Raw genomic sequence first — 464231 nt, 5'->3', positions numbered from 1 at the left:
CTTCAATAAAAACATTTTACATAAGGTTCAGTCACATGACCTGTTTCATTCAAAAGTACACCCCTAAAAACAGGTCTGAAGAGAAGTTTATGCTGCGAACTTCAAAATAAATATGTTGCAGGACATACCATCTTCCTTGCTCCCTTTCTTTAATAAACACATGTAAAGTACATTTTCCTGAGTCTGGTATAATTTTAATGCAATTAAACACACCAACTGAAAACTCAGGTAACATACTGCTGCTCCTCTTACTTTGACTGGACTTGCACGATGCTCGTTGTACTCTACACGTCATTTAGGATCGACTACTTGTAGCGTGCATGTAAACAGCAGAGTGTACATATAAATACCTCAGTTAACCTCTAATTGCAATAAACTTAATTGGATTGAAAAAAATCTTTGCCTGTAAACATAACCATTGGGAGTTTATGGTCTATAAACGTTTAAAAGTTTAAACGATTCAATTACCACTCTTTATCCACTTAGAAAAAGGAGAACACTTGAAGAGGGAAATGAAGATATTGCTGTTTAAAAAGAGAAGAGGAAAATGGTTAATATAGACAAGTACAATACAAGACAACAAACGTTGACAAAAATAAGATTTATTTGCACTCACAATCCTAAACAGTGTTTGTTGTTCAAATACATTTCCTCACATACAATGAAATAATTAACAAAATACAATGATTGTGCCAAAAATCATTTTTGTTCCACTCACAAAGACGAAGCACTTCTTTACATATGATCAGTTTGCTACAATGTGATAGCAGGCAGGAAAAACGACCAGGAGTTTAAACAATCAGCAATGTACTAGAATAGTGTAGGTATAAATGCAGTGTGATGGAGTACCAGTAAAAGCTTTAACTTACACTGTTCTTTGTACTACCTTTTAAAATTTACCAGGCAATGTTGCAAGCTGCTGGTCCCGTTTCTTCAGATTCCCCCACAGCAAATCCACTTTAGCATAAAGGAAAAATAAATGGCTCCATGAAAAATGTTCTCCAGAAAATTAGTGACATTTCACAAAGGACTTGAACTGAATCAAAACAGTCGATTTTAATCTGTTTTTAATTTGTGCTGACTGACCAGGTCAGATTTCTGGAAATGGATCACACCCAGTCTTTGATGCATCAATGGTTAATCACCACCAAAAGCAGTTTGCCTTGGATTAGGACTAATCTTCGTTTTGATAACCAGGTCTTACAGTTTTGTCCTTTGTAAAACATCAGCTATTTACATCATTTTAAATTAATTACATCATGCACTTATTAGCCCTCTATTACTGCTATTAAAAAAAGATCTACGAGAATTAGCAGACGCTTTTATCCAAAGCGACTTACATTTGAGACAGTATACAATCCAAGCCATTGATAGTTAAGGGCCTTGCTCAAGGGCCCCACAGTGGCAACCTGAAAGATGTGGGGCTAGAACTAGTAACCTTCAGATCACTAGTCCAGCATCTTAACCACTGAGGCTACCACTGCCCACTCAAACAGCAAAAATGTGTTCTAATTTAATCTTTCCTCAGTTCTCTCATACAGAACAGATTATTTACAAGTTCACATTGTGCCTTGAACTGGCAGAGGGCACTGCAGAACAACTCAGGTGAGACTGATGTCTGTGCAGTCATCTACAGCTTGATCCTTACCATGGATTCAGGTAGTCTGGATGTGCCGAGACCCGGTCATCAAGCATGGCGGACCAAGCACCTAGAAAAAACTGTCAACAAGTTTAGCAGTAACTTGTATTGAAAGCAGATTTATATAAACATGCCATTTATGTCCACAGTTAATTTGTGTCATTTGACAACTACTGGATGTGTCCACGTCATGTTTATAACATGTACTTAGTTCAGTCTCAGGAAAACTCTGAAAAGGCAAAATACTTGACCCTACATTTTAATCGATGCGCTTGCACTCTCTGCACATCTAGTGCAGAACTCCACTGAGACGTGGCCTGTATCGACATGCAGACAGACTCCCCCTGCTGCAGCCTTGTCCTCCACCTTCACTTTCTTCCTCGGCATGGCGTAATCGTGGTCGTTCTCGTTGGATTTCTGGAAAAGCGAGGTAGACAATTTCATGCCGTTCACACCGCTTAATCTAGACAACAGCTGTGCCAACGTGCTCTCGTTGGCCAACACAGCTCTCAAGTACCTAGTCTCATTCTCTAGTTCCTCCACTCTTTTGGTCAGGCTGATGTTTTCCTGCTTGAGAAGTTGGTTTTCAGACGTCAGAGATCCCACACTCTGCTCTAAGCCAGTCAGATACTCTTTCTTCTTCAGCCGGTTAAGTCTTGCAGCAAGAGCGTTCTTATTGATGTTCCCAGAAAGGTCTTGCAGTTTCTGCCTGCGTGTTGAAGCTCTGCTGTTGGAAAGAGTCACAGCAGACACGTCAGTTTTCTCTGCGCTCAGACCTAAATCTTGCAATCCGGCGTCTGGGAAAGTGGCCAGTGCGTCGTCATCCATCGCCCAGTTGAAATCGGAGCTTAGCAGGTCATCTAGGCCCCAGTCGTTTGAATCACTTTCCGGTGATGAGAGTTGACTGACTGCACCTTCGCATTCGTAAGAGGGTGAGGACATGGCGTCACTCTGAATCTTTCCTCTCTTTCTGGTGATCATTAGGGATTCCTGTTTATCCAGTTAGCTCCGCCGTCAGCTTTAGAATTAATGCAACAACCTAACAAAGGAAACAAGAAATGTGATTAGAAACTATAATATAACAATGCAAAATAGCACAAGCATGATCAATGACATGACCTTACAAGTAGACCTGCAGTTATTTGTCCTATTTACTAAATTGTTTTGGTTTATAAAACGTAAGAGAATAGATTTAAATTAATCACAGACAGACCATTTCTCGCTTAGAACAAAGTAACTTTAAATATGGCTGCAAGAAATGTAGCTTAAGGAGCTGAGCTAAATATACAGTAATTTAATGCAAACGCTGAAAACTGTAGCAGACTCTTTTAGAAAAGAAATCCATCCATTCCTTAACCTATTTTATCAACAAGATAGGTAAAATGACACTTTTTCTATGCATCATTCTGTGCAAACTACACTGTAACCAAAGGTAGTATATATCTAGAGGATAATGATCTTATGTGCAAACACTATAATGTCAAGACACAGTATGTCGATACATTTTCTCTAATGTAACAACTAATTGCAGTTACACGTAATTAAATATTGTTTCACTAAGCATTAATATGAAGCCCCACTTGTAGGCCTGTCTTTTACTTTTGATACCTCGTGGTTTCAATACTGCATTAACAATAGCTAACAAATATTAAAACCAAAGAAACATAAATAAAATACACACTGAAGTGCCAAAGCTTGTAGTTTAGTATAGCATTATAATTGTTTCCACCAAAAAGACACACAAGTGCCGCTTCACTTATTATTAAACAGTTACGTAACCAGTCAACATAGTTCTTACGTTCCCGACAGCTAGCATAGTTAGCAAAATGAGCTTTTAGCTTCCACCCGACGCCAAATATTTTACGTCTTAGGAATCATAACTTTATTTATATTTAACAATGAGGTCTATTAGACTTTAATTCTACAGAAATAAATTAAACAGCTACTGCGCTAGTTGTGCTAACTATGCTAACGCTAGCTCCTGTGTAAGCCCCGCACTGAACGCCATTATAGCAATGATACAGCGCATTTATAAAACCAGTAATAACTATAATTACACTTTAAGCTGTTCTTCGTTCTTCAGTATTAACTCACCATAAACTTTATAGAATTCTTTTTGTACAGTTATTGTTCCAATACTTTAAGTTAAAACGCTTAATAAAGATAAAAACATTAATCTCCACAAACGCCGAGGCTGCAGCTCCAGCGCCGCGAGGTCAAACCCAAGATGGCGCGAGAGTTGCAGCTATCGCGAGATTTGAGTTCCACAAGACTCCGCCCATACAAACCTACTGAGAGGGGGCGGGGCTAATCTGGAAAGTGAAGTTGAACATCTCCCATGGCCTGCACAGTCACCAGATCTAAATATTATTGAGCCACTTTGGGGTGTTTTGGAGAAGCGAGTCAGGAAACGTTTTCCTCCACCAGCATCACGTAGTGACCTGGCCACTATCCTGCACGAAGAATGGCTTAAAATCCCTCTGACCACTGTGCAGGACTTGTATATGTCATTTCCAAGACGAACTGACGCTGTATTGGCCGCAAAAGGAGGCCCTACACCATACTAATAAATTATTGTGGTCTAAAACCAGGTGTTTCAGTTATTTTGTCCAGCCCCTGTAAGTCTGGACACATAGAAAATATCACTAACTATAGCTAGCTACATGTTTACTAAAACACACACACATACAAATTGCATCACAAACAGTGGAAAACATTAAAGATGTTATTGATTAATATTCTAATAAAATAAAATTTATTGAAATTCATTGAAAATATGCATTTTGCCAATGTGTTCAGACTTTAGGGACACCCTGTATTTATTTAGAACCCATTAATTTTAACACATTAATGAAATTTAATTGGGGGGTGTCACGGTCGCTTTACAGGGTTCGTTCCCAAGGTGGGGCGGTCCGGGTCCTTTCGGTTTTTGAGTTTGCATGTACAAATAAATGGTGAGTCTTTTAATTGTTTTTCTTGTGAGTGTGACTAAAATGTGTCACCCAGCTGGTAGAGTTCATGCTGTAAACATGTTGGTGTTTCTTGAATGCAAAAAAAAACCCTTTCATTACTTGATTAGGTAAAAGTTTTTACTAGAAAAGTGCATGCCAATCAGGCAGAAATCACACCTGCATTCACAGCTATTTGAGCTGGGATATAATCCTATAAATACATACAATATGTAGGTCTCATTATCGCCAGAAAAAGAAATGATAAAAAACATAAATCTTTAAATCCATGTATTGTTATTTAGTGGTTTTATTTTGTGTATATTTATCTGTCTGATTAGACTGTCTCTTTAATCTAATGTTAATATTTGTTCGTTCTTCTTTAATTAGAGTGTAAACTGCTGAATAATTTGCTTTGCATGCAAAAACAGAGAAAACTTTTATGTAAATAAGGTACATAAAGGACAAACACACCTTACGCACTTTGCGCACTTTACGCACATTCACAAAGACCGCTTATAACGTAGGTCGGTTTCGTGAATCGGAGCATGCGTAGTGAGGCTCTCATTCGGTGCGGTTGTGTTTTTATGAATTAGTGCTCCTTTCTTATGACTTTTTGCTGTGAATTTTTTTTTTAAATGAACAAGGACACATATATTCGGTCATTATTTAAAATGTACACATTCACAAATGCGTGGTATAGTGTTAACAGTTCACCTTCAAAGTGACTAGCAAGAGGAACTAAAGCGAAATCTAACAACTTTAAACAACTGTATCAAACATGCTGAACTTATCTACAATCCTACTGAGTGTTATGAATACAGAGTGCTTATAGAAACAGAAATCACTACCATTAGCTTTGCAGCTAACACTAGCGACTAAGCTAACAACTACAGGCGTTATTAATCTTGGATATATACTCACAGCTGTAATGTCTTTTGTATCGGTAGAATTCTGCACACGGTGCACAAGTCTTTATTGTATATATTTCATGATGATAATAATATTGTGTACGAGTTATTTGGGTTTTAATCAGTATCTCAATTGCGAGCTTGACGCCCTCACGCGGCTATTCTAACCTCATTACTGGTTGCTTATCTGTGTCAGTCACGTGTGTTTAGTGCCTTGAGGTCACCGATGCACCGGACAGTGTTGCCAGATTGGGCGAATTTCCGTCAAATTGGGCGGCTTAAAATATAAATAAAAACTGGCAATCTGGCAACCCTGGCACATTGCTAAGCTAAGTTGATTGCGTTTGTATTGTTGATGCTGCTTTATTTTGCACAAAGAACATCTATTTTTGTCTGTCTGCAAATAAAGTACAAATAAAGTATAGATATTGAAATTTTACATAACTGTTCTCCGTTATTGTCCTGATTTGCACACACTTAGTCGAGACGATGGTTTATTTACACGCTTAAAGGCTTCTCTGCATCATGAAATGGTTCTTCAGATTGATGGCCAGTGTGTTGTAAATGAAAACAGTTCTTTTTAGCAGGGTTTTTTAAACTTTCAAGCGATTTCAAGCGACCCACAAACAATGCATATTGCTCTGCATGTGCAATATGTAACACAAAGCCTCCACCAGGGGGCGTTCGCGTATAATCAGAATCAGAATATCTTTATTGTCATTATCCCAGGTACAACGAAATTAAGGTGCCATACTCAAGTGCTATAAACAATATTTAAAGAAGAAAAATATCAAAATTTACAGAATTCACAATGACAATAACACACAAAAAATAGACTTTCTGTTCAGTAGCAAGCTGGTGGAAATTTGCACATAACCCTTTGTAAATATTCTAAAATTGCCTGAAAAATTGCACATTGCCCTTGTAAACATTGTCTGAAAAGATAAGTTTATAAGTTTAAGTTTTAAACTTAAGTATAAAGTTTAAGTATAAGTTTAAGTATAAGTTTACGTGTTTTTTAAAATTCGTTTATTTAATTATTATTATTTTTCTCTTGTCACCCTTTTGAAAAAAAACAACAAAAAAAAACCTTGCTTTATAGCACCAGTGTAAAAAATGATTTCAATACTTCATCTGACAGTGAAAATGTTGATAACAAGGTAATAGTCAAAAACATGCATGAAATATGTGATTATACGTACTTTATTGTTCATGCATGATTGGGTCAAAAGCAGCTTGATTCGTAACACAAGGCAAACATTGTGAACATGTGAAATGTTGGTGTTTTTAAATGCGGTAAAAAGGCCCGATCTGTGCATGCAATTAGACTTAGAAATAAAAAAAAACGTGGGCTGTTTTGCATGGAAAGTGTTGCCACGAAGTGTATTAATCCATTTCATTATATGATTGACTGTCTGTGTCTGCTTACAAGTAGAAATAAAGTACAGATATTGAATTTTTACATAACTGTACTTGATTATTGTCCTGATTTGCACACACTTAGTTGAGGCGATGGTTTATTTGCATGTTTAAAGGCTTCTTTGCATCGTGAAATGGTTCTTCAGATTGATCGTTTGTTTAATTATTATTATTTTCTCTGTCACCCTTTTTTTGAAAAACCTTGCTTTATAGCACCAGAAAAAGTCCTATTATTGCTAGTGTAACAACAGATTTCAGTACTTCATCTGACAGTCAAAATGTTGATAACATATATGAAAAAACGTGATTATACATACTTTATTAGTTATGCATGATTGGGTGAAAAGCAGCTTGATTCATAACACAAGGCAAACAATGAAGCATCAGCACACAGTGCAACTCTTAAACTGTAGGTAGACACAATAGTATAAGAGCTATACATACCCTTTACTTTACTTAAGTAATTACATTTTTGGGTTAACGTTACAGCTGTGTTAATATGAATGTTGAATTTACAACAAAGCAGACTCGACGGAATAAATACCTCCAAAATGGCGGTTAACCCACAATCCACTTCGGTTATAAGTCACCTGTCAGACCTTTAAGCCCTGGCATATAAGCCTATAAATACATACAATGTAGGTCTAATTGTCGAAGGCAAACCACAGTAGCTCACATCACTAGTAGAGGTCAGAAGACATTTATAAGTAACAACGTAACCTTACAGAGCTTTTTCTATAATTACATTTTAACAAACATCCCACATTTAGAAATAGATTTGCACACACTTAGTCGAGATTATGGTTTATTTGCATGCTTAAAGGCTTCATTGCATCGTGAAATGGTTCTTCAGATTGATGCCAATGTGGTGTAAATGAAAACAGTTCTTTATAGCATTTTTTTTTTTTATTTCTCCAATTGAAACTCTTGCAACTCTTAAACTGTATGTGGGCAATCATTTACTTAAGTAATTACATGTTTTGATTAATATTACAGCTGAATTTATATAAATGTTGCATTTTAATGCACTTATTTGCGCTGACATATAAGCCTATAAATACATACAATATGTAGGTCTAACTGTCTTCAGAAAGAACACAAATAATAGTAGCTCACATCACTAGTAGAGGTCAGAAGACATTTAGAAGTATTAAAAACAAACTTAACCTTACAAAACTTATTCTATAATTACAATTTAACAGACGCCCCACATTTATAAATAATTTCAACTATTTATTTGCTCCACAATGGTAAAGTCCTGATTTGCACACCCTTAGTCGAGATGATGGTTTGTTTGTATGCTTAAAGGCTTCTTTGCATCATGAAATGGTTCTTCAGATTGATGGCCAATGTGCTGTAAATAAAAATAGTTCTTTATAGCAGGGGTTTCAAACTTTTTTCCAATTGAAACTTAGTGCAACTCTTAAACTGTAGGTGGACATAATAGTGTAGGAGCTTTACATATCATTTAATTACATGTTTGGATTAATATTACAGCTCAATTCATATGAATGTTGCATATGAATTTTAATGCACTCATTTGCGCCGGCATATATAAGCCTAAATACATACAATATAGGCCTAATTGTCAGGGGGGAAAAAATAACGCAAATCATAGTAGCTCACATCACTAGTAGAGATCAGAAAACAACAACGTAACCTTACAAAACTTTTTCTATAATTACATTTTAATATACGTCCCACATTTATAAATAATTCCAACTATTTATTTGCTCAACAATGGTAAAGTCCCTTACCTGAGCTCTCGAAATGACCCGGATGTTAATAAAGAAGCACGTGACATGGCGTGCACCGTACACAGCAAGTCCATCACTCCTGCAACAGTGCGGAATGTTGCTCAAAATAAACATGGCAAGACGTGATAGCAAAACAGTAACAGATATAATATATAACAGCACAAAATGGTGAGTCTTCAAAATGTGTCACCCAGCTGGTAGAGTTCGTGCTGTAAACATGTTGGTGTGTATGCTGATGTGTGCATGCAATCAGACTGAGAAATGAAAATCGTGGACTGTTGCATGGAAAGTGTGTCCATAAAGTGTATTAATCCCTTTCATTACTTGATTAGGTAAAAGTTATTACTAGAAAAGTGCATGCCAATCAGGCAGAAATCACACCTGCATTCACAGCTATTTGCGCTGGGATATAAGCCTATAAATAAATACAATATGTAGGTCTAATTATTGTCAGAAAAAGAAATGATGCAAACCACAAATCTTTAACTCCATGTTGGCGTTTATTGTTTTTTCGCTGGTTTTATTTTGTATCCTTGATGCTACTTTTAAAGCTGCCAGAGTGGATATTTACCTCCCTGATTAGACTTTCTCTTGAATCTAATCTAATATTTTTTTCGTTCTTCTTTAATGTTTGACATTAGAGTGTAAATTGCTAAATGTTTTGCATACAAAAACAGAGAAAACCTTTGTGTAAATGGTAATAAATTGGGGCGCATTAGGTGTAACGTATGTTACGTAAACCCACCTTACGCACTTTGGGCACCTTACGCAAATTCAAATTACGCCAAAAGCGTAGGTCAGTTTTGTGACTTGGACCGTGTATAGCGAGGTTTTTATTTCTTTTAATCCTTGTGTTGATGATTTAGTGCACCTTTTCTGACTTTGTGCTGATAAATGGAAACAGAATAGCATCTATTTTTCAACTTTAAGTTAACAAGGACACATATATTCAGTCACTATTTAAAATGTACATATTTATTCTCCCGTAAGCACAACTATGTGGTGTGGTGTTAACATTACTCTTTTGTAGCAGTGAAAGCTGAAGAAGCAGAAGCGAAATGAAAGGATACCTTACCGAGATGAATTCAAGGATGTCACGATCGTAATTTGGATAAATTATCTTCTGTTGACAGCATTGCTAAGCTAAGTTGGTTGCGTTTGTAGTGGTAAATGTTTGTATTGTTGATGCTGCTTATTTTGCACAAAAACTATTTAGTTGTTTTGTCTGTGTCTGCTTACAAGTACAAATAAAGTACAGATATTGAAAATTTACATAACTGTCCTCCATTATTGTCCTGATTTGCACACTCTTAAAACATAATGAAACATTATGAAGCATCAGCACACAGTGCAACTCAAACTGTAGGTGGACACAATAGTATAAGAGCTATACCTACCCTTTACTCAAGTAATTATATTTATGGATTAATATTACAGCTGTATTAATATGAATGTTGCATTGTTGTGTGTTTCTATAATCTATCACTGAACATGTATTACAGGTACAACTGCATTAATACCAAACTGTGATAATAACAGAGTCACATCATAACATTCACATTACAGTGAACACTCCCAGTTTCAAGGCCCACCAAGAGTTTGCTTCAGAATGTAATGTTTATTAGAATTGTAAAATATTACTCTGCTCAACCTGTAGAGTTGTTTAAATCCCAGTCATGAAAAGCAGAAGCTACAATTCAGCCATATCGAGATCCTTTCCAATTCACACTATGGCACTGTTGCACAGTTAGAATGACTGGGAAACACAATTCTAATTAAAGCATTTCACTAAAAACTGTCCTATTGCAGCTTTTCTTGACTGGGGTTTTAATCTACTACATCATGTGCACAAAGTATAATTCTCAAATAATCATAATTATATAATCTGCAATTTATAGAAAAAAAATATGTTTTAAATATTTTACAAAAAAGCTAACATGTGCTTAGTACTTATTTTATATCTACTGTCCAGTGGTAGTATTTGACAGCTTATTTTATATAAAGAAGTTTTTATTAGCCTAATACACACCATACAACTTGGTATTTTATTTTTTATGCTTCTTTAATTATATGCCAAAAACAAACATATAGGCTGCAACTATCTGGACACAGTTTTTGCCATGATTAACATTCTCAAAGGTACTGTGTCTTCCACCCATTCATTCTTTGATTCAATCATTCTTTTCCACAGTTCAGCTTCACTAGAGTTAGAATCCATCCAGTTCACCTTAGTGCCACGACTCTTACCTGAATAAAGAGAACAAAATCAGTAAATTGCAGTTATAGAATCTGAATTGTGTGAATATAGATTTTCTCACATAATCAGATGAGAGTGTATTCCTGGTTTGTGACCAGGGTTTTTATGTGACGCAATACCCACAGTAACCATGACCAGTATAAAACTGTAAGTAAAAATGAACAACATCATGACGGACATGCTAGAGCACTGGAATTGCAAGACCTACAGAGGGTCTATTTCAGTGGAATGGCAGAGTGGTTAGCTGAGAAGAGTTTCAGTTTATGCAAATAAGGAGCAAAAAGGTGTAACTATAACCACTTAAATGTTCAGCATAGCTGTACATGGTTTATTATTTCCAGCGTGAAACACAGTGCCCCTGTGGTTCCAATTATTTGTTTATATGTGGGTATAATGAACTACTGTTGTTACTATATCAAGACAAAATAAAAAACTGTTTACAATCGTATAAATCTAGTGTACTTTGGCTAACACTTAAGTCTAATTTACATTTTTATTTAAAGGTGTGACAAAAAAAGAAAATAAAACACAAAAGGGTAAAAATATGACACTGTATCTGTAAATAATTATTGATAAGTTTAGATAGAAATGTCTCAAACCTGTTCCCAAGCTAAGCCTCGTCCCTCCTATAAAGTGATTACTGAGTCGATCGTGGTCCCACACGGTAAGCTCAACACTGGTCTCACTCAGGTCCTCTGGTCTGATACCATCAAACACCATGGTGTGATTAAACTCTGGATTTGTCGTCTTCTTCACAACCCGTGTTTTCTGCCGGCTTTTCTGGTTGGTGTCCGGGAGAAGCGAGCTAAAAGCCATAACACAATGTACATAAAAGACTATTGCTAGAGACATACAGTATAAACATCTGACATATGGGCTATAGAAGGATAAGACAGCACATGTTTAACACCAACACAGGAGTATCAGACCCAGAATTGTGGGTATGTAGAAATATGGGGAGGTGGGTTACCCTAAATTCCGAAGGTGTAAATCCTTCTCACTATCTGACATTTTGATTTACATACCATTTGACAAATGGGTCTATAGTTCCTCCACTGGATGGCAGGTTCTTGCATTTTTTTACCCAGATTTGAACCTTGCCAGTCTGGACTGTCTTGTCACCTATGCACAGCATAATAACACAAACTTGTTTTGGCAAATGTATTCCTACAGGTACATTATTTGTTTGGGAAAAACAAGATGAAGTTGCAATAAGTTTAAAGATGTACACTATTTTGATTGGATTGCCATTGCGGGTTACTTACTTTGAGACGTCTGCAGAAAAAAACGTAACGCCACATTCATCTCTCCACTCACTTCCATGTTGTGATTACCACGGGTTGGACTGGAAGGTGTTGAAAACTGAAATGTTGAAACAAGATGTTGTAGAACAAGATGGGCATAAACACCAGATCAGAACAAAATAGGTATTCAGGGCTTTATTATTCTTCATGGCTTAAATATTTAGGAAATTCTTACCCTTTCTTTAAGTTCACAGTCCATCATGTGTGTATTATTGAAGTCCCAGTCAGATAAATCCATATCAACCTCACCAAGAAAACTGTTCCGTCCAAACGTGTCATTATGCCAAACAGACACGTTTAATGTGTTGACTTTCAGGCTCTCCATAGGTATCTTATACTGTTCCAAAAACAAAAAAAGCAAAAGTCATTTTGCTTTAAGTTTTAAACACCATACAAAATGATCTACTACAGTTAGTTATTTCAGTTAGTCATTCATACCCTTAGGATCTCATTGTATATAGGATTCAGAGTCTTCTTCTTCACAGATGTTTTTCTCTTACTCAGCTTTGTTTTGTCAGGTAAAAGGTAACATTTTACATACCTAAACCGTAGGAATACAGACATGATACTATATTAGTGCAACTGGACCAAAGCAACAAATCATCTGAACAATACAGCCATTCTTTATTTCAATGTTTCCAAAGCTACTGTTACATTTACTAACTGCCTTATTTTGGACCCAGCACCACACAGAAACACTGGGTACAAGGCCAAAAAATTGGTTGTAAAATTATGAAAATTATTATTTGTGATTCATTTATATCCCAAAAACAAAGTTCATGTTTAAACACTACTGAAATATTAGCTTCCAAAAGGAATAAACCCATTAAGTATTTTGTCACTGAACTACGATTCAAGCATTGCATCCATGCTGTCCCCCCTGGATTTGTATCACCAGACAAGGGCAGATTTGTACATAGAGCTGTAACATGTATGAAGGAACACGCTATACTCCAAGTACTCCTCCACCACTCATTGACTGAACATTATGAGTCACTGTGGCAGCAGCAAAAAGATGATACAACACCATTCAGCCATCCCTTCCACAGACACAGTCCGACAAGGGACTTAAACAAGAGTTTTTATGTTGGTGGGCATTAAAGACACCCACTTCACCCACACAAGTTGAGAAAGTTTCCCTAAGGGTAATACAGATTTATAAAAGCTAGATTTCACTTTAAATGTAATCAATCAGCTAATCTGTTAACACTATTTGTTGTATAAAATACTAAAGGCCAGTGATAGCTCAGTGGTTAAGGTACTGGACTAGTAAACAGAAGGTTGCCGGTTCAAGCCCCGCCACCACCAAGTTGCCACTGTTGGGTCCCTGAGCAAGGCCCTTAACCCTCAATTGCTCATCGTGTTCTGCTCATTGTGTAAGTCGCTTTGGATAAAAGCGTATGGTAAAAATGTAAAATTTATATTTTATTTATTTCTTTACACATCATCATAATACCTTTTAAGGTAATGGAGGTTTGAAAATTTCCAACTGCAGCTGTAATTGCAACAATTACATCTCTGTGTCAGGATTATTTTAGTTAAAGAAAACACTCACGGATCAGAACGGTTCCTCTTAGGCTCTACAGCTGCCAAGTCTCTGCACTGGACAACAAAGATTTGCAACTCTCCCAGCTTGGGCACGTAGTTAATGGCAAACTGAATGGTTCCCCTGACTCCTACGTGGCCAAACTCTGCACCGTAAATGTTCATCACACTTCCCTTTCATTCCAAAGAAAAGCAACTTACAATCATTATTAGGTAAAACACTAATTAGCACAAATCAAGAAGTAATTTAACATGCATGTGAACATGTTAATTCAAGTCTGTTTCAAATGGATTAGAAATGCTTCAGACATACAGAAGACATGGAGGCAAGTCCAGATGAGGCACTGATGTTCGTCTTGGTGCTGCTTTTTCTCCGTCTATCCGAGTGAAAAATGTTTACTGAGAGACCGTCACTTTCTTCATCATTGTCCTGAGAAAGATAAAAGAATGAAAGTCAATCAGGCTAAGCAGTAATGTGGAAATACCATATATGGGCATTGGACATACCAGTGGCAAAGTTGTGTTCATTTATTCAATGAAGTTATTATGTTTTGGCTGCTCTCATATTTAGGAGTCACCACAGCGGATAAATTTGGTCTGCAGACCCGACTGGGCACAGTTTTTCCTCCTTCGTTATTTTATCCGACATGGAACCAAGCCAATCATGTCTGTGTAGACACCCGAAAAGATGATAGCATCACCCAGCAGTAGTGAGCTAGCATGAATATACTGCTGGGCCACCAGAGTGCCTCCAATAAGTTATTATAAATTAAAATGGCTATTTATATAAATATTTATAATGTGTCATGGTTTGGCGTAATGTACTATTTATATAAATATTTATAATGTGTCATGGTTTGGCGTAATGTACTGGTAAAGTCACCCCAAAAAGATTAAAAAAAAAGTTACTTAAAAGTAAGATAGAAAGGCAATGGTAAGTCCAAAAACCACAGTTACCTGCTGTGGTAGGAAATCAGGAACTGAGCAACTTAGTCTCTTTGTCCGCTCTGGGTCCAAGACTGGCATGAGGGTATTAGGTGCTGCAGACACCCACCCAGCAACAGCAGTGATGGTACAACAACAACAAAAAATTTTTTAATTAAAAAAGGGACACTAATTTCAAGATGAAAATCTACTTCAGATAATCATGATACGTGCAAAAAATAAGATGGACAACAAATCAACATCCTTACATGATTTGGACTTGACATTTTTGGTTTGAAGTTGGTATTTGTTGTTTGTATGTGTTATTTAAAATACTATACAGTATAAATATATGCTTACCATCCTCCGCACTCAGTGTTATTTCAATTCCTGGATCATTATTGCACCTTTCATCTCCTTGGTGTTAAATGGCAAAATCATAAGAGAGAAAAACATGCAATACAGTTAATAATAAAATGCAGTGGATGCTGTTTCAAAGCACATGTACAGTTCTGTCTATTTTTTGTTATTCATTGTTGTCAATCATTACATACAATCTCCAGTTTATGTTTGACTGACAAACCTATTGTATTGTATAGGTAAATATAAAATACAATAGAACAGGACACCTGCAAAGACTAAATAAGACTAAGGTTACGCTAAGGAACACTGTTCTGGAAGGTTCCACAAAACTGGTAGCAGACAAGGTCATCAAGAATTAGTATAAAAAGGGCATCCACCCATGGATTAGTCTTAGCAAGCAAGAATGAGCCGTGGTTCACCACTTTGTGCCAAACTGTGGTTTCATTATTAAACTACATTGTTTTGATTGTTTTATTGTGATTTTCAAAGTTTTGTTCTTTGAAGTGTATTCTTCTAAAGAACACAATGTATAAATGTTTCTTGGATGACATACAACACTTTTTGAATTTCTAATCCATATTCTAGTAATCTATTACTGTTCAACCCTATTAGGGCATAAAACAACATATTTCACACTTTTGAATCTCAGACCTAGCATTGAAGACCTATATTTAACAAAATCAGGTCAGGTTTCAGGAGACCTTTGTACTCACTTGAGGGCAGAGTTGAAATGTCTGATTTTGTAAATATAATTTAGAAGTTTACTGGCATGTACGCTCACTGAATGCCTAGAAGTTAAATAATCATTGGGGGTTTTTCTTCCACTGTATATTCAGGAAAAAAGAATGGACCCAAAGGGAATCACAGAACCTGGTGTTCCAGAACCATTATTAAGTGCCCAAAAACAGAATTGTTAGAGTTAATTAAAACCATGTCTGCTTGGGTTTTCTCTGGCTAAATCTTTTTTACCCACATGCCAATAACAGGTAAGTAAGTGAGGCAAAACAAAAATAATAAATAATTTTTTTTTTTTAAACTGCCAGATCTTAATAAATACCCAGCTAGTACCAATATTCAGTGGAAAAGGCCCTTATTAGTTTCAGCTCTTAACTAGTTTAAATGAGTGAGCTAATGATTGAAGTGAAATTAGTTTCATTAGGATAATTTTGTGAAACGCGCATTTCTATTTATTGTAAAAACAGAGTACATACAGAGTAGATTTAAAAGACACTGCCAGTGTAGAAACAAGGTTTTGAAAATGAAATGCAATATTTGAAATTATATTGAGAAGAAATTCAGAAATAAGGCCAGATTTCCATGGAAACAACTAAAAAGCCCTTTTAAGTCTGAAAAGAACTCCAAAATTTTGGTTGTAATTGTAATTTAGGTTTGACAAATGTCTCATGAAAAATGAATATTTCCATTGCTTTCATTGAAACCCTGCTTCTACAAATACTAAAATGTAAAAATTAAATCCGATTGGTACTACAGAACCCTGACCGGGCCAGGTAAAGAAGCTCACGGGCTGAACCTGTCCGAGACAGGGATGAGGCTTCAGGTGAGGTGCTGCTCCAGGACTCGTAGGTGATCATTTCCGATTCTGGGTGGGACTGTCCAGAGGGAGAGTCATAATTGCTTATTCCAGGCTGTGATCCATTATCAGAACTCTTGATAACCTGTACACTGGCCCCCTTCTGCCCTGCTGATTGGTCTAAACCCCTGAATATGCTTGTAAACTCTGGAGAACTTGAGTTATGCTGAGAACTACTTGAAATATAAGACTTGACTAGACAGATGTTGGGCTGTGTGCTGTCCTGCTGTTTTCGTTCTTTGTTACCTTCTAATAATGTCTTTCTGTGGTGCTCAGATGATGATAATAGCTGTACTGATGTCTGATTCTGAGATTCACATGAGCCGCGGGCAAGAATTTGTTCTTTCCTAATAATATCACCTATGCTGATTTTTCCTGGGGACTGGGATCTTCCAAGGCTTAAAGAAGACTGTCGAGATGTGACCTGATAGTCTGGATTCTGCTCAAATGTACATGTCAAAATAGACATGTGCTGTTCAGGTCTCTCAGCCAGGTCATTGCAATCACACAACTCTTCAACACATGACGGTCCAAGTGGATAGCTTGATAGATCTTTGCAAGTGGTCAAACGTACAAGCCGATCCACTTGGATATTTTGAGTTGGACTAATATCTATAGGAAATGCTCTTAGTGATAAGACCTTTCTAGGCTCTTTAACCGGAAACAACTCTCTAGGTGGTACCTTGGGGATGTGTCTTGGGGTGGGAGCTCTGACAAGCTCAGTGACTTTTAGTTTGTCATCCGTTATACCTAAGACTGCGTTTTGAAAAGGCGGCGATCTTGGAATGAGCTTTTTGCTCTCGTTTGAATCTGACTTGAAGGTGCTGCATGCTGAGGGAACTTTGGTGGGACTTTTCTCACCCTTTTCCTTTAATGAAGTTGCCATCATGCCAACCTCTTTGTTTAAAGAGAAGATTTTTGCCTTAAAGAATCTTCCTGGATCAATGCTGGTAGGGCTCGTATCCAGTGGTGGGTTGTTGAGAATGATGCCTTGTTGAGAATTATGCCTTGGAGATGCTATAACATTGACATCTGGTATGCAATCGTGACTGCTGATCATTATTTTAGGGCCACTTCTTTCACAGTGAGTAGCAGGCTCAGTATTCTTCTGAATCAGGGCTTTTCTGATTGATGGAATGGGGGTAGGAATTTCATTATTAAGTGTAGCTGGAGACTCCTTACGCTCTTGTAGTTTTTGATTAATAGTAAAAGACGACATTTTTTCACCATGAGATGGTAAAACAGTAACATCGTGTTCATTTTTGTTTTCATTGTGTGGTTTACAAAAATCCTCAAAAGAACTATGTTCATCCTCGGTGCTGTCTATTGTTTTGGCTTCTAAGGTGCTGATGTTAATCTGTTCATGGTCCTCTGACATCTTTTGATCCAGAGTCTTGTTTTCATTTTTAAAAGCTTCAAGCTGCTCACTGCGATTTCCATCTAGACCTTTTTTAATTTTTAAAATTGTTGTCTCTTTGGTTCGCTTCTCCCCAAAAGACTTCAAACTCGCAAGTCTATTTAGTGATTTGTCACTGCTGTCAAGACTCTCTTCACCAGCTATGTCATCTGGTGTGTCATCATCCTCTGTGATAAAAAGTTCTGGCAACTGCTCATGCTCCTCGGTTGCCATGTTTGGTTCAGAAGAAGAATCCTGCACATCATCATGGTCATCCAGCTCTTGATTTAGAGGTGTGTCAGGGACTTGGTGTTCAGGAATTACATGTTCTTGTACATCATCAGGTGGACACACTAGGTTTTCTTTGGTAAGCTTGTTTTCAGGACTTTCAGATGTTGTCTTCTGTCTTGAAAGCAATGTAAGCAATCCTCTTCTAGGTTTTGGAGATGGCTTCTCTTTTATCTCCTCGGCTTCAGGTGTATTTTCCACATCTGGAGATTCATGACTCTCCAAGTCTTCTTTGTTCTGCTCTTTTAAAACATCAGGTCTCTCTTTTGCTTTAGATCGGTCTCTCTTCCCAAACCACCCAAGTACCTTATTGACGGGGCTTTCCTCTCCCTGTGTTGTCACTTGGGACTGACCCTCTACCTTACCTTGTACTAGAGGAATGTCATGATGCTCAGAAACCTGCGAGGTACAAGGCTCAGGATAATCCTCATGATGATCTGCAGAAAAGATACTTACACAGATCAGGACTTGAACTGTAAATATTTAACATGAAATACTGATACAGGATCTTAGTCATAGTGTGTCATAAAAGCAAAACTAAACCAGAGTGCTTACATGCCATAGCAGGCAGGAACAATGGTGTGTCCCAATAAAAATACAAATCATTACCCCAATTCATGCAAAATAACCCAACACTGAATTCAGTTGCACGGACGGTGGTAGATTCACATTCCTTGCAGAACCAATTTACCGATCACCATTTGTAACTATTGCATCATACATGCACAGGCAGTGATACGCAGCAATACAGTACATGTTGCATGTGCAGGTAAGCATTAAGCATTAGCGATGATAACTGGGACTGAAGAGCAGTGAATCAATACCTACCCCATATGTAGCATACAGCTGAAGTCAAAAGTTCACAAACATTTATTAAACAACATACATGTAATGGCAGTCTTGGGATTTTAATACTTTTTTGTGCATGGGTAAAAAATATGGACAGATTAGATAGAAATCAGGTCAAACAAAAAAGCTTAATTAGTTGTTTAGTCACTGTTAAGACTCCATCAGTGTAAAGGAAAAGAAAATAACTGTAAATTATGGCCTTCAATCACAAATCTGCTTGGTTACAAGGGTTTACCGTGTGTTGTATTTGCAATATGATGATAGTATGATGTTAGGTAAACACATTTACTGCTAAAAATTAAGATCCATCCAAGTCAAAAAAATATGAAAATATGAAAATTCTAGTGATTTCATGATGATACAAACTGGTTTGCGAGTTGCGCAGTGGTCTGTTAGGCTAGATCCAGTTTTGAATCTCAGTGGTGCTATCAACCAGCGGGTGTCTACACAGACATGACAGTTTATGTCTGGAGAAGGCCTAAAGCCCTGCCATGGATTGGCACCCTGGTCCAGGTCTAAGTTATTCCTACTTTGAGCCCAGTGTTTCCCAGTTAAACCGAGCCTGCCAGGCTCATAAAAATGAAATGAAAAAAAAAAAAAAGGTTCAAAGGGACAAAAAAAAAAAAAAAACAGTTTTTGATCTTAGCAGAAAAACATTCCAGCAGTCTATGTACTCTATAGTCTGGTCATGTGTAGAAGCTTAAAGCTTTAGTGTAGGTCTACATTCTTTTATACAATCCCTTCTACACGTACGGCTCTCACTTTCCCATGTGCGTGGGTTTTACTTTACTATTTTTTTTTACTTGAGTTTTAAGATCATAGCATTGGCAACATGGATTATTATTGGTCCGGTCCGGTCCTAATTAGTGATATCTGCATTAAAGACGCAGACAGTCTACATTGACGGTTCTGGAGCCGTTGAGGTGCTGCGAACACTGATATACATCAATAGATTTGTGTGTCCTGTGACACCCTAGCCAGCTAAAAAATATAGAAAAAAAGAGAATTACTCCTCTAAAGTGATATATTGTGTTGGTGTTTTTCAGTGCTGTGTAAAGCTAAAACTTTGGTTTAGGTTTCCACTAAGACAGCACAAGACAGAGCAATCATGCAAAGCATTAGAAGCATGCTTGAGTTCAACGGCTATTGTAAAAAAGCCCAGATGCGTCCACGTGCAGCCCCGAATGGAGATCAGTCAATCAGACTTACTGTTTATGCAAGGAAAATGCTCTGACTCGAATTCATCTTCGCATTGCAACTCCAGCAAAAAACAACATATTAATTATAAATTCATAATACATCCTAATAAAAGAGTACATACATAAACGTTCACATTGATTTGGTTTAATGACTAGCCAACAATAATGCAGCTGCAAAAAGAAAAACTACAGAATAAACACTGGATTCATTTAAATGTATGACTTAAAGTTAAGGGCCTTGCTCTTGGGACTCATGGTGGCAACTTGGTGGGAGTGGGGCTTAAACCAGCGACCTTCTGATCACTAGTCCAGTATCTTATCTACTGAGCTATTACTGCCCTAACTTAACAACCCAAAGATTCAACAGCCCCCAAATCATATCTTGAGTGTAATTAGTGAGGCTCTCACCCTCAGCAGGTATCTGTGGTGTCCGGCCTGCTTTCACAGGGGCCAGTGGTGATTCTTTAGGAACCCGATTCGAGTCCCCAGTTAGCTGCTGCTCCGTTGAAGGTACTCCATTTGTTCGCATATGTTCATCCGTCTTCTCAGTGGACTCTGATTTTAAAGGTTTGCTGTTGAAAGGATTCTTTCTAGGCTGCAAAACCAGTATCGTTTGTAAGTGCAGATTTGGATAAGGAATTCTACAGTTAATAGATTGAATAAAAACTGGAACACGTGTACCTTGATTTGAGGGTATGAGACTTTATTATCTACCACTTGGCAATGATCCGCCCTGTTAAAAGAAACAATGATTAATGTGAAACCCTGATTGCATGAGGAAAAATTACACCACACTATTATGCGTTTAATATCTATAACCTTGAACATCAGAAAAAAACTCTAATGAATACTATCATTAATAATTTATTTTACTAGGAAAAGCTTTTCCCTGACACTGACAAAACAGCAAGATTTTGTGAGGCACAGTGTTTAAAGACCACATTAAGGGTTTAAGTGTTCTGAAGCCCAAATTATGTTTACCTGTTATCTCCTGAAGTGGATGACAAGTCTGGTATTAGTCCAGATAGTTCTGGTGGAACAAAGACGTCCTTTGTCTCGTTTTTCGAAATGCTAGGCTTCTCTGGCCAGATCTGGGTAAGCTCCACTAAAATATACACAAAACAAAAATATGAAGAGCTATTCACATTGGTGTGTTTTAAAACAGAGCAGGAAAGGCCTAGTCCTTGATAAGGAATAACGGCTCGAGGCTTGCCACTTTGCCAAAAATGCATCATTGAAAGCAAATGACTAAGCACAGTGGAAGCAAAATGTTAACAATGTCCAGCAATGGTGCCAACTATTCTGGGCTCAAGCATACTCAAAAAGCCAAGACTTTTAACATTGATTGAGACTTTCCTAAACAACATCAGTGCCCAGCCAAACAAATGCTCCAAATTCCTATAGACATACTTCAAAGTCTTGAGTGAAGCCTACTCCGAAGAGTGGATTCACTTTATTTGAAAAAGAAGCAGTTTTAATGTGCATTGTTTTGAAATGGAATGTCAAACGAGCTCATGATCAGGTGTCCACATACTTTTGGTCAAATACTTTACACCTACACATGTGAAAACGTTTGACTACAGCTGTAAATTCTGATTATACACTGCGCCGATACTGTGGTGAATAGTTGCCTAAAGCAATACTTTTGTGAGTGTTGTTTAAAAGGTGGTGGCTGTGATCATCTGATGCTGATTTTCCCAGCACTAATGACCTTACATTAGAAGGCTGGACCGTCTTTCTGGTTTCCAATAATCACTTACATATAGTCACAGGTTTCCTCTGTGTTATGGATGATCTAATTATGTCGGTTCCATGAATCTTGTCTCTGTGTCTGGATGACTTTGTCTCATAAAACCACTCTCCGGTCAGGTACTTCAGCTTGCGTTTGTCTCTCTCGGTCTTCTTTAACTTCCTGGAGGAGAAAGGCGAGAGACATGTTGTAACTGAGAGGGGCATGTTTCAACTGAGACACTTACACTTTACTATGGTGTTTGGCATTTTTCTAAAGGAACAGCAGCACTTAGTCAGAGGTAAACAGCTGTGTAATCTGATCGTCTGTTTTTGGTTGTTTTCACTCTCCCAAGTGCTAGCACGAACACAAGTGCGAGCGCTAGACTTAAATATGCATCGCTACAGATCACAAGACCTGACTTTGTTCACAGTTTGCGCTGTTTATCGGTGCAGCTAATCAAAATCCCAGAATGTTTAGGGAAACTTATATTTAGTACATTGAATTAAGCCAATATCACGCTTCAAAATGTTGTGGCTTGATTTTCAGCCAAGACCAACTGCGAAATCTGTAGCACCTCCAAGCCAGGCCAATGGTATCTTTAAGACTCCAACTCTGACTCTGAAGCTCTCAGGGGTGTAATTAGACTATGGCATCACTTAAAGGAGTAATTCGATGAAATTAAACTTCATTTTTTATCTTTGTTCAACACTAAATCTAGTAACACACATACTTAACTACTCAGAATGTGAAGTGTAGTGTTAGAGAGTGGGAACATTAAAAAAATATTATTTTTTCAGTTAACATTAATATTTATTAATGTTTTAAATAATAAATCCTAGATTTGAAATTAGATCAATGTTCAGGACACTTTGCTTAATTAAAAATGCATTTTAAAGTTAATTTTCATATCCATTTACACATATAATGTCATGGGGATTGAAATGTCGCAGATTTAGCAGATGGCCCTTAAACACCCTTAACTGTTATCACTTTAGATAAATGCTTAAAAAGCAAACATTGGTCTTGAATCATTAGTTTAAACAGACTGTGTCTATTTTTGTGACATGGTTTATGAATTTTTTTTTCTAATATTTGACATAATATGCATTTTCTGCTACAATACATAATCAAGCAATCTTTTACTGTCACTACTTACAACAATGCTAGCATTTTCTGATATCCGACGTCTAGAAAAAGGGCTACAAAATAAACAAAATGTAACCTAGTGGTCTTACTTAATTCGCTGTTCTTCAATTTCGTTTAGCTTAGCATCTCTCCTCAAAACTGCCAGGATCGTCTCCTGCTCCTCTTCAGTCAGGCAGCTCACGTCGATCATGCTGATGACCGGAACAGACTTCGAATCAGACGGACAGTTACTGGTCTGTGTGCAGGTTGACACTAATGTTGGATCAGCCTTTAGATGCTCTTAGTCATTAGAATTTCTCAGTTTGAGGCAGCCTCAGCAAGCAGCATCACTAACTTTTGGCCATCCATATGTACGTGTTAAGGTGCTAAGCAGGATGGTCATTCAACAGCTACAAAACAAAACAGAACAAGGGCCGGGATCAATACAACATCCATGATTAAAGAGATATAACAGCTAGACACATTTATCTCTACTGGAACATGACTGTAATTGGAAGTCATTGTTTTTTAATATGGCTCACATGCAATAATTCAGAATTCTTGTCCTGACACAGCACCACACAAACAGTCTAAAACAACATAAAACATGACATGTGATGTGGCATTACCAGCCCAAGATTCAGGGTTCAAATGTCAGCAATTCTATCAGTCAGGCAGGCTTGATTGGGTATGTCTAAATGGGATGGTGGCAAAATAGCCTAGCCACTGGAAAGTGCACTTGTCAGTGCCGGCCCCAAGCCCAGAATGCCAAATATGTGTTAAACCTTAAAGGCAACATGGTGGACATGGCAATGGTATAACCTCTTTTCTACTGCAGTAGTAACCCAGCAGACATACAATATTTTTTAGTTGTTCTATTAAGGTTGCAACATTAAATGATCTAAACACAACCATTAGTATTTGCTGTGTTGGGTATTTGAGGCTAACAGTTTTTAAAAATGTTTGTTGGTTAAACCAAACAGCATTTTGATTCAGGTCCCATTCAGCTACACGTTGGGCATGACCAATACATTTTAATAAAAGTACTAGAAACTGTTTTGCGTGTTCTCGTTGTCACATTTTTTATGGTGATCTTAAACCATGTGACAAACACTCATATGAAAGAGCAAATACTTTTTTCACAACACAGTACTTGATTAAATAAAACATAATTGCTAATTCAAAACAGCACAGCGGTGCAGATAATAGAGTAAGTGCCACACAGCAAAATAATTCCTGAGGGCATTTACTCACTCCTGGCACTCCTGGTTACTGTCTGTGAGAGGTTCTGCATGTCTGCATTGGATTTGTTTCCAATACAATCAGATTTACTCTTCTTTAAAAGACAAATTAGACAAGACAATGAGCACAACCAGTCGAACAAATTTTACCCTGTGTGTGTGTGTGTGTGTGTGTGTGTGTGTGTGTGTTTTTTCTTTTTTTTCTAATTTACAGACATTCTGCTTGGAAGGAAAAGCGTACATAATCACCTCCCAGAGCTAACGACCTCTTCCTGTGATAAACCCCCTGATTCATATCCAGGAACCTTAACAGACTTGAGATGACAGATCTGGCAGCAGAACTTACGTAATGAGAACATTAGAAAATCGTCGCATTTTACCAAAACAGTGGAGAGAAATCAGCAGCCTGTAAACAATCTGCAGATCACTCAGCAGCTTTAATCAGATTTGTGTATGTAAGATTGATTGGTTTTCTTAGGTAAAGAAGGCTTGTTAGCATTGGTTTAAAAAGCATATTACAATACAAGTTTTGTTCTAAAAGAAAATAGAAAAATATGTTGGCTTGAAGTGATGTAATGACTTATATAAAACACATAATGCACCCACGTTGTTAAATAAAATTTCTATGTTCTTATTGAGAGAACTGATTTTCTTTTTAATAAACCATTTAGACAGTTTATAATGTCCAAAATTAATCTGAATTCCCAATGTTCTGTCACTCCATCTCACAATCTATGAAAAGTATGACATGTTCTCCAAATAAAGTGGGTTTTCTCTGGGTACTTTCGTTTCCCACTTTCCAAAAACATTCCCTCTAAAATGTTTAAGTGAATAATGTGTGTGTTGCCCTGCAACCTGACCAGGATTGAGTAGTCAAATAAAAAATAAAGTCAAAATAATAAATAAACAAATATTTTTAATGAGGTGTCTTGTGCAGCATTATGCCACAGCTATAGTGGGTGCCACATAACAACATGGGTACTGGGGACCTGGGTTTGAGCCTTGCCTCAGGTCACTGTCTGTGAGAAGTTCTTCACATGCCAGTGCAAGTTTGCTCCAGGTACTTGAATTTCCTTCCACCTCCCAAAAACATGCAGAAGCCAGGTCGACTGCTCTTAATATTTGTGCTTTTGGATCAATTTAAACCTGATTTGAAGTTGTTTATAAAAATGATTGGTATCATGTTGGAAATTGACAAAGAGAGTTAAATGTATATAAAGAGAACAGAGTGCACATATATTTTACACCAGTCTGTGCTAATAAAATCAGCTGACCAAAACTCAGACCATAATTAAAATGACTTTTTTTATCTTCAATTTAGCCATACATGTTGGAACATGAACACTGGTCACTTGTTACAGCATGCTGCATATTTTACATAGAAAATCAGCAGAATCCTGAAGCAATCTAAACAACTGTTAGTTTTTATCTTCTGGTTTGTTATTCTTGTAAATGTGTAGTAAATAAAGAATTAATGAAAAATTAACAAATACCTCAGACTCAAACTTCCTCCAAATCTCGCCAACTCCAAAGGGGGGAAAATGGAAAAAGAGAAAAAATTAAATTTGTGTCAAAATAGTCATTAAGTTGCCCTGTAGCATCTGGAAGACTAAAAATAGTATTCCGTATTTAATGAGCATGCTATTAAAGTATTTTAAATCCCGTTTTTTGGTGATGAACTTGCCCTGACGCAAAGCAAGCAAGCGCACAAAGTCGAGGCGCTCACTCACTCAGAACTCAGAACTGATCTCAGATCAGAGCAACCCTGCACCGAATCAAAACTCAGACACGGATCCTCTGAAGCCAACAACACCAACACCACAGGGCTTTAACTCAGGAACTGTGGACCTCCAAAATAAAAGTGATAAACTAACGTTCTCTTATTATTTTCATTTAGAGTCACAGTGGAGCTTGTACCTAAAAGGCTAAAGGCAAGAGTTTACCCTAGACAGTGCATAACTCACTCATAGCTATTCAGTAAAGCCAGTTCACCTTACTTGTGTTTTCAAATGAGTAAAGACACTAATGTTCCCAAAGAAAACCCATTAGGACACAGAACGAACATGGAAAACTTCCGTGGCACCCACTCTTCCACTCCGTCATACCACTGATTTATTCAATTCAAAACCACTTTTTATCATAGTTGCTTAAAATATAAAATTTTATGCTGCCAAATGTATGTATACACTTGTATGTATTATTTTAACTATTTGAGCTTCACATTGTTAATATGTACAGTACATAAAGTCATTCTTCATAGATAAACACATGCAAAAGAATGGATAATACTAAGGTGGCACTATCATAGGATGGCCCATCAGTATGGACTTTCTGCCTTGCCTTGCTAGTGCTTTGCCAAACAAATGTAAATGTTGTTATTGTGATGTGTTGTATTGAAGTCCAAGAGCAACAACAGGCCCCTTACAGCAACACATTACAAAGTTTTAGACTGTCTCTGGAAGAAACTAACGCATTTACATTAATCACCAGGAGCTTCATGGATTGAGCTGTTGTGGCTGAGGAGGCACAGTCTAGCCTAAAATTATCATGCACAAAGTAATGTAAAGCACAACAACACTGGACTCTATAATGTAATACATCGTGATGCAGCATCTGGCAGTCTGATGGATCAACCTGGGTTTGGCAGAGATTGTTGTGGGGTACCAAAAACCTTGAGCCTTTCTGGAATGGAATGGAATGGAATAGAATAGAATAGAATCTTTATTGTCACTTTACACAGGTACAATGAAATTTTGTATGGCAGCAGTAGAGAAAATTTGTAGCATTAAACACAAACATTATTTACACTCTGATTTTAACGTGTGGTGTTTGGGTCTCGTTTGGACATATAATGTAAACAAAATGTATGGAATTTAAATCCAGTGGCTCAGTGGGTATCACTCTCGCCTCACAGCAAGAAGGTCCTGGGTTCGATCCCCAGGTGGGCCGGTCTGGGTCCTTTCTGTGTGGAGTTTGCATGTTCTCCCCGTGTCTGTGTGGGTTTCCTCCGGGAGCTCCGGTTTCCAAAGACGTTCAAGTGAGGTAATTTCGAGATACAAAATTGTGTTCGACATTAAACTTGAACTAATGAATCTTGTGTAACAAGCAACTACCTAACCTATCATGAATGTAACCAAGTGTGTAAAACATTACGTTATAATACTAATAAATAAATAAATAAAATAAAAAAATAAATACACAGGTACAATGAAATTTTGTATGCCATCTCTTCAATAGAGGTAGCAGCGGCAGTAGAGAAAAATAGTAGCAGTAAACACCAAAACAATTATTTACACTCTGAAAACCCCTGATTTTAACGTGTGGTGTTCGGGTCTCGTTTGGACATATAATGCAGACAAAATGTTTACAATATAAATCCTAAAGGTTGTATGGAGTGGCACGGTGGCTCGGCAGGTAGCACTGTCGCCTCACAGCAAGAGGGTCCTGGGTTCGATTCCCAGGTGGGGCGGTCCGGGTCCTTTCTGTGTGGAGTTTCCATGTTCTCCCTGTGTCTGCGTGGGTTTCCTCAAGGTGCTCCGGTTTCCTCCAACAGTCCAAACACGTGCAAGTACAAAATTGACCATGACTGTGTTTGACATTAAGGACTTGAACTGATGAATCTAGTGTAATGAGTAACTAACTAGCTGTTCTGTCATGAATGTAACCAAATGTGTAAAACATGACGTTAAAATCCTAATAAAGAAAATAAAGTTTGTAAAGGATTTAAATGTTGAACATTGTATTTTGAAAAGTGTTTCTGCGCCTCTTCCGGTCTGTGCGGTTGCTTAGCGTAGCTGTTGTTAGCGCTGCAGCTAAAATAGCCTTAGATGTGTTTTACCTTTAAAAACAATCCCATTTAACCTCTATTAACTTGCCAAACTGTAAAATTCACATTCTCCCTGGATATGGGGGACAAGGCAGGAACACGGTGAGATTTTTATAAACATAACTTGAATTATAATCTCCAAAATATAGCTTATAGCTTTTTTGCCCTTATTACAGTACCCTCAGTAATATGTTAGCCATGTAGCTAATTTAGCTTGATAGACGTTCATGCACTGCTGTCTATCTACATACTCACGAGTGATGATCTGTAATGTTTAATAAAATGCTATAATACTAAACGTATGCACGGTAATGTTTGTAGTTAAACATTAACACACAATCTCTGATTTAGCGATTAAAATGTGTCAGCGTTGTTAGTATTCAGGGAGGATAGTAAACAGTGCCAAATGGTGTTATTGCTAGCGTGCTACCATGTTCATTTGCTTGATTCACTGTAGTGAATTAATCATTCTGTTTCTCTACGTGGTTTGTGGTTAAAATGACAAACTTGTATTATATACTACACACACTTAATACCAGTATTTACGAGGCAGCTGTAGCCCAGCGGTTAAGCCCAGGTTGCTGCCCTTGGGCCCTTGAGCAAGGCCCTTAAACCTCAATTGCTCAGACTGTATACTGTCCCAGTACTGTAAGTCGCTTTGGATAACGGCGTCTGCTAAATGCCAAAAATGTAAATATAAATGTGCAATGTACAACACAATACTGTACACTGTATACGTATTCTAAATACTATGGAAAAACAAGTCATTTAGCACCATCACCAAGCTACAACTCATCATGGCCTAGCCTAGTGGGTAGAGCTTTGGGTTATTAACTGAAGAGTTAAGAGTCTGAATACCAGCTCTGCCATGCAGCCACTGTTGGGCCCTTGAGCAAGGCCCTTAACCCTGTCTGCTCCAGGGGCACCATATGATGGCTGACCCTGCACTCTGACCCCAGCTTCCAAACAAGCTGAAGAAAGACTTTCGTTGTACTGTACGTCTGTATATGTATATATGACAAATAAAGGCATTCATCAAAGCCTTGGTCTGGCCAGTATCCACATATGGATATGAAGCCTGGAGCCCTGGACACTATAAAAAAGAGGAAGATAGACACATTCAGGCTTTTGAGAATAAGCGCATCAGTCAACTGCTGAAAATCTCATAGAGGAAGATGATGACCACTGAGCAGGTTTACAAGATGGCCAGAACAGAACTACAAAAATACACCATCTCTTACTCAGATCACACTACAAACTGTGGCACTGTCAATTTGCTGGTGTTTAGTAATCAAATGTATTCAACGTTGTAATAAAAATCATCGATTGCTTGTTTTGTTTTTGTAGGGTTTTCAAGAAGTCCAGTCCAAATTGTAAGGTAAATGGCATGTCATCGGTATTTCATTAAAAAAAATTTTTTAGAGTCTTTATTCCTGATGTATAACCTATATATTTTTATCCTTATGAATTCAGATTACAGTATATCTGGGAAAAAGGGATTTTGTGGATCATCTAGATCATGTGGACCCAGTGGGTACGTCAAAGTAAAACTATATCAGTATTAATATTCATTTTTAATAATCACAGTTCCAGTGGGATTCATATATTTTTATTTCCTTTACAGATGGAGTCATCCTTGTAGACCCTGAATATCTCAAAGACAGAAAAGGTAAATTTCCTAGCTACTGATTAGGATATTGAAACACGTGCTATTTTTCTATTAGTTGTCTATTCTGTTTTGCATTGGTGACAATTTGCATGTACATTATACTGTATGTAGCCATATATTATATATATATTATAACTTTTAATTTGTAATACAGACTATGAGCAAAATCTGGCCCTACGCATCTTTAAATGCTCAAATTCTTTGCTTCCTTGCTTTAGTCAAGTCAAATCTATTCTGTCCTAGTGTTCGTGACGCTAACCTGTGCCTTCCGCTACGGACGTGAGGACCTGGATGTTCTTGGTCTTTCCTTCCGGAAAGATCTTTATGTATCCACATTTCAAGCTTTCCCACCCATCAAAGAGGAGCGCAAGCATAACAGTCGTCTTCAGGAAAGGCTTTTGAAGAAACTGGGACAGCATGCTCATCCTTTTTACTTTACTGTAAGTAGCTAGCATTGCATATTAGGCTGTGTTTAAAAAAGCCTTAAGAACACTTGGGTCTTGTTTACTGGCAATATTTTTTTGTTATTTCGATCATGCTGCAATCACAAGCAAAGCTTTGATACTCGTTTGTAGAATTTATCGTCCATGTTGATTATTGTTCTATTTCAGATTCCTCAAAACTTGCCATGTTCAGTTACTCTGCAGCCTGGTCCTGAAGACACTGGAAAGGTAATTTCATCTTTAAAGCTGATTTTTATAGTAGGGCAGTGTTATAATGTACAGCGTGTACAAAAACAACAACAACAACAAATGTCTGTATACTAAGTAAAACACTTACTAAACATTAGTTTATTTAAAGATTAAAGTCATTCAGCAATGCAAATAAACCTATAACCAAGTAAACGTGTCCTTGGTTACTAAATCAGCCAGTTTTCCAAATGTGAATTAAACACATGCCAAGCTTGCTTTAAGTGTTCTATGAAAACACTGTGCCATCTAAAATAAATTCAGAAGAGCAATACATTATCATACCAGTCTAAAAGGGATTCGAATTTGGAATAACAAAGGCGATCAGAATGCAGAGTTATTTTTTCACAGCATTGTGCTGCATGCACCAACATTACTATTGGTTTGATACTTGATATTTCACCTCACCAACTCCAGTCTTTGTTCTGCACAGGCATGTGGGGTAGATTATGAGATTAGAGCTTTCTGTGCCAGGTCTGTGGAGGAGAAAATTCATAAAAGGTAAGCAGGCTTGATTTATCCTTCATGACTTTAAACATATTGTCATAAAAATATTTATTAAATGGCTGCTATCTCAGCAAAATAGTCAGATTCCATTAAGCCTGTTTATCAATGTACGTTTGGTCTAGAAATTCTGTCCGATTAGTCATTCGTAAAGTGCAGTACGCTTCAGAGAAGCCTGGTCCGCAGCCGATGGTGGAGACGACACGGAGCTTTCTGATGTCTGACCGCTCTCTGCATCTTGAGGCCTCTTTAGATAAAGAGGTAAAAACTCTTCTGTAAATGTAATCAATAGAAATACTAAAAACATTAATGTTCTGTTTTGAATAAATGATTGTGCCGGTCTCTGGTGTCTGTACTCTGTTATTACAGCTTTATTACCACGGGGAGCCCATCAGTGTGAACGTTCATGTCACCAACAACTCAACCAAGACGGTCAAAAAAGTCAAAATATCCGGCAAGTTTTCTTTCTATAGCCCTTAATTTATGAGTTTGGTTATTATAAATTATGCCACCTAGCCAAGTCTGTTTATTATTCTGCTCTGTTAGAACTGCTTTGATTAATTGTATATGCTGTGCATGATGTTGCTCCAGCAGTGGAAAGTAAATCCCCATAGTTTTCAGTGAAATGCCTATGGTTTTTGGAAGAGATGTTTAACATCTTGAATAGATGTGATAGTCAGGTGTCTACATATTTTTTAGCCATGTACTGTATGTGAAGTCATGTTTCTTTAATACAGTTTGCACACTGTAATCCTTTAGTTATTTAACACTTATTAAGGATTTTATCTATGTCCTCAGTGCGGCAGTATGCTGATATCTGTCTGTTCAGCACAGCGCAGTACAAATGTCCAGTGGCTCAGCATGAGGCAGAGTAAGCATCAGTCTTCACTGTGTATTCGTATAGCAGTAAATACTATGTAAAACACTAAAATGGTGCAATGGGGGCTTAGTGGGTAACTTCTTTTAATGCTTAGAATGAGAATTGGATGATTTGGGAGATTGTTTCTAAAGTCTGTTCTCTTTCTCTCAGTGACCAGGTATCGTCCAGCTCCACATTCTGTAAGGTGTACACTCTCACGCCCACCCTGAACAACAACCGAGAGAAGCGAGGGCTTGCGCTGGACGGCAAACTTAAACACGAAGACACCAACTTGGCCTCCAGCACCATGTTAGTCCTCAACACTTTAATTTATGTTAAGTTGTGAGCTGGGTCTTCTTAAATATCACAAGAGTCTGATTGCACAGCTGAAAGTCATGTTTCATGTTTTTCATTAAATTTGTCACCCATCTGTTTGTTATGTAGAGAACTAGTGACCAGACGAATTTCCCTTGTTTCTGTGTTTATTTCTGCAGTGTTAAGGAAGGATGTACTAAGGAGGTTCTCGGAGTTCTTGTGTCGTATCGTGTTAAAGTCAAACTAGTCATCTCACGTGGAGGGTGAGTCACAAATTCCTCCGGAGCAACTGCTTTTCTGTACGCACTTATACTGTAGCAGTATTAGTCTATACAAAATGTAAATGTTTAAGTGTAGTTTAAACTGATTCAGCTCATGTGTCAATGCACTGTAGTGAGTATTCTCTTTATAGAAATTATTTAATGAGAGATTTACAGATTTAATCTTTGTATGTCAGAGTAATTTTTAATACTTAAAACATTTTTTTCTGCTGGTTTTGTTAGATTTTTAAAACAATTTTGTGGGTGTATTGTATCTGTATTAAAGTCAAGTTGAACTTGGTGGGAAAGGTTGCAGGTTATAATAGCCACATTTTTACTGTGCTACCAACAGTGAAATTGCTGCTGATGCTTTCCCTTAACCTTTGCTTTAATTGAGTCATTTGTCATTCTGTTTTCTGCTGGTGTTTCATCTGTTTTCTCTGTGTATCTGTTTTCCTCCATCTGTCTGTTAACCTTCCCGCGTTGCATCAGGCTTTTAAGCAGCTTACTGGAGAGGTAAATATACACTGTGCATCCCACTGGTTTCCAGGTTTGCTGTGAAGCTTGCTCTTTCTGCTACTCATCTGTTTGCACTTGTCATGGAATAACCAGATTGATGCACATATTTACAGAATGACTGTGCTTTATGGCGTTAAACTGGGTATAAATCAAACAATCACTGTTGTTATATTTCTGCCTCCTACAGAGATGTCTCAGTAGAGCTGCCCTTTGTTTTAATGCATCCCAAACCGGTAGATCTGTCCACCTCTCGGTCAGCCTCAGGTACTATTTTATACTGTAATATCTGCATCTTTGCACAATATTGCACTTTTTTGCACCTTACTTTAATATCTGCTTCTATAAAAACCATACACTGTTAACTGTTTTTTGTATGTTTTTGTTTTTTTACCCCGCTTATCATTTACTCAGTACCATGTTCTGGTCAACACTACACTCGTCTTTGGTCCTGTCCCTAATTTCTTTAGATTAGAAATGTCACTGTATTTATTGTAATTTTTTTTATTTGCACTGTGTGTTTTGTGTTGCACCCTGGTCCTGGAGGAACGTTGTTTCGTTTCAATATGTACTTGTATATAGCTGAAATGACAAAAAAAGCCTCTTTTGAACTCTCCAGCATTAAACCACAGCACTATTCCAACAATGCTCATTCAGACACAGATGGTCCCCAGCTGAAATACAGCTGACAGTATTAAGGGAATCTGAACAATTCTGGCCAAAATGTATGGTTGGCAGTCCACAGTTATTTCTTTAACTGAGGATGCTTGCCTAATGAACAGCAGCTTAAATGACCTGTTATACAGTCACTCATTTCAAGCTGTATGAAATAAAAAAGTGTACATTGTTTTTCAGAGCTGGTCACATTCATTCCTGATTGAAAAAAATAGGCCCATATAAGCCTATTTTAGAATTTCTAACACATTTAACACTTTAATGCTGATAAAGATTTTGGAAGATATTCTTAATGTATGTTAATATAATGTTTAATCTTTATATTTATAGCTGTACCAGAGGCTGACCCTCCTATCGACACCAACCTCATAGAGTTTGACACAAGGTGAGTTTGGGATTATCGACATAATCTTAAAAACAGACCCTCCCGTCCCAATTCTAATCCATATTCAGGAGTTATATATTAGTTCTCTTCAGAACAAAACAGTCTTTGTGTTTCATCTTTAACTTGGCCTCTTTTGTCTTCCCTTTCTTTAACAGTAGCTTCACCCAGGATGACGACCTGGTGTTTGAAGATTTTGCCCGCCTGCGGTTAAAAGGAATAATCGATGATAAGGATGAGGACTGCTGAACCTTCTTTTATGCCTGTTTTATTTTTAATTTACACCCAGTTCAAAAACTCACAGCATCACACGAACCACTGACTAATCCACCCAACGCACGATAGTGAATCCACATCCTAATGCCATTCCTGTGATAAAGCAGTGTTTTGCCAACATGTTGGCCGTAATATTAAAACAAAAGACTTTGAAACATTTTCAAGTTGAATGATGAAGAGCATTGAACAAAAGATTTTAAGAAATGCCAAGCAAATCTGCTGCTTGTTCTAAAGTTATATGGGTGAAGACAAGATGAATATGTCAAGAGAAAGTTGTTCTGTAATCTACTGAAGTTAATTTTGCAGTGCCTTTGTACAGTAAAGACTAGTAAAGATTTCTTCACAAAATAAAACTATTATCATTTAAATGTGACAAACAAGCCACTGTAATTGGCATTAATACCATGGCCATGGAAAGTCTTTAGAAAGCTGTTTGTAATAACAGGCCAGCATTAAAGTAGATCCAGTTCAAGTTTATTTTCACTTTTAAATCAGTGCACGGACATGGAGAGTCCCCCCCAACACTCCATTAAAGGAGTAACCACAGCTCCAAATAAAAGCTGGTTAAGATAAGGGAACAGAAAATAACAGTAAGTTTACTGTTTTAATATCATTTACTTTAAAGGAATACAAATGTACACAATCTCTATTTAACTGGTGGAAAAGTGGCCATGGTATAAGCGAGATAATACCAGCCGAGCTGTCCTGTTATAGAGAAATAAGTTTGCTGAAATTAAACTGGAATTTCACGTTGGGTATCCTCCTCTGCGTCGGCTGTTATTTTATTGTAACAGGACAGTACGTCAGGTGTCATCAAACCCAGAAAGAACTGAACCCTTGCATAATAATGATAATAATAAGTGTCCAACTCTCAGATACATTGGCGTGTTCCTTCTCCCTTTACAAAGATGTAACAGAACCGCTATTGAGTGTGTGTGTGTGTGTATGTATGTATAAGTAATGGTACTGTAAAAACTTCCTAATGCCAACTGGACAGTAATGGAATGTAAATAAACAAGGTAATTTGAGTGAAACAATCATCTTATTACACATTTAAAATACTCATAATATTATTTTCTTTATCATTGTTTGCCATTTTCATTGTTTGTTTTTGAAATTTCAGAATGTATTTAATTTTTTAAATAAAAGAATAGTCCAATGCCACTGTGTTAAATTTAAAGAAGCTTTTTTTGCAAGACACACATAATAAGCACAGTTTTCCTATTTGGATAGCAGTGGTTGATTTCTTGCTATTCTCCCATATATCTCAAATTTGTCTAGTTGTATTTTGTCTTTTTTTGTACTGTGAAGTTGTGAACATTGAATTTAGCTGAGGCAATAGATTTCCTACTCACACATTTAAACACTCCACAGTGGTGTGCCAGCTCGTTAGATGCCCTGGCTTTCAAAAGGATGTTTTGTCTGTTGAAAAACTTTACTTTAAATTAATTATAGAATATAATTATACAGAACAAATTTTATATAAAAAATAAAAAAATTCAGATTTATCCAACAAAATATTTTGTTAATGCATTTCACTACAGCAAAGTAACACAGTGCATCAGCTCAAAAACAGAAAGATTAGGGGCACTCGCGTGGTGCAGTGGTAAAACACACAAGCCCACCAGTGTTAAGCTCTTGAACTTGCGAGTTTAGCCAGGCGAGTGCCTACACATAGACGTGCCAGGTGGGAGGGCCTGGGGGACTCCTTTAATTACGGCCTCTGGTTGCTGGTCAGTGGTGCCTGCACAAAAAAGGGAACTAATAGAGATCAGAGCGGGACTCTGTACATGATACTGATCCCTGTGTGAATCCACCTCTTGCAGGTGAAAAGAAGCAGTTGGTAAAAGCAACCGTGTCAGAGAATGTGTGTCAGGAAATGGGTCTACACCAGTGAAGGAGATATATAACCAGGGTAATCGCATATGACTAGTTTGGGGGGAAAAAAGGGGGAAACAAAAAGATCATTCATGTTTGGCAGATGTCCGATCAGTTAAGTCTCTTTTCATGATCCGGCCATTTGTACCTGCACACGACTGACGCCTAGACCCTGTATGCAGACGCTTATTCAGTCGACCAGCATAGTGATTCCACCTAGTGAACAACAAATCAACATCTATGTTAATTCAATAAAGCTAAGCATCCGCAGCACTGCTTTCACATGAACATGTATTTAGTAAGCTTTGTGCCCTGTGTACCCTAATAAGGGTTGTAAAATATGGAAATATTCAAGTGGTGTTTATCTGATAATCACCTTTCTAGAGCAGCGTTGTGTTTATTAAGTCGCTCTGCCTCCTCTTGTTTCTCCTCCAGCCAGCGTTCAAGTAGCTCCTCTTTTTCCTGACGCACCATTTTCATCTCCTTCTTTAGTGTCCCATGTTCCGATCTCAACACTGCTAACTCCTTGGACTGACATTCCACTTTATATCCAACATCAGACAGATCATTCTTTAGGGAGCATGCTTCTCTGGCCAAAAGCACAGCTTCTTTTCGATAGCGGGTGACTCTACAGCATAGAACAAAGCATTTAAACAATGTGTCCTACCAGTGTTCTGGAGTTAAATGTAATACTTTTAATTACTTAAAATAACACCTCTAATTTAATTTAACATTAAGACTTGGAGTTTAATCGAAATTCAATATCCTGTGTGGTGTTAGATTTGTTTTAAAATCCATGTTAATGTCTTAATAAAACCAAAGACATGACAGCAGTTACTAGTAGTTGTATACCAAAACAGCTAAATAAAAACTATAGGAAAACATCCAACACTTGGTCTTACGATTGGTTCCACTGGAGCCAGTCACTGGGATTTACCGGTAAAAAGCATTATACCTTGAATGGGTACCTGTTGCTTTGTTGCACATGAGTGTGAGCACAGGGTGAGCATCATCGCCACCTTGTTCACTAACGTAAAGGCAGTTTCTGGCAAGTGTGTTAATCTAAAATACTTACTGTGAGTGACAGTACTGTAGCTCTGCTTCCTTAAGGTACAGGTCACTGGTCAGGTCTGATACTGTCTGAGCAAGCTAAAGAGAAAATGTAAAGAGGCACAGTAACCCACTAAAATGTTTATCACTCTCTCTCGCTCTCTCTAATATATACAGCAACATTATGTATACACATAACACTTCCGTCAGTATAAGGCCTGATTTAATTCAGTTTGTTAATCTCATTTAAATCCCATTCCACTATATCAGAGATCAGGATCAGTCTGGGGTCAGATATAGGAATTAGATATGTGCTGCTTCAGTCCAGCACCACAAACCATTTGGAGGTTGAGATGAAAAGGTTTTTCTACTTTTATCAGGTGTCAAATATTTTGTTTTGTACTTACAAGGACACATTAACAGAAATGGCTAGTAAAAACATTTACCATGAAACGTATATATATGAAACAATACCTTTTGTCTCACTTGTTCACCCTCTTTGAGCTGCAGATAGAGCTTTGGTTGATCATTCTTCTCAGATGAGCGTTTCTTTATTCCATTGGTGTTTGAACTTATGGAAATACATAAAATTAGTCTATTTTCTACTTAGTATACTTCAAAACTATTAATTGGTGATATGAAAAATATCAGTACTTTTATTTTAAGGTGTTTCTTCATGGGTTACTTTACTTTATTTTATATGAGTAACTTTCTTATTGGCCTATTTCACTGAGTAGGTTTTTTCATTGGCTTTTTTTTAAATGAAGTAAATTGTAATATGTTACTTTATCTTTTACTTGAGTTACTTTTGCACTTATTATTTTTAGCTGAGTAATTTACTATTTCAAAGACATAAACAGTAATACCTGCGTTTGCTGTCTCTCTCCAAATCCTCCCATAAACTCATGTGTAGACTCAGCAGTTCTTCCAGTCGGGATACTGTTAGCATTTAAAAATATTATTATTTATGGTAGGGAAGGGAGAATTTATTATGATAAAAAAAGTCTGAATAAGGAATTCAAGTTTACCTTGAGAGAAGAGACCAGAGAAGGAATCTTTCTGTAAACAATCCCTCTTAAACAGTGCAGCTCGCACATGACTCTTCCATAACTCCATAACTTACTAAAAACAAAGCTCAAAAGTTCTGCTGAATTAACGAATATATTTCCTAATGTTTCTTTTACCTCAAGTTTCCAAAATTCAACAGCCAGAGAGGTTATGTATTTTATATTTACAAACAGGTAAGAGAGCAACCGCTTCTGTTCTAGTGGGCAGAAATACTCTAGTGTTCATTCCCTCACAGCTGAGAAAGCGTTACCGGTGGTTGCCAGATCGCGTCACAAACAGGTAAATACATCATAAATAAAACTTGGTGCATGAGATGTGTTTTTTCATATTTCAAATATGCCTAAGTATTCTCTTTTCTTGATGCTTTTTATTACGTAAATATTTTTGTTTTACTTTTTTCGATGTAAATCACCTCATTGATCTGGCTTGTAGTTCATTCAGTCACTTAGCAAGTAAAAGTACCCCCACAAGAGAGAGGTATTAGCACTGTTTGATTCATTTATAAGCTTTTATTCTGTAAATTCTGTGCATTCGAGTTAAATCTATTTAAATAAAAATATTATTATAATAACTATAACAAATAACAGCAGGCCATTTTAAATCTTGGTTAGAAAGCTCTTTCTTGTTTGTTTAAGCAGTACTATGCACTAAATGTTAGGGGTGGTCGGATCGATCCAAATATCGATATTATCGATACCAACGTTGGTATTGGAATCGGATCAATACTAGTGTGATGGAATCGATACTTTTGTTTTACTTTTTCTTGCAACATTCAGCACGTTTCTCCTGTTTTATCAGAAAGTAAAGACCATGTCTGTACAGACTCGCTCCTCTCACATCGTACATGCTCACCTCGCTCCTCCTGCTCTGCTGTGTTTTGTTGTGGTACCGTCACGTTGCTCTGTTGTTAAAATCCTAACAGACATCAGTACGTTGGTAGGCATTGGAAGATTGTAAGTTTTTGAATACTTTGCTTTGCACATACAGAAATAAGGGAAATTTTATAGAAATAATAGTGTAAATTGTACGTACATAAAGTACAGATGCACCTTACGCACTTTGCGCATCCTACGCAAATGAATCGGCGCATGCGTAGTGAGGCTCTTGTTCCCTGCGTTTGCGTTTTGGTGAATGAGAGCTCTTTTCTTTTGACTTTGTGCTTATAAATGTAAACAGAAACAAGAAATCGGAGCGCTTTAAACAATTGAATTTATCTACAACCCTACTGAGAGCAGCTACTTACAAAAATTTATGTTTTAGAATAATAATATGATAGAGTTATACAGTACAACCGTTACACAACCGTCATACATATATATATATATATATATATATATGTATGACGGTTGTGTAACGGTATATATATATATATAGTTATTTTTCACCATCCTGGCATAGTTATAGTTACAGTTGTATAGTTATTATTTACACATCTTTTATTATTATTACTATTATTATTATAATGCATACCTAACTAATCCTTTATTATTATTACTGTTATTATTATAATACATATTTTTATTCATATGCTTATTGTTATTATTGCTATTATGTATATCGTACTATGTATATAGATATAATTCCATATATGTAAATAGCTATAGTCATAACTTTATATTCATATTAATCATAGATATACTGATTTACTGATATTCTCTGTTTTTTGCACAATGCTACAATTTGCACTTCTGGTAGATGCTAACTACATTATAAATACAGAGTGCTTATAGAAACAGAAATCACTGCGTTTACTCATAAATCATGACACTGCTCTCTCCTACACGAAAGTAAACAAACTGCTTTTATAAGTAAAAAGTATCCGTACTCATATCGGCGATACTGGCCCTGTATTTACTTGGTATAGGATCCATACCAAATTTTGCAGGATCGCGCGCCACTAAAGGGGGTAAATTTGCTTATCTGGCAACGCCAACGTTTTCTCGTTTTGGATAAACAGGAGCATGTCCCATTCTGCTTGCCGTCACTGAATCAGTAGAATCGTGTGTTGCTTTGTTATAAGCCCGAAGTAGAAGTGAGTACTTGTTTTAATAATATTACACTGTTTATGTAAAACTACTGCTGTTTAACTAATTGCACTTCTATTTATATATCTCGTTTTTTAATGAAACAAAAATATAGTAGCATTGGTGTTACAATTAGTGATTATAAGAAGGTGATTGCATGGGTTTGTTTTCACCCTGTAAAATGTAAAGTTGTTCACATATACTGTACTAATTTATACTGTACTAATTTATGTTGATGACACACTTTGGTTACACTCATGACAGCAAAGTTAATTACTCGTTACACAAGATTCAAGATACACTTGCATGTTTTCGGACTGTGGGAGGAAACCGGAGCTTCCGGAGGAAACCCACGTAGACACGGGGAGAACATGCAAACTCCACACAGAAAGAACCCGGATCGCTCCACCTGGGGATCGAACCCAGGACCTTCTTGCTGTGAGGCGACAGTGTTACCCACTAAGCCACCGTGCCGCCCGATTCAGTTGTAGATTCAGTCATATTTTTAGGTAATTATTATTTGATCTTGAATTTTAATGTTTTCATCACTAAGTACAAATTGTTACGTCATCATTTAGCAAAAAATTGATTATTAAATATACACAGTTCTCCACTTAAACAGTGAGATAAAATGGATGGATAATCCTGGTGTTTACTTGATCATGGTGTGGCGGCACGGTGGCTAAGTGGGCAGCACTGTCACCTCATTGCAAGAAGGTCCTGGGTTTGATCCCCAGGTGGGGTGGTCCTTGTCCTTTCTGTGTGGAGTTTGCATGTTCTCCCCATGTCTGCGTGGGTTTCCTCCGGGTGCTCCGGTTTCCTCCCACAGTCCAAAGACATACAAGTGAGGTAAATTAGAGAAACTAAATTGTCCATGACTGTGCTCTATATAACCTTGTGAACTGATGAACCTTGTGTAATGAGTAACTACCGTTCCTGTCATGAATGTAACCAAGGTGTAAAACATGACATTAACATCCTAATAAAACAAACAAGCAAACTTGATCATGGTAAGATTTTTTCTTTGTGTGTTCTGTAGATGAGACAAAAGTAACCTGCAGGATGGCTACTGACCGGTTGAAAGCACTGGAGGAAGTAGAGAAGGAGATTGCAGTTGTTCTGCAGTCTGCAGGTATTTGTCTCCACATTTAACTCTTGTTAGGAGTTTTACTAAAATTGTACATATAGGCAAAAGAACATGGACATCCCTTTCAAACAATAAATACAGCCACAACTATTGCTAACAGGTGGACAGATTGAAGTGTACAGCTGTGCATTCTGTATTAACAAACATACTAGATTTAAGTAACTTTCAGTGTGGCTCTGTGTGAGGTCTATGAAGAAATGTGTTGGTGAGTTTGGTGTTGAAGAATCTGACTTTCCTTGACTTGATTGTTCTTTATTTAGGAACCATAGTGCTGGAATTGTCAAAGGAAAAGCAAAATGCGAGCTTATTAGATCGCCAGCTTAACCAGTTTCAGACCTCAATTAACAGAGTGGAGAATGAACTCAGCTCTCAGATCCGCTATCTTACCCAGGTTGGTATGCTTCTTTATCCTTCTGCTGCGATAAATATTCAATACTCATTGATTTTTTGCAGGAGTAATGAGGCAAAAATGTTACGATGGATATCTTACAATACTTAAAATGTCTTTTGGCTACTGTTGTGTGCTAACTAATGTACTTTAGAACCACTGCTTTAGAGGATGTCATAAACAGCGGCACTCGGGTGGTTCAGCAGTCTATTTTGTTACCCCACTACCACTAAGATGTCAGTGGTGCTATTGGCCGAAGGGGCGTCTACGCAGACATGATTTGAGAGGGGGAAGGGTGGCCTGTTTCTGCCCTGCGCCCAGACCAAGCGTGGCACTGGCCAGGAAAAAGTGGTCGGCAGTCATTTACAGCCCGTATCAGACTAGATGTCTTATAAACATTAAGAAACTTTAAGTACTCTTTAAATATAATTTTTTATGTGTACATTTACACTCCTAACACCACTTGTATTGTATGTATTAATACTTCACACTAGATAAAGAAGGACTTGCAGGCCAGGAAGGAATTTAACACTTTGCTGTGATATTAGCAGAGTAATTTAAACTTGTCCAGTTGTAGTGTGTGCTGAGTTTTGTGTTTTCCATTTGAGTAAAGGTGGCAACTGGGCAGCCTCATGAAGGTTCAACATACTCAGCCAGAAAGGACTGCCAAATGGCGCTGAACCGAGCAGAATACGCCCGCATCAAGCTGGGAGAACTGAGACGGACCTGTGAGATGATGCTTGACCCCCAGACATGACCCCCAGCTATACGTTTTTGATAAATATAGCAGGATAGCACATCATACATGTTGAATAATGGGGTGTGAATTATACTCGTTTTTATTAAGTCTACAAACCAGGAAAGTCTTTATAAAGACATTTGCTTGATAAAAATATTATTTTTGCCTACAGACCATTGAAGAAATAGTTACAATTAGTATTGCTGTAATTTTTTATATCTTTTGGCTGCTCTTGTGTTTAAGGATCACCACAGTGGATCATTCTCTGAAATAAAATGCAGCTTTTTCTAAGTTAAATACAGCAACACACTGTGTAAAGAAAATAATTTAATAGTTGCTTTGCTTTTTTGTTACAAATAAAAGAATAAAAATTTATTTTCAGTCGAAATGACTGGTCTTTTATTTTGTCATATTAATCAGGTAAAGTTAATATCCATCACATTCACATATAGTATTACTATAGTATTACTACTGTGCCACATTCATTAAAAGGTACACAATTAAATTTAAGACATGACAGCAAAAACTAACAGTTTATCAAAGCTCCAGTATGTAACTTTAATAGTAGATCAGATGAAGTTGTTGATTCAAGTTATTGGCCTGCTATAGCGAAACAACTGCTTATTTTGTAAATCAGTCACATGATACCACACAGCATGATATTCCACAGCAGTGTTACATTGGTTGAAATGGTGTTTTTATTACCTAAAGTTACATACCACAGATTTAAATACTGCACTTTACTCTCAATAAACAAAAGCCACAAGTTACTAAACAAGGAAGCATCCAGACCAACACTACCATGTTTAATATTACAATGTACAGTAATTTATCACTACCAGTTGCTTTTTATCCCCCACCCACCTTCCCCCAAAGTCTTCTTTTGGAATGTGAAACTAAAAAAAAAAAAAACAGTGCATCATTACAACCATGCATGAGAACACACCACAGGTTTTTCTGTTGGTCAGGATGTCGGTTGGTTGGTTGGAATAATCAAATATAATAAATAATTATCTATTCCATAAATAAACTGCAAATAAATAATCGGAAGATTTGATGGATTGCTTAAAATCTTCAGCTTATGTCACCATGTACTCTTGGCGCTTGTTTAGACGGACCTGGCACAAGGAAACCGCACCAACCCCAACGTAGACGGAAGCTGCAATGAAGCAGTTAATGGCCACTTGGTTATACAGACTGTAGATCGCCTGGGGTGGATTTTTACTGTGGAAAAGAAGACAAGAATGAATCCCAGTGTCACTTTAAGTACAGATCAGTCCATTGATTCTGTGCAATACATGTAAGAATTCTATCTATCTTTTGCAGCTTTTTTATATTAATTGTTCAACCTCAACAAGTAATCTGGGTAATATACATCATCTAAGGACAGACAAGTGTATAACAAGGTGTACTAGCAAATAAGGAACCATGTGCAAACACAAAGACACAATTGTTAAATCAAATTGTTTAAAGCAATAAAATAATCATAATAACACTAAGCAAGACTTGTTTGCTTAAAAAGCGCTTCACTTAATCACAATCAATTACATTATATCAATTACATATATGAAATTATATGCTTCCAGCTTTGCAGCAACAGTTTAAGGAAGGCCCTTTCCAGTTCCAGCATGACTGTGACACAAAGCAAGGTTTATGAAGACATGAAGAAAAGCTTGGTTAAAGAAAGCCCCACTAATTACTGCTGGAATGAACTGGAACATGAGTGCCCAGCCATACAAATTATCTTTTGACTGAACGGGCACAAATTCCCACAGACATACTTCAAAGTCTTGTGAGAAGCCTTTTTAAAAGAGTGGCTGTTGTTACAGCTAAGAAGATCGCATAGAGGTCCCACTATTTTAAAGCCAAGTGTTTTTGAAATGGGATGTCCAACAAGCTCATGGTCAAGTGTCCAAATATTTTTTGCCATACTTCAACCAAGGCACCAGTGTCCTCGTTTTTCCACATCCTTACTTCACTTGGGTAGTTAAAGGGAAGACTTGGAATCATGTAAAGGTATGGAGGAAAGGAAATTTAAACCGGTTGCATCCATTTCTGTCTTGCATGTGAAAACACGACCTGCTGATGTTCATCTGGTACCCACTAGAGTCAAATTTCTACTGTTTGCACCTTTAATAATTAATTATCAATGTGTATCGAGTGCACTGCAAAGCACAGCAAAATATCAACCAATTTAATAAACAATAATACTGTATTTATCCTCCGCAGTGCAGTTTTATAGCTACTCACTCATTACGGATGTCTTCCTCAGTGAAGGGAACATCCTCAATCAGCACAGCAGATTTTGCACTGAAGAAGATCCCCAGCATCGCCTGTGTGAATGAATAACCCAAATTGTTAGCGTTTTATTTACACAATTCATGCTTTAACGATAAACAAGATAAACATGATCATAGTCGTGTGTATAAACTACCGATATATACCAGCAATTATTATGATAAATAGCAGTTGCTATTATTTTCAGCTAGCGTAGGAGCTAGCAATGTCATACATCTCATAACAGCTCTTACCAGCATTACAACTCCCCAAATGCTCAGCACAATTCCACACGCGGCCAGTTTGGGGCCACAGAATAACAGAGAAGGCATTGTCACCGAATATTCGATAACAAAAATATTAAACTATTAGATATTCTATAACGAATGATATCTGAAATCCTCCAATACGCTGTAATGGTCGCCAGTAGGCCTGGGCTTCGATCCCACTGAAAGTCGATTCGTCGATTCTCAGATTCCAGGCATTGGAAACCAGGAGTCGATTCTGAATCGTTTCGGCTCTAATAAGACGTTTAAAAGATGATTCAGTTATCGTTGCCTCACAGATGGATCTTTCTAAACGACAAGATGATGAAGTTAAATATAAAATTAGACTTTTTAAGTTACAGAAACATCAACTCTGAGGTACATGTCTAGGTGCAGTCTTAAATGAGAGTGGTTTTGGACAGTGTTGTGGCTTGAATGATTCAAAAATACGGTCTCGTCTCAAACAAATCCCAACGCTTTTGACTCAGAATCGGATTCGACTCCTAATTTCTTGAATCGAACAGCTCGCTTCGTTTCTATTCGGCTTTTGACCAATCACGTACATCCAGGAATCCAGGAACGCGCGTGCGTGTTAGCGCGGTTAGCAGCTCTGCTAACTGTTGAGAAAGTACAGTACACATTTTGAATGGAATATATACAATAACTAATATAATTTATTTGTTTACCCTGTTATTACACCTCTGCATGTTAGAAGTGAGCAAAATTTCCACAGTTTTTATTTATTCGTTGAGTATTTAGTTAGGTAGTAAGCTGGTTAACGGTGCTAGCAGCAGTGAGTATTGTTTGTGTTTTTGTCACAGTAAACTTAAAAGCGTAATAGCAAAATGACTTCATCTTCCGCCAAGGTCAGAACACGTTATCCTATTTAATACATAATAAATATATCTAGGGATCATGATTAATTAATTTGGTTCATGTTTCATTAGGTGGGTGAAATCTTCTCGGCTGCAGGTTCTGCCTTCACTAAACTGGGTGAACTGACGATGCAGCTGCATCCTGTAGCAGATTCCTCTCCTGCAGGGTAAATAAAACCCTCTGTTTCATCTATTTCATACACAGATCTAATTCATTCAAAGTGCATTAAAAGCAGAGTAAAAGGCACATATGAAACATACACTCACCATCCACTAGGTACACTTAATGACCATTTTATCAGCTACTTAAACCACTTCCAAATTATATGCATGACATTATTACATTTACATTACATTTTCAGCATTTAGCTGTTGCTTTAATCCAAGGTGACTTACAGTACTGTTACAGTATACTGTCTAAGCAAGTGAGGGTTAGATAAGATAAGATAACACTTTATTGATCCCGAAGGAAATTGCAGTGTCACAGTACTTTACAAATTACACAGTTACAAGTTACAATTTACAAATTACAGTACAGTAATTTGTTAAGGGCCTTGCTCAAGGGCCCAACAGTGACAACCTGGGCAGTGGTGGGGCTTGAACCAGCGACCTTTTGATTACCAGTCCAGTTCCTCAACCGCTAGTCTACAACTGCCCTTGTTCCAGCCAAACTTGTTTACTTGCAATATTATCACCACACCACATCCATTTCATTCCCAAACACTGGGTATTCATATAGGGCTCATACTTTTTTGGAAATGTTTTCTATCAGATTTTGAAACATGACCGCACACTTTTCCTTTTTCTGATTAATTATTAGTAAGTTTGAGCACTTAGTTTGAATGGATAAGGCCTGGTGCTCTTTTATCATTCAAAAAAGCATCCCAACCCAAGGCATACTCTAGACAAATGCCAAACCTAGAACAATATGTCATGCTTCAAGATGTTGAAGCTTTAGAAAATGTTTTTCCAAAGCTGCAGTCACTCATGTTTAGCAAAATAAGAACATGTTAGGACAGTATTAATGTAATTTGCTTGAATACATTAAACCAGGTACTCGGCTCATGTAGTGGTAAATTAGTCTAGCCCACTATACCTGCGATCCAGGGTTTGAACCTCTAGTGGTGCTTGGGAAGGGGGATTGCCAGTGTGTTTTTGCATTGCACCCAGTGATGACAAAACGATATTGGTGTCTGAGTAAGACTTGATAATTTTTTCTGTCTTCTGTTTTTCCTCACACCTCTCTGCAGGGCCAAATGGACAGACACTGAAATTGAGATGCTGCGTTCAGCCGTGAGCCGCTTCGGAAATGATTTGAACAATATAAGTTCAGTCATTAAGGAGCGCACAGTGTAATTTTGTCTTATTGATTTGTCTTCTGTCTCGTGCCAAACATTTATTAAAATATGTTTTTTGCAATTATTTTATGTGATGTGTTGTGACTTGTTAAAAAAGTTTAACTGATCTAGATGAAAAACATAGAATTACAAACCATATAACAAGCCTTTTAAAACCCTTCTCTGTTCTCTCCTTTTTAAGTTCCCAAATCAAGACCACAGTAAAGAGGAAGCTTTATGATGATAGCGGAGTTCCTCTTGCATCCGAGTCACCACAAAAATCTGTGAAGAAACCTGGCCTGGCTCCAACCTCTCAAGCTGTTATGAAAACAGGGCTGCATAGACCTTCCACATTACAACCCACAATAAAAAAGTCAAAGACTGCAGGTAAATTTTGGAAATGAAGCGTAACCTTATTTAGGTTGTGTTGATTTCTTGCAGGACAAACTAATGATTTGACTGGTTCTCTTATTCAGACGTGACGCTCAGTGCACTGAATGACTCTGATGTCAATAGTGACTTGGTGGATATGGAAGGACTTGGAGAGGGATCTAACAAAAAGCCAAACTTTGATCAGGGTAGGATAGTTTGCTGATAAACAACTGTATGCTGATAAACTGTACATGTGTTATTGGATGTAAGTATTTGACACTGTATTTTTGATTCTGTTTCTCTAGAGTGCCTCAGTTTGGATTCCAGCCTTATAATGAACTCCAGTGACCTGCCTCTGCTCTCCCGGTGATGACACATTGTACATGAACTATTTAAAAGACTCTGTGTTTATGTTGACTGAAACAGAAGTGTACCGCAGAAAACTTTGATCTGGATTTCTGTACCTGGAAATAATCACTCACTGATGTTACTTAATTCAACACATACATACATAATTACTTGATTCATGATTCATAAGCTGGAGTTAAATAAAGTTGGGGGTCAATTTTCCAATCCACTGTTTTAAAAACCAGGACATTTTACTGTTTAGAATGAACTTTATCATGGATGCTGCAGGGTACAACATTGTACAGTTCTCAGACTTTCCAAATAAGCGTTAAATTAATGCTTCATTTAGATGCATCAATGTTATTGTTTCTGGTCTGAAACAATAGACCAGGAACAATAAAAATTTTCTGCTAGGGTATTATACAGCATTTCAACTACAATATTAAGTTTTAAGTGTACAGTTTCTATTCAACATAGCGGTGCTATCGGCCAGCCGGGCATCTGCACAGTTACGATTGGCTGAAGCCTGGTGATGGATTGATGCCTTGTCCCGGATGTTCCTGTCTTGGTCACAGTGTTTCACTGTGCAACCTGCCCATGCAATAAAATGCATTGCAATAAAAGGGAAATGATTAGTAAAAACAACAACTAAAGCCATATAGAAAGTGAAAATGACAATTACTTGTCGTATTAACTGTGCATGAAAAGGCTTTCGGATCATTTGCGCTGAAATACACACAACAAATAAAACACATTGTCTATACAGTATTTTATTTTCTTGAATATATACAATGTAAAATACAAATTCAAAGGCTACAACACTTAATCTGTAAGAAATGAAAAATGTCATGATACAGTATGCAATACTCAAAGGGAATGAATATTTATTACCTCTGTTTTATTCAGTCTCAGAAAAATACATCTTCCTTATTTCTTTATGGCAGCTAAAGTATATTTACATCTCAACAAGAGGCAAGAGCTGTTGTACGTCATTTTACAGAGGAATCAATATAGATTCTGGCCTTGATGATGTTGGTTTTGTAACAGTTACTGATAAATTTTTAACACTTTTCCTTCACCCTTTTTAAAGAATTGGATAGGATGTAAATCAGAGCGACTTTTCCCACTGAAGTGACAAAAATAAAGAACAATAATAAAATCTACACATTTAAAGAAAATATAAACAGAATTGTTTTTTTTTTCAAGTGATACTTAAACATAGTTTACTTAAGATCGCTGGAGAACATATTCTAAACTAAACTACAAAGCACTTCTGGTAACGTTGGGATGTTTTTTGCAATGCAAAAAAACGAGAAGTTTTATTTATTTGACCAAAGTACAAAGATTTACAATAATTTCACTGAGCAATTGAATTGTATTTTGCAAGTCTTGTTGAGCTTGACAGTTCTGTGATGAGCCGCGACACATCTTTGCTTGCAAGGACCGATCCTCTGGTGGATCCTCCTTTTATACCCAATCATGATTCCCTCACCTGTTACCAATTCACCTCATTATTGTGAAATACTTTCAAATGATGTGGTGTCAATATTTAATCAACCTCTTCTGTTTTTATTTACAAAATACAATTAAGTTGGTCAGTGAACACATTGGAGATCTTCTCTTTGTGCTTTTGTCAGTTAAATGGCACAAAAAGTTTAAGAAAATCATCAAATCACTGTCATTTTTTTGCATTTCACAAAATGTCCCACTGTTACCAGGAAATGGGGGTTTGTATTTCTAAATTCCATAAATAACATTTTCATTCAACTGATCGAAGCTATATATGAAGAAAATGACAGAAGCCACAGAATGTTTTAAACGAATTAGAGTCTTCAGAGTCCTGTTCTGTAATGTATTTAAATCTATATTGCACTTTCATTCTGAAGACCCAGCATGGATATTCATTGGTTTTATTCTTTAAGCATATACACATACAACTGGAAACTTTAAGTGACAATATGTGCAAGTATCTTTGGAATTACTTAACAAGGCATTTCATTGTACCAGCAATAAAGCTTAATTATGTGGAAAAGCCTATGACAAAAATCAAGTTCCTTACAGCAATGGACCTTGAGTTAAAGTGTAAGGGCACAATTTAGCTTCTAGGAAGTCTGAAATGTAACACGAGCCAGTATTTCTGACTAAAATTCACATGTTTAGTGCAGGAACAAGTGCACAAAGCCGACTTTTTACTCCCACTATCAAGTAAAACAACAGATTGTGTCTGATTTAAATTATATTTGTCTATTTCTTCTACTCCAAGTCTTTTCCAATTTCTGATTGTGAGAGTCTGCAACTGGCAGGTCAAGGTAGATCGCCATATTGCATACAGAGAGTCATGCCTTGCAACCCTGTGAATCACCCACCACTCAGCAGAATGGACATTGCTGTACGAATACTGGGAAAACCTGTCGAGGGTCAGTTGTGCCTTTTGGTCACCCAGCCAGGTTAAAAGCACATTTGAAAATTAAACTTGAGAGTTCAAGCTCTCAGCAGAAGTGAGCTGGTGTATGTAAATGTATTTAAAACATATATGGCATAAGCTTTTGGGGCTTTTTTACCCTCTCAATACTCAACAGTATTTGGACATCTGCCCATGGACCTGTTGGATTTTCTATTAAAAAACCACAGCGTGGTCAGGTCAAGGTTTTGTGCAGGTCACTGAAGTTTCTTCACACCAAACTCATCAAACCATGTATCAGTAAGCTAAAACAAGAAAGATCATTCCCCAAATTGGTGCCATTAAGCCTATATCTATTTTGATTGTACAACCGATTGTGGACATTGTGTCTATATGCATTTAGTCAAACAGGTTAGGTCTTTTATTAATGCTTTACACAAAAAAAGCTAAGTATTTTTACTCTACCCCAGACAGGGGTACCTAATATTGTGGACTTTGTTCCTGCACTGTATGTGCTGTGCATTTTCTACCACAGTCCTAGTCATGCTTAAAGTCATTAAAGCATTTGTCTGCAATCAGCAATACTGTACATCCACTTGTCAGTACATTCTTACTTATGCACTTGGGTAAACCAACCAAACAAGCAAAGCATAGCAATGATCCCACTCATAAAATAATATTAACTATTAAGTATAATGTCTAACACTTTATGCATTAATTGCTATTTTTGTCATAATTATGTACACAGTCATCTAGTGTGCGTGTAGTTTGTCCTTTATTCACATGGGTTAAAAGAAAAAGAAGGATTATATTATATAATATAATCATGGATAATATTGGACACCCTTGCAAATGATCGGTAGGTGTAAATCACTATAATGGTTTTGATTCATCACCAACACAATGGAACATTTCCATTCTGAAAGGGGAAGTGTTTTCTTTTGGCATGACAATGGCCCAATTACAAGGGTTAAAAAATGGTTTGATGACAAGCAGAATGATAAATGCGTGCACAGCCACCAAATCCCAATTCAGCTTAAAGCCTATGGGAGCTTTTGCTCAGATGTGTTTGTCGGACAGCACTCTCCACCAGAGTCATCAAACCTGAGGGGGTTCATCCCACCACTTCACTTCCAGAGCCTTCTAGAATGTACGCCAAGGTGCAAGGTCAATATATGTCTGTTTTCTGTGTATAACCCTAGATGTGACCTTAAGAACCCCAGTATTTTTGTAGCTATTTAACACTTCGTATTGAAAATATGAATTATTACATTTCGGAAGACTTGACCAGGTTGCAGATGTTAAAAAAGCTGTTCTGGCCTTGCTTAGAAGTCGAGCAAAGAAGGACAAAACATGTCAGCTAGAATTGTGGGAATTCTATTTCTGTTACACACTTGCAAGGAGACCCTTGCCCCAGTGCAAATAAACTATTAACAAGTCAGATGATCCTGGGCAGCACCATGCCTTATCTGGCATTAACACATCTTAATCATTTATCTTCGGTTCACTTCCTTCAGTCAAAAAGTCTTCTTGATAAAGTTTTCTTCAAATCTCATGGAACTGAATACATTCCATGGGAGCACCAAGTAAATGAGACGGAGATCAGATCTCAGAATAGGACTACTGTATTAATCAAGAGTTCAGAAGGTTTGATAGGCATAAGGACAGAAAATGTGTCCTCCTTACTTGATGGACAGGTCAGAGTAAAGGCTCTGCTGTGTTGCTCTAGATGCTGGGATGCTGAGAAGTGAATAGTGAGGGAGGAGACAGAGACAGTGGGATGGTCTGAGGGCTTGAACAGACAGGTACAGCTCCAGATGGTGAGTCCACTGACTGGGAAACACTGCACAGATATACAATAAAATAGTACAAAATAAACTTTTTGTGTAGTGTTTTATATATAGTGATGCACAAACTACATAATATGAATGATTTTAAAGGTTTACCAGGTTTATTTTAGAGCATGTGTCCAATTATCCATGTAAATAGCAAAACCACAAAAAAAACTTTGAATCATCTAAACCAAACCGTTTTTTTGCTGTGTGCACATGGTGTAATCAGACTGAATGCAGCCACAACACTGTAAGATTCAATCTGTGCTAAAACATCAGCTTAAGCAATAAAATTAAAGTGAAGTCTGTAGCTCAAACAGCCTGAGCAAAGATAATAAAAGTACCTGGTGTTATTCAACAAAAAAATTCACATTTTTACATTTTCAGTAGATGGTAAGTAGTTGTTGAACTTTAGATGCTTTTCTACAATTACAATTACTTTATTTTTATAAAAAATATTTGTATGTAAAATAGCAAGAACAAAAAGATCTCAATGCCAAAGCTGATCAGGGGTTCAACAGATATTTCACTGTTCCTTAGACAATGACCTCACCTGACAGTACAACTAGGTATATGGGCAGGATCTGTAACTCCAGCAACAAAGAGCTTTTTAGGTGGACCATCTGATTCCACACCACCTGAAATTATGTAGAACAAAACATTATGTAGACTGTTGCTATGCTAAAAAATATGGTTCCATGGTGTTATAAAAAACATTCCCAAAAACTTTTAAAATGCAGTAAAAACAACAATCAGTAATTTGGTAATTCTCTTGAACCTGAAGTGCAAATAAAAGATTTTCAATGCTTTGCTTGATCGTTTTTTTGTAAATGTAAACACGGGGTGTTCGGGTACAGTTGAACAGTTGCTTGCAAAGACTAAGCACTGTATACTCAATCATGATTCCCTCACCAGTTACCCATTCCCCTGCGTTTAGTGGAATAAAGTGGTGTAACTTATATATACACACGTCATTCTATAAACTTTTTGAATTTATTTTGCCCTTTTAAAACTTTTAATAGTGTTGTTGGTTTCAAATACAAAATTTGTTCATATTTACAAAATACTAAGTTGGTCAGCCAAAACATTAAACGATTTTCCTTCTGTCAGTTAAATAAAGGTTCCAGAGATTGAACAAATCACAAGTTCTTGTTTTGATTGCATTTTACAAAATGTCCCAACTTTTCTGGAAATTGGGTTTGTATGTGGAAATTAGTCATAAATATATTTCTTACCTTTTCTTTTTAGAGGTGCAGCTACTGGCCATCTCACAGGAGAACTCACAGAGCCCCTTTTAAAAATCCAAAATATTACAAATGTGCCTTTATTGTTGGACAGAAACATGACAGTATGTGTGTTTACATGCACATGATTTTTAATTTTCTGTCTGCAAACACAGTATTTTACTAAAGTATGAGGATTAAGCCTCTTCTCTTCATGAATATGAACATTTGAATATTTACTGTTTGTTCATTATTTATGTCATGCAATAAGAGCAGATAACTTACCCTCGGAATCTTCTTGTAGGACTGGGGGAAGAATTGGGCGTGACTCCAGAGTCCTGGGAATGAAAACCCTGTTAAGTGGGAAAAGAATAAGTGAGTAAAACATTTTGAAACAGCAAAGATTATCTAAAGCTGATGAAACTGAGGCAGTATATCATACTCACTTGTGATAGATGTTCATGCCAGTGACTTCCAGGAGGTAGGGGGGTGGAGGCACTATTTAAAAAAGAGATAGCTCGTGTAAGTGATAACAGCCCCAAACTGTCCTGTTATAAGAAAATAACAAATGACGCCGTGGCAATAAAGTCGTAGATTTTATTTTTCCAGTTGGGCAGCTGTTTTCTCACTTATAACAGAAAAAAACTTTCCCCAGTTTAAATCATGGGGTTTTACTGTGCTTTGTTTTCCCATAACTGAACAGTATGAAAAAAGGAAACTTTCAGATTTTATGTACATGATAAAAATGGTCATGGTTAAAATAGCTAAATCCAGTAGTTAGGATGGGTGTCTACATCAGTTTGGCTATGCACTGTATGTCACATTTTAAATATGATTAAAATACTGACATATCTGATTACCTTAGTCTCTGAAAACTTCCTCTAAGCGCAAGCTCCATATTGTCCATCTGCAGCCAAAACAATCCTGTCAGTGCAATCAAGACCTCATGCAAACTATGCCAGTTTCTCAAAACATGTCTTGTAATAAACCTTAAATAAATAAACACCTAAAGCTTATGAATTACACAGCAGAAGCAACACTACGGCAAAGTATACTTCAGTCTCACCTGCCGTCTGTGATCTGGTCTTGGGTTTACAGACATACTGCTTCGTCGATACCGAGCCGAGGTGTTAGAGCTGAACACGGTCATTCCGTCACTGTTGTGACAATTTGAGAGAAATATAATTAATTAGAGTTACCGTGATAGACTATGGAATTATAAACAATGAATGAGATGTAGTTGTAGAATCTGGGATACTACATAGTCGCAGTGACCAGATTAGAGTCAAGATTCAAGGGCACTTAAATGTCGTGGCTATATTGTGATGCATATTTTGACAACTAGAGTCTAATTTTGAATGACTATTACACTCAAAGTATGTTGAAAGTATTGTATTCTATTTAGTATCATTACCCCCCAAATACATCCCTTTTTTTGCCCTATAATTTCTTCTAAATGTAGCTGTTTTGGTGGGCTTTCAAACATTATCAGCCCATTTAAGGTTTTGCCACAGCATTGCAATGGAGTTTAAAGACGACGACTTGGCCACTATGTTATTGTTTCTTTCAGCCATTCAGAGGAGGACTTGCTGTTGTGCTTTGTTTTCTTGCATAAACCAACTGTGCTTGAACTTTAAACAACAGACTGATCAATAGACATTTTTCTTGAGTATTTTCTGGTGGAAGTAAATTCATGGTCCAGTCAATTATGGCATGTTGCCCTGGCCCAGAAGCAGCAGATCATTCCCACACAATCACTTGCATTTTTAAAATGCTTATCTTGGTTGTTGTTTTTGTCTGGATTGCAGGTGTACCTAATACATTCACTATAAACAATCAGACTTGGTTACCTGATGCAGGTATGTTCATCTCCTACCTGACATTAGTGATCATGGGGGCGCTGTTGGACCGCCGTAAAGCTCCGCCCCCGTTTCCTCCAGCTGCGCCTGCGCACTGGTCCACCTCCATTCTCTCCATGGCTGCTCAGCTGGCGGGTGTGAGTTGAACAGGCGGCCGGACAGAACGTGCTCCACTGCGGCGTCTGCTCCAAATTTAAGGCGGCGAAAGCCTGACCAGCAGGCCGCACGCAAATAATAAAAGCGCTTGGTCCAATTCAGAGCCGCCTGACAAGTGACCAAGAATTATTTCAGTTTTTTACCCATCAGTTGCATTCTGTCCGAAGTTGAAATGCTCGAACCCTCGACGCGGGGCAGAAAACTCAGTCAACTAGTTAGCCGTTTTGCTAAAAGTTAACAGTTAGCTCCGACAGGTTTAAAGAGCTTGTGGAGTAACGTTAGAAGTTTAGAAAACTTTCCCCCAACTCTTTACATCACATTATCGTTTTAAAAACACAATAATGACTAAATACATAAAATAGCGGTCAGCCGAGACGGTTCGTTATCCAGCTACGCGGCTATTTACCAAGTTTAAGAGCTAGTTTGTAAACCACCCGCATAAAATCAAAAATACAAATCCTAAGAAATGTGCAGGAAGTTTTCTAAACAAATGCATTCTGTTTCTAGAGTTCTCACGTTGATTGTTTAAAGCCTTCAGGTAATCCAAACCAGCTGAAAAATGCTCGGTCTTTCGTTAAATAAGAAAATAAAAATATATAACCCGCAACCAAATATTGCTGGACTTCTTCTAGAGCAACAGCACCTCTCTCTGATCATGCGAGGAACTGCATACTCATCTCACTGGTTTTCTCTTTAGTAACAGGTATTTTAAACTGGACAATACATCCAGTTTAGTAAATAAACCCAGAAAATGTGCAAATAGTGTTCAGTTTCATAGATGCACAACAGGACATATACAATGCTTAACTAAACTGGTTGACCTTCAAGTTCAACCTAGGTTGCTGACTGACATAAATGCATCTAACAGCTACTAACTTTCTGACTTTCCCTATGGGATTAATAAAGTTATCTATCTATCTAAAACTAACCACAACTAGCTAAAATGATTCACTTCCATTAGTTATCAGGGTGATTTGCAGGCTTTCTCTCACAGTTTTATCTATTACAATGTATTAGCAATACTTCTTCTCTTTCCTTAAAGTTAATATTTTGAGTTAAATTAGCTGAATAAAAGGGCGGCACGGTGGCTAAGTGGGTAGTAGCACTGTCGCCTCACAGCAAGAAGGTCCTGGGTTCGATCCCCAGGTGGGGCGGTCCGGGTCCTTTCTGTGCTGAGTTTGCATGTTCTCCCCGTTTCCTCCCACAGTCCAAAAACATGCAGCTAGGCTAATTGGAGACACTGAGTTGTCCTATATGCACCTAGCCGCTATAATGCACAAACCAGTGCATTGTAGTGCCAGTCCCAAGCCCGGATAAATAGGGAGGGTTGTGTCAGGAAGGGCATCCAGCGCAAAAAAAACTGTGCCAAATCAATGTGGATCAAAAAGTGGACTGGTTTTAATGGGCACACGCAGGAATACCCTGAATAGGGCGCCAATCCATCTCTAGACTTTTGCAGACCATTTATAGTCAAAGCTGTAACACAAGCATGTATATACAGTGCTGTAAACAAGTCTTTGCTTCTCACCTGATTTCTTCTACTTTGTAGACATCTTCCAACTCATTTCAATAAATGATGAAGACAACACAAGCAGCTTTTGGGATGGATGATCATTCCATTTATTTAAGCTTCCACAGAATATCATCATTGGATCATCAGTCTTTGAGGTCATCTAGATGTTTTTAGGCAAATGCAAGATGAGCCATTGTGTTCTTTTTGGTCAGACGTTGATTACGAATTGCAACTCTCTCCCATTGATGTCATTGTTGCCCAGTGTCTTTCTTATTGTGGAATTGTGTACACTGAACTTAACTGAGGCAAATGAGGTCTGCGGTTCTTTAGATGTTTGAGACATTTTAGACTGCTTCACATTGCCAGAAAGTTTCTATTTAAGTAATGTTTTAAGTGATGTATTTAAGTGATGTTTAACAGCATTTTTTCAGTAAAGGAAATTACCATTAAAAAAGCATTTTGTGTTTACTTGGGTTATCTTTGTCTAATATTCATATTACTTCACAGCACTATATAAGGCCCACTTGTCAAATAATTGCTGGATATCAGTGACTCTGTGGGGTCCTTTTTCATTGGTGCTAATTCATTTGTATTTATTCATAAGCAATACACACTACCATGTCAGTTTTACTGCTGTGTTGAGAAGTGTTCACCAGCTAAGTTATGTCTGGTTGCAGTCTGAACCAATATGAATAAACACCTGGAGCATAATTTACATAGATGGTTTTTTGGCGCTAAGACTGTTTTACCGATATTAGATTAATTGTGGATACTGGTGGGTCTAATATACTATCATGCCTCGACCGATTTAGTGACACCACTGTGCTGAGAATGGTCCACCACCTGAATAATATCTGGAAACATAAATGTATCTTTCCATGCCAGCGTTAAAGAATACAGTAGAAATATTATGATTAGCTACATCAAGATAATTTTCAAGATAATTCAAGATGAAATTGTAGATCTTTAAATGTTTACTGTGAAGGGGCTGGTTTTGTAAGAACTTCACAAAAAAATAATTGGTTATAGGTTTAAAAAAGTGTTTTCAACTGTACATATAGCAATCCTGTCCATAAAACAGAAGTATTGAAGAAATAGTGTTTTAATTTTTTTTGTCAGGATCAAGACAGTAAAGACTAACAGGTTCCTATTAATATCATACATTAGTAACAATTAGTAACAGTAACAGTTTCTGTTTGTTTTTCCAAAAATGTACACTATATTTGATAAATACTTTTTCAGCTTTCTCATTGCGTAACTCATTTACCTGAATGCTAATAGTCAAAAAATAAATGATTAATAGAAATAAAATAATATTTATATACACAGCTGTCTGTATTAAGGCAACAAATAGCTCTTTCAATTCCAAAAGTAGTGAAAATATGAACAAAAAGGAGTAAAAAAAAAAAAAAAACTGTAAAATGCTAACTGTAAAATGCTAACTGTAAAATGCTAAGTGTAGAATGCAAATGTAAATTCAAAGTGCCCCTGTACTCAAAAATATTTGTACCTACTGGTTTATTTATTTTATTTTAATATATTTTAATTGTAAAAGTTCCTTCAAAAACTGATTTATTGCAGAATTACCTGCTAATAATAATAATATGCTAAAAATATGCTATTGTAATTAATCAGCTTAGTTATCTGCTAGCAAATGAGGTGGTTAGCTCCAACCTTTTTGCTAATGTTACCTACATTTAGCTACTGATAAATAAATAAAAGTAAAATGCTTTAATGGATATAAAGTATGGATATAAAGTCTCTGCTTCTGACATGGTGAAAGTGCAGAGTGATGTAGAGATAATTAGTGAAAACTAATAGGTTACCACCCATAATAAAGGCAAAATCCACCTCATTGCTTCACAAACTGTGGTTTGGTTAAAACTACAATAGGTGGAATTTGTAACATGTAGATGGAGAATTAAAATTAAATTACTTTATTATAATTCTCTAATAAACTTATTCCTAAATGTATTTACAGCTCAAAACTGTGTTGAATATACAGTTAAACATTTCTCCTGAGGAAAGCAGCCATATACCAAGCAATTAGTAGATAAAGTTAGAACAATAAATAAATGTGTAAAATTATTCAGACAGTTCATATGAAAGCCACCATGCAAAAGGTTTGGCTATATTCACAGTCCTGTGTGTAATCCCTTTGGGTTTGGAGGCATTCTCCAGATTATAGTTTGGATCCTTTTCACCCTGTTCCCCCACCTCTTTAGTTTTCAGTCCTCCAAGAGGCCTTGATGGCCAAACATGGTGTGTGTAATGATTGCTGTCTGAAAATTCACAGCAAGATATCCCGTTGTCCCCTGTTAGGTAGTAAAGTAGAGCGTTGAGCCAGGAATTAAACGATGCCAGGGGTCGAGTCACTTTGTAGCAGATGGAGATAGCCTGCATGATGTGGCACCCTGCATTTCTCTGTTTAAATATGAGGTAGAGCGTCCGGGTGATATGGAATGGCAGGAAGCAAAGCGCAAACAAGAAGGTTATGGTGATGATGGTTTTGATAGACTTGCGGCGCATGCTGATATATGGAGCATGCTGCGAGCCAGAGATGGATATCGATGGGTGATTGGCAGTGCCTGTTTCACTATTGCCACCCTCCTGCATATTTGGCTGGGTGTGCAGGGTCTGAATAATGGTTCGCACCACCTGCGAGTAACACCATGCGATGACGATGAAGGGAACGAAGAAGCCCATAATGTGAAGAAGGATTCCATATGGGATGTACTCTGAGAACTCATGATCTGTTGCAACGTCAAAACAGTTTGTGTACGTCTCTGAGCCTGCAGTGTTTTCTCGAAAAACGTTGCCAGTTTGAGCAAAACGAAAAATTGGGCATGTGAGCAGAAACACCACGACCCATACTACGCAACATGTGCTCTTCACGGCACGCTTGCTTTCCATGGTGATGGTCTTGATAGGGTGGCAGATGCCCATGTAGCGATGCACAGAGATGCAAGTAAGGAATAAGATGCTGCAGTAGAGGTTAAAATAGAAGAGAAAGCGCACCAGTCTGCACATGAAGTCCCCAAATACCCAATGGTCATGCATGACATAGCTAGCCACCAGAAATGGCAAAGATAGACTGTACATCAAGTCTGTAGAAGCCAGGTTGACCATGTAAATCAGCGAGGCATTCCATCTGTGGGCACCACGGTATGAACGCAGAAGAACAGTAGAGTTCAGGACAATGCTGAGCAAGAATGTGACAGAGTAGCACAAAGGTAAAATAACATACTTGTACGATTCATCATAGCTGCAGCTGAGCGGTACTGTCAGGTTGGTAGACGAGTTCATGAGTTTATCTGCCATGGCTTTAGAGGAAGCAGGAGTAATCAGCTGTTTACACCACACATCATGTACATTTCCACTTGAATGCTTGTAATCCCTTGGTCCTGTTTACATTCCTGGGGTTAATGTCCAAGTAGATTTTCCCAGTGGTAAAATAAATCCTGGTTGTTTTGAAAATGAGAAACAAAGGATCAAAATTAGAGATGCAGGACAATGTTTTAAACCTTTCTGTAACACTCAGGTACACTACAAGTATTAAGCTTGGTGTTCATTCAGTCTGCAGGAATCCCAACAGGAAATGTATGTTGAGCAATCATCATATTGTGCTGATCTAGTAGTTTTTGGTCTATTAACCTTTCAATCAGTAACAGACTCTTACATCTCAACTCGCCATTCATCCTTCTAGTTTTTTCTAGTGTCTGTAAACTTCCTGGCATTTAACAACTTGTAAATACAATATCTTCTTTATTACCCCAGGTTTTCCTAAAATGTAAACAGAAAATACTAACCTGTCTGAAATGGTTTTATTTCATCCACGCAGTTTAACTCTTATGTCGACATCTACATATCCAGTGTTTGTGACATGGCGGAGGTTTTTACACTGCAGAGGCATTTGGTTCTGAAGGTGCACTTTGGTAAATAATTAATATTCTTTCATTCAAACAGAAAGGCTGAATGGAAACCTAATATAGTGTACAATTTAATATGACGGGCAAGGAACACACGTTTGGTTTGTCTTAAAGGAACCCTGATATATTAATATTAAAAATTATTTAAAATGCTTAGTAGGAAAGGTACCACCACTGGGCCTGCATTACACAGCTTTATAAGCATTCATAAGTACAACACAAAGCAATGCTTAAATATTTACAAAGGCCATTTAATCTCATGACAGGAACTTTGAGTTTATGAAGAATGATATAAATCTTAATGATATAAAGCTGCACAATTATAATTATTATTATTGGACAACAATTACAAATTGTGTCAGATACATGTGCAACCCCAGAAACACAGCAAAATACCCACACATGTTAAGTGGTTAGATAAATATAACAACTTTATTTAGTGATATAGATTCTGTCCATGAGAAATAAAACTTGTGTCCCATAAAGTCCCATATGCAGCAGATGCTGTAATATAACATGCAGTTCATATTTCTATAATTAATAAACATAATTTTTCCTAAAAACAAACAAACAAACCACAAATTAGTATACAGATATATCAACGGACATATACATGTTATAGCAGCTTTCACAGTTAAGAATGATAATAAACAAAACAAACTGATGGTAAATAAACCATACTGAACCAGGCATATTTTTTAGTTACACTTTAATACATACCGGTTCTCACAATAAAACTTGTGACATAAATATTTGTGGCTCTCACACTAACCAAGAACAACACAACAAGACAAACAAGATTGGCTTTTGTTAGTAAAACAATAGCTGTAAATAACAGACAGTAAATGACTGTGTCAAGATTATTATTCCAGAAATGCCCATTATTGTGAAGTGTGATGATGAATAATCATGGCTTAATGTCAGTTACAGTGATGTCATATCCTGCACATCCAGGAGTAAGGCGTCTTGTTTTGTTCGAAGATGGTCCCGCACAACCAGATGCTTCACTAATTCTGAGCTCAGATCTAAAAGTAATAACATACAAAAAATATTTGATAATGTATTAATATGGTGTGTATATATATATATATATAGGGGTTAACCACTGTATATAATTACAATCAGCCATTCAAGAAAACACAATTATTTAGCAGCATATCATAAGTTATTATTAAGTTGAGACTGTACCAAAGAAACTAGCATAGTAACCTTGGATGTCTTTATGAAGGGAATCACTGAGAGCATTTAGCTGAACCATGGAGCAGGTCTGCAGGTCACTGCGAATAAGCTTTCTTCGTTTAAAGACCACATCATTACTGGACAGCTGCTGCATCACCAATTCACACCCAACAACATCAACAGTGAATTAAAGGTGCATCTGTGGATCTGTGGAGTATCTTTACTGCTAGATTTTCACATCTTGGGGGGTCTCTTACCTGCTGCTGCCTCTGTTCAGCCCAAACCTTATCTCTGAGCTCACTCAGGGCTGCTATCACTTCCTGTTTCAGGCCAGCAGACTGGTACACATGTCTATGTGAGTCACACAGGCTCTGGTTGTAAGAAAGCAGTAAAGCAACTTTAATAAGACGACTCCAGAGCAAGAAAAGTAAAACGCAAATACAAATACTGTAGCACAAAATAGGGTTTGCTTACATCTTTGATGGCTGGTTCTTCATCATCCTCTTGATCACTCTCAGTGTTATTGATAAAACACAGCTGCAGTTTTTTAGGACTGTTAAATCTATACGAACAAATAATATATTAAAATAGTTTGGTGTAAAGGAACTTCAGTGGCCTACACAGAACCCAGATGCCACATAACTCTAAAGCAAATATACCAACCCCTTTTTTAACACCATGTCAGCTGCATTTGGTGTCCAGAGAGGTACACTTTTAAAAACATTAGTCAACAGCCATTGTTTTAGGATGGGAAAATGTAGTTTCTCTAATGACTTTAATTGCAGATCAAGTTTGTACAAGCAGTGCTACGTTTTGGTTTTGCTTTGTCTGTCTCTTCAGCATACATGCTGATCTATCTGAGAGTTTTCTTAGGCCACTAGATTTTGCCTTGAGCTGAGTTCCCTTTAACTGCCTTTTTAATCTCATGTTAGACAGTAAAAGTTGAGAGCTTAGAGTGCTTTAATATTTCATAAAATATTTCAGAGTAAGAGAATTTATGTGCTCTGGATTTGCTTTTCGCTGACAATTCCTCCTGCTTATTAACAAGTCCTGACAAGTCAATAAAGGCCTAAAAAGTTTAATTATGTTCTAAGACTTAACAACCTAAAAAGTAAATTCATTAAATATAAAGCATCTATGTACAGTATAATCAATATAATAATGATGTGCAGCTTCATTTACAGAAAATAATCATATTAAAATAGTCTGATGCAAAGGCTGTGTTTACTCGTTTTCAAGATTTAAAAAATAAAGGTTTGTATACAACTTGATCACAACTGCATACGATCACATGAAAAGGAAGTTAACCTTGAAAGAGATTATGTAGTTTGATGAGTCAGATTTGAGAATGATTTTCCACATCTGGACATCTTTAGCACCCTAACAATACAGCTACTGTGCTTTTGGCTCTGTGCAGGCCAGTTGTGGTTCTTGCTCAAAGCATTTAGATTTCCCCTCAATGAAACAGAGGAGCCCAGGTCAAACAAACATAAAAACTACATTCCATTACTTCTGCATAATTTTCCAAAACATTAAGAATTCAGTCCTCTAGCAAACCCACAGTCATCCAATAAATTCTGGCCAAGCAAAACCTGCCTCTCTGTTTTTGGAGTGATCGATTCTGTAGCCAGTGTTTGTCTATGAATATTGCATTGCTATATTCCTGATTATTTGCACGTTTTAGCAATGGGTGTTTGGCCATGCAGTGTACAGTGTAAATTGAAGATGATACCAATGACAAATTATGGAAATATGTAACACTTATGCATTATAACATACCGAGATGTAATAAATGGAAAACGGCATTCTCCCAAACCATCATCCTCCCAATGCATCCTATGAAGTGACTGTTCCTTTACTTGAGGCCAATGTCCCGGCAATGACTCATCTTCTTGTAAACACTTGGACTGGAATAAAATCATGAAAACAGGAAATTTAGGATCTCATTTTAGAGCATGGTAAAAAATGATGCTGTTAAGCAAAATCATGGCCCTCAAGTAAAAATAAATCTGAAATACACTTCACTAAACATCACGGGTGCCCTGGTAAGCCTCTCTCATCCTACAGAGATAATAAATATGATAAAATCAATAATGCCAAGTCTTCACACAGGCTGCTTTTTATTGTCTCACTTCCTAGGACTCCTGTCTAACAATACAAAAACAAACTTTGTGCTAGGTAAGCAAATTAGAGTTGCTTTAGAAGCAATATCATATATTTAAAATGATTATGTAATGTTATAAAGACATTAGGAAAAATAACAAAATCTGGCCAATCTTTAGCCCACTACCTATCATGCTGCATGACTGGCTGTATTTAAAGGGTAGATGGTCAAAACCCTGCGATGGATTGGCACCCTGCCCAAGGTATTCCTGCTTTGCTCCCAGTGTTTCCCATTGAAGCTGGGCCTGCCGCAACTCTGACCAGGATGAAGTGGTTAATTAAATAAAATTAAAATAAAGTAAGGGGAAAAACGCTTAAATAATAAAATTCCAAATACTGTGTTATTGTACTATTGTCTGTTCAATTACAGGTTTTTCCATAGGGTGCGATTCAAAACACAAATCATTTCAATCGATTTTTTTCAATAATTTAATAAAGTTGAATCTTAATTTGATCCTGCGAAGTCTTGTACACCCACCTTAAAGCTATATTTCGCCACAAGTTTCTCCAGATTCATGATGGCCCTGTAAAACTAGGCACAATGGGCACAAAAACAAGCCTATGTGTTTGTATTCCCAATGCATTCTGAACTGAACAGCCAATCATGCAAACATGCATTTATTAATGATACCTGTGTGCGTTCTGCCATTTGTACCTTTACATCCTGATGTGCTGACACAGCCTATGCATATCAAATAGATCCTTAAGCACTAAATAATTATAGCAGCAGCAGAATAAAGCTATGGGGGGTGTTAAACAGATAGCTGCACTAAATTCTTAGCATGCATGCATAATGGGGGATAGTTGCTGTCTGAGTATGTAAGCATGATGAAACTGTAGCAGATGCCTGTAGTAGACGTAATTATACTTTAAGTCAATTTTCAAACCTTTTTTCTTTTCTCATTTTCCTGTTTCTCAAGCTCGGCTATTCGCAAACTCAAGTCTTCCCAGTGCATGATGGGCAGGTCCTGGTCTAGCCTGGAGGCATCTTGGTGGTGACAAAGCTGTGTCTGTTCCACCACACTAGCAGTAGGAATGGAAGGGTCATCCAAATTATTTTCTTCCTGCCCACTGCCATCCACCTTCTCCTCCATCTGCTGATGAGTAAAGTAAAATCAGTTAAACTGATATTTTAGAAATGTCATCTTTAATTACACACCTAATGTAAATGCTAACTGTGGATTATATTGATATGAGACATACAAAGTAACCAGAGCTGGCTAAGGCCCTACTATATATGAATAACATGCTTATTCTCTGCAATATCTATATTATTATACATTAAATTCAGAAAGTATTAACTTGATTTTCTCAAGAGTTGTTTTTTTAAACATTAAAAATCAAAAACTGTAATCACAAGAATAGTTAGACCCTTTATTTAACATGTTGTAAAAGCCCCAACTGCAGCTGCAAGTCCTCTTCGATATATCTCTAAAATCTTTGGCAGATTTTGGCAGTTTATTCCATTTTTCATGGCAAATCCTCTGACCGTTTAACAGATTAAACTGTCATCTACAGTCTCTCCACAGAGTTTCAATGATTTATGTCTGGGTTTTGGCTGACCACTTGAGTACATTTAGAGTTGTGTCCCCAAAGCCACCTGCATGATGCTTGGTGATGTGCAGTGTCTTTCACCTGCTGTTCCACCCAAACAGTTTAATTACTGTCTCATAGACCAGAGAATCTTTTCCTCTACGTTGCTAGATTGTATTTCATGCCGTTTAGCAAACTCCATGCGGGCTGTCATACCTTTCACTCTACAGTGGCTTCCATCTTGGAGCCCTGCCATGATGACCTTGTTTATAGAGTGCTGCAGAGATGTTATCTACCCAACACATTCTCCCATCTTTTCACAGTTCTTGTATAGTGACTGTTGGGTTCTTTCTCACCTCACTGACCAAGGTGCTTCCTGCAAAGATGCCCAGTTTGACCAAACGGCCAACTTTTGGAATATTCAAGGTCACTATGGTTTTGGGAATGAGCCTAAGATTTTGTTTTACTCATGTTATAGCAGCTTCTTATTCATGTCAAACATTTCTTGTGTGGTTGTTCTTGGAAACCATTTGACAATCGGAGCAAAGTTTGTTTTAGCATTAGGTGAGACTTTGGGATTTCTTCTCAACACTGTTCCATATATTTTTTTAATGGAAGCAGTCAAACTAGCCCTATTTATATGGGTACAGAGAGGTCACCAGCTGTAGTCCATCATAATCACTAAAATGAATGCCACACAGTTTCATTACCTTCTAGAACTAATTACACCAATACATTTCTAGCCTATGTTGCTGTTTGTATATTTTGGACTTCAGTTATTCATGAAAACCCACAAAAACTCAAAATAATTCTAAATATGAGTTCAAATCAATCATCTAGTCAGACGACAGTCGTACAACAGTAAGACATATAGACTATGAGTGTCACTGGAACACTTTTTTTTTTTTTAGTTTTATTAGACTTTAACGCACATTTCACTCATTGTACTGTTTACAGATTATTATAGGTTTACTAATGGTTTATAAAGTAACACTTAAACATATATAAACAATAAACCATGTAAAACAATACGCGTTTTAATAATCAGCGTGCATACAGAGAAAGTTTATAGGACCATACCACAAATGCCACCGCTTGTTGTTCTAAGGGGGCGGATGACATGAAGTCAGTTCCTTACCTCTTCTTATCGCAACACTGATCTTGACATCGCAACCGCTATTCCGATCCAGAATCGACACATAAAAACGGATAGTACATTATATAAAAAGTTTATTTAATTGTCTTGTAATGGTTAATTATTCATCTGCGCCAGGAACCCCCCCGTATCCTCCATTTCCAGCCGCCCCGCCTGCTCTCCAGCGCTTTCTGGCCCAGCTCGTTCGGTTCTAGCCTAAAGTAAGTTTACAAGCTCCTCTCAGGAAGTCTTGCGGTCTCATAAAGAAAATGAACCCAAAATTAAGCAAATTAAACTGTACACTTCGACGCGTACTCGGTTGCTTTGTGTGCTTTTTAAATAAAAATGACGGAGGGACGGAGAGTTTGGGAAGGTTGAGAAGAAAGTTAGGTGTCCAATTTCACGGAGATGACGCCTCAAACCAGATGGGAAAACTCAGAAATGACTCGCGTACTTCACATTGTTGATGAAGGCGGAGATCCTGTAGGCTTGTTTAACTCTCCCACAGAATCCACCAGTGAAAAGAAAACAGCTTTCTAAATAGATTCTTAATTTCTGTTGATACAAACTGTAATTTGTCCAAATGTTGCGGTGGAAGAATTGCTTTTGTAACCCAGTTTGGGGTTAACAAGAGTCTTTCCATTAGAAAAGTGCTATATGAGGTCTGCAGGTCAGGAAACATGTTTTTCCTTGTTGCCAAAAGTATGTGGAAAGCCTCCCCAATTGCCTAGTTTATGTGTTTTACCCATACCAATGCTAACAAGTGTATAAAATCAATCAAAAATTAACATAAATTACATGCTTCCTTATTTGTGGCCACAGTTTGGGAGAGGTTATTTCTAATTCCAGCATGCCTGCCAGTGTGCACAAAGCAAGGGCCATAAAACATGGTTTGCCGAATTTGGTGTGGCCTCCAAAGAGTCCTGACCTTAACCTCTGTAACGACCTTTAGTATGAACTGGACACCATACATGTGTTAGGCCATATATTATGGCCACTTTATCCCACATTGGATAACATTCCATTAAAGATTTGTACATTTAAAAGATCTGTAATTTCTAATAAGTCGGATAGGTAAATTGTGGCTATAATAAATGAACATGGTCAGAAACACAACTCGGATAGGCTGTGCTATTCAAATAATGATTGATTGGTATTGGCAGCACAATGTATTCCAAGAAAACATACTCAGAGAAGACATTACTCAGTATAGCTGATTACTTTTCTGTGTCTATTAAAAAGTACATAGAAAAGATTAAACCCCCAAATTGTCGCCCTGTCATATTGTCTGTTGAACACTCTACCAGGCCGAATGCACTGCTAAGACTTTAGTTTCCCAATAATGCGCAATAGATTAAATTGCTGCTCTGAGCGCCAGCAGTTTTTTAGGATTCAAATGACTTGACCAAAATAAAGAAAAATATAAAAAAGCAAAACTAAAAACAATCAAATGTAAATCAAAAATCTAAACTACAACACTGATCAGAACCACAAGATCAACTACATGAGCAGCAAACATCAAGACTTCGCCAATATTTTAACTTGCAATGGACTAACACCATCAGTTCATACACAAGGTGCTTTAAGAAGTTGCCATGTTGTGGAATCAACCAGCCTGTAATTTATTTCTCTGTAAGCTTGAGGATCTGCTCGCCGCTGTCTCCCTACTTCCTCATAGAGACTTTGTATAACTGGGTTTGGGGGTGAAATTCCTGCAGTATTTGCTAAGTTTATGTAGTAATCCCACTGATCAGAGTCCATTTGTAAGAGGTGTTTGTCTTGAACACCCTTCTGTATTTTTCTTTGTCTCTCTTTTTCGGCCTCTTCCTCCATGACCTTACGTGAGGGCAGCTGCACTGTGGCGTCAAGAACTGCAAGAGCAAACTGGACCTTACAAAAGGGAGAAGAAAGAGCAGATTTAAAGATAGAAAGCAACAACAAAGAATTGCTAAACATACAAGCAATATGCAGATCCTTTAGGTGGCTACCTGATAATGGAAATGAAGAAAAGGGCAAATGATTTTGCACATGCCTATCACGAAGAGCGAAGGAAAAGCTGGAGGCAGCAGGTACTCATAAAGAGGAGCCACTAGGTGGTGCTGTACCTCCAAGCCAAGCTCTTTTGGGCAAAGGAATGGAAAGTGGTAACTGTAGCCAGTGCAAAGCAGAAGAACCTCAGGTTTGGCCACCGAGCCATCCTGGAACAACAGAGACCCATCGTTCAGCACCTTCATCACAGGAGGTGCCTGCTTGATTCCTGAAGGCAAGGAAAATGGCAGTGCTGGCTTATTATGGCTTAGGATCACCTGGAGAGCGAGATGATATAAACAGAAATGAAAAAGTAAGCATTGTATAAACACTCACCAAACACTTCATCAAATACACATATCCAGAACGTACCTTTTAATTAATTAGTTTATAAGCTAAACCAACTCTACAAATGAAAGTTGTGGGAATACAATTACTGACTGTGAAAGGAACCTCCATAGGACCCCCACTAACCAGATGTTATTTGGGTGGTGGAACATTCCCAGCACTACAATCACATGGTAGTAGTTGTTGCATGCTCATATATGCCTGGAAATTAAAGGCAAAAAATCCCCACAGATCTAAATGGACACCTTTATGACCCGGTCTCAACAAAACCTGTTGTCTCTGCTTTTGCAGTCGTAACAGCCTCTTTTGTACTGTTTGTGGGAATTTGTGGACGTTTATTCAAAACAGCATTTGTCAGATGTAGATAAAGAATAAAAAGACCTGGCTTGCATTTAGCATTCTTATTTCATTCCAAAGAAAAGCTGCTGCTTTAACACTGGAAGCATGTAATTTATAACACTGATATTATTCACTAATTAGCAATTTGTAATAAGGAGAGGTAATAATTAGAAGGGTTTTTTTACATCTCTTTTGGCCGCACAGAGTATGAAACCCCGCAGCCTTACTTGGCTTAAATTTGGAAAACACTGGTGACTTGGCAAAAGCTGTAGCTGGTTTATACTGGCAGCTGCTAATTGCCCAAATATTTGTACATTTAATGAAATTTGTAATGGGCTCATGTCCAGTTTCTTTCTTTTGCACACGTTTTACTTATTGTACAAAGAGAGGCACAATGTGCGTCCTACAACAATCAATGTCACCTAAACAGCATGTTCAGGCTCATGGTCAATCTTTTTTATGCAGAATGCAGCCAATAAACATCTTGACACATATATGACATCTGTGGAGGCATAAATTAGTAGGTGCGTGGTTGGTCAGCGCACAGCAGAGAAAATAGCAAGTAACTTGATGTAGAGTCTAATTTAATAGTGTAAATGAATGCAAGATTTGTTTAGTGGGTTCGACTATTGGTCACAAGGCTATGCTGCTAGTGTTGGTACCGTAGAGCTCCAACAACCCAGGTTTTTCCCCAGTTTTGGTTACTGTTAATGTGGAGTTTGGCATAATTGCAGAGTTTTCGTATAGGTTTTTAGTTCCTTCCCACCACCCCTAAAGCTAGTCAATACTTGGACATGTGGATTTTATTTGACTCCAGTTTTGAGTGATGTGCTGCCACTAACAAGGACTAAACTGTTAGCAAGTATAAATGAATAATAAATATTCATTTGTTTAAGTAGACAAAAATCTTTATTAAAGTTGCACACCTGAGCTTTCGCTTGAGCCAGCTCAAACGAGATGTCGATTCCAGATGCTCCAGCACCAAGGACCACAACGGACTGGTAGGCAAACGGCTCTGGGCAACGATAAAAGTGGCTGTGCATCACCTTTCCTGTAAAAGGACGAGTGAAATAAAGAGCAGGCAACCAGGCGAGAGAGAAATCAACAGAGAGAAATATGGTAAGAGTATATGAGTTATGGTTTGCTCTTTCAGGGTCATGTTTGTTGTTAACACTGAACATTCGCTTCACCTTTAAAATGCTTTATTCCTGGAATGGAGGGCAAATGGGGAGCTGAGTAATGACTGTGGAAGAGAAAAGAACACATGAGTCATGCCTAGTGGTCTGCTGCTCTTTTCTTTGTGCAGCTTCCTTCACACCGTTTTCTCATGAATGGCGTAAAGAGTGCTCATTTATATTCCGACTGCGAGGCTGAAATCAGATTCATGTTGGGCGAATGATTGAGAAAACTAAAATAATCCTCTTTTAGGACGACGATATGTGCATCTCAACTAAATTGCCCTGAAGGATCAATTTCACTTTGAGTACAAGTTGCTTTTCGAGCGCCTGGAGCGCAGAAGTGCCATTCCTTACCCAACGCAGATGAACACAGAGTCGAACATCTGTATGTTCTGTCCTTCGTGCGTGCCACGCGAAATTACCTTCCACTTCATGGCTCCCCCTTTCTCTGTCTCCATGGAGATAGGCTTCACCTCTTCCACCATGGTGTTGAACTGTTAGGGAGAGAAGAGAGGGCCATCACGAGCATTACTTCAGCCTCCAACTCAAACGCTACTCACTAATGCCAGAGGACATTTACAGACCACTCCTCACTGGCCTCCAGCCACATCTGATTGGCTCAGTTTTTCGCTACTGTCTCTATGGCAGTGCTTTCAGTTAGTGGTCAACGAAGTTAACGCTGGTTTAAAAGCTATTGAACATCACTCTGCCTGAAAGTTTTGTTCTGAATACAATGCAAAACAGAAGTATTAACCCAGTTTGTAAAATGTGCTTGAAAGAAAGAAAAGACAGAATCGTATCAGTTTGTAAACCTTTATGTGTGGCGTGATGCCATGACTCATGCAGTATCTCTCCAAATACGCCTGAACATCCCAGTGGGAGATAAAAGAGGGCAAGTCAGAGTCAAATGGAAAATCAGGAAACATCATAATCTCTTTAGGCAGGTTGGTCCTGAAAACAAAAACAATGTCAATAGTTTATTTATAGCGCTGTACAAAGCTCCTTGATTCCAAGGATTTCTTAAACTGAGTGATTTCAGATTATTTAAAAAACCTTGACATTACACTAATTAAACCTTAGTTAAAAAGCATTGTGTAAAATAACATCTTATTTATTTAATGGACAAAGAAGTTCTTGTAAAAACATTTCCTTGGTTACCTTTCATTTATTTCCAGTAATTGCTTTATTCTTTTTCGGATTATAGTGAGTACAAAAGTAATACATTGATGCAAGTCAGGATAAAACCCAGGACAGGACATCTGTTTATTAGGGCAACTCACATTTTTACACACTTCAGGGCAATTAAGAGTGGTCAGTCTAAGATGCATGTTTTTAAAAGGGTGGAGGAAAGCAGAGTACTCAGATGAATGGGCCAGTGATAGCTCAGTGGTTAACAGTTGCCACTGTTGGGTCCCTGAGCAAGGCCCTTAACCCTCAATTGCTCATTGTGTAAGTCGCTTTGGATAAAAGCGTATGCTGAAAATGTAAATGTAAATCCCACAGGGATTTGGCAGCTTATAAAAGTCAGACCATGAATTCCAATTTGGAGTCAGCTGGTGGAAATTAGAGTTTCTCCCAAATGTGTGTAGCATTAGACTTTTGGGAAAAACAATCAGTTTATACAGTTTGGCCACAAACTGTGTTTTTCTGAAACATCTTAAGAAATAAAAAAAAAATTCTGATGATTACTCAATATTTAATTTCATGATTAGCCAGTGCCAGCTGTAGCATTGGGCTTGTGTAGCTTTAACTCTGGATGAGAGTAATTACTGCCTTTAATTCATAATTTAAATTATGGCAAATACCCACACTGATTGCACAAATAGTGTATGTAAACATGTTTGTAAAGAATACATACATACACAGTTGCATAAGAGCCTGGAGCTATCTGTGTAATGTTAATTAAACCTCTTGTTTAGCTGCTTTATAGTAATTGATTAGTTCATGGACGACAGTATAGCTGCCTTGGAACAGACTTCATTTAAGTTCATTGTTAACTGACCATTTATTATTGAAAAGAAGAAAGAAATCTAAATTTAATTACATTTTTTCTCCCAGGAAACATATCATGAGTGAAAAGCAAAAAAATTGGACAGATGAGGATTGAAAAATCATTGTTGGTCTAATATCAATTTCTCCTACAACATACAAATTGTAGGATTAGAATTTGGAATAATTAACAGAAATCCATCGTCCCAGCTTGTCTTGTGTCAACAGTTTAGGCTGCTGGTGTTGGTGTGATGGTGTGGGGGATGTTTTCTTTGCATTCATTGCAGTCAAACTTATATAAACACCACAACCTTTATGGTGTTTACAATTCAGCTATCTTATATGGCTACTTTCAGCATAATAATGCACAAGTCAGTGCATACTGCTTCCATAAGCAGGAAACTAAATCTACTAAATTGACTAAATTAGTAGCCTCTTAAGTCATCAGATCTGAATCTAATCGAGCACCATGGACATGCATCATGCCAACATAAACCAGAATCCCAAAGAAATGTTAACACCTAAGGGAGATTTTGGTTTATGTTGGCATGCCTCTATGCCTTGGTATAGTGTTAGTAATCAGGTGCATATCCTTTACAGGCGTATACACCTCTCTACAGGTGCAGTGAAAAGCGAATAGGTTTTGATGTCTTTTTTGTAACAGACTGTGTATTAACATTGTGTATTGTAAGTGATGAAGCTACCTGAGGTCTCTATACATGCTGCTGTGGATCGGGCGGCCATCCTCGACCATGTCCACCAGCTCATCATAGCACCAGGTTCCGCCCACCCGGTCACTAAGCTCGTACACCACCGGCTCATCAAACACTTCAGGTCGGCACAGGACGTGACGTGCGGCACATAAACCCGCTGCTCCTGCTCCAACTACAGCCACCCGGAGTTTGAGTTTCCTCAAAGTTCGCTTCATGCTTTCCGCTCCGTTAGTGGACTGAAAAAGAGTACATACAACCAAAAAAAAAGCAGTGGTGAGAGGATTAAGGCACTAAATAACACAAAATACCAAAAGGCCACAAAATAAACTTCAAGCAGCAGCTGTGTTGGAATAAATCCTTCAGAGAAACACATTTAGGAAGAAACAAGCTAAGACATAATAACTCTGCAAGTCTAGAGTACAAATAAGAGCTATTTTTAAGTGCAAAACCACCTCGCCGCTGTATCTTGTTACCTCAGTGTCTGAACTTTGAGCTTGAACTCTCTATGTCCTCCTGTTTACGGCAGCTGATTATGCTTTTCCAGGAATTTCTAAACTTCTCTGAAAATGCCTTCCCCACCTTTCTCATTATACACAAGCAACTCCCATATCTTTTTGTCATTGTATACCCATGAAAACAGCAATCTTACTGGGCTAATGTATACAGAAATGAGAACCAGTAAAACTATTAGTGCTGAACTGGTAAGTTTCATTTAAGAGTTAGGGATGGTCACTATGAATTACACCATACTATTAATGGACAGGAACCCATTTGCTTTCAGAGCAGCCTCAATACTACATGGTGTGAATTCTTGAAGGTGACAAAGCCATGGTAACATTTGGATCAGATTGCTGCAGGTTTGTCAGGTATACATCTATTTACGCCAAAATCTATTGAACCATCTGCATGTTGCAGCACAAATGAAGACTCATCAGTACAGACAATGTTTTTACAAACATGAGTCTATCTTCTGTCAGGCCATGTCCATTGTAGCCTTAGATTCATGATAAAAGTCTGGAACCTCGTGTTCTGCACCGGTTGTAATATCTTCCCTAAGGTTCAGCCTAAGAGCCTTATCATAGTCTTTTTGTGAGTTCATTCCACAGAAGTCTGGCATTTGTCTTCAGACTTTCTACTCAACAACATGTTTCTGTCCACATAACCGACGCTTACTAGATGTTTTTAGTTTTTTTGCACCATAATGTGTAAAATCCCGGCAGATCAGCAGCTTCTGACATACTCAAACTAGCTTGTCTGGCACCAAACTGTGGTCAAAGGTCCCCCCCCCCCCCCATGATTTTATGAACTGTGCTGCTGCCACATGACTGGTTGATAAGATATTCATGTGAATATAAGGTGCACAGGTGTTCTTAATAAAGTCACCAGTAAGTGCATTGCTTGTCACTTTATTAGTGTGGGTTCTAGTCTGGGTTAAATGAATATTTTACCCCGCACTGAGCAAAGCACTTATTTACAGAGCCAGTCCTAGCCAATGTTGACATGGCTGCACCGCCACCAGGAAGCTGTAACCTTATAATGTTAATCTCTTATAATGCCATTCCATCACAGGACACACACACATACATTCAGACTCACACTTAGGGCAATTCTTAGTAGCTGCAAATAGCCTGACTGCATGTCTTTAGACTTGTGGGAGGAAACCCGGATCACCAGGAAAAGGAAAGGACCCTGGCTACCTGGTCAATGAATCAAATTCAGGCCTTCTTGCTGTGAGGCGACAGAGCTACCCACTGTGCCACCGTACCACTTAACTTGATTGCAGATTTTCCTTAATTATATTATTTCCTTTAAAAATACAACACTTAAGATTTTTCTCACTGCTCTGACTTTCCTTCCCTAGTCAAGATCAATGGCATTATTCTTTTATCGATTGCGCTCTAGGTGGCTGCCTGTTCCAAGAGCTTGACCTAATTAAAAGTTAGTGATAGATATACAAACATTGCTGGTGTTAGAATATCTAGCTCACGTTAGACCAAAAGCATTTGCTTATTCTTCCTTATTCTTAAGATCTGTTTAACATCTTTTTGGTGTTTTATTGATAGTGGTGGGAAGTGCTGTCTAATATACCAGTCCAGGTTAGGCCATTACAGTGTTCAGTTAGGCCATAATTTGGTAATGTTGAAGTACAATGCACATGATTTACATCATTTTTATACATTTGTGTTTATTTGCTTTGACCTTACTGTCCTTTTCATGTACGTCTGTGTTTTTCTCTTGCAACTCTTGTTTTCCTCTTGCAATTTCATTCCAAAGAGCACAGTAGGATGTTGCAACTCATTTAGTGTTTTATTAAATTTGTTTTAGTCTTTCATCTGTAGTTACTCAAAAGCTCAGACTATCTGGTCGTCATGGTGACTTGGTGATTTGTTGTTTTCACATAAGTAGTTCTTTAATGATGCCCTTTTATGAATTCTCTTACTACACTCATGCTAGTTAAAATAGTTTCCCAGCATAAACCAGTGGTCGCTTATTAATTATTCTGGCATTGAACAAGTACTGCTCAGTTTACACCAGCAATGTATCAGTATTTGCCAGCAGAGACCAGCAACCTATAAAACTCAACCTGACAATAACATGGGATAACAGTGCAGTTTATTAGAGATAGGTACATCTCTAATTACAGTAGTTAATCATAAATCATTCGTTTGTTCATTTTTGTTGGGTCTAAGTTGGGTTCCTGCACCACTCACTTAACTGTTGCTGGGCAGCAGCAGTAGCGCCTCTACTTGCTCTGCTGCATGCTATCTACAATGTCCTCGCTATTTGATTTATAGTGCACTATTAAAAAGCATTTAAATGATTTCAGGTCTCTTAGAGAGCACCGTTTTGAAAATAGTTTATGAAGCTTGTTACCTTTCATACTGGAAGCATAAAACCACCATGACTGTACTGCAGGATACAGTAAATACATGTCTAATCAAGAACAAGAAGATCTTGTTAGGCTAAAATACTGTATGAAGTAGACATGTTTGTAAATATTCACACATCAATAGAGAAAATACATTAGTCAGAGATTAGTAGAGAAGAGAATGTGAATAGTTAATAATAATACATTTTATTTATATAGCGCTTTTCAAGATACTCAAAGACGCTTTACATAAGACAAATAATCAAAACAAATACGTACATACACCATACAAATCATAGTACAAAATCAAAATAGTACATCAACATCAAGAATAATTAAGATAAAAACAAAGAGAGCAGCATAAGACAGTTCATTAAAAATTAGCTAAATTATGAGAGAGAACAACAAATATAGAACAATTTCTTAAAATTAGACAGAAACAGGACAGATTTACATGCAATCAGGAAACTGAAAACTTTACAAGTTTTAGGATCTAGGACTTCACATTTCTGTCGTGATCTAAGTATAAAAACTATTAAAAAGAATAGCAAAAATAAAAGCATTTATTTTGTGTTGTTACAAGTTAAATGCCACTCTGAATAGATGAGTTTTGAGAAGTGACTTGAATTTGGACAGGTCAGGACAATCTCGTAGGTGTTTGGGGAGAGCATTCCATAAAGATGGAGCAGCTATGGAAAAGGCCCTGTCACCCCAGGTCCGGTGCTTGGTCCTAGAGGGTATGGACAGTAGGTTAGCCTCAGAAGAGCGAAGGCTACGGGAGGGAATGTGCTGATGGAGCAGGTCGGTGAGGTAGGATGGGGCCTGATTATGGAGAGCTTTGTGAGTGAATAGAAGAATTTTGAATTGAATGCGTTGAGCAACGGGAAGCCAATGAAGTTTTTGTAGAACAGGTGTAATATGATCACGGGAGCGAGTATGAGTAAGGAGGCGAGCAGCTGAATTCTGGATATACTGAAGTTTTTTTAGGATTTTGTTAGATGTACCATAAAGGATGCTATTGCAATAATCAATTCTGGATGTAATAAAAGCATGAATCAAGGTTTCGGCGGCAGAAAAGGAGAGTGATGGACGTAGACGTGCTATGTTTTTTAGATGAAAGAAAGCAGTTTTGGTGATGTGATTTACATGGCGGTCAAAAGAGAGGTTGCTATCAAAAATTACACCAAGATTTCGGATGTTAGAAGACGGAGACAAAGTGTCATTATCAATGGTAATTTGAAAATTTTTTGTGGTTTTTGCCAGGGTTGTAGGACCTACGATGATCATATCTGATTTTTCACAGTTTAATTTGAGGAAATTAGCTTTCATCCACAATTTCATTTCAGTGATGCAATTTGTCAGAGTGGAGTGAAGTTCAGTATTAATGGATTTGGAGGAGATGTAAAGCTGAATATCATCAGCATAGCAGTGGAAATGTAAACCATGCCGACGTATGATGTCACCAAGGGGGAGCATATAAAGAATAAACAAAAGGGGACCTAACACTGAGCCTTGGGGAACGCCTTGGGACAGTGGAGCAATGGCAGAACTACAATTGTTGATATTAACAAACTGTTGTCTGTTAATGAGATATGACCTTAACCACAAAAGGGCAGTACCAGTGATGTTGACAGAGGATTCAAGGCGGGACAGAAGAATGGAGTGATTAATGGTGTCAAAAGCTGCAGTAAGATCAAGGAGGACGAGAATATTAATTTGTCCAGAGTCTGAGGAAAGAAGAAGGTCATTTGTGACTTTGAGGAGGGCTGACTCAGTGCTGTGCTGGGGGCGGAAACCAGACTGAAATGATTCAAATAGATTATTGGAATTTAGGTGATCTTTGAGCTGTGAGGCAACAACACGTTCCAGTATTTTCGACAGAAATGGAAGATTGGAAATGGGCCGAAAGTTACTCATAATGTTAGAGTCAAGTCCAGGTTTTTTAAGTATGGGAGTAACAGCAGCCAATTTGAGTGATTGAGGGACTGAGCCAGAACTAAGAGAGGAATTGATTATCTCTGTGATAAGTGATGAGATAACTGGAAAACAACCCTTAACAAGTTTTGATGGAGCAGGATCCAAAACACAAGTGGAGCTTCGCATCCCTGTTAAGATCTCAGATAGGTCCAAAAGAGACACAGGTGAGAACTGAGACAGAGGCTGGGTAATAAATTGAGATGAGATAGGCGGAGAAACAGAGATGACAGGGGAAACTGTCAGAAAATTGTGGATATTCTCAACTTTTGTTTGAAAAAATGAGAGGTAAGAGTTACACTTGTCAACTGTAAAGGAATTGGTAGTATTGTCAACTGGTTTGAGAAGTTTATTTATTGTGGAAAAGAGAGTCTTAGGATTTGTTGATCCAGCATGTATGAGTTCGGAATAGTAAGTGGATCGGGCTGCCGTAAGAGCGTCTTTGTAATGTTGAAGATAATCAGAATAAATCTGATAATGTACTGTTAGACCGGTTTTCTTATAAAGTCTTTCAAGCTGGCGTTTACGGGATTTCATTTGGTGAAGCTCAATTGTGTACCATGGTGCGGAATGACTAAATGAAACAAATTTGGTTCTCAAAGGAGCCAGCTCATCAAGACATGAGGCGAGTATGTCATGATAGTAATCGACAAGGTCAGATGAATTACTAGACAGTACAGGACAGACAGACATCTTTTTAACAAGAGAATCTGAGAAAGCAGAGGGAGAGATATATTGAAGATTCCTGAAGGATATTTTACGTTTAGCTCTAGTGATGGGCCTAGTGACCTCAATGTCCATGATGATTGTCAAATGATCAGAGACAGTAAGGTCATGGCTGGACGGCTGATGAACTAGGACACCAGTAGAGCAGACAAGGTCAAGAGTATGACCTTTTTTATGAGTTGGAAAATGTATATGTTGTGTGAAATTAAAACACTGTAACAATTCCAAAAATTCCCTGGCAAATTTACAGTTGTTGTCATCAATATGGATGTTAAAATCACCCATAAGCAGTACAGAGGATGAGAGGGCACTAAGCTGGGTTAAAAAATCTGAAAAATCAGAGAGAAAGGAAGCGTTTGGCTTTGGCGGACGATAAACTACAGCAGTGACCAGAGGAGTAGGCCCTGACAACTTGAAAGCCAGGTGTTCAAAAGAAAGAGCAGCAGGAAAAGACAAAGTGGTTATTTTAATATCATCCCTATAGACTGCAGCAACACCACCACCTCGCCCTTCCATACGAGGTTCATCAATATACGAGTATCCCATTGGCGTGGTCTGATTTAACATAAAATAATCCAAGGGTTTATGCCAAGTTTCAGTGAGACAGAAAAAGTCTAGTTCACTGTCAGATATAAATTCACTAAGTACAGTACTTTTTGTGTTGAGTGAACGAACATTAAGCAATGCCATTTTCAAGTGGTATTGTTGTGTAGTTGGCTGTGAGGAACGAGGAAGAGAACGGAGATTTGCTAAGTCCACTCCGCGTTTCCCATCCCACTCCGTGGACAGCGTTGTCATGGAGACTACACCGCTACTGGTGTGCAAGGCAGCAGCGCTCTGATGACGTGTTTGCGGAGCGACAGTGCGCACGGCTGACCAGAAGGATGGAATAGCGTTACCGTTTCGAAGATAAACAAGCTTTCTCCGGGAGCCCCTGTGAATATAACGAGGCCGGCAAAGGAGTCCAAGCTGTTTGATGACTGAAATACACGATGGAGTAGTGCAGTTGTTGAACTTCCTCAGCTGGTCAACGGAATAGTTCAACATCGTGCCGATCCCAGGAAAACTCATCCACCGTTCACCACCGGCCGCAGACGCGATGTACAGTAGAAAGAACAAAAAGTATCAAAAGCACAAATAAAAGTATCAAAAGTAACATAAAAGAAATAGATCCACAAGGTGTGTAAAAAGATGAAAACGAAAAACGATAAAAATACAATAAAATACGGTAAAATACGGTAACGGTAGCGGCAGCCAAATGCGCCAGCGTCCACCATCACCATGGCAATCTGATACTTTGATAGTTATGCAACATAGCGTTTCATTTAATATATAAAAAGTTAATAGATGCATTTTGTGAATAGAAAAATAACCTATTTTAAATAAATATTTACCTTTACATACATTCTTAGAACCAATGTCTTTAAAACAACCCAAATTATATTATATTTTAACATATTCAAGTGTATAATTAGGAAAAACACATTTTGTGTTACTTTGTTATATAACAAATGTATTTAACATGTTATAAAGAGGTTTCACAGTTAATACAGTTATTTTTAGTAAATCACCAATCACCAGTTTTCATCTTGGGTTTACGTTAAGTTCAGTTATAATAATGAGTCTGACTTCTGCAATCTGTAAAATAAGCTTATTAAACGTGCAAAATGTGCATAATGTACCATATGACAGTCTATGAGGGATGACAGTCTAAATTGCAATATAAATTATCAATGTGTAAAGTGACTGTGAAAAGATGTGCAAAATGTGCAGAATGTGTGAATTACCAGTCTATGAGTGAAGAGGGGTAATCAGTCAGTGAGGTGTGATGGAGGTTACAGCTTCAACAGTCTGATTCTATTTCCATATGGAAAGTGTTTCACCAGAATATCCTGTTGATTGTTCCTCTAATTGAATTTAGCCATCTTGTTGCTGGCCGTCCTCTTCCTTTGTTATATTTAACTTCTCTACACAAAATTCTTTTTTTTTCTTTTCCAATAAAGAAAAAAATGTGTCCATTCTCAAAATGTATCCAATATAGGTCTGGTTGAACAGTAATGATGCCTGAATTGTAGCCTTGTTAAACAGTCTATTTTCTGTCATGGTTGTGGCTTGTTGATTAGTGTAACGTTTCCTCATCAGAACGATGAGATTCTGTGGGACTCCCATGTTCCTGAGGGCATTCCATAATTTTGTTTGGTTAACTCAATCAGAAGCTTTGCTGTAGTCACTGAAACACATGGTGCCTTCCTTCTTGAATTTCTTGGCTTTTTCTATAATACAATGTACATCTGTGATATCTTGTTCCTCTACTTTTCTAATTCTGCTTTCTATAATATCCTGCATAATTTTGGTGCTATGTGATATGAGGGAAATTCTATGATGGTTCCTTGATATTGGGATATAAACTGACATCTTTCAATTGGCTAGCCATTGAGAAATGGCTGAAAATGGTTTTGAAAATGGTTCAAAATATTTTTCCATCTTAATGTTATTTATTCCTGTAACTTTCATTTATGGCTTATCCTATCAACTTGAGGTTGAAATTCATCCCGGATCTCATGTATCTTCTGGAAAATAGGTGTTTTATAGATGCTCTAGTTCTGGTCCTTGTCCTTCCTTGTAGCTCTATGGAATTCACAATTTAGTTCTCCTAAAAGATCTTCATCGTTCATGATTTTAGCCTCTCTACTTTTTTTGCAATCTCCATAGTACCATCGGGTTGTTGGGCATAAATCTGGATGACAGATGTTGAATGGTTGCGCTTGAAGTTAGATTGACAGGAGTCGATTCTTCACAGCATTGTATCCAATAACAGTCTTGTTGACATCCTTGTTGATGATAAGAGCCACTCTTTTTCCTCCTTGTTGTTTATGACCTGAGTGGTAGTGGTGTGTTCTCCCAGATGATTCATTTCCATCTTCACGACATCTCGCTTGCCATCATTCATACGTTCAGTATTCCAGGTTCTGAATGTGATTTTATATTTCCAGCTTTGAATTCTCTTTTCTTGCTTGTCAGCCTCAACAAGAAGCTTTGACCTTGCTGTATCAAACACACAAGTAGTACTCAATTGAATCCTTAGCTTATCCTCAGTAACAAGGTCCTTTTGACCTGAGGGTTTGATCTTCTGGCAATGTACTGAGAGTCATTCTGCTGATCCTATCCTGTTTTTTTTTTTGATAGAGTACAGAACTGGAATACAATTGCTTCCTTCCATGCAGTTGAATTGATGTCAATGCTGTTGCCACCTTTGTGATCTTCCCCTGATGTCATCCTATATTGCTGCTGCCAAATGTAGGTGGTAGGATTAGTCTAACACCTTTGCTTAGAGTGTGGTTGCATAACTCTTAGGTTTAACATTATCTGTTGGATCACGTGCTTTAAATAATATACTGTTGAAAAATCTAGCTGCCTTTGGGTTATTTTAAGCGTTACTGCCCTTCATTGGCCAATCTACTGTATTGCTTGCTAAATAAATATTCAATCAACATGCTTTACACCACTATAGCCCTTACTGCTCACAAACAAAAACATGGAAGATTCTCTTGCTAAAATAGCAGTGATGAGACTGTAGTTGGGGGAACCAAGATTTGCCACTATAGTTCAGCCAAAATTCTACCGTCTATGTTTTAATCCACTGAAACTCAGAAATTCATACTGATGATATTATTTTTACCATCCTAATGTCACCACAGTTATTCAATTTGTGATAGCTAATTTTCTCTTTTATTGTGCCTTTTGTGTTTCTCAAAGTAAGAGGATACGAGGGTACAGGGACCTAGGAAGTTGAGTAATGGCTACTGCAGAACGGCCCATTTTCAGCAATTATCAGTGAGAAGCAGAGAACCTGGAATGTGCAATCTGTCAGTGTATTAACCTTAGGCCTTAAGCGAAACTAACACATCAAATAGATGTTTATGTTTCACTACAGACATGTATGTGATACAATTGCTGAATAATGATACCATTTGGCTTAAACATGTGCTACAATGTGTGAGAATCATTCAGCTAAGCTCTGAGAGGTTGTGAAATCATTTTATGTGGCAGATGGTTCTCACATTCGGGTTGGTGTTTGACGATAGAGCCACGTGGTTGCCGAGGGCCCAAAGGGTGAGGACAGAGGAGAAGGGCAAGGACTGGAAAGAAAAAAACCCTGAGTTTTTTACAGAATGCTAATGACCTGTCCACCCCACTGTGTCCCGCCGCTGCTTGCGTCATTTGCTGTGACGATCCAGTTAAGGACGGATTGAGCAGCATTGTGGAGCTGGATTAAAAAGTGAGTCACGTTTTCAGAACAGGTGATTTCGTAGAGCGATAGTGGTTTATGCATTTAAACATTTGAAATTCTATGTTACACACCTGATTTAGTCAGGTGCCAAATGAAAAGAATTAATTTGCTTAATCGATGTGAGAGCGTATAGTGAGTGTTTTGTAATTGATTCACTTGCTGTGAATTACTGCTCAAATGAGAACAAATGAAGGTACAAAAATAGATTTCATTTCATTTACATGTTTGACTTGATGTGCATAAACAAATCATTCATAGAGTAAGCTGATAGTGTAAGCTGAGTGGGTACCTAAGTACAGGAATTAGATTCATGGTGGTGCAGCTGGTATTCTGGGTGCCGCACAGCTGGTCACCATAACCTGGTTAGTGATTGTGGGTTTTGGTTTGTTCTGTATGTGTCAGGTCACTCTAAATTGCCCTTAGGTGTGAGTAAGTGCAAGCTTGTGTTGCCCTGCGATGGGTTGGCATTCAGTCCAGGGTATTTTTTCTGTCTTAAACCCAGAGTTTCAAGGTCAACGCTATCGTTACCAGGATAAAACACTTCGTAAAGATTAATAATTGAAAAAGGGATGATTTTGATGTTTCAAAAGACATTCTCTCATGTCTGTCCCATCCTAAGACATTTATTGTTGGAGTTTAAACATTTTAGTTTTCATGTTTTAAATAGAATATACACCGATCAGCCATAATATTAAAACCACCTCCTTGTTTCTACACTCACTGTCCATTTTATCAGCTCCACTTACCATATAGAAGCACTTTGTAGTTCTACAATTACTGACTGTAGTCCATCTGTTTCTCTGCATGCTTTGTTAGCCCACTTTCATGCTGTTCTTCAATGGTCAGGACTCTCCCAGGACACCACAGAGCAGGTATTATTTGGGTGGTGGGTCATTCTCAGCACTGCAGTGACACTGACATGGTGGTGGTGTGTTAGTGTGTGTTGTGCTGGTATGAGTGGATCAGACACAGCAATGCTGCTGGAGTTTTTAAACACCTCACTGTCACTGCTGGACTGAGAAAAGTCCACCAACCAAAAAAATCCAGCCAACAGCGCCCCGTGGTCAGCATCCTGTGACCAATGATGACAGTGAGTGTAGAAACAAGGAGGTGGTTTTAATGTTATGGCTGATCAGTGTTAGTTTCCTGTACTTTTCTCACTACTCACATTCCCTGCAGTGGTGATCACTCATAAGCTACAAATGTAATAGATAAGAGATTAGGTTTAAAATCACCAGAGTGTTCCCTTAAGTGAAAAAATATGGACAAAAAAGGCGAGAGATTAGTCTTCTAATGTTATTGCATTTAAACTGGCAGATCAGGGAGATCAGCCGAAGCATATCACGCTTATTATTGCTGGAGCTGTTATTATACAGAATTGGCTGCAGTTACAGTCCCCAAAAATTATCAAAAAGAGGATTTTATGATGGATTCTAATGCTCTAATGTTCCCAGTACCTCCATAAATTTCTGCCTGAAGAATGAGTCACCATTTATACTTTGAGACAATAAAATCAGATATTAAATTTCCTAAGCGATCTTAAGCTTGCTTAATTAGCAGACTGTCTCTATGTGTCAACATTACCTACACACGTAGTAGACTATATTAATTAAAATTATTAATTAACAATGAAATCCAAATTGTTTATACCCATGACAAGTTTAGACTAAGATTATTTTTGTAATTTGCGCATAACAAACAGATGGCTGCACCCTAAACGATGTACACATTATGGCCCATAATGAGTACACATCAGATTATCACCTCAATACCCAGTTTCTTGGCACCAACCTGTTTGGAACAGGCTGTACCCTGCACAGACAGTCCCGCTTGAAGATCTGGAGATGGCGCAGGAGGCAGGGGCACAATCAATTCATGCACATCAGCTTGCTATTCCTGCTATCAGCATAAAGTAAGTTCTGTGAATACAATGGCATTCAAGGCACTACAAATGGGGAAAGGTTGAAATGTCCTTTAAAAGCATGATACACCTGTGAAGAGATCTCAGAATAGCTGATGGAGGAAGGCACCTTACAAATCCATTCTTAAAAGTGTTCTCCAGAATTTCAGTAGTTAGGTGTAAAAAACGTATTCATGGTTACAGAAAGAGAAAGGAAGACAAGTTCAGTTATTGTTTCCAAATGGTGTGCTTTCAAATATTAAGTTGTGGGTGCCAATAATGCCAAGTCAATTTATGTAGTTCTGTGTAAAATGATCAGATTGCACATTTTATCAGCTTTTTCGTTCCAATGAACAAAGACGTTCCAGACATTTAGTCATCTAAATCATTAAAACCCAAATTTCTCTTTACACATTTCAATATTTGTCTTACCAGTGCATGCATACATTTAACACAATCATTTTATGTTCCTACAGAGAACATATAACAGGTAAACTAAATGGCAAATAGTATGTAAACACCCCTACTATTTACTGAGTTCAGGTGTTTAAGCTTTACTTATTGTAAACAGGAGTATAAATTAATTACGAGGGATCCTCAAAAAGTTTCCGCACTTTTATATTTTGGTTGGAAACAGTGAGGGTGGGAGGAGTATTAACTGGTCGTGTCTGAGAGACTGAGAGAAGCTTATAGTCCGGATTTAGCACCATCTGATTTCCACCTATTTGGACGCTCAAAGAAGCTTTAAGGAGAAGAAGATTTTCATGTGATGATGATGTGAAAGCAGCGCTGCATCAGTGGCTACACACTCCAGCAAAACATTTTTTGCTTTTTGCTGATGGCATTAAAAAAGTTGGTACGACACTGGAAAATGCATCGGAAGATGACTGTGTAGAAAAGTGATGTCTATAAATAGAATCCCTCGTATATAAAATAAATTATATGCCTCTTATTTTGTGGCAGCAGTTATGAGTTGATCCATTCCTGTACCAGCATGACTGTACCCCTGTGTACAAAACGAGGCAGAGGAACTCCAGTGGCCTGCAAAAAGCCCTGACCTCAACCTTACTGGACAGCTTTGGGATTAATTGGAAACGTCCATTGCGAGTCAGGTTGTTTACATTCAGCGAATATTAGTATATAAGTGGCGGCTGTTATAGGCTGCCCATACTTTGGGAATAGGATGTTCTTAAAGCTCATAATCAGGTTTTCAGCACTCTGCTGTAGAGATCTTTTGCCGGGAAACATCACACAAGTCTTTATCATTGTGCCTAATCTGTAATTGCCTTGCTGGTCATTATAAAGTATGGAGTTTTTAATAGGTTTGGACACTGTAATAAATCAGATAAATTAAGATCTCATTACCAGCATCACTTCTTACTAGAGTCTGATTGGTAGCAGAAAAAATGGCTCAGAGTCTCTAGATAATATTTTCTGATTGGATGGGATTTTAAAGACGAGAGAAAACAAGATTAAGCAGGATTTATGTTTAATCTAAAGCACACGGCAACATTTTAGTTAATCTGATTAACCTTGGAGAAAATATAAAGCTCCTGCTCTGCCTTCCACATCAGCCATGCTGTGTAAAGTGTTCTGTCATTTCCTTTGTTGACAAAATCATGCCATGTAGTGCAGAGCGATTTTTTTTTCAGTATTAAGAAACAAATGCTTGTATATGATGTGCGTCAGATAATAAACACACAGCACAGTAATAATTCAAATAATAATGTCAGGTAAAACATAAATTTGATCAAATCGATGCAAAAACTTGATTGATTTAAACAAATAAATACTTGTGACATTGTAAAGTCTCTTTGTGTGTAAACGTGGAGTATCAGTAGGTCAGTGATTTCCGGAGAAGCTACTCGATGGCAGCATCCATTCGTGGCTGCTGTCTGACGGGTTAATGCACTGTGACAATCTTTGTGCTGAGCAGCAGGCAGTGGGATGGGGGAGTAGGAGGGGTCCATAATAACAAGACAAATAAGAGGAAAATTGTTTTTTAGCTGCGCTGTATTTGCCAAGTGGAGATAAGAGGAGATGTCAGCTTCTGGAAAACGTGGATAAAACTCTTTGTGGGGGTTCGGATTTTGCATATTGGGGGTGGAATGGCAAGAAGGCGGTTCTAAGAGGGTGAAGGGTGCCATTCTTTTGTCTAGTAAACGGAAGGACACGTATCCCGCTGCTAGAGGGAAAAGTGATACACAGAGCTGTACACTGGTAGTGCTGCTGGTAGGTGGTGATACACAGCAAGCAGGTCCACGATGTCTGTGCCTGCATATTTCTGCCACTGTGCAAGTGTGTGAATGAGGAATAAAATGTAAACACTTCAAAAAGAACGTGCTGAAAAAAAGCAGATGAAAGTCAGAAAGATTAATGACAATGTGGAAGCAATGGAAGCAGATTGGAAGAGGGCAAGTCATGGAAACATTTTCACGACGAGTGAAGAAAATTGAGCAGAAAGGAGAAAGAAAGACTGAGGAGGAGGGGTGCAGAGGGAGAAATTGAAAGAGTGTCAGAGTGAATCAACCCCCCTCCTCCCCATCTCTTTTGTATTTTACATTCAGCGCAGGTTGCTTCCTGGCACTTCACGGTTTCGACCCAAGTGTATGACGCATCACTCCAAGATGAAGAGTACCTGCTGCTGCAGAGGCTGATAATGATAATAGTTATGATGATAACAATAATAACCAACTTCCCATGTCGCTTACATGGCACGACAATCAGCTGCATTTATGATGCTACTACGGTGGCCTGGGGAGCATGTGTGTAAAAAGAAATACGTAGCAACGCAATTATTTGTAACCCCCCAATTATCATGTTCTAAGTTTAGCAACGTGTCCTGTTGTGGTCGGGAATCAGCGTGACTGTTTCCGTCATGACAGTACGCACAAGACATCCCATATGCACTATATTACCAAAAGCTTGTGTGCATCCAATTCCAAAATCATGAGTAATATTACTGAGTTGACTCACCCCCTCTTAACAGCCTTTACTATTGTGGCAATGCTTCCAACAAAATTTTAAAGTGTGTCTGTGGAAATTTGTTTACCAGTTTCTGCAATTTCTGCAGTCAGGCACTGCTGTTGGACAAAAAGACCTGGCTTACAATTGACGTTAAAAATAATCCTAAATGTGTGAAATGCGACTTGAAACTATTATGCAAAGAGAACAACCCCCCGGCAGCTCTAACAGCCTTGGCTCATTTTTAAAAGGACCATGAAAAATGATGATGAATAGGTTGATGAATAGATGGATGGATGGATGGATGGATAGAGAGGGATGTATGGATGGATAGAGAGGGATGTATGGATGGAGGGAGGGAGAGAGAGAGGGATGGATGGATGAATGGATAGAGAGGGGTAAATGGATGGATGGATAGAAAGTGATGGATGGATGGATGAATGGATAGAGAGGGATGGATGGATGGAGAGAGGGATGGATAGATAGAGAGGGATGGATGGATGGAGGGAGGGAGGGAGAGAGAGAAGGATGGATGGACGGAGGAAGGGAGAGAGGGATGGATTAATGGAGGGAGGGAGAGAGGGATGGATGGATGGAGGGAGAGAGAGAGGGATGGATGGATGGAGGGAGGGAGAGAGGGATGGATGGATGGAGGGAGGGAGAGAGGGATGAATGGATGGAGGGAGGGAGAGAGGGATGAATGGATGGAGGGAGAGAGAGAGCGGGATGGATGGATGGATAGATGGATGGATAGATAGAGAGGGATGGATGGATGGATGGAGGAAGGGAGAGAGAGAAGGATGGATGGACGGAGGAAGGGAGAGAGGGATGGATTAATGGAGGGAGGGAGAGAGGGATGGATGGATGGAGGGAGAGAGAGAGGGATGGATGGATGGAGGGAGGGAGAGAGGGATGGATGGATGGAGGGAGGGAGAGAGGGATGAATGGATGGAGGGAGGGAGAGAGGGATGAATGGATGGAGGGAGAGAGAGAGCGGGATGGATGGATGGATGGAGAGAGAAAAAGAGGGATGGAGGAATGGATGGATGGAGGGAGGGAGAGAAAGAGAGATGGATGGATGGATGGACGATCAGACAGACAGCAGTGTTGTTTGGAATGGTTGGCAGTGCTGTGTTTAGCGTGATGACTTTAGTTACTTTACGAATATAATACAGAATATTCAGGGAAATTGGTTTTAACATTGCTTGTTTATTGGGCTGCCTTTCACAGAGCTTATGTAACTTTGCCAAACTTTATTATACAGACTGGGTAAAAGATGAAAGACAAGCTGAACGGCTTTCCTTGATTTGGCTAATTTTCTAAACATTAGGAGTAATAGCAGAGTACAACACTGTACAACACTGAAACAAAGGAGGATCATATAAGCTCTGGTTTCCTCCCACAGTCCAAAGACATGCAAATTGGTTGAAATGGAGATGCAAAATTGAACTTTGTAACTAGCTGTCCTGTCATGAACAAAAATTGCAAAACAAATGTTAAAATCATAATCAAACAAAAACAAAACTTTACTGCTGAGCCACCAAAGTGTCCACTCATTTATCAAGAATAATAGCTAGATAGTTGATTACCAAGTCCCACCAGGATTCTGCGTCTTTGTTTATTATTTTGGGGCAGGATGTCAAATGAAAACTTTAGTTCAAATCACCATTGGTGCTATTGGCCAGCCCTATGTCAACATACAACATATAGACATGATTGGCTATGTCTCTGAGGCCCTGGATAGATTGCCATAGATGTCTCTTGGGTGTGTCGCCGCATTGCACCCAGTGGTTTCAGACAGGAATTGGGGTGGATTCACTGAGACCCTGACCAGGATGGAGCAGTGTTGAAACTTAAATTGAAATTAAATAAAAATTCTACAACATTCAAAAGCCCACAGTAGTAATAGTCAATGAAATGACTCTTATTTCATTCCAAAATATGAAAAATATCTTCTGTTTCCAAACACTTTATGTATTTGAAATGTCAAATCTGTCCCCTGGCTTTTTTTTAAAACAGTTTTAAAATGTTTCTTTACATCATCAACAGCTGCACTGTAGGGTCCTCCATTACCCTCTTGGTATACAGTAATTAAAAGCTACATTGTATGAGGAAAATGCCTTTAATTGTTAAAAAGTCTGGTTTTCAGTGTGCAAATTTACCCTGCACAACCGAGATGTAATTACTGCCTACAAATGAAAGAATAGATTGAGTACCATTAGGTGGAGGGCGGTGGGCACAGCAGCCATTAGCAATGAGCTAAATTGGGCTTATTTCCATTCGGCGACCTAGGACAGGTGGAGAAAGAAAGGATAAATGAAAAGGAGAGGAGTGAAACAGAGAATAGAAAGGGAGATTTATAAGCAATGAATAATAACACAGTGGCCAAATTAAGCGTGAGGTAAATAATGAAGAGTAAAATGTTTTTGTTAGGGAGAGATTATCATCATTATTGCCATGTTTGACCTTTAGCATATCTACTGAGCCACACTGCAGCCTGATGTCTGATGATAAGCATCTCTGTGGGGCCCTTTAATTTATCTACCACGGTGTTAAAAAGGATTAGTGCAGACTGCCTTTTGCTACTATTCATGTGGGAGTTATACGGCAGTATTTTAAACTAGACATTAAACATGACTAAGATGAGATGTTCCCGAAGGACAGACTATAAAGTTGGCAGTTATAATCTCAGGTAGATAAGGAGCCTATAAAGTAAAGTACTTTTCTTTGTTCAGATAGTCACGAGAGTTCATTTTAATTTAGCTACAGACTAAAACCTCGGCTTTTTTTTGGCTTGGGAAAAAAAAAAGGATTTGTAGTGGGAAATCCCCATCAGTGTTTAACTAAGCGAAAAACTGGGCTTAAAATGCATTCTAATTACAGACTCTGGTATTGTGTTGTGAGTACACTGCAAATGTAGATTGGACAAGGGAGTCCAAGCTGCGGCAGCGGGCAGAGATGATAGCCCACCAGTCTGCAGCTGCCGCACTCCACACATTAGCCATTCATGGTGGGGAGAGAGGACAGAATAAGGCCATTTGAGCTTATTATGATAATAGAGGTTGTCTTTGTTTAAAGATGGGGATTTGTAAGGTGTGTGTGTGTGTGTGTGTGTAGGCCCATGTTCATTTGGTTCATTTGTTATGATTGTTTCATGTGTGTGTATTCATTTACTCATCTGTATGTTCTTTTGTTTTTGTTTTATATGTCTGACTCCCTGTCGGGACCTTTGCCAGTGACAGTCGTGGCTATGTAGAGACAGCTGGTCTAACTGATTTCATTATTGTGACCTTTTCCTTTTAAAAGTTTTGTTTAATACACACTTTTGACATTTTCACATTTGATATGGGTTTGTGTGTTTGTGTGTGGGGGGTTAAGCATATAGTGTTGGCTCTGGGAGCCGTAATCCAGGCTCTGACGGAGCTGTTTACATTTCTTTGGAAGTGCGTAGTGTTAAAGCGACACATTTGCAATCATGTGAGCGTGAGAGAGTAAGCGAGTGTGGGAGAGAGTGATAATGTGTTATGTTTTTCTATGGCTTTGCTGTTACTTATCCACTTTTATCCCTTGGACATTTTAACACAATGTATTTGATGCTGTATATCAAAGTACAGATAAAAGGACGTGGGCATCAGCCATCAGCATGAGAGAAAGAAGAAGGGAAATGCAAAGCAAGAAATATAATGCATGCCAAACAGAAAATTTATTTAATGGAACTGCATCATGACAAACGTTTTACAGGAATTTTAAATGGTAATTAAAGCCATTAAAAAAAATAATAAAATATTTTAAAAGGCTTATATTATGCGTTTTTGTGTTTGAGGTAATGGAATGGCTAAGCTTGCCGTGCAGTTACAAAGGCATCAGGTTCCTGGTGACCTAGTAATATTCTCTGCTTACTGTCTATAACAAGTTTGACCTGCTCTCTCCATGTCCATGTGGGGGTTTTTTTACTTCCCAAATTATGGCAGTATGTATACTGGATTCTTTAAAATCCCTCTAGATTAAAATGAATAAGTGATTACTACGCTGTGATGGACTAAGGCTGTGTTCCAATTGTAGCCCAGCATCTAGTGTTTCCTTGTATAATTCTTTGTGTGTTTTTGCACTGATTTCACCTTTCTCTTTAGGTCCTGCCTTCTCGCACTTCCCCTAAAAAGTAAAGGACAGAGAGAGTTTGTCAGGTAGATGAACTCTTTTGTGAGATCTGGTAAAACAGAAGATGCTGTTACTGCTGCAAAGGGAGTTTTTGCATTTCACACCATGAAGCATCACAACAGCTACAGATTAATGGACTGTAGCACGTCTGCCTTGTTAAAAAGTCTTTCCCTGATTCTGAAACAGCATAAATATTTCCAAATGCACATACTAAGATAGAGGTTATTGTCAACGCCATGATAGCACCACATTCTGGCTCTGCTCTGCTGATAAACTAAACCAAACCTTCCACCCAGTGCAGGTGCCACAAGTGTCCTCTTTTTTTGAAAACCAAAATATGGCCACCCTAAAGTATTAGGAATAAAATGAATTTGCTGTATTCAAATGTCTAATGTTGTGACAGAAAAGGTAAATCAGAGAATGAGATACTTCCTTTTTGAGTACACTGTGAGAATCAGTGTAAGTGGAGTAGGGGAGGTGTGATCTAAACTTTGGGTCCAGGTTTAGTCATTGACTGACCAATGGAACATCAATACAAACCAACTTTTTTTGTTTTTTGTATATATACACATTGCTACACCCAACTTACCTTATTTGTAATTGTTTTAGTTCTTCATCTTCTGCTTGTTCAAGTACTGGAGGTCAATAATTTCCCTCGGGATAAATCCATCTATAAGTACGCAGGGGCGTAGCACCAAATTCTGGGCCCTATGCACAAGCAGTGCCCATGGGCCCCCCTCACCCCAGTCCAGACTCCTTCTAGACTCCTCAAGGCCCTCCCCCGACTTGGGGCCCTGGCAACTCAGTTCCACTTTTCACCCCACTACAACGCCCCTGGAAGTAGGCTATACTTTCAGACATCTCAACCCACAGTTGAATTCTATAGGGCAAAAGCAAGGTCCAAGGTTCATTAAATAGTTTGGTAGGTCCATATAGAATGGGGAAGGGGGGGCATGCTGTAAAAACATTGACATAAAAGTATTAATTCTCAATCTTTTCCTAAAATAAATGTGATTAGTTTCATTAGCAACAATTAAATAACATACTGAAGGAGGAAATGTCTTGCTTACTAATATCTTGGTAGCTATTATAGCCAGTAGCCTGTTTTGATATGTCTCACTTTATTCCTTCTGCTGGTATAGTTACAGGATGGAACTCTGACAGGACTACTCACACTGACCAGCTGCTCCAGTGTTGCTTTGCTAGTGAACTTTAATGGTGTTTTTTGACTGATGTACCTCACACATTACTTGGAATTGAAGTCAGAGCTTCTCTTTCATCAGACTGATATAATAAGATAAGTTTTGGGAGTCTTTTTAGTGACGTTTTTTACATTCCTTGCCAGTCTTTCATGTTCAACATTGCCTGCAGTCACAATGACAGTCGGAATGATGGTTGACGTCACAGTTGCTATTCTTTACAAGTGCTCTTCTAGTTTCTTGACTTCGGTTATAGAGACAGCCTGACTTAGGCAGTGTGGCTATAAGTGAATTTTTTCCCCACTGCGTAGTATCTTTAAGAGGTTGTGTGTACTTTTTCAGATATGTATTGTATTGTTGTTTAAAATACTCCATTGTTTATATTTTGATTGTTCTGCTGACTGGCTATACTGTCATGAACGTAACAAAAATAATGGCTACTTATTAATGTTCGTCTTCTTGAAAGACCATAAACAAGCCCACTACTATTGCTCATTTGCAATCTAAGCACTTTTTAAAGCTCTGTATTATACTGGTTAGTACCTCGCAATGCTCTCAGCCCTGTTTTTTTTTGTATTTACCACCCGTTTTGGTTTATACACCCGTTTTCAGTTCCCCTTGATTGTGCTAATGTGTTGCACCTGTTTTCTGTTCTGTGTGTGTATTTAAGCCTGTTTGTTTCCACAGACCAGTGTGACGTATCAGCACCAAACCCGTTATTCTTGATTTCAGCCCTCGCTTTGTATCTTCAATTATTCTTGTAAGCCTTGTCCATCATAGCCTGTTCACAGATCGATCGATTTTTGTCTGTTCACTGAGCAGGAGTGTTTGGATTGTGTGCTGTGTGTTCTAAATAAAACCTGCATTTGGATCCAAAACCCGCATGTGAGTCATTGTTACATATTGTATATAACCAGACTCATTAACCCATGCAAACTCTAGCTCCTATGCCAAAAGCTATTATAATTATCAACCAGCGACGCACTATCTTGCTTTATATTATTAAATTAGTTTGGCTTTATTTCACCTGTATTTCTGAATTCCTCCCGGTCTTCATCTCTATGCCCCTGAATATAGAAAGAGCAGCCATCCAATTACAGAGTCTTTTATTAATGTTGAAAGGCATGATTTCTCATGTGTGTAGCACTAAACCTCCCCTAGTGTCCATTCGCAAGATAAAAAGCACCTTCACACCATCATGTTGATGTCAGAGGGGGCAGTAGAACGTGTGTTTTCTGGTGAGTGGGTACATGGTGGCATAGAAACAGCACAAATCAGATTTATCGTGAGTGTCACCATTTCCTGTCCGCGCTTACTGTCATTTAACGTGACTTTACCATCAATCACGGCTTTTGTCTACCTTTTTCTGTCTCTCTTTTTTTTTAACCTGGTCTCCCCTTTGTTCTTTCTCCATTTGTCACTTGCTGCTCTCCATCCGTCTCTCTGCATCCGCTGCCGTTACTCATCTTTTATCAGTCTGTTTTATGGGTTATACCATTTCAAGACACATTATGATTTTGTATGAGAGTATCAGGCACCATATGCACTATTTTTATTTACTATATCAGATTCAAAAGCATTCAGCAGAAGTTTTCTATCAGAGGTGTTTTATCAAGCAAGAAAAAAAGATTCCTATTTGACAACTACAACAATGTGTGTCCTTCCCTTCCAAATACAGAACACTGTTTGAAGTAAAGGTGATGTAAAAGAATCAAAACTAAACTTTTATTTCTATTAAAAACAGGTCAAAATGTGTAAATGAATTTAGAGATTAATCCTTTCCATACATCAAAAAAGTATTTATTTTGTGGTGTGATCCCAGGACCAAAACAAATAGCAAATGCTAAGAAAATGTAAAACGAGGACCTTATATGTAATAAATATTGCAAAGGTACAAGGTTATTTAACAAGCAGAACAGCAAAGCACTACAGCAGCACTGAGCGTATTATACATAATAGGCTTTATTATTCAGTCCCCTGACTTTTGGTGGTCTATCTTAAATAATTTCAATAGGGCTGAAAATGCAGCGTCTCTCGCACAGCTGAGGCTGATCACTGAAGCATCCCAAAGCCATTTGATTGAAAATGAGGGCAACTCAAGCGTAAAAATGGCAAGCTGTTTGTGATGTCACATCAGGCCTGACTCATATTGTTGTCCCGTATTCTGCCTGATTAAAAAAAAAAAACACACGACCACCAGCGCAGATTTATTTTAACAGCTAGTGAATCAAATCCTGTTACTGTCTGACTTGACACTGCGTGAGTGACTAACATTTGTTCATCACGTTATGATTGACGTTGGCTGGGTTTGGGAGATATCCCTAAGAATAGAATATGTTTTGTTTTTAATTTGTTTTACCCTAAAGCTGGTTTACTATAGGTGACTGAGGCAGCCATGTTGGAGCTAAAAGGAGATGGAGGTGCTTTTTTTGCTCTTGTGCTTTTCGAGAACCTGCCAGCATATTGGCCAATCATTGACATGACATGTTGCCTCAGATGCTTTCCTTGGAATGTCGTTGTTTGCCTAAATTGCTCTCTTTGGGTGGAAAAAAAAAACGGATCAGAGCCCGCGGCTCTCGAAAGGGCGACTGATTGCAGCTTTTGTCTGCGGAGTATGGCTTGCAGGCAGTCACGGGATGACTGCTGCTCAAGCACAGAAGGCGAATTAGAATCAAGAATGGCAACACGTTGACAAAGAAGTGAATGGGTTAAATTTTTAGCTTGGGAATAAACTCCCTGTGTTACCTGCATTCGTTGTTTAATGAATTACACTTCGCTTTGTGAATGGTGTAGCTTCAAGGACAGTAAAAAACAATGATGTTGATTTTACCCTGTTATATAGCAGGAGCACTAAGCATTGGTCCCAATTACATTTACACCCAGCCAGTGTGCCATGCCAATTACAGTAAAAGCCTTGTGACCTTTATGACTAATTTACCTAAAATACATACAAGATGCCCAGACCTCCAGTTTAACTCCATTCTACTCATATTTTCCATAGTGTCTTAAAACAATACTACATTGCCATTACATGTTTCTATTAAACTGTCTTAGATAACTTATCTTAGATATTTGATCTATAAAGTATTGCATAATGTTTAAAATCCAAAGTAGAAACCATGTCCTTTCAACAATTCACAATAAAGAATATAGAAAGCATTTTAAAGTATTCTAAAATTAGCTTTTTAGCTCCGTTTGCTTAAATTCAGATGTGCAGCTTGTAGAGATGTATCCGAAAAGACCTACAGCTGACATTACTGCTAAATAGACAAGGGTTTACATTCGTCTGACACATACTCCCTCCGATGTGTGTGCAGTCCACCAATCCCTTCTTATTCTACCATACAGAGAGCCACGTCCCGATCTCTGCGCTCTTACACTTTCTATACAGGCGCACTTTCTATACAGGCGCCCGGGGCAACCAAGGTCCTAACATAGCATTGATAACCCCACTCTTTAGACTTTTAAAAAAGTCAAGGGGTCTGAAAACATTTGTAAAGGGAAACGGGTCACAATTGTTTCATCATGTTGTGCAGACTACTGGCTGTATTTAGATTTACATTTGCAGCATTTAGCAGACTTTTATCCAATGTGACTTACAACTATGCCTAAATACACTTTAAGAAATTGAGGTTTAAGGGCCTTGCTCAGGGGCCCAACAGTGGCAACTTGGCTTTCTGATTACTAGTCCAATAACTTTACCACTGAGCTATCACTAACTGTAGTATCCAGTATATCCAAAGGTGGCTCACTCACTTACTCTTACTCACTCACTTTTTTAACCGCTTATTCAATTAGGGTTACAGGGGGGTGCTGGAGCCTATCCCAGCTTTTCAGTGGGTGCAAGGCACACAGTAACACCCTGGATGCCAGTCCATTGCAGGGCAGACACACACACACACACACACACACACACACACACACTCACACATACATACACACCCATTCACCTATAGGGCAATTCAGTGTCTCCAATTAACCTGACTGCATGTTTTTGGACTGTGGGAGGAAACCGGAGCTCCAGGAGTAAACCCACGCAGTCATGGGGAGAACATGCAAACTCCACACAGAAAGGAGTTCGTCCCACCTGGGGATCGAACCCAGGACCTTCTTGCTGTGATGCAACAGTGCTACCCACCGAGAAAGGGGGCTCACACAAGTACTAAACAATCAAATAAAAAATATTATTAAAAAATTATAGTTAAACTGACTTAAATCCCAGGTTGTGGAATGAATTCTTTCTCAAGGCACGGTATGTACATCATTTATAGAAGGGTTAATAAATGATCCATTATTTTAATCTAAACAGCAAATTTTCCTACATGTGCATGTTAACTTCTCCATTATGGCTTCAGAAATCAATTATCATGTGCTGGCATTATTGACAGATCGACGGAGAGAGGCAGATGGAGAGAAAGGAAAAAAGAAAGCAAGAAAAAAGAAAAGAAAAAAAAGAGAATTGTGTGTGTACAGTGTATCTAAATTGGCAGGTTGTAATTAAATGTGCAGACCTCTCCACTATCTCCTCCTCCAGCCGTGCGCCAGTGACGCACACGCCGGCTGCAGAGAAGTGAGTCATCCAGCCCCGAGGATCACCACCCCTCCCTCCGTCTCTCTATCCTCCCCACCCGTCCCCTCCTTTACCTTTCTCCCTCCATTCCCTCCCAAACATGCTCCCCGTGCCTTTAGTATTCTCGCTTTCCTCCTCTCTTCCTTTTCCAAACACGTTTTACCACGCACCCAATTTTTTTACTTCTTTTTATGCATTTCTCCCGATCTCTCCATCTCTTGCTTATACCTACAACTTGCTCTACCCAGTTAGTCTCTCTCTCTCTCTATCTCTCTCTCTTTTTTTTTTTTTTTAAGATAAGCCCCTATTTCTCTCTCTTCTTTCTGGCCTCAAGCAGCTTCCCACCCAGAAAAAAAACCCCAGAGGGACCAGAATGATGCGGCAGCTTATCTTTTCTGAACTATACGCAAAAAGTGACGAAGCAGATGACTTTTCACGCTTTGTCTCCCTTCGTACCGCTACCAACCGTGAGCGCTGATCGATGGCTTCGAGTTCTTGAAGGAGCAAAACAAAAGGAGATAGAAGCGATACGTTATGTGAAAAAGAACCAAAGTCAAAAGAGACGACTACGGGCCGACACGATTGCCAAACCGAGGCCTGAGTCATTATCTGACTCATAATTAATTATTACCTTGTGCTTCGGACAAAGGCTCAACCTGCCAAAGGATGACAGTGACGAGTGAAAACAAATGAAGCGTTGAGTATAGACAACACCAAAAGGTGTAGCGTTGATTCACAAAGCGGACTCGGCCAATCTTATCAGCGGGCTGCAGTTGTAAAGGCAAAACTGTGAAGTGCTCCACTCTTCACTCCTGCTTTAATCACACTGATGTGCTCCTCCTGAGGTCACGTATGGCTCTGTAGTCGTTTAAAAAGCGAGTGGGAAGAAACACTAAATTTATGACTCATGTAATTGCGCGTTACCCTGTTTTTTTTTTTTTTTTATTCCCAAAAAGAAATTTATCCTCTGGAAAAAAGGAGCAATTTAACGCTTTACTTTACACATTTATACAATTACCTTCATCCAGCATGCTTACAGGCACAGAGAAATAATCAATGTTTGTGACCTTCTTAACACAGCACTTCAAAGCAAATCCCAGCTTTGTGAAAGCAATTTACTTGTAAACACAAAAATCCTGAAACAAAATAAGCTCATGAACCAGTTTATGAGTGGGTAAATAGAAATGAAAAGTACGACTCCTGACTCTTGAGACTCTGGGGCATTCAGTTCAGTGGTGCTGAGGCGGTCAAGTGAGATATTGTAGCTGGCACTCACCAGACCCAATTTAAGCAATCGTCCTTCTTCTTAGCAGTTTTACATTTGATTCCTTTAATTTTGCAAATTCAACTAGATTGTGCACTAACTGTCTCATTCTGTGCATGTGAGCTCACAGATGTGTGTGACTGGCTTGTTTTGCTTTGACTAAAAAGGAGACAGAAATGTCCATCCTCCCACAAAAACACAGGTCCAGATCTGCTCTCTTCGACTCCTGGTTAAGGATGTTTTTGGAAGTTTGTGATCAAACCACTTAATATTTGCTATCTAGTGCACAACCCAGTGTGGAGAAGTTGCTCTGCATAGTACAACGCAATTATTTTTCTGCTTATCCCAGCTTGTTTGGAAGCTGGGGTCAGAGTGTAGGGTCAACCATTGTACGGCACCCCTGGAGCAGACAGGTTAAGGGCCTTGCTCAAGGACCCAACAGTGACTACATAGCAGAGTTTGGATTTGAACCGACAATCTTCAAACTGATAGCCCAAAGCTCTACACACTGGGCTACCACTGTCCCCATAAATAATTAAAAGCTTATTAGAATTTGGACTACCGTGAGAGTTACCACTGTACACACTGTGATAAACATGTGCACAAATAATAGACAAAACAATATTATAATGTTGTTGATGTTAATAGAAACAAAAAAAGACAATTTTAGTCCAGGTTTTCAGATTCAAAAGTTATTGTCTCACATGTAATACTTTTAAGGAAGGGGGGGGGGGGATTGTTACGTCCCTGTACTTGTACTTGTTATGGATGTCATGCTTCTAGTGCCTGTGACTGGTGGACGAACGCTAACGTCATTCGTGGGAACATGCTGCTGCCTGGTCTTCTACAGTTGGATATTCATGTCCAGAAAAGATGCAGGTACTGCTTTGAAGTTAAAAGGTCTAAATTACTTTAAAGGCTTTGGTGCAGAACAAAAAGATCTGCACACTGAAGTTTTACAACAACACAGGTTTTCAAATTACAGCATCATTAGATAGATAGATAGATAGATAGATAGATAGATAGATAGATAGATAGATAGATAGACAGATAGACAGATAGACAGATAGACAGATAGATAGATAGATAGATAGATAGATAGATAGATAGATAGATAGATAGATACTTTATTTATTAACAAGATAGATAGATACTTTATTTATTAACAAGCAAAAGAAGAGAAACTAATACAAATACATATCCACTAAAGCTTAAAATAAGATAAATTCCCCTCATTTTAGTTAGACATACTGCTCAGAGCTTAAGTGCTATTTTGGTCATGATTCATGATTGGTCCTTTTATGAAATATACTTCATGTAAAATGGGTCTAATTTGTTCAATTAATTAACTCAATAAACTCACCAGGGACATGGAATTTCCCAGGCACTCAACATTATAAATGTTACAGTACTCTAAGAGCCACTTTTATTGTAACTTATGCATCGTTTAGCTCATCCGGGTGTGCCCTTTAGACACGAAGATAGGATTGATTTGGCTCACATAATCCAAAGATGTTTGATTTAGTGGTTTATGTGCTTTATGATAAATAAATGCTCTCTGTGACGGGATCAGTGCAGTAGTTTATATTCTGTATAGACCTGACACTGGTCTATACTGCCCACACAGATTTTGTGCAAAATAAACACTCCAACATCACATCGCATTTGATTGTATTCTGATTCAGGTTTCCTGAATGATTGTGATTATTCTCTTTATAAATATGCAACCACAGAATCTGAAAGTCTAAAAACATTTTAAAATATGCTAATACAGTATATCAGAAAACAGTGCATTCATTCATTATACCTGTATTGCTCTGCTGACCACTGGATGCTAATTAATGGTCATTTGGCAGTATGACATCCGTCAGTTCAGCATTATAATTCCTCGACCTGCAGCGTTTCTTTCTTCAGCGACCCGACGTGCATTTACTCAAACGCCACTAATGACCCAATGCCCTGTTTGATTCCAGTAAGTTTTGTACAGTGCATCTTTCTTTGATTTAGCAGCTTGTTTGATGGTATAGTTCAGACATTAGATTAAGATGCACACTGTATATAAACTACATTTCTGATGAAAGAAATAGGCTAAAGTAAATGCATGAATTTAAAACATTGTTGTGTTGAATGTGTTGTTGAATGTGTTGGTTTTTTTTGTACTTAAAGTCAAGTGTCACTGCAATTAACATCACGGCTGTGATTATCTATATGGCTCCTGCATTTGGTTAGGCTTAATGTTATTTATTCTAACACACTTCCTTGTGTGTTCTTTTGCTTGATTTAATTCCAATACTGGAAATAGTATTAGTAACATTCTGCGAGCTATAAAGCTAGAAGGTTTAGCTTTCATCAGCTAATGAAATATTGTCTCTGGAGGTTTGGTGTTTTATATTGGTCTTGTTCTAGTAGAGGTTTATTATCTAACCTTCAACAGTGAACACGGTGCGATTGTGTGATTTTTCCTCGACACCTGGCAACCACAGTATCCTCTATATGTAGACAGTTTGTCATATTGTGCATTGTTAAACACGTAGTTTTTTTGGGTGCAGTTTGACTACCCACAGTTTAGCCTCTTTAAAACTATTAATTGCATCAAAAAGTTCTATAGTCATATACTGTATGACTAAATATATGTGGATGCCTGTTCAAGAGCTTGTTGTACATTCTATTCCAAAACCATGGTCATTAATATGGAGTGGCCACCTTGTGACTATTCCAGCCTTCACTCCACTGTCAAAAAGCAATGTTTTGTTGGGACATTGATGCTGGACAAGAAGTCCTGGTTTGCAATCCATGTTCCAAATTCCATAAGTTCCAAAGGTGTTTACTGGAGTTGAGGTCAGAATTGTGTGCAGACCAGGTGTTCCTCCATCCTAAATTTGTCAAACCATGTGAAGGACCTAGCATCAAAGGGCTGGAAAAGGGTCTTGCCCAAACTGTTGCCAGTTCACCTGCTAATAAAAATATTTTTGCCATATCGGGGCAGTTGTAGCCTAGCGGTTAAAGTACTGAACTAGTAAGTAGAAGGTTGCTGGTTTAAATCATACCACTTGAGCAAGACCCTTAACCCTCAATTGCTTAGACTGTATACTATAAGTCGCTTTGTGTAAAAGTGTCCAATAAATGCGGAATATATAAATGGGGACATGCTGTTGACAAGCACCCTAGTAAAACTCACACATGCAGCAAGGATTTAACTGTGATTGTCATTTTAAAGCCAAACCTATTTTTATATGTTGTTTTTATGTTGTTTCCCTTCCCCTGTATATACAGTACACTGCTGGCCCCCTTGCCTGGTGTACTTTTATTGTGACCCACTCTCCAGCCAAATAAATACAGCCCTGATTTTCAGGGATTAGGGATTCAGCCACCTCTCATACATGATCCTTGTACATGTGTGGTTTTGGTTCTTTTCTCCCGCTGCACATCCTAAATCCTCTTTACATAGTATTGTGAACAGTTTCGGAATTATACATGGTGATTGTACATACAATACAGATACAGTAAATAGAGATTAGCTCTAAAGTACTGCAGTGTACCCCAGTGTAGTCTCTGTGAGCTCCATCTAAATGCCTTTCATCTAATTGTAGTGGCCAGCACTGGTATGCTAATCTAAAGCAGTGAGCCATCTGCCCTCTAAATAATGATGTTCCTACACATTTTCAGACAAGTGCAAATGTTTCCTTCAGCTTGTAATACACTAACATACCAGACAGCGCTGTCTGCACTGCCTGCCTGCGCCGACGCATGGTTTTGCTGACGACACCAATGACCTCAGAGTGCATGCATTTGTATGAGGCACACCATGGCATGATTTGATGGATTGAATCAGGCAGTGATAATTAAACGATTAATAGTACTTAGCTCAAGTCAGTTCATCTCCTTTGCTGGCTCCCACGGGGCCCGTCATCATGGGGAAATTACACAGATGTTATCTCTGGCCTCACCTACACATACACAATCAGCATACATATATATATGGGGGGGGGGGGGGGGGGGGGGGGGGGCATTCAGTCAGTATACCCAGAGCTATCTCATGAATGACAGACACTGATAACGTAACAGCTGCTGGGAGTGAGGGATGTAGTACCCATCTTTAAAAGACTGGAGAGATGAAATTGGAAATATGGTCTAAACTCTTTTTGAGAGGAAATAAACATGTGAGAAACTTAAATGTGAAAGCCTGGAACACACTTTTCTTTATTATTAATGTAGGTTTTAAACTGTTAAAGTGCTTCAGCCATTTTTGCCTGCCTATGTAAAGATGTTTAGATGTTTTAATATGTGCATTATTTTGCCCGAAAACCTTTTTAATTAATATCACCTCATAATGTACTGTATGTCACTATATTAAGTGTTGGCAGTTTAGTTTACCTTCTCTATGATACAGACACAAGAAACACACATTATCTTTCACATTGTCCCTTACACATTGTCTTTCTTCTCATTACTGGTTGTAAGATTAAAAAAAGACCCAAAAAATTTTCAAGCTTTTTCAACTTTCTTTTCATTTGTTTATTTTTACCAATCACTTCATTCTGTTCAGGGGTGTGATGGGTCTGGAAACACTGGTCGATTGCAGAAAATACACCCTAAACAGGGTGTCAATCCATTACAGAGCAACATTCACTCAGACATTGACTTTATAAATGGCAATTTAAAATAACCAATCCACCTTCTACATGTTTTGGGATGGTTAGAGGAAACTGCTCTACCCAGAGAAGACACAGGAGACACTGGGAGAACATTCCCCAGTGGAAAATTCCTCTAAAGGTCTGAATTGTACACAGGTTCTCAGGACACGCAGCAAAATGTCAGTGGTGTCACTTGGCCGGACGCTCATAAGACACAATGAGTAGGTCAAAGCGAATGGTTCCAGGGGGTCTAAGTAATCCTAGGGCCGAAGATCCGAATAGATTAGAAATGTATTTAGTAGAACAAAACATGTACATGGAAAAAGCCCAAATTATTCGTATAGCTCTTCTGTATCCTTTTGCCAACATTTACATTTTCTGCTTTTATCAGACACTTTTATTTAAAGTGACTTACAGTACTGTGGCAGTATACAGTCTAAGCAACTGAGGGTTAAGGGCCTTGCTCAAGGGCCCAACAGTGACAACCTGGCAGTGGTGGGGCTTGAACCAGCAACTCTTTGATTACTAGTCCAGTACCTTAACTACTAGGCTACAACTGCCCTACTGTCTAACATGCTGTATTGTTATAGTCTTCAGGTTTAGATAAGAGATTATTGTTGGTTTTACTCTCTCTCAGGTTTTTTTTTATGGATATAATGAAAACAAAATGAGAACAAAATCCATCTGGAGCTAAAACATCTTTCTGCTCTTTGGGCAAACGTGACTCCACTTTGTAAACTTCTATTTGTTCCTTGGGCCATTTTAGAGCATACACTCATACACCATTCTCCATTCATCTTTCTATGTTTTTCTGCTTTTCACACTCTCTTTAAGGGTCTCTCACTCTTACTTTCTCACACACACGAAACACACTCATAATTCGTTCCCCTCCCTTCCTTGGATGGAGCAGAGAGGCTTGTAGGCTTGTGGGTGTCTTGGATGAGTCACATCGGCAAATTACCCAGTTTAAAGCATTTCTCAAATGACTTTTTCGGTCGCGCTGATAACCGATAACAGTTTTTATTTCTGCAAGGAGTTTTGGAGGACGTATCATACGTGTGACAGGCATTCGATACGACCCCGATGACGTAGTTTTTAAATTTTACCTCTGTTTGCCCCAAAGCTTGCTTTCGTCATGAAATGTACTAGTACTAGTCTGTAAGATCACACAAGGACTTTTGAGTTTGTCAGCTGGCTTAGCTGTCTAATACAACATGGATTCGTGTATTACTATGATGTTAATTATAAGATTAACACTCATAATGTTAATTATTGAAGCTTATTGTGTTGTCTGCATTCTTTTTGTTTAAAATTTTGTCAATTTTAGTTTTTTTTGTATTTCCCGAGAGTATAACCTGAAACATTATCAATGTGTTAATTTCCCAAGCCTTGTATGATCAGTTCACCTGTCCCTTGCCATGTCTTGCCATTATTTTACAACTATAATATTTGTTTTAAAATGTTATATGTTTCTCAGTTAAGAGCTTTCTTTTACTTCCATAGCAGACATGTCTAAATAAGGTTCTTAAATTGTAGTTCGACTCTTTGAAAGTGCAAAGTTTTTTGATGATTTACTCCTTAAACGTGGCCTGAGCTTTGACTTGTTTATTATCCAACTTATTTAGGTTAAAAGCGGAGCTTAAAATATTTAATCCATTTTTTGTCACCGCTTTCTCCAGAATTTAAAGCTACCTGAGCCATATGGTGGCAGGTCAGCCCTAATCCTGATTCTAGTCCCATCATTCTTCACAGTTGCCTCCAAGCATGTTGTGCATTTCTGCCATCCAGTTGGTCTTTTGCATAACTGTGTGTGTATTAAGCACTAGCATTTTCTGTGTGATTTTTCATGAAGAACACATATATTTAAAAGGCATCCTGCAAAGATTACACCAAGAGCACAATGGTTTTAGTCTTTTATTGCAGCAGTACAACATTATTATTGTCTGACCTTCATATATCACCATTCCATATGTGATATAAATAGGATTTTTAAACTGACCACGAATGTTCAGTAGAGACAATGGGCTGCCACAAAAGCATGCTGGGAAGGGGGGCTATATTTAGTAAGCCTATTGTTGCAATTTCAGTCAAAATATACAGGGGTTAAGTAAAGTGTGAGCCAAAGCTACCCTATTCCTGAAATGCTTTCAGTGACGTATCCAAAGACGCTTTGTATTTTATGTATCCCATGATGCCAAATTGAAATCTGGCGACGTCATATTGTGGGCAGGGGTTATAAAGCCTCAGCGAGTAACACAGTATCGCCCTCTACTGGGCATCCACGGTCACTGTGTAACTCTGCTCCAGGTCCTGTGCTTTTTGGTATATATTTTTACATACTGAATTATGTGAAAAATATACACAGCATGTACAAATGCAAAACAATAAAGATTTATGTTTAATTCAGCAAAGAAATAGTTATTTTGCATTAAATATTCAGGGTTTAGTCTTTATTCATTTATTCCTTCATCCATTGTATGCATTGTATGTTTTATTCTGGTCATGGTCACAATGAGTTCCATTTTTTGAACGAGAGAGAGGAAACACACCGGACAGGTCGCCAGGTCACAGGCACACACACACACACACACACACACACACACTTATACTTAGTAGTTTCAGTTGGCCTGACTGCATGCCTTTGGATAAGAAACCCATGCAGGTATTAATTTTAACAGTATAAAAACTATAAAAATGGGTCTTTCTAAAAAGTGCACGGAATTGCAGTGTGCTACCCCTGGATGCCACCGTTACAACAAGTCAGTTTGTAAAAATTTCTTCCCTCCTAGATGTTCCATTATGAATTGTGAGTGGTAATAGTAAAATTTGGAAGCATTTACATGCCACAGCTTCTCAGCCATGAAGTGGTCGCGCGACCGTGTAAAGTTACAGAGAATGGTCACTGAGTGCAGAAGAACACAGTGCGTAAAAGTTGGCAGAACTGCTGACTCTCCAGAGACTGCACAGTTCCAAACTTCCTCTGGCATTTACATCAGCACAGAAACTGTGTCCCAGGAGCTTCATGGCCGAGCAGCTGCATGCAAGCCTTACATCACCAAACACAATGGCACGCGTAATCTAGAGTGGTGTAAAGCACATCGCCACTGGACATGCAGCATAAATAACAACATACCAGTGTGCACCCCAGTGCACAAAGCAAGGTCCATGAAGGCATGGTTGGGTGACTGCAAGCCAGGCTCTCTCATTTAACATCAGTGTCTGACCTCGGAAATTGGGCGGCAAGATGGCTCAGTGGGTAGCAGTGGGCTCAGTGTGTGTCGCCTCACAGCCCCTCCTGGGTTCGATTCCCAGGTGAAGAGGTCCGGGTCCTTTCTGTGTGGAGTTTGCATGTTCTTCCCGTGTCTGCGTGGGTTTCCTACGCGAGCTCCGGTTTCCTCCCACAATTCAAAGACGTGCAAGTGAGGTGAATTGGAGATACAAAATTGTCCATGACTGTGTTTGACATAAAACTTGTGAACTGATGACCCTTGTGTAACGAGTAACTACTGTTTCTATCATGAATGTAACCGAAGTGTGTAAAACATGACGTTAAAATCCTAATAAATAAATAAATAAATAATAAATATAAATAACCTCAGAAATGCTTTTCTGGATGACTGAGCAAAAATTCCCACAGACACACCCAAAAGTCTTGTAGAAAGACTTTCCAGAAGAGGGTTTCCAACTCCATTTATTTCTGTCTTGCGATTAATGTTCCCAGCTGTTGCAGGACCCACCGCGACCCTGGCCAAAATAAAACGGTCGTTAAAAATCAATAAATGAAACAAGAAACAATACAACTTTAAAAAAGAGATACCAAAATGCTTCAAGTATACCGTTTAATTGTCCAAACAGTGTATATATTCATTCATGGATCTAAACGGGCTGCGGAGCTGCTGAGGTTTGCGGTTTCGCATCTACATGGACATTGCGCCGTTTATCAGACATCGATGGAATTAAATTGCGGTATTTGAAATCTCAGCGAAAACGCAAAATGCTCCGGTAATCTACAGCCGGTGTCTTTTACAGCCGCATGAGAGAATAGGAGATTGATCGTAGGGAGCGGACGGTTCTTACTGATATGAAGCGCTTCATTAACCCTGAATACGAAGCCTGAGCTCCAGTGTGATCTGTCACTCTCCAGTTCATCGCTCCAAACCTTCCCATTTTACTATTAACAAACGTGGACTGGACCGGACAGCCATGTTAAACTGCACAGCATTATGTTTTACACTATATGTCTAAAATGCTGTTTTCGAATGCTTGCAATATTTATTATCATTATTATGTAGGGTAGGTAAAATCATGGTACTCCATACAGTGCAAGGGAACTACTCAACTGTTCGTATTTTTATTATTGACTCTTATATTAATTACATCTAAGTCTATAAAACAAATAAACACTGCACTTTAGCACTAAATGAGAATTAATGCACATGTGCCCATGTTCTTTTTAAATGATTAATTAACACTTAATTAATCACTGGTCCATACAGCTTGCCAGACGCATGGTATTGTTTATTTTATTTTATTTTGGCTATTTTTGACTGGTCCAAATGATACAAATCTGGGCTTGAAATAAAGGTAGGACCCTACCCAAGAGATTAAGACTCAATTCAGGACTGGTAATGGAGGGACAGGCGTTGGAGACTGTTTGCTGTGTTGAAAAAAGGTTAAAAAAAATTTACCACAGGAACCACTGCAACCTTGTGTTTTTAGGTTTTAGTTTTAATTGGACTGGTACATGTTGAACAAATCAAGGTTTGAAATGAAGACCCGTCCCAAGGTACAGAGACGACTAGTCCATTAGTCTAAGGCTATGACAGTTATGTGTACAAAAAGAGAACATTGTGTGCAATACTGTTACCTTTTAAATTTTGCTTTTGTAAATGTAGTTACTGTTTTTGAGCAAATACATAAAACGGAATTACTTAAGGCTTTTGTTTTAAATGTTTCTTCTCTCTTGGTCATGTGACAAAATATTAAGACTCAATTCAGCTGTTGTCTTCTATTTAGTGCAGTAAAATCTATAAGCCTAAGTGTTCATCATTGCATGTTACCTCTCTCTACGACTCAAACGAAAAACTGAGCTAATAATGAATGAATTAGGGCTTGAAATAAAGCTGAACCCCTGTGTAGGCGATTGAGACCATTAATCCAGCAGCTGCACTGACGTTGTAACGGACGGTCGGAATTCTGTATAGTACCAGCATTCTGACCATCTGAGTACTTATTACTAACAAATTAACACATTACTACTGTAAACTGTTTGTTTTACTCTTTGTCAAATGAGAACCTGAGCTGATTTTTTATTTATGTGCAATATTAATACAAATAAAGCAGAAAACAGCAGTAGGTGAAGGAATTATACAATGGAGAGTTGATGTACTGGGAATGCTTTGTATGGATTCAGTTAGCAATCATTTTCTTGCATAAATACTGAATGAACAGTATAAATAGTAGTTGGGGAGGAATCCTAAAACAGAACGCAGAAAGGAAAGTCTTTGTTAACCGTTTAATGCCAGGATCTTTTTTCCACCCAGTGTTTGTAAATTGACTTGTTTAAATTCAGGACTGGTAATGGAAGGACTGGCGTTAGAGACTGGGTTTGGAGACTATTTGCTGTGTTGAAAAAAGGTTAAAAAATGACCACATGAACCTTGTGTTTTAAGGTTTTAGTATTATTTTGACTGGTATATATTGAACAAATCAAGGATTGAAATGGAAACCCGTCCCAAGGTACAGAGACCACTAGTCCATCAATCTGAGACTATGACAGCCAAGTCAAATTTATTTGGAAACCCCCTTTTACAATGGACATCGTCTCTCTCTTGATGTGTACAAAGAGAGAACATTGTGTGCAATACTGTTACCTTTTATAATTGTGCTATTGTAAATGTAGTTACTGTTTTGAAGCAAATACATAAAACGGAATTACTGAAGGGTTTTCCCCCATTTTTTCTCTCTGTTGTTAAAACATTAGTATGAATAGTTTGTCAAAAAAATTGTGCTTTATCCCATCGTGTCGGTATACTCTCCAGTATGCATTTCATAAATGCACCTTCCTGTTAATACTGACACAACGACTATTGGCAGTTTAATTATTTTCCTTTATAATAAAGACACTGTGACATCATGGGTCCAAATTCTTTCTTTCATTTTTTTATCTGATAAATGATTTAAACAAAAACAGTTCTTTGTTTTTTGATTTTCCGAAGATCTGAAATTACGCTTCTTATGCAAAAAAAATACTCAAATTACTTTTCTCTCGTAAAAATGCGACACGATGCGTTTAAAGTTACCAAAACAATGCGACCTGTGTTTTCATCAAAACGAACCAATTGTTCAATGCCAGTGTAGGAACAAATGGAACAAAAATGCCCTCTGCAGCATGGAGGCTCTAAACGACCCCTTTATCCAGAATGAAACAGACACCCGAGCTTTTCGCAGCACGACTCAAACCGACGCATCTCCTTCCTCTCCACTTCTAATCTGTACCGTGATTATTCTCCTCTGTGTACTATAGATAATTAGCTTGCCGCTGGTGACGCGCCCGCTCCCTCCTTGTTTCTATGTGCCAGTCACTGGGTATTTGTGACCACGTGGCGCACCTTCCTGTCCGACATTTTTCGGCAGCTCAGTGCCAGCCTCAGGGGATTGGGTGCTGCTACCGGAATCGCTGATGAAAACAGGCTGGTGGTTTGTGCGACCCCCCGCTCGGCGTGTGGGCGCGACGCTCCGGTTCCACATCATTACGCATCAGCCGCAGCGGAGGAGCCGCAGAAACACAACACATGAGCACCAGTTCTTTTTCCATAGCCATCATTTATTTCCTTCCTGCCGCGTGGGAGTAGCAATTCTTTTATTCATAAGGTGCATGTTATGGCACGTCCATTAAGGCTTTTTGCGTTTTGACGCATTATTAACTAATAGGCATTTTTTTTCCATTTTCTTAATTGCGGGCAAAATGCTGTGCTGTGTGTTGCAAAGCACAATGCGCTTTTTATTTGCCCGACAATGAAAGATGTTTGTAATAATAATAATAATAATAATAATAATAATAATAATAAAACAGTCAGACAATGCTGCATTAACCCTTTCTGATCCCACGCCCATTCCAATGAGCTCCTGCTTTTATTTTCTCTAGTATTTATCCCTATGACTTGTGCAATCTGAAACATGCAAAACATTAATTTACTTGGATACTTGCAAGCCAAAAACAGAAGGTCCTATTACATTTTTAAGTAAAGCAAATTTGAAGTGCTGTACCTCTGTCCATTGTGGACATCAGAAAACTCCCAATACTCACATAATACATATTAGAAAATGTATATTGTTTATGGTGACTGCATGGAAGTTTATAAAAAATAAAAAGAACCATCTTTTCTATTTACGAGCAGGCAGACAACAACAAGGTTGTATAAATATGTAAAAATTGAAGCTTCTTTGGATAAAAGTTAGAATCACTGATGCAGTTTAAAATGTTAAGATATTCGTTTGTGAGCACATCAGTTAAGCTTCTTAACATGGAAAATGTTGTATTTACCTGCGTTTATATGTAAATAAATACATTGAATCAAAGCATTATGGTAGAAAACACAATTTCCTAAATATAGACTATAAGTATTTCATTAAATAAAGCATTCTTTCAACTGTATATTTAATTATATTGTCAGAATTACATTATATAATCACGTTGCCTTTATGTTTTTAGATATAATTAGTCTTGAAAGAAAAGGTTTGTGTTGCCATCTTTTCCAGAATGGCTTTCCATTGGCTCCACGTACATAGTGGGCGTGCTTTCCACAAATCCTCTGTGTGTTGACTTCTTCCCAAGCCTACTGTACCCTCACTGTTTTATTTTCTCATTACGTTTTATGTTAATTTAACATGTTGTTTACGATTCTGTTTAGAAATTAATATTTTAAATACTGAATAAATTCTTGTTTGCTGATGCCAATAATGTTTTAATATGTAAACATGCAACATTGTAATATCTTACGCTTTTTATTCTTACGCTACATGGTGAAGTAATATAATAATGTTAAAATATCTAAATGATGTTCATTTGGCTTAATTAAAACCTGTACAATTCATTGTATTAAGATAAATTTGATAACCTTAAATTTAGTGTTAAATCAATGCAAATGTGTATGATTCCAATTCCAATTTCAAATCAAAAATTAATTGAAATAAATTCATATTTTCTTCAGTGTAGTGTTAGTTTAGTGTCATATTGCATTTTTGTTTTGTACAGTATAAAACATGGTCTTTAAGCAAGTCTTTTTTAATAATATCTTAGTTTTGACTGCAGTTCAACGTCACTGAACAGTAAATCTGTTGTTTATATTGGAAATAGCTTAGGAGTAAATTTTTTTTTTCGTAACACCAGCATGACAGCATCATTTGTTTACTTTATGGTATATTAGCATTTTGTTTATTGGTTTTCGATTTGTACTTGTAGGATCATTTTGGAGTCCATTAAGTTAAGTTAAGTTAAGTTAAGTTAAGTTAAGTTAAGTTAAGTTAAGCCACTTTTATATTTGCCTGTAAATACCTGTAGTCAAACAGCAATAAAACAAATAAACTAACAGTAATTTGTGTATTTTTTAAAACTGGTTGTGTTTAGCTCATTTGATGTCTCCAGGGTCCACCTTGAAAAAGATGCCATCTAAAAATTTCTCCCATGAAGAAACCCAAGAATACAACTGGGTTTTGAAAGGGTTAACTCACTATTTCTCAGTGTTTGCAAGTGTTGGCAAGTACGTCCCACTGAAATAAAACAGTGCTTGATCATTTGCCACATTAAAGCAGGTGAAACACACTCTTGTTTGAGTGTGTTATCAGAGGTTTGGGAGGTAGTGAGTCAGCGCGGGGGATGAAAAGAGCCCAGTTTGAGGGGTCGCCATTGGGCTAATGCTGAGTGGCAGTCGATAATGCCAAGGCGGATCACAGCCTGCCCTGTGGCCCCTAAACACTGGCAGCCAAGGTAGAAACACACACATACTCAAGAGCTATACTCTATTCTGCGCTAATGGTGTATAGATTTTAAGTCATTCACAATAAAAAGAGGTGTCCAAAGTAGGAGATTTCCATGCCATGTCATACGTGCTAAACCAATAAAGTTGAGTGGTGTTTTATAAACTTGGCCTGACGCATCAAGCATCCTTAGAAATTGAAATGAGATTTTCCCAGTGATTTTCCCCAGACGCTGTTCATATGAGATGGGACTCAGGGGACTTCAGTATGCGCACTGCGCCTAATCCAATTACACGAACCATAAACTGTGATCGGCGGGTTTGTGGCAGGCCAAGACTCCGCCAGAGGGTTTTCCAATCAGGCCCTATTTCTTAAATACACATTATGAACATGTGAGTGCAAAGCAACCGCAGAGCATCTTCATATACATTTATGGATCTAAACTGACTTGTTCTGAGGATAATGTGCGTGTAAAATACTAAACTAAACACAATACCCGCAAATGAGTCTTAAAATAGGTGAAGAATGAAAAGACGAGAGGCAGATGAATGAATGTCAGAAACGGGTGTGGGAGACAAAGAGTGCAAATTGGAGGCACTCGGGAGGGAAATGAAGCGTTAGGCGTAGCGGAGGGGTGTGGGTTACGGTTCGAATATGATCCAGAATACCAGAATCCGTATATTATACACTGAAAACATTAGATTTAGAGGCTATAGAGGCTGCATGACGGATGGTGTTTGTGCCGGTGGGACACATTGGTAATGGTATAATGGTATCTTTAACATTTCAGAATTTCAGAATATTTTGTCTGGCACTATATATAATCGGTTGACTTTACAAACTGATCAACATTCTCAAATCTGTCTACACGTGTGTAGATTTTATATATTTTTAAATTCACAACTTTGAATTCAAATTGACTTCCTGATTATATGAGTTGAGTAATGAAAAACTCATTATTTCTTTTGGCTGGTTCTGTATTTAGGTGGTCGCCACAGTGGATCTGGTCCTCATAAAAGACTTGGCACAGTTTTTACGCCTGATGAACTGACACAATAGTCTTTTTTACCCAAGCATGGGACTGGCACTGAGCACACTGACAGGTGCACCTCCCAATGGCACATCATGCTCTGCTCCCAGTATGACTGGGATGAATCACACTTAAAGAGAAAAGTTCAAAGCGACAAAGTTTTTGGAAAGTATTCCCATGAAAAAACACTATATTTATATAGTGTATACAGATATGTATCTATAGTCTGGATACTTTTAAATGCATCTGTGGATGAATACAATTGTATTTCGAAATAGTATTTTGAATACATGGGTATATACTGTATGTGTCAGTCTATATGGATATAAGTATATATTTATTTACGCACACACTGTATATAGATAGATAGATAGATAGATAGATAGATAGATAGATAGATAGATAGATAGATAGATAGATAGATAGATAGATAGATAGGTTTGCATGTATATAGTTTTTCACGTGCTCACATGTGAACACGATGGATGAGCTGAAATGTGTAAACCATAACATGTGAAGTGTCAAAACACATTTATTTCACATGTAAACATTTACTTGTGAATTCAGTGTAAATTATCGTAATTTAAAAGCATGTAAATAAACCTAAGCATAGCCTCACTGATCTTATTTATATGTTTGTCTCTTAATGAGTGACAGTGACTTGTGTTCATGGTTACAATCAGAATAGGTTTCTGATTTCCAGGCACGGTGCTCTCCGTTCTTAATGGAGAGGGGCGCTTCATTCATGCCGTTTCCGTTCATTCATCAGAGCAGCGTAGCGTACCCACCGACTTCAATCCAGACACCCAATTCTTATCAATGAAGTTGTGACGTCAAAGGCTGACTCGTAGGTCACGTGACTGCGCGCTCCTATACTTATCGGCGCTGAGCTGTCCGTGGTGCTGAAACAAAAAACCAGTGAGGTACCAGTACCAAACGAACCAGTGACAGATTTCACATGTGCACAAAAATATACGAACCCAGAGCTGGAAAACTAACTTCTTTTGGTCAGTTTTAAATGAAAGTAAGGACTGAGATTTCTGCGAGCTTTTGTTAATAAAGCTGCACGAAGAGGCAGGCACAAGAGCGCTTCTGTTATAGCCGCATCTACTGCGGGATTGCAGGTGAGTTGCGCTTCTATAATCTATAGTCTATAGTTAACTTAAATTAGACTAAGGATAATATATATATATTTTTTTTGCAAATCACATGTACTTCAATCACGAAAATGTATTAAATGAAAAAATGATCACCTGATGAGCTGACTAAAAACAATGTAGTTTGCCTCTTTGTATATATATATAGCCACAAAACAGATCATTAACACATGGTAAATGGAGCATAACTATGTATATAATAAGTTATTATATTAAAACACTATAAGCTCAAACCTAAACCTCTTTTTGCCTTAAAGAGGCTACACATACCATCACTGCAAAAAGGTGTTGAATAGACAACACCCATGCATAGAGTAGCTTATTATATTATTTAAACCAAAACATTTCACTTTGACTTAAGGCATACATAAAGACTGCAACCGAATGAAAAAAAGTCTATATAGTTTTTGCTTAAAAGTTTAGAAAAGTGAGAAACTTGTACTTATATTTGTGTACTTTTATTGAAAAGCAATCACTGATTCGACTGCGTTTGCCCTGCACTACTCCAACACCACCTCATGCTTTGGCATGCATTCGTTTCTCCGTTAATTACACTACTGTACTGATACATATGCAAACCTAACATAGATAACATCTCCGAGAAGAAAAATAACACTAGGTCCGCTTAATTACGTTTAAAACTTTGAATATGCCTAATTCTGACATTCAACAGGAGTCTTTAATATTCCAACCTGTGGATAAGCTGTGTAATGCTATAGCACTCACAGATCAATTGTGCTGAACAAATCGAGAGATTCGTAAAATCGGACTATATTGCAACGTTTTATGCACGGTCTAAGATTATTACATTTTAATATTTATTAAAATAATAAAGTCATTGCATTTATTATTTCGTTTTTCTTTCCTAATTTTGGTTAAGTCGTTCCATGAACAATTGTAATCAATTCAGACGCGATGCAACACCTGCAGAATGAAGACAACAGCCCATACAACACGGTGACTGGTAGCCATATGTGAATGAGTCATGAATCGTGCAGATACAGCAGACTGCTTCGTGACAAACTGAGCAAAATAATAAGGATAATATATAATTAAACAGAGATGCATTTCCTAAACTGTTCAAGAGGCACTAAAGAAAGATTGACATTAATGGCATAATTCATTGAAACATTTAGCCCAATAATAAATGAAAATGAAGTGCTGGTAATGACTGTTGATTGTGTGACAAATTCATGTTACAAATAGGTTGTGTGTCACGATATACAGCATCACTGACATTAAAATTGACTTTTTTATTTTTCGATTGTCTTGGCCAGGTGCTTGTCCTGTCCCCTCTCCCCCTGGACCCATCTGGTCTTCTCTGCAAGGACATGACCTGCTGCCATCCATCCTCCTATACTTGTACTCTCCTGTTAGTCTTTCTCAGCATTGCTCCACAGCTGCCTGCTGCTGTCCCGCCGCTCAGTGAAAGCCAGTGGTTGGGCACCAGCAATGAGACACTCGAGCTGGTGCAGCAAGACCCAGCCACAGGAGCTGGAGAAGTCCGGACACACAGGAAAGTGGACAGCATCCTCCAGAACCCTCCAGTACAGGACCGCTTTACAGACTTGGACTCTGCCAGGGCTCTAGTCTCGGTCCTACTGGAGGCTTTCGACCATCCAGGCAGAGAAAAGACAAAAAGCCAATTTGAGAAGGGGGAGTATATGAAAAAGGAGCCGAAGCAGGTGCTAGAGATATGGAGGGATTCGGATGACCATGGAAACCCAGATCAAGTCAGGGCAGAGGAGGAGAACACTGAGTTACCACTTTCTGGAGTGATTGAGACAATGCATGAAGAAAAGGGGGAACCAGAAGAAAAGTTAGAACTAACAGCAGCATGGCTTTTAGATAATAGAGATGACAAAGAAAGCAGTACAAGCAAGTTAGAGGTTAATGAAGGTCTTCTACAACGTTTATTAGGTAAAACAGCAGAAATACAACCACAGATTGCTTCCCTGCAGCGTCAAACAAGGGGCTATTTCCAAAACATTGACTTTGGTCTACAGGATAATGAGATTTTGCCACCTCTAAAGGGCTACAAAGCTTATAACCAGCAGCTGGCAATGGCCACCAAGAAGCTTAAGTGGCAACAGGAGAGAGAGAAAAACCCTTCCCAGCTAAACAGGAACTTTATGGATGATTTTGACTTTATAGAAGAGGAGGAGGAGGTCCTCCCCCGTGAGGAGGAAGAGGCAAGGGCAAGAGCTGAGCAGGAAGAGGTGCGGAAGCAGGAGGCAGAGGCTCAAGAGGCACGCGAGGAAGAGCAGAGACTGGCAGATATCGCCTCAGACATGCTACTTGAATACATGGGAAGAAAACAGAAAGAAGCCTCGTATATAAAGGACAGCAACAATGTTTTACTGTTTAACAATGTGGCAGAGGACAAGCGGTCTAATGAAGTAGTTGACAGTGATGATGATGAAATGGACCCAGAGACAATTGACAAGCTGATCGAAATCTCCAGTAAACTGCACCTTCCTGCTGATGACGTGGTTGAAATCATTACAGATGTTGAGGAGAAGAAAAAGAGGAAGGACTCACCCCCCAGCAACGCTCCCCGTTTCCGACCTTTAGTACCACTCAAAGCCAAACAGCGGGCTCCCGTTTATCAGTACCCCAAGTCCCCAAAGAAATTCTCTAACAAGATAAACCCGTATAAGAAGTGGTACAAAGAGAAAAACAAAGGCAAATTCAACAAGCAGGATTACTGGTTCAAACCCCAGAAACAGTTACTAGCCTATCCTTCCTTTCCGTACTATCAAAAGCCATATCGAGCTTATTATCCAGTCTTTTTTCCACCTCCTAAACCACGCTTTTACACAAATCCAGCATTCTCCTTTGATTACAACTTTGGAGACTCCATGGGCTATGGCTTCAAACCTCCCAAGCGTAGAAACAGAGACCGAGCCAAGGGAAGGGACCGAAAGTGGCCTCAAGGGGCACGTCAACCCCAAAGTCTCTATCCTTTATCAGACACAGTCATTTCTAACTACATCCTTCCTCATCCCCGAACTTACCAGACACTCCCTGTGTCCAAAGCTCGCCCCCCTTCAAGTGCAGTGGCTCCTGGCTACTATTACCACCCAGACTATGCTTATGATGAGCCAGAGCCAGTGCCAGATAGCGATGATGAACTAGAAAACTTTATTGAGAAGATTTACTACAATCGCAGGTTGTATTAGTTAGTTGCTCTAGCTGGGAGAAGAACCTGTGATATTCCATAGCGATGATTAAAGACTGAGGAGAACACAGAGGAGAATGAAGTAAGTCAGGGTGTGAGGTAAAGGGCTGAGGAAAGACTAATTCTATGTTGCTTCTCCACTCTTGATTTAAAAAAAAAACATTTCAGGTTAGGCCAGAAAAAGCGATGCTTATGAGGTACTGAACCCTCTATGTATGTTTGCATTATGTTCCTCTCGCAGTTTACATTTTCATTTGGTGAGAGAACTTACGGGTGAATTTGCCAGGTTTCATTCAGGTATGGTTTTTTGCTCTTGCATGTCGAAAACATAATAGGTGCCAGCTGCAAGAGACCCATGTTTACAGAGAGATTTATTTTAGTCAAATGCCTGATTAGTTATTGTAATTTAAAAAAGGGTCTACGCTTGAAGCTGAAGTCTTGAAACACAGGTCTTGTGAAATGACTACTGAAACATTTTTTAGCCTGTCGCAGTGTTATTATCAGCACTCCTTTTGCCTTAATACGGCTCGATTTATGTGCATGCAGGTCTTGCACCCAGGATAAAATAATAACTTGATGTGAAATAAAAAAAAGTCAAGAAACAAAACAATAAGCCACCACAAACAATACTTGAAAGCAAATCTTCCATTCTGTTTAAAGAAATGCAAAATAGTGGATGTCTTTAATGGATAGGTGTCCTGTTAAAATAGTTTTTTCAATATTCTTTCCCCATGCCAATGATTTTCTGTATGCCTCACATATCTCAAGTTGAAATGTTTTAAGAATATGTTTATTACTATCATGACCTGTGATAGTCTGATAACACAATGTATTTTTGTCTGTAAATATTATGTCTATTTAAAAGTTGTCTATTTAAAAGAAGTTGAAAAGTTATGAGAATTGAAGTGAGGATGAAATGTCTGCACGTCTATGTGTATTTGCATCTTTAAAAAAATAGAAAAAAAAATGTTGGGGAAAACCTCTTTTAAAAAACGTGCTTATACAAAAAACACACAAAAAACTCTAAAAAAGAAAACTAATTGTTTCCACAAGTGAACCAGTCTTGTGAAAGGAATTTGTTGTTGATGTCACCTTCCAGATTGTAAGTTGTACAGTGTCAAATAAACAAGTGCGTGCAATGTGTAAATACCAGCATGATGATTAATAGTTTTGCTATATGAAAAAAATAAAAGCAACTATTTTATTAAAGATCTTTTTTTAAATGCTTTATTGGAGAGAGTTTGATTAGTCATTTGGAATAATTATGGCATTATGACATCTATTAAAACGCATTATTATATCATCTCATCTCCAACAGGAAAATTATTTAGACAGACTACAGTCGAGTGTTGTTCCTGATAATATAAAGGCGTAATTGTAAGTCTTAACAAAAGCATGGTGACATGTAAGAAACTGCTGGAGAATTGCTGAGTATAATCAAAGCATTTAATATTAAAATGAGCTTTATTTAACAATGAACAATAGCAAAGACAATAAAGGTTAGTTTTTAACATTCCTTCACTTGCAGACATGCAGCTCCACACTTAAATACGTTGCCAACCTGTATGACTTTTTAAATCACATCCCATTGAGAAAAATAACGCTCCATTTTCTCCAGCCAATTGACTATAATGGCGTTCAATGAAACGACATAAGGGGGAATGTATATACAGTGTATCACAAAAGTGAGTACACCCCTCACATTTCTGCAGATATTTAAGTATATCTTTTCATGGGACAACACTGACAAAATGACACTTTTACACAATGAAAAGTAGTCTGTGTGCAGCTTATATAACAGTGTAAATTTATTCTTCCCTCAAAATAACTCAAAATACAGCCATTAATGTCTAAACCACCGGCAACAAAAGTGAGTACACCCCTTAGTGAAAGTTCCTGAAGTCAATATTTTGTGTGGCCACCATTATTTCCCAGAACTGCCTTAACTCTCCTGGGCATGGAGTTTACCAGAGCTTCACAGGTTGCCACTGGAATGCTTTTCCACTCCTTCATGACGACATCACGGAGCTGGCAGATATTCGAGACTTTGCGCTCCTCCACCTTCCGCTTGAGGATGCCCCAAAGATGTTCTATTGGGTTTAGGTCTGGAGACATGCTTGGCCAGTCCATCACCTTTACCCTCAGCCTCTTCAATAAAGCAGTGGTCGTCTTAGAGGTGTGTTTGGGGTCATTATCATGCTGGAACACTGCCCTGCGACCCAGTTTCCGGAGGGAGGGGATCATGCTCTGCTTCAGTATTTCACAGTACATATTGGAGTTCATGTGTCCCTCAATGAAATGTAACTCCCCAACACCTGCTGCACTCATGCAGCCCCAGACCATGGCATTCCCACCACCATGCTTGACTGTAGGCATGACACACTTATCTTTGTACTTCTCACCTGATTGCCGCCACACATGCTTGAGACCATCTGAACCAAACAAATTAATCTTGGTCTCATCAGACCATAGGACATGGTTCCAGTAATCCATGTCCTTTGTTGACATGTCTTCAGCAAACTGTTTGCGGGCTTTCTTGTGTAAAGACTTCAGAAGAGGCTTCCTTCTGGGGTGACAGCCATGCAGACCAATTTGATGTAGTGTGCGGCGTATGGTCTGAGCACTGACAGGCTGACCCCCCACCTTTTCAATCTCTGCAGCAATGCTGACAGCACTCCTGCGCCTATCTTTCAAAGACAGCAGTTGGATGTGACGCTGAGCACGTGCACTCAGCTTCTTTGGACGACCAACGCGAGGTCTGTTCTGAGTGGACCCTGCTCTTTTAAAACGCTGGATGATCTTGGCCACTGTGCTGCAGCTCAGTTTCAGGGTGTTGGCAATCTTCTTGTAGCCTTGGCCATCTTCATGTAGCGCAAAAATTCGTCTTTTAAGATCCTCAGAGAGTTCTTTGCCATGAGGTGCCATGTTGGATCTTTCAGTGACCAGTATGAGAGAGTGTGAGAGCTGTACTACTAAATTGAACACACCTGCTCCCTATGCATACCTGAGACCTAGTAACACTAACAAATCACATGACATTTTGGAGGGAAAATGACAAGCAGTGCTCAATTTGGACATTTAGGGGTGTAGTCTCTTAGGGGTGTACTCACTTTTGTTGCCGGTGGTTTAGACATTAATGGCTGTATTTTGAGTTATTTTGAGGGAAGAATAAATTTACACTGTTATATAAGCTGCACACAGACTACTTTTCATTGTGTCAAAGTGTAATTTTGTCAGTGTTGTCCCATGAAAAGATATACTTAAATATCTGCAGAAATGTGAGGGGTGTACTCACTTTTGTGATACACTGTAAGAGTCATTCACAATCTCAGCCTGAAAGACTGGAATGTAAAAATGGCATTGATGTGACAGGAATAACTATGGAAACACAATGAAACCAAAAGATTGGAGGGGGTAGAGAGAGCATACGAATAAAGCAGAAAAACTGAGAGAGCGAGAGCGAGAGCGAGAGCGAGAGAGAGAGAGAGAGAGAGAGAGAGAGAGAGAGAGAGAGAGAGAGAGAGAGAGAGAGAGAGAGAGAGAGAGAGCTGCAGTGATTAATGAGTCACATGATTGACGGGTGAGTCATCTACTGCCATGCACCACTGCAGAGCCCCAAGCATTAAGATTTATACCCACACGCTGGACACAAACACCCACACTTTCACCCACCCTTGCCAGATAAAATACTCATCACCCCACAAAGGATCCCAAGCATTAGTACACAGATGCAACTACACGTATAGACACATACACAAACGTACACACACTCAGCCATCCACCTGCTCCCATGTATACACGTACAGTCTCACACGTCTACAACCTATCAATTCACACATACAGTCCATAAAGTTCTTTCTATAATATAACTTATAATTATAAAGGGATTGGGGCATGTACCTCTCAATATATATTGTAAATACGGCATTGATTTCTGCAATATAATGGAAGTCCCATATGGATATTTTGTAATTGCAGAAAATACTGTGATATAACAGAGCTTCAAAAAACAGCATTTTCCCCTAAAACAGCTTAAAAACTGTTAAAACATACGGACACCCATTGTAATTATTGAGTTCCAGTGATTTAGTCACAACCATCGCTAATAAGTGTAGAAAATCAAATTCATAAAATCCACGATATGCTTCCAACAGCAAGGTCCGTAAAGATGTGGGTTGACAAATTCAGCAGGGAGGAACACCAATTTGGTGTGGCCTGTATGAAGTCCTGACCATAACCCTAGTAAACACCTTTAATAAAGGGAAACACAGATAACAAACCAGGCCATCTTTTTGTTCACCAGTGCCGAATCTCTTCAGTGCTCTCTTATATAATTAGGCAAAATTCCCACAGACATATTCCTTAATCTTGAGAAAAGCCATCTCAGAGGAGTGGAGGCTGTAATAGCCACACAATGTCTGGGGGTGAGGGGTTAGATACTAACAAGCTCATGGTTGGGTGTCTACATACTTTTGCCAATATAGTGTTGTTTCCCCTTCGGTGACTGACACATTCACAGAATTTGTCCAATTCCTCTAGCTATTTTAATCATCATCAAGACTTCATCATCAAGGCAGCACATCGGCGCATGATTCATTGGGTGAAAAGCAGGAATCACAGTGCAGACACACACACTCACACCTAGTTCAAATTTTAGTAGTTCCAACTGGCCTGTCTGCATGTCTTTGGACTTGTGGAAGGAAACTGGAGCACCCGAAGGAAACCCATGCAGACACAGGGAGACTCCACACAGAAGGACCCAAACCCAGGCCCTTCCTGCTGTAAGGCGGCAGCGCTACCCACTGCACCACCGTATGTATGATTGAATGATAATGTTTATCCAAATTATAATAACAAAATTCCTACGGTAACGACACACAAATGAGACTTTTTTGTCCTCATTAAACACATTAATTAATCAATTTATCACACGGCAGACTGAATAATGCATATAATGTATTTAATGAATGGTACAACCTGCTTTAGCAGCAATAATGAATTGGCAATTGCAAAACACAGATTTACTCCTCTCTCTCTTTGCATAACACTTCCTCCATCATGTTTTACAATTGGGATGAAATTTTGGCTGTATCTTGGTCAGAGTTGCAGTGGGTCCAGTTTTTTTAGAATCACTGGGTGCAATGCAGTAACACACCCCGGACAGGATGCCAGTCCATCGCGGGGCCTCGGCCATATTTCAGACCTAGCCAATCCCAACCATCTGACAGCAATGCTGGGGATACAAACCCTGGATCCCAGCAGTAGTGGGTTAGCGTATTTGACTACTGCACCAACCAAAGGCAGCAGAAAGTTCAAATTTTGTTTAATCTAGCCACCAATAACTATCTAAAAAACATTAAATATTAATCTATGTGGTCTTTTACAAACTTGAGATGCCAACAGGTTTCTCTGTGCTGTCCTTTCATGACCATAATTTAAAAAATGTTTCTTAAGTGCTGGAGATGCCTGCAGGTCCTTTACTGTTAGTTTTTTAAGCCCTTTATAAGATCTTTGCAGTAGCCAAGTAATTTTTGTAGACAAGCTAATGGGGATTTCAGGGCTTGGTTAACGCAAAGAAATCTGTCTTGGGAAAAGCAAAACTCTGAAAATCCACCACATTAATCTAATTTATTAATTGAAAGACAATCTAACCTGAGCATAAATCCATCTACATGTTGGAAATATGATAAAAGTTGTCACACAAGACCTCTACATTCCACACCTTAAATCTCATCTCATGTATTACAACCCCAATTCCAATGAAGTTGGGACGTTGTGTAAAACATAAATAAAAACAGAATACGATGATTTGCTAATTCTTTTCAACCCATATTCAATTGAATACACTACAAAGACAAGATATTTAATGTTCAAATGGATAAACTTTATTGTTTTTTGCAAATATTCACTCATTTTGAATTTGATGCCTGCAACACGTTCCAAAAAAGTTGGGACAGGGGCATGTTTACACTCAATAAGCGTTTGGGAACTGAGGACACTAATTGTTGAAGCTTTGTTGGTGGAATTCTTTCCAATTGTTGCTTGATGTACAACTTCAGTTGCTCAACAGTCCGGGGTCTCCGTTGTCGTATTTTGCGCTTCATAATGCGCCACGCATTTTCAATGGGAGACAGGTCTGGACTGCAGGCAGGCCAGTCTAGTACCCGCACTCTTTTACTACGAAGCGACACTGTTGTAACACGTGCAGAATGTGGCTTGGCATTGTCTTGCTGAAATAAGCAGGGACGTTGCTTGGATGGCAGCATATGTTGCTCCAAAACCTGTATGTACCTTTCAGCATTAATGGTGCCTTCACAGATGTGCAAGTTACCCATGCCATGGGCACTAACACACCCCCATACCATCAGAGATGCTGGCTTTTGAACTTTGCGCTGATAACAATCTGGACAGTCCTTTTCCTCTTTGGCCCGGAGGACACGACGTCCATGATTTCCAAAAACAATTTGAAATGTGGACTCGTCAGACCACAGGACACTTTTCCACTTTGCAGATGAGCTCGGGCCCAGAGAAGCCGGCGGCATTTCTGGGTGTTGTTGATATATGGCTTTCGCTTTGCATGGTAGAGTTTTAACTTGCACTTGTAGATGGAGCGACGAACTGTGTTCACTGACAATGGTTTTCTGAAGTGTTCCTGAGCCCATGTGGTAATATCCGTTACAGAATGATGTCGGTTTTTAATGCAGTGCCGCCTGAGGGATCGAAGGTCACGGGCATTCAATGTTGGTTTTCGGCCTTGCCGCTTACTTGCACAGATTCTCTAAATCTTTTGATGATGTTATGGACTGTAGATGATGAAATCCCTAAATTCCTTGCAATTGCACGTTGAGAAACGTTGTTCTTAAACTGTTGGACTATTTGCTCACGCAGCTGTTCACAAAGTGGTGAACCTTGCCCCATCCTTGCTTGTGAACGACTGAGCCTTTCGGGGATGCTCCCTTTATACCCAATCATGACACTCACCTGTTTCCAATTAACCTGTTCACCTGTGGAATGTTCCAAACAGGTGTTTTTTGAGCATTCCTCAACTTTCCCAGTCTTTTGTTGCCCCTGTCCCAACTTTTTTGGAACGTGTTGCAGGCATCAAATTCAAAATGAGTGAATATTTGCAATTAAAAAAAATAAAGTTTATCCGTTTGAACATTAAATATTTTGTCTTTGTAGTGTATTCAATTGAATATGGGTTGAAAAGGATTTGCAAATCATCATATTCTGTTTTTATTTATGTTTTACACAACGTCCCAACTTCATTGGAATTGGGGTTGTAGAACATCCTTAATTTTTAAAGACATTATTAGTTTGCGGGTGCACATAGTTTTTGTAAACATTTTCAGCAAACACAAGAAGGTATTGCAGTGATATTTAAGCAGCATACTATCACAGCAAACTACAATAACTAAGGTTTAATCCAAAACTCTGGTAACTCTCTGTAGGTACTAAAATTATATAAGTATGTACACCTAATCATAATCATGCTTAAAATTCCTAATCAATCATTTTTATAGAAGCATATTATTTATTTTACAGAATTGATTTTATAAACCTGTTAGCAATGGGTGCAACTGAACCACCAAAACTTAGCAGTTAGGGGGTTTGTTCACATACTTTTGGCGAGTCAGAGTATCGATTGTTTACGTGCAAACTATGCCTTTATACATGCAGCGGCTTGGCATATGGCAACGTGTTGTGCTGGCTCAAACCCTTTAAAACGTAGTCTAATGCAGTGACGGCAGAGGCACAGATACTTCAGATATAAAAATGGACAGATAATTACTCTGAGTCATACGCAGTGCTGGAAGCAGCTCTGATGATGCACTCCTCAAAGCCAACCAACCAGCGTACGACGGAGCACGGCCAAAACAGCCTCCACTCAAACTTTCCGAGCTTCTAAAGCACATCTTGCACACTTCCTATATTCCCTTGATTAGGAATAATTGAGCCAAATTGTTTAGAGTTCCCAGAGATTGTATCACTACCCACATGATCCTTTTTCCTTTGTGAAACCTTCATTCGTTTTTTTAGTCATTGCCTGTTTTATCACGGCTTTATCCTGGTCAGGATCGCAGTGGATCTTTATTTGACCGTGGACATTTAGCAGATGCTTTTATCCAAAGCGACTTACAATTATGTATGAATACAATGCAAGCAATTGAGGGTTAAGGACCTTGCTCAGGGGCCCAACAGTGGGAGCTTGGCGATGATGGGGCTTGAACCAGCAATGTATTGATTACTAGTCCAGTTGCTTAACCACTGAGCTACCACTGACTTATGTTTTATAGTTTAAAGATGACTGCCATGCTGAATGTGGTCCCAGTACATAAAGCAATGCACTGCTTAGTTTTTTTCACTGTGTCAAATACTGACAAAAGCTTGTAGACAATGACAGTGTTTATTGCTTCCAACGTGCTGCTAGAGGCCAGACATGTTTCTATAACGCTGTAAATATACAAAGACACGGATCATTAAACTACAACTGCAGTAAGTGTCAAACCCAGATTATTATATGTGATTAATATGACTGTTAGAAACTCATTTCTAAATAGAGGTACTTAAATGTGGTAAAGGATTCGCATGATAACACTTTTGTTTGGGTTGTTTCGGTAATTTGCAACCAAATCACTGTCATTACTGTGTTAGTATCACCTGAATGTTTACAGTGTTGTTTACAGTGAAAACAGTGAAGCAAACTAATAACACCACCATGTAATTCTGTTTTCAACTGACAAGCATTCACGAATATATAAATTATGAAAATTATTATGAAAATTATTACTATACTACTCGTTTTGGGAATGGGTGTCCTGCAAAGATCTTACCAAGAGCACAATATGCAGTATTTAAAAAAGTAAAAGCAAAAAAGCAAAAAAAATCTACTGTTTAGATCTCTGTTTGTGTCTACTATAAGAAAACACTGAACAAAGATGCTGCCCATGAAAGAAAAAGCACTAAAAATACAAAATACTTCATTTTAAAACTGTTCTCAATAAATTATTCTGTGACCAAACAAGAGAAAAAAATGGCATTTAACACATAATGTTTTGTTTGGATGAAAAACAAACAATGTAAAGAGGCACCAAAATCTTACGGTGTTGTGAAAACCCCTTACCTAAGTTGTTCTATTTTTGCAAATTTTTCACATTTAAATGTTTCCCATTTTCCAACACAACACAGCATGCGGCTTTAAAATGATCAATACATCTATTGGAAATCTATATCACCCATGTAAAACAGTAATTGCCTCCCTAAACCCAAAACTCTTGGTGCCACCCTTGGCAGAAACAACTGCAATTAAATGTTTGCGATAACCTGCAACGAGTTCTTTATATCTCTGTGAAGGAATTGTGGTCGATTTTCTTTGCTGAATTACTTTAATTCAGCTACTGGAGTGTTTTCAAGCATGAACTGCACATTTAAGGTCTTGCCACAGCATCTCAGTGGGATTCAAGTCAGAACTTTGACTCAGCCACTCCAAACCCCTTAATTTTGTTTCTTTTGAACCATTCAGAGGTGAACTTGCTTGGGGGCTTCAGATCATTGCTCTGCTCGATAACATACAGAGAATTCATGAATTCATGGTTCCATCAATTAAGACAAGCCTTCCAGGTCCTGCGGAAGTAAAGCAGCCCAGACCATCACTACCACTACCATGTTTACATGATGGTATAATGTAATTTAGATGGAATGCAGTGTTAGCTTTATACCAGATATAATGAGACCATGTCTTCCTAAAACTTCCAACTTTGACTTATCAGTCCACAGAATACTATCCCAAAAGTCTTGGGGGTTCATCTAGATGTTTTAAGCAGTGGTTTGCGCTTTGCAACTCTCCTATGGATGTCATTGTCTTCCTTAGTGTAGAATCTTGACATTAACCATAATTGAGGAAAATGAGGCCTGTAGTTCTTTAGATGTTTGTCTGGGTTCTTTTGTGACCTCCTGGATGGCTGGACAATGAGTTCTTGGTGAAATTTTGTTAGACTGGACAGTAATGGAAAGGTTCACCACTGGTCCAAGTTTTCTCCATTTGTGGATAATGCTCCACAAATAAAAAATCTAACTCGAACCTTAGCAATGACATGTTTTTAGGAGACAATGTTTTTAAGAGCTACCACTGTCAGGAATTTGAGGCTCCATGAAGAGATATTCCATTCGACCCCACCACACCACCCCAGGCCACGCCAACCCTGACATGCATACATCATGCATACAGTGGAATTCACTGTTGGATACAAGACTGATACCCTCTATAAGAAAAGTGCTAAAGGCCATATTTTACTATGTAAATGTCATTTTATTGGTAAAACTCTTGAATTCCCTGTTCATTTCTTTCTCGTGTTTTATTTTTCTTTCTTTTTATTTTTGGCCAACAGATTGCAAAGCAATGTATTGCTTTGTGTTGACGTTACATCACAATCACGAGAGATTGATGCCAACATGTTGATTAAGGCTTCTCATGTTTTCATGATGCTGAAAATATACAGACAGTGATGAACTACGGCTACAGAGTCGTCAAGCCCATGTTGTTGTCTGTTAAAAGTTAATTTTTACACTGAGTAGTGTTGTGTTTTACACACACACACACACACACACACACACACACGCACACACACATTGCTCTAGCTTGCTGTGCTGCAACCAACTAATTATCATCACCCTGTTAGAAACACCTGCAAAAATGTTACTAGTGAAAACAGCGCAGCAAATCAACAGCATCCCTACTTAATTCACCGTTCCCTACTGATTCTGTTTGTACCAGAGGCACTACTGAAAGCAGAAGAGGAAAGGTGAAGAGGGTGAGAAATTGATGAAGTGAAAGAGAAAAAAGGAGGCAGTTAAAGAGAGAATGGGGGTGAAGCTTTGAGTGACTCACCCTGTGTAAGTACGCATCCAACAGCTCCATAAAGTGGTGGGCCACCTCCACATTAATGAGCTCACTGCACAGTCATAAGCACTTACATTCACTCTCAGCCTCCACTGCACCATTTCCACGGTACAAAACACACATGTGTGTACACTAAGAGAGGGTGAGAGGAAAATATAATTGCATGTACATATATGGGCTCACACTTCCTTCAGGGCATGTATGGCACAGTTGAGGACAGGTTAATAAAACATTTGTAAGTAAATAGGTCTTATGTGGGTGTTAATGTAGTACATAAACCTTTTATCCTGCCCCCTTTTTCTATAGGTCTTTGTTCTTTAACAGGATTAATTGCACTAAACATGACCTGCCAGTCACAGTGTGACACCTGACCTATAGCCTTCGCTTACTCTTTACAGAAAGACTGCTTGTGAGCCATTCAGACTCATTTATTATTCAACGGCCAGAGGTTTCTGTTTCATGAAAAGTGAGGAGATGAAGAAAAACAAACAGCAGTGTGCTGCAATAGGCAATACTGCACAGCGGTTGGCAGGATGGCGGCTGGACAGATGGAGAACATGGGGTGAGTAGCCAACTGTTAATGACTGTATTGCTGGACATGGCATGAGGGCACGTAGGTCTCTTGGCTCATGTTAGGACAGTCGCTTTTGGTGTTTTCACAGTTGAATCCACTAATAGGCTCTTATGAATTTTTTTCTGTAATACACATCACTTTAAAGATGTGATAGCATACAGAGCACATGAAATAATGAAAAGACACGCATTTTAAACAGTATTTAAGTGTTATGTTATAAACATATATGTTAAATAACATAGCATTATTGAGTAAGTAAAGAAAAAACTTGACATGTATGCCATTAAAAGCTTGAATTAAAAAAAGTCAGTAGTACATAAATTCTTGGCTTAATTTAAATACTCATCCAAAAATACTTCAATTATAATTTGAAAATTGCACTTCAGTAAAATAATAAGAAAAATAAGAATTTAAAATTCTAAGATTTTTTTTATGAATTTTTGTTTAGTTGTTCAATGTAATGCTGTACTTCAATCCACACTGTGCTATTACCAATATGTACACTGTATATATGTATTACATATGTGTCTTGTTTGCTTTGCCAGTAGACCATGTAGTAAGAACCAGGCAGACAATCCTACATCTTACAAAGAAATACAGGAGAATTCCATACAGCAGGTAATTTAACTTTAAAATAAAGGAAGAAATAAGATATTTGTCTAGAGCATGTGCTAATAAGATTTGTGAAATACATATTGTATGGATTTTGTATCTGCAGTAATGTAGCTCATGTATTGATATTATTATTTTAAGTTAAATATCAAACAGAGTAATTAATATAAAACATTACATTTAAACTGCAAACTACAAAGTGTTGACATTGCACAACACATTGCAAATTTTCATTAGTTTTAAAATTAATTTATAATGTATTTTTACAAACCTTTCTATTTTTTACATAACATAGGCCACTTCAATTAAACTCTAAGTGTATGCCAAGATATACAACTTCAGTGCATTTTGTTTAAAAATGTGATTAAATGTCAATTAAAAACTGCAACAAAACTTATATTTTGTTGTTATATGTCTCAGAAACAGACTGTACATGAACAACAGTCTCAGGAAGAACAACCACCTGATAAACAGCCTGACAATCAGCCAGAAACTGCAAAACAGTATCAGGAACAGACTCAAGTTACAGAACAATCTCAGGCCCATAAAACATCTAAAGGACATTTCCATGAACAATCAGTACCTGCAAAACAGTCTGGAAAATACCAAGCATCTAAAAAAGAAACCCATGAACGTCAGTCTTGGGAACAAACTGCTCCTGTAGATTATTTTTTGGAACAGTCTGAAGCTGGAGAACAGCCTGCAGGCACAGACAGTATGTGTCTTATTATTTTTGTATCACATCAGTATAGGCTGTAGTAACTTTATGTTTGCCTTTATATGCTTTTCCAATTGTTCCTGAAAAGAAAAAATAATGCTAGTGGTAGTATATCTCTTTTAAATGTTATTGTTATATTACACTGTTGTGTGTGTTAAATTTATTTAAGGGATTATGTTGGAGCGTTGCTGGTACTGTATGAAATCACTTTTTTTGGAGGAGCTGAACATATCACAGGTACCTTAGCTGTGCTGATAAGTGTTTTTTTTTTTGTCTTGTTTGTTTTTTAGGGTTGGTATTTAGTGTTCTATCATGGCACACAGGATTTTGTTTCATCCATTTCAATTCCCTGTAAATTATGTATCTGAGCAGCTGGATGAAAAGATGTTTCTGGTCCGTGTCCCCTAGATGGTGCTGTGTTCTTTACTATTCTGCAGGGGAACGAGTCTCTTACATCTTCTGGTGGAACTGAGCTAAACTACCAGCAGGATCCCAGGCCTCACTTTGGAGTGGCACACTCCTCACGCTCCACAGCTTATCCCCTTTGGAGCAGTGATGGTCCCAGAGAAATGAAGAGAGACCTGGATGAGAAGAATCAGGACTCTGTTAGCAACTGTCCACACTGCCATCTGAGACTTCCACTCAATACTTTACTCTGGCATAAGGTGCACAACAATAAATCACGTTTGAGCAAATAAAGCTAGGAACAAGTCACTACAGCTTATATTAAAACTGAGCAAGTTAGTTTTTGTTTCATTTCTTCTATAAGTGTTATTACCGTTTGATTAGATCTTGTTTTCTTTACAGGAAAAGTGCCTGTTATTTGGAGGCCCCAAAAAGGATGTGTGAAATAAATGTTGATAACAGAGAGGAAACTTCCCTGTCTGAGGCGTTTCATTTGAATTAGGATTCTTTTTCTATTCTATTCCACTGAATCTATGTAAATCAATCACAGCTATACATTTCAACAGGATTTTATTTTCCAGAAGATGTCAAGTGGTGAAACCATACAGGTATTACATACAGTGGTGTTCCTGGTCAGAAAGGGTAACCAAATCTAGCACTGATACTTAGGTTCGGTACTAAATGGGACAGTGGTAGCCTAGTGAAGAACTGTTGGGCTATCAACTGAAAGGTTAGGAGTTTGAATCTCAACTCTGCCATGCAGTTGGGCCCTTGAGCAAGGCCCTTAACTCTCTTTGCTCCAGGGGCGTCGTACGCCGTATGGCTGACCCTGCGCTCTGACCGTAGCTTCTAAGCAAGCTGGGATATGTGAAGAAAGAATTTCGTTGTACTGTACACCTGTATATGTATATATGACAAATAAAGGCATTCTATTCTATTACAAGCGGTATCACTGATTTAAAAATATACCATGCCATGTGTTGTGTTTTTTAATTGGAAAGATCACTTTACTTCAGTTAAAAGTTTAACAAAGTTGTTTATTATTAATTGTAGGAAAGTCAAGAGTACAACAGCTCGGCCGAGGGCTCTTTTTTACCTAATTTCAGGTGCATGCAAAAGAACCCTGATCCATACACATTCTTATAGTCCCCTTAACTATGCCGGGGGCATGCTCACATTCTTACACATTCTTTATTATCAAACTGATTTCATAAAGCCTTAATCAACTAAGGCATAGTCCAGTCTCTTTCTACTGCAGTCAGCATACATGTCTACTTATCTGCTCCATTCTTTACACAATGACTTTGCTTAACCCTTTGTACAGAACATTCATCAAACTTGTGTCCAGATGAACTGATTCAACTTTGTGGTTTTGTGTACCTGGATTATTGAGCATGCATCAACAGAAGCGACTTTACAGTTTCATAATCAAGTTTCACATTATCCATTTAATAATCTTACACATGGTATTTTGCAATCAAAAAAGGGACCTTACTTGCTTTTGGAGTTTCTCCAAAAAGATGAGCTGTTGGCATTTTTGTTGTTTTGTATTATCAATAACGTGTCTTTGCTAATTTTTTTTCCTTAATTTAAAAATAAAATGTTTATATTTTAAAGTAAAGATTCTATGTTTTATGTGAACAGTGTTTGGGGGATGAATGGGGGGGTCGACGTGGTAACTCGAGGGAACTCTTACATCAGCCTGGACAGGGGGACAACTGCTCACCCAACCCACCTATCATGTATTTCACACCATGAAACATGTCAGCACAGATTTATGTAGCTCTGGCAGTTTTGTGGTAGCTCTGAAATATTTGAATAAACCACATTCAGACCAATAAGTGTGCTTGTGGTGTGGCACAGATTTCATTATTCATGAGCAGCACACCGACAGGGCAGAGCGGTTCGCCAGTGATTGTGTTGGCTCTGTCTCATTGGGCAGAGTGCACGTTGCTGGGTGCTTTATTCCGTCCCAGTTATTTCATGTATTTGTTTGTCTGCAGTGAGAAACATGTCGTCTCTGTATAAACCGTTCTCTGTTTCAGAAGGACCGTGTAAAGATGCTGGTTTGAGACGCAGATGCATTTTGCAGCAGCAGCAGCATCCAGAAGCACCGTCATGTTTGAGTGTCATGGCGAGCAGTTTCTTCCCCGTTCACAACATTTCTGCAGAGAAACGGAGGTTAGCAGCTGCTGCGACGGCACGGAGGAAAATCACTCACCCGGGAAAGGCAATTCTTGCAGGTAAAATAAAGTGTTTACATGCATACTGCAAACTGGCGGCTGTTTTGGTAGGGAGCCAAACCGCAGCCGGTTTAAATTATCTAATGCATTACAACCCCGCTCACAGGTGCTGTTAGCAAGAGGCTAACCATTTTGTTTATGCTAATGCTAATTATTAATGCTAAGTTATTAGCATTGGATAACAGCAATTAATTATCACATAGCAATAAAGCTAACCATGAACTGCCCTGCACTACTTTAGCTAGCAAGTCAGCGTTAGCCTTCCATCCATCAACTTGTCTTTAAATGGCATACGTTGAAAAATTAAAACTACCCTGATCGATATTTAATTGTTAACACTATTATAAACGTATATATGTATTTATTTTATTCATTTATTAGGATTTTAAAGTCATGTTTTACGCACTTTGGTTACATTCTTGACAGAAACGGTTCATCAATTCACAAGATTAATGTCAAACACAGTCATAGACAACTTTGTATCTCCAATTAACCTCACTTGCAGGTCTTTAGACTGGGAGGAAACCCACGCACACACGAGGAGAACATGCAAACTCTACACAGAAAGGACCCAGACCGCCCCACCTGGGGATCAAACCCAGGACCTTCTTGCTACCCATTGAGCGACCATGCCGTCCAACGTGTAGATACTTCTCACTAATGCAAGCATGGCGAACTCCCTTGCTGAAAGGCCAACATCTAAAAGTGCAATATTGTGGAAAAAAAACAACACAATTGCTGCTTCAGTTCACCTTGTAACCACTAAGTTTGTTATTGTTATTATATTATTGAACCATATGAATAGTGTGAGCATCATTCTCAGGAGCATCATGTCTGTTGTGCTTTTAGGTTTCTTAATGGCTTGTTCATAGTTTCTCAAATTGTATCCATTCATCTTGTTCCAGTGAATTGGTTCTTCACATAATATGTCCTCAATAAGAGAGCCTCAGTTTGGTCAAGGATCCATTTGTTTATTTTGTTTGTGATCTAAGGTACTCTCAAAAGTCTTCACTAGCACCAACTTCAAGTTTACTGACCTTAACCATGTCGAACACCTTTCAGAGGTCAACTCCATTCGATTTTGGATTTGAATGTATAACCAGCTTATGGTTAGGTGTCCATATACTTATATTTTACTGTACACTTTCCCTCCCTGCCAGCCGTCAGTTGTATCTGTGGAGGACCTGGCCAGGTCTGTTGCACTGCCAGGGCTCAAACCCATGGCTGGGCTAGCCTAGAACTGTACCACCCGAGTGCTGTCTGTGTTTGAATTTTATTATACCTACTAGTGTGTGCACTCTGCTTCATTTTCCCACTAATGTGTGTGAATGCAAATTGGACCTTTTAAAGGTTTAAGGGTGCATCTTAAATGACATGTTTTGAAGGAAGTTCACAGTAACCTAATTTTAGACATACCTTGCTGATTTTTCTTCTGTATGCAGGTGGTATTGCTGGTGGTATCGAGATATGTATCACCTTCCCGACAGAGTATGTGAAGACCCAGCTGCAGCTGGACGAGCGAGCCAATCCACCCCGATACAGAGGCATAGGTAAAGAGTTCTTTAAAACCCCATTTAGGAACTACCTGAACCAAAACCACACTTACTGAGCATTTTAGTACCTAAATTAACAGTGTGGTAAATTGATGTCTGGTATTTTCATGGCTAAATAATTTTTGATTCAAACCATTAAAATGTGCTTAGGGGACTGTGTGAAGCTAACAGTTCAGGATCATGGACTGAGAGGGCTGTACAGAGGCCTGAGCTCACTACTGTACGGCTCAATACCCAAGTCTGCCATTCGGTAAGAGATATTAACATTAAATATTCTAAACCATGTAATTAAATCAACTGTTTATCGAATTTAACCTTTTTTTTTAAATGGTCAACTCTGTGGTAGATTTGGCACTTTTGAAGTCCTGAGCAACCCGATGCGAGATGATACAGGTCGCCTTGACAATACTCAGAGCTTACTATGTGGCTTGGGAGCAGGCATCGCTGAAGCTGTGCTAGTGGTCTGTCCAATGGAGACACTCAAGGTTAGACAAATGTACATGTTTTTATAGTCTTAGTCAATTATGCTAATCCCTTTTGTTAAATGTGGTGATGTGTGGGTGTCGTCCTCCAAAGCCTTATAAATATAGTTTGTCTTATGGTCACCAAGTCTCTCAAACTACCATCAGATGCCACCTCTATGCCAACAGATTATTTGAAAGACTTGCCAGGAAAAAAGCCTTTCATGTCATCTAACAACAAATGTAAGCACCTGGAATGCAAAATGCTAGCAAAGAGAGGTTATATTAAATGTAATAAATGCTGGGGGACAAATAATGGTGGCACAAGTGGTTTTGTCAAGAAATTATGTCAAAGTTATTATCAAATTTTTCCTCATAATGCATTGTTTCCCCCCACCTCTTTTACTCAGGGGTAACTCTTCTTTACCAGGGGTGCCAATTATTGTGGAGGGGACTGTAACATATCAACAACATCAATTCAGAATGAAAATTTTTTTAATTAATTACAATTAGCACCAATATTGCTAATTTTCCTAGGTAAAGTTAATTCATGACCAGTGCTCTCTCCGGCCACGGTATCGAGGCTTCTTTCATGGCGTGCGAGAAATCATCCGTGATCAAGGTAAGAGTTGGACAATGTTGTCACTTCACTAGGTCATCATAATCCGTATTATTTAAATCTTATGTTTGGATTGGATCTTTTGATGGTCTGTTTACAGTATTTAGTGAAATAAAAGTCATTTGATTAATGGTGAAATTAATTGAAACTGATTTTACAGTTGTCAGTTCAGAAACATTACAACAGGGGTATACATGTTACAAAAAAGTAAAGAAAACCTTGAATTTGAACCCCATATTATTCAAGATCTGACTGATCTTATGATTATGACTACAAGTATTATGAGTATTATACTACGAGGTATATAACGTTTTTCACCAAGAAGATCCTGTGTAAGAGTAGTTTAAATATGAAATTAGTCGTATCAGATTTATGCCATTTTAACTTTCTACTCTCTTTCAACAGGACCTTAAATTAGTGTTATTCACCACTATTTGTATAATGAGCCTTTTTGTGGGCAAAGTAAACCGCTTTCATATTTAATATAGTACATATATTTGTACTAATCCCAGACAACTTAAAATTAAGCAAAATTTTACTTTACTATATTTATTAACCATTAGAAATTATACAGGGACCTTGTACCAGCAACAGTTTTGTTACACTCAATAAGAAATAACTAGTAGCAGATTATAAAAATGTTAATTTTGAGAGACTTAATGCATGTTCTTACCTTAAGTTATTTTCAATTGTAAGGTTTGACTGTGTGTCTGCAAAAAAACTAATACTAGAAAAGTGTAGCATGATTTGCCTTTGATGTAACAAGCATTCTTACTGGCAGGAGTTCGTGGGACATACCAAGGACTGACTGCAACAGTGCTAAAACAAGGGAGCAATCAAGCAATACGGTTTTATGTCATGAACCTTCTGCGCAATTGGTACAAAGGTGAGATGTTAGACCTGTTTATTGATGGTAAAAATTACTTAATAATAATAATAAATAATTAATTAAAAATGTAATGCTCTTTTGCCAGGGGACGACCCAGCATGTGAAATGCATCCTTTAGTCACTGCTGTATTTGGAGCGACTGCAGGTGCAGCAAGTGTGTTTGGGAACACGCCTCTGGATGTAGTGAAAACTAGGATGCAGGTACAGTAGATTGCAGTCACAGTGAGATTTTACTACCTGACTGTTGCTTTGATGTTATGTTAATTGTTCTTTTTGTTGTAGGGTCTGGAAGCTCATCGTTATAAGAACACATTGGATTGTGCTTTTCAGATTCTGAAGAACGAAGGACCACAGGCGTATGTATTTCTTTTTGCATCTTGTCACCTAGATGTGTGCTAAACATAGATTTTATGTCAAGCTTTATTCTATTCAACTAACTTTTTGTTTTAATTTGAAAAGGGAACTTTGCATGGAACACTGCACTTGAGATGCCTTTAAAGTTGACACTTATCAATACAAGCCTGTCAAATATCTATTCATCTATATATAAATATAGATAAATATCTATATATCTAAATCATCTTTTTGTGTGCTTCAGGTTCTACAAAGGCACGGTTCCTCGGCTGGGCCGGGTGTGTCTGGACGTGGCCATTGTCTTCGTCCTCTACGAAGAAGTCGTGAAGCTTTTGAACAAAGCATGGCCGACTGACTGAGGAGGAGTTAGTGCTTGTTTTGTACAGAAAAAGAGGACTAATGCAGAGACAGTTGGCTGTGTCACTCAAACGAAGCACCAATTCCTACACTGATCCCTGGCTGAGTGCCCTAGGTTAGGCAGCCATTTGTCTGCATGCCTTACACCGCACAGAGCATGAGGTAGGAAAGTGAGAGAAGCTCATGCAATGTTTCAGTGCCCAACATAACTCCCCTGGACCTTACTGCTTTAGATTGTAGTTGTCATGTAAAGAGTGTTATCTCTAAAAGTAAAGTAGCATTGTGTTAAGGCACACAATTCCCTCAGAATCTACTTGCAAATTAGATTTTTTTATTGCACTAATATATAGGAAGCAAATGTAAAGACGGTTTAATACAGTATGTATATGATGGTTTAGTAACTCTTTAGTGTTACTTTACAATCATTTTTGTGATCAAATTGGGATTTAGTGTGCTTGGTATTAATCTTCCCCAATACAATCAGTTTACTCATGTTAAACATTCATTTTGTGGAAGACAAATGGAAGACAAACAACAACGCTATTATATAGCAACAGAGCACGTCACAGCTTGTTTTTCCCTCTGGCTTAATTTATTGCTAAAGCACACAATCCCCGCACAGAGACCTCTGAAGCTTGTAAAGATTAGCTGCCAAACCCCAGTCCTGACTCATCATTGAAGGTTTTCTTAGCTTCAGCTCGAACAGCTGGGCATGAGGATCAAGTTCACTTCTATTCTTTACCCATGTTGTTGAAAGATATGTTTGGATAAACTGAAGGGATTTACAATACAGTCTGTGGGCTATGTTTACCAATAAAAATGTATACAATACTAATTGATTCCATGTGTATATAATGAGGAAAAAAACTGGGCCTTAAGCAGAAACACACCTCAGACAGGATGCTAGTCATATCACAGGGAAACACACATTTACACACTTGCAGCCAATTCACCTTCAGAATGTATATGGGAGGATGGAAACAGAAGTACCTGGCGAAAACCCACTGGAAATACATAGGTTCCTGGGATATGTTGCTGTGTGGCATCCACTCTACCAGCTGCTGTCTTTGCCACTTTATTAGGAACACCATACTAAAATTGAGACCCCTCCTCTGCTTTCAGGACAAACTTCCACTCAGTTTTAAAAACCTTTCTTTGAAAGTTGGTCCATGTTAACATCACATGACATTATTGCTGTAAATGACATTCCTGCTGTAAATCTACCATTCTAGGTCATTCTAAAGGATTCAGATCTGGTGACTGGAGAGGATGATTCACCAGACCAGGCAGCATATTTTAAATTTTTAACTGTTCAGTTTCGTAAGCCTGTACCCTCAGACCTAGATACCTGTTCTTGGCTAATATAAATAGATTTATTATTATTTATTTATTAGGATTTTAGTGTCATGTTTTACACATTTCGGTTACATTCATGAAAGGACAGGTTATACCGGTTACAAAAGATTCATCAGTTCAAATCTTTTATGTCAAACACAGTCGTGGACAATTTTGTATCTCCAGTTGACCTCACTTGCACGTCTTTGGACTGTTTGAGGAAACCGGAGCTCCCGGAAGAACCCACACAGACACAGAGAGAACATGCCAACTCCACACAGGACCCGGACCACTTCAAACCCAGGACCTTCTTGCTGTGAGGCGACAGTGCTACCCACCGAGCCAATTGTAAAACATTGTGAGAGCTGTCAGAAATAATCTGAAAATATTTTAGACACTTCAGAAATAGCACTCCAAGAAACAAACGAACAAGTTGCATCTTATTTAAAATTTTTTATTATGATCCACTATACACTCCATATTTAGCTTTAGGGGTTTTATAGTCAGTAAGTGAGGGGGTTGCAGAAACACCAGGCCATCTAAGGTGGGTCCATGTACTAGTAAGTTTTCATCACAAGCAGAACCTGCTTCTCTTTCTCCAGTCTGCTAGGGCACAATGCTGCGTCTGTCCTCTTAGCTGACTCAGTTTGATGAACCATAACCTAATTACCCACTGCCCTTGTGGGGTCTGACACAGCTGTCCGTCGTTACGAGGGGTGGGCCGCTGAATGATGATCGTGAGGAACCTGATTGGTCGGTCAATGCAGGAAAAAGGGGCTGAAACCTGTCAACTATCTTCTCCATCTGGGGGGTGGGAAAAAAATCATAAATATTAAAATTTCAATCATTCAAATCTACAGTATGTGAATGTGTGAGTAGTAACATCAACAGCAAGTTAATATGTGTTTACTCACATCCGTAGACACTTGTCTTTACCACCACTGGCCACTCTCTGCCCATCGGGACTCCAGTCTACTGCAAATACCTACACAAAACATGGCTCTATTAGCACTATTAGCAAATGCAGTAAGAAGCTTCATAATGTCACCCAAAGCCAAGTTGCATTTAAACAAATTTTGCATATTGGAGGAGAAACACTAGCTAGTCACTGCTTATAAACATTAGAGAGTAAATCTTGATTCCAATCTCTTGACAAATGTGCAGTCTGATACTTAAGGGACTAATTTATTCGGCTCATTTAAAACCTGCAAGAGACTAAATCTAAATACAGACCGCTGGGACAGGCACATAAAGTAAACTCAAAATCCTCTCACTTCATCAGCATGTCCAGGTAGATCCACGTTTAGTTTGCCTGTCTTCACATCCCACACCTTCAGTGTGCTGTCACTGCTTCCGCTCACCAACAGACGACTGTCTGCTGACCAGGCTACTTGGTAGACAGCAGCTACGTGACCACGGAGTGACGTCAAATACCTGTAAGTGAAATTACACAGCATAGAGTCAAACTGTGAACATGTTGGTTATTGCAGACACGTAATATTGTCACTAGGTGTTGGTGAATGTCTTTTTACTGCATATGTGGTTACACCTTCTCTTTGTTTAACAGTGCCAATCCTGACAGGTTAGGATTTACCACTGAACTTAAAATGACAATCAATGCAATTTTATTGTCATTATACAATACGGGGTTGTACAGTAAATGAAATACTGTCAGGCTACATCTCTGGTGCAGACATAAAAGACAATAGTGCAAAGACAATAGGGGAGAAGGGGGGGGGCATAGACAGGTCTGAGCGAGGTAGTGTTAACAGCTTAGGTGTTTGGTGTGCATTAACTGAGGTGTGTCACAATTGTTATATTTACAAAAATGCAGTGCAGGTAGAACTGTTGTGTGAAATTAATTTTGAGCATGAGCCTATTCCCTGTTTTACCTGCTGTTTCAAAAATCCCACACATTTTCTGTTTGTTTAATCATGCTCATCAAACTAATACTCCACGGGTTGGTTTCCCAGACAGGGATTAAGGCTAGTCCAGGACTACATTTTGCTTTAAATGGAGAATCTCCATTTAAAATGCTGTGTAGTCTAGGACTAGGCTTAATCCCTGTCTGTGAAACCAACCCCACATGTTTGGCCCTATGCAGCGTACACTTTTATGCTGGACTGTGAGGATGTAAGAGAGTCCTGCTTGGACATTAAATACACATGCAACAGGTAGCAAATCACCTCATGTTTGCCTTTAGAAAAATGTAATTCCACAAGTATCTTGTAATAATGTTACTTTCTATTAGTAAACTGGGAACAAAATGCAGATATTAGCAGTTCTAACTACAATGTGTAGTATGTTTGGCACATGGTCCTATTTACCTTAGATCAAATTTTAACTAAGAAATAATGGCGTTTGGGTGGTGCCGTGTTAAACTGCCCACTACTGTTTGGATCCAGGGTTCAAATCCCCAGTGGTGCTATCAACCAAACACACATCTAAATAGACACGATTGGCAATGTCTGGTTGGTGTATGTGTTACTGTTTGGCATCTAGTGATTCTGGTGAACCAAAATGTAAAATATACATAATATATTCAGAAAAAAGAGCCTGGACTTTTATTTACACGGAGCTCTACACAAAAAAAACAACGTAAGATAAAGTATAAAGACATTTCTAGCACAGTAGGACGTAATAAAAGTGGACTAACTAAAAGTACATGTTACTTGATCGCCCTCTGCTGTTTTCTTCTGGAAGTGTACACACGTTAATATATTATCTAAATCAGGGGTGAGAAAACGTTTTAACTCAAGGGCCACACTGGGTTTTAAAATTTGACAGATGGACCGGGCCAGTAGCAGATGAGGGATAAACTTATATAAATTATCACTCAAAGAATGAATATCTGTGTGTAGAGACGATAGACCCGACTTTAGCAAAGGTCGGTAGTGTTTGGATTGCGCCATCTAGTGGAATCAAGTGAAACGCAGGGCAGTGAAACGATAATGAATGCAACCATATCCACTACAAAATGTCCTTAAAATTCACATTTATTTTGTCCTTCTGCTTACACTAAAATAGATTCACTTTCCATCCACATCTTTTAAATCTGCATTTTTAACCCTATTCTAGAAACAACAATAAAAACAAACAAACCGTACTTGCCAGTCCTGCCATCCCAGATCTTAATCGACTTGTCAAAGGAAGCGCTGGCGAGTAGTCGTGTATCAGGAGAGAACAGCACCTCATTCACCAGTGCCTGATGTCCGGTCATACGTGCCACAGGCTTCTTCTCCTCCGCCGGGTTCCACAGAAACAGTGTGAAATCATCAGAACCAGACACCAGTCTCTCAGGACCCTCACCCTACGAATCATAAATACACTCACATAAAGCAAATCAGAATAAAACACCTGTAAAGGAACAGAAAACCTCTTACAGGGCATTTCACACTTACCCTGACTTTTTGATACCGCTGCAGGGCTCTCTCTTTGATCTCGTCCACTAAGGACAGAAGTACATCAACATCAATGTAAAAGCGATGTGTGTCTATACCGTGCTATTTGAAATATAGTGGCCCTTCAATAAGTAAAATTCAGCACTGCTACAAGCATATATAAGTCAGACACATAATCTGTGGCAGTGGTGGTCCTATGGGGTTCCTTTCAATTATAAAAATAGATAACATGAGCTTACATGAGCCAGTAAGGTCTTGAGGGTTGATCGTAGCTGTAGCTGGCTCAAAGGCTCCTGTTCGGAGGACATAGTCAGTACTGAGTGCCAGCGTGTTTACCCAGTGGGCATGACCCTGCAACGTCCGACACTGAACCCCCTAAAGCGTGAAAAGATACAAAAACATCTGGATTCAGCAAATAATAGTTCTATATGGAGACAGAAAAGTTACTAGCTGTAATTCGTCATAATCACTAATGAGGAATAATTAGACCATGCTTCAAAATGAATGATATAGTAGAAATATCAATTAATTTCTAGTATAATCACGTTGATTACATGGGGGTTTTTAATTAAGCAATTATAAATATGAGACTCAAATAGGTTATTTAATGTTTCTACTGCCAAAGTCAAACATCAGATGAACACACAATCAGCTACATTCATTTGCTGTAAAAAATACCATCTCAGCACTCACATCTTTGGCCCTCCAGACTTTAACAGTCCTGTCCTGAGATGAAGTGTATAACAGGCCGTCTCCTCCCCATTTCACACAGGTCACTGACTGCGTGTGGCCCGTCAGGATCTTATCGTAGCGAGACAGAACTGTGTCCCATATACGAACGGAGCCGTCTTTAGACGAGCTGGCTAAATACCTGCACTCGGGATTCCTTTGACAGAATGAGACGGCAGACGTGAATTAAATGTAATCCATCATGATGCTGTGACATTTAGAGCACACTTCATTTCATGTAATGAAACAAGAACTTACAGGTGCAGTGGCTCCCAGCACAACCAGGTGATCCATTTAGTGTGTCCAGTCAGAGTCTTCCCTATCTGCTGTCCTGTTACTGGGTCCCACAGGAAAATCTATTTAGATGAAATACATACACTAAATTGTATAACGTGTACAAATTTAAAACTAAACGAATTAATGTGGAAACACTAACCTGGCTGTTCTTACATCCTGATGCCAACTTTTTGCCATCTGGAGACCAGGCTATGGAGAGAACCCAGTGTGTGTGTCCTTTGGCGGTGTGATGAGGAGTCTCAGTGGTCAGATCCCAGAATCTCACGGTTGTATCTCCAGACCCACTCGCCAGGTATCTGAGCCAGAAATTGAGCTGATTGTTTAAAGGTGCACCAGTCAATATGTTTTATACACACATACAGTGTATCACAAAAGTGAGTACACCCCTCACATTTCTGCAGATATTTAAGTATATCTTTTCATGGGACACCACTGACAAAATGACACTTTGACACAATGAAAAGTAGTCTGTGTGCAGCTTGTATAACAGTGTAAATTTATTCTTCCCTCAAAATAACTCAATATACAGCCATTAATGTCTAAACCACCGGCAACAAAAGTGAGTACACCCCTTAGTGAAAGTTCCTGAAGTGTCAATATTTTGTGTGGCCACCATTATTTCCCAGAACTGCCTTAACTTTCCTGGGCATGGAGTTTACCAGAGCTTCACAGGTTGCCACTGGAATGCTTTTCCACTCCTCCATGACGACATCACGGAGCTGGCGGATATTCGAGACTTCGCGCTCCTCCACCTTCCGCTTGAGGATGCCCCAAAGATGTTCTATTGGGTTTAGGTCTGGAGACATGCTTTGCCAGTCCATCACCTTTACCCTCAGCCTCTTCAATAAAGCAGTGGTCGTCTTAGAGGTGTGTTTGGGGTCATTATCATGCTGGAACACTGCCCTGCGACCCAGTTTCCGGAGGGAGGGGATCATGCTCTGCTTCAGTATTTCACAGTACATATTGGAGTTCATGTGTCCCTCAATGAAATGTAACTCCCCAACACCTGCTGCACTCATGCAGCCCCAGACCATTGCATTCCCACCACCATGCTTGACTGTAGGCATGACACACTTATCTTTGTACTCCTCACCTGATTGCCGCCACACATGCTTGAGACCATCTGAACCAAACAAATTAATCTTGGTCTCATCAGACCATAGGACATGGTTCCAGTAATCCATGTCCTTTGTTGACATGTCTTCAGCAAACTGTTTGCGGGCTTTCTTGTGTAGAGACTTCAGAAGAGGCTTCCTTCTGGGGTGACAGCCATGCAGACCAATTTGATGTAGTGTGCGGCGTATGGTCTGAGCACTGACAGGCTGACCCCCCACCTTTTCAATCTCTGCAGCAATGCTGACAGCACTCCTGCGCCTGTCTTTCATAGACAGCAGTTGGATGTGACGCTGAGCACGTGCACTCAGCTTCTTTGGACGACCAACGCGAGGTCTGTTCTGAGTGGACCCTGCTCTTTTAAAACGCTGGATAATCTTGGCCACTGTGCTGCAGCTCAGTTTCAGGGTGTTGGCAATCTTCTTGTAGCCTTGGCCATCTTCATGTAGCGCAACAATTCGTCTTTTAAGATCCTCAGAGAGTTCTTTGCCATGAGGTGCCATGTTGGAACTTTCAGTGACCAGTATGAGAGAGTGTGAGAGCTGTACTACTAAATTGAACACACCTGCTCCCTATGCACACCTGAGACCTAGTAACACTAACAAATCACATGACATTTTGGAGGGAAAATGATAAGCAGTGCTCAATTTGGACATTTAGGGGTGTAGTCTCTTAGGGGTGTACTCACTTTTGTTGCCGGTGGTTTAGACATTAATGGCTGTATATTGAGTTATTTTGAGGAAAGAATAAATTTACACTGTTATATAAGCTGCACACAGACTACTTTTCATTGTGTCAAAAAGTCATTTTGTCAGTGTTGTCCCATGAAAAGATATACTTAAATATCTGCAGAAATGTGAGGGGTGTACTCACTTTTGTGATACACTGTATATACAGTTTTGAAATGGGATGTCCAACAATCTCATGGTTAGTTGTTTATTTTTGGCAGACAAATATATTTAACAGCATGTATGGTGAAATAAAATGACAAACATATGATTATAAGTTAATTTATATTTATAAGTTAAAACTGTGGCACTTACTTGCCCGTAGGACTAAAAGCCACCGAGATGACAGCCTCGGTGTGACCCTCTAAAGAGCTGGTACAGCGGGCTACGGCTCTCACACGGAACACGGCCTGAGGTTGGTACACCACTGGCAGAACCTGCTCTGTCTCCACACCGAGCGTCTGTACACAGGCCCCGAGTGAAGAGACCACCTCAGCATCACGCACAAAGAACAGCAGTGGCACTGGCTCTTCCTAGAGTAAAGTTCAAAAAGAGAGAGTAAGTGATCCAAAATAGTTGAGAAAGTGTTGTTTGATATTAAAAGTTGACAAATGGGTGTACACAATGCACCACAGGGTAGGTACCTTCTGGAGGAGTGCATTGCAGACCAGCTGTAACTTATCAGGTGTTATGTTTAGTGGGACGTCAAACGGGGATCCAAGAGGCTCGCCACCCTCATCCTGAAACTGGATCAACATACGTTCTACGTCCTCACTCATTTTGTACAACACGCTCTCCTTGTGTCTGTTAAAACTGGAGAGACAACAGAGATGTGATTATGAAATACAATACATAACACAATATTTATAGGTTCCTATAATAATGTCCATTTACGACGTTTAGCAGATGTATATCTCTAAAGCAACTTACAATTGTGACTGATTATAATTGAGAGTTACAGCCTTGCATAGAGGTCCAACAGGCGTAAAGCTAGAACCAAAAACTTTCCATTAATAGTCCAGTTCCTTATACACTGAGCTACCACTTCCACCAATGTGAGACTCAAGCCAGCGACCCTGAAATTATGAGTCTTATGATATGTCGGTGAGCAGTTAGGCAGTTGTAGCCTAGCGGTTAAGGAACTGGACTAGTAATCAAAAGGTCACTGGTTCAAGCCCCTCCACTGCAGGTTGCCACTGTTGGGCCCTTGAGCAAGGTCCTTAACCCTCAATTGCTTAGACTGTATACTGTAACAGTACTGTAAGTCGCTTTGGATAAAAGTGTCGGCTAAATGCTGAAAATGTAAAAATGTAAATGTGAGCAAGCCAATGTTGCTGTCAGGGACGTTTTTCCCAACAAAATAAGCAAACCATTTTATAGACACTGTCGCCTCACAACAAGAAGGTCCTGGGTTCAGTCCCCAGGTGGGGCGAGCTGGGTCCTTTCTGTGTAGAGTTTGCATGTTCTCCCCGTGTCTGTGTGGGTTTCCTCCCACAGTCCAAAGACATGCAAGTGAGGTTAATTGGAGATACAAAATTGTCCATGACTGTGTTTGACATTAAACTTGTGAACTGATGAATGTTGTGTAACCAGTAACTACCGTTTCTGCCTTGAATGTAACCAAAGTGTGTAAAACATGACATTAAAATCCTAATAAATAAATAACTTTTTACATGCTATTCTGTACATTAGGACAGTCGGTGCCTGGGGGCCAGAGAAACCACACAAAAACCATTATTCCCAAATATAAATTTGGGTCCATCATAGGAACTTTCATACACTGGACAATCAAAGACTATTAACAAAAAGTATTTGGTCTAAACGTTATTTTAATACACATATTTTGTCAATTTATATGTAAAATCAAAATATTAATTATGGTACATTTATGAATTTAATGTAAATATATGTATTAGACTTATAATAAATAACAGAAACAAACGTGGCTGCATAGCGATTCCCTTCACTATATGAAACACAAACTCCTATGTGATGTACGGAACACTGTGACTAAGTTTATACAGCATCTATTTCACATCTTAACGCTGAACACCAGTGAACTACATGCGACCAGAAAAAAACCAACCCCACAAACTATCGGACTACTATGAATAGAACAGCACTTTAATAAAAACAAACAGAAATACCTGATGGAAGCGAATTTATATTCCACATGTGCTTCAACAGTCGCAGAATAATGACGCGCGTGCACGGCTGTCACGTGTGCGCGACAGTTTTGAAGTGTTGGTAGTGAACTAGCTGCTGCTCCCGGCTGGACTGAAAACACAAATAAAAGCGGAATAAAAACAAACATGGGCGGTAAAAATAAACAGAGGACTAAAGGAAATGTTCGGGTAAGCCGTCATTAAGTGGTTGGAAGACTTGTTTAGCTGGAATGGATTGTTAGGTGGGCTGGAGTAGTTGGTTAGATGGTTAGCTGGCTGTAATGTTGAGTGTGCTGCTGTTAGTGGCTCCAGTGACGTTCTGTTCTCAGCTGCTTCTTTACTTTATTTCTTTATAAATAAACATTTTCTGCTTTCTTTCTCTGTTAAAGCAGTTTTAAAATACTAAAATACTTAACAAGATGACTTATAGGACTAACTATAGGTGAGCACTTTTTTTCTTCACACGCATATCCCATATATAAACCATACACAAACCATACACAGATTATGACCAGAGATAAACGCATCTCACAAACATATTGGTTCATTTAACATTTAGGCTATCATTCCAAAATGATGCACTTATATTGATTAAATGTTTAACCGAAAATTCTCTTCACTTTGTGCATGGGGGCAATTCCATGTTACAACAGAAAAGGACCTTCCTTAAACTGTTGTCAGAAAAGTTGGGTGCACACATTGTTTACACATTTGTAAATAAGGACAGCTCTTGACTGGAGTCCAGCATAACCACACCAAAATTCCTGCTTCACCAAGCTTTACAGATCACAAATGAGTGAAGCTGTAAGATTTGGGTCCACCACTGGGACTCTTATACCTTGGACAATTAACTGAAGTGTTTGGTCAGAACGTTGTGTGATTATACATATTTTGTCTATTTATAAGTAAAGTTAAAATACTGATTAGGGTGAATTTAGGATTTTGGGAATTTACATTTACATTTGCATTTTTGGCATTTAGCAGACGCTTTTATTCAAAGCGACTGTGACAGTATACAATCTAAGCAATTGAGGGTTGAGGGCCTTGCTCAAGGGCCCAACAGTGGCAACCTGTCAGTGGTGAGGCTTGAACTGGCAACCTTCTGATTACTGGTCCAGTCCCATAACCACTAGGCTACAACTGCCCTGTAATTTACAACATTTTTATAGAGAGAAATGAACTTGGTTTCTTGTTATATAAATTATTCACCATTAACAGCTTTCATTTCTTTTATTATTTTGTATGAATACATTATTACTATTATTTTATTACTATTATTATTGTTGTTGTAAAACAGGAGAATCTTCTATTAGTTATTGTTTGATTGTAAAATACTTATTATGTTCTCTCCGTGTTTGTGTGGGTTTCTTCCAGGAGCTCTGGTTTCCTCCCACAGTTTAAAGACATTCAGTCAGGTTAATTGGAGCTACTAAAATTGACCTAGTTGTGAGTGTGTGTATCTCTGTGTGTGTGTGTGTTTGCCCTTTCATGTACTGGTGACCTGTCTGGGGTGTTTCCAACCTTTTGACCATGAATTGTACCCACCGCGACCCTAAACAGGATAAAGCGGTTGTAAAACAGTGAATGAATGGATTTATGCTTATTTATTAAAGGTTTAAACATTTGTTTTTATTTGCTCGTTGTTCTTCTTTAGTTGGTTGTGTTGACCTCTTCTTGTATTTCACTGCTTTGTATGCCACATTTCTTTTTCTGACTGTTTCAGCCATCCAGCAGTGGGAGAGCAGCAGAATTATTAGCTCGGGAAAGTGGCGTCGTTCCTGGATTCATTGGATTCGGGATTTCAACCTCAAATGACCCAGGATATGTGCCTGCAGTCCATGGGGCAGAGGAAATAGACAATCTGGTGGATGCAGATTTTCGTCTGGTGTTGAGAAAATTGTCAAAGAGAGACGTTGTGACAAAATTAAAGGTAAAGGTTTAAGTTTTTATTTTGTCTTCAGGTCTTGTGTTTTTGGAATTAACTTAAAGAATTAATTGATATAAAAATGATACGTGTTAAGTTACTTCTTTAGACTTTTTGGAAGCATTTGAAATGTATCCGCATTCAGTAGATAAACCGTGTGACTTCTTAAATGGTTAAATGGTGGTTTGTTTTTGCAGGCGGTACAAGAATTTGGAGCTATGTGTCAAGAGCGTGATTCAGACACAGTAAAAGGGGTTCTTCCGTATTGGCCGCGTATTTACTGCAAAATATCACTAGTAAGAGTCAAATGATCTTTTATATGAATTAACTTTTCTCTTACTGTAATGACTCAGAACTAATACTTTTGCCTTCCTGCACCATAATCAATTTAAATATAATCTATTAGGATCATGACCGACGAGTTCGAGAAGCCACACAGCAGGCATTTGAGCAGCTGATTCTGAAAGTCAAGCGAAACCTCGCCCCGTACCTTAAAGGAATAATGGGCCACTGGCTTATAGCTCAGTGTGACACCTATGTTCCTGCTGCATCCGCTGCTAGTGTTGCCTTTCAGGCTGCCTTCCCCCTCAACAAACAGCCAGAGGCTCTCAGCTTCTGCAGAGATGAAGTTCTTAATGTAAGTACAATGTCAAAGTCTGCTTTTGTTTTATCATTATAATGTAAGCTAATGATTTGTTCGTAAGCTGACGCTTGCTGTGTTACATGCATGTTTCTATTTTTGTTTTCTTCAGGTGCTTCAGGATAATTTGTTGAAGGAGACAGCAGACACGCTCAGTGACCCACAGTAAGTGTCTTTTAGGCAGATGTTAAGCTATCATTTAATACTGTTTTAACAAGGTTTCAGCAGATTTGTATCTTAAACTAGAGTAAGGTAATGTTCACTATGGAAGCACTTCTGTAAGTCGCTCTGGATAAGAGCGTCTGCTAAATGCAGAAATTGTAAAGCTCTGTATTGTCCAATACTGATACTGATCTGATTCTAACATCCTCATACTAACCAAGCTGATTTCTGTCATGTGGTGGAGTGGTCTAACACGCTGAAATGCCACTGCAGAGCCACCTCATGGCTGGCCATGATAAGCATAATAAGGCCGTGTTTAAGGGAAGTTTGGACGGGGTCTCTTCCTGCTGCGGCTTCAATATGCGATATCCGGGATTGGTCTGAACGCTTGTGAGAGTGGAGCTGGGGAGTCACATAACGCCAGCACTCCTCAATTTTTCCCAGTAGTCATGGCATTCCTTTCCTTAAAAGCTTTGTTTCATTACGCATCTGTGTTCTAAACTTGTAGGAGTGTGCCAGAGGAGGAGCGAGAGGCCAAATATGTGCGTGTTCTGACCAGCTCCCTGCTGGCCCTAAAAAAGCTGCTTTCATCTTTACCCAAGTCTGATTACGAAGCCTGTAGTCAGCGGCTGGCTCACATCATTGAACAGGCTAAGTTTTGGAAGTACAGCAAGCACAAATCCCCACAGGTGAGCCGGAAAACTATTTTTGCATATTTCTACATAAAATGATTTCTAATCTTTGTCTGAAATATCATATAATACATATAAAGAATCACATAACTTTTTTTAAATGATAATTTTGTTTAATAAAGAAAAAATGTTATGCAATACCTATATTACCTATGTTTAAAAAATAACTGCACCCTTAAATGTAATAATATGTTGTCACCTTTAGTCAAGAAATTTGCAACCAACTGCTTTTGATAACTGAGTTAATGTTTTGCACTCAAGTTTGAGCCATGTTATTATTTAAAGTTTAACCGTGGACTTCTTTGCTTTCTGTTCCAGCTCAGAGGGGCGTTCTTCGAGACAGTAGCTGCTCTGTGTGAATTAACTCCTCAGCTTCTTCAGGCTGAGGCACCTCGAGCCTGTTCTGCTGTGCTCCTCAGTATAGATGATTCGGACCCGATGGTCCTTCCGCCACTGTGGGAGGCTGTGCTACATGTTCTCAGCAGCATACAGGTCAGACTCTTGTCCTGTCATGAATGTAACCAAAGTGTGTAAAACGTAATATTATACAATATAATAAATACTGAATGCATGTACCACATACGTCTTTAGCCCTGTATTTGTAATCACTTGTGACTAACTTAAATCTTTCTTTTTTTTCCCTTTTATTTTCTGCAGGACTGTTGGACACATGTCAGTGCTAGGAAAGGGGTTTTACCCAAGCTGTGGGCACTGTTAAAAGATGGGGGTAGGGGCCTTGCCACAGCTCTGCACCCCAACATGCTTCCCTTTATCAGCAAACTGCCAGCAGAGGTCACCGAGCCCACACTTGACTTTTGTAACACGTTTATCTCTTCCATCATACAAGGGTAAGGCAATCTTAGTGTTCACATTGCTATGTAATTACCAAAAACTCTGTATCACTGATGAAACTGTTGTGTAACCTTAAATAATTTTGAATGTAATCAGTGTACTTGATCCAAATATTGTTCAGATCGTGGGTGGGTGTATTCACTTTGAGTCGTGGCCCTCTTAAGATTTTTTACCTATAACGTTTAGGAAGCTTTTACATGCTACTTTCACCCAAGCTTCACTGTTGGGTAGCTGATGCAGTCTAATTTAATGAAAAGCACTTCAAACACTTCAATACAAAATAACTCCATTTGATAACATTCCTGCATGAAATATTTGGTCTGCATGTGATCACATATTGTTAGCAAAACTCCAATATGTACTGCTATCATCTCTAGTCTGTCCAGTGAGCGTGCATTAGGCAGTCCTTCCGAATGTGCAGCCATCGTCTTTGCTACCATGGAGTGTCTGCGATTCCTTCTACTGCAGAATTCAGGAGAGGAGCCGGAGCAGCGAGGCATTCAGAATGCACTCATCTCACAGCAGGTAAGCAGTCGTGAGACTGTATGAAGGTTTTGGATTTTAAACCACCTGCTGTGTTAATGACCCCTCTGTAGTTAATCATGTCAAGACATCTGATGTTTTATACAGCTAGTGTCACTAACAATGGAGTCTACCTAACTGATATTCTATTAAATACATGCAAAAGTCATGTTCAATAAAATTAGCATTAATGCATAATCTATATTCATCACCCATCTTTTTGATGCTCTGTAACGACTACTGCAGTCTTTTAATTGTTATATAAACAGTCTTGCCATTTCTTATCTTTCAAGAATTATTGCAAAAGTGAAAAATTTGATAATGGGAGCTCAGGTGGAGCAGCAGTAAATTATTCTAGCCCACTGATGCTGGGATCTAGAGTTTGAATCGCCAGCAGTGCTAATGGCCAGTTGGGCGTCTACATACAGACATAATTGGCAATGTCTGGGTCGGTCCACATAGCAAATTCTAACTTAAATCTTGTGGAAGCCTTTGCTAGTAAAATGGAGGCTACTGTAACTGCAAAGGGAGGCATCTTCATGTAAATGCCTATGCTGTTAGAGTGGGATATCCAACAAGCTCATGGTCTCCACATACCCCTGGCCTATAGCATGTATCTTAAGATTAATTATCATCCCATACTTCAGTTTTTTTTTTTAAAGAGAATGAAAAAAATAGGTAGCAGGGAAAAAAAAAAATTAAATAAGCTTGTACACGAACCCCCCTTGTGGAAGCTTTTATTACATCTTGTATAGAGGCATTGAGTTGCCTGAAAATCATGGACAAAATGTGGGTCGCTGGAAAAAAAGTTAGTTTTAAGAGATTTAGACTAAGTAGACAGTTCTTTTGAGTCAAACATTCCAAACAGTATTAACAATTTTGGCACGTTTCTTTCTTTTACCTTTTACCAGCTCCTGCCTTTGATAGAGAAAGCTCTAGGAAGCCAGGCTTTGCAAAGCGGACCTCTCTTCCATCAGATCACAGAGATGCTGGTCTCGTGGGAGAAGCGAGCAGCCGGGAACGAGGCCGCCACATTCCGGAGGCTTCTGGCAGACTTCTGGGAGGGTTTAGGCAGCCTTTGCGTGCGCTGGGTAGATCGCGAGGAGCCGCAGGTGGAGCAGCTGGCACTGAAGGGCATAGCCTCTCTACTGCAGATCATGCACAACCCAGCCAGCTGCGCCGCAAAGTGCAGACGGAAGAAGGCTGTCAAAATCTGCCTCTCGGAGCAGGAAGGGAAGGCCCAAGTGGAGGAAAATCTAAGCCAAACACCAGAGATGGAGACCTTACAGGTGCAGGAGATGCAGGAATCTCCCCTGAGAAGCAGCCACCTGCTGGATCTGGTTTGCCAGCTGGCCGAGCTGAACATGGTGTATGTAAGCGAGCGCTGCTCAGAGAGACACCTGCGATTCCTGGCTCTGCTGCTCCAGGCATTCCCAAAAGCTCAAGTGTTCCAGACACTGCTGAAGCCTGAGGATGTGAAGCTGGAAGCGGAATTGCAGCCAGAGCTGCGTTCATTGTTCGGGAACCCAGCCATCTGTTTCCTCCTGCAGAGGGTGGTGGTGTGGCTCAGGCAGGACGATAGGAAGGATACAGAATTTCTAGTGGACATGGTGTTTAGTGCCCTGAAATGCTGCGATTCAAGAGCAGAACAGACTCTCATCCTCAACCACATCACCGTATGTATAATAAAATATATAGTACATTTTATACAAAAGTAAAAAAATCACATTCATTATATTTTAGAAGGGTTAGATATTCAGCCATTCCTATTACAAAATATAGAAGTGTATAATTTAATCCAAATCCCCCAATATACCAACCCCCTATGGTCGTTGTGTATGTGCAAGCTTGTATCAGATTATTGCTGTGTTCCCTGAAAGCTCTGTATTGCTTAAAAACCGTCTGTCTGATGAAGTCTTTCATTAACAAGGCATTTCTGTCGACCGAACTGCCGCTTAATAGATGTCTTTTTTTTTTTATTGTACCATTCTGGATAAACTGTAGTGACCGTTATGCCTAAACCCCTGGAGACCAGCAGTTTTAGAAAACACATGGTCTGTATTGCACCAACAATCATGCCACAGTAACTTATCTGTTACTTTTTTACTATATTGTAAAATTACTCAGTGGTCATCATCTTCCTCTCTGAGATTTTCAACAGTTTTCTGATGTACTTGTTTGTGCTCTGTGGGATCAAATAGACTGACTGAGCATCCCTAAAGCTGTACTAATATATTACTGCTAGCAAAGTTCCAGTGAAGTCTGCAGCACTACCTGAGTGAAGTAACTAAAGAAATGTATTTTACAGTATTTCCTTCTCTTTATTAACATGCCATATAAACCATAATGTAAATAATGTAAAAGGTCATCTCCCTCATGACAGACTTTGATAACATATAGGTCCAGCCTGTAAAAAAAAGAATTACAAGTCATTGAGCTTAAAAACTGTGCCAAATTAGTTATGTGGACCAGAATGATCCGCTCTGGCAGCCTAAATATTCAGGAGCAGTCTAAGAACAAAACTGAATGGCAACCTAGTATTAATAAGTTCATTATGCCCATTATTATAACCCTTACAGGCATAGTATAACCCTATACAGCCATTTAATGTTATTGTAGTAAATATTTCATGCTTCATTGCTCTCATATTATTTTGTTTTTCTTTTTGTAGGTAGACCTGAAATGGGGTGTAATTCTACAGATCATCCAAAAGGTATGTTTGGACAGGGTATGTTTGGACCACACCCACTGCCACAGTAGCAGTAAAATGGATTGTAGAGTAGATAAGCATCACAGCCTCATGAGTTTATTAATTCCAAACCTTTAGATGCAAATTTAACATTTGTTAGTGTTCAAGGGTTCATTATGTGCAATGCTAGAGTGGTGTAAAGCACACTCCTATTGCACCTTGGAGCAGTGGAAGCGCTTTCCAAAGGTGATGGACTCTGGATTTGGTGGATGCCAGGACAACGATGTCTCATACAGATACAGTTCAAGTAAAGTAACATTGCTTGTAAAGTGTGCTGTCAACTTTGTGGCAACAGTTAGGGAGGGACCCTTTCCTGTTAGAGCCTAAGTGACTAACCCAAAACCTTTAAAGTAAATGTAATGCTGACTGTAAGATGCCTTATTGCCTTATTTTGAATGTCTGACAATATTAATGCTCCTAATTGGATTGACAGTGGAAAGACTTTTAAAACAGTGCTGATTTCAAAACAGCAACGGAAGACTTAACAGTATAATAATAGTTTTGTTTTGGAATTAGATATACAACCACAAACAGACGTGTTTGTGTCCTCATACATTTGCCCATGTGATGTACGTCAAAAAAAAAGGGCAGTGTGTTATTAAGGCAGAAGGAAAATTTCTTTTACTAATGCACAAACCCACACATCTGCTGAAAAGTGTTTTCAAAGTATTTTCGAAGCCCTTCTGCTGGTAATTGTAGCCAGTTATGTAATTTGTGAGCTTTCCTAATACCTGTTTTGTTCAATATCAAACAGTATTTCTCCATCTACTAGAGCTATTCTTTTATGTCTGCTCGCAATTTGACGTCACCGCCAGGCTTGTAATGGTAACAAAATGCAGCATTATTTTTCTGTAATGGAAAGTCAAGGCGAGAGGGCTTAAGAAAAATCACTAGCTGACGCAGCCCTTTGCAGTGAGTCATGTGTAGATCAAAAACTCATTCAGATTTAGAACTCGTATTAAAAGTTGAAAATAATCTAGGCATTAACACTAACATCAAGTTTAAAAGAAATAATCCTTAGGTACTTAAAGATTTACATACTGTTTGTTTCATATATGAAACTTATTATATACTATATATATAATCAAGAATATGGACATCTGACTATCAGATTGTTTGGCATATCATTTAAAATCAGGTGCATTGATATCAAGTTTGCATTTGTGGCCATAACAGCATCAAACTTGTATTATTTTAGTGTTTTTTTTTTTTTTCAATAAACGTGTTCAAATCAGTAAACAAAATTTTTTATTTAATATTTCTGTTCTTGTGTGTCAGGCATGTGCTGATGCTGGTTGTTTGGAGATGTGTGCAGGATGGTTGAAAGGCTCAGTGTTGGGTGAGCGCTTGGTAGGTCTGGCTGGTGAACTGTGCGCCATTTGGCTGAAAGGTTCACCCTCCAACTCTTCCAGCGTGACCCAGCACGACCACAGCTGGCCGCTCATCAGTCTGGCGCTCTCTCAGCAACACAATAATGGTAACACGCACACTGACAAACTGCCCATTTACTGTGGATTCAGAAAGTATTCAGACCCCTTGACTTTTTGTACACTATTGTGTTGCGGATTTAATTTTGAGTGGATAGAATAGCCCACAAGGACAGACTGAACACCTGTTGTTTAGGTTTTGTACTTGAGCTCTAACTGCGGGTAAAAGATAATCTTGCAACCCTGTTACTGAAGCCACCTTTACCCAGCTTAGATCTTTCCTCTATGTATCCAGTTTATTGAATCAGTTCACTGTCTTTTGTTTCTTCCCTTTAGAATCTCTGATTGGTAAGGCGTATGTGGAGCAGATCATTGCACTGCTGCATGCTACACTGTCAGAGGCGAAGGGCATGTCTGACGCTGGTAACATGGAACCACTGGTCTCCTTCATATCAGATGTGGCTTTTAACTTCTTCTCTTCGCTGAAAGGCTGCCTCGTCCTGGCCGCCGCTGAGGAGCTGCTGCTCACCATCTTCCGGCTGTGTGCCCAGGACCCGACGCAAACACACCTCTCAGGTAGTTCTTTAGTTACTGACACAATGTGGTAAATAATGTGTCAGAAAAAGTCAGTGCTCATAATTTTGTTTTGATTATTTGGAAGACTTTGGCTCAAATTCACTTCCCTGTAAGTACCCCTGGTATAGATGATATATGAGCTGAAGCTGCTTTAAGGTTTTAAAATCAGTGATCTACACTGGCTTTCTACACTTTTTATTGTAACATGGCTCAGTCTAAGAGGTCTGGGCAAACTAGCTCTATTTATGCGCAACCCAACATTAAATGATTTTTGTGTGTTTGTCTTGTGTGTTAGATGCTTTGTTGCAGAAGCTAAAAAATACATACACTGCTGGTGTGTACTCACTGGTCACCCAGTTTGGTGCTGGCCTAACAAAGGGCACCTTCCTCCACAGTGCTGCAGTCTGGGTCAAGAACCAACTTCTCACCTCTAGCCTTAATGTAAAAAGGTACCACACACCATTGTTTTAATGCCATTCAGTTGATTTGACCATGTAGTAAACTTAGCAAAACAGTAGGTCATGTGTTTTTGCCTCATGTCTCCGGTGGAATCACAGCTGTTATGTTATTTGTGATGCCACATTTCACTCTTGTGTTCTCTGTGGTTTGATCATGTCTATGCTCTGTTCAGTCTTCAGGTGCTGGTACAGGCGGTCCAGACTATGACCGAAACAGTGGTCTCGGCCCAGCCGGGGGGAAATCTGGTATCTCAGTTCATCTGCTGCCTTACTCCTACAGATGAGGAGTGGACCTCACTCAGACAGGCCCTGCCCTCTCAGGTACACAGCCAATCACAGTTTTTATTGTCCTATTGTATTAGGACAAGCTAGTTTAAATTGCCCAGAGATATGGGTGAATGTATGATGTCCTGCACAGTTTTGGCACTCTATCTAGGGTACATTTGTCTTGTGTGCACTGTTTCCAAAAGCATCATGATTAGATAACCAGGCCAGTACCTTAACCACTGAGCTATAACTGCCCTTTAAATCTAAAGGTCGCTGGTTCAAGCCACACCACTGCCAAGTTGCCACAGTTGGACCCCTAAGCAAGGCCCTTAATTCTTAATTGCATGCATTGTGAACATCTGTGGTATAGATGCCTCCCAGCTATACAGCTTGTTTACCTTGCATTTTTATGTAAGTAATGTGTGCAGCTATAAACACCTGCTAAATACCGTCTTTATTGCAGTGGGTAAAGCGTCCCATACTGCATGGATGTTTGAGAGCGAATTGTGAGTGTCCCTGTGTGGAAGTGTGGAAGGTGAAGGCACTTGGCAGACTCCCCGTACACCTCTGTGTCAGCGCTTTGCTGGGAAAGATTATCTTCACTGCAGTACCTGTGGATGAACAACAGGTGGAGACAGAGACATCAGAGCTGCCTGATCTCAGCTACACAGGTGAGGACTAACACTGATACAAGATGGACCAGTTCCTGGTTCCTTAATGAATTCAGAGACAACAGATTTTCAATAGATTCTGGATTTCAACTAAGGACGATGCACTACTGTGCATTGTTGGCTGCTATTGAAATATGACTTTTGGCAACGTTAGTCTAAAAATAAATATGCTTATGACTTCAGATGTCTGTATGTTTTATGTATAGTGGCAGAAATCCTTTATGCACTGCAGTGGTGTGAGGAGATGGCAGACAGCCCTGCCATGGTGTCCGATTATCACAAACTGCTCAAAGACTGGGACATAGCTATGACGCCACACACAGAGAACTCAGCCAGAGTTGGACTTCTAGAAACCCTGTTCACAAGGTGAACTCATTTATCTCATCTCACATTCTAATTTGCTCCTGTTCGTTAACATTGATTAATTTTTAATTTGAGTGTCATTAATTACCAACATCCATGTTTGCATGTCTGGATGACCTCTCTTAATTGCCAGCGTGTTAAATGAGTTTTTAATGAGTGCAATGAATCCGAAATGTTGTGTTTCCTCAAATCTCAGATCACGAGAAGAGGGTGCCCTCTGGTCCCTGACTCTGGAAAGCTACATTCGGAATTCCAAACCTGTCTGCAGTGCCATTAAGGGTCTCTATGATAATGTGGAAAGGTGAGAGAAGTACAAACCTTTGGACAATACTATAGAATATATCGATATTTACGATATACCGCACAGCCCTACAGCAGAATTGTGACACTTTTCTTTTACATATTAAACTCTTTTCATAACTTTTCATGCCATGAACATGGCCAATGGGCAGATGTGGCATTAAAAAACCCCAAAACCACAGTGCTAATAGTGGTGCCATTCCTAAAATTAAGCTATTTCATAGCAGATCCTGTTTAATCAAACTGCATTAACTATGAGAGTCTAAAAATATTATCAAAACTGTAAAGGTTGATGTGTTTTTTTTCTCTTTTGTGTGTGTTTGTGTATGTTTTAGTTTCTTCCCTCTGTCAGAGAAAAATTTAAACACTATCCAGGTGCTCTGTCCATATCTGGCTACTACAGAAAGAGAGGCACTTGTTGCACTGTCCATTGCTGAACTGCTGAACTGGCAGGAAAAAAAACAAGACTGTGCTGAAAGTAAGATTATTATCTCTTACTGTTGGTATACCTAAAAATGTACACTCATCAAGCACTGGTTGTAGATGTATAGTTAGAGACTACAGCTATTTTCTTTTTCTGGCAGGTATTTTAGTAGTGGACACATTCTGATCACAGGGTGCTGTTGGCTTTATGTTTTTGATTGGAGCACCAGGCTGCTCCCAGCACTGACATTAATATGTTTAAAAAATCCCAAAACATTGCTGCAGCTGATACCGGTACTACACACTACCAGATCATTACCATGTTGGTGTCATTACAGGACTGAGAATGATCCACCATCCAAATTACAACTAGTCAGTGGGAGGCAGGGGGGCTCTTTTGATTGTTAAATGGTATCCAGTTAGGGGCAAAGTGTACAAAATAACATATGAGCTACAGTCAGTAATTGCATACACACAAGTTCATCTGTATGGTAGGTATCTTATATAACAATTGATAATTGTACCTTCTACATAGATGTGCCTAATAAAGTGCTCACTGAGTGTATGCTCATTAGTTTAAGCTTTCCAGAAGCTACAGACTCTTAGCTATAGTGTAAGTGCTAATGAAACACATGGGACTGCGTTTCTGCGTTTGTACTAAATTGCATTAGAGTATGAGTAGTTACTCAGGTATGTTTGTTTCCAGGTGTTTGGGCGTGTTTGGCCGTTCTGCACAGCTGTCTGCAGACTGAGACTCCTTTTGAGGAGGAGATTCTGCTGGCTGTCATAGCCACCATGCTGGAGTGGCGAAACAGCAAAGAGGATTGGTTTCTTTTTAACCGGTGGGTTGCTGTTGGTGTTTTAGAAACAAATGATTTGTGAATCTTTCTTTTCTATGTCATGATCCAAACTGTTCACTTTTTAAATCCCCCACAGCCATGCTGTTGCTCGTGTCTCCCAAAATGCCATCAGTATTGCTAACATTTTAGTTCTTTAGACCTTGACAACAAATGAATTAAACCTGTGGGCATTTTCTCACCTTGTCTCAGTTTTATAAGTCATTAACGGTGTAACAGACGGATATGATAAAACACTTTTCTTAAGATCTGGAAGAGCTGCTGTTTTTGACATTAGCAGTGTCATTATATGATAAAGCTCAGTGAGCAATCCATTTTTTTCTTTATTTCATTTCTGTGAATTACCACTGGTTTGATCAGGGTTGTGGTGGGTTCGGTTTCCCTGAAATCACTGGGTGCAATATAGTAACACACCCTGGACAGGATACTAATTTCATCGTGGGTACTCGGCCACCCTTCCTCAGACATAGCATATCATGTTTGTACGTAGATTCCTGACCGGCTGAGAGCCCCACTAGAGAACCCTGGATCCCAGCGATAGTAGACTAGGGTAATTTGCTCTCCTTGGAGGGATGCTTAACCACCCTATGCACCACAAAAACCATGCTGGGGCAGACATTTACAACTTATTACTTCGGTTTTTTAATGAGGTTAGATTTCTGTATGCTTTACTTGCGCCTCTGTATTTCTCCATTAACAGTGACCTGGGCAAAGCAACTTCGCCACAGCTGTCCCTGTGTGTAGAGATGATGCGATTTCTGTGCTGGGTAGTGAAGCATTCACCCACAGTTCTCGACAGTACTCACTGGGACTTCCTTCTCTGCTCTATGATGGCCTGGTTGGAGGTGAGATGTTTTGTGTAGCATCACTAGCAGATTTTGGTTGACAGATTTTGTTTTTTTCGAAAGCTCCAGCTCTCAAAGCTCTAGTTTACAGCTAATTAATTACCACTATGCTTGTGTTTGTGGTTGTGTTTTTGTCCATAGACTGCCAGTGAGAGCAGCAGGGCTTTCTGGAATCCATGGGTGCAGCAGTTTGTGCTTGCTAACTGTGAGCTAATTGTTTCCCTGACTGAGCTCTTTACAGCCATGCCTGCTGGCGTGGTCGAGAAGCTGCCATCGGAGCTCAACTCAGAATGGCAGGAGTTCTTTGTGGAGGGAATCCACTCCTTATTCCTGCCCCTGTTAGTCAAAATTCCTGGTAGGTCCTGTTTAATGTAGTCATCAACCGGTAAAACGTTCCAGCTCTGTAGCTTTCATTTAAAATTAATATGAACTCTGTGTGTCGTTCTCCGCAGTGGAGTTCTCAGAGCCGGATGAGCTGACGTTTCCCGTGGCTGTGGTGGAGGCAGTGGGTGAAGCTCTCACGCATATTCCTGTCCAGCTGCTCACACACAACACACTGCCAGCTCGTTTTGTGGCTGACCAAAAAAGCAACCTGCCCGATGCCCTGCAGACGCTGCTCAACACACTCACACCACTGCTTCTGTTCAAGAGCCGGCCACTGCAGCTCGCTGTCTACCACATACTTCACAAGTAAGGAAGTGACATGTTCAAAGGGGTATCAACCCAGCAGCAGGACTGGTATCTGCTCCTTTAGAAGCAAGTCTTAGTAACAGCTAACAGCCTGTCTAGCTAATTATTAGCATTACCCTGCATGTAGAATCATGTGGGTATGCTACTGTCCTCTGATCATTTGAATATTGGATCTAAATGTTTTCTCAGGGTGATGCCTTTACTACCAGAAAGTGACCATGAAAGTGCCAATGCCAAATCTGAAGATGAAGATGACAAAGAGCCATCCCTGTGAGACTGTTTGCTTTGTTTTATTAACCTTAAGCACATATACACACATATTCTACAGTATGTTTTTTATATATTACTCCTGCATTTGTGTCTGTGTGTTTCAAGTGCAGAAATATGCATCTACTGACGTTTAAACTTGCATATTTCTAACAGATAGAAAACAAGACGTAAACAGTTGAACTAGGTAAAGCTGTAACGTTAGTATTTGTGTGTTTCTTTTCAAGGCCTCCTCCAGCTGCAATAATGAGAATACTCACAGCCACAGAGGAGCTGTTGGAGAATATTTTGGGTAATGTACAGGTGGGCGAGTTTGCTGTTGTGCAGCCCCTCAGCATGGAGCACTGTTGCATTCTGGGATATCTGTTGGCTTGGAAACTGCTTCTCACCTTTTTCAAAGCTGCACCTTCTCAGGTATGAGATTGGCCAAAGTCACCCAGATAGTCTTTACGTTTTACTCGTATGTGTACTCTGGATGTGCATTAATGTTTGGAATGTATGACTTTTTATTTCTATGGATGTTGTCGTCTTGTGGAACAGCTACGTGTCCAGTACTCTTTGCATTTAAAGAGGAGTCGTTCACTGCACAAGCTGTTACTTCATCTTTTTCGGCTCATGCCGGAGAACCCAATGCTCCCTGGACAGCCCATAGATTCAGTCAGCAGAGAGACCAAAAGCTTCTTCACTGAGAGTCTGTCACTTTCCCTGCAGCGTAAGTACAAACACTGCTGTCATTTAGGTTTATTTAATAGGCTCGTTTCTTTCTGCTTTACTATTTCATATATGTCGTAGGTTCGTACATGCACACAATTTCAAATTTGATTTACATCAGGGTGGGGATCTACAGCAGTTTAGGAGATACACCTGGGTAACTGGATATGACAAGATTGCAAGATGAATAAAAAAAAAAATAGAAAAAAAGCTCCTTTTATTGGTTGATCACAAAATAAGTAGCCTTATTTTTCTCACAACGTGTGTGATTTCTTATTTGACAGAAAAGCAATGCTTGCAGTCTGAGGTTCCACACTTGGCCTGCTCTGTGTACTACAGTGCTCTGAAGGACCTGCCAGCGATGGTGCGTCTGTGGTGGAACAGTCAGGAGAAGCGTGTAGTGAGCACTGTAGACAAATTCACCAGTAAATATGTGAGCAGCGTGCTGTCGGCCCAGGAGATTGCCTCAGTCCAGTCCAGCACGCAGACCTTTGACAGCATGACGGTAGGAATTTTTCTTAGTGTATACAGTTGTCAATAGTTTACATAAAACATAATTCACAAGCCATCAGAACACTACTGGCATGAATTAGAAGCTGGTGGAACACCAAATGATTGATTTTGTGTAATATTAGGGGTAGTCTGATGTCAGCTCTTTTTAGGCTTTAAATAATCATAAGCATTACATTAGTTTTAATGTTTTTTTTTAACCTTTTGTATTTTTGTCTCCAGAATGTAATTGTAATCCAATACAATGCGGACCTATAAGAATATGCACTGTAAACACAGACAGAATTTTAGTTTTTTTAAGCATTTTCCCCTTTTTCTCACAAGTTAGCATAGCCAGTCCACTGCTGGGGGACCCCACTGGTGTCCAAGGAGCATGTAAATTTGCCTGAAACACACTCCCTTTGATACATGCACAGTCCACCTAGCCCTTCTTATTCTCCCATACTTGGTGGATTTGCGTTGAGGTCAGCTTTGCATACAGAGAGCCACGCCCCAATTTCTCAGCTCCTCCACTTTCTGTACAGGTGTCATGGGCAACCAAGGTCCTTACACAGCGTTGATAACCCCACCCCTTAGTCCGTTTGAACTAAGGGGTGTAGTTATCCCTGCTGCAGATTGGAGGCCAATTTTTTCTGCTGCAAGAGCACTACCCAACTGTGCCTTCTAGAGGGCGTCCAGCTAGAGGGCGACTGGTAGCAGAGCTGAGATTCGAATTTGGGAGCTCAGAATCTCTGGCTGGTGTGCTAGCGGATTATCCCACTGAGCCACCTAGCTTACTCTCTATAACAAGTGAGTAGGGTCTACAGTAAAGTAATTTAGTTGCTGTTTGGAACACAGCCTCTGTACAAACATGTGCGATACAGTGTAGCATTGGTAGGGTATTCATTGTTGATATGAAAGTGATCCAAATAATTTTGAAGTGCATTTAGTTCAGTTTAATTGTCACAGACAGTGTTTGATAATTGATCGTGTTTTATTATAAAAGATTTGCTTTGCAGCTCAGTAGTAGAGTTTTAAAAGAGCTGCTGTGTTTAAACTTACTTCTATGTGAAATGCTTGTGATTGCAGGTTAAAGCGCGTTCGGCCACCCGAGAGGTTATAGCGACGTACTCTGTGGATGACATCTTTATTGAGTTAGTGATTCAGCTACCTCAGAACTATCCTCTGGGCTCCATCACTGTGGAGAGCGGCCGCAGGGTCGGAGTGGCGGTTCAGCAGTGGCGCAATTGGATGCTGCAACTCAGCACTTACCTTACACATCAGGTATAACAAGCAGCACAAAATATTACAGTTCTTTTCACACCAAACCTTTGAGGAATATAAAACAATTAGGTTCACACACTGCAGGCGAAAGCTGCTTCTGTTGTCATATTATTTAAATCTGGGGGGCAGTTAAGGTATTAATAAATATCTAGTGTTTGTTCGTCCATCTGTCTGTTTGTCTGTATGTGCCTATTAAGTTAAAAGAACATTTGTGAAGTCAGGTACTAATGTTAGACGAGAAGTCCCAGCTCGCTCGTTCCAATTCATCCCAGAGGTGTTCATTGGGATTGAGTTATGGGCTGTGTCTATGGATCTCAGTTTGTGCACAAGAAAGGGCTTTCACCAAACTACTGCCACATAATTGGGAGCATATATTTTATTTAGTACATTTTATATGCCTGGCTAAAACATATGAACTTAATAGGCAGGAAAAGGGTCCACATACTTTTGGTCAAGTAATATGTCTGCTGATTACCAGTTAAATCCCTTTGTTTTCATGTAACATGAATTAGTAATTTTCAGAATCATTTTAGATGCTTTTTTCATATGAGCAGTCAGATCAGAATTCTTCAGAGGTTTTGCAGAAATGCTATAACTGTTCTCATAGATGTTGAAATAGATTACAAAACTAATCTGCAGCTGCTCAGTTAAGTATTGAAATGTTTATTCATACTTATGGCTAAATTTTTTTCTGTGTGGTTAGTGCAATTATACAGCAGTTTGATGTTTAATGATAATTGTTTAGCTCTAAATGTTGGTATGAGCTGCACAGTTCCTTGGGAAATCATCACAAGAACTCTATTACACTTAAGTGTACTCAAATGATTGTACCTTCACTTAAAATTTTAGACGCTGCGTGGCTTAATGCATTAAAAACTACTTTACGTGCTTCGTGTACTTTGTGTAGAACGGCAGTATCATGGAAGGACTGTCTCTGTGGAAGAATAACGTTGATAAGCGCTTCGAGGGAGTGGAGGACTGCATGATCTGCTTCTCTGTCATCCACGGTTCCAACTATTCACTTCCCAAGAAAGCCTGTCGCACATGTAAAAAGAAGTTCCACTCAGCGTGTTTGGTAAGTATTATGCCATTTAGTACATCGTTATTAAGGCCCTACCTAATTCACGGCCGTGAAAACTGCGTCACGAATCATTAAATGAGTCTTTTTCCTGTGTAATATGAAATTTGCTGTAAAATTTAAGGTTTGTGTTGAGCAATTTTTTATTCGCGTAGTGTTCAAGGGCCTCATGTTTACTTCTTAATTTGAAATAGGAGGCATCCTAGAAATCCTACGGCAATTCAGTTAGCAAACGCTTCATCAAAATGTCGTGTAAAACAGCTAAAAACACGACTCAGGTAACTGAGGAAAACTCCCAACCAATTCTGTGAACGCAGAGGGAGGTACACACAGGTGTGGCTTTCTGCTAGTGTCCACTGCTGGTCAGGTGACTGCACATATTTTGGAGAAGACGGCACTAGTCTGTAGCTCTCATTGGCCAGTGTTGGGGTCATGCTTATGGCACAGGAAATTTTTTTTTTTTCTGATCAGGGTCGTGGCAGGTCCGGTTCTACCAGAAAACACTGGCCGCAGGGCAGCAGTACCCTGCACGGGGAGCCAATCCTTCACAGTCATAGCCAGTCATGTCTGTGTAGACACCCGGCCAGCTGATAGCATGAGAGTGGGCTGATAGTGGACTGGCATAATAGCCTGCTGCGCCACCTAAACGTGGCTAAGGAAATGTAGTGAGAAATGGGAAATGACTACATTTGTTAGCAGGTAGAAAGTACTTTTTCGCAGGGTGTCTTCTTAAAAAGTGTAGTTTACTTTATTAACTTTATTTAGTAAAACTTATTTACATGTACATGTTGTTTTTTTAATCTTTGCTTTGGTTCCTCATTTCAGTATAAATGGTTCACATCAAGCAACAAATCCACATGCCCCCTGTGCAGAGAAACCTTTTTCTAAATGTTTGTACTGGACAGTTGACTGAACTGTGGATATGCACCATCTTGAAGAAAGAAGGTATATAACTATGAGCAGGAGAAGAAAAAAAACTCCTTGCTACAGCATTTGTATATAAAATTCTATACATGTAATTTTAAGGTGACTCTAATTGTTCTGGGATGAGCAGAATAATATTATGAATCAAATGAATGACAAATCTGCAGTTATGATGATTCCCATTCACTCACATTATAAAGGGTGGGTTGTCTGAGCTTTGAGATATACCTCCAAGCTGTTTTTCATTTTTGAATCCATGGACCTGACCAGATTGAACTACCTTGATTGTTCTATTCAGACTAAATACTTGCAAAATGATGTTACTTGATTCTTAAACGCAAATCTCACATATGCCCTAGTGATATGGAAGATGTATATGACGTTCCCAACTATACTAATAAGCCTGTGTTTCATCCATAAAGAAAATATTTTTCTATTATAAAATTTATGTGCATTAAAATATGGTGTGTTTATGCTAGGGACCATGCTAATCAATTGAGCAGAACCACCCTGTAAGATATTTGATTTATAGTTCTGTTAAATTAGGTTCTTCTTGTCATTCGCATAAACTCATCAGTCGTGCTAATGTACAGAATCTTGTGTAATCCGAGATGCACGTTAGGTCTGAAATTTACACATTTATTTTGCTTTTATCTGCCTACTTAAGGTCTCTTAGGGGCATAATAAATTGGTGTTTGTGATGCTGGTATATCAAATGGTTGCCTTAATTGAATGCCAGTAAAATAATTTGCAAATAAGTGTTTTAGTCTCTGCTGTGATCATTTTAACCAGGTTCCAGTTCCAGGTGTGTGTTTTCCACACTATTTAATGTTTGTAGTTTGTAGACTGCATAAGGAAGGGAAAAATCTTAACTATATTTACATATTTAAAACTATCAAATTATTATTGTCGTTTTTACTGATGAATTATGCACCTTTCAGATATCTAAAATTACCTAATTTTCTGCTTTTAAAAATAGCCAAACATGACTGTTTCATGTTAGACACACTAATGATTAAACCTCATCTAAAACAGTCACTTTATTGTAAATATTTAAGGGAGTTTGTCATTGAGGATATCTGTGTTTAGAAGCTCTGGATTCCCTGCTGTTTGTTCCTCTTGTGTATATTTACCTAAAGCTTAGTCTTTTAAACATGTTTAGCATTTGGTTCAATGTCAGGTAAATAACACGGACGTTCCCAGCTTATTGTAGAGCTTATTGCCTACAATTGTGTGTAGTTATTTTGGTGTCTCGGCAGCAGCATTTTTGAAAGCATTGTCTTTTTTGCTGTGATAAATGTTCAATAAAAGACTTTTGCCTTTTTAGTCGATGAAAGATAAATATGAATTTAAATGATGGCATGGAAAAACAGGGGTGTAATTCTTCCAATCAAAGTGTTTAGCCAAATGATCTTAAATTTATTTAATCAGCCAAAGCACATTTGTTTTGTAACAGTGATAAGTAGCATATCACATATAAATACATAGTGAATGGTAAGTATTTAGCCACTTTATTTGTGTTATATTTGTATCCAATTAACATTCCCTAGACACAAGGCAGAAATACACTGGACAGAGTGTCTCGGCCAATCGTGTCTCATGTAGACGCTCGGCTGGCTGGCCAATAGCACTGCTGAGACTCGAACCTCTTTCTCAGCTGTGGGCAAATGTAATAGACCACATTCTACCTGAGCACCATAAACTGTTTAAAAATTTAAAAAATCAGACGCCACAAATGAATGACGGTCCTACTTCATGCAAAGCCATTGTTGGCAATTACAGTTTGAAGAAATTAGAGCTTTTTTTCAAAGAATTAGCTTTTTACTCAAACTTTATGCAAATTGTGTTCATGAGCTTATGAAAGACAAAGCCATCTGATGGACCCTAATAGTGTTGGAAAACTGAAGTCCATACTACTTTAAGTCCTTACTTAATTTAACTTTGTTTATGGTTGTTGTCTTGTTAAAAACATCCAGATTTACTTTCATATCCACTGAAATTAAATTCACCTTAAATATATCCTGGTACAAACCTTATTTTCACTTTGATGCCATAGACTGTAGAGTTTGCCTCTTTGGTTTTAAGCCATCAGTGTAATATATCTCCTTACCTGTAGTTTACAAGCTCTTTTACACATCTGCTTAGTAAGTGGCTCAAACTTAATTTTTTAAAAACCAGGCTGTAACTAAATCCAGTGTCCTCACATGCACCGTTCTAAGCCCTGTAAAGTAATCAAAACCATAATCTCTAAAGAAGAAAAGCCGTCTTAATTCTTTATTTCTCCTTAACTGCACCCTTTCTCCTTCAGGATGTAACAGTGCTTTAGGATTTGTGATGGACAAGAGAATTCCTGTGAAGCTGGATAGATGATTATTTGCTGTTAAAGTTAATACAGTGGCAAAGAAAGCGAAGAGATTTAAAGCTCACCGGGAGATTTAGCCTTCTTATCCACCATCAGAATCAATAGCGCGAAAGTCTACAGTAAATGACAAGCCAGCTGGATTATTAGAAGCCTGTGAATGTATTATACCGAGGAAATGTTTTCTCTACCACAACACTACTACCCTCACAGTGAGTGGTGCTTTGATTTAAAGTCAGCAAAAAGAAAGTAGGATGAACAGACATTTGCAGACGAGAAAGGGGAAGCGAGTGAAAAAGAAACCATGTCCGGTGTCTCATAAAAAAAGGCTTTGAGGAGTTCGTCCAGACGCTGCTCTGTCATAATAAACTTTATATCCTTTTAGTGGCTTTTTTATTGAGTTTAATTTGCTTGATATGCCAATAGCAATATCCAGCTTACTGGAAAAGCCTTACCCAGTTGATGTTGGTTCTTGGAAACACCTCAATTAGGTAACTGCTTCCGGCGCCAAATGGCTGTGGTTGCTGGGTGTTGAATTTCGCTACTTCAGTCATTTGTTTTTGTAATGAAGGCTGTTTTTTTTTTAAACCATTAAGCTTATTTATGTTTCTCATTCATTATTGAATCTATTAAGAAGAAAATCAAGTCTAGACAGGAACAACACAAAGCAGGATGAAAATATGACCCTGTAAAAATATTTCATCTGCAGGAGTTTATTGAAATTGTTCAAATGGGTATTACACTTGTTTAGCCTGTGTACTGCATAATGAATTGTTTTCATTTTAAATATTAAATTAAAAACTAAATGCCCAAACTACTATTAAAAAATAGCAACTCTTAATTGCAGCCACATTTCTTTCAGTAATCCAAAAATAATTTAGATGCAGTTTCTCTAAATATTAGATCTGGCTTTAAAAAGCTTGCATTTGGTCTTACACACAAAAAATAAAAATATTTGTGGTCTGTTAAAGTTGGCGGTCAATTTGATGACCAAAAACAGTGACCGTGAAGTTTTGACTTGCTGTACTTTCGGAGCAAAATCTGGGCGTGTGCTGGTACAATCCTTTAGATCCATGGTGCACCTCTGAGCAAGCAAGAATTTAATGTACTGACTGTACATTGTTTATGTTCATGCATGCTTATTTTTAGCATGAGACAGCAACGTGCAAATTAATGAAATAGGAAGATCATAATTTTATAGCATCCTCATAGATAACCCTTGGTTCTGTAATGTAGGACAGAATGCTGTGGTCTGATACAAGGCTGTAATCACAATATCTATTGGATGTGACACGTTTCCACCAACATTCAGACATGCTCAAAATGCCCTTCCTATTTACTGATGTAAAAATTATAACTTCACTTTTTTTCTGAGGAAAGTTTGCAGTGTGTCTGTGGGAATGTGTGTCCATTCATTCGAAAGTGTGTTTGTGATGGCAGGTGCTAATGCTGGACAAGAAGGTATGGCTAAAATTTGCATCAAAAATTGTTAAATAGGGTTGAGGTCAGGGCTCTGTCTAGACCACTAATGTTTCTCCAACTACATCTGCCAAGGTTTAATGGTCTTAATGGGTCTGGCCTTATTAAAAGGTGCACAGTCATGCTGGAATAGAACAAATCCCTGCTCATTTTGTTGCTGCAGGTCTGGAAGTGTGTCAATTATTTTATATAATTGTGTTCATACACCTGTTAACAATGTGAGAGGAAAAAGCACCTAAACTTATGAACAATAATTGTTGTAATGCTTATGTTTTATTCAGTGTGGTGCCAAAAATACAATAAAGTTCTGAAGTTCTCCAATGCTGGATAAAGGTCCTCCAGATGGCAGTGCTACATCGAGTTTTACTCCTCACACTGTAGATTCTGGATTAGAAAGGTGTATCCGTGATTTAGAAGTGTTTGTTACCTATTTCTATCAAACATAACCTGACCTAAATACTTTTTAACCGAGCCAAAATAGAAACAATTCTCAATTTCTTGAGAAAAAAAAAAAAAGATCTAAAAGAGTGCATATAAAAACATACTAAAACAACACTTGACTAGACTGGTGAATATAACCACTGTAAAAGCACAGCGTAAAACAATTAAATACATTTTACACTTTACATTTTAATGTGTTTGTTAACTTTCTGGCAAAAGATCATTTTCATGTCGGAGGCATCAAGTGTCTCTCTAAAATTCTATTATATGCCTCAGTGTACACTACAATGTCAGTAATTGTATACCTGCAAAGTGCATCAATATTGTAGGGCAGGGTTTTTAAAACCTGGGCCATGACCCTTGGGTGGGTCGCGAGCCAAATAAATGAGTCGCAGAGAAAAGTAATAATTATTAAATAAACGAATTTTAACAGGCACATTAAATGTGGGCAGATGTAGCCTAGTGGTTAAGGTACTGGACCAGTAATCAGAAGGTTGCCAGTTCAAGCCCCACAACTGCCAGGTTGCCACTGTTGAGCCCTTGAGCAAGGCCCTTAACCCTCAGTTGCTTAGATTGTATACTGTCACAGTACTGTAAGTCGCTTTGGATAAAGCATCTGCTAAATGCCAATGTAAATGTCAATGTAAATGAACTTGTTCACGTATGCCCCCTTGTGGAGGCTTTACGTTACATCTTGTAAACCATGTGATGCATTGTTTGTGTTGCCTGGGTCATGGTAAAATCATGAGCAAAAAAAGTTTTAAACCCCTGTTGTAAGGGGTAGCTTAAAATGGCCAATAAATGTAGGTTCAAGACTGGTGTTTTTAATAAAGTGGAAACTGGGTATGTATTCTTTTTGGAAGTGTTGATAGTGTAAGGTAGGTCTGCTACTGGTAATACAACAATGTAGCATTGAGTTTATTATTACAGAATTATGTGGTTTGGGATACAGACGTTTTTAATTACCATTGTCAACTTTAACTATACAATTCAGATTTGTTACCACCATAATAAAGCTTAACTACTACCTACTTTTGGAGCTGTATTCTCTCACATTTGTCCATTCATTCCCCTACTATTAGTCCATGCTAAATGCCAGCCCAGGTGACCAGAAATATGCTTGTGCTCCTAATGCCTAAAATTTGATGTAATAGTATCTATGGGTATTTTTTAGATCTTGATATTTCATACTGAATTCAGTGCTTTCTCTGGCAAAGGTTCAATCCTAAACATGCATCATGTATCCCTTTGTTAGATTTTCTAATACCTAGCTTTAAACGAGAACAACAGTTTGATCCAAAACGTCCCTCTGTCTTTGAAAATTTCTCTAATGCGATCAGTATTCTCTCAAACAGCTGTGTGTGTTGGCTTCACTGCTGTGAGGACTCCGCATGGCTCTAGTTAATATTCAGTTCATCCTGTCCCATTTGAAGTGAGCTGCTCCTCGCTGTGGAGTCACGCTTCGGTTCCACGCTCTAGGCTACTGTTCTGCTCTCTAAATAGCAGCATGTTGGTGCTATTTCACTAGTGCAGGGAAACCAGGCCAGATGTTCCTCAAACTTTCTTTATTTCCTCCTTTTTTATTGTTATTGTCATTAAGGTTATTGTCATTTACTTGCGCGACAGTTTGACTGACCCCTGGTGAAGTAAGACACATGTCCTGCAGTATCACCTAGCTATGCAAAGAAAATCTGACACTCTGACACGTTCTTTCCTGTTAGCAGTTCCAGCGACAGTGGGGCTTGAACCAGTAACCTTCTGATTATTAGTCCAATACCTTAACCCTAATGAGCATTGTCTTTTTGTAGCAAATACATATTGTCTTTGTAGTATGTTGGGACACCATGAGCCACCAGAACAGATATTTGGCGTAGAGTATCTGGAACTGTACCCGGTTTCTTCAGTTGGATTAGAAAGCTTGAGTGTTGTCCAACATGGCAAGTCCAATTTTTTACACCCAAACTGACAGACTGGAATGATGATGAGCATGATTATCATCATCATCTTCATTTCCTCTCTATTCAAAATCTGCCTTAATACTTAGAATTGATTGCAGTCTTCTGCTGCAGACTGTGTATTCAATTTTAGCCATCGGTGCATTCTGCTGAACAGAGCGCCTCGCCTTTCATTGCATAAATCTCATTTGCTATCTCTAGCAGCACATGGTGCCTGTCTTTTCTGGCAGAGCTGATGCGTTTTGCTAGAACGCAGGCTAGTCGGGGAAAAGGCCGGGAGGTTGAAAGAAAGGGCTTCAATTTGACTCTGCTCTTAGTTTGACTTCTTATTCATGATCCTCAATGTCCCTCAGCTGTTAAGCTGGGATGTCTAAATTAGACAGGAGAGGGCAGAGACGAACCCATTCTCCTCGCTTCATGTTGTTTACCGAGAGCGACCGGGCTTGTGAGACGCAAAATAAGTACAAATGAAGCGGCCCTGGAGGGGTTCAGGCCAGCAGTTCGTCTTGCCTTCTAAAGAGGGTGCCATTAATAGCAGGCCTTCAGCTCTTGTTTGAGCAATCCTATGTGTCAGAGGAATATTACTGAGTAAAGAGACCGCCACAGGCGAGAGAAGAAAGGGTTTGTAATGGAAGCTGTTCAACTCATACTGCTTATCGCTGGGTCTGCTCAAGCTAGGGACAGCAAGCTTGCAGTATAACTGACTGAATGTGCACGGTCAGCTCATGCTCACCACCTTCTCCATTTATCTCACTTAAAATTTTTATTCAAATTAAGAGCATCTGGTTCTCTGGGATTCTGCTATCACTAATATTTGTACAGAATAATTCTGGTTTTGAAGCCACTGACTTCTACAGCAGACTGCATCTTAAAGTTATAAAAATAATGCCTATTCTAGTTTGTTGTTTACAGTTTAGATGGATGGTATGACCTGTAGTGTCTTATTTCTCATTTTATGATGATATAAACTGAACTTAAAGGTTACTTTTGGTCATTTGAGATGGTGTTCTGTCTTTGTTTGAATCTGTCCATGATTATAACCCTGATCTTTTTGTTTGGTTCTTTGGAATGTTTTTGGTAGACCGTACAAAGACATTTATCCTTCAAAGAGCTTTTTCTCAGGTTTTTACACAGGTTTTGACTGTTAACAGTTTTTTTAATTGACAAGGTAATGTGTTTTGAATGAGATTAAAGCTACTACTGTAGTGTTATTACAAAATACAGACATATCTTTTAAATCTCACTTTTAATAAATATGTTTAGAGGTTTTCACCTTTTTTCATTTGATTTGAAACTGGGAAAATCTGTATTGTACTAATTTTATTTTTCATACCTTAATCAGAGTTGGCATTGCAATTCCTCAGCCATGAAAATTTAATAAAAAACTATTAATGTACAGCCAAAAGTTAAATCTTGTCTGACTGGTGCCATCAGGATTTTATGATCGAGATTCAGCCGGTTTAAAATTCTAACCACAATTATTACAGTGATAAACATTTCTCTGGTCAGGCTCAGGCAGCCAAGGGCAAAGCTCTACCAGTGCCACACATTGTACATTCCGAGCAGAAACATCACTTTGTATGTGAAGTGAAGCTTGTTTATCCCAGTATGCTAATGGGGTCATAGCTGGCAGGTCTAGAGATCAGAGTATCTTGGTAAGGAGAGGGATCCTGGGGTGACTGCCTCGTGGGTGAGCGAGATCTGAAAAACAACTTACGTGACACTAATGGCTGGGGACGGCTCATGTAGGCCCTATTTATGACACGTTTTCCCAAAATATTTGGGAAAAATATCCTATTTGCTGTATAGAGGATGCTGCATGTGATTAAATGTTTTGCGGATTCAGAGAGTTTTGAACATTTAGAATTATGACCACATTCTTGGTGATTAGTTACTGTTTTATACCAGTAAGCAAATCCTAATTGGCAATTACTTTAATATATAATCCAAACTACTTATTAAAAGTTCATTTAGTAGTGCTTTGGAGCATGCTGATTGGGCTTAAAATATATGAAGCACAAATATTGGGGCAGCTTTGCAGAAAATGTGATGGGGCACAGATCTTACTTTAAAGATATGTTCATGGAATATTAGAGCTGGTCTTTCAGGTGTTACGGTTAATGTCACTGCCACTGTAATGGCAAAAATTAAGAAAAGCTGTCTTTGAACCTCTACCATAGTCATTCTAATGAATACTCTATAGTTTGCTGTCCAGATGGGTGGTAAATTGGGTAGGGAGGGCAAAAACAACTAAAACCACAGCCCAAATTCTCAAGCTCCTCTTCTTTTTTGACCTTCTTAAAATTAATTCTATTCCCCTATCATTAAAGGTGTCACCCACTCACATAACACGTTTATATAAGGCTACAACTGGTCATCAAAAGCTGTTATAGCGCCTCACAGCTTTATGACTAAAAGTGGATGTTTCACTTTTGCATTTAAACAAGGTCACTGCTGTCAACTCATGCCGAGGCCAAGCTGTGATATACAGCGCCCCAAAGAAAGCACCATATCTTATCAGCCAATTGCAATTCTGGCCGTGTGAGCATGGAGGAATGTGACGATTGCCCACTGCCGAGTTAATATCCAGGGTGCTCCAAGCTCTGTCAGAGGCCAACACTTTCAACTGATCGATGTCGAGTCCAGAACAGCCTTTAAGCAGTGGAATATCCGTCTCTTTAAAAAGTTACCTTGCCTCAAAGCACCTTTTTTAAAGCTACGTATTTATTATACTTATAGGTTTAACATGAGTCAAAGTCTTCTTACCCTACCCCATGTTTATAAATTTTGAGTAATCAGGACATTATTTTTATTTTGAAACATTCCACAATAAGCAGGTGAGGGTATCATGATTGGGTATAAAAAAAGGGTCCATCACAGTCATTACAAATAATGTAGGTCTAATGTATGTATTTATGTCCTATGTATCTAGCATTCATAATCAAGTTTTCAGTGCTAAAGACAAAATTTACCATCCAAACAGCAAATGCCAACATCTTATCATATAATGGGGTGCAACAGTGCCCACAGCATTGGTGACTTGCATATTTATGAAGGTACCATTGACAAGCGGTGTATATTAGAACTTTAGAGAGGCATTTCCAGGTATCATTCTGCACTTCGAATACACAGAGTGGATGTGTTTAACTGAGATTAACAAATTACAGATTTTTGTGTTTATTGCATTTTACAAAATGTCCCAACTTTTCTGGGAATGGGTTTGTGCTCATAAATGAGAGCAATTATGTTATGGACACAAGTTAGGATAGAATACTACAAAAGAAAAGGAAAGGTTACTAGTAATGATTACTAAATCGTTACAAACACAGCTTGTTTGAGAAGAAAATTGTAAATAAAAGTCTAATTTTTTTCTGTGTAGTCAAGCTGTCCCGATAATTTTGCTCAGCTCCAATTAAAGTGGCCTGCATTCTGTAAGAACAGAGTCTTACTGAGATGCTGTTGGAACTCATTCTGAATGAGAATATGCCAGTCACTGTTTATTGGGGGAGTATTTTTTTTAAAGGCGTCATCCTACCCAGTGGATTTACAGTTGATAGTGAGGCATCCATCTCACTGGTGAGGATTTTAACAGAACATAATTTCTGTTGTGTGAGTTCAATCTGTGCCGTCCATTCTTTTCAGCCTCTCAAGGGTGCTCTGGTAAAGCCTGAGCCATCTGATCATACCAGCTCTGCTGTGCAACCTACATGTCGCACTCGCTGGTAGAGTAAAATCTCTGAGAACCGTGGCCGTCAGGCATCGCAGAGTGGCTCCCGCAATTCACAGCCCATATGGTTTCAAAATAGGAAATAATTTGCGCCGCGGCGTGAAAAACAATTGCCAAGCCAGTCTGCCGTTCTGGCGCTGAACAACGCTCGCCATGGGCTATTGTTGTGTTTTTCTGGAAGTTTCATGTTTTTAATTAAAAAAAGTTTAAGAAACAGCAAATATTAATGCATCAGGTTTACATAGACCGTTTTTATGATACAAAATTAATGAGTATGGCATGTATAATATGTAAAATATAGTGGGGTTTCATAGATTTGTACACATGAGCTTAAATATTATAAAAACTTACTGGTACTTGTTAAAATGATACTATACATACACTCTAAAAAATAAAACATTGGGTCAACAAAAAAAATTAAGGCAACGTTTTGCATTAGTCTTTTTGAGTTATGCCAACTTCTCCTAGAATTACGTTGACCCAACACAATATTTTAAATTACACAAACTTAATAACTGTCAACATGAACAGATATTTTTAAGTTAGTGTTAATTAAAAATGCTTTTTACTGAATTATGAAAACCTAAAATATTGTGTTGGATCAACGTAATTCTACAAGCAGTTGGCATAACTCAAAAAGACTAATGCAAAATGTTGCCTTGATTTTTTTTGTTGACCCAATGTTTTATTTAATATTCATTTAACTTAAAAGTTTTAATACTAAATATAACATTGGGTCAACAGAAAAAATCAAGGCAACATTTTGCATTAGTCTTTTTGAGTTATGCCAACTGCTTGTAGAATTACGTTGATCCAACATCCTGTAGCCTAATATCTCTAAACATTAATTTGAATGTTTGTTAGCATTGCACTGAATTTGCTGAATGTAAAACAATTTAAACAATGATACAAGAACAAGGAAACATGAATTATTACCAAAAAATTATTTATTACAGAACACATCTACTTTTAACAAATCCCATTAGTGGACAACAATAAAAACTATGAAAAAACAAATTCCACATATCAGTCTGTAAAATCAGTATTTTAAAAATTATATGAATTAAACAAATGAGTAATGTTTATTGTTTAGTTTATTTTTACCTAGAACGCAAACACGTAATAATTAGCTAGCCAACCTTAGCATAGTTGTTGGCTACTTTTGCTACACAAACATTGTAAAATAGACTAGACAAAAAATAAGTTTTTAATAGCTCACCAGGGAAATTTTATGTCACTGGAAATATTTTAATCCATGAAAAAGTCAAGTTTTACTCAGTATATATCACCAAATCGTGTGTTGGTCCATGCCACTCTGAAGAAAAGCTAGCTAGCTAATTTGCATAGCACTCAAACTCTCTCTTTCCCGCTCTCTCGCTCTTGTAGTTTGTGCCTGCCGACCTTCAACTGCAAAGCGGGCAAATTATTCAAATCACAAAAGTGAAATCTGTAGATATATAGGTCAAAAATTGTTTGTAACAGTTAGAATGCTCACCTTGCTTGTGAAAGACTCACTCCACAGTGAAGAAAGGGCGCCTTGAAAACACAGACCGTTTCTGTTCGTGTGGGCGGGGCGAATTTAAACTACTGAGAAAATTAAGTCCTACAGTGTATGTATTTTAAGTTGCTAGAAGCTAAATTTTGTTCTTTATTGTTCAACCCAATATCTTAAGTTCAGGTGATTCATTATAGTGTGTTGAAACAACACTTGTAATTTGTGCGTTATCAGAACTCAATAAAATAACAACTGCAAGTAAAAAATTGTGTAATATAATGTAACTTGATTTTTTGGCATACAGCAGTGCATATATTTAAGTACTGGTTAAAGGCCATCTGAATTACTTTTTAGAGTGTACACTATCCTTTTAGCACTGTTGTGACATACTGTATCTGGACATGATCTCATATGATCCATGTGCCACCAGCATGGCTTGCTGTGATTTTAAGAGTGTGGTTATGTGTTAGACCACTTTTCTAAGTGTCTCTCAGTTTCTCTGTGCCCAGCTCACAGCTGGAATCGCCATGCTGTTGGGCGAGTTATAGCAGCTGCTTCCACAGAGGAGGATTAAACATGGAAACACATTCAGCTGCTGGTCACAGATAACAGCAAACACTGTGTTTATGGAGGATATTTAACTGTTGGCTCAGGGTTTTCAGAGGCTCTGGTACTAATACACCAGTAAAACCCTGCCACCCAGTCATTCACTATTATGCCCTGCTATGTAAGAATAGTTTTACTCACATGTACAATTTACGGCTGCAATACTGAAGCAAAAACTGTATTAAACACTAAATATTCATTCACTTTTAGGCTAAAAAAGTTACTATATGGCTAGAATTATGTGAACATCCCTGCAGTTATTAAGTTCAGGTATTTAAGTCACTCAACAAATGTAAAATAAATCCTGTGTCCAACTTTGTGGCAACCACGATTGTGTTCATATGTACAAAGTGAGGTCCATAATAACATGCACTCACTGAACACCTTATTATCTACACATATTACACAGATGAACTTTGTGGGTATACAGTTACTAACTAATGACCTGGCAGTGTGTTGTACTGGTATGAGTGTATCAGGTGCAGCTTAGTGCCAGTTCTGACAGTAGACTATTGCTCCAACCAAAAATATAAACTGACAGCGTTCTGTAAACAGAAATCATCCACTGATTGGAAATACACTGGCACCCTGCACCCAGTACTGATATGATGACTGGACTAAATCCTCCTGTATGGAATACGTTGTGTGCCAGTTGGCGTTCAAGCTGGAATTTGAAACATTTGTAGTGATTTGGCCCGGGATTTGAAGTAGATGATGATGAGTCCCTGCTAGGATAACAACATGTGTGAATGAGCGAGTGCACCTGCTCTGATTGGCAGAGAAGTCTTCGCTCTGCAAACATGCAAATGTGATTAAGTTAATTATAAGGAAGCCACAGAAAACAGGACATCTTTACATATTTGGCCATATTGTCAATTCAGTAATGCTAATTAATACTAAAACAGAATAAATCTGATATACTTTTTATCCTCTTAGTCCCCTTACTTAAAAATTAGTCTAATTGTTTTTGCTTCTTTGAGCTGATATACATATGAAAATAAAAACATAAGCCATTAAAGCCCATACTTACTAGTTTTATGAGTAGTTTGGGGAATAAACCAAAATTAGGACATTACTTGAGCACAAAGTGATTTAATAGCAGTTCTTTTGATTCTATCTTCAGTGGTGCTGTCAAACTATTGTGGCCCTTTTCCATTGCACAGTACTTGGTGTATGTTGGATATTTTTAAATCAATGATCCCACCATTAGTGGTTGTTTCCATGATCGGCCTACTGGTCCTAAATTTGGTTGCTTTTCTTGACCAGGGACCCAAATTAAGCAGGCTGTAGGAGGGGATTGAGAAACAATTGCTTTCAGTGTCTCATGGAGAATGGCCCTTGTACACAGACAATATTCATGAAGTATGGCACGGATAGTTCTAGATTTGGACATGTACCATATTGTACTGCAAACCCTGGGTCGTGACTCTTGGGTGGGTCACAGGCACATAAAAATGAAATTAACGTGTGGAGGCTTTACATTACATCTTGTAAACCACAGTGGGACCAGATTGCCTCAATTTGTATTAATTAAGTATATTTTGTTTTGTGTTTTGATGCAATTGATGCATTGTTTGATGCTTGGGTCGCGGTTAAAATCATGGACAAAATGTGGGTGGCTTAAAAAAAAAATGGACAAGAGACAATAGTGACTCCAGACCTCCTGCAGCCTGGGATCCTCAGCACTTCCTGAGCCCAATGCACCTGGGCATGTAGCGCTCTCCCCTTTACCATTAAGTAAAACATACATTTTAATTGAGTCCCCACTGAGTCGTGGTGAAGGCTTTTATAATCTCCCGCTCTAACAGATGGCTCACTATTTTTACCCTCACCTGCTGTCATGCTCAACGGGGCCGGAAGAGCGGCTGTAGTTTAATGGTCTCCCCTGGGCCTCCGCTCCCGACACACTCTACTGTAGGTTCAAGCCCACCTGGAGGGAGATGCCTACATGCCTGCGTTCAGTAAGAGGGGTAAAAAAACTGAATAAATCACACTGCGAGCTTTAATTTGGGTGAAAACAACAATTAGCCAACAAGAATGATGAGTATAGTGGAAAGCAGGTTAAAGCAGGTTTTAGAGCCTATGTTGGTCTTACAGGAGGGAAGGGGGTATGAGCATGTGATGTGTTGGACAGAGCTTGAAGGACTTTGGTTCTTAAGTTCTGTAATTGCAATTGTACAGCAAGCTGCAAATAATGAACTAACAATTTTACAGGTAACATGGTGACACACAGCTTTAAAGTCCTGGCTTTGATCCTCACATCTGGTTTTGAAACTGGGCATGCTTTTTTCACCAACATTGCCTGTTAGTGGATTTAAGGGGCAGGTTTTAAAAGGTCAGGTGAACCCAAGTAGAACTAGTGGAGATTGTACAATTTATTGTGGTGCTTGTTTTATTTACAGTCTTTATGTTTTTTTCTTGCTAGTAATACATAAAAAAAACCTTAATATTATTTTATATGATACCATGGGCCAATTAGCAAACTTAGTAAGTGACTTAGTAATTGGTTAAAAATTAAATATGTAAATGCTGCCCATGAACGTGGGTTAAGGACTTGCTATAAGTCTACGTTTCCTACCAGTGTATGAGGTTCTGGACCCACCATGGCTCTGATCAGGAAACAGTGCTTACTGTAGATAAAATTTCAGGTATGTTTAAAGACACTTCATTAGGACCTATAAGTTAGATCCATGGCATACACATGTACAAATAAGGACAAAGCAATAAGCTAATAATCTGCAATAGCACGTTTGTGTTAAAACCTACTTTTACTTCTTTTTCATGACTAAAAATTCCATGTAATAACTGTAATAAATATGGTAAACATTGTATAGCTTGCTGCATTTAATCTCTTCCATGCAGACCTGAAATAAGTACAAGCAGCATGAAAGCAATACAAAGCATTTAATAAACAGTTCACATGTCTTTGTATCAATGTCTAGACAGAAGCTCTGGGGGTTGGGTCACTCTTTTCATTGCTGTTGCAGGGCAGATGCCACTGTCCACGTCTTCACTTTCATAACTCAACTGATGGCTGACCTTTCCAGCACCAGATATTTCATTTTTAATCGCAGCTTCTAAATGATCTGGAGTTTGCTCTTTTCCTCTTTACCTTTCTTTGATGATTTAAAGCTTTTATATCTGAACAACTGAGTGACTCTAAAATTAATTACGGTTAACTTAAGAAGTCTTAACAAGCGAAGCACTCTTGGTAATGAACTTGTGCCCGTACTTGCTCTTACGGTTTATGTGGAAAGACCAAACTTTGGTTCTATTGAAAGACTTGATGGTATCAACAGTGACTGAAAGGATTAATTTCTTCTGTCATAAAAGGTCATATGAAAGCTCATTTTCTACTTTGACTGCTAGTCAATACTGTGACTTGAAAATGGCAGATAATATATTACAGAGAAATGGCAAGGTACATCACCAGTCAGGAAAGTTACAGAGAAAAGTTCAGGGGCAATTTAAATGAAAATATCTTCGATATTGACATTGAACACATCATGGGTGTAAAAGATGAGGACTTTTCATCTTAAATATAGAGTTCGATTGAAACAAAGACAAGGCTGATGGAATGCATAAAATATTTTCATTAAGAGTGGAACAGTGTTGATCATAAGCATAGTTATATATATATTTTAGTCAGGAAAGTTCAGAAGAAGGAAATTATGTTGTCTGAATATAATATATTTGTACATTCTTGTTTACTTAACAAATTCAACACATTGAAAATTACAACCAGGGTTGAATTCAGCAAGCACTATAGAGTATAAATCTTATTATTAATGTCAGGCAGTTTCTTGAAAATAATTCTGTAGGAAGACTATGCCACAAGGTAAAAAAAATCTAGAATAGCTGAGATTATTAAAAAAGGCTCTGGGACTCCACTGAACCCAACAGAGAGCCAACATATCTAAATGTAGGAAACTTGGAGGAGTGATGAATTTACCCAGAAATTAGTGCCGTATATGACATATATGGCATATATGACGTATATGAAAGGCACAATATGTTTCAGAAAAAAAACATCTAAAGAACTCCAGATATCTAGCTTAGCTAAAGTCAGTGGTTCCGGACTTACAAGGAAGAAACCACTCTCACAAGTGCTTGTCTGACAAAAGTCAAACACCTGATTGCTTTAATAATGTTGTGTGTTAAATAAATTATACATATTGTTTTGACAAATTCAGCCAGCACATGTCAGTGGTACTAAGATACTGTGGGACTTTGTGGCTGGATGCCTAATTTAAGGATTGATATACTGTGGCATTCAGCCAAACCATGATTCAAAACACAAAAGCAAGTGGTGAAAATTGAGGTCCCCACTTAAGCCCAATAAAGACGTCGTGACAAGACCTGCTGAGCAATTTATATCTAACAACAGCTAGTACACCCAAAAAAAACCTGATTTGAGCATATGCCAGGAATGCCTACTGTCTTGTTGAGGTGCCAGCACACACAGCAAAGTATCTGGCATGGTTCTCTTATCGATTTTCAGAAATAAATATTTTGATTATCTATAAAAGAGTGGACATCAGCTGGACTCTTAGAAAAGGCATGTGCTAGCCTGCAGCCCTTCTTGGCCAGCATTGGTGTTGTGTATGCGGCAGGGTTAACAAGTGCAGTTGGGTATATACAGTACAACTCAGGGAAAATACTAACACAACAGTGGTCTTTTGCTAAGGTCAGAAAAAACAACATGTCACCTTAAGCTGAGAGGACATTTGTCCAGATATACTCCAAGAACCACCAAATAGAAAGCCTGCAATTGAACATAAGCCGCTGAAACATGGGTAAAAACTGTCCACAATCAAGCAAGTTTAGGCTTACAGCTTGCCATTCAAGCCCCTGAATCTCTAATCAGCAGCAATGCTCATTCACTCTAAGCTCTAGGATAATTTAAAGTAGCCAATTTACCTTCCGCAGGTCTCTGGGACCCATGTTGTTCTCCAGCACCCACTTAGAAAGCCATAAATTCGGACACAAAAAGGATGTTTTGTTATTGACGGAAAATAGAACAAAAAAGGTTAAATGAAAGAGATTTGCTCATATCTCATGTGAACAGCCTCCTTTTCTTTCCATTTGAAAGTGTATTAGCGAAAGTAAACAAGACCGGCTTGCAGATTACCTCCTGGCTCAGGGTCCTCCACTTCTTAAATGCATGTTTACAGAGTGCATTGGGAACCTATTAACCAAACACTGCTTCCGGGTGACTTCTCACCCCTCTTTAAATCAATTTTGACGGGTCTTTAAACGGTCACATTGGTGTGTGTTTAAGCCTAATTTAGGTGAGCGGGGTTGTGTGAGATGTGAGTAGATGCAGTTAATGCTGATCTGATGCACGGGTACAGACTGGTATTTACAAAGAGACCATGATTGATGAGAGCTGCCAGCTGGTGATGTCTTGTGAATGAGACTCCCCCTGAGTGCCAGTGCTGGTGCATAAAGCTTCAATTAAATTCTGTTACCTTATATAACAAGAAGACTGTTTTAACTGATTTAATTCATCCAACATGTGTCTTATAAAATGTGTTATATACAGTATGTCTTAACTATTTTGCTTAATAGTGAACAATTCAGGTATCAGGTGAGCTCTAAATAAGGGTTTTCAAACGACCCACATTTTGTACATGATTTTTACCGAGACCCAGGCAACACAAACAAGTCATCAAAACACAAAATGAAATATACTTAATTATGGTGGCAATCTGGTCCCACTGTAGTTTACAAGATGTAACATAAAGCCGCCTCAAGGGGGCGTTTGTGTTCGTGTACCCTTTAATTATTATTATTTTTCTCTGTATTTCTCTTTTTTGTTGTTGTATTTCTTAGTATTAATCCTTATGGCACAATAAATATAACGCAAAGATAATTGTTTTTGTGTCTTTTTAAAACACCACTTAATGAATCATTTATAGTGTCAAGCTGCTAATTTTTTGTAAACCTCTGATGTTTCAAATAATAAAATAAAATGAGTTTTGCAGACCTTAAGAGTTGTAAGCATTCAGTAAACTTGATCAAATGCATCAAAAGCATTTTCAAAAAACAAAGCGTTTATTAATCCTCAATAAAACAATAATAAGTGTCTGCTAATGGATATTCAGTACTGTGTCTTTCAGAAGAAATGTACTTGACAGTTAGGCTGGTTACAAATTCATAACTAAGTAATAACATAAGTAAGTAACATTTATAAATAATGCTTTTAACCAAAAAGGAAGAAATAAACAACAGAATGAGTTAGTATATGTAATATGTATGTTGAACAAAGTTAAACTATTGCTGTTAACACAATTGAACTCATTTGTTTGTTTGTTTGTTTATTAGGATTTTAACGTCATGTTTTACACTTTGGTTACATTCATGACAGAAACAGTAGTCACTCATTACACAAGGTTCATCAGTTCACAAGGTTATATCAAACAGTCATGGACAATTTAGACTTGCATGTCTTTGGACTGTGGGAGGAAACCGGAGCACCCGGAGTAAACCCATGCAGACACGGGGAGAAAATGCAAACTCCACACATAAAGGACCCGGACCGCCACACCTGGGGATCGAACCCAGGACCTTTTTGCTGTGAGGCGACAGTGTTACCCACTGAGCCACCGTGCCGCCCAATTGAACTCATTTAAATAACTTTTTAAAAAGTAGTGATTGTATTATGTCACCCGTGATTATTTCCCGTACACAGCAGGTTTCACTGCAATACATGAGCATGTATGATATGATTATAATTAAACATTTAGATTATAATAACAATAAATCATCTATATGAACCTGTGGTGTTAATTAAACACTAGTAATTTTTCCTAATTATTTAATAGTTTTGATTACTTTTCTGAATTTCTGAAAACAAAGGAAGAAAGGTTTATATAAAAGAAGTTGCTTAAATTATTCTTGTATTTTTTTCTGATGTACTAGCCCCAAGCCTACTGTGTCACATGCTAAAAACCTCAAGCAGACAGAATTTTGCAGTGCCATAATTGTGTGTAGAGGAAATAAATGACACTTTATTGAGCTTTAACTCTACACCACCTGCTTTTATCTGCATGATGGTTCACATTAGCTCAAATAAATTGCTTTGTTTTCTGCTTTAGTATGCAAATGGAACTCAGCATGACAATATTTTTGCAAGTTTATTGTTTGAAGCACCTGATGCACTGGTAAAGACTGACACAGATCCATTGACCTAGGTTTCATACTTGTCTTGTCTGTGGATAACCACTCCACCCCCCTCAAATTGGCTTGCTCAAATTGCTCTGTTTAATTTTGCTTATTCTTTTATTACCCAAAGTTGTAAAAAGAGAACCCAGCATTTCCAAACTAGGCTTTTACTGACTTTAAAGCCCATTTTGGGAATACTTGGTGCATTTTTAGGCTTAGGGTTAAACTAGGTTAAGAGATAATTCTGTCTTCTGCACTTTGTTGTCTGTAATGATCTGTGCTGTATTTATACTCAAAACAGCTCTGGTCTTAATGAAGTGCTTAACAAAGTCGATTGAATAAACAAATTTAACACACACCCTTCAGGATCAGAACCTGTCTGACTTCCAAGCTGCCCTTCTACTCTTACTGAGAAGCTCTATGATGCCAAAGCTGCCACATTATCATTGCTTCTAATCCTCCTCAACCTAAAACACAGATTAATCTGTAGCCTTTAACACAATAAACCACATTAGAAGTCTCCGGCTCAGCATTTGGTTTGATCACATCTCACCTGAAGGGACAGTATTACCAAGTGTCCAGGGACGGATCTTTGTTTGCTTTGTGCAAATTCTCAAATGGACTTCCGGTGGGATTTGGTACTCTGTCTGCTTCTTCATTTTCTACACTTGCTTTCTTGTCGAAGGCATAATCTCCCACTGCTTTGTCTACCATTTCCATGCTGATTATATTCCACGTGTTCTCCCTGTAGACACTCAGATTTCAGCTCGCATCTTGTCAGTGTCTGGCAGACATCTCATAATGGATGTCGGCGCAGCACCTAAGGCTTAACCTCAGCAAGACTGAGCTTAAATCCGTTTCAGATGATATGCCCCTATTAAAAAAAGATCTTGCCATAACCTTGGACAATGAAACGCATCATCAGAGACTTTAAAAAGTAGTTCTGAATACTCTCTGCCTCTTCGAGACCCTGATCAGGATAAAGCACACAAAGACAAATGGATAAATGAATAATTACAGCCCAGTGTTCAGTTTATCACGAACGGTAAATTTCTCCTTCCCTTGCTCTCCTCTCCCTAACTAAGCTGTCACAGACCCGGAGACAGAAGCCTTACATGAAACCATTTGTTCCTAATGAACAAAGTGCTAGTGTGTGATGAATAGGCAAATTTGAGTAAGGTTTAAATATAGAGGAGAAAGAAGATGGGAATTTTTCTTGTAGACATCGCAAAAATAGAGGCTAAAGAGGAGAAATTGCTCCTGCGCTGTGTCAGAAGTTCCTACAGCTTTGTCAAGAGTCGGTGTCACTGTGCTGATTACTGACATTGTGGAAACAAGGAGAAAATGAAATTTAATTTGAGCCTGGGTGTAAAAGAAACCACCAAAAATTAGGACACAGAGGACAATGTGAGTGGGAAGGACAGCCAGAATGAAATACTTTACTTTGCATCCCCTAGGAAGGGAATGACTTCCCTAAGGTGGAGGGCTATTCTGGCACATGCAAACCAGTCAGGAATACAGTGCAGGTGCAGATAATAAGAAAGACAGGAAGGACAGACAGTGAGTGAGAGTGATCCCATATGGCTTAACCCAAAGAAAGAGCATTTAGAGCCCTAGGTAAGAGCATTTCTGTAATAGTAACAAAACAGTTATCAATAACAGTTGTAGTTAATCATGGTCAGGTTATGCCAGGCTGGGTCGACTCCAGTTGGAACTAATTAGGAATAAGAAATCAGTCTCCAAGAGCAGAGAATGTCCCATAACACAACACACTTTTGAGGTACACGTTTGGTTCTTGGTGGATGCTAAATAAATATGGGCTGGCTCTAACAGCATGTATCACAGCCTGCTGTTTTTGTGTACGCGCTCTGTTTGTGTACGTGTGTGTGTGTCTCAGGTAGGCTGGATACCAGGCACGCTCTTAAAGAACCAATATTATTCTGCAACAGGTGTGAAAAGCAAGACAAGGTGAGGAGAAGCTCATATTTCTACAGACACCAGCTGTTCAAAGCTGGCATGCTATACATAAGAATGTAAAATAAAACACTCGCTGCCTCGTTAAGCTCAAGGTTAAAGAGGCAGACACATGCCACATGGTGCCAGTGTGCTTCAATATTAACGATGATCGTTCCTGTGCCCTTTAGGATGGAACGAGTGTGACTTTTTCAGGATTGCATCAGTCAAATGAGAGAATTTAGATAATGTTGAAAAAAGATAATATTTTTAAACTTAGAAATGGTGTTATGGATGAGATCTATTACTGTTAATTCTTAATAGAGGTTAAACTGGGTCTTAGTAGAAAAACTGTTTGCCAAATTAATGTGAATACAATTCATGACCTTTTATTTCCAGAGGTTCTAGTGTTACGTTACATTGTTGATCTTGATCGCGGCTACTGTTTTTAAAAGCCTATTTCAAAAATACTGGGTACAAAGACTTGCAGTTCAACCTACTCTATTCTATATGTCATTTACTATTTAGGGTTTAAGTGTTTAATAAGAATCAATATTAAAATTAGTAGTTTGTTTTAGGAATATAATCTAATAGCTTTAAAAAGCTGCTAATTGGTTCTTTAATTTCATGTTTCATCACTGCTTTATCCTATTCAGGGTTGTGGTGGGTCCGATTAAAAGATAGGAAACACCCCAGACAGGTTGCCAGTCCATCACAAGGCACACAAATACCCCAAAGCATTTTGGCAGGAACCCAAAGCATTTTAATTAGGTGCATCTATTTATAATTTATGTTCAAGTTTGAATCAAAATATACTAACATTAGCTTAAAACACAAATTAAATAGTGAAATATTAAATCATACTTTGGTTACAAAGTACAGTTATGTCCTGCAATCCTGGCCAGAACAAATCTGCTTTGAAAATTAATAAATTATTGTATTCAAATGTAGTTCAAAAAGTGCTTGCTTTAAACCAGGATTTATCGACTCTTGGGTGGGTCGCAAGCAAATAAGTTACAGAGAAAAAAAAAAAAAATCAACAGATTTTAACATGCACAAACAAAAAATAAACTTGTTCATGAACGCCCCCCTGTGGAGGCTTTACGTTCCATCTTGTTAACCACAGTGGGACCAGATTGCCACCATTATTAGTAATTAAGCATACTTAGATTTGTGTTTAGTTCTGATGCATTGTTTGTGTTGCCTGGGTCACTTGAAGAAAAGTGTGAAAAAAGCTGCTTTAAACCATTTGTCCAAACTCAAACGATTTTAGAGCACAGTCGTATTTGTTGGAGCAGCATGCCATTATCATTGTGAATAAACAGAACACTACACATTTAGTTAAGTGCTGTTGGTACCCGAGTTTCATTAAAAATGCAGTCTTTTTGACTCAGATGAAAATGCCCACAGTAAATGGATTCTTGACATTCACAGCATTTCCATCACTCTAAAAAGCTGCCAAGCTGCCATTCTGAGGGAAGGTCAAGTGTCAGTACGATGATTGATAGGCCAGGTAAACCTCTCACCCTTTCCTTCAACACATCACTCATGGCTACCAGCAAAAAGCCTCGATTTTCATACGAGACTCGGTAAAAAATCGGATCGGCACAAATGAATCATTAATAGCTCTACATGAGAATGAGTGTGTGTCATGCAAGAGTAGGTAACAATGAAATTACAAATGCTATACTTACTTTTAATACTAAAACCTCTAGGTGTGTTGATAATGTACACCCAGTTGACACATATATCAGCTGCTAACTGGAGCAAAACGTTCCTAGACCCAGAAGACATGTTATTAAATTCCTCATTGAGCCTGGGATGAAGTTACGAAGGGTTCTGGTTGTTCTTGGTGCTGCTTGTTTTTCTGAGAACTCGTGTTGTAATGTTCACGCTGTCTTGTATGGCTGTGTGAGTGTGCTGGCATGTGTGTGGCTTTCCTGGTAGGAACTGTCCCCTGTGGCAATGTCCCACTGATCACTGCTTTCTTCCCTTAGGGCACCTGTCTCGCTTCTCCACAGGGATCCAGCACCTCATTTATCACTGAGGCCGTGATTGCATGCGTCATTCAAATTGTATGTCATGTCAGGAGTGCATTTAAAATTAAAACAAGGTCTGTTTCATGTCTGAAAAGCCTTTTATATTTGAGAAGTTGAAAAATGGTGCTTATTAAAATTCTTAAAAATAACAAATGTGTTGAAATGAACAGTTATGGAGTTAAATATTAAATGCACAGTGCAATTGTTGGTGTTCAGAGTTCATTGTATTTTACCATTGTTTTCCCAGAGGAGTCAATTTCTGTTTGGGACAACGAGAACTTGTGAGATGTTTGAGAGTCCCTAAATTATTTCCTTACACAGAAACTGAATCACTTTACAAACAATGTGTACAATGTTCATTTAGTAAGTGTTATCCCTATTAATGCACAGTTATTTAATATGAATGTTTAAATTACAATAATATAAGAGTTAGGTAAATCTGGTGGCATACTCTGTTGGCTATTTGTATTTAGCCAGTATTGTGTGGAAGCAGGCAGGTACAACATACACCAATCAGCCATAACATTAAAACCACCTCCTTGTTTCTACACTCACTGTCCATTTTATCAGCTCCACTTACCATATAGAAGCACTTTGTAGTTCTACAATTACTGACTGTAGTCCATCTGTTTCTCTGCATGCTTTGTTAGCCCCCTTTCATGCTGTTCTTCAATGGTCAGGACTCTCCCAGGACCCCCACAGAGCAGGTATTATTTAGGTGGTGGATCATTCTCAGCACTGCAGTGACACTGACATGGTGGTGGTGTGTTAGTGTGTGTTGTGCTGTTATGAGTGGATAAGACACAGCAATGCTGCTACAGTTTTTAAACACCTCACTGTCACTGCTGGACTGAAAATAGTCCACCAACCAAAAATATCCAGCCAACAGCGCCCCATGGGCAGCGTCCTGTGACCACTGATGAAGATCTAGAAGATGATCAACTCAAACAGCAGCAACAGATGAGCAATCGTCTCTGACTTTACATCTACAAGGTGAACCAAATAGGTAGGTGTATCTAATAGAGTGGACAGTGAGTGGACACGGTATTTAAAAACCCCATCAGCATTGCTGTGCCTGATCCACTCATACCAGCACAACACACACTAACACACCACCACCATGTCAGCGTCACTGCAGTGCTGAGAATGATCCACCACCTAAATAATACCTGCTCTGTGGGGGTCCTGACCATTGAAGAACAGGGTGAAAGCAGGTAAAAAAGGTATGTAGAGAAACATAGACTACAGTCAGTAATTGTAGAACTACAAAGTGCTTCTATATGTTAAGTGGGGCTGATAAAATGGACAGTGAGTGTAGAACAAAGGTGGTTTTAATGTTATGGCTGATCAGTGTAAGATTGTACGAGTACAAACATCAGTCTATGTAATGTGGATCAATTCTCTATCCTTGAAACAACTACCAAATTACAGATCAGGTAAACAGGGTAAATGATGCTCATACATCGATGTAATATGTGTGAATCGAGTTATTTTCATGGCTTACACAAAAGACACAACGACATGGAAGAAACTACTGGATCCTCTTAGATATTACACAGTCAATCATGAAAAAAATAAGCATCAGAAAACAGAGTATTAAATAAACACAGAGTTTTTATTAACATTATAATTTCCTATTTTAAAATGCAACATACAGAGCTTTAGCAGTCAGCAATGAGCAGATGGGAGGAACTTTGCAAATTTCTCCAATTAAATTTTGACATTTCCTGACATTCCTGAGACATGAAAATAAATGGATTCACATGCCCGGAGTGTAACAGTACACGGCAACCAATTTCTGACAAACATCGACTATTCCTTTTGTACAGAGATTGCATTAGTATAACAAACAGGAGTTTAAGAGTCCTATTTTTTACTTTATTTACTTAACACGTATTCCAAGATGAACTGAAGTCGTTCCAGCATGTATATCATGAACAATAGAAATAAATAAATAGAAAAATGGAAATATATAAGGCATGTGATTAGACTTAAAAACAAAACCTATTCAGCATATACACATCATTTACATACAATAACTGTAGATGTTTATGTGTTTTAAAGTGTAACTCGCTTCAGTCGATGGGACAAACCTAAAAAGATCTGTGCATCAGAGGATTAAACCACATTTCACCTTGTATAATGTAAACCGACTACATGTACAACCCAATTACAGCGTACATTTAACCTAAAGGAAACAGCTTTTCAAAAGCTATGCTTCAGCTCTCCACAACACCTGCTAACAACTGTGCTGAGATGAGCCGTCTAATGATGAACCCCAAAGCATCAGCAGCGTCTGTGCAGTCATTACAGCAATCTGTATGCAGCTAAATAAAGACCCTTAAGCAGGCAAACATGGTAACTATTGGGGAAAAAAATTGTGATGATCACTAGTATCTGAATTCAACAGGAATTCAAATGTCAAACACAATTATTAACCTATTCCACTCCTTGTTTTGTAGCCCAGAAATTAGAAATCATTTAATCTTTAGCACATAAAAGTAATATTGTAATAAAACTTCAAGATAAAAAAAGAAAATATACGGAGTTTATCAGTTTGTAGACCTGCATTAATTACTCATAAGAAGTGCTCTGACAAGTGAATACTGTCTGAACTATTCATATACAATTCCTTTTTTTTTCATATTTTATTGTTTAATCATTATGAGAAAGAGAAAATTATTAATAAAAAAAATCCTGTAGCTGCTAATGAAAGTGTAATGGGAATTTTATCTGCTCTCCATCTATTATTGGTAATTGAAATCTACCCTGACGTTTTTTGGTTAAATTTCTGGATACAATATTGGAAAAAGAACCTTCAAGCTATGATGCTTTACAGATGTGATTTTTTCTTTAAACAAAGTTTTGTGTTGAGATTTCTGCACCTTATTTTTGCCTTGGGACTTTCTTCATCACTGCAAAAAGGCAATTACTTTTATTGTAGGTCTTCAGAAATGTGTTGATAGTCTTTTCTAGCTTTATGATTCTCTACAGCTGTTTTCTACAGTTTTATTAATGGGTCTTCCTAAGCAAACTTAGATTTCCTTCTTGTATTTCTCCTCTACAACCCACATATCTAATCACATATTATCATTTGAAACACTTGGCTTGTAAGCCAGTTGGCCCACAGGTTTACTTTTTTAGACTGTGAATGTTTAATACATGTATGAAATAACACTAAATAAAAGAATGTTTACTGTTATGACTTGGCTAATGATCACATCAAAATTTACAATGGAGTATTGCAATAATATAATTCCAAAAGGTGACCAAACAAGGTGCTGAATCAAAACAGTGTTAACCTCTCAATCGCATGATGTTAACTGAATGATGTTCAAACTGAATTTATATATTTTTTACTGGTCAAAGGGTCAAATTATTTTTAGAACTCTATTACATGACTGGCACAATCATGTAGTACAGCTATTTTAAAGAAAAACTGCAAGGCATTTATATAAAGAGAGCTTCAGGAGTCAAGTTAGAACATGTGCATCAGCACAACATCTGTGCTTCCTTTCTAAGGTGTAAATTAGAAGTCAGTGTGGATCATGCACTGATTATATCCTGCTCTCAAGTAAATAAATACCCAACTGCTCATACTGTCTCTGTTTCAAACACTGACACGTGTTCTGTGGTTTTTATATACATGTAAATGATGCATGAAAACAGGAAAATTAACACTTGAGCTGTGTCTGTTTTTGTACTTTACAAGTGTAATAAAAGTCATTTTATCAAGTCTACTGTTGAATTAAAGCTTTATTGTCTATTTCCCCAGCATTAATGATTTTGATTCTACACAAGAGGGACAGTAATTTACTAATTCCTCTGATATTACAGCAGGAAACTTGACATTAACTATCAACACTGTGACCGATAATACAATAAGGGTTTGGAATCAATGATAAAATTCCTTATTTCGACACTACTGTAATGTGCAGTAACCTGTTAACATCCTGTAACTGCCTTAAAGTCATATTCATTCCCTATTAGCTCCTTATTTATGACTGACACCTAAGTTGTTGAGTTTTAGCTTTACTATAAGATCTAAAATGAAATTATGACATCAAAAGACTTTTTTGTCTTTTTTTTCTTTTTTTAACCAAATGTGATACTTGTACAATATATACAAAGTTTGCTGAATACAGATATGAAGTGCTTGTTATGATTCAGATGGAGCAAAATAATATAAAAATGTGAAATTTGATCATTTGATCATTTTAAAACTTAATTGGCTAACAAACAAACTTGATATGTCGGATCTCGACGTCTGACAATTTTCACTTGATGCAGCATATAGCAGAAGTCATATACAGCCTTATTAACAAGGATGTACATTATAAAATAAGAAAAAAAGAACTATTTTAGAAAGAGTGCAGCCATTTACAATAACTAACGGGGGAAACATATTTCCAAGTGACACATCTTATAATGTAGCATGCACAAAAATAAAATCTAAATATGCATATTTTACGTGGTTCCGAATTGGACAGTGTTTAGATCACATTTGACTGGGCAACGATAGCTTCTACAGCAACAGTGTCTACTTAAAAATATTTGCTATATGCTAATCATCATCAGATTATCCATGTAATCATTATCTCTTCTTCCAAAGTAGGACAATTTGTGTTAAGGTAAACTTCAAAATGACATTTTCAGAAAAAAGATAAAATTTATTTCCTCCTCCTAAAAACACACCAGCTGATTCAACTGCCCCTATATGTAAATAAGTAAGTGAATAGTTGAGTGTGTGGTGCCCTGCAATGGATTGGTTTTTGCTGTAACCTACAATGATCCCAGGTAAACTTTAAAAATCACTACAATTACGTCATTTCTGTGTGTTTTAAAACCCTGTCAGCCCTGTTTTGTCTCTTAAAAAATCCACAAACCCATAATATTGGAATCTCTTACAGGTAAGGCTTTTCTAGAAAAGAAATCTGACTTAATTTTTTATGCTCAAACTTCATCAGCACTGTTACCGTATTTTGATGACTGATGATAATAAGAAATAAATTGACAATTTTTTGTAGAATAAGCCTTATAAATTCAATTTCTTATGCTGTGTAAAACTCTTAAAACACCTACCTATTTACTCAATAAATATTAAGTACAGATATAGGCCAAATGTAACATAAGGACAAATAATTGCATCTAAGCAAGATCTATAATCAAATTAGAATATAAAATAAGGCCTGTAATGTGTACACAGCCAATGTGAGATGGTGCAACAATGTAAATGCAGTAAATTCATGTCAGCTGTACATCTAAAACCCACAAGTTCTGACCTGCTGTCACACTAGCTTTGTTTGAAATTAGATCATCAGATCAATTAAAAAAGAAATGAGATAGAACGAATCCTTGCAAGGCGTCTTACCAGTATCTTAATTTCAAGTATGAACACTGAATTCGACAACAATGCAAGTCATGGAGTCGCTACCCAGACTATGGATACTAATTACTGAGCATTTTCTGGGTCATAAAAGGGGTATATGCTCTATTTTTTAGAAAATGACGTCGTGTACATCTTGCATTTAGAGAAACACTACAACAATGTCTGACTAAAAGATAAAGAGAAAAAAGTGAATAAAAAATATACAGAAAGATAATAAAATGATGCTGCTCATGATGATATAATTGTATAGATAAAAACAAGCATCCGATTACTGATAAAGTTGAAGGCATTGAGTAGAACCTTGGATGAATGTCTGAATATTTAGGCACTGTAAAATTGAGGCCAACAGACATCTGAACGAAATATTTTACCAGTAAACTGAAATCAAGTGGAGTGGGCCACTTTTTTCTGTACATTTTACAGTGACTACGCAAATAAAAAGGCAAAAAATCAACAGCAGCTATGCTCAAGTGCTCAAAAATTGGCAGGTAAAATTTAAGACAAGTTGATATTGAAATCGAGACTGAAGTAAAAGGAAGAAGAATAAAAAGTGCAGAGAACAGGATATAAGTAAAGTAGATGCTTCCGTCGCTGCCAGGTGAGGTTCTTATATACAGCAGGAAGTAGGGATCAGAATAAGAGTGATGGGGTGAGTGGGTGCAGTCTAAATGAAGTACTCCTTCTTTTCCTCTGTATGCGCGTGGTTACCATCTGCATTGATAATGGCTGTGTCTGCGTCAGGGGCATCATCTGCTCCTTTGGCCTCGTGCGTCAAATACGTTCCTGTCACAGACAAAACAACAGCATAATTCAGACAAAACAATCATCTACTTGTTTGTAGTTTAAACATTAAAGGCAACAGTTTTGTCTGTGTTGCACCAGGTATCAAAAACATTTTTCTAAACATTCAGTTAATAATTTGGTGATGAGTTACCTTTATGTCGTGCCAGATATCGGCCGAGTACGATGATTAAACACAGTGTAACAAAGACAACAACAGCCACGACACCACCAATCAGGGCGTGGTCTGGACTATGCGGTCCCAGAGCATTAGGATCTGAATATGAAGAAACAAAAAATAAAAGATATTTAAGTTAGATTAATTTAGAAACCTTGTAATTTTATGTTTTCCTGCATCCTACATAACAGTTCAGGTCTAAATAGCAATGAGACTGTGAGAGTATTCCCATAGCTTATTTTCTTTAAAAGAACTTGGCAAGCATCAGCCTTTCAGTGCTGTAATACTAATTTCACTATTAAAAAAATGAGTATCTAGACGCAAATTTGGCAGTAATAAAAGCATTTTGTTCATATTATAATTTTACCAACTGAGGTTAAACAAAGCTATCGAAATGCTTAATATGGTCAGGACAATACTTGTAATTTACCTGCCAATACATGGTTGTGAGAATGATCTCTAAATCTTCAGAATGGCAATTATTAGCAGAAAAATTGATGCTCTAAATATTATCATACAACTACTTTTTTATAATGAATCATAAAGTATGTTAAGTTTTGCATTGGCCTTAATTACAAGTGGTTATATTACCTTGTTTGAGAACTAAAGAAAATTCCTCCAACCAAAAGCAATTACTTATAATATATAATAAATATAATATAATAAATATATAATAAATCAGGTTTAATTTGCACATACAGATTTACATTTTTATACAAAAAGTAATTTATTTTTTATTTAAGTAATACTTTCTCTCTATAAAAACCAAAAGATGCTTTCTATTATGCTTCCTCTTAAATGCAATGTATATTGATAATTACTGTGTTTGTTTAATTTTCCTGTGCCATTAAAGTTTTAGAGGCAAATTTAGTTGAATACAAAACCATACCCAGCTGGCACGAGTAACATCCACTAATTTAATTTGTGACCAACACCCAAAATAATGCAGGTATAAAATATCAGTTCAACAGCCAGTTAACGACATTAAGATTAAATAATGAAAGCTGCTTACAAAATGACTTATAATTGCACTTGGGATTTATTAGAAAACCCTATATTCAACTCTATATGTTGAAGCAAAACCCTTTTTAGTTTCTGTTTCTCTTTCAGCATACCATCTCCTATACTACTAGTACAAATCTTACACAGTACAGTGCATAATCTTCTAAAGAAAAAGTCAGCCCAGTTCTGCACTTTGCTTCATACAAGATAGCATCACTCTCAAGGGCACATAAAGCTTTTTAGTCATTAACACTTCTTTTCTCCACACTGATATTTCAATAGTGACACAGACTGGGACACACACCTCAAGCCTGTGCTTCAAGCTATTAATAATTGGATATTTTCAGAGCTTGTTTCATTAAAATCGACAGTGAATGAGGCTGCAGTGATGAGAGCCTTCCAGGGGCAAGACTACTGACATATCAAACTCTTTGTAGAGCTCAACAGATGATAACGATATGAAAACTCATTTCTCCAGAATGTCATGGCCAGTGCAGGTCATTTCTTTACATTCCTCTCTGATTATGTAACAGTGTGGAATGTGCTAGTTTTATATCTGAATCTTCACCTTTCTGTGTCTGACTGGTTAAACTAATCAAGACTGCTTTTCATAGCTGTTAGTTTTGACCCAGCTGTGAGCAAGATTAAATAGTTTTCATATTGTGGCACTGCTCAAAAAATTAGGGGAACACTTAAATCAGAGGTCATTCTGTACGGCTCTGGCAGTTTTCCTCCTGTTCCTTCTCACACAAAGAACCAAATATTGGTCCTAATGCTAGGTTGATGGTTTTCTAAGGCTCTGTCAAGCTTTCCTCGTGTAATGGCTGGTGTCTTTATATCTCATCCATGCTCTTGAGACTGTACTAAGAGACAGTACACCTTCTTGCAACATTATGTATCGTTGTGCCATCCAGGAGGAGCTGGACTACCTGTGCAACCTGAATGGGCTGCAGGTACCGCCTCATGATACCAGCAGTGACAGGGACACTAGCAAAATGCAAATCTAGAGAGGAATCGGTCGGAAAGGATAAATACAGAATAACTGCCTGTGGTCACCGGCAATTCCCTCTTGGTGGTTGCCTTTCAAGTGCACCTTTAGTCACTTTCATTTACACCAAAGCAGGTAAAATGGATTGAAATCGATTATTGTTTAATTGACTTGGTGTTATACTGGGATGATTAAGTATTCCCCTTACTTTTTCTGAGCAGTGTATATAAAAGTGACCTTTTTAGTAATATTTAGGTAATATGAAATTCTAATATTTAAATAAAATAACTGTAGAAAGCCTGATTTCAGTCTGTTCCTCAAAGTCGAGTTTAAGGACAGAATAAATTATAATGTCACATATTCTCGTTTGGTACCTCAAGAGCAAAGGCTGTGCTTAGTGAGGATTGCCATTTCATCCTTGTGGGATTTGACTAAGTGCAACAGTGAGGAATATAAACACAGAGAAATGGTGCACATGTGAATCCTTCACTGCTTTTCTTTATTTTCTTTAAGTATAAAGTGCTTCTGAGAAAGCATAACTGTAGTGCTATACCCTCTGAGCACAATACCATTCTCATTAACATGCAGAGAGAGGCACTTTCGGTCTCCCTCCAATAAACATGTGGAGGCCTATAAACCCTCTTATTCGATTGACCAATGATGTGTCACCCTGTTAAAAGAGTACAGCGTACATGCTCGACTGCATGTAGTAAAAACACCATCTTGTCTCTGATTAACAGTCAGTGCAAAAGTCAGATGAGACGTCATATCCCTGATGTAGTTGCTGTAGCCTATTTGACAAGATTGCATAGATTATTTCTTTATTACTTAAACTAGAGTAGTTTTACAGAATTCATCAATTCAAACATTAGCATCAGGGACTAAGATGATCAAGTAATTGACAAATGGGTTAAAACCCATTAGCCATGTTAGGAGTTCATGAGCTCATTAGGATTTAATTACAAACTCAGCTGGACACCGAGCTTCTTAGTGTGAGGACAAAATCCAATAGTTATTCAGCATGTAGTTTATTACTAGTGCCAAAACCATTCACATCTACTGTTGTTACCTTTTTCTTCTTTCTTTCTTTTTTAAACCCCATGTACGGCAGAACAATTAGAAAAAATAATACTGGCCTGAATATGAGTCATACACTGTTTATTTAAAGTACAGTTAAATATAAAAATGCACAGAACCACTGGGCAAATAAGCATTCAGCAACTTAGATAATAAATCTAGTGGTGTAGAAAGTTTTATCATGTCAGTAAACTCTTGCATGGTCTCCGGTTTCATTGTTAGTAATTACAATGTAATTACACTTGACCATACTAAAAAAGCTTGTTACAAAGTACATGGAACAGTGATCTCTGGTCCCCAGTGATGCCAAGGTCACTGAGCTTTACACTGTCATAAGCTCAGAGCCAATAAGGTATTAAAAAACAGCCATTGCTTTTTCATCTATGTGTCCAGCCTTAAGGTAAGTTTTAAATTGGGGGCTTCTTTCTTGTAGAAATCATTTTTGTAATTAAGTATAGGGTGTCCACATATTTTGGCCATATAGTTTACACACTGAGTGTGAAAGTCTCAGAGAACTCAGAGAAAATTTGAAAGCAAAACAGGCTACATCACATCAAACATGCAATAGACTAAAAGGCAAAAAAAACTCAAGGCCAATTTATCGCCATGTACTGTTATCAATGCAATGACCTTCCTTTATATGTAATTTTCAGGTATAAAGTTCAGCTTTTGTGATAAAGAGGGCTTGTTAGACCACAAATTACCCAATAAAGGTCAAGGTTGTTTTTCATTGCCACAGAAAAAAAACAATAAATACATTCCCTCGCCCCCACCCCAATACCAAGATACAATAATTAGAATTCCCCTGGAACGGGTTGGTAAGTCACTAGCCCTTTTCTCCAGATCAATAAAAAGTAGGATTTGCTTTAGTGCAACTCTTTCCCACCAGTTATAAGCTTTTGATTAGTTGTTCAGGTCTTTTGAAAGACAGAGGGCCGGGTGTACAAAGGTGAGAAAGCATGGTGCAAAATGGACCTTAATGAGGCTGCAGTATGTGCCTGTAATGTGCCTGAGATTAATGTTCAATTTATTAAAGTAGGTAGGTAATTATGCAAACTGGTACTGCTAACTAATTGCATTCTGCTTGATGTTAGGTTGAATGTTGCTGTGAAGTGGTAAAGGTGATTATTTCTAATGAGTGATATCGGTTTGGCAGCGATAATGATGATATGTCATTTAATTAATATTAATGAACTTTACCCCTATGCAAGGACAATTGTATTATTGTGTGTTATTATAAAAAGGTGAGGAATTGAACATAATTTTCAAATTTCTTGTGGCCTACTGTGGTTTACAGTACATTCATAAAATAACCAAATTATTATTGTTTAAAAAATATTCTTTTTGCATGTCTTTAAAGCCTGAGCATTAAACTATTGTTTTTTTAAAGCAAAGGTTATATACAGTATAATCACCTATTATTTTTACATACTGTTATAAGTAAATAACAGTATGTTAAACTGTTATTTTAACATACAAGCCGTAGCCTAGTGGTTAATGTACTGGACTAGTAATCAGAAGGATGCTGGTTCAAGCCCCACCACTGCCAGGTTGCTGCTGTTGAGCCCTTGAGCAAGGCCCTTAACCCTCAATTGCTCAGACTGTATACTGTAACTGTAATGTAAGTCACTTTGGATAAAAGCGTCTGCTAAATGCCAAAAATGTAAAAAGTAAAGTAAATGAGAACGAGTACTTTGGTATTTTTGTGTACAAAAAATGTGACCTAAATATGCATGTAAATGGACTCAAAAAACTATTTAAGCAGTGCATAAATATCCAAACCACACTCAGTAATTATTTATTAATGATTAAAAAAACACCCTACAGGACCAACTATGGTCAAAAACAACACGGCCCCGACCTGTACAGACAACACTGCTTGAAAGAAAAGTAGGGCAAACTATTATAAATAATGAATGTGGCAGTTTGTTAAATTAATTTTGCCCTATTTTCTGCTGGCATTCTAGTTATGTGTGAATAATGGGTGAGGAATTGTTGGGACAGATTAGACCTGGGGATGCTATTTGTATCCTAGTAGTCTTTAAACAGGCTCTAAAATACATTTAAAAGCCTTTGAGATCACTAATACCCTTAATAATATAAAAATAGACAAAGGCACAGACACAAAGAAAAACATACTGCTTTCTAGTCACAAGAATAATTTACATGTCAGAGATGATTTTACAATACATGTGCACATCAGGGACAATCCTGGTGGCCTGGGTGGTTTAATTAGATTTTTAAAACAAATTACAGTCTCTAATTTTGGTTAAAAATGTTCCTGGTCCGAGGAGATTTAAAATAATTAACCCATATAAAAATAAGTGAATACAACCGCTGACCACCTTGTAGCACCTACAAGATCCTGGTAATTATAATGTTGAGACAGTAAGGTTCAGAAAGGCTAGATTAACGTCTAAAGTAGTATCATATTACCACTTAATAAATTACACTGTCAAATTGCAAGCAACGACTGAAACTGTAAAATGAAGGGTTCGTTCCAGGGAATTACTTAAATTGTCTCCAACTATTAAAACATAATGAATGGAGGGACTATAATTTCTCATTCATATTCACTCGCAGAATTTAATGATTCCTCTTTTTCACCCTTTGCCTATTTTAAATTGTGGCTATAATTCTTGGAGCTCTGTGACTTAATGTGGTGAATTATCAATAACTATGAGCTGCCAAAGACCTTTGGGTGACTTTTTAATTCCCCTTGTGCACCAGCTCCTCGGAACACAGGGGAGGATAAGCATTGATACGGCTGTCTTAATGTTTAACCTGCCTTGGAGGGACACCATAGCAATCCTTGCCTTTGTTATTTTAAACACTTTTTTAAATACTTTGTACAACTGCCAGGTTGCCACTGTTGGGCCCTTGAGAGAGGCCCTTACCCTCAATTGCTAGGATTGTATTTGTTCACAGTTGTAAGTCCCTTTGAATAGAAGTGTCCACTAAATGCCATGGACTGCAAATGTAAATGTATGTGTAAATAAATACAGTTTGTGATTTAGTTTTACACTGAAACTGGGTGCCATGATCCAAGCTATATAGATTTACATATATACATAAACCAAGTCATATTTCAAGCTTTTTATTCTTGATTAAGGAATTTGTATTTTTGCCACCTATACTCAAGGATAGAACAGGAAAGGACAGGACTGGACATTCATTAAGGAGCCCTGTAAAGCCCCATACATATGTGACAGGAAGCCAGGCCCCATTTAAGGTCCTAAAGAAAGGATAAACAAAGCTACCCACCTTTTGTGCCACCCACTCGTACTTGAACTTGCAAATGGCACTCAAAGGATTTTTTTTTTTTTGTGTCTCACAATTGATACCCTTAAACAGAGGTGCATCCAGCTTGCATCTGTCAGCTTATTACACCCCATGGAGCACCCATAATTTTCCAAACATCCTCCAAATGGTTCTGGGATAGGATGGATTTTGACCACATGAGTTAACAGAGGCCATAAATGTAAATGTAAGTGTTGCCCTAGTATGAAGTTACAAAAGTCTCTTGAATAGCAATTTCACTGTTTTTCTGCAGCTTGGTCCAATAATAAAACCAAGGCATGGCAAAAAATAACAATTTAAATAAGGTTTGCAGCAATTACACAGCCTATAAATTTTGTTTTGTTTTCCTCCCATACTTTCCATCCTATTATGTCCACGGCTAATAAACCCTGACCGAGCCATCCATGAATGAGATGGATTTCCATATTTTCTTTCGCCCAGCCTTAGACAAAAGACATAACCACTCACGTATGTCTGCACGAGTGCCCCAGTGGGATGGTAAGCGTGTGGGCATATCAGAAAAAGTGGACACGCCCTGATTGTGAAAAATTAGCTGTAAATATCTGTAAACCCAAGGACTTTATTCAACCTTTCAGCTTCATAAGGTCACGGCTCATTTGCAAGCCATAAAAATGCATTTGGCAGATTTAACGAGAATGGGAGCTGCTCTGATGACATCGTTTGGGCCTGGTGCTTCTGTGCAGAAGAGTTATTACGCTCATTAAGTCCGACTGCCCGCTGCTAAAATCCCACCATTGATTGCGTGCACTGTGATGGGCGGCAAATGCATCTAGGGAAATAAGTGCAGTTAACACTCCAGACCTTCCATGCTATAAAGAGCTCTGCAATGCAGGCTAGAAAGTACTGAGCATGTAAAAAAACAAAAAAATAGCCAACGTTTTGCTTAATGTGGCAATAGCACACATAGAGCTGGGTTAAGGCTAAATGATTCAGTATCAGTTGATGAAGATAATATCTTTGTGTGTACGCTGATAATCTGATGTAAGCCATCTGGATACACTACAGTGTTTTAGGTTGGCAGCGTGCAAGGCAATAAACACAAAATCTTTTACAAAATGTACAAGGAGACCAAATAATGGCCATAACATACTATGAATCTAATTCTTCAGCAGCTATACTTAGAATCTTTCTGGCCAGGAGTGAAACATGACCAGGATCTAAAAAAAATTAAATGTGGGCAGTTTAATGTGGTGCAAGAGCTTACTTACAATACAGCTTCTATTAGTGAGCATGTGAGTCTTGTAATTATCTTAATTAGACATAATACGACTAATAAGACATTAAGATATTTCATCTTTATAAAATGTGTTTTGATTTTAGATGTATTTTTGTTCTTAATTCTTAAGAAATAAGTGCATTAAGGAAACTACATATATACAATAAAGTAATTATAAATGCATAATTACAATTAGGATGTAATTTGTTTGTTTAAGGCTCTTAACAGTGGATGTAGAAAGTATTCAGACATCAAACTCTTTGCACACTGTGTTTTGAATTTAATGTTGAATAAATATAACTGACATTTTTCGCATCAGTCTACATGCAATCACCCACATTGATGAAGTGAAAACAAATTTTAAAAGGGGTTGGGCTTTTGTTTAAAAAAAAAAAAGGGAAAAAACCCTCCCAAAACTACAGTATAATCTCATGTACTTATTCACAAAAGTCACAAAAGTAAGTGCAGAGGCTCTTTCGGCAGTGATTACAGCTTAGACTAAGTGAATAGTGTAAGTTTTGCACACCTAGATTTAGACAGTTTATCCCATACATCATGGCAGATACTCTCAAGCTCTGTCAGACTGAATAGTGATTCATAAGCTATAATCTTTAGTTTTCTTCACAGATGTTTAATAGGGTTTAAGTCTGGGTTTTAGCTGGGAAACTCTAGGACATTCTGAGAATTGCCCCCAAGCCAATCCAGTGTTGTTTTGGTTGTATGCTTTGGGTTGTTACCTTGTTAAAAGATGGACTACTACTTCAGTTTGAATTTGCGTGCACTTCTTGTTACTTTAAAAAAAAGTAAATATGTCAACCAGCTAGTTATGTTGTATAGATTAATAATTTAGTTGATGTTATTAAGAAATACACACTGGGGTTTGTGAGATTTACACACATGGTTAAAAGAGATGTAGTGAGATGTAGTGAGTGGAGATCATAAATAAAGAGGACAGTCAACCAGGCAATGAAACCCAACATGAGGGAAAGTTTTGCTCATATAGCCATTGAAATGCAAAGAAAAGGTGGTTAATTTGGGTTAAGTGCTTTAAGATTTTAGTAGGTAGCACAAAGCAAGTAGGAAAAAGAAGCAAATGATTCATTGGCAAAAGTAAAGAGGGGTGCCAGTGAGAGAGGAACCAGAGGAAGGTGGTGGGTTTACTGTACCTCTATGATCGGTGTCTGCAGGGTTGAACTGCTTGGAGTCTAAAGGGTCTGTGGTGTCTGAGAGGATGGCTACAGGGGGAGTATTTGTGGATGGGAAGGGCGTAGTTGGGACACCTGGTCAGTGGGACACATCACGCAAACAAAAACACATGGACACAGACAAAACAAACAAAACAAATAAAAACAGGGAAAAATAAATAAAGAAAACACAATGAAACTTAACACAACATAGAAATGTCGCTTGATGTAATGCAGATCAAAATGAAATGGATTTACTCTATGACTAACATGAATAAATGATGAACATGAAATGTTATTCAGTGCTGTTATGCTGCTGACAACTGAGAAGCAAGAAAAATGATTTTTTTTTCTGAATCAGCCCATCTATGTCAGGATGTGTGTTCTTTAGAAATGCATTAAGTGCATTTGGCTGGGTGATAAAAATGAATGGTTAAAGTCGGATTGAGACAGATGAGTTAAGCTAAAATACATTCGCTTTATATAAAAAAACCTTACATCACAATTCAAATTCTGCAGGTCATGCAAGGACACGGAAATGACTTACTTACTTACATTTTATATTCTAATGCTGAAATAATTGCATATAAAAAAGAACGGATTGCTTTAGACCACTTAAAACAGACGTTTTGAGCTGGAAAAGTGTTGAATTTAAAACAAATTAGATTTAAATAAATTCCTTTAGCAGGACTGAACATTTGTTTGACCGTTTGTGTGCTTAAATAGCTGCAACAAGTTTTACAACATACAATAATGCAATAATAATCTAATGCAAACAGATTACAAATCCTTTATTTGTTGGCTGTTTTAGCACTCATTTAAGTGTTGGCAGCACAGAAAAGGTGCCAAAATGCATGTATTTTTAATAGGGATGCACCAGTCTGATACCAAGAATGAAGAATGCCTTTATTTGTCATATATACATATACAGTGTACAGTACAATGAAATTCTTTCTTCGCACATCCCAGCTAGTTTGGAAGCTGGGGTCAGAGCGCAGGGTCAGCCATTGTACGGCGCCCCTGGAGCAGAAGTGTTAAGGGCCTTGCTCAAGGGCCCAACAGTGGCTGCATGGCAGAGCTGGGATTCAAACTCTGAACTTTTCAGTTGATAGCCCAAAGCCCTACCCACTAGGCTACCACTGTCCCCACAAGCACCCACAAGCTGTTGCCAACAAACTATTCATCTCTTTTTTAAGTAAAACAACATGTATTATGTATTAGCATTGTATTATGATGTATATGCAATTTGCATATACATCCCCTTCACACAGCATAGGTGCATCCCTAATTTAAAAAGCCACAAAACAAAAGTGCATCATTATGCATGATAGACATTTTATCACAGTAAGTTTAGGATCATTAAATGCTGGTCAGTCATAAGTCCAGTAATTAATCCTGACAAGGTGCAAACTCAATCTCTGTCTATTCAGTAGGCTTATTATTCCACAGGAAGTTGTCAGGCTTTGGAGCATCAACATGATTAAAAGCTTTGGTTAGCCGTGTCCTTACAGCGCTCTGACATTTTCATGAGCCCCAGCCAGGACCTCTACATTGTACCCCGTGTGCTCATTAAATATCCATCCAAATCTCACCAAGAAAGTTAAAACGGAGACAGAAATGAAAGTTAAAACCTAGCTGGATTAAACTTTTTGACTTTTTGGAATTGGAAGCAGATTTAGAGACCTAATCTGCAGTCAGCAGCCTGATGGTGGTGTAGGAAGGGCAGAGGCTGCAGATTTGATGTGTTTTCTGCTGCTTTTTGATGTAACTGCTTTTGATTTCGAGACAACAGACCTGCCTATATGTAGTCTGAAGACTATTAAAGCATGAGGGTACATTATTGCATTTGTAGCAACTAAATAAAACATCCTGGAGCTTCTTGTTCTTTTAAAGAATTGGCATAAAAGAAACAATGGAATCAAATCCTAGTGGCAGACATAAAATCTTAAAGAAGCTATAAATCATAGGGGGAGCTTTTAGCCAACGGTCTGAATTGTGTTTGTTTCTATTCTAATACAGTTGAATAAAAGATTCCATTCTGTTGTTAACATTTGCTAACATAATGTCAGCTGACAGCTTGATGTATGTATGTAAGTTGCTATTACCCCAAAAAAAGCTTCTATTTAGACCTCCTTATAACTGCTCTTGGTTCTTGATATGTATTTACTGCTTTACTCCTGCTAAATCTGGGATGACTGACATAATTAGCATTATTGTGAACTAAACTTGGATACATTTTACAGTCATGGCTTTATGTGAAAATATTTACAGTAATATTAGCTCACTGGACTGCACTTTAGGTAACACTGGTGTACCAACATCAGTGCAATTAATGACATATCTATTTAATATATAAATGAGGGATCTTCAAAAAGTTTCTGCACTTGTATATTTTGGTTAGAAGCGGTGGGGGTGGGAGCGGTAATCGGTTGTGTCTGAAAGACTGAGAAACGCTTATAGTCTGGATTTAGGTCTCACACAGAAAGGACCTGGACTATTCCAGCTTGGAATCAAACCCAGGACCCTCCTGCTGTGAGACAAATGTGCCAAAAGTAGTGGTCATTTTGTTATTATTAAAAATTGTTAATTGGCTTGTATTTTGACAACTAGTACAGAATGTATTTAAATTGCTTGTCTTGTAGCTGATATATTTGTGTATTGCAAGATCTTATTCTGTTATTAAAATAATGAATTTTGGTTCTTTATACTCACACTTCAACAAGCTTACTTTATATTTGCAAGTGTATTATAATTTAAATAAAATAACTCATATTGCTGGGTAAGACACGCTCTCAAAGCATGTGGCTATAAATATGGTAAAAGCCAGAACCTCCACGTCCAGCTATTATCTCTAAAACAGCTTGAAAACGGCTGTTGTCAATATTCTACAAAATTTTAATAGATTTTTTGCACAGCGATGCTTTTCACTTTAATTCTGTGAGTCACATCAACGTCATATTGCAGTGGAATAATACAGACACTGTGGCGTCTGTGATGTATTTTTATACACACACAGCAGAGTAGAGCTTTTAAATATTTAAAAATATAATAGCAACTGAAACCAGTAAACATCTATTTCAGGACGTTATTTCCACAGACGGCAGGTACCTGTTTAAATGGTCACACTCTTTTTAGCACTCACCGTACACGAACAGCACATATTCAGCATGGTTGGTGCCCAGATGATTGCTGGCTTCACAGCGATAGGTGCCATTGTCTGTTTTATTTAAGGTTGTGAAGGTGAGATCTCGACCATCCACGATGACACGGTCCAGGTCTGGCAGTTTGCCTCCGTCTTTTGTCCACTGCACCGGATCTGGCCTGGGAACCGGAACAAAAGGTAATAAGGGAGGATTTAGGGTTTGATCTTAGAGTTAATTTGAAATAGTAGTTTCTGTTTTGTGATGGTGATGAAGACTTACGAGGGGTTTCCGTTAGATACACATTCCAGTTTAAGGTTCTGTCCTTCCTGTGGCAGGGAATGAGAGTATCTGATTTCTACACGAGGAGCATCTGCAGAGACAGAAATGTTCCAGCAGCAAGTGAATTATTGCAGATATATAAAATAAAATTGTTCATTTAACCCTTTAATGGTCTCACCAAGACCTTCCCGGAACTATACCAACAACAAACAATTTATATTTTTACTAGTGCACACAGTATTTTTTAATGAGCCTCTACCACTGAAAAAAATCAATTAAAAAAAGATGCTATATTTAAAATCCTAATGAAAAATGACTATTACAAGATTTATATACTGCAATATTAATATCGTACATAGTTAAAATGGAAAATGTAGCATTAGGGCGCCCAGGTGGCACAGCGGGAAATTCCGCATCAGCGTTGGGATTCTGAACTCCCTGAGTTCGAGTCTCAGCTCTGCTACTGCTTGGCTGGGCACCCCATAGCAGGCACAATTGGCAGTGATTTTACATTTACATTTCACGTTTGTGGCATTTAGCAGACGCTTTTAACCAAAGCGACTTACAATTATGACTGAATACAGTCTGAGCAATTTGAGGGTTAAGGGCCTTCCTTAGGGGCCCAACAATGGCAACTTGGCAGTGGTGAGGCTTGAACCTGCAACCTTCTGATTACTAGTTCAGTACCTTAACCACTGAGCTACTACTGCCCCAGCAGACAAAATTGGCCACTAGTCTGCTGGTTGCCCAAGGTGCCTGTACAGATGTGGAGGAGTGTGGAGATTGGTCAGTGGCTTTCTGTGCGTGAAACCGACCCAATGCTCAAATCCACCAAAATATGGGAGAATAAAAAAGGGATTAGTGAACTGTGCAAGCGTCGGAGGAAGCGTGTGTTAGGCGAACACACCACTATTGGGTACCATCGGGCTCTGCGGCAGGGGAGGACTACAAAATTAGGAGAAAAAGGAGGAAAAATGCTTAAAATGAATTAGTCTAAAGACTGTGCTACCTTGAGGTGCTATTAAGAGTTTTGCTATATTCTGTACATGACTAGCTACAGATTTATTACTGTTCTGTGCCTGATAAAGACATTATTGAAGTTGCAGTGCATATAAAATCAGTCTGAAATGTTTCAGTTCATGGCAGTTCTACTTACAGTGCACCTCCAGCACTTTGGTGACCTGTCGCTGTGTTAATGGCAGTGCCTCGTGGACCACTTTGCATGTATAGGCCACGCCGTCATCATTCCTGTCCACCTGAAGCTGCAAAGAGCTTTTGACTGTGAATGTTTTTCCACTGGCGTTTACCTCCTTTGCACCTGCACATATACAACAGGGGAAAAAAGGTTTTATATGAGTGACGTTTTTTTCACACTTCATATGCAGTTCTATCAAATCTTTCCTTACCAAATGGACGTATATTCATTTGTGCTACAAGGCATATGTGTCTATACTTCATTGTAATAATTTAATTAGGAATACAACAGGCACAGATACAGTATACTTAGTGTTTTAATACAGACTTCTGCTCTTTAATAGGATTTAAAGAATAATGTATTTAACAGAATTGAAATGTGCCATTCACTCCATTACCATGGTGTAAAGGCTTCTCTATCTGGCAGTATGGTGGACTAGTCTGGGTTTGGCGAATGCCAGGAGAATGCTACCTGCCAGTGTGCCAACTGTAGAGTTTGGTGAATGATAATGCTATGGGGCTGGCCTAGCCCCCTTAGTTCTAGTTAAGGGAAATCTTAATGCTTGAGCATACCAAGGCACTTTGGACAAGTTAATGTGTAGGTCTCCCAAACGTTTGTCCACATAGTGTATTTTTCGGATCTAAAGACGTACAGTATGCAGCTTTTATCCTTTGTATTATCCAGAATTTCTAACAGCAATGCTAAAACTCTGATTAGTATGTGCACCAGAGCGTGCACACACACACACACACACACACACACACACACGTAAAGCTGTCAACAAGCAAAAACAATTCAGCTGAGACTTAAAGATAGACTTGACGTTGTAGACAAAGTTCCACTCCGTGCTTCCATCACATGTCGACTTTCACTGGATGGAAGAAGGAACTTTTCTTAAAGCAAACTCTTCATGTTTTACTGTTATTTTGTTATGCTGGCAACAGTTCTTAAAAGTAATATACAAAGTAAAGTCTACACAGAAATAGTTTGCAAGTTGTTCTCCAGAACCCTGACCTCAATCCCATCCACAGACCTCCCGTCGCCCGGCGCCATTAACGCTCTTGCGGCTAAATCCCCGTCGTCAGGTTCAATAATATATAAAAAAAATCCTTTCCACCAGAGTAAAGCCTGATACATTGCCAAGAAGAAAATTAACTCCATATTAATGTGCATGGTTTTGAAAGTGGTGTTCAAGTGTCATGCATCCACAAACATTGGGGCATACAGTGCATATCTATCATCCATCCATCTGGAATAAATCTGCATAATTGAGTGCACTGACTTCCAGATTTATCTCTGTGTCTCGCGTAGGAGAGAGGAAACTGCGCCAGCTGTCAGCCTCAAAATTAAGGTCAACATGCTTTATATTAATATTTATGAAGGCAAATCAGCACATACACACACGCAATCGCACACAAACAGATACACGCATGCAAATCGTATCTTTAGTAAATACATCCTGATTGTAATTGTGTACAAAGTGGGACGTACATTAGTGCAAACTATTGTTTAGTTTTGAAATGGTACTATTTAAAGTTATGCAAATATTCTCAACTGTAAATATTCTTACCATTCAGAGATAGTTAAAGTAAAGGTGATAGAAGGGATGAAGACTAGCATTTCATTTTAGTATGAAGATTTTGGAATTTAAATACTAATTTGCAAACATAATAATTGTTCACAACATTCATGCCTTATTTGGTTTTTACCAAAATTATGTGCACACTGCATATAACCTGGGCTTCAAATAAATGGCCTTAAACCTATAGGACGCTTCAGACATTTATATTAACCGCAGACACTTTTATTCAAAGTGACTTACAAGTAGAATCAATGCAATCCAAACAATAAAAATCGCTCATGGGCTCAACAGTGGCATCCTGGCAGTGATGGGGCATGATCCTGTAAACCTCTGATTACAAGTCTAGTACTGTAATAACCACTGAGCTATCACCGCCCTAAAAAGCTGTTGTACACGGGATCAGGGGTTCTTAACCTGCAATGCATGGGTCATTTGAGCTCAGTGATAGGCTTACATTTAAATAATTAGCAGATGCTTGTTTCCAATGGTGAACCAATCCAATCTAAGAATATAGGGTTAAGAACCTTGCTCAAGGGCCCAACAGTGAAAGCCTGGCATTGGTTGGGCTTGAACCAGTTACCTTTAGATCATAAAAGCAAGCATGGATCAAATATTGGTTATAAGAAGACGTAGAAAACTGTGTTGTGCATACTACACACACTCCTCCGTACTACGTGCCCAGGATGTCGCCATAGTTCACTCAAAACCTTACTACATTCTGGTTCTAGCTGGGAACGAACGTTCCTGCTTCATAACCTATTTATTTTTGGTGGAAATGCACCAAATGCTTCATAATTGGCCCATTCCACGTCAGTCGAAAAGGGCTATTTGAGAACTTAGCTGGGACGCATGAACTTTTAAGAATGTACTATTAATATTATAGCAAGACATTTCTGGTTAATGTTGTAATAATATTTAAGTAGCATAAGCTAAAGTTCAGGAAACATCCCCTGTTATCTGGGTATTTACTTTAGTGATTTGTGGTTTGGGATGTTGCCTTGTTACACATATAATTGACTTCTGTCAGATGCAAGTCTGGCAGGCACACACACACACACACACACACACACACAGCTTCCAGTGCTAATTAAAAACACCCTGCATGTTTAATTATATTCATAGTGGGACAGTTTTTGTTTCTAATAAGCATTATGTACACATGACTTAGCAGGACATATGGCCATACATTGGAAGCCATGTGTTGTTGATATAATAAAATACTATGCAGAACTAACAGCTTGTTTTCCTCTCGAGCTGACACAGAACGGGTAAGCATTAATATTAGCATTCTGTGTCTGTAACAAACAGATTTGGCAGTGGTGGGGCATGATCCAGTAAGCTTCTGATTACAAGTCTAGTCCCTTAATAACCACTGAGCTACCACTGCCTTAAAAAAAGTTGTATTTTGTAGGTCATTTGAGGTCACTGATAGGCTTACATTACAACAGTGAACCAATCCAATCCAAGCAATATGAGTTAAGAACCTTGCTCAAGGGCCCAACAGTGGCAGCCTGGCCTTGGTTGGGCTTGAACCAGTTACCTTTCGACCACATGTCCAGTACTTACACTGGTATTCAGACATTTTTGTGTCTTCAAAGAGGAAACACTAAGAAAGCATCTGTATTTATTTGGACTTTCAGTTTTTTGCTGTTGTAACATGGATGACTTTCCACAGTCAAGTGAGCTTTTTTTTTGTTTGTTGTTATGTATCTTGTTGGTATGTGAATCTTGCTTGACTGGACCGTGTTACTTATGATTCAGAAGCTTCTCAGTCATCGCATGCCTGATGTTTTGGTGGGTCTATGATTACATCCTGAAAAATTATAAATACGCATTAAGGGACTGTTTTGGCTTCCTTCACAACCTCAGCAAGAGACTACGGTTTCATGGGTGCTGCTTTTTAATGGGCGCAGTCAAATTAGCTCTATTTATAAAAGCACAAAAGACAATAACCAACAACAGCCAATAGTAACAAACCCCAATGTAGTTTATTTGCATGAAACTCTTTATACCGGAGATTTAGTGCTGCTTTTTTAAACCTTGTTGGAACTGTAGAGTTCTAAAAGCTGTAAAAGCAATACTACATCTCCTCTGTATAGAGTTTCATGCAAATAAATCCCAGTATTGCTGTGTGTATCAGCTCGGCGCTCTGTAGAAGACCAGAAGAGGAAGTGCACGGCCGCCGTGTAATAGAAAACACCATCAAAGCCCATGTTTTATTCATCGTTCAGCTACGACCGAACGGCCTCTCTGTGTGCGCCGAATTCTGATTTAAATGCTTATTGATTCCAAAATGTACAAGCGCTGCTATCCATTATGCAGAAAAAATAAAGATGCAACTGTAAGTTATAAGGAAATGGGGTGTTGTGGTTGGACACATGTTTACAGTGCTACGTCCAAGTTGTGGTTTAGATGTCCTTTTTAAGATCAGGCCAAACTGCAAGAATGACATTTTAAGGTGCAATTTGTAGAATTTTGACTCGGTTTTCTCATACAACCATAGTATTATATGGCGCTGACAATTTAGCAAGGAAGTCTGCCATGTTTTTATTTGTAAACAGCGAGGACTGTAATGGAGTGAATGGAATTTAGATTTGCCACTGTGTTGCATCATTTTTCCCAATCATTTAAAGATAAGGGCACTAACTAGCAATTTTGCAGATGGGATTTTTGCTCATTCTTGTTTGACAAGACTTCAGCTTCTCAACAGTCGGTGGTTGCCGACTGGTCGACTGATTCCCCACTTTATGATGTGGCATCTTTTTTTAATTGGAGACAGATCTGGACTGCAGGCAGGCCAGTAAAGCGTGCACACTCTGTGTCTATGAAACCACGCTGTTGTAGCACGAGCAGAACGAGACCTGGTATTGTCTTGCTAAGATAACCATGAAGTTCCCAGGAAAATTTGTGGCCTCCATGGCAGTATACGTCTCTCTAAAATCCCAATATAAGCCTTGTTACACATATAACAAGGTTTCTTTTTCTGTGATAATGCTTGCAATGGTTGCATTTCTTGATGCAGCAGACTTAGGTCTAGACTTAAGACTTAAGTCTTAAGTGTTAAGTGACAACGGTTTGCCAAAGTACTCCAGAGCACACATGACTATTAGAGTTCATTAGAGGTCATCTGAGGGCTTGATGGTTGAGGCTTGAGGTTCGTATTCTTGCCCTACACAGAGTGAGATTTTTCCGGATTCACTGAATCTCTTTACAATATTATGTATGGTAGATGGTGAAAGACCTAAATTACTCTCAAAGCAATCTTGCTTTGAAACATGATTGACAATTTCTCACAAAGTTAAACACTTTAAAAAAAAATTTCACTGTTATTTTGCTTTAATATTGTGTGTTGCAGGCATCAAATTAAAACATTTGTTTATATATACAGAATACCATACCATTGGTCAATTAAAACACTGAAAATCTTTTCTTTGCACTTTGTCAGTTAAATAAAATTAAAAGTAAATTTTGTTTTGACAGCCCTTGCAGGAATTAATCTTAGTTAACTTGTTATTTTACTCACAGGAAACACTTCAGAGCTTCAGGTGACATAGAAAAGATCAACAACAGTCTCCAACAATTAGATTTGGATCCTGCAGTGTGGACCCAGCCACAGACCCATAAAAGCACACAAAAACACAGGGTAAAGAATGTGAGTGAAGAAAAAGAGGACGTCATGGTCTTGCTGAAACACTCTACACTATTTGCTCTCAGAGATCTCAAAAGATTTGCTTAGAGTGCAAAGAGAAAAAAAAAAGATACAGATTTATTGCTGGGCAAGTTATGAGGCACAGGGGATCTGTTCTAAAGAAATGGTAAATGAAAAAAAGTAAGAGCACGAGAGAAGAGGAGAGAGCTGGTCTGCAACTCGGAGACCTGAAATTTAATAGAAGTCAGAATGCCACTGAAATCCCAGCGATTCGCCTCGATCGGACTGTTGTTCCCTGAATGAAACTCCAAAATAAATGGCCTCATCACACGGAGAGTGTGGTGGAGAGGTGCTGAAATCAGTGTTGACAGGAGCTGTCACCTCACCTGGGTACGACACGAACAAACACAGATACCCATACAAACACACAGCCGAGAGACAAAGGTTCTGAGGACAGTCCAATCTGAACCATTCTTTACCTACATTTACCCAAATCTAAGTGACAAATTACTGAAATAACTACTGAACAGCGACTAGTGTCTAATCAATTAATGATGCCCAATATGTACCATATCATCATGAAGAATAATTATAGTCATTTTAATGATACTGTATTCCTGTCATGCTATTACATGAAAGCTGGTTTTGGAGCTTTGATGATTTAAGGCAGCTTAGTGCTTAATAAATACAGACAGTGTGTTTGATGCAAACCTTACTACATGCATCAGTTCTGTTAGACAACGCCAGCTGGATCATTACAGGGAATCAGAATTCACTGTTTAAGCATAGAGTCCCAGTGTTGGTTTATGTTTATTCAAATTATTTATAAAACATTCTAATATATGGAGCAGTGGTAAATTTTGGGGTGGCACGGTGGCTCAGTGGGTAGCGACCCTGATTTGATAAGCGGTTAAGAAGGTGAGTGAGTGGTAAATTCTGCTAACCCACTATTGCTGAGAACCAGGGTTACAAACCTGTGGTCCAGGTCTGTCTACTACTGAAAATGTATGATGCAGGATGAAGACAAAATCGGACAATGGCGACCACAGACTATTAAGCAGCTGAAGTCCAGTATCAAGCAAAAATGGAGACATAAATGTCACTTGCAGAACTGCAACAGTTAGTGTCGTCAGTTCCCAAATGATTAAAAAGTCTAATTAGTAGGAAAGGTGATGAAACACAGAGCTAAATAAGCCTCTGTCCCAACTTTTTTTAATGTGTTGCAGGCATCAAATTTTAAATGTCTTTTTATTTACAAGCTAAATAAATCAGTTAAATCACATTTTTTTTAAATTTTTTTAATTGCATTTTATGAAATGTCCAAACTTTTCTGGACATGGGGTTTGTACACTTCTTAGCTTTGACCACACAGGCTTTAGCCCTGGTGTTTTAGCACTAGCTGGTTTAACTTAATTTTCAAGCCACCAGACAGAGTGTAAATAAATTAAAATATATTAGTAATTGGGGATCTTGTATAAACAATAACCTCGTCTTTAGGCTTCCAATATGAGTGTGCTTTATTAAGATTTAGTTTTTTTTTCTTGGTACAAAGTAGCATGTCAGAGAATTCATTGTGATCCGAGTCCCAGAGGGATTGAAATGCTTCCCTATTTCTTCACTAGGAGCGCTCTTATTTATTTTATTGTCCTCTCCAGAGCCGTCTTTCTCTTCCTTTGTCTCTTTCTCTGTATTTCTGAGGACAGACTACATCTGCATATCTGTGATTTGCTCGTGTTATTGGATCCATCCATCACTGTAACAGATGCACACGTTCATAATGAAAACTTGTACGGCTGACACACCACATTCTGCACAGGGACCTAATGTTGGCGCTGCACGGGAGTCTGGATTGACAGCGTGGAGCGTTGTACCACACATATTTACACATCGTATCCCATGCTGAATCTGATTTAAGACATCTTCTCATAAATCCTTGAATAAAACTAGTCTCGCTTCCATGATGGATGAAACTCTCCTGTGACCTACACATACACTGATGAATAAAACAGATAAGCAGTAAAAACAACACGAATGAAGAAGCAGGCGGTGCAAAACAAGGGTAATTTAGAGAAGCCACTGAAGAAATGGCTAAACCTTCAGAGAAAAGGCTAAAATAGACCTGTCTGTACAGTCTGACCTAAAAAATCTTCTCGTTACAATAGCTCTGTTTTATATGGGTACAAATCTGAATCAGACTGGGTGCAGTAGGCATGTTAAATACAACCTAAATGCTTTATGTGATGGGTGGCATGGTGGCTCGGTGGGTAGCACTGTCGCCTCACATCAAGAAGATCCTGGGTTTGATTCCCAGGTAGAGCGGTGTGGGTCCTTTCTGTGTGGGGTTTGCCTGTTCTCTGGTGTCTGTGTGGGTTCCCTCCGGGAGCTCCGGTTTCCTCCCACAGTCCAAAGACATGTGGTCAGGTTAACTGAAGTCACACTAGGTATGAGCTAGGACTCACCATGACCCTGAATAGGTTAAAGTGGTTGTTAAACATACAGTGGATACATTTATTTTTTAAAATACAAGAAAATAAATAAGGAAACATAAATGTAAAAAATACACCAAACAGGCTGTTCTGCCCATCAACATTTGCTTTCACATCACGCCTTTTGAATAAACATTAACTTCTTCCTGAGCCTTGTTTCGAATCACACAATAATCCCTGTTGATAAGAATTTTAATTCTACTTCACCCTGACTGAACAATCTGATTTTCACTTGGCAGATTTTATCAGTCAATCCAAAGCAAATCCAAGCAACAGTTCATAACAGGATTTGAAATAAATAAGCTGATCTGAGAAGCAGCCTCACATACATCAGCAATTCTCGATAAAACATCCTTCCATTTATGTCACTCTGCTTTTCTGCTTTTCTGAAGCTTGTCATTTGTATACATCTGTTGTGTTTGTGCGACTACCGTGGACGAGAAAAACGTGTTTCTTCTAGCGTGGAAATAATCGTTTTTTTTATTTAATTTATTTAAAGCACATAAAACAAACTACTTAAATTTAAAAATGTTTTTGGAACAGTTTAGTTAAAATTCTAAGTATATACATCTCATAATATGAGACCTGACTACTTTCATAAAATAAAGAATTAAAATGTATGCAAAACCTTTATACAATAAGTGCCAAAAGTCTTTTAAGACATTCTGTTAAGACCACCAGTAATCATCACAAATCATATTATAAGCATATAAATTTGAATACAAAATTAAGAATTAAATAATTTCCTTTGTCCAAAACCTGATATTTTATGTTCCCCAACCATGATTTTACAATATTTCGGGTGGTATGATGGCCTTACAGTCAGTAGGTCCTGGATTTGATTCCCAGGTGAAGCGGTTTGGGTCCTTTCTGTGTGGAGTTTGCATGTTCTCCCTGTGTCTGTCTGGGTTTCCTCTGGGAATTCCAGTTTCCTCCCACAGTCTAAAGACATTCAACTGAGGTGAATTGGAGATACAAAATTGTCCATGACTGTGTTTGACATTAAAAACTTGAACTGAGTCTTGTGTAACCAGTAACTACCTGTCCTGTCATGAATGCAACCGAAAGGGTGTAAAAATGATGTTAAAATCCTAGTAAATAAATAAAATACAACATTTCAAAAGCTGCAAGTACTCCATAAATTCTTAAAAGGGTTCAGTTCAGGTGGGTGTGATTGAAAGTCCATAACGGACAGCACTCCTTGATCAACTTTAGTCTTTAAATTGTTGCAAAGTGTGAAGTTTGAGATTTGCAATAAACAAAATTAAATCCAATGAAAACAAACATGTTTACTAGAGATCTCAGACTTCTGGCCCCCACTATGTGTCTGTATGGACATTGAATTACATAGCCTGTTCTATACTTGGAGTTCGCCCCATTTCTGCAGCTAGAAGCCTCTTCTGGAAATGCTTTTTTATTGCTCTGCTGTTGAGTGTATATGTAGAGGTCAAAACAGCTCAAGTGGACCATTAATAAAAATTGTGAAAGAGCCATTAAATCTATAAATTAAATTAGGAATATGGCTCCAAGTGAACATTCCTTTAAAGCCGTAAATATAAATGTGACCATTTATAATGGCTATACACGTATATAAAATTAGAAGTGGCTTTAAGTGGCTGCCTCTTGAAATGTGTGTGAAAAAGTGGGCATGCCATGAAAAGATCCATGCATGGAAATTAAATAGGCTTTGAGTGCATGTGTTTTTAAAAGCACAGATACGTGTCTGTGATTAACTTTAATTCCACATATAAAAGTCTTTAATTTAATTAAAAGAACAAAACTGTAAGAATTCATACATGAACTTGTATATTTATAGGGTATGGGTAATATTTTGGTTTTCAAAAAGAAGAACACTTGGCAGGATGGCAGCATGGGCCAGTCGGACACCTAACCTGGGTGGACTGGCAAAATAATTACATGGAATTGGTGGGACCATGGCAATGTGTTTAAAGTATGGGTTTAAATATATGACAAATGCATCAATAACCATGCAACTATGTTATTGAACTGTAAATGCATTTATGGTCAGATAATCTTATTACTTTTGCCAGAATGTGGCGCTATCACGGCGCATTTGAAAACGTTTATGCTGTTTAAGAATCAGGGAAAGACTTTTTAACAAGACAGACGCACAGTCCATTGATCTGTAGCTGTTGTGATGCTTCGTGGTGTGAAATGCAAAAACTCCCTCTGCAGCAGTAACAGCATCTTCTGTGTTATCTGGTCTTTACTTGATGAACTCTCTCTTTTAACTGTAGTTTTGTGTTTTGCTAAACTGGCACCTTTATTGGACACTTTGTGGGTCATCCATTCTCCTGCCCAAAGATCCTGACCGAGACAAAAACACATAAAGAATAGCGCACACAGACTACAAAAGCCTACAGAATCCCGGACATTTCTGGTGATTTAGAAATCCCAGCCGGGCTCATTTTTAGGTCCAAAAAAGAGGACATGTCTGGGAAAAAGGGGACGTATGGTCACCCTAATTTTTACTAATTGGAAATGTGCTAACTCAACAATATTTATTGAAAAGAAAGTTTGACTTGATTGCTCCTAGTTCTGAATTATCATACAGCCTTTTTCTCCAGAGCTTCAGTTCACCAGTGATAATAATCACTCTGCATGGAGAGCAGTCTTCTCACAAATTAGAATTGCTGTATTTTTAGACAGGCTACATAACATTGACACTAAGGCAATCAATGACTCCTGCTTGGAATGCATAAAAAGAAATCTGGAACAAGATCTCTCGACATGCTGCAGTGTTCCAGTTATTACACTGTTTCTTAGCTGCTCAATTACGACAAACACAACCGAATGAAACCGAGCATGTGTAAATACACCGTGCAGGGACATACACACAGAATGATCTTTCAGAGCAAATAACAAATACAGAAGAGCAGTTGTTAAGGAAAACAACAGTATTTTAACCTCATCTCTAACTACCATGTCTGTTGTGTATGTGCGGCTTCCATGTATATCAGATGATACACCTCACCAACAGATATGCAGTACGTGTTTTTTCTGGCAAAAAAGAGGGTTCATCAGTATGAATAAGTAAATCTAAATAAGTAAATCAAATCCATACATGTATTCCTTCATTCACTGTCTGTCCTGCAAAGTCGTGGTGGGTACAATTCACTGGGTGCTTTTTATGATTAAACGTAAACTGAAATGACTGGACTAAGTACCTTTAATCTCCTTCTCATTCCTGTACCACCGGATGTCTGCGGCAGGTTTGCTTCCCGAGGTTACACACGTCAGGGTGATCTGGTCGCCCTCCATGGCTGGTTTAGTGAAACCATTGATTTCTGGTTTCTCTGGTACACCTACAAAAACAGAGCAAAAGGTAGAAGAAAAGATAAATAAAACTAGGCTTATACTAGCCAAAAGAACATTGTTGTGGCTCAATGAACCTAATACGAATAACATAACTGTAGAGTTTCTATAACATAGACTCAAACCGAGCTTAATGGACACTGTGACATTTTTAAAGTGCCAAATCTGAGCATATAAAAGAGCTATTGAACACATTTAAAATATGTTATCAGTATTTTACAATCATCTGCTAAAATCCTTTAGTTCTGCCTGGGACATTGTCCTCCACTAAGGTTAATTTATATTTGGACCTTTTATTCATAGCTAGTGTTTGATTGTATTGTAATAGCTTAATACAGTTAAGCTTTATCTTTGATAAAATGAAGGTTATGACATTGATAAATTCGGTAAAACTCAATTTTATTATCGTTTCTTTACTTCAACTTAACATTTATTTATGTTAAGACAGGAAAGAAACATATTTTATAACAAGAATTACATTATATCAACAGTAGTACTTAGAAATGAGTGCACAAAGAGTTTGTGGGATTAGTATCAAGAGTTTTTGGATTATTTTCCAGCTGAACCCAGTTTTATTTACAGATTATTTTGGTATTATTTTTGGATCTTTTGGTACTTCATAAAGTCCATGATGCCATTAATTCAACATGTAATGTTGATGTTGATGTAATGACATCAACAGTAATACAGTGCACAGCAAGTTTGTGGGATTATTATCAAGAGTTTTTGGATTATTTTTCGGCTAAACCCAGTTTTTTTATTTTTATTAATTAATTAATTATTATTATTTTTTGGAATTATTTAAAATCTTTTGTTAGTTCATAAAGTCCAAGATGCCTTTAATCCAACAAGGATCCTACAGGCCATTTTGGGCAGTCAGTTTAACAAAGGATGATTATTTTTTCTTATTTTTTTTAGTATGACTATCCTTTCTCCCCCAAGCCTTATCTGACCAGAGTATCATAGTATCCAGCCAGGTTGATAGCACAGCTGAGATTTAAGAGCTTGAGATATCAGTGGTGGTGAGCAAGTGCCTTAGATTCCTAATGTTAGTCTAATGGTCATGATATCACTATGAAACCATTAAACTTGCTTATTTTAAGTCTTTATTACCCAGTTGGGATACTTATAGCAAACTCTGAGAACCAAATAAAACCTTTGCCAAGGTCAAGGCAGAAAGTTAGATTTACCATGTTCTTGATATGCTCACTTTACAAGTCAAATGATTAATAATTATCATGAATTTTAATGACATATGCCAAGTAATTAAAATTAGACCTAGTAATTGGCTGTCTAATTGGCATGCAAATATGCAATTAAGCAACATTTGTGGCCCGGATATGTTAACATTACCATTAATGCCATAAAGAAACTCTAACATGGCATTTGTTTACATTTTGATTGACAAAAATCTAATAATAAGGCTAATTAAACTATTTTCTAGGCAGTTCTCTTCCTGTGTGAGAATGCGCATGAATCTTCTTCATTAAACTCAAATCCCCTACAACTTTAGATTTCTAAACCCCCCACATCTTTATGAGGTACAAATCTAATTATCTATCAACTCCTCAAAGAAGACACTAATTTCTCTGGTTTCTGGTATGACGATATTGGTTTCCTGTCAAGGCTTTCATAAATTAAACTAAACTCATTAAAATGGACCAATTGTGCAACAATAAAGCAATATTGCTCTGCCCTACAGTGTAAATGATGAGAATTCTTTGTCATCTATAAAAATAGCTTCAGGTAAAACATTTTCTTCAGCTTTAGGGTTTGCGAATATTCAGCAGGAACAGTAAAACTAAAATAAATCAGTGGGCTGCTTAATATACAACCTAAAAAATGCTGTATATTACAATATTATGCATTTAATATTCACACTGCTGTATGTCAGTATGTTCTGTTCCAGAGAAAGAGCAGGTTGCCAAACAGAGGAGCTGGCAAGAGATAAACAAACACTCCCATCTGGACTGAATTAACACTAAGTTTAAAAAAACCCTCTTTGCCCTCTCTTTCGGTCATGGCAGATGAAGCAAGATTCAGCAATTGGACATTTGGACCCGTTATCTCTTAGGGTGCATTCTGGCCTTGCTTGAGTGGTGCGGTAAAACGGCGAATATGAGCTGAATCCACATTAATGTGGAAAAACCGTCAAATCCACTCTGCAAACTCCACATGTGTCTGTGTTTAGCTGTATTTTCGTCACTGTTTCACTTTTAAACTTGGGTTTTACAGCTCGGGATGCTGAAGAATTGTGAGAATCAGCTTTTCCGAGAGTCTAAAATGCTTATCGTTAAAAAAAGCTTAACGTGGTTTAATGTATTATAAAAATGACATAGAAAGACTAAACCTAAACTAAACTAAACTAAACTAATTATTACTGCTCATAAGTTCTTTTCACTGATGTAATTCCTTGGTCGTTGTATTAATACAATGTCACGTTAAGTGTTGTTCGTACGGCCTGAGTCGCTTTTACCTTGTCATATCAAACAGTTTGTCTCATTGGAGGTGCTTTAAAAAGCCTATAATTACCTACCAATTACCTTTCTCTCAGAAGCAATGTCAACAAATACAAATCTAAATGTTTTAAAAACGTAAAGAAGAACAAAATATACAAAATATTACAACGAGTGAAGTGTCTGTAGATCTTACCCAGGACAGTCAGATAGGCCTTTGCTGTTTTGACAGGCATCGTGAAGAGCGAACATGTGTAGAGTCCTTCGTCTGCCAGGGTTACCTCACGGATACTGATGGTAAGCTCCTGCCATGATGCTCGGATCAGATCAATCCGGTTATCTCTGAGCGCTGCAGAGGAGACATAAGCAAAAAGATGAGGGTCTTAGTCAGCACCAAACACAACCGACACCAATGCAAGTACTGGTGGTCTTAAAGAACATAAAGGACACTGGAAATAAATAAATAAATGAATAATATCTTCGTAATTTTGTATATTTCCAACACAGAAAACTTTATTTCAATGAGCTAATACATAACTTTCTGAAGAGCACTTCAGTTATTCCAAATTAATTTGTGAGAAATATGGAATCTCAGCATCAAGCACATCCAGTGTGGAAAATACAGTATAAATCAATGTCAGAACAAACCACATTTCATTTCATTCATCAGAGTAAATGAAATATAGATCAGCCTGTGTTCAAATTCAACCAATCGATTCAACGAGTCTTCCTTCTCCTCCTGTACCTGATATTGACAGTCCACAATTCTGCTGACAGTTCAATATTCTGAACCAGCTATATTTTCAATAGACCAACCATGAATTACATTTTAACTCTATGAGTGCTAGTTAATTCTTCTACAACTTTAGTTTTCAGGCTTTTTACCCTGTGATTCCAAGAGGCATCTTTACAAATCTCATGCTTACTAAATAATATAATATTTATACAGCTAATAATTGTGTATGTTAGCTTTTAAGAATATCTGTTTAGAAAGAGTGACCATAGGGTCTGTGAAGTCTGTGAGAACCAAAACATCGATGTTGAGACACAGTACAGCTTAGCAGTGACAAATAATATAGAATAAATGCAGTACAATTTGTATCATTATTTAATCTCTAATATTTTGGGCTAGTTTTTGATTGATTGATAGTCGGTAAGTCAAACCCTGTACTTGTTCACTCAGTATTTGCTTTAGAATATGGATGTTTCCCAACGCCCAATTAAATCCGGAAGGTGAAACCGTTGTTTTGGAATTTAGAACAGCTCATTTATTAGCTTCATCTGTACCTGCTCACGTATGTAATCATCCACTCACATCTGACTGCTGTGCAATGCATAAAATCATACATACACGGGTCAAGAGCTTCAGTTAACGTCATCATTTAGTCAGAACGGGCAAAACTGTAATCTGAGAGACATTAACTCTGGCGTGGTTGTTGGCGCCAGATGTGTGGAATCGAGTACGCTTCTAACTGCTGATCTCCTGGGATTTTCACACGCAGCATTCTCTAGAGCTTACATGGTAAAGCCTCGAAGATCAAAAAAACGTGCGATGGACGCCAATTCTGCAGCTAGAATTACTTTAATAACCGCTCTTTATAGCTGTAGTGAGCAGAAAAGCATCTCAGAACACACCAAAGGTCAAACCTTGGGCTACAACAGCAGACCAGATCAGGCTCCACCCCTGTCAGACCATGTTTTTACTGTAACGTCCGTCTATGGCAATTGTGACTTTACTTTTTGCCTATCACAGAAAAAGAAATCAAGATTAATCAAACCTGTAAGATTTTTCCTAGTCTGGATTGATTTGGTAAGCCTGTGCCCACGGTACATTCTGAACCGAACCAGATGTGGTCATCTGCTGTTCTGAGATGCCTCTATTTCACTCTGTGCGGCTCCGTATTTGCATTTCTATAACCGTTATCCTGTCAAACCATCTTTCTCATAAACAAGGAGTTTCCGTGTGCACAACTGCTGTTCAAGATTTGTTTATCACACCGTTCTCTGTGAGCTCCAGAGACTTGTGTGTGTGTAAATCTTAAAATAAATCGGACATAGGCAAATTAGCCTGTCTGGCACCAACATTTATACTAATGGTCATGCTGTTTTGTCCGATTATAATTCTGTATACCAAACTTTTTGTTTTTTACCCACTGATTCTGGTTTTTACAGATGATACTGGAAAGATTATTAAAAGACTTTTTAAATTCTAATAACATAAATGTTTTGATTGTACACTATAATGTCCACAAATACTTGCATAGACAGGCTCAGATATATTTCTTTGTGGAAGGATTTCCCCAAGAGTGGAGGCTGTTATAGCCACCAGCATATTGATGCATATGCTGTGATGGACTGGTGACATGTTCAGGGTGTTTCCGGTCTTTGGCACAGTGAATCAGACCCACCATGACCCAGGATAATACAATGGTAAAAAGACAGTGGTGGTTTTGAAATGTGTGGGGCCCTGAATTTTACGGACCTTGTTTCACTGACAAAAATTCTTGGTCCAACCCCAGCCGTGAATTAGGTAGGGCTTTAGAAATGAGACATCCAACAAGCTATGTCTATGTTAAACTGTTTCTGTTATTGATCAACGATTTAGCAAATGGACACAGAGTTTATCAATCTTATCGGGTCAGCTTCATGTTGGAAATGATTCTGACTTTGGCCAAGGAGAACCCAAAAGCTCTGACAGTACCATATTACTGGCATCCTTCTGTCGCCATCATTAATATTGCTTAAGATAAGGCTAAAGGTTAATGCTGGAAAAAAGAGTAATGACAGGACTGTCTTTCACCCGCTTCCGTGTAATGTACTGTAGCAAGTGAGCCAGGAAAATAGCAAGAACACAGCAGCCATGATATTGACCCTGTGGCAATATAATTTAATCAGCGGATCCAAGGTCACTCATCACCACCTTCTGCTCTACATCAAACTCTATAAGATATTTCAGGCATCATTAACACCCTCTAACAGCCTCGGTGTTATTGCCTTTATGGATTTCTCCTCACTGCTACCTAAAACACTAATGAAAATCCTTCACTATTGAACAGACCCTTTACTACTGACCCCTTACTAACCCAATTCTCTGTATTAGTCTTGTAGCATGTGACACTCTTTACATTGTATTAGATACTGATTGGTGTATAAAGGTAAACCGTCTGACTGCAAGTACCAATGGAGATGTTGTTTGAATTAAAAATGCAGATTTTTTACACGAGGGAGTCTTATTGTTTTTCCACTGATTAACTAGTAAACAGCAAAATAGAAAGGTGTGATTTTATGATTTGAAAACAAAGCTGTGAGAAAAATGTGCTTTGTTTGAAATTATCCAGATTTATGCACACATGGATCATAAATGTTCCAAATCACTATAAAAAGGACAGAGCCTTCATTTAAGGACTCAGGGGGAATATATTTTTTCGACATTTTAAAAATAAATCTGAGATTGAGATGCCAAACTAATTTATTTGACATTGCCTCACCTAGCCAGGCTTCCTAAAATTCCCTTCTGAAATGCCAGTTCAAACCCCCACACCTACTACCCCAACTTATACCCAAGAGGGGTCATATTCTTATTGGTAAGACCTTTATCTTACAGATTAAAATTATTTGCTTTCTAAAGCTATTGCTGTTTACTCTCTCTCTTTCTGTTGTTTTATCTAAACATCTAAATCATGCTTATTTATGAATCTTATTTTTAATCACCTGTCCAAACACCCCAAAGCTCCTTTTCCAACTTTCTTGGGGTTCTCAGCAGGCTCTTAAAAATTCCACTCTAACCAACCCTTAAGGACATCCTTCTAAATCCCAAAATCCTAAATCACTAGATCTTCTTCCCCAGAGAGTATATATGTACTCAACAGGGGTGACATTCATACTCTTAAGATCTCATATTTTTTACTTTTCAGAGCTTATTTTAGAAAGTCTCCAGAGCTCTTACTTTTCCTTCTTGCATAGTTTGCAACTTCAATCCTGTCCTCCAAGAACTTAAGTTATTATTCAACACAGGTCCCATTATTTCTCCCAAGAGCTCTCATCCTACTACTGCAGAGATTTAATCCAGAATTTCTATTTCTAAACACCATGATATTACTCCTGTTATTTCTTATGCTAGATTCTTAGAGATCCTATTGTTTATTCTTCTGCTCCTATTTTACTTCCCAGAGTTCCTGTCCCAATTCACAAGAGCTTTTATCCTTACATCAGGTTTTCTAACTTACCTCCCCAAAGACCCTTTCTTATCTCTCCAAGGATCCTCTACTATTTAGAGCTTTGTTTTTTACTCCCCAGAGTTCTTATCCTAGCTACCCAGAGTTCCTGTCCTAACTCCCTGGAGATCCAAAACTAGAGTTCACCAGAGCTTTTGTAATTCCCACAGAAAGTAAAACTCCCCTGAGCTCCCGTCCACGCACCCATGAGATTTAATAATAACTCCTTAAGGTTTCTGTAATTTCTCACTAAAGCTTTCATTCTAGTGCCCACTGCATCAAACCTATGATCCAACATACAGCTCAGGCATTTGACCCATAAACCACATGCCATCGTCCAGTATTCCCTTTAGTGCAAAGCTTAAATGTATACTGTGATATTGCAATAATATCTAAAATTTTAACAAAACTTACATGCTGCTTGATTGCACTTGCATATTGACCTAAAGATCCAATTAATCCAATAAATATCTTATGAACTCACATATGAGGCTCTTCAAACACACACATACACCTTTACCAACAGCAGACTTTTGAATATATTAAACATTCAAATATATTAAATAAAAAATACATTATTTTCGATTAGTAAGACATTAAATCCTAAGAAGTCAGAAAATGGTGTTAAAACGCTCTCCTGTGGATCGAGGTTTCCTGTGGATCTTGTAAAGTGCCCATCTGCCGGCACCAAAGCCGATAATTAACGGAGCTCCTCTAATTGCCCACGTAGGTTATTAGGAAAAACAAATTCATGCATACAAGTAAAGTAATACAATCTAACAGCATTCAAGCATAAACAGTCACCCCTGTTAAATACAGTGTTTGATCAAAGCCGGCGTCTAGGTAAGGCGAGGCAGCTACTTCCAAAAAATATGACAGGAAGAAAGACTGGATTTTGAAGAGCAGACTGAGCTGAGCAGATCCATCGCATGAAACGTGTCACATGGGCTGTCTGAGATGCCAGAACAGCACAGAATTCTCAGAACGTTGGGAGTGAGTTACATTCCTCTAGTGTTATACTTTACTTTCCAACAGGGAGTCAAAAACTAAATAAAAGAATAACTGAGAGTGAGAGTTTAGTCTTGAGTAATGAGAGAAAACAATGTTAAATGTGACAATCTATTATTATCTTGTCAAGCCACATTCATTTTTTCTCCATCCTTCAAAAATAATGCTTGTTAAGGAAAATGTCATTGATTTAATATAGACAGAACAGCCAACTTATTATTCATAACCTTAAATCCTGAATAAATCACAGTGACAGTGTGATAATAGTCAGTTCTGGTACTAGTCGGAAAACTTTCATAGATTAATGACATATGACAACCTCGTTAAGGGTCAAGCTTAATTTATAGACAGCACATTTCCACATTACAAAATCCACATTACTGCCATGAGTCTTGTTGCCTTTCCTGGTAATGACCTCAACATTTGTTGCCCATCAATGTAACTGCGAAAGCCTGATAATTGTTTGTGAATTGGATTCATATCCAAAGCTGATAAATTATTTGAGTGTATAGCTGTTATGCCCTCCTATTTTCCCCCCAATTTCCTCCCTATCTAGTTGTATCCAATCATCCGATCGCATTACGCCTCCTCTCTACTGATGTTGACCTCCACTCTGACTGAGGAGAGCCGTGACTAACACAAGACACGTGTGCTGTAGCCGACTGCATCTCTTCACTTGCACAAGACGAGTTCACATGTGGATCAGCTTTGTGTACGGAGAGTCACACCCTGATCCCATTATCCCCCGTCTCTGTGCAGGCGCCATCAGTTAGCCAGCAGAGGTCATAAGTGCATCAGTTATGAGGAAACCTTTTTGGCACCCTCTCTGAAAATGAGTCAATCGTTGTTCGTGAAGGCTCCCAGATTCGAACCGACTGCTGTGGCACCTGAGCACCTCCCTTCTATTTTACAACTAAGATAACACCAACAAGCGCATCTCCCAATGGCTTTTTCGGCCATTTCAGCCCCTCCAGCCTCTTGGACATTAGCCTACATGCAGAAACTTATAACTGGCTCAATGACTAATAGGTAACTAGAGAAACTGTAGCTGCTGAATGGTGCAGGCTACACAAGTGAACCCGATCACGTACCCAATATGTTTAAAAGGCTGGAAAATGGGGCGAAAAATTGTGTGCACTAGGCATAACATTCGCTGACATCTCAACATCTACAAGAAAAACACTGGGCTTCTCTTAATATTGGCCTGCCAGTCAAACAAACAGCAGTATATTGTTCCTGTAACTCATGGACACCCCCCTTCTCCTCCAAACTCTTGTGTAATCAGACAGGGTGCCCGTGTTTAAAAAAAAACAACATTTTCATACCCTGTTTTCAGCCTAAAAAACATGCATGTGAATAAAAAACTGGATGTTTTTGAGCGTCGTCTGAGATGCTTCCCGGTGGCCACACTAGTGTCTCAGCAGCCTTTGCTGCCACTACGTTACAGAAACAGGATTTATTTTCCATCAATCCTTCAATCTTTGCCAGCACAGTTCTGTAAAAATGACCCACTGATGACCTAAATTTAATCCATCACCCTCAGGGCCACGGAGATGGCAACTGTTATTGTTGCTGTAAATGATGTTAGTATGGCTGAATTAGTGCAAAGCGTCATTTAGGTGTGGTTTGTATTCTAAGTAATGTTGTTAACACCGTCCACTATTTCCTACACGCAGCACACACACAGATATTTAATTTTAAATAAAAGAGCACAAACAAAGATAACACACACAGATGTATTTCCACCAGGCATTCGTACTGAATCATACTTCGCCAGGCTGAGTGGAGCTGGTGAGAAAATTTCTTGCACCATTGGCTGAAATGATGGCGCACCACCAGTGAAATTGGCATGTGTCAGTCAAATCACTGGCGTCTTCCAGCCTTTCTTACCACAGAATGAAAAACTGCCTGGATCGTTCTGTTATAGCAGAAAATTGGCCTTAAAATCACACTGGCCTAGAAATTCTCTGATTGGCACCTCTATGATGAAATAGCCACTCAAGCTTGTGAGTTACTCTGTTATGATTCTACACACTGAAATTATTTAAAAAACTCTTGAAAAATTATCTTTCAGTAGCATTAGGAATGAATTAAATAAACAATCTTAAATAAAAGTGCCTTAAATAAAATGTTTTTAAATGTTTAAAATTCTAATTAAATAAATTTCAGTCTATCACCATCTATTCGTTTTTATATAGTGGCTTAAATATATGATGATACTTACAAAGTAGCTTGGACTTAACCAAAGCTATGGGTTTCTGCTAATTGCAGTTGCAAAAATCTGACCCCTGCTGTCCGGTCGAGGCACTAGAACAAGTGGAGGTACACATACCGCATAGCATGAAACTCTGTACACCATACAGGTCTCTGTGAGATTCCACTACTGACAGACGTAAATAAGCAGCTGAATTCTTGATATTGCTTGTGTTTTGGGGGAATGGGTGCTAGTTTGTGGCTCTCTTCGGCCAACATTGGGGTGGAGCAAGCAGCAGAGAAATTAGTACGGAATTGGAAATGACTGGAACAGAAAAAAACAGTAAATCTAGTACAAAGTACTACAGAATAAGTGTAGATTTATATAAAAAGGAATACATATGGAAAAGTAAAAAATAATATTAAATAAAGGGCTGGTGTAGCCTGGTGGTTAAGGTACTGGACCAGTAATCAAAAGGTTGCCAGTTCAAGCCCCACCACTGACAGGTTGTCACTGTTGGACCCTTGAGCAAGGCCCTTAACCCTCAATTGCTTAGACAGTATATACTGTGTTGGATCCTGGCACTGGTTTCAGCTGTGCTTTATTTCAAAGTAATGCCCAAACCTCAAATCTAGGATAATCTTAGTAGTCTTCAAACACTTCCTCTGTTATGCATACACGTACACAAACGCTCCCATGCTCGAGCTATTTAGATCAGCCGTTCCCACCAGTCATTTACGTAATGCCTACCTTGGGTGTTGAATATTCATACGCAACATTAAAAGCATGCAGCTTTGCTCACATGTTCACTTTGCTTGCTTGTAAGTACACAGGGTTACACAGAGGACATTATTAAAACATGTAAATACAGAGCAATTATTTTAGATTTGTCAACATAGAAATACAGTTCGTATAAAGAATGGGAATTTAATGTTGTGCACCTTGGTATTTTTAAAACTCGGGATGCAACGATACAAAGTACAAAGTAACAATATTACTCAACAGGACTCAGACTCAACAGGACTCAGACTCAACAGGACCCAGACTCAACAGGACTCAGACTCAACAGGACCCAGACTCAACAGGACCCAGATTTAACAGAATCCAGACTTAACAGGACCCAGACTCAACAGAATCCAGACTTAACAGGACCCAGACTTAACAGGACCCAGACTTAACAGGACCCAGACTTAACAGTATTCAGACTCAACAGGACCCAGAATTAACAGGACCCAGGCTCAACAGGACTCAAACTCAACAAAACCCGGACTTAACAGGACCCAGGCTTAACAGGACCCAGACTCAACAGTACTCAGACTTATGACCCAGACTCAACAGTACTCAGACTCAACAGAACTTACACTCAACAGGACCCAGATTCAACAGGACCCAGACTTAACGACCCAGACTCAACAGCATGTCTTGTGGACCCCAACAGCAAAAATGGCAATCTTTGAGTTGGGAACTTGACGCATATAATTTCTAATCTACATGGACGTCCAAGCAAATATATTTACAAAGGTTTGAAATACCAATGTATTTATTGGCCATAGAAATAAGATTCACTATTTAGAAAAGCAAATGTGTAGAAATAAATCTGGATCACATTTATAAAACCCAGACAAAAAGTTTTTCCCCAGTGCTCATCATGAAGGCTTACAAAAATGGGAGCAGGGAATAAAGGTTACGCGGGTATAGAGGAAGTCAGCCATGAATTTTGACATATCTCTTAGTATAACAATGCCCCAGCTACCTTCCCAGGTAGAACATTTGCCTTGGGGAAAGAATGTTATCTTTCTCAGCAGTGTTTTTTATTGGAATAAAACAGAAGGACAGAGGTGCTGGTGGAGAAGGTGGTAATGAGGAGCTTTCGGTAGCTGTTGGTACCCAGGTCCACTTACCTAATACACCAATAAAAAGAACAGCCAAGGAAAGTCCTTGCAACGACTTCCTGTTGTTGTATGCTAATCCAAAAACGTTATAGTCGCAGATCATTATTAAAATGACTAGATTGAAAATTAAGTAGAATATTGAAAGAATTTCTGTCCTTCATGGATTAATGACGAGGGCGAAGGCGAGAAATAAAATAGGATTTTAATTTGTTGTGTTTAGCCTTGGGTCTCTCTTTCCTAGGGCAGATCAGCTCTCTGCTTTATGACTTTGCTGAAGGATGATGTGATTAAGATTTATGATTCAAGGCTGTCCGTTAAAGTACTTCAGCATTCAGAAATCGTTTCTCTTTTTAAAAGCTTTATAAAATAAATACGATCTTCATAAGTATGTAGGTTTAATATGTCAAATTTTATATGTGATGCATTGAAATTCAGTTAATATGTATGTGAGAATTTTTTTGTAGGCTTATAAATGTCTTTAGATACTCGGGTGGTGCAGCATTTTATAAGGCTAGTGCTATTATCCAGCCAGGCATTTACAAAGACATGACTGGCTATATCTTTGGCTAAAGCCCTGCCTTGTGTCCAGTGCCACCCACCATAACCCTAATGAAAATGAAATGAAAAGTCATAGTTATCATGTTTGGGCACCAAGGACATCATAGGTTAAACTTATGAATAAGAGCCGACTGTTAGTACACAATTTTTCCCATGACCACATTCATGCATGCCCATGCTGATAACTGAATAAACCTGACATTGTTTAATTGTTTTTAGACTTTGAAACACTGTCCCAAAATTAACTAAGCATAATGCACTGAGGACTCTACTTGTGCTGGTCAGGATTCAAGCCAGTGCTGTTGTACCTGCATTGACTTGAACAATGAGAGGATTGAGGCTCCCATTGATGGCTGGTTTGGTGCTCGTGGCTGAGACTAATGAGACAGGAACAAAACAATATGACAGGCTGCTTTGGGTGTCTGTGATAACACAGGGATAACACATGGCGCTATTGGGATATCGCTGCCTCTAAGGAATCAGCTTTCCCAGGGCGGTTACACTGTGAGACTCAAAATCTGTGCGATACCGGGTGTTTTTCCAGACATAAATGATGCTGGCATTGCACACCAGTGAAAGACCAGACAAGAAAAGTAGCAGGTTTACCAAAAGAGGAGCTGGCAAATGTGAGAGGGTGAAACTGTAATATATAGAAAAACTTCAACCTGAAGCGAATTAACACTCAGAAGGAGCAGGTGATTGTCAATTAGAAGAAATTGACACATCAATTATCTGTGGCCCCTCTGCCGGCCAAGATGGAAACGCAGAAAGACCCAACTCTAAATCTACCTATTGGCATGTTTTTAAGATGAAAGGATGTTGACATGTCCAAAGAAGAACCTACTAGGCTATGAAACCCAGTGGCATTAACACTCCCCTCTACACCACCAAGATACCGACATACTTTCAAAAAGTTAACTTTCACCAAAGGGTAAATAGATACAAAATGTAAAGTTCCTAAAGTTCCTAGAAGAATCATCTTCAGCTCAACTCAGGCATGTCAAATTTCAAATGCATCAAAGGCTTAACTAATAGATTTCAGAACAGGATCCCAAACGCTGCACTGAGCCCAACAGGGAGATGGTTACAGCTGAATAATAAATCTGCTCCTTCCTGGAGTTTCATATTCACAGGACTGGTCCGTGATTACATTTCGGCACAGGCCTGACCTCTCCTGTTAAGTCGGTCACCCTCTGCGCACATTCCGGTGACAGAAATATTCTATAACATAGTCCGATGAATCTGCTATGACGTATCGAGTACATGAGGCTGTTGGAGTGTAGGGCGGCTGATGTCTAGATCCAATCAAAACCGGCATAAAAATATCAGTATTTGATTTATTTGAAAGTAATACATTAAAAAGTTTTAATATCAAGTCAGGGTTCAGATAAATGCCTGTGCCTACCAAAGCATTATTCATGTGTAATGACAACTAAATGAATGTGATTCCCACAAGCTAAACAGTAATAAAATTACTGTGTAATGTCAATTTAATGTATTAATTAATTGCCCTTAGACAAAAGTGACACATCGTAAAAAAGTTTCCTTTATCTGTCACACTAACATTAAACCCTCAGTTACACACGTCTGAACAATGTTTAAAACATGGAAACAATCTTAAACTGTCAAACTCTAAACCCAGAATCAAACTTCCCAAGCAAATTAAACTATTTTTGACATTCAAAGACATTTCAAACAAATACAATAAATAATTCATGAACTATTGATCTGTAAAGCACTATTCCCCCAGAACACCCACCCCCAAACTTCCACCAGCAATGACAAATCAGTTCTATATGATCCAGCAATCCAGAGCCTTGTCATCCAATCCATCATTTCACACCATTCCAGTTGTGTAAATTGATCAGTGATTAAAATGATTATGATTAAATTGAACATAGTAGCAGGTTGTCAACAGTAATTTTATTCTTCACTAGCTCTAAATCATTCATGCAGCCAACGTGAAGATTCACATGAAGATTAGACGTGAGAGGAGTGTTAACAACTACAGATCAACAACAGCAGCAGCAGCATTTCAGGGCAGGTAAGTATTGTGCCTCTGGACTCAGGCTGGGGCATCAGTTCACCTTTCAATCACCAGAACAACACTGGAGTGGATTCAGTCTCTGAATGTCCATGAGTGGCCTAGACTTAAACCCTGTCGAACATCTGGGGAAAGGCATGAAGGTGGCAGGTCACAGATACTCACTATTAGATTAGTGATGTACAACAAAGCTTAAAAGGATTTGCCTAGAAAAGCGGTACCAAGTACTTTATTCTGGTCTTGGCTGAGGTTGGTCCAGTTCCACCTGGAAACACAGGGGCCTTTTTTTTAAACCATGATGACAACTTAGACATTCTTAAAAGATTTGTCTGAACTGTAAAGCTGCAGACATAGTATCTGTCTGAAACCCTAGTGAGCTGTGTTTTGGAAAAATTAGATTTTATGCTTAATATAACCTGGATATTAATATTATGTTGCTTGTGCATAAAAGTTTTATAGTCGTTAAATCCTTATAAGATAAGATAATATAGTTAGTGCTTGTTATGTTGGTTATGTTGTGTGTCTGGGAGTCTAAAATACAAAGATGAGCAACACGTCTGTCGTTAAGCTGTTGTTAGCAGATAAGAAACAACAGTTAGCACAGAATGGAGGTTCCAAGTCCAACACCCATTGTGATGTGAGTAGAGCAGTATAAAGAAAGGCCCACAGTTCTGTTCCTTGTTCTTCTTCAGTTCATACACTGCTGTAAGAACCCACGATCCTGCCAATGAATTCTCCAACTCAGTCAACTGTAATCTTTGTTTTCTTTTATCATCTGACCTTATTTTTCCATGACAGCTGCCTTGCTGCCTACTGCCTACCTGGGCAGCTGCCTAAGTAAAGAGGATTCTAATAAGACATCAAACTCATAAGACAGGTTATTTGGACGCATTACTTAGACACAGTTTTTGCTTCCCACGCTAACACAGTTAGCCTTAGGCCATTCAAACCAATGGGCTGAGGCGGCACCACCCGCTAGCATGCCAAAACGGTCAAATTGTCAGACAAGCCCGAATTGGCAAATAAACTACACTTGTACACCTTTATACAAATTAAAAATCAATGAGAATGTATTTACGTTTGATCCGCACTCGTCCACCATGTGTGTCATTTTTTGTGAGAGAAGTGCTGCACTGAATGCTGGGATTGCCTTCACTGCTAAGTAAGCATCGGACGCTCCCTCGTTATTCTGTCGGATTATCACTCAGATCTAAGGCACCTCAGTAGGCAGCATTTTAATGCATCCAAGAATGTAGACATGCCTTCTTCTGGGGATATAAATAAAATGCTTCTATGTAGCGAGATCACTAGGTTCATCAGTATAGGACAGACCCATACTGTCAACCAACTGCTTTCTAACTGTCTGCCTTTATTGTTTTGGGCTGTGGGGTTTGCATTTTAAGTAGATGACTTTGTTCAGAAGAAAATTTGTGAACAGTTGTGAACACTTAAGAGCTAATGTAACCCCTCTCTAACCCTGTAAATTACGTCTGCAATATTTTGCTCTGGTGAGCGTTTTTAATGAAGACATAACCACAGCTTGGTGGAAGCGGAACAGCTTTCTTTTTTTTTCTTTTTAGACTAATTAAAGAAGAACTTTACATGGTGACCCGGCCCCTACCGCGGGTGAGTGGCAATGCTTCACACTCGTCGCTGCTGCAGTTCGATTAGAGAAAGGAAAAAAGGACGTGAAACCAGCTGAGATAAAAGAGGGGCTGATGGAGAAGTACACCAACCCCCTACTGGGTTCATTACTTAGCTTCCTAAACACACTCTTACACAGGTTATAAATAGTAAAAGCTGATCGAATGAAGACACCAGATTATAATGTAAGGTGAAGGAGGAGAGCATTGTGGAATCGAGTGGCTCGGTAAGAGCATCACAGACTGATATTAATGCTATTATATACACCCCCCTTTAACACGTGCAGTGAACCGCTTTTTTTCACCTGCATGAGTGGGGTTTGTATAGATCCGTAACACACATGAAGAGCCACACACTGATCTCCATTATCCCCCGTCTTATTGTGCATGCGCCATCAATCACCCAGCAGTGGTCGTAACTGCAGCAGTATTGAGGAATCCCCTCCGGCACGCCCACCCTTAGACGTGCCAATCATTGAGCACCCAAGGTGATGAATACATTTCAAGGTACTTAATATTCCAGCTGGTCATTTTTTAAAGAATAAACTCCTTCTCAAAAGTGTGCAGTACATTTTAAAGCATTTTTAATACATCTTCTTTATTAGTATTAGAATGAAAACTAATTTGCCATGCTCATTTGTAAGGTGAGCCCTCATTCATTCTTCCTTTAATTGTAAAACATAATCCCGATGGCCCTGCGCTCATCAGAATTTAGTAGAATTGATCTAAGATTCCATCCTAATGAGTGATAGAATAAGGGCAAATGCAGCTATTTATGGAAGATTTATTTTAAATTAAGATGCTAAAGTCATCTTAAAGTTTCTCGAAAGCAGCCAAGAAAGTCAAGAAAAACCTTTTTAATCCATCCAAGCATGTCTGGCGCAGGTCTGACTTCTGATGGCATGCATACAAAGCATGAGAATATTGTTCCCATAAGCTGCGAACGAAAGCTTTTGTCACGGCAAGTGACTCTCGAGTCTAAGGCGTTAAGCATTGTAAGGCTCGCCTGCCTTCAGCACCAGAATAAACAGCAGAGACAGAGGTAAGCCGTAATCAATAGCGTCTCAGACATAAGGCTACGGGTTAGACTCATTCAATACCATTAACAAATAACCCGGCAATGAGGGTCATTATGCATTGAAAAGTAAAGAATGGATAGCTTCTATTGATTGTAGTGCTAATGCTGTGTTTTCTTTCCCTTCAGAGCCAACCTTGTCTCTCTAATTGCTTTAATATATGTACAGGGTGTATGGTCTGATCAGCCAGGCTTTTCAGCGGGTCAGCGGGTCTGCCCTCGTTCACAGATAAAACAGATAAACCATTCATGTGTTGACTAGGATTTGTTGTTACTAAATCCTTACATACACCTTAACCCTGACTCTAAGCTTAATCCTAACCCACACATAGGGTCTGCATACATACTGTAGACCTGCTGTATTGGAGGCCCCAATACACCCCATAATTACTAAGGTAAAGATATAACGGAGGGGGAGCCGATCCAGCAGTATAGTGGGCAGAGATGTGATTGGACCCAACAAATTGGCCAGCTGAGCTGTGATTGGACTCGGCAGGGTAGTGACCTGATGTGTTAGTAGTCCGTGGGCTGGGTGATACAAAGCCATACTGTGTCTCAGTGGGGTTGTAACAGTGACAACACCTGGGTCTTCACACTACATATGGACTAGTGTTCATCACACACAACTTGGTCTTTTAAACTCTTCTCATCCATCTAGCTTCTAAAAACTTATAATAATAATATAATAATAATAATAATAATAAATACCTTAATAAATAAATACCTATTAAAACAATGAGAAATAAGAAAAAAAGAATAATTGAATTTGCTTTGCCCAAAAGGTGTCATGTGGTACAACCACACATTACGTAGAAAGTTATACAGTATTTTAAAGTTACATTTCTTCCTGTAGAAGGGAGTTGGTAGTGCTGTCGCCTCACAGTAAGAAGGGCCTGGGTTTGATTCTCCAGGCCAGACCAATAGGGTCCTTTCTATGTGAAATCTGCATGTTCTTCCTGTGTCTGCATGGTTTTCCTTTCACAAGTCCAAGGACATGCAGTCAGGCCAACTGGAGCTACTAAAAATTGCCCTAGGTGTGAATGTGTGTGTGTGTGTGGACTGGCAACCAGTCTGGGGTGTTTCCTGCCTTTAGCTCTATGAAGTGTACCCAACATGACCCTGACCAGAATAACCATGTGCATTAATAAAAAAGTCCCACCCCCTATTGTGCACAGGGGCATATAGTCAATTACAATATAATTTTAATTAAAGTAATTGAAGTAAGGTAATTAAAATGTAATTTAATAAATTAGTCATGTAATTATATTATTTATTGTTGACTGTTAAAGCTGAAACACCTAAACTTAAGAATATAGAGGGAAGGCCACATACTTCTAAATATATACTGTAGTATAGTAAAATATAGTATATATAGTAATGTATAGTGTATAGTAAATACATAGTATATATAATAATGTATAGTATATAGTAAAGACATAGTATATATAGCAATACATAGTAGTAAATATATAGTATATACAGTAATATATAGTATAAAGTAATGATATATAGCATATAGTAAATACAGTAATATACAGTATATAGTAATATGTAGTTTATAGTAAATATATAGTTTATATAGTAATATATAGTAAATATATTTTATATAGTTATATATAATATATAGTAAATATATAGTTTATATAGTAATACATTTAGTATTTAGTAAATATATAGTATAGTAATTCAAAATAATTATCTTTCTTTAACCCAGTAGAAAATAAGGCTTACACATTTTATCCTCTATACAACATGCTCGGAAATAAGATTTTTAGACTCGATCCTCCCGGGCGTACACCTGAAAATCTTCCCGGTTTATTCTGTTGGAGGCTGAATCGCTCGACTCGATGTGCCTGCTCCCTGGAGTCTGAATTCAAACCAGTGCAAAAGAAAAAAAATCTGATGGGTGTGTGTAAGTGTGTGTTTTTGCTCTGTTAAAACTCCTCTCACATCAGACTGAATCTTACTAAGCCGATCTGCACCGAACGCCGCCTCAGCAGACACGCCGAGATTCCTGCCATTTTTCTTCATTATACAAGTGAGCGTTGCAATGACCTGGAGGAGGATTAGATGGTTTACTGGGAGGACCGAGGCCAGCAGCGTCGGTCCAGATGGATGCCGATGAAGCCGTGTTTCAATTAAACCGAAGTGACACGGCGAGATGCGACCTCATAAAAAAAAGCACAAACCCACACTAAAGATAATGAATGCAGCCTATATAAATCCCTAAAGCTGTATTTTGGACAATTACAAGCTTCTGTGATTCATACACCATTATATTAAGCTAATTCAGTGGGAGTAGGTTTAATATCTAATAAATTGGCCAACGGAGAAAATGAGAAGACAGTGAGTCACGCTTAGGCCGGGGTTTATTGTTTATTACAAGTTTCCTGTGATGATGGCAGGGGTGGATTATTCCCACTCTAATTTACCACCGGAATGTCACAGGGGAGGCCTTTCATTTGCATTTGGGGAGACTGACATTGACTCATGCAGCAGATGATGGCTAGGTCAGCTTATTTACTCTAAAGGGGAAGGATTATAAAAGCCTATGGAGCTTCAAAAGAACATCGATGTATTTTATAATATACTGATGTCAGACTGAGGTCAAAGTATCTGTATTGTATCTGTATTGTTTAACTGATTAATCATTTATTTATTAGGATTTTACCATCATGTTTTACACACTTTGGTTACATTCATGACAGGACAGGTAGTTACTGGTTACTCAAGAATCATCAATTCAAGTTTAATGCCAAAAACAGTCACGGACAATTTTGTATCTCTAATTAACCTCACTTGCACGTCTTTGAACTGTTGGAAGAAAGCAGAATTAAACCCAGGACCTTTTTGCTGTGTGGTGAGAGTGCTACCCACCAAGCCATCATACTGCCAACTGATAAATAGAATGATAAAAGGCTGTATAATGTGTCATTTAATTTACACTGATTCCTATAGGAAAATCAGTTTTCAACTGACCCTCTGGAATGGATTAAGTTCCAGAACCAAGGTTCCACTTTTTATAAAATTTTTCTTTCTAATGCACCTTTACAAAAATCCAGATCCAAGGCCCATAATGCTCAAGCCTAAAAAGGGACCTGTCTTTATTAATTTCATTTAATTGAATAGAAGCTTTATGAATATACAAGAGTTCATAAGCATATCGGACAGTAATTAAATAGTCCGGTACTTTATTTGCACCCTGTTACATTTTCAGTTTTTTTTTTAAGGATATTTGTCTTTATGTCTTTGTCTTTAGAATTGTAGCTAAATTAGTTCTGCTTCTTTACACATGATTCTTAAATGCTTAAGTTGCGATGTGCAGTGCAAATCAGAAAACAAAACCTCCTTCCAGACGGATGGCTGTATTTGTAATTAATAATGTTAAGAATGCTTGTTTTGCACACTTGAGTATTTTTTACCCCAAGCTAATTATTGATTTCTGCCTCAGGCACATCTTTAGCTTTGAAATTAGGAGGTGAAATGAGCTAATTATAATCAGCACTGGTCTCGTCGCATGAGCTCGGTGACACCCGGTTACTTTTTTTCTTTGTACTTTCTATTCCTGCCTTAACATTGAGTGGAAAAGTGGAGCAGCAAAAGAAAAAAAAAACACTCAATGAGGCGAGATGGGTGCCTCAGCGGTCCGAGCTCAAACGTTCGCTGGTGAGATAAAAGCAGCTATTGTAGGGCAGCCAGAAGCGAACGCTAGCCAGAGTCTAATGAAGAGAACAGGAAGGACATCATAATGTACTAGTGAGGCAGGTCAGCTGAACAATAGAGAACGAGACAGAACAGAGAGAGAGAGAGAGAGAGAGAGAGAGAGAGAGAGAGAGAGAGAGAGAGAGAGAGAGAGACAGAGAGAGTATGAATGTGTACTAAAGCCTGGCATCACAGAGTCCTTGCCTTGCTGAGGAAGTTATGTGGGAGCCAGAGGCTGGAATAAGGAAGTTGCATCAATGCTAATTAGCTTGGCACATCTACATACAGACACATACAGACTTCTGCCAGGCTTAATCCTTCCAAAGTTTAGTGTAAAGCAATCAGCATCATTGTGGATGAGATGTACTAGGTTAAAAAGGCACGGTGAGTTTTATGTTGCTGCAATATTCTGAAGATAGATAGATAGATAGATAGATAGATAGATAGATAGATAGATAGATAGATAGATAGATAGATAGATAGATAGATAGATAGATAGATAGACGAAGAGGGAGACAGGCAGACAGATAGATTGATAGATAGACAGATAAATAGATAGATAGACAGACAGACAGATAGAGAGATAGATAGATAGACAGGCAGAAAGACAGACATACAGATAGACAGACAGACAGACAGACAGATGTAGAGATAGATATATAGATAGACAGACAGACAAATAGACAGATAGATAGATAGACAGACAGACAGATATAGAGATAGATATATAGATAAACAGACAGAAAAATACAGATAGATAGATAGACAGACAGACAGACAAAGAGGAAGACAGGCAGACAGATAGACAGACAGACAAAGAAGGAGACAGGCAGACAGATAGATTGATAAATAGACAGACAGACACGCAGATAGATAGTGAAATTGATAGATAGATAGACAAACAGACATACATACAGACAGATAGATACACAGACAGACATACAGACAGACAGGTAGAAAGACAGAGACAGATGGAGAGGCAGACAGATATACAGACAGATAGACAGATAGATAGGTAGACAGACAGACAGAGTGTGTGCGAGCTGCTATAAATTGTGGCCATTGTTTACAGAAAGGCTCTGGACCCAAAGCCACTATTATGCATTTCTGACCAAAGATTAAAGTTAGAACCAGGTACTGATTTGCTGACAGAATTAACACTGCAGTTATGGGTAGGCGTGTCCTAAGCAGGCAGATATTTCTATAAGGAAGTCTTATGGGGACAGTGGTAGCCTAGTGGGTAGCGCTTTGGGCTATGAGTTGGTAGATTTTCTCTGGTGGTATATAAGTGTGTGTATCTGTTCTGCACTTGATTGTAAGCGTTTAGGATCTTTCGACTGATAATAATGAATGAAGAACGTGAGCCGGTCTCTGTCTCTCTCTCACTCTCTTTTACTCAGATTGACACATGGTGTCTTTAATAAGGTACCCATGACTCAACTCTCTATAATTGGACGCCTCGCTCAATCATTTCCTCCCTAATGCACCTTTTCCTTCATGGAGAGTAAGAGAGGGGAGAGATAAGGGATACACACACACACACACACACACACACACACACACACACACACACACACACACAAAGGTCATCACTCCTCTTCAGTCCGTCACACACCATCAGTTTTCAGTAGCTAAGAAATGTAATATTAATATCCCAGACATGAAGGCCCACGCTCCCACAAGTCCTACATATTCCTACTTGTTTCTGCTTGGCACGGAGAGGATTGTCTGGGTTTAAGTCCAGCATAAACATCTCAATCATAGGGCACAGCCATAGTAATCACCTTAAACATTCCTGTCAGGACAACTGGTTTGATTATCTGCACGTTCTGCAAGTGAAAAGGTCATGGAACCTCAAATAGCCACTGGGAACTGAACATCACTCCCAAACACAGACATAGCCAAACATATCTGTGTTTAAATGCCCAACCAGTTGATAGCACCACTAGGGATTCGAACCCTGGGACCCAGTGGTACTGAGCTTGCCTAAATTCACAAGTGTATTTATAGACTTTATATACAAATATATACACAGATCAGCATAAAAAAATATCTACATAAACGCCAATTTGGATTAAAAAAAAAAGGCATAGATAGAAATCTTTCTAAAATTATATAATTAATCTATATAAAGTGTCCTTTATGTAAACATTTCAATAAAACTTTCACAACAAAGTCTTAATCTTTTTTTCACCATAGCTTTGGTCATGTCTTGGACATGTTCATAAAAGAGTCTTATTTTTGTCTGAGTCTTTTTTTACAATTCGGATAAAAAAAGGGCATAGATAACCAGCATTGAAGTTTGTACTGGTCTTCTCATATTGGATGTAGTATGTATTATTAGGTATTTAAAAGGTGAAAGCATTATGATATGGGGTTATTTCCTTGCAAAATGTACTGGGCAATTCAAATTCATTAACGTAAACATAAAAAGTTGTGATGTAAGACAGGGATGTCCAAACTTTTGAACATCTGCAGGTACCATTTTTGAAACGGATGTATTGTGATGTATTTTAGAAATAAAATTAAAGTTGGTCTGATATTAATCAGGTTCTAAAAAATAACTGCTTGTACTGTTTGAACTCTGGGTGTCGCTATCACATAAAACAAATCTAAAATGCTCCCCATCTTCTTTCCCCCAACTCAAAACATTAATGGTACATCCACAACGTTCTTGAGGTTTTGGATAAACGTGGCAGCTCCGAAGAATCAAAAGCTACACACCGAATGCAGAAGATTTCATGTGCACTGGGAAAATAAATATTTTCACTGAGTTCAGAGGGAAGTGGGTATGTCTAATTTAAAGAAGTATAATAATCTTCCCATTAGGATTATAAATATGTAAGTGAAATCGGCAAAATCTTAGTTTACACAACACTGTCATAAATAGATCATTAGTTACGTAAATAAAAAAAGAAGTGTAATTGTTAGTAATCAAGTAGGTCTGTTATCTTTTTATTTGTTTATTACAAAAATGGCTTTTACTCCATCTGGCCCCCAACAAGAAAACTTTGGACACCCCTGTTGTAGGACATATTAGAGGAAAAGTTCTTAACAACCATAAGACTCATTTCTAGAACAATAACTGTAAGCATAAAGCCATAACTAACAAAACTGGATTCTTAAAAAAAGAAGGTGAATGTGCTTGAACTGCCTTGCCTCTCATGACTTTCATTTTATTTAAAGTTTATGGGAAATAGTGTGATATTTCTTAAACCTATTAAAATATTGAGAAACTGAAAACAATATAACCAAACAACTGGGTCAAGAATAAAGCAAAAAAATTCTTATTTTTATTGTAGACATCTTGAAGATGTCATTGTCAACGACTTTGCAACATAGTACTGTTATTAATGTGTGGTGTCTGAATACCCTCTTAATTTGTTTTAAGCATACTGTATCTCTAACTGTTTTATGCTCATAAACACAAATATATAATTTTTGTATATATTTGTAGGTATAAGACAAGGCATAAAGACAACACAATTATGTGTATACATTTAGAGAATATACAGTAGGTACTGGATACATAAGTTGAATACTTCTTTCCTTCTACAGTATATTAAATATGATTAGTTTTGGAACCACCTGCATTTTGGTAAACATAAAACACAGTAAAATACTCTCAAGGTTTTACTCATTCAGTAAGTTGGGATCTATGGAACGCAGTTAGCTTGGTGTAAGGTACAGTCAGGTTAGCTCACAGGCTGTAAGCTTGGTCAAACAAGAAATGAAGATGGAGTCATGGTGGCATACAGAGACATCAATAAAAGATAAAGTAAAGCACAGACACTTGCAGTCACCCGCATCCAAGCTTACTGTGCATGCCTGCTTAATAATACGCCATTACATATAGTAAATGAGCTGATTTGTTGGTCTGCTGAGCACATCAACGCAACCTGCAGAGTAATTTATAAGTGCCTCATTGGCACCAACACAAAGGTTTCGAGAGCAGGAAGAACTATGGGTATTGACACATTTTCAGTAGAAATTATGAAGCAGCAGTGAGCTGCAGCCCTGCTGAGAAATATAAAGATAGCTATTAAACGGTGAATTAACCAGTCAATCTGTTTTAGCTTGTGTGTGCATGTGTGCATACGAATGAGGCGGAGCAAGGAACAGAAACTGAGAGAAAATCATTAGGAGTTTGTTCGCCGTGGGAACGGAATGGATGGATTTAATAGATGGAATTTAAAATGAATGGCATCTTTATAATTTGGCTAAGAACACATCATTATACAGGAAACCAGATAAAGACAGTGCATTACATCCAGTCAGACTGGAGATTTTACATTAGCAATAATTTACTACAGAAAAAGAAGCTTTTTTTAGCCTCTCTTTGTAAGGTCTGTCAGTATGGTAGAGACTATGCACACTAAGACATTACAAAACATACCTTTAAGGTTGGTTTAGTCAATCATAAATAAGTGGAAACAGTATTCGTTAGAATGGCTACTGTGAAACCAACTGTCAGTGACTGCGACTGAATCTGATATTTAGTGTGAATTTAAAGCTCCAAGCTGTATGTGTTATATAGACCTACAAGGTCTGTAAAATATGGTGGTGGTAGCATACATTGACAATCTGGTTGAATTAGATAGGAATTAGATCATTACTGGGAGAGTCTGGCCAAAAAACATTATGAATGGATCATAACTGTGTAATAATCCCTTCAAAAACGTATAACACTTGTAGTTAGACCTCTAACAGATACAAAAGAATAGGGGCACCACCTATTTGGAAAGCTCAAATACTTAAGTAGTGGTGCAAATACTCAGCGGTGCTATCAAACTGGCCGGGAATCTAACAGGCACTATCAGCCGTGCCGAAGGGTGGGTAGCCATAAAAACTTTTAATCCAGAATAAAAACATCACAAAATATTTAAGTGTGAAGTCTGAAGCGGACATCAGGTCCTCCACTAAAGAATGCCTGTTCCAAAGGGTGCTTAGAAGTAATCACCAGCACAACCCAACTAACGTGGCAAAACTCATTAGTTATGATAAATAAACCAAAAATACAAGTTGAGGATAGATATTTTAAGGTCTTGTGGACAGAAGTATGTCTGGACCAAAAGTAGGACAGTAAACATTGAACAGGCGGGATGGAGAGCAGGTCAGCACGTCTGTACTGTAATTATGATAGATGTAATTAAGAGTGTTGGTGGATGCAGATGAGCTCTGGGCTGAATGGAGCAGCTGGAATAGTCATGTGGTGTTACCCTGCTCATTCTCACTAGGTCCTGTTTACACGCTGCAGCAGGTACCAAGAGACAAGCAAACACACACACACACACACACACACACACACACACTCGCTTACAAGCTCACATGCATAACACAGCCAAAAGATCATTATATGGCCACAGTAATGTGGCCACTTGACCATGAGCTCTTTTGACCATTAGTCCACCTCTGCTATCCAAGTATAGAATACTCCATAAAGCCGAACTCAAACACCCAAACACATTCCATATGTCTCCTGATAACAAAACAAAACTCCATCTGTGTGGGAATCTTTGTGCCAGTGTTCAGCCATGCCCTGCTCACTCACCTTTCTTGTCCCCAAAGAAGAGGGTTTGCTGTGCTGGATTTGACCACTGGAGGGAGGTGTTGTCATTATGATCTACGCGACAGGTCAGGTTGGCCGTTTTTCCCTCTGTGACCGTCACATTCTGGACAATGGGGAACTGACCCTGGGCTCCTGTAAGACAAGGATACAGAGACAGATTTAATTAATAAAAAGCACAAGAAATTTTAGGATTTTTTTATTTAGTGTTTTTCACTACATAAACACTCGAAAACACTTGAAAAGTTCAATCTTAGGTAGGTAGGTAGGTAGGTAGATATTTTATTGATCCCGAAGGAAATTAAAGGTTATAATAATAAAAAAGAAGTTTAAAATTTCTCATTATTTCGTTTGACCACGCTTAATAATTAGTGAAAAATGGATGCACATTTAAATACAGAGCTTCTGATGAATAGAACAAACCCACATGCTAAATGTATACATTTATTACACATTTATTATAAAGTTAATTATAAATATGACTTTATAACAGCTAGAGACAAGCAGCACGGTGGCTCGGTGGGTAGCACTGTCGTTCAGGTCCTTTCTGTGTGGAGTTTGCATGTTCTTCGCATGTCTGTGTGGGTTTTCTTTGGGTGCTCCAGTTTCCTCCCACAGTCCAAAGACATACAGTCAGGTCAAGTGGAGCTAGTAAAATTCCTGTGTGTGTGTGTGTGTGTGTTTGCCCTGTGACAGAGGTGATCTGTGACTGTTGAATGTTTCCCACTTTTTGCCCAGTAAACTGTACCTCCGCAACCCTCTGTAGGATAAAGCAGTGGTAAAACAAACAATGACTGAATGAACGACCAGCTAGACACTAAAAATATAAACCTGGTCAACAAAAATTTGCCACTTTTGTTTGGGGCGGCACGGTGGCTTGATGGGTAGCACTGTTGCCTCACAGCGAAAGGGTCCTGGGTTTGATCCAGGGCTTTCTGTTTGGAGTTTGCATGCTTACATTTTTACATCTGCAGCATTTATCAGACACTTCTATTCAAAGCTACTTAACCAGCTTTAACCAGCAACTACTGACTACTGATTACTAGTCCAGTACCTTAAACACTGAGCTACCACTGTCCTTGTTCTGCATGTTCTCCTCGTGTCTGGGTGGGTTTCCCCCGGGAGATACAACATTGCTGACACTGAACTTGAACAGATGAATCATGTGTAACCTGGAACTACCTGTCCTGTCATGAATGGAACCAAAGTGTAAAACATGACCTTTAAGCTAATAAATAAATAAATAAATGGTTCAGTTTGACTGCTCTTTTGATCTGCTTGGTCTCTTAATTTAAACCCTTTGTTCTCCATTCTCTCTCTATGTGCATCAACACTCAGCCTTATTTTCTTGTTCCATGTTTCCAAATTAGCGCTTTGTTGTTCTATTGATCGCTCGGTTTTGACCTTTGCCTGTGGTTACCCTGTTTGCCTGTCCATTGACTAATGCTATATGATGCTAATGCTTAAACACGTCTGCAAATCACAATTAGTTTTGCACCAACAGCAAGAGCTCTAATACAAATTCACGTTCACGTTCATGTTCAGTTCAGCTATTGAAGTCATGAAGTAAAACTAGGTCCCGAGTCTGACTTGGGGGTCCATGGATATATTCAAACCATAACCAGCTGGACAAAGGTTCAATGGTCCTTTGTATACTAAAGATGGACAGATTGGCCCTGCTGAGCATCTGTACCAAGTTCAAATGTTCAGCTCTGATTGCTTTAGGTTCGAAAACCAACAGATATCAAGTTCTTCAGTTTACGTCCATTAGAATCTGAACATGTTTTGACAACACCTCTATAAACACAAGCTAAGTGCATATCTAAAAAAGTTAGCGTTCATTTCTTTCTGCCATGTGTGTGGTAAACTGATTGGCTCTGTCGTGCCCTCCAGGTCAGCTATACGGTCTAATCCGCTAGCAGTGGGTGTCCACTAAGCAACTAAATAATGATAAAAAACAATCCATCAGGGTCAGTCCCTGAGACGCAGGGTGTCAGTTTTTAACGAGAGAAGTGAGTAAAGCTTTAGCACAGTTAAGAAATTATTCACAGACTGACATCTTCCGCGGCACCCCGGGGTTAGCGAATCCAATAATAAATGGCCGCGTGCTGGGGAGGACTGCAGCAAGGAGAGATAATGAAAATGTGTGCATATATAAAGAAGACCCGGGAGAATAAGTGATAGATGAATAATCCATGTATATTTATAGTGTGGCGATGATGCGTCTCATAGCTCGGGGTCAACATCTCCACTGCTGCTTCTGTCTAACAAGCAGTCAGGATGGATGATACATATTACTTAAATGGCAGAGGATGGAGAAAATAGGGTGGAAAGAGCACACAAGATGGACACATTTGTGCCAATAACTACAAAATGAATGGTCAAGATCATGGCTGGATATTTCCAATTTCCACTCAAACAGGTACATTGAAGATAATATCAAAATTCCAAGATACAAGAGGCTACCTGTTACATAAGTGCAGCCAGTTTGTAAGGGTTAGCATTAACAAATATATAGACAATGCTGTTTCCAAGGCTGTGTGCTGCCTTGATGCCTACTGCCTACCTGGGTAGCTGCCTAAATAGAGAGGATTCTAATACGACATTGAACTTTAGAAGGCATTAATTAGACGGACAGGGCAGTTGTAGCCTAGTGGTTAAGGTACTGGACTAGTAATTAGAAGGTCGCTGGTTCAAGCCCCACTACTGCCAGGTTGCTACTGTTGGACCCTTGAGCAAGGTCCTTAACCCTCAATTGCTCAGACTGTATACTGTCACAGTACTGTAAGTCGCTCTGGATAAAAGGCGTCTGCTGAATTCCGAAAATGTAAATGTAAATGTAGACGCACTACTTAAACAGCGATTACGATCGGCCGCCCATGCTCACCTACTTACTAAGCAAACAGAGTTAGCCTCAGGCCATTTAAACCAATGAGCTGAGGTGAAACAACCCACTAGCATGCCAGCCAACATCTCCCCCGTGTACTGAAAACTGCTACGCTGTCACTGACAAACCCAACTTTGCAAAAAAATGACACTTGTGCACCTTTATATCGCTCAGAATAAGGCACCTCAAAAGCAGAATTTCGAGGCATCTAAGAATTGATACAGCCTTCCTATCAGCAGAGTGTAGGATGATGTAAAATGCATCTATATAGAGAGTTCACTAGGTTTTCAGACAGACCCTATAAATAGCTGCTCAGGATAAGTGTGTTAACTGCAGCATTCAATATAAATGACTTCAAGATGTCCAAGATTATTGATCTTATTGACAGAAAGCAGGGCCAGTTACATTAGATGGTGGTTAGGGTACCTGACTGTTGATCAGAAGGTGGCTAATTTAAGCCCCACCATTGCCAAGCTGCCACTGTTGGGCCACTGAGCAATGCTGTTAACTCTCAATTGCTTGGAATGGTAGTCACATTGGATATATCTGCTAAATGCCATAAATTAAATGTAAATAGCACCCAAGTGTATTGTTACAGTTCAGATTTGTGGTTGTTCATTTGGAAATTAGGCTGGGTGCCTGAGCCTTAGAAGTTTAGTCTTACCTCCCAAAACATGCAATAGGAACACTGGCTGATCTAAATTGCCCTGGGTGTGGGTGAGCAAGTAAATGGGTGAGTGTGCATTGCCCTGTAATGGACTGCTGATCTCTCCAATCCAAGGTGTCCAAGGTGTGTTCCTGCTAGAGCCAAGGTTCCTGTGTGTGTGCACTTCATTTTGTCAAAGTCATTTGTCATACAAGTGAGAATATTTTCTCATCTTCAGACCTGTCCTGTCTCCCTTATGAAATAAATGATCAAAAAGGTTGTAGCACACTGGCACTGTCTCTATGGAAACAGGGTTCTAACAATGCCTTAGTTGCATTTGTGCATTCATTCACTTTTAGTAGTTATGTCATCCTGATCAGAGTCGCTTCAGGGTCCAGATCCTACCAGGAGGCACTGGTAAACAACCTGGACAATCCATCACAGGGCAGTCCATAACGCATCACTTTGTCTTGGGATTGTTCCGAAGACTCTAGGGGTCTGTCTTAAAACCTACCTGGGCAGCTGCCTAAGTGGAGAGGATTCTGACTGACACTGAACTTCAGAAGGCAGATTATTTAGATGCACTACTTAGAAGGCGATTACGTTATCGTCCGTCCCCGCTCATCTACTTACTAAGCTCATCCACTACTAGGCTAACACAGTTAGCCTTAGGCCATTCAAAATAATGGGCTGAGGCGACACAACTCACTAACATGCCAGCTAACATTTCCCTCTGTGTATCGAAAACTGCTACACTGTCACTGACAAACCAATCAGAATGTGGCATCTTAGTATGCAGTATTTTGAGGATTTCAAATTTTGTTGATCAGAAGGTGGCTGATTCAAGCCCCACCATTGCCAAGTTGCCACTGTTGTGCCACTGAGCAAGGCCCTTAACCCTCAATTGCTTGCATTGTATTCGGTCACAATTGTAAGTTGATTTGGATAAAAGTTCCACAGTCATCAGTGGCTTCTGTCTTACCACTCTGCCATAAAGGACTGATTTATGAAGTGCTGTAGTGCTATAATCTGCACAGGACATGTAGGGTTCTTTTGGATTGACCGTTGGGTTCTATCCTACCTGCCTGACCAAAACCCTCCTTGCTTGCTAGCTAAAAGTCCAACACTCCTTCTATTGTGAGATTATAAAGTCCACTGTGGACCTGGGAACACTTAAAGCACTACATATAGTTTTATATCCTTGCCCTGATCAATGCCTTGCCACAATTCGATTGCAGAGATCCAGAGGCAGCTTCTCGGACTTGGCTTGGTTTTTCTTCCAAAAATGCAGTGTAAATAGTGGGACCTCAGAGATTCAGGTGTGTACCTTTGCAAATTATGTCTAATTAGTTTAACACTTAATTTAATTGAGTTCCAGGCACATCTCAAGGATACAGCAAACAGGAGGTACCTGAGCACAGTTTACAGTGCCAGAGCAAAGGGGCTGAATGTAAATTAGGGACTATAGTTTATATAACATGATGAACTGAATCCAATACACTATATTCACTACTCAAAAATACATAAATACACAAAATAAAATAATAATAAAAAAGAGGAACACTTACATTGGTGCAGATGAAAGTGCACGGGTGAGACAAGAGCAAGACAACCAACAAAAAGACACAAGGGTTGCAAGGGTTGGCCAAAGACAATTACTCTTCCCTTACCCTTCCCGACTTGACTGATTCCTCTCTATTTATCACTACTGATAGCATGATGCAGTACCTGCACCCCATTTAGGTGGCACAGATAGTCCACCTCCTCCAAGACAAGACATCTATAAGTGCCGTCGCAAGAAGGTTTGCTGTGTCTTCCAGCACAGTCTCAGCAAGAAAACCCGTCCAACCTTTCCAACACTGGACACGGACAATATGTTTAGAGCTGTTGTTTATATACTTAATCAGTGGTAGGCCAGTGACTAGAGCTTTGGACTGTCAATTAAAAGGTTGAGAGTTTAAATCACAGCTTTGCAATGCAGCCACTGTTGGGCACTTGAGCAAGGCCCTTAACCCTCTCAGCTCCAGGTGTGCCGTACAATGGCAAACCCTGTGCTCTGACCCCAGCTACCAAACAAGCTGTGTATATGTACAGTATATTTCACAAAGAAATATACCATTCCATTCCACTGTATATATTTGATACATTTCTACACCCGCAGGTCTGCGGATCTTAAGACGTTAAAGGAGCGTATTCGCACCAGACCAGGTGGCACATTTAATCCAGACGTTGCTTTGGCTCGCAAAAGGAGGCTAACGAAGCACATTCCAAACGAAAGAGTCGCTTTCACCTACGTTGACACTGATGTCAAGCATGACTTAATGAGCCTTATAGTGAAAAGTAGCGGCGAGTCCTTGTAAGGGGGAAGTGTCATTTTCAGCACTGATTAAACTTCCACAGAAGCAGTGGGAGTTAAAAATGGAAGGAGGGGAAAAGTGAAAAGCGAGGGAGAGACGAATCTGTGTTAGTCTAGGTAGAGAGCATGAATTATTCATGAGGGTTTTTGCGTGAAGCATGGCCTGCCAGCGAGCGCCTCTTCCTCCTTCCGTTCGTTCCTCTTTCTGCCTCCGTTCTTCCCTCTCGCCCTATTTCTCTTCTCCTTTTCGACTCTCTCTCTTCCTTGCCCTCTGTCTATCCCCCTTCGTCTTTTGCTATTTGTCAAGCCAAATGTGGGGTGATTATTTACAGACGGGCACATTCAACATGGCACAGTGTTACACAATGGCACAGTGTTCACCGATGATAAACAAAGACTGGCAGGCCACGCTGAAACGGGACGGTACTTCTGACACCTGACAGCGCACACATTTAACTGCATTACGGCAGGAAAACAAGTGTAATTGTGAGAACATTACTCGTATAAAGACGGTTTGTGAGTGACAGAGAGGCTAGGAGCAATATGAATGTGGTTTCAGCTTTACTAAGAGTCCAAATAAGTTTGTGCACTGGCAAGTTTGTAAGGGAAACCTTTACACCTCACACAAAATTTTCATCTTAGACTCAACAAAAGTACTAGTTTGCCAGCCGCCACTCTCTCAGCATCTACAACAATCCACTTGACCATAGGTGCTCTGATGGTGCAGCGGTAGCATGCCAGAACTGACACCTCTAGGACATTCACATAACACTGTACAGAAGTTCAAGGAGCAGTTGTCACTGTCCTGATACCAGATACCTCAGAACTACTTTAGATATACTGTGGTGTCCGTGATTTGGCGGGTCAGAACTGATTTGACAGCATGAGAAGTGGGTAGTCCTGATGTTTTGGTTCATCTGTTTATATCGGAATAGGGATTATTCCTAATGAGAGATAAAAGTGTGTAAGAATGAGTTGTCCTGTCCAGGGTGTGTTCCACTTGTGCCCAGTGTTCCCAGTTAAAGCACCAGCTTAAAGATAAATAAAGCATCTTTAACTGAAAGGCTATTTCCAGATGTTTACCACATCACAACCCTGCTGGAGTGAATGTAGTTCAAGATATTTGGTTTCTTGGTAAACAACTGGATTTTGGGAATGTTGCTATTAAGGTATATTGTAGTTAGATCCGGATTCCTTTTTTAAATGATTACACGCCAGCGCCCAGGTGGCGCAGAGGGATATTCCACTAGCATACCAGCACTAGGATTCTGAACTCCTTGAGTTTGTACTGAGCTTCAGGCGGCTAGGCACCCCCTAGCGGGCACAACTGGCAAAATTGGCTACTAAGTCTACTGGGTGGAAAGAAACAGACCTCCCCCAAAGTATATATACCCTCCTTGGATGCGATCAGGGTCTCTGGAAGACAAATTGGCTATGCTAGCTCTCACTATCCTGCAGTGAGGTCTTCATTACATTAGCGACAAAAGACAAAACCCCATTATTGCTCATTACTTTGCGTGCCTACATCCTCACCAACTAAACTGACTTAAAGAATGGACCAGTGATCCCAGACTGCTTCGAAAAGGCTCACAGCAATCAAGCTATAATGAAGTAGAAATTTACTCCGCCGTTGCCTTGAGCTGCTGAAAAAAAAGCAATTAAATATCACAACGAGTTACTCAAGAGATGTTATAATGGACTGATGAACACTGGAGCTTTAGGGTCATGATTTGTTCTCCGTGCCTGATCGTAGGCTTAATACACCACTTTGGACTTACATTTCAAATGTTCCTGTGCCTATTATTGCTTGACACTGTTCAAACGAGCAGAATAAAAGCTTGTGGCTGGACTCTGTGTTCCCCCAGCTCCAGGGGATTGTATAAACGTCTGGGTTAGAGCCCAGGTCTTCTCCATGCTTGGTGGCAGACTTTCCTCCCACATGTGGCCATGTAGAGAATGTTTGAGCGGGGATGAAGGGGAATTTGCATGGGTCTTGTCATCCACCTGTCCACGCTGTGATGCTGCTCCTCTGAGACTCGGTGCATTGCTATGATTTGATTAGGACTGGCATATTCCGACGTTTGCTTAATTGAGCGGTGAAGTGAGTTCGACCGCCCTTCCCTGTGGCCAGGCCGGGCTGATTGAGACGCGCCTCCTCAGGGATCGGGGCTGTCTGAGGTGGGCCATGACTCCATTGACCGTTTCCCTGTTGTGTAAAATTAGCTTCCTTCAGTCCTATGCCCTCAAACGTTGGCCCACAGTGGGATAAAGAGGCAGTAAAAAGCAGGGGGAGTAAACTGGTGCTTAAAGGGAGTGGTTTTCAAACTTTCTGGGGCAAAAACTACCCTGACATCCTACAGAAACACACACACTTATATACAGTAGGGCTATGAGTTCAGTGATGTACTAACACTAGTGGTTGTCAACACAAATCTGGCACATTTCCAGTAATAAGCATTTACATTTACAGCATTTAGCAGATGCTCTTATCCAGAGCGACATACTGAAGTGCTTCCTCAGTAAACATTTTCTTGTTTAAGTAGACACGTAGACAACAGTGTCAGAACACAAATCAGCTGAGACTAAGCTAGAATAAAACAAATAGTAGTAAATAAATGTATTAAATCACCACCTGGGTGCTGGTATGGAGAAGAACCTTGATGTCGTCTGTCCTCAATTTAGAAGGTCGGATCAAGACAAGCCTGAATTGAGACTCAACGGGTACAATGTACAGTACGATGTCTATAAAAATATTGCACTTTTGCAATTCCAATTCTGCTAAGTGAGCTTATAATATTTATTGGTTCCACACATTTAATCTGTGTTTGAGGGACAGAATTTGGCCTGATCCCGAAATCCTGAACACTGCCGTAACCTTTCGAAAGCGGCCCCGAACAAGACGACCTTTAGCATTGCTCTGTAGCCCTGCCCTGCCTCTGGAGGTCCCTGCACACTGCCCGTAGCAAGACAAGCTGCTGACTTTTAGCCTGGCCGCTCTCATACATATACAGTATTATTAAGGCCCCTACCTAATTCACGGCCATGAAAACTGCGTCATGGACTGTGAAAAAAGCATTTTTTTGTGTAATATGCAATATGCTGTGAAATTCAAAATTAAAAATATGTGTTCAAGTGCCTCACACTTACTGGTTAATTTGCACTATGAGGCGGCCCTAGCAATCCTACGGCAATATGGTTAGCAATCAGTTAGTCAAAATCAATTAATTATAATCAATACAAGCATTCGGTTACCTTTCAAAGGAGGACAAATACGTGTCATGAAAAAACGGTTAGTCCACCCTAAAACTGGACATATGATCAAGAGCTTGAGCGGTGCGGTAAAACGTCATCAAAGTGCAAATATGAGATGAATGTGAATGTGCATAACCGTCAAATCCACTCTAAAAGCGTCCACATGTATCTGTGTTTAGCTGGATTTTTCTCACTGTTTCAATTTTGAACTTGTGTTACAGCTCGGGGTGCTGAAAAATGATGAGAATCAGCTTCTCCGAGAGTCAAAAATGCTTATCGTTAAAAAAAAAAAGCTTAATGTGGTTTAATGTATTAAAAGAACGACACAGAAACACTAAACTTCTCTTAATTATTACTGCTCATATGTACTCTCCACTAATTGAATTTCTTGGTCGTTGTTTTAGTACAATAAGTCACGTTAAGCTTTGTTCATACTGTTTGAGTCACTTATACCGCATCATATCAAACAGTTTGTCTCATTGGAGGCGCTTTGAAAAGGTCAGCGGCAAACTGGGTCAAAGTTCAATCAGGGAAGAGCAGTGGCAAGCTAAGCATCACCGCCACACTCCATAGGGAACAACGGCACAGCCGGCGCAAAAGCGTTTTGCCACTTCTTATGTAAATGCACCGTAAAACTAACAGCAGAGACAAGATTATCATTTTCTTTGCCCAGAAACCATCCACCTGTCCTACCAAAATGAATACAATTAAAAAAGAAATGAAAGACAGCCAGAATCCCTCTGGTCTGCCACGTGAGTGAAACAAGCTAGAGGAAACGTTCGTTTCATCCAGCTCTACATCTTATTTAAGTTTATCCCCTCAATTAGCCGGGTCAGCCCCAGCAGAGAGAGTTATCGCAGATTGAAATCCTGCAGGCGAAAACACGGCTTCGGAAGTACCAGGGCCAGGATGCCATCTCTGTGCCAATCCATGTGTGGCCAGATGTTTAGGGCTGTCTGCCAAGGCCTGGAGAGGAAAAGCAGATGGTGTTTGGGTGATCCGTCCCATCCTCCTTCTCTGGCCCCAGCAAACACCGCACGAAACGTCTACACATACTTACACATACACCCAATCTTTTATTCACAACAGCAGTCTGGCAGACAATCGGCATGATGTGAGCTTAATAACTTTTTCTTGTCACAGCGAGACGCTCAGACACACCCGTATACGACTTACGAAGAGGCAGACAGGGGGTAGCCGTGGGAAGAGAATCTACCTGTCCTTGATCATTTCCTTCCCCAGCAGAAGCAGGCTATGCCAGGGTTGGTTGGGTAGTTAATGAGGACAGCAGGGCTCTCTGTGGTAAAAGGACACACACAGGATGGATGACAGAGGCAATAAAAAGCTTCTGGGGATTTTATAATAGAATACGGTTGCATTATTAAAAAAAAGAGAAAAAAGCCGAATTTTTACACATAAAGGCCTGGAAGCATTGCTTTAAAAAGCACAAATGCTGTGATATCAGTTTCTCTTTAAGGATCCAGTCGAGCGTACAGCTAGCAGTCTAGCTGTAATTCTACAACAATAGAAATTACAGTAGAAATGCTGTAGATTTTTTTTTTGATTACTATAGAAAACCTACAATATTTTTTTAAGTTTATAGATGGTCCAGAATCATTTACATTTTACATTTTCTGCATTTAGCAGACGCTCTTATCCAGAGCGACTTACAGAAGTGCTTCCATAGTGAACATATCATTTCTCAAGTTTAAGTAAACAACAGTCGAAGAACATAAATCTGCTGAAACCTGTTAGAACCAAAGTGTATTTTTTTATTTTAGTAAATAAGTACAAGTCAGCTTAAGTGCTTAGTAAAAAGGTGATGAAGGTTTTTTATCGTTTTTTAAAGACAGCAAGAGACTCAGATGTTCTGACGGACAGAGGAAGTTCATTCCACCACTTGGGTGCTAGAACAGCGAAGAGCCTTGATGCTTGTCTTCCTTTAGTCCTGGGTGGAGGCTCAAGTCGAGCAAGACTAGAGGCTCGGAGGTTGCGTGGTACAGAGCGGGGTTTGATTAGACCACGAAGGTAGCTTGGGGCTGGTCCATTTTTGGCTTTGTAGGCGAGCATCAGTGTTTTAAACTGAATGCGTGCATCTACAGGAAGCCAGTGAAGAGAACGCAGCAGTGGGGTGATGTGGCAGTGTTTGGGCTGGTTAAAAACCAGACGGGCAGCTGCATTTTGAATGAGCTGCAAGGGTTTAATAGTGGACATGGGAGCTCCTGCCAGGAGGGAGTTGCAGTAGTCCAACCGTGAGATTACAAGTGATTGGACCAGAATCTGGGTAGCTTCCCTGGAGAGAAATGGCCGAATCTTCCTGATGTTGTACAGGAGGAACCAGCACAATGAATCATCAATCATAATTACTATTTAATTAATGCTTTTTTTTCTGATTATTATTAAAAAATTTTTTATTATTATTTAGCAAATAAATAAACAGAAAAAAGATGTACCCTAAAATGTATCTTTACACTGGGAACAATTTTCTTTTATTGTCAGATTTACCTGTCCTTAACCTAGTGGTTAAGGTACTGGACTAGTAAATGAAAGGTCGCTGGTTCAAGCCTGACCACTGCCAGGTTGTCACTGTTGGGCCCTTCAGCAAGGCCCTTAAACCCTCAATTGCTTGGACAGTGCACTGTCACAGTACTGTAAGTTGCTTCGAACAAAATTATATAATAAATAAATATTATATAATAAAATTTAAATAAATAAATTATATAAATTAAAAATTTTCAAAATATATGAATTAATGTATGGTCAAATTTAAATATCGCATCACATTTATCCAGCAAATGAAGAACATTTGCAACACAACATGCATTAAGAGGATCTAATAATAACCTACAAACCTACTGGCATTCCTCTAAAAATGAATTAAAAATGACCCCCCCCCCCCCCCCCCCCAATTTAATAACAGCAATATTTCACATTATTACATGTATTATAAAATGAACCCATTTTTCACCAGACTATGACAAATGAGTGTGGCGATAACATCCACTGAGTTAATTACTGTACACTTGATCTGAGTATTTTATTAGTGATTCCTAATTGCTAACATCTGCAGTACTGTTTCCTAATTAAGAGTTTTCCCACAATGCACCAGCGCAGGGCAAACCAGCAAAACAGACAGAAAGCTGTGATTTTGCAAGGTTCGTTCCGTGAATGAATTTAATTACACAGAGGAGAAGGACACGCCGGTTTTAGACACGAGGGAGGACGCGAGCTTTCTGAGAGACGCTATAATTTCTGATTTCGAGAAATGTAATTAATTTCCAAACAACAACTGAACTGGCGTCGGCGGTCCTGCTCTCATTTACACGGTTAGAGGAGCGCACAGCTGTTTCTGCCACTGGAAACAAACTATCAAACTGAGAAGTTGTTAATTGTGGTTAATTGAGGAAGAGCAAAAGAACGGCAGATTAAACTAAAACGAGACGAGATGAACTCGCTCACACAAAGAGCTTGGCATGACTTGAACCTTTAAACTTCGGGGCCATTAATGCCTCTACTACAAATGTTATGTTACCATGAAAAACATATATTATTATATACATATAATACCCTAGAAACTACCATACTAACCACCTTGCAACATTCTCGTGAACACAACATAGCAACCTGGCAACCACCTAATACTCCATCTCAACCACCTAGAACAGAAATGTCAAACTCAATCACAGAAAGGTCAAACAGGGTCGACATTTATTAAACAGGATAAACAGGATATTGGACAAAATGCTAATTTAAAATATTTATGTAGGCTACATTCGTCTTTTGAGCTTGCAGGTCTTGGCATGCTCGCTGATGCAGTGCATTCTGGGACTTGTAGTATTAACAATGCGCGTACTATATACTGGAGGGCTCTCCACTCTCTATCCGGCTCTCACCACCTTTACCATACCAACCTCTTAGCAACCATCAGATCAATGATCTGAAATCACCCAGCAAACAGACTTGAGCAATGATGGTTTTGAGTAGTGATGGACAATTAAATGTATGGATGACTAAGTCATCCATTTATATGTCAAAAGACACCCCAGTAGGACCACCACTCACCTGGTACAGCGCTTCAGTGTGTCAGTGTTGGTTTTCAACCGACCTAAACACTGCCACATCACCCCACTGCTGCGTTCTCTACACTGGCTTCCTGTAGCTGCCCGCATTCAGTTCAAAACAATGATGCACGCCTACAAAGCTGAAAACAGACCGGCTCCAAACTACCTTAGAGAACTCATCACACCCCGATCTGTACCACGCAACCTTCAAGCTGGTCTTGATCCCCCACTCAGAACTCAAGGAAGACACGCATCATGGCTTTGTTCTGTACTAGCACCCAACTGAGTCTCTCACTGTCCTCAAAAGATGACTAAAGACCCTCCTCACCTCTTTACTAAGCACTTAGGCTGAGCAATAACATGAACTTACTAACCTTCTATTGCATCTTATTAATACAAATTTGGGAAGAAGACTAGTGCTCCAACCAAAAATACAAAGCCAACAAGTCCCGTGATCAGACAATGTCCACTAATTAAAGACTAGAGGAGGATTAATACACATTGTGTGTGGAAAAAAAGTGCTAACAGGGTATGGGTTTCTAATAAAGAGACCGGAAAATGTAAACAGTATTGTAAAATTCCCAACAACACAGTGTCAGTAGCACATAAGTGTCATTGCAGTGCTGGGAATAATCCACCAACCAAAAAAATACTACTTTAAAAAAAAAATACTAGTCAGTGGGAGTCCTATGGTGTGGCTTTAAACTGATAAATGCGTTGCAGGGGGTGACAAAGTGCACCAGATGAGCTACAGTTAGTAATTGTATAGACACAAAGTTTATCTGTATAAGTGAAGATAAGTGAAGTTTCTCCACGTAGGTGTACCTAATAAAGTGCTCGTTAAGTGTTGTGAAATCCAATGTCTGGGACCAACCAAGGACAAACATACCTCACTTTTACACCTTAAGTGAACTTTCCTCAATAAAAATGTAATTCTAAGGTCGCTTAAAACTAATGAAAGTGTTGTGTTGACTCGGTGGGTAACAACGTAGCAAACACTGTCAATGAAATTATATAGCAGCACCGTGAAGGACTCAGAGTCCTATAAACGAAGCAATAAACCAAGGATTTAGGTTCAGAACATTCCTCTTATATAATAAAAGCAGGAATAAAACGCTCTGATTAGTTCAGTGTCCTTGCACTTCTTTCCGCAGATGAAAAGCCACTAACTTTTTATTTGTACACAGAATCTTCTGTTGAATGCAGTGGCAGAATCTTTAAACATAAAAAGGCAAAGAGCAAAAGCACTCAAAAGAAGCACAAAGTGATTCTGTTACTATGGCTGGTAAATACAATTACAAAGTTTAATCTTTTAATTAATGCAAAGAAAAATATTTAATTAATTAATTAATATAGATATAAAATTGTGGGTATAAAATAGGTATAATATATATATATATATATATATATATATATATATATATTAAAATATATATTTTTAAATATTTAAATATTATAATATTAAGTATTAAAATAAATTACATTTAATATTTTAATAATAGCACATATTAAATATTAATGTCTATACTTGTCATATTTACATAGAATAGAATAAAATAGAATGATGATGCAGGGTCACGGAGGGTACAATTCACTGCCCAAAAGGTAGGAAATGCCCTATACAGGTTGCCAGTCCATTACAGAGCATACACGTACACACGTACACACGTACACACGTACACACACACGTACACACACGTACACACACGTACACACACGTACACACACGCACACACACCTTCTTACTGTGAAGCGACAGTGCTAGATCTACAAACTTTACAAATTTAAAATCCAGGAAAGGTATTTTTCCCAAAACATGCCAAACTTTCTAAATATTTTAGCATTTATGTGTAATTTCCAATATATTTTGTTTATTTTTGGTATTTTTTTTCTGAAGAATATATTTATTACAAAAATATATTAGTATAAAAGTAGTTATACATTAGTGTGCCTTCAACACAGTAATGTCAAACTCCGTTACTGGATGACCACGTTCCTACAGCTATACATGACTCTAAATAACTGATCTGTAAAATCAGGTGGGTTAAATGAGTCCAAATGCTAAACACTGAGGTCTTGTGTCCAGAACAGAAATCTGTCTGATCCGATTTAACATCTCAGCCTGAATGGTTTAGATCTAAACTACTAATCAGCTGATCATACAAAATGCATTTCACAGTTATTAATAAAATAGGTCCATTATGGCGAAATACAAATCACACACTTAATTCTATTCTGAACAGAACTAGACCGGCTTCTGAATTGAACCAGATTAGCGATGACAATGCTTCAGCTCTGGCTTATTACAAAAGCCGAAGCCATTACCCAAGCAAAAAGGTTATGGTAACCTTTTCAGAACAAGACTGGGCAAGCTGAGTTTTGCCAGACTGGCATGAGCGGCACAGCATCCATCATGCAAATGTCAACAGTACAGGATCTACGACAAGATGCTAGAATTGGATTAATCTTGTATCTTACTGCTGAGAGGACTAAGCTACAATACAAATTCCATTTCTGTTTTATTTTGTAGTGGTGTATACAGACATACATGAAAAACAAAGCTGTCTGGCCTGTAAATGTCTGTCTGTCACAAAATATGCCTGCCGGTTCATGATGGCAATGTACCCTGTACTTTCACTAGTGATTTCATTGTATACTGTATTGGAAATGTAACTTGTTTCTGACTGTATTGTTTGCCCCCCCCATCCTAACCTGCTTATGAAACTTGGTTTTCACACACAGTGGAACCTTGTAACTTGACCTACACATACCTACTCTATATGTAGTCTTCCATTATTAAAATATGACCTCTGCGTTAATGTGTTAGCCCACCACCTTTGAGATCCCAAGATGTAAACTCAGCTGTGCTAAGTCGCTCTGGATAAGAGCATCTGTTAAATGCCAAAAATGTGAATGTAAATGCTACCAAACCAGCCCAACATCTTACAATCTTAATTGTTAATCTTAGGAACAGAAGTCGACTGGGTTCCTCAGTGCTGCTGCAGTTGCGGCCTCTGCTGGCTGGTGGAAAAGCTTGCATGAGAAATGAAGAGTTTATATGCATTATGTCCATACACATTACGACTCTCTGTGAGACTCCGTCTCTGAACAGAGTCTGCTGTTCTTCTCGGTCAAGGCAGGCATAGTGCACCAGCGGAGGAAGTTACAATAGGGAAACTGAACACGAATTGGACACAAACGTGTGATTCATAGCTTCACATGCCTTAGTTAGGGCATTTGCTAGCCTGCAGCCCTTCTCAGGTAGCATGGATGCAGTGTAAAGTTATTCATTATTAGGCAATACTTAACAAATAGGCTTTAGTATCAGAATTAAAAGGGGATCAGTGCACTCTTAGTGCAGGATTTTTACTATGACCCAGGCAACACGAACGACGCATCAAAACGAAACATAAAATACCTAATTAATACAAATGGTGGCAATCTGGTCCCACTGTGTTTGACAAGATGTAACGTAAAGCCTCCACAAGGGGGCGTTTGTGTACAAGTTTATTTCATGTTTGTGCCTGTTAAATTTGTTGATTTATTTTTTATTATTCTATGCGACCCATTCTTTTGGCTCATGACCCAACAACAACAAATAATTATGACATAATGACCATGCTATTAAAGGTTTCAAGCAATCAAACACCTGTTCTTGGACCTTTATTTATTGATTTTTTTATTTACTTATTTATTTGATGCATTTTCTTCCCATTTTCCTACCAATTTAGCTCACTCAATTTGTCTTCCGCTGCTGAGGGATACCAGATTGCATCCAAGGAGAGCACGCTGCTGTACACGCCTCTTCCGACACGTGCACAGCCCTCATTTTCTCGCCCATGCATTCTGCATAGGCATTTCTTTCGCAAATCAGGGTCCTTACACAGCATATGAAGACCCACCCATCCACACATAGTCCGTCCGACTGGAGGCAACGCCGAGTTTCGAACCGAGGAGTTCAGAATCTCGGCGTTGGTGTGCTACCGGAATATCCTGCTGCACCACCTGGGCACTGGACCTTTATTTAAAATGATAACCGTATTCTCCACAATTGCCAGTGATTGCACACTATACAGTCAAAAATATTTGGACCCCTCATAATTATAGAGTTCAGGAATCAAAGCTACATCCATTGCTAACAGGTGTATAAAATCAAAAAGAAATAATATTCTTATAACTTTGCCGCAATCGGTCAGGAAATTGCTGTTCCAGCATTACTGTACCAAAGTGCAGAAAGCAAAATCCAAAATGACATTGGTGAGGAGAAACTCCAGTGGCCTGCACAGAGCCCTGACCTCTACCACACTAAACATTTCAGGGATGAACTGGAACATCGATTGTCCAACATCACTCCAAAAATGTTCTTAATGCCCGTAGGTTTGGAGGTGTCCACATATTTTTGACTGTACAGTGTAGGCATAAGGTAAGTACTAAAAAACTAGAACACTAAAGCAAAAGCTCTAGATCTATACATCATCTACTACATGCAAAGCAAACATGGGACGGCAAAGAAACAGAAAGAAATGGAACCGGAGGAAGAAAAGATGATGGATGGTAGGGATGGCCACATGGAACTCACATGGGAAGTGAATTCTGCTCCTCTGTGTGTTCTGTCGGAAAGCAGGGAAAGAGAGCTACTGGCAAGCTTGTAGTAAAGATAAGGGAGCTATCGCTACACACTTTATTGGGAATAGTGTCCCACTATTAATCAAGGAGCCGGAAAGATGGAGCATTCCACTCACCTTTCGCTTTGTTTTTCGTTGCCGCCGCTGGAATGGCACAGCACAATGAGAGGGGAGGGTGAGAGAGACAAGAATGGAGATAAAGGGACAAGGAAGAAGGAGAGAGAGAGGGGAGGAAACAATTGATTAGACCACTCAAGATGGAACAGACACCTGCCATTTAGCATGCTAATTTTAAGTCTGTCCTGCAGAACTGATTTACATTGCACGAGCTTCCGTGATACCAAGCGAAGTTTTTACGAGCTTGGTTTAGCAATGCTAAGATAAAAGCACCATTTTCAGCTGGAGATCAGACAAACAGCAATTCTCTGTTGTGCTATTACCTCCTGATTGGCTATTGATCACAACCGAGGCCATCCTGCAACAGCCGCCTGATTAACAATGCAACATATGCCTTCAGTGCTATTGTGGGGAAATAGCATCTAGACAATTATGGTCATCATCGTGTCATCTTTTGATCGTTTACTGTGTTTGTCTGGCTAGCACTGCACAATAAATGTAGCCAAACAAGTCCATTTTCCAGAAATGTGGACACCCAGTCCAGATAGTGGATACTACTGCAGCAAAAGTACAACTGGAGTCAAAAAGAAACAACATTTTAGATGGAAGAAAATAAAATAACGAAGAAGCATTAAAGACAATTTCAAGAGACAGATAATAAGGGGACAAGATGGAACGTTAAATTAAGGTAAAGGACTTGGGGTGAGGCCTAAAAATCCTAGAGAGAGTAGAGTAGAATGGTGAATTGATAAAAGAAATAAAGTAGAAGAGTTGAGCACTGCCAGAATGGCCACTAGCACCCTGCAGCCAGAAAGGTGACGAAGACACCTTGTAGATCACCCTGACACCTTCCTGTGGCTGATATTACAGTGAATTATTCACCAGACCTACATTATTGATGTGGTGTCACACTTAGTTCAAGGGGTGAAGACCTACTGTACCACAGGTGCCAGGTTCTGGAGGTGCAAATAACAGGTCTGAACAATGAACCGAGCCAAAAATGTAAACATCACCGCATTGTGGAGGGAGCCGCATTATAGGAAGCAGATGTGGAGGTCGTGTGTCTTACAGATGTGTCATGAGCACCTGGTTTATTCATCAAGCAATGAAAACACAGAGAGGTGTGCCAAAAATGGTTGGAAGATTAAATTAAAGATATGTAGGTGATTTCCTCAGTACCATGTTGTGGATTCAGGGAAATATTTGCTGCAAAGTAAGAATTTATTCAATTCCAAGACATTTATTTACACTCCATCACAATCAGCATGCAGATCTTTTTATGTACTGTTTATTTATTTATTAGTGGGAAGAGGGGGAAAGGGTTGGGAATCAACCCGTTTGACCACCTTGCTGCTCATCTAGACAAATTAGCCACTGGTGGTTCTGAAGAAGGGTCTGAAGTTCAGGGACCGTAAGACAACAAGCGTGGTCCCCCATACACCCCCTAAATGACTTCCCTGAACAAGGCAAAGCAGCAGCAGTACACATGTTCAAATCAAACCCCTTGAGACATCGGCCCAAGTCTGGATCAGAAAGCTTGTCACTTAGTTAAAATGGAATAAAGTGGAACGAATGTAATTTTTAAACTTTATTAGCGTGTGTTAAGGAGCCGTTTAGCTAATCTATATATAGGTGGATTTGAGAAAGGGTCTGAAGTTCAGGGACCGTAAGACAGCAAGCGTGGTCCCCCATACACCCCCTAAATGATTTCCCTGTACAAGGCAAAGCAGCAGCAGTACACATGTTCAAATCAAACCCCTTGAGACATCGGCCCAAGTCTGGATCAGAAGTTTTCTCACTTAGTTAAGCTGGAATAAAGTGGAACAAATGTAGTTTTTAAAAATTATTAGCATCATTAGCAAGGAACTAATTAATGCAGTTGATCTTACATAATCTGAAAACATTATGTTTTAAATATCTGCTGTCCATCAAATTGTTTGTAGTCAAGGAAGCCAAAAAAGCCTTTAATGGTTGTCTATAATTAATCTTAGAATTAGAAACTGTAAAATAAGATAAAACATATATATAATAATAATAATAAGTAATTTTGAACAATGTCTTGCCTCTTAATGCCACGGTATTTAAATAACGAAAATCTGGCCTCTAACAGAACGTCTGGGTTCAGCCTGCCACTGAAAAACATCAAAACGTTTTGCTTTCTATTAGATCTGCGACGTCTGGAAGATTTATCAACAAACACATGAACTAAGTGGTTATTTCTGACTTCACGATTGTGTTCTTGCTTCTGAACGAGTCTGAACGAGGCACCCGGCAGTAAAACACGACGTACCAAACGTTAGGCTCTGTGTCTGGGAGATTTATGCTGTTTTTTTCTCCTAATGTGGCTTCAGAGTCATCGACATTTATTCGCTGTTGACGCTAAGGGACAACAGCAACAGTCGCCAGATGCAAATGCCACATCCGGAATCAACTCTGGCCATTTGGTTTGCTCTCTTGGGTGTAAACTAATGATGCAATGAAACACAGACGGCTACGGAACGACCGAGCAGAAACAACCGCCCAATTACTTACGGTCTCCTGAAATGGGACAGCTGTGTATAATGAGGACTGTAATTTTGGCACAAGTTTATGGTCGGATGAATACAGACTCAGACTAAAGTGGATAGTCTCGCTTTACGTAATCAGAATTCAAATTCAGTGTGTTCGAGTACAGAGCCAAAAACCCGTGGTGATCATGGATGTTGGGTTGCTGTCGTTCTGCCTCTCTAGTCCGATCCCTCAGGTTTTTGCGCCTGGTTTTTGACCGCTACAACCGGAACTGCCCACTCCAACTAAAGACAAAGCCGCAGAGTTTGAGGGGTTCTAGGTTACAGAAACTCGTGGTGATCAGGGATGTTGGGTTGCTGTGATTTCTGCCTCTCTTGTCCTATCGCTCTGGTTTTTGACCCTGGTTTTTGACCCCTGCGATCTAAACTGCCCACTCCACTATAGGCAAAGGCACAAAGTTTGGGGGTTCTAGGTTATAGAAACTTGTGTTGATCAGGGATGTTGGGTTGCTGTCGTTCTGCCTCTCTTGTCCGATCACTCAGGATTGCTTAGGGGTGCATAAGTCTCATGTTACTTTTTGACATTTTGCGCCTGTTTTTTGACCCCCTGCGAATGGAACTGCCCACTGCGATTAAAGACAAAGGCACAGAGCTTGGTGGTTCTAGGTTATTAGTGGTGCCAAAAGGCTTGGGGGTTCTAGGTTATAGAAACTTGTGTTGATCAGGGATGTTGGGTTGCTGTCGTTCTGTCTCTCGTCTGATTTCTTAGGTTTGATGATGGTGGGGGAGGTGGGCGCTGACGTCCTGTGAAGGCCCTCATGACCGTGTTGCCTGCTTGCTCTCCCTTTTAGTTATGTTAATTATAATAATTGGGGTGCCGGAGTCTAATGCTACTCTCTGCAGGACTGATATTTTACTCCTAACGATTTCACATTTTAACTACATTTTCTGTTGTTTTACCCCAACATGGTTCTGACAGAAACCTGTTTACCCACCTGAGGTTGAAGCCTCCAAGTCGAGACTGCCATGTCAACAATGCTGCTCTTGCTAGATATGATGGGAAACTGGCATGTTTGCACCGATAATGTCCAGAACTCACTATGGATTTTATCACAGACTGGACTGAATAATGAAGAACTCCAGTTTCTTGTTTATATAACTTTATTTTAAATACATTTTGTGTATGGTTTGTGTAAATCCTATCCAAGGAGGATGGAGGTCCCTGCTGAGTCTGCTTCCTCTCAAGGTTTCCTCCTTGCCACTGTCGCCCTTGGCTTGCTCAACGGGGGGTTTTGGTCTGTCTGTCCTGGATTCTGTAAAGTCAATGTCCATTGTAAAAAGCGCTATACAAATAAATTTGACTTGACAGTAGCGCCCGTTATAGGTAGTTTGGGTAGCGAACAGCTCCAGGGTTTCCCTAAAACCCTAAATGTCCAAACAAATGGCATAAAGATGTAACACTGTGGCAGAAAGAATCATTTTTTGCTCTTTCACTATGGTAATTTAACAGGTCAGTGTAGCTCTCAGCTCTCTCATGCTTTCTTATACTTTCTCTCTCTCCCTTTTTCTTTCTCTTTCTTCTTTCTGCTACAGCAACGCAGCGTGTGGAAAATAAATAGCATAAACTCAAATGAAATAACCTGAAATAAAATCAAGATGAACCAGCGCCTCAGGCGTATTTGCTGTGAGCTCCTGCGGGGGCTGTGTCCTAAGCAGATGCTAAATGAGACAATAACATACATACACACACACACAAGAAATGCATAGACATTATAGAGTGTATTCTGCAAAAAAAATCCCTCACATCCCACGCAGCTGATAGCGTATAGAACGGAAGAGCTGCTGGTTGGATTGCGGTTGGAAGAATAATCCCAGCGCAGCACATTATGTATGAGCCTGATAAGCACAATTTATAGCACTGCAACTGATAAACGAAGTCGGAATAAATGCATGGTTATGTATAGAAGAAGCGTTTCCTATACAGTTCCAGTCTCTTTTTTTGGCATCTTCCCCCACAGTTTTCCTCCCAATCTAGTCGTGTCCAATCACCCGATTGCATTACACTTCCTCTCTACTGATGTTGACCTCCACTCTGACTAAGGAGAGCCGTGACCAACACGCCCCCCTCTGACATGTGTGCAGTAGCCGACCGCATATTTTCACCTGAACGAGGCACGTACATATGTGGATCAGCTTTGTGTACCCAAAGTCACACCCTGATCCCACTAGCCCCCGTCTCTGTGCATGCGCCATCAATCAGCCAGCAGAGGTCGTAATAGCATCAGTTATGAGGAATTCCCTTCAGCACCCCCCTTGAACAACAGCCAATCGTTGTTCGTGTAGGCGCTCAGCCTGGCGGTAGCAGAGTAAAAAGTAAAAAAAGGGCACTAGGGTGGTGCAGAGGTAAATTATGCTAGTCCACTATTGCTGGGGTACTGGGTGTCTATGTGCAAACTTGATTGGCTATGTCGGGGTTGGGGTTGAAAAGGGGGCATGTGATAGCCGAGGTAATGTGACACACTGGTGTCCTGTTCAGGGTGTGTAACTTTATTGCACCCGGTAATTTCAGGGAAACTGGACCCCAAGATAAAGCTGTGGTAAAACATAAAACCAATTTTGATTAAGGTTACAAAAATAAATCATATTCTAGATGCTAATGCTAATACTAAATACGAGGGATCTTCAAAAAGTTTCCGCACTTGTATATTTTGGTTGGAAATGGTGATGGTGGGAGGAGAAGTAATTGCTCGTGTCTGAGAGACTGAGAAACGCTTATAGTCTGGATTTAGCACCATCTGATTTCCACCTTTTTGGACACTCAAAGAAGCTTTATGTGAAAGAAGATTTTCATGTGATGATAATGTGAAAGCAGCGCTGTATCAGTGGCTATGCGCTCAACCAAAAACATTTTTTGCTGATGGCATTAAAAAGTTGGTACAATGCTGGAAAAATGCATCGGAAGGTGATTATGTAGAAAAGTGATGCAATTGTCTTTGAAATTCTTAATAAATAGAGTTAAAAAAAAGTCAAAAACCAGCAACTAATTAGTCATGCCACTAAATCACCTAACCACTCTCAATGCTTCAATTCCAGTGAAATACAAATGTCATACAACAGTGTTAGGAAACAGTCTTTAAACTCTACATTGGCATAAACGCTCTCCAGACCATTGCAAAATACTTCATAAATCCAGGTTAATCCTTGTTATTTCCTGTAAACACCACAAAATGTCACAGCTCCAGCACAGAGCGCTCGGGGAGCTGCAGATTTAAACCAGCTCTGTTAGATGTAACATGGCCTCGTCTAATCCCCTCTTCATTCTTCTTCCATGACTCAGGATATTCAATTTACCGCTTCGGTTTAATGCGCAATCCAAAAGCAATTTCACCGCCACCGACTGAGCGAAACGGCTGTTCAGAAATCAGAACAGAATAGAAATTAAAATACAGTCCTGATGAAGACATCAGTACTAATAAAAAGGGACACATTACAGATACGTCCTGTATACGCTGCGAAAGTTGGGAAAAGTCTGCTTCATACACACTTCAATCAGTCATAGAAATTACTAATTGTATTGGTGCCCAGGTGGCGCAGTAAGATATTCCGCTAGCACACCAGCACTTGGGGACAGATTCTGAACTCTCCAAATCTGAACGTCAGCTCTGCTAATGGTCAGTTGGGCGCCCCCTGATGGGCACAACTGGCCAGTACAGTCTGCTGGTTGAGCAAAGACTAGACTAAAAAGCGCCAGTACAGAGGTGGAGGAACGTGGGGGTCGGGAAAAGATTGGCCTCATGCATAAATCCACCAAAGTACGGGCGAATAATAAGGGGTCGGGGGACTGCGGACGCGTCTGAAGGACTGTGTGTCAGGCGAATATACCCTTCTCAGACATCCCAGCAGCGGAAGACAAATTGGCTATGCTTAAGTGGGAGAAAATGCATAAGTAAAAATAGCAAAAAATTAGTCAATTACATTTGTTGTGTCAGCTAATTACAATTAAGAGTAGTGGAGTCACAATTTATCATTATTACTAGTATTTAAATCCACCTCATCCAGCATTTCCATGACGCGTTTGATTCAAATTCTTCAAGAACATGATATCGTATTCATCATCAACCCAAAAAGATGTGATTTCAGTCTTTCCTTTTTTCTTTCTTTCTTATTATTTTTTATTTTGGCAAGAAACGCAATTCATTTCCTAATAAACAATCAAAGCCCATCTGCATGTAAATGGCTTAATGAATCTAATCTAACCCATGCAATAAGCATTTCAGGAGCAAACTTTATTACCTCACCACATCTGTCCCGTCGTCTCACATAAAAAAGCAACGCTGTTATATTTGATTTTCATTTAATCCAGAGTATTTGATTTACTTGCCTTAAAATGATTATGCCTATGTTTTCCGACGACAGCTTGTGCGTCAGTTAAGTAAACAAACGCTTCCCAGCAATAGAAAATATCTTAATATCTTTTAAAAATATAAATAAATAAAAATAATAAGGTTTTTAATTCATGTGGAGATTGAAATTATTCTTTTCTAATTTCCAGTGTTTTCGTGTGTCAACAAAACGGACAATCAAAATAATGAAAAAAGAAAAACCATTTGCATTTACAGTGTTTTACTGGACAAGGTTTATGTTGTTTGCACGTATGTATGTATTTTTTTTTGTTGCCAGTGTAATATTAATAAAAATAACAACACATTTTAATCAATTCTCAGTCTTAAAAAGGGTTTACATTTTGCCCCTTGCTTTTGTTTTTGAATTATTTTCTATTATTAATTTTGTCTAAATTGGAAAAGAAAAGAAAAAGTAAAAAAAAATTTTTTTTGATGCATTTTCCCCCCCCTTTCTCCCAATGTAGCATAGCCAATCTGCTGCTGGGGACCCCAATGGCATCCAAGGAGGATGTATATATTCGCCTGACACACGCTTCTTCCGACGTTTGCACAGTCCACCAATCCCTTCTTATTTACCCATACGTCGGTGGATTTGCGCATGAGGTCAGCTTTGCATACGAAGAGCCATGCCCCGATCTTTGCGCCCCTCCACTTTCCTTACATAGTGTTGATAACCCCACCCTTAGTCCGGTCTTTCCCACCCAGCAAACTGGAGGCCAATTTTGTCTGTTGCAGGCATTAACCAACTGTGCCTGTTAGAGGGCGCTCAGCTGATCAAAAGCAGAGCTGAGATTTGAACCCAGGAGCTCAGAATCTCAGCACTGGTGTGCTAGCGGATTATGCTGTCAGAAAGCCAAATGTATTTTACTGTAGTGATTTAAGGCCGTACGACTGTAATCATGCTCAAATGTACTCAAAGCATTTTATTCAAGTACTCATGATTACTGGTTTTAAAATGTTGACTTCAAACACAGCAGGAACACTTTTGTAACCACACTGTTCTCATGTGCACCAATTATTATTGGCCAGTGTGCCTACCAAACACACAGCAGCCTTTAATTCCTAACATGCCTATCTAATATAGCATTTTAATAGCTAAAGTATAGTTGTTCTCTTGTGGGTGGGTACACTAGCCCACAGTCTGGGGATCCAGGGTTCAAATCTCAGCAAACTCTATTCAAACTGTACACAGAAAGGACGCTGACCACTCCACCTGGGTATCAAACCCAGTACGTTCTTGCTGTGAAGCAACACACGGAGCCTCTGTGTAAGTAATAATAATAATTATTAAAGCCTGTAACTTATATATTTTTGCAAACTATACTGGATTTTTCTGTTATTGGAGGGTGAGAGCTGGGCTATTAAGGTTATGTGATTTTTTTTTCTTTTTATTGCATATTGGGGGGAAAAAAGAATAGACCATGAAATTAGGTATTTTAACCTACTATTTGTATTTAAATTATTTATTTAGCAGTCCAATATACCTAAGTAAAAGCTTGAGGTATGTGCCAACCAAGCAGCTTCTCAGCGCTTTCACAAAAAGCCCACAGATCAAACCCAGTTTTTCTACCCTAAAGTCATAACCAATGTAATCTGTAGTTATAGAGTTGGTCATATTTTACCCTAACAGGAAACACAGTCAAGAAATGACCATCATATCTCAGGCTTTAAATATTTAGCGTGTCTCCCCGAGCCATGTTCCACACTGTTCAGAATCAATGAAAGCCGAAAAGGCCCGCAGCTCTGTGCCCACCCAGCGCTGCCATAAAGCGAGGTCTTTTACCGTGCCTTGTGTGGGGTGCTACACTTTCCAATTTCCAGTAATCTCTAAAGGGATATAAAATCATGAATCTTTTAGATGCCAGAAAAGCTCAAACAAGTACCAGGTATTGGACAGTGTGGTATTTGGTATGAAGCAGGTCATATCTCATTGTTATATTTACACTGGTGTGTATTCGCTCCAGTTAGGTTCTTCGGTTTATTAAATATAAATTCTTACAGTGAATGATTTCAAATCATTAAACTAAACATAATCTTACAAAAATGGGAACCTGAGATAAAATGTATTTTAAACATTAACATTAAACATAATAAGAAAAACCATGCAAGCTCCACACAGAAAGGACCTGAACCGCCCCACCTGGGGTTTGAACCCAGGACCTTCTTGCTATAAGGCGACAGTGCTACCCACCGAGCCACCATGCTGCCACTAAGTCAGGCTTGATTTCAGCCAGCCTTAAATAAAGCAATAAGCCACGAGAGACCGTACGTTACTGTGATTTTAGCACGGGGATGACGTTTTTCCCGTGCTAAAATCGTAACAGTAACGTACGGTCTCGAGTGGCTTATTGCTTTTATAAAACGGTATAAAATATAATAAATACAACAATGTTTAATCATAAATGTATTTATTGTGTATAAACTTACAATAAAGCATTCTTCCGCGACGCAAGGTAATCCGATTAACAGTGTTGCTAGGCAACGTGAGGGCGAAAATAACATTAACTTTCTCTATTCAGTGGCGTATTAATATGGAATGATGTGAGGTGGTCCTAGGTGTGCGTTTATCGGGGATTTTACAACGGCTTCGAACGCGGCTCAGCCAATCAGATTTTAGGACCGGAACTATCCGTTTTATGAATAACATTAAGCTTAATCACATTGAACCATGCCATCAGATTTAACCAATCAAATCTCGAGAAAGTTACAAAGCAGTTTCTATGGCTGTAGGACTCCACTAAACCATAGTGAGAGAAAAATTGCAGCATTTAACAATTCACCAAGAAATGGCTAACCTGTTATATTCTTTTTCAACATCATTTCCAGAAAGTCCCAAAAAAAGTAAAAAAGAAGAAATATAATTAAAACTGAATGTTAAGTAAAGTCATAAACACAACTGCTGCAATACTCTGATCATTTATAGGTCAGGTGGTCCAACTGGATTTCAGAAACCCTGTCTTTTTCTTTAGGGTTCCAAATCTTTTATAATATGTTGGCAACTCCACTCCTATTCTCATAGATTTTTGATTTTGTTTTAGCTAGTGTACTAGGTCTAGCCACAAGTGCTCCACTTCTCATTAGGGTAATAGAAAAGTCTGTCTGTACATAGTGTGCTGCTCTATTTACCTGAAAATCTATTCTTAACAGTTTTCCAAGCAATTTATTATTAAATCCTGGCTAGAGCTGGATTCCACTCCACAGGGTCCCTAAGCAGTGCCCTTGCATTCCCTATACACTAATCATGTGATATCGGCTAAGGGAACTTCAGCTGATTGAATCACTGTCATCATGTAAACGTAAGAGAGTCATGTTGACTGCAATCTTTGACTGAAGTAACTAGCAAACTGTTAGGTAAAATATCAAGGTGTCCATAAACTTTTGGTAACTTGTCCTTCTCCTCTGACCTCTGTGTTACAACAGCGGTGCTCATTTTAGTAATGGTTAATCACAGAACTTGTCTCAACAGGTTCTGTTCCCCCTCTGAATGTTAAACAACCCCAACACCCCTAACCATTAACTTGGTTTTGCTTGTAAACAATTCAGTTTGGTCTCTGCTCTCATTTTGAACTCTTATTTAAAATTTCCAAATTCCATGTGTGGTCCACTTCACAATGAACTCCTAGGGGGATTACAATGCACCTTGGAACTTCTCTCTTAGTCGTTTATTATATTGTGTGGTAGTATTGCCCTTAGGCACAAAAGTTCTAGAACGTCTTCCTCAATATATAATATAATAACCTTTCTCTCTTGTAAATAAGAAGAATGCCTTGATTTGTCATATATACATATTCATGTGTACAGTACAATTAAATTATTTTTAGGCATATCCCAGCTTGTTCAGCCAATGTACAGCACCCCTGAAGCAGTCTGAGTTAAGGGCCTTGCTCAAGGGCCCAACAGTGGCTGCATATCAGAGCCTGGATTTAAATTGACAATCTTCTGATAGCCCAAAGCTCTACCAACTGCGTCCCAACTCATGGTAACATTAGCATTACCTTAGACGCCATCATTTCTAAGGTTCTAGAACTTTCTGTTCTTTTTCTCTTAGTGCTGCTCTAGAATCAAGGCCAGGCACATTTTAAAACTTTTTTTTGCTTAGAAAGTTAAATATATGAAGGAGGCCACATTATTTATATTACATAATCATAACAAACTTTTACATTAAGCCAAAGACAATGTGCACCACAGGCACAAAAAATATGAATCCGTTAGCACAAGTGTCCACAAGCAGAAGGCATTAACAAGACGCTATAATGGATTTTATGCTGATCATAACAAAAAAAAAAGAAACAGCAAATAAAAGATTAAATTATGCACCAACACACAAGAACATAAGGAAAGAAAAATGGATCAGCTAAAGAGCTGGAGCACTTCATGGTTGGATGTTAAATATGACCTGCCATAAAATAAAAAAAATCTGCACGTCTATATAACAAGCACGGAGCTCCGATTCTTTTATTTAAGCTTGCAAATCATACAATGAATCAAAGAGAACTGTGTTGTACTCCAGTTCCTCAGATCTCCACAAAAAAAAAAAAAAGAGTCAAAAAAGGGTTCGTGTCAAATTGAGGTATTGAGGTATCTCGGAGCTAATGCCAGCCTGTCAATATTTCATAACAAGACACGGCCTTATATTTTCAAACTATTTCTTTTATTCTTTTTCTTCTACTCTGCACTTTGGGAGTAAAGGGGAAAGAGTAGCTAACAAAGACTTCTGAGTAACATTTTGAAGCTGGACGACCCCTGAGGGAGTGCTCATCGGCGGTGACCGGGGAAATCAATGATGAGATGGTCATAGGGCACTATGGTGAACTGGTGCAGGATTTATTTTTAATGAGGAATAGCAAAAGACCAGAAAGAAAGACAAGAGAAATTGATAAAGAGAAAGGATGGGACCAGGATGAAATTAGATAAATAAAGCTACTCTAATGAACCCAAAAAGATTTGTTTGAGATTTTGGTTTGATTTTTTACAAGAGCTAAAATAAACTATATCATAAACTATATTTCATTTTAATATTAATAATTAATTCAATAACATATTTTTAATTGCATTAAACACAAATCCAAAAAAGTTACAGTACCAGGCTCTAACTCAAAAGTTTACCAAGCAATTTTATATTACATCCTGGCTCTGCTCACACAAACCTCCCATTCTCTCATTCTAGAGCTGAATTCCATTCCACCGGGTGCCTAAGAAGTGCCCTTGTATTCCCTACACACTAATCACGTGATATTGGTAGGATTAAAGGGAACTTCAGCTGATTCAATCAACTTCATCACTTAAATGTCAGAGAGTCGCATTAGCAGCAATCTTTGACTGAGTAACTAGCAAACTGTTCAAACTGTTGTAAAATATCAAGGTGTCCATAAACTTTTGGTGACTTGTCCTTCTCCTCTGACCTCGGGGTTACAAAATGATACGTGATGAATTGTGGGTTCAAGCCCCACCACAACCAACTGGCTAGTGGCTAGTTAGGCTTTTGGACAGGGCACTAACCCCTAAATTGCATAAACTGTACCCTGTCTTTTAATATCTGTGGTCTGGAGAGACTACAGTTCCCAGTGGCATGAGTGACATACAATTTTTTTTTTCTATTTTATTTATGCATTTCCTCCCTGAGCTCCCGGGGGAAACCCACGCAGACACGGGGAGAACATGCAAAGTCCGCACAGAAAGGACCCGGACCGCCCCACCTGGGAATCGAACCCAGAACCTCCTTGCTGTGAGGTGACAGTGCTACCCGCCGTGCTGCCCCATACCAAACACTTCATGGAAAAAGTGTTTTCGAAAAAAAACAGCTATCGGTCTTTACTTTATTGAATTAAAAGCCTTAGTGAAATGAATACAAATTCCAGATTGTGATGAAGGGGTCAGAGGATGAAAACTTCTCCAGGTTACTGAAAAATGCCATCGGACACTTCATTTTACCCCCCATTCTGGTGTCAGGTTAATCAAACTGCAGGACCTAGAGTCTTAGATAGAGCGGTCTTATCCGGCTTTTCCCTTCCAATCTCTATTTCATTTGTTCAACACACATGGGAGCTCTCTCTCTCTCGCTCTCTCTCTCTAACATTCGCAGCTTACGCTTCTGTCCATACGTCAAATAATATTTGACAGAGCCGGTTAGAATGTTCGCAACAACACAAAGACTCCAGGGCCTTCGGCACGCCGCCGGAGCGGAATTGAGGTCAATACAGAGGTTACGGCATCCGTTCTAGGAATGACATATGGGAAAAGCGGTGTGCAACAATGTCCTCCTTTTACGCTACATTATTCATGATTTCCTCCAGATCTACATTATTCCACACAGTGATGGAACTCCTCTGTGTGTAACCTGTTACAAATGTGCACAGCCTCCTTCTCTGTAACCATTCCTTCACTTTAAGCAAGGCGTTCCGGTCACATTTATTGCTGAAAGGTCTATAAAATCAATTACATAAATAAACCACGGTGCAGCAGGATATGATTTGAAGGGTTTGGAGCAGATAACCTGTTCAACCCATTGTTCACACGTCCATAACCACAAAAAATATGCTGTTTTAACTCAAAAATTCATCAAGTAGACACGTTTATATAACATGAGGTTAGAATTTATGTGTTGCTACAGTCTGGGTACGTCTCAGTGTGGGGGCGCTGTGGGAGTAACACTAGTTTAATGCAGATGAGCTACGATGTCCCAGACTTAATTTAGTCTAGTAAAGCCCAGCTGGACACCCAGGCACATCCACCACCGCCCGCCGGCCCGTTCATGCACTTCTGTTCTGACATCTCATATAGTTTCCTGTCCTTGGGCCTAATCGAATTTGTTAGGCGCACTACCACTGGGCGTGTGGCAGCGGAGGGTATGTACGCTTTCTTTATTAAAACAATATTTGGAAAGAGTAATGAAAGCTGATTGCATTAATAACATAGTGCAGTACTTTACCAGCTTTGCTCAGCGCCTGGGGAAAAAGAGTGGCCCCATGTGGTCTGTAATAATTACAGTAAGATTTAGCGTACATAATTGCAACTTTATAATAACTGGAATATAACTGTTATTTCAGCCTGCTTTAAAGCAAGAGAGCTAATTATTACCAGTGGGTCTTTCTAGGTGGTAGGAGTTTTTTATTTGATTTTTTTATTAGTATTATTAGACTGGGCATTGAAATGATTGTCAATAAGATCTATCAGGATTTTGGAATGACGTGCTATTTAAAAGCAATAGCATCTACACTATATGGCCAAAGTATGTGGACACCCCTTCTAATTACTGATCCAAAAATCAGTAGCATAATACAGTATGGATGACATTATATGCCTCTAACTTATGAACAGGGATGCATTGGAATGTTGACTGTGAGCCAAAAGCCTAGTTTGACTGAATTCAGTTTGATAAGTTTACTGTGAAGGAAGTCCAGTGGTCTTGTCCTTCCCTTCCAAAATCAGTGCTTGATAAGAACAAATTCCCACAGACGCAGTTCAAAATCTCATGGTCAGGTGACTAAATAATGTATGTGAGACAAAAATGCCACATTAAAAACTATAGATTTATACTATTTTGTGTGGCTATAGCAGCTTCTGCTCTTCTGGAAAGACCACCCTCAAGATTTTGGACTGTGTCTGTGGGAATTTGTTTCATGAGTTTACTCTGAAGGAGTCTTGACCTCAACATAAGCCAGGCTTTCTCGTCAAACAACAGTGCTTGACCTTACAAATGCTCTTTTGACTGAATAGGAACAAATTTCCACAGACACAGTCAAAATCTTGTGAAAAGCTTTCACACAGGAGTAATACCTGTTACAGGTACAAAGAGGAGAGCAAGTTTATATTAATGCCCATAGTTTTGAAATGATGTGTTCAAGAAGCTCATGGTCAGATGGTTAGATAGTGTATGAGACAAAGAGACTATAACAGCTTTTACCCTTCTGAAAAGATTTTGGACTGTGTCTACTGGAATTAATTTTTTCTCATTCAGTCAAGAGAGCATTTGTATGGTCTCGCACTGATGTTGGACAAGGGGGGCTGGCTAGCTTTAAGGTCAAGGCTTTGTGAAGGCCACTGGACCGCCTTCACAGTAAACTCATCAGACAAATTCCCACAGACACAGTCCAAAATCTTGAGAGCGGTCCTCCCAGAAGAGCAAAAGCTGTTATAGCCTTTTTTAAAATCCAGTAACTCCAGCGTATGGCAGAAATCAGCTTAAGCGTGCCGGCCAACGTTCAGCTCATAGCTGGTAGCTTTATCGAGCTCTGTTATTGAATGAGATTTGACCTCTCTGTTTCTCTGACACGGAGCTCTAAACACATTCTCACATCCTGGACTTTTATTTGGCTGTAATATCCGAACGGCCTGAGGGTGAACCCTAAACATCAAGATGTTAGTTTTTCTTACTGAATTTTTTTTTTCACTAGCTCCACTCCCTTTGCCTCCTCTGCTTATAAACCTTTTATTAAGGTGCAGATTGGACACAGCTAATTAAGCATTAATACCTGAGAAAAAATAACACTGGACCATCTGTTTGCATCTGCTTCACTCAGTAAAACACTGATGCGGTGCCAACTAAAGTGCTAAAACAAACATGGTTCAGGTTGGCGGCCGGAGTCTGTATACATAAAAGTGTTAGGCAGTTAGGCAGTAATGGAATACATTTATTTCTTATTCTTATTATTTTCACTTTATTTTGGTCAGAGAGGCAGTGGGACTGGCACCAAGGACTGGCCAGTGGTATGTGGAAAGTAGAAAATAAAAATATATATATATATGCACTCAGTGTATACTTCACACTGCATACTGCATACTGCACTTAACATATACTGTATACTGCATACTGCACTCAGTGTATACTTCATACTGCATACTGCACTTAGTACATACTGTATACTGCATACTGCACTTAGTATATACTGTATACTGCATACTGCACTTAGTATATACTGTATATTGCACTCATTATATACTGTATACTGCACTCAGTGTATACTTCATACTGCATACTGCACTTAGTACATACTGTATACTGCATACTGCACTTAGTACATACTGTATACTGCATACTGCACTTAGTACATACTGTATACTGCATACTGCACTTAGTATATACTGTATACTGCATACTGCACTTAGTATATACTGTATATTGCACTCATTATATACTGTATACTGCACTCAGTGTATACTTCATACTGCATACTGCACTTAGTACATACTGTATACTGCATACTGCACTTAGTACATACTGTATACTGCATACTGCACTTAGTATATACTGTATACTGCACTTAGTACATACTGTATACTGCACTTAGTATATACTGTATACTGCACTTAGTATATACTGTATACTGCACTTAGTACATACTGTATACTGCACTTAGTACATACTGTATACTGCATACTACACTCAGTATATACTGCTTACTGCACTCAGTATCTACTGCACACTGCACTTAGTATATACTATATACTGCACTTAGTACATACTGTATACTGCATACTGCACTTAGTACATACTGTATACTGCGTACTGCACTCAGTATCTACTGCACACTGCACTTAGTATATACTGTATACTGCATACTGCACTTAGTATATACTGTATACTGCGTACTGCACTTAGTATATGCTGTATACTGCACTTAGTATATACTGTATACTGCATACTGCACTTAGTATATACCGTATACTGCACTTAGTATATACTGTATACTGCATACTGCACTTAGTATATACTGTATACTGCACTTAGTATATACTGTATACTGCACTTAGTATATACTGTATACTGCATACTACTCTCAGTACATACTGCATGTTGCACTTAGTATATACTGAGTATATTTCAAACACAGCTACTGACTAAGACAGAAAGATAGCGCTATGAAAATGTAGCACAGGTGAGAAAAGGAAGAGAGATGAGACTACAAGCAAAAGTAAATGTATGAGTAATTAAGGGCTTAAATAAATGCAGTCTGGTGCATTTGGCAGGGGAAGTGAACAGACCACGGTGGTGTAATGATGATGGATGGCTAAATATACAGCTCGTACTGCACATTTAGAAAGGTCTACAGGCTGAAAATGAAAGAGAGAGTTTATACGCCTGTGTGGGACCTTTGGGACTATTACAGCACTCTGAGAATGTGATCATATCTTAATCTTTTTTTCATATCAATGATTGTCACAACCTGGAATTTGCATCAAGCTGTAGAGGTTTAGGCACATTCACATGAGAAGCACATGAGAAATGCCGTAAATGTACAAACTTTTGCTGTTTGGTAGTATGTAAGCTGTCTATTTATCTAATTTCCAAAAGCAGTTAAATTCTTTACACCATTCTCCAGCGCACTTGCGTGTCCTTGGTAAAGGGTAAACAGTGTAAAAATGGATAAAACGTATAAACATTGACTGAATTTCATCTTATTTTGTATTTTTATTATTTTTTTTAACAACCGAGACCCGGACTGACCCGGCTGTTGTCTCCCGCTCGACCTCTCTGTGCTTGAACGCGTAATGCATTCACAGAGAACACGACTTTGGCCAGATTGAAGCTTCCTCTGGATTGCTGTATTTTGTATTTTTGTTTAGGTCACGGCCTTTACGCGCTCGCAATAATGTCTGTCTCTGCCAGATGCCTCAAGGTGCTTTGTGACCTGTACAGGTCTGAGTTCATTCAGACACATGTTTGTGGGCTCTGAGGGTATTTTGTGTGTGTGTGTGTGTGTGTGTGTGTGTGTCTAATTAGAAGACAGCTACCATACATGACATTTCAAAGCGCATGTCTAATCAGGCAGCATTTTAACCCGCGTAGCACCTCTGTAGCTCATTTGGGATATGTCATGTCAGACACGGGTGTCCACACTTTTCTTGTTTTATTTAATTATTTATATCATTTATATATATTTATTATATTTTAAATTTATTTATTTATTTATTCATGTATTTTATAATATATTATTATTATTATTATTATTATTATTAATGAATTAATTATTATTTATATAAACTTATTAATTTTTAAATTTATTTATTTATTCATTATTTACTTATTTATTTATTTATTTATTTATTTATTTATTTATGTATTTTATAATATATTATCATTATTATTATTATTATTGAATTAGTTATTATTTATATGGATTTATTATTTTTTGAATTTATTTATTTATTCATTTATTTATGTATTTTATAATATATTGCTATTATTAATTAATTAATTATTATTTACATGGATTTATTATATTTTAATTGATTTATTTATTTACTTATTTTATTTTGTGTTTATTTATATTATTATTATTTATATGGATTTATTATTATTTATTTACTTATTTTATTATGTTTTATTTTATTTTGAATTTATTTATATTATTATTATTATTTTAATTATTTGTTATTATTATTATTTACTTATTTTATTGTTTTATTTTATTTTATATTTATTTATATTATTATTTATGTTATTATTATTATTTACTTATTTTGTTTACGACCAATATTCGGAGAAGAAATGGTGGGTTTAAAAAATCCACAGGAAGTTTTGTGTCTTCTCCATTTACAGCGCGAGTGAAGAAAGCGTAAACACTGCTGCTAAATTATCAGCCATCTTTCCCCTCCTCTCAAATTGTTCCACCCCAGCACTGGCTCCCACCTGAGGCTTTAATTGCAGGAACAGATGAAAGCTCTTTGTGGCCCATTATGCTTGCAGCAGACAGACTCTCCAATTAGTATTCCACACACACGCTTTATTGTTTTTTTACTCGCTGAAACTTTCTGCTAAAATGCTTCACGTCTTCACGTCGGGGGCAGAATTGTTCCAGTGCATCTCTACCTGTGCTTTTTGTGTATTTATTCAGCTGTTAGTAGTAAAGCTCTACCAATATATTGATGGCTTATTTAGTTAAGATGTGGGATTTGGGGGCCTTTTTTAATAAATAAGAAGAAAAACAAACCAGACTTTACCTACCGTACTGGTCCTTGGTACAAGAACCATTCCTAGTCAAACTCATACAACTTGACACGTCTAACAGATGACATCACGGTTCATGCAGAAAAACCCTAGTAGTCTGTGGTGCCAGCTGCAAACACCAGTTTGTTGTTTGGAACCCTTTGTTTTTGGTGGAAACATGCTAAACAGGTTCAAAATCAAGTTCGCGAACCGGAACGGTTCCACCGTCCAGTACATTAACTGCTGAGCTATAACCGCTATTTTCATTTTACTCTCACTCACTTTCTTAACCTCTTAGGGTCGTGGGGTATGGGGTGCCGGAGCCTATCCCAGCTTTTCAATGGGCGCAAGGCACACAGTAACACCCTGGACGAGGTGCCAGTCCATCACAGGGCACACATACATACACGCACACATTCACCTATAGGGTGAACACCTGACTGCATGTTTTTGGACTGTGGGAGGAAACCGGAGCTCCCGGAGTAAACCCACGCAGACACAGGGAGAACATGCAAACTCCACACAGAAAGGACCCAGACCGCCCCGCCTGAGGATCAAACCCAGGACCTTGTTGCTGTGAGGCGACAGTGCTACCCACCTAGCCACCCATTTTCATTTTACTGTAATTCCTTGATTGTGACTCTTATGCTTTGAGTGAGGAGAGCAGCGATGCAGAACCCTGTTAACGTCCCTCCTTCAGGCAAGACTAACTGAGTCTATTGGACACTCGGCCATGTCGACAGCACAGCTGGACTGGGCTAGCGCATTCGACTTCTGAGCCACCCGAGTGTTTAAATAAAACAGTTCATACACGTTCATACACCTTTTAGCAATGTGTGTGGCTAACAATTAGAGTGTCTATACGTATACATTTGGCCAAATGCCACAGAAAAAAAGAAATGAAAAAGATCAGTGAGACAGTGAAATAGCGAGACAGGCTAAGAGACGAGACAGACAGAGAGAGAGACGGACAGAGAGAGAGACGGACAGAGAGAGAGACGGACAGATAGAGAGACGGACAAATAGAGAGACGGACAGCGAGAGAGACGGACAGATAGAGAGACAGACAGATAGAGAGACGGACAGAGAGAGAGACGGACAGATAGAGAGACAGACAGAGAGAGAGACGGACAGAGAGAGAGACGGACAGAGAGAGAGATGGACAGCTAGAGAGACAGACAGAGAGAGAGACGGACAGAGAGAGACAGACAGAGAGAGACGGACAGAGAGAGAGACAGACAGAGAGAGAGACGGACAGAGAGAGACAGACAGATAGAGAGACGGACAGAGAGAGAGACGGACAGATAGAGAGACAGACAGAGAGAGAGACGGACAGAGAGAGAGACGGACAGAGAGAGAGATGGACAGCTAGAGAGACAGACAGAGAGAGAGACGGACAGAGAGAGAGACAGACAGAGAGAGACGGACAGAGAGAGAGACAGACAGAGAGAGAGACGGACAGAGAGAGAGACGGACAGAGAGAGAGACGGACAGAGAGAGAGACGGACTGAGAGAGAGACGGACAGCTAGAGAGACAGACAGAGAGAGAGACAGACAGAGACGGACAGAGAGAGAGACAGACAGAGAGAGAGACAGACAGAGAGAGACAGACAGCGAGAGAGATGGACAGAGAGAGACAGATGGAGAGACAGACAGAGAGAGAGAGACGGACAGAGAGAGAGACGGACAGATAGAGAGACGGACAGAGAGAGAGACGGACAGAGAGAGAGACAGACAGAGAGAGAGACAGACAGACAGCGAGAGAGACGGACAGAGAGAGAGACAGATGGAGAGAGGGAGTCGAGGCTCAGAATGACTCATCGCTGTGTGATCGTAGCCTGCTAATGGATGTTTCTCACGGCTGTTAGGAAGCTAAATCCGCTGCACGCTGACGTCCGTAGCTGTTAAAAACAACCGCGTCTGCTCTTTTCAATACCAATAACAGCGTTTACAGAGAGACTAAACAAACACGCTGCATGGATAAACATGGACAACTGACCAAACCCCCCACCCCCCACCTTCAGTACACTCAGTGCGTCTCTGCTCTTTGGGACAAGCATATTGTAAAATTCTTAATTATTTAATTATTCTTAATTCCTACATTCGTTCCATTTTGAACGGTTGCCTGTCAATGTGCCACCTAAAGGTGCCAAATATCCACTGGGGTCGATGCAAATGGAATACAGGTGCTCCTCCAATTACGATGAGGTTCCGTCCCATTCCAATAACCCCACTGTAAGCTGAAAACATCGTAAGCTGAAAACAGTACTATGGTAGCCTAAGTCTATATACGGCTCACTATAACTCCAATGATGCTAACCATGCTGATCACTAGCAAGACTGAAGCTGAAGCGTCTTATCTCAGTGTGGGCTTTCATTGTAACCTCGAAATATCGTAAGTCAACAGATCGTAACTAGAGGAGCGCCAGTAATTTACCTTATCAGGGATAATAGAGGGATAATAGACTCTCCGTGCATGATACAGATCTCTATATGTAAAAAAAGAAGCTACTGCACATTTTTCAACTGGGGTGTGTGATAGTCACGGCCCTTCTTGGTCAGGAGTGGAGGTCAGAAGCAGTAGAGGACAAATTAATTGGAGAAAGTAATCATTCGGGTAATCGGATACGACTAAACTGGGAGAAAATTAGGGAAAGAAAATAAATACCATCCTATGGCAGGGTTTGGGCTAACTGGTCTCCTTATAGAAAAGGGTCACTTCCTGTATGATGAAACATTTCTATACTCTACTAAAGCTGCTTCTTTGAATAACTCGTATTTTTAAATGTACGGTTCATAATCTAATCTGCGTTTGCCCTCCGCACAGACAACAGCACTTTGTGCAGCAGCTAAAGGCCAAGTCGCACTGAAAAGTGCCCCCTGGTTCATGTTTTCCATTTTAATGACCTCACAAAAGGTCAGTTGGAATGTCCTGACAGACCAACAGCACCCAGCGTACTCACGTTCTGAGTTTCTACTCTTTAGCGCGTCGGTAGAGGAGACAGGAGGTGATGAGGGGGACGGGGGGTGCTGCTGTAGTTTAATCCGAGCAAGGTTTGGGCCGTCAGATAGACACTGCTGAGGCTTCTTAATGGCACTCGAAGTAGATGTATATATTCGCCAGGTAGACGAACAGTCACCCTTATGAGCCACCTCTGCATTAATAGGTTATAAAAGGTGTCAGAATAGGTGTGAGGATTTTTTTTTCTTTTTTTTAAAGTCAAGGTCATTAAAATGTAAAAAAAGAGAAAGGGGGAATTTTCAGAGCGACTGGACCATAAGCTGCTACACAAAGGGCAGTGTTTTATATTTATTTTATTTTTCCCCCAATATTAACTCCAGTTTAGTCGTATCCCATTATTGTCTTCCTCTGCAAACCTCCACTTTTGACTGAGAAGAGCCATGACTATCACACGCCCCCTCTGACACATGAGCATTACCTGACCGCTTCTTTTCACCTGTCACGCACCGATTTCCATTATCCTCCGTCTCTGTGCTGGTGCCATCGATCCTCCAGCAGAGGTCGTAATTACAGCAGTTATGGTGAATCCCCTCGAGCATTCCCGCCACGGACGAGTCAATAAAGATGTCGCTTCCCCCGCAGATGACACGAATTTTATTTCTGCTATTTCTATTTTCTCCAATTTTCTCCCAATTTAGCGTAGGCAATTTGTCTTCCGCTGCTGGGGGATCCCTGATTGCAGTCGAGGTTGGTATACTGCCGACCCGCGAACAGCCCTTAGCGGAGCCCCTTTTCACCCATGCATTCTGCACAGGCGCCAATCAGGGTCCTTACACAGCGTTTGAAGACCCCACCCACGTAGTCCGGTCATCCCGCCCTAGCAGAGAAGTGTCTGCTGCAGGCACTGCCAATTATGCCACTAGATGGCGCCCAGCCGACCGGTGGCAACACTGAGTTCAGAATCTCTGCGCTGGTGTGCTAGCGGAATATCCCGCTGCGCCACCTGGGCACCTGATGCACGCAGGGATAACGACGAAGCAACCAGTCGCCACAATATATATTGGATTTTATACATCTGTTAGAAATGAGTGTGTCTAAACACCTAAACCCAATAATTACAAGCAATGTCCACATACCTTTGGCCATACAGTGTGCAAATGTAAATATTCGAAAGGAGTAAACAAGTACCAGGAACGTTTTGTATATTCATGTAGTCAAATTAATCTGCATGTTCCTAATTAACAGTGCCACAGCTCAAGCTGCATCAAAAAACAAACCCAAAAAAACATATAAGCCTTCCAGTCACACTGTTCAGAGTTTGAGCTCCAATAAAAGAATAAAAATGTTTTTCACTGTCAAAATGCCAACCAAGGTGCATTAGAAATTCTACCTGAGGCCACTTCAGCTCGATCCTGCTGCAGCCGTGAAGGAAAACAAGCCAGTGGGGCGAGAAAACCCTGCTTAAGCTGAGCGAAACCCACCCGCAGAATTCCAAGGGGACACGCGGGGCGAAACCTAACGGTAACGTCGATAACAGGTCACCGGGAAGGCGGCGTACTGTACCATGTAAATGCATCGGGAACTCTTCACCTCACAGCCCGATCGATTTACAGCCATCGCCAGGCCCCCGAAAACCTCGATTGATTTCCCGCTTTGTAACAATTACCGAGTATTAACCATACGTACGGCTGACGTAAAGGGACCGAAGCTTTCAAGTCCGAGGCGCGGTTCAGGCCCCCGGGTGGGATAAAGTCGGCAGAGGAAATGAATGGAAGAGCGGGTTCATTTTTTACACTTGGCAGAACGTGGCTGCCATTGCTCAGGATTATGGCAGGCTGACAGAACCCACCTCACAGGAAGATTGATGAGGTTTGGGTTTTTTCCACCATTGCTCCTTATGGCAAATTAAAAGTTTGCATTTCACTGGAGTTAATTACTCCACATGATTCATTCAAACTTACACTGATCAGCCATAACATTAAAACCACCTCCTTGTTTCTACACTCACTGTCCATTTTATCAGCTCCACTTACCATATAGAAGCACTTTGAAGTTCTACAGTTACTGACTGTAGTCCATCTGTTTCTCTACATACTTTTTTAGCCTGCTTTCACCCTGTTCTTCAATGCTCAGGACCCCCACAGGACCACCACAGAGCAGGTATTATTTGGGTGGTGGATCATTCTCAGCACTGCAGTGACACTGACATGGTGGTGGTGTGTTAGTGTGTGTTGTGCTGCTATGAGTGAATCAGACACAGCAGCACTGCTGGAGTTTTTAAATACCGTGCCCACTCACTGTCCACTCTATTAGACACTCCTACCTAGTTGGTCCACCTTGTAGATGTAAAGTCAGAGACGATCGCTCATCTATTGCTGCTGTTTGAGTTGGTCATCTTTAAGACCTTCATCAGTGCTCACAGGACGCTGCCCACAGAGCGCTGTTGGCTGGATATTTTTGGTTGGTGGACTATTCTCAGTCCAGCAGTGACAGTGAGGTGTTTAAAAACTCCATCAGCGCTGCTGTGTCTGATACACTCATACCAGCACCATGTCAGTGTCACTGCAGTGCTGAGAATGACCCGCCACGCAAATAATACCTGCTCTGTGGTGGTCCTGTGGGGGTCCTGACCAATGAAGAACAGCATGAAAGGGGGCTAACAAAGCATGCAGAGAAACAAATGGACTACAGTCAGTAATTGTAGAACTGCAAAGTGCTTCTATATGTTAAGTGGAGCTGATAAACTGGACAATGTGTATAGAAACATGAAGGTGGTTTTAATGTTATGGCTGGTCGGTGTATATGGACACCTGACCATGAGTTTGTTGGACATTCAGTTCCAATTCCAATGGATATTGGTTCAAAAGAGCATTAATGAGGTCGGGGACAGATATCATTCAGGAAGGCCAGCTCACAATCGACGTTCCAATCCAGGGCTGTAAAATGTATTTGCCCCCTATCTGATGGCCTCTTTTGTAGGTCTCTACTGAACCACAACCAGATCCATTATCTTCCAATACAGGAAAATTGGAACAGTGGTACATCTACCCAGTAGTACTCATCCTGCCAGTCATCATTTACAACTAGAATGGGATAACGGGGAATTTAAATCTATTTTATTAAATCCGCTTTTCTTCCTGTTCAGTACACGAGCCACGTTTGCTCTTTCTCCTTGTTTTTCAAGCTGCCTGGTAGCGACCGTCCGAAAATAACACCAAGCGCCCACCTTTCTGTAAAATCATAAGGTGTGACATAAAAAGGATCTGTTAAGAGGATTTGCAGTTGACAGCCTGTGTTTGGTGTCTGGTGTTGTCAGGGCAGGGCGGACAGGCTAAGATCTGTAAAGCTGCCCCTGGGTCTGAGGTTTTTCTCACGGGGGTGTTTCACGTTAGCGTCGCTCTGTCGCCTCGGTCTTTGTGGATACGTCTGTTCTCTTCTTCTCTCGCTCACTTTCTGTTTCTGCCCGGCGCCGTTCGCTGCTGCGGATCTTTAATGAAGACTCTGACATCTTATCAAAACACATACGAACGTATTTAATCACGATGCAGGCTCACATTATTAAAGATGTTGCAATTTACCTGATCAGGGTAATTGTTTTGGTGATCAGTTTCCTGTCTGCTTGGAATTGCAATTACTCACCGACTTATGAAAATAGACCAGCGACATCACAGCTGACGCTAGGTGACAACTGTGATTAATCAAAGCCCGTCGCATTTCCAGTCGGCTTGGTTACTGTGAATGTATGTGTATGGTAAGTGTATAGTAAGTGTAAGCGCCTTGTGTGTGTGTGTTTAAACATATTAGATTGAATGGCGGAAATGCATAAAAAATCTACAGTATATGTACATACACTGATCAGCCATAACATTAAAACCACCTCCTTGTTTCTACACACATTGTCCATTTTTTCAGCTCCACTTACCATATAGAAGCACTTTGTAATTCTACAATTACTGACTGTACTCCATCTGTTTCTCTACATGCTTTGTTAGCCCCCTTTCACCCTGTTCTTTAATTGTCAGGACTCTCCCAAAACACATACGAATGTAGTGTCCACTCTGCGCCGCACAGAATGCTGGGATTGCCTTCACCGTTAAGGAAGCATCAGACGCTCCCTCATTATTCATTCAGATTATCGCTTCGAATTAAGGCACCTCAGTGAGCAGCATTTTAAGGCATCTAAGTACTGATAAATGTGTCTATGTAGAGAGATCACTAGGATTTCGGACAGACCCCATGCCTTTAACTTACCACACTTCTGTAACAGCAGCCTGTTTTAACCCAGCTGGACAAACAGTCCACACAAGCAGGTTTCAGTATCAGCTCCCAGGTTTTTAAGCTGCTGGGGTCTGAAGGGAGAAGATTACAGCTTGGTGAATGGAGTAGAGTCTGCCAGGCCTAATGGGATTCATCTCACTTTCTCATACCGCTAAATAGACTACACACCACACATCTGATCAAGCTGTCAGCAGGTCATCGTAAAAGCTTTGCTTGCTATAGTCGACTCATTGTTGGCTAAGGAGCTGGTGAAAATGTGTAAAATGGGGACATTATTACATCACAAGTCTGAATAAAGATCCCGTCTTGCCAGACACGGAAAATTTCTATGTAGAGCTTTTTATTTTTTTAGGTAGAAACGGACATTTGGGGATTTCTTTGTACTTCTGCTTGAAAAGGGCTTTTAGGTGGTGTCTTGCAATGATAAAAAAAGCTAAGCAAAACTATGATGTCTTAAGAATGTACTTGGGGGAAAATAAAGTAGTCATGTGGGGTCGGTGCATGTGTTATGACAGGATTTTAATTTTTTTTCCTATCATAACTAACTTTTTGTATTTTTATGTAATATATTATTTATATTTTATATTATTATTATGGATTTATATTATTAATAATTTAATTGTATTTATTTAATATTATTAATTATTTATTTATTTTTTCCTCTTTCATAACTAACTTTTTGTATTTTTATGTAACATATTATTTATATTTTATATTATTATTATTATTATTATTATGTATATATGTATATATATTATTAATAATTTAATTGTATTTATTTCATATAATTAATAATGTATTTTTTTCCTATTCATAACTAATTGTTTTGTATTTAAATGTAATATATTATTTATTTTATTATTACCAGTTATATTATTTTTATTAGATTATATTATTATGACCAGATATGCTCAGATTTCAGAATCCCAGTGCTGGTGTGTTAGCGAAATATCACACAGTAACAACCTGGACGAGGCGCCACACATACACACACCCATTCACCTATAGGACAATTCAGTGTCTCCAGTTAACCTAACTGCATGTTTTTGGACTGTGGGAGGAAACCGAAGCTCCCGGAGCAGACACGGTGAGAACATGCAAACCACACAGAAAGGACCAGGATCGAACCCAGGACCCTGTTGCTGTGAGGCGACAGTGCTACCCACCGAGCCACCGTGCCGCCCTCCCTACCAGGAACAGCACACTGTTAATCATGAAAGTGTTTTACCTGTGTCTTGCACTTCGTTACCATTAATGTTAATCATAGTGTGTGTACTAACTAATTGGATAAACATACTACTAACAAAGCACTTCTCATTTTATTCTGCTTGACTCACCTATGGAAGGTATACGATGTGGCCAAAAGTATATGGACACCTATTAATAAGCTTCTTGAACATCCCATTCAGAACAACACCAGTCACACCAAACCAGTCAAATCAAGGACCTATATTCATGCAGAAGCGAGAAAAGATCCTAATGTATTTTATTCCAGGAACATTAGATGCAGAGGCAGAAGAAATACATTCAGGTCAGTTGAAACTTAAATGACTGGCAATTTTGGTAGGTAAAAAGAAAGCAGTACCAGTGCCAACATTCTTAAACAATAACCAGGCAAAGAGACGCAACAAGGAAAGAGAAAGAAACACTCAGAAGAAAAGACAGGTTTGACTTTCAACCCAAACTTTGTTCAGGAGATTTAATGGTCCATGGAGTTGTGCCCAGCAGCCCAGCAGCAGATGGTGAAGCATTGGGTCTGAATATTGAGAGCCATGATATTGTCTTTCTGCCTCTCTTTTCTTTCCTTGGTCCTCCCTGTCTTTCAATCTGCCACCTGCACCTCTCATCAAATGCCACTTTGGCACCTGCAACTGCCCCCACCCCCCTTTCCCCATCCTTCCCTATCCTTCCTATCTCCTGATTATCATGAAAGTGAATTAAAAGGGGCTTACAAACATGGAGTCACTGCTGCCATATGCTTCAACCCCATCCACACCCCAGGTCATTAATGCCACTTCTTTAATTATTTAGGTTTAATTAACATGACTCTGGTTTCTCTGGCCGCTGTCGGAGAGAAGCCTGACTGAGAACAGAAACTAACGCTCATTAAAAATGCCAAACATTGGCAAGATCAGAGAGAAGATTGTGAAAGAGCAGAGTCTCACAAACGACATAAAAGGCCACGCGAGCGTCCGATAAAACTGCATCCGCTAGCCTGACAGATTGTTTTGGGTTCGAGCCATTTCATATTCTAGAAAGACAGAGAGAACTAAGAAAGGTGCCATAAACCCATGAACATTCATTTAAAAGTTGGTACTTCTTCTTTTAGTAAGACTTTTTATTAGATTTTGGGACATGAATAGTGAGATCAGACACTAACGTTGAACATTATGAAAAACACAGAGATAAGCAACATGTCTTACATTAAGCTGTTGTAAAATACTGTTCGCAGGAACAACAGTTATCACAGAATGGAGGTTCCAAAGTCCAACACCCATATGTTGAAACCGTAACATAACTAGAGCAGTGTAAAGGGAGGCCCACAGTTCTGTTCTTTGTTCTTCAGCCGATACACTCCTGTAAGAACCCACAATCGTGTCAATAAATTCCCCAATCCAGTCAACTGTAATCTTTGTTTTCATTTATCATCTGATCTTATTTTTTTCATGACGCACATAAACATAACAGAAGGAACGGGTCTTTGTCCTTGGGACTGTCCAGCACCAACACTACCTACCGCACCACTGTGCTGCCAAAAAAACCCTATTACAATAGATTACGCTATTTTTCAGGTAAAAAAAACAAAACATATAACCCCACATGAAGTAGATGGTATAGCTTTTTGATGCCATGTTACCCATGTCAGGCAACTATTTCAGCTAAATACAATTACTGTACACAGTCTAGAACAAAATTACTTAATCTGAAGAAAACAATTTTAATGCACTATGGTCCTATGGTAATTTGCTTCATATGTATTTCATTCGTTTATCGACTGATTTGTTCCAGCCAAGACACAGTAGGCCCAGAATCTATCTCTATAGGAGTAAGCACATGATGACATGGCAGGGGGCAAGTCTATCACATCAAATCTTTTGGGAGGAGAAAGGAAACCAGATTTGCCTAATGGTAACAAAGGGATCAGATGTTTGTCCTTGGGACTGTCCAGTGCCATCATCAACACTACCTACTGCACCACTGCGCTGCCAAATGAACCATATTACAATGGATTGTCTATTCAGAAAAAAATACAAATATTTCCCAGGTACAAAAAGTATTTCTATACATATATTAACATACATGAACTGGATGGTATAGACATTTGGCGCCATTGTTTCCCAACCAAACATTCTCCTTCTTCATAGCACGTGTCTTGAGTGGCTCAAAAGATTCTTCTGGCAATTTCTTCCATTTTTTTGGTTCTCGTCACTAGAATATTTCAGGCAACTATTTCAGCTAAATACAATTACTGTACACAGCCAAGCGGAGAGCGGAGGGTCCGCGGGGACCGCGGGTAAACAAGATGCAGTCAAGAGGTGCGGGCGAGTCGTTCTAGTGCTACCTAATTTAATTGGCGCAGCCATGGTGGCCGGCCCCGGGTGCCCATTACACAGAATCTTCGTAGACGATGTGGTTAAAACCGCTTGAGGATAAAAAGATCCATCTTATTTCTGTTATTTCTTCCCGGCAGACACCCAGACTTCCCAGCTTCTTCCTTCTCTTTGTCATAAATGAAGCCACGGTGAAACGGAGGAAGACTTTCTTCTTTAGTGACAGATTCATGAATGCAAAAGCGAAGAAACACAGATTGGAGCAGACAGCGAGCGACATTAAATTTCAGACAAAGACGGTGGGAGAAATGGCTTTTATATGAGACTGCGTGACCCGGGCACTGCGTTAAAGCCCAGGTCGATCAGGTGTAGCTAGACGGCGACCTAGCCATCACGCTCTGCCTCCTGCTGTTCTTCTAGAGCCCTCTGTGAGTCTCCGCTCAGCTGGCCATCATACCCTATCATCATCATCTCTGGCTGATTATAGCCTGTCTGGCTACAGAACATGTCTGATTTACAGCTGGAACACCCCTCAGACGGCAGGCTGGAACACACTGCAGATTCGTTCCACAGTGCATCTTCTTTCCTTCACTTAAATCGTGTGGTGACGTTTATTATAAATCAGTTCTGGATGTGTCTGGAAATGTTGGGACTCGTGTTGAGACTCAGTGTTGAGTCTCAGTGGAAAAACTACTTCAGTTCAGTTATACTGCTTGTGTCTGGTGAGCCTTAATAGGATGATTTTCAGCTTGCAGAGCACTGCCCAGTCGTCACGGGAGGGCACAAGTGCCAATAATAAACCCCACTGGGTTGGATTTGACAGACTTGGAGTTCCAACTCTGCAATAAGCCGGTCATCTGCAGTACGGTTTAGCCCTGGTCTCTTTAGACAGCCATCGATCCATATAGATGATGCAGCTATTAAAGCCACACCCACTGCTAGGTGGGTAATGCCCATAAAAACCATAATAATGCCCATATAAACCTTAATTCAGAATACTTTATTGATCCCAGAGGGAAATTGCATTAATTATGCCCTTATGAACCATAATGGCCATATAAACCATAACATTGCCCATATGAACCTCAGCAATGTCTATATAAACCATAATAATGCCCATATGAACCTTAATAATGTCCATATAAACCATAATAATGCCCATATGAACCATAATAATGTCCATAGAAACCATAATTAATGCCTATATGAACCACAAAAATGCCCAAATGAACCACAATAATGCCCAGATGAACCATAATAATGTCCATATAAACCATAATAATGCCTATATGAACCACAAAAATGCCCAAATGAACCACAATAATGCCCAAATGAACCACAATAATGCCCATATGAACCATTATAATGCCAGATGAACCATAATAATGTCCATATAAACCATAATAATGCCTATATGAACCACAAAAATGCCCAAATGAACCACAAAAATGCCCAAATGAACCACAATAATGCCCAAATGAACCACAATAATGCCCATATGAACCATTATAATGCCAGATGAACCATAATAATGTCCATATAAACCACAATAATGCCCATATGAACCTTAATATTGTCCATATAAACCATAATAATGCCTATATGAACCACAAAAATGCCCAAATGAACCACAATAATGCCCATATGAACCATAATAATGCCCATATGAATCGTAATAATGTATATATGAACCATAATAATGCCTATATTAAACATAATGCCCATATTAAACATAATAATGGCCACATGAACCATAATAATGCCCATTAGAACCACCATAATGCCATATGAACCATAATAATGCCCATATGAATCATGATAATGCATATAAACCATGAAAATTATAATAACGCCCATATGAACAACAATAATCCCCATATGAAACATAATAATGATCATATGAACTGTTATAATGCTATATAAACCATAAAAAAGTTCCTATTAACCATAATAATATGAGCCATAATAATGCCCTATGAACCATAATAATGCACATATAAACCTTAATAATACCCATATGAACAACAATAATGCTAATATGAACCATAATAATGCTAATAAGAACCATAATAATGCTCATATGAACCATAATAATGCTATATGAACCATAATATTGCCCATATTAACTATAATAATGCCTATATGAACCATAATAATACCTATATGAACCACAATAATGCTCCTTTGAATTATAATAATGCCCATATGAACCATGATAATAACCATATGAACCACAATGATGCTCATATGAACCATAATAATGCCAGATGAACCATAATAATGTCCATATAAACCATGATAATGGCCATATGAAACTTAATGCCCATATGAACCGTTATAATGCCATTTGAACTATAATAATGTCCATATGAACGATAATAATACCCATATGAACCATGATAATTACAATAATGCTCATATGAACCTCAATAATGATCCTATGAACCATAATCATGCCCATATGAACCATAATAATGCCATATGAACAATAATAATACCCATATGAACCAATGGAATGGAAAACAACTCCACTGATGTCAGCGGTTTTGTATGTGATCTACAGTCAGGTGACAGTGCTGCCAGATTTTATGTCACGTAGCGTAGTAGTGTGATCATCATGGGTGCCACGTCTGCGCCCTGTTACTTTATTTAGCACACAGCTGGTCCTGGCTTGGCCTCCTGGGACACGAGGACTTATTTCATCTGGACGAGGTGTGTGTGTGTGTGTGTGTGTGCAATACATTCAATGTAAGACATTACTATTATTTACTCCTGTCCATTTGCCTTGACCTTTGACATTAAACACAGGGAGTAGAGCATCATAGCTATAGAGTTTCCAACCCACATATAAACACACACATAAATCACTTAAAGACTGGATGTCCAGCCTTAATCATCCTGATAGATTTGTGAGTGAAGCCGTTATGGACATGAGCGCTATATTAGCAGATCTTCAGAATTAACCACACAAACTCAATTGAGCATTAGCAACAACAAGCCAGCTTTAAAAACCTAAATTCTTTTGTTATTTTAAATGTTGTGGTGAATCATAATGTAGCTGAGAATGTAAAGGATTTTGGACAGGGTTGTTAACAATCTGAAACATTCTTACCTACAATGTGGATGCAAGGACCAGTTCAGGCAGCAGGACGTCATTCAAAAGAGAACAAAAAGAAACAAGAATTATTAGAATGAATTAAATATTATATAAAGCATTATTATTATTATTATTATTATTATTATTATTATTATTATTATTATTATTTTGCTATTATTATTATTTTGCTATTATTATTATTAATAAAACAATAATAATAATAATAGCAATCATAACAATAATATGAAAATTATTATTATTGTTTTAATGTTATTATTATTGTTATTATTATTATTATTATTATTAACAACAACAAAACAACAATATTATTATTATTAATATTAATAATAATAATAATAATCAGTAATATTATGTTACAATAATAATAATAATCATTATTATTATTATTATTATAATTATTATTAACAACAACAAAACAATATTTATATAATATTATAATATAATATATGTTACAATAATAATAATAATAATAATAATAATAGTAATAATAATAATTTTTATTATTATTATTGGTATTATCATTGCCACCTGGATGAAGTGGTATATTGCATTAGCCCATTACCACTGGGATCCAGTGCTCACATCTCAGAGGTTCTATTGGCTAGTAATAAAAGTTTATATAATAAAAATATATAATTTAGTATGAAATAATAATAATTTATACAATTAGTTTACATATTGAGCAAATCCCACATGACCCAATGCATGTTACTATCATTTCAAAGTGGCAAAGGTCAGAAAAGCACATCATTCAATGCAAATAACCCAAGCAGCTTTCAAAATCTGGAGCTTTCGAAGTCCCTAAAAGTAGCTAGGGTTAGGGTTAGGTCTGTTGTGAACTGGCGGCCAGCTATAACCACGTCCTACTTCCAAATGCAGTCTTTTGAATTCTCGGTTCCGGACGTCACAGTACAGCTGAGCCTCGTACCCAAATTAGCTGCGGGACTCAATATCACACGGCAAAGTGGCGGTTTTATTTGGTCGTCCCATCGGAACAGCAATCTTTGAATTATACGGTGCAAATTCTTAAATGACCTTTTGATTGTACAATATCAAAGCACTTGTTGGTTTTTGTTAGTAAAGTCTTGCTTTATTAAAGCCATGCATCAACACGGCGTGACAGCTTAGTAATAGAACTGGTTTATTACAGATGTACGGGAGAAGAGAGAGGAGCGAGCGCAGAGGTGGAGGAATGGATGCCTGCGATATTTTTACGGAAAAACAGCAAATGGCAAAAATATAAAACGAAGACCATTTATCAACCGTAATCTGCAGTTTTATGTGAGTGCAGAAATGTGCAAACCTGCATATTCAGCTGCAGGTTGGGCAAAATAATTTACAAAATGCATTAATTGATGAATATGAAACAAAAAACATATTAGATAACAAATGTACATTAGGTAATGTGTGTGTGTGTGTGTATTTATTTATTTAAATAAATACATAACTAAATAACTAAATATAAATAAATAAAAATACATGAATAAGTAAATAAATATAATTAAATAAAAACATAAATAAACATTATAAATAACATTAAAAATAAATAAAAATAAAAACATAAAAATAAATAAATGAATAAATAAATAAAAATAAATACAAAACTTAAACAAATATTGAAAAAACAAACAAACAAACCAAAAAAATCCAACGTTGTCTTTTCAAATTTGTTACATATAGCCTCACAGAAATACTGATACATAACTCTGAATACCTGTCCTGCACTGTGTGCTGTCCAGCTTTGTTTTCCCTGCAGTTTGAATAGGTCAGTGAAAGTCAAATCAGAAAAAAAATGCTACAACACACCCGCTCCGTGGTAGTAATTTCATTCAATCTGGTAAAAACTCAACTCCAACCGACAGAAGTCAAGTACAGCAAGCATCTCTACAATCAAGGGATGCTCCGACACTATATGTGGTGTGTGTGTGTGTGTGTTTGAATTGGGGCATTAGGGCAGGGAGAAGCGTATGGGGTCAGACATGCCCGGGGAGTTGGACTCATCGTCACCTGCTCTGCCAAGGCCCAGCGTGGCACAGAGACGGCCTGCAGCTAACGGCCAGAGCAACGAGCGTGACCTTGAAACAGACTAATAGTTCCACAAAAAATATATAAATAAATAAATAAATAAAAAACAGAAAAAAATATATTATAAATATTAGGTAATATTAACCAAAACAAAAACTGTATACTTTATTATTGGACAGGTCACAAAATAATAAATGAATGAATGAATGAATGAATGAATGAATGAATGAATGAATAATGTAATAAATAAATAAATAATAAATAAATAAATAAATAATAAATAAAATAGAATAATAAAAAATAAAATTGCTTGTTTTTATTCAGGCTCGGGACCGGCACTGAAAGGGCACTGACAAGTGCACCTCTGATTGGTTAGGTTGATCGTGACCCCGACATAACCAATCATGTTTGTGTAGATCTCAGCTGAGCAATTGGAGCACCCCATTATCACAGAGAGATGAGATATACTGTGGGGGGCATTATGATGACATGATGTGGGTTGTTCCCCTAGAGGGAAGGGCCAGTGCAATTTATTATAAAGTAAATCTGACTACAACAAAAATAATACAAAAACCAGTGGAGCAGTTCCAGTTTATGTAGCCAGAAGTTTGCACGGTGGAAAAAAGCCCAGAAATAAAGAATTCACAACCTCTGAACAATCAACGTTTCATATTAAAGGAAAGGAAATTAGTAACATTTTGACATCCGCTATAAGTACTGCTTCCTTCCAGGCCTGTTATTGCAGTTATTCTTTTCTATTCCATACTATTAAGGAAGAAAATAGCAGCCATTTTTATAATTACACAGCGAATTCAGAAACCCTTTCAGCAGCTAATGTCAGCTCCTAAAAGCTCAGACGCTGTTTGAACCTCAACAACCGGGCAGCTGAGAGAACTTTTTTTTTGAAGTGTCTAACAATGAGCAATTTACAGGAAAACATACACATAGATTTTTGTAAAATCCATAACAAAATCTGTGTGTGGCTTTTCTGTAACGACTTTCCCGTGCTGCGTTCACAATAGCAGGCAACACGTTGAAGATGCTTGTGGTTTTCAGAAGCTGTTTTCGCTTGGGGGTGGGAGCTGATTAGTTTTGGTTAAATTCCTTTTAATCTAATAATAAAACCCAAGCAAACCCGTTGAGTAGAAAAAAATTCCTAAAAATAGCACACAAATAAATAAAACAAATAAATAAAATAATAAATAAATACTTCGATGTCTCATGTTTCTCTGTTGTTTGACGCTCTCTTATGGATCACACTTCTATGTGTGAAATGAACGGCCATCTGTAGCTATTCTGTCTCACAGAATTGCTAGTAGGTGGACTGGGTGGCCAGAATTGCCCCTGGGTAAAATGTGCCGTCCACTAAACGTTTTTGAAAGCAACCTACATTTTGTCCATGATTTTTACCACGACCCAGGCAACACAAACAATGCAATTAGATGAAATATACTTAATTAATAAAAATGGTGGCAATCTGGTCACACTGTGGTTTACCATAAACTGTGTAACATAAAGCCTCCACAAGGGGCGTTTGTGTACAAGTACATTTTGTGTTTATGTGCCTGTTACAATTCGTTCATTTAATTATTATTATTATTATTATTTTTCTCTGCGACCCACCCAAGGGTCGTGACCCAGGGTTTAAAAAAAAAACCCTGAACTGTAGTATGCTCAACTAGGGATGCATTTATTTTCCAAACATGCCTTCTTCTCCATTCCTCATCTGCATGCATCACATGGTGCTCACACCATGGCATTCTATTTTCCAAAGACTAGCAGCCAGACACGCATCCAAAGCCCCTACTCTCAACAGCAGGGCCATTCGCTGGCTCTTTCATCCCTGCTTTCCCCATCATTTTCATTGGCACAGCCTTTAGGATGACACGGCGATGCCAAGGCCAAGCGGCGCAGGGCTTGGGATTTGGCTGGCACTAAATTTCTCATCAAGATCCATGATGCTTCAGCGAGAGGGCAAGGCTAAAGTTCCCACTTACTACCGTGAGCTGGCACCAGCGCTAACGCCACAGGCTTTGCTGGATGGAAACGTTTCCAAGAGGAGTCCGATAGTGTCCAGAAAGGATGAGAGGGAGGTTGGATTGACTGCTTAGAGATGAGGGGGGTTGGCGATGATTTGAGCACTGTATATTTTTCATCCGTGCTGACTAGGCGACTCTGCTGGAATGCATCACTAAATCAGAGACTGTGTAACTAAAGGTACGGGTTAAAATATGAACGGGATGGACGCTGGTGTACAGGAAGTTCCAGCCCTTAAAAAAAAAAAAAACAGATTCAACTGCTTGTGATTAATAATCCTAATTAATCCTAGACTTTAAGGTGCCTCATTGGGCAGCATTTTAAGGAATCTAAGAATTTAGACATGCCTTCTTCTTGAAAGCACGTAGGATGATGTAAAATATGGCTATATAGAGAGATCACTAGTTTTTCGGACAGACCCTTAGTGAGCGGTCACTCAAAAAGCCTCCCTTGCTTCTACACATCAACAACGTCGTCATCTGGACCTTCCGGCAAATTCATTTCAGTGTACGACACCTCAGACTACATGAAGGCATGCAGGTCATATCTATATGCTCTGTGTTTATTGGTGATTTGCTTATCACAATGGCCAGTCCGTGTGCCACACTAGATAAAAAGCTCCCTCTTCATTTAGGGCACGGATTCATTTCCACGGACGCCGCCGGAGACTCGACGTGACACCCCGAACGACGAGAAATACGGACGGGGCGATCTAAATGAGATCGCGAAACATCAAACCGCTGAGGAAGGCTGTACGTTTTCTTATTCGACGCGGGCTCTCGCGTTTATCGCCATTTTCTCTCCTTCCCTCTCCGTCCTGCCCTTGAGAAAAAGAAATTAGCCACAATGATTTACTTGAACTCGGAGCGTCGAGTCTCGGGGGACGCTCTGCCTCTAATGAACTCATTTACCTTGCTTTAATCACAAATTCACAGCTTGGTCTCGGCGCTCCCGAGACGCCCTCGACAAATCGCGTCGCCCTGATATCCGGGAGACGTGGTGCCAGCTCTTTTCCCGCGGCGAGCCCGGGTTTGTTGAGTTGGTCGGCTTTTCAATGAGACCCTGATTAAACTGTAGTTTAGAGCTCCATCCATTCGCTGCGTGGCATTTGTTTGTGTCCGTCTGAGGCGCCTCGGAAACATAAGTTATTATATCGGCATTTCCGTCGCTGCATCAGTGGAGCGATTTAAAATACTCTGAGAACGAGGGGTACATAATGAAGAGGGGTGTTTAAAAAGCTGCTCTTGACATTATTTCCCTTGAGAAGCGGTGTCCAAACTTTCCAGAGAGGATTTCAGACCTAAATCAAAAGAACAAATAGATATAGGGTCTGTTCCAAAACGTAGTGAGCTGCCTTGCTGCCTACTGCCTATCTGGGCAGCCTAAGTAGAGAGGATTCTAATAAGACATCAAACTCGTAAGTTATTTAGACACACTACTTAGACAGATATTACTAAGCTAACACAGTTAGCCTCAGGCCATTCAAACCAAAGGTCTGAGGCAGCACAACTCGCTAGCGTTCCAGATAACAACTCCCTCTGTGTACCGGAAACAGTTAAATTGCCTCTGAGAAGCCCAAACTTGCAAAAAAATGACACTTGTACACTTTTATACAATGTATTTACGTTTGAAAAGAACTCAATTTTTTACTCTGCATCTTTGGCAAAAAAAGATGTGCCGCACAGAATGCTGGGATTGCCTTCACCGCTAAGGGAGCCTCAAATTCTCCTTTGTTATTCAGTCAGATTATCGCTTTGAAATAAGGCACCTCAGTAGGCAGCATTTTAAGGCATCTAAGAATTTGGACAGCCTTTTTCTCGGGAGCATAGGATGACGGAAAATGTGTTTATGTAGGGAGTTCACTAGGTTTTAGGACAGACCAATATTCCCAGAGGTGCTATGGACTGGTCGATACTACATATAGACACCATTGGCTATGTCTGGAAAGAAGGATGAGGGCAAGCCTCTTTAATGGATTGGCGTAATGTCTGGAATGGAATGTCCATTGGCCATGGCTTCTCGTCCATAAAGTATTGGGGCTCTATAATAAAGCCAATGGTTCTGAAATGGTCCAACAAACTAATTGCCAAGAGTTTACATACATTTGGCCATATAATGTATGTCCAGATGTCCACTATTAGCTTCCATATCTTAGCTGGAGCTAGTTTCACAGCTGGGCACTGCGTTTCCCACTACAGTAAAAAGAAAACAATCATTATCTTGTCCTTAGCTTTATCTGTCCCATTAACCAGTAAGTACGTCGATTTAAATTTCAAGCCTTTCCTTTTTTCCGAAGCAATATACACGAGCATAACCTGTAATCGAGTCCAGGTCCAGGAATGCGTGTCGCTTAAAGAAATTGCTCAGCCCGACATGCTAATCTGGATAACAATGAAAGAAAGCAATTAGCCACCTTATAACATGGTGTCATTTGCATAATGCTAATTGGTGGCAATTTGCTTTCATTTACTGGTAGCAACATTAGCATTTATGCCTAAATTGGTTTTGTAAAAGAGGCAATAACTTCTTAATTTCCTGAACGCAGGCTAGTTCGGTACGGTACATTCAATTTACATAGATCGAATTTACTGTTTAAAGACCAGGACGTACCGGATATGAAAAAAAAAAGCACTGTTCTTTAATATTAGACCAGGTTACTAAAGTCTGTAATCAAAACACCACATTTAAAGTAGCTCAGGTGGATAATACACCAAGAATTACATTTTACCAGAGATTCCATGTCAAGTAAAGTAAAATTTATTTCTGTCACACTTTTTACAATAAACATCGTCTCAAAGCAACTTCACGGATTTCAAGACCGACAGACCAAAAACCCCAGTTGAGCAAGCTGAGGGCGACAGAGGCAAGGAAAAACTCCCTTAACTCTTTAATCTATCTATCTATCTATCTATCTATCTATCTATCTATCTATCTATCTATCTATCTATCTATCTATCTATCTATCTATCTATCTATCTATCTATCTATCTATCTATCTATCTATCATTTGAATAACACCCTTCTCTGTTCAAGTATGACTATGCTTCTCTGTACAAAGCTAGGTCTACACAGACCATCTGATTTCATATCACACACTGGCCACCAGCTAAATCCTGCTGGCCGTTCACACTCCTCTGTATAAACACCAGTGCCAGAGCATCATGGTCTGAAGACAAAGAAGACGTCTGGTTTGTAAGCCTATACCAACATTTTCCAGTTGGTTTATTACACTCTAACAGACAGAATCCCAGTTTACTCTGTCATTAAATACATGACAAGATTCATTCTGGAGAAAAGAAATATCAGAGCACATCTGAGCCAAAGCTGTTAGCTGCTTCACTGACAGATGTTGAAGCTCACATGTCAGGCAGGCGGGAAATAAAATAAAAATAAAGGCATCCCTCACAAGACGGCTAAAAGATGACTATTTAATTCAAGCCTAAAGTCTTGCCAAAAGGAGGAGACACCAAAGATCATCACGTGATCCTCTCTGGATCCAGTCGTGCTACTTTCATACAGTACAAGGTTTTTTTTGGCGTATGTTGACTATCCAGGCGATGAAATGCACTGGATTATCCACTTAATCCCTCATAAGCAGCTGGGGATCCTTTGAAAAACTGAAATGACAGTTAATGTAGGACCACATTTGCCACAGATTTCACACATTAACACATTTTGTGTGGCATTACTAAAGGGAGAAAGTGTAAGTCCAAAAATCCACATCCTTCACAAATAAAGTTTTTTTTTTTTTTCACATTAATGACATGGTGTGGGTTGTGGAGATGCCCTGCTTATATATAAAAAAAGCCTACAAAGACAGAAAATTGGCTGCCCATGAATGATCACGTGTTGCAATGCCGAAAGAGAAAAAAAAAGGATAAAATAAAATAAAAAAAGCCACAAAAGTGTGGCTTTGTTGATACAGAGTGCATGTGCTTGACTGGCCTGCCTGCAGTTCAGGTCTGTCTCTTATTCAAAATGTGTGGTGCATTATGAAAAGGAAAATCCCTGTTGAGCAGTATTGAATAATAATAATAATAATAATAACAAAAATAATAATAATAATAATAATAATACTTATATAAAAAATAATAATTATAAAAATAATAATGATAACATCATAATAATGATGATAATAATAATAATAATAATGAAAAAACAACAATAACAATAGAACATTAATAATAATAATAATAGTTCTTATTATAAAAAATAATAATTATAAAGATATTAATGATTATGATAATAATAATAACAATAATAATGAAAAAACAACAACAATAATAAATGGAACATTTAACAATAATAATAATAATAATAATAATAATAATAATAATAATGATAATAATAATAATAATAATAATAATAATTACAGATGCATGAGTACCGATACTGGTATCGGGTATTTGCCCGATACCGCGCTCATTAACTTGTACTCGTACTCGCAAACGAGGCTCCGATACTAAACATCCGATACTGTTTGCCTAGTGCACGTTGCTGCATTATGCCTGGTTCACACTACACGATTTTTGCCCTGATTTTCGCTCGGCTCGGGAGCAACTCGGTGTTCGCTCGGCGATCAAAACAACTCGATCCGACTGGCTCACCGAGCGCTCGAGTTTTCTAGCACGTCAGATATCTGATCTCAGATGTGCGACTGGGAATGAGTGACATGTCGAACAGCCAATGAGAACGCAGGATACGGTGTGAGGGGAAACGCAGGAGAGGAGTGTAAACAGGTGGGACAGGGGGCTAATATAGTTTATATCAGAATACACCGGCACACACACACGTTTTACAGTATTTCTGACCTGATCGTTCTCTACAAAACATAACAACAAAACACCAACATTGCAAAAATATTTATTAACCTCCAACTCACTACAGAACAATCCATGCTATCCGTGTTGCCAAATCCACTCAGATTCATTTATTTTTCCTCCTTGATTTCATCACGTCAGCGCACAAACACTTTGATCACTCGCTACTTGTTGACGTGCATTTTTGGACGTGGTATCATTAAACTTCTCGTCACTTCTCACGTGTGTTTTTGTTTGAAAAAAAAAACGGTATTCTAAATAGGTATTGGTATCGGTATCGGCACACGGTACAAAAATACATGTACTTGTACTTGTACTCGGTTGGGAAAATTTTTTATCGATGCATCCCTATTTATAATAATAATAATAATAATAATAATAATGAAAAAATTAAATAATAATAGTAATATTTAAAACAAAGCCAATCCAGCCTGTGTAACACATATTTGTATGTCCTGATTGTTTTTAAAGATAAAACAGTTGGATTGATACTTTCTGAATATGTAATTTAGCTTTTCTCCTACTGGCACAACAAACAGCATCTGCAACAATAACTCTATTACAGAGACTGACACCTGCAAAACTATTATAACGTTCTTGTTATCTTTATTTCTGTGCTTATTTTCATTTTATTAGATTTTTTCTACTGCTTAGGTGTGTCAGTCCCAGCTGATGAGATCGGAAAGGGGATGTGTACGCCTAAAGTAAATTGATTTTTTGTCAAGAGGCGCAGGAAATAGAAATACGAGCATGATGTCTTTCATTTCAAATGGGAGACTGTCTGCTGTCTGCTTTCACGCAGAGATAAACCCAGAGCATGCTGTAGAAAACGACTGTCTTCTGAGGTGCACGAGGCCTGCTGGTGGAACCCCATATGCTTTTTTTTATTACAAACATTAATGTAAAAGAACATAACATTTTACAGAAATCTATAATAAATATCAATGTAAATGATCTCATCATCTAGCAACTTACCAATAAAGCTACTCATTTTCTGTTGACAGATGTGACAAAAGTTTTTTTTCATTATTTATTCATTTATTTATTATTAGTATTTTTCAAAAAGGCATCTCATGATTGGAGAACTATGCATTGCATACTGAAAACTTCATCACAACTGTGAAGTATGGTGGTTGGAGCATCATGTTTGGGGGTCTTTAACTTATTAGAGCCTAGACAGCTTACTACTACTACTACTACTACTACTACTAATAATAATAATAATAATAATAATAATAATAATAATGGATCTCATTATGTTTATATATAAGTGGTGTATACATTGACTCAGTAATGTGACATACTTTAGCTATGACAGTAGTTGCTAGTTAAAAAATAATAACAATCTAATGCTATTTTAAAACAAGCTCTGCGACTTTATTAAATCACTGCTGTGTTGGCTGGACTAATTTCCAGACTTGGAAGATAATTGACTGAGACATCTTTATGAACAAGTTCCAACAATGCAAACACCATCTGTCTGGCCCACCATGCTGCAGTAGTTATTTTAGGTTTGCTTAATACCATTGTGTATTATGTAATGCAACCAGCACCAGACAGTGAAACTGTGAATCTACCTACCTCTCTATCTATGGGTCTGTTCAAAAACCTATTGAGTTGCCTTGCTGCCTACCTGCCTACTGCACATAGAGCTCACTAGGTTTTGAGTCAGACCCTATGACTAAATTATTCTGGAAGCTGCTGAGTTGTATAGTTTTATTCCATCTACTGTCAATCTTCGTTCATAAAGAATGCACACAAATGTGGTGAGATCTAGTTAGACTGGCTGTCTACATACATACATCCACATGGTGTAAGAACATTCATTTACTAACACTGTATTATGCCTATAATCATAAGTCTATAATCATCACAACAGTTAGAATTACCAACCATTCAGTGAACCCCTGTACCCTGTGGCTGGAGCACTGCCACCCTTCAGCAGTCCAAAAAGGTTCCATCAAATTTAGGAGTAGCTGATGCGTCAGAATAACTTCTTGGTTTGTAGTGAGCCCTTACTTCAGGGTGACGAGAACCCAAACCATGTCAGGTCCCATCACCCACTTAGGATGGCAATCGATCATTTAGACCTATGCTGTTCTCTTGGTATATGCCACATATGACTGAAAGCTTACAGTGCAGACATTAGATCAGACGACCTATTGAAAGAGCAGGTCTCATAATTGACACATCTGATGGATTGTACTGAGAAGCTCAGAAACCTCTGAAGTGGCTCAATATTTGTCTTGAATTCTAGGAAGAAGGGCTGTCTATGTACATATGCACTTGCAGTGAATAACAAGAATTTAATAATACTGATTTTTCACTCACTCACATAATTTCCTAACCGCTTATCCAATTCGGGTCGGGGGTGCTAAAGCCTATCCCAGCTTTTCAATGGGCGCAAGGCACACAGTAACACCCTGGACGGGGCGCCAGTCCATCGCAGGGCAGACACACATACACACACACATACACACACCCATTCACCTATAGGACAGTTCAGTGTCTCCAATGAACCTGACTGCATGTTTTTGGACTGTGGGAGGAAACCGGAGCTCCTGGAGGAAACCCACACAGACAAGGAGCACAGAAAGGACCCGGACCACCCCTCCTGGGGATCAAACACAGGACCTTCTTATACTAATTTTTATCTGCCAGTACTGGTTAGTCAAAACTAGCAGGCCACAGAATCACACTTCTATACTATTATTATATCAACAGAGTGTTTACGTCTCGATTTCTTTCCAGCCACGTGCCATCCTCACGGGTGCTCTGTGGTACAGCATCAGTGCTCCAATACAATTATTATAATTATAGCTTCAGGCCTTTTATCTGCCTATGGAGCAGTGCCACAGATAGCGGATAGCAATAACTATGCACCCCGTTGTGTATTACCAACTGGAAAGATAATGTTGTGTCTATATTCTATCTGCATAGAAAAAATGATGATTAAGCACTTTATACTGAATCTAAAACAGGAATCCACTATATATATATGAAACTATACTGGCTGGTTTTTAAAGACTGGTTAAATTTTGGGAAGAATTTCGTCAGGCAAGTTTTTGGAGGACTGACACGTTGCACACACGTGAGCGTAGTGAGTAAAATTCTGATTGCCCACTTGAGAGCTCTTTACTGTCATTCACCACCTCCGAGATCCTCACTGGTTCATTTACATATATGCTTGACACTCAACATCTACTGGTTCCAGACGCTGTTTTCCCTATTATAATGGTACCATCTAAAACAATAAAACTGTCCAGAATAAACAAAAGTTTAACTGAGTTTAACTGTGATGCTGCAAAAAAAAAGACTTGTGGCTGGGTCATTTCTCAGCTAAAATGTGATTCTTCAAAAAAAAAATTTCTACCACGCTGATGTGAATCGACCTCTCAAGCAGCTGTACCACTATGTTTCCCCTGGTGAAACGATTGCCATGGTTTGGAAACAAATCATCCATTTTAAGCATGCCATGTGCAATCAAGCTCGAAAACTCAACAAAGCAACAAAATGCTACATATACAACTGCTACTAATTCTGCACAATAGAGTTATATAGAACAGACACATTGATTCATTGGGAATGTAATCATCCCAAATATGCTACGACAACAACATTGAGCTGAACTGTCCAAAATCGGGGTGTAATAGCACCTTAATTACCAGATAACATGAGCTGATCATAAACTTTATATCTAAGACAGGCATACACTATTTCTGACTTCTGGCCCAAAGCTTCTTGGAGACAACATGCTCGTTTTCAAAGGCTGGTTAATTTTTTAAAAAGAATTTCCCCAGACATCTGGTGTGGTCAGAAATGGTGGTCAGGCTAGCAAAACTACTGCATTAATCAGTAAAATAAAAAAAGATTAATTAGTGGATTAATAAATATACAAATTCTGTTTATCTACATATTGGTGTACTATTAAATCAACCAAAAGTCTAAAGCACTGGTTCTCAAACAGGGGGCCTCAGCGAGCTTAAAGGGGGGTCCCGTTTCACGCGTAATGGGACAGGAAAATGAACAGGCTATTGGCCTACAGGAGATCTCTTGATGTCATATAGATCTATTTTAAACTACCTGTAGCCTACGTTGGGTCTTTGAAAATTGACACATATTTTGATTTGCCCACCACAGGAGTGCAAAGGTCAACATATGGTGACTACAAAAGATTAAAAGACTATTAACTTTAGTTGTTGATGCAGATCACAAAATCATTGTCATCCTTGCTGAAAGCATAAGAATAATATCATAATCTATGTCAAGAGGGTGCCAGAATTTTTTATTGACCTTGATATCATACCAAACAAAGTAAGAAGTACCTCTAACTGACATGAATATGAAGAGCAAAGTTGGGTGGCATCTCTATGGCAACTTCACTGCTGCAACTCAATAAACTGTTTACATTGACCGCGAGAACTTATCAGGACTGAGGCCCCTAGGAGTTCATATAGATCTATTTTAAACTACCTGTAGCCTACGTTGGGTCTTTGAGAATAAAAACATGTTTGATTTGCCCACCACAAAAGTGCAAAGATTAACATATGGCAATTACAAAAGACCCTGTCATCCTAGCTGAAAAATTAAAATCATAATCCATGTCACAGGGGTTCCCAGAATGTATTTATTTATTTTGAGAACTGCTGGTCTAAAGAACAAGCCAGTCCTAAGTCTTGCTTTAACAAGCTAACAGAACTAGCAGACCTTGATATCATACCAAACAAAGTAAGAAGTACCTCGAACTGACATGAATATGAAGAGCGAAGTTGGGTGGCATCTCTATGGCAACTTCACTGCTGGAACTCAGTAAACTGTTTACATGTTCATTAGCGGTAAGTACTGACCGCGAGAACTTATCAGCACCGTGTTATCATTTCCTATTCATGAAATTTAATTGCGAGCAAATGATGCAGCATAGAGAGAGGCCTTGTAACCGGGCACTAATGAACATAATTCACTGCGTCTTAACAACTCCGGCTGCCCGCTCAGACGAGAGCCCAAGTGCAGCCCGGCGTCCTCGTCGACCGTCCCGCGGTAATGAGCCGAGTGGGTAGCGTTCCAGCGCTGTTTATTAGCTCTGATAGGATAAGTTCCTCCAGGACAGCCACTTTCATCAAATCAATCTGCAGAAATTGATTGTTTAGTTTCGCATCAAATCCCTCGCTCACACGTTCCACGCCCAGCACTCCAGATGGCGGTTCAGGATCTTCCCGGGCTTTACGTGGTGTCCGTTATGTACGGTGAACACCAGCTTTTATACGTATTCTACAGGAGACGAATCCAAGACAGAGAAAAGAAAGAGAGATAATTATAATTGCCTTCTGCTATTGTAATGCAAATTCGGAACGTCATGGATTTTATCTCACATTTAATGAAGCTATTGCCCCAATGCTACACTGAAAAAAAAAGCTAATTGATTTGTTAGATGCTTTCAAATTAATTACCAGGGTCAAGTTATGAGTTGTATTCTTTATTTATTTCACAAATGCCTTCTTCACTTCTATAAGTGCAGCAAATCTATAAACTATTGATGGCTAAAGGAAAAAAAAGTGCGTCCTGTGTTATTGTCTCCTGTTATTGCAACTTCCCTTCTAGCCAACCCCATCCACGCACCAAGCAGTTGTTTTGGACCCCACCCAGTGTCTATTAATTGGATGTATAATCTTTTTCTGCGTCTTTTCATATTTTATTTTATATTTGATTTAAAATTGTATTCTATTTTATATTTGCACACAGCAGATTTTCATTTGAAGGTTTATTATTTATTTATTATTATTATTATTTTATTTTTTTAGAGCACGATGCCTCTACAACCCACACCCTCAATCTAAACTTACTAAAATATAAAATATTTCCAGGTAGAGGAAACAGTTGTTGCTGCTAACCAGTTATTAAATTTTCCAAGAGAATATATATATATACAGCCTCCTTCAGTAAAGCTTATTGTGATCTTTGTGTAATCTTTGCAGGATGTTTACACCTGAGTAGAGCAGCTTCTCTGAAATTTCTTTTTATTTATTTATTTCTTTATTTTTTTACATTTTTAATTTTATTTAATTTTATTTTTGCACACATTTTAATTTGAAGTTATTTTTTTAATTATTTAATTATTTAATTATTTATTTTAAAGCAGGGTGCTTCTATAACTCACACCCTCAATTTATTAGACATCATAACACTTTTTTTACATTTTTTATTTTATTTAATTTTATTTTACTTACAAAAAAAGATTTTCATTTAAAGCTTTTTTATTATGTATTTATATATTTATTTATTTAGTTCCTTTTTTGTGAGCAGGCTGCCTCTATAACCTACACACTCAATCTCAGCTTATTAAATTGCACATCAATACCAATTGAAAACATCTTTTTTAGAGCTTTACATACTTTTTAATTAATATTTTTAATAAGAACATAAAAAGTGCAATGTTTGCTGTATATAAAAATAAAAAACAAATGTCACATTAAGAAATGTAAAATGTCATGCAGAACTTTAAGCTGAGAAGACGCCCGAGATGATTTTTGAATCTCCTCCAAAACCATGAGTCTGAGTCAGATGTGAGTTAAAGCTACTGGTTCTTCCACCTGCACGGCTAACAGTTCTTGAGCGAGACTTTGGCTTGTGTGGGTGCTGTGGCAGATGGCAAATTTTTGGAGGACTGACACGTCGCACTTCTGGAACACAGGAGTGTAGCCAGAAAAAATCTGATTGCCCACTTGAGAGCTCTTTACTGTCATTCACCACCTCCGAGATCCTCACTGGTTCATTTACATACATGCTTGACGCTCAACATCCACCGCTTCCAGTCGTTGTTGTTCATATTATAATGGTACCATCTAAAACAGAACAACTGCCCAGAATATATGGAAATGTATTGCAAGAAAAGCCATGGCTAAATAAAGTACTTAGACAAATATAACAAGCACTTAAGGTGGATACTTTTTGGAGACAAAATCTGGCGAAACCCCTCAGCGCCAGCCGTGGGTTTGATCTTTATTCAGGGTGGAGTGTTAGAAACCGAGTAAAAAGCGCAGTGTTTGCTGTATATAAAAATAAAAAACAAATGTCACATTAACAAATGTAAAATGTCATGCAGAACTTTAAGCTGAGAAGATGCCCGAGATGATTTTTGAATCTCCTCCAAAACCATGAGTCTGAGTCAGACGTGAGTTAAAGCTACTGGTTCTTCCACCTGCATGGCTAACAGTTCTTGAGCGAGAGTCAGGCTTGTGTGGGTGCTGTGGCAGATGGCAGCCATGGTTTTGATCTTTATTCAGGATGGAGTGTTAGAAACCGAGTAAGCTACCGCTAATACGCCATCATCATTAGCTTAACCTACACAACAGTATGATACAAACAGTCGCCACCTGCTGATAAAGAGGGTGTAAGCTTGGACAACACGAGAAAGCTCAGTCGATAAGGCTGTTAGACCGAGTTCTGAGACCGGGTATAGACTAGATTGCATTATTGAGGACACAGATCGACAGAACGGCTGAAGTGTGTGAGTCTGCCAGTGATCAGTCCTCTGTCTCGAGCGGCTGGGAATCAAACCTCTATCGATTCTTCAACCCTCCATTTCAGGGCTTTTTTCCCCACAGTGCCATACGGCTATAAGAAACGGCGTTTATTAATTTCACAAGGCGTACTCTTACAGGTCTAAGACAAATACACAAATATAAAATATAGCAATCAATGTATTTAATTGCATAGCATAGCCAGGGCTGTTAAATTATGTTGGAGCACGTTAGTGAGGCAACAACCCCACAACTAAAGCATCCTCCATTCCTCCCTGAGTCTTTCTGAGCCTTAGCTGAAGCTCCTGCTTTTTTCATAATGAAGCTCCTCAGCAGATGAGCGGTAAGAATCATTCAGTGTCTAGCAGGAGACCTCCAAAAAGAGGACACATCATCAGTGGTGTCTGTGAACACAAGAGCCGGCTGGTTCTTTCTAATCAGGATTATTTGAATGAAGTGGAGAAATCACCATTATGGAATGAGCTCAAGTTAGCATGTACGGTCTTTATGGCTTTAAGGCACTACTGAATGTTGGTGAGTTGATTCAGGAGGTAGGAATAATGATTCTTTATTTGATTCATTTGGTAATGGAGACTTTTTAAGCACTCAATCCTTGCACAGATATGGAATGCGGAGATCAATGTGTGACTCTCCATGCGCAAGACTGGCCTTACGTGCGAATCTATCAAAGTATGGGCCAATAAGAAGGGGTCATGGGACTGTGCACGCTTCAGAGAGAGTGTGTCAGGCAAATATACTCTCCTCAGACACGATCGGAGTCCCCAACAGCAGATAACTAATTAACTATGCTAAATTTGGGAGTAAGAGGAAAAAATGCTTAATATCAATAAAATAGTAATGCCATAGTAAGGCCATGTTTTAAGGTCTTAGTTTTATCAGTTGCTTTCTATTTACTTAACATCCCCTTTTATTAGCAAATCCAACCTTTTAAAGCGATTTAAGTGACACTTTCGGTGGTTTGATCTAAGGAAAAAGGTCAATATGAATATTTACTTGGAGCAGGCCGGTGATGATGTTTGCAGGGACTCGGTAGGTCACATCGTTTCATTGCTATGCTAATGCAAAACGGTGGCACCTTCAAGCGGCGTCGATACAGTGGACGTGGACATGACCGAGGCGCTTGATACGAGATGATGTGTCACCTCGATTACTGTCATATTCACGACCTTCGGCTGACAGATACGTACGTCGCAACACGGACACGATGCGGCCGTATTTTCTATCTCCGGCTGAAAATGCATCTTTCATGCCCGTGAGAGGGTTGTGGGCGTACGAAGGAATGAAATGTGTTTCTACAGTGTATATAATCAGCCCGTGTCCCGAGTTAAATTGGCGATTGGGGGGAGTAACTAAGTAGCTACTCAGAATGTGTATTGGTCAATCTCAGACGACTTTGTTTAATTGGTTAATTTTTTACAAGGTTTCTAAGTGGAAAACGGTTGTATATGAGTAACAGGACTGAAACAGGACTGAGTTTTTAACACAGAATTAGTAAATACTAGGGCTGTCGAAGTTAACGCGATAATAACGCATTAACGCAATCTCAATTTAACGCGATTTAAAAAAATAGTGCCGTTAACGCAAATTCTATTTGGCCCTGCGAGTCATCCGTAGTTCATGTTGAGACTTGACCGTGCACCAACGTTTTAACGTCGGACTTGCCACCGTTTGTTTCATTTGCGGTTTGTTAACATAATGTAACCGAGCATTGTAGTGATGCACTTGCTTAATAAAGAAATAAATACACGGTATATTCACAAGTTGTCGGGAACAGAACACTTTATTACTTCTTCTGTTACGGTACCGAATAGCAAACAGCTAGAGTCATACCGTTAGCCAAGCATGCTATTCCATGCACTATGGAAGCCCCAAAGGGTCAAAACACACTCACAATGTTTGCTGATGGAGAAATTTTAACCTACAATCTGACATTTATACGAAGTCAAGGGTCTCTGCTGGATAGTATTACTGCCTAGTATGTGAGTGAATAAAACTCCCTTACAGTTTTCTCTTGTCCCAGCAGTTTTTAACATAAGTACATTTAGCATAAAATGTGTTCACCATTTTAATTGTAACATTTCACTTAAAAATCCTTGTTTTCTATCACATTTACACAGATTTTTTTTTAATGTGATTAATCGCGATTAACTATATGAAATTCTGAGATTAATCGCGATTAAAAATTTTAATCGTTTGACAGCCCTAGTAAATACATTACATATAGCAGCATAGAGTTCATGCTTTGCTCAATTAATAACATGCATTTTAAAGTTAATTTTTTATACATTTATACATATAATGTCCTGAGGATGGAAATGGCACAGATTTGGCGGAATGGTCCTTGTACTGATAACGCTTCAATCAAGTTGGCGCAGTAGCCAGTCAAGGATAGAACCAACACCATGATGGCAATTCTGATTACACAAAAAAACGAGGTACAGCTTGGAAGAATTGGTCCTCCCTTGGTGTGTACATAGTACTGTGAACACACAATGGAATCAGAAAGTATTCAGACCCCTTGACTTTTTGCCCTTTGTGTTATGGATTTAATTTGTAAGGTTGGCGCAGCGCTCTATTACGCTAGCCTAACTCTAGTTTGAATCTCAGTAGGCGGTCTGAGGGGCGGATCTCTGGATTGGCACCCTGTTTGGGGTATATTCCTGCCTTTTACCCAATGTTTCTCAGGGAAACCAATGGTAAGTGGTAAAAGTACACAACCCCACTACTACTGAGATCTGGGGATCCAGGGTTCAAATTTCAGCAGTGCTGTGAGCATTGGACACGATTGGCTAGTCCGAGGAGACGGGGAAGCCTGAAACAGCCTAGCCAATGGGAGGCGCGTACCAGATCGTCACTCACTTCCATGTCATTCCCATGTTAGTGTGTTATTACAGGTGCTAATGGTCCACCTTACCACCATGCAAACAACTGGTCAATAGAAGTCAAACTAATTGATAAATGGAGTAGGGGCAGTCAGTAATCGTACACTACATCTCGGCTCCCTGTAACCAATCATCTGCCCCACACTACAATGACAGTGAGAAATTATGTGACTTCTTGAAACAGAATACAGAGAGATTTTTATCCGAACTTATGTGGTTCCCTAGGTCTCTTACATCATGGCTTGAAAGCGCAGTAAGGATGAAAATGGAAATCAATACTTCATCATGAACTAATTAGAAAAGAACAAAGGCAGACGGCGGACTAGTTGAAGAAGGATGTGCTGGGTCAGACACCCAACGGAGGATAAAAAGTCATTGTTATTCACATCTGAATAAAGCTTCATCAGGGCGTCTAGTTAACTTTTTTTTTCTTTCTTTCACCCAGGACATTCGAGCCATGCCTAGCGCGTCTAATGAGTTCAGAAAATCAGCCCGACACGACGGGCCAAACAACATGTCCGGTGGCCAACATATGATATTAAAGAAATCATAAATAAAACGTAGCTGACCAGTGGAGGACTAATTAGTTCTCTCCAGCTAAACGTCTGATCCGTATTAAAATGAATTCAACACAAAGACCTCAATTCGCACCGCTGTGATCACTTTAAAGTTTGTAAAAGGCAAATTACTTCTGTTCCGCAGAGTGAACACAGGGTCTCATTACATGGTCATTAAGATTCATTTACAGACCGGCCGTTGAGTGATACTGAAGGGATTAGGCACCAGAGAAAATCAACATGTCCAGTCAATTAAAATCATTAAGCATTAGTAACATTCAAAGTCTTCAATCTCTGCACGTTCACTTTAAAGAGGAAACCTACCGGCTAAAAGAGGGAAAAAAAAAGAAGCAATTAGCATATGTTATAAGTGCTAAGCTGACAGCGCTTTATACGAGACGACGCCCTCGGTCATGTGTGTTTGATCAGCGAACCATCGTTTGTGTCAGCACTTTGTCATCGACGCGCTTTAAGGTTTATACTCGGCCGCTTGGGAACGAGGAACGTTGGCAGGAAGCGAGAAACGTCCACACGGTCGAGTCCTGTGAGTGATGTGAGTCGTAATAGAAGCGCAATAGCAGACGAGCCAGATTCAAATCAATAACCGTGAGCAGCAGGACACATGAATCATCCGAATCGTCCTGCGATAACACGCTGGGGTTTGCTAGTCTTCAAGAGGAACAAGCATCGGTCCAGGTTGGAAAACTGTGCCAGTGGTGTTACAGTCATCGTGGATGCTGAGAAATATCAAACGTGATGATAAAGAAGCTTCTCAAATGGTGTTGGGAGACTACATTAACAACAATATATATATACACTGATCAGCCATAACATTAAAACCACCTCCTTGTTTCTACACTCACTGTCCATTTTATCTCCACTTACCATACAGAAGCACTTTGTAGTTCTACAATTACTGACTGTAGTCCGTACATACGTACATGGTGTGTTAGTGTGTGTTGTGCTGGTATGAGTGGATAAGACACAGCAGCAATGATGGAGTTTTTAAACACCTCACTGTCACAGGCTGGACTGAGAATAGTCCACCAACCAACAATATTCAGCCAACAGCGCCCTGTGGGCAGCATCATGTGACCACTGATGAAGGTCTACAAGATGAACAACTCAAACAGCAGCAATAGATGAGCGATCGTCTCTGACATCTACAAGGTGGACCAACTAGGTAGGAGTGGACAGTGAGTGGACACTGTATTTAAAAACTCCAGCAGCGCTGCTGTGTCTTATCCACTCATACCAGCACAACACACACTAACACACCACCACCATGTCAGTGTCACTGCAGTGCTGAGAATGATCCAGATTAGAATGACCTAGACTACAGTCAGTAATTGTAGAACTACAAAGTGCTTCTATATGGTAAGTGGAGCTGATAAAATGGACAGTGAGCTAAGCACTATTACTTAACTTTCTGGTTTTCCTGGGTAAGGAACTTCCAAAACATGCAGCAGGTGGATTGGCTACTCTAGATTGATACCCTCTCCAACTATACTATCAGAGTTATAGACTGACCCTTACTCTGTGTGACCCTGTGTGAAATCGGTTGGTGACTAACCCACCACAGCTTGACCAGGATGAGGTGGTGAGAGGGGCTGGGCTAGTGTAGACAAAAACAGTGCAAATATGAATAAATTCCCACACAAATTGCTTCAGCGATAACGAGAAGCGAGTACCACATGTCTCGCCTCAAGAACCGACGCTGATCTATCTCCAACATGAGCTGCTCACTTACACCCGCCAATTTCAGCTTTCCACCGCCACAGCTTACTGAGCGAGCGGGAGAAATCGCTAATCTGCCGAGCTAAATTTGAAAGAAAAATGAAGCAATTATCGGCGTCTGCGAGGAGCTTCCTCCCAGCTCTAACGTGACACATGCGACGCCGGCGTCCCCGGCGTCCCCGGGGAGGATAAATTCAGCCGGTTTACGCTAGTCTCGCTGGTTGTGTTCTGTCGAGAGTATACATAATGCCCAATTAGAGCTCGCCACACAGGAAGCGCTAGTAAATCATCCAGCCGGAGGAGGGAAAAGCAGAGAGACGATTGGCTGTGAGACGTATTGTTAGTGTAGACAAAGTCCACAGACTTATCTGAGCTGAGAGTTAGCATCACGCCGCACCAGCCTTCCAATCACAGCCAGTTTTACTCACCTCAGGAGACAGAAAAACAGAAAACATGTTTTAACCATCACCTTCTATTTAGGATCTCATCAAGATATTTGGGGGTGGGGGGGTGGGAATTAAATCCCCCATTATAACTCAAATACAAGTCATCCGTGAGAATATAGGGTCTCACTGAGGTATTTCTATACATTGGGTAAAATCCCCCATACAACAGACTGTATCCCACAAATACAGTCTGATTTACCACTGCTTTATCCTGGTCAGGGTCACAGTGAGTCAACTTTACAGGACAATTTTGTATATCCAGTTAACCCGGCTGCACTTCTTTGGACTGTGGGAGGAAACCGGACCCCCTTCAGGAGACCCACACAGACACGGGGAGAACATGCAAACTCCACACAGAATAGAAAGTTGCACCACCCAAGAATGGTATTTAAAATTGTATGCATTTTTGAAACAAGATGACCAACAAGCTCATGGTCAGGTGTCCATATACTTTCAGCCTTACAGAGTATCTCTCCTTAAAGGGTTAAAAATAGCAGGCGTTCAGTTTTCTCTCCTAGAGCAGCCCTCATACTGTGAAGCTGTGATTAATACTGCCCAATTCTCTCCTGTCATCACAATTACCTTCTCGCATCACAGTGATTACAGGGTAGACTTCTCTCACCCCAACAGCATCCATTAAACAGCATGATCGCACTCTCTCGCAGGACCGAGCCATCACGCCTTTCTACAGCAGCTGCAGGTCCTGGCATGGCGAGGCCTCTTTAGAACGTTTGGCTAGGTGTCTGCCATGCCCCGTTGGCCGGACTGGACCCTGACTGAGCCCATCATTAAGTAGCATTTCATAAAAGCTGGCAGTCACATGGATAGGTGAGCATCATGCCAGTCAGTACCATGCCAGAGATAGGACGGTTCATATACAATATAACGTTCATCTAGACATGTAAAGAACAGGTAAAGATTTAAGGGTATGAATCAGACTGAGTAGGTTTTAAGGGTATGGATCAGACTGCATAGGTTTTAAGGGTATGGATCAGACTGGGTAGGTTTTGAAGGTATGGACAAGAGTTTTAAGGGTATCTTAAACCTACGTGTCTACATACTTATTTTTTTTACTATTTTATTCATGCATTTTCTCCCAATTTTAACATAGCCAATTAGTCTTGGGGACCCCAATTGCTCCTGAGGAAGGTATATTTGCCTGACACAAGCTTCCTCTGACTCTCTCGGAGGCCAGTCTTGCACATGGAGAGTCACATGCTGATCTCCGCATTCCTTCACTTCTGTATAGGCACCTCGGGCTACTAACCAGGGTCCTTACACAACGTCAAAGACCCCCCAATCAATCCACCCTTTTTTTAAGCTGGTCTTTTCCCACCCGACAGACTTAGTGACCAATTTTGTCTGCTGGACACCCAGCCGAATGGCAGCAGAGCTGAGATTCGAACTCGGAGGTGTCTACATACTTTTTGGCCATATAGTAAATGTTAAAGTATGATTTATTCCACTTTCCGGTGCATTTTTCCCAGCGTCATACCAACGTTTTAATGCCATTAGCACCGCTGCTTTCACATCATCATCACATGAAAATCTTCGCTCGTATTAATCAGCAGCTCGTATTAATCAGCAACTATGCAAAGTTTTCTTCCATTATAATCTACTATAAAGAAATCCAAAGTGTATTTATGGCTCATCGTGTGGCCACGTTACGTAGTTTGGATCGTCCCGCAAATGGTGCGCTGTCACCCGTTATTGCTGCCCGCCCTGGTTTCAGTAAACGCCTGACATTCTACTTCTGCACCCATTAACAATTTCCAGCATCGTTTGGTCTTGGACATACTTCTAAGAAAGCGTCCGGCGGCGTTAGCATTCAGCACACATCCGTAAAGAAAAATAGAGCACAACAATTACTGTAGGTGGTCGGAGCTCTGAGTGGCCAATTTATCACTGTTTGTCAGCAAACACAAGAAAAGAAAGCGAGGGAAGCATTCGGAAGATTTTTTCCTCAGTTTGGACGCTCATCAGAGCTTCCTGCTCCCTCCCTGCTCCGCCCTGGTAGATGGTTTTTGAAGGGGTTACAGGTGCCTCGCTGTGATTGGTTAAGAGACGTAATTAAGCTGTCAGCCTAAGCTCTATCTGGTACATGCTAGGAATAAAAAATAAATAAATAAAAAACACCACCACCGCAGGTCCTGTTCGTTCCCGTCTCTCACAGTTGATGCCTTGTCAGACTTAGATTCTCATTCTCAACCCGTCTCGCCTTTGTGTGTCTTTTTTTTCCTTCCTTCCATTACATGATCCTAATATTAGCGACAGCCATCCCCGACCTTCCGTGTCCTTCCACCGGGCTATGAGTTTATCTATTAGGCTTCAATTTAATAGTGTCAGACTTGGTTCTGCCCCTTTCTGGGAAATGCCCGGCACCAGTCCACGGTCTAATGTAAGGCTGTCTGTAAGAGGGAGTTATTGATAATCAAATGCTTAGAGATAATCTTCAGCCTCCGGGTCTAATTTTACATTAAAGGTGTAAGAGGAGTACGAGTCAAGAACATGAAGTCTGTCTGAAAACCTTGTGATCTCTCTACATAAACGCATTTTACGTCATCCTACACGCTCCTGAGAAGAAGGCTGTCCGAATTCTTAGATGCCTTAAAATGCTGCCTACTGAGATGCCTTATTTTGTGTGATAATCTGAATATAATAATCTGCCTTATGAGTTAGATGTCTTATTAGAGTCCTCTTTACTCAGGTAGCTCCCTAGATAGGCAGTAGGAAGGAAGGCAGCACACTAGGTTTTCAGACAGACCCAAGAAAGTGAAGGTTATTATAATTATTATAATTATGGCCTTACATTAACAGTTTATGGATACCTAATATTGGAAATTCTAAAACCATAATCTAATTTCTCCTACCACTTTTGCAGCTACAACAGTATCCACTCTTCTGAGATGAATTCCCCAAAATTATGAGGCAGTCTTTGTGAATTTAAACTCAGTCAGTCAATAAAGTATCCATGAGGTGAACTCTCATTAATGCTGTGGGTAAAGCAAAAGCCACATACGGGGTCTCTGCCATTGCTGTGTCTTATCCACTCCTACCAGCACAACACACACTAACACACCACCACCATGTCAGTGTCACTGAAGTTCTGAGAATGATCCACCACCTAAATAATACCTACTCTGTGGTGGTCCTGTTGGGGTCCTGACCATTGAATAACAGGGTGAAAAAAAGCTAAAAAGGCATGTAGGGAAATTGATGAACTACAGTCAGTAATTGTAGAACTACAAAGTGCTTCTATATGGTAAGTGGAGCTGATAAAATGAACAGTGAGTGTAGAAACAAGGAGGTGGTTTTAATGTTATGGCTGATCAGTGTATATCCTGATTATAGCCCTGACATTAGTGCAGCCCATGGCCCATTTGAGTCCTGTTACCACTAAAATACAACACAAAACTTCCAGGCTAAAGAGTCCGTTTGTAACATTAAGAGCAAAATGACAAAAATAATAGTGCAGAAGCCGACAGATCTGACTCCTTTAGGCGCTGCGCTATAGATCTATAGAGCCCGAGAGTCTTGATCCGGACTTGGGATTCTCCTACGCCTTTCATGACTTCAGGCACTCTGACGGTATTGATCGGGCTATCGAACCAGCTGAGAGAAACTGAGAGAGAGATTGAGATAGTGAGAGTGTTCTTTGTGTTTTATGTATCTAAGATATGTTACAAATGTTACAAATTTAAAAGTGTCATTATTTTATTTATGGTATAACTAAAATAAGCTTCCCTAAAAATATCTCAATCAATTTTTTTGCACTACACAAAAGAAAAATCTAAAAGTGAGAATTGTAAACAAACATGCTGCTCCAGCGAATTACGGCACAAAGTTCTGATCTGTTTTGGGCATAACTTTGTAGTACCATTACTAATTTACCATGCATTTTATTCACAGTTTGACGACATGGGGAGAAGGTTTTTCAGGGGGTTGTGAATCATCTTGTGATTCTTAAAAACACTTCTGATGGTTATAGGAAGTCCAAAAATAGATCCCTAATAGAAGCTTTTTTTTTTATGAAAAAGTGACTCATCCGCTTGAAATTGCTGCTTAATAGACAGTTAAAGCCGCTAACTAACGACTAACGAACGTACAGCTAGGGGCAATTAAAAGGCACACAAAATGTTTACAAAGTGAATAAATTAAAGGAGAGGCACGGTGGCTTGTTGAGTAGCACTGTCGCCTCAAGCCAAGGAGCTCCTGGGTTCAAGCTTTCTGTGTCGAGTTTGAATGTTCTCCCCATGTGGGTTTCCTCCGGGGGCTCCGGTTTCCTCCCACAGTCCAAAGACGTGCAGTCAGGTTAACTGGAGATACAAAATTGCTCTAGGTATGAGTGCGTGTTTGCCCTGTGTTGGACTGGCGACCAATAAAAAGCGGCATATTGATTGTTTAAATAAGTTCTGTATTAATTATGTATTAATTCATAATTAATTAATGTTGGGCAGTTGTAGCCTAGCGGTTAAGGTACTGGACTAGTAATCAAAAGGTTGCTGGTTCAAGCTGAAGTAACTCAGCTAAAGTAATCAAGAAAAAAACGTAAATTCGAGACCAATAAAAAGCAGCATATTGATTGTTTAAATAAGTTCTGTATTAATTCTGTATTAATTAATAGTTAATTAAAGTTGGGCAGTTGTAATTAATAAACTAATTAACTAAATAATGTTGGGCAGTTATTGCCTAGTGGTTAAGGTACTGGACTAGTAATCAAAAGGTCACTGTTTCAAGCCCCACCACTGCCAGGTTGTAACTGTTGAGCCCTTGAGCAAGGCCCTTAACCCTCAATTGCTCAGACAGTATACAGTCACAGTACTGTAAGTCGCTTTGGATAATAGGTAATAATATATATTAATTAATAAATATACCTCCTAACAAGCACCAGTGTATATATAATAAACAATAAGCTTCTTTTTACCCCCAAAACACACTGTGTGGTGGTTCCGAAAAGGCGGCAAACCAGCAGACAGGATGTATCCGTGTGCCCGCAGCTGAATTCGTCACCCTCGTAGTTTCTGGCTCTGAGCGCCGAATTTCTGTTTTAGCCATAAAATATATGAGACAGCTGTCCAGTCTGATCAGATCTGCTCATAATGCTCGGACCGAGCACTGCCCATACACACACCCTCCATCAACCAGACAGCAGCTGTGGCATCCTGGCACAAACTGGTAGTCTACACTCACACCTGCATCCCTGCCACACACACACACATATACAGAGCTAAGAGTACAGGGGTGAGTACTATCGCCAATGGCAGACACTAATGGGGCTTGTTGGAGCAGTTTTACTCCAATTCATCACCCCAACACACACACAAACACACACACACACACACTGACACCTTAAACTGCGATGGTATTTTTGCACACATACCTTTTTTTAGGTGTTATGTCTGAACCCCAAAGTCGAAACCCAGGGCTGCAACCTAGTACAATTGCCATTTTTTGACACACTGGCCATAAATGTCCACGGAAACACTCAGAACTCTTGTGGAACGGCTTCCCTAAAATAATCAGGCTATTATAGCTGCGGATAAAATATATTGTTCTATAGGGGGCAGCACGGTGGCTCTGTGGGTAGCACTGTCGCCTCACAGCAAGGTGGACCTGGGTTCGATTCCTCGGTGGAGCAGTCCAGATCCATTCTGTGTGGGTTTCCTGTGGGTAGTCCGGTTTCCTCCCACAGTCCAAAGACATGCAATCATGTTACTAAAATTGCCCTATGTGTTTGTGTTTGCCCTGTAATGGACTGGTGACCTGTCCAGGGTGTTTTTTACCTTTTGCCCAGTAAATTGCACCCAGTGCGACCCTGAATTGGATAAAGTGGTGGTACAACAGACAAGGAATGAATGAATGAATAAATCTTTAATAGTGCCCTACTATGCCACCTAGTCAATGACTGACAAATTAAAAAAGTGCTATAAGTAGCCCAGTAATGATTCTGTAATAAGGAATTATTTTAGGACAGTTAGGAACCTTCTATTGTTCTCAAAATAATAAAAAATAAATAAATAAATATACTCCAGGCATTGCTGTGTTTACTTCAGTCTGCTTTCAGACTCGCCTGTAAAAGCATCCATAAGAATGCATCAACACACAATCACCATCCACTCCCTGCCATCCTCCTTGCCGAATATCACCCCTGTCCCTCCGAGAGCAATCGAGCAAACAGTTTATTCACTACAGAACACAAAACGAGCTCCGACGATGGGGCGTAGAGTGTAAAACCCACCTCTTCCCCCGCTCAGATCCCTCTAATGAGAGCGCTGAAGAGCTCTTCTCAGCCCTGTGATTTTCTCCCACTGCCAAAATGCTACAGACACAGATACAGTGAAGCCGAAACTTACACCCACTCCTTAATTCTGTACAGGGGTAAAAAATCCACTTAGTCAAAATGTCCAAGATGTCAAAGTGTAAAGCAGCTAAAAACACGACTCGGATAACTGAGCTGGGAAAACTCTCAACCAATTCTGGGGACGCAGAGGGGTGTCAAAACACGAAGGAGAATTTTTGTATTTGAGACGGAACATGAAGCCTCGTACTGTCACTGGATGTTCTAGGTTTACCTTCAACTATTAAGGTGGCTGTGCATTTAATTTATGAGTGTAATTTAATGACTGCCGTGAAATGTTGCACTTTTCTTTAAAAATCTGTTAAATCTGTAGGGGTCTGTGAATTTAGTAGGGCTCTAGTGATGAGCAATTCAGGCGACAAGAGGTGAAACAGCTTAATAAGATCTACCAAGTCAATAATCTACCTAAAATAGGACAAACTCACCCTGGGTCCTCTGTGTTCCCCCTTACCACCTAACCAAACTTAATAATGAAAACCTTTCATTGAGAAAATAAAGAGATGATTTACTCCTGGAAGCAGAAGCGCTATAAAGGCTGTCAGCGTTCAGCTCTGTTTGCTCATTTGTTTGCCTTGCATGCCAGCACGTGTGTGAGCTCACACACTCGGGACGCTCATCCTCGGCGCACCAGCTTATTTCAAAGCAGCTGTCGGGCCTGATGACTGTGAGGAAGATGGATGGAGGTTTGCTCCAAGCTGTCCAGCAGCGTCTGAGTCATGAACCCACACCAAGCACAAAGCATTTCCAGCCCAGTGGTCAGCGGTGCTGGACGCATGCTAATATAGCCTAGACACTCACATTCCATCTGACATTAATGTGATGTACTTTGTTGTGTAAAGTGGATCCGAACTGTATAATAATTGTAGAATAAAAAAAAAAAAGCTGTAGTGAAATTATGAAATGTTTCAATTAAAATCAAGACAGTAAATCAGTGTTGTTACAAGTTTCAAACATGTGGAGAGCATTGATACGCTAAATGCTTCCAAACCATATAAATAAATTAATAAATAAATAAATCAAATAAATAAATAATACATTTAAATAAAAAATAATTAATTAAAATAAAAAATACAACAATAAATGAATTAATATAAAATACAACAATAAATAAGTAAAATATAAATCTATTAAAATACAACAATAAATAAAAAAAAAATTAAAAAAAAAAAATTAGTAAATAAAAATAAAAATTACAATAAATAAATTAATTAAAATAAATAAAAACAATAAATAAATAAAAAGAAAGTAAATAAATAAATAAAACAACCAAATAAATAAAAAAGTAAATTACAATAAATTAATTAAAATAAAAATACAACAACAACTTTTGGACTGACGAGCCCAAGGTGGAGATGTTTGGTCATCATTCTCTTAAGCATGGTGGTGGAGAGGTCATGATTTAGGATTGTTTTGCTGTCACAATACCTGAAAACTTTGTACACGTTGAGATAACTCTTCATGCACTCCTTATACCAGAATATCGTTAAGACAAATGTGAGGCCATCCGTCCAGGAGATGACACTGGCCTGAATTTAAGCCATGGAAGAGGACAGTGATCTGAAGCTAGATAGATAAAAACAGAACTGAATGCGGGTGCACTTTCTTTTTTCCATAACTCGGTTATGGGAATAAAATAATTTGGTCGGTCGTTTTCGATCAGTGACTAGGTAACGTCATGTGATACGATGTTGAAGGCTCCACTTTAGAGTAGGAACGAGTTCGTGAAGCCCCTGTCATACAGCTACAAGCAACATGCCAGCTTTATGCCTCTAAATAATGCTTAATCCTGTATAGAACCTTTTAGCATTTCACTCAACAGATTTAAACTGAGCCAGTTAAAAAATAAATAAATAAAAATCTTTGCTTTGCTTTCAGAAGGTTCCCGGTGCAGCATGATTTACGATCAGCATCAGTGGCATTACCGCAACAAACAGGGCATTAAATAAAAGAAGTCGTCTCCTTCTCGCTTGAAAACCCACACAGCAGATAAAAGAGGACGCAGAGATGAGAGACAATATGTGGAGGGAAATGGAAATGATCTGCATGTGTCTCCTATGGGTGCTTCAAATATGTGTAACAATTTACGAGTCCATCATGTCAGATGTCTGGATGAACAGGATTCATCATTTCTACAGATGTGAACCACACGTATGTATTACGAGCGTAAGTAAATCTGAAAGAAGGCAGCAGCACGAGGTGTTGATGCTTTGTAACGTTCAAAGTCAGGTATACGCTATACAGCCAAAAGTATGTGGACACGTGACTTTTAAATCCATGTGCATTAATATATAGCTGCCAACAACCCCGTCTTCCCATTCTGTACATATTTTTTAAGTGTATTTACTACAATTTCTGTAGTGGTGCTCAATGGACTTGGACTGGCTATTTGGCTAATTTGTTTAAGTTAAAAAATAATAAAATAAAATAAATAAATAAATAATAAAAAATTAATTAACTAACAAAACCACAAAAATTAAATAAATAAAACAATAAAAAATAAAAATACATACATTAAATAATTAAAATAAAAAACACAAAAATAAAAGAAATAAAATAATAAAAAAATAAAAATACATAAATAAATAAAATAAAAAACACAAATAAATACATAACTAATAAATTAAACAATAACTAAAATAAAAAACACAAAAATTAAATAAATAAATAAATACATACATACATGCAATGGTGCTCAATGGACTTTGTCTAAGACATCGGAGTTCCGAGCACAGGGGCATAATCATCCTGGAATGGGAAAGACCTTCCTTAAACTGTTCCCATAATTCTATAAGCATAAAATTAATTTTACATAATTGGTTTTATGCATCTGTTAGCAATGTGTGTAAGGGAAACACATGAATCTAATAATTAAGAGCAGTGTCCACATACTTTTGGCCATATAGTCTCAAAAAGCAATCAGACCAAAGGCATTTTTGCTGGTCATTGTCTAGATATTCCACCAATTCCACCTCCACTGCTCACAAGTGACAACATGGCAGACTCAATAACAAAATGCATAACATCTAATGATGCTATTAAATATCTGCATTTTTAATCGTATGTAGCTAAAAAAGCTAAACGTTAATGTACCTGACCCTTTCCTGCCTGAGGGTCCTGGATCCGGCATGGATCGAACCAAGTCTCCAGCACACGTTACTGTGCAACACCCACTATCCCATCTGCACCAACCACGCTGCCTGTATAGATCATGTGGTTTTAATATTAATGCCTCGTCTACCCTTCTGCGCGTCATACTGAAGCTAAACCAGCTGCACTACTGCTCTGCCAGGCGAGCTGGTTAGCTTTAGCGTTCAGGTAGCATAGCGTGATCCGCGCCCTGATGTAACGAGCACCCGCTGCAGGATTAGCGCTGCCGATCACGTCCACGGAGCGAAAGGAGGCTTCTGAGATCGTCCAATCAGCTTAAGATGAGTCACCATGGTGCCGTACTGCCCCCATGCCCCGAGTCTCCTTCACACTCACACACACACACACACACACACACACACACACACACACACACACACACACACACACACACACACACACACACACAGATACACACTTCTACTGCTGGTTGCTTGGTTACACACTGTGTTCAGGAATGATAGCCATGCTGTGTTGTTGCTGTTTTTCTTCATTAGCTAATAAAAACAGATTATGCTAATGACTCTGTAAAAGAGTGTCAATATCAGCCAGCTCATTTAATAACGCTCTCCCCAACGGCACCGCGGGCCACGTGAAGCCAAGGTTAAGAAGCTACCCAAATAAATAGCATCTAAATCCCTTTTAATCGTTTACCAAGGTCAAATGAAGTTTTCAAACATTCATGTGTAGACGGACATGATCTAAATGTCCATGTTCACAGCACAAAATCAATAATCTATAGCTAACTAATGATGCTAAGTCCTTCTCAGAGGTCCCTAAATCATAAGTACAACATGATAAACATTTATTATCTGTATTATTTTATTATTATTTCAAAACATTTAGTTTGTTTACAGCAAGAAGGTCCTGGGTTCAATCCCCAGACGGGGTGGTTCGGGTCCTTTCTGTGCGAAGTTTGCATGTTCTCCCCGTGTCTGCGTGGGTTTCCTCCGGGAGCTCCGGTTTCCTCCAACAGTCCAAAAACATTCAGTCAGTTTAAATGGAGACACTGAGTTGCTCTATAGGTGAATGGGTGTGTGTGTGGCGCCCTATTCAGGGTGTTGCTGTGTGCCTTGCGCCCATTGAAAAGCTGGGATAGGTCACCCTAATGTAAAGTCAACTTCCAAAACAGCCTGCAATACGACAAAAATAGCATTAGCAAAATTAGCTTCTAAGCCTAGCTACTTTAAAGTTAGCTAACTTTCTCCCAATTTAGCGTAGCCAATATATCTTCCGCTACTGAGGACACCAATCGCGTCTGAGGAGAGTACATTTTGTCCATAACTCCTTCTTATTGGCCCATACTTCAGTGGATTTGCACATGATGCATGAGGCCAGTCTTGTGCATGTAGAGTCACACATTGATCTAATCCTTCCTCCACTTCTGTTCAGGCGCCTCAGGCTACTAACCACAATCCTTAAAGAGTGTCAAAGACCCCATACTCCATACCCTTTTTAGTCCGGTCTTTTTCAAAACCAGTAGACTTTCATGGACAGTTTTGTCTGCTGGGCAGTTGCAGCCTAGAGGTTAAGGTACTGGACTAGTAATCAAAAGGTTGTCGGCTCAAGCCCAGCATGGTTGCTACTGTTGGGCCCTTGAGCTCTTAACCCTCAATTGTTTGGATTGTATACCGTCACAACTGTCGCTTTGGATGAAAGCCTAAAATGCCATCTCCTAACTGCCAAAAATGTAAATGTCTGCTGCAGGCACTGCCAGTTGTGCCCGCTAGAGGGCACCCAGCCAACTGGTATCAGAGCCGAGATTTAAATTCGGGAAGTTTAGAATCCTCGCGCTCCTTCGGTAAGACTATTTACAGCAGATGAGTTGCGGAACTTCTGGGTTCTGGAATTTTTTGGGTTAACAATTTCTATTTAAAATTCCAGAGATATGATCCTCCATAGCATCTTCATGCGCATCCGCCACGAGTCATTCCGGACCGAATCTTGTTGCCTCCGCAGGGACGTGTACGCACATAAGAGCATGTTGATTTGAGCATCGTTCCCACTGCGACTTTACCCTCCACTCTCAAATCTGAGCCTTCAACATCCCAACATCAATGCAAAGGTCACCCGGCTTGTTCCATCACTGTTTATTCCTCTCAGATCCAGTTACCGACACGGCGCTCTCGGTCACGCCGGCGTTAGCAGCTTATTTAAACGCGGAAAGATTTCAGCAACTGAGAGCAGAAAGGACTAGACATTCTGTCGCATCCGACGGTCTTTCACAGCACATCTTTTTTAAATCATGAAAGAAAAGTGAGGAGAGAAAAAAGAGAAAAATCGTTACTAATACTCAAAGCGCTGAATGAAAAGAGACGAAGGTTTAAAGACGCTCGTGGCTCCTCCACACTGACACGCGTGTACAGTACAAAAAAAAGGTCACGCCACCTTCAAAGAAAAGAAACTAAAGAACACAAAGCTTGGATGAAACGGGATCCTTGTGATCTGATTTATTCTGATGTTTTTTAATCCCCCTCCTGGCTGACCACGACACCAATCTGCACACGGCAAAGGTTAATCAGGGTCATTTGCTTTTCTAATTACAGACACGGAGTACTGGTCTGCCCAGAAACAGACAGGGGCTAGGTGTGCCCTAGAAATGACCCCCCCTCCCCTAGGCACGCACAGAAATCAGAGAAATGCAAAAAAGAGTAAAAAACACAAGACACAAGTACAAATGTGCAATAAGTGCAAACAATGTAATAAAATAATAAAATAAAAAAAATTAAAATATTTATTATATATTTATTAAAAAATATTTATAAAATTTTTTTATATTTATAAAATATTTTAGAGAATTATTTATTATTATAATAAAATATTTATGTTTTTTTATTATAAAATAATTAAAAAACAAGTGCAAACAATGCAATAAATTGGTAGCACACAGTAAACAAAGGTGCAGCTTGCACTTAAGTACTAAAACCATATTATTTATACACACCTAACACTTTATTGTGCAAATGTGCAATAAGTGCAAACAATGTAATAAAAAAAATTAAAAAAATATATATATTTATTATATATTTATTACATAGTAATATTTTTATTTTTTACATATATTTATAAAATTATTTATTTTTATAATAAAATATTTATTATATATTTATTAAATAATAATATTTGTATATTTTTAATATTTATTAAACAATTTATTATTATTATTAAATATTTATTTGTTTTTTATTATAATAAAAAAACAAGTGCAATGTAATACATTGGTAGCACACAAAAGTGCAGCTTGCACTAACGTACTTTATACAACAGGTAGTTCCGACCTTACAATCTGATTGGTTGAGAAGCGTTCTAAACGTGCTGATATTCGTGATGACAGCACGGTCTTTTCACACCACAATGGTATTACTCCGCTGACGCGTTGCCATTAACGACAAGCTTCATGCACACAAACGCGCACGCAGGCAACACAGCCTTTTTTCCCGGTCGCGTTTTAAATCCGTTATCTGATATACAATCTAGCGCACTGTGTAGGGAACATAACCAATTGTCTAATTCACTATCTAGTGCACTATGTAGGGAACATACATGTATATCCATGATCTGATATACAATCTAGTGCACTATTTAGGGAACATTAATGTGTTTGTAACGCGAACAGTTAGTTAAGCCAGTTAGCAGCTCCTAGTAGTTCTGTTTTCATCCATAGTCTTTGGTGTGTGCGAGAGGTTTTTTTATTTCTTTTTTCCCTTCGGAGGTTCTTGCTTTCTTCTTCTTCTTACCCCCCTGAAATGAGTTTTTGCAACTTGCGATGTCTGCTTTGTAGTGTTAAACTTTATATTCGTTGTGGAACTACTTTTTGGCGGAAGGTATTGTCAATATTAAAGCATATTTAATATGAAAGTCAGGGCTTCTTTGATTTATTTTCTTTCTTTATTTTGTAAAAACTGTTGTATAAAAGCAATAGAACACTCGAGGTCGTGTGTTATCGCGAATAACATCACGGCTGTGATGATCTACGGCCGTGATGTTATTCGCGATAACACACTCCCTCTCGTGTTCTATTGCTTAAATAACCCTAGAATTTACACACACTTCACTTTATTAGGTACACCTACACCACCCCCCATAATCCTGGTCAGGGTCGTCAGCCTATTACAGGGCACACACACACACTCAGGCCCATTTTTAGTAGCTCCAATTAGCCTAAGTGCATGACTTTGGACTTAAGGGTAACCGGAGCACCCGGAAGAAAACCAACACAGACACGGGGAGAACATGCACACTCCACACATAAAGGACTTGGACTTCTCCAGCTGGGAGTCGAACCCAGGACCTTCTTGTTGTGAGGTGACAGTGCTACCCACCAAGCCACCGTAGCCTGTTAGCCAAGTGGCCGAGCTAATAATAATAATAAAAATTAGAACCAATGAAGCAGAATGTGGTTTGTGCCCAGAGTTTTTAAATAAAGTGCCACAACAAATTCCACCGATGAACGCGACAGAAATGCATTGCAGTCAGTTTGTTCAATAAGCAAGAAATAAAAAACTAGAGGTAACGAGATGCTAAGTGCAACATCTTGTTGAAAGTGATCTGGGACACGAAGCCAAGCCAAGTTCCAGACGCTGTAACTATCAACCCCAGCAGATAGAGGGGTCACACCCATGTCTTTTGCTTGCTCCAGACCTATTAGCCATTCGTGCTTCTCTTTAAAAGCTGAGGAGCACTTTACGTGACTGCTGAAGAAAGCACTTCAGACGTATGGAGCTTTAAAAATGAAACAGGTTCAGGTATAAAACAATACTACTCGTCCCGCTGAAGGCCGACATCAGCAGCGCCAGCTTCGGAGACATTACTGTCTGCTAGACTAATATTTATGCTGCAGTGATGCCAACTCTGTGGTGCAAACTTGACACGGGAGTTACGGCTCTGTTATACTTTTGCGTCGGTGCCCCTGTGGACGTGTGCAGGCGTACGCAGATTTACACCCGGGTGTCACCCAACATGGTTGATAAGAGCTTTGTATCAGTCAAATGATATAAAGGCTGCATCCTGTCCTTAAAGTCCTTTACTTTGCTTCATTCCATTGCTTGATTTCTGACTTCACAACAAGTGACCAGGCCAAGAGCGCTCAGGTGGTGCAGCGCTAAAACTACTCAGTTCGAATCTCAGCTCTGCTCCCGGCAGGCTGGGTGCCTACGCGAACAACAATTGGGTCGTTCGTAGGGAGGGTGCTGGAGGGGATTCCTCATAACTGATGCAATTACGACCTCTGCTGGCTGATTGATAGTGTTTGCACAGAGACGAAGGATAATGGGATCAGAGTGTGGCTCTCTGTACACAAAGCTGATCCACATATGAACTTGCCTGGTGCAGGTGAAAAGATGCAGTCGACTACTGCACACGTGTTGGAGTCTCTCCTCAGTCAGAGTAGAGGTCAACATCAGTAAAAAGGAAGCACAATGCAATCAGGTAATTGGATATGACTAAATTGGGAGGAAAATGCAAAAAAAGAGACCCAGCCAAGGAAGTGATGTAGGGAAATGACATCCCTTACTAACTGATCCTGTGCGACTTTCTACGCAGACTCTTGGAACTACGCACAAGATAAAATAAAACTCAAGGTACGAATACAAACACTAATCAAAAGGTGATGGAAAATAGAAGCAGACAATTAACAATAAGATGCATCACAAACAAGGTGTGGAAAACAGACAAGAATTGCCATGGAAACAGCAACACTAGTGGGGAGATTGGGGAGGATGGTATATCATTTGCATCACTGGGTATAAATATATAAGAATTATATAAGACTTGGGCTGTGAATCAAAAGATGAGGGTTTGAATCCTGGCTCTGTCATGCAGTCACTGTTGGACACTTGAGCAAGGCCATTAACCCTGTCTGCTAAAAAATACTGGTACTCTTTGAATTAAAGTAGGCTACCATTCACCTGCGCTAGTGTATGTTGTATTTTCTGACTGCTGCAGCCTTAGTTGTTTATAATTGATCCAAAGAGGGAAAATCTGTGCAGCACTGTTTCTCAATCAGTGTTAAAGTTTGTGGTCTTTCCTGTTGTCTTTTGTCTTCTTCATATTGAGCTGAGGTCCCGTCTTTAAGAGTTACGATTGTTGTTTCCTGTTTCCTTCATCAATTTTGAATCCTTGATCATCTTCCTCCAGTCTTGCTGGAGAAAAATGAAGGTTTGAAAAGAAAAAAAAACTGTGTGCTGTAAAACATGGGCTCAATAATGTTTTGGGGTTGATTTGTTTCCTTGAAAAACTGGATTCCTTGAATCTGGGCTGGGCACAATAAAGTCAGAAGACTTTCAAGGCATTTTGGAGCGGAATGAAGACCCAGTGTCAGAAAGCTGTGCCTCAGTCACAGGTCGTGGGTCACCCTGCAGGATAATAACCCAAAGCACACATCAAAAAGCAGCCAAGAATGAATAAGGAAAAAAAGAATAATAATTCAATAATCTGAAAGTGGCCTGCTATATGATTTAAATGTAATTTTTTAAAATGTGTAAAGAGCTAAAAGCTGCAGTTGACAGACGGCACCCATTAAACCTGAGTGAGCTAAAATAGTTTGTTAAAGAAGAGTGGATCAAACTACCAGCAGAAAAGTGTAGAAAAAAGCATTTACTTAAAATAAATGCCTGATTGCAGTCATTTCCTCCAAAGGCTCTGCTAAAAATGTTAACTTAATGGTACGAGGATTTTTGGACAAGCCAGTATATTGTATGTTTAGTCGCAGTTCTTTTTTTTCTTTTCATTCTATTTAATGTTAAATAAATAATAAAATATTAATAATAATAATTCATAATAATAAATATATAGCAAACAAAATAAATGAATTTAATGTTATAATAAAATTTATAATGTTATAAATGTTATAATAATAAATGTTAGAATATAAATAAATAAAAATGTGTATTTAATGTATAAATAAATAAATATATATATAATAAATAATACTATAAATGTATATATATATATAATAATAATGATAATAATAAAAAATAACAAAATAGCAAACAAAAATAATTAATTGTTAAATAAATAAAAAAATGTCTAGTGCATAAATACATATATACATAAATAATACTATAAATAAATGTATAATATAATGTATAAATAATAATAATAATAATAATAATAATAATAATCACAATATTAAATCAAATATAATAAAAAAATAAATAAAAATACTATTTAATGTTTAAATAAATAAATAATACTACAAATGTATGCATAATATAATGTATAATAATTTAATAATAATAATAATAATAATAATACTTTTTGGCCATGTCCGTATGTGGATTAGCTTATCACTATTCTCATCCAGCATAAATTGTCACCACACACAGATTACAGAATTAATAGGATTTGGATTTGTTCTAGATGGTACGAGTTTCACCCTGATGAATCAGTTCTTACACTGTACAGAATCCATGAATGAAAATGAATCGAGTCACAATTCATCCAGTGATGACACATTTTTACAATGACTTCTAAAGGACAGCTCGCTGGTGGATGTCTCTGATCTATAGCTGACATATGAGGCCTGGCATGACAAGTCTAATTAGCTGCACGCCGTTAGTTTTTAATGGAAGAGAACATGGAGAGGTCACACAAAGTCATGAAGGAAGCAGGTTTGCGTTTAAGGAATGGCGAGTCCCACATTTTTTACAGCCCCTAGACATCAATCACAACAGGCAGCTTCAATTATCCAACCAAATGAAAACGTATTTCATTCATCAATTCTGGTTCCCACCCTGGAATGAGGATTTCGACCTATGCAAAACGTTAAAGGCCGAGTATAGAAGGAATTGTATAGGGTACTTAATTTATTTTTGATGCATACATCCAGTTTAAGTTTACACACAATGTATTTTAACTTCTTAATTACATGCTAACAAAAATATACATCCCTCTCAGACATAGCCAATCCGGTCTGTGTAGACGACCAGCTGATGAGTCTGATGTCTTATTAGAATTCTCTCTACTTAGGCAGCTGCCTAGGTAGGCAGTAGGCAGCAAGGCAGCTCACAAGGTTTTCAGACTGACCCAATGTCTATAATCAGAGCACCATTTTCCAATGTTTTCCAACATGCTTCACAAGACAGACCTAAACGAGCAGAAGACGAGCTCCGTCTCCATCTAGCCAACAGCTATAACGCTTATCAGAGAGCGCCTCAATCAAATCTGATCTGATCTTTAGTCAGACTGCAGCAACGATAAACATCTGATTTGGTGAGACAGACACTTCACATACCTCTGCAATATCCGTTAGAGGAAACAATCAGAACTCCAATTCTTCATAAACATAAAGGGGACTGGGGACAGTATGAATAGAGCATTACAGCGTCATCACCGCCCGCCTGTCCAGACATCACTTAATTCATCTGATTTTATGTTTATGGGGGAACCAATTTGTACAAGCAAAAGAATCAAGAAACTGAGCAGGAATGTCCAAGTGGAGGGGAGAACTATTTTTTGAAGGGTCAATATTTAACTGTGCCAATGGCAGCTTGTTTGGGCAAGGTAGTGTTAATGTTCCCTAGTTCCAGGGTTCTACGTTTGATTCTGGACTGAATGTGTGATGCCCTGCATGAACTGCAACCCTCACAAAGGCCTGACCCCTGATGTTGGCTGTAAGTTTTCTTTCAATGCTTGGAAAGTGCAAAGCGCGGATAGAACCGCTAAGATTAAAATACAGATCTAGGTGTTGGTGGACTAATGTAATAGACCGGCGTGCCACTAAGTAGCAGTTATGGTCAAAGTAAAGAAGCTACTGAAAATTTTTAGAGTTGGGATAATTAAATAGCCTGGTTCGTCAATGTGCAAGTGGAGAGTTAATGGAACCACCAACAATCATCCCTGTACAGGCTGAGCAGCCAAAAAAGGAAGACAAACAGAGAGACAGACAGACAGACAAAAAAGACAGACAGACAGACAGAAAGAAAAAAAGAAAGAAATAAAGAAAGACTGAAATAAAGAAAGAGAGAAAGACCGAGACAGACAGACAGACGACAGAAAGAAAGACAGACAGAAAAAGAAAGACTGAAATAAAGAACGAGAGAGACAGACAGACAGACAGACGACAGAAAGAAAGAAAGACAGACAGAAAAAGAAAGACTGAAATAAAGAACGAGAGAAAGACAGACAGACAGACAGACAGAGAGAGAGAGAGAGAGAGAGAGAGAGAGAGAGAGAGAGAGAGAGAGAGAGAGAGAGAGAAAGAAAGAAAGAAAGAAAGAAAGAAAGAAAGAAAGAAAGAAAGAAAGAAAGAAAGAAAGAAAGAAAGAAAGAAAGGATATTAGAGTTTGATTGCTGTGTTTGGTCTGTGTGCTATTTTCGATGCAGTGTGATATATATGGTGTGTGTGTATGAGTGTGTATATGTGTGTGTGTGTGTATGTATGTGTGTGTGTGTGTGTGTATGTGTGTGTGTATGTATGTGTGTGGGTGTGCGCGCACAGGCAGCTGATCCATGTGCGCTTCTGGAAGCTCTGATTGTGCCATGCCGTGCAGCTGAGGGATGAAACGCCCGTGTCCTAATCCACATCAAACACTGGAGGAAGAAGGAGGAAGGCTCTGGGGCAGCCTAGCTGCTACACGCTAAGCTCAATATAAACCTGCCTCTCTTTCTCTCAGGCTTCAAGCACGAACACAATCTTACCAAGGTCTGCTGAGGACAGAGAGGATATAATGAAGTGAGAAGTGCTACTTCTTTTATTTAACCAAAGTAAAGAGGTGGTCAATTTTGATATAAAGGAATGCTAATGCTAATGCTAAAAACAGATCTTTCTCAAAAGTTCAACTGAATGAGTACAGTGCAAAAGATATAAAATATGGTGGTAGATGTTTACATTCTAGTCTGGATGTGAAGAAATCATGGCATGATCCCTAATTTTTTATTAAAGGTTTCACTCAGGCTTAGAAGAGATGTAATTATTCTCTCAAACAGAGATCTCGATTGATTAGCAGCCCGCAGCTCTGCAACTGGGCATCATCAATTTCCTAACATTATATGCCACGTTGCTGTCAATCAATACCAGTTTGTCTGCTGGAAAGAATCACATATTATAGTGAATCTTTCACTTTCTGATCCTGTCTTGCAGCATTTTGAAGCGCAAATATCTTATTATTATTATTATTATTACTATATTATTATATTATTATTATTATTATCATTATTATTATTATTGTTATTATTATTATATTATTATTATTATTATTGTTATTATTACTAATTATTATCATCATTACTATTTTTATTATTATCATTTTTATTATTGTTATTATAATTGTTATTATTATCATTACTATTATTATTATCATTTTTATTATTATTATCATTATTATCATTATTATTATTATTACTATTTCTTCTTCTCATTATTATTATTATTTCTTATTATTATTATTGTTATTATTATCATTATTATCATTATGTTGCTTCAACAACTTTTGGGCATTGATCCAGTCCATTAGAGGGCACCACGAATGCCGATTTGCCTCCGAGGTGCCACATCTAGCGGCAACCTGTCGCAGAGTGAAAATCAGGGTAACTGTGAACTACACATAAAGGTGATGCAGGTAAGAGCTGGTTAAAGACAAGACTGCATCATATGCGTAATTGTAATGATTGGAAAAACCAAGGTATTTTCAAAGGGTTCACAAACATTTTCTTGCAAATGTAAATCAGATTTATTAGGATCAGATCAATTTAACGATCAGCGAATCACCACTGGGAATCACCTCCATTCCCTCTCCCGGGAGATAGTCTAAAAGAGCAAGTGTTTGGCTGGGTGGATGTTTTTTTTTAATTACAGAGAGAATATTCATGTTAGCATGCTGAGCCCGTCGGGTATCGCTCCTCAAAATTTCCTCATGTCACTGTCAGCATGATGCTAGCCTTCACAGGAAGTGCTTATTTCCATATGATCAGGGCACCCTGGCGCTCGCCAAAGTGACAGACCAGACTCGTTAAGATGCCCCTATTACACCCGTCCCAACCCCGTCAGGAAGAAAACGGTCCTGACTCAGGCTGCCATTATCTTCACAAACAAAACAATCTCATTCCACACCACTGGAATCTGATCCGATTTGATCTCAGCCATCACAGAGGTGCAATCTTGGCCCGGCGATTTTGGGCCATCGCTTTCTGTAGTTATGGGCTTGACCTGCTCGAAGCGAGAGCCAGTTCCATTTTGGAGTGAACGCTAGAGAGAACGAGTGATGGCTTTTTGAGGCTCAGTGTCCCCCTTGCTGCCCCTGTTGCTCGGCTCATGCGGTGCGGAGCAAATAATCTGTTCCCAGTCCACCGTGACACCAAGATATAGAGCTTTCATTTGAAATGGTCTGTGGGGATTTCAGCGCAATAACTCAGCCAAGTGTGTACGTGAGCGGGCCAGGGAGGAAATGGGTAAGGGGTACCCGCCTTCTAATGCGGGTCAGTTATCAAATGACACCATGATACGGACTGATAGTGTCCCAGAACTTTAATGATCTATAAGTGGTTAAAACCTCGTAGATGGATGTGTTTCAAATCCATTTACTCATTACAGCACAGTTTTTGTCCTAAAAAAGACCTCACAGAATAACTTTGCCAACCAAACTTTGTCTGTGTCTGTCTGGCCCCATTTTTTGAAAACCAAAATATGGTAATTAAGTATAACAGTATGTGGTTTGGGACAAGGACAGAATTGTGAATCGAAGGTAGCTGGTGGTCACTGGTTGTAAGAAGCGACCACATGTCCTAACAGGTTTGGTTCCTTCCTTCCTTTTCTTTCCATTTCCTTCCTTCCTTCCTTCCTTCCTTCCTTTTTCTTCCTTTCCTTCCTTCCTTTTTCTTCCTTCCTTTTTCTTCCTTCCTTTTCCTTCCTTCCTTCCTTCCTTCCTTCCTTCCTTCCTTCCTTCCTTCCTTCCTTCCTTCCTTTTTCTTCCTTTCCTTCCTTCCTTTTTCTTCCTTTCCTTCCTTCCTTCCTTTTTCTTCCTTTCCTTCCTTCCTTTTTCTTCCTTTCCTTCCTTCCTTCCTTCCTTCCTTCCTTCCTTCCTTCCTTCCTTCCTTCCTTTTTCTTCCTTTCCTTCCTTCCTTTTTCTTCCTTTCCTTCCTTCCTTTTTCTTCCTTTCCTTCCTTCCTTCCTTCCTTCCTTCCTTCCTTCCTTCCTTCCTTCCTTTTTCTTCCTTTCCTTCCTTCCTTTTTCTTCCTTCCTTTCCTTCCTTCCTTTTCCTTCCTTCCTTTTTCTTCCTTTCCTTCCTTCCTTTTCCTTCCTTTCCTTCCTTCCTTTTTCTTCCTTTCCTTCCTTCCTTTTCCTTCCTTCCTTCCATCCTTCCTTTCATTCCTTCCTTCCTTTTTCTTCCTTTCCTTCCTTCCTTCATGCCTTCCTTCCTTTGTCTTTCTTTTCTTCCTTCCCTCCTTTCCTTTCCTTCCTTCCTTCCTTTCCTTCCTTCCTTTTTCTTCCTTTCCTTCCTTCCTTTTTCTTCCTTTCCTTCCTTCCTTTTCCTTCCTTCCTTTCATTCCTTCCTTCCTTTCCTTCCTTTCCTTCCTTCCTTTTTCTTCCTTTCCTTCCTTTGCTTCCTTCCTGTTCTTCCTATCCTTCCTATCCTTCCTTCTCTCTGCAGAACAGACGAACCCTGCTGGCCGCGTAGCCACTCCTTCACCAAGATTCATTTATTTTTTTACTGCATGTCAGCGCACAAACAACTTGGATTGCTCGCTTCTTGTTGACGTGCATTTTTGGACATGGTATCATTAAACCCCTCCTCACTTCTTGCTGACCAAAAACACTTGCCTGCGAATACCCATGGTGATAGATGGTGTAGTGTGTGACCCTCTGTCGCCGATCAGTCGTGTAGTGTGAAAACCAGGACTTCAAAGACTCGATTACAAGAGATCAAGTCGTGTAGTCTGAACTAAGCATTAGTCACCTTGTTTTCTCTAGCTCTGGATCAGTCTTGCTAAAATAATAGAAGATTTGAAGACATCAGATCAAGCTACAGCATGGGTTGGGTTAAAGTCTGAACTCTAACGTCTGAATTGGCCTCTACAAATAATAAATAATATAAAATTCCTACTATTTAATCCATTCCTTTTTTTACTGTTATGTTTTATTAAAAACTGTAGGTGACCAAGCACTACCCAGGCATTTTCTCACTTTTTGGGTGTTTTTAGGTTTATATCTGAGCATTAATGATTAATGGCACTGCATCAATGATGTTCATGGTAGCACATTTACAGCAAAGCTGGTTGATGAGGCCATTCAATCGGAGGACAGGTACCGTCATCCACCGCCGAGCGATGCGGCCCGAGATTGCGGGGGCTTTATGACATTGCCAGGCAGGGAAGCAGACCTAACACAATACCATAATCAAATCTAATAGAGGGGCTTCGGGTTTATCCACTTAGATCCCCCGCAATTTTACACAATGAGGAGCTCTAACACAAGAGCTGTCTTCAGGGCTGGATGCGGAGACCAAATGATGCTCCTCTTGACACGATGAGAGAGTCTCTTTAGTAAATAGCTGAAAAAAACTCTCTCTCTCTCTCTCTCTCTCTGTATCTGTTGGTACACCGCTTTATATACACAGCTTTGGGTTCCACTTTTTGGCTTCTCACTATTATGTTTTCTTACATCTTCTAAAAAAAATGCCAAAAGCGGATTGGCTGCTCTCAGCTGTTCATAAGTGGCCGGCAAATTATCGGTGCCAATTTCAGGGTGTCTTCCTCCCCTGTGAAAAATATTTATGGGTTGCAGCTGAGTTAACACAACCCTGGCCAGATCTTCTTTTACCAAAATGCAGAAGGTGCATTGTCACTTTGAATATAAACTACATGCTATATGTAGTTTATGATATTATGATATGATATTCCAAGTTTGGATCTCAGCTCTCTAGCAGGCACAATACTAGCAGTGCCAGCAGCAGACATAAACTGGCCGCTTGTCTGAAAAAAAAGGGAGCAGAGTCTTTAATGCTGTGTAAGTACCCTGGTAAGTAGTCCAAGGTGTGATTGGGGTCCCTAGCAGACAAAGACTAATTGGCTACGCTTAACTGGGATAAAGCAGAGAAAACGCATAAATAAAATAACAAAAAAATCTAAAACAATATTTATACTGGTGTGTCCATCCTACATTTGACCCTTTTCTCAGTCAGTCTGGACAGATGCCGTTTCACTCCGTCCAGCGCTGCTAATTGTCCACAAATCTGACTAGCGCCGAGTGTGTCTGCCTAACCCACAGTGTTTTGCAAGCGCTGTAGAGCAGATCCCCAGAAAATCTGTCCACGCTTTGGCAGCCACCCCAGAGCAAGCATCTGTCAAAACAAATGCTTCTTGTGTTGGCAATAAATAAACGTAAGAATAAATTAATAAATAAATAGATAATCGCGGCAGGGAGAGACGCACCGATGATGGGAATAACGGAACGATCCGACGTCAGCGCGGATCGAGGTGTATTAAAGTAGATCCGCACAGACTGATGCAATTTATTGAACGCAGCCCTTTTCAGGTAGAATAAAATCAACAGGCTGTTGTGATTTGCATTCGGAATGTGTTTTTCGTTCAGGTAAACGGGGATAAGACAAATCCTCTGCAAAGGTCACAGAAATACAAAAAAATGTTATGTGTGCTTGGTGTGGAGCTGAATTTTTAAGAGCCTCTATACAGACTGGTATAATATATTCAGTCCTCTGCATCTACTGCATCCTTTAGAAGAAAAAAATAAAATAAAATAAAATAAACTCAACCACTCACCTCACTGCCCCCCTATTGGATGCACTCGCCAGCCAGGTCAGTATTATTATATTACAATATTTTCGTTAAGTAAAATTAAAATAACTAAAACTGTGCATTAAAATACCAGAGCCATTCTGATCAGCTATCAGCGTATATATATATATATATATATATATATATAATATATATTTTAATAATATAATTATTATATTTATATATATATAAATATAATAAATAAAATAAACTATAATAAAAAATTAGTATATTACTACATAAATAAAACTTAAATGAAAATAAATAAATAAAACAATGTCACTCATGGTTTTATGTAAATAAAACAAAAAACACACCAGCACAGAGAAAATGATTATGTGGTGTCCTTTTCTGCTTCACCAGTGTAACTGAGATGTTTTCAAACCAACAATACATTTGGTTGAATGAAAACAAGCATCTTTTTATCAGAACCGCACTTCAATTTCCCTAAACACGCATTTTGTGTAATCAGGCTATAATTTGCTTTGCCTCAATGAGAGGAAAACAAATCAGTCATTTGTGAGAGAGGCATAAAGACGGAGAGAGAGGCAGGTAGAAAACGAAGCTGGATCCGGTGTGTAAAAAGGAAAGGCGACATGTTCTGTCGGGACGGAGTACTCTCTGGCCTCTCATTTGTGCATAGACCATTAGAGGACGATTAACAAAACCCATCAAATGTCTGTGCTGTGTTCATAAACCCTATCATGACTGAATCTGAAAGTAGAAAAAACAAGATTGGATAATGATGCATAAAGGTTGATTTTCCACTGAGGACATCATGGACAATTTAAAAACAATGCAGTGGAAGATCTAGCGTCACAAAGTAATGATGCACAAAATGAAAGACTTACATCGAAATCTGTGTGTTTACAGCACAGCTCAACTTGAACTGGCTGATTATGATTATAAACCATCATGAGGACTTACAGTTGGGTATCCATTGCTGACTTTAGTCCATAATGAGCATGCTCCATAATCAGTACTTGGATTGTGTTAACCTGTGTGGCTATATAGGGTAGTGGTAGCACAGTGGCTTTGTGAAGTTGTAAAGGTGCAGCTTACTTGTGTTTCTGTCACTGCCAATTTGCTGGTCTTTTTTGTCTGGATCTGGTAGCTCGCTGGTGAATTGAGTAGCTAATGCAGCGCTGTTCTTTTGTGATTTTGCTCCAGTGATGTGGTCACCTGTCTTCATTATTGTTCTTAAATCCTACTTCAGGCTTCATGTTTTATTATTTTGGTTATTCATGACGTCATTAATTACCTTTCTTTTTTAATTCATGGCTTTTCAGACACAGATTTGTTCAGCAAATGGTTTCAACTATACAAAATTACCAATATATCCCAAATATGGTCAACAGGGTTCAGGTCAGGACTCTGTGCATGCATGTCTTCATGTCTTCAGTTCATTTTATACACCTATTTGCAATATGCGGAACAAAAACACTTAACCTCAGGAATTAGGAAGGCGTCCAGATATTTTCTGCCATTGTTATAGGTATTACTAACACAATGCTGGAACTATTACACCATGTTTACTCTGAAGTTACATCAAACCCACTATTCAGCATATTCAGCAGCCTTCAACTTCAAAACTTAAAGAGCGATCAATATGAGGAAGCAGTGAACGTACACTGTCAGATCTTTCAATCATCGTGCATCAGCATAAAATAAAAGTAAAATCCTACTTTGAAAGATGAGTGAGGAGAACAGGAAGGGTCTTACCTGCAACATGAAAAAAAAGATGAGTGACAATCAATTCAAACCATCCGAGAGGACAATAAAATTTGAGAAAGTTGCTGCGAGGTCTGACACAACCTGTAATGGTTATTTAATCAGTTTACTTCAGTCTGATAGTGCGAGGCGTCTCCTCCCATTCCAATTAAACACCCATCACCCCTTTCCTCCCAATCTACAGCGCGCACACACACACACACACACACACTCGGAGTCGCTTGATACATGGTGAAACAATTACAGGGAAATTAATTGCTGTAATGGCTTCCCTGGCTGAGAGAAAAGCTGGCAGTGCATTAATAAACCCAGGTTCCTGAGAGGCCGACCCCCACGCCGCTCTTCAAGGAGAGAGGTCACGGCTCCGTCTCGCACTAATTCGTCTCGTCCCGGAATGCCGGACCAGTGGGGGCCGTGTTGCAAGAGAGGGCAAACACATCTGCTTCGTGTGCCGACACGTTGCTGCACACAGCTGTTTGCTGACTGAGACAGATGCCGATAGGTACTGATGTGTTCAGGGATGCAATAGCAGCATCGAAGGGCATGGTAATAAATACCTTTGTTGATTAAAAGAGAAAAAATAGCCAAATGTATGTGGACTCTCCACAGCTGTTGCTAAGCAGTGTATGAAGTTCATTATTTAAAATAATCCATATGATTCCAACTGCTTCCAGCTTTGTGGCAACAGTTTGGTGAGGGTGGCTCCAGTTCGTTCCGATGAGCCCTGACTTCAACTCTATTAAACACATTTAAAATGAATTGGAACGAGAAAAAGTCTGTTTCAATTCTTAGATGCCTCAAAATGCTACCTACTGAGATGCCTTATTCTGACCAATATTCTGACGGAATAATGAGCAGTGTTTTTAAATGCTCCTTCAAAAGTAATAATTATTATTATTTACATTTTTTAAAAGTTGTATGAGTGTAATTTATTTGCAATTTGGGTTTTTCAGCGTTGGGGTTGTCGTGTGGTGAGTGAGGGTGAGTTTTCTGTTCAACTTACTGGCTGCCCTAAATTTAAAACAGTACTATGATAGGCGTTCAGGTGGCACAGCGGTAAAATACCCTACGAGTACGAGTAAAAGTTCCTCTTAAAATACCCTATGACTCATGAAAAGTCCCTCTTCCCTAGCCCATCAGTGCTGAGATCTCGAGATCTCGAGGTCGAATCTCACAGCTCTGCTATCAGCCAGCTGGGTGCTACACAGACACACAATTGGCTGTGTCTGTAAGGGACGGGACAACGGCTAAATAGGGTTTCCTCATAACTGCTGCAATGGTGGCCTCTGGGACTGCTGGGATAATGGGGATTGGGGCGTGACTCTCCAAGCGCAAAATGGATCACCATATGATCCCACCTTGTGCAGGTGAAAATATGGGTCTGTACTTTACATGTTTCCTTGGTAAGGAGTGGAGGTCTGCAGCACTGGAGACAAAGGATGATTGGGGTGGGGGGGATACATAAATAGAAAAAAACAGTACTATAATAAATGATAGCACCTTAAAAGCCCTCGTCTGCTCACCTGCACAAGAATTTAATTCATGTTAAATAAGATGAAGTTTAATTTTATTTTTTTCCTTTTAGGTAGGTAAAGGAATAAAATGTGCATTCAGGTATTATCTGTAACAGCAAGGGCAGTCACTTGTTCTTTTTGTATTTATTAATTGTAATTTTTTTTTAAACGTAGGCCGGTCCTGCCTTAGGAGAGGAGAGGCTGGTTTAAACTGCAGTCGGTGGTGAAGAGCAGTTTAATGGTGGCCGGCTGAATGGCTCTCTGTGTCGCGACGCTGTAATGAGAGTGCTGGAGAGGACACATAAGGAGCTCTAATGGGCCGAAACACAGCCAGACCTCTGCCTCTCCTCCATCGTTAAACCCTCTCTGGCTTCCCACACTGCCTCTGTCTACAGGCTTCCCATCCCTCTTTAACCTCCAACTAAACTCATGAAGAGTCCCTCTTCTGTTCTGTTGTCTCTCTGTGCTGAAGATCAGCTGGATGTGCACAAAGATTCAGGGTTCGTGAACTAAAAACCAGATTCTTCCAGGAACTTGTGATTGTTTTTAGCATCTATTTAAAAATGTTTAAAGCTCTTAGCCTAAATTCACATTGGACACTTCACTAACACTAAGACACCTTAATGATCGAACAGAAATCAAAAGTCTTTGAAAACCAAGTCTTTAATATAGAGCTGATCCCCCCCCCCCAACACACACACACACACACACACACACACACACACACCCCTTGTGTTTTAACAGCCCACCCTTTTTGCTATTTAATTCGTGCATTTTGTCCCTTTTCTCCCAATTTAGCATAGCCAATTAGTCTTCCACTTCTGGAGACCCTGACTGCGTCCAAGGAGGGTATTTTGGCCTGTCACACACTCCCTCCAACGCATGCGCAGTCCACCGACCCCTTGTGGATTCTCACGCATGGAGAGTCACACACTGACTTCCACGTTCCTCCACTTCTGTACAGGTGCCTAAGGCTACTAAAAAGGGTCTTTGTACAGTGTTGAAGACCCCACCCCCATATTTAAGTCAGATAATCTTTATTTTGTAATGTGTTTATATATTTTACCAATACAGTGTATGATGCATGTACTCTACTGGCAATGGGCACACAGTGAAATTATTATTATTATTATTTATTCATTTATTTATATATTTATTTTAACCAATATATTATTATTATTTTTGCAGCCACTGTAGGGCCCTTGAGCAAGGCCCTTAACCCTCTTAGCTCCAGCGGCGTCGAATAATGGCAGACCCTGCACTCTGACCCCAGCACACAAACAAGATGGGATATGCAAAGAATGAATTTTGTAGTACTGTACACATGTATATTTAACAAATAAAGGCGTCCTGTCCTGTCCTGTCCTGTCCTGTCCTGTCCTGTCCTGTCCTGTCCTGTCCTGTCCTGTCCTGTCCTGTCCTGTCCTGTCCTGTCCTGTCCTGTCCTGTCCTGTCCTGTCCTGTCCTGTCCTGTCCTGTCCTGTCCTGTCCTGTCCTGTCCTGTCCTGTCCTGTCCTGTCCTGTCCTGTCCTGTCCTGTCCTGTCCTGTCCTTGTCCTTGTCCTGTCCTGTCCTGTCCTGTCCTGGTCAGCAGTGGAATCTTTTAAAGTAGGCCAGAACAAAAAAAGACTGACAGTATTCCTCTGCCGTGAGTTGCTTTGCAGTGGCAAGAACTTAAACGTCTCCTTTTTCAGGCACACTGCTAATTGTATCTGTTAGGCAACCAAGCTGTTAGCATCACATACACTACTGCCAAGCTTGTGCAACACCAAAGTTCAGTTTTCTTCATGCGTACCACTGGTGGGAATGATGGTGGGATACTCAAAGCCAGTGCTTTAGAAACTACAGAGCATAAGAGGCTGATTAACATCAAGTTCCCGTCAAACAGGTCTGGCACTGGCGGAAAAAAAAAAATAAGACTGAGAGTAATGCTAATCGGAACCTTAATAGATTTCCTCAGAGAGCGTTTTATTTATTTATTTCTTGATTTTTTTTTTCTGACAGATGACAGCTTGATTAGACATGATGTGAATGGCAAGCTGTTGGGCATGCATGAATAAATGTGTATTAATAACTGTAATTTCGCTGGCAGCGCAGAGTCTGGTTCCAAATCTGTTTGCTTTGCCGGTGCCGTTTTAAATAGTCGGGCGAAAGGGAAAAAGATCACAGAGATGCAGCTGCCGCCTCTTTTCCTTTTCATTTCTAATTCGCACTTTGACAAGCGAGTGTCAAAACGATCTCTGGAATTGATTGAGGTTGTTGCTTGGTTTATGCACGGAACATTTAATACGAACCAAAGCAGGAATTTATACATGAGCAGATGATTCGGATGCTTTGACACCCAAACGACTTGACAAATTTGCTCCTGATGGTTGCGGTAAATCATTACGGAGGCATGGCGTCATTTGTAAAGAAGCTGAAATTAAACTGTGTAATGGAACGAACTGTACGTGTTGAATGCAGCGGATATGATTAGGCATCTGGGTGACTTTAATATCTACGAAAAAGCAAGGGGTGATCACAGGCAGCCATGGGGAGCAACCTTAATTTCCTTTGGGATTAATAAAGTGTCTGTCTGCCTGTCCGTCCATCCATCCCATCCATCCATCCATCCATCCATCTAACCACTGACTGGTCCGAGGAGGGACAAGTCCCAAACCACTGACAGATTATTGCCTGACCATAACTCATTGATGCCAGAGGACATAAAGGCTGTGGTGCCTGGTACGGACCAATAAAAGTGCTCAAATTAAGACAGCTTCATTCTTAAATCTCAAAAAAGGGCTGCTAATGATGGTGTCCACTGGTGATAAGGTGTCCACACAGTGCAACAAACCCTTTACCCCCCAAACCCACTGTGTGCAGAAGCAGTGGAGGAGGGTCAACTGGTCAGACCAATCCTATTTTCTCCAAGATGATGTGGACAGCCAAGAATTTAGCCTACAGAAGTCGAGACACCTGCCAGTAAAGTCCTGATACCAGATAGAGAGTCAAGGGTCTACTCAAGCGCCCCATAAACACTAGATGGGATTTAGGTAGGGTGATTATGGAGGAAAGTCCATAACAGTCACCACTCCTTGATCTTTGGTCTTCAAATAGATGCCTCAAAGCTTTGAAACTTTTAAGAAGCTTAAGATTTGTAATGATATTGTTCTAGTTTCAGTAAGACTGAAAAGACGCTGTGTATGAAGCAAGGTCCACAAAGTCCACAAAGACACGGTTTGGCAAGTTTGGTGTGATCAGTACCTTCCTAGAAGAGAGGAGACTGTTGTAGTCGCAAAGAGAGAGCTAGGAGGCAACTCATTGTTATGTGTTATCTACTTCTGGCAAATGGGGACAGTGGTAGCCTAGTGAGTAGAGCTTTGGGATATCAGTCGGAAGATTGCTGGTTCAAATCCAGGCTCTGTTATGCAGATACTGTTGGGCCCTTGAGCAAGGCCTTTAACCCTGTCTGCTGCAAGGGCGCCATACATGGCTCACCATGAACTATGACCCCAGCTTCCCAATAAATACATGACAAATATAGGGTCTTCATTCGTCTTAAATAGGCATAAAATACATATTTGTGTGGTACTAGTTTTTTGCAGATTTTGCAGATTATACACACTTTATTAAGAACATTTGCAGACTTCTCTCTGCAGTTTTGTGCAAAGGTTGCACACAGCAAATTCACCCTGCCAACAAAAAAACAATCCTGAATCTGCCAAACCCTGTACGGCTCCACAGTGCAAGCACAAATACTGGCAAAATGAAGGGGAGCCCGGGAGACAAGCTGCTTTTCACCTCTTTTTCTTTTTTTAAAGAGGGATCTTCTCCAAAAATAAGAGGCGTTTGCATCCTGATGCCTCGGCGCTAAAGCTGAACTCGTCTCCCTGGACACTGTCGCCATGCCAACAATGAGAACGCACTGACATTGCACCTCAGTTTACGGCTGCCAATTAAAAGTATATAGGGAAGATTTGTCGGGCGGCCAGGTTGGCGTACCAATGGCGCAGAGAAATGTATTACTATTTTTTTTTAAATATTGAAACCAGCAATTTTTTTTATTTCATTTTATAATAATAAAGCCAACATCACAGCACATGTATTATTAATAACAGCATTCAGGACTTCTACTGATTGAAATATAATAATATTAATAATAATAATAATAATAATAATAATAAATACAAAAAAACAAAAATATTATTAAATATTTTATTTATAAATTATTTACTTATAAATTAATTATTATTATTATTTATTATTCTAATCTGAAGGGGTTTAAGTGGCACAGCAGTCTATTACACTAGTTCACCACCACTGAGATTCGAACACTATAGACTAGCGAGGTGCCTTCACAGTTTTGATTGGCTATGTCTGGGGGGGGGAGGGATGGCCAAAGCCCTGCAATGGATTGGTGGCCTCTCCAGGGTATCCCTGCCTTGCAACCCTGACCAGGATAAAGCAAAAAACGAAATAAAAATTGTATGACAATTTGTACTTTAGGTCAAAGACCAATCATGACACAATGCTTTGTACTTTCGAAGCCATTCAATGGCTTGCCTAGTCAACCAACCTTAATCTAGTGGAGATGTTTCTGAAGCAGTCAACCCCAAAGGTTAAAGAAATATATTTGAGAAAGGCATGGATCAAGTGCCCGACAATGGCAATGGCGGGGCGTAAACTGGTGACCTTCTGGTTACTCGTCCAGGCTCTATATTAATATTTTGATTATCTAAGCACATACCACTAACACACACACACACCTCCAAATGTCTGCATGTCTAAGAGCAGAGCTGCAGCCAATCAATCTCCCTCCGTCAGCAGTGAACTAAGAACATCGCAGCAGTGCCCACATACATCACCATGCTGTAATAAGTAGTTTGGAAAGACGCCATATCATCACTGAATCCAGAGAGAAGACAAACAGTGCAGAACTGGATTCGTATTAACTGTGTGTTTGTGCTTGAAAGAGAATTCTGCCCTTGGTACGAGGTCACCACTGAGCGCTATTAAACTACAAAGCGGCACCTACGCGATGTGTGATTTGATTTGGGATTTCGCTCGCCTGTATAGAAACTTGAGGCACAGGAAGAAGCCTGTAGCGCGTCCTTATATGGTCAAACAACAATTATCAACCAGCAAAAAAAGCCAAAAGTATGTAGACCGTGAGATTGCCAGACAGCCTATTCAAAAAACCGTGGGTGTTACTATATAATTGCTCAGGCAATTTTTACCCCGGCTATTACCCTACCTCACCACCACTGAGATTCGAACATGGATCGAAGTCTATCGGCTAGCTAGGTGTCTTCACAGTTTTGATTTCTGAGGTGGAGGGATGGCCGAAGCCCTAAGATGAATTGGTGGCCTCTCCAGGCCTCTCCTGCCTTGCAACCCTGATCAGGATAAAGCAAAATGACAAATTGCCCTGCAGGTCCAAACAGTAGCATTGCCAGGTTGCCACTGTTGGGCCCCTGCAAAAAACCTTTAACTGTCAACTGCTGTAAGTCGCCTTAAATAAAAGAGTCTGCTAAATGCCAAAAATGTGCAACATTAACCCACTCTATAGCTTCTGCAATGACCAAATTTAAACCTGACTAAACCTTTAAAGGATCTATAGTGCAGACTGAGAAATAGATCTCCAACTCTTTTAGCCCTAGGTGACCCTAGAGTCCACTGATATTATATTGGTCAGTCATTGTACTACTGTCCCATTATTATTTGCAGTAGTATTTATTGCTTCTATAGTCTGTAGTCTGAAGCAGGTCCATATAAAAGTCCATATATCCACCTAACAGGGCATCAGGCTGCACACAGTCATAATTAACCACTGACTTCATTTAATTTCAGCTTTTGTTCGGATCTCAGCACCATGTGCAACAAAGTTCACATGAATCTCTCTCAGTCAAGTCTGAGAAGAGTGTAATATTTCACAGCATCTGAACAAGTGAGATAAGAAAGAATACAGAGAAAAACTAGGAAGAAAAAAACACCCCGGAAAGTTGAAATTGCTTCAGTTAATGTTGTAAATGTTCGGAGTGGATTGATATTGAAGTAAAAATATTCATTTATAATTAAAAGGTCAGTTTAAATTCATTAAAAGTGACGTTAAAGCTGTCCGTATTTTTACTAGTTTAAATCATTTGTACATTGAGACTAGTGTTTCAAATCAAATTGGGGTTGTTATTTATTAAGTTATTTAATTATTTTTAAGGTCATTGTAACACATTGGTTCCATTCTTGACAGGACAGGTAGTTACAGGTTACTAACTTGCATGTCTTTGAAGAAATCCACACTGACTCAAAAAAAACCATGCGAAACTCCACGCAGAAAGGACCTGGAACATTCCATCTGGGAATCAAACCCAAGACCGTCTTGCTATGTGACGACAGTGCTACCCACCACTGTGCCACCCATAAACTGGTTATTTGCCTACTGCAGCCTAGGGAAAGGTGAATGATTTTAAATTAGTTAGGATTTCTGATAAGGGTGTTGCCCTGGTACGTGCAGTTAGGGTCAAAACTTTACATACACATGTGTGGGTTGGGTACGGGACACGTGTCCGGGACTCAATTATAGCATTACCCACCACTGTGCCACCCATAAACTGGTTATTTAGCTACTGGAGCCTAGAGAAAGGTGAATGATTTTTAATTGGCTAGGATTTCTATTAAGCGTGTTGCCCTGCTGCATGCAGTTAGGGTCAAAACCTTACATACACGTGTACGGGACTCGATATTTGGGCTGCTCCTCCTGGGAATCAAACCCAGGACCTTTTTTGCTATGCGACGACAGTGCTACCGACCAATGTGCCACCCATGAACTGGTTATTTGGCTACTGGTTCCTGGAGAAAGGTGAATGATTTTTAATGGGCTAGGATTTCAGAAAAGGATGTTGCCCTAGTACGTGCAGTTAGGGTTCCAAGAGTCTTAGAGTTCTGGGTTTTCGATGATTTCTCCAGCTGCTCTTCCAGGCAGAACCTTCTTTCATGCATGGAATGAAATACCAAGACAAGTGCATATTTGAACCTTGACTGTATTCCAGCCAATATAATAAATTCAAACACATTTAGTTCATCACTGACTCACACGTTATAATGCAACACTGTTAAAATGATATTGGTTAACAAGTACAATAGCTTTAAATTTAGATTTAAACAAAACACTGTTAGTTAAACCAAGTTGAGCTATAATAATAATAATAATTATGCTTCGTATTTTCGTGTAATTATAAAAAAATACCCATAGACAAGACAATAATTTATAAACAACCTTAATAATTGCAGTAGAACAGGCCTGATTATAAACCACACACTACATTAGAATTAGCAGTAAATCTAACAGTAAGCAGTAAGATGTGCATGTGCATTCTCCTCGTGTTTAACAAGAAATGTGTTAGGCCAGGTGTTTAATTTATTCCTGTGATTAAGATTTAATGTGAAGGGATTTGCATCACACCTTGCCAGCAGAGTAGAATGCAAATACGGTGTTAGGACAAAACGCGTTTATCCTCACAACCACACTGAATCATTCAGAACGATTCTTAGCTCGAGTATCTGGACACCATGTAAATACCAACACTCCCCAACATCTGGTTCTAAACTAGAATGGTGGCCTAACTACAGTCCCTGAACTAAGTTATTCATAAAGTACTGAGGTGCCACTGTGTTGCTGGCTGTTCTATGCATGTTAAATAGCAGAACTTTTTTACTTTTTCCACTAAAACATCCTTGCTGCATAACATTCCTAAATGGAAGCAGCTTGTTTAGTGACATTGCTGACAAAAGCAAAAGCACATGGGCACCCGCTAGCGCACCAGCGCTGAAATTCTCTACTCCCCAATTTCAAACCGGTCGTCTGGGCGCCTCCTAGCAGGTACAGTTGCCAGTGCCTGCAGAAGACAAACTTGGTGGGGTCTTTGATGATGTGTAAGGTTGGTAGCCCGAGGTGCCTGTACAAAAGTGGAGGAATGCGGAAATCAGTGAGTGACTCTCCGTGCGCAAGACTGGCCTCTCTAGCAGCGAAAGACTAATTTAAATACAGTGTATCACAAAAGTGAGTACACCCCTCACATTTCTGCAGATATTTAAGTATATCTTTTCATGGGACAACACTGACAAAATGACACTTTGACACAATGAAAAGTAGTCTGTGTGCAGCTTATATAACAGTGTAAATTTATTCTTCCCTCAAAATAACTCAATATACAGCCATTAATGTCGAAACCACCGGCAACAAAAGTGAGTACACCCCTTAGTGAAAGTTCCTGAAGTGTCAATATTTTGTGTGGCCACCATTATTTCCCAGAACTGCCTTAACTCTCCTGGGCATGGAGTTTACCAGAGCTTCACAGGTTGCCACTGGAATGCTTTTCCACTCCTCCATGACGTCATCACGGAGCTGGCGGATATTCGAGACTTTGCGCTCCTCCACCTTCCGCTTGAGGATGCCCCAAAGATGTTCTATTGGGTTTAGGTCTGGAGACATGCTTGGCCAGTCCATCACCTTTACCCTCAGCCTCTTCAATAAAGCAGTGGTCGTCTTAGAGGTGTGTTTGGGGTCATTATCATGCTGGAACACTGCCCTGCGACCCAGTTTCCGGAGGGAGGGGATCATGCTCTGCTTCAGTATTTCACAGTACATATTGGAGTTCATGTGTCCCTCAATGAAATGTAACTCCCCAACACCTGCTGCACCCATGCAGCCCCAGACCATGGCATTCCCACCACCATGCTTGACTGTAGGCATGACACACTTATCTTTGTACTCCTCACCTGATTGCCGCCACACATGCTTGAGACCATCTGAACCAAACAAATTAATCTTGGTCTCATCAGACCATAGGACATGGTTCCAGTAATCCATGTCCTTTGTTGACATGTCTTCAGCAAACTGTTTGTGGGCTTTCTTGTGTAGAGACTTCAGAAGAGGCTTCCTTCTGGGGTGACAGCCATGCAGACCAATTTGATGTAGTGTGCGGCGTATGGTCTGAGCACTGACAGGCTGACCCCCCACCTTTTCAATCTCTGCAGCAATGCTGACAGCACTCCTGCGCCTATCTTTCAAAGACAGCAGTTGGATGTGACACTGAGCACGTGCACTCAGCTTCTTTGGACGACCAACGCGAGGTCTGTTCTGAGTGGACCCTGCTCTTTTAAAACGCTGGATGATCTTGGCCACTGTGCTGCAGCTCAGTTTCAGGGTGTTGGCAATCTTCTTGTAGCCTTGGCCATTTTCATGTAGCACAACAATTCGTCTTTTAAGATCCTCAGAGAGTTCTTTGCCATGAGGTGCCATGTTGGAACTTTCAGTGACCAGTATGAGAGAGTGTGAGAGCTGTACTACTAAACTGAACACACCTGCTCCCTATGCACACCTGAGACCTAGTAACACTAACAAATCACATGACATTTTGGAGGGAAAATGACAAGCAGTGCTCAATTTGGACATTTAGGGGTGTAGTCTCTTAGGGGTGTACTCACTTTTGTTGCCGGTGGTTTAGACATTAATGGCTGTATTTTGAGTTATTTTGAGGAAAGAATAAATGTACACTGTTATATAAGCTGCACACAGACTACTTTTCATTGTGTCAAAGTGTCATTTTGTCAGTGTTGTCCCATGAAAAGATATACTTAAATATCTGCAGAAATGTGAGGGGTGTACTCACTTTTGTGATACACTGTATATATTTAAAAAAGCCAGTTAGTTAGAAAAGTTTTTGAGGGGCGACACAGGTTAGTGCTGTCGCCTTACAGCAAGAAGGACCTGGGTTCGATTCCCCGGACAGCCAGCGTACTTTCTGTGTGGAGTTTGCATGTTCTCCCCATGTCCATGTGGGTCAAAATGACAAGTCCAAAGACAAGCAGTCAGGCCAACTGAAGCTGCTAAAATTGTGTGTGCCCTGTGATGGACTGGAAACCTGTCTGGGGTGTTTCCTGCCTAATGAATCGGACCCACAGCAACCCTGACCAGGATGAAATGGTAATAAAACAGATGAATGAATGACAGAATGCTGGATTTGGGTCCACTTGCGTTTCTTTGGACTGTGAGAGGAAATCGGAGTTCCCGGAGAAAACTCTCGCAGACACAGGGAGAACATGCAAACTCCACACACAAAGGACCCAGAGTGCTCCATCTGGGGATCGAACCCAGAACCTGCTTGCTGTGAGGCAACATGCCTACAACTGTCCTTTTGGGTGGAAACTATTTGATGATTGTACTTGAGTAAGTGAGTAAGTGAGTGAGTGACTGATTTATAAGCCAGTTCTAGATAAAATAAAAACAATCTATTAAGAATAAATGCATAATTATTATATAATAAATATGGTGTGGAAAAGAGGAGAATTCAGTTTGGAAAGACGGTGAAATAAGACTCAGTTCCGTCTGTAAAAGTAAAAGACATTTAAAATGCTGCAGTCAAACTCAAGAGACTTAAAATCAAACATCTCACCACTAAAGAAAAAAGAGCCGGGAGAACAAACAGAGCACAGAGGTTACAGAGAGTATCTTAGCCAGAAGCAGGACAGCGTCTGTGTGTACTTAATATTAAAGCACGGTGGCCTTGCTGTTGGGAGTAAACACAAACTGAAATCTCAGTTTACCTCCTGAACCAAAGTTTCAACCTGAAGGACCCGCTGACCCGAGCAGTTTCAAGGTTTTCCGACTTAAAACCGAGCTCATTCTTTTTGAGTCGGGTCTGGTGCGACAGCAGAGCGGAAACCTTGAATTTGTGGGGAAGCCGGTCGATGGGACTGTATTGATTGGAAAGGCCTTTATTTGGCAAAGATATGAAGACAGGTGAAGAGGTTGTAAATCAGAAGTGGAAAGGAAAGAAAAAGATAGAAGAAAATGTTGTTATATACAAAGTGTCCCTAAAGTCTGGACACATAGGAAATATCACTAACTATGATTAACTCTATGGGTGTGTTCAAAAACCTAGAGAGCTGCCTTGCTGTCTTACTGCCTACATAGGCAGCTGCCTCAGTAGAGAGGATTCTAATAAGTCATTGACTTATAAGGCAGGTTATTCGAACGTGCTACTTAGACAGCGATAACATAGGGTTTCGCTTACTAATCTAACACAGTTAGCATCATTCCATTCAAATCAATGGCATGAGGTGGCAAAGCGCGCTAACATTTCAGCTAACACCTCCCTTCCTGTACAGAATACGATTAAATTCGCTGACAAGCCAGAATTAGCAAATAAATACACTTATGCAAGTTTAAAAATCAATAATAATTTATTTACGTTTGAAAATAATTCCGTTAGTTTCTCCACATCCTCAGCCATGTTTTTTTTCTTTTTCTTTGAGAAAAGTTATGCTGCATTGAATGCTGGGATTGCCTTGATCACTAACGATGCTTCCGATGCTCCCTCGGAGTACTAACTAGTGAGCATATTAAGGCATCTAGGATTTCGAACAGCCTCATTCTCGGGAGCGCGCGTAGGATGACGTAAAATGCTGTCTGTGAGCTCCCTAGGTTTTCGAACACACCCTATGTTTACTAAAACACACACACATACAAAAAATACAGTATGGAAAATGCTAATAAAATAAAAATGCAGTGTTTTTTACATTTACTTTGACTTTTATTAGATGTGCAGACAGGATGAACCTGAGATATTTCATGTTTTGTCTGCTCAACTTCATTTCATTTATTAATAAACATCCATCCTGCATTTCAGGCCTGCAACACATTCCAAAAAAGTTGGGACGGGGGCAATTTAGGGCTAGTAATGAGGTGAAAAAACTAAATAATGATGTGATTCCAAACAGGTGATGTCAACAGGTGATTGTAATCATGGTTTGGTACAAAAGCAGCATCTAGGAAAGGCTGAGTCTTTGATGAGCGAAGATGATCAGAGGATCTCTTGTTTGTCAACAATGCCCTCACTGTTTACAACCAAATTATAAAAGTGTGGAAACTTTTTGAAGATCGCTCGTATAATATAAACTCTAAAATGTAAAAGCTTTTATAATGGACCGAAAAAAAAAAATTAACAGATCAAAGAAAATGTTCCAAAAAAGAGAAGTAATTAACAGAAAAAGCTCAAGGTCAGACTTCTCAAAGACGTGCACCATTCAGTCGGGTAGAAAGAGAAACGATTAAAAATGTCCTGCCTGATTAAAGAGGAGGATAATGAGCACTATCTATGAGCTATTTATGATCTGAAAAATGCTGTACACACACCCACACACACCCTTCAGCTTTAAGAAGCAATTCAAGGACATGTGGCCTGAGCCATATGCAGGGGTCAGACAACACCCCTCTAGGGGAACGTGTGTGATGTACAGAGGTGCTGATTCAGCCTAATGTGACGATTTGCTTTGTTCAGAGAATGCAGATCACCTCGTCGTACACACAGCTCGTCCTCTGTACACAAAGACAGAGGAACACAGGGTGTCACGATCTATCTGGTCGGTGACCCTGTTTTAAAGTGTCTGTTTTACTGACCCTACTGTTTTCCCAGAGTGCACCACTCTAAAAACTGCATATCATGCACATATGATCTTAGAATTTATTTATGTTTGTTTGCTCATAGGACATTTTTTCATATGCATATATAATTAACTTATTATTAATAAGTTATTATTAATATTATTATATCAATATATCCATACTATTAATATTATTAATTTTATTATATTATTATATCAACACTATTAATATTATTATGTTAACAATATTATTATTATTGTAAATATTATTATTATTATTGTCATTATTATTATTATTATTATTGTCATTATTATTATTGTTATTATTATTATTGGTATTATTATTATTAGTTATTATTATTATTATTATAAATACAATAAATCCGGAAATGGTGGCAAATACTTTTACACCACTGTAGGTAACATTCTGTGTTTCCTACAGTATGTGTAGTATGTCCTAAAATAACCTTTTTTTCTCAGACTTCCCAAAATTCTCCCTCCAGCTGCCTGCATGATGATCTGCCAAGTCCCCCATAGCTGTCAATCACTGACCGGGCTTCAGTAACTCATCATACCCGGTGCCAGGCAGTCCAGCAGGTGGACCGATTGAAAACTGCACTAAAATACAATGTTCTGCTTGGGAAAAAAAATACAGTGGGGGGCATAGAGGTCCATTTTTATGCCACTTTTCACAGCAGAGGAACACTGTGTGCTGCCCTGTCATTGTACATTTGGAAGAGGAACACCTTACCTACTGTAACCTGTGAGGACTTTCTGAATAAATTCCACATATCTCCTGTCAACCTGGACATCTAGAGCTCCCGGAAGGCTGAAATATTATTGCAAAGAACTATGGGTAGGAGTTTTGGGTCAAAAGTATGTGGATACCTGATTGTAAATTTGTGCACATTCTGTTCCAAAACCATTATAGTAAAATTGTATGCATAACAATTTCCTCGAAAACTTGAAAGTGTGTATATGGGAATTTGTGCTCATTACCTAGGGCAATTTCAGTAGCTCCAATTAACCTGACTTCACGTCTTGGACTGTAAGAGGAAACCAGACCTTCCAGAGGAAACCCACATGGACACAGGGACAACATGCAAAATCCATACAAAAGGGCCCAGATTCTACAGCTGGGAATCAAACTCAGGACCTTCTTGCTGTGAGCGCCACCATGTCACCCATACCATTTAATTAATGTCATTAATTGTATACACTTTGAATATTAAGAAATACAAGTACTTAATATTTAGATGAGGTGTCCACATACTTTTGACCATGCAGAATCAATTAACAAAGTCATTAGGATGGTGCATTTCTCCTCATGATACGATAGCCCCCTTGTTCATTATTCTGGGAGGAAACTGGTCACAAATCTATTAGCTCCAGATCCAGATGCCGAAGGTCCAGCTCACGCTCCGTTACCTGACCTTTTTGTTTCAGACATGCTGTGATGAGCGGAGGCCAGCCGTCCTTCTCTCCAGCTACCTGGTGCCCGCATGCCGTCTGGCAAGCCGGTACATAGCAAACGCTATGTACGGGGAAACTGCAGTCTTAAAATTCAGGATTTGTAAACCAAACTGCCACTGACTGACGTGCAAATAAATTTTTGCAGACAGAATTTTTGCAGACAGAAGTGTAAAATGAAGTGAAGAAAAAGGTATCTGACTTACTTATTGCCTCGACTGTTGCATATTTGTCACATTAAATGATTTTACGTTATTGAACAAAATTATTACATGAAGGAAACTTGGGTAAAAAAAAGCTGCACATTTTGTCAAATGTAATAAATGTATTGAAAAAAAAACACAATTATTTAACAAACAAACCAATCCAACATTTTACGCATTTTAATTAAATTATTAATTTATTTATTTATATTACAATTTATTTTATTAATTAATAGACAATATATAAAATATGTCAGGCTTATTTAATCCAGCTCTGTACAAAAAAAAATTTCACTAATTCCAGCTTAAAATCTGACTGGTGAAAAGAACCTAAATGTGTCGGAAGGAAGCACGTCAGGGCATGGGGGGTGCAGTCTATCTATCTATCTATCTATCTATCTATCTATCTATCTATCTATCTATCTATCTATCTATCTATCTATCTATCCATCCATCTATCCATCTATCCATCTATCCATCTATCTATCTATCTATCTATCTATCTATCTATCTATCTATCTATCCATCCATCTATCCATCTATCCATCTATCTATCTATCTATCTATCTATCTATCTATCTATCTATCTATCTTTTTCCCCGTGTCTACTCTTGTGAGTTACATTCACGGCAGAAAAGGTTTATGTGGGTGCATTGTATCCACACAGGCGCTCGAGTGGCACAGGTGACAGAATCATAATTCATAATTGGGCATAAAAGGAGGATCCACCAAAGGATCAGTCTTCATAAGCAATAAGGGGGCGTAGCTCACCACTTTGTGCCAAACTTTAGGATTGAAATCCTAATTGTTCCCCATCTACTGTTCATAATATAGTGAAAGGATTTAGAGAATCTGGAGATATCTCGGTCTGTGTAGGTCAAACCACTGTTGAATGTGGCAGATCTTTATCATTGTTAGATGATGGCCCACCCAGAAAGTCCTGGATTCAGGTATCTTTCCCTGCTCATCTACTAGCATACAGTTTATGGCCAAATCTATGTGGACACCTGACCATGAGATTGCTGGACATCCCTCTTCAAAACCATGTGCACTGAGTTGGACACCAAGCAATCAGAATAACATGATTATACATAATGAATAAATAAGTATTAATATATAAAATGCTGTATTGTCCACTCTATATAATATCTAATAAGCATTTTGTTAGATGTGTCACTGCCCTTGCTGGTTCAACAATTTTCAGTTTACACAGCTGGGTCAATGTCAGCAGACAGAGTTTCAGAGCACGAAGAGCATTCCTCCGAGATTGAAAGCATGGCTAGACTTCTTAATCATTGTGATGGTCTGCACCTGCAATCAGACCTGACCTGAGTTAAAAACATTAGCCTCCGAGTCACAATCAGGGCAAAACGAACAAAACAAGGCGCGAGGTAAAGTATTCCATTATACCGCGGCTATTTGTGCTCACATGGCCTCTGACATTAGCAATCAATTCAGTAAAGATGTTGCTTATCATGCAGATTGCACCTGGACGAGTTACTAATGGTGCTCCACTTACAGCAAAGAATGTAAAAGCTGGTGAAATGGTGAAAACGGTCGATCACAGAGCTGGAGTTACAGTAATACATTAGGTTAGAAACAAAAACATTTTGGTAATGAATAAAGACACTTTGAAGGGAACATACTGGTGTAGAAACAGTGTGGTGAGTGCTGATACAGCTAATAGATAGTTGCTGCAACATAACTGGTTCATCCTAAAATAAATAAATAACTTAATTTATTTATACATTTATAAATTTATTAATTAATACATTAATAAATACATTAATAAATAAATTAATTAATACATTAATTAATAAAAAATATTCAATTAAAGTTGTATGTGGTGGAATTTTAAGGTTCTAGTGATCACAAGGTCAAATAATTGTTTTTCCTTTTTTTATTTATTTATTTTTTGCAAAGCACTCATTATTCCACTAATGCTGTTGATTAAAATCGCCATATAAATTAATTTCCAACATCTGATGATTGATTCTGATCAAGAGGAGCTAAAGATCTTCACAGAGTAAGAGTGCTGATTTAAAACGCACCCTCACCCTCTATTTTCCTACAGAGAAAAACATCCAAGACCAGCTACATTGTTTGAAAACCTACATCCACTTTGCCAAAAGCATGTGGGCAATGTGTTACAGTCTGATAAGACCAAGGGTACACTTTTCAACCATAATTTAAATAAATAAATAAATAAATGCCCACAGTGAAGCATGGTGGTGGAAGCATAATGCTTTGGGTCTGTTTGCCTTAGGCTGGAACTAAGGATGAAGAGGAATTTCTCTTTTAAGCCTGACAACAACCCAAAGCATACCCCCAAATCAACAAAAGAATGGCTTTACCAGAAGAAAATCAAAGAGCCCAAACCTGAATCCAATTAAAAATCTTTGGGATGACCTGGATAGGGGTGTGCAGAAGAGATGCCCTCAAAATATGACAAATTTGGATAACTTTGGCAAGAATGTCAAAATGTACTATGCTGATAGACCCATATCCAAAAAGACTGAATGCTCTCATAAGATACGTCTTTTATTTTTATTTTCCTTTCCTAGAGGATTTGTTTGATTAAAACAAATTATAGGTTACTGTAAGTTAAAAAAAGTAAAAGTTTATTTGTGTATTTGTATGTGTGTATGTCTTTGCCTCCTGCCTGCGTTCAGGAAAATAATGAAGACCTTGACAGGGTGTGAGGAACCAGAAACCGTGGTCCCGTGTGGAATAGTAGGTGTCAGAACAGGGCAGAAAGAGACAATCTGTTCCACTCACGGGGTGCAAATAGCCCTTCGTTGTCAGCAGAGCCTGAGTGAACCTATGCCGATGTCACCCGCGCTACAGCACATGGGCGCCAAAGTCACCAGGGTCACAGAGCGAGAACAGTTGCGTTAGCACCCAAGGACGGGCGGCGGACAGGCAGCACACCTGTCAGCGCGACACGGGACACGAGAGCAAAGCCTACGCCGTCCGAGTCCACTCGAGTCCAGCGTGTACATGCCAGAAGTGACTACTGAGAAACAGAGGACACGTCTCAATTCAAACACCGGCCCTCAGATATTCACTCCAGCGCACAAACAAGACTCTCTAGCAGCACCGGCGCAGACGAGGCGAGGGTGCCCATCCATCATGCTGCGGGGTAGGCGGCTGATTGAGAGGAGACTTGAAAGAATGGTGCCACGCAAGGCATTAGCATTCAGGCTGGTTTAGCGTTATGGAAATCAGCACAACGTTCAGTCGCTAAAGCTGCACCTCGGAGTGTGTCAGAGCCCACTCAGCTCTGATCTGATCCCGGGAACATAATGGAATATAAACATGACCGTATTAGCATTTCTAGCGGTACTAGCCTGTCAACATGAAGCTCATGCAAGAAGAAAGGTGACACTAAGGATAAATCCAATAGGGTTCGACAATATAAAAGTATATACACCTGGTGGTCAAAAGTATGTGGACACGGTTCTGAATGATTGAGGGGTTACATTTACATTTTCGGCATTTAGCAGAAGCCTTTATCCAAAGCGACCTACATTACAGTTACAGTATACAGTCTGAGCAACTGAGGGTTAAGGGCCTTGCTCAAGGGTCCAACACAACAATCTGGCAGTGGTGGGGCTTGAACCAGAAACCTTCTGATTACTAGTCCTGTACCTTAACCGCTAGGCTACAACTTGTGTTATCAGGTTTACAGGTGGTTAAGCCACACCCATTGCTAACACACTTTTTCAACTTTGTGGCTCATCAAAATTTACTAAATATTCAGAAGCATGTGGACACCAAACCATAAGCTTCTATTCCAAAACATCAATTTGCAACTACAACAGCCTCTGCTCCTCTGAGAATGCTTTCCACATGGCTTTGTATTGTACAGTATATAGGTATGTGTCCCTATTTCATAAAGCATTTGTAAGGTCAGGCAAGGATGGAAATCCAGAAGGCCTGGCTCACAGTTGGCATTCCCATTCGTCCCAAACGACTTTGGTTAGGTTCAGATAGGGGCTTTTTGCAGTTCTTTACATCAAACTCATCAAATCATGATTTTATGGGCCAAGGTACAATCACACACAAGTATTTTTCTTGCAGTATGTAACATTTTATTAATAAAATATGTGAAGTCTATTATAATACAGACAAACAAACAAGCAAAGCCAGTAAAACATGGTTATGGCTATGCTATGTCAGAACTGCCACGCCCATTGCTAATGAGAGAAAATGAATTTAAAATATATTCTATTGTGTCACCTGAAAATACACAATATGGTCAACAAGTATGTAGATATCTGACCATAAGCCTGACGCACATTCCATTTAAAAAGCATGGGCATCGATAAGGGTCCTCACCCCCCTTATGCGCCTCCTCACAAGACATTACCTGCATTTTTAGGAATTTCTGCCCATTCAAGGTGTTGTCATGGTGATGGTGAACGCTGGCGCATTTGGCTGCCGCTACCGTTGCCGTATTTTATTTTATTTTATTGTATTTTATTTTATTTTTATCGTAATTTTCTTTCATTTTCATCTTTTCACTCACTCCTGTGGTCACTAGCCATTCGTGCATTTTTGGGTCGTGAGAGTTACGCTGGTGTGTTTGGATGCCGCTTCTCCCCCAGTGAAACTGTTTGAACGAAAACATTGCACGAAACATTTTACTGGATTTTATGCATTGGATTTGGGATCTTTTTTACTGTGCTTGTGTTGCTGATGCTTCTATGATGTGGAGCGGTGTATCCGGAGCAGTGAGAGTTAGCGGATAACTCCTTTCTCTGTCAATGTGGATTGTTTGGAATTGCTCCTTTGGCTGCTGGGATTGGATGGCTTGGAGTCTCTGCAACTTTTCTGGTCTAGACAACGTCTGCGGTGTCATCATGACGATGGAGTGCTCTTTCAGTGAACTCTAAGCTCTGGGACATTCACGGTATAAACTGCTCCACCGCGACCTTGGTATTTTGCAAAGGCCTAAATATTCCCACCGAGCCTCAGTTCGGACTTTTGTTTACCAACAGCATGCTAACAGCAACGTTCCCTCACTCTGGTCACTGCAACGCCGTGAGGTTGCCAAGGTGATGCTAGGCTCCTCCCACCAGAAGTACGGAAATCTTATCTGCAGCAGCGTTCAAACCCCCTCAAAACATCTTTTCCAGCTGACTCAGAACTGTGCCACATGTTTGGTGTTTCCTATGTTTGTAAATATGTATTTTATTTATTTTTGCTTAGTAAATGTGTATTTTATTTATTTTGCTTAGCTTTTCTATATTTTTATTGTACAGTGTCCTTGGGTGTCATGAATGTGCTTTTCAAATAAAATTTTATTATTATTATTATTATTATTCAGTTGCTCGAGAACACCAAGTTTGTGTTTACCAATCAATCCCAGAGGTGTTAGGTCAGGGGTGGGGTCGAGGTCAGGGCTCTGTGCAGGCCAAAGAATTGGAGTTATTACAGTCCAAACTCATCACATAATGTCTTTATGACCACTGCTTTGTCCACAGTCAGGATTAAACAGGACAGAAGGTTCTTTAAACTGTTGCCACACGTTGGAAGTATATGAGTTATTTCATACAATTGATTTATCTTTACACATTAGCAATGGGTATGGATGAACTTAATACTTAGGAGGTCCAGATATTTTTGGCCATATAGTGTATGTGTTACATAGTACGTAACAATAACCATTTTAGTCTGTGCTGTTTCTTCCCCCAGGTTCCCCAGTAATAAGAACTTGTTTTTATATACATCTGAGCCAACATTCTGTACATATTTAGAGAACACATCTGGCCCCATGAGATACACAGAAAAGGCTTAAGAGGACAACTAAAAGGCAAGATCATATAATAAGAACCCACTGTGGAGTGGATTTTAAATAGTTCCTCCCTCTCTCCAATCCATTATCCATCCTTATACTGTTTGTGCCATTATCATGCATGGCACAAGCAGTGCGCCAATTTTGCTCTGCCCTTCTTAGTGGTGTCAAGAAAGGCAGAACTAATGACAATAATCTTCTATATTCCCAGAGCCATGGATACATGCTGTCTACACACACACATCTGCTTTATTGACTTATCCTGGTCAGTGTTGTTGAGGGTCAAGGGCTTATTTTAGGGACATAATAGGTGCAAGTACTTAAAATTTGACAGAATTACAAACTGTTGAAGGATGTGGGGACAGGAATAATTCTTACATGATCAAACAGCTACACATAAACCTAACATCACCATGTTTAATGCCAAGCTTCTGCTGAAAGCAGAAAATCTGACTCTGCATTTACATTTGTAGGGAAAAAAATTACTACTAATAAAGGTCTTTCTTCCCATCACTTCATATTCATCCCCACACAGATCCACCCACCATCCCCCTTTTTCATTAGCAGACTAATGAAAGACTTCTAATGGTAACATTTCTGTGAGACATTTAGCTAAATGACCCTTTATTAGGAAATAAATAATTCATGACAAATAATAATCTAGACCTCTCACTCAACAGAATCTGTGGTTCAAGTATGAGCCCCAATTCATCTGTCCATTACAGTGAGAGTCTTTTTATTTGCCACCATTTCTTTTCATTAATGAAATGCAAATCAAATCCTTCTTCTGTCTGATTAGCTTTAATAAGTCCTCATTGACTGTTAACTCATTAAGCTCATGTATTCAATTTCAGCATGGCTTTGAGGAGCCTTATTAATGTCCTAAATATTATCAGTTGACCTCTTGAATGCTAGAAAAAAAATTACTGGGGTTGGCCACGTCCTTCAAAATTAAAATTAGAAACACGTCTCTGTGTATTAACGGCATCCTTCTTAAAAAGGTACGTTAATGACTTTATTAGAAAGAGATAAAACAATAAGGCTTTGTGGAACCTAATGTAGGTACATTGAAAAATGGAAATAGTTTTAAAAGAAAAGTGTATTTAAACTAATTAATAATTATTATTTAAAATAAATTAAGTATTTGAACTATACAGTCCTGACCTCAACCCCAATGAATATTTTTGTAAAACACTGATTGTGAGTAAGACCTTCTCATCCAATATCAGTGCACAAATTCCCACAGGCACACACAGAAAAAGCAATGATAGCTCATTTCCATATTAACCCATATACACTATATGGACAAAAGTATTGGGACACCTTTCTAATTGTTTTAGCCACAACAATTGCTAGCAGGTGTAATACATTATTTATATAAAATGAATTATATGCTTTCAACTATGCAGCAACAATTTAGGGAAGGCCCCTTCCTGTTCCTGTGCACAAAGAAAGAGAAGCTGGGTTTAAAGAAACTCCAGTGGCCTGCACAGAGCCCTGACTTCAAAACGACTGCAAAGCTTTGGAATGAACTGAAACATTAATTAAGGCTTTTCTGACCAACATCAGTGACCAGCCATGCAAACACTCTTTTGACAAACAGGCACAAATTCCCACAGGTATATGTCAAAGTCTTGTAAGAAGCCTTCTCAGAAGAGTGGCTGTTATTACAGCTGAAAAAAAATCACATATAGGTCCTTTAATTTTAATACCATTTGTTTTTGAAATGGGATATCCAATAAGCTCATGGACTGATGTCTACATACTTTTGGTCATAATTTACATTTGACATTTAGCAGATGCTTTTATCCAAAGCAATTTACAGTACTGTGATAAATTTATTGTGAGCAATTGAGGGTTAAGGGCCTTGCTTAAGGGCCCAACAGTGGCAACCTGGCAGTGGTGGGGCTTGAACCAGCAACCTTTTTAATTAATAGTCCAGTACCTTAACTGCTAAGCTAAAAATCTCTATGAAATTCTGTATATCTGGAGCATGGTAAAGGGTATCTGTCTCAGACTTATATGTCTCTTACTATTCAAATACATTAAAGCTTGGTCTTGTATGACTAAATATATCAGCTCACCATAAACCATGGCCATTTTTCTCATATAAATCCATCTATCCATAAGTCCATTCTTCATTTCCACTAATACTAGCAGTCCTGTAGAGCAGTGACCCTGGTGTCTCTGAGTTCGCTGATTCCAGTGTTCATGTTCATTTTGACACCCGCCGAGTTCTAACCAGCCATGAAGGTGATGCATGAAATCTGTCACCCCAGAAACACACAACCTCAAGCAGAAAATTAGAAAGAGCCTTCATTTTCTCCGGGGGTGAAAGTCATCATGACACGTTTTATTGGCTTACACGCAGCATTTTGGCCAGAGATAGAGGTAATGTGGGAGCGGCAAATCAGATCTAAATTACATCCTTAATCTGTTATATAGATCCTAAATAACCTGATAACACCCCTGGCTCTCTTACAGGGGAAAATGCTCGGTGTTCATGGATCCATGAAAGGCGACACCATCCGAACCCCATTCTCTGCTAAGCTGTACCCGCTCAGTTCTGGATTTGTGCATCTAGTCCACATTCCCGTCACGACAGATCCCTGTTTATCTTATTGAGTCGATTTTGCGTTATTGATTCTGTGAAGGACGGAACAACTTTGAGGCTTTCGAGGGGTTGAATGGCTGTTTCCCTAAGCGCAGACTGAATATGTGTCTGAATATTGTTAGCAAAAACAATCGCTGTTCCTGTACACATCGTTACAGGTCAATATGGAACAGGGTCATATACAGCACAATTAGTGATCTCTAGTGTAACACTTCAGCTGGTTAGTGGCCAGATAAATGAGAGTTCAGGTCATCTTTTGCTGACAGTTCAACAGTATGACTGTTTCTGTGCATACTTCCAGGTCCACAAAGACATGGTTTGGTGTAAACTTCAGTGACATGCAGTGGCGTCATAGCCATAACCCAGCTGACCACCATAGGAATACATTTCAATAAATATATATTCTTAAGAGTTTAAAAGGTTTCATCATTTGTGCACATTGGCACAGTAATGCTAGACCATGAAAGAACCTTCCCTAAACTGTTGCTGCAAAGTTAGAAGCATATAATTCCCTTTATATAATTTATTTATTGAACTTGTTAGCAAATGTTGTAGCTGAAACACATGAATTCAATAATTAGAAAGGGCGTCCCAATACTTTTGTCCATAAAGGGCCTGTCTGAAAACCTAGTGAGCTGCCTTGCTGCCTACTGCCTACATAGGCAGCTGACTCAGTAGAGAGGATTCTAATAAGACATCAAATTCATAAGACAGATTATTTAGACATCACCGCAGTTTTCGCTTACTAAGCTAACACAGTTAGCCTCAGGACATTCAAACCAATAGGCTGAGGCAGCACAACCCGCTAGCATCTTCCTCCGTGTACCAAAAACAGTCCCCTTATCAACTGCCCCTGATAAGCCCGAATTTGCAAATAAATGACACTTGTACACCTTTATACAAATTAAAAATCTATTTCAATATCAAATTTATTAACATTTAAAAGAAAATCAGTTAGTTGCTCCACATTTGTCTGACATAAGTGGAATTTAGTTTGAGAAAAGTTGTGCCGCACTGAATGCTGGGATTGCCTTCATCACTGAGGAAACACTGAATGCTCCCTTGTTATTCAGTCAGATTATGACTTAGAATTAAGGCACCTCAGTAGGCAGCATTTTAAGACATCTAAGAAATGAAACAGCCTTCCTCTCAGGAGGGTATGTAGAGAGATCACTAGGTTTTACATACTTAGGTCTAGGAGGGCCCACAAATTGCACTGCCATATGGGGAACTGAGGGATTGTGGATCTCTGCGAGTCAAACCGTGGCAAGCTATAGCTCAGGGCGAGGGTATAAAATAATATACAGGGCTTTGAGTGTTCCCAGGACCACAATAATTTAATAATGAAAAAAAAAAGCTTGGCACAACCTTGAACCCTCCCAAAGTTGGCTGGCTGTCCAAATTGAGCAGCCGGGCAAGAAGGGCCTTAGGGAGGTCAAGGACGAGTCAGAAAAGTCTCTACAGAAAAAAAAGCTAAGACTAAACAAAACTACTTCAGCCTCATTCTCCTCACATGGCTCTGTAAACAATACAGCAGCGTAAACAATCAGTAGCTACCACACAGACAATAAAACCAAAACACTTCTTATTCTAGTCTTTTAACTTTCTTATGTCAAAGAAAGAATAAAAGAAACATTATTTTCTCTCTGAGGTTTAACTACAGTTACCGTTACGTCTGCAAACCGTGTAAAATAAACAAGTTGGAGACAAAATAAAACACCAAAAGGAAAATATGTGCTAATGCACCAGACCAAAATAGCCTGCTGAAGTCTTAAAGCTGTGGTTAATTTCTTTTTCTCTTAAAGGAGTCGGAGAAAGAACTAATAAAGCCAGATACCACACTCCATATTGTGTTCCAGACCACTAAATGTACTTTTTTATTCCTTTTTTTCCTAAAGCAAACTACCACGCTCTAACCACCAGCCTGCTTCTCTTCACCAGTGCTACTTTGATGCTCATTATGATTCCATCTGTCTCACATCTGCATCTCTTTAGAGGAGACGTGAAAGACATTACTAATTCGGTCTAGAGAAAAAAAAAAAAAGAGGCATACAGACCCCCGCCACCAAATATTCTCATTTTACGCTCACTGGATTGTTTTCTGGGTGGCACTGGGGTCTGTGGGTAACGCTGTCGCCTCACAGCAGAAAGGACATGGGTTTTATTCCGTGGCCGGGCGACTAGAGTCCTTTCTGTTTGGAGTTTGCATGTTTCTTCTGTGTTTCTTGTGGTTTGTGTGAATGTGTGTGTGTGCCCTGTGATGGACTGGCAACCTTTTTTGGGTTTCCTGCCTTCGTTCCCCCAAATAAAATGAACCAACCGTGACCTTGACTAGGATGAAGCGGTGGTACAACAGACGATTAATGTACCGGTACTTGATAATGGTACCTAGGAGAGCACAAAGGCTCCATGAAGACTTCCATCTGTGTGTGTCACAAGGAAAGGGTTAGGTTTACTAGCCCACTACTGCGGCAATCCAGGGTTCGAATCCCCAGTGATGCTGACCGGTCATCTACAGACGTGATTGGCTACTGTATATCTGAGGGTGGGATGGCCGAGACCCTGCAATGGATTGGCATCCTGTCCAAAATGAATAAACACATTACACACAGTGATTCCAGGGAAAACAAACCACCGCAACCTTGATAAGGATAAAGCATTGGTTAGACATGAAAATAAAATAAAATTTTGCCACATGTTAATGTGAACACATCTGTGCTGTACTGAAATGCATACATTTCATTTACTGCACTATAATGCACTATTTTTAGAGCCCACCAACCCACCCATCGCAATTTAGTTACAGATATACTGACAAGTCTGTACAGTTAACTAGGTAAAGGTTGGGTCAGTTACTGACAGAAGCTACTAAGTGTAAAATAAAGTGAACATTAATGCGAGAGGATTTGTCTTGAATGATCTTGTTGCTCTTTTAGTCGTACATCAGGTCTCGCTTAGCAGCCCTATACTTAAATAAAGCCACAGCAATGAAGACATACCAGACCCACCCACCCACACACACAAAGTACCCCCACATATATTACACACCACACACAATACAAAACCAGGTTCACTAGAGAAAATACATCACAATAGTAAAAACAAGAGGGATTCTGGTCCATATTTAATGGGTAATTCTGGCTAGATCTTCTGCACAGGGATGAAAGTGCTGGGTTTGGGCCTTGGGTCAAACCTGAACCCACAAAAAAAACAAGAGAGAGGGGTGTACCTCTGGGTAACATGAGATGATTACCCTACTGCCGAAAACACACACACACACACACTTTCCTGTAAAATGAAATATTGCCAAATGTGTATTTGGTCACATGACCATGATCTTAATGGAAATCCTGTTCCTAAACCTTGGACATAACTTTGGATTTGCACTACCTCCCCCATTTATTTGTCTATAATTTTGCTGTATTATTAAATTGTTACTTCTAGACTTCTAGGTCTTGACAATCTACCTTTTAATATCAAAAGAATCTTAAAACAACTGTGACTAGCCAAACAGGGCACAAGAAGAGCAAGACTTTCCACGTCCCCTTGTGATGAACGTCAGAGAAGGACTGCAGTTTAAGGCAGTTCCCTTCCTTTCAGAGCTGTTTATAATGCTAACAAGTTGGCAGACTGGCCAACATTAAAGCACCTCTCGGCATGTAAATTAGCACACTTCAGCAGCAGCCCTGACAAAACTGCAAATAGCCTGATTTGAGCTAAACGGGAACGAGAATAACATACAATCAGAAGCAAAGGCTTCAAGAATGAACAATGATTTAGAGACCTAGTAAAGAAATAGAAATAGAGAGAGGACCTGCATTGTTATGGACAGCATCGAATGGCCCTTCTAATGCTGATTAACTGCCCAACATCGGCCCTCTGGCCAGGGCTAATTAGCTTCTGCTAGCCAAATCGGAGCAGCACCATCTAGAATAATAAATCCATAAGAGCTCAAACAATTACACACATCAATTAGACGGTATGATTCCAGCCCTGATACTGTCACAAAGGTCAACAAGTCTACACTATTAGCCATATTAAATCATCATAGATATGAAGATCAGCTAGCAATTGTTCACAGTGTTGTACCTTTCTTCTGCAAACTTGGATATGAAAAACTGAATATCAGAATATTATTATTATTATTATTTAGTTATCTGTGCTAAATTAGAATGACTCACATATTTCAGGTGGCAACAGAACCATCACAACCCTTTTCACAAATAAGCAGTTACTGAAGATTCATGAGTGAATGAATCAATAATTGAATCAATCAATGAATCAATGAATCAATGGACAAACAGATCTCCTTTAGCAGTGGTCTGCCTATTGTTTGGTCAAAACCAACCAGAAATCAGCTTCAGTTGTTACATGATTAGACCCCTACTGTCCACAGATACGATTCTGCTGTGTAGGGAAAACTCCGAGTTGAGTTTGAGCCCCAGCTGTGCCAGGTGTCTGTAATTGGCCGGGCTCTCTCGGTGAAATCGATGGCAGAGTGATTTTCTCACTACCGCTGCAAAGCAAAACACCAGCCAATCAGAAAGTCTATGTACTCACAGAATCCCACTGCTAGATTACGATCTGGACCACTAGCTTATGTACATAAAAGGACAAAAAAATGCTTTAAAATTGCTCCTCTTGTAGACTGGAGGCACAGATGCTTGTTTGGGCTGCAGCAGTGGAAAGAGCCGAATGAACCGCTCGGAAAACTCGGAATGGCTAAATGAAACGGTTTTAAACAGGCTGCTGTCCTCGGCGGTCAGATGGTATCGTTTAGTTGGGTGGTATTGGGGGAGCGTGGGCTATGACCGAATCAAAGCGATGCAAAAATAGATCTCTAGGTCTGCACAAACATGAACATTGAGGAGAATTCCAAACCACAGCTTGGAAACTGCTCCAAGATTTCATAATATTCATATGACGGAGAGGTTTGTGGGTAAGAGAAGGATTTATCTTAGCATCCGGTTATATTGAAGAAAATTCATTTCACACGTTATGACGATCTGCTCAGTTGTGACATGACTGTTCATGTCTTGACCTTTTCTGCTGGTTTCTGAAATAGCATTTTCATGGTTCATGGGATAAACATACACTATACTGCCAAATGTATGTAGACGCCAGACCTTCTCTGCTGTACTGTACAATATAAATGGAAATCTGGGCTGTATTATACAATTTAAACAGAATGCTATATAAAGGTGTATGAATTATACAGTATTGTGAAGTACAGTGTACAGTGTATCACAAAAGTGAGTACACCCCTCACATTTCTGCAGATATTTAAGTATATCTTTTCATGGGACAACACTGACAAAATGACACTTTGACACAATGAAAAGTAGTCTGTGTGCAGCTTATATAACAGTGTAAATTTATTCTTCCCTCAAAATAACTCAATATACAGCCATTAATGTCTAAACCACCGGCAACAAAAGTGAGTACACCCCTTAGTGAAAGTTCCTGAAGTGTCAATATTTTGTGTGGCCACCATTATTTCCCAGAACTGCCTTAACTCTCCTGGGCATGGAGTTTACCAGAGCTTCACAGGTTGCCACTGGAATGCTTTTCCACTCTTCCATGACGACATCACGGAGCTGGCGGACATTCGAGACTTTGCGCTCCTCCACCTTCCGCTTGAGGATGCCCCAAAGATGTTCTATTGGGTTTAGGACTGGAGACATGCTTGGCCAGTCCATCACCTTTACCCTCAGCTTCTTCAATAAAGCAGTGGTCGTCTTAGAGGTGTGTTTGGGGTCATTATCATGCTGGAACACTGCCCTGCGACCCAGTTTCCGGAGGGAGGGGATCATGCTCTGCTTCAGTATTTCACAGTACATATTGGAGTTCATGTGTCCCTCAATGAAATGTAACTCCCCAACACCTGCTGCACTCATGCAGCCCCAGACCATGGCATTCCCACCACCATGCTTGACTGTAGGCATGACACACTTATCTTTGTACTCCTCACCTGATTGCCACCACACATGCTTGAGACCATCTGAACCAAACAAATTAATCTTGGTCTCATCAGACCATAGGACATGGTTCCAGTAATCCATGTCCTTTGTTGACATGTCTTCAGCAAACTGTTTGCGGGCTTTCTTGTGTAGAGACTTCAGAAGAGGCTTCCTTCTGGGGTGACAGCCATGCAGACCAATTTGATGTAGTGTGCGGCGTATGGTCTGAGCACTGACAGGCTGACCCCCCACCTTTTCAATCTCTGCAGCAATGCTGACAGCACTCCTGCGCCTATCTTTCAAAGACAGCAGTTGGATGTGACGCTGAGCACGTGCACTCAGCTTCTTTGGACGACCAACGCGAGGTCTGTTCTTGCTCTTTTAAAACGCTGGATGATCTTGGCCACTGTGCTGCAGCTCAGTTTCAGGGTGTTGGCAATCTTCTTGTAGCCTTGGCCATCTTCATGTAGCGCAACAATTCGTCTTTTAAGATCCTCAGAGAGTTCTTTGCCATGAGGTGCCATGTTGGAACTTTCAGTGACCAGTATGAGAGAGTGTGAGAGCTGTAAACTAAATTGAACACACCTGCTCCCTATGCACACCTGAGACCTAGTAACACTAACAAATCACATGACATTTTGGAGGGAAAATGACAAGCAGTGCTCAATTTGGACATTAAGGGGTGTAGTCTCTTAGGGGTGTACTCACTTTTGTTGCCGGTGGTTTAGACATTAATGGCTGTATATTGAGTTATTTTGAGGGAAGAATAAATTTACACTGTTATATAAGCTGCACACAGACTACTTTTCATTGTGTCAAAGTGTCATTTTGTCAGTGTTGTCCCATGAAAAGATATACTTAAATATCTGCAGAAATGTGAGGGGTGTACTCACTTTTGTGATACACTGTATATATTGAATCCGAGGCCATTTTAAAATGTATAAAATGAAATTTGTGGTGTATTAAGCCCACTCAACCCACCCATAGCAATCTGGTACTAATACTAGTACCTAGCAAGTCTTTACAGTTAATTAAGTACAGGTTGGGTCAGGTACCAACAGAAGTTACTAAGTGTAAAATAAAGTAACTGTGTACGTGAAAGGATTTGTCTTGAATTACCCTGTTGCTCTTTTAGTCGTACATCAGGTCTCACTTAGCGGCCCTATACTTAAATAAAGCCACAGCAATGAAGAGATATCAGACCCACCCACCCACCCACACACACAAAGTACCCCCACATATATTACACACCACACACAATACAAAGTCTTCCACAGATTACACAGTCACAAGTTCACTAGAGAAAATACACCACGATAATAAAAACAAGAGGGATTCTGGTCCATTTTTACTGGGTAATTCTGGCTAGATCTTCTGCACAGGGATGAAAGTGCTGGGTTTGGGCATTGGGTCAAACCTGAACCCACAGAAAAGCAAGAGAGAGGGGTGTACTTCTGGGTAACATGAGATGACTACCTACTGCCTAACACACACACACAAACTCATATTCCACTGTGGTCAAACCATAATTTAAAGCAAAGTATCCAAGCTAAGCAAACCACCAATCTCCAACTGTAATGTACTGTATAAAAACGTTGCTATTTTCCTAGTTTCTACCCTGTTTTATAAACATCATAAAGCATCAGTCAGTAATAAGCCATTAATAAGCCTTTTTTTATTTTTATTTATTTATTTCTTTTTCACTAAGATTCAAACCCTGTATCCCCAGATCACAGCAGTAGTGGACTAGAGTTTTTACCGCTGTGCCACCCAAGCACCCAACTATAAGACATAAAAACAATGTATGTATATTATTTTGTATTAATACAAATGGTTTTGGAATGAAATGTCTACCAATATGGTTGGCCACGTGGTTGGGCAGTGTTATGATCATTAGAGACCGTTTAGTGACAGATACAGTGCAAAACCATGTCCAGTAAGTACACCCAACTAAAACAATGAAATTCTGACTTAAAAGGCACCACCAAGATGAGTGACAGCTGTTACAGCTGCTAAGGGTAACCGGCAGGTACAACTGCATGCTAATGCCTATTGTTCACTAGGCTAATAACAGATGAATGGATGGATAGATAGATTAATGGATGGATGGATGGATGGATGGACAGATGAATAGATAGATAAATATAATGTTGGATGGATGGATGGATGGATGGATGGATAGATCAATAGATTAATAGCTGGATGGACGGATAGATAGATCAATAGATTAATAGCTGGATGGACGGATAGATAGATGCATGGATGGTTGGGGGCACTCTAGAACCATATCCTTCTAGAGTTGCCTATAATTTAATCCACCCTGAATTCACTATCATGTTTTCATGAATATCTGAACTTCAAAACTGAACTTTAAGGCCAAACTGAGAACGCCGTAACGTCTGGCTGACCATTTATCCTGCCTCCATTAAGCAATTATGTATGTAATAGCAGAAAGCACATGCATGTAAACGCGCTTGTTACAGAAAAGCCCGGACAGCATTTGGAGCTGAATAATCGTCTGTGTGAAAGCCTGATCAACAATGCAAGTGTGCATCAGACGTACATGCTGGAAGTCTTTCTGATGGTTTGTGTTTATTTCTTACAGTCTTTCATCTTAGTCATCCCTCCAAATCAGAGAGGTTTTGACTGTACAGCACGTAGTCTTACTCTGCGTCTCAAGAAGCAACATCTTTCTTCTTCATATTCCCAACCTGCCCTGCCGTGTTCAATAACAAACGCCACATCAGCTATTCTTTTTTTTTTTTATACCTTCAGTTTTCTCTCAGGGTTGGAAACCACTTAAAGTCGTGAGCTATTCCTAACAGGGAGTAGAGGTGGTGTTTGCCAGGGTCTTATCCTCACATATTAGGATATTCATGAGCCTAATACCAAACACCCTGTTAGCATCGTCCCTAAAGCTATGCACGCTAGGTCACTACGCACTGCACTGATATCTTCCACATTACTACAATCTATCCACACAGCACATATTACAGAGCTCAGGAAATCCAGCAGGAAACGTGAGAAAAACACAGCTCACACGTCTTCAGCTCTAATACACGTGATTCGAAGAGGTGATGAATAAAATCAGGTGGGTTGGAATTGCAAAACACTAAACCTTGCAGTATCGCAGCCAACCAGGCCTGAAATGATTCATTTCCTAAACAGTGAGAGAACATGAATAACATTAGCCTAGCAAAAAAGTCCATTCACTAAATAGGAAAAACACAAAACACAAAAATCTCTCACAGAACCGGCCATTTTTGCTTCATGCCAAGTTTATCTGGGTAAACGGTGAATGTGGATGGGTTTACAAGGACATTTCTGGCACTCAACAGAGAATATTTCTCTGCCACTTAAACTGTAGGTATCACTGTTACAGTGGCATTTACACTGACCAGGCATAACATTATGACCACTGACAGGTGAAGTGTATAACACTGATTATCTCTTCATCACGGCACGGTTAGTAGGTGGGATATATTAGGCAGCAAGTGAACATTTTATCCTCAAAGTTGATGTTAGAAGCAGGAAAAATGGGCGAGCGTGAGGATTTGAGTGAGTTTGACGAGGGCCAAATTGTGATGGCTAGACGACTGGATCAGAGCATCTCCAAAACTGCAGCTCTTGTGGTGTTCCCGTTCTGCAGTGGTCAGTATCTATCAAAAGTAGTCCAAAGAAACAGTGGTGAACTGGTGACAGGGTCATGGGCGGCCAAGGCTCATTGATGCACGTGGGGAGCGAAATGCTGACCCGTGTGGTTCGATCCAACAGACGAGCTACTGTAGCTCAAATTGCTGAAGAAGTTTATGCTGGATCTGATAGAAAGGTGTCAGAATACACAGTGCATCGCAGTTGCAACACTATATTAGGAAGGTGGTCATAATGTTATGCCTGATTGGTGTATGTGACATCCCAATTTGGCCTTTCCTCCCTCAGACACATCCAGCTGTCTCAGTAGGGCACCCAACCTGGTCGGGTTTTAGCGCTGGTGGGCTAGCATATTGAATACATTTTAAATTATTCATATGTCGACATGGGCATAGTGGGCGAGGTTAGATCAATTATTTAGGCAAAGATGGGTTAGATAAGTTTACCAGCCTGGAACACTCATGCGCATGGCACATTTTCCCGAACACACACACACAGGGCTAAGTCCTGAGGAACACAACAGCTGTCTTATTCTCCAGTTCAGTGCTCAGCTTCAGCAGAGCGACTCTTTAATAGAGAGACTGGGGAGTCTGGGAAAGGGGTCACGCCAATAAGACTGCACAACCGATAAGCTTTATCTCTGCCAAACACTCATTATTGCCTCAATCCTGTAGCACAAACCTGAGGCAAGGCTCACCGTACCCCGCCCCACCACACACACAAACAGTCATAATTTACTAGCTGAGCGTGGAGGTCACAATGGAGTACCCTTGGCCTTCTGAGTGCTTCCCAAGTTCTCTCACTCCCACACCTCTCGCACACCTACATTCTTTGTGGCATGGATTCATTCCTTTCATTCCTTTATGTAATTGCTGCAGATTTTTTAGTCGCATGCTGTGATTCATGATGTGAATCTTCTACCATATCTCAACAGTTATTTATCTGATTAGGATCTGTTGACTGGAGAGTACACTGAGGTTAATATCCTGAATATGAAACCAGTTTGAAATGACCTGTGAGGATACAGTGTATCACGAAAGTGAGTACACCCCTCACATTTCTGCAAATATTTCATTATATCTTTTCATGGGACAACACTATAGACATGAAACTTGGATATAACTAAGAGTAGTCAGTGTACAACTTGTATAGCAGTGTAGATTTACTGTCTTCTGAAAATAACTCAACACACAGCCATTAATGTCTAAATGGCTGGCAACATAAGTGAGTACACCCCACAGTGAACATGTCCAAATTGTGCCTAAAGTGTCAATATTTTGTGTGACCACCATTATTATCACTGCCTTAACCCTCCTGGGCATGGAATTCACCAGAGCTGCACAGGTTGCTACTGGAATCCTCTTCCACTCCTCCGTGATGACATCACGGAGCTGGTGGATGTTAGACACCTTAAACTCCTCCACCTTCCACTTGAGGATGCGCCACAGGTGCTCAATTGGGTTTAGTCCATCACCTTTACCTTCAGCTTCCTCAGCAAGGCAGTTGTCATCTTGGAGGTTGTGTTTGGGGTCGTTATCCTGTTGGAAAACTGCCATGAGGCCCAGTTTTCGAAGGGAGGGGATCATGCTCTGTTTCAGAATGTCACAGTACATGTTGGAATTCATGTTTCCCTCAATGAACTGCAGCTCCCCAGTGCCAGCAACACTCATGCAGCCCAAGACCATGATGCTACCACCACCATGCTTGACTGTAGGCAAGATACAGTTGTCTTGGTACTTCTCACCAGGGCGCCGCCACACATGCTGGACACCATCTGAGCCAAACAAGTTTATCTTGGTCTCGTCAGACCACAGGGCATTCCAGTAATCCATGTTCTTGGACTGCTTGTCTTCAGCAAACTGTTTGCGGGCTTTCTTGTGCGTCAGCTTCCTTCTGGAATGACGACCATGCAGACCGAGTTGATGCAGTATGCGGTGTATGGTCTGAGCACTGACAGGCTGACCTCCCACGTCTTCAACCTCTGCAGCAATGCTGGCAGCACTCATGTGTCTATTTTTTAAAGCCAACCTCTGGATATGACGCCGAACACGTGGACTCAACTTCTTTGGTCGACCCTGGCGAAGCCTGTTCCGAGTGGAACCTGTCCTGGAAAACCGCTGTATGACCTTGGCCACCATGCTGTAGCTCAGTTTCAGGGTGTTAGCAATCTTCTTATAGCCCAGGCCATCTTTGTGGAGAGCAACAATTCTATTTCTCACATCCTCAGAGAGTTCTTTGCCATGAGGTGCCATGTTGAATATCCAGTGGCCAGTATGAGAGAATTGTACCCAAAACACCAAATTTAACAGCCCTGCTCCCCATTTACACCTGGGACCTTGACACATGACACCAGGGAGGGACAACGACACATTTGGGCACAATTTGGACATGTTCACTGTGGGGTGTACTCACTTATGTTGCCAGCTATTTAGACATTAATGGCTGAGTGTTGAGTTATTTTCAGAAGACAGTAAATCTACACTGCTATACAAGCTGTACACTGACTACTCTAACTTATATCCAAGTTTCATGTCTATAGTGTTGTCCCATGAAAAGATATAATGAAATATTTGCAGAAATGTGAGGGGTGTACTCACTTTCGTGATACACTGTACATCATCTTGTATAATCTTTACTTTTTTTTTTTTTTTTTTTTTTTTTTTAATAGATTTAATCTTTATTTTGACCAAAACATTCATGTACATAAAGATGCATGACATGTATAGATACTGGAATAATACAACCGACTTAATGTTAAATCCTAATGTATTTAACATTAAGAGCACTAATTACTACCAAAGAACTTTACAGTACAAAACTAGAGTTACGTACTGCATTTTACGCAATGTGCATTAGCACAAATTAACATGCAAAACTTTACTATTATAAAATGGGTAAATCTTAACTATTAAATTATGCACACAAGCAATGTGCCCAGAAAACATCCCACACAGAGTTACACCACCATAGATCTACTTCAATATATTTACTATATCAACAAGATGAAACTGATGGAAGCTTCACTTTACTGTACTGCCCTCAAATCCCCACAGTCACACAGAATCAGACAGCGAGCAACAGGCTGCGGTGGGAGAAAAAAAAGTAAAAGAGCCTTTTGGGAATTGAAGCCGGCAAGAAAGTAAAAATCTGTGCTTTACGTCTGTCAGAACAAACAGTGATGCAATAAGAGCACAACTCACTACAGAGGAGCCCTTCACCTTCACTAAAAAAGTACAGGAACGGATCAGCACACCGTCACTCACCTAGGGAACAGAGACAGAGAGAGAAGGTTAGAGATTTCCATTCCATTCCATCTTATTTTGCTTTGATTACATACATTGATACCTAAAATTAGGGTCCTGACATCACAGCAGTTATTAAATTACACTCATAAATTTAATTATATAATAAATAAAAGCTACAATACACAGAGCAGCTACCTTAATGATTGAATGTAAATCTAGAACATTCAGAGACGGTGCGATGCGTCATGTTCTGTCTCAAATATGAAAATTCTCGCCCATGTTTTGACCCCCCCATTCTCTGTATCCATAGGGTTGGTTGGGAGTTTTCCAAACTCGACCCGAGTCATGTTTTTAGCTGCTTTAGACTTTGACATCTTGGACATTTTGACTAACCGATTGCTAACTAAATTGCCATAGGACTGCTAGAATGCCTCATAGTGCAACTTAACCAGTAAACTTGAGGCACTTGAACGCTACACAAATGAAAAATGTTGGCACTTCATGAGCAGTCTATGCACCTCATCACGCATTAATTTGAATCAGTCGGTTGGGTTCCTATTGCTGGCTTCTCTTATATTCTGTCTATTGTTTGTAAACACACTTGTTTTGTTCTTATGGCCAATACATCGGTCTGAAGGTCATATTCTTGGACATGCCCGGCTCTTTTTCTGTTTCTGGGCATTCAGCCAGTAGGTTAGTATACTGTTATTGCCTTTTGGAATATAATATTAATGTACATACGTATATTACTTGTGTATCCACATCAGAATTATGCTATCATGCCCACCTAAAATGCCATTATGGTCCAACAGGGGGCATGGAGACACAGATCAGTCTTTGTTCAGTTCATTTAATCTGCACTTCATGTGCAGTCTCTGCACCTCATCAAGCATTCATTTGCATCAGCCGGTCTAGGTCCCATATATCCCGGCTTCATTGGAAAGCTCATTGCTGGCTTCTCTAACTTCCTGTTACACTTATTTTGTTCTTATGGCCGATACATCGGTCTGAAGGTCATATTCTTGGACATGCCCCGCTCTTTTTCTGTTTCTGGGAATTCAGCCAATAGCTTAGTATACTGTTATTGCCGTTTGGGATATAATATAACTTTTTTTTTTAGAAGAAAATACACTAGACGTAAGCTGTCCCCAGTGGGGTTTATAGGGTCCATATCTTCTGTCCAATAATGGCATGGCAGGTAAGCATGACAACGTCATCAAAAATTTTTGGGTTGAAGTAAACACATTTTAGGAAAGACACTACATGGTAAAAATATGTGTATGTGTAAATGTATGCATTATACATTATGCTGTATAGTGTCAATTTCCATGCCTGTACTGCCAGTGATTAATTAATTTGCTTATTCATGAATAGATGTGAATCAGATTCCACTTTGTGATGAATTCATACAGAAAATCCATGTCGTTCCAAAGGCTTCACAAACATGTTCTAGCAGCTGTACGGCTGTATTTATCATGCGTGAATATTACACTGTGAGAAAATAAATCAGAGTCTTGATTGAACCGCAGTAAACTGTTGATACATCATTATAACAGACTAATGCACGGGTGCTTAGTCAGTCAAAACACTGTAGCATGGATTGCGTATTTCAGAAATGAAAAACGATTACTGCCAACATGCCGAATAATTTGTCTTTTATTGTAATTTTTCATCCTTACAGAAAACTAGAATTCAAGAGTGTGAACAAGCCCCTCCAGTCTGGAGGCCTTTCATCATAAAGTGTTTGTGCTGCTGGCAGCAATCTGTTTCTCTAATTTAATAATGCTTTATTGTGTTTTAAGGGGGCAGATTAAAAACAAAAAATAAGCAGTATGGGATTATTTACGCTAATATGATTCTAAATATTTTTGTTTAAAATTAACAAAAAAGTAAAAAAAGCCTTTTTTATTATTTATTTATTTATTTATTTATAAATATGAATTTTTTTTATTAATTTAAATTGTATTTATTTATTTATTTTTTTGGTCAAAGATGCAAATCAAATGCGTAATCTTTGAGTAGACGTCAAGACATTTCAATCTTCCTGTGATGGAATGACAAGACATATTAAGGATCTAAACCCCCCAGGTTTTGAAATCCTGGTCAGCTATTTGTGTTTAATAATTGAAAATGTGCTTAATGTACTGATTAAAGAAGAAACCAATATGTATGGGACTGTAATACAGTACAGAGTCAAATACACAGTCCAAAATTAAATGGTCTCATACCGATTAGCGTTGACTGAAAATGGACACGCTTGCTATGAGAGAAATTAACACCTATTTTAATATAAAGCATTATTATCAATCCTATTTAGGACAGACTATATTAAGTGCTGTATATATAGCATTTATCTCTATGTTATACTTTTAGTGTTGCTATTTGTTGTCATTGACCATTTATTGTCATTTCTGACCATTTAAATGGTCGCTGATGATTTATTGTTATTATAATAGCAGCAGTAATTCTCACAAAATGTATTTAATAATAATGTCACTCTAAGTACTGATATTCATTTAAAATGTATATACTATATTACTACAAATATGTGGACACCCCACCTAATGATTGAATTTAGTGGTTTTAATGTTACCCTCCTAACTTTGTGGCAACTTTAGGCAACAGTTTGGAAATTGCCCTTTCATGTTTCAGCATGGCTGCCATTTATGAGATGAATTGGAATGCCAATTGTGAGCCAGACCTTCTAGTTCATCATCATTGCCAGACCTGAATAGGCAGAAAATTCCTACAGACACTTTAAAATCTTGGGAAAAGCCTTAGAGAAGTGAAGCATGTTAAAACCTATGGTGGTAGTTTTGGAATGACGTCTAAAAAGCTCATGGTAAGGCGTCCGCAAACATTCGGCTATATAGAGTACAGAATAAAATGTAATAACAAAAAACATAAAGCCACCAGTGTCATGTGATCAGAAATGTATAAAAGGCTGGGAAATTATTAACACGTGGGTGTGTGCCCAAAAATTTGTAAAAAATAGTACTAGTCTTGGGATTTAGGTGCAAAATGCTTAAAAGTTTAAAGACTCAAGCTAAAATTATAAATATTTGATCTAAACCTTATAAAATCAGCTGGAGCACCAGTCTGTTTAGACACCCCCCACCCCCCGACCCCGCGGTGGCACCAGCAGTGAATCAACGCCACCTGCTAGCTCCTTCTCATTAACAAAAAAAGCTTTAGCATCCTCGCTCTCACCGCGAACCTGTCACGTCACCTGCTTGCTCAGACGAAGGCCTCTATACACCTCCGAACGAGGCTGCTTTGCACACCTGACATGTGATTTGAGGAGCGAAGACAGAAGCCCTCCAGGGTGCCCAGTGTAAAGGCAACAGCAGAGCGAACACATAAAGGGGTCCTCAGCCCCCTGCCGAGAACACTCCTGACTTTCCGGATCTTTACTTTTAAACAAAGTCAGCGAGGTTACTACGTTAACAGGACCTTCTGCTTTAACCTTCCTGTTCTGCGTACCAGTTAGCAACACCCTAGAGGCCTTTGTCGAAGCAAGCAGGTGAGACGACAGGTTTGGGGTGAGAGTGAGGATGCTAAAGCTTTTTGTTAATGAGAGGGAGCTAGAAGGTGGCGTTGATTTGCCACTGGTGCCACTCCAGGGAACCAAAAGGGGACCAAAGTTGGATTCATCATTCATTCATGTTCTGGAAATGCTTCGTCCTGCTCAGCATCTCCATGGCTCCATCCTGGCAACACTAGGTCAGAGGGTGATAGGATGCCTGTCCACCCTAGGGAACCAATCAGTTGGGGACAAAAAGCCCTAGCATTGCAGACCTGCTTATACAGGCAACAACTGCCTCTATGATCCACTTCTTACTTGTTTATCGATAGTAACAAGTTCATCTTTCTCTGGGTCACAGAGATCAGGTCTTCATGGACCACTCTTTGCAGGAGAGGTTCTTCACCAAACGGTTGCCACCAGTAAGCAATAAATCTTCTTTTGCTGTCCACTTACTTTTGATCAAGTAGAGTAGCTCCAAGTTAAAATGGCTAACATGAGTAATACTGGGAATAAATTATTTCCTTCAAAAAACATCCAATTACCTTCAAAGACAACTTAGGAGTCATTTATCCCACTGACCGATGACGCATCCGAATAGTTCTTCGAACGCCCCGGGGAGCCACATCATTTCCATAAATCTCTTCGTACGTCAAAGCAGGCAAATTATCAGGCAGGCAGAGTGTGTGATGCCGACCCCTGTCAGGAGGCGCAGCGTGTTCGCTCTGCCATCGCCGCATTAACCGAGCATTTCTTCAGATGTGTCAATACAAGGAGCAGGGAGCGGATAGATGGCCGGAGGAAGAGCTCGCTTGATTAATCGCTACACACAATTAAGCCTCGTCTAAGCAAACGCTGTCCTCGTGACATGTTTGTCCAGGGCACAGAAGTTCTGAGGTGAAGGCTGAGCAATGACATTAACACATTTACTTCTGAGAAATGGACAGATGTGTTGTCTAATAGCAGCTAGGCTACAGGAAAGAGGAGGGGAAGAAAAGCTTGGCTAAATGGTGTTAGTGGTACCCTTTACTGGCCCCATTACGAAGGCTGTGAAGCCGGATTCATTAGGCTGGCATGCTTCTGATCACAGCAAATGACCCGTGGGTTCACTTTGTTTTTTACTTCAGCATTGGGTCCATTAGTCCGGCATACTGCTCTGCCATTACTTCGCCAATGAACCACCCTGTTTATACCAGACTCAGACACCACAGGGGCACCCACACAGGGCTTATTACTATAGTACAATATTATATACGTTTCCATTTCAGCCATGCTTATTGAGCCATGCAACGATGATACAATGATGAGCACAAAGAGTATAACATGGTGTTTTTATAGGATGCACCAAAGGCACCAATGTTGCCAACAAGTCAGTTTGTTACATTTTTTACTGCTGTGTTTGAAATGGAACAACAGCTCAGCAGTAACCCCTACGAGCACACAATAAAGTACTGCCACATGATCTAAAAATCACTCGTCTTGGGTTGGGTTTCAAACTCCAAATGTCCACAAGTCAACTCTTCATCTAATACTTCATAGATTGAGTTTCAATTTTTGACGAACTATACTAGCCCAGTATTTCTAAAACCTGAACCACCGGTCTGATCAGACACTCAACAGTCACCAGTGGCTGTGTCTAAAGAAGGTGAGGCGAACTGAGGTATTACCTTGCTGCCGCTGCAACAGTTTGGTTGAGGCACCAGTACGAGCGACAGAGGAGTAGTTGAATTGTTCCAGTGTGCTACAGCACTGTTTAGTGTGTTTCCAAATAGAGTTCACCACTGGCTGGTAAAAAGAAAAATCAGATGACTTTACCAGTGTTGGAGGTGGTGTGTTCTTCTCTGTGGTGCTTCTTGGCCAGTACAGAAGTATGTATGAGATGAAAGTTGTACCAATGCAGTTGAAGGGGATATGACATGTTGACATAAAATAAATAAAATAAATACCAGGCAATAATCACTATATATGCAGTGCAATATTATAAGGAAATATTCAGAAATTGATGTAAAAATTATAAACATTTTCACTCACCAACTTTGCGTAATGTTACAATCGTAGGTGTTCCTATTAATTGTTAATATGGCAGGAGTTTTTTAGTATGGCATAAGCCACCCCCCTCTTATGTTCAGTCCATGGCTACGGCCTTGAATAAATATCTAAATTGGTTAATAATATGAGCAGTACTCATCATATGAAAATTAGGACTGTTTGGTGAAAAGGGTTGCCAGGTATTCACAGCAACAAAGTCCAGAATACAGTTTGGTATTACTACTAAAAAATACTTTTAGGCCATAATAACAATCTGAGACAATAAAGACACATAATATTATTTTCATTATGGTTGTAACTTGGCAAGCCAAGTCATAAAGTCAAGCAAACTGTGGTAATATTGAGGTCAGGAATCCCGTAACAGCAAAAAGTGACAGAGATTTGGGCAACGTTAGGTGAGAAATCACTGCTGGTGTTAATGTAAGGTAATACTTTAAAGCCTGGCGTCATGTTCCAAAGTCTGATTTCAGATGTTTAACTGAAACAGTGGAAACAGTGGAGGTGTCCAAATACTTTTGGATATGTAGAAGTTAATTTATTAATTGTTTTGTTAATTATTTGGTCTTACTACAACATTAAATTTTATTATTAATAGGGATGTCCCGATCCAATCTCAAAGATCGGGATCGGGGCCGATCAAGGCATTTTTTAATTGATCGGAATCGGCTTTACTAATGCCGATCGTAATCCCGATCTTTTGTTCTACGTCAGCATGTCCGCTGTGTGGAAATTGTTTCAAGTGGAAAGTAAAACAAGTTCAATGTGAGCATTTCACGAGGCGGTAGGAGCAGAGCTGCGTTCATTACTGTAGAATTTTAGTATTTATGTGGTGTGTGAGTCAAGGATCACTCCGGTTTACAAAACAACCTAGTGATGCACTCGTTTAATAAAGAAATAAAAACACGGTATATTTCAGAATAGTCGGGAGCAGAACACTTTATTAACTTCTCCTGTTACGTACCGAATAGCGGAGAGCTAGAGTGAATTGCGCTATTTCATGTTCTATGGAAGGCCTAAAGGGGCAAAACACACTCACTTAGTGTACAAACGTCCCTTGTCACAATACAAGCACTTTAAGAACTGGCTTTCCTTCATAACAAAAGAGCCTTTCCATTTTACTGTAATGCTTTTAAGTAACTTTTTTCTTATATTCAAGTTAAGCTGCTATACAGATTTCTGTTCATTTTTAGTGCATCACTGCATTAAACAGATTTTTTTTCTTCGAATGTAAAGTTTAAAGTAAAACTGTAATTATCTCACTTATTTTGATTGATTTTGTAAAAATACAAAAACATTAAGCCAATAGCTTGGATGCAGCATTTTTTCCCTTCAGCACTGCAGAGCTTTTTAGTTGTTAAACATGTACATTGAATTAATTTGAATACCTGTAATGTACTTGAAGTGTGCACTGTGTGAACAGTATTATCCAGTTCTTATCTAGACAATATCTAGAAAATACAAGTATCGGTTTGAGTATCGGTATCGGATCGGGATCAAAATTAATAATCGGGATCGGTATCGGAAACAAAAAAACGTGATCGAGACATCCCTAATTATTAATAATATGATTACTTTTTTTTTTGCAGTTATTAATACTGATTGTCAAATTCTTCTTATTATTATGTGCTGTCAAGTCGATTTTCAAGTCAAGTTTTTTCAGAACATCCTTTCTTCAAGCTTTTTAATATCTCATTCATTATTTCTTTGACTGTATTTTGCATTACAGTGACAATAAAGCACATAAAAGAGATAAAAAAGAGATCAGAATGACATCTAAATAAATGACTGACAACTTAATAAAGTTTTCATGGCATTTTCTATTTACATAACAAGCCGACATCAGTCAGGACTCTGTGAGACACTCGAGAAACTGAAAGGCTACGACAAAGATTAGATAGCAGAGGGGAAAAAAGACATTTATGACATCAGAAGATGTCGTGTCATACATGAAGCTGTGCAAAAAGATCAGATCTAATCAGACACTTTTCAAAGCACTGTCACAGGCAGCTGTGTGTGTGTGTGTGTGTGTGTGTGTGTGTACCCTTGTGCCTTTGAGACTGGCCTTTTGTGCTGCTTGTTTTTCCGGGCTGCTTCCAAGTGCCATACAGCAAAGCCCGCTGCCTCTCGATGTCAACTTCAGCGCACGACACAAAAGCAATCCCTCAAGTAAATGAAAAAATACCAGAAATAATTGCATCCCTGAAACCATTTCGGTGTTCTCGGGAACACAAACACTCCCACACTTGACCAATCGGGCGCGAGTAAAAATCCACTCTTTGTGCTTCTTTCAATTGGAGTTGCTATTTTCTACTATGAATTCCTTATAAAATGATGGAGTGACGCTCAATACTTGGGGCTTCACCTGAACGTCTGGCTGTTTTTTGACTTTTTGTCTCTTTAACTCCTCTGTGAAGGCCCATACCATGAATAAAAAGCTTTTGTAAAGGCGCTTCCTCACAGGGCACCACACACAAACACACCTAAAGTGCTGTGAAAAAGTATTTGCCCCCACCTGATTTCTATTTTTCCTCATTTGTTGCATTTAAACGGTTCAGATCGTCCAACCAATTGTAATACAAGATAAATAAAAACTTTACATGATAATTTTAATTACTGAAGATGAGGAATGATTAAAAACCTATATTACCCACGTAAAAAGTACAGTAAATACATCCCTAAATTTAATGACTGGTTGTGTCAATTGTGGCAACAATCATAACAACTGCAATTGAGTTTTATGTCTTGAACTGGCAAGCAGATGTTCCCCTGCAGGCTATTTATACATTAAAAACAGCCTGTGGTGTAAGGAGTGTGGTTGTCGGGTCATAAGATGTTCCCAAAATTAAAATTTGGGTAATTGGCTAAACAAGGTTGAGAACCCCTGTTCTATAAAGATACCAGTATAGGGGCTCTCGAGTGGCACTCAGACCACCAGCCGTGTTTGAGGAAGGGAGGGTTGGACGTGGGTCTCTTCCCGCTGCTGTTGCAATTTTAGATATCCGGGATTGGTCTGAGCACCTGTGCAAGGACTGGGAAGGGAGGGGGGGGTCACATGGAGCATAGCGTGGCACTGTACATGGTACAGGTTTGTGTAGGAACCCAACAACGACAGGATAAACACACAACAAGGGGTGTGTTGTGATCAGATGAGAGGTTGCTCAAGTGGTAGTGGATTCACAATCGGGAATTGGTAATGACTAAATTAGGAGATAAAATGGAACCCTTGTTGTTAAATCCTTATGTAACTGCTTGACTTGTAGCTGGGAGTTTACTGTATAGAGATAAGCAACATGTCTGTCGTTAAGCTGTTGTAAGCAGATAAGAAACAACAATTAGCACAGAATGGAGGTTCCAAAGTCCAGCACCCAATGTGATGTGACTAGAGCAGTATAAAGGAAGGCACACAGTTCTGTTCCTTGTTCTTCAGCTATTCCACTGCTGTAAGAACCCACGATCATGCCAATAACTTCATCAATCCATCTCGCCTCATTTTTCCACGACAGTATCTTAGCATTACTGCCCTGTAGAGAAACCACTGAGGGGAGCGAAGCCTGCTACGATGCTATCGGCAGCCGACGCGACGCTGAACGGCAGCTTTGCGTGAGGCACTACGAGTAATTTAGGAGCTTTTTGGGGGCAGCAGCGAGCCCGACTGAGCCCGACCAAGGTTTTATTCCAGTGAGTCATTTAAAATTGAAGCGAGGGAGGCGGAGGGTTGCCACTGGCTGTGGCAGGTGTACACGCTAAGCTCAGTAATTATTTCCCTTTATCCGACCTACGCCATTTAAACGAATTCTCATTCGGTTTGTCTATCTCTGCCAGGCTGACAAACTCCTCCAGTCGCTTTAATTATGCCTTCACCTCCCGCTGTTTACTGAACGACTCTCTCGCCGATTCGCTACGGTAAAGAACGCTGGCGCGCACGTTCACCCACACGCAGCACAGCAAACTTCAGGCACAGCAGATTAAATACGCCAGGACGGATCGGGACGTAACACCTCAAGAAAAACACCCGTCATAGGAGTGTATTTCACCCCGAATGTTGCTTTAGTTTAAACAGATGAACGTAATATCCGGTGTGACTGGTCTGGACGATAATCAGGATGGATACGTAACCTTGGGCGAACCGAGCCGCCCGTGAAACATGGGAAAGGGGAGACAGGATGGATCGCTGCCTCGTTCCGCTCTCCCACACCTGGGCTTGGTTAGCGCTAAGATGCAGTATCACCTTTTACGTTTGACACATCACCATTTGTCAAGCTGTCCCAGCTGCTAGTTTGAAGCGGTGCACCACTATTAGATCACCTTTAAATCAATAACTCATGCTATTGGTGAGGAAATGTGGAGGCACTACAAGAGGCAGAAGGATGGAAATACAGAAAGTGAAAAAAAAAAATGAAAGAAGCTAATCTTGGTCAAAAGAACCACGATACAGAGCTATATATCAATCCCCCACTGCAAGTCTAGATTTTTTTTTTAATTTGGCTTTTTTTAATTAATCCGTTTACTCTAAACGTTTAGGGTCACATTGGTCCAGCACCACCTGAAGGTGAACACTAGGCACTGATGGTCCCCATATAAATGGCGATAGATGGGGCAAAGACTTAAGCTGAGCAAAACTTGTTCAAACGGTCAAATACACTCCAAGAGCCAATCAAAAACAGGTCTGGCATAAAAAAAGAAGCTACAGGACACTGTACACAGCCAAGCAAGCTTTCCATTACCATAGCTTGAAAGCTGCTGTGCCAAAAAAAAGCCACTTGGTGTGAACAAGTGAGTAAATGTGTGTGTGGTGCCCTGTGATAAATGTGTAAATAAAAATTTTAAATATTATATTAATTTATATTAAAATACTAAAAATTACCCTTTCAAAAGTTTGATATTTTAAAGTCTACATGTCTACAAGTCTATATATATATATTAATGCATTTTCTCCCCTTTTCTCCCGATATTTAGCGCGTCCAATTTTTACCCGATTGCATTATGCTTCCTCTCTACTGGTGCTGATCCCTGCCCCAACTAAGGAGAGCAAACTGACACACGCCCCCTCCAACACATGAGCAGTAGCCAACTGCATCTTTTCACCTGCACGAGGCGAGTTCATATGCGGATCAGCCTTGTGCACGGAGAGCCACACCCTGATCGCATTATTCCTCTAATCTGTGTAGACGCCATCAACCAGCCAGCAGTGGTCGTAATTGCATCAGTTATAAGGTCCCTATCCGGCTCCTTCTCTGGATGAACAACAGTCAAACGTTGTTCATGTGGCCGCCCAGTCCAGCCGGATGGCAGAGAATACGATGTATTCGAAATCCCAGCTCGGGTGCGCTAGCGTATTTTACCGCTGCGTATTTTAAAAGTGCATAAATATGATATGAGGCACGTTCTTAATTAATTTATTTATTTTTGAAGGGTTTTTTTTGGTCACACCTGAACTATGCACCTGACTTTACTGTGCACATTATAAGCACATGGATTTAATCATTAACTTCTTTGTCCTGGTCATGGTCCCAGTAAATCTAAAAAGAACAAAAACACTGAGCGCAGGGCAAGAATACACTGCCGGCATACACACCCAACACCCAACGTAAACTCACCCTGCATCACAAGAACTGAGCTGAAAAATGAGTTGTTAAAAGTGCTGGTATGACTTTCTGTACTTGCTTTAAACTTCACAACATTGTATTCCTCTATCATCCATTATCAGTTATCCATTCACTAGATCAGAGTGCGGGTGTGAGAGTGAAAGTGAAAGAGTGAGGGGGTAAACCTGAAAGAGTGAGGGGGTAAAAGGGAGAGAGTGAGGGGGTGAAAGGGAGAGAGTGAGGGGGTGAGAGTTAAAGAGTGAAGGGTGAAAATAAGAAAAATGGACAGACGGAAGGAGCCCCCGTGCAGGTGTATAAGCAACATCTGTCTGAAAGGATTCAATCAGTTCCAGTGAATGCATCACTCCATCTGAGAGTGCTGGAACCAGAGAGGAAGAGAGAGAGGCTGGGTGACACTAAATGGAGAGCAGATCGATGGTGAAATGAAAGAAATGGCTCATCTTCACTCCATGACCTGCTGTGTTACACACCAATCCCCTTGTCCCGTCTAATTAATCTAATAATTTTCTGCTGAAATGCCAGAAGAAGTAAAAAAAAAGCTGTCAATAATTTTTACTTACACAGACTCACGACCTGGACCATGTGACCCATGTCAGCTGCATTACATACCATTGAAAGATTGTGTCCTTATGAGCAGTCAATGCTGTGGACTGGTGCTAAAGGATATCTGTTAGAAATAAAGTTCCAAGAGCACTGCTTGTGCTGGTCGGGATCCAAGAAGGAAAATGAGCAGTGGTGCACTGGGTCCCTGAGTGCAAGACAGGTGAAGTTTACAGCTCATGACAAGGACAATATGTCGACATCCTTTCTGATTATTGACTTTGTGTCTTAGCCACGCCCATTGCTAGAAAGTGTCAGGTGTAGGGGGTGAGAACCAACCCCAAGTGAGGAAGTCAAAGTATCTCGTGGTCTTGTTCATGAGTGAAGGGAGGATGGACTGTGAGATCGACTGTAGGCTAGGTGCACCGTCCGTATCAATGTGGTCGCTGTACCAGACCATACCTGTAAATAGGGGGCTGAACCATCTAACTGGTCTGTCTATGTCCCCCAACCTTACCTACAGTCATGGGGTGTGTCTGAAAACCTAGTGAGCTCTGCATAGACGCACATTACGTCATCCTACGCGCTCCCTAAAAGAAGGTGTGTCTAAATTCTTAGATTCCTTAAAATGCTCCCTACTGAGGTGCCTTGCTGCGGTGACATAATCATGTCTAAATAATCTGCCTTAAAAGTTCGATGTTTTAGTAGAATCTGCCCTACTTAGGCAGCTGCCTAGGTAAGCAGAAGGCAGCCGGGTAGCTCACTAGGTCAGACAGACCCAGAGTGTATCTGAGGTGTAAAACTCAAGGAAACTGCAGTGTCCAGTATTATTCCACACCGAAAGTAACAATAGGAGAGACTCCAACCTTGGACCTCAACACTACCTGCTTCGCCAATTTGCTCCCCTCACCACCAGCAAAAGAAAATGAATCACACAGACCGACCGATCTAAACATAATGCAATTACAATCATTGTAACAACGACCGAACCTCCTCCAGTATTGCATATGTTCCACTAAAAACACTCCATAAAGTTTTTATTTCCACTTCATCATTCGTCCAATCCATTAGCGCTGCGAGGTCAGGAAGTTAAGAGCTCAGAGTGGACGCTCGCTCTGAAAACCATCGAGCGCGTTCTGCAAAAAGTGCTACTTTAATTTTCCATAGAGGAAATTAATAGAATGATTTATTTAATATAACTATTAGATGACTTCACAGGTTGGCAAATTTTAGTGTCCAGTAAAAGGCTTAAAGGAATGAAGGAGAACATTTAAAAGCAAGCCGTATGGAATGAGCTTATTAAATTACCTGGTGCTACTTGCTTGTTTTGATGTTTCAGCCAGAAAAATTCTAAACATTATATAAAATAAATGATAGGTGTTCATCTTTAAGGCAACAGTTTAGGGAAAGACCCTTTTCTTTTTTCATCATAAGTCTGGGGTGAAGGAACATCAATGGCCTCACAGAGCCCTGACCTCAACCTCTCTGACCATAGGTAAGGGTGGGGGACATAGACTGACCAGTTTGATGGTTCTGCCACCTCTTTACCACTATGGTCTGGTACAGTGACCGCATTAGTACTGATACTGTGCCTAGCCTACAGTCTATCCCATAATCCCTCTGTCAATCACTTGTGAACAACACCCAGAGATTTCTTTTCCATCATAAGTCTGGGGTGAAGGAACATCAATGGCCTGCACAGAGCCCTGACCTCAACCCTACTGAAGACCTTTGGAAGGATTTGAAACATTACCTGAATCTTGGCTTCCAGTCCATCATCAGTGCCTGAGCTTACAAATGGGCACAAATTCTCACAGACACTCCAAAATCTTTCAAAATCAATCCAAAAAAAGCTTTTAGTGGAGTGATGCTGATTTTGAAGTCTTTTAAGTCAATGTAGCCTAGTGGTTGAGGTACTGGACTAGTAATCAGAATGTTGCTGGTTCAATCCCTGCCAGTGCCATATGTTGCTGCTGTTGGGCCCTTGAGCAAGGTCCTCAACCCTCAATTGCTCAGACTGTATAGTGTAACTGTACTGTAAGTCACTTTGGATAAAGGCGTCTGCTAAGTGCTGACCTTTGCCACCAAGTTGAAAGCAGAGGTGTCCACATACTTTTGGCCATGTAGTACTTTTACCACTTTTATGTTAAAATGCATTGCTGGAGTTGTTCTCTCCTAATTAGCCTGCAGTTTCACGTTTCTATGTTTAGAAAACCACTCTGAACCAAAGTCTGGCTGATCGTTCTGAATTAAACACAGCCCCTAAAAATACACAGCCCCCCACAAGTCAGCCAGTCTTACCACATGCAAGAAACAATAAAAAAGGATAGAACGCGTAGTGTTGCTCCATCACAAATCAGTCACTTGTGACTATCAGCTTGAATGAATAAATAAACGCGCGTTAAACCGGCAGATTAAACATAAATGACACAGAACGGAGAACAAGCCGAGGCCCAATTACTTCTCGCCTGCAGACACGCGAGGAGACTTCACACTACTCTACTGCAATAAACAGTAAGCTCCCAATCCGCAGTTAAATATAGCTTCTCTCCTCGCACCACAATCTCCACCTCGACCCCCCCGGTTGTGCATTCACTGCTGCTTTCGGAAGAGACATAGTCACATCGTAACAGAGGCGATGCCCAGGCAGCCAGGGATCTATAAAAAACACGAAACACGGATCTTTCTTTTAATGTGAACCTTTCCACGTTCAGTCGGGTCTGAATATTTACGGGTCATTCTGCCGAATCAATGCCATTTCCGTCCCCAGGACATTATATGTATATATAAATGTATATGAAAATTTACTTTAAAATGCATTTTTTTAATTAGGCAGAAGTGATTCCATAGGGGCCTACACTGAGCAAAAATAAATAACTACATGAACAAATAATAAAGGTAGAACACTATTACAAAACAGAAATCAGTTACAATTATGCTCAAATAATTATAATATTATTAATATTAATAGTAGTAGTAATAATAATAATACCAATAATAATAAAAACAACAATAATAATAACAATAATAATAGTAATAATTAGAATAATAACAATAATAATAGTAGTAATAATAATAATAGTAGTAATAATACCAATAATAATAAAAACAATAATAATACTATTAATAAACTCTATAATACTGAAAAAACTATATTTTTTCATGTCCCTAATTTGCTTCATTTAATAAAAAGGTTTTAATATAATAATAAAAAAAATATTCAAATGTATCATTTTAACACTAAAAAATCACATCTCATGAAAACACACTGAGCAAAAATAAAAATACATAAATAAATAATAAAGGTGGAAGAGTAAGTAAAATGTTGTTTTAAAAAACCCCAGAAAGCAGTTACAGTTATGCTTACAATTGTTTTACCTAATAAACTTGACTTTTTTTTTTAATATACAACAATTTCTCATTGTAGCCCTGCATTTAACAAAAAAAAAAAAAAAAAAAAAGAGTTGGGACAGTGGCAGAACTGGACCGTTCATGCAACAACCCAAACCCCTGTTCTGGAACTGTCCAAGATGCAAATATAAATATAAATTTTCACCAGTGTTTAGCACAGTACTGCTACACTGCTGAGAATAATCTACAGTATAATGTTAAACCATGCAGGAGTACCCGCGACAGTACAGCCTGTTCTCCACTCCGCTGCTAACCGAAAAAAAAAAAAAAATAAATAAAAAATAAAATCAGCAGCTTGCTGGCCCAAGGTCAGACAGCGAGGGGGCCACCACCTCATCTCCACTCCAACAAAATTACATTTTTCTCTGGCTCTGCTCTCCCCTGGCTCATAGTGCAGCCTTGACTCGCAGGGACGGAACCCAGTAATGGTGAATCTGGATCAGCGGGACTGACCTGACACAGAGACAGAGAGAAGAGGCCACAGAGGCCGGCGATATCACCCCGCTACAGAAGAATGAACTGACCCGTCACACCAGCAGCAAAAGAGACTCAGAACGGAGTACAGGGTTCATTCACGCCACGGGCCAGGACTAGTTCAGTCAGAGACACCAAGAGCTCCAAAAATCTTTATTCTAACGACTTTATTTATACAATTATATTATGCAATATATAATATATATTAATGCTTATCGTATAAATATTAGATTATAAATCTGATAATAATATTAAGCAACATTAATGCTACCACTACTACTACTACAACTAATAATAATAATACTAAAAATAATAATGATATTAATAATATTTGTACTACTACAGCTACAACTACTACTACTACTACTAATAGTAATAATAATAATAATAATAATAATAATAATAATATTAATAATAATAATATAAACTTGTGAAACAAGCTTGTGAAACAATAAAAATAAAAAAACCTCTAAAAACCAGCACTGTAGGGCACAGGTTGGCATCACTACATTAGTGCTATTTGTCTCAGTCAGTCAGTATCAGTGTGTGTCAGACTGCCAAAATATTGTGTTAAGAGCTAAGGTAAAGTTAAGGTTGGAACTGTCCCTACTTATGTTCTTCATCAGAGTCTGGCTGATGTACATTTTGCAAGTCAAGTATGTTGTAAAACTGGCAAAGTTAAAGCACTGTGCCCTGCAACCAGTGGTAAAAAAGGCAACTCTCTATTAATGCCAATGGTTTTGGATTTTATTATGTGATGTCCAACTAGCTCATGGTCATTTATTCATTCATTGTCTGTTTTACCATTGCTTTATCCTTTTCAGGGTCACGGTGGGTACAATTCTCTGGGCGAAAGGTAGGAAACACCCTGGACAGGTCGCTAGTCCATCACAGGGCAAGCTCATGGTCAGGTGTCCACATTCTTTTGGCCATACAGTGTAAATTAGATTACAAAAGTGCTGGGCAACACATGGTGACTATTCTAGTAATAACCCGACTGCAGTAGAACTTCTATAATGACAGCAATGTTTATACTTAATTAAACACACCTAGAACTACTTCTGGTTGGTTCTAGACATGAATTAGGTTGGTTCCTTGGATGAATGCTGACTTGGTTACCTATTAATGCAATCGACAAGGAACTTTTCTGCATTTTTAACATTTCTCCACACAGATAAAGCCTCCACGGCAAACTTTAGCGATGAATCCGGGTCCTTCTTTCCGCTGAAGGACTCTAATGACTCAGCATTCACGGTGTGTATTAGTGTTGGCTTGCACACAAAGCAAAGGAACGTGATCGAGATCTTTAATGACTGGCACAGGCACAATCAGTTTGTGCTCAGCGTCTCCAAAACAAAAGAGCTGATTATCAAGTGACCTTGGATGAAGTGAAGGTTCCAAGCGGAACACATTTAAAAAAGAAGTAGCTTTCTTTCTTGTTTCTTTTCTCAACCAAACTTTTAGAGATAAAGGGGCGGAACGCTGGCACGGCTGGTATTAACGGGTGACGTACAGCAACATGGTTAACGAGTTCCCTGGTTCAAACCTTGCATGTGAGCTTAATTACTGACTCTTCAACACTATAAGGGCAAAACTATATTTATTTAATATTATTTTTTCTTTTTAGTAAATGCAGTTGTTTCAGCTACACCCATTGGGTGATTCGTCCAGCATCAGTGCCTGACGTGAAGATTGCTCTTGCAACCTAAGGGCACAAATTCCCACAGACACACTTTATAATTTTGTAGTAGGCCTTTCCAGAAAAGTCAACCTTTAAAGGGTTTGTAGATTGGAATGGAATGTCCAATGAGCTTTCCAGATACCACAATCATTTTCAAATGTTTGTGGTAATTTAGTGTATATAAATTCAAACTAATGTCATAATAATTGACATTCCAAATTTATTTGATAATATTGTCACTGTATGTTAAGGGAACTTGAAGATTTTATATGTCAAAAGTATATCATCAACGCTTCTGATTATTCAGTAGTGAACTGGACCCAATGCATTCATGAATAAGATCAACAGGTTGTGTAAAACACACTGCCATTGGACTCTGGATGAGTCTTAATGCATATTATATTATTTTTATTTATGTATTTTGATTGGTAAAATACACTTCACTACCTGGCAGTGAGTACTGGCGATCAGGGGCTGTTTGGGGCAAGATCTTATGAATACCACAGGGATTGTCATTACACACATATGCATTTGGCATGTTTATGGTTTGGGATACAGCCTGTAGTTTACTGTCAACAACCAACTGCAGCTAATGCATTAGTCATATGATGTCGAAAATTCTTTTCACTAGTGCAGTGAGGAAAAAAAACACTCACATTTCACAGTCACTGAACCTCCAAACATTTTACACACCATAAACGTACAGGAAAAAGCCGATTTCCCCCAGTAACACCCCTCCAAACACCGAGCCCTGGATGTTTTCAGCTGGAGATATTTTAAATCAAATCAATAGTAAATCTTTTCTGCATGAGGACTGTGAGCGGCTGCTGAAACTCAGCGATAGAGGACACTCGATTTCATTTAATAAATGATGCAGATCAGGATTGGATTATGGGAAATCATTGGCTCCGGCATTCTGCTCATGTGAAGCAGATGTTGTGTGTGTATGTGAGTGTGAGTGTGTGTGTATTTATTTTAAAAAATAAATAACTAAATAAATATATATATATATATGTATTTAGATGATCTTCACTATAATCATCATTTGGAAAGTAGAAAAAGAAAATCACTCGGGTGGTCCGCTTTAAAAATTGCTGCTTTATCCTGGTCAGGTACGGGGTGGATCCGGTTCACTGGGAAACACTGGGTGCAAGGCTGGATAGCCAATCCTCAGAAGGAGCCGATCATGTCTGTGCAGATGCCCGGCTGGTCGATAGCACTGCTGAGAATTAAACCCGTATCTCAAAGATGGTGGGCCAGTGTAATAGACCCCTGAACTACCCGAGCATTCCACTCCGAATCACGTACCTTCCTATTTCCCAGACTTTTCGTAGCATTTGCCAGGCAAACCAGTCCAGTAGTTCATAAATATCAATCACTTTAAACATTCTCCACTTTTAACTAATCAGTCAAGTAAATCCCGCCTGGCAGGAACTTCCCCAGTTAATTGTAAAATCACTTACTGTAATAAAAATAAAAAAAACCTTGATCCTTGATTGCAACACCTGCTGGGGTCTGAAAGCAATATTAGTGCAAGAAGGTTCATTGCAAGCTTCATGGATTGGATTCCTTTGGCTACCTATTAGCACACATGCCTAAGATTACCATGTGTAAAACCAGTAATCGACTGAAAACCTCTGGGTTATCTGGTGATTTGAATTTATCCGGGTTTGGTGGACGCCAGGAGACCATCATACGTGTCTCCCTCAGTACAGCTGTATAATTTGGTGATGGAGGATAAAACATCCAAGGCTGTTTTTGATAGTTTTGCTCAATTTGATTTGGAAGCGATTGGCTAGACTGTGCAAAGCACTGATCCTGACCTTATTTAAGGTTTTTGGGATGAATTGGAATTCTGACTGCAAGCCAGACCTCATTACCCAACATCAGCACCCAATCATCAAAGCTCTTGGGGCTGATTTGAAGTAAATCCTTGCAGTGATTTCTTTTTAAAACCTAGTAAATTAAATTAAAACTACAGCAGTTACGTTGGCACCACCTGACGTCCCAAAACGAATCGAGTTCCAGATGATCCGATGAAAACAAAGCGACTCCACATATGACACGTATGACTGATCCAGCGCCGCACCTGGATCAGCTGTGATGATTCAGCCTGATAAATCACGACGAGAGCGCTGGCGCGAATGTTTACCCGCTGCACCGGGGGAATGTTTCAGCACCGACTCCGTATCGATTCCTCATTTTTCATGGTGATGGGTGTCGTAATCAGCGCGGACGAGCCACGCCGGGAGATGGACGCGGGCCCGGGAGTGATGCATGGATGGCGAGAGCTGCTCAGACGTGTGGATAATGGAATCAATTTCACACAACACACACAGTCACTTTATTGAGATCCTAATTGACAGCCTGCGGGCTTCCAGTTCTAACCCCTAATGCAACAATGGCTGTTAAATCACACCTGTAGGATGGCGCAGTGGCACACACAACGGTGCCCGGCTATAGATCTGTCTCAAAACCTAGTGAGCTCTCTACATAGATGCATTTTACATCATCATACTGGCGCTCCTGAGAAGAAGGCTGTCTAAATTCTTAGATGCCTCAAAATGCTGCCTACTGAGGTGCCTTAATTCTGAGCGATAATCTGACTGAATACCGAAGGAGCATCCAATGCTTCCCTTAATGTCTAAGTAATGCGTCTACATAATCTGCCTTATGAGTTCAATGTCTTATTAGAAACCTCTCTACTTAAGCAGTCGCCTAGGTAGGCAGTACGCAGCAAGGCAGTTCACTAGGTTTTTAGACAGACCCAATGAATGAATGAATGAACATCCAAGCCTGATGTACAGCAGTGTTTTAGCACCATGGACAGTGTCACGGTACAGAGAAAAAATAAAACCCTGAAGATCTAAAGATGAAGGATTCTGGGTTTGGACGATGACCTGAGAGCAGCTTTGTCATCTCCCTCACATGCCTAATGGTCAGGATTTAGATGGTATCTTACAGTACATCCATGTGAAAGGTCAACTCCTGCAAGAAGCTACTCATTGGCTTCAGATAAACCGATGCACCACGTCCTCCTTTTGCACACTAGGAATTGATCTGGAGTGCGTATATGGCATTTAGTGCCAGCCGTTTGCAGAGTATTGATCGAAGGAATTAGTCATTTCATCTTCATTGATCAGGCACGAAGGCAGCAACACCACAGATGTGATCAAAGTGTTATGAGTGGCACCTTCATCACTTTGACGGTCAACAGCAGTGATAGGCACGGCTACTCCAGTACAATCAACATGTTAAAGTAAACTTGAACTTTTGGCTTTTACAACTTTAAATGCTTTTATTTTAGAAAAGTGTCATAAATGTAATTTTACAAAAGTATGTGGACACCCCTTTTACGTTTTGAGTTGTGTCAATCAGACCCACTGTGTCAAGAATCCAGCCTCTCTGTGGTTGGAGTGGTTGAAGTTGACGACACCTCATGTTTATTGGACAATAGAGCTAATGATCCACAGCTAAACCTTCTTGCTGATTGAGCGCAAGATATTTAACTACTGTGCTGTGGATCATTTAGCGGAGGTTATTTTGATAATGACTTTGATGGTTCATGACTTGGATGATGACTGACTTGGATGATGACTTCACTGATGACTGACTTTGATGGTTACTTTGATTATGACTTGGATGATGACTTGGATGATGACTGATGACTTTGATGGTTACTTTGATAATGATTTTGATTGTTACTCTGTTCATGATTTGAATTATGGATGTTTACTTTGATGATGACTTGGATGGTTACTTGGATGATGACTTTGATGGTTACTTTAATGATGACATCGATGATGACTGACTTGGATGACAACTTGGATTATGACTGACTTTGATGGTTACTTTGATCATGACTGACTTTGGTGATGACTTTGATGATGACTGATGGTTACTTTGATGATGACTGATGGTTACTTTGATGACTCTGATTATGACTTGGATGATGACTCTGCGTGTGTATCCGTCCTCGTCTCTCATCATAAGCCCTTTGTTACACACTGCTCCATTTATTTCTAAGTTTTTAACTACATGGCAACAGTTCCAGCATGACACTTCTGGGTGGACGTAGAATACAACCCTGACAGGAAGCCAGACCATCCCAGATGTAGCAATTATTATTATGATATCATATTAATTTTGTACCTGAATATCATGATGTTAAGAACTAAATTAGTTCTTGATGCAAGTGGTGCTAAAATAGGAAATAAATACGATATATAGGGGTTGAAACAGTGGATCTGGACCCTTCCTGACTCAACCTTCCTAATTCCATCCTGGCTTGGGACCAGCACTTAGCAATAGTAATAGCAGTGTGCCACATAAACATATTACAGCTCATTATATTAATTTATGTAGAAGTGAAGCAAAGAGGATAAAAAATAGAAAATTCTTGATACAAAAGTTCAAGTTTGATCTGTCAGAACTTCAAACCATGTAACATTTTTCCAATACAAACCAGGAAGGTTCTAAGGTTTTACACTACAGCGTGTGGGCATTCGGTTGCGTGGGCAGCACTTTGTTATATAAGGATAAACAAGTGGTTTTAAAGAGTATCGCAGAGAAATGTGCAGCTCGTAGGGTCACCGAGATTTAACCCCATGCATCCCAGTGCAGCTAGCAGAGTCCCAGTGAGGTGATTCCTCTTGCATAAAACTCTGGAGCTCTGGAGTTGAGGTCAGAGCTCAAGCTAGAGTCAGATACCCTTGTTATTAGAGCCGGGCATGTCGATGCCCTGAAAAACCTTTACCAATACGAAACGGCGGTGTGCAACATTCAACGTAAGAAAAAGAACTGAATCAGGGATGAGAGCAAACAAATATCCGAGCTATTAAAAGCTTGCAGAAAGATTCATCGTACGTTCATCGTAGACACACAAGCCGTTCCATTTTCCCAAAAAAAAAACATTACGGAAGCACTAGTGTGATGCCCAGTCTAATATGCCAGCCCAATTCTGCAGAGTTTCGACTCTTGAGTTCAAGACTTGGTGGTGCCATCGATTTTGCCTTGAAGATTTTTACCCAACGAAGGTATGAACCAGCTGGCAAAGGTGCCAAAAAACATGCCAAACTGGAAAGAAATTACATTTAGGACTTGATTGTGCTTTACCAAGGAAGTCCAAATGCCACTAGTACACTATTGGGTCCAATTTGGTTTAGTTAAGGACACTAAGGGTGTTTTTACATTTGCAATTTTGTTGACAGCACTGAATCTAATTGGACCCATGCAAATACGATCCAGGAGGCCAGGTATTGAGTACTGTGATTGGCTAGTGTTAGAATGTTAGTTTGTAAGCTTTACGTGGCAGGTAACAAGACGCTGTGATTGGTGGATAAAAGGATTGACCTCTTGATGCCTCCGGGAGCTCTGGTTTCCTCCCACCATCCAAAGACAAGCAGTCAGGTTGATTGGAGATGCTAAATTGACCTTAGACAGATGTGTGTGTGTTAAGGTGTCGATGTGTATTTGTGTACATCTGCCCTACGATGGACTGGCACCCTGTCCAGGGTGTTCCTGTGGCATCAGGGGCCCCCCGTGACCCTGATTAGGATAAGCCGTTTAGAAAGTAAGTAAGACGCAATTGAAGTGTTGAGTGATTATTTCTTCTTACTTCTCTACCTGACTTAATAAAACTTTAATAATTATGCAGTGTTGTATCATACACGACTGTTATTTTGTTGGACGTCAAACTTTAGAGAGACTTCAACAAGAAGAGAAGAATTCTTGACAAAGCGTGTTCTACAACAACCCGACGAGTTCACCGAGTCTAAACCAGAACTGAACAACTCTGTCGGGTTCCCTGCAGTTCTGTGTATTCACAACAGCAGAAGGAAAACAAAGGAACGAGACTCGCGCTCCTCCACAAGCAGAATTCTGAACGCCGGCTAGACACACTCATCAAGTAAGCTACACTAATGTGCTCATTTGCATCAAATAGCGAGCAATGAAAGCACTCGGTGAGCTCTTTGAAATAACGCATCAATTAAAAATGTAAATCCAGTCCAATCTTTTGTTGCTTCTTTTCCCTGTTCTAAAGTGGATCATGTTTTAAAAAGAAAAAAATGAGCTTTGTCTGGGTTGTGCAAAAGTCTGAAGTTTGTCTGAGGGCTGTCGGTAGAATCTTCCAGGCTGGAATAATCACACTGGTTTAGGCTCATGTACACCTAAGATGGGTCTAACATCTATTTTCTATTCGTAGATGGCAAAGCAAAGCAAATAAAACCTCATCCTGGGTTTAAATAAATTACTTTTATTGCACCACCAACCTTAGAGCAGGCTAATGTGACTGGTATGAGATGCAGTTTTTTTTGTAATAAATTAAATTAAAAATGGCAATTATATTCATTTAAGAACAAATCTGCAACAAAACAAAGTGCGTAAGCAGTTAAGGGATCTGAATACTTTCTAAATCCACCAAACATTAATAAAGTAGTAGTAGTAGTAGTAATAATAATAATAATAATAATAATAATAATAGTTATTATTATTAATAATAATAATAATATTGTTATTAATGCTATTATTATTAACAATAATAACAATAATATTATCATTATTATTATTATTATTATTAATAGTATTATTATTATTTGTGGTAGTAGTAGTATTAATAATATTTATAATAATAATAATTTTATTATTAGTAGTAGTAATAATAATAATAATAATAACTAACAGTAGTAGTAACAGCAGCAATAATATTAATACAAATAATAATAATTATTGTAAGGCGTCACGGTGGCTTAGTGGGTAGCTCGCCTCACAGCAAGAAGGTCCTGGGTTCGATCCCCAGGCGGTGCGGTCCGGGTCCTTTCTGTGCAGAGTTTGCATGTTATTCTCGTGTCTGCGTGGGTTTCCTCAGGGAGCTCTGGTTTCCTCCCACAGTCCAAAGACATGCAGTCAGGTTAACTGGAGACACTAAATTGCCCTATAAGTGGATGGGTTTGTGTATGTGTGTGTGTTTGTGTGTATATGTGTGTGTGTATGTGTGTCAGCCCTGCGATGGACTGGCACCCCGTCCAGGGTGTTACTGTGTGCCTTGTTCCCATTGAAAAGCTGGGATAGGCTTGTTAATACATAAAACCAAATAAAAAATGTGAAATTGTAAATGCTTTTTATTATTATTATTTACTAAAACACACTTATCTTTAACCAAATTACTCGAAATAGATTTCTCTCCATATTTCTGACATTGGTAAAGGGCAGACTGAAAAGCCCTAGTGATGAGATATTAAAAAGGTCCATTAGTATACCCTGAGCTTCTGCTCAGGACCACAGACTGACCCCCCACATTCTTTGCATCTTTTATCAGCCTCCTCAGCCTCAGTTATACAATTTTAATTCATGATAAAAGATAAAAGTAGGTCAGCTGACAAACATGTCACACCTGATCCCGTCAGACACACATGACCGATTTGGCTTTAATGGTTCAGCAGAGATTGAAAACATGCTCTGTAGCCCCAGCCTGGTCATAGTCCAGGAGTAAGCAACCATGTTGTGTCATATTTTATATGTAGTCTGATTTGTGTCTGTTTGGGCACCTGGTCAGGTCGACAGCAGTGCATGGGTTCAGATTGAAGATGAAGCCATGGTAAGCTAGTCCCACCCAAGATCCCCCTTCCCCAATCTAGCCTTACAATCAGAGAATCGTGCTTAGACCAATTGTTGGATCAACTGTTATTCTGCCTATGTTGATGTCATGTCTAATGTACATTAGAATAGCACACAGACTAATCCAGCTGTCACTAAGGTCATCCATGACCAAAAAAAGAAACCAAACATCCAGAATAAAAGACAAACATTAAGAGCATTACAGGACAAACAAGCCTGTTTTCTCCTCTACAGCTACAAACTGTTGTGCCTCTTTATTCTATTCCCAAAAGTCACTTCAGTGGTCTAGAGACCATAAAAAAGAGGAAAAAGAAACCATGCAGACGGAAGCGTCTGTGTCTGACCCTCTGTGTTGTCCTCAGAAAAGTATTTGGACACATATATTTTATATTTCAGAGTCTCAAATCACAACACAAAAAATAGACAGCAAATATCTGAAGGACACAAGAGCATCTCAAGGCAGTGGACCTTTGGGCTCAGAGATTAGCCATTAGTCATACAGTTTGGGTCTGTCTGAAAACCTAGTGAGCTCTTTAAGTCATCCTACACACTCCCAAGAAGAAGGCATGTCTAAATTCTTAGATGCCTCAAAATGCTGCCTATTGAGGTGTCTTAATTCGAAGCAATAATCTAACTGAATGATAATGGAGCATCCAATATCTAGTGGATACAGCTGTGGGTTATCAACTGGAAGGCTGTGGGTTCAAATCCTGGCTACGCACTGTTCCAGGGGTGCCATATGAACATGCTATACAGAAAATTATACCTTACACATGTACATGTATATATGACTAATAAAGGCTTTTCTTATATGATTATCCATATATGGTGAGAACTCAAAGCTGCTCTACACCAGCGCCCCCCATCTACCGTAGCCAGAAATTGTAAATAGGAACAGGCTATAGTTTGGTCCAATAAGAAAGCACTTGTCTGTCATTTCAAGTGAACTTTGAGCTTGGTGGCAAGTTATCAATGGGCGTGGCTGAAATTCTAAACTTGATAATTATGTAATGTGTATCCCATGACCACAGTATAAACTGACGTTTTCCACAATAATGGATTTTGGATATTCACGCCCCTACACCACACCACCAACAAACACACAAACACCTCCTCTAAACAAGATCAGTGATTTGCACTGGAGCAAAAGTCATTAATAAAAGATACAAACTTGCACACACACACAGATCTGAGGTCTGCGCAGGCCGAGCATCTCAGAACAAGGTTAAAAAGCTTAAATTAAGGTTAATAGCCTTGACAGGGACACGTAATCGAAAGAGACGCACACAGACACCCACGCGAATGCATGAACTGAGTCACAGCAGATGCCTCAAGATCAGGGACAGGCTCACACAAAAAATAAAATAAAGATTTGCCCATTATTGACCAGTGATGCCCACGGAAAGCACAAAGACATCAAGCATCAGGAGACGGCAGAATGGTTAATTACAGGTTCATTAAGTCCAAACGAACGGTCAAGCAAATGATATGTAATTTAGCACCACTTCATGCTCAGCTGGCTGTTAAAGGAGGAGGAATGGAGGGTCTGCTGCTCACCCCTGCACAAACACCAGCTGAAGCTGCAGGTAATAATCGAGACTCGGTCTGACAGATGACGACTTGGAGACAGAGGTCACCGACGGCCCTTTTCGACCCACATGGAGCGGGCTTAAATCCAGTTCGCAAGCTCGATACTGGACTGATGGATTGGCGCCCTGTCCTGGGTGTTCCTTGCAGAAGCAGGATAGTCCGCTAGCACACCAGCGCTGGGATTCTGAACTCCCTGGGTTCGAGTCTCAGCTCTGCAACCGGTTGGCTGGGCACCCCTAGCGGGCACAACTGGCAGTGCCTGCAGCAGACAAAATTGGCCACTGGTCTGCTGAATGGGAAAAGACCGGACTATAAAGGGGCGGGGTCTTCGACGCTGTGTAAAGACCTTGGTTAGTTGCCAGAGGTACTTGTTCAGAGGTAAAGGAAAGTGGAGATCAGTGCATGACTCTCCAAGCAGGAGACTGGCCTCACAAGCGAATCCACTAGTCATATCCAATAAACCAACCGCTGTAATACCCAACCGCTTCTTTTCACCTGCAAACAGCATGCTCTGAGAGTCATGCACTGATCTCCATTATCCCCCGTCTTATAGTGCATGCACCACTGATCAGCCAGTAGTTATGAGGAAACCCTACAGCCCTCCATCCTCAACAGAGTCAATTATCGTCCATGTAGGTGCCTTGTTGGCCGTTAGCAATTTACTGTGCGACCAACACACACATGCTAATTTTTCACTTAACATTTTTATTAAAATTAGTACAAATTCTAGTTGTGGTAGTTACTTTTTTTAGCATGACTACTTCCTGTGTGTGTGTAAGATTTTTTGTTTTTAAAGTATATATCCTGTTTTGTAAAGGACTGCAGATCCAAGTTTGTGCTAGCTGAAAGTAAACAGTCAGAAATTCTCCACCCTGCTGCTCCTCCATTAACACTACTTAATGGATGGAACAAAACAATTACGCCGGCTCTCTGTGACGGCGTTCAGGATTATGAATCGTAATTAGCCAAATAAAAACGACTGGGCGTTCGGAGAGGACGTGTTAGTAAACTCTGAGTGAATCCTAATGCGCTAAATAAACACTTTACTTTTCAACCCGGTGCTAACGTTCACACCGATAAACTGATTTAGGAGTTTAACACGCTTAACGAGGCGGCGCGGCAGACTCCTGGGGACCTGGGCTCGATACACACCTCCGGTCAGCTTCTGTGGTGAGTTTGGTATGTTCTCCAGGAGTATTCCACGTAAACTTGCAGAAGGTGGACTGCCTGCACTAAACTGTACCTAGATCTAATGAAGTAAGTAAGTCAAGTAAGTAAGTAACTGTGTGTTACCCGGAGACCCCCTGTGACCCTGACCATGAGTTTGCCGGACACAGGCTTCTTGGGGGATGGGACCTGGGCTTGATACACACCTCCAGTCAGCTTCTGTGGCAAGTTTGGTATGTTCTCCACGAGTCTTGTTTTCTTTTCACCACATAAACATGCAGAAGGTGGACTGCCTGCTCTAAATTGTACCTAGGTCTAATTAAGAGAGCAAGTCAATTAGTTGCTGAGTGTTAACCCACTGTGACCCTGACCAGGATACTTCTTCCCAAAAGTATGTGAACTCCTGACCATGAGCTTGCCGGACACAGGCTTCTTGGGGGATGAGACCTGGGCTTGATACACGCCTCCGGTCAGCTTCTGTGGTGAGTTTTGTATGTTCTCCAGGAATACTCTCGTTTTCCTCCCACCCCACATAAACATGCAGAAGGTGGACTGCCTACTCTAAACTGTACCTAGGTCTAATTGAGTGAGAAAGTCAAGCAAGTAAGTTCTGTGTGTTACCCAGTGACCCACTGTGACCCTGACCAGGATACTTCTTCCCAAAAGTATGTAAACTCCTGACCATGAGCTTGACGGACACAGGCTTCTTGGGGGATGGGACCTGGGCCTGATACACACCTTCGGTCAAGCTTCTGTTTCAAGTTTGGTATGTTCTCCACGAGTACTCTCGTTTTCCTCCCATCCCACATAAACATGCAGAGGGTGGATTGCCTGCTCTTAATTGCACCTAGGTCTAATTAAGTGAGTAAGTCCGTGTACTGTAAGTACTGTGTGTTACCCGGAGACTCTAAATGCCAGACCCACTGTGACCCTGACCAGGATACTACTACTTCTCTTTTTTGACCAAAGGTCTAATTGAGTGAGAAAGTCAAGCAAGTAAGTACTGTGTGTTACCTGGAGACCCTAAATTCCAGACCCACTGTGACCCTGACCAGGACACGTCTTCATCTTTTTTCACCGGGAATGAGCCCTATATGACCAAAAGTGTATGAACACCTGACTATGAACTTGCCGGACATCCCTCTCCAAACCTTTTGCTATTAACACGCCCCCTTTATTCTCCTGTGATGACTTTACATTCTGGAATGTCAAGTGGGAATTTGTACCCATTCAGTCTGAAAGCTTAGCGAGGACAAGCATTGATGTTGATGATGGATGAGAAGACCTATTTCATAGTCAGTGTAGGAATATTATAGTGCTTTTATTAACAGAGAGCGACACGGCGGCTCGGTGGGAAGCACTGTCGCATCACAGCAAGGTCATGGGTTCGATTCCCAGGTGGAGCGGTCTGGGGCCTTTCTGTGTGGAGTTTGCATTTTCTCCCCGTGTCTATGTTGGTTTCCTCCCACAGTCCAAAGATGAGAGAGTATTACCAAGACACAGTAATTTATCTTTTATTTTATTTTATTTATTTATTTATTTATTTATCTGATCCAGACTGTGCACCATGTGACTCTATACATCTCTTTATAACAAGGTTCAGACTGAAGCTTCCTCAAGGCCACGACTTGCAGCAGACACATACAAAACCCATCAGAGAAGAAAAGATGTCTCCTCTTTAAAGAGACCAGTCTGTTTTCTCTATTCGTCTTTATTTACTCTAGCTGGTCAAGGTTGAAGTTTTCATGCAGTGAGATGAGAGGAATCAGAACAAGGCAGGTAGAAAATTCAAGCTTGGCTTTGAGATGAGCTGAGAACCGCTGATCTGATCGTATTATATTTATATGGAGCTGCATCATGAGAAAAACAGAGAGGGTTAAGAAGTTCGGATCTGAATTGAGACGCGTCCTCTGTTGAGCCTTCAGACAGAAATGAATGTCAAACTCGTGGTTACTTTAAGAAATGTTAAAAAATAATGCAAAAAATCATTTTTATTTAATTTGCTATTAATCAACCACTTGTTACAGATCAGATTGGTGGCTGGTGGTTTGATTCCCACTTGGAAACACTGGTCACAGGGTGGGAATACAGGGGGCAGGACCATCCACCAGAATTGTAGTCACACTGGTGGTCAAATGTCACAGGGCTGAGATGTGTAGTTGATGGTAGTTAAGTAGTAGTAGTGGCATTTGAGTAGTAGTAGTACTAGTAGAAGTAGTAGTAGCAGCCATTAAGTGGTGGTAGTAGTAGAAATATTAGTGGTAGTTGAGTAGTAGTAGCAGCATTTGAGTAGCAGTTGAGTAGTGGCAGTAATAGTAGTAGTTGTAGTATTTAAGTAGTAGTAATAGGTAGCATCTGAGTGGTAGTAGCACTAGCAGTTGAGTAATAGTAATGTTAGTAGTAGTAGTAGTAGCATTTGAGAAGTCATAGTACTAGCAGTTGAGTAGTAGAGAATAGTAGTAGCATTTGAGTAGTAATAGTACTAGTAGAAGTAGTAGTGGCAGCCGTTAAGTGGTGGTAGTAGTAGAAATATTAGTGGTAATTAAGTAGTAGTAGTAGTAGCAGTAGTAGCAGCATTTGAGTAGCAGTTGAGTAGTGGCAGTAAAAGTAGTAGTTGTAGTATTTAAGTAGTAGTATTAGGTTGCATCTGAGTGGTAGTGGTACTAGCAGTTGAGTAATAGTAATGTTAGTAGTAGTAGTAGCATTTAAGAAGTCACAGTACTAGCAGTTGAGTAGTAGAGAGTAGTAATAGCATTTGAGTAGTAATAGTACAAGCAGTTGGGTTGTAGTGGTACAAACAGTTGAATAATAGTACTAGCAGCTGTGTAGTAGTAGTAGAAGTAGTAGCATTTGAGTAGCTGTTAAGTGGTGGCAGTAGTAATAGTACTAGCAGTTAAGTAGAAGTAGCATTTAAGTAGTAATAGTACAACTAGTACTATTAGCATTTAGTAGCATTTGAGTAGCAGTAGTATTAGTAGCAGTAGTAGTAGTAGTAGCAGGTTAATAGTAGTAATAGGTCGCATTTAAGTAGTAGTAGTACTAGCAGTTAAGTAGAAATCGTAGTAGTAGTAGCAGTTGAGAAGTAGTGATAGTTGAGTAGTAGTAGTAGCATTTGAGTAGTAGTTCTAGTAGCATTTGAGTAGTCGTGGTACTAGCAGCTGAGTAGTAGACATAGTTAAATAGTAGTAGTAGCAGTTAAATAGTTGTGGTAGGAGTACTAGTAGCATTTGAGAGTAGTAGTACTACTAGCAGTTAAGTAAAAGTGGCAGTAGTAGTAGTAGCATTTGAGAAGTAGTATTACTACTTAAGCAGAAGTAGTAGTAGCAGTTGAGTAGTAGTGGTAGTTAAGTGGTAGTAGCTGAGTAGTTTTAATGATAGTGGCAGCAGTTTAGTAGAAGATATAGAAAGAATAATAAGAGAAGTAGAAATACATACTTGAGTATAATCTACATTTTATTCTGGCCCTCATACACATCTGGAACATAAAACTACAAACCTGAACTCAAATGTGATTGTGACTAAAAACTGCAGTTTATACAAATCAGCAAAACTCATTTCACGTTGTGCCGGGAGGCTCGAGAACTCACGTTTTCATCACCTCTGATCCGAACCCTCTCTCGACTACCACTTAAAATTTCACGCCGGGTGCGTGGAGACCTATCGCTCTGCAGAACGCCTCTGTACCCCCCGTCTTTAAGAGCATGAAAAGCAATTTACTCCAGTTTAAAACGCTATAACTGCTACCATTTTCACACGCTCAACCTTTGTCTGCCGGCGCGGCGTTCTCTGCCGAGCCGCGTTAGTCATAGCGGAGAGTCCTGGCGCGTTTTTATTCCGCGGTTATCGATGCCTGAGTGACAGTAAAGTTCACTAATGAGTGTGAAACGCTGTGTGTGTGTGTGTGTACATACACAAATCCTGGATCAATCCAACATTACACTTTTGTTACTGTGTGTATCTGTCTGCTCTCGCCGGAGGTCTGAGGAGCAACGTTTCGGCATTATTGCCCCCCAAACCCCCTCGTCAGCGTTTCATACAGCAGCCAGAGAGCGAACGTTTAAGCTGCATTAGATTCCTGCTAAATTCTTACGAAAAAAAGAAACATAATTTCCCACAATCCTTCACATCAGTAGCTACGGACAGATAAATAAACACGAATAAAATTTAGTATTATTTTTGAATCTCGTACACATTGTTTGGATGAATCCAAGTGCCGTTGTGATGATCGTTAGCATGAAGAAACCGGCACAAAAATATATCAGCTTTTTAAGGCATCTAAGAATTTGGACATGCCTTCTTCCCGAGAGTGTGTAGGATGGCATAAAAAGCGTCTGTGTAGAGAGCTCACAAGGTTTTCAGGCAGACATCATAAAGTAAATACTCACTTATCTATTTGACCCTGTATTTTGGTTGGAAAAACTGAGTAAGCTTATAAATTGGCGTCACTGCAGACTGGAACCCACGTCAAAAGTCACCATTATAAACAATTCTGTGTCCTTCCGTTTTGTCTCTCTTGCTGTAACAGGGTTAGGAATCTCAGGAGACTTTCTCGGCCCCAGTGCAGCCTGGAGATAAGCTCGCCCGCATCCTAATCGATGGCCCGTAACAGCCAGCCTTGATCTGGCCCAGAGGACCTATTGAGTACATTGAGTGGGGTTCGGTGCCAAGGCGTTCTGGATGCAGATACAATCTTTCTGCTGCAATTCATGAGCCACCCTGGCCCGGAGTGAACTTTGATTTAGAGTGGGATTGGGGTTTAATAAAGATTACGTGCCATGTTAAGTAGGGTTGATTTTTCTCTTGTAAGGTTAGTTGGAGATACGAACTTTACAGTTTTAATATTTACATTTAAGCAGACTCTTTATATTCTAAGCAACTTGGAGTCGTGACTGAAAACCGGCAAGCAGTTGATGGTTAGGGGCCTTGCTAAGGGGCCCAACAATGACAACTTGACAATAGTGGGGATTGAATCACTGATCTACCACCGCCTTAGAAAATAGTACTAAATATTAATATATTGAAAAAATGAAAAGGAACAGTTTAGAGAAGTTAGTAGAATTCTAAATATGGTGGCACATTGACTCGGTGGGTAGCAAGACAACAAGAAGGTCCTGGGTTCGATTACAGGGCGGGGCGGTCCGCATCCTTTCTGTGTGGAGTTTGCATGTTCTCCCCGTGTCTGTGTGGGTTTCCACCGGGAGCTCTGGTTTCCTCCAACAGGTTAACTGGTGAAAGTCAACCAGCGAATCGCACCCACCGTGAATTCAATAGCATAAAGCGGTGGTATAACAGACAATGAATGTGTTTTAAATATATACACAGAACAGGCGTAACATTATGACCACCTTCCTAATATTGTGTCGATCCCCCTTTTGCTGCCAAAACACCCCTGATCTGTCGAGGCATGGACTCCACTAGACCCCCAAAGGTGTGCTGTGGTATCTGGCACCAAGATGTTAGAAGCAGATCCTGTAACTCCAGTAAGTTGTGAGGTGGGGCCTCCATGGATTAGACTTCCTGAACCATTTTTGACTGACATGACTATTGATGAACTTTTGCTGACTATTGTAATTATGAATTATTATTGTTTGGACTATTTTATGTGAATTTTGTTTTGCTGAACAGAAAATAAGGACCTGACTGTATGGGATGATGGATGAACGGATTGTTTAGATCATCTAGAATATGAAAGCGCACTAAAATGGTAGCGCCTTTGTGTAGATGCACAATAGCTGCCGTGGGAGTGTCATTGCGTATCGATTCGTGTGTGTGCGTGTTTGTGCACAGGTACGTGCTTCTCTTTGTTCCCTCGTGCCTTAATGGTTTGGACCTTTAGATAAAAGGTCACCATAAACGTTCTTCTCTTGTCCTCTTTTATTGGAGGACCTTGGGGAAGGATACAGATACTTGTTGCAGGTTTATATCCTTTATTGCTGCTCCTTCTGTCGAAATGCCTCCTCATCCACCCAAAAGTGAAAGATGACATTTCGGCTTTCGATCTGTCGCACAATAGAGCGAGATTCCTCGGTAGCACTAGTGCCGAGATACAAAAGCCGTGGAGAGCAGAGTGAAGAATAACACGGTCATTCTTGAACCCTGCCCGTCTTTGTTCAAGTTCATATTCTTCTAGTCAGGTGGCTTCCTGTGATGAGCTAATTAAGTAAACAGACGCTTGTAAAAACAGGTACGACAGAACGCCGTGGGTGCGCAAGAGTTAGGAAGGGTGTCCATGAGTCTGTCTGAAAACATAGTGAGCTGCCTTGCTGCCTAACTAGAGAGGATTCTAATAAGAACTTATAAGGCCGATTATTTAGACGCACTACTACACTCTAGCAACTACGACGATTATGTCACCGCAGTTTTCGCTTACTAAGCTAACACAGTTTGCCCTAGGCCATTCAAACCAACGGGATAAGACGACACAACCCACTAGCACACCAGCTAATGTCTCCCTCCATGTACCGAAAACGGTTAAATCCACAAAAAATAACTAAAAATAAAAGAAAAAAATACATTAAAAATGATGTAAAATAATTTAAAATCATAATAAAAAATTATTTTCAAAAAATTACAAATATAATAATATTAAATCAAACAACATAGATGTCCATAAAAAATAACTACAAAATAAAATACAATTTTTTTAAATAACTTACTTGGTTATTTGGTTATAATACTTGGTTTTACACAGACCCTGTACGTATGTCTGAAGGTTGGCAAGTTTTTATGGTTTTCCCCAACAGTTACAATTAGTTGCCAACTATGTTGTGAAGCTCAGCAAAATTGGTGCATTTGAGGGAGGGAAGGTTGTATGGGGAATCAACAGCAACCGAATACTGCATGGCAGAAGAACACGCAGAGAGTAGTATGCAGTTGGCTACAAAAATAAAGAAGGGATTAAATAAAAAAATAAAATAAAAATAGCAGATTAGTCTCGGACTTTATTAATAACACAATTGTCTAATTCAGATAATTTTTTTGTGTGTGTTTTTATTTGGTGCTATGACTCATTCTACAGTTACAGATTCCACCCGGGCAGCAGTGATGAATGCCAGCGGCCACCGTGCTCCGAACACTCTTCACGTCCAGCTGTACATGTAATTCAAATGACACGTACCAACTCGTGAACGTCAAGCGGAGACGTAAACAGACATCAGCCTGTTAAAGTCGAAGTGAATCAAAAAGAGAAAACACAAGAGAAAGAGACGCAGAGTCAGAGCTGCTACTGAAGAAAATCCTGAACGTCAGATAGTCAGTTAGTGAACCTCCCAGAGGGCCGTGTTACACCGCGCTATCACCGCTTGACAACTAGAGCGGAAAAAGAAGTGTCTACTCGTGTCAAAAACACACCTGGAAAAGAGAGGGAAGTTTTTCAAGCAAAACGAATGTCTGAAATACAACTTCAGTCAGTGAACGGTGGGATGAAATAATACTTGGTTCTTTTTTGGATGCCATTTCTACCATACTTCACACTTTAATCTAATTCCGATCCCAATGGACGCAACTCACACTTTCACTTCTACGCATTTACTCGGTCACTCGCACCTAGGGGCAAATTAAGCAGCCGTTTTACGCGCTGCATATTTTGAGATGGGGAAAAAAAAAAAAAAAGAAAACCCAACCAGATACAAGAAGAACATCTGTCCCCCCACACCCATGATGCTCTTGGTCACACCGAAATGAAAAAATATATATGATTTGCCCCAGATACAGAATCAGTCCAGCGCAAGCAGGGCACTCACCCACCCACCCAGTTTAACCTAGGGGTAATTTTAAGTTATCAGTACATATTTAGCATGTTTTTGGAAAGAGGAAGGAAATAAGAGTACAATGGAAGCACATGCAGAATAGATTTCCACAAAAAATCTAAAAAATAAAATAAAATTTAAAATAAATAAATACAAAAAGTAATTTAAAAATAGTTAAAAACAAAAAGATTTTAAAATTTAAAAAAATATAATAATATTAAATCAAACATGTCTACACAAAAAAAAAATAAAAAAAAAAATAAAAAAAGTTAAAAAATAATTAAAAAACAATAAAAATTGTATAATATAAAATATAATAAAAAAATAGAATAATATTAAATTAAACAACATAGATGTCCACAAAAATAACTAAAAATAAATAAATAATTAAATAATTAAAAACATAATTTTAAAACATAAAAAACTAAACATCGTAAAAAATATTAAAAAATAATTACAAATATAATAATATTCAATTGAACAACACAAATGTCCACAAAAAATAACTAATAAATAAAATAATAAATGAAAAAAAATAATTAAAAATAATTAAAACAATATAATTAAAAAAATCTAAAAAATTAAGAATATAATAATATGGAATCGAACAACACAGAAGTCCAAAAAAAGTAAAAAAAATAAAATACAATTTTATATTTTAAAACATTATAAAAAATTTATATAACATAAATAATAATAATGAACAGCTTCTGTTTGTGATTTGACTGATTAGTAGTTCTGTGGTTCATGATTTAAATAATATAAATGCAGTTACAAAATTCCATTCAGATTCTAATAGCAGCGAATTCTCTGGACGTGTTTCAACACTCAGCTAACGAGGGTGTAGGGACAAGTCTCAAATCAAGAGTATAAACTCTCACTGTAGTTTCACTCTTAGTTTAAATCAAGTGTCAGCTGCTGGAAAGGAATTTAAATGACTTTATTAATTGACAGCATTAAGTGAACAGCGGCTACTTTGTCGACGATCAGTTAACCGGTTCTTCATTAACGTTCCAGCTATTGAGTTGGTTTCTGACTGACTGAAGAGTCAGTAGGTGTGTAATGAGGAGCCTTTTAAAAGACTGTAGACTCACTTAGGGTTCATTAGATGACAATAGAAAACCCGTTCAATCACATACTTTTAAAAACTGCTAACTAACGTCCCATATAACAAGAGTCCAGTTTCTCCAGAGCAGTATACAGAATAAAGGAAAAAAGTAAACCAAAGTTATTTTAGTGGCGACAATAAACAATACAATTTTACAGCTCAGGAATAATCAGTTCCGGAAAGTTCCAGTTTTAGCTGGATTTAATAGCTCCTGAGGGCAGCTGTCGAACAAACAGACTGCAAATCGGACTCCAGACTTTATCACATCACTGATACGAGCAGGAAGAGTCCGACAATTGGTTCCAAAAAAAGAATCGAGTCAATTCTGAATGGGCCGGGGAGCTGTCCTGCCCCGATTTGAGCGGAAAGGTCACGGATGGATGGTATTAGTTCGCCTCCTTCAAATTACAGGCTGATAAACCTCCTGATAACCCCCGAAAATCCCCCACACAGCTGGAAGCAAGAGATGGTAACGGTGAGTGAGGGAGACAGGAAGTTCAAACAAAGACACGGAACGACTGATGGACAGACGGGCAGATGGAATACGGGCGAATGTAAAAGTTAAGAGAGATTAAAGTTTAAGACGTATATTTTTAGCTATTCCAAAGCTTCGGTTGTTGCCTGGTCAACGTGGCTTCCGTTAATTGACCTCGTTTTACCTCAAGTTCCGATTTACAAGCAGCAACACAACATCACACCCAGCCGTCCATCCAGACTTACACAACACAATTATAAAGACTCTAAAAGGTGCAGTTAATAGTTAGATAGTAGTAGAAATGGGTTGCCAGGTGCAGTTAGTACATGATAGTAGGCGGTGGCATATGTCATTTTTAGACAGTGACAAGAGCAAACAGTAGGTGGTGCCAGGGGCAGTGAGTACTGCCTGGTGCATTATGCAGTCCTGCATGCAGTTAGTATGAAGGTATGTGCAGTGAGTATAGGTGTAGTTAGTATGTGTTGTATGCAGTGCTACATGCAGTTAGTATAGGTTGCCAGGTGATTACTATGTTTCATATGTGGTGCTACATGCAGTTAGTATGCAGTGTTAATGTGTAGTGAGAACAGGTTGTCAGGTGTTAAGTATGGTTAGTGTGTGCTGTATGCTGAGTAGAGGTTGCCACGTGGGTTGTATGTGTTTTATGTGGTGCTACATGCCGATAGTATGCAGTGATATGTGCAGTGAGTACAGGTTGCCAGGTGTAAGTGAATTTAGTATGTGTTGTATTCGGTGCTACATGCAGTTAGTATAGGTTGCCAGGTGATTAATATGTTTCATATGTGGTGCTACATGCAGTTAGTATGCAGTGCTATGTGCACTGAGTACAGGTTGCCAGGTGTAAGGTGTAGTTAGTATGTATTGTATGAGGTGCTACATGCAGTTAGTATGTGGTGCTACGTACAGTTAGTACAGGTTACCAGGTGTAAAGTTTAGTTAGTATGTGTTGTATGCGTTGCTATATGCATTGGGTACAGGTTGCCAGGTGTAAAGTGTAGTTAGTATGGGTTTTATGTGGTGCTACGTGCAGTTAGTATAGGTTGCTGGGTAACAAATAGACTGCAAATCAGTTAGTATAGGTTGCTAGGTAGTTAATATGTATTGTATGTGGTGCTACATGCAGTTAGTATGTGGTGTTGGATGCAGTTAGTGTGTGGTGCTACGTGCAGTTAGTACAGGTTGCCAGGTAGTTAATATGTATTGTATGTGGTGCTACATGCAGTTAGTACAGGTTGCCAGGTAGTTAATATGTATTGTATGTGGTGCTACATGCAGTTAGTACAGGTTGCCAGGTAGTTAATATGTATTGTATGTGGTGCTACATGCAGTTAGTACAGGTTGCCAGGTAGTTAATATGTATTGTATGTGGTGCTACATGCAGTTAGTACAGGTTGCCAGGTAGTTAATATGTATTGTATGTGGTGCTACATCCAGTTAGTACAGGTTGCCAGGTAGTTAATATGTATTGTATGTGGTGCTACATGCAGTTGGTACAGGTTGCCAAGTAGTTAATATGTATTGTATGTGGTGCTACATCCAGTTAGTACAGGATGCCAAGTAGTTCATATGTATTGTATGTGGTGCTACATCCAGTTAGTACAGGTTGCCAAGTAGTTAATATGTATTGTGTGTGGTGCTACATCCAGTTAGTACAGGTTGCCAAGTAGTTCATATGTATTGTATGTGGTGCTACATCCAGTTAGTACAGGTTGCCAGGTAGTTAATATGTTTTGTATGTGGTGCTACATGAAGTTAGTGTAGGTTGCCAGGTAGTTAATATGTATTGTATGTGGTGCTACATGCAGTTAGTACAGGTTGCCAAGTAGTTCATATGTATTGTATGTGGTGCTACATCCAGTTAGTACAGGTTGCCAGGTAGTTAATATGTATTGTATGTGGTGCTACATCCAGTTAGTGTAGGTTGCCAGGTAGTTAATATGTATTGTATGTGGTGCTACGTGCAGTTAGTACAGGTTGCGAGGTAGTTAATATGTATTGTATGTGGTGCTACGTGCAGTTAGTACAGGTTGCCAGGTAGTTAATATGTATTGTATGTGGTGCTACATGCAGTTAGTACAGGTTGCCATATAGTTCATTTGTATTGTATGTGGTGCTACATCCAGTTAGTACAGGTTGCCAGGTAGTTAATATGTATTGTATGTGGTGCTACATGCAGTTAGTACAGGTTGCCAAGTAGTTCATATGTATTGTATGTGGTGCTACATGCAGTTAGTGTAGGTTGCCAAGTAGTTCATATGTATTGTATGTGGTGCTACATCCAGTTAGTACAGGTTGCCAGGTAGTTAATATGTATTGTATGTGGTGCTACATCCAGTTAGTGTAGGTTGCCAGGTAGTTAATATGTATTGTATGTGGTGCTACGTGCAGTTAGTACAGGTTGCGAGGTAGTTAATATGTATTGTATGTGGTGCTACATGCAGTTAGTACAGGTTGCCAGGTAGTTAATATGTATTGTATGTGGTGCTACATGCAGTTAGTACAGGTTGCCAGGTAGTTAATATGTATTGTATGTGGTGCTACATGCAGTTAGTACAGGTTGCCATATAGTTCATTTGTATTGTATGTGGTGCTACATCCAGTTAGTACAGGTTGCCAGGTAGTTAATATGTATTGTATGTGGTGCTACATGCAGTTAGTACAGGTTGCCAAGTAGTTAATATGTATTGTATGTGGTGCTACATCCAGTTAGTGTAGGTTGCCAGGTAGTTAATATGTATTGTATGTGGTGCTACGTGCAGTTAGTACAGGTTGCGAGGTAGTTAATATGTATTGTATGTGGTGCTACATGCAGTTAGTACAGGTTGCCAGGTAGTTAATATGTATTGTATGTGGTGCTACATGCAGTTAGTACAGGTTGCCAGGTAGTTAATATGTATTGTATGTGGTGCTACATGCAGTTAGTACAGGTTGCCATATAGTTCATTTGTATTGTATGTGGTGCTACATCCAGTTAGTACAGGTTGCCAGGTAGTTAATATGTATTGTATGTGGTGCTACATGCAGTTAGTACAGGTTGCCAAGTAGTTCATATGTATTGTATGTGGTGCTACATGCAGTTAGTGTAGGTTGCCAAGTAGTTCATATGTATTGTATGTGGTGCTACATCCAGTTAGTACAGGTTGCCAGGTAGTTAATATGTATTGTATGTGGTGCTACATGAAGTTAGTGTAGGTTGCCAGGTAGTTATTATGTATTGTACGTGGTGCTACATGCAGTTAGTATAGGTTGCCAGGTAGTTATTATGTATTGTATGTGGTGCTACATCCAGTTAGTACAGGTTGCCAGGTAGTTAATATGTATTGTATGTGGTGCTACATGAAGTTAGTGTAGGTTGCCAGGTAGTTAATATGTATTGTATGTGGTGCTACATGCAGTTAGTACAGGTTGCCAGGTAGTTAATATGTATTGTATGTGGTGCTACATGAAGTTAGTGTAGGTTGCCAGGTAGTTAATATGTATTGTATGTGGTGCTATATGTAGATAGTATGCTGTGCTACATGCAGTTAGTACAGGTTTCTAGGTAGTTAATATGTATTGTATGTGGTGCTACATGCAGTTAGTACAGGTTGCCAGGTAGTTAATATGTATTGTATGTGGTGCTACATGCAGTTAGTGTAGGTTGCCAAGTAGTTCATATGTATTGTATGTGGTGCTACATCCAGTTAGTACAGGTTGCCAGGTAGTTAATATGTATTGTATGTGGTGCTACATCCAGTTAGTACAGGTTGCCAAGTAGTTAATATGTATTGTGTGTGGTGCTACATCCAGTTAGTACAGGTTGCCAAGTAGTTCATATGTATTGTATGTGGTGCTACATCCAGTTAGTACAGGTTGCCAGGTAGTTAATATGTTTTGTATGTGGTGCTACATGAAGTTAGTGTAGGTTGCCAGGTAGTTAATATGTATTGTATGTGGTGCTACATGCAGTTAGTACAGGTTGCCAAGTAGTTCATATGTATTGTATGTGGTGCTACATCCAGTTAGTACAGGTTGCCAGGTAGTTAATATGTATTGTATGTGGTGCTACATCCAGTTAGTGTAGGTTGCCAGGTAGTTAATATGTATTGTATGTGGTGCTACGTGCAGTTAGTACAGGTTGCGAGGTAGTTAATATGTATTGTATGTGGTGCTACATGCAGTTAGTACAGGTTGCCAGGTAGTTAATATGTATTGTATGTGGTGCTACATGCAGTTAGTACAGGTTGCCAGGTAGTTAATATGTATTGTATGTGGTGCTACATGCAGTTAGTACAGGTTGCCATATAGTTCATTTGTATTGTATGTGGTGCTACATCCAGTTAGTACAGGTTGCCAGGTAGTTAATATGTATTGTATGTGGTGCTACATGCAGTTAGTACAGGTTGCCAAGTAGTTCATATGTATTGTATGTGGTGCTACATGCAGTTAGTGTAGGTTGCCAAGTAGTTCATATGTATTGTATGTGGTGCTACATCCAGTTAGTACAGGTTGCCAGGTAGTTAATATGTATTGTATGTGGTGCTACATGAAGTTAGTGTAGGTTGCCAGGTAGTTATTATGTATTGTACGTGGTGCTACATGCAGTTAGTATAGGTTGTCAGGTAGTTATTATGTATTGTATGTGGTGCTACATCCAGTTAGTACAGGTTGCCAGGTAGTTAATATGTATTGTATGTGGTGCTACATGAAGTTAGTGTAGGTTGCCAGGTAGTTAATATGTATTGTATGTGGTGCTACATGGTTAGTACAGGTTGCCAGGTAGTTAATATGTATTGTATGTGGTGCTACATGAAGTTAGTGTAGGTTGCCAGGTAGTTAATATGTATTGTATGTGGTGCTATATGTAGATAGTATGCTGTGCTACATGCAGTTAGTACAGGTTTCTAGGTAGTTAATATGTATTGTATGTGGTGCTACATGCAGTTAGTACAGGTTGCCAGGTAGTTAATATGTATTGTATGTGGTGCTACATGCAGTTAGTGTAGGTTGCCAAGTAGTTCATATGTATTGTATGTGGTGCTACATCCAGTTAGTACAGGTTGCCAGGTAGTTAATATGTATTGTATGTGGTGCTACGTGCAGTTAGTGTAGGTTGCCAGGTAGTTATTATGTATTGTACGTGGTGCTACATGCAGTTAGTATAGGTTGCCAGGTAGTTATTATGTATTGTATGTGGTGCTACATCCAGTTAGTACAGGTTGCCAGGTAGTTAATATGTATTGTATGTGGTGCTACATGAAGTTAGTGTAGGTTGCCAGGTAGTTAATATGTATTGTATGTGGTGCTACATGCAGTTAGTACAGGTTGCCAGGTAGTTAATATGTATTGTATGTGGTGCTACATGAAGTTAGTGTAGGTTGCCAGGTAGTTAATATGTATTGTATGTGGTGCTATATGTAGATAGTATGCTGTGCTACATGCAGTTAGTACAGGTTTCTAGGTAGTTAATATGTATTGTATGTGGTGCTACATGCAGTTAGTACAGGTTGCCAGGTAGTTAATATGTATTGTATGTGGTGCTACATGCAGTTAGTGTAGGTTGCCAAGTAGTTCATATGTATTGTATGTGGTGCTACATCCAGTTAGTACAGGTTGCCAGGTAGTTAATATGTATTGTATGTGGTGCTACATGAAGTTAGTGTAGGTTGCCAGGTAGTTATTATGTATTGTACGTGGTGCTACATGCAGTTAGTATAGGTTGCCAGGTAGTTATTATGTATTGTATGTGGTGCGTAACTCTATACTTTGTGCATCCAGTACAATTTGCACACATTACTATTTACAAATACCCTCTCTGCGGCAGTCCACATGTCGTAAACCTGTTCTGTTAACCCCTTAGTGAACCCAGTTCTTCTTTGTACCTCGGCACTAGTCTTGTGAGGGATAAATGATTGTAGGATGGGTCATGAACTGGCATTAGGAATGAAGATAAAGGGAATAATGAACAGACGAAGAGAAGGGGGATTAAGAATGCTGAATAGATGTTTGGGTTCTCACCATGTCGAAGCTTCCAGCTGAGCCGCTCTGCTCTGCTGATATGAACTCATACGGTGCCAGTTTTATACCCCGGCTCTCGGCTCTCTATTAACGCCAGCGTTTGTGAGAACGCTGTCAGTGCAGGGGAACTTGCTTATCCCTCGAGGCTACAACAAAGCCTCTGATGTTCGTTCCTAGTGATGGGTATTTGTGTACACCCAATGTGTGTGTAGGAAAAACGATTTATGAAAGCTTTGGTCTGACCAGTAGCCACACAGAAAGAGGAACAAGTGCATCAAAATACTGCTAAATATCTCATGGAGTAAGATAACAACCACTGAGCAAGTTTACAAGAAGACCAAACAAAAAAGGTGCCACTAAACCACATTAATCCTCAGTATGTAATTTTGGGTGTGTGATAAGGCACGTACATGACACCATTACAGGCAGTGTTATGACTGAACTTGTGGAAGAACATTCAGGGTTTTAAGAACAAGTCCATCAGAACACTGAAAATCTCATGGAGGATGGTAACAACCACTGAGCGAGTTTACAAGAAAGCCAGAACAAAAACGAGCTCCTGAACCACAGTAAGTCCACAAGTTATGTATTTTTGGGCATGTTATAAGGCACCCACATAAACATGCAGTAAATGAACAGTTGCAAATATTCTGACTGCCGTGACAGTCGCTAAATGACCGAAGCCACAGAGATGCCAATGAAGAGTACAGTGGCATGACCACGGGCTCATTTGAGCCAGATTAAAGTTAACTCTGCCACCATGGGAAGGAGCACACAGTTGCACTGCTCCTCATTTCAGTCCTATTAGGTTAATGACCACTGACCAATGACCAATTATCGAGTTCAGGTGTTTCAGCCACTCCTATATATGAACAGTCTATAAAATCAGTGATATTGCTGAGGGATCAATTACAATGTTAAATGAGTTCGGGCATTTTCATGCAAAATCAATGCCTGACCTCAGAAATGTCCCTTTTTACTGAATGGGTACAAACTCCCACAGACACACTCTAAAATCTTATGGAAAGCATTCCACAAACATTAGCTACAAAAGGGGATTCCATATTGATGACGATAGCAGTAGAATAGAATGTCCAACAAGCTCATGATGAGGTGGCCACATATCTTTGACCTCTACCATGTCAATGTAACGTGATGGTTTATAAAATAGCATACTTTATATAGCATAATTAGTATAATTATAACAAAATACTATTAACAATAAAATAGTAATATAATAATAATAATAATAATAATAATAATAATAGTAACTACAACAACAAAAATAATACTAATAATAATGATACTAAAATAATAACAATAATAAAAAAACTAAATATTAATAAAATAATAATACTAATTTCTACAACAATAATAATAAAATAAATTATATATTTAATAAAAATAATAAAGTAGTAATATACTACTAATAAAATACTAATATAACAACAGTAACAATAATAATAATAAAATACTAATATGTTAACAAAAAAACAACAGCAATATTAATGATAATAAAAAATTATATTAATAATCATAAAATACTACTGCTAATAAAGTACTCATATAACAACAATAATATTAATAATCATAAAATACTACTACTAACAATAATAATCAGAAAATACTACTAATAATAAAATACTAAAATAACAAAAATAATAATAATCTAACAATAATAAAATACTAATTTCAACACTAATAATAATATTGTAATAATAATAAAATACTACTTATAATAAAATAGTAATACAACAACAACAATAATAGTGTGTTAACATGAGTGTGGTTTTGCAGGAACACACCAGAACACACCACACAAGCTCCTAATTAAAAAACAACTGGAGGATTTCAGCCTGGCTCGTTACCAAAGCCAGATGTTTGATTCCTCGCTGCAGTTTGAACATCGGCTGTGAGCTGTAAGAACAAACACAGCAAACACAAAAAAAACCACTGACACATCAATGTCACAACCGGTGCAATTCAGCTGGACGTGACTCACACGAGTGTGAAGTGAGAAACGAGGCTTTGATTAAATCTAACCCGGCGCATGCCGCAGCCACAGAGACGCCAATGAAGAGCGCGGCGGCTCGGACACGGGCTCATTTGGGCCGGATTAATGCTGAACCGGCCGCCTTGGGGAGAAGATGACACAGTCACACTGCTCCTCATTTCAGTCCTATTAGGTTAATGGGACTCCAACCAGGAAGCGTATCTCACAGAAAAAAGGCGGAACGAAAAGAACTGAGGGGGGAGGGGGGGGAGGGGGGGGTAGTAGCAGCGGTGTGTTTACTGCTTTTACATGGACTTTGTTTATGGACTGTATGCACACTGTGTGTGTGTGAATCTAATGCAACATACATTGAGTTATGCTGTGTCTTTAGGGGTATTTGTAAGCAGGAGTGTAAAAATGACACATGAGCAAATTATTTTGTTATTAAAACAAATGAGATGGAAAGAAACAAACTGGACTAAAACTCTACAGAGAAACTCAAGCACTGCGTTACAACCATCCGACCCAACATAACATCTTGAGTTGGACATGGACTAATCTGGTGGGTTTTTGGTAGGATCAGGATCAGAATCAGGGCAGCCCAGCGTGGTTTTAGCACGGGATGTAATCTCGTCCAGCAAAAAAAACTCTTAACCCTTCTCTTACCATCAATAAGGCAAAGAAATAAAGAAATGTAAGGTAACAAATCAACTAATGGGTAGACATGCAACATTTTTATATTTATTTTGTTGTTGTTGCTGTTAAGGTCAAGACTTTAACGGCAATTGTTTTTCGAAGCGGTATGTAAATTCCCTCCAAAATAAAAGACACATACAAGCGTACATTCTGTATGTACATATACCATAATTATACATGTATATGTATGTGTGTGTATATATGTGAAGTCAGGTACTGATGCGGGACAAGAAGGCCCGGCTACCAATGAACGTTTCAATTCATCCCAAAGATCTAAGATTTAATAGCTTTTATACACCTGCTAGCAATGGGTGTGGCTGAAACATCAAAACTCAATCAGGAGATGAGGGGGTGTCCACATACTTTTGGCCATAAAGTTTTTGCACAATATGTACACTTTAACTTGGAAATTTATTAGGAACCCCCCACCACCACCACCACCTTCCAGTTTGTTGTTTGACTACTGGTGAAATCACCAGTTCTACCACACTCCAAGGGTGCTCTGTTGGATTCAGATCAGATGGCTGGGAGGGGGACATTGGCAACCTAGAAGAAAGCATTATGGGTATCCAAGATGGGTACATTTGTGCCATCGTCAGCGACAACACTCAGGCTGTGGCATTCAAAGGGCTCCAAATTTGGCAAGAAAACAGCCACAGATTTAATACTCACTGGACGTTTTTTTTCCCTTATTTCTTATGCCATGTTGTATAGGAGACTGTTAATACTGTTAAACCAGTCTGTCTGCGCTAACATTCAAAGTCGTATCCTGATGTTTGACCTGATTGTTAACTCGCCACTTTCTGGATTATTTTTATGCATTTCAGTGCTGCTACACGATTGGCTGACCTTTGAGCAGACCTTTTTACTTTTTTAACCTCGTCAATGATAATCCCTGGACTAACGATCGTCACCTGCCTGACCGTCCGTATGCTATTTTCTCCCAGCGCTAAATTCAACACAATTGGATTCAGGGCAGCATGGAATTGAGTTAAGGGTGAGTAAACAATCAAAAAGAACCCAGAAATCTGATCGGGCTAACACGGAGAGACCGGAGACCTCACGCAGACTGGTAAATAGAAATGTGTTAAACCCTCTTTAAACCCCTTTCGACGTCTGGATTCGAGAGGACGATCTGATCGAGGGTTTGCGAATCGAACGTGTAGACAGAACGTTTGTACAGATTTGCAACGTGCAGCAGAAATGCGGTTACATAACGTCGCTCCATCTGTTTCTGCTGAGCTTGTTGGGGAAATAGTCAGATCGGGGGATGCAGCCATAAATAATTAAGGCAGGATTTGAGCTAGAACTAACACGGGCCTTGGGCTACACGTCACATGGTACAGCCTAATAGACCCACTATGGAGAAAATGGATGATGCTAGTGACAGGCGTTAAGTGGAAGAGTAACTATGTGCTCTATGCTTATCACCTAATTGATCAGTGAAGTACAACTTGACCCAACAAGGCGCTCGGATGGTGCAGCAGTAAATTACATTGACCCATCCCACTACCACTGGGATTGAGGGTTTGAATCCCCAGTGGTACTATCGACAATCAAGAGTCTACCTACAGACAAGGCGACATATTGGCGTCCTGTCCGGGATGTGTTATTTATTACTCCCAGTAATTTAAATGAAAAAAGAGGTGGTTAAACCGTTTGGCCTGGACTGATCAAGTCTAGGTAGCTGATCTAAAACCCAGCTTATCCTTTCTTCCTCTGAGATTAAAAACAGCGCTTTAGATAAAAGAACCAGTGTTTAGGAGCGAACCCGGTTCTTTGAAGCGACCTTGGCCTGAGCCTTCCCTCCCGTGACCCCCGGTTAGAAGCTCGAGGGAGCTGATTCGCATGCAAAGAGCTCTACCCGGGCGCAAAAAATGAGATTCGGTTTGCTCATTAGAGCATGTCTGCTCTTCAGACCGCACCATTCTGATCAGAGAGAGAAAAAAAAAAAACGCCCACGCCTCTCTTCTGCAGAGGAGCGCACTTACGGCGCTGCGATATAATACGTGGCTTTTCTGCCTATTAATTCAATTCGGCTCGAGATAAAGCGGGCGGATCAATGTGGGCGCTCTGACTTCAAACAACAAACGTCACGTTTGGAAAATGAAGTGGCTTATTGAGTTTCGGCGGGCGTCCACACGCTCGCTCTTTTTGTTATATAAATCATACCGATACGACGGCGTTGTCGGGTCTGATCGATTTATCCGTCTGATGACGGTGCGACCGCACTTGTTTAAGTTTACGCTTAGTGTTTGGCTGTTTGATAAGCGTAAGTGGGGCAAAACACATGGCTGAACGTGTGACAGTAATTGGGTACATCTAGCATATTTGCTGTTTTAACTAAACAAAAAAAAAAGGGGGGGGTCTTGTACAGAGTATGACATTTCATAGGAATACATATGATGGAGCTGTTAGTGTATATACACTATATGGACTTCAGCCCCACTGAACAGCTTGGGAATGAACCGGAACATCAATTGAGACTTTCTTGACCAACAGCATAGCCCAACCAGACTAATAAAAGGTCTTTTGACTGAAAAGGCACATATTACCACAGGCATAACTTCAAAGTGTTGTGAGAAGCCTTCTCAGAAGAGTAGCATATAGCGATTAGTCGTTGGTATAGCTAAAAAGATCACACAGAGGTAAACTGAAATGGAATGTCTGATAAGCTCATGGTGAGGTGTCCACATACTTTTGGCCATTAAGATTATCTCTGTGTTAACAGCATTTCACTAAGAAATCAACAAGACGTGGAATTTGACTAGCAATGTTTGGTGGGTGTGAGTTTTTCCAGCCCCCTCCATCACAGCCTCATGCCGAGGGTGAACAAAGTCCTACACGAATCCCCTGTCTACCCCCAAAACCTCACAAATGATTGGAAATAATCACTGGAATGCAGTACTAACTCTAACACTGCCCGTGTCACTGTGATAGCAGGGCATGAGTCGGATTGCAGTAAAACCTCATCGAGAGCTGACAGGCTAACAGAAAGTGGGCCCCTCGCTCCTCATGCATGCTTAAACCACAATGCATTTGGGCATGCTTTCTCACTGTTGGTCTGGAAACCAGCACACACTCCGAGGGAATTTTGGAAGGACTAAAGGAGTTACTGCAAAGCAGGACAGCAGTGCTGTCGGCGGAGCGGATTCTCAAAGGAAATGTGCTTACTAGTTTTTCAGTGCATCCCTGAGGATCTAAAGCGGTGGGATGAGACGCAGAGAACACTTTTTACTTTCGATTTTTGGTATTTAGCAGACGCTTTTATACAGAGTGACTTACAGAAGAGCAGTAAATATTCCCATACTCTAGGCAAGTCACCCATGCCATGGGCACTGATGAACCCTTATACCATGGCATTTATTGGCTAGTCTGGATGGTCCTTTTTATCTTTTGTCACGGAGAACAGATGCTCCAACGTAGAGATTTAATAGAGATCAGGTTTAATTCCTTGATGCAGCGGTGGACTGTGTTACGTGACAACAGTTTTACAAAGTACTGCCGAGTCCATGCTGATACATTCATCCCAGTAGTGTGCTAGTTTCTCATGTAATGCTGCTGCTGACAGGCTGATAGCACCACTGGAGATTCGAACCCCCGATCCCAGAGGTGGTCTGATAGAGTAATTTACCGCTACACCAACTAGAGCCAGAATACCATGTAAAGCAAACCTGTTGTTTTCTGTTCATCTCTCTTTATTTTCAGGGCCAGAGAGCACATAAGGAACATGAACTGGCGCATTTTATCCTGCTAATGTGTTGAAGAAAAGAATCACAGCTTTCAGCTTTGAATAAAATTAGCTGCCTGTAGACGTTAGCTCAGAGGAATAAACAGAAAAGCAAGAATTGAAATAGAAATGTAACAGTCAAGACATATGCACGTCTAGACTCGGTGAGACTCCCCTCCGCAGAGCTCATTCCACGTTTTTAATTATTCAGCACCAAAAGGGATGCTTTTAATTCGAGAAAGGCCATTTAAAGTTCGAAATCGAAATGATATTTTATTCTAATTGATCGTGCTGTAGAATGAGGGAGATTTAGCGTCATGAGGGTGTCTCAAAAACTCTGGACAGGTAATGGATCAGCGTGAAAGAATGTGCTTCTCATTGGCTGTTCTTCACAGAAGAGCTCATGTGTATTTACCAAAATTACCTACGCAAGTGCAGTCCTGGCCAAGAAATGCACCAAACTCAAAGTTTCTGATGGTCCTGATGACAAATCAGTGGTCCGAAAATTTGCAAGAACAGAGAAAATGCACTTTTGTGACTTGTACCATCATTTGCTCATCACTGACATTCCCTGGAAACAGGGAAGTTCAATAGCCTTCTGGTACACAAAAATAAATTCAACTTAAGATTTAAATGTTTGATATAAATGTTTGGTATTTTGCTATATATTTTTTTTTTTGTATAATTTTTTTTACTATCTTTGATCTATTTATTTATACATAAATAAATAATTTAAAATAACTAAAAAAAATTATTTTTTTCAGTTTGGAGAATTGAGCCCATTTATATTTGTCCAGTATATATATTTTTTATAAATACATATTTTTTTATTTATTTAAAGAGTTGGGCCCATTTAGTCCAGTATATATAATTTATTTATTATTATTTTATTACAATTTGGAGAATTGGGCACATTTGTATTAGTGCAGTAGTGTTCATAACAGGACTGCAGTTCTGCAGAAATTTATTCACCAGGAGGCTGATCGGAAAAGCACAATGAACAGATGCCGAGTTACCTTCTCCACAACCATGGGCGACTAATGTGCCCTGTTAAGAGAAATATTTAATATAATATAGAGGTAAATGGACAAGACTTTGTCCACTGTAAGTCCTTTGTCCACTGTAAGTCCATAGCAGGACACCATACATTCACTTACTGATACTTAAGTTCAAGGAAAGAAAAGTATCTAGTGTCTATACCAATGTGGTAGTTATGGGAATTGTATGCTGCCTTAAATAAAAGTGTCTGCTAAATGCCATAAATATAAACGCACATCTATTCTATAGTACGATTAAACAATCCTGTTCAACTAACTGCTTGTTTAGTTCTCTGCTCTGTAGTTTCCATTATCTTAAGTCTCTGTGCATAAGACTCGTTTATAGAGGTTTATAAAGGAACGTTTATAATTTGACAGAGCTGTCCACCAGGCTCATGGTCAGAGGTTCACAACATTTTGTGGGCCAATAATAGTCCAGACACAGGCTAGCAAAATGCTGGTATTGCGGCCACCGTAACAGATAAACAGCAGCACGTTTTTATTTCATCGCTCCTTTATATCTATAAGACTCCGATGATGTGCTTTAGCCTCCCGCTGTTGGACTTGTTGCCTCCTGTTAGGCAATGGAGATTAGCGTCTGATAAATGTGATCATGCCTCCGGCCCCTTGCTTGACTCCAGGCCTGGCTTGGTCGTCTCTCTGCTGTTCCGGACCGAGACTCCAGGCCTGGCTTGGTCATCTCTCTGCTGTTCCGGACCGAGACTCCAGGCCTGGCTTGGTCATCTCTCTGCTGTTCCGGACCGAGACTCCAGGCCCTGGCTTGGTCATCTCTCTGCTGTTCCGGACCGAGATTCCAGGCCTGGCTTGGTCATCTCTCTGCTGTTCCGGACCGAGACTCCAGGCCCTGGCTTGGTCATCTCTCTGCTGTTCCGGACCGAGACTCCAGGCCCTGGCTTGGTCATCTCTCTGCTGTTCCGGACCGAGACTCCAGGCCTGGCTTGGTCATCTCTCTGCTGTTCCGGACCGAGACTCCAGGCCTGGCTTGGTCATCTCTCTGCTGTTCCGGACCGAGACTCCAGGCCTGGCTTGGTCATCTCTCTGCTGTTCCGGACCGAGACTCCAGGCCCTGGCTTGGTCATCTCTCTGCTGTTCCGGACCGAGACTCCAGGCCTGGCTTGGTCATCTCTCTGCTGTTCCGGACCGAGACTCCAGGCCCTGGCTTGGTCATCTCTCTGCTGTTCCGGACCGAGACTCCAGGCCCTGGCTTGGTCATCTCTCTGCTGTTCCGGACCGAGACTCCAGGCCTGGCTTGGTCATCTCTCTGCTGTTCCGGACCGAGACTCCAGGCCTGGCTTGGTCATCTCTCTGCTGTTCCGGACCGAGACTCCAGGCCCTGGCTTGGTCATCTCTCTGCTGTTCCGGACCGAGACTCCAGGCCCTGGCTTGGTCATCTCTCTGCTGTTCCGGACCGAGACTCCAGGCCTGGCTTGGTCATCTCTCTGCTGTTCCGGACCGAGACTCCAGGCCTGGCTTGGTCATCTCTCTGCTGTTCCGGACCGAGACTCCAGGCCCTGGCTTGGTCATCTCTCTGCTGTTCCGGACCGAGACTCCAGGCCCTGGCTTGGTCATCTCTCTGCTGTTCCGGACCGAGACTCCAGGCCCTGGCTTGGTCATCTCTCTGCTGTTCCGGACCGAGACTCCAGGCCCTGGCTTGGTCATCTCTCTGCTGTTCCGGACCGAGACTCCAGGCCTGGCTTGGTCATCTCTCTGCTGTTCCGGACCGAGACTCCAGGCCCTGGCTTGGTCATCTCTCTGCTGTTCCGGACCGAGACTCCAGGCCCTGGCTTGGTCATCTCTCTGCTGTTCCGGACCGAGACTCCAGGCCCTGGCTTGGTCATCTCTCTGCTGTTCCGGACCGAGACTCCAGGCCTGGCTTGGTCATCTCTCTGCTGTTCCGGACCGAGACTCCAGGCCCTGGCTTGGTCATCTCTCTGCTGTTCCGGACCGAGACTCCAGGCCCTGGCTTGGTCATCTCTCTGCTGTTCCGGACCGAGACGCCAGGCCTGGCTTGGTCATCTGTCTGCTGTTCCGGACCGAGACTCCAGGCCCTGGCTTGGTCATCTCTCTGCTGTTCCGGACCGAGGCCTGGCTTGGTCGTCTCTCTGCTGTTCCGGACCGAGACTCCAGGCCCTGGCTTGGTCGTCTCTCTGCTGTTCTGGACCGAGACTCCAGGCCTGGCTTGGTCATCTCTCTGCTGTTCTGGACCGAGACTCCAGGCCTGGCTTGGTCGTCTCTCTGCTGTTCCGGACCGAGACTCCAGGCCTGGCTTGGTCGTCTCTCTGCTGTTCCGGACCGAGACTCCAGGCCCTGGCTTGGTCATCTCTCTGCTGTTCCGGATACTGTGTGACCCGTTGATACAGCTACTGTAATGATATGTATCGGCTTTAAATAAATAAGGCTGTGTTTCATTGATTTTTCTTGAGGAGGATTCCAACTGTGAAAGGACGCCGGGCAGTCAGGCAGCCTGCACCAATGGCAACAGATAGCTATAATTTAACCGTTATCATCCGCTCAGCTGAACATTCAGCGTGCAACAATTTCCGCTCTATCTGGGCTCGATTTCACCATCTTGGCCTCATGTTTTTCCAGCGTCCGTCATTTTCTATCCGTCTTCTCGCTTTGTCTCTTTCAGGAATTCGGGAAACAAAGCTCAGTGCAGGAAACGCATGACCCTGTTTTGCTTCGATACAGATCTTGATTAGTAGGCACGAGCGGCTGAAATTAATTGAGGGTCGGGTTTATTGCCGCTGTGGGAGAATACTTCATCCTCGTCCTGCCGATTGATCGCGCTGGCCTGTGACTAACAGCTTTTCCTCTCAATCCATTTTTTATTCGTTCGGCCTTCTGCCTCCGTCTACTGTTATCTGCTGCTCTCACTTTCAGTCTGTATTGATTTACTGTGCTAATGCGTTCATTATGCGCAATTAAATATCAGAAGGAAAGCAGTCTTTATGTCTTCCCGTTTAAAACTGACGACCTATCGTCGGGCTTATTTTTAGCACGCTCGGCTGGCGTTAGTGAGACGCTCGCGTCTCCAAAAGCAATCTGTTACTTTGTGGAACTGATTTAGGCCTCAAGACTGGAGTTCTTGGCAAACTGCCCTGACATGGGACGCTGTAGCAGCTTTGTGGTTGAAGAACTGAGCCGGTAATTACGAGGTTGTTGATTCCTGAGACGTAGCGAGTAAGTCAGCCACCAAACTACATTTGTGATCTGGGTCTTAGACTGGAACTGAATTAGGGCTCAATACCGGAGTTTTTGGTGAACTGCCCCGACACAGGACGCCGTGGCAGCTTTGTGGTTGAAGAACTGAGTCAGTAATGACGAGGTTGTTGGTTCCTGAGACGTAGCGAGTAAGTCAGTCATTAAACTATGTTTGTGATCTCGGTTTTAAACTGGATACAGTCGTAGTGCCCTTGAGAAGGCTCTTAACCCCAGAAGAGCTCCTGGCTTTGGTCCCAGCATCCACCTGTACTCCACTTAGATGTGTATGAAGACGACTGGAAGGTGTAAAAATGAGCAGTTTCGTTTTGCTTGGATCGTAGCAGATGTTTTTTTAGCTCTGTGATTTATCACAGCTATGCTGGTAACCTCCAACTGAAATGCTTTACCATGTACAATCAATAGCAACCTTTATTTACCCATCAGCTTAGTCGCTTTTAACTCTCAAAATTTCCAAGACTTATCAAAACCCACCACTTTTGCCAAAAAAAAAAGAAGAAATAACTGTCATGAATAGAACATGTGCTTTTGTAATACGTTACCTAGAGGTTTAAACCACTGGCATTAAACATTGGCACAAAACATTAAGATGTTTCGGTGTCTTTGCTTAACCCCTATTTAAAATTTTCTACTGATAAAAAAATAATCCGTGAAACCAACAGAAGCTGCAGCATCACCGGTATCATCCATCCATCAGTACGCTCGGACGTCTCTCGCGACGGCCTTATCAATTAAATCCACCGGCGAAGAGCGAACACAGACACACACGCGTCCTGATAAGCTCTGTGATTTGCGGCCGTTGCTCGACCAGAGAAAGCCGTCATTACTTGCTAGCTTTCTGACTTTCATGCCCGGTCATCAGCTCAGCCTAAAATCATCTGGCTGCCCGCTAATGACACGCCGCCCGTGGGCAGCAGCTACAGCCCACAATCGATAAGAAAGCTTTAAACTAAAACTTTTTCTTCAATCAGCGAAGAGTACGCAGACACACAAAGCTCAGAAAGTCGTGCGTCCTGCGCCAGAGCTCTCTAATTGCCGTTACGCGCAACTTTCTGAGCTGCTGGAAGAACGTAAGGAAGATAAACATGAAGTTCATCTTCAAAGATAATGATGTTTAGCCAAAGGGGGGGAAATCGTATCACGTCCTTCATTATTTCCCTCAGCCGTTTTTTTTTTTTTTTACTCTTTTACATCCATTGTTCCATACCTACAAAAGCGACCATCTACTATTACCCGCTGCGTACCAACCGTCAGCCGTTCTGTCTCAAAGCCACAAGAAAGAGCGGAGACACGAACCGATTTGATTGCCGGTCTGGCTGAGGCCGAGATAGCGCGGAAGAGCTGCTAGCGCGAAGAGACGGCCGTGACTATGAAGCTGAGCCTCCGTGGGCCCATCAGCCTCTGTCATCTGAGCTCATTAACCAGGCTGTGAGTGAGGCTGGACGTGGGAAGCGATGCTAAGCCCTCCGTAAACAAGCAATAACAAAGCCTGGGGGCATCCAACAGAGGCCAAGCTTCGCCCAGACCCACGGCGTGAAGACTAGCGCAGGGTTTAACTGTGTCACCGCTATCAATTACGATGGTTCGTTAATTAGGAGGACTAACGTGGGCGACGAAGACGCGATCGTCTATCACGATGTGTCATTTTATATCGCTGGGAGGATATACAGCACGAGACGTTAGCTTCACCTGTTTTGTATGTGGAACTCAAATTGCAGGTGACTTAAGTACTGCACAACACAAATTGCCCATGCTAACTCTTGTCCTTTGTCAAATGCACCTACAATGGAAATGCAGGCATTGGAACTGGACACTGAATTAATGGATGAAGGCTGACTGGCCCAATCCTTTGCTCTATAAGATCATGTGAATGGTTGGGCAGAAAGATGCACATTTACTTTGTAACTTTGTGGATTTGTGTACCTGGATTATTGAGCATGCATCAACAGATTTATTGTTTGTTCAACCAATGCTTTATCCTGGTCAGGGTCACGTCGGATCCGGCTTTCCCAGAATCACTGGGATGCCAATCCGACACAAACCTCGGCCACCCTCAGACACAGGCATCCGACTGGCCGATAGCACCGCTGAGGATTCCAACCCTGGATCCCAGTTGTAGTGGGCTAGCATAATAGTAGTGGGTTCATGTGGGGATTTAGCTCCACTTGGTCAGATTGGGGTTGAGCAAGCGGAAGTGGATTCACAATTGGGAATGACTAGATTAGAAGATAAAGGTCAGAAATCCAAAAAAGACAGAACATTCTTATCAGTTACATACATATGGGCATTTGACTAGTAACTGAAAGGGTGCGATTGGAGCCCTGCCCATCACTGCCAGGTTGCCATTATTGAGCCCTTGACCCTCAGAAGCCTGTACTGTGTTTAGTCACAGTTGTAAGTTGCTTCAGATAAAGGCATCTGCTAAACACCGTAAACGTACATTAAATTCCATCTAACCGCAGCGCACAGGAGACCAAGAGAGCAGAATTACATCGATTGTTAGTGTTAGCCAACAAATTAACACGTTCACTGGCATCCAGTTCGGACAGCAACAAGCCGTCATGGGACATCAGAAGTGTAAGTACAGCAGGAGCAGAGCTGAAGGCCACTAACTCAATTCAAAGTGACTGATTTAGATCACCCATGAGGCAGCCAGCAGAGGAGAGCTGGGAAAAAATGGCTGGATTAGTCAGGGGCTTTGAGTCCAATCATGACCAATCTTAATCACTTATGAAAGCCGCTTCATGAGGCTCCACAAACAAGCGGCGGTTCCGTCCATTTACATCAATTCGGGTTCTCGCTTTCGGCCGGGACGCGGCCAGACACAGAAACGAGGGGAATAAATCGGGAATGGAGGGACTTTACGAAATAATGTCTCCCGTCGATGCATCACAGCTAAAGTGTCAACAAGTTCAACAAAGCAAGCAAACCCAGATACGTTATAAATGTATGCAATCATCTGACCAGGAATTTTGGAAGAGTGTCGATGCTAAGATGTTCAGCCAAAAGACGATTTTGTGAAGACGGCTACTGATGTTAGACAACACAGTTTGGCTTGCGATCAATCTTTTGATTTATTGGGGCTGAGGTCAGAGCTCCATACCGGCCGAAGAGGTTCCTCCACACCAAAGTCTTTAAACCGTCTTTATGGATCTTACTTGTTCAACCGGACAGTCGTGATGTTACAAAAAAACCACTTTGGTGGGATCATGGAAGGCATTAACAGGTTTCCTATACATCCTTATGGGACAAAATACCTTGAAACTCAACGTCTTTTAAACTCGGCGCCACTCCCTGAACCAACTGATACAGTTTCAAGGTATCACTGTACTTGGGGAGGGGTGTTAGTATAGGGGTAAGCGTTAGGGCGCATTCACATTAGAAGCGGCAAAACCACTTTGGTGGGACCATGGAATGCATTACCAGGTTTCCCATACATCCTTATGGGGAAAAATACCTTGAAACTCAACGTCTTTTAAACTCGACACCCTTCATAAAGAAGTTTGTACCCTTAAACTCAAAGGGGTAAACGTTATGGGGCATTCACATTAAAAGTGGCAAAACGGCTTTGGTGGGACCATGGAACGCATTAACCGGTTTCCCATACATCCTTATGGGGAAAAATATCTTGAAACTCAACACTGTACTTGGCTGAAGGCGGCACGGTGGCTCAGTGGGTAGCACTGTTGCCTCACAGCAAGAAGGTCCTGGGTTCGATCCCCAGGCGGGGCGGTCCGGGTCCTTTCTGTGTGGAGTTTGCATGTTCTCCTTGTGTCTGCGTGGGTTTCCTCCGGGTGCTCCGGTTTCCTCCCACAGTCCAAAGACATGCAAGTGAGGTGAATTGGAGATACAAAATTGTCCAGGCCTGTGTTTGATATAACCTTGTGAACTGAAGAATCTTGTGTACTGAGTAACTACCGTTCCTGTCGTGAATGTAACCAAAGTGTAAAACATGACGTTAAAATCCTAATAAACAAACAACAAACTTGGCTGAACTCAATGGTGGGGGGTATCTGTATACTTTTGGCCATACGGTCTAAATAAATCTACCTGAGCTTTGTGATGTCATTCTACAGTAACCACTGTTCTACTGTGTTGTTCGACATTCTACAATCAGGTCGTTTCGAGGCTTTTTCCCTTAACATTTAATCAATACGTTAAGCCTGCAGTTGAGCCGTGTACATGCTGTGGTGTATTTGATGGATCAGTAAAGTGGGGAAGCGATACAGATGGTAGGTAGGAGTGTGTTGGGGGTGTTGTCAAAAAAAGGAATATACAGAAGGTACCGACGTTATGTACAGCCTTCTATTTATAACCCTTCAGGAATCGTCCCAATTTAAATATACTCGATTTCCCTGAGCAGTGCCAAGCTCTGCCAGTTGTACTCTGCACGACACCATGCATGGCATATGGTTACTCCAACATGTTTGAAGCTGCTGGCGGTTCATTTACACTTCTTTTACATTTGTAAGTGATGGATTCTTACGATGAGCCGCAACATGTACGGACGACCATGCTTACACTCCATCCAGTCTTACATACTTAAATACTAAATTTAGCCAAAGCAAAGCGGGATAATCCTGGTTTTCTAAACTCACCAAATTTCAATCTCAGCTCTACTACTGGTCGTCTGGGTGCCACTAGTCTGCTGGTTGGGAAAAGACCAGACTTAAGAAGGATTGAAGTCTTCAACGCTGTGTAAGGATACTGGTTAGTAGCCCGAGGCACCTGTACAGAAGTGGAGGAACACGGAGATCACTGCGTGACTCTGCATGCGTGAGACTGGCCTCACGAGCAAATCCACCTCCTTGGGTCCCCAGCAGCCGAAGACTAATTGGCTATGCTAAAATTTGGAGAAAGGATAAAAATTGGGTAAAAAATAAGCCAACTGTCGTTGGTGACCACCTGGCGACTTTTTCTCTCCTAAAACCAGACTGTACAGTGTTATAACGGGGGTGTCTTCTGTGACTCCTGTTTCTTATTTGCTGTGTTCCCATCATTTATCAACCGAATCCTGTGAGCTTGAGGTTGCCATGCCAGCAAAGCCATTTCTGCTGGACCTCTGGATGTCACAGAAATCTGCAGCCACTGCAACTCGAGAAAACATAATGTCCAGAAACGGACCGCTGGACTTTCTTCTACTGCTGACTGAACAGGATGAACGCTTGTGTTACACACATCATGCTTCTAACTTTTACTCTCCACTGGCCTGCACAGAGCCCTGACCTCAGCCCCAATACATTGCTTCAGGGTGTAGTGAAATTCAGAATGCGAGCCAGGCCTTTTCAACTAACATCAGTGCCTGACCTCTCAAATGGTCTTTTTTAGATGAATAGAAACAAGCCATTGTAAAAAAGCCGACACAAAAGACTGGGATGTCTAACAAGCTTGTGGTCAGGTGTTTACATACTTTTGGACATACACAATGTATTATTGTATTACTCAATCAAAATGTGGCCAGTGATAGCTCAGTGGTTAAGGTACTGGACTAGTAAACAGAAGGTTGCCGGTTCAAGCCCCGCCACCACCAAGTTGCCACTGTTGGGTCCCTGAGCAAGGCCCTTAACCCTCAATTGCTCATTGTGTTAATCGCTTTGGATAAAAGCGTCTGCTAAATGCTGAAAATGTAAATGTCAAACAACATTTCACGATATAAGTTATTTTTTTACCTTTTGGTCTCTGTATAACCTCCGCCTGGTTGCACCTACTCTCCGTGTCCCCGTTTCCCCTTAAGTAGGCGCAGGATTAACACATGCTTCCTCTAAGACACAGAAGTTCTACAGGTTAAGCTAAGAGTTACACAATACTGCTTTAAAAATATGAACACGGTGGGATTCTAGTGTTCCGAGATTCTGAACAACCCGGTTCGAATCTCGGCTCTGCTACCGGTCAACTGGGCGCCATCTAGCAGGCACAATTGACTGTGCCTGCAGCAGACAAAATTGGCCTCCGAGTCTGCTGGGTGGGAAAAGTCCAAACTAAAAAAATGGGTGGGTCTTTAAACGCTGTGTGAGGACTCTGATTAGCAGAACGAGGCATCTGTGCAGAAGTGGATGAGCCTCATGTGCGAGTCCACCAAAGCATGGGCAAAAAAGAAGGGGTCGAGGACTGCGGCGTGGAGCAGACGAATATACCCTCCTCAAATGCAATCAGGATTCCCAGCAGCGGAGGACTAATTGGCTACACTAAAATTAGGAGAGAAAGGGAGAGAATGCATAAATAAATAAAAAACAAAAACAAAAACAAGGGGGTGCTCATGTTCAAATCTCAACTCTGCTACTGGCCGACAAGACACCTAAATGCAGACACGACTGGCTCACACCTGCTAGGAGGGAAAGCCGAAGTGATTTCTCATCACTGTTGCAATTATGCCCTCTGCTGGCTGGAGAGCAGTGCATGAATGTGATCCTCAATCCTGCTTGAACCAACTTGTGCAGGTAAAAAGAAGCGGTTGGCAACTCTGTAGTGTCAAGGGGGCGTGTGTAAGGTACGGCCCTCATCGGACAGTTTGGGGGTCTGCAGCAGTGGAGAAGAGTCATGGCCTAATGTTTAAGTTACTGGGCTAGTGATCTGAAGGTTGCTGGTTCAAGCCCCACCACTGCCAGGCTGCTGCTGTTGGGCCCTTGAGCAAGGCCCTTAACCCTCAATCGCTCAGACTGTATACTGTAACTGTAATGGGCAGTCGCTTTGTAGGGCCACCCAACTCAGAGAGCAGCACAAATGATTCGGAGTCTTAGACTCCCGTCTGTGGATGGCTCCGGCTACAACAGGACTTGAACTTCTGACCTTTGTGTGAGAGGACAAACGCTTTTAGTTGCGCCACTATAAAGACTTGTGAAGTCTTTATAACAGGTAAACAACCAGCTGATCATTCATCGTTCAGCCTTTCATCTCGCTGTGTTTGATGTAAGCATCAAACGATCTTTTAAAGAGTCAAGTATGCGATTTTATTTATTAGATTCATTCATGTTTACCCATTAATTACCATTCAACCATTCAACTGTTCACTGGTTGCTTAATAAAGAATGAATTTGTAATTTGAAATGACACTGATGACATGATGGTTGTCATGGTGATGGTGAACGCTGGCGCATTTGGCTGCCGCTGCCGTTGCTGTATTTTGTCATGTTTTGCCGTGTTTTGTTGTATTTTTGTCATGTTTTTCTTTTGTTTTCGTCTTTTTGTGGTCTCTGCCGCTCCTGTTTCTCTGTTTCTTTTTTCATCGGATGGTCTCGGCGTCTGTTGGGTACTGGATGGTGATGGTGAACGCTGGCGCATTTGGCTGCCGCTACCGTTACCGTATTTTATTATTTTTAAAAATTTTGATTAGTAAATGATCTTATTGGTGGATTATCGCTACTCCTTCAGGAACGGGAGGACAACATTCAGTCTAGACTCATCCTTAAATTGGATTTTATTACATCCAGAGTTTTCTGGACTTGATCTGTACTATCGCCTGCCTAACACGAGCTGTTGCTGCCCTGCTCCAACTCTTAATTTGCTGTGGCAATTTTTGTACCCGTTTGGATTTATTCATGGACTTTACCCTGCCTCGGGTAATAATTCAAAGTCTGCCGTATACTTTCACATATACAGTAATAATATGCCTTATATCTCGAGACCGGAGCTGCTGCGCTTAAATTCAAACACTCGCCTGCCTACTGATGTTTACGCACGCTGTGTAGCTATGGGAACAGCACAACGCCCATGTTACATCCATCGGGGGTCCCGCCGCAGCATTTGCATGTCTGGAAGCTTTACACGGCTTGGCTCCGAGCTATATCGCACACCTTCACGAGCTCTACGATCTTCTAACCAGCTGCCCTTAGCTATTCCACGTTCTCAGATGAGGTTCAAGGGTGACAGGGCCTTTACTGTAGCTGCCCCAAGACTCTTCCACTTTTCATAAAGGAGTCCCACACAATAGATGCATTTAAGTTAAATTTAAAAAGTAATTCGTTTTCTTTGGCATTTGAGTCCATTTGTGGTTTTGTTTGATTAACATGTTTATATGTTTGTGCGTATGTATATTATTTTGTATGTATGTTTATGATTTGTTAAATGTTGCATAGTTGAGTGGTATTTATACCTGATTTTAATGTACAGCACTTTGGTTGACACACGTTGTCTTTTAAATGTGCTATAGAAATAAAGGTGACTTGACTTGACACATTAGCTGCTTTTTTTGATAATCATGATTGTACTGTTATGATTTGATTATATCTTCCGTTTTAAGCAGACCTGACGTGATGGCATCGTAAGCGTTTCTCATGTGATCTTCTCTGGCGATGTATAACTGGAACAACTGGTGGAAAGTGACACCAATTACCTGTTGGGTTTTTAATTAACAACCTCATTTGGAACAGACTTCCACTTTTTTTCTTGCACTACACATTTTGCAGTGGGTGACATCTTGTAAAGTGTTTGTGTGAAAGAACAACACATCCTTAAATCCAGCCCATTAAATTCAGTCGGAATACTGAACTGCTCAGTAGAATTAAAATGAAACGTATGTAAGAACAACATTTTTTTCTTTTTTTAATTAGCATGAGAATGGACTTCTACAGAAGTGTCGATGTCCTTAAGCACAGTGTGTGTGTGTGTGTGTGTGTGTGTGTGTACGGCAGAGTGTAGGCCTTGGCAGGTGCACAGTGTCCGCAGCTCCTGATTAATTGATTGTTTACTGTATTTGCAGGTGTTAAATTCTAGCAGCCGAGGCAGATGGCCCTGGGAAACCCTGACTGCACACGCCATGTGTGGGGAGGCATGGAGAAAGAGTACGATTCAGAATTTATACCCCCGGGTACTTCACGGTACTCCGAAATGATCGCTAAGTAAATACGCTGGTGCAGAAATGCAACTGAATTTTAAAAGGAAAACGATAAAAAGACAAAGGAAGGGTAGTGACTTACAATTGTGACCAGTGAGGTTGCAGGTAAGCTCTTGCTGATGACCTCCTATTGACCTTTTTGCAGGCTCTTAACCCTTTAATGGTCTGCTCAACCATTTGGTTGAAAAACTTGGGTTTGGACCTTATCTTTTCCTTGGTTGACATGTTTTAAACTCAAAAATATTGGTGGATGACACTGTGGTTTCAAGAAAACCTTTATGTCAACACATTAATTGCTTGTTGTTGGTACAGCCCCAAAATTATTTTTAAACATTACTTTTCTTGGTGAGGGTTGTCATATAGGTTTTGCTTTGTCTTTCCGCCCATCATGCAAGCAGTTCTTTCTGTGAGCTCCTTCCAGACATTAGCTTGAAAGTTGTGGCTGAGCAAAAGTGCAGGAAGAGCCTTGCTCAGGGGTCCATTAGTGACAACTTGGCTGTGGTAGGTGACCTTCTGAAGACCTTCTGTTTCCACACTTTTTTAAACTCTATTAAATGCCATCAGCAAAAAATGTTTTTGGTTGAGCATGTAGCCACTGATGCACCACTGCTTTCACATCATCATCACATGAAAATCTTTTTCCCCTTAAAGCTTCTTTGAGCATCCAAAAAGGTGGAAATCAGATGATGCTAAATCCAGACTATAAGCTCTCTCAGTCTCACAGACACGACCAATTACTACTCCTCTCACCCTCTCTGTTTATAACCAAAATATAAAAGTGCAGACATTTTTTGAAGATCCCTCATAATAATAATTTAGGTCAAATAGATGCCTTTATTTCTCACATATACATATACGCATATCCTAAACTCTTTGGAATCTGGGGTCAGAGACAGCCCTTAATTGGCGCTACTGGACCTGAGAGGTTTAAGGGAGTTGCTGAAGGGCCCAACAGTGCCAAGATATAAACCTACCACCCTCTAGGTGGTACCTCTACTCTGAGCTCTACTATCTAGGCTACCACTGTCCTGTATGGTTGCAAAATAATAATACGTTTTATATTGACTCTTATCCTTGACCCTATTAGTGGAGGTAAAAATCCCCGGCACTCCTCACTGTCTCTAAACGTCATTATATCTCACCATCAGCCAGCAGCAATATCGCCCTTCTGAAGCACAAACTTTAATTGTCTCCCTTTAGCTTTACCCAACGTCTCAGTGTCTCGGTGTGAAAAAGGCCGGCGCTACAGACAGAACTCCGGTCGATGGCACAGACTAACAGATTTCTATAGGTAATCTGAGGCGTAGAAGAGCCGGAGGCTGTTATTTCAGCCCGTTTGATTTACTGACCCTCCCCGCCGTGGACATTTGTTTCCAACGCACGCCTGCCTTTATCCGGCTTCGTCAATAAAAGTGATTGATTGCCCAATCACGCCACAAGCCCCTGCAGCATGTATTGCCTCTTCTGGAAGATCGTGCTACCTTTGGTGAAAAGAAAAAACTAAAAGACTAGATCATTTGCAAGAGAAGGCGACTAATCCTCCATGAAATCACTATTAAAAGAAAAAGCAAAGAACACAGCAATTCAGAAACAGAGCCGCAGCTATTTTTCAGGTCCGGTGCACACAGGTCTTTATTTTCATTAGATTTTCTTTGCAAGGTCTTGTCCACTGTCCATGTCCTAAAGCACTGTCCACGTCCTAAAGCACTGTCCATGTTCTAAAGCACTGTCCACGTTCTAAAGCACTGTCCACGTCCTAAAGCACTGTAAAGCATTGTCCATGTCCTGAAGCACTGTCCATGTTCTGAAGCACTGTCCATGTTCTAAAGCACTGTCCATGTCCTAAAGCACTGTCCACGTCCTAAAGCACTGTCCACATCCTAAAGCACTGTCCATGTTCTGAAGCACTGTCCATGTCCTAAAGCACTGTCCATGTCCTAAAGCACTGTCCATGTTCTAAAGCACTGTCCATGTCCTAAAGCACTGTCCATGTCCTTTTGACCTTTTGATTAGTAGTCTAGTACCTTAGCTGCCTAGTTTACATAGTGTACATATACAGGTGTACAGCACAACGAAATGCTTTCTTCGCATATACAAGCTGGGGTCAGAGCGCAGGGTCAGACATTGTATGGTGCCCTTGAAGCCAAGAGGGTTAAGGGCCCTTGCTCAAGGCAGAGCTGGGATTTAAGCGCTCAACCTCTCAATTGATAGTCCAAAGCTCTACCCATTAGCCTACCACTGTCCAAATATGTGCCCGATAGTGGCACCACCAACAAAGATTTTGCCATATTGGTAGAAAAACAAACCCTTAAGATTTTGCCATATAGGATTTCTGTCTCTGTTACAGTTTAAAGCGACACTGCCTAATCTCAGGGATAATTAGCACTCATCCAGGTGTGTCCAGCCGTCCAGTGACGATGCCTGAGCGGTATTTTAGAAAGACGCCGTGACTGGCTTCATGTATCTGAGATCTTCGGAGCCCTTCGAGTATTGTACGTGAGCGAGTGTCAGGGTGTGTCAAAAGTTAATAGCTTTTTCTTCATCACTGGTCTTGGGCCTGTCATTCTGCGAGCGCGGCCATGTGCAGGTGAGCATCGAGACGAGAGAATGTGATCAGACAGGTGAGAAATGAAGCGGCGTGGTGCGTCCTGACCGGAGCGAGTGTTTGGTTGGTCTTTATTTTGCCATGGATGACCCTGTGAAAAAGAGACACGGGTATTGGGTACATGCCCCTCTTGCTGTTTGGATGAAGCTGGTGGACCAGAAGTGTTTAGTTTACAGACAGTAAGCGTTCGGGTTCTTTGAACATCGTGCTCTGTTTTGCATCTCCGTTCTTCTTTTCCCCTCGGCCGGTCTCTCTCCTCTTTCTTCTCGCAGCATCTGGGTTTGCGAGCCACCCCCACCCTTCATGTGCCACTGTGGCTGTGATCAGGCAGGATTTCCCATGATCAAAGGACCTCTTTTGTTCTTCCAGGTGTCGGGGAAAGTTAAAACAGAAAGAAGGCGGAGGCAGCGTCGAGTCCTAGCGTCGAGTCCTCTTCAAGAGAAGTTTGCTTTTATATTCAAAATGACTCCTCGCTATCATCAGCGGGCCTTTTTTCTTCACCTGTGCACCTGAATAAATGCCCGCCTGTGCCTTTCAGGACGTAGAAGCGTCGGCGCATTTCTATTATGTGTGGGCAAGTCATCTAATAAGGCTATTTTAGTCACTCCCGAGGCTGAAAAAAAACGTTACTTTCATCAAGAAACTGTTCAGCGATCCGGTTCGTCAAATTTCACTTTCTGAAACAATACCCTCGTGTACCCAGCAAGGTCAAGTAAAAAGTACTTGTTTGTAGAGTTTGGTATGACCTGTGTAAAATCATCCTGACCTAAAGTTCATTTTTGGGAATTAACTGGACTGCTGACTGTGACAGGCATCACTGCTTAACTTTACATACGCTCCTGGAGCTAATTGGAAGCAAATCCCTTCAGTCAGTTACCAAACCATGTGGGAAATCTTCCCAGATTAGTGGAGACTGTTAAAGAAGCAAGCAATACACCACATGACCAATTTATACACACAAATGCTCATTAGATGCTAAACAAGAAGGTATGGCCATGATGTCAAGGTGACATACACTAAATGACCCAAAAGTATGTAGACGCCCCTTGTAATTACTGATTTCGGCAACACCCAATGTCCAATTCCCCTGTTGCAGCTCACTTCCTCAGCTGCTGCTTACCTCCACTCCTGACCACTTCTTTTCACCGCACAAGGCAGATTTGTACAAAGATATGCCCTAATCTCCATTATCCCTTGTCTCTGTGAAGGCTGCATCCACAGACGCCCCTTGTAATTACCGATTTTGGCTACACCCATGTTTCGGCCACACCCACTGCGAGCAGATTGTGATTAGTTGTACAAATTGAATGTTTTCATCTTTGGAAATGTCCAACCTCAGTGGATGACCTCACAAAGGCTTCTTTAAATGCATTTTCCTCAAAATCTAGTCGTATCCAATTCCCTTATTGCAGTTCACTCCCTCTGCTGCTGCTTCCAGCCTGCCAGTTGAGACTGAGTTAAGTTGAGATTCGAACCCACAAGTTTGAGAGTGCTAGCGTGTCTTACAGCTGCGCCACCTGAGCGCCTACAAATGCTTCTTTGACTAAATAGACACACATTCTTCCAGACACAATCCAAAAGCCTAAGCCTGTGGAAAGCCTTTCAAGAAGAGTACAGGCTGTTATAGCCGCAAAGAAAGGGCAACTCCGCATTAATGCCCATGATTTTAGAACAGGATGTCCAACAGGCTCACAATCAGGTGTCTCTATACTTATGGCCATCTAGTATGAATCTGGCTATGCAGCATACATTAATCACCCACAAACATCAATAAATTCTTAACATTTTCTTTCACTCCCACAATCCTTTTGGTCAATCGAAACCCAACAGAAAAAGGCTCGACTCTTCTACTACCCCCTTATGATATCGATCCCGTTTCATCCCGAGTGATGAAGCACAACTTGTGCCTGCAACAAGCTCTCAGCAAGCACCATGCGCATCAGCTCCTGCTCCGCCCAGCCCTGAATTTTATACCAGAGGAAAGCCCATCCGAACAGGCGGCATTAATAATGGATGTATGATCGGCAGCCGGAGCGTGCTGCCTACCGCCGCCAGGTGCTGCAGTGAGATTACACAGGAAATGCTCAGTCATGGTTCGGATGCACGGGCAGAATCCGACCAATCTGCATGTCGTAATCTTTCTTTGGTCCTGATTTCTAGCTGAATTCTAGCCAGTCAGAGAATACGCTATTTCATAGGGTGCCCGGGGTGCCCAGGGTGGTCCAGTGAGGCATTTATTTGGTGGATTTCGGTTGTAAACACATTAAAAGTCTGACAGACTGACCAAAGCATCCATTTATCATTGTCTGTTTTACCAACTTATTCAGGGTCCCCAAGGGGGTATTGATTCATACCCAGGGTAATTTTAGTAGCTCCGATTACCTAACTGAACTGCACGTTTTTGGACTGTGGGAGGAAACCCATGTAGACATGGGGAGAACACGCAGACCCACTGAGGAATCGAACCCAGGACCTTCTTGCTGTGAGGCAACAGTGCTACCCCCAGTGTCACTCACCGTGCCTGCATGTCCTGCATTTTCAGTCTTATTCTGACGAACCATGGAAAGTAAGGATAATTAGCATTATTAACAATTACCTGAATGAAAACACACCCAGACACAGGGGCAAATCACCCTGATCAAGATTTGACGTCTGGTTTAAGTGATATATTGTCAGATATATGACCTGTTGATTTTTCCCTAATGTAGACATCATAAGTACAAGCTAGTGTCCCAAACTACATTCAAAGTGCACAAATAATTCTACCTAGTACTGTAGTGTGTGATTTGGGACATGGTTGCGTTCCTTACCTAATGATTCTTTGTCCCAACCCACTTTAAGCCAACAGATTTTCCCAAATTTGATTTAGTTAGTGTAAAACACTGGCCCCACTAAACCGGGGGTGGGGGGTTGTTACTCGGAGCATTAACACAACCGGCTGTGCAACCATGCCACCTTAGAAGTGTTATTTTAAAGGAAAACTGTGGTAATGCCAACCATTTCTAGTTCATTTCCAGTATTCACCGTTTGGTATGGTTAGTCCTCTGGTCTGGGGCGGTGGTACCAACTGGTCTAGAAGAGTTGAAGGACTAGACTATCTTAGGTGTCCCCATGTAGAAGCCCTGCAGAGCCATGTACACACTCTGGGAGACTGTCACGTGAACGCCATAAGCCGGCTCTGGCTTAGCATTGATGAGGTTCTGCTTTGTCACTTTGCAGACAGAAGTATGACTTGAATAGGCATGCGGATATGAGGGTAAGATCTGGGGGGTCTTGGTGGTGGCAGTGGTGGTTTGGCAGTACCATGTTGATTAAAAAGCTAAAGGTTCAAGTCCCTCAAGCTGCCGAAGTGTCTGCCAAATAAATCGTAAATCTAAAGCTGGTGTCCCAAACCACATTCAAGTGTAAACAAACTATTCAAAGTGCACAAACGATTCCATTCAGTACAGTAGTGTACGATTTGGGACACAGTCAAGTTACTTCCCTAATGATTCTTTGATCCAACCCACTTTAAGCTACCAGATTCTGCCAAATTTATTTTAGCCCGAGTCAAACACTGGCCCGACTAGACTTGAGGTCTGATCTTGCTTGCATCCAACAAAACCTGCCACCTGAAGACCCATACTGTTAAAATATAAAGGTTTAACACAGCTGGCACATGCACACTAAATGTGGGTGAGGGCGTGTCTCAAATTAGCTGTCTGAAGACTTACTCTTTCAGTTCAAATCAACTCTCAGCTTTTTAAAATGAATTATTTGTTCTTTTTAACCGACAGCATAAATCGAACAATGGTTTTGCTGATTGTCAGTTAACCGCTTGATCATTGACAAGTCATTACCACAATCTATAAGTGACCTTGAGGTCTGATCTTGCTTGCATCCAACAAAACCTGTCACCTGCCCCGTTTCAAATCAACGGGGTTTCGGTTCTTCCCTCAGTAAACCTCCTACGAGTCGACGTGTGAAAGCCTGCATTAATGCGCGTGAGCTTGGCTCGGCTGGACGCATCTACCCATTCGCACTCAGAGCTGAAGACAGGCGGATTTACGGGCAGCGAGCAGAGAAGCCTCTGGAAGATCGATACGTCCCTCTAATTCCAGCCGCGCAGACAACTCATTAAAAGTGCTGCCTTGAGGAATGTGCTTAATTATCTGTGATTATTAATGGACCCGCTCACTATCTGAGCATCGACACACAGCTTCAGGTACCGTCCCGCCCGGGACGCTGTGCCTCGCATGTGCCCGAGTGCGCATATGTCTCGATTTCAATCTCGCCCGAGCAAACACGAGTAACTTTTCATGCGTGGCGGAGAGCGTCCTGAGCACACAGATGCCGAGCGGGCCCGAGCCAATCTGTTTGACGTGTAAACAGTTCTCGAGGACGGGGTCGTGTTTACTCTCGTTTGATAGATATGACAGACGAGATTGTTCAGTCCTCCGGCTAATCATCGCACATACATGCTAATCACAGAGATCTAAAAGACAAACAGTACAAATCTGAACAGCTTTCGTTTGTTTACACTTGTTCATTTGGGAGCGTTTGATGAACAGAAAAGTTGGGAGATGTCACAAAGTCATACAGTCCCAACTCCTTATGACTTTTCAAACCAGCAGCATAAATCTAGGCATGTTGTGATCAAAGAAGGCCGATTACAGTTGAGTAAATTAAAACATTTATTAGCAGTGTATAAGCAGAAGAACAAAGAACAGAACTGTGGGCCTCCCTTTATACTGCTCTAGTCACATTACAGTTTTAGCACTACAGTACCTCTAAAGCTTGTGTGTAGGCCCACTGGAACCAGTCTGATTCATTCTGTGGTAACCTGTTGTACCCTATTTCACTTACATCCTGCAACGGCTTAATAAATGGAATGCTGCTTGATTCTGTACTTTCCACCGCAGCCTCACTTGCTTAAACAATAATATGACTATGAGGATTTAATGCACAAGCAGCATACTAATAATCAGAGTATATTCAGCATAAAGTCTAACCTTTCCACTACAATGTAAAGCCATTTTTGAAAACATGTTAACATCAGCCCTGTTCCACCAGGAAACACTGTGCAGGAGCAGGTTGTCAATCCATCAAACCACTTTGGCCCTACCCCCATTCAGACATTGCCAATCCTGTCTGTTTGGATGCTCGGCCGGCCGACAGCACTGGTGAGATTCGAACCTGTGTCACAGTGGTGGTAAACCATCCATGAACTCCATTCATATGGATCTGATCCATATCGGCTTTGCTCATTCTTTTTTTGCTAATAAGATTAAATAACATACATGGTATCAAGGTTCTGGCAGCAGATTTATGTTTTATGTAAACAAGCCTACAACAACTTGTGAACTCAGAGCTTCAGAGCTGTCCTCTTAGGTCTATTTGATTCTAAGGGCAAAGCTATACACTTGAAAAAATTCTGGTATTCTGTGCTGATTCTGGCTCAAAAAGCTAAATATGTATTAAAAGACGTATTTTTTAATCCTTTGTTGTGTTTATTGTTGTAAATGTATCTGGACTAGGCTGAGATCATTCGAGGACACGAACTAACAGTCTGAAGCACCTCACCATCACACGCTTGCATAAAAATCATGCTCTCCGCCATCCATTATAAAAGAAATAACAAATTAAATTACAGAAATAAATCTTCTAAGCGCTTTTGTGATTCTGTGATCAGCAATGATAAATAAATCCAGTAAAAACAAAGTCATTTCCCGCTACACTGCTCAAATTAGAGACTATACGAGTGCAAAGTGTTGTTTTCGGGTATTACAGGTACGTTGCATTTTGTATCCTTTCATCAGGTTTACAGGGAAGCCAGTAGCCTATGAGATTTTCTGGCTCTGTCCCAAACCACAAACTCCTGCATTCAACGGTGTAAGTGACAAATTAATAAACCACTTTAGGTGTTATTAGTATTTATGGTCTGTTATATGTACACAGTCAATGTAGTTCAGGTCGTTTTTTAGTTCTCCGTTCAGCACATGCTCATAACACATCAATGCAGAGTTACATGCTTTCTGGTAGAAGCCAACAATTAATTAAATGCAGCCTATTAAAGGTATCAGATTAATACTGGGTTTTGGATAACAGTCACTAATGTCTGGTATGTACTAAATGGAATGGAAATGGGAAAATAGCTATGATATTATAAAAAACAAATCAATAATTAAATAAAGCAAGGCTGACGTGGTAGGATGTAAAAAAGGATCGTCTGTAATAGATGAGACTTTAGAATGACTGATTATATGATTGTTCCACACAGTCGACTGGAACCCTGGAAGCAAGTGGGAGGAAACTAGAATACACACATATGTGGAGACCATCGCCAGCCCCACATAGACAAAACCCTAAAACTGTAAAGCACCAACACAATTGAGAGCTCCCGGTCCCCTTACAGACCTGTTTAACAGAGATGGAAAACCCATGGTAATGATGAGGTAGGATGTAAAAAAGGATCGTCTAGATGAATAGATGAGACTTTAGAATAACTGATTATATGATTGTTCCACACAGTTGAGTGGAAAACCCTGGTATGGTTCAAGCAAGTGGGAGGAAACTAGAATACATAGGAACAAACCACATGGACGCATATATAGAGACCATCGCCAGCCCCACACAGACAAAAAACCCTAAAACGGTTAAGCACCAACTCAATTGAGAGCTCTCGGTCCCCTTACAGTCCTGTTAACAGAGATGGAAAACCCATGGCAATGATGTGGTAGGATGTAAAAAAAGGATTGTCTAGATGAATAGATGAGACTATGAGAGATAGATGGAAAACCCTGGAAGCAAGTGGGAGGAAACTGGAATACACAGACAAACCACATGGACACATATATGAAGACCATTGCCAGCCCCACACAGACAGAAACCCTAAAACTGGTCCACTTACAGACCTGTTTAACGGAGATGGAGAACCCCTGGCAAACATGCAAAGCTCTGCAAAGCTAAGGGGCAAGGATCGAACACGGGACCCTACAGGCATAAGGCACTTGCTGGCAAGATTATGTATTTATTTATTCATTTATTCATTTATTTTAAGACCTATAGAGCAAGGATGAAACCTGGAACTATGCCATGTTATGCCACCAGGTCCTGCTGTCCTTAAAATAACAGGACAGTCATAACCGACAGGTGTAGCATCTTCGTTTGGGGGGAAAATGAAGCTGATGTTACTACGACCCCAACATGCAGAGTGATGAAAATACCACAGGCGGTGGGAAGCCAGTTTTCATTCCTTAATTCACCGTAACTAAAGAAAATAAGAAAAACATCCGCCTGTAGGGGGTTTAATAACATTATGGCTACATTTTTCAATTGCACAGGGTGGGGACGTCAATCCACACTAGCCAGGAGGGATAAGAGGGGCAAATTTTAAACCAAAAAAATTAAAGAAAGAAGGGAAGAATAACCACGGATAAACAGACTAAACCTGGGGGTTAATGTTGCTGATTCAATTTACGCACAAGCCTGCAGCATTCGGACACATGTGGAAGAAATTCTGACAGAATAGGCTATATCTAAGGTGCGTGCAAGCTCAAAAACAATCAAATCTAAAGTTTTCCCCAAGCAAAATATAATATCAATTTGGTTCAGGGTGCTGACTCGACACAAGACGCAAAATCAAGTCGGTCCAAGTGATGAGGCAGCATCACACATACAAAGACAGCATGTGTGTCCAGTTATATCAGGATTATTCCAGTAAACTGTGTTTGCACAAATCAAAGCAGTATAGGGATTAGATATATGTTTATGTATTAAGGTCGTGCGTCTGTGTGTCTGCGCGCCTTTATTAGGTCCATTTGCGCATCTCCATTGGTGCGTTTTCACCCTCATAAACCCGCACTCAGCTGTAGAGAAGTTGAAGGCGCGTTTACCTTTTAGCAGGATCCCGCAGATTGCGTACAGGGCGAAAAGCATGTGCTGCTTCCCGAGCATGTTGTTCGCGTTCCAAACCGACGCGCACTGCCCACTGCTCCCTTCACTGCGCCCTTCGCTCCGACCGGGTTTTTATCCAGGTGCGCCGCGCAATCAAGTCGTCCAAAGCGAGACGTTTTTAACCGGGCTGGGTGGAGAACAGGATTACTGGATTACTGGGGAACTGGGGAAGTGGAGAAGTGATGCTCAGGCTCGCAGTGCTCTGTATGAGCGTGTGTGTGTGTGTGTGTGTGTGTGGGTGAAAGTGCAGCGCTGCGCCTCGATCGTTTCTCACTGAGCGCTGACTGATGAAGCCCCGCCCACATACACTGACGGACTGTGTGTCAACCAATCAGCGTCGCGCACTGTTAACCCGCGCTTACTGCGTAGAAATGCTGACATTTTATTTTTGGCAGTTTAATGGACATACTTTATTTATAATTGTGTAATATTGTTAACTAAATACTTGGGGCTAGTCTCAGAAAACACAACCTTCACACAATGTACGTAATAGCATATGAGAGATTCGAACGCTGAGGGGTGGGGCAGGGACCACATTCAAGGCTGTAATCGCAATATACACTGATCAGCCATAACATTAAAACCACCTCCTTGTTTCTACACTCACTGTCCATTTTATCAGCTCCACTTACCATATAGAAGCACTTTGTAGTTCTACAATTACTGACTGTAGTCTATCTGTTTCTCTGCATGCGTTGTTAGCCCCATTTCATGCTGTTCTTCAATGGTCAGGACCCCCAGAGGACCACCACAGAGCAGGTATTATTTGGGTGGTGGATGATTCTCAGCACTGCAGTGACACTGACATGGTGGTGGTGTGTTAGTGTGTGTTGCTCTGGTATGAGTGGATCAGACACAGCGGCACTGACAGAGTTTTTAAACACCTCACTGTCACTGCTGGACTGAGAATAGTCCACCAACCAAAAATATCCAGCCAACAGCGCCCCGTGAGCATCGTCCCGTGACCACTGATGAAGGTCTAGAAGATGATCAACTCAAACAGCAGCAATAGATGAGCGATCATCTCTGACTTTATGTCTACAAGGTGGACCAACTAGGTAGGAGTGTCTAATAGAGTGGACTGTGAGTGGACACAGTATTTAAAATACTCCATCAGCGCTGCTGTGTCTGATCCACTCATACCAGCACAACACACACTAACACACCACCACCATGTCAGCGTCACTGCAGTGCTGAGAATCATCCACCACCCAAATAATACCTGCTCTGAAGTGGTCCTGGGAGAGTCCTGACCACTGAAGAACAGCATGAAATGGGGTTAACAAAGCATGCAAAGAAACAGATGGACTACAGTCAGTAATTGTAGAACTATGAAGTGCTTATATGGTAAGTGAAGCTGATAAAATCGACAATGTGTGTAGAAACAAGGAGGTGGTTTTAATGTTATGGCTGATCGGTGTATATATAATATTTAGATATTATCAAAATGATCCCCCAATATATTGAGGTAAAAATTATGAATAAACACCACTCACTAGCGGATGCGTAACTTTGGGATCGGTCCATATTCTTATAAGTTGTTATTATGGCAGGAATAATTTATAGAGGCATGAACCCTCATCCTCACATGTTCAATTCGACTACAACCTTGACCAAATTGATATTTCTGTCCTGTATCAATTGATCACTTATTTGTCTGTAATTATAAGCTAGCCACCCCTGCACTAGCCGCGAACAGCTGCAGTCTAGCACCAGCCTTTCCAAGACGTGTACTGTTGCTGGCCACTTCTTTTTACAGGTAAGTAATAGAGCCGTATTGCATACAGAAAGTCATGCTATGCCTTCTGTTCATCATCCTTGACTCGTGCCAGCACCTAAAACAAACAAATGTAACACAGTAACATTTTACAGCAGCAATGATGAGGAGAAACTCCATTCAACCTTCCCTCCAACAGACATTAGCAACTGTGTCTGTTATTTACCTGGCCAGGCTGGTAGCACAGCTTATATTCCAACTTAAGAGCTTATACTCTCGCCAATGGAAGGCTGTTTACTAAAGATTAGCATTTACTGTAGTCTATGAATAAATCACTGCTGAAACCCTGTTAGGAGATGTATTTAGAACAGTTAAATATTGGTGGTTGTTTACTTTAGTAGTCGATTGATTGCATGTCTTTGAACTTGTAAGAGGAAAGCGGAGCACAGGAGGAAACCCACATGGACACGGGGAGAACATGCAAACTCCACACAGCAAAGACCCTGACCACCTAACCAGGGAATCAAACCCAGCTTCTTCTTGCTGTTAGGTGACAGCACTACCCACTGCACCACTATGCCATGCAAGGGCAGTTTAGCAGTTGTTATTTTGCTTATAAATACTTTAAAACACAGATATTTAAAATGATTTGCCTCCCATAAACTAATGACAGAAAAACAGTTATTATTTAAATTTAAAAAATCACATCCAGGATGTTTTAATTGGTTACTAGTTGCTTTAATGTCCACACAGTGTAGGCACTATTTTTACTGTATAATTAACAGTAATCGTTTAACTGTCAATTACTGTTAAAATAAAATAAAATAGTGTTGATAAAATCATAACTAAAGTTTTCTGTTTCTGTTTTCTTTTTAACTTCTTATTGTATTTTTTCACTGTAACGCTGCTGCCTTCTATTTCTCTGAAGCTTTGTGCTTTCTAAACATAATCAAACTGAATACAGGTTTGATATAAACTGTTATAATATAAACTGTAATGATTGCAATCAAACATGACTCCATTCCATCAGGTGCACTGATTCAGACGCATGATTAACAAGGCTGTCCTGTTATAAGGAAATAATACACACCTACGAGCCAATCAGAAAGCAGTATTTACTTTGGTTGTGATTTAAATGATAATAAGGTAAAATTCTTTCAGACATTTGAAGAAGCACTGCACATTAGTAAGATTCCAACTGTTAAATTATGAGTACGTCATCAGAACAGCAGTAAGCCAGCTTGAAATCCAACCAGCAAGTCATGTGACAGCAGTGCAATGCATAAATATAAAATATACAGACACTGATAATAAAACATCAGAATGTAAAAAGTGATCTAACTGGTTTTGACCTTGACATGGTTGTAGATGTCAGATGGGTTGGTTTGCATATTTTAGGAACCAGTCTTGGGCCAAGATACTTTAAAAATATAACACTGCATTTTGTCTACTAGGGGCACTGCAGTTTTACTCAAAATACAGAATAAATAAATATTACTGTATAGTATAGCACAACTATTAAATAATTCATCATTATTAATTACACATTATGATTAGGCCAGGTTTCATGAATCAATTTCCTCCCTGATGTGAGATTCAGCACGGATTAACTGTAGACCTGATTCACTAGAACAAAATGTTCATGATGGGCTATTGTGCTCCATGAGGTCAGAAACATACTCAGGGCTTTAAATGCACTAAGCATCTTAGTGCAGTGCTTTGTAAATAATATATATAATGAATACAACCCTAATAACAATAAGGATGCTTTTATTTCCTATTGCTGGTTTTAATTCCTGCTAAAACTTTTAGGTTAAATAAATGTTATTTATATTAAAATTAAATTATTAACTGGCAGCATATGCTGCAAAATGAATGATTAAACTGTAAGGTTCTTCCTTTGTAGTTAAATCAATTATTCATCATTTATTTTTGGAAAGGACCTGAACCTAGAAATCAAACCCAGGACTTTCACTTCTTCAGACTAAAGGCCAAGAATCAAGCCCAGTTCCCCAGGACCCATGTTGCTGTGCAGCAACCACTGTACCAGCTAAAATGAACTCAGTATTTTTTAATTCAGGAAGATTTTCTGTTTCTGTTTGATCATGAGAAGAAAGTTTTTATTTAATGGAACAGAACCCTTCAGCACTACCTTTCTCTAAAATTTTAAATGGAATGACTTGGGGCCTGTTAAGTTTTCCACTTTTAATGAAAAAATTCCTTCAAAATATGCAATATCTACAATAAGAACAATACATCTCTCCCTCTTATTATTCCCCTTTATCTACTGTAGGATAATGCAGAGAGGCCACGCATGAGCACTAATGTGGCCCATTTGTGATGACAGAAGACATTCTCCATATTTAAAAAGCCGGCCTGTTTGCCGAGTGCCAGAGTGACCTGCCGAGCAGCAACCCAGCTAGAATGACTAAACGATCCCAGTGTTATTACACTTCAAGTGACAATACTATTAAATCCTTCAGATACCTGCTTCTGGCTTATCTGTAAAGTCACAATACTGCTTATCACATTATTATGTGATGTTATTATATTGCACTAATGTGTTAGGGTGATCAAAAGTGGCCAAAGGTATGTGGTCACCTGAGCACCATGAGTCTGTTGGCTCCACTCTTTTATGAAGGCTTTATACAGGACTTTGGTGACTATGGTGTCTGTGGAAATTCATACCCAGTCAGTACCGGAAAATTTTAGCTCTCTTCCGGGACACTTAATGTCCCAGTTTTCTATGGGTTTCTGTCGCATACCGTTCGTTGTTGCCTCCCATGCTTTATCAGTCAGCTTCCTAAAGGTCCTTGTGGAGTAAGGAGTTGGTCATCCAAGCAGTCAAAAAGAAAGTGAAACGATATTTCTTCAATAATGACCCTGGGCGATCCACTTTCTGCTACCTGTTCCATGTGCTCTGTTAAAATTTGGATTAAACACCAGGGCAAAACCGTAACAGTTGTCTGTCTGTGAATAGTATGACAATGCCCTTGGTTTTTGTCATTTGCAGGTCATTTGTATACACCCATGTGTGAGCGTTTCTGAAACACCTGAACTCAACAATCAGCAGATTTTTGGCCATATGGTGTATTTCTTACATAATAATTTTGTATTCTTTCAGAGACACAGTGTAATATGTCTGTACAGATTAATATCCACCATGGTGTACCAAGACCGGAGTCTGAAAACCACAAGTCCTCATCTGTGGGCATTTCGTGCCAGGTGAAAATAGAATGAAAGCTCACAGATGAGGCTCTGAAGTGGTGCCACATTGCATTGATGGCTGCCAACTTGGTCATTTTGATTGCTGGCCTTTTCAACAGTGATAAGATGCATTCAGTTCACTCATGTGAGGTTGTTTGTGTCCCAGTTACTCAATGTAGGTTGTTGTTAATGCATTTTATATCATTTATACTTATATTGCCCACCACAGGCTACTGTTAATTGTGTCACATTTTAAATACAATCAATTCCCCCTGTGCACTCTGGGGACCCCTGGCACCTGCACAACACCATGGATGAATGAAGGGTTCATCAGGCAGAATTCTTACAAAGAACTGTTTACGCTATGCTCAGTGCATTTATCCACCATTACTTTTTAAATGTTCATTTAATTTTTCAGTCCATTCAGTAAAAACATTTGTAAGGTCAGGAACTAACATCAGATCTGAAGGCCTGGCTTGTAATTGACATTAATTATACCAGCAAACCTGCTTATATTTGATAATATGTATTAAAATAAAATGAAATGTATGCAAATGATGTGCTCGAGGGCAGCCTGGTGGCACAATGGTAAATTACACTAGTCCGTTACTGCTGAGGTCCTGGGGTTGAATCCACAGTGGTGCTATGAGTCAGGCGAGCATCTATAGACATACAAATTGGCTATGTATTGGGCCAAGCATCCTGTTTGGGGTGTGTAACTACGATTAACCTTGAGGAACCCGATTCATCACAGCCCAGAGCAGGAAAGCAGTAGTAAAGCATGAAAATAAAATTCCTTGATTGATTTTTGAATTTTGGATGGTGAATGTGCTGTTTTTGGTTTCCAATTTTTACCATTGTGTTTTTCCTCTGCAATAAACCCCTCGCTTGCATCAACCATCTCCTTCAAGCATTAACCCCCCCCCCCCCCCCCCCCCCCCCCCAGTCTCGCCTGTCCATGACGAGTTTCATACAATTCTGCAGTCCGCAGTTTCTCCGTTTTATCCGCGACTTAAATGCCGCCCTGTCTGCCGTATCATTTCCTAAGTGAGCGTTCCGTGCCACAGAATCACGCCTGTTCTAGTCTGTTGCCTCTGTCTACCCGAGAGCAGCGGCAGCACAATGGATAAAATTGCTCAGTCCCCCGCCTCCCTCGCTCTCGTCGGCCTCGCTCATTCTGTGATTCCATGCCTGGCGGTAAAAAACACAAAGTAAATTTTCATTTAAAATTATTCTAATCTCAGAATGATTCGGTGACCTCGAACATTTCCATCGGTTCTCAACGCCAGGCCCGGAGATTTCACCTTTGGTGAAGTGACTGCACGTTTTGACTAATTAACACTCTTCACTTTGAAAACTTCAGGCTCAGCGTTAGGCATCGACACCTTTTGGCTTCGTTTAATTTTAGGACAAGATTGAGATGAGATAAGCAGTCTGAATCTTTTCTGTCCTTGAAGGGCTTTTTGCAAACTGCATGGCTGACGTATTTAAAGAGGAGCTGTCACTTTTAATATTAAGGGTTTTTAATATTAAGAGGTCTGTTACATAGTGATGTGAAATGGTAGCCAATCGTCACAGAGAGTTTGAACTCTCATGTTCAGATCTCAGCTGTGCTATCGACCTGACCGGCTGTCCAATGGGCATGAATGTGGCTCGCCTTGGCCAGTTGGTTGGGAGGTTGGTCCAAGCAGCAGAGGAACTGCAGCTGGGAATTGGAAAGGGAAGTTCTACTCCTGCTTGGTAGAGGAATGCCTTAATTTGTCATATATATGCCATTGTATGGCACCTCTGGAGCAGACAGGGTTAAGGGCCTAACAGTGGATGCATAGCAGAGGCTGGACTAGAACAGACAATCTTCCAATTGATAGCCCAAACCCACTCTACCCACTAGGATACAACTACCCAGTGATACTGATAATCAGGGGCAGATGGAACAATGAAATCCTATTTCCACAAGCTGGGGTCAGAGCCTAGGGTCAGCCATTGTATGGCATCTTTGGAGCTGAGAATGTTAGGGGCCTTGCTCAAGGGCCCAACAGTTTATATCACTTCATATACTGTCATGTTTTTTTTAACCACACAGCCCTGTCCAGTGATAAAAGGTTAGTAAAAATGAATGAGTTACAGACTGTAGATGTGAAGGGCACCGAATACAATTAAGGTACTGGACCAGTAATCATAAGGTTGCTGGTTCAAGCCCCACTATGACCAAGTTGCCACTGTTGGACCCCTGAACAAGCCCTTTAGTAGGAACAGTCAATATGATTAGGGTACTGGACCAGTAATCAGAAGGTTGCTGGTCCAAGCCCTACCACTGTTGGACCCCTGAGCAAAGGCCCTTGAGTAGGATGTAAAAGCAAAATTCACATCCTACGCAAAATAGAAAGTTTGTATACACCTAATAAGTTCCACAGCCAGTAAGTACAGCTGTCTCTTCCTCTTCCCCCTGAAGTGCTTGTGCCAATGAGTGGCCACTTATGCATTTGAGAGCAGCTCAGCCCGGCCAAGCACGGCGGCTTTCCCGCCATTAAACCCTTTACTCATTCCGCCCAGCGCCATTTAGCCTCTTTCATTACCTCCACTTGTTCATAGTCAAGTTATTTTTTTCTTCAATGTGACCAATCATCCTCTATTGATAAATGTCACAGTGTCCGACACCTTTCTGCCAAATTGCACCAAAGAATCGCTTCGAGGCAATCGGCCTGGCTTTAAAACACTATTACACTGGCAGCGCGAGCAGCATGAGAGTGATTACCCTGGCGCCCATTTTTCTTTTAAGTCAGTTAATTTGAAATGAATTGAAATGCTAATAATGTTTTATAATTTTTTTGTTTTAACCCCAGTAGGACATGCAGACATAGGATTGGATGCTTGGGTGGCGTGTTTTTGGAAGGCAAAACTACTTTCTTGTTTTGGAGCTGTAGTTCTTAAGTTTGGTCAGAAGACAAATGTTAATTTGTCTTAGTCCTGGTCTTATTTTGAAAAAAAAAAAAAAAAAAAAAGGTATTTTT

General features: G+C 39.6%; 15 protein-coding genes across 23 annotated transcripts; 5 read left to right on the top strand and 10 right to left on the bottom strand.

Moving 5' to 3' along the window:
• Nucleotides 1-586: 586 nt before the first annotated feature.
• crebzf (CREB/ATF bZIP transcription factor) lies at nucleotides 587-5664 on the bottom strand. 2 transcript variants are annotated; one of them, XM_063014068.1, is made up of 3 exons: nucleotides 5512-5664; nucleotides 1649-2678; nucleotides 587-957 (listed from the first exon to the last, which is right to left on the bottom strand). In XM_063014068.1, the coding sequence occupies exon 2, from the start codon at nucleotides 2618-2620 to the stop codon at nucleotides 1892-1894; it is 729 nt and encodes a 242-aa protein (XP_062870138.1). In that variant the 5' UTR covers nucleotides 2621-2678; nucleotides 5512-5664; the 3' UTR covers nucleotides 587-957; nucleotides 1649-1891. The 2 variants fall into 2 exon arrangements, with proteins under 2 accessions (XP_062870138.1, XP_062870137.1); XM_063014067.1 differs by lacking the exon at nucleotides 5512-5664 and adding an exon at nucleotides 3734-3850.
• Nucleotides 5665-10717: 5053 nt separating this feature from the next.
• Nucleotides 10718-20881, bottom strand: sytl2a (synaptotagmin-like 2a). Its single transcript, XM_063013827.1, has 11 exons — nucleotides 20799-20881; nucleotides 15065-15121; nucleotides 14738-14820; nucleotides 14094-14210; nucleotides 13791-13954; nucleotides 12674-12776; nucleotides 12411-12572; nucleotides 12197-12293; nucleotides 11957-12053; nucleotides 11531-11736; nucleotides 10718-10921 (listed from the first exon to the last, which is right to left on the bottom strand). Exons 3-11 carry the CDS (start codon nucleotides 14804-14806, stop codon nucleotides 10773-10775), a joined length of 1164 nt encoding a protein of 387 aa, XP_062869897.1. The 5' UTR covers nucleotides 14807-14820; nucleotides 15065-15121; nucleotides 20799-20881; the 3' UTR covers nucleotides 10718-10772.
• A 7405-nt stretch (nucleotides 20882-28286) lies between these two features.
• arrb2a (arrestin, beta 2a) lies at nucleotides 28287-35623 on the top strand. 2 transcript variants are annotated; one of them, XM_063013606.1, is made up of 16 exons: nucleotides 28287-28416; nucleotides 29662-29692; nucleotides 29788-29848; nucleotides 29939-29983; nucleotides 30227-30423; nucleotides 30595-30654; nucleotides 31106-31173; nucleotides 31302-31437; nucleotides 31546-31630; nucleotides 31975-32047; nucleotides 32207-32344; nucleotides 32530-32613; nucleotides 33103-33126; nucleotides 33317-33393; nucleotides 34132-34186; nucleotides 34342-35623. In XM_063013606.1, the coding sequence occupies exons 1-16, from the start codon at nucleotides 28394-28396 to the stop codon at nucleotides 34430-34432; spliced, it is 1248 nt and encodes a 415-aa protein (XP_062869676.1). In that variant the 5' UTR covers nucleotides 28287-28393; the 3' UTR covers nucleotides 34433-35623. The 2 variants fall into 2 exon arrangements, with proteins under 2 accessions (XP_062869676.1, XP_062869677.1); XM_063013607.1 differs by lacking the exon at nucleotides 33103-33126.
• On the bottom strand, nucleotides 30841-38590 carry si:ch1073-143l10.2 (uncharacterized protein LOC565165 homolog). Of its 4 annotated transcripts, none has more exons than XM_063013609.1 (7): nucleotides 38416-38549; nucleotides 38254-38326; nucleotides 37862-37958; nucleotides 37413-37486; nucleotides 36714-36965; nucleotides 36486-36553; nucleotides 30841-31148 (listed from the first exon to the last, which is right to left on the bottom strand). In XM_063013609.1, the coding sequence occupies exons 1-7, from the start codon at nucleotides 38501-38503 to the stop codon at nucleotides 31120-31122; spliced, it is 681 nt and encodes a 226-aa protein (XP_062869679.1). In that variant the 5' UTR covers nucleotides 38504-38549; the 3' UTR covers nucleotides 30841-31119. The 4 variants fall into 4 exon arrangements, 2 of the variants coding, with proteins under 2 accessions (XP_062869679.1, XP_062869678.1); XR_010015218.1 differs by lacking the exon at nucleotides 38416-38549 and adding an exon at nucleotides 38572-38590 and having other exon boundaries at nucleotides 31084-31148; nucleotides 35815-36553; XR_010015217.1 differs by having other exon boundaries at nucleotides 31084-31148; nucleotides 35815-36553.
• A 1841-nt stretch (nucleotides 38591-40431) lies between these two features.
• Nucleotides 40432-43141, top strand: med11 (mediator complex subunit 11). Its single transcript, XM_063013865.1, has 4 exons — nucleotides 40432-40487; nucleotides 41519-41611; nucleotides 41887-42017; nucleotides 42628-43141. Exons 2-4 carry the CDS (start codon nucleotides 41542-41544, stop codon nucleotides 42769-42771), a joined length of 345 nt encoding a protein of 114 aa, XP_062869935.1. The 5' UTR covers nucleotides 40432-40487; nucleotides 41519-41541; the 3' UTR covers nucleotides 42772-43141.
• A 287-nt stretch (nucleotides 43142-43428) lies between these two features.
• On the bottom strand, nucleotides 43429-45465 carry rnasekb (ribonuclease, RNase K b). The gene is made up of 3 exons (XM_063013866.1): nucleotides 45285-45465; nucleotides 45004-45086; nucleotides 43429-43977 (listed from the first exon to the last, which is right to left on the bottom strand). Exons 1-3 carry the CDS (start codon nucleotides 45360-45362, stop codon nucleotides 43833-43835), a joined length of 306 nt encoding a protein of 101 aa, XP_062869936.1. The 5' UTR covers nucleotides 45363-45465; the 3' UTR covers nucleotides 43429-43832.
• Nucleotides 45466-46034: 569 nt separating this feature from the next.
• Nucleotides 46035-48453, top strand: c18h17orf49 (chromosome 18 C17orf49 homolog). The gene is made up of 6 exons (XM_063014190.1): nucleotides 46035-46162; nucleotides 46244-46338; nucleotides 47422-47523; nucleotides 47711-47895; nucleotides 47985-48086; nucleotides 48186-48453. Exons 1-6 carry the CDS (start codon nucleotides 46142-46144, stop codon nucleotides 48248-48250), a joined length of 570 nt encoding a protein of 189 aa, XP_062870260.1. The 5' UTR covers nucleotides 46035-46141; the 3' UTR covers nucleotides 48251-48453.
• Nucleotides 48454-48982: 529 nt separating this feature from the next.
• Nucleotides 48983-56297, bottom strand: LOC134332515 (P2R1A-PPP2R2A-interacting phosphatase regulator 1). Its single transcript, XM_063014188.1, has 8 exons — nucleotides 55561-56297; nucleotides 54751-54841; nucleotides 54545-54591; nucleotides 54131-54182; nucleotides 53970-54037; nucleotides 53697-53752; nucleotides 53015-53099; nucleotides 48983-52472 (listed from the first exon to the last, which is right to left on the bottom strand). The coding sequence occupies exons 1-8, from the start codon at nucleotides 55659-55661 to the stop codon at nucleotides 52355-52357; spliced, it is 618 nt and encodes a 205-aa protein (XP_062870258.1). The 5' UTR covers nucleotides 55662-56297; the 3' UTR covers nucleotides 48983-52354.
• Nucleotides 56298-59297: 3000 nt separating this feature from the next.
• Nucleotides 59298-60533, bottom strand: LOC134332942 (P2Y purinoceptor 3). The gene has a single exon (XM_063014779.1). The coding sequence runs from the start codon at nucleotides 60531-60533 to the stop codon at nucleotides 59298-59300; it is 1236 nt and encodes a 411-aa protein (XP_062870849.1).
• An 860-nt stretch (nucleotides 60534-61393) lies between these two features.
• im:7136398 (schwannomin-interacting protein 1) lies at nucleotides 61394-68680 on the bottom strand. Of its 3 annotated transcripts, none has more exons than XM_063013905.1 (7): nucleotides 67097-68680; nucleotides 65371-65577; nucleotides 64100-64227; nucleotides 62795-62882; nucleotides 62578-62691; nucleotides 62351-62468; nucleotides 61394-62166 (listed from the first exon to the last, which is right to left on the bottom strand). In XM_063013905.1, the coding sequence occupies exons 1-7, from the start codon at nucleotides 67136-67138 to the stop codon at nucleotides 62066-62068; spliced, it is 798 nt and encodes a 265-aa protein (XP_062869975.1). In that variant the 5' UTR covers nucleotides 67139-68680; the 3' UTR covers nucleotides 61394-62065. The 3 variants fall into 3 exon arrangements, with proteins under 3 accessions (XP_062869975.1, XP_062869977.1, XP_062869978.1); XM_063013907.1 differs by having other exon boundaries at nucleotides 62351-62465; XM_063013908.1 differs by having other exon boundaries at nucleotides 65371-65580; nucleotides 67155-68680.
• Nucleotides 68681-68703: 23 nt separating this feature from the next.
• Nucleotides 68704-74182, bottom strand: LOC134332317 (uncharacterized). Its single transcript, XM_063013904.1, has 7 exons — nucleotides 73738-74182; nucleotides 71857-71995; nucleotides 71399-71538; nucleotides 71057-71109; nucleotides 70793-70917; nucleotides 69140-69457; nucleotides 68704-69041 (listed from the first exon to the last, which is right to left on the bottom strand). Exons 1-7 carry the CDS (start codon nucleotides 73959-73961, stop codon nucleotides 68718-68720), a joined length of 1323 nt encoding a protein of 440 aa, XP_062869974.1. The 5' UTR covers nucleotides 73962-74182; the 3' UTR covers nucleotides 68704-68717.
• A 59572-nt stretch (nucleotides 74183-133754) lies between these two features.
• On the top strand, nucleotides 133755-139158 carry slc25a1a (solute carrier family 25 member 1a). Its single transcript, XM_063013816.1, has 9 exons — nucleotides 133755-134094; nucleotides 135537-135644; nucleotides 135798-135897; nucleotides 135994-136132; nucleotides 136646-136730; nucleotides 137509-137613; nucleotides 137702-137817; nucleotides 137899-137972; nucleotides 138215-139158. Exons 1-9 carry the CDS (start codon nucleotides 133863-133865, stop codon nucleotides 138327-138329), a joined length of 1074 nt encoding a protein of 357 aa, XP_062869886.1. The 5' UTR covers nucleotides 133755-133862; the 3' UTR covers nucleotides 138330-139158.
• Nucleotides 139159-140100: 942 nt separating this feature from the next.
• Nucleotides 140101-148142, bottom strand: nle1 (notchless homolog 1 (Drosophila)). The gene is made up of 12 exons (XM_063014011.1): nucleotides 148078-148142; nucleotides 146575-146743; nucleotides 146246-146463; nucleotides 144229-144385; nucleotides 144051-144148; nucleotides 143757-143949; nucleotides 143303-143438; nucleotides 143064-143110; nucleotides 142770-142972; nucleotides 140937-141096; nucleotides 140577-140647; nucleotides 140101-140466 (listed from the first exon to the last, which is right to left on the bottom strand). Exons 2-12 carry the CDS (start codon nucleotides 146707-146709, stop codon nucleotides 140454-140456), a joined length of 1431 nt encoding a protein of 476 aa, XP_062870081.1. The 5' UTR covers nucleotides 146710-146743; nucleotides 148078-148142; the 3' UTR covers nucleotides 140101-140453.
• Nucleotides 148143-148204: 62 nt separating this feature from the next.
• ltn1 (listerin E3 ubiquitin protein ligase 1) lies at nucleotides 148205-168592 on the top strand. Its single transcript, XM_063014213.1, has 30 exons — nucleotides 148205-148284; nucleotides 149819-150025; nucleotides 150217-150315; nucleotides 150426-150656; nucleotides 150772-150824; nucleotides 151330-151510; nucleotides 151832-152005; nucleotides 152171-152361; nucleotides 152743-152890; nucleotides 153799-154563; nucleotides 155559-155600; nucleotides 156915-157113; nucleotides 157400-157639; nucleotides 157935-158088; nucleotides 158271-158418; nucleotides 158828-159035; nucleotides 159242-159401; nucleotides 159595-159699; nucleotides 160034-160176; nucleotides 160828-160963; nucleotides 161679-161823; nucleotides 161965-162178; nucleotides 162276-162513; nucleotides 162703-162783; nucleotides 163008-163194; nucleotides 163321-163492; nucleotides 163776-163996; nucleotides 165070-165264; nucleotides 166172-166339; nucleotides 167168-168592. Exons 1-30 carry the CDS (start codon nucleotides 148243-148245, stop codon nucleotides 167228-167230), a joined length of 5310 nt encoding a protein of 1769 aa, XP_062870283.1. The 5' UTR covers nucleotides 148205-148242; the 3' UTR covers nucleotides 167231-168592.
• Nucleotides 168593-196398: 27806 nt separating this feature from the next.
• cadm2a (cell adhesion molecule 2a) lies at nucleotides 196399-456473 on the bottom strand. Of its 2 annotated transcripts, XM_063014014.1 has the most exons (11): nucleotides 456236-456473; nucleotides 265589-265615; nucleotides 247630-247779; nucleotides 223945-224097; nucleotides 221145-221282; nucleotides 210201-210362; nucleotides 209045-209135; nucleotides 208765-208943; nucleotides 205605-205718; nucleotides 196811-196933; nucleotides 196399-196659 (listed from the first exon to the last, which is right to left on the bottom strand). In XM_063014014.1, exons 1-11 carry the CDS (start codon nucleotides 456294-456296, stop codon nucleotides 196541-196543), a joined length of 1317 nt encoding a protein of 438 aa, XP_062870084.1. In that variant the 5' UTR covers nucleotides 456297-456473; the 3' UTR covers nucleotides 196399-196540. The 2 variants fall into 2 exon arrangements, with proteins under 2 accessions (XP_062870084.1, XP_062870085.1); XM_063014015.1 differs by lacking the exon at nucleotides 265589-265615.
• Between the last annotated feature and the right edge of the window lie 7758 nt (nucleotides 456474-464231).

Source organism: Trichomycterus rosablanca, chromosome 18 (genome assembly GCF_030014385.1).
Source record: "Trichomycterus rosablanca isolate fTriRos1 chromosome 18, fTriRos1.hap1, whole genome shotgun sequence".
NCBI classification, from domain to species: Eukaryota; Metazoa; Chordata; class Actinopteri; order Siluriformes; family Trichomycteridae; genus Trichomycterus; species Trichomycterus rosablanca.
The sequence above is the reverse complement of the archived record's forward strand: the minus strand, read 5'-3'. Positions and strand labels throughout refer to the sequence as shown.

Coding starts and splice junctions, on each gene's coding strand:
- slc25a1a (XM_063013816.1), top strand. CDS start 133,863: ATGTCGTCTCTGTATAAACCGTTCTCTGTTTCAGAAGGACCGTGTAAA. Junction 136,731..137,508: donor AGAAATCATCCGTGATCAAG/GTAAGAGTTGGA, acceptor TCTTACTGGCAG/GAGTTCGTGGGACATACCAA. Junction 137,973..138,214: donor AAGAACGAAGGACCACAGGC/GTATGTATTTCT, acceptor TGTGTGCTTCAG/GTTCTACAAAGGCACGGTTC.
- nle1 (XM_063014011.1), bottom strand. CDS start 146,709: ATGAGTGAGGACGTAGAACGTATGTTGATCCAGTTTCAGGATGAGGGT. Junction 146,464..146,574: donor GCAATGCACTCCTCCAGAAG/GTACCTACCCTG, acceptor ACTTTACTCTAG/GAAGAGCCAGTGCCACTGCT. Junction 144,386..146,245: donor GCTTTTAGTCCTACGGGCAA/GTAAGTGCCACA, acceptor TTTCTGGCTCAG/ATACCTGGCGAGTGGGTCTG.
- ltn1 (XM_063014213.1), top strand. CDS start 148,243: ATGGGCGGTAAAAATAAACAGAGGACTAAAGGAAATGTTCGG. Junction 148,285..149,818: donor GGACTAAAGGAAATGTTCGG/GTAAGCCGTCAT, acceptor TGACTGTTTCAG/CCATCCAGCAGTGGGAGAGC. Junction 159,402..159,594: donor CTAGAAACCCTGTTCACAAG/GTGAACTCATTT, acceptor CTCAAATCTCAG/ATCACGAGAAGAGGGTGCCC.
- sytl2a (XM_063013827.1), bottom strand. CDS start 14,806: ATGCCAGTCTTGGACCCAGAGCGGACAAAGAGACTAAGTTGCTCAGTT. Junction 12,777..13,790: donor AAGAGGAACCGTTCTGATCC/GTGAGTGTTTTC, acceptor CCTACGGTTTAG/GTATGTAAAATGTTACCTTT. Junction 11,737..11,956: donor ATAGACCCATTTGTCAAATG/GTATGTAAATCA, acceptor TATGGCTTTTAG/CTCGCTTCTCCCGGACACCA.
- med11 (XM_063013865.1), top strand. CDS start 41,542: ATGGCTACTGACCGGTTGAAAGCACTGGAGGAAGTAGAGAAGGAGATT. Junction 41,612..41,886: donor AGTTGTTCTGCAGTCTGCAG/GTATTTGTCTCC, acceptor TTCTTTATTTAG/GAACCATAGTGCTGGAATTG. Junction 42,018..42,627: donor AGATCCGCTATCTTACCCAG/GTTGGTATGCTT, acceptor ATTTGAGTAAAG/GTGGCAACTGGGCAGCCTCA.
- im:7136398 (XM_063013905.1), bottom strand. CDS start 67,138: ATGTCATCCGCCCCCTTAGAACAACAAGCGGTGGCATTTGTG. Junction 64,228..65,370: donor AAAATGAGAAAAGAAAAAAG/GTTTGAAAATTG, acceptor ATTTTATTCCAG/TCCAAGTGTTTACAAGAAGA. Junction 62,883..64,099: donor TTTCCATTTATTACATCTCG/GTATGTTATAAT, acceptor TTGTTCGTATAG/ATTTAACAGTCCTAAAAAAC.
- rnasekb (XM_063013866.1), bottom strand. CDS start 45,362: ATGCCTTCTCTGTTATTCTGTGGCCCCAAACTGGCCGCGTGTGGAATT. Junction 45,087..45,284: donor TTTGGGGAGTTGTAATGCTG/GTAAGAGCTGTT, acceptor TCATTCACACAG/GCGATGCTGGGGATCTTCTT. Junction 43,978..45,003: donor GAGGAAGACATCCGTAATGA/GTGAGTAGCTAT, acceptor TCTTTTCCACAG/TAAAAATCCACCCCAGGCGA.
- LOC134332942 (XM_063014779.1), bottom strand. CDS start 60,533: ATGGCAGATAAACTCATGAACTCGTCTACCAACCTGACAGTACCGCTC.
- cadm2a (XM_063014014.1), bottom strand. CDS start 456,296: ATGCTCGGGAAGCAGCACATGCTTTTCGCCCTGTACGCAATCTGCGGG. Junction 205,719..208,764: donor ATATGTGCTGTTCGTGTACG/GTGAGTGCTAAA, acceptor CCCACTGACCAG/GTGTCCCAACTACGCCCTTC. Junction 196,934..205,604: donor TGCAGACACCGATCATAGAG/GTACAGTAAACC, acceptor CTTCATATTCAG/ATCCTAATGCTCTGGGACCG.
- LOC134332515 (XM_063014188.1), bottom strand. CDS start 55,661: ATGGAGAGAATGGAGGTGGACCAGTGCGCAGGCGCAGCTGGAGGAAAC. Junction 54,592..54,750: donor GACCAGATCACAGACGGCAG/GTGAGACTGAAG, acceptor TTTTGGCTGCAG/ATGGACAATATGGAGCTTGC. Junction 54,183..54,544: donor GGAAGTTTTCAGAGACTAAG/GTAATCAGATAT, acceptor TTTTTTAAATAG/TGCCTCCACCCCCCTACCTC.
- si:ch1073-143l10.2 (XM_063013608.1), bottom strand. CDS start 38,503: ATGGAGTTATGGAAGAGTCATGTGCGAGCTGCACTGTTTAAGAGGGAT. Junction 36,966..37,412: donor CTACAGTACTGTCACTCACA/GTAAGTATTTTA, acceptor TCTATGCTGTAG/AGTCACCCGCTATCGAAAAG. Junction 31,149..36,713: donor CACAACGCTGCTCTAGAAAG/GTGATTATCAGA, acceptor TCTCCTCCACAG/ACCTGGCACAGAAAGCTCTA.
- crebzf (XM_063014068.1), bottom strand. CDS start 2,620: ATGATCACCAGAAAGAGAGGAAAGATTCAGAGTGACGCCATGTCCTCA.
- LOC134332317 (XM_063013904.1), bottom strand. CDS start 73,961: ATGAAGCGAACTTTGAGGAAACTCAAACTCCGGGTGGCTGTAGTTGGA. Junction 71,996..73,737: donor AGCATGTATAGAGACCTCAG/GTAGCTTCATCA, acceptor TTTTGTTTTCAG/GACCAACCTGCCTAAAGAGA. Junction 69,042..69,139: donor TTCTTCATTTCCATTATCAG/GTAGCCACCTAA, acceptor CCCTTTTGTAAG/GTCCAGTTTGCTCTTGCAGT.
- c18h17orf49 (XM_063014190.1), top strand. CDS start 46,142: ATGACTTCATCTTCCGCCAAG. Junction 46,339..47,421: donor GCAGATTCCTCTCCTGCAGG/GTAAATAAAACC, acceptor ACCTCTCTGCAG/GGCCAAATGGACAGACACTG. Junction 47,896..47,984: donor AAAAAAGTCAAAGACTGCAG/GTAAATTTTGGA, acceptor TCTCTTATTCAG/ACGTGACGCTCAGTGCACTG.
- arrb2a (XM_063013606.1), top strand. CDS start 28,394: ATGGGGGACAAGGCAGGAACACG. Junction 30,655..31,105: donor GTCCTGAAGACACTGGAAAG/GTAATTTCATCT, acceptor TGTTCTGCACAG/GCATGTGGGGTAGATTATGA. Junction 31,631..31,974: donor CAAAAAAGTCAAAATATCCG/GCAAGTTTTCTT, acceptor CTATGTCCTCAG/TGCGGCAGTATGCTGATATC.